The 545318-nt window shown below is 36.1% G+C and overlaps 60 protein-coding genes, 2 long non-coding RNA genes and 1 other non-coding gene across 81 annotated transcripts; 32 read left to right on the top strand and 31 right to left on the bottom strand.

Annotated features, from left to right (window-relative positions):
* Nucleotides 1–10775: 10775 nt before the first annotated feature.
* LOC110789576 (uncharacterized) lies at nucleotides 10776–15377 on the bottom strand. The gene is made up of 3 exons (XM_021997153.2): nucleotides 14857–15377; nucleotides 11276–12998; nucleotides 10776–11039 (listed from the first exon to the last, which is right to left on the bottom strand). The coding sequence occupies exons 2-3, from the start codon at nucleotides 12477–12479 to the stop codon at nucleotides 11005–11007; spliced, it is 1239 nt and encodes a 412-aa protein (XP_021852845.1). The 5' UTR covers nucleotides 12480–12998; nucleotides 14857–15377; the 3' UTR covers nucleotides 10776–11004.
* Nucleotides 15378–18862: 3485 nt separating this feature from the next.
* On the top strand, nucleotides 18863–28816 carry LOC110786316 (membrane magnesium transporter). The gene is made up of 4 exons (XM_021990887.1): nucleotides 18863–19050; nucleotides 19133–19185; nucleotides 19300–19400; nucleotides 28419–28816. Exons 1-4 carry the CDS (start codon nucleotides 18978–18980, stop codon nucleotides 28510–28512), a joined length of 321 nt encoding a protein of 106 aa, XP_021846579.1. The 5' UTR covers nucleotides 18863–18977; the 3' UTR covers nucleotides 28513–28816.
* A 170-nt stretch (nucleotides 28817–28986) lies between these two features.
* LOC110786153 (transcription initiation factor TFIID subunit 8-like) lies at nucleotides 28987–30475 on the bottom strand. The gene has a single exon (XM_021990716.2). It carries the CDS (start codon nucleotides 30348–30350, stop codon nucleotides 29205–29207), a length of 1146 nt encoding a protein of 381 aa, XP_021846408.1. The 5' UTR covers nucleotides 30351–30475; the 3' UTR covers nucleotides 28987–29204.
* Nucleotides 30476–49438: 18963 nt separating this feature from the next.
* LOC110782235 (protein MEI2-like 7) lies at nucleotides 49439–51199 on the bottom strand. Its single transcript, XM_056837936.1, has 4 exons — nucleotides 50487–51199; nucleotides 50247–50363; nucleotides 50010–50157; nucleotides 49439–49936 (listed from the first exon to the last, which is right to left on the bottom strand). The coding sequence occupies exons 1-4, from the start codon at nucleotides 51113–51115 to the stop codon at nucleotides 49763–49765; spliced, it is 1068 nt and encodes a 355-aa protein (XP_056693914.1). The 5' UTR covers nucleotides 51116–51199; the 3' UTR covers nucleotides 49439–49762.
* On the top strand, nucleotides 51057–54259 carry LOC110786240 (protein MEI2-like 6). The gene is made up of 4 exons (XM_021990804.2): nucleotides 51057–53006; nucleotides 53196–53288; nucleotides 53376–53511; nucleotides 53627–54259. Exons 1-4 carry the CDS (start codon nucleotides 52387–52389, stop codon nucleotides 53825–53827), a joined length of 1050 nt encoding a protein of 349 aa, XP_021846496.2. The 5' UTR covers nucleotides 51057–52386; the 3' UTR covers nucleotides 53828–54259.
* An 11509-nt stretch (nucleotides 54260–65768) lies between these two features.
* Nucleotides 65769–67071, bottom strand: LOC110786402 (30S ribosomal protein S13, chloroplastic-like). The gene is made up of 3 exons (XM_021990991.2): nucleotides 66838–67071; nucleotides 66512–66739; nucleotides 65769–66144 (listed from the first exon to the last, which is right to left on the bottom strand). The coding sequence occupies exons 1-3, from the start codon at nucleotides 66949–66951 to the stop codon at nucleotides 65968–65970; spliced, it is 519 nt and encodes a 172-aa protein (XP_021846683.2). The 5' UTR covers nucleotides 66952–67071; the 3' UTR covers nucleotides 65769–65967.
* Nucleotides 67072–67614: 543 nt separating this feature from the next.
* Nucleotides 67615–78326, bottom strand: LOC110797926 (uncharacterized). The gene is made up of 8 exons (XM_022005975.2): nucleotides 78205–78326; nucleotides 77973–78099; nucleotides 77792–77848; nucleotides 77599–77691; nucleotides 69691–69769; nucleotides 69471–69595; nucleotides 68316–68465; nucleotides 67615–68126 (listed from the first exon to the last, which is right to left on the bottom strand). The coding sequence occupies exons 2-8, from the start codon at nucleotides 78096–78098 to the stop codon at nucleotides 67890–67892; spliced, it is 867 nt and encodes a 288-aa protein (XP_021861667.1). The 5' UTR covers nucleotide 78099; nucleotides 78205–78326; the 3' UTR covers nucleotides 67615–67889.
* A 7405-nt stretch (nucleotides 78327–85731) lies between these two features.
* On the bottom strand, nucleotides 85732–91603 carry LOC110786500 (nitrate reductase [NADH]-like). Its single transcript, NM_001426364.1, has 4 exons — nucleotides 90376–91603; nucleotides 90056–90196; nucleotides 88839–89071; nucleotides 85732–87464 (listed from the first exon to the last, which is right to left on the bottom strand). Exons 1-4 carry the CDS (start codon nucleotides 91442–91444, stop codon nucleotides 86133–86135), a joined length of 2775 nt encoding a protein of 924 aa, NP_001413293.1. The 5' UTR covers nucleotides 91445–91603; the 3' UTR covers nucleotides 85732–86132.
* Nucleotides 91604–104118: 12515 nt separating this feature from the next.
* On the top strand, nucleotides 104119–105925 carry LOC110774642 (uncharacterized). The gene is made up of 3 exons (XM_021981984.2): nucleotides 104119–104565; nucleotides 105147–105326; nucleotides 105446–105925. Exons 1-3 carry the CDS (start codon nucleotides 104305–104307, stop codon nucleotides 105560–105562), a joined length of 558 nt encoding a protein of 185 aa, XP_021837676.2. The 5' UTR covers nucleotides 104119–104304; the 3' UTR covers nucleotides 105563–105925.
* A 183-nt stretch (nucleotides 105926–106108) lies between these two features.
* Nucleotides 106109–112990, bottom strand: LOC110786587 (uncharacterized). Of its 2 annotated transcripts, none has more exons than XM_021991233.2 (2): nucleotides 112779–112990; nucleotides 106109–107451 (listed from the first exon to the last, which is right to left on the bottom strand). In XM_021991233.2, exon 2 carries the CDS (start codon nucleotides 107420–107422, stop codon nucleotides 106499–106501), a length of 924 nt encoding a protein of 307 aa, XP_021846925.2. In that variant the 5' UTR covers nucleotides 107423–107451; nucleotides 112779–112990; the 3' UTR covers nucleotides 106109–106498. The 2 variants fall into 2 exon arrangements, with proteins under 2 accessions (XP_021846925.2, XP_021846856.2); XM_021991164.2 differs by having other exon boundaries at nucleotides 106109–107430; nucleotides 112779–112986.
* Nucleotides 112991–115473: 2483 nt separating this feature from the next.
* Nucleotides 115474–124928, bottom strand: LOC110786729 (mitogen-activated protein kinase kinase kinase 1). Its single transcript, XM_021991331.2, has 9 exons — nucleotides 123260–124928; nucleotides 122625–122709; nucleotides 122369–122431; nucleotides 122026–122183; nucleotides 120736–120808; nucleotides 120548–120607; nucleotides 118864–118968; nucleotides 116845–117088; nucleotides 115474–115941 (listed from the first exon to the last, which is right to left on the bottom strand). Exons 1-8 carry the CDS (start codon nucleotides 124219–124221, stop codon nucleotides 116876–116878), a joined length of 1719 nt encoding a protein of 572 aa, XP_021847023.1. The 5' UTR covers nucleotides 124222–124928; the 3' UTR covers nucleotides 115474–115941; nucleotides 116845–116875.
* Nucleotides 124929–129321: 4393 nt separating this feature from the next.
* On the top strand, nucleotides 129322–134631 carry LOC110786810 (uncharacterized). The gene is made up of 5 exons (XM_021991422.2): nucleotides 129322–130510; nucleotides 130611–131392; nucleotides 131484–131573; nucleotides 132857–133615; nucleotides 134114–134631. Exons 1-5 carry the CDS (start codon nucleotides 130420–130422, stop codon nucleotides 134252–134254), a joined length of 1863 nt encoding a protein of 620 aa, XP_021847114.1. The 5' UTR covers nucleotides 129322–130419; the 3' UTR covers nucleotides 134255–134631.
* A 1084-nt stretch (nucleotides 134632–135715) lies between these two features.
* Nucleotides 135716–137371, bottom strand: LOC110782335 (glucan endo-1,3-beta-glucosidase-like). The gene is made up of 2 exons (XM_056836324.1): nucleotides 136951–137371; nucleotides 135716–136305 (listed from the first exon to the last, which is right to left on the bottom strand). The coding sequence occupies exons 1-2, from the start codon at nucleotides 137114–137116 to the stop codon at nucleotides 135716–135718; spliced, it is 756 nt and encodes a 251-aa protein (XP_056692302.1). The 5' UTR covers nucleotides 137117–137371.
* Nucleotides 137372–138768: 1397 nt separating this feature from the next.
* Nucleotides 138769–141020, top strand: LOC110782425 (glucan endo-1,3-beta-glucosidase-like). Its single transcript, XM_056836323.1, has 4 exons — nucleotides 138769–138862; nucleotides 139588–140085; nucleotides 140314–140368; nucleotides 140525–141020. The coding sequence occupies exons 1-4, from the start codon at nucleotides 138769–138771 to the stop codon at nucleotides 141018–141020; spliced, it is 1143 nt and encodes a 380-aa protein (XP_056692301.1).
* A 449-nt stretch (nucleotides 141021–141469) lies between these two features.
* Nucleotides 141470–146503, bottom strand: LOC110786907 (uncharacterized). Its single transcript, XM_021991519.2, has 4 exons — nucleotides 146266–146503; nucleotides 146084–146171; nucleotides 145137–145289; nucleotides 141470–141789 (listed from the first exon to the last, which is right to left on the bottom strand). The coding sequence occupies exons 1-4, from the start codon at nucleotides 146396–146398 to the stop codon at nucleotides 141756–141758; spliced, it is 408 nt and encodes a 135-aa protein (XP_021847211.1). The 5' UTR covers nucleotides 146399–146503; the 3' UTR covers nucleotides 141470–141755.
* A 1411-nt stretch (nucleotides 146504–147914) lies between these two features.
* LOC110786980 (uncharacterized) lies at nucleotides 147915–158705 on the bottom strand. Its single transcript, XM_021991591.2, has 19 exons — nucleotides 157016–158705; nucleotides 155035–155120; nucleotides 154492–154905; nucleotides 154339–154422; nucleotides 153859–154239; nucleotides 153300–153360; nucleotides 152930–153074; nucleotides 152677–152777; nucleotides 152377–152607; nucleotides 151973–152220; nucleotides 151635–151865; nucleotides 151325–151546; nucleotides 151183–151236; nucleotides 150943–151008; nucleotides 150705–150848; nucleotides 150564–150617; nucleotides 149708–149767; nucleotides 148923–149321; nucleotides 147915–148525 (listed from the first exon to the last, which is right to left on the bottom strand). Exons 1-19 carry the CDS (start codon nucleotides 158361–158363, stop codon nucleotides 148364–148366), a joined length of 4491 nt encoding a protein of 1496 aa, XP_021847283.1. The 5' UTR covers nucleotides 158364–158705; the 3' UTR covers nucleotides 147915–148363.
* A 3286-nt stretch (nucleotides 158706–161991) lies between these two features.
* Nucleotides 161992–169751, top strand: LOC110787055 (histone acetyltransferase of the MYST family 1). The gene is made up of 9 exons (XM_021991655.2): nucleotides 161992–162362; nucleotides 164900–164988; nucleotides 165338–165397; nucleotides 166209–166418; nucleotides 167551–167619; nucleotides 167819–167980; nucleotides 168413–168506; nucleotides 168688–168830; nucleotides 169355–169751. Exons 1-9 carry the CDS (start codon nucleotides 162050–162052, stop codon nucleotides 169556–169558), a joined length of 1344 nt encoding a protein of 447 aa, XP_021847347.1. The 5' UTR covers nucleotides 161992–162049; the 3' UTR covers nucleotides 169559–169751.
* A 589-nt stretch (nucleotides 169752–170340) lies between these two features.
* LOC110781889 (uncharacterized) lies at nucleotides 170341–171628 on the bottom strand. The gene has a single exon (XM_021986298.2). The coding sequence runs from the start codon at nucleotides 171324–171326 to the stop codon at nucleotides 170514–170516; it is 813 nt and encodes a 270-aa protein (XP_021841990.1). The 5' UTR covers nucleotides 171327–171628; the 3' UTR covers nucleotides 170341–170513.
* Nucleotides 171629–176843: 5215 nt separating this feature from the next.
* LOC110787135 (vacuolar protein sorting-associated protein 9A) lies at nucleotides 176844–182808 on the bottom strand. Of its 2 annotated transcripts, XM_021991730.2 has the most exons (6): nucleotides 182580–182808; nucleotides 181148–181295; nucleotides 180882–181052; nucleotides 179943–180122; nucleotides 178092–178982; nucleotides 176844–177433 (listed from the first exon to the last, which is right to left on the bottom strand). In XM_021991730.2, the coding sequence occupies exons 1-5, from the start codon at nucleotides 182687–182689 to the stop codon at nucleotides 178125–178127; spliced, it is 1467 nt and encodes a 488-aa protein (XP_021847422.2). In that variant the 5' UTR covers nucleotides 182690–182808; the 3' UTR covers nucleotides 176844–177433; nucleotides 178092–178124. The 2 variants fall into 2 exon arrangements, with proteins under 2 accessions (XP_021847422.2, XP_056693913.1); XM_056837935.1 differs by lacking the exon at nucleotides 176844–177433 and having other exon boundaries at nucleotides 177837–178982.
* Nucleotides 182809–184036: 1228 nt separating this feature from the next.
* LOC110782515 (F-box/kelch-repeat protein At3g23880-like) lies at nucleotides 184037–186350 on the bottom strand. The gene has a single exon (XM_021986710.2). The coding sequence runs from the start codon at nucleotides 186143–186145 to the stop codon at nucleotides 184982–184984; it is 1164 nt and encodes a 387-aa protein (XP_021842402.2). The 5' UTR covers nucleotides 186146–186350; the 3' UTR covers nucleotides 184037–184981.
* A 751-nt stretch (nucleotides 186351–187101) lies between these two features.
* LOC110787220 (beta-1,3-galactosyltransferase 7) lies at nucleotides 187102–192270 on the bottom strand. 2 transcript variants are annotated; one of them, XM_021991833.2, is made up of 11 exons: nucleotides 191789–192270; nucleotides 191535–191631; nucleotides 191335–191393; nucleotides 191008–191228; nucleotides 190871–190934; nucleotides 189631–189703; nucleotides 189422–189542; nucleotides 189210–189297; nucleotides 188970–189095; nucleotides 188551–188660; nucleotides 187102–187708 (listed from the first exon to the last, which is right to left on the bottom strand). In XM_021991833.2, the coding sequence occupies exons 1-11, from the start codon at nucleotides 191881–191883 to the stop codon at nucleotides 187560–187562; spliced, it is 1203 nt and encodes a 400-aa protein (XP_021847525.1). In that variant the 5' UTR covers nucleotides 191884–192270; the 3' UTR covers nucleotides 187102–187559. The 2 variants fall into 2 exon arrangements, with proteins under 2 accessions (XP_021847525.1, XP_021847598.1); XM_021991906.2 differs by having other exon boundaries at nucleotides 191008–191219; nucleotides 191789–192268.
* A 4673-nt stretch (nucleotides 192271–196943) lies between these two features.
* Nucleotides 196944–198808, bottom strand: LOC110782771 (scopoletin glucosyltransferase-like). Its single transcript, XM_021987359.2, has one exon. It carries the CDS (start codon nucleotides 198644–198646, stop codon nucleotides 197096–197098), a length of 1551 nt encoding a protein of 516 aa, XP_021843051.2. The 5' UTR covers nucleotides 198647–198808; the 3' UTR covers nucleotides 196944–197095.
* Nucleotides 198809–203096: 4288 nt separating this feature from the next.
* On the top strand, nucleotides 203097–207928 carry LOC110787348 (auxin response factor 17). Its single transcript, XM_021991987.2, has 3 exons — nucleotides 203097–204309; nucleotides 205941–206693; nucleotides 207594–207928. Exons 1-2 carry the CDS (start codon nucleotides 203233–203235, stop codon nucleotides 206643–206645), a joined length of 1782 nt encoding a protein of 593 aa, XP_021847679.2. The 5' UTR covers nucleotides 203097–203232; the 3' UTR covers nucleotides 206646–206693; nucleotides 207594–207928.
* Nucleotides 207929–209221: 1293 nt separating this feature from the next.
* On the top strand, nucleotides 209222–213831 carry LOC110787431 (uncharacterized). Its single transcript, XM_021992088.2, has 3 exons — nucleotides 209222–209661; nucleotides 210319–210828; nucleotides 213387–213831. Exons 1-3 carry the CDS (start codon nucleotides 209416–209418, stop codon nucleotides 213600–213602), a joined length of 972 nt encoding a protein of 323 aa, XP_021847780.2. The 5' UTR covers nucleotides 209222–209415; the 3' UTR covers nucleotides 213603–213831.
* A 4051-nt stretch (nucleotides 213832–217882) lies between these two features.
* On the top strand, nucleotides 217883–223478 carry LOC110787524 (uncharacterized). Its single transcript, XR_008928560.1, has 3 exons — nucleotides 217883–218206; nucleotides 222405–222485; nucleotides 222936–223478. It is a non-coding gene; the product is annotated as an uncharacterized lncRNA (long non-coding RNA).
* A 1212-nt stretch (nucleotides 223479–224690) lies between these two features.
* On the bottom strand, nucleotides 224691–226865 carry LOC110787576 (uncharacterized). Its single transcript, XM_021992232.2, has 2 exons — nucleotides 226086–226865; nucleotides 224691–225982 (listed from the first exon to the last, which is right to left on the bottom strand). Exons 1-2 carry the CDS (start codon nucleotides 226434–226436, stop codon nucleotides 225368–225370), a joined length of 966 nt encoding a protein of 321 aa, XP_021847924.1. The 5' UTR covers nucleotides 226437–226865; the 3' UTR covers nucleotides 224691–225367.
* A 17455-nt stretch (nucleotides 226866–244320) lies between these two features.
* TRNAR-UCU (transfer RNA arginine (anticodon UCU)) lies at nucleotides 244321–244393 on the bottom strand. The gene has a single exon. It is a non-coding gene; the product is annotated as a tRNA-Arg (tRNA).
* A 626-nt stretch (nucleotides 244394–245019) lies between these two features.
* Nucleotides 245020–248827, bottom strand: LOC110783651 (RHOMBOID-like protein 8). Its single transcript, XM_021988322.2, has 6 exons — nucleotides 248274–248827; nucleotides 247118–247281; nucleotides 246521–246684; nucleotides 246154–246416; nucleotides 245936–246062; nucleotides 245020–245400 (listed from the first exon to the last, which is right to left on the bottom strand). The coding sequence occupies exons 1-6, from the start codon at nucleotides 248558–248560 to the stop codon at nucleotides 245278–245280; spliced, it is 1128 nt and encodes a 375-aa protein (XP_021844014.1). The 5' UTR covers nucleotides 248561–248827; the 3' UTR covers nucleotides 245020–245277.
* Nucleotides 248828–250973: 2146 nt separating this feature from the next.
* LOC110787666 (uncharacterized) lies at nucleotides 250974–256713 on the top strand. Of its 5 annotated transcripts, none has more exons than XR_008928557.1 (6): nucleotides 250974–251100; nucleotides 251872–253040; nucleotides 253131–253189; nucleotides 253784–254942; nucleotides 255217–255338; nucleotides 256116–256713. XR_008928557.1 is itself a non-coding variant. In XM_056837934.1 (4 exons), the coding sequence occupies exons 2-4, from the start codon at nucleotides 252972–252974 to the stop codon at nucleotides 254601–254603; spliced, it is 948 nt and encodes a 315-aa protein (XP_056693912.1). In that variant the 5' UTR covers nucleotides 250974–251100; nucleotides 251872–252971; the 3' UTR covers nucleotides 254604–256713. The 5 variants fall into 5 exon arrangements, 1 of the variants encoding a protein (XP_056693912.1); XR_008928559.1 differs by having other exon boundaries at nucleotides 251071–251192; XR_008928556.1 differs by having other exon boundaries at nucleotides 253784–255338.
* Nucleotides 256714–262070: 5357 nt separating this feature from the next.
* On the top strand, nucleotides 262071–274572 carry LOC110787850 (putative 1-phosphatidylinositol-3-phosphate 5-kinase FAB1D). The gene is made up of 13 exons (XM_021992518.2): nucleotides 262071–262328; nucleotides 263057–263315; nucleotides 263398–263434; nucleotides 263591–264169; nucleotides 264549–264702; nucleotides 264794–265141; nucleotides 266953–267828; nucleotides 268182–268507; nucleotides 268975–269101; nucleotides 269230–269385; nucleotides 269834–271486; nucleotides 271576–271842; nucleotides 273815–274572. Exons 2-13 carry the CDS (start codon nucleotides 263096–263098, stop codon nucleotides 274166–274168), a joined length of 5097 nt encoding a protein of 1698 aa, XP_021848210.2. The 5' UTR covers nucleotides 262071–262328; nucleotides 263057–263095; the 3' UTR covers nucleotides 274169–274572.
* Nucleotides 274573–274839: 267 nt separating this feature from the next.
* LOC110782609 (probable LRR receptor-like serine/threonine-protein kinase At3g47570) lies at nucleotides 274840–280031 on the bottom strand. 2 transcript variants are annotated; one of them, XM_056837932.1, is made up of 4 exons: nucleotides 279937–280031; nucleotides 275978–278599; nucleotides 275423–275803; nucleotides 274840–275270 (listed from the first exon to the last, which is right to left on the bottom strand). In XM_056837932.1, the coding sequence occupies exons 2-4, from the start codon at nucleotides 278523–278525 to the stop codon at nucleotides 275257–275259; spliced, it is 2943 nt and encodes a 980-aa protein (XP_056693910.1). In that variant the 5' UTR covers nucleotides 278526–278599; nucleotides 279937–280031; the 3' UTR covers nucleotides 274840–275256. The 2 variants fall into 2 exon arrangements, with proteins under 2 accessions (XP_056693910.1, XP_056693909.1); XM_056837931.1 differs by lacking the exon at nucleotides 279937–280031 and having other exon boundaries at nucleotides 275978–279729.
* Nucleotides 280032–280036: 5 nt separating this feature from the next.
* On the bottom strand, nucleotides 280037–289159 carry LOC110787945 (probable arabinosyltransferase ARAD1). 2 transcript variants are annotated; one of them, XR_008928555.1, is made up of 5 exons: nucleotides 288413–289159; nucleotides 283622–283875; nucleotides 281534–282092; nucleotides 280613–280723; nucleotides 280037–280421 (listed from the first exon to the last, which is right to left on the bottom strand). XR_008928555.1 is itself a non-coding variant. In XM_056837933.1 (4 exons), the coding sequence occupies exons 1-3, from the start codon at nucleotides 289050–289052 to the stop codon at nucleotides 281541–281543; spliced, it is 1446 nt and encodes a 481-aa protein (XP_056693911.1). In that variant the 5' UTR covers nucleotides 289053–289156; the 3' UTR covers nucleotides 280037–280421; nucleotides 281534–281540. The 2 variants fall into 2 exon arrangements, 1 of the variants encoding a protein (XP_056693911.1); XM_056837933.1 differs by lacking the exon at nucleotides 280613–280723 and having other exon boundaries at nucleotides 288413–289156.
* Nucleotides 280145–281169, top strand: LOC110782682 (protein DMP7-like). Its single transcript, XM_021986931.2, has one exon. The coding sequence runs from the start codon at nucleotides 280145–280147 to the stop codon at nucleotides 280757–280759; it is 615 nt and encodes a 204-aa protein (XP_021842623.1). The 3' UTR covers nucleotides 280760–281169.
* Nucleotides 289160–289885: 726 nt separating the features above from the next.
* Nucleotides 289886–293306, bottom strand: LOC110788060 (uncharacterized). Its single transcript, XM_021992733.2, has 2 exons — nucleotides 293150–293306; nucleotides 289886–290385 (listed from the first exon to the last, which is right to left on the bottom strand). The coding sequence occupies exon 2, from the start codon at nucleotides 290353–290355 to the stop codon at nucleotides 290053–290055; it is 303 nt and encodes a 100-aa protein (XP_021848425.1). The 5' UTR covers nucleotides 290356–290385; nucleotides 293150–293306; the 3' UTR covers nucleotides 289886–290052.
* A 1842-nt stretch (nucleotides 293307–295148) lies between these two features.
* Nucleotides 295149–304025, top strand: LOC110784512 (uncharacterized). Its single transcript, XM_056836322.1, has 9 exons — nucleotides 295149–295580; nucleotides 296822–297052; nucleotides 297646–297886; nucleotides 298515–298741; nucleotides 298799–298925; nucleotides 300573–301030; nucleotides 302196–302426; nucleotides 302981–303230; nucleotides 303715–304025. Exons 1-9 carry the CDS (start codon nucleotides 295191–295193, stop codon nucleotides 303936–303938), a joined length of 2379 nt encoding a protein of 792 aa, XP_056692300.1. The 5' UTR covers nucleotides 295149–295190; the 3' UTR covers nucleotides 303939–304025.
* A 1389-nt stretch (nucleotides 304026–305414) lies between these two features.
* LOC110788155 (G-type lectin S-receptor-like serine/threonine-protein kinase At1g34300) lies at nucleotides 305415–308582 on the top strand. Its single transcript, XM_021992821.2, has one exon. It carries the CDS (start codon nucleotides 305626–305628, stop codon nucleotides 308137–308139), a length of 2514 nt encoding a protein of 837 aa, XP_021848513.2. The 5' UTR covers nucleotides 305415–305625; the 3' UTR covers nucleotides 308140–308582.
* A 2599-nt stretch (nucleotides 308583–311181) lies between these two features.
* LOC110788243 (protein DETOXIFICATION 54) lies at nucleotides 311182–316757 on the top strand. Its single transcript, XM_021992915.2, has 3 exons — nucleotides 311182–311406; nucleotides 311903–312805; nucleotides 315729–316757. Exons 1-3 carry the CDS (start codon nucleotides 311353–311355, stop codon nucleotides 316308–316310), a joined length of 1539 nt encoding a protein of 512 aa, XP_021848607.1. The 5' UTR covers nucleotides 311182–311352; the 3' UTR covers nucleotides 316311–316757.
* A 4618-nt stretch (nucleotides 316758–321375) lies between these two features.
* On the bottom strand, nucleotides 321376–323473 carry LOC110788334 (60S ribosomal protein L8-1). The gene is made up of 2 exons (XM_021992992.2): nucleotides 322952–323473; nucleotides 321376–321886 (listed from the first exon to the last, which is right to left on the bottom strand). Exons 1-2 carry the CDS (start codon nucleotides 323389–323391, stop codon nucleotides 321544–321546), a joined length of 783 nt encoding a protein of 260 aa, XP_021848684.1. The 5' UTR covers nucleotides 323392–323473; the 3' UTR covers nucleotides 321376–321543.
* A 7096-nt stretch (nucleotides 323474–330569) lies between these two features.
* Nucleotides 330570–333108, bottom strand: LOC110788417 (protein WHAT'S THIS FACTOR 9, mitochondrial). The gene has a single exon (XM_021993090.2). It carries the CDS (start codon nucleotides 332992–332994, stop codon nucleotides 330931–330933), a length of 2064 nt encoding a protein of 687 aa, XP_021848782.2. The 5' UTR covers nucleotides 332995–333108; the 3' UTR covers nucleotides 330570–330930.
* Nucleotides 333109–333967: 859 nt separating this feature from the next.
* On the top strand, nucleotides 333968–340213 carry LOC110788500 (protein-tyrosine-phosphatase PTP1). Its single transcript, XM_021993165.2, has 9 exons — nucleotides 333968–334373; nucleotides 335587–335683; nucleotides 335841–335923; nucleotides 336263–336400; nucleotides 337026–337160; nucleotides 338460–338608; nucleotides 338698–338839; nucleotides 339655–339740; nucleotides 339848–340213. Exons 1-8 carry the CDS (start codon nucleotides 334185–334187, stop codon nucleotides 339736–339738), a joined length of 1017 nt encoding a protein of 338 aa, XP_021848857.1. The 5' UTR covers nucleotides 333968–334184; the 3' UTR covers nucleotides 339739–339740; nucleotides 339848–340213.
* A 143-nt stretch (nucleotides 340214–340356) lies between these two features.
* LOC110788580 (protein-tyrosine-phosphatase PTP1) lies at nucleotides 340357–343500 on the top strand. The gene is made up of 9 exons (XM_021993227.2): nucleotides 340357–340563; nucleotides 340676–340872; nucleotides 341203–341308; nucleotides 341427–341485; nucleotides 341603–341737; nucleotides 341888–342022; nucleotides 342478–342626; nucleotides 342729–342870; nucleotides 343136–343500. Exons 2-9 carry the CDS (start codon nucleotides 340723–340725, stop codon nucleotides 343208–343210), a joined length of 951 nt encoding a protein of 316 aa, XP_021848919.1. The 5' UTR covers nucleotides 340357–340563; nucleotides 340676–340722; the 3' UTR covers nucleotides 343211–343500.
* A 3220-nt stretch (nucleotides 343501–346720) lies between these two features.
* Nucleotides 346721–357788, top strand: LOC110788656 (protein PSK SIMULATOR 1). 2 transcript variants are annotated; one of them, XM_021993390.2, is made up of 14 exons: nucleotides 346721–347146; nucleotides 347393–347934; nucleotides 350257–350582; nucleotides 350675–350767; nucleotides 350854–350941; nucleotides 351658–351751; nucleotides 352266–352363; nucleotides 352945–353014; nucleotides 354974–355077; nucleotides 355394–355510; nucleotides 355880–355956; nucleotides 356395–356439; nucleotides 356534–356844; nucleotides 357112–357788. In XM_021993390.2, exons 2-14 carry the CDS (start codon nucleotides 347593–347595, stop codon nucleotides 357324–357326), a joined length of 1980 nt encoding a protein of 659 aa, XP_021849082.1. In that variant the 5' UTR covers nucleotides 346721–347146; nucleotides 347393–347592; the 3' UTR covers nucleotides 357327–357788. The 2 variants fall into 2 exon arrangements, with proteins under 2 accessions (XP_021849082.1, XP_021849020.1); XM_021993328.2 differs by having other exon boundaries at nucleotides 346731–347146; nucleotides 350254–350582.
* Nucleotides 357789–383057: 25269 nt separating this feature from the next.
* Nucleotides 383058–385118, bottom strand: LOC110785349 (uncharacterized). The gene is made up of 3 exons (XR_008928554.1): nucleotides 384772–385118; nucleotides 383808–383910; nucleotides 383058–383103 (listed from the first exon to the last, which is right to left on the bottom strand). It is a non-coding gene; the product is annotated as an uncharacterized lncRNA (long non-coding RNA).
* Nucleotides 385119–392676: 7558 nt separating this feature from the next.
* Nucleotides 392677–397616, top strand: LOC110788812 (sucrose transport protein-like). Its single transcript, NM_001426399.1, has 3 exons — nucleotides 392677–394044; nucleotides 396065–396172; nucleotides 397122–397616. The coding sequence occupies exons 1-3, from the start codon at nucleotides 392746–392748 to the stop codon at nucleotides 397290–397292; spliced, it is 1578 nt and encodes a 525-aa protein (NP_001413328.1). The 5' UTR covers nucleotides 392677–392745; the 3' UTR covers nucleotides 397293–397616.
* Nucleotides 397617–404060: 6444 nt separating this feature from the next.
* Nucleotides 404061–406642, top strand: LOC110782861 (sucrose transport protein SUC2). The gene is made up of 6 exons (XM_021987141.2): nucleotides 404061–404779; nucleotides 404873–405325; nucleotides 405458–405763; nucleotides 405865–405928; nucleotides 406035–406078; nucleotides 406251–406642. The coding sequence occupies exons 1-6, from the start codon at nucleotides 404330–404332 to the stop codon at nucleotides 406392–406394; spliced, it is 1461 nt and encodes a 486-aa protein (XP_021842833.1). The 5' UTR covers nucleotides 404061–404329; the 3' UTR covers nucleotides 406395–406642.
* Nucleotides 406643–407183: 541 nt separating this feature from the next.
* LOC110788905 (uncharacterized) lies at nucleotides 407184–416832 on the top strand. Of its 2 annotated transcripts, XM_021993569.2 has the most exons (14): nucleotides 407185–407654; nucleotides 407734–407823; nucleotides 408658–408719; nucleotides 409485–409585; nucleotides 410729–410818; nucleotides 411347–411469; nucleotides 412240–412317; nucleotides 412773–412858; nucleotides 413006–413054; nucleotides 413915–413971; nucleotides 414050–414180; nucleotides 414266–414349; nucleotides 415524–415593; nucleotides 416214–416832. In XM_021993569.2, exons 1-14 carry the CDS (start codon nucleotides 407311–407313, stop codon nucleotides 416652–416654), a joined length of 1806 nt encoding a protein of 601 aa, XP_021849261.1. In that variant the 5' UTR covers nucleotides 407185–407310; the 3' UTR covers nucleotides 416655–416832. The 2 variants fall into 2 exon arrangements, with proteins under 2 accessions (XP_021849323.1, XP_021849261.1); XM_021993631.2 differs by lacking the exon at nucleotides 410729–410818 and having other exon boundaries at nucleotides 407184–407654.
* Nucleotides 416833–416972: 140 nt separating this feature from the next.
* On the top strand, nucleotides 416973–423313 carry LOC110789126 (GRAS family protein RAM1). Of its 2 annotated transcripts, XM_021993857.2 has the most exons (3): nucleotides 416973–421281; nucleotides 421390–421773; nucleotides 422400–423313. In XM_021993857.2, exons 1-3 carry the CDS (start codon nucleotides 421080–421082, stop codon nucleotides 423167–423169), a joined length of 1356 nt encoding a protein of 451 aa, XP_021849549.1. In that variant the 5' UTR covers nucleotides 416973–421079; the 3' UTR covers nucleotides 423170–423313. The 2 variants fall into 2 exon arrangements, with proteins under 2 accessions (XP_021849549.1, XP_021849489.1); XM_021993797.2 differs by having other exon boundaries at nucleotides 416973–421773.
* A 945-nt stretch (nucleotides 423314–424258) lies between these two features.
* LOC110789275 (uncharacterized) lies at nucleotides 424259–428197 on the top strand. Its single transcript, XM_021993954.2, has 4 exons — nucleotides 424259–424570; nucleotides 426485–426590; nucleotides 427131–427279; nucleotides 427708–428197. Exons 1-4 carry the CDS (start codon nucleotides 424430–424432, stop codon nucleotides 427798–427800), a joined length of 489 nt encoding a protein of 162 aa, XP_021849646.1. The 5' UTR covers nucleotides 424259–424429; the 3' UTR covers nucleotides 427801–428197.
* A 305-nt stretch (nucleotides 428198–428502) lies between these two features.
* Nucleotides 428503–434099, top strand: LOC110789045 (FHA domain-containing protein PS1). Its single transcript, XM_021993718.2, has 7 exons — nucleotides 428503–428944; nucleotides 429327–429535; nucleotides 430141–430950; nucleotides 431160–432167; nucleotides 432256–432403; nucleotides 432757–433118; nucleotides 433684–434099. The coding sequence occupies exons 1-7, from the start codon at nucleotides 428659–428661 to the stop codon at nucleotides 433936–433938; spliced, it is 3078 nt and encodes a 1025-aa protein (XP_021849410.1). The 5' UTR covers nucleotides 428503–428658; the 3' UTR covers nucleotides 433939–434099.
* A 565-nt stretch (nucleotides 434100–434664) lies between these two features.
* Nucleotides 434665–438614, bottom strand: LOC110789358 (protein SENSITIVE TO PROTON RHIZOTOXICITY 1). The gene is made up of 2 exons (XM_021994103.2): nucleotides 438237–438614; nucleotides 434665–436386 (listed from the first exon to the last, which is right to left on the bottom strand). The coding sequence occupies exon 2, from the start codon at nucleotides 436341–436343 to the stop codon at nucleotides 434817–434819; it is 1527 nt and encodes a 508-aa protein (XP_021849795.1). The 5' UTR covers nucleotides 436344–436386; nucleotides 438237–438614; the 3' UTR covers nucleotides 434665–434816.
* A 2503-nt stretch (nucleotides 438615–441117) lies between these two features.
* LOC110789498 (uncharacterized) lies at nucleotides 441118–446690 on the bottom strand. The gene is made up of 7 exons (XM_021994203.2): nucleotides 446319–446690; nucleotides 445033–445203; nucleotides 444019–444253; nucleotides 442891–443113; nucleotides 442377–442561; nucleotides 442170–442255; nucleotides 441118–441734 (listed from the first exon to the last, which is right to left on the bottom strand). Exons 1-5 carry the CDS (start codon nucleotides 446634–446636, stop codon nucleotides 442459–442461), a joined length of 1050 nt encoding a protein of 349 aa, XP_021849895.1. The 5' UTR covers nucleotides 446637–446690; the 3' UTR covers nucleotides 441118–441734; nucleotides 442170–442255; nucleotides 442377–442458.
* Nucleotides 446691–447812: 1122 nt separating this feature from the next.
* On the top strand, nucleotides 447813–451791 carry LOC110789656 (dihydrolipoyllysine-residue acetyltransferase component 5 of pyruvate dehydrogenase complex, chloroplastic). The gene is made up of 5 exons (XM_021994385.2): nucleotides 447813–448859; nucleotides 449505–449696; nucleotides 449831–449918; nucleotides 451050–451120; nucleotides 451221–451791. The coding sequence occupies exons 1-5, from the start codon at nucleotides 447999–448001 to the stop codon at nucleotides 451407–451409; spliced, it is 1401 nt and encodes a 466-aa protein (XP_021850077.1). The 5' UTR covers nucleotides 447813–447998; the 3' UTR covers nucleotides 451410–451791.
* Nucleotides 451792–451801: 10 nt separating this feature from the next.
* LOC110789577 (LRR receptor-like serine/threonine-protein kinase GSO1) lies at nucleotides 451802–456478 on the bottom strand. The gene is made up of 2 exons (XM_021994302.2): nucleotides 453418–456478; nucleotides 451802–452830 (listed from the first exon to the last, which is right to left on the bottom strand). The coding sequence occupies exons 1-2, from the start codon at nucleotides 455993–455995 to the stop codon at nucleotides 452523–452525; spliced, it is 2886 nt and encodes a 961-aa protein (XP_021849994.1). The 5' UTR covers nucleotides 455996–456478; the 3' UTR covers nucleotides 451802–452522.
* Nucleotides 456479–457637: 1159 nt separating this feature from the next.
* Nucleotides 457638–462936, bottom strand: LOC110789741 (receptor-like protein EIX2). 5 transcript variants are annotated; one of them, XR_008928552.1, is made up of 3 exons: nucleotides 462446–462936; nucleotides 458617–460587; nucleotides 457638–458332 (listed from the first exon to the last, which is right to left on the bottom strand). XR_008928552.1 is itself a non-coding variant. In XM_056837929.1 (3 exons), exons 1-3 carry the CDS (start codon nucleotides 462586–462588, stop codon nucleotides 458127–458129), a joined length of 534 nt encoding a protein of 177 aa, XP_056693907.1. In that variant the 5' UTR covers nucleotides 462589–462936; the 3' UTR covers nucleotides 457638–458126. The 5 variants fall into 5 exon arrangements, 2 of the variants coding, with proteins under 2 accessions (XP_056693907.1, XP_021850163.2); XR_008928553.1 differs by having other exon boundaries at nucleotides 458617–460570; XM_056837929.1 differs by having other exon boundaries at nucleotides 458617–458801.
* A 4906-nt stretch (nucleotides 462937–467842) lies between these two features.
* LOC110789878 (probable magnesium transporter NIPA4) lies at nucleotides 467843–476355 on the top strand. Its single transcript, XM_021994619.2, has 9 exons — nucleotides 467843–468457; nucleotides 470870–470926; nucleotides 471765–471855; nucleotides 471959–472119; nucleotides 472280–472407; nucleotides 472501–472638; nucleotides 474329–474421; nucleotides 475280–475385; nucleotides 475779–476355. The coding sequence occupies exons 1-9, from the start codon at nucleotides 468298–468300 to the stop codon at nucleotides 475880–475882; spliced, it is 1038 nt and encodes a 345-aa protein (XP_021850311.1). The 5' UTR covers nucleotides 467843–468297; the 3' UTR covers nucleotides 475883–476355.
* A 1185-nt stretch (nucleotides 476356–477540) lies between these two features.
* On the top strand, nucleotides 477541–478654 carry LOC110785912 (uncharacterized). The gene has a single exon (XM_021990715.2). It carries the CDS (start codon nucleotides 477972–477974, stop codon nucleotides 478491–478493), a length of 522 nt encoding a protein of 173 aa, XP_021846407.1. The 5' UTR covers nucleotides 477541–477971; the 3' UTR covers nucleotides 478494–478654.
* A 2005-nt stretch (nucleotides 478655–480659) lies between these two features.
* Nucleotides 480660–486581, top strand: LOC110789957 (histidinol-phosphate aminotransferase, chloroplastic). 2 transcript variants are annotated; one of them, XM_021994714.2, is made up of 10 exons: nucleotides 480660–480817; nucleotides 480961–481192; nucleotides 482452–482535; nucleotides 482661–482815; nucleotides 482948–483045; nucleotides 483573–483681; nucleotides 484531–484688; nucleotides 485202–485344; nucleotides 485437–485577; nucleotides 486274–486581. In XM_021994714.2, the coding sequence occupies exons 2-10, from the start codon at nucleotides 480971–480973 to the stop codon at nucleotides 486403–486405; spliced, it is 1242 nt and encodes a 413-aa protein (XP_021850406.1). In that variant the 5' UTR covers nucleotides 480660–480817; nucleotides 480961–480970; the 3' UTR covers nucleotides 486406–486581. The 2 variants fall into 2 exon arrangements, with proteins under 2 accessions (XP_021850406.1, XP_021850467.1); XM_021994775.2 differs by having other exon boundaries at nucleotides 480669–480817; nucleotides 481024–481192.
* Nucleotides 486582–489597: 3016 nt separating this feature from the next.
* On the bottom strand, nucleotides 489598–499054 carry LOC110790089 (uncharacterized). Its single transcript, XM_021994874.2, has 7 exons — nucleotides 498389–499054; nucleotides 496233–496979; nucleotides 495586–495941; nucleotides 495200–495411; nucleotides 491189–491445; nucleotides 490479–490657; nucleotides 489598–490210 (listed from the first exon to the last, which is right to left on the bottom strand). The coding sequence occupies exons 1-7, from the start codon at nucleotides 498699–498701 to the stop codon at nucleotides 490127–490129; spliced, it is 2148 nt and encodes a 715-aa protein (XP_021850566.1). The 5' UTR covers nucleotides 498702–499054; the 3' UTR covers nucleotides 489598–490126.
* An 8513-nt stretch (nucleotides 499055–507567) lies between these two features.
* LOC110790167 (uncharacterized) lies at nucleotides 507568–510300 on the top strand. Of its 2 annotated transcripts, none has more exons than XM_021995042.2 (3): nucleotides 507568–507723; nucleotides 508901–508971; nucleotides 509670–510300. In XM_021995042.2, exons 2-3 carry the CDS (start codon nucleotides 508903–508905, stop codon nucleotides 510228–510230), a joined length of 630 nt encoding a protein of 209 aa, XP_021850734.1. In that variant the 5' UTR covers nucleotides 507568–507723; nucleotides 508901–508902; the 3' UTR covers nucleotides 510231–510300. The 2 variants fall into 2 exon arrangements, with proteins under 2 accessions (XP_021850734.1, XP_021850666.1); XM_021994974.2 differs by having other exon boundaries at nucleotides 507569–507723; nucleotides 508896–508971.
* A 950-nt stretch (nucleotides 510301–511250) lies between these two features.
* LOC110782944 (cypmaclein-like) lies at nucleotides 511251–513688 on the top strand. The gene is made up of 3 exons (XM_021987261.2): nucleotides 511251–511451; nucleotides 512351–512429; nucleotides 513181–513688. Exons 1-3 carry the CDS (start codon nucleotides 511383–511385, stop codon nucleotides 513360–513362), a joined length of 330 nt encoding a protein of 109 aa, XP_021842953.2. The 5' UTR covers nucleotides 511251–511382; the 3' UTR covers nucleotides 513363–513688.
* A 123-nt stretch (nucleotides 513689–513811) lies between these two features.
* On the bottom strand, nucleotides 513812–516042 carry LOC110790390 (gibberellin-regulated protein 3-like). The gene is made up of 4 exons (XM_021995193.2): nucleotides 515899–516042; nucleotides 515711–515764; nucleotides 515550–515598; nucleotides 513812–514440 (listed from the first exon to the last, which is right to left on the bottom strand). The coding sequence occupies exons 1-4, from the start codon at nucleotides 515941–515943 to the stop codon at nucleotides 514259–514261; spliced, it is 330 nt and encodes a 109-aa protein (XP_021850885.1). The 5' UTR covers nucleotides 515944–516042; the 3' UTR covers nucleotides 513812–514258.
* A 2570-nt stretch (nucleotides 516043–518612) lies between these two features.
* LOC110790306 (uncharacterized) lies at nucleotides 518613–528185 on the top strand. The gene is made up of 11 exons (XM_021995114.2): nucleotides 518613–519158; nucleotides 519782–520092; nucleotides 520276–520353; nucleotides 520508–520613; nucleotides 520861–520949; nucleotides 522900–523011; nucleotides 524761–524814; nucleotides 524901–524949; nucleotides 525386–525486; nucleotides 526814–526929; nucleotides 527425–528185. The coding sequence occupies exons 1-11, from the start codon at nucleotides 518721–518723 to the stop codon at nucleotides 527777–527779; spliced, it is 1809 nt and encodes a 602-aa protein (XP_021850806.1). The 5' UTR covers nucleotides 518613–518720; the 3' UTR covers nucleotides 527780–528185.
* A 2013-nt stretch (nucleotides 528186–530198) lies between these two features.
* On the top strand, nucleotides 530199–541368 carry LOC110790472 (uncharacterized). The gene is made up of 10 exons (XM_021995296.2): nucleotides 530199–530385; nucleotides 530666–530851; nucleotides 531445–531682; nucleotides 536299–536443; nucleotides 537098–537186; nucleotides 537856–537967; nucleotides 538653–538706; nucleotides 538801–538849; nucleotides 539307–539407; nucleotides 540950–541368. Exons 4-10 carry the CDS (start codon nucleotides 536315–536317, stop codon nucleotides 541076–541078), a joined length of 663 nt encoding a protein of 220 aa, XP_021850988.1. The 5' UTR covers nucleotides 530199–530385; nucleotides 530666–530851; nucleotides 531445–531682; nucleotides 536299–536314; the 3' UTR covers nucleotides 541079–541368.
* The last annotated feature ends 3950 nt before the right edge of the window (nucleotides 541369–545318 follow it).

Genomic DNA, 545318 nt, shown 5'->3' with positions numbered 1-545318 from the left:
CTTCCTTTTTGGACCACTTCATTCTCTTTTTCTTTTTCTTTTTCGGATGTCTTGGGGTTTCTTTAAAATATGGATACCCCTTAAAATCTTTGTAAAATTCTACTCATATCATAAGTTGCTCGTAACTAACGCAAGTCGATAGAGTTAATAGAAAACTCACCTTATGTCAATCTGGATGGTCATATAGTTGAGGTTCATCAGCTTCAAAATACTTGAAAATGAGTCAAACGTAGACCTGCATAGTTGAACTGACTTACTTGTGATGTGCTACTTGTATAAAGTATTACATTAATACATTATGAATGATATAATGTCCATTACACATGCTAATAATATCCTATTAGTTGAGTTTCCTTTGTATTAGGGTTGGGATTTGGTTCATGCCACAATTACTCTATTGTCTTATTATTCGCTTTTAAATCATTATCCGAAGGATAAATTAGGTTCTTTGCATGGTTGAATAAAACAGTATCTCCCTTTTCTTTTTTTATGTTTTTTTTTCTTTTAGCTCCTATTCAAAGCCCTAAATTCCAAAAAAATGGTTGGGTGGTCAACTTGTCATTTAGTTTTGTTAAATTTAGTTGTTTTAAAAAACTTTTGCCGTCGGTGATGAGCCGGAATAAGGTTAAGCCAAATTGGCCAATGCCATGATCTTCCTCTCATTTACGGAGAAGTGAACTCCATATTAGAGTTACTTCCTCTTATCGATTGACATGTGGACATGTGGTATAACATCTCCTATTTTCTAATCATAGCAATTAAAATTACAGTTTTACCTATGAAGACTGATTTTTGTCAATTAAAAATGATTTTAAATTTTAAATAATCATCTAATGTGAGTTATATATGTTCAAGAGCGTAATGGGGAAGATTCGAGAGTGATTTAAAAACATTTTGATATTCTTAATTTAATACTCCTATTATAATACATTAATCCTAATGAATTAACATCGTTTAAAAATGAACAACATTATGACCCTTTCTCCAATCAAAAATCATGACAATGATACCAATATCGAGGAGTTATAGGAGTTAGATTAATATGAACTGTACAATATGAATTGTACAACAGATAAAAGTAAGGCTTAAAATATGGATACACATAACTGATAAAATCTTCATTCTTCAAATGGATGGGATTGACTTGCATATAATAATATCATAATAACATCCAAAGTACTCATGGAGTCATGGGAATTGTCACCGCTGAGTTCTCTATCTCAAAAGCATCGAAAGCTAGCTAGGTCTTACTATAACTAAATTACAAGGAAAATACAATTTAATATTTTTAGTTAAAAAACCAAGATTCAACGATAATGGAGGAAAGATTCAGATTAATTAATTAATGTATCTACTTATATTACATTAGTTTAGTGGTTAAAATTGAGGATACTTGTACAGACAGATTCGAATCAGTGCTCTTCATGTTCGTAACTTGTATTGCCAGTTGTCATTATGGCTCAAGATAACTCTCTATTTTCTTATGGAGTATTTTTTTTCCTTTTAGAAAAGATTTTCTTTTTCCACGCTCTCTAATCTCTATCTAGCTGGACAAAGTGTACACACTACACAGGGGTCAGGGGTGTAAATGAGCTGAGACTATCAATAAATTACTCAGCTCCAGCTCGGTTAAATTAAATGAACATGAATGGATAAAGGTAGTACTCGGCTCAGCTCGTTTGCAACCCTAAATATACATCAGTGCATAACGGAGTATATGGTGAGATTTCTTATGGAGAATGATTCACTAGCTCTTAAAATAAAAAAAAACATTGGCTTAGTAAGTAAAGTGATGAGCTACATAATCACCCGCCTCCCTCCTAACTTGCTCTAACTAGCAAGTATGCAACGTATTAAAAAGTGGAATTTGTCTTGGTTTATTGAGACAGAGTCGCCGTCGGTGGCAGACTTTAACATTAACTCGACTTTATACTTACGTCAAAACATATAAGGATGATGATCAGTACTCGATCTGTATTTCATTTAATTACCATCAGTAAGTTTGAATTGACATCAATTCAATTCAAATGAAATTTAAATTGAATGAACATACCTTTGATTTCATTCTGAATTCTCAATATATCTTTTGGATTTTGTTAATATTTTGTCCTTAGATCCTCCTCTTTATTGCATTTCTGATTCGTTATGATTATTTTCGTTGATGTTTTTACAGCTTTTTTTTACTATTTATTTATTTATTTAATGGAAGGCCTAATATTGCCAACTACTCTGTCCTAGATCTTTTTCTTTCAGAGATAGATACCACCATTTCTTGCATCAGATCAAACATACCATTACCACTATTTCTATGCTACCTATCATACCAATTCATATTGTACCATTATGGCTTATTTAATCTATAATTGTGAGTTGTGACTATTTGTGTGTTCATTTATTGGTTCGGACCGGTAAAATTAAATTGACTGGCTAGTTGTCGAGTTAAGAAGAACTGTCTTATTGAAACATACTCTGTGTCTCTGTTACATACTAACTCGCCAACGTTAACGGACTTAATTTGGTAAGGGGGAATGAGAGAATTTAAATGCATTTCAAAATTTGAACTATACAATTATGGTTTATTATAGACAGTTACAGCTTGGACTCATCTAACATGAATAGAGTTTGCCAAATTTTGATTGATTTCTTAAAGATGGGTTATAAAGGAAAGGGAAAGAAGGGAAGACAAAAAGAAAGAAACAACAAGGAGATGGGGAATGTATTCCATTGTGATGATAAATTTGATTTGTTTTGTCATATTGCTTGTGTTTTTTATTTTATTTTTGCAATGAATGAAATGACATTGTGCTAAATTATCAAATACAAATTGACAACTCCCTATCATACTCCTAATCATTAACTAAGTTATTCTACTTCTTTTCTGTTCCATCTACAATAATTTTTTCATACCAAATACGGAGTAAGCAGTAAATACAAACAAGTAAATACGGAGTATAAGTTTATTCAAGACCTGTTCAACTATAGTCTGGTCGGTCCAAAAAATTACGGGTTTGAGCAGCCTAAAATACGCATTTTTAGACTAAAGTACGAGACCAGCCAAAAGCCCATTTTGGCAAGAAAAGCCCGCTCCAAATTTACGGGTTTGGACTTGTTTTTGTGTTAGAGCCCAACCTAGTCGGATTTTTTATCACCTCTAAACTACTTTATCCAAACTTTTTTGTTATCCTTTTTTTTTATTATTAACTCACATTGTAGGTCTTTTGACTCTCATCGTTCAATCTTTTTATCAAATTCTTTCTATTATTTGTTTGTATCCTTTTAATTTCACTTTAACTTGGCAAATCTACACCATTGTTTCCATGACTCAATTCCGTAACGATCTTGTTATGGAATATAGATAGTGTTTACGTGAAAACTAACACAACAACTGCATGGCTTAATTAGGTTGTTTAGGAGTTTGAGGTGACAAAAAAGAATTGTGTAACGAACCGATAACTACATCATTAGGTTTACAATACGTTAACCTGTCGCAACCTAACCAAACATAATTAATGAGTAATGACCTTTCTTCATGGCCTAATTGTACACCCCGTCATGTGTCATGTCGATTGACTTGATTCCTTGCCTTGCTATAGTTCTTCTTCCAAACATTATTTTGTTGTTAGTTGAGAGTTACGTTAATTTTAGACACAGACGTACATCAACTTATTGTCAACCAAAATACACAAACTCTAACACTACTTATTTATAACAATGACCTAGGGAAACACGATCCGACAAGGCACGGTACTATACAACTCATCACGATAAAATACGTTTAATAGAGTGAAATTAAACTTAGATATACACAAAACACAACTTGGGTTGTCTGCCTGTCTGGATCGTCTTTATAAAATTATCAACACGACACGAAACTAGTGGACCGGGCCTGGCATACGGGCTCAATACGACCCACAATTATCTACAGAGTATACTTTAGATTTTTTTAATAGGTAAGAAGAATGGACCCTACTGAATCAGCACCTAGCACAGGTAAATCAGTCCAACTATGCAGGTCTTCGCTTGAGCCACTTTCAAGCATTTTTGCAGCTAATGGGGCTCGACCCTATGATCTTCAAGTCACAAGGTGAATTCCCCACCAAATCCATCAATTTATGTGCATCAGAGTATATTTTAGATACTCTAAACTCTAAATGACTAATACTTCGTACTTATTTATATATGAAGATCACCAATCATACAGTAGATACACCATATGCTGTAGCTAAATTTGACATGTGACCACTTACTTTAACCAATAAGGTTCCAGTTCCACCAATGCAATAGTAAAATTAGTTATCATTTCATTTTAATTAAGTGAATACTTAACTGATTAGACAGTAACCCCGCCAAATTTGACAATCAACTTATACTATACTACTGTTTAAATTTTAAATTGATGTAGAATTTTTGCAACTTCTCTAGAACTCCTTTCCACGTTTACACGTTTGAAGATACGTCATTAATTGTCATTTGTAAGTCAACATAATTAATCATTTACACAGTTATAAAGTGATTAATTATACGGATTTTTCATGAAATACCCCCGAATTATGGCGTAATTCACCAAATGCCTCTCGACTTTCAGAAATTCACCAAATGCCCCTCACAAATGACTTAATACCCAAAATACCCTTACTAATGATGCGCCGTTAGTCCTCTGTTAGCCTAATTTTTAAATTCACCAAATACCCCTATTGTATTACTTATTTCATATAATACCCCTATTCTGAAACTTAATTCACCAAATACACATAACTTAAAATTACCCATTTTGATGCTCAGCGGCTAGTTTTATGTTTGAAAATTAGCCGTTGCTTATTGTTTGCTTATAAAAACCCCTTTTCTGACTATTTATTGTAGTTTTTCTATTGTTTTGTTAATTTCATATCATTTTTGTCATGAGTTTTCTTTCAAAATCATCATCCACACCCATGAATCCACATATGTAAGAGTCCCAAACAATTTCTAATATTATGGGAGGAAATTTCCATCCGAGGCTCCGATACAACACTCAGTAAGTTTCAATTATATAAGTTCAGGCCTCATCCAGTAAAGACAATGCACTTTAGCTGAGCAAAAGGCCAAAAAACCCCATTTTCAAAGGGATCTTATGTAAGTGAAGCTGAAGTAATTCAATCTAAAGCTAACACCTTAATTTTCTTATTGTCCGAATGGTAAAGAAACTAAGAAATCAAGTTCAATAACACATACATTTTTATCACAACCTCGATTTCAACTTGGATTCATGATGTGAAAATCTTGAGTTTGGAGACAAATCTTTGTGCCAAAATTCATGTTTTTTCACTGGTTCATGAGCTTTGGAACATACCTTAGTTTCATTTTTTTTCTTGTTCCCTCAAATCCAAAAATAGACATTTGTCCATAAATCTGACCATGTCAATAGGACCTAGCTCAAAAGAAAAGTGGGAAAACCTTTATGCCTCGACTGTAAGGTTGAGAGAAAGTTAGGAGATTGAAGAAAGATGTTTAGAGGCAGTAGAGACAGGAGACAAAAGGGAGTTAACGTTAAATATGTGGCATGGAAGCAATAGAAGCCAAGGTAGCTGGAACATATGCGTTAGAATAAAATTAATAAGAGCTTTATTTTTAATCTGTTTGCATATGTTAAAGATATTTCCCATATTGAAAAAGGAATACCTTCCGATTGCGTGGTAAATATAATTAATTGGTCACATAAAGAATAAGGTACAAAAGAAGTAGCTATTTTCTTGAAGAGTTGCGACGTTTTGAGGTGTTTTTAGGAGTGTTTTCTGTTTTAGTGTTGTACCGGAGCTTCAGATTGAGTGTTGTATCAGATATTCGGATGTCAAAGTTTCTCCCATGATAACAAAATTTATTTGGGACTCTTACATATGTGGACTCATTGGGTGTGGATGATGATTTTGAAAGAAAACTCATGACAAAAATGATATGAAATTAACAAAATAATAGGAAAACTACAATAAACAGTCAGAAAAAGAGTATTTATAAGCAAACAATAAGCAACGGCTAATTTTCAAACACAAAAACTAGCCGTTGAGCATCAAAATGAGTAATTTTAAGTTATTGGTATTTGGTGAATTAAGTTTCTGAATAAGGGTATTTGGTGAAATAAGTATTAAAATAGGGGTATTTGGTGAATTTGAAAATTAGGTTAACGGAGGACTAACGGCGCATCATTAGTAAGGGTATTTTGGGTATTAAGTCATTTGTGAGGGGCATTTGGTGAATTACTGAAAGTCGAGGGGCATTTGGTGAATTACGCCATAATTCGGGGGTATTTCATGAAAAATCCGTTAATTATATGAGATCGAGCTTATTATAATATATGTTATTTATCTTTTTCGTTTTTACTTTAATTTGGTAGTCCGTATATCTTATTTGAGTGTTCTTCACCAGTGCCCACTACAGTTTGTCCATTTCTCTTATGCTCCACCACCCCGAATTAAGGAATAAGTTTCCTACCAGTAAATTTTTTTATTAGGTAATTTTCTCGAACCTCCTTAAAAATATACTACGTACATATGTATAAATAAATTAATTGATGGGTCATTTTATTGGTGTGTAATTAGTATTATTGATTTTCACTCATTTATAATATGCATGTACGTGTATATAATGGTAACGTTTTTACTAACGCAGTTGTATTTTTAACATATACTCCGGCGAAAAACTCAATAGAATTATCATACGACTCATACAGTACGTACTATTCAACAAATCTTATATAGAGATTAGAGTGTCCCACAACCAAAAGATATTATATTAATATGATATACATATAGTGCCAAAGCTTTAAATTATTTTTGTTTTGGGTGAGATTTTATTGGATCAAACTTATGGAAATACAATTAGCTCACCTATATGTAACTATTCAAGTCCAATGAGCTTATCAGGCGAGGGCGGTTTTGGCGGTTTGGCTTCATCAGCAGTTGTTGCGTCTTCATCAAACCAACTGTCCTTTTCCATTTTCCATTTTCCATTTCCCATTGAATTGGCCTATAATTGCCGTCATCTTTAGTATTCCATATGGGTTGAGACTTGAGATGAGATGAATCTGTCTCCACACAACACACAAAAGGAGAGCTTATCATGCAACAAATTTCATGTAGTATTTTTTCAACACTTTTTATTAGGTCGGTCCAAATCCTTTAATTGGACTTTAAAGCCTATAATGACTTATATTACACAAATTTCTTAATATAGCCCTTTTAGGTAAACTTTTTCTATAATCAATCATGATTTACGTGGGAGAATTTAAGAGATAAAACGTACTCGATCATATTATAGTCTTGTGTTCATCAAGATATTAGTTAGTGATCCAAATTCGTATCGAATTGAGTTAATTTGTTAATGATGGTGATATATATAATATATGGTATCGTACTATATAAGTCAAGGGACCACGTACGTAGAAATATTAATATTTTGTAATCGTTTCTCTTGAATAATTTGTTAGGATAAAGTGTGAACCATTTCCAACATTAGGATTCAATTCTTTACAAGCTAAGGAGACAATACCTTTTTGTTCTCCTACATATTATAATTACGTACCTATTTCAATTCTGGTATTCTTGCTATTAATAACATAACATTACGCTTCTTTAACTGCATGTATGCCCATCCTAATTATAGTGTCTTATAAAGTTTCTAAAGGAAGGGGGGTTTGGTATGTACTATGTAGGTGATCATGATTCATGATATACTATACATGTCCTTGCATGTGTAGTTTTGAGAAATTAACAAAGACAAATTATCTTTAAGTTACTACTACGTAGTACGTACTACGTATTTCTTTAGTGGTCGGGTTCACTTCCTGAATTAGTTTATCTTTGTCATATTCCGTTGGTACTGTATTACACATTTGTTCAAGACGTACACGTTTTCAGTCACATACTAAAATCAACTTATTAGAATGTTTGCCCTGCCTTCTCATTCCATAATATCAGTATATATACAAGATATTCTAGGGTTTGGTATTCTAGGGCTGAATGCCTTAAATACAAAATAATACAACAAAATAAATAATTAACATATTTATATAACATCTATCACACCCCCGCAGTCGAAGCGGTAGGTTTACGAACGGTGAGACTGTCCCGAAAATCATCAAAAAGTACGCGCGGAAGACCTTTAGTGAAAATATCGGCAATCTGATAACGGGATGAGACATGTAGAACACGAACCTCACCACGTCTAACCTTTTCACGAACAAAGTGAATATCCATTTCAATATGCTTGGTACGTTGATGTTGTACCGGATTTCCAGATAAATAGATGGCACTCACATTGTCGCAATAAACTATTGTTGCTTTTCGGATTGGGCATTTTAGTTCGAGCAACAAGTTACGAACCCAACAAGATTCGGAAACAACGTTAGCCACACCTCTGTACTCAGCTTCGGCACTAGACTTTGACAGAGTGGGTTGTCGTTTGGAGGACCAAGAGATCAAGTTGTCCCCAAGAAAAACACAATAACCCGAGGTGGAGCGTCTAGTATCCGGGCATCCACCCCAGTCGGCATCTGTATATGATATGAGTGACTGTAAAGATGATTTGTAAAGATGAGTGCCATAGTCAATCGTACCTTTGACGTACCGAAGGATGCGTTTCAATGCTTCCATGTGTTCGACCCTTGGGTCGTGCATAAACAAGCAAACCTGTTGAACTGCATAAGAGATATCCGGTCGGGTGAAAGTTAAGTATTGCAATGCGCCAGCAAGACGGCGATACTTTGTTGGGTCATCATATGACACACCCGAATTTGCACTGAGCTTGCCCTTTGTGTCAACAGGAGTGGGACAAGGCTTACATTGTGACATACCTGCTCGATCAAGAATGTCCTCGGCATATGTACTCTGAGACATGAAGAGACTATTTTTGTCCCGGGTGACGGCAATCCCCAAGAAGTAGCTTAACGGGCCCAGATCTTTCATTGCAAATTCCGTTGCTAACTTGGACATAATAGTGAGTCTGAGAGTATCTGAAGAGGCAGTCAAAATAATGTCGTCCACATATAATAATATGTAAGCAATGTCAGTGCCACAACAATAAGTGAACAAAGAATTATCAGAGATACTGTGAGAGAAACCAATTGTAGCCACATAATCTGCAAAACGCTGATACCATGCCCGTGGAGCCTGTTTCAGGCCATAAAGAGATTTGCGAAGCAAGCAAACATGATCAGGGCGAGTTGGATCGCGGAAACCCAGAGGCTGATGCATATACACAGTTTCATTCAAATTTCCATGTAAGAAAGCATTCTTGACATCCAACTGATGAATTGGCCAAGATTTAGACAATGCAATAGTGAGAACCACCCGAATAGTCGTTGGTTTAACAACCGGACTGAAAGTTTCATCACAATCTACACCTTCTTGCTGAGACCTGCCATCACCTACAAGACGGGCTTTATGCCTCTCAAAAGAACCATCAGATTTCTTTTTATGCCGAAAAATCCACAAAGATCTAATGATATTAGCATTTGATGGACGTGGAACCAAATCCCAAGTCCTACTTTCAATTAGAGCATTAAATTCATCCTGCATTGCATGTTTCCAATTATGGTCATTTAGAGCATTAATCGGATTACGGGGAATGGGAGATATGGATGTTGTGGAGGCACTTAGAGCATGGTCTTTGTACTTCAAATTTGGTTTGAAGATGCCTCGTTGACTACGAGTAGTCATGCGAGAGGCTGATGAGGGAGCAGGCGTAGGTGGGCTAGGTGAGTGCGGCCCAGTACGCTGGTGAGGAGGACGATAACGCCCTGGGCTCACGATCAGCGTTGGGCTGGAATTAGAGTGGGCCGCAGAGGAGGAGTTTTGGAAAGGCAGCTGGACAGGAGATTGAGCCTCTGGAAAGGTAGGAGATGAGGGTGGATTTTGGTGTTGGGCCACAGAGGGAGGAGGCCCATTAGTTCGAATAGGTTGCACAAGTGGATCAGACCCATGAGGAGGGGCGGACTGGGCCTGTTGGTGCAACTGGTGTATTCGAAATGGTGAAATTTCATCACCAAGGAAATCATACGAGGGAGGAGTAGAGGATGATAAATTTTTGAAGGGAAAACTTGACTCATCAAACCACACATGCCGGGCAATAATTATTTTACGGCTCGACATATCGTAGCATTTGTAGCCTCGATGATTAGGTGGATAGCCTAAGAAGACACATGGTGTGGACCGAGATTGGAGTTTATGAATTTGGGAAGACGGGAATAGGGGGAAGCATAAGCATCCGAATACTCGGAGATGAGTGTAAGAGGGAGTCTTCTGATACAGAATGTGAGTTGGTGTTTGATAGGCTAGAAGTTTAGACGGCAGAATGTTTAATAAGTAGATGGCCGTGGACAAAGCATGAGGCCAAAAAGATGGTGGGATCGAACCATGAGCAAGTAAAGTACGAACAATATTATTAATGGATTTTATCTTCCGTTCTGCCTTCCCGTTTTGCGGGGATGTATGAGGACAAGAAAAACGGAAGGTCATGCCATTTTGCTCACAAAATCTATGAAAAAGACCATTATCAAACTCACGACCATTATCACATTGAAAGGCTTTTATTTCTTTTTCAAATTGTGTGCGAATAAACGCGCGAAATGACAAAAAAATGCTAAAGACTTGAGACTTATTTTTGATGGGAAAAGTCCACAGGAAATTAGTGTAGTTGTCAAGAAAGAACACGTAATAACGATGGCCAGAAGAGCTAGGAACAGGTGACGTCCATAGATCACTATGAATAAGATCAAAAGGCATTGTAGTAGTCGAAATAGAATCATGAAAAGGCGTTTTAATTAATTTTCCCAATGGGCAAGAATGACAAATAGTTTTCCCAGCCTTATTACATTCAATCAGATTACTACTACGTAAAGAATTAAAAATAACATCTCCCGGGTGTCCGAGGCGGGAGTGCCAAACACTAGGAGAAAGAACAGCAAAAGCAGATGGTGTTGTGGAGGAAATGGCTTGAGAATTTGTGGTGAAAGGATAGAGATCGCCCGAACTCTCACATCTCATTAGGTTGGTCCCCGTCCGCAAATCCTTCACAGAAAACCCATGTGGATCAAATTCAACAGAAACCATATTATCAGAAGTAAATTTACGAACAGAAATAAGGTTTTTGATGAGTTTGGGAGCATGAAGTACATTTTTCAAGTTTAAATGGGGATTATTAGGGCGGAGATTTTTGTGACCATAACCATGAATTGGAATCAAATTGCCATTACCAACAACAATGCCATTATTTTTGCTCAATTGAAAATAAGACGAGAGAGTACCTTGGGAAGAGGTCATATGAGACGTAGCTCCTGTATCCATGTACCAATTTTCGTCTGGTGGTTGCATGGAGAGAGTATGCATAGCTTGGTCTACGTCAGTGGGAATATACCCCCCTGCATGGGGTGATGGCTGTGTAGCAGTGTAGTACATTTGCGGAGGGCGAGCACCCAAAATTCCTGCTTGTTGGGCTTGCTGATTACTCACTGCTGTTGGCTGCCATCCATTAGTGGGATATGGGCATGGAGGGGTGGCCCAAGGTTGCATGCCCCAATGAGCCCAAGGAGGGAAAAACCATGACTGAGGAGCCGGTTGAGGTTGAAGTGACCGTGCCTGCTGCTGCTGATTATTATGGTTACGGTTGCCCCCGCCGGTAGCTCCTCCACGGTGGTTGCGGTTTCCACCACCGCCGCGACCACGGTTGTGGTTTTTCTTGCCTTTGTGGTGAGAATTACCACGATTGTGATTGGTGTGATCAGAAGAAGTGGGCTGCCCATTAAGAGAAGAAGAGTTAGTAGAAGGGTGATGAGAGAAAAGGGCAGTGTTCGAACCTGCGTCATTGGCAAATTCATCGCCATTGTTGTCTTCCTCAAGGTCGAGCAAGGAACGGACTTTCTCAAAGGAGGGCAGCGGGTCCTTTTGTTGGACAGTAGTGCGAAAATGTTTGTACTCGTCGGAGAGTCCACGGAGGAGACGCAACACCAGACGTTCATCAGAGACCTTTTGGCCTACGTTTGCAAGACTATCAGCAAGGACCTTGAGACGGGTACAATACGCCTTCACATTGGGGAAATCCACCAGTTTGGTGGTTGTGAATTTCGCGTCAAGAGCAAGGGCTCTCGCAGACCGATTACCTTGGAACAAATTGACGAGTCTGGACCAAGCAATGGCTGCGGTGTCGTCTTGATCGATGATGGTGTTGAGGAGATCATTGGATATCGTGCCATATATCCATTGCCGAACGATGTCATCAAGTCTCGCCCATAAGGCTTTGGCAGCAGCTTCTTCGGTGGCGGAGAGGGTAGTAGTCTCTGGGACATCTTTTGGTGGGATAATGTGGTCGATAACAAGGTTTGCTCGACAGTGTAATTTGAAGAGGGTGGCCCAGTTGTTGTACTGGCTACCATCATAGTCGAGAATGACAGGTATACATGTCTTGATGTTGGTGACTGTGGTTGCAGGGTGCAACTTGGTAATGTCAGCCATGGGAGTTGAGGAGGAAGAAGAAGGAGAGAGGAAGAAGAAGGTGGGCGGCTGCTAGGGTTGGAAGGTGACCTAGACTGCTGATACCATATTAGAATGTTTGCCCTGCCTTCTCATTCCATAATATCAGTATATATACAAGATATTCTAGGGTTTGGTATTCTAGGACTGAATGCCTTAAATACAAAATAATACAACAAAATAAATAATTAACATATTTATATAACATCTATCATATTAGAATGTTTGCCCTGCCTTCTCATTCCATAATATCAGTATATATACAAGATATTCTAGGGTTTGGTATTCTAGGGCTGAATGCCTTAAATACAAAATAATACAACAAAATAAATAATTAACATATTTATATAACATCTATCACAACTAGATCGGGTGTGGACTGCAAGTGATCAATTAACGATCAACTCGATATGGTTATATATTCAATTCTGATTTTGAGGTTCGTTTATGAATTTGTGGGGGCCGGTGCTCAGTAATTTCTTCTACGTACCATTTAGTTACCTTCAACAAAGGGAAACAAGTTTATAGTGTATGTATTCAATTCATTAATTACCACCACGTACAATAGTACTACTACTATAAATGTTGTGATGTAGGTTGAGTCAGGGGAGTATATATATGTACGTACTGTGAAGGTTGTATACATAAATACTCCCTCATTCCCTTAATATTCGCACCGTTTTGACTGTTCACATTTGCCAATGCACAACTTTGACCACCAATATCTTTAATTACATATTATAAAAACTTATAAAAATCTTAATATTTTGAAAATATATATTAAGATGAACCCAACAATATATTATATACGTAGTACTAACATTTGTTTTCATATATTAGAAATAAAATAAGGTCAAAGTGAATTATATGAATAGTGCAAAAAGTCAAATCGTTGCAAGTATTAAGGGACAGAGGAGTACATAGTAATATCACGAGAGAAAAGAATCCACGTTACCACGTACATGTACAGTTATACAATTATAGTGTTATACCAAAAAAAAACAAGATACAGTCCATTAAGTTAAAATCCAAGAGAACAAAATTGATAGGGGCCAAATTTAATACATATAATTGTGATAAATACTCCGAATAAATATGGGTGGGCTTATTTTGTCTGGATCCTGCCTACAGTAAAGCGTGCCTATTGTTCCATTTAACCCTACACAAGGTTCCTCTTGTGGGGAGCATTTTTATTCCCACTCGATCGATCAACTATTATTATCTATTACTAATTCCTTCTTTTATACTTCTATATATATACGTCTATTATACTTCTGATTAATTAGGTCTTTTCTACATACTTATGTTTTAGTACTCCTTAATCATTATACTATATACTTCCACCGAGTATAATTTATGTAAAAGACCGTCTGACACCCACTTAACAAACTATTAATTAACTATGGCATGGCAGTCTGATAAGAGATGAGTTGTTATATATTATTATATATTTATATGCATATATGTGTGGCATGCTACTGAACGTACGTATATATGCAAAAGCTACGGATAACTTAAAAGACTTGGAGTAGAAGACAAAAGTAATTTGATATAAGGAGAATAAGTTTAAAGGAGACTTTAGAATTGGATCTACCAAAATGTATAATTAATAAAATGAAGAAGAACATATAGGGCATCAGATAGTCTGTGCTCAATCATATTGTCTAGAGATAATGATAATTAGAAAAGGAGTTAAGATACCATAATACCAATCAACCATCAACCATCAACCATCCACCTTGATTATCATTACGGATTATAAATTATACTACCCATACGTGTGGGTGTGCTTCTTCAACATATATAAGCTTCTTCTATAACCAATTATTTCATTATTCTCTCTTACAACTTACAACCCAATATTTATTGTCCAGCTCAGGCCAGCCACACTACAAATCATGTTCTCATACTATTCGTTTTCAATTCCATCTTAATTATACTAGTACTAAACTATTTTATACTTTTATATATTATCAATCATCATATATGTATATACATTTATACACGTCAAAAGAACACCCCTAAATTATTTTATTCACAATTATTTTCTACCTTGTTATATGACGCATTGACACCCCTGATAAATTTTATTCTCTCTATTATTTTGATATTTTCACTTTGAAAATCAATATAATTAGATTTACGTATTTGACATTATTATAAATATATATTGTTGTTGATTGTAGGAAATTATATAAATGGAAGATAATTTGGTTAGTAAAAATTAAAAATGGCAGACAAAGAGACAAGTACAAAGTATATTTTTTAGGGAAAATGAAATAAAGTAGGTTATATTTGAAATAATTAGTGGGAGATAAAGAAATGAAGCGTTTCTTCCCTTATGAAGATGATACGATACCTTTTTGTTAGGTGGACAAACAATCCTAATGCTTGTCGATCCTGATATTTTTATTTGTGGAGTGGAATAGCTTTGAAAATCCAGGCCCCAGCAGATTATTCATTATTAATCCAGATCCAGGCCCAATAGTGTGTAATTCAATAAAGAAATGCGGGCCATACGATAGACCCATTTGGGCCCAACTTCTCCAGCTGTCAAAATTGATGCATCGACAGAACTAAACATGAAGATCAAGGGCTCAAGGCATGCATGCCCATAGAACATGAAATGCAATGACTTGGCTATTCAAACGTAGATTTCATGGCATTCTTGAGGTCTAATTTGATAGATCGTGGATGTGCCACGACGATGTTTAAGTCGTTCGTGGTGTCGCTAACAAAAAAAACGGAGTTTGAGTTATTAACCGAGTTTTTATGTTCATATGGGAGACGACATTGGGGGACCTTTGAATGCTTAACTTATTTGATTGATAAGTTAACATAATCCTGCATATTTTGAGATGCATTATGATTTGATTACGACGTTTGCATCTCACATTTCTTGGAATGGTTATTTTGTATCAACTCTAGTATTCGATATTTGGATTTGGAATATAATCAAAACTTATAGTACTCAACAAAATTCTTGATTGTTAAGTAATTGAATTATAACCTAAGAAAAGAAATATTCCAAGATAGACAAAATTCTTATTCTACATAAACATCACTTGGCAAATTTCCAACCAGTTTTTGTATGACACTAGCTTTTTCACATATATATTTTGCGGCCCCAAAGGCCCAAATGAAAAGGATTTGACCTCAAGAAACGAAAAAAGGTCCTACTTTTGCCAACCACTCTTTACTTATTCCTAATTTCGCCTTTATAAAGACTATGCTCTATATAATTTGGGCTAGAGCATCAACTTGACACTGCAAGCCCAAATAAGCATTTACTTTGTAGTCTACCTTGCATATAGTCCAGGTTTTGCATGTGCATAAATTAGACCATGGACATGTCCACGAATGTGTTACGTGTATGATGCTCAATACGTAGTGTGACATTATGTATAGTATGTACCCCAAAACACATGTGCATGTATAAAAGAACATGACATTGTGTAATAAATGATGTCATGAACATATTTTACGGAGTATTTAACAAATGTCATAACGTCCGTTCCCTTACATAGTTATATATATGACTTGTGTTCTTTTGGTGCAGGGTAAGAATCATGCATATGTGTCCGTAGTCAAGTCCATGGACTACCATATCTTTCTTACAAGTAGGAGATTAAGATGTAAGACAAGGGGCTTGAAGCTGTGCTCATCAATGTTGAATAGAACCAATGGGCCTATCATCTAAATCTCAAACTCAAATCCAACTAAACACGCTGGGCTTGATCTTGGGCTGCTTGAGTACACATGAATTTTATTTGACCAAGAGGCTAAGAGTGAGCAAAAGGCCCAAAGACTCGATAATTAACCAACAATTAAAGGCCCATTCGGTATCGTTATTTGTTTTCACCTTAATAAAACTAAAATCAAAATATGAAAACCATAAAAAATAGTTTCATGTGTTTGTTGTCAGTTTTCAAAACCAACTTAATTGCTATAGGTATGTCTATTTTTAGTTTATGATTCAATCTAAATCATTCAACTTTCAAAATAAAAAAAAAAAAAACCAAAAATGAAAATTGACCATGATACATAACAGGCTACGTTTAATAGAATTAATTCAGTGCATGCATGTAGTTGTTAGAGCAGGGTGTAAAACTTTAACAGAGAGAATAAGAAAGAGAGAGAGATATTTATTATTACCCCTCTTTCCTCAAATGAAGCATCACAGTATATAAACAATTGTTTCTAAAGTAGGATGATAAATAGATTTTATTTACATTAAAAGAGTGTAATTAGTTTGTTGTAACAAACTTTGACTTTCCCATCAACTGAGATATTCCTTCACAGGGAGATAGTGATACTAGAATAAGCAAGTCATAATGACAAGTAAAACTTAATGGGCGGTGTAATTTGCACCTCTTATGGTTGCACTTGCACTTACAGTAGCTTTCACTAATGTACTAATGTTAATGCTCCTTGGAATCCAATGCAACTAATTAACCATTTTTAACCTCTAAATTTACATCACACCATTCACATCACAACACCTGTCCATCACCATCTTCGTGCTTTTTTGTTTCCACTTTTACTTAATAGTTGACTCCCCACCTAAACATTTACTTCAATTCGTACTATATTAGACTATTACCACCAAAAAATTCCGTATAATGTGAAAGCTTCCTCAACATATTAAAGAGATCATCCTCAATGTACACTCTAGTCTCTAGATTAATCTAGAGTGTCAAGTTTATTCTTGTACGAAGGGAGTATCATAATTCATAAATAATCTGCGTTAATTCTTGGAAATATAATTTATGACTGGTTGCTTTATGTGTAGAACTATATATAGCTAGAACATGCAAATGGTGATCCTTGCTCTTAGACAAATTAAAAGAGGTATTACCGTAAATAATCCTTAAACAACTAATTTCGTAATTAACCTTTCACATGCATTCATCTGCGCGCCCTTTTCTTTAAGAACAATACCCGTGTTGGAGTATCTGAAAATTCACGTACGTGTTGAATCTCCTTTGTTTTGGCTCAATTGCTTGATTATATTGTGTCGCATTTTAATTCAACTAATACAAATGGAGGCATGGAGCTAGCAATATATGGATACGGGTATGGTATACATGCATGCACGCATTAAAGAGGAAGAAGAATGTACCTGTATATATGGTGCTGACTGCATGCGCTTTGACTTGAGACAATAATATATACTATGTATGCATATAACAATGAGATCGATTATTATGTGTATAATCAAAGTTCTTCAAAGAGAAATTTATAGAGCTAATTTGACACACTGGCTTCCTCCTCCAAGTATTAGCTTAATTATGCATGAATGGGATTAGTGGAGGTAGACAGAATGCCAAAAATAGCTCTACAAAATAGCCTATGAGAAACCATGACTACTTAGCTTGGAGATGAGAGAGAAAGTGTAAGTTGAAATGGTAGCATTGCAACAGGAATTGGTAGGCGTGCATGGACTTTGTATATATAGTGGCTTATTACTCTCTTGCATTGTTGAGATAGATGATTCCTTTTGACTTTGGCTTGCAAAAGTGTGTTAATAAATCACAAAGAGGTGCACTTTCTGTTTCCCACTCTTTGTCCCTTCTTTGAGTCTTTACATTCCCACGTTTTTAACTTTTAAAGGTGGACTATAGGAAATTAAATAGGAGTTGTGTAAAAGAAAAATCACCAATTGTTGGCCTAGTTTTCAATGTTAAAGTAAGTATTATCGTGTGTACAAAAGATATAGAGGAAGTTGTGTACGTATTTGTGTTGATGCTGCCAGCCTGCCAATACGACTTCGTAAAAAAATAATAGAGTGTTTATTAAGTGAAGTGGAGGTAGAAGGCCAATGTTTAAATTAAAATGGCAATAATAATAATACCAATCAAATCATTAACCTAGTTAGTAGCAATAATTACTGAAAAATTAACATCAATGATTTTAACTATGGAGTATGCTTTAGATATCTCAACTTTTTTTTTGACGGGTTAGATATGTCAACTTGATTAACTTAGGGTGTGTCAAAACTTTTAGTAGTATCACCACAATACAATCATCGCCCGAATTAATCTGCTCAACCTGTTTATATACCCACGTGAAGATGGGAAGTGGTGAGTGGAGAAAGAAGTAAGGAAGTCGGTTTTGGTGGCTATATTAACTAGTTGAGGATTAATTATGTACGAAGAACGTTTTGAAGTGATACCTTATTAGTTTGTATCTGCCGTTACTCACCTTTTCATTATTTGTTTTTGTTAATAATAATAAATATTTTTTTTTTCTTTTTGGTGTTACCATCTAGTTCACCCTTAAAGCTAAACTGAATTCGGGAATAATAAATAATGATTTTATTAATATACTCGGAATTTGTACACAAATAAAAGTCCATAATAGACTCGGCAAGTGAAACAAGAACCCAAGTCAGCGATAAAACGTCGGAGAGTGAAAAATCAGAAGTCTCTCCCTCCATCAATCAAACGCCCTCGAAGTTGATAATCAGGAAGGTTGAAGATGGGTTTAGGTTTAACAGTGGGTTTGCTCGGAGTTCTCATTCTCTCTCATGCCGCCTACTCTACTATTCAATGTAATTATACTCTTAATCCTTCTTCAATTGTTTTGTTTTTCGGCTGCTAAATTAACAACGATTTTAATTCAATTAATGGCAGACAGAGGATTGTTGAAGATCACGGAGGAAGAGTTTTCAGGCCCTCCTATCAATGTCAGTCTTTTTATGGATTGATTTTTGGATTTTGATTTGATTTTTAAATTCTAGATGTGTTTTTTGTGGTTTGCCAATTGATCTGGAGTTGAAAATTGGGGTTTGATGATGCAGGTAGTACTTGAATTGATTCTAGGGTTTCTGTTGTGTATGTACGCTGGCCTTACTGTTCCTGGGAATTTCCACTCCATTCATCCATCTTCTGAGGAAAACAGGTCCACCTCTCTCTCTGTCGCTCTTCTTGGTCATTGTTTCGAGTATAAGATCTTGTCGCCTTCAGTCAGTGTTTCGATCCATGTGTTTACCTTTTACAATTTGATTTGTTGCGTTTCTAATGTTAAGATTGTGATTAGATATTGTGAGATTACACCAATTGTGGAACAAAATTGTTCCTTTTTTGTTGCTGCTGCTGTTGTTTTAGGTGGATTGTATCACTTCTAGCGTTGCTTGTCTAATTTGAAAAAAATTGGGGGATTAGACTATACTCTTCATGTGCTATTAGGAATTTAGGATTGGATAGTTGCAAAAGTTTGCTCTTTGTTTCCTTTGTCTAGGCTTTATGATAGCTGGAGTCGGGTAATATAAATATTGATTAATCTTCCAGCTGATCAAGCATTCAAGCTGTTCCTAATTTTTTTTCTGGAAGGTGCTAGTGTTACATGGTGTGTCTTTGCCCTTACACTTCAGAACGAATTTAATTTCTGCAGGCGTTGAGCCGTGGACAATCAGGAAAAGAATTTTTTCGTTATTACTGAATACTCCATAGTAAATAGCTAACCTTAAGACTAAGTTTTATATGGGAAGTTCTAGGGGGGAGGAATTGCTTGTAGTTCTTTTTTCTAATGTTTCACCGGCCTTTTAAAAGCCTGCATTACCTCATCTAAACGCGTGATTAGCTTGTTACATAAGACTTTGCATGTCGTACTGGGTTCCCTCTTTACATGGACTTGTTGATATCCGAACGCATTCAATGGTTTTTGGAGTGAAGGATTGCACAAGCCTTTGATTTCTAGTGGATAAGTTGAGTAAAGATTGATGACCAGAAATTGAGCTTGATTAGCTTTCTATGCATTATATAGCTATTGTTACTATCTGAAAGAAACAACTGATTTTGGGGACGGAGCATGAAATATTTTCTACAGTTTTTTGGATGACTAAATAAAAAAATTATTCTTCCCACTTGGAATGGATAAGATATTGATTTAGGGTTGATAAGAAATGACGTGCCGCGTCTCTTTCTCGTAATCAATTTATATATCTATGTTCTACTTCAAGCATAACTTGTCCTTCTCCGAAAGCCTCACGCCAAATTTTCTACTAATTTTCCTTGTTTGATTCTTGATTATCAGCAAGAGTAACAGCTGAATATACAACATTAAGTGTGATTTCTTCTAATTTGACTTGCAAAAATAGACAAGTTAGACTTAAGATGTATCCTTCTAAGAGTAGCATAAATATACCAGGAGCTAAAGAACAAAGCAGTATGCAAGACTAGTCAAATAAGCACTATCTGTTGAACTCCTTCACCGGGAGCACTTAATTATCTAATATTCTAGAATCCTAGTGTTCATCCCAATGCTCCCCAATTATTCCATAACAATCTTGTGACTTTAGTTCAGTGCCGTGGGAACTCATTTCACATAATACTCTAGATTTCATAAGTTTGTGTAGTTTTTAGACTATCAAATGCCTGAACACAACTTCGGTACATCTCAATAATGGTCCTAATTCCTGGAAGCATACTTTGGAGCGATGGTTGCCTGATGCACTCCCCCGAACTCACCCCATATTACTATTTGTCTTCTTGTCGAACACTCTCTAGATTTCCCGTTCTATTCCCGAGAGTTACTCCAACTGGGGTAGAAAGAAACTTTTAGAAATGTATTCTTGCTGATAACTCCTAGAAAGGACTTGCCTACGATTTGGAGTTTGGATAAAAGCAATTCATCCAATTTTCTCCAAGTGCAAAATTTAGATCATCAATATTTCTTAATTGGTTTTCTTCCTTGTAATTTCTATGTCCAATTTGCTCCTCGAAATTCCATCATGCTTTATGAACTTACTGGCATAACATATTGTTCCCCAATCCATCAATTTTTCCTTGTTGCTTCACTTCGATTGAGTATGTCTCATGTATAATCTGTGGTATAAGCGTTGATGGTTGCTTGTTGCCTGCAACCTGTTAAAACATCTTTGAAAATCTATTCCCACAAATATTTCATGGACTACGGGATACAAACACCCCCAACCCAAGGATAGATAAAGAAGGAAAGGCTTCTTTTACTTCTACCCTATTTCTTGTATGGTTGATATTCTCGGCCTTTATCCTTTTGTTAAGTCCTTTTTATCATTTTCTTTCGTAACAGTTTCAAATTAAGCTATTTATCAGAAAAACAATTTCAATTCAAGGAGTGGTCATGTATCAAGCTGATCAAGCTGGTTTAATAATTAATGTGGTGGCCGATGGATGTCTATTCTTAACTTTTGATTATATACCAGTTTTGGCCTCATCATAAAATCTCTGATTTGTTGCCTCTACATCTACTATTTTTAAAATGGCCACTCCTTTGCTAAAATTCATCCTCATATCTTCTCCTTGCAATCTTTCTAGCAAACTGCTAAGACCAGGGAGACTTAGCTAGATCAGGCAGAGTAACAAGCAAATTAGGCAACCAGGGGTTAATTAATTGTATATAGCAAGTACACATCAAACTCACTATTACAATTCCTCACTATTCGAGAGGTAAGGACCCTCCATAAACCAAAGCACACTCTTCTTAATTTTCTGGATGCCTTTACAGAGAGAGAGAGAGATTCACTATACTCACTAACCTCTCTCTATAACCACCTTCTAACAAATGCCTGAATAATCTGTGGGAAGGAATCTTTCTTTGGATTACTCACGTGCTGCCATGTGGGACCTCATCATTGCTAACCTTTTTACTCTTGACCTTGGGCCTTCTAGAATAAGTGTGTATGATGGGAGGAGCGTGTGCAGACTTAGAAATACCCCCAGCCCAATTAAGCACCTTGTCCTCAAGGTGAAAATGATCATGGAAAAATTGAACATCCTCCCAAGTTGCTTCTTCAGTAGACATGTCGTGCCATTGCACCAAAACTTCAGCAAGGGTAGAGGGAGCAGTAGCGTTTAGGCGTATTCCCATGATGCTGGCAGGAGTGGGAGAGAGTACCAGGTCAACGGTCAATTGTGGGGGTAAAATAGGCGATACAAGAGCTTGACCGACTGCTTTCTTCAACTGGCACACGTGAAAAACAAGGTGTTTTCTCTGAGGGGGAAGGGCTAGTTGACAAGCCACCTTACCAATTCGTTTCAAGACTAAAAAAGGTCCACAAAAGCGAGGAGCCAACTTCTCATTCATTCTCCTAGCTAAGTGAATGTTGTTTGTAAGGCTGTAATTTGAGGTACACCAAATCCTCAACTTCAAATTGCACCATCCTTCTGTGTGTGTTGATCTTCCTGAACTTTTATACTATTTTGTGCTTTCATTAAGTGGAATTTGAGCTCATCCAATATAGAATCTTCGAGCAGTAGTTGCTCCTCCAAGGAATGAACTACAGTACTGCCCCTCGCATACCTATACAAGGGGGGAGGGGGTCTGCCATACACAACCTCAAACGGGGTGAAGTTAGTGGAAGAGTGTGTGGAAGTGTTATACCAATATTCCGCCCAAGGTAGTCAAGAGGCCCAAGTACTAGGCTTGCCTTGAATGAAACACCTCGGATATGCCTCTAATGATTTGTTTACCACTTCAGTCTGGCCGTCGGATTGAGGATGATAGGTTATGCTTCGGTGCAGCAAGGTCCCCTGAAGTTTAAACAACTCCTTCCTAAACAAGCTCATGAACACCTTTTCATGATCCGAGACAATGGTGGCTGGGAAACCATGATGCAGCTGTGAAGGGGTGTCTAAGGCCAATGAAATGACCATATTTAGATAACCTATCTACCACCACGTGTATAGAGTTCCAACCACCAGATTTTGGAAGGCCCTCCACAAAATCCATAGAAACATCCTCCCATATTAGGTTAGGGATAAAGGTTGTAACAAACCGGCTGAGGAGAGGGAGAAGGTTTTATGTTGTTGACATACCTGACATCCTTGAAAACCACTAAGATCCTTTGGTAGGTTTTAAATATCCATGAGTGCCCCCAATGGGAGAAGTATGGTATTCTTGGATGAGTAAAGAAGTGTGCCCCCCAATGAGAGAAGTATGGTATTCTTGGATGAGTAAAGAAGTGAGGGTTGGTTTCCTGGAGTATACCAGAGGCCCCTTATACTTGAGAACTCCATGCTCCACTGTGTGCCCGTGGATGGGGGGTGGTTGGCCGTTGTTCACTGTAGCCGTCATCTTTTGTATGTCTAGGTCATTTATGATGTCGTCTAACATCTCTCTCTGACCAGTTAGGAAAGTGTGAAGACATTAACGTGTTGCATTCCTGGATGACTCTTTCAGCTACTTTGTTGCAAGCCTTAGTTTGTATTTTATTTCAAATCGTACCCAAACAGTTTTCCCACCCATTTCTGATTCTTAGGACCAACCTATCGCTGGCTAAGCAAGTGTTTGAATCTTTGTTGATCCGAGTGTATGATGAAATGCCTTCCAAGCAGGTAGTGTCTCCATTTTTACACATAAAGAACCACAACCATAAGTTCTTTTCATATATTGATTTAACTTTAGCCCGCACACCTAAAGTCTTGCTGAAATACGCAATTGGATGTCCCTGTTGTAACATCACAACCCCTAATTCAAAACCCGAGGCATTAACCTCTATCACAAACGAGAGGGAAAAATTAGGCATGGCAAGCATTGGTGCTGTAGTGAGTGCCTTCTTGAGACAACAGATGGCGGCAGTGGCTTGCTCAGTCCAATTGAAGGAGTCTTTCTCGAGCTGCTGTGTGAGGGGAAAAGCAATGGAAGCATAGCCTTGAACAAACCGTCTATAATACCCTGTAAGTCCCAAAAGTTCCCTTAGCTCCCTCAAATTTATGGGAAGAGGCCACTCTTTCCCACTCTGACATAGCAGAGACTTTAAAGTGGTCCATCGCCACCCCTTTTTCTGAAATTACGTGACCCAAATACGCCACTTCATTCTTGTCAAATTCGCACTTCTTTTTATTAGCATATAATTGGTTGGCAGCCAACCCCCAAACACAGTCTGAAGGTGGTGCTCCTCATGTTGTGCCATGCTCCTACTATAAACCAAGATATCTCAAAAAAAACTAACATGAACTTGCCTAAGTAAGGCTTAAAAACCCCGTTCATGAGTGCTTGAAATGTAGCGGGGGCATTTGTGAGCCCAAAGGGCATCACTAAAAACTTGTAGTGACCGTCATGGGTTCGTAAAGAAGATTTATGGACATCCACTTTCCTCATTCGAATCTGCTGATACCCAGATTTCAGGTCAAGTTTATAGAAGAAAGTAGACCCATGTAATTCATCCTACAATTCATCAGTCACTGGTAGGGTATTTGTCCGGAATTGTGACATTGTTTAAAGGCCTATAATGGACACAAAACCTCCATGAACCATCTTTCTTTTTGACCAATAAAACGGGGCTTGAAAGCGCACTATGAGAAGTCTAATTATGCCCGCATTTAACATATCGTGAACGAGTGATTCAATTTCATCTTTTTGGGATTTGGGGTACCTAGAAGGATTAAGGATGAACACTTACGGAGTCTACTCCATGTTTCAAGTTTATGGCATGTTCATGGCCCCTACAGGGAGGGAGACCATGTCGTAAGTGAAACACATGTTTATAAGAATTCAAAATTGGTTGTAAGCATGATGGAATATCCACCGAACCACACTGGTCTTCTACCATTCCTCCCATGTGGTTGCACTCCACTATAAATCCTCCACCATTCTTCTTCAACGTGCGGATTAGGCTTTTTAAAGACACCTCAACCCTACTCAATGAAGGATCTCCGGTAAGCGTGATGGTCTCCTCACCCGCCTTATACTGGGTTGTTTGAATTTTCCAATTTGTGATCATTGTGCCCAACTTTTCGAGCCACTGAATTCCCAGAATCAAATCGAGTTGCCAAGAGGCAAGGGTAGATAGAGGTACAACTAAGCACTCTCCTTCACCTTGCACTTATTGCCCAAACACTTCAAAAGTCTTGGTGACCGGAATACCTAGACGCTCGACTGTAGCGATGGATAAGAAGTTATGAGTAACCCTTGGGTCCATCATAACCACTATTGCTTCTCCATAGATGGTACCTCCCAACTTTGAGAGTTTTCGGGTTTGAAAAACTCATCACTGAATTCAAAGAAATTTATGGGTTGAAGGGGGTATCAGGTGCAATTGGGTGCAATTGGTTTTCTAGATTTTCTAGCTGCCCTATTTGAGCAAAATCGTCTAAAGTACCAAATTCCACCTCATCATCATCATCATCATCATCATGGCTCAAAAGGACACTCAACCCTTCATTTTACACCTATGGCCCACTGACCACTTGTCATCACACCTAAACCATAATCCCCTCCCTCTTTTGTGTTGGAGTTTTTTTCACTAAGTCTTATGACTTTACCAAAAGGTTTGGCTATGGGAAGTCCGATTTGTGTTGGGCTGGATTGGGATGATACAGAGGGTGAGGAAAAAACGGAATAGGTTGACTGATTGTATTTTTGTGTATGGGTGCGGTTTGTGGTGTTGTAGGTAGGGTTAGGGTAGGTTGAGGGTCCATAGGTAAAAACACTCCTTGATTCCCATCTCTTACTGGCTTTTTTACTCAACTTTTCTTCAATTTGGACCGCCAATACCATGGCATCGTCCAATGATCTCGGTCCAATAACCCGCATTTCATTTTTTATCTCATCCTTCAACTTACTCGTAAATTGGGCCTGTGCTATGCTTTCAGGAATGTCATCTAGTGGAGTCATCAACTTAATAAACCGACTCTTATACTCTTTTACACTTCTGTCCCGGTGGTTGTTCATGCACTGTCGGAGCAACATAGCTTTCATCTCCGACCATCGAAGGATGGGTCGACGACGATTTTGCCATTGGAACCATAGTAGTGCCTCTCTATCCAAGGAAACAACTGTCGCCTCCATTTGCTCCTCCGCGATGAGTCTTGTAGAAACAGAAATATCGCTCCGCTCTCAAAATCCAGCCGTCCTGATTCGTACCTGAAAAATGAGCAAGTCAAGTTTTTTAGCCTTCCAACTTCATCCGCCCTGAAAACCGCCTTTGTACACTTCATCATCCCTGTCTCCATAACCACCATCATTGCCCCCATACTCCTCGTAATTCCGATATCCCCTCCTCCTTTCTTCCACATTGAACTCCCGTTCTCTGTTTCTCCACCTAGCAAAACCCCTTCTCCGGGAATCACGATCTGGGGGGTTTCGTCTCGGATTTTCTCTCGCATCCACCTTCTCGGAGAGCTTCGCCATCCCCTCACCGATTTTATAGTGGTTTTCTCCAAACTTTCAGCAATCTGGGTGGCCAGGGTTTGTTGCATAACCCCCACCGCCTGTTAGCCAGTTTGAGCTACCTCTGCAGTTAGAGTGGCTGGCAGATCCTCCAAACCCTGCTCTAAGTGTTCGATCGTTGTGTGTGTGAGGCTCCTACCATTGTCGCTTACTCCAGAATACCACCGCTGTGATACCAATTTTCTAAGACCAGGGAGACTTAACTAGATCAAGCAGCGTAACAAGCAAGGAAAATTAGGCAACCAGGGGCTAATTAATTGTATATAGCAAGTACACATCAAACTCACTATTACAATCCCTCACTATTCGAGAGGTAAGGACCCTCCATAAACCAAAGCACACTCTTCTTAATTTTAACTAATAACAAGGATCAGAGAAGTTGATGCTGGCGATATACTAAAAAAAGAGCCTAGATGACAAGAAATTTGCCCAGATCTGTGGTACAACTTGATAAACCTTAAATCATTTTACGACTTGAAGGCAGCCATAAGCTACTATAATTTGTAGGATTATCCCTGGATCCTTTTATCTTCAGTGGCATGTGGTCTGTCCTGCTATCTAGTTCTTCAGGATTCTTTTGTCTGCCATTATTTAGGGTTGGAACAGCATGAGTCATCAGTTCTGACTTCTATCTGAAGCTCTAGTGGTGGTGTGGTGTTCTTACTCTAGGAGTTTCTACACGTGTTTGGTTTGTCCGAAAACCATCCATTTTTTAGCATCAACTGTTAATAATTTGTGGATAGACCAACATTACTTTTGTTACTATTCAATCTAGGGAGCTGCAAACCAAAGACTTAATAGATGTAAAGGTTTATAGATTTATAGTTGCAGTGGGTAAAGGGTGTTTTGGAGGATGGGAAGGAAAAAGATTGACATCGCACACGCAAGGGTTTTCTTTCCACCCCGAATTTCACAATAGCATGAATTCATAATGTATGCTATAGGAACATAATAAATTAATAGCACAGTATAGGCAGGAAATTTAAGCTGGTGCAACTTTTCCATTCCAAATAATTTTGCTGTCTGAGTGATTAGTGATGAGAGTATCAACTATCAACTATCAAGGCATTACTGGTATGTTGCAGCGTATGCTAGATGGGTGGGAACAATCACCTCAACATACTTCTGTGCCATTATTCTTGAGATAGTCATTGATGAATATGCTAGGCTAGAGTTCCAAAACAGTTTGCAGAATTCTTTGGTGAAAGTATAGTAAAATCATCCGGTGATCGCTTGTGCAGAATTCTTTAAGTTTTATGAATTTCACAGCTTTTGCAAATCCAATTCACTTGACCATGAAAAACTTTATTCTACGCACAAAAGAAAGAGGTTTCCTGCTCATCAAACTGTAGGGATTATTCTTGCGTGGTCCACAATTAATATTATTGTGGACCCAAAGCAAGCAGTAATACTCTACCACCTTTTTACATATAAAGTGACCTTTATTGTTCACATAGTAACCATAATAAATTAAACACCGATTTTCTTAGATATAGTAACCATTTTTTGAATCAAAGTAGCCTTATGTTTTTAAAAGAGAATTGTGACTTAAAATCACATTATTCAAGCAGAACATGTACTAACAACACCAAACTGTAGAACAGATCTCCCCCTCTCCCTTCAGTTGTCATTGTGCCAGATGTGGTTGGCCATCAATCCCCAGTAGCACCTGGTTTTTCTGATGCATTTGGCGTTTAACTGTTATAGGATAAGACTGGCAGGCTTTTATACTTTTGCTGATATTGTGAAATTTGATAATGATTGCAGGATAGTTTCTTTACCCGAGAACTTGGACTTCATGATCTTCAATCACCGAGGCAGAGTGGCTCTTTCAGATTCTGATATGAAGCTTAAATTGTGAGGTTGTCACTTGAAGGAACCTTAGTTCTCCCTTCGACAAGAGTTGGGACAATTTACAGATTTTCCAAGTTGGCATCTTGTTTTTACTCTCATTTTTTCTCCTGGCATAGTTTAAGACGCTGTCTGTTGCATTTGTCACTGAATATCGTCTGGCTTCAGTACTAGAACACATACTACTACTGCTGTAAAATGTAGCTGCAACCTGCAGAATAGATTCTAACTACAGCGGAGAAGCATATTCTATATATACATTCTTACAGATCTTCATTGTGACAATCTTATTATGAGATTTGGTTATTCTATTAGTTCATTCTACCAGAATTGAGATTATTTTGCAGTAATTAAGTAGTTCTCTTACAGGTCTTCTTTTCCTGAAGTACGCGTACTACTTCACCAGATGTTTAGAAAATCTTAACAAGTTTGCTTGAATGGTAGATATCATAACAAACAGATTTTTCATCAGCACTTAATCAAATTACACTCAATTAATTTGTATTTTTGGATATTTAAAGTTACAGGATGAGAGAAGACTCAATTGTCAAAGAATTTTAGTATTACAAGTGTCCCAAAATTGGCAAGGGAGTAAGAAAAAAAACTTCTACAGCCTACAAAGCCAGAAACATGTTTAATGGCTTAAAAGTGACCTAATCAAATTTCCTATACCTACAAAGAATTGAATTATAGGAAAGCAATTTACATCTGAGAAACTTCTTGTGGATTATCCATACATGACTGTCTAAGAATAAGTTCAGCTCTCCTCTTCTTGTCATCTTTATCATCATCCCTTCCCATCAAAGTTCCCCTCTTTTCATTAACCTTGTTCCTAAGATTTACATCCAAATCTTCAACCAACATCTTCTTACCAGCCTTTAACTTGAAATGTATAACTGGCTTTCTTTTAACCGGAACGGGGACAGGAACCGGAACAACCCTCCTATCTATATCCATTGCATCCGAATCCGATGCCGAAGCCCCATCAGGATTATTACCCTTCAAGGCATCAATGGCTGGAGCAAAGGTCTCCTTCACCAACACTTGCTTTCTCTCTCGAACACCATTTTCATAGGCATTTTTCTTCCTTGGTGGGGGTGGCAATGGCGGGGCAACGAACGGGTTATCCTCCATTGTTGAGCCCAAGTTTGAGCCCGAGGGCCCGGCTAAACCATTAGAAAGCAAGCGTTGCTGCAAATTCAACAAAGATCGTTCCGCCTTTCTTCTCTGTCTAGCTTGCTCCCCTTTACTAATCCGAAGATCCATTTTCCGGTGACTCCACATAGGCGATTTAATATAAGTGTGAGGGTCTGGAAACGCCGGCAACCAATCAGGTACATGCTTACTTCCCGGAGTTTCACCCATTTGCAAGAAACTCGGAGTTTGCAAATTTCTTGAAGACTTAATCACTGGAATAGGAAAGCGCGGAATCGGGTGTGCGAATGGGATTTCAATATCCTCAACTGTCCGAACAAAATCAGACATCTGCTTAACAATTTTATTATCAGAAGAACTGGAAAATTCGCAGGCCGAAATCGAACCAAAATCTTGCAAACCCTTGAGTATGTCGAAAAGGTTAGACTCTGATCTACCAGCTAAATTAGCATAAGAAGTAGCTGATTTTCCTAAGTCGCAGATAAATCGAACCGCAATATCTGATAATGCTGCTAAAGAAGATTGCTTGACAGCTTCAAAACCAACACCCTCACAAATCTGGGAAACTGCCATCTTCGAAACAGCTCGACCATAATCGTCAGGTTCAGCTCTTGTAATTGCACTTCTTTCTGTCGGTCTACTGCTTTCATCTTCTTCTCCAATCTCTTTCTTAATTTCATTGCTCATATTCATTCAAAACCCTAATTAATCGCTCTCGATTTTATGAACAACCCAATTTTTTTTGGTTCCTTTTTTCTTTTTCTTTTTTTTTTCGCAAAGAAGGATGAAGGTTCGATTCAAGGGTTTGGACTCATTATATAAACTCTCCTCTCCAGGAGGGGTTGGCTGTGTTATTATACCCAATCTCAGGGGTGTAAATGTCTTTTCAATGAATAAAAATAAAAGAACACGAACTTTTATGTAGGTCCCAGACGCGAGAACTAATAAGTTATTGCCGCGTCGGAATGCTTCTGCGTATTTCCGCCCAAATAAATAATGAATTACAATCGCCTCCTCGTCCAACGACTGCGATACGGCGGCGAAATCTTCACAGCTTTATTCAGAGGTACTGCATGTAAATGGCGACGGCGAGGATTTTGGAGGCTGCAGCAAGACGGAACATATGGAAGGTTAATTTGGTAAGTATTTTGCGCTGATGAATTAGGTTTAATCAGATTTTATTAGAAACTATACCAAATTACTGAAATTGTTTGGCGTATGATTCCAATTCCTAACCCAGTTAGTATTGATTACTCCAAAATAAAGTCATGTCTAGTAATTCTTATGTTTCATTTTCAATTATTGAAAGCATATTAGCAAAGTCGTGCAAGGGCTGATTGGAATCAATTGTACCTTCTTCGCCAATCATTTACAATAAATTCGATGCCAGTTAACAAAGAATACAATTAGACTATTGCTTTTGGATAAATTAGAACTTCATTTATTGTTGTATAACAAGGTAGTTTACCACATAAAGCCCTAGATATGAGCAAGATTTAGTGTAACAAGGTAGTTTGCGGAGGCTCTATTTGTTGTTGAATCATTGTTGATTGCTCATTAGTATCGTTTTTGGACTTTGATATGATAAGGAAATCCAATTTCGGTAAGAGAAAGATACTTTAGTTACGAATTTTGAAATATCAGACTGCGTATTATACTAGGTGATCACAAATTCACAACTCCTCTTGCTGCTTGGTGGTGTTATGATGATAAGTCTATGTAAGAACTTGACGGAGGAGAAAGGTCTAGGTTAGTGACTATGCTTAGGTTCAATGTTCCAGCTTTATGTTAGGTTTCGTATCCTTGTCAACAAAATTTTATATTTAAGGATGATTGTTTATGCAGGAGCTTTTCATTGATTGTTCTGATAATTTACAAGATGTATTTTTCTGTTATTGTCATTCAGTTTGTTTTGATATTTGAGTATGGATGTGTGCTTTGTGGTAGCGTATGAACTTCATGGTAGCATTGGACTACGGGCCAGTGGCCACAGTAGTTCCTGATTAGGCTCCAGATCATGCTGTCTTTATCATAGAGAAATTCCTAGGGCTTGTAAGTTTCCTGGTTCTTTTCAATCCAAATCCTGAGCTTAGTGAGCTGTATTCTTTTATAGTTGTAATTCCACAACTTCAAAGCTGCTGATGTTCTCCTTGGCTAGAGTTTCTAATTTATGAATTTAACTAATAACCAAATGCTAAGTGCACGCCGCTGACAAGGGGGAAAATTATTTTGCTACAAACAAAAAACTTTAAAGGAATTGGTATTATCTGTTTACAATTGTAAATCTATGTGAGAACTTGTGACTGAGGAAAAAGGTCTTGGTTAGTGGCTATGCTTTGCTTCAATTTTGTGGGTTTATGTTGGGTTTATTATCTTTGTCAATAGAATTTTCTTTTAAGCTTGATTACTTGTATAGTTGTATGTTGAAGAGTTTTCGTTGATCATGAAATCGATTATTCTGATAATTTACTTGATTCTTTTTGTTGGTATTGCCTTTCTGTTCATTTTGACTTTTGAGTTCAGTTTGTGTACTTTGTGGCAGTACACGAACTTCATAGCAGTCCTGGTCGTAGACCATACAGTCTTTTCTATCTAGGCTCCAAAAATATATGGTCTTTATCTAGAGAAATCCCTTAGGCTTATGAGTTTTTGGATCAGGTTCTTCTCAATCTGAACACTGAGCTTAGTGATATACACATGCTTTTAAAGTTGTTGTAACTCAACAGATTTAGAATCGCTGATGTTGTAGCGTGCAAGGAATTGGCTAATCCCTTGTAACTGACTGAACAGAATAAGTAGAGGAATGATGGAACGATTGTATTGATAATTGAGTTCTACAAAACAGAGAAAACCAGAGACTTTCGAGAGGTCTTAACTCTCCCACTTAACCAAATACTCTCAAGATAATTCTCATGTTCCCTCCCTTCCCCTATTTAATTACAAACTTCTAGCAAGAGACAAAAGTAATTCAAGAAAAGTAACTAGACAAAAGGGCAGCTTCAATAGGACAAAACGTTTAATGAACATCAGGCTGCATCCACTATTGGAAGTGGCTTCTCTTCACTTTGCAACGTTTGGTGCTTTTTCCCTCTCTGCTTTCTTATTGGCCCTTATCTGTGACTTCCCTTTGTTTCTCCTCACATACGTCTGTAGTGGCAGTGGGTTAGTTGGAGGCAACCCAATACTCCCCCCCCCCCCCCAAAAACTCACCTTGTCCTCAGGTGGAATTCAGGAAAGCGTAGCTCGATCATCCCTGCATCTTCCCATGTAGCTTCGAAATCCGACAATCCCTTCCACTTCAACAAAACTTCCCGCAGTTCCTCCCCATTCTTACGAACTCAACGCATGTCCTTAAGCTCCCGTGGCTCTGCCACCATCTCCAAATCCGGGTTGAGTTGCGCGGGAATGTTCAGTGGCATGATGTTAGTGCCCATGGCTTGCTTTAGAGGCGAAACATGGAACACTGGGTGAAGTTTACAATCTGGTGGTGGTAGCTGCAATTTGTACGCCACTTTGCCCATCCTTTGGAGAATCTGAAACGACCCATAGGACCTCGCTGCTAGCTTTTTTAAAGACCTCTTAGCCAAGGACCTTTGGCGGAAAAGGTTGCAACTTTAAATACACCATCTCACCTTGCTGAAATTCTACATCCCTATTATTGTGATCCTCTATTTCTCTCATCTGTTATTGGGATTTGAACAAGTTGAGATGAATTTGATCCAAAATCAAATCGTGCTCCTGTAGGCTCTCCTCCAAACTGCCCACACCCGTTTCTCCTTGATTGAATTTGATCACAGGTGGCGTGTCCTGCGTAGACAAGTTTAAAAGGGGTGACCTTTATCAAGCAATGGGGGGTTGTATTATAAGAAAATTCGGCCCATGGTAGCCATTTAGCCCATGAGCGTGGTTGTTCAGAAGCACACCACCTTAGGTAAGACTCGAGCCGTTTGTTTACCACCTCCGCCTGCCCGTCGAACTGATACGCAATGCTCCTCTTGAAGGACGTCCCTTGTAGGCGAAATAATTCTTTCCAAAAAATGCTCAAAAAGATTATGTCACAGTCAGACACAATAGAAGAGGAGAAACCAAGGAGGGAGACAATTTCTCAGATAAAAACATCAACCACCACTGCCGTGAATGGGTGGCGCAATCCAATGAAGTGGGCATACTTAGAAAGTCGATCAACCACAACCAAGATTGAATACGGATCGGAATTGGGAGTGGTTGTATAAGGCCAACAGAACGTTGATGCGATGCTTTGTTCCTCTGAAAAATCTCACAGTGTTTCACATACTCAGCCACTAACTTGCGCATATCGGGCCAGAACCACTCTTGGGCCATACGAATATAGGTCTTAACGTCCCCTCCATGCTCACCTATGGCGGAATCATGGTACTCGCGTAACAGGATTGGGATGGTTGTTGACTTACTTGGAATTACATAGCGACCTTTATACAACACCCTTCCATCAACAATTTTGAAACCTTCCTTCACTTCTCCAGACAACAGCTTCTTTTTTAACCCCTGGACGTGTGAGTCTTCCATTACCTACTTCTCCAATTCTTCCCAACTCACTCCCCTTGAAGTCATCAGCGCCCCCAACTCCACCTCGCCATACCCTATCCTTGACAAGGCATCGGCTATCCGGTTAGAGGTTCCGGGTTTATATTGTACTTCAAAATCAAATCCCATGATATTACTTACCCCATTTGGTAGTCAGAACCAATTTCAGCTTGTTGTGTAATGAAGCGCATGCTTTGTTGATCCGTCCTCACCACAAAGTGGCGCCCTAACAAATGGTACTTCCACCTCAAAATTGAAAGACAAACAACCATTGACTCCTTTTCATACACCAACTTTAACTGATCTCGTGGCCCCAATATCCAACTATAGGAGGCTATCGGCCTTCCTTCCTGCATTAGAACCACACCAAGACCAAACCTGGAAGCATCAGTCTCAACCACGAAAAACTTCTAGAAGTTGGGCATCTCTAAAACAGGCAGCAGTCATCGCCTATTTCAGTTTCTCAAAGGCTTCGGTCGCCCTCACTGTCCATCCAAACGAGTCCTTCAATTGCTTTGTTAAGGGTTGAGCTATTTGAGCATAACGGTAAACAAACTTGCGGTGATACCCTGTAGAGGCCCAAAAACCCTCTCAACTCCTTAAGGTTCTTTGGAACGACCCAGTCCAACATAGCATGGACTTTCTCCATGTCTACTGCCATGCCTTTCCCTGACACTACGTGGCCCAAGTAGGCCACTCTCCCCTTCCCAAAATCACATTTCTTCATGTTGGCATAAAGTTCCTTCTCTCAGTTTACTCAACACCAAGAATGATCCTCGTTGTTGCTGTAAACCAAGATATCATCAAAGAAAACTAATACAAATTTGCGAAGGAAATGCTGAAATACCTCATTCATTAACACTTGAAAAGTAGTCGGGCGTTGGTTAATCCGAATGGCATCATTAGGAACTCATAATGACCTTCGTGTGTGCGGAAGGCCGTCATGGGAATGTCATTTGTCTTCACCCGTATTTGATGGTAACCCGACTTTAAATCGAGTTCTGAAAACACAATCGCTCCACGGAGCTCATCCAATAATTCATCAATTATAGGGATTGGATATTTGTCGGGAATGGTCTTTGGATGAGGACCCGTTAGTCTACACAAAACGGCCACGAGCCATCTTTCTTCTTGACAAGGAGTACGGGGCTAGAAAAAGGGCTTGTGGGTGGCCGAATAATCCCGGCCGCGGGCATTTCCTTGATCAACCTCTCTATCTCGTCCTTCTGATATTGCGGATATCGATAGGGTCGAACCCCCACCGGATTGCTATCTTCCCGTAGAACAATGGCATGCTTTTTTTTTCAAGGGAGGTAGCCCAGGCGGCATATTAAACACACTACCATATTCTGCAATTAGCCCTTTTAAAGGCTCTGATACTTGGGCTTCCTCACACTCCGCTTTTTGTTCGGCCTTCATCTTATTCAACTCCAATATGAATTCCCCCTTTTTCCTTCCTGATAGTTCAAAGCATCGCCTTGAGCGAAATTCGGGTCCGAGCCAAGGCCAGGTCGCCTCTCAAGGTGACGGTGTGACCTTTGGATTGATATTTCATAATCTGCAGCTTCTAATTTGTGCTAACTATGCCCAATTTCTCCAGCCACTCTATCCCCATAATTACACCCGAATTACCCAGGATCAGAGGAAGATAATTTTCGACCACCACTACCCCGTCATTCAACACGTTTTACACACTCCTGTACCACGCACTGACTCTCTGTTCCCGAGCGACACCCCGAAGCCTCCCGATTTTGTCACGGCAGCGACAACTCTTCCACGGTGGTTAACGATATAAAATTGTGGGTGGCTCCCGGATCCACCATCACCACCACCTCTCTCCCATCAATTACTCCTAACAATTTCATATACTTGGGGTTTGAAAGACCCACGACTGAATTGAGAGTCACCTCCGCCATCAGCTCCTCGGTAAAATCAACCTCCTCCATTCCTCTCAATCCGCCTTCCCACTTGCCGCCCTCCTCTTCATCGATCAGAATAACACTAAGCTCCTTCCGCCGGCAAACATGTCGTCGCTCTTAAAGCACAACCCCTTTGCTTTCTTTTCTTGGAGCTCTATCTCCGTCAACCTTAAAAAAACGCCGTTTGGCCTCGCAAAAGAGGATGATCGGTTAAAATTCACCATCTGGGTTTGAGATGAGTTACCTGATGGGATTGTCCCAATTTTGGAGTGGGCTTGGGTGTTGCTTGGGTTAGCTACCAACATTTGACCCACACCTATTTTCTGTGGATTTGGGTCCTGGTTGGAACCCCAAGCATAGGATCCGGTTGAAGTGGATCCGCGTTCGAAGCTGTGGAATGGGCCGGTTCGACCCTGACCCGCTGCCATCATTCCTCCCTTACCCGTCCCATGGACCTGGTTTATTTCCTCCACCCTTGCCACGACATCCATTGTTTGTTCCAACGTTAAGGGGTTATGAAGCCTAACCTCTGCTTTCACCTCCTCCTTCAAACCATTTATGAACTGCCGCATTAGCTAGCTGTTGGGATCAGTTAACGGAGCCTCCATCTCGTCGATACTCCAAGACCGTGATGGTCTAAATGGTGGCGAGTCATTACTCATAGAGGGACCCAATGTTCAATGGTCGAAATTGGTGAAGTACTCTTGCTCTCAGGTCTAGCCACGAACCCACCGAATTTCTTCCATCTCCCGTTGGAACCATTTCATCGCATCTCCTTCCATAGCAACCACCACCGTATCCACCTTCTCCTCTTCATTTAGACGGCAAACCGTGAAATGCTTTTCACTCCGGAGAATCCACCCGTCGGGGTCGTCTCCCTCGAACAGGGGCATTTTCATTTTTCACTACCTCCAATTCCTACCTTTCCCTCTTTCAAATACTCCAGAAGTGTCTTCCTCCTGAGTCTTTCCCTTTGATGAGATCTCGTCCTCTCCTTCCAAGTCCACCCTTTCTGGATGTGCCTTTGGTGGGGTTTTCTTCATTCCAGCCACCAATTCTTTTATCTCTTTCTTTTCTCTTGGTCTTGCTTCATAATCGCTAACAGTGTGCCTTGTTCCTCCCGGAAACGATCGATTCGCCCCTCCAGCCTCGCGGTGGCTGACTCCACAGTTTCTTTTCCGGGCTTCTTCGCTCTTAGCCATAAACTTCTCTGCCAAGGATTTCTGGAAGGTCTCCATGCCCTCCGCTAGCACTTGTTAGATTGCTCCTTCTAGACCGTTCATTCGAGTTTCCAGCCCGGTCAGGCGCTGTCCAACTTCTGAGAATCCTGTATTCAAAGCATCCAACCTCTGTGTATGAGAGGATACCATGGTGATTCGTTTGGTCTTGCCTGGGTCGTATATGCTCCGATACCACTTGCAAGGAATTGGCTAATCCCTTGTAACTGACTGAACAGAATAGTAGAGGAATGATGGAACGATTGTATTGATAATTGAGTTCTACAAAACAGAGAAAACCAGAGACTTTCGAGAGGTCTTAACTCTCCCACTTAACCAAATACTCTCAAGATAATTCTCATGTTCCCTCCCTTCCCCTATTTAATTACAAACTTCTAGCAAGAGACAAAAGTAATTCAAGAAAAGTAACTAGACAAAAGGGCAGCTTCAATAGGACAAAAACGTTTAATGAACATCAGGCTGCATCCACTATTGGAAGTGGCTTCTCTTCACTTTGCAACGTTTGGTGCTTCTGCCCTCTCTGCTTTCTTATTGGCCCTTATCTGTGACTTCCCTTTGTTTCTCCTCACATACGTCTGTAGTGGCAGTGGGTTAGTAAGAGGCATTGCATAGAGTTATGTGTTTTTTTAACTGGAGTTTATAGTTTATGAATATTACTTTTATTTGTATCACCTTGTGGCTACCTGGATATTTTAGCTAATCCTAACCTTCTTCAAGAATCATTGAGAACTCTAAAATGTAACTCACCCTCAAATACCCCTTAAGGACTCTAGAAACTCTCAAAGGGGATATCAATTAACTGATATTCAAATTCTCATTTGAATGTAGGAACAGACAGAAAACAAGCTAAAACACTCAATTAAACCTAAGCCATATGGATACTAGACATATTCCATGATGTATTCAAGTACAAGGACGAGACCAGACCTCTCCAATTCTGAATTGGATGTCCAGTTTGTGCATTTAGGTTGTGACATGTTTCTTTTATTTTCAATGAATGTCCAATATTTCTCCCACTTTCCAAAATAACTTCTGAAAATAATAATAATTAAAAAAAACCTCTGGCAGCTATAAATAGACATCACCACAAGACACTTACTTTCATTTGGCAATGACCATGGTTCCACAATGACGATATACGAAAATACGAAATGTATCACCGGATTAAACAGGGGAGTTGGGTTTTTTTTTGTTATTTTAGAAATGGTACTAAATTGGGATTTTGGGTTATCTTCTACAATTTTTCTCCCTTCTCACCATTACTGCACAAGTTGAAGCTTTATTGGATTTCTCTCACAGAATCTTGTGAGCAGATTCTCATTGTTCAAGTTAAACTTTTTTGGACTCGTCTAATAATTTGCAGGATTCTTTTCTAAACGTCCTTTCAGTTTCGTAGGGATACTGGAGAGGATCTAAGTTCCACTAGGACAGCCTCTTAGTCAACTCCTCTGAAATAAGGTCATGATTAGAAATTGTTATCTTTCATTTTCAATTGTTGAAATCACATTTTGCACCAGCCCTCTTCTCCAATCATTCCCAATAAATTTGATGCTGGGAAAAAAGGTGGTTAACAAAGATTAAAATTAGACAATTGGTTTTGGCTAAATTAGTAATATTAAAACCTTGCTTGTGAAATGCCAAGTCACCTCATCAGATTAAGCTGTCACGTTATGAAGATAGTTGTGTCTTTACTCTTATTTTCAATATTGTGGCTTCATGTTGGGTTAAGTATCCTTGTCAACAGAATCTGCTTTTTAAGCTTTGATTATTTGTGTGTGGAGTAGTTCCATTGATTATTCAGTTAAGTTACAAGATTTTCTTTGTTGCTATTGCCTTTCAGTTTGTTTTATCTTTTGGGTTTAGTTTATGTGTTTTAGTATATGAACTTCGTAGCATTACTGGTTACAGACCTTACAGTAGCTTCTGATTAGGCTCCAAAAACATGTGGTGATAGAGAAATGCCTTAGTCTTCTAAGTTTTCGGACCTGGTTCTTCTCAACCCAAACTCTGAGCTTATTGAACTATATGCTTTTAGAGTTGTAAACTTGTTATTCCATAACTTTAGAGCTGCTGATGCTGCTATACACGCTTTTTCACAGGAATTTATAACTATTTGCATCACCTTGTGGCTAACTGGTTACTTTAGCTAATCCCCTAATCCTAACCTTATTCAAGAACCATTTAAAACTCTAAAATGTAATTCGCCCTCAAATACACCTTAACCAGAGCATACAATGAACTAATATTCAAATACTCATTTGAAAAAGAAAAAAAAAAACAGACAGAAAACAAGCTAAATCGCTTTTAAAATGTAAGCCATATGGACCTGAAACATGTTCCTTGGTGATTCAACCACAAGGACGAAACCAGATGTCTCCAGTTCCGAACTGGATTGTCAAGTTGGTGCGTTAAAATAAAATAAATAAAACCTCTGGCAGCTATCAATAGAACCACCATCAGATTCCACTAGGACAACCTCTTGGTCTAAGATATGAAACCAAAACTGTTTGAGCAAATTTACGACCTTCTGCCTGCTGCATTGGTATTACAGAGCTAGTACGGAAGAGCTTAGGCTCCCTCTTCCAATTGGATTCCTAATATACTTGAACGTGTCCCCTTGATTAGCCTAGATTTAGTATCCTCATAAACCAGTAGATGACATAACTGATGTTGCTTTATCAATTTTCTTTCCTGGTACGCCTTCTTGTTGCTTTGGAGCCTAGATTTATCAATGTCCATTTCCGATGGAGCCAAAGATTCATTTGTTCCTTTGGCTGTGGGATGAAATGGACTATACCAAAATGGCTCTTAATACCTCTTTGCTTCCTTTCCATGAAGTAGAAGATGGTTGTCCCGTTGTTGTCCCGTTATCGCGTTTGGGTCAATTGGAAACAACCTCTCTGCAATTGCAGGGGTAAGGTTGCGTACGTCCGACCCCCCCTTACCCCGCTTCTTGCGGGAGCCTCTTTGAGGCAATGGGGTAATGATAATGATAATGATGAATGATGTACGCCTTCTTGTTGCTGTGATTTATCTTTTATTTAAGGAGCATAAATGTTATCAATTTTTTCCTCCATGTACCTCCTTGTAATCACATTTTAACAATGTCCAAGTGGTTATTTGACTGAATATGGGAAGTAAATTATGTTATAGGAAGATGTTTTTCTTTTCCCTTGTTGTTTCATTTTATGGGAAATGCAAAATGTAATTTTCCATTAATTTCTGGCCTCTATGGGGACTACAATGTGCAGATCATTAACTTTAGTGGCTAATGGTTCCTCACCAAGGGGAGATACAAGTCTGAGGATTGCAGATCATCCGGTGATTTTGGTCTTCCATGCTCAACACACACATTAACTTTTCCCTCTGGCCTCTGGGTTGCATCAATTGGATCGAATGCTTTTGGAAGGGAAAGAGACTTGGAATGGAAGTGGGTAAATGTTCTTAAATCCCCAATTCTTCTGTTTGGGAGCGTTTTCTGAGTTATTTGGAATGAACGAAATCCTCATGAATCGTGCAGAAAGGGACCACTGAGACAGCATGTTCTATGCAGCAAAGCAGTACAAAATGTTAAGTGGCTTCAGGAAGCAATACCCAACGTTTGAACTTTTACTGGAGACATCTCACAGGGCTTACCATAAATTAAGAAGATGCTTCCTGAGTCTTCAACTTTTATAATAGGATGGACCTCCAATTGTGTTACCAAGAACTTCAGTTATTCAGGTACTTGATAGACACGCCGGGGCTGGATTAAGTTTACTTGGAAACATGAGGCAACTAAGAATAAGGGGGAGGCCAACACCCCTACAATTTCCTCTACTCATTAGATAGCTATGGCATTCCATTACTTATGTTACGGCATTGGACACCACCCCCTATTAAGGAAGCTACAAAATAGTAACACACGTAATTTGACAGCTGACTAAGTGACATCGAAGATTAAGATGCACTTCAAGATCCTACCATGTAGACTGGAAGGATTACGGCCTGGATTTATAAGCTTTCACCTACTGGTCACTGCCTAACTACTTCAGAGATTGTGAATCATCCAATGCTTTTGGAAGGGGAGACTTGGAATTGCAGTTGGTAAATTTGCTGAAATTCCTGATTCTTTATGTTCTATAGGAGCATTATCTTGGTTATTTGGAGTGGAAGGAACATAATCCTCATGGATCGTGCAAAAGGGGCACTATCAGCATTAAGTTTGTTCTATGCAACGAGGCAGGGGATCAAAATGTTAAGGGTGTTCAGATTAGCTTCCTGAGTCTTCAGATTTTATAGTAGGAGGGACCTCCAATTGGTGTACCAGAACCGTTGTATTGCGGGTATTTGACTTCCACTCCAAGGCACACCGTCAAGGATCGATGGGAGGATGGCGCATTCAGAGAGAAGATTATCTCAACTGACCACCGCACAAGCAGAATGATGAGGTGATTTTGCCTTCCACTTGTTATAATAACAGTCATTGCAACTTTAATTGCTTTAATGCTTTCTATCTGTTACGAACTTGCCCTGCTTGTTAATCTAGGGTATCATACTACTTTGTGTTAAACTTGCCTGCCTATTTACCAATTTTCTTCGAATGGAATAGATCATTTAGTATGCAGTTTAGTACATTTTCCCTAGTTTTCTGCTATACATACTCTGTATTTGTTGTGAAGTAGGAAGTTTTATGATTCTCGGTCATGAGTTCATGACCACTGGCGCCCCCGGTGAGGCTTCCGTAACATACTATCTGGAATGCTTCTTCTAGATTAAGGCCTAGAGTAGTGGCTAAATGTGGCTGTGCTTTTGAGTTGGATATCCTAAGCTCAAGCCCGCTTTATTTTGGGCCAAATACAGTTGCCTTTTCTGGCTGGGTCCAGTTTTGAACCAGAATTCCGTTTTGGACTACCCTAAACCTAAAAGAGTTTCAAGAATTCAGGCTTTGCCCAAATCCCTGTATTTTCAGGCCCAGCTACTCCGATGATGGCTGTGGGGTGGGATGGGTTGGGCTGGACTTCTGAACAAGCCCATTCTGTAACGGGTCGGCATAATTCTTAAACAGGACCCACTGGCCGCCGGGTTGGGTCGTCATGTTAAGCCTACTTTTACTAAAATTAGCGTTCTTTGTCGTGTCTTGCCGTGCTATTTCCAAAAAATGCGGCCCACGTCTTCATGACAGTCTATTCTTCTTTTGTGCCCGTGTCGAACATCGGGCCGGGCAGCCCATAACCATCTTTTCTAAGATCTGACTATCTTTCAACTTTACTGTACCATAGTGTTCTAGTAGCTTTTTTGAATACATTGGTGAAATGATTTGCATCCAGATTGACAAGTGACTGAGTAAATATTTTCTGGGATAGGAATTAGGAAGTCAGTCTTCTCTTAGATTACTGGCTTACTGCAGTATCATTAAGATTTTGGTTTGATTTGTTTCTTTAATTACAAAATTTCAGACCATAAGTATATAACTTTGACCACTGGAAAACTCAAATGAATGTAACTAAGGTTACGTGCACAATGTAAGAATGGAGTGTTTGTACTGTAATTAATAGTGTAAACAGTAGTCTAAAATAAACATAGGAAAATGACTATTCTTGTGCTTCTAGTACAGTACTACAGTACTCCATATGGAGAAATACAGAAGAAAAAAGCAAAGTGAAAGTTGATGATTAAAAAGGTAAGTCTAATGAAATAGAGTGACCCTAAAAAGTAAAAAAAGCTCATCAAACAAAGAGTGTCAGTCAGAGTCACTGTCAATTACCATGTATAGTTGCCCTACTACTCCCTAGCTTACAAATAGTTACCGTTCTTTCTCTGATTCTCTCTCCTCTCGTCAGCAAGAAGAGACAGCTTAAAGACAGTTATACTTCCTTAGAAGTCATACTCAAAACTCTGAAATTCGGCCCACTTAAGAGAAACTGGCTACCTGCTACTAGTAGCTTCCAACTTTACCCAAAACTGCATGGCTATCTTTCCTATACCACCTTATGCTTACCTTATTGGATAGACACTTTTTTCTTTTTTCTTTTTTTTTGTTTTCTTACTCGAAAGGGACCCACCTGAGAAGGAGTTAAAGGGAAATCTCTCAAATGAGTACCCTGAGATTTGATTTAGACCACGGGGATTTGAGGTGGGAAATGATACCACTACTCTACCATCTCAATCTCTTGTCCATCCTTTTTAGTACCGTAGCCTCCTTATTTCAAAAAATGTAGTAGTCTCCTTATTTAATTTTTTGGTGGAGTATTTTTCTTGTAACTGGGAAAATAATTTTGGCGCACAAAAATTGATTTTGGCATATTCATACGAAAGAGATTTTAGTAGTAAGATAAAGCTAGTATTGTCTCCGTACATCGAGACAGTAACCGGGTGGGTTTGAATTCCTTCCTTCAAGCTTTTGGAGAGGTAGAAGTCACTTTTACTCCTGGGAAGCAAGTCAACTACCGGAAGCTTCTCTTAAGCGACTTCGTTCTGAACCCTCCACTGCAACCTCGACCATTACCCTAGCATAATCAAGTATAATATACGGAGTAATGAGTGTAATCAAAATAATCGTGTAACAACTTCTGTAAGTACCAAACAATGTCTTAGCCTAGTGGAAAAAATTTTACCTTGTTCAATCCTGACTAGGACCACTTTAAGGGAGTTCTCCTTACGATTTTGGATTTCCCCATTCTTAAAGTGTTTAGCATGTTAATTCGGACAGGTTAACTCATACGACAAATGCAGCCCAATATGGCACTTTATCTTACCAAAATAGAAGTCTATAAGTGTGACTGTATAATGAGGCACTTTATCTTACCAAAATAGAAGTCTATAAGTGTGACTGTATAATGAGGCACTTTATCTTACCAAAATAGAAGTCTATAAGTGTGACTGTATAATGAACGATTGAACATGTAAAAGTTGCTTAAAGTTCTTCCATTTCCCCCTAAAAAAAATGTTTTCCCATCTTTAACTCTTTGAGGTAATGCCTAGAGTGGGGTTGTATTAGTGAGATGCAATCAATAGGGTTGGAATCCATACCAGAAAGGTGAGTGAGCTTCGGATAAAAGTGCCTTGGGTCCCTCTTTGTTCGATGAATGCGATCCCAAATTCCCAACACCCAAATCAAGGCATCATGTGATAACTATTTCGTTGAAAATTGGATAAAAACATCATTAATTGCTTTGTTTTATCTCTGATTTATTACTCTCTCTCTACTTATTTAGAGGATACAGTTGCTTTTTCCGGTTGTATTTATTTAAGAGATATACTTGTCATTTTTATTAATTTATCAACTCCACCATCTAATTAAATAACTTACCTAAAATATCATATGTCCCACCACCTTATTAAACAAATAATTTCAGAACTGCACCTCACCCCCCCACCCCCCTAAAATGACATGATTTCCACTTGTTTTACCTATTAAAATATCTACCCTACCCCACTTATTTTATTACTTTATTTCATTTAATTTTTTTTCTTCATTTCCGTGTCCAACTAAGTGTATCCCTTAAATAAATACGGAGGGAGTACTCCGCTCACCTATTTGCTGAGCATTCTTCAAACAATGAAATAATAGTCCCCCCCTAGTACTATCAATTTTTTTGGGAGGAAAACAGTAATACTCCATACCTCGTAATAGTAGCATTAATATACGAAGTATTAAGGAGAAAAGAGCTTACAAATAAACCAAAAGCACTTGCCGAAACATTGGGCAAAATGCATCATCTTGTGTCATTGTTGTTTAGAGATCACACTACACGAGGGCAACTACTTTATCCAAAACTAATCATGACGCCTTGGAAAATGGTGTTTCAATTACATACTACGTATTCTACAATATTGTCTTTTGCTCGGTACTTCTATAATGGATTTATTTTTTAATAGATGTATGAATGTATCACTTTGAATCACACGATTGCCAATCCGGATTACTCCGTATTAACTTTCAATATTTTTAATTTAATATTGATAAATTTATTAAAAAATACTCCCTTTGAAGCTAAATATTTTTCCCATTTAGAATTTCGACATTATTTAAAATGGAAAAGAATCTTATGAATTACGTTCAATATATAAGAAAAAACATAGTCATGTGGGATCTTATTTGATTCGTCTCAATAAGTACTTAAACAATATGAAAATTTTATAATTTATAGTAACACGTAACTAGATATATTAATGATGTAAAATATGCATTGGCATGCGTGCCAAAAAAAAAGGGAAAAACATTTAGGAATAGATGGAGTACCTGTACTTTGTATACAGTATATTGTTTGAAAATGTAAATTAGATCAAGCCAACATTTAAAAATGATACTTATTGCCTTATTGGTAAGTAAACATAGCCAAAGTTAACACTCAATATATAAATAGTGAGTTGAAATCACACATTTGTAGAAAAAATATGAAAAAAATCCAACTAGAAGGGTTTGCACTAATTTAGACCCCTTAAAATACTCTCTTTATCCCTATTTATTTACCATGTATTCTATTTTAGTCTATTTCATAAAGATCATCTAAATCATTTTATAATACGGTAACATGTTCCTATTGTTTACCCCACTTATATAAACTCATAGTCATAATTATAGAAACAAGTGTATCCTCTTTGGTACAACATGTTGGCCAAAGTCTTTATAAAAATTTAAAAACCCATTTGTCCTGTAGGCCAAACCTCACAAATAAAGTATAGAAAAGCTTGCATGTTTTTATATTAAAAAAATATGAAGCAGTATTAAAAAAAGAAAAACTTGGGCCTTGGTGATTGGTGATTGGTGATTGGTTAATCCCCACAACGAAGATGCGCCGTCTAGTGAAAGAAGATTGTTTGTCGTCTTTGGGAAGGCAATGCATTAAATGCAAATGTACTCCTTTTTCTAAATTTGAACTCCCTATTTCGTGAACGTACTACTCCTAGTACTGTATTTCTCTTTCTCTTTCTCTTTTCTTCTAGGACTAGCCAACTACTCCAAAATCATACCTCCATCACCATGCCTTCTATAGTTCTATTCTGTATTCAAATTACGTAAAACTCATGCTTATTTTCACGCTTTATTTTTACATAACCTTGATTTTATTTTCATTTTTGTGACTTGATTTATTCAAATCATTAACTTGGGATAAGAGTCATATAACCAGGTGTCTAGGTTTTTGAATCAGACCCTACATTTTTTTAATTTATTTTTTAAAAAATAATCATACCCAAAATCAACCCAGTAAAAATACTACTCCGTAAATTTACCGAGTACCCCATATATAATACATGGTGCAACACTACTTTTTGAACACCTTTCTTGCATGGTGTCTAGGTTTTAACTTTTTGAATTTTCTTGCCCAACTCCCTAGCACAAAGGCAAAATTCAACACCTTTCTTGCCCAACTCCCACTTTGTACTTCGTATTGACTCTCAATACTAAAATTTCGTATATATCGTCCAAATAAATTACATATTGTCTTAAATACTTCGTCCATTTCAGAATATTTTTATTAATTACTGACGGATATATTACCAATTTATTAATCTGACAGTAACTATGTCTCTTGTTATTGTTTTTGTTTGAGTGAGACATTCCACGCTTTTCACATTCTCACCCACTATTTTAAAACCGCTCACTCCATACTTGGTATTAGAGCATCTATAATTTGAAGTTATTGTCAAATTAGTTTGTCGTGCTACAAGAAATTTTAAGATACTTCCCTTTATAGCTACAGTATGTCCCTAATACTTAGCTACTACCCTGCTACTCTGTAGCTTACTATTTAAATGTATGTCACTTGTCAGTCAACTTTTTTCAATTAAATGTAATACTTATAATTTGTATATTTTTTTGCTCTCTTTGCCAATATTTTGTCAATATAATGTTCCATTTCAAAAACAATGAACAAGCTATAATTTGAAATTTCTAAAAGTTACAATAAAATCCTTAATTACAAATTTACAATAACCAATGAAGATGTTCTTGAGTTCTTTTGTTATTTATGTACACATTTTACCCCGTTTCTGCCTACAATCACCTCCTTTTATAAGAAGAGATTTAGTTATTTACATCTCATTTTGCTTCGTTCACATTTTATGCCAGCCTGACACGTGGGCATACATGGCTCCACCCTAGTAGGACACACGTCATTGCTTTGAGACTTGTAATTAGGGGGGAAATTGAAGAGCCCTAGGCCCCTAGCTCCCGCAATGAGTGAGAATTGAACCATTAGAGCATAAGGGTGACTTTTAAGGGGCTCTTAAGAAAAGAGGAAAATAAGAGCTAGATCTTAGGTGAGAAATAAGAGATTAGAGTTTGTTAAGATAATATTTTGAAATAAGAGATGGTGTCACATCATTTTTTTTCATGAAAATAAAATAAAAAATAAGGTAAGAAAGATTAAGAGGTAATGTCGAGAGTTACTGAGTAGCTCTTTCTATAATTTTTAAAAGAGACTCTTATTTTGAGTTTGTGCTTAGGTGGCATAGGAGAGAGGTTAAGAGCCACCTAAAATCTAAATATGGGTCTCCGCTTATTGTTACTCTTAAGCCCTTAAGGTACTACTCCGTAAGTCCGTATTCATTATATGCCAATATTGCATATGATAATCTACCATTAAGTGTAATAAAAATAGATTTGGTAAAAACATTCTCACATAAGAGTATACAGAGTAGTTGTTATTCATCCAACTCCCGAACATCAATATTTTTTTATTTTTTTTTTAAGGAAAAGAACTAGGTAGTGCCTACTTAAAAAACACTAACCTAAACGGCAAATACATGATGTAGTCCCAAAAACCAATTATGGATTAAAACAAATTAAAGACGAAAAATCTTGTGGAGTAGTCCATAGTTTATACTTGGTATTTTGAGTTACAATGGAAATAAATAAATGATGTGGTCCATTTTTCAATCAAACAAAAATTGATGGACTAATGATAAACTAGAAATGTAAAATGTAAAATGTGCAGATCGAGTTCCTTAAAATGGGGGTTTGCATAAATAAGGAAATAAGACACACTTAGCTTGTTCGTGCAGCTTTCACCATGCCCATGGCTGCACTTTGCACAGTCCCACTCTTTTGGTAATATTATTTGGTTTTTTGTCCTATTTTCTGCCTTGTATCTGAGCATGTTAGTACCATTTTACCTACCAATCTCATTATCCAAAATTAACACTTGTATAGCAAAGTCAATCTCTTGTACTCTCTAAATTTAATTCAACTCCACTCCTACTATTGTCAATTCTAATTTTGTACACACCATGTTGTTGTACACTGTTTCCAAATCTTCCACTACGGAGTACGGAGTACTATTTTTAGGTACCCCTTTTTTATTTGATGGCTACATCTAGTTTTCACTATTTTTCAACTTCCTCTTCTTCTACTCTTGTGGAAACATGTTCATTTTACATAATTCTAAATCCTTTAATTTTGTGGAAAGATGTTCGGATTTGCCGAGTACATAACCCTAACAGGTTAACACTAGTCTTTGGATCATCTCTAAACTCTACTCATTATCAAATACTTTCTATATACTTATTTACACGATACAATTGGATTTTGAACGTTATTCACACAATCTCATTAATTTTTCTTTTGTAATTCATACTTAAGAAGAAGAAGAAAAAGAAACAGTCGTCTCAATAAATATTTTTTAATGTCAACTTTTTATAATTTTTTCTTATTCATAATTGAATATATTTATATTTAAAGTCATGTATTGGCAAACATATCTTAATAAATGTGTTATTTAAAAGAAAGTAAGAAATGTAAGGAGTAACAAAATCAAACTTGATATGCTATGCCTATGGCCTATTTGACATCACTTAACAACACCCTCCACAAAATACTACGGAGTAGTCAGTATGCTATCACTTTGTAGTTTGTATATCAACAAAGTTGATCACACATTCACACCCAAAACATGTTCATATTGTGCATAGACTAGAGTATAGACATTATAGACCACCTAAAACATACAAAATGAGAAACCAAATGGTCTAACAATCAGTAGATGGGTCGTTGCCACTTAAAAACACAGTAATTAGAAGACTCTTAGCTAGCTAGATGAAATATATGTCAAACTGAAACTTAAAAAAGAGCTTCAAATGTGAAACAACAACAACTATCAATTAATCATCATACAACCAACTATTAATACATTACATTACAGCCATACAGTAGTCACTAGTCAGTAGATAGGGAGTACTCTACATAGCAAATGATTTTTGCACTCTCAGAATTCAAATCCTGGAGTGTTAAAATCACTTCCAATTTCTAAACTCTCCCCCTACCCAGAAAATCATGCCTTCAAACAAGGCAAACAGTAACCCTAAACCTAGCTACAAGCCTACAACATAACACCCTTAATTACACTAACACTACTCCTAACACTACAACACCACCACCACCACCACCACCCATACTTTAAACTCATACAACTGATTTCTTTGCTTTGAGGAGCTGCACCACGCGCCTCCCGAGCGTGGTCAGCCTCGTCACCCGCGCGTTGAAACCATCCCTGGGAGGAGAGATCCCCACCGGAAGATACTCGTCTGATTCGCACACAAACAGTGATCTCTCACAGTGCTTCTTCAGCTCCCTTCCCTTTTTTTTAAAAAAATATCATCAATATATGGCGTCATTTATTAAGTTGCATTTACATATTTTAAAAAATTACCTGAAACTTAGCTTGGTCGATTTGGCAGATTTTAGTTGAGTTGTATGAGCAGCTCCCCCAATTGCTACCACTCCAGCAATTATACAGCCTCGATGCTCCTTCCCAGTTCGTAAAATTTACGAACGCGTAACCCAGATTTCCTTTCATCCTGTTTTTCATTCAACAACATTCCAAATTAAAATAATGCTAATTTAATCATAATTTAATCAGAATGAGTACAATCATGTATATACTTACTTGAAATCAATGGGGAGGTAAAGGAAATCAAAAGCGGAGATGGCGTCGGAATCACTCCGACGCTTCTCGTTTTCCTCCCGGCAATGGGCATCCAGTAATTCTAACAGCTCCCTCCGACTGCGTTTTCCCCCCAAATCCCAACAAATTATTATTTAATTTGTTTTTTATAAAATATTAAAAAATTCAGTTAAAAATTTAAAAATAGAAAGTTAACAGACATGCAAAAGAGAAAAGATATACCTGAGGCGAACAGGAATGTTCCGGATCATAAGCGACGTGCAATCGCCAAAGGGGTAAGTAGATAGTGGGACAGGGCCAGGAGCCGGGCCCATTTGGGCCTCAAACACAGTGGCATGATCTTGAACACGATCAGGAAGAGGTCTTCCCTCATCGGGAATCTCAGATTTCTTCACCCATAAGAAATTCTGAGATCGGAAACCACGACCAGGGACTCGACCCGAATTGTTCTTCGGGGCGGATTTTGAGTACATGGGTTTTCGGGGATGGGTTGTAGAGGAGGGTTGGTGTAGCTCAAATGGGGAAGTGGGGGAAGTTGGGGAGGTAATCAAGCCGAGTCCATCATCGGCAAGTGGTAACCTCAGATCTGATTGTGGAGAAGGTGGGACTACTTGGAAAGGAGGAAGAAAGTGGTGGTGGTGAAAGAAATATATCATCGCCGGTGGTGGTGGTGATGGTGATGGTGGTGGTGGCGGTGGTTGGAAGAAAAAAAGGGTATCCGGTATTGATAGTACCGGCGGTGCAACGGGAAGGTGACAAACGAGCTGTGTGTTGTGAACATAAGGAGATGTTGGGAGGGTGAATGAGAGAGGTTTGAACTCGGGAGCTTGAGGGTTGAGGTGAGACGCCATTTTTTCCGGTGGAAAAGTGGAGGAGCTAAAAAGTTGACGGTGAGTGAAGAGTGAGTGAAGTAGAGAGAAGTGAAGAGTGAAGAGTGAAGAAAGAGTGAAGAAAGAGTGAAGAGTGAAGAGTGAAGAGTGATGGTAAAAGGAGGTGAAGTGACTAGGTATATATAGAAAGTACTAGCTTGTCTATCCTTTTGCAGTTTTCACTTTCACTCCGTCATTCTCATTCTTCTTTTGGAACGTTTATTTACTGTACAACATATTTTATGAATTATAGTACAAATCAATCAATTTTATTAATTTGCACTTAAGGGTTTAATTACATTAAACTTAATGATAACGTTTGTAATGAACTAATGATACTACTCCAACACTTTTAATTAGGTTGGATTAGTATTAATTTTTGTACTTTGTATTCTCGTAACTCATAAGCATTGTTACGTCCTCGTGTGCTGGGCCCCTCGTGTCAAAACCAAAAAATTTTACCGTCTTTATGTGAGAGATCCATACTGACTGTTCTACCGTTGCAAGGGATGAGGTCCCCTCCTTCTAGCGCCAATTGTTCCGGGTGTGGAATGAGAATAGCTGACTGTGGGATACTTGATTCCTGTTGAGAGTGCCGGTTGATATCTGCACAACAGAATGGATTAACTAGCCTCGGGGGTGGTTCGAGGATTCCCCTTCCGATGCTTAAGTAAGATTACTGAGGGATTAAGAAGTGATTAAGAGATAATCAGAGAGTAAGAAAGAAGTGTGTTTAAGTGTTTGTGTACCTCATAGCAATAAATGAGGTGCTCCTTATATAGACCAATCCAAAGGTACGATCAGGTGGGTCCCTTGTGGTTAGATAGCGACCTGTTGATAGTGATCATTGGTTGGTTGTCTTCATGATAACGCCGGTAGGGGTATTGCAAATATTGACGATAGGTGATGTTTACCTAAGATGACCAGATTACCTGCAGGTTAAGTTTACCTACGGAGAGTTCTGCCGATACCAAGTGGTACCGGTAGGACATCCCGTACACTACCTGAAAATTTATTGTATTTGGAAGAACACAAAATCCATTTGACAAGGACACTAGCCCAAATTCCACTTAAAGTTAAAAAATACTCGTACTAGTACAAACAAACAAAGGAAGCAAAAATAGAAAACCCTATCTCTCATTCACTTTTGCCCTTAGTCGGTCATTCTCTCTCATCACCGTCACTTTCCTTCCTTCATCGTCCCTCCCAAAAAAACAAACCCCCACCATTTTCTCTCTCCTTAAGTAGCAACAATGGTGGATTTACAACCCATTTTATTACCCAATAACAACAACATCAGCAGCAACACTTCTAATCAATCCAACTCTTCTTCATCTTCCCCGACTTCAATTATTCCTTCTTATTTACCCAGTTTCGTACCTCATCTTCAACTCCCTCAACTTCCATCTCCATCCCTGTTCCCCCTTTTTAATTTCCAGGAACCCATGGCTTTTTTTCCGGCCTACCCCACTCCTTACTTCTACTATTATTATTACTTCAACCCTACTCCGATAACTATTTCTGTCCAGCCTCCGCCTCCACCACCATCTCACGGTGGTTTCCAACTTGTCCCCGCTGTTGAACCCACAATCGAAATCGCCGAAAGTCACGGCGTTCGTATTCAAACACCATCTGCATTCCGAGGGAAGCCGAATAGGTGGACCGGGTATAAAAGACGGGCCAGGAAAGAATGGAAACCCAAGCAGCAACAAAATTCGGGTCATGCAAGTGGGTCCCACAATTCTCCTCCTCCTCCTCCTCCTCCATCACCTCGCCGTCTTCGTCTTCCACGGCCATCCTCTGCTGGACACTTGGCTATGGTTGTTGCTAACTGTACTACTGTCATGGTTAAGAACATTCCTAACTCCATCAGGTCTTTTCACATTCCTCCCTTTTTGTCCCTTTCTTCAGTAATAACAATAACAATAAATTCAAAATAAATGCGTTTGTGTGAATGTGTGCATGTAAAATGGTAAATTCATGAATTTAATTCTGGGTTTCTTTTTTTTGGATGCTTTTGTGGGATTTAATGATTTGTGTTTTGGGTTAAATAATCTAACAGTAGAAGTGCATTGATTAATGAGCTGGATAGCCATTGCCGGATGCAGAATCACAAAGCAGCCTATGATTTTCTCTACCTCCCCTTCGATTTTGGGTAAGTTTTTTTAATTTTTTAATGTAATCACTTGGTTAATTTTTATACCCTAATAATTAAATTCCTCTCGATTACCATAATAAACAGATATAAGCTGAATCTGGGGTATGCTTTTGTTAATTTCACTTCTGTGGAAGGAGCCTCAACTTTGGCCATTGCCTGGAATGGCAAAGGCTGGCATAAGTCTCCTAAAATTTGCGAAATAACTCCTGCCAAATTGCAGGTAACAAAACTACCCTTTCATGTTCAATATTTAGTTAGTCTTTTGATGATCTGGGTTGGTTTAATTTAATTTTAATGGATGGAACTAGTTAATTAATTGTTTAATTAATTAATAGGGGTTTGAAATGTGTAAGAGACATTTTGAGGTTTCTGAATTCCAATGCTACACGGCGGACTTTCTGCCGGTGGAATTCTCGCCGCCCCGAGACGGCTTTAATGGTAGTGCTTGCGAAATGACCACAATCGGTAGATACCGCGATGCAAATGCCAAGATTTGGAGGTTAAAAACTGTCATTCCACCACGGATAAGTCACTGATCTTCCCTTTAAATCATGACTAATTCTGTTTACTGTGTTGTTGTTGTGTCAAAAATTGTCAAGTGTTGTTGTAGTAGTAGTAGTAGTAGCACTATTCCCATCTTAGTTTGTTGTGAGTTTACATGAATAAGAGGGTGTCCTGTGTTTTCATTATCTCCCTGTGGTTGAGAGAATCAGCTGGCCTTGGGTGAAACGGAAACACGGGTTTAAGCATAAGTTAGCCATAATTTCTGATTTACCTTATGTAGTTACCATTAGGATATATAGATAGATAAAACGATGTACAAATAATAGGCACAAGTAATTAACTTGTGCTTATGTTGTGTACTAATATGTACCACTTATATCATTATATGTAATGTAATGTGTACTAGTTACCCATGCTAGATCTTTTAACTGATTTTAAAGCTTACATAGATAATTACAACTATATATTCCGTATTATGCTCTTCGATCTTATTGTGGATCATTAGTAGTTGCTTGTTTTGTTTTGGAGTAGTTTTGTATAGTTGTATGTAAGATATGTACTAGTAACCTATGCTAGATCTTTTAATGAATTTAAAGCTTACATAGTTAATTAAAACTACTCCGTATTGAATTTTGCTGATTGCTGAATATGTTGTAAATATTGGATGAAGGACTTTACATCTTTATACGTTCTATGCGAGTCTATGGTTATCACTTAAGTGACGATAATGATAGTATTAGTGTGTGTACTAGCTAGTACTTGCTGGTGGATTATGTACTGTGTATTATCTTTTTTCCGTCCCATAAAGAAGTTAACATCTCCACTTTGTATGGAGTTTAATTTGAGTAATGTGTGTATACAAGTAGAGTAGTAGTGGTTCTTTTACGAAAAAAATGGAAAGACGTCACAAGAGTAATATTTTTAGGACGCACATTTCACCAAGGTGTATGATTAGAGTAGATTGGGATGAATTCAGGGAAGGAAAAGGGTTAAATATTTGTGCTTATTTGTAAGGTTTCGATTGTTGTTTCCTGATGGAAAAATGGTGTTGGAAAATTGCTAATTAGCTGTGCCTTTGAAGATTTTTTATGGTTAGAAGATGCAACTTAGCCAAAACATACATGTGGTTTTAGAAAAGCAAATTTATGAATGAATCTTTTGTTGGTCATTGGTGTTTTTACTTAAATGACATATTAGGGTTTTCTGTTGCAAGTTACTATCAATTTGTCTTATATCATCATATGTTGGTGTGTTCCAAGTTTTCAACAGTGTCTTGGATTTCATGTGTTTCTTTCCCTAGAGATTGTTATCCACAGTTAAGTGTATATATAGCTGTACAACAAAGTGTTCATGCTTTCCCCTTAATAGCTATTCATAAAAACATAAAGGATTGATTTGTAAGTTTTTTAGAGCAACTAAGCCCAAATAATAAATTGCAAATTGTGGGAAACAATAAATTGCAAGTTGATGTATAACCTTGTATCAATATATGTCAAAAGTTGCATAGAATGCTTACCTTGTTTCACTTGGGTATAGAAACTTGTCCTCCCTCCGTCCCGGAATACTTGACATGTTTTCCTTATCGGGCCGTCCCTTAATACTTGACTTGTTTCTAAAAATGGAAATATTCTAACAATATTATATTATTTCTCACTCCACCCCTATTAACCCACCTACCCCCTACTCCATACAAAAAATAATTAAAAATTCAACCCCTACTCTCCCCCAACCCCACCCCTTCACACATTTCCCATTAACTACATTAAAATAATACCCCACTATCAACTACTACCTATTAAATTAAATAAGTCAATTCAAGTCCCTTAAACTCTGTGCCGGTCAAACTGGGTCGAGTATTTCGGGACGGAGGGAGTACATAAATTCTTTGTTCGTTCAAATTTTGTGGAGGGTACAACACTTTCGATGTCTTTACCTAATGACGACTAACTTAAGTCCACTTTCTTTTATACTTCGTATTACACTAATCATGTGTTTATGTTCATGGAATATCAAAATAGGAGCACTAATTTGTTCTCTAATACCCTTCTAATCCTCTATGGCTCTATTAGATATTTAGATGCTTCAATTATGTTTTGACTGGTTCTTTTTTTGGTGCAAAAGAGGGAGATCAACTCCAAAAATACAAAATAAGAAATACTTAAGCTGTAAACATAAAACAACATAATAAAGGGAAATAAGAGACTAAACTCTCCTTCAATTATGTTTTTACTTTGGATTTAGTTAGAAGCAAATGTAGTACTCCACTTGACAAAGTATTTAAGCAATTGATGCATAAGAAAGAAAGCCCCAGGTTTTTATTTTCTTAAAGTGATGAAATATTTGTCAATCCCAATGTTTTATGTTAAAAAATATTGGGCTCTTTAGTTTATTCTTTTAGGGGTTCTATTTTGATATTTGTCTATTTTCACGATTACTCCGTACTGGCGTAAGTTATCCATTGTTTGTCGTATGCTAATCTATGTTTTTTTTGGAATAACAGTGGATCTCTTTCTTGAACTACAATTTTCTGTGCATGAATTAAAATGGCCAGTTTTAACCATTTGTATAAAGAGCAACTAAACTAATTACGGAGTACTTGTAAAGGAAAAGAGAAAGGCTGTTTGTTGAAACCAAAAAGGTATTTACCAAACTTCATTATATTATCACATGAAACATTCCCAAACTTTTAGGGAATTTTCGAGACGGGTTCTGGAACGTCCAAATTTGGCCAAGAACAGTTATTATAACCTTCGATTTTTGAAAATTTGGACGTTTTGAGTGGTTCGAACCAACTCTTGGCTTCCTAAATGGCACTCTAGCCGACGTTTTAAAAAAAATTGTGTGTTGCCGAATCAAAGGCCATTCCGGGGCCTTAAGAGACCAATAAGTTGGTTTCTTTTTTTACCAAACCTTGATATATGAGTATATTACACATTTTCCAAAATATGAGGAGATTCTGAGATCGGGTCTCATGTATTCGTCGCCATGCCAATGTATTTTTGTTGGTTCTTGAAACGTCGGGAGGCATAATTTAGCGCTTGCGTATCCAAATGGCATGATTCTTTTTTTGAAACCCCTTATTTTTAAGAGTATTAAATAGCCATGATGGTCGATTGGTTTGTCGATTCAAGGATATTCAGTTTAGCCAATAAAAACTTTGAACGACCAATTGACCATAACTTGCTCTTCGGTGATGTGAATGTTTTTTTCTTCAAATTGTGTATTTTTTTGGAGAACTAAGCATCGCAAACTCTCGAAGCAACTTTGAGAAAGGCATCTAGTACGCTCAAAATACTGTTTTTAGTTACTGACAAGCCAAATTTGCTTTCTTGGGGCGAGATGGTTTATATAAGCACTTGTGAGTTTGACTCATGTTTGGGTAAGTAAGGGCCTTGCAATGAAGGCGAGTGGAGGCCTCAAATGAGGTGATGCTTCGATTGGATGAGCAACAAGGTGTCTCGCTTTGACGGGCGAGAGAATGCGTCATAATGAAGGGCAAGGTGACCATCATACACATCGCCCAAAATTTTACTAGCTTCCGAGACCGGGTCGCCAAATCTTCGAATTCAGTCAAAATGGTGTATTATCTTTCAATTTTGGACATTATTGGCGATGGAAATTGTAAATCGGTCCCTAATATTTTTAATGTTATTAAATTTACTTAGACACAGAAATCGTGAATCCTTTTCTAATTTAACGACGGAGATAAAAAGCTGCCTTAATTAGAGACGGATTTTAAAGTCGGTCCTCTATACGGTAATGTAATCTGTCTCTAAATTAGAAATGGAACCAAAATGTAGAAATTTAATTTAGCATTAGAAATATAACTGATCCTTAAATTAAAGACCGAATAAAATTGGTCCCTATTAAGACTATTGCTGATGTGTAGGCGACGGAATAAATCAGTCACTCCTTTCCTTATTATGGAAATGTGTAAGCCCCGGAAATCCACAGCCGCTAAACCTGTACCTACATATTTTTAAAAAAGTTAGCGACGGAAATACGTCGGTCGCTTAATCTGGGTAATTTTTGAATTTCTTAGCGACCGCAAGCATCAGTCGCTAAATCTGGCAATTTTTGTATCTTTTAGCGACGGAATTTCTTCGGTCGCTAATAAGGTGCAAAACTATAATTAACTTAGCGACCGACATCTTCAGTCGCTAAATCTGGGTAGTTTCACTATTTTGTGAATTTCTTAGCGACGATAAGAAATTTTGAAACAGTCGCTAAATCTTTGCAACTTTTGAAAATTCTTAGCGACGGAAGTACATCAATCGCTAAATCTGTGCATTATCTTTAATTATCATAGCGACAGATATTAGGAGTCGCTAAGTGTGTGTTAGATAGCAATTAAATCGGTCTTTTATCTTACATATTATTGAAACAAGCAGAGACGGAATTAATCGGTCACCAACTCTATGCATATCTATGCAATGTGTTTGCGACTACGAAAATTAATCCGTAATCCGTCTGTTGTTTATCCAAAAAACTCTTATTTTTATCTTTTTGAAAACAGAATAGAAAGAAAGTTAATCCTGATTACGGATTAGTTATCACAATAATTAATGCCGACTATTGATTAGTTTTCACGATTAACTATACCCATTGTAGCCAGACCCAAACCAAATCTTATCTAAATGACAATCAGTCATACTCAAAGCAGCAAATATAAGACGTAATTCACCTACGAAAATCCTCGTGTATTGAGCAACTCAATGTTCCAAAATACCAATGGTGTCTTGGCCCGAAGGTTAACCCATAGGGCTCGTGTATTTTGTATTTCCCTTTGCTGCTTATTCACACCAAAGTAAATGTTCTCCCAAGAGTAGTAATGCAGAAATTCAAGACACTGGCTTTAAGCTTGCTACTTGCTAGATGCAAGTCAAAGGTGACAAGTCACCCGCAATTTGGATTATACACAAAATTTGCCGCATACCGCGTTCTACTTATCGTCGAATGGCCTCCGAAGTCCAACGTATAGACAACATTGTTGGATTCCTATCAATAATATGCTATAGACTAAAATGAAATAAGAATACCAGCTCTTCTCGCAGACAACCTTACCATTTTAAGTTTTGAAGCCGGTCTTCAGAGGAATTCTACATTGTGTACACTGGTAAATAACCAAATTCATTTAAAGAAAGCTTCTCTGGAATCGTATACATTTTCCTTCTGAGGCTGGTATTACACGGCTGACAGTTTATTTTGCCTGCCTGCAAGTTGTAAGTAGCCGCGGAGAGAGCTTATAACGGTGATAACTAGTACAACTACGAAGTATAACAGTTTGGATAAGAACTTTTACAGCATAAAACATCCATAGTAGTTGATAACAAAGTACGAAAAAAATCAAATCTGGACAGCTCATATTCATATTCAAACCACTTTATCATATTCAGGATAGCTCCAGTTAATCAACAGCATAAAGATGGCAATGGCATTGCACATCCTTTCCAATATATTTCTTACCAGTCTCCGCTCTGAAGTCTGAACAAAATACCCTCGATGTTGCACTCTTACATATTGAAAAAGAAAGGAAGTACTAGGAAGACTCGAGTCCGAGAGAGAGTTAGGAAAGAGAAATCTATGAGCTTGAATAATGCACTTATCTAACCCTAACTTACTGGCATGTAGATTCTTCAAAGGTACTCCATAATAAATACAAACGTGACTTTATATCAGGTGGGAAGCTAGAAGTGTAGTCAAAAGTGCAACAGAAGGGAATACAAAGATACACAATAAATATAGAAGAATTTCTTTCAAAGAGAATAATCAATCTTCATTTCAGAAGAGACCTATTTGGTAGCAGATTAATTTCGCCATCAAATACATGGAACACAAATATGATTTGGGACAAATTTGATGGACCAGCGGCAGAGGAAGGTTACTTATATCACCAGTGAGGATACACAGCAGCTTATAATTAGGTTATTGGCTCTTGCAAGCAGGAAAGACATTGCAATTAGCAGGAATATGGTTTCGGAAGACTGGAAACCTCCAAAATAGAGCTATGCCTACAAAGGAGACTCTTCCGGAAAAAAATATAGATGTCATGGAAGGAGGATATGTGATTTGAGCCGAGACCAAGAATCTTTCTAACACTTGTTTAGAGATAACCAGATGATAAAAAAAAAACTGGAAAGTGAGACGGTTAGGCACGGGAGCAATTAATACTGGTTATATCGAAATTGGAACATGGATCTGTGTTTTGCTAAGCTACTTGTTTAAGAAAGATAAACGGCATGGGGAGGGTTGTGGAGTTTACAGCAACCCTTTGGGCTTGTGGCTTCACAGAAATGAAATTATCTAAAGAAACCAAGTTCAATTCATCATGGGTCTTGACTGTAATCCAAGAAAGAACAAACACTGGATTGAATCAAATAAGCTACTATTTAGCAGGCAAAGGAAATTGTTGCATGTCATGCAACTAGCACAACCATGACAGAGGTGTATTAGACTATAGAAATCCATCCTAAGCAATATCTATTATTGTTGATGGTTCTTGGAAAAAGGAAGGCAAGGAAGAAAAGAATGCAGAGCAGCAGTAGGTAGTCTACTTGAATAGAGAGATGATCAAGTGATGGGAGGAGGATCTTTGCAAAAACGTCATTAAGAAACAGAACGCTGTGCAATTATGAAAGGATTGAACTTCAACGCTGACCTGCAATGCACCAGAGGGACACTCCTGCTATCCGAGTGTACACAAGAAGGGGGAAGAAACAGCCAGCACTGCAGGACAAGGTGGGAGCAGACACATCAGCTACCAGGTCAGAAGGAAGGCACCATCCCACTTAGTGGAGGCACTTTCTGTCCTAGTACTTTTGGTTTAACGAGTTTTGACTTATTTAGCATGTTAGCAATTAAATAGAAGAGGAAGAAAATCAGTAGGCATGTTGGTTGTATTGGGCTAGGTTGGAGAGTTAGAGAGTTCTCTCGAATGTTCTCAGGCTTTATCTTGTAATTTGCAAGCTTTAAGCTTTATCTATCAATATAGCAGTCTTCCATTATCCTAAATTGAGTGCGTAGACTGAGTTCATTACAAACTTGGCATCCGGCCTCTAACACCCAACGTTTGGACGGAGCTGAGCAGGCTATTGGAGAACTAAGGGATCGTCTCGGTTCCTTAGAAGGTCGGCTAGATGATTTCGCAGAGACCATTGGGCGCATAGTAGCTGAAGCAGTAGCTCAAAAGATGGGTGGGCTGAAGCACACCATCCAAGAGCAAACATGGCACATAGCAGAGATCAAGAAGCAACAACAATAATTCCAAGATGAAATGAGAAAGTGGATGGAAGGGAGGACACCACCAGGGGGTGAGGATGAAGGCACGACGAAATCGGAGGTCAGGGAGAACGACGGGTTTGAAGGTGGTCGGAAGTGGAAATGTTGGAAGTTGGAGATAACGTACTTTGATGGAAGCGACCCAATTGGGTGGATTTTAAGGAGTGAGAAGTAAGGTAGAACTAAGGTTGCCCAACCCATATGACTTAGATCAAGCCATGGATGTGGCAACCGGAATTGAGCAGCGGGTTTGGGCGAACGGACCCAAGAAGAGAGGGCCACCTTTAAGTCAAATTGAAACGGATCTTTTTCTATCTATAATAGCAGGTTGGGTTCACAACGGTAGAACTTGTCTATTGGAAGTCACACCACCTAACCTCGAAATTCCAAGGAGGAACGAGTGCGATCCCCTCCATCGACTATAGTCGACCGGCAACAAAATCTTTCCACGGTACGGGTGAGGTGAAACACTCACGGAGAGGGAGTTGGCGGAAAAGAAGGCGAAAGGCCATTGTTTTAGGTGTGATGAAAAATGGAGAATCGGGCACATGTGCAAGAGGAAAGAGTTGAGCGTGATTCCGGTAGATGAAGACGAGTGGGCAACAGATGAATTGGCGTCACCGTCGTTGGAGGAGAGCCCCACCCATCTCTTTAAACAAGGTGGTTGGGCTTACTGACCCGAAGACGATGAAGTTACGAGGGTTAATCCCGAAGACGATGAAGTTACGACCAGGAAGTCGTGGTGATGATTGACCCTGGGGCAACCCATTCATCTCTGTGGCCGAGGTGGAGGGACCTTAATCCGGTGGTTTTGGTGTCTCTTGGCAACGGTGACTCCGTACACGGAACAGGAATATGCCAAGGGGTAGAGTTGGGGCTGAAGGAGGAGTGGTGATACGGGAGGTTTTCATACCGTTGCATTTGGGCCACTCCGCCTTGATCCTAGGGGTACAAAGGCTCGAGAAGTTGGGAGTTGTGAACACTAGTGGGTATCAGGTGGAGGGAGAAACCGTGACTTTGAGAGGTGACCCTTCTTTAGATCGTTCAAAAGTATCACTACGATCAATGATGGGAACACTCATGATTCATGAAAGAAGGATAGGGGTGCTAGTGGAGTTGAACCGGTTGGAGAAGGAGAGTGGTAATCGACACAAAAGCACCAAGAGCCGCCTTTTTTCTTCACAAGAAGTATTGGGCTAGAGAATGGTATAGTTGAGGGTTTGATGATACCGACAGCTAACATCTCCTTAATTAAGCGTTCGATTTAATCCTTTTTGAGATTGTGGGTAACTATACGGTTTGACCCCAACAAGGTTGTTTCCCTCTCTCAAAATGATCCAGTGTTCATGGCTACGTGGTGGTGGCAGCCCCTCCGCCATCTCGAACACCCCACGAAATTCTGAGCGAAGTTCTTGTAAAATTAGTGGCACTTCAACTTGCAAGTCTCCACAATTCTCTTTATTCAGCCGGTTCAACTTCACTAGCACCCTTACCCCCTCCTTCATGAATCATAAGTGTTCGCATCATTAATTAGAGTGATATTTTTTATCAAGGGAAGCTACCAAAGCTTCTTGGGATTGACGGGTTACTACAGAAAGTTCATCGTCCGTTATGCACAACTCCCTCAACCCCTAACCGAGTAGCTCAAGAAAGATGCATTTGGGGGGTCCACCAAGGATACCAAGGCTTTTGAGGCCCTTAAAAAAGCAATGTGTGTTGCGCCTGTGCTCGCAATGCCTAATTTCAAGAAAGATTTTGTGGTAGAGACCGACGCCTCGGGTTATGGCCTAGGGGTCGTGTTGATGCAAGAGGGAACCCCATTAGGGTTCTTTAGCTATCTGTGGGACTAAGGGCTCAGACCAAATCGGTCTAAGAGAAGGAACTTATGGTTGTTTGTTTGTCCATATTGAAGTGGAAGCATTATCTTTAGGGGCTACGTATTATAGTGCGTAGTGATCAGCAAAGTTTGAAGTTTATCACACAACAGAGAGAAATAGGTGCCGATTATCAAAAATAGGTGAGCAACTTGATGGGATTCGATTTCGAAATTCAGTACAAGTCGGGCTCCTCCAACCGGGTGGCCGATGCGCTGTCGCGCAAAACAGAAGGTGAGATTGCTTTGGGCGCACTTGAGTCAACTAAAGGGGTGGATTGGAGAGCCTTAGAGAAAGAGGAAAAGCAAGATGTAACACACTCCAAGGAGTGATACAGGGGAAGGGAGAGTGGTTTTGAGATGGTTGATGAGATTCTCGTTTACAAACAAAGGTATGTGATTCCGAAAACATCAACTTTCATTCCGGAGTTGTTGGTACCATGATTTGGCAATTGGAGGGCACGCGGGGAGGTCAAGACGTATTTGAGGATAGCACAAGAATGGTGTTGATCGGCATGAGGAGGGACGTGACTAATTATGTGAGGAAGTGTGAAGTTCAACAAAACAAGTTGTCCCAGTTGGGATCAACTGGGTTACTCCAACTACTGCTTGTACCTTCACTAATATGGGATGAAGTGTCCATGGCCTTCATAGGACTTCCATTAAGGGAGTTGACACCATATTAGTGGTGGTCGACCGCTTGTCAAAATAAGGCAATTTCATTGGCCTCCGCGACAGTAATTGTAGTTGAAGTGTTTGTCAAGGAAGTAGTCAGATTATATGGGTTCCCATCCTCCATACTATATGACCATGATCGAATTTTCTTGAGTATATTTTGGAGGGAGCTTTTCCGAGTGCAAGGCACGACTCTCAAGCGAAGCACGACCTATCATCAAACAAACGGCAACATAAGTACTGAACAAGAAACTTAAGACATACTTATGTTGCTTTGCTTCCGGACAGCCTAAAGCTTGGGCTAAATGGCTTCCATGGGCCGAATTTTCTTACCATACCACCCCCCACAACTCAACTAAAGTGTCCTCATTCAAGGTGGTGTATGGAAGGAAACCCCTTAAACTCATGAAGATAAGTCTGCAGCACAAAGCCGTGGGTAGTTTGGAGGAGATGTTGCAGGACCAAAATTTTATGTTGGATGAGCTTAATTTGAATTTTATCAAAGCCCAGCAAGGATGAAGGAGAGTATGCAGACCGCAAAAGAAGAGAGGATGAGTTCGAAGTGGGGGACATGGTTTACTTAGAAACTGCAACCATAACGAAAAAAAAGTCCTTAGCCAAGAGGCCCTTCGAGAAGCTTGCTGCAAGGTTCTATGGTCCCTTCCCAATTACTCGATCTACGGGCAAAGGGGCCTACAAACGCCTACTACCTGATACATGTAAGTTGCACCTCGTGTTTCACATATCCTAACTCAAGCGAAACGCACACAGTGACTCCAAATATTCTGGAGCAACTCAGCTCGGATTTAGAGCTACTCACAGTTCCCGGGGAAATGCTGGAAATTTGAAGAGGGAATGATAGAGGAACATAATTACTATTGACGTGGAAAGGGGGGCTCACATTTGAAGCCACTTGGGAGGAGGCATCCATGACCACACAGCGGTTCACGGATTTCCACCTTGAGGACAAAGTGCATATTTTTTTTTTGGGGGGGGGGGGGGAGGGGGACTATTGCAATGAACCATACGGACCCTCTCGCAATCCGAGTGTACACAAGAAGGGGAAGAAACAACAAGCGCTACAGGTCTAAGGTGGGGGGGGGGGGGGGGGGAACATTGCAAGGAACCATAGGAACCCTCCCGCAATCCGAGTGTACACAAGAAGGGGAAGAAACAGCTAGCGCTGCAGGTGAAGGTGAAGGTGGGAGCAGACACATCAGTTACCAGGTCAAAAGGAAAGCACCACCCCACTTAGTGGAGGCACCCCAGTTGCAGTTTATGTCATAGTACTTTTGGTTTAATGAGTTTTGTCTTATTCTAACATGTTAGCAATTAAATAGGAGAGTAAGAAAATCAGTAGGCATGTTGGTTGTATTGGGGTAAGTTGGAGAGTTAGAGAACCTCTCGAATGTTCTCGGGCATTATCTTCTAACTTGCAAGCTTTAAGCTTTATCTATCAATATAACAACCTTCCATTATCTTAAATTGAGTGAGTAGACTGAGTTTATTACATGACCATAATAAGGGAGGAAATAATAAGAGATTGTATGAACATATAGTTAAAGGTAAGTACAAATGTAGATAAAACCATGCTTTCAGTAATTAAAAGGTATCAAGAAATTAGCCTCATGTCTTAAGGTAAGTAGACATATAGTTAAAGGTAAGTACAAATGTAGTTAAAAGGACCCATAATCTTGCTAATAGAGCTAGAAAAGGGTGTTAAGACCTTAAATTCTCCTTTGTTGTTGTGTCCGAAAAAATAACTTATATCTTATAACCCCTTGAAACAGTAGAAAAAAGACCAAAGGCTAAGCTAAATTCAGATAACAGAAGGGTGACGAGAAAAAACCTTAAATAAATGCACTTATCTCGCTTTAGGAGGGTAGCATCTTTATCCATTCATCTCGCTTTGGTGGAACTTTCACAAACTACAACTAAAATTGCTAAAAGATGTGCTCCCTCCATCCGGAATCAGTTATCACCCTTTTCCCAACCCCTCATTCGCCAAAAAAAAATGATATCTTTATAATAAGGTTCAAAGGAACTTTTTAACCAGCTTCCCAGCATTACTCCATGATGAAGTAAAAATTAAACGACAACATAGGAAATGCATATCATACGGAATTGTTAACTTGACTCGATTAATATAGAATGAATATCAAACAGATGCATATCGATGCAGAAGCATGAGAAACAAGTAGATTTACTTTGAACCCATAACAACAGGAGATGTCAATATTACAAAATTACAAGCAATGCATTCCGGAATAAACTACAATCAGAGAAGCTGAATACCCAAATTGCACCGAATTACAGGAGGAGAAAAAGAGGCAAACCAGTTTTCAACTATTTAGGACCAGGGGGCTTCTTCTTGCCAGCAATTTGAACTCTTTTACCCCTCTTCAATGTCCTGCAGTTGTTTTTGGTTCTTTGTCCACGGCAAGGTAAACCCTGAATGTGTCTAACCCCTCTGTAGCATTGTATCTCCTTCAATCGCCTAATTGCTATAGCGTTGAATCGCCTCTGTGTATAAAATCCCAAACTCCAATCAAGAACCATATATTACTCAAATTTATCCAATAACACTGAATCCTTAAACACCACAAGTAGGATTATTCTGGTCAAATTATCCACTCTCTTGGACATTCAGATGAAATTATATATTGAATACTAATTTTCAATTAATGTCTAACCATGTATAATTATCAAACTATCCCTGATTTAGGATGATTAAATCCACAATTCTATCTACATCTATCATCTCCCATAGAGTTCCAATTGCAAGAATTATGACATCCAACAACAACAATTAAGTTGAAACAAAACCACCAGCCCAAATTCCCAAATTCAAATTTCAGCAACACAAAAAATGGGTAAAAAAGGAAAATACCAGGTCACCCTCAATCATGTACTTGGTGACTTCATCTCTGACTTGGAGAAGTTCATCTTCAGATAATTCCTTAGTGAGTTTGTTTTCCAAAGTCAAATCACAGAGAATTTGACGAGCCCTAGAACGCCCAATTCCATGGATGTACTGAAGAGAGTATTCCACCCTCTTGTTGTTCGGGATTTCAACATTACCCACTCGCACACATTTTATGCTTAGCCCACCGCCATTCTACGCAATTCATTCAATTCATCAGTTAGTTCCGCATTTCAATTCAACCAAAAAGAAGAAGAACAATTAGCCAAACAAACAAACAAAAAGTAGCTAACCTTAGGGTTTACGGGGCGGAATGCTAGAGAAGAGGAGGAGAGAGAAACAGAAAGCTTTGTGTTGCATATCAGCGACACTGATGGTGCCACTGGCGTCGCTAGAGTGTGCGCCATTTTCGAAGGAGAGAGAAAGCGCGCGAGTAAGCGAGAGGAAGAAGATGAAGCTCAAAAATGGGTTATCTTCCCGACTTCCTTATCTGTTTGTGACCCTTTAGGAGAGAGAAAGTGTTGGAATGTGTTTTGTTGGTAAAAATAGATATGAAGCCTCGCCCAAGATTTTTTGGACACTTTGGGCCTTTCTCCCTACCATAAACAAATTGGCCCAACTCATTAGATTTTGCTTCGACACTTTGGGCCTTTCTCCCTACCATAAACAAATTGGCCCAACTCATTAGATTTTGCTTCGACACTTTTGGCCTTTCTCCCTATCATAACAAATTGGCCCAACTCTTTAGATTTTACGTACTTTCTTCATTCTCATTCTCTATTAGTTGCAATGTTTCTATTTTAAAACGCTTATTTTGGCAACTCTTTAAAACGCTTATTTTAAAACTTCTTCCGTTCTACATTTACCTACACAATACACAGTACATTAACACCTTTTAACTAATCTAATGTGATGTTAACACAACAAAATGGATGAAACAAGCAAACTTATTCAAATTTGATTACCTTGAAATCGTGGTTGTTGCAAAAATTGTACTCTGTACGGGCCATATGGCACAAGAAAATGCAACCTGCATACCTTACTTGAAACTACTTATATGAACCCAGGAATAAGGTACATAATAGATGCTTCAAACTAATATACTCCGTAAAAAATATGATTTCACTACATCATACTCCATATCAAGTCTATTGACATAGCCAAAACAAGCACACAGTTGTATGATACTGGGATAAAATGTTAGCTATTAATAATATTCACTATATTTTCCTCAACAATTACAGACATTCTACCTGTATGATAACCTATAATATCATTCATTACCTATAAACCGCATTACTACCTACGACTAAACTCACTAAATCTGCAAAAACATTGGTGTTCATCATTCTTCCTCACGAGCTTCTGCAGCAGCTATCTCGGAGTCTAATACATTTATAAAATTCTCGCTCACATTTTTTGCTACTGAGATCATATCAAGGACTATGCTTGGATCTACACCTGCACCCCCACGCTTAGTAAGACCACATATAAGACCCTTCCTGTTAATAGAGATAGACATTGCTGAACTCATTTGAGATTCCTCCTCTTCTGTTGCATCAACTATATAGTGTTTCCCTACCTGTGTAATGCAAAGACTTGTCACAAAACGAACACCATACTCGACCCCATTTCAAAGCAAAGACCAGTTTTTTTGTGACTTGTGCATACAGTATACCAGCTAGAATGGTTAACAAGCCAAAAACATAAAACAAGTCAAATAAAACCATCTATGCTTTATGCAAGAAAGTCTAGAAGAAAGGGGTGAAACCTTGGTTAATGTAACTATGACGGGGACAGCAGAAGTGTCAAACTGTAGAAATTCTTCGTCACTAACATCAACTTCAGGTTGATCACCAGAAGATGTCGCATCAGCAGCAATGACATTCACTTTAGGAAGCCCAGTATTACTTAATGCAGCCTGTAGAGGGACAGTGTAATCAACAAACATGATCTCTATACCATCAAGTAAAAAATGTAGTAGCACTAGAAATCTAGAATGTCAGCACTAAGGCAATGTTTGCCAAGCTTCGGATAAATGACATATGTTTTGTTTCCTACATTGTTGTTCACCGTTCGAAAACGACTGAATTGGATCTGCTGTTATTTAGGATAGAGATATCATTCTGCCATGGGGGAGAAGTGAGAGAATGGTCTCGAGGAAATATAAAGTTTGGAACAAAGGAACGCGGTGTTTTTAGAAAAGCAGCCATTTTTCTTTTTGCCAGGGGTTGAATTGTCCAAATAGAAGTTTCATTTAATGTGGTGAATAGCTCCCAGAGAAACTCTTTTTAGGAACATGGTGCTTTCTACATCTGGTCTTCTCCCCCCTACATAAATAGTTTTGGGCTTCTATAAAGCTAGTTTCTACTTCTCACAAATCCTTGCTTGGCCAGTTGGCCTAGTTTCTATTTCTAACCCCGAGAAGTTGTTCTATAAGCTTGGCCACATAACGCCTATTGTCCACGAAAATTGTAAGAAAATGGGAAAAACTTCCCCTTTCCCGTATTCAACATGATTTTCAGTATCCAAACCCCACATCCTCTGTCTATAGAAGTTAATATGCAAAGCTTGCGAGAAATAGAGGTGTAGGAAATATAGCTTCATTAATAAGGTCGGTCTGAGCTAAGTAACTCATCATATCAGTTTATCCAATTAAACACACTTGAAAGCTGTAGAGCACTAAAGAAAGGGGATGCAGGACAGAAGTAGAGTAAATTCTATTCATCGTGATGGAGGAAAAGATACACTTTCTCGACTCTCTTAATGAGCAGATTCACTAAAACAAGCTCTTCAAGTTTTGACTAACACGGATTCAAATGGCGTTGCCGCATAAGGTAATATGATATCAGGCCAACCTAGTTTCATGTACGGATTAGGGGGAAAAAAAATTGGCAGTCTGCACATAAAAAGAATAAAGTAATACCTTGATTGCAGCACCTAAGGCATCCAGCATATTCCCATCTGAGCTAACCACAAGGCCATCAAGATAAAGATCCCAACAAACCTTCCCTTCCACGATAGATAGGGATGAAAGATCAATTCCAGCTCCTGAAACAAAATATATAACACGTGACCCACAATTCTTCGAGCTAGATAAAACACGTGCATACCAAGTTTGTATTTCTTCTAAGAAGATTCCCTACCTGCTCCACTCTTACCGCCCAAGAGGCAGCGCTGAAGATCAGCAGCAAGTTCTGTGGATAATGCTTCACCCCCTTTGCCCTGTGACACAAGACATTTTAAGTAACCATTTGACGCGTCCACTATTACTGGTCAACAACAATAAACAACCACATGCACTCACTGTTCCTACTATACAGAGTAACAAAATCATCAAATGATGAAGTTTAACCATAGAACCAGATTGAAAGTCAAGCAAGGCAGCACAAAAACAGATTATATTTATGTCCACAGCTACTGAAATTTTAAATCACGAAAGTTACTTGTATAGGAATCTTTCATTCTTACTCTACTTTGTTGACCCCCAAAAAAATCGAACTACGAATGACGCCGACCAACAGAAAAACAAGTGATTGAAATACAGCAACACCTTTAAGCAACGGCTTTCAATGATCTAAACATAATCAGAGGAGATTGCATGAAAGACTAATTCCCAATGCAACAGATCATTTAGAATTCAAGAATAAATAATCGATCCTTGCAGAAATAACAGTCTGTCCAACTCCCTTCCGGCCTTCCCTAACAATGACCTTTTGGGAATCCAAAAGTCTTCTCTCTCTAAAAGTTGAGAATCTCCCTCTAGACTATTCTAGAGATTTCTCGAATTTAAATTAGTAACAAACACCAACTAAACCAAAACACCAATGCTTTCTTATTGCTTCATAGATTCCGACATGGCAAGTACATGTCACTCTAGAATGGGACTTCAGAAGTTCAGATCTATGAACGAGCTGGAGGCATTAGTCCTCGCAACGAAAAGTATGTTGGTTCAGTCTAAGGTTGTTTAAAAGATGCTATAAATCTCTCTGAAAATCAGAATCAAGAATGGGTAAATCTTTAATGGATATCAAACGATAAAATTCAAGTTCAAAGAGTGGAAAACTCAAACAAATAATTCTATTTCTTCTCCAAGAATAGGGATGATACTGATAATATAGTCTCGCTGGGAACTGCGTGCTACAAAGGAGCTTTAATTATCTTCGAACCATGGTTTCCAGGTGCTACAGTCAATAAAAATTAAGTTCTCTGAAGCGACTATGTGGGTCCAAGTGGAAGGACTTCCAGTAGCAGCTAACAAGCCCCATGTTGCTTGGAGGGCGTTAGAGCGGATTGGGGAAGCCCACAAGTTTGATGAACATCTTCACAAGATGTACCAAGAGAATCTATGCGTGCAAGATGAAAGTACCGATAGATAAAGTTTTGGTTCCTGGGTTTTAGTGTTTTACTATGAGAGTACTGAAGGAAATAATGCCCTTGGTCCAAGTATGCATTCTATGTTAAGTCTAATAAATGCGGTTCAGTATTAATTAACAAGTTAATAATTCAGTGAGATCAAGTGAGCTGAATGCCTAGCTAGAGGCCGCTTCAGTTCAAGTGGAATTAATGATATTAATCCACAGCTTACTCTTGACTGAACCCGTAGGGTCACACAAATAGTACGTAAACGGATCAAGTATTTAATGGCATTAAATACTCCATCTATGAATATTCGGAACCGACGGATCTTGGTTTCAGTGGGAGCTAAGATCGTCACAGGCAAGAAATGAATACTCCGGAAACGATGATATTGCCGGAAACGGAAATATGGATCGTATCGGAAATATGAATATTATCCAAGTCGTAGATGTTGCCGGAAACGGAAACATGGTACGTATCGGAAAATATTATTGGAAATGGAAATATTACCAGAATCGGAAATATTACCGGAAACGGAAATATTGTCAGAATCGGAAATATTACCGGAATCGGAAAATAATTCCGGAAACGGAAATATTAAATATTTGTTCGAAACGGAAATTAATTCCGGAATCGGAAATGTTAAATATTGTTCGTATCGGAAATAGATTCCGGAAATGGAAATTTAATCGGAAGCGTATCGTACGAATTAGCATCGGACGAGGCTTGCCGGACGAAGGCCCAGCACGAAGCCGGGGCCATCGCCCAGCAAGCATGCGCGCCACAAGCCCAGCCAAGGCAGCGGCCAGGCCTACCGCAAGGCAGGCCCAGCGCGCGCCAAGGGCCACGGCTGCGTGGGCCGTGCTGCGCGGGCTGCTGCTCGCACGCGCATGGGCAGCCCTTGTGGCTGCCGTGTGTGTGTGAGTTTGTGCTCATGCATGATTCCTGAATCTGCAAGAGTCAGTGTATGATTAAGTTTCTATTCCTAATTGGATAAATTAATTAAATAGAATTCATGTAGAATTCTAATTCCAATTAATTCGCATCCTACTAGGATTACGATTCCTTTTCCATAACTCTATAAATAAAGGCCTAGGGGTCATAATTTATACAGAAGTTTCAAAGTATTCAAAAGTGAGTTTTTGAGAGAAAATCAAACACACATCTTGCTCAAAAGTGCCGAAATTTTCTAGTACCTTAAGGGCGATTCTAGTTGGTCAATCTTAAGGCGGATCCGGACGTGCTGTGGACTATCTACGGAGGGACGACACTTGGAGTCCTAAAAGACTTGTTCTTGTTCGGTTCGGGCGCAGCTAGGGAGGGCACGCAACAAAGAGTATGCATCTAAATTATGCTATATGATTATGTGTAAATAATATGTTGTCCTGGGTTAATGGTTGTTTCCGCATGATTTATGTAATGTCATATGTATCATAACCTAACAAGTACACCTAATCTGTCTGAATGGGTATTCATCAGATCTGAATGGGGTCTTCACTTTCTGTGCAATTGTGGGAAAATAGGTCACACAAAGGAGCATGCAGGATCTCAGAAGAGGTGGCTGGTAGAGAAATTGATTACAGGCTTCAAGGAATGTGTGCTATGGAAGATAATTTCATGATTCAGAACTACTAGAGTGAATCTCCTAGTTTACCTGGTAACACCATCAGTAGATTGGATTAAACCTCTGTTCTCAAACAGGTTAATTGGATTAAAGAGGTTAGGAAGATGCAGAACTACTAGAGTGAATCTCCTAGTTTACCTGATAACGCCATGAGTAGAAGGAGATAGTGATTCAGACCCGCCTTCAGATGATCGGGAACGGGAAGAGGGGGAGACGAAAGAAGATGGCAAAAACCCAGACCAGAAAGGGAAAAAATGAAGACAGGAATATGACGAGTCATCAGAATCTTCCAATTCGTTGGGGAAAAACAGTGAACCGGCAAGAAGGTGCCGATCAGAAAAAGAAGGGGGTTAGCAGAGCTCACTGTCGAGGTTAAAGGCGTGTGTTTCAAAAGCAAGTGGAAGATGGAAAGTACAGTAGGGAGCGTTGGAGTTTTTAATGAATTGAACTCAAAAAGTGAAGTCTAAACTCTCCAAACTGTCAGAGAATTTAGAGAAGCGCCGTTCTCCAGATAGTCCTGCTTCTCAAAGGAGTATGTACTCTGTCAAAAGGTCAGATATACACTCACAGTTATCTCGAATTTTAGTACTTTTATTTCATTGTCAAAGGAGACTTCGGGTTTTTCTGAAATGAACCATATTCCACCCCTCCTCCCCTCCCCCCAAAAAAAAAAAAATTCTAGCTGATCATACATTTATTCCCTAAAGACAGATACTTTCATCCTTTGCCAAAATCACAACACCCCAACCACTTTATTTAATTCAATATCCAATTCACTCCCCTTTTATAACCCTAGCAGGTCCCCCATATTACCAAATTTGTATCCCTCCCAGTAAACAACACAAATCCTTTGCCCAAAATAGTTTGTAAAATCCCAAAATGTCAAAGCAAGTGCACCCCAATGTGGGAAAAACTTTTGAAAGCCCTTCCCAAGAGTCAGATGATACCCTACCCAACTCACCATAAGGAAAATGATTGAATTCAGTTTCTCGTGATATCCTCAATGATCCTTTTAGGCACAACAGAGAATTACTAGTCCACTGGACTAAGATTGTGGATATTCTGTTTGGTACCATCCCGATCTCGCTTTCGATGTTGTCCAACTCTTCTGAATCACAAGCTGACCTAAAAGCCCAATCTCAACAACTAGAAACCAACTCAGGTGGGCCTCCATCTTTTCTCCATAATATAAGCCCTAATTTTGAAAATTCATCCATTCCTGTCCTTGAAACTTCGATCCTATTCCCCGAGTGCTACCATGTTTCCTCCCTCCTCCTCCATACTCGTTGGATTCCTACACTCAATTCTCCTACACTTTTTGTTCTCTCCCAATAGAAGAGCTAGAGAGAGAGAAAGAGAAAGAAGAGCTCGTAGGGGGCTGGAGGGATGAATCAAAAAGGGAGATGTGGAAGGCAACGAGATTTCTAGCCACAAATCTGAAAACAACAGAGGGTATTGTTGAAGATGAGACAAACCGAGTCCTGCACCTGGAAGAGAAATCTAGTGGGGATTCTGGAGATAGGAAAGGTACATTGGATTTTCGGTTGAAGGGAAAAAAAATATCAGAAGAAGCATAAGGGGAAAGAGAAGAGGAAGTTCGGCTTAATGATGATGATCTCTGGGATAAGTTGTAGCAGATTCAAATGACAAGGGGGAAACTTCATCCTCCTGTGAAAAGAAAGGCGCGGCTCGCCAAAAGCAGCCTCCTTCAAATTAATGAGTGCAATATGTTGGAATTGCAGAGGGGCAAGCAATACGGAGTCCCCAAATTTCCCTTATGTTTGTAATATTGCGGCTATCTTTAATGTTCCTTTCAGAAACGAAGTGTAATGTAGATATGTTAAAGCCTTATTTTGCTATACTAGGCTTCCCGGATTGTAGTGGGTGGGATGATGATGCTAACAACGCTGGTGGCCTTTTCCTTTGATGGTCACCGAAGGTAGATGTAGTAGTAGTTTTTGTTTCACATAACGTTATTCTCTGCAAAATTAATCAAGTGGACCTTTCATATTATTGTGGATTTCGTCTATGGCTCCCCCATACGTAGTGGCTAGAAACATGGTATGGTAGACCATCCAGAATATGATAGAGAAGATTCAGAAGGGAGTTCGGATAATAGAGGATATAAATCAAATTGATAGCAAGGATCAAAAGTTAGGGGGCCAAAATTCCATCGAAGGGGCTGGCGTGCTGCTGATTTTATGAGTTGGAAAATCCATACCAACAATCTAATATCCCGTTTCATGGCATAAACTTCACATGGACAAACAATAGAGAAGGGGGGGGGGGGGGGTGAGATTTATGAGAGACTAGACATAGAACTTGCAACAGATTCGTGGAGGATGAAATTCCCAGATGCCTCGTTATGGAACCTTCCTATAATATTGTCGGATTACAGTGCTATAGTCCTTGAACTCCAAAAACACAAACAGAAGTCAATCGGGGAAGTTAACAACCAGGAGTGGGATTTACTGATCGAAGGATAAAAATTGTTCAAGGTACAAGAGGAGACTTTCAAGGTATTGTGCGGAAAAATGACACATTGGTATTTGGACTATAAGAGAAACGGCGACATAGTTTGGAACAACTTTGAAGATGAATGTGGTTTGAAACAAGCTAACCTACAGCAAAATGTTTCCTCTACGGAGGAAATGCAAAGCAGGAAAGCTACAATGGAGATGATCACTAATCAATTGTGCTGTTGGAGAGATCAAATTCAAAATGAGATACTTACGGTGATAAGTCGTCCTCCTTCTACAAAAGTGTGAAATCAAGAGCAGTCAGGAATGAAATCAGAACTATCATAAACTATTAAACTACTCCAACGAGTGGGTGACAGAGCCGAGCACATAAAAGGTGATTTTTTTTGGTTTCCTTAACAATCTTTTTGCAGGTACAAAGAATGATGATCCGATTGATTATTTTGGATGGCTTGAATATATCTCTCCAATCACGGAGGACCGCCGTAATAATCTGTTGCAACCTTGCACAAATGAGGAGATTAAAAGGACCGCTTTTAGTAGCAAGCCATTAAAATCTCCAGGTCCTGATGGTTTTCTTTCTATTCTCAATCTCAATGGGACAAGGTGGGAGAAGAAGTTTGTCAAGTGGTTCATTCTTTCTTTTCTTGTGGACATTTGTTAAAGGAAATAAACCAAATGTTGATCACTCTCATTCCGAAAGAAGCACTGCATGTCTCTAAGAATCGTCACATTAGCTTGTGCAACTCAATCTACAAAATTATTTCCAAATGCAGTGGGAAGATTGAAGCGGAATATGCCCGATAAAGTTGGGGAAATGCAAAATGTTTTTGTTATAATTATTTTGTGGCGCATGAAGTTACTAACAAGGTGAAGAAGAAACGAAAGGGGGAAAGATTTGAAGGGATGCTCAAGATTGACTTAAGTAAGGCATAAGATAGAGTTAGTTGGGATTTCCTCTCAGACATATTACGCAAGCTACAATTTCCGGAAGTGTAGGTGCAATGGCTCGTGGAATGTGTGTCCAAGGTTTCTTACTCGACACTCGTCTATGGAAAGCCTTCTAAAGCTTTCAAACCCAAAGCAAGATTGCATCAAGGCGACCTTTATCACCGTATCTCTTTATTCTTTGTACGGAAGTATTGTCAAAGAAAAACATAAAGCTTCAGACTAGAGGAAAAGTGAAAGGAATTAGCTCAGAACTCCATCAGATAAACCATTTGTTTTTGCCGATGACACTATTTTTTGCTTCAATGCAAATCCCTCTTCATCTAAGGAGGTTAGAAAAAGTACATATGCGTTTTGCAATATCTCAGAAAAGATGATAAATTTTTTTGAAACTTTTATAATGTTTAGTACGAATACTCCAAGGAGGTTAAGATCTATTATGAGGAAGCCGCTTAGGGTAAAGGATTAGCAGCTGATAGGTAGGTCTTTATCTATGATGCCCTATGGAAGAAGATGGAAGATCCTCGTCAAAATGGAATTTCATAATAGAACAAATGATGGGAAAAAAATTCACCTCTTGCAAGTATGATGACACCTCCCAACCACGGAAGTCAATACTGATAAATAGCATTCTCATGGCCATGGCTTCTCATGTATTAGCAATCTACCTATCCCCAAAAAAGATTTTTAAGAAAGCCTTCGATCTTGTGGTCTAATTCAATAGACAAGCGTTGGAGGAAGAAAGAAGTCATATGGAAACACCACTTTGATGGGGAATGGGTATTAGGAACCTTGCAGCTCTGAATAAGGCTTTATACCAACCCGACTCTTCTTGCTAGCAAAATCCTCATGGCAAAGTACAAAGTGATCTTATTCATTGGGAGCCATCGGCGTCAAAGCTTCAGAAAACCTCTTGGCCGCGGAGCTTGCACAAGAGTATGGCGGCGTTAAAAGGAAGAAAAGGGAAAGTAGTGGGGAATGATAAGTTGATAACTCTAATGATATTGAAAAGGACTGGGAAGCGGCAATAGCTTGGGTCGAGGAGGGTCAAGAGAATGGCTCGAGTAAAGGTGCAACACGTATCTTACAAATTCGGCTTCTCTGGCAGAATATAAGGCTATTCTTCAAGGTCTGCTGGTTGTGTCGAGCAAAGTATCAAATATCATCATTAAATCAGATTGTGAAGTGGGCTATTCAAGCCATTAAAGACCCAAACCTAGCAGATGTGGATCTAAGGAAACTAGCTAAGGAAATTAGAGCTACATGTAGCAATAGAGACTATTGTGTATGTTTGAAAGCAAGCAGAACAGTAGTCCATAAAGCTCCTAGATTAGCTTATATGGCAAGAAAAGCATTACTATGATTGTACTTGTAAAAAAATGGAAAAAAAAACTCCCTAACAATCAAGTGTTCAACATGATTTTGCTAGTACTCATGTAAACCTCATTCACTCTCTATCGATCAATACAATGAAGGTTAACAAATCATAAATTCATAACAAACCATTGCTAGTACATGAAACTATGAAATTGAGTTATTTCCCTCGAACATCTCAAAGCTCTACACATAACCCTTTATGTCCCGACGAAATGCGCGAATAGACAACCACTCAAAAGACAGAAGACTAGAAAGAGAAAAAACACCTGAAAGATAGGTGCAGCTGTAGCACTGCAATCAATATGTATTGAAACCTTTCCTTTACCAGGTTGAGCCGAATTCGGCCTCCCTAGTTCGGCCTGCGCAATTAATCACACACTCATTACAATCAAAACTACATATAACAACATCAATTCGTTATGAAAGAGGGTGTCCATTCAATATTAGAATTAGAAATACCTTCACACTAGCAATGACATCCGTTCCCCCAATTCGCACTCTTGCTGAACCATTTGCCTATCATTAATCAAATTAATCATCTCAATTTCCCAGTTTGAAGAATCACACATTGAACAGATTGTTTAACTAAACTGGAGGGCCTAAATTCATTAATAAAATTGAAAGGGTATGGAAGTAAGACCTGTGGAATGACCCCAGTATCAATATGAATTGGTCGATAAGATAAGCGTTTTCGACCATCACAACGAAGATCTTGAGCAATACCACCTCGAATAAAGTTCGTTTCTCCAACTGATAATCCCACCATGCTGCGACAAAGTTCAAATTTAATTACAATGACCTAGTATTACGATACTGTAATCACGAATGAACTTTATTACAGTAGCGATTAAGGAGAGAGAAAGGAACCTAACCTGAGTGACTGTACTTCAATGGCGGCCGCGAAGAAAATCCGGTAGTGGTAAAGCTCAAACAATTTGAGTTTGTTAGAGAAGAAATCAGTTGAATTGCAGGGAACCCGGGGGGGGGGGGGGGGGGGGGGGGGATGTGTTCTAAAAGAGTGAATACGAATTAGGGGTGGTTTTAGGGTTTTTTCTCCTAATTACATTTTTATTGAATTGTATTGTTGTTTTAAGTTTTGTTGGGGCTTACCCCTCTTTGCTCTTTGCGCCAAAAAATAAATAAAATTTGAATTGATATTTTTAAGTGAGTACTCTATCTAATAACGGGATCGAAGATCGAAATCGAACCACCCTAATCGTATTCACAATCACATCTGTCATCAAGTGCCGCTTCATGGCCCCGACTACCGAGGCCTCCGACACAAGTTGAGACTCCAAAAATGTGAGTTGTTGGTGTTTGGGTGTGATCGTTGTTCTAGTCGAACTACTAACATCAAACTCAAAACAAAGCTAAGGGCCTCTTGTGATATTATATGCTAATCAATTCTTTTATTCACATCGATTTTTGGATATAAACTATAGAGTATTTCTTAAGTAACGAAATTGTATTTAAATTTCTCCAATTGCTAGCATACCGAGTTAGTAATTTATTAATATGGGTTGTTATCCTTATTTATTGGTTTAATGTGGTCAAGTGGGTGGGTAAGTTGTAATTGTATTTCATGTCCAAATATTATCATCACACAAATACACAATCATACTCTTCGGCCAGCTAATGGGCCCATAGATGAAGGATGGGCGCAAATGTACTTAGTTGGCGATCCAATAAATCAATACTATAAAGTCCAAATAGCCTAAATTGGCCAGTCCATTGGCTGAAACTGCTTTGTTTGGATCATTTCGTTTACTTCTGTAAAGTCCATAATCTGGTGTTGCAGGCTTGTAGCTTTACATCACAACTTGGAAATTCAATTTGGGGTAAAGCTCATCTTTTCTACCTGGAAAATTACTCCATATTCCATTTATTCCTACACACTCATTTCAGTTTTTTCGGAAAATTAAATTTTACTAAATTTAGGAAGGAGTAATTTTTTTTTACGGAGTAATAGTTCATAATTTGACATGCTATTTACTATGGAGTACGTAAGACATGAATTGTACGACTAGAAAAAATCTTCATGCTCAAAGAAAGGATCACGGTCACCAATGATACCACCAAGCGGACTAAAACTCCATTATAAAAGGTATGAATGGATCACGGTCACTTGGTTTGGTCTGATTTATATAGTTTCTGGTCTGGCCTGATAAGCAATAAGGATAAACTATAAAGTGAAGAGAACAAAGCCTAAAACTCAATTTAAAAGGTATAAATTAAGGAGTAGAGATTTAGAGAATATATAAAGCACATTTTTCCTAATCACTTTCTCTATAAATGCATTCCATCATTCAGTTTTACATATATTCCGTACTTTTTTACTGTATTTGTTTTAAATTTTCCTTTTGGCTCTAAGGCGTGACCCCAAGTTAATTAGTGTGTCCTTCAGAAATCAGAAATGACAAGTTGAGAACTAGTTCGTACAAAGTTACAAAGCAAAATGTCATTGTCAAGAATTTGAAGGTTGGCTCTTCCTATATTGCAAAATCTGTTTGAACGTAAGTTTCAAAATTATTACGTCGACTTTATCGATGATATATGTATCGATCTTTTCACATATATTAATATTGTGAGTGTGTTCAATTCATTATCTCATCTGTGTTGTCAGACTGCCAAAGTCCTTGGATCTCCATACTTATAGACTTATAGTGCATGTTACATGTTAGCTAGCTATAGTAGAATAGTTTTGATCTTTCCTTGGCCCCTTGAGATCTCAAAGTCTATATCATCTTAAATCTACGTTACAATGGATATGATTGTAAATATACATGATATGATGATTTTCTTTTGCAATCGACTTACACGTGGCAAGCATTTATCAGCTTATTCTCCATGTCAAAGTAATACTTAGTAATCGTACGTTTTTGCAAAGAGATGTACGGAGTATCAAATAAATGATAAAACTACGATGCATGTGCATGCATTTCGTATATAATGTAGCCAAACACACTAGCTAGTAGATCGATGGGCAGATGTTAACCACGATAACAATTAAAATATGTCGCTCTCCCTAACTAGAACCTCGGTCGATCATTCGATAGAGAACTAAACACAATCCGTACATTGACAAAAAATGCCATGCTTATGCATGGTACTTAAAGGTGCATATTGGTACATACTACCTCCGTTTCTGAAAGTTGTTTACGTTTTGGGAAATGTGTCCAAATTATGAAAACTTTGACCGTAAATTCTCATTATTGTATACATCAGAATGTTAGTTAGATCGGTCTCGGTACAAATTATGAAAACTTTGACCGTAAATTCTTATTATTGTATACATCGGAACATTAGTTAGATCGGTCTCGGTATGCCTTTTCAGAATATCAACTTTTTATAATTTTTTCATATACGAAATTGGATATATTAGTAACAAATATTGCATTGGAGTCCGTACAAATAGTAAATGTAAAGAACTTTATGAAACAGATGTAGTAACTAATGAACCTAATAGTGGATCTAGATCAAGTGGTGAATTGAAGCATATCTGCGCGCACATTGCAGTTAAACAAAGAAAATGCAACATTTAAAGATACACTCAGGTGCAGTATACCTTTCCCTCAAAAAAATAGAAAAAGGTACAGTATACTCCACTTTGTAGTCTCTCACATTTTCTCCTCACATGATCAACATAAAAGTACATTTGAGTACACGATCGGTACACCTAAAAAATTGACCGTTGGCAATAGCATATGTGCATGTGCATGGGGAGCGGGTAAATGTAATTCAATCACTATAAATGAGTAGTGATCGAACTTATAATTGGAGTGACCATTCGGAGCTACTAAGGTCGAATAAATAAACAAGGCAGTGTGTGACTGTTGTGTGTATTATAGTACGTACAGTGTCATAATAATTTAAATAACCCTTTCATGACACCCAAAGGGGGAGGATGTGAGGCCATACCCGAATAATATTAATAAACTACTACAAACCAAAATAGGTTATTAGCCCAATTGTGATGTTTAGGGTCAAGCCATCCCCAGTCTAGCTTTGAATTTGATCGATCTATATACTTGAGGATATAATCATATAATGTGGGCCTATTATTTAACCCAACTTCATCAAAATAACAACAAACATACTGTAATTATTCACTATCACTTGATCCAACCACAATACACTATCCAACTATCCCAACCTTACCATAACTTACTGAAAATCGTGTGTTCAGCGGTAGCCTTTAAGTTATGGGGTAGCATTTTAACATGTTTAAAATGATACTTCTAAAAGCAATAAGTTTTTGGCAAGATAACGGGCGGTTTATGTAGCGGTTAGCGATAGAGATAAGTAGATAACGGTTGAGTAGTGGTTGATAATTAAAACCACAGTAAAGGTTTAAAAAATATACTTGTATACTTCGTTTTTTATTGTATTTTACAATCTCAGCCGCTACCGAACACTCATACTACCTATCAGTCTATCACTTTGACAGCTAACCGTTACCCGCTACTAGTTCACCGTTGCCTGCTACTGTGATAGCTACTCGCTACTCTAACAGTTATAATTCACTACTCTAACCGTTATTCACTATTCTAATAGCTACTCGCCATACTCAACCGCTAAAAACCCTACCTAAGTTTGACTACCTTTAAGACTTTATTTTTTTGACGGGGACTACCTTTAAGACTTGAGTGTATCCGGATACAAGATAGATAAAACACATGTAAGTGCTCCCACCGGCCTACTAGCCTTCCCATTATCCACCTGCCTTCGTTTGTAATGCAAATGCTCACCACAACACAAACACACTAGATGTTACTTTGGAGAATGCCAAATTCTTATTAATGCAAATCGAGTACAAACATATCCACATTAAATGTGATTAATGACTAAGGTTGATAATGATATGCCTTTATTAACAATAGCATATATTATTCACATTTCATGCTTATTATTTGGCTCGCGTTAATTATGGGTCGGACATCAATTTTGTGTTGCCCCCGACTTCTTGAGTTGTTGGTTAGCTTAAGTCTTGAGATATTTGTACATATATTTTGTGGTGTAATTCCATACAACAATTTTGGCCCTTTTTCAATTTATTTCCACTTATTTCGTATAAAATTAAATTCAAATAAAATAAGTTTAGGAAAAATAAGAATATTCTCAATGCAATCTATAAGTAAAATAAGTTTAGAAGAGGAAAAATTAAGTGAAAATCAGCTGAATATAACGCAAAAGTAACTCTACTCGCTTGGTGCAACAATTACTCTATAGACTTTAGAAATTCTTTAATACTACTAATACTTGTTACTTTCAATCCCAAATTAAACACCTGCCACCTGGCATGCATTAAGTAGTTAAACATCTTTTTGAGGGACATTAAGTTAAACACCTTGTATTATAAATTCTTTAAGTGCTATGACTTTATTAAAGTTGACCAAAACAACAATAGATGTTTATTAGTTCAAGTGGCTTAAAATGATTAGAAGCTAATGGAGACGCGCGATTAACACTTGTGTAGCCTAATTAAGCACCAACAAAGTAGTAATCTACATAAATAATTAGATAATTCATACTCATTGAGTTAATTATGTGATTGAAAATATAGGTTACAATTATTATAATAGAGAAATGTGAATGGGATCGAGTCTGATACATTTATAAAAATTAAAATTTTTTGACAATAAGGAGAGTAATTCATTTATATTATAAGTTGTTATTTTCTCTCATATATATTTCTCCAAAATAGAACAACACTTAATTAGTGGATACAAATGAGTTTCAACACGGCATGCAACATGCAGGTCAACCCTTCCTCTCCTTTCCGTGTACTTTTATCAAAAAAAATTGATAAATTAAACTATTAACGAAATATCTAATCCAATTACAAATATCTACCGGTTGCACCTAAGAATTTATAAAATACCACTCGTAAGAATTCGTAAAAGAAAATAAAAATTGTTGATTTGATATGAGTATTAAAGCAACACCAATGATAAAAATTTGAACAAGTGGGGATTACATTAGACAAGCACTAGGTAAGTAGGTAGGTAGATCTTTAAGAGGGTGACAAATTCTTAGTTTTAAACACACATTTGCCAAATGACTCCTTCCAATTTGCTCCCAAGTCTCTGGAGTTTAACACCAAGTATTCGAATGTGATGTTGCCGTTTAATTTAATATCTTATTATACGTATAAGTATATACTATACTATGAGCGATCTAGCATCATCAAGAATATAAAAATAAACATTAACAATTAGGTTAAAGTTTTTATGCGAATAGTAAATGTAAATAACTTATGGAACAGGTTAATCAATTGCATGTCTTTTAATTTTATTCTCAACGAAACATTAAGCCAATTACAATTCTACACCCTTTTTCAATATGTATATCGCTCATATACCAAGCTAGAGGCTTGACCTCATAACCTCAAGGCTATTCATGGAATTAAACCGGCGAACCGCTAGGGGCTCTTTGAAGATGGAGATTTCTCTTATAATGTCCCTTAGTTCAATATGTCTGACCTGAAAATTTCGCTGAAAATACATGTGCGAGATACGAATTAGTAAGTTATCTGATCTTACCTCTAAAAAAAAAAAGATTTATGTCACTTATATGTAAATATTTAGTTTATTCTAATTATTTGCATTCATCTTTAACTCCTACACCTCTAGTAAGATCTATAGGCATTGTATTTTATTTTATTTTTAAAATTGGCAAGATATTAGAAAGAACAAAAGAGAAGTTGAATACGCATAACTATCAATGAATTTATGACATTAGGTAAACGACAAAACAATGGCGTCACCCCATAGCAATTTGGGTTATAGTTTAGGAGTACAAGGATAAGGTGAAGATCTTTCATTGCTCCTTATGAAGACGACATTTCTCAATGATATGAACTGACTAAATAACGTTGAAAAGTGCATAATAATATTAAATATAAAACATATTTTTATTTTTGCTTATAAATATATTTAAATATAGTTAATTAAGCATGAAATGGATTGGTTTCGGGCCATGACAAAGGAAGAGGGCCCACGGAGAGTGAAGACTATAACAGAGGGGCTAAGCTGGCTTGTTGGGCTTCTTGGCTTCTTGCCCCTTCCGTTCACCAAACATTAAAATATGTGTAACAACTTCACAAATTACCAAAAAAAAAAACCTAAAACTTGGCTAACTAGTAACTAGTGCACTAGTAGTAGTAGTGTAGTACGGAGTACGTATCGATTGCATAAAATACGGGTATAGAGTATAATATGGATAATCTTACACAATTTATAGAGAAAATTCTCAATAATTATTTGTGTTTACATCTAAGAATTAATAATATTTTTGTGTGCACTTTCATAGGCAGAGAGGTTATCGATTGTGCCTCACAATCTTTCAAACAAAACATCAACTTTTTTATTATTGTGAACCCTCACTATTCCTTATAAACCATTTTCATGAGAAAACAAGGAACAATAGTTGTAGAAAATAATCAATAACAATTCCTAATTACATTAATTGTCATTTGTCTACTTCACGTACAAAATACAAATTTTATTACATATTGAAGTACAAAATTGAAATGCATAAATTTTGGAAAAGACATGCAAAATAATTATACATGAATAATACGGAGTATTTGCAAGATTGTTCAAAAATTGAGGTCAATAGTGACTTAAGAATGAAGAATACTTCGACTGTAATTAAGCACGAAATTATGTTATTCACGCTACACTGTTCAACTGAGGTCATTTGTGACTTATAAATCTCTATCACATACCAATCACTAGATTTTTAGCAAGAGAGATACAAGTAAACTCCCAAAGTACACAAGTGTAACAAGTAAGCATACGACTATTGTATATATGATCGACTACTTTAAATTTACTGTTTAATCTAAATCATAAGACTTTCAAAAGTATAAAACCAAAAATTTAGTACTTACAGTAATACAGAACATACCTTTAATTAATGATTTTGATTAAATTTATTTGTTGACGTATCAACTCAATTGCACCAATACCTATCTTCCTTCCATCATGCTAGTTGTACGGTATGAACTTCCGTATAACAATTACTTATAAACCAAGTTATGAGTATGACTTTATTTTTGTGTGGTGATGGTGTATATTTTATGGAGTATCAACTCTTAATTCCTTGATTATGTTGGTGATGTCATTTTGTTTGTCTTTTCTTGCAAAATCTTTAATTGAATTGATCAATTCTATAAACAAAATGAATGTCACACATTCAAATGAGAGAAATGATAACCAACTAACACGAAATGACCAATAAGATCTTGATCTTGTTCTAGTGGTTAACGTTAAAGATCAGTATGCTTAGATCACGTTTGAAACCAGCCACCAGACCAAAGATGTTTTTACTATCACCAGACCAAATAAGCAATGTACAACTTTTTATGTAAAAGAAAAGAATGAATATTCAAGAACCATTATTTATACAATAATAATATGGTAAATGGAGACTACCAAATAGTAATCTCCCTCTTACAATACATAAACCTTAGCTACTTGAATTTCTTCCTTCTACATACTTCTTCCTCCATCAACCAATTTTCATAAGGACAACAAAAAGCTTATCAACAAACAATCTAGTGGAGCACTTATATTCACATAATTTCACCGGGTAAAGAAAGAAGAAAAAGCTCCACAAATTACATTACATACATAGAATACATATAGTAGTGTTCATATACTCCATTTTACCCAACTTCTACTATACATTCGAAAGCACAACGCATGTGTTACACACGTCGATATTGCAATGTGCACGTAACACAAATATCTTCAGGGGTAGTGTAGTAAATTCACTTCCCAACGTAACAGTACTTTCAAAAAATCAACAACTGTTCCTTAATATCAAAACCCATCTTATCCAAGTTAGGTTGAACCGCAAATTGAATCATAGGAGGAGGACCGCACGTGAGTGCCAACACATCATCCCCAACCGCCGGCACGTGATCTCTAAGTATCTTCTCAGATATAAACCCGGTATCATATTTCCACCCTTCCTCCGCCTTTTCAACAACGTACCATACTTTAACCCGATCTCTAAACTCATCAGCCCATTTATCAAGCTCTTCTCTAAGCAAGATATCCTCCTCCGTCCGATTTGCATACACAACATGCATCTCAGTCTTATCCTCAGGATCTTTCAGTATTGCCTGCATCACCTGATAAATCGGGGTAATCCCGGTCCCACCTGATATCATAGCAAGCTTTTTAGCAAACTTGGGCTTTCCATGGACTGTGAAATTCCCCTTTCCTAAATACTCAATATGGCCCAATGGGCCTTTCACGTCAACAATCGAGCCCAAAGAAAGTGAGTCTAGATGTTGTGACATCACCCCACCGTTAGGGAACCTAGGGTGAACATCCTTGAAGTAAACCTTAACCACAAGATCAAAGTACCCAACCACATCAATGGTACTTGATGGAGTATAAGCTCTCATACAAAGCTTATCATCAACATTAGCACAAAGGAAGATGTGTTTTCCTACAGGTAAACCCAACACCTGGTCTTCAGAGGGTAACCCGAATCGGAACCTTCTTACGTCATGGGAAAGTGAAACTTTCTCAATAAGTTTGCATGGGATCTTAACCCGTGGGTTTAAAGCAACATTACGTAATGGAACCGCTTCTGTAATTGGGGCTAACCCGGCTAACCCGGAGTAAACCGACCCGCCATGGACTGAGTTACCGGGCGAGGACGAGTCAGAGGTGTAGCCCGTTGAGATCAACTCACCTATCCTGAAATCTTCTAGAAGCCTCTTGGCCTTGTCTGAGTGAATTGCATCGAACTCTTCGGTGCAGTCGGTTCCTGCATTGATGAGGATACTGTCTGACCCACCCGGGTGATCCTTTAGGAACCGGGTCGCGTTGTAGACATTTCCATGGACTACAATCCAAGCTGAGTCAGCAGTGTTGTGTTTCTTCACCTCTGACATTGAGTACATCTTTGAGGTGGTGTTCATGAATGGGGTGGATGCTGTCCTCTTCAATGTTGGGCCAGAATCGGAGATCTCGAGGTGGCGTTCACGGGCCATCCACCCGCCCGACTTGTTACCGGGTTGGGTCGGGTGTTCGAACACGATACCGATCTCTCCCTTGTGAGGCTTGCACACGTTGGTCTTAACACGAAACCAGCAGTTGTTCATCATACCCTGCATTCACGTACCAAATTACACAATTAAACTTCATTTCCAAAAATACATACTAATAATATATTAAAAATCGTTTTTAAGAATGTATACGTGCTACGTAAACCTCTCTTTATTACGCTACTTCACCACTAATAAGAATGTAGCAAAGATCGATCACCGAACCACATGAACTATTTTAAATAACTTCATTACTTTGGTCAGTTGGTGTATCAATAAGGGCTGACTATTAAATGTCAGACAGTCTGATAAGAGACTAGCTAGTTGTAACACTGTATGAACTATGAAGGTCATCCAAAGATATTAACAACTCCAGCCAATTTGTTATTACGTAGTACGGTAGTAACGTAACTTCATGTGATCCCATTAAAGTTAAAATTGGTGCATAATTTATTCCAAGGTTAGAGGGAAGGGGTCAAAGATGCGATCTTTTTATAAATCAAGTGACATGCCAGTCAAGATTCTACAGCTATTAACACACAAATACTAAACTAAACGACAAATTAGACATTAAAATTGTAATTAGCTTATGATTAATACTCCGTAATGGCGTAATCACTTTCAAGCTAATTGAATTCAAGCTCTCCAACTAAATTAAAGAATAATAATAACCCTAGGCCACTTGCAATTGAAAAGGATGGACTAGAAATAAAAGTTATAAAGAAAAAGAAAGATTCATCCCTCTTTAATTAGCTAATTAATTAACTAATTAATTTAATTAATTAAGAATCAAAAGGGTGGGTGGCACACTGGTTTATTAAGCTAATTCCAAAAGTGTCATTAAAGGCGGCTAAAAGTGTCATAATTTCCACCACTCCCGGAAGTGCTAAGAGATCGGGATTAAGTGCGAGACCAATATAATATGATACACCAACTGACCAAAGTAATGAAGTTATTTAATTAGTCTAATTTTAAACAAGTGTTTTTGTGGTGGACTTGAAATTACAAGTAGTAGCATATTCTATTATTATATTCCTGGAGTACATATTTATCAGGTAGTGTTGCAAGTAGTGAAGCAGAAAGGTCAGAGTTGGGGCAAGGAATCAAGATACAAGTATTTGCTACGCAACAGAAAAACTGTAGGACCAATTACACAACCCAACAAATCAAGTTTTCACCCATAGGAATTAGGAAAGGCCAATGGACCTACTTTTGATTTGACTTTCACAAGCACAAAGGTCCCTCTATTTTTTTAAAGGACTACTTTGCATAAACTAAGGCCAACTATTACCAACAAATTATTGCCATTCCATGTGAAAATATAAACCATGATACTCGTGTTATCAGACTGATTGTATTATTCTGTTCAATAATCAGGTCTACTCGTAATTGAAAAAAAAGGTAAAAGTTGATGTGTAGTAATAACAGAGTATTTACCATGACATTCCAAATGAGCTTTTCAGGTTGGGTGTTGAGGCTTTCATCCCAAGCACGGACCCCAATCTCTTTGGCTCCGAGTAAGTCTAGTACTTCGACCTCTAAAGACCAGAAACACCAACACCAGAATTTACCATATTTGCTTCCCCTCTCTTGGTGGTCCAATTCACATATGTCCCATGTGTCTCCACCATCCATTGTCACTTCCACTCGGGTCACTTTTCTTCCTCCCCCTGTTGTAAATTTTATATTAACGGTAAATTAAAGACATTTCAAAAACTAATACCACCAGATAAGTTCAGATATATTCAGACAGATAAGTTCAGAAAAACATAAGTGAAAATCAGGTGAATAGAACACGTCTTAAGACAACGAAAGATATATGGCCCTTTGTTAGGACCAAATTGCAACCTTTAGTTTTACTATTCCAACCCCTAACAGGAATTAGCAACTAGTGGAGCTTGGAGCAATTGGTGGAAATCATGAGCCCTTAATTCAAAATCTAGACTTTAAATATTAAAAAAATTGTACTTTGTAAATGGAAAAACTAATAAAGAAAACAACAACTATAATTAGTCTATTACTATTACTCAATCAAGAATATCAACTAGGAGTATTTTATTACGGAGTAGAATACCATATTACCATACTATGTTATACGGAATACCAAGTATAACTATCGTATGAAGGAGTGACGTTATCATAATAATCATGTACTCCGTACGTTTTCATAATTAAATTTTCCTCCAAGGTCGTGGCAATTGACTTTTTGAATGAAAAACTTTAGAGATTCCCCCTCGGCTTGTTCTAATAACGTGTCTTTATTCCTTAACCTCAAGCTTAATCTTTTATAAGAATTAAAAGTACTACGTATGTAATATCAACCATCGATAGATTTACAGTTTTAATTGGTTGACACTCTTTTAGTATGTAATATCAACCATCGATAGATTCACAGTTTTAATTGGTCGACACTTTTTTAGTTAAATATTTCTGAAAGTTTATAAAGTTTAACCACAAAAGTTAAATGTAAACGGCCATTATGAACGATCTAGCTTGCTTACGTATGTTATATCTTACGCTTTTTCTAAAACACAAACAACAACCAATAAGTCTGGTTAAAATTTGATCGTCGATAAGTCTTTGGTTCGAATTTCTCGTTACAAAACTGGAAAAAAATTATAGAAAAAAATATTAAAAAAAAAAAAAAAACATACCAGAATAAGCGTAACCCCTCATTGTGTAAGGACGTTGGGTAGTCCAGGCGTTGATAGGCAAGATTTCTTCGTGGCACGGCGATGTTATCACCGAGTTAACGTTCAGCTCATTTATGATGTACTCTTGTTTGTACCACCAAGCTGCCATTTTCATTTATTTGCATAACTCCAAGTTAATAAAAACATTCGTAACACCATACATCATACCTTTGTAACACACCATTATTTTAACAATATTCAGATAAACCTTATCGTGAAAACGTTACAAATAAGAACAGATGAAATGCATGCATATTTAAAAACAAAAAAAAAATGTATACCTTCAGAATTGGCAAGTTCAGCATCAACATGAGAGGGAAGGACCCTATTATCCTTGTAATGGTAATAATTATCAGACTCTGTTGTAGTCACAATAATCCTCTTCAACCACTTAACCATCCGCCCACCAATAAACCCGGGTATGATCATCCGAACCGGATACCCATGATCCGGGCTCAACTTCTCCCCATTTTGCATGTACGCTAGAATAATGTCACGGGCCGGATCCATTGCAAACTCCCTTTTAACACTTGTACCATATTTCGACCCGCCACCTCCTGGTAAATCCTCAGCCCCCTCAAAACAAACGTTGAGAGCCCCTTTTAACGAACTCATGACCCCACACCGCTTAAGCACGTCGCGAAGTGGAACACCGCGCCACACGGAAGTTGACACGGCGGCGGAACCCCAGTTAAACCCTATCGATTGTTTCGTCATATTCTGTTCCTTCCTCCGGTTACCGGCGCAGACAAGCGTCACCGGAAACTCACGGCTTTGGAAGTCATTGACCAATTGGTCCATAGTGAACCGGATTGGTCTTTTGACTAACCCGGTCACCTCAACGGTCCAATCCTCCCACTTAGCGTTGGGGACTGGACCGTGGTTCCGAACGTAATGAAGCGGAACCGGGGTGAGAAACCCGTGGTGCATCAATCGGGTCAATGGAGGCTCCGAATTGAACGGGTGCTTCCCTGTGAGACGGATCATTGAAGGATTCCTCTCAATCCATTGATCAGCCGTTCCTTCATCACGGCTATCGACGGAAGACGGCTCCAATTCGCTGTTACCTTTTTTGATCATCTCATTCCAGACATTCATCTCATTTTCGTCATCATCTTCTTCACTATCGCTATCATAGCGATTATTATTATTATTGCTACCATTATTACTATTATTATCTACGAGCTTGATTTTTTCACCGGGTTTAACAACGCCATTTGAAGAAGGCGGGTTACTAAAAGTATAACCGTTCCGAACCGGAGAGTCGGAACGGTGGTGGTTGCTAAATGGGGTACGAACGACACCGCTCATCGGCGCCGGATGATATTGACGATCGACTGACGCCGCCATAGCTCAAATCGATCAAATGTAGGGTTTTTTGAAATGTAATTAAAAAGAAAAAAAGAAAAAGGAAAGAAGAACTACGGTTCTTCCTCAATATTTTTCCAGAGGTGTTATGGTTTTTGAAGGATCCTATGTTTTGGTTTTGGGTTCAATGGAAAATTAAAGAGTGGAATGGAGATGCTATGTATATATAGATGGTAAAAAGGGGCCCATAATAATATTAATATTTAAAATAAGGAGCACACACTTCAAATATTAAATTGGTGAGGCCACTAAATTACAAAATATATTTGAACCTATGGCCTTGATGCAACTAAATGACTAATACTCTTTTTTTATGGTTTCAAATCTACTAGAGAAGATATATCAATACTCCACCTTTCAATCGGGTCATCTTACTCATATTCGGATAATTTTAGTATTAGTGTACCACAATGTTTAGCCTAATTTGGTGAATGACTTGTTTAAATTGGGTTTGGGATTAATTGTGTCTCTTTAGACATTACCGAATATTTAGTAAATTAACTATCAGATTACATGTCACGTCACTCACCTTTTACCTATCAGACATTTTATTGAGCATGGGTTGACAGTTAATCAAATATCGTATATTCATATGGCTTGTGTGATAGGATTATTGGAGACTACGGACTATATGAGAACTTTCAATTTCTCTCATTTCTCAAGTCAAGTCAATATTCTTGGGCACCATGTAAATATGCATACATTGGTAATTTTAAAGTGACTCATATTTTTCCGTTATAAGCCTTATACCATTGCTGGAGCTGGATCCGTGCCAACGGGTCCCTTGTTAATTAGTTATAAACATGTGTGCCTATGTAAGGGTCGACATGTCGTCCTCGTGTCGAACTCATACTAATTTTATAAAATGATGTCTATGAACAACTCATGAGCCATATGCGTGCCTCTTGTATCACGCCGGGTTACAACAGGCTCAATCAGCTCGCGTGTTATTCCAGCCCATGTACAGGTATAACAATTACACTATGCTCCCTCTTATTCATTTGAGTTGTTCTCTCGATTTTTATCTTGAATACCTTCATTTGAGTCTCTCTATATTTCACTTTATTTCTTGTATAAAAAGAATTAAAGAAATTATTATGCCTCATTTTTTTTCTTTTTTTTTTTATCCCACCACATGTTTCCATTGAATCTATTTCATTTTGGTTGCAAAAGAACATGGTTCAACTTCAACAATATGATTGACTTTTCTCAAATAAAGAAAGTTAGTCGTGGTTTGTAAATGAAGCAAAGTTTTAATTTGCATGGGGGGCAACTTCACTCGTGCTTCCATAACACGTACAAAACCAGATGCACCATGTCATGATATACGTACTATATATTATTGAATTAATTAAGGTCCAAAAAAGAAGATGAGTAGGAAAAACACACAAAACAAAAGCAACAAGAGAAAATAAAAAAAGTGAAACTTTTTTGACCCCATATAATTATTTGGTTGCTCAGATACAAACTATCCCTCGATATACCTCTCCCAGTTGTTATCTACACCCCTTGGATTTGGATTTACTCCCCTCTTAACGTGGAAACAAACCCAAAACTTTTGCACTAAAGTAAAACTATTTGGTGAAACTTGTTCCTTTAATTTGGGCGCCCCTAGCTTGTCTCGGTTAACCATTATAAGCAGCTGCAGATCTTGAATAATTTTACGGGAAGGTGCATTAAAATAATTAAATAATAGAATATGATTTTTTTTCAAATTTTAGGAGGGCCGAAACTAAGGTTGTTATTTCAGAAAAAATAAGTACAGATAAGTATAATTAATTAAATTTAGATAGGTACAGTTAAGTTCAGATAAGAATAGTTAAGTTAAGATAAATTCATATAATATAAGTTCAGGAAAAAAAATCATACATTTTAATACAAAAATAAGTTTTTTACATAATTATAAGTTCAAACAAAATAAGTCAAACATAGCTGAGCCGAAAAATACGCTACGTAATTTTCCGGTCGAGAGGACCGTGCCCACCTAGGCCATATAGAAGATAAGCCACTGATTACAAGTATTATTCTCAATCAACGAGGTTTAAACCTAATGGTTAAAGGTTAAAACTATGAGCATGTACGTATATATGATACAGAGTATGTCACAAATTCAAATCCCTCATTTATAGTAACTTATACGCACACTCGTTTAATTATACTTTCTCTGTTTTTTTTTTTTTTTAATATATTGACCTTTTTGCACAATTTTTTTTTGAACTTTGACCTTGTGTTGTGGAGAATGTATGCATTTTCTTTTTCTTCTTTTAGCTATAATGGTAGAAGGAAAATAGAGTTGATATGGTAAAGAAATTCCAAGTGGATTAATGGGTTATCCACATCAATTAATATCAGAAAAGTTATTTAAGTTTTAAATAGATCCAGTAAACGAAAATTTTGCTAGCACGACGCACGTTCATCAAATAGTATGCATGTCAAAGTTCAAACAACTCCAACGTAATTTCTTCATAATTAATTTTTCTTGAGGAAAACTTGATACATTTCGTAAAATTTTCAAAACAATGTACATTGTATTCTTCTTTTTTCTGCTTGCTTTGGTGAAGTGAGAAACTAAATTTTGTTTTATTTCTTAGTCAAACAATAATAAATGTTATAACGTAGTTTTAAATATAAAGATGTGTGTTTTATTCATTTGATTTCTAATTATTTTTCTAATCGAACTAAACGAACTAAATTTAGAAAATTATAAGTGGAAATAACAAATAAGGTGAACGGAATAAGGTTTTTAGTCACCTCAAAGTATGTTTACAAAATTTGGTTTGTGTATCTCCTTTTAACTTTATACGAAGTTTTATATGAAGTGCGATAATACGAGTACGTAATTCTGACAATTTTGAATTTATACGATAATATAAGCTAGGTTTTTAAACCAATTTATTGGTCATTACCTAAAATTTATTTGTGTTAGTCCATTTAGAGGACATACTTATTTCCATTACATAGCGTGATAAACATTTCCTATATATAGTCGACCTAAAGGCTAAAAACAATTGATAGTGACTTACTAAATAAATTCTACATTATGGTGGACTCCGTATATGTTACCGAAGCATATCTTTGTACGAGTAGTATATTCCACCAAAAGATAATACATACGTAGTAGTATTACAACATCATTTGTAACAATCAAATTAATCTATCCATACACCAAGATATTTGTAAGATCAAGATATTTGTAAGCTAGAATTCCTATTGATTTCAACAAAATTGAAAAATAAAAAGGGAATTTTCACATTTTATGTTTATTTGATTTCTACGTTGGGACCCATGCGTTTAAATTTTAAAATCGTCCACACTGTACTTTGTACTTGTAAAATATAATCAACATTATCCAAGCTTATTATTAATTTAGCGTTAATTTTTATTTTATTTTATTTTGTATACAAACCAATGTTTTTTATTACATTATAATCAACCTCATCTTTGTTGTTAACATATATAACACTAATGCAGTAAAATCTTGATTTATAAAAAAAAAGCAGTGGAACTTGTTAACATTGAGGTAGACGGCAGAAATACAATTAATTAACTTTAACGTTTATAAAAAGTAAGTGTGTAATATTTAAAACGCTTGGATACAACACATAAATCAATAAAACACAGAGATATAGTGAATAAAAACTCAAATAAAAATCAAGAAATAAAGGGAAAAAGTCAATCTCCAAAATAATAAATAAAAAGAAGAGATGGGAATATTAGTTAGCTAAGATTCAGAATCAGAATCAATGGGCCAAAACTCAAAAGTGGTAATTAGAAATACAATTAAATTATAGTTATTTAAAGTAATTAAGAATGGTGAATGTAAAAACAAAAATAATAGCCACATAACACAACACTATTTGAGAAACGAAGAGGGTCATATTGTGTGAAGTGGCGCATGGGAAGTTCAATGGCCAACTGGAAAATATATATACGTGGGGCTTATTTACAGCTGCCTCGTTTTTATTTTCTTGGTTTAGACTTCATCATTTTACACCACTCACACACGCATCCATCTTATTCTTCTGCATTATTCGTATACGAACTACTTAAAACGGATAACAACTTGACAAGTAAATAGTAATACAACTAATATAAAGTAAATAGTAATACAACTAATATATACTGTTGTAATTTTTAGATTGGTAAACACACATCTATTTTATTATTCTGCATTATAAATATACGAACTACTTGAAACATATGACAACTAATTGACAAGTACTACTAGTAAATAGTAACATAGTTAATATACTTGTAATTTTTAGATTGATAAACACGCATCTATTTTGTTATTCTGCATTATTCATATACGAACTACTTGAAAACGGATGACAACTTGACAGGTAGTAAATAGTAACATAGTTAATATACTTGTAATTTTTAGATTGGTAAACACGCATTCATTTTGTTATTCTGCATTTATTAATGTGTGAACTACTTGAAACGGATGACAACTTGACATGTAGTAAATAGTAACATAGTTAATATACTTGTAATTTTTAGATTGGTAAACAAGCATCCATTTTGTTATTCTGCATTATTCATATACGAACTACTTGAAACGGATGACAACTTGACAAGTAAATAGTAATACAACTAATATACACTGTTGTAATTTTTAGATTGGTAAACACACATCCATTTTACTCTTCTGCATTATTTATATACGAACTACTTAGAAAGGATGACAACTTGACAAGTAATAGTAACACAGTTAATTAACACCGTTATAATTTTTAGATTGGTACCCCAAAAAAAAAGAAAAAATGGAAATGTTGGCGTCTATCACCTCACTAAGCTTAATGTATTTCAGTGCTAAACAATTAGGAGAATCGTTGCTCTATAAAGATCTTTGTTACTTAAGTCAATCATTAAGCTTAGATGGAGTAGAGACTACATAAATAGTATTAAACTTTTGGATATATTGAGCCATTTATGATCATCTCTATGTTTAAATTTGTGACCATCCAATTTTTTGTTTTTCTACAAGCACCTCATTCCATAATCTTGTTATGCTAGAGGAATCAACCATCAAGCTCAAATAAGAGTAGACACAAATATCAAGTACGTAATAAATCTATATATGTTTGTTTAATAAGGACACATTACTTATTATTTTCATTAATTAGGATAATGCAGATAATCATCAAATAGGATATGATTATGATTTTTAAAGTTTGTTTTGATGTGAATTCTCTAATGGAGCAATACAAATTAAATTAAAAACAGCAAAGGGAATTCAAACTTTGTGACCTATCATGCACATATTATTAATTTTACCCATTAGGTTATGACATCATTAGTGGGATTTACTAGATATAAGTAGCACATTCCTAACACTTTCTTTCTTAATTCATCTTTATATCTCCATTTAGGCTATGTTCTCTTCCTCTTAATCTTACTATTTATTACGTACTTGTTCTTCTTAATATCAGACCAGAAAAGGAAAAAGACATTCATAGAAAATATTCAGATTATATTTGATTAGAACATAAACTAGAAAAATCAAATCAGACCTGCCGAAGAAAACATAACCTTAAGCCCTTAATATTATAAGCACATAGTAATGATAGATAATAAAGACAAATAGTATAAAAATTACCAAAATTAAAAAGTAAAAGTAGAATGATTTAGGATCATGGAAACAATTTTCTCGAAATTATGAATGTTAATAGTGGATTAATAGAGAAATCAACAATTTTTTTTAAAAAAAAAAGATGACTCCGAAGCAACACCAAAGGCCAAGTGACTCCTTTTGTGAAGGACTTCCCGCCTCGCCTCTTCCTTAAGGCCGTCCCCAGTTGTTGCCTCAATTTCTTATTTTTGTTTTATTTTTATTTTTCATTTTTAATTTTTATTTTTAATTTTAATTTATATGAAAAATTCATCCCTCCTTATTTTCCCATTTTTGTTTTTTTCGTGAGTTTATTTTTTGTCAAACTGCAATTGAATAACATCCATAGACTTGGGGAGGAGGGGACGCCTTTTTCGTGTCACTTTCTTCCCATCATATGGTTCTTGGTTGTGGATTATTTTAAATCACTCCTACAAATATTCTTCTATTTTTTTTTTCAATTTATAGGTTATTAGTCTTTTTCAAGAAAAAAGATCCCCTTAGTTTGCTTAAAGTATCGAAAAAAATTCCAAGAGTGAAAAACATTTCAAAAAAGAAAAAAATATCTACGTGATGTTTTTGAACACATACATGCATCTCAGTGGAATTTTCGATTAACAAAGATATAATTAAAACAATTACTCTCTCCATTCGAGATTAATAAACACGATGAATATGTGATTTTTAAATACAAATTATTATATTATACATAATTTTATTTAGTTCCTCCTTACACAATTTATATGTTTGTTTAGGTTAAAAAAAAGGAGCAATTCAACTTATCAAATCCCACCAAGTATAAAGCAAAATATCATGTTTCCGTCGATCTTATTTTATACTCTTACCTTTTGGCCTATTCACATGCAATTCCATAGAGTATGTTTATTATTAGTCGTATTTGATTAACTACAAGTGTAGGGAATCAATTTGTCTACCTTAATTTAATTAATCACCTAAAAAAGTACAAAAAATCCTCTAATTAAGCTTGGGTAGAAGCCAATTATCCGATCCATAACCATCTTAATTGTGTATATTAATTACTCGACGAGGTTTACTTTATTTCCACTTGTATTATAAAAAAAAGTTACCAAATTAAATATAATTTATATAATTAAAACAAGTTCTAATATTGTACTCCGTAGGTTTTAACAAATTCAGATAATGGAAATCAAATGAATAAAATGCACAATAATACAGATTAATAAGAAAGTTAACTCTTTATTATTATTATAAGTGGGTCCAACCTTTAACCTAATAACTTTGGAGGAAGGGGACTATCCCCATTGGCCATTAAACAATTATATCCAATCCTAATAATAAACAAAAAGGCACAACTTTTCCAAAGAAATAGGACACTTTAATTTCATAGGAAAGAAGAAGAAGAAGCAAATAAAACGATGGTTCCTTGGCTTTCTTTGTACATGCAAATATGCAATGTGGTGGTGGTGTTACACCCTAAAGTTCAAAGTTTACAAGATCGAAAATGAGACTACAAAACCAAATTGGCTTTCAAAGATTCGAATGGCTCTCAACTCTCAACCCATTATATTCCCACCAATCCCCTTTTTGGTTATCTAGAGTACAATCTTGTGATAAAAGTATATAGAGTACATTGGCAAGAAAAGTCTGAATCATACTCCTTGCATTTTTTAATGTTTGTCCTATTTGAAATCTGTAAGGATTCTAATAATGAAAGTGGAATGTGTTGATTTGTTGATAAATATATATTTCAAAACATATTCATATAGGATCTTATATTATTCATCTTGATGCATGATCAGCTTTTTATAATATTCTATCATACATATTAAAATATATTTACGCTTAAATGTTGCATTGAAAACTGTGCAAAAGGTGAAATAAGATAAACATTTAGAGGGAGTACTTAAAAAAAAATCACAAGTGGAAAAGCAAAGCACCAATCATATTCAATTTTCAAGTGTTTGTTGTATTTGTAGGGTAGCATATGCGCTCTAGCTCTAGCTCTAGCTTGCTAGCTACTAAAATGGAGCATTGTTATCTATCCATACAAAATTCAGGAAATTTCTTTTTCTCTAAGAAATTGTAGGAAATTTCGGCTGCCACCAAACTACTATTTGTGTTATACATAGGTGTTGTGTAATTTCTCTATTTTAAGTTTAATTTAATTTTTTTTTTTTCTTGCCATGGTTGGTTAGGTCTTAGGTGTGCCAAATTAATTAGGACCTCAAATGAAATAAGGAAATGGACAAAGATTATACTTGGAGAGGATGAAATGGAAATCTTTTCATATTTGATCCAAATTCTAAATTAAATCAATAGCTCCTTTGTATGTCATTATCATGCCAGGATGGCAATTATCATCTACCCCGCCAATTAAATCAAAATTCTTATTCTCTAAAGTTTCACGATTAGAAGTTCAAAATAAAGTTTACAACTTAGGATGTCTAGTATACACTCGGGTGTACCCTCTATGCATTGGAGTTGATGCTCTTATGTAGACCAACAACCACACAATAATTTAAATACCTTGATTTATAGGGGCAAATTAAGTAAATTATTATAAACATATCTTAATCAAAGTAAAGGATAATAGTATCTTTGAAAAATATTTGGCATATCATGCAACATGTTTTTGCGGTATTATAGTGAGATTTGTGACTAAAGCCACCCTATAGGCATGCACTAGTTGGCTAGTTGCTGAAATTAGTCTAGTGATGGGATACCTTTGTCACCAAAGAAGGGAGATGAAAAATCCCCTAACCTTCATTTAATTGGATCATTGGATGATAATAGTGGCCCATATATATTGTCATTTCGTTTCCAACTTTTGTGATTGGGCATGTCGGATCATGGGCAGAATTAGGGGGTGGCTGGCGTTTTTTGATTGGCCCCCGTTATAAATTTATTTTGGTTCTGCCACTGTGTGCAATCTATACTAATATATTAAAAGGCGTTGAGAAAAATGTCTATGTGGCACGTAGTACTTTTCCTTTTGCGCCACATCATCCACTCACCAAATGATATGTCAAATCATGGACAACCAAAAATCTATACGTACAATGAGGTTCGAACTCCAGACCTCAAGTGTGGAGGATAACTCTCATTACCATCTTAACTAACAACCATTTGTGGTTTATCTCTTCACATTAATTTATAAATGAATGTTAACATGAAGTTTACAACAACTAAACTTTTATGTGACTTTTTATTTTCTATTGACTATTTTGGAAAAAAATAATAATTAAAGAATTAGGACAACCATGAATAAACATGATGTCATAAGTCTCATAAGCATCAACTACATAAATTCCTTGCATGAATGCATAAGTCTAATTTGGTGTTTGTAAATTTTGAATCACTTATTTCCTGAAAACAAATTATACAAATTGTAAGATGATTCAATTGAAAAATTATTTCTCGTGATAAATGACTTAGTGTGTTTATGTAGTTGACGAACTTGATGAATGATTTCACTTCATGCTATACATGTATCTTATCAAATATTTTGCTCAAGAAAAATATAAAATTTTAACTATTCAATGTAGCAATCGGGGCATCGCCCGAGCCACACACTAGTAATGATTTAAAAGGCGTTGATTTTTTACCAACTCTTCAGAAATAGACATGTCATACGATCCAATTGTACGCGTTTGTGTTATATTTCAAAACTCTTATTTTCGTCATGAAATCTAAATCCTTATCACATTATTTAAAGAATGCTTGTATCAAGTTATGTGATGGAGTGTAAGTTTGTTATTAGCTTGAAAATCATGGAAACCATTGATTCTAGATTCCTATTTTTACTATTTTCAAAAACATTAAAAGAATATTCTTAAATTATTCTAGAAATGAAAGGCAAAGATGAATACTATAATGAGAGATTCTGGTTGAAAGCAACTAGTAAAATGTATGAAAATGGAAAGAAAAGCAGTCAAAAAAAAAAATATGAACCTTTTTCAAAGATTCCCATTTAATTATGGACATTTAGAAATTTTAGCACAAATGAAAAGGCAAATGTTCCATGTTCACTTAATTTGGACTATTATTAGTGGAATATATTGGAGCACTAGGATTCCTAGTATGTTCTTCCCTATATTTTGATTTGATTTGCTTGAAATCCTGTCCACTCAAGAACACAAAGCCAATGATAGTAAACAAATTACCCAATTGAATTTACGGAAATTTCATGAAATGCCCTCGAGTTTTGTCATAATTCACCAAACGCCCATCAAGTTTCAATAATTCATAAAATACCCCTCACAATCCGTACAAATACCCAACATACCCTTACTAATAACGGGCCGTTAGTCCGCCGTTAGCCAAGTTTCCAATTCACCCAAATTCCCCTATTCTAAAACTTATTTCACCAAATGCCCCAAATTTAAATATAGCTATTCTGATGTTCCGGCGGCTAGTTTTTGTGTTTGAAAAGTGGTTCTTGGTCATGGTTGGCTATAAAAACCCCTTTGCTGAATGGTTCTTGTATTTTAGATGTTATTTTACTTTACTTTGCTAATTTCATAAGATTTGTGTCATGAGTTTTCTTTCAAAATCATCTTCCACACCCAATGAGTCCACATATATTAGGGTACCTAACAAATTTTGTTATTGTGGTAGGAATGGAGGTTGAAGTGGTGTTTCACAAGCTCTTCTAGATAGCTGCTAATGCTTTTTGGGGTAGTTTTTTGCACATCTGTTTTGATCTTGCACATATTCATTGAGTACAAAATAACATTAAATGTAGTTGGTGCAAAGATGTTTTGTAAGTGAAGCTAAAAACAGAAATGCTTCCCAGTTTGGTATTTTGTGCAGATTATGCAACATCAATTATTTATGAAATGTGAATTTGTTTCTCATTACTTGTGTTTACTTCATGATTACAAACAGTAAAATTACAAACATCAATATCCCCATTTGTATTACAACTTTGACTACTTTTTGTTGTTGTTTTAGCTTCTTCTTCATTTGCTTCAATTCTTCTTGCATCTTACTGTTTCGCCTGTTTTCAATACTTTCTCCTTCGTCTAAGCTTCCCCCGCATTGTCCTTCGTGTTGTTGCCCCTTGTTTTTTTGCTCAACTACTCCCTTTCACCATCTCAGATTGTTTCAAGTATCACACTTGTAGTACAACCTTTGTGGATTGAGTGTTGTATCAGAGCTTCGAATGACAAATTTCCTAGCACAATAACAAAATTTGGTAGGTACTCTAATATATGTTGACTCATTGGGTGTAGATGATGATTTTGAAAGAAAACTCATGACAAAATTTTTATGAAATTAGCAAAGCAAATCAAAATAACATCTAACTTACAAGAACCATTCAGCAAAGGGTCTTTTATAGTCAACCGTGACCAACAGCTACCTTTCAAACACAAAAACTAGTCGCTGAAACATCAAAATAGCTATAGTTAAGTTTGGGGCATTTGGTGAAATAAGTTTCACAATAGGGGCATTTGGTGAAATAAGTTTCAGAATAGGGGCATTTGGGTGAATTGAAAACTTGGCTAACGGCAGACTAACGGTCCGTTATTAGTAAGGGTATGTTGGGTATTTGTACGAATTGTGAGGGGTATTTTATGAATTATTGAAACTTGATGGGCGATTGGTGAATTATGGAAAAACTCGAGGGCATTTCATGAAATATCCGTTGAATTTATAAATTCAAGATAAGTATTAGGGTTTGGATACAAATCATCAAATCAAACTTACATAATTGAGCTCAAACTTGTGGACTTGTGGTCCTAAATCTTTAAGATTGTTAATTCATTTTTACATCCAATTGTTATGAAAATTATTATAATTTCGACAATAACCCACTGCATGCCATACGACTGCTAACAAATCGACCCACTGTATATAAATGTTAGTTTATTAACAGAAATATTATTCTATATATGGACGGTTTACACTAATATGTGTAGAGTGTTATTTTGGCCTTTTCTTTGTTTTCCGAATCGCTGTTTGAGATAAAATAGCAATGCAAATTGCTAAACCAATTAAGACTTTGTTAGGTTCATAAAGGTTGGTACTTTTTAAAGACAAAAAGTCTAAAGAGAAGATTTGGTAAAAAATCTTCTTCTTTGAATGTTTGATATTACAGGCCCAGCATAATTTTGTTGTTGTAAGAAAGGCCGAAATGTCTATTTATGAGTTTGGGCTTTGCATATGAATTGGGCTTTCAGTTGGCATCAAAAAAAATAAAATTCAATCCTCTTGCAAAAAAGGCTTAATTTCACACAATTTTACAATAATCCTCTTTCTATAGCTGGACTAAGACCATTTTTAACCCGACTTATTTCAGACAAAACAAATTAACATGTTCATATGAATTCAGTTAAAATAAATTCAGACAAAATAAATTCGTTTCAACATTTTCACTCACGATTTATTTATAATTATTTTTTTATCTACTCCCTCCGTCTCTTTTTGTTCTTTACGTTTGCTAGTTTGCACGCGTTTTAACAACTAATTAATGTACATTGAAATTCCTCTATTTTTTTTATCTAAACAAGAAAAATTACGTTTATTTATAATGTTTTCACTTTTATCAAAAATCTGACATAGGAAAAATGGAAAATATTTAATGCCCCAATGGAAAAGTATGAGAGATTAAATACCACAATGAATTTAATTGGTTAAATAATTGTTGGACACAAATTTTGATAGAATATTAAAGCATTTATGTGATAATATAAAAGGAAATGTAAAGAACATTTTGAGATAACCAAAAAGGAAAACGTAAAGAACAAAAAGAGACGGAGGGAGTAGATAAGTGCATACATATTACATAGTATTATATAAATTCATACAAAAATGAGTCAGAATATAACATAGCCTTGCTCAATTTTGTTATTCCATATTCATATTTACTTCATGGTTAGTACTTAGTAGGAATTTCTTAATCTATTGTAAGTTTTGACACATTCCTTCATGTTAGTCATTAAGGTGGCACCTTGATGATGATGACCATTGACCAACTTACTAAAACTTAAAGATAAAGGGAAAAGAACTTCCTAAGTGGAGTAGTTGTCTCAATATTTTTTTCTTTTTTTTTCTTTTTATGGGTTCCAAATTAAATCTTCTTCTTAATTCTGATATCATGCTTAAATGGTAATATGAGATTTATTGTCAACTCTGGAAGATCCTATTTTTAGGTCATTATTAAAACTAAAAAAAAAAACTTTGTTATTTCATTTTTAGTGTTCATCAACAAATCAATATTAAGAGAAAAAACAGCCAGAAAAAAATGGGAAGAAAACTAGAAAACCAACAAAACTGGAGTGTTAATGGTGTTATAGTTACTGTGTATGAGGAATTATCTTCTACATCTGCCCCACGCTATCGGAAGATCAGAACCACAAACTCTAATCCGATCACAAGATCATGTGGCTATGATCGCAGGGCTGAGCTTCTCGCCTACGCTCATCACCTCCGGAATGTGGGTCCCACTCCCCAACAGGTTCATCAAGTTCATAGCCCCACACCAATTCTCCCCAATAAGCCCAAGGTAATCTCAATTCACAAACATTTCAAAGTGATCCATGTATTAAATAATCTTCCTCTGTTCCTATTTAAGTGTAACGCATGAGAAAGCACGAAATTCAAGAAATATTAAGATTATATGATATTGTACACTTATATGATATGATATTTTGGTGTTTAACAATTAGTTGTTGGCTAATGGTTGGTACTTGTTACACTTGTCTTGTTTGATCAGCAGTTTGTGTTGGCTTTTTTATTCACACATTTCATATTGATCAATGCATATATAATACTCCCTCCGTTCTTATTTGAGTGCAACACTTGAGAAAACACAGAATTTAAGAGACATCGTAGTTATATGATACATATACTCATGTGGTATGAATCATAATGTACTATTTTATATTGTTTCGTAAAAATCATAAGCGCACTATAAAAGAATGGGATTCAAACGTATAATATATTGTGTACAAGCGGGTATACAGTCTTTACCACTTGATCAAGAACTCATTGGTATCATGATGTATTAGTTGATCCTCTTAATACTATAGTTGATTAGTTGATTGTAATAATGTTTTAATATTTTTTTATTATTATTTTATGTAGAAAAGAAGAAGATTGTTTGCACGACTAAAAACACTCAAATTCTCCTTTAGGAGGTTGTTTGGTGGACATAAAAACAAGACATGGAAATACGAAAACGTCGAATCAAGTGAACGCGAAAGCAAATACCGATCATGCCCTTCCCCACGCCGGGGAAGGGGCAAGTGTAGTAAAATCTCTAAGGTCGGACTATATTATTCAAGTATTATTTCTTTACGGGTAGCATTAATAATGACTTATGGTATTATTTGGTGTTGATGAATTCTTATTATTGTGCAATCTCTCGATTTTGTTTCCTGCAGAAGTTGAACCGTGCGTTGAAGCAGTTTTCCTGTGGTTGCAAGTGTAGCAAAGACTTCAATAAAAATGATGAGCAATTTCAAGATTTACACAATACTACAGGAGTAAAACTGAGTTAGTAATCAATGAGATCTTGCTTAAATCTGAGAGTTTGTATACGATAAGTATCAAGTTCAAATCCCCACCCCATTTGTAATTTATATTGCCAAACTAGCCATTCACTGAATATAGAACACACTTTGATGTTTGAAAAAACGGTATCTAAAAGGGTGCCCTCAGACGGGTTCACATGGGGTTGTACATATTATGAACTCACTGAACCACAAGCACCATCCTGGACTAATAGGGGTGGCAATTCAAGTCAATGAGTCCGGTTCGGGTTTGGTTTCAGGACAATTTCAGGTTAGAGTAAAAAAGTATCAGAAATATTGTAAAACTTAATATTACTACAAAATATGACAAATGGTCAAGTCAGGTCAATTTCAGGTCATTCGGCTTCGATTCAGGTCGGATTCAAAATTCTCTCAATAACTTCTGGTCGGGTATGAATCGGGTCAGATAAAACAACAACAAAAATGCACAAGCCCATGTTAGAATCTTATTAAGAACAGGGTTCCAAACTTCCACATTATGAACCTGCAAAGACTTCAACTACCAACAACAGATGAAAGAGAAACGATCAGGAGTAATTATCCTTGATTGGTGTTAAAAAGAGAATCAAATGTACCTGAACGATTCATCCTACAGGTCAATATTGACTATGCACAAACAAGCATTTAAATGAGTGAAGTACTTTTTGGTCTATCCCTACAAGGCCAAATCACATGAGAGAAATTTATAAACCTGTAAATCTAAAAATCACAATTATGTCCAAATTAACCACCTTAAATTAAACAAAGAAAATATTTCATCACTTCTACTTGCATTTGCATTGCATTGCATTGGTAGATATGGCCCCCAAACAATTGTAGAAGTTGAACCAAGGATTAAAACCACTTCGAGCGGGGTTTTTAAGGGAGGAGCCATAAGAGTTGCAGCTTTATAATGTACAAAGATCAATCCCGCCTCCTCCTCCGACGCGACCTTCCCAAAAACAACATTCGTCTATGATGACGGCCTAGCGGGATCGCTGAATGCCGGCTTATTCCGACAACATCATCATCATCATCCTCGTCGTCGTCGTCGTCATATGAATCATAATTTCTCCGTAACTGGAATCCGCCGCTCCTGATACCATTTGCCCCAAAAGACTCAAGTTCATCGCCCAACAAGTCGTCCATATCCATGTCATAATCTCTACTAATGAAGGGGTTAAAGTTTGGATCAATAACATAATCCCCCAAAACAATCGTACCTGGTGAAAACGTGCTCATGACATCACTTATTTCTCTCTCCCTCTCTAAACTTTTCCATTTCGCTTCAAGGGACGGGTCCACTTCCCTGGGTCGGGCCCACGGGTGCTCATTCTTGACATGCTTCTTCAGCTGTTTGTAGTTACCAACAAAAGTGCAGTTCTCCTGCATGCATGTTCGTTTCTTCTTGTTAAGATATTTCCGAGCTGGTTCAACTAGGGTCCACCCCTTCACCTGCCCACGGCAGAGTGGACACAGAAGCTCAGATGCTTCCATCTTTTCCTCGGGCCATTCAGGGTTGAGGCCCGGAGTGGTAGAGCCCGGGGTTCCTTTTTTGTATGCATTCTTATATTGGTCAAGGCAATTAGAAAAGCGGTAACCAGTGGCACACATGTAGGGGCGGCAGCCTTTGTTGTAAGAGGAACAAAGCAGAAGAACAGCATTGTGAGGGGACTCCATGCAAACCGAGCAATTGGCATCTTCCCAATCTTTCTTCTCTGACAACTTAGAAGACTTGTTGTTTATGTCTTTGAAAATCTTGTGCGAGCATGAAGGAATCTGATATCGTTCTGTTTTGCCATTACGGCTTCTGTACTTGAGACGCCTTACCCTGCTAACTTTCGCCATAAATAAACCTGAAATCGTAAGGAAGAATTCTACATAAAGAATGAACAAAAGCAATGTCATCGGGTCATCTTTTCTAAATTACGACAGTGCTAATCAATGTCTAAAAGAGCAATATCTAAATTCACTCTTGAAATAATACATCTTGAAATCCAGAAGGCATGGAGTAAAGGACCTTAATTATAAATAAATAAAAAATCATAAATTAGAGAAAGAGAAGTTTGGTGATATAACAAAAAGATGTTGGATGCAACAATTAGCATATCTAGTTCTAATCCTGATAAAGAAAACTAAGTTCCCTGATATATAGACTCAGTAGTACCCCTTGATCTCACGTTTCCAACCTCTGGAACAAATTATCAAATCCAATATCCTCATAGCACCAAACATAGTTCCACTCAAATTCATTTCAAAATCAAGATGAATCAGTACTTACTTTAACTACTACCTTCACAACAACTCCGCTGAAATTCAAAAGCTAAATTGAATTAATACTTGCTTTAGAAACTAGCAGATCATACATAATTTTTTTAATGAAGAGACAACATTAACAAGTCCAACAAAATGGCAATGCGATGACCACGATCATATTCATTTTTTAAACGTTGCCAGCAAAGAGAAGCCATAAAAAATAACAGTAGAAATTTTGGGGAGATATTGAAAAAAGGCGTAAGAAGGCAGATGTTAGAACAGGAGGGAATAAAATAAGAGAACCAACATTATAGTGAAGTACAGTGTTACCGTAGACTTGACAACCATTTTAACCAAAAATAAGCTACAAAAGCCAAAAGTACCTGGCCTCTATCTGATAATTCATCCAAAACCTACACACATATTGACAAAATTGACTGAAAAGGGGTAAAGCAATGAGAAAAATTATCTCTCTTGAAATGGCAAAAAATGTATACTATTATTATTATCTCCAAGACACAACCTAAGCAAGACAAATTGTATCTCATGAAAGAGCTCAACAACATGTATTTCCTACAGCATCCTCCACTCCTAGACAACATAACCATGAAAAACCAAGGTAGAGAGAGCCATGGGTTAACATACTCTATTAGAGGTTGTTCCTTATGAGCCAGTAAGGCAGCAAGATACACTGCCACCAATTGAGGAAATCAAAGTAAAAGGCCTACCAAATTGCCTTCTAAAGGCTATTATTGCAAATCTGCTATGAAATAGCATAGATAACACACCAATGACACCAAAATAGTAATATTATGGACATAAAAGAGAGATTAAAGGATGCTTAGTGAAGAACAAGCAAGGATATAACCGACTTAATGGTAATCAAGGTGACTAATCACCAATTACAGCCTCGCCATCTTTAGAAAGGAATGACACTCTTTCATTTAAACTAACGGACTACTTTTCCACAATATTCAACATCCTCCTCCATCTCTCTAGTATGCTATATATATATAGAGCTTTTCCCATTAACAACTAGCTAACTAATTATGCAAGCTACTAATAACTGAATCATAATGCAACTCCCTAAAACACCCCTTTCGATATTGTCAGTTCATTGCAAAATCTGCATCTCTCTTTACAAACTTCATGTTCATCACAAGGCCCACATGGCCACATATCACATCCTGGATAACTCAATCTCTTGGACCTTGGTAAATTGTTAAACAATCAGATCAAATTTGACGTCCATGTATCAATTCCCTCTAAAATCAAGAAAAAAAACTGGCAAACATCATCCTCAGTAACTGATCACTTCTTGACAAACATATTGAGATTTGATCTTCATCATAGCATTAGTAGCAACAAGAGTGAAAACATATAAACCATACAACCCCATCCTCTCAAAATCATGTTTTCATATATTCAACTTCTCCTTGATGTCCATGTATCAATTCCCACTAAAATCCTTGATTGCCAGATCAAATTTGATGTCCATGTATCAATTCCCTCTAAAATCAAGAAAAAAAACTGGCAAACATCATCCTCAGTAACTGCTCACTTCTTGACAAATATATTGAGATTTGATCTTCATCACAACATTAGTAGCAACAAGAGTGAAAACATATACACCATACAACCCCATCCTCTCAAAATCATTTTTTCATAAATTCAACTTCTCCTTGGCACTGACGTTGAACTCATAGAGCTAATACCATCAATATATAATATGTACCGGTACATATAAGTGTATAAACCTCTTATCAGATAATCAAACATACAATCCTGACTGTACGATTATACTCGCCTCACTCAACATATGTTAGACATCAAGACTAAACCTAGAGTCCAGATACCTCACCACATTAAGTCGGGGCTTCTAAAATACTCAGCTGAGCTCCTCCATTAGAAAATAAACTGCTTTGAAGTTGATATATCACAAATACAATATTAGTGGTTCATAATATGCCGTCTTTCACCTGAAACAGCCCTAATTCACTACTTTCTATTTCCCATATTATTTAAGCAAAATTGAAATAAAAAGGGTTTCATCTATAGGCATAGGAATACAAAACAACTATTTCAACATATGAATAAAAAGATACATAGATATACCATTACTGACCATTGAAAGCAAGAATATTAGTACCAATGAGAGGCTTTATTTCTGATTCACCGGGACAGTAAGTTCAAATCCCCTGTCATCTAACTTAATAAAGTTCATTTAACCCATGAAGGTCTAATTCCCTTCCTGAATATCATTAGCCTATCTTTGTGAATACTTCATTACTACAAGTACCAAGTAATAGGGACAAGAACTTCAAAAGAGTAAAAACCTACAAAGTCTGCAATTGCAATACCACCTCCGAAACAATTCTAGTGCCTCTCATCTATCTAGCAGGATTTCCAGCTGTGTGAACCAGAATCAGGAAATGTGGGGGGGGACAATTTTTCATTCAGTAAATAAATATGGAGCCGTGAAGCCTAGAGCTATCAATCAACATTTTACGAAGAAACGTAGTATTGTTTTATAAACAATACATAAAAAAGGAGGAATCAGAAGTTAATTTTGTTTAGTTAAAGATTCTTTAGAGAAAAGCGATCATTTTGTGACTCTCAGATCTTAAAGGGGTGGGAACTTGCTTCTCTTTCAAAGACAAAGTTTCTACTTGAGTTTCCTCAGGTTTCACTTAGGGGTAATGTGACCTTCACGTGAGTTTTTGTGCTACATAAGCTTTACAAGAGGAAGCAAGACTAGAACCTACTGTCTTTCACAATAAACATTTCACCTGCAATTTCCTGGGTTTCTGACATACCAAGTTTTGAAGGAAAAAAGATGTGACATTTAAAAAGGTCTCTGTGCTACATAACTTTACATGAGAAGGCAAGTAAACTATTTAAAACTTAAGAGGATGAAATATATATATACACACACTACTAAAACATATCAATTAATCATTCTGTAAGCTTATGACAGCATGGCCAAATTTGAAGAAACATATTTTCCACTTCATTGCTTAGGTTCTAGATTATTAGCCTCGCAAACAACCTTCTTAACTAACACTAAATAACCCCCAAGTGAGTTTTAGAAAAGGCCCAAGGGAAATACTAATCTGCTCATGACCTCAGGATATAGGTTGATTCTCTATCAAACAAAAGTGTTATTATTCCTCCAGACTTTATTCAGGTTTACTTCTGCTCAACTTCCGTCAAACCTCTTTCAATCCACATAAGTGAATCAATCTCCCAAAAATCAGAGCCAACATCATTCAATTACTCTACATCAAAGATATATACAAGGTCCTAACTCAAACTAAAATTACTGAGAAATAATAATGAAAAACTTGGTTATATAATATCTTCAAGGAGGGGAAAAGAACTGACAAACTCCCACAAGCGCAAATGGACATCAAGGGCCATGGGTTAGGCAAGGTATGACTTCATTCCAAGTTCCTGTAACTCATATATTATCATAGGGACAAAAGTGCTTCAAATTTTAATAGCAGAACCAACATCCCCTTTTACCACAAGCGCAAATGGACATCAAAGGCCATGGGATAAAAGATAGGCAAGGTATGACTTATTCCAGGTTCTTGTAACTCCTATATTATCACAGGGACACATGTGCTTCAAATTTTCATAGCAGAACCAACATCCCCTTTTACCAAAAACTAATTAGCAAGATAGGATTCCATCCATGAAGGACTACTATTATTTCAAACAAGAAAGTATAGACAAGTGATGCATTCTAGTTTTGAACAATGAAAATATCCAATACGTTGGAAATGCCAAAATAATAAGACTTGCTTGAAGACAAATTGAAGAAACATAAACACATTCTGGAGGACAGATATCTAGATCTGAGGTAATAGCATGAATCTATTAACTCTTTTGACAGCAAATGCCTCATAAATACAGATCATGCATAAAAAAAGTCGAGAAGAAGTCAGATTTGTTATGATATGCTATTTTCCACCATTGCTTCTTCAATGTTACACCTTATCCAAAATTAATATTCCATAAATTATATGGCCACTTGCTCTAAAATAGGTTTCCTAAACCAGGGAACCACCTAGTCACCCCAGCATTGTTGCTTAAAATGTAGGAAGGTAAAAAATACACTAAGAAAATAGATTTATGGTCAAAATATAGGGACAACATCATCAGGAATTTAAAGTCTAAAAAATGTAGTAGATCAAGTCATCAACTTAAACAGAAAACTCTAAAAATATATCAAGTCATTAGCATGAATGCGCTCCATGAAAATGAACAAATGTAGGGAAGCAATGTGCTAACCGCAAGTCAAAGAAGGGAGTGTTTTCTGCATGAAAAGTTCAACATAACTGTAGCTAACCAAATATTATCTGCAATCTACTCAGCGAAAAGGCAATCAAGCAATTGAATTGAAGATAACTGCACACAACCAGCTATATTTCCACATAGTGCAAGGCAGCTTCGTAACTCCTCTAAGTAATTCAGTCAACCAAACTTTCAATTAATCCAATTCAGATTCAAAAGAGATAAAAATCTCAGGCATTTCTCGCCATTCACTGAAACAAACCTAAACAAGCAATCAAAGCTCAAATTTGACAGATTTTGCGATTTTGACCCATTCCTTTCTCAAGTTACTTCAATTACACCATAAAAAAAAATTACGCTACACTTAAATTCACATCAACAATCCAAGCGAAAGGAGTTACTCCTTTGGAAAGTGACAAAAACTTTATCCACACTAAAATCCTCTAAAAAAAATCAAACTTTAACCGCAACATGAGCGACAACATAAATTGATTCCATTCCACTGCTCACATCACGATTTCAAAATGGAAATAACCGCAAAAAAGAGATCACGAATCAATAAAAACAAATAAAAAAACCCTAAATCGCAGGAAATCAAGATACGAAAATGAAACCCTAGAAATCGAGAAGTGAAAGAAAAACAAGGTACCTGGTTGTTGTTGTTGTCTGAGGACTTGAGGAGAGAGAAAGAGGAGAGGGAAGGAAATGTAGAGAGAGAAAGGGATTATGGTGAGGAAGAAGAAGGAGATTAATAAATAATGATATAATAAAATAAAAATGAAGATTGAGGAGAGGAGGGAGGGAAGAGCGAACTCCGATCTTCGCTCACGTTCCAGAAAAAGGTGAGCACGCCACTTTGCGTAAGCCTATAAACGGTTTATTATGCTATTTATTGTAATTAAAAATTTACAATAAATCTATTTTCCAATAAAAAATACAACCAATCTTAAATGAAATGGTGGTAGTGGATACTTAATAATTGAGGAAAATATATTTTATATTGATTCTAATAACTTGACAAATAATTTTATTATTATGTTATTATTAATATATAAGTACAAATTTACAATAAATCTATTTTTCCAATAAAAATATAACCCCCTTCTAAATGAAAAAAATGGAGGGTAGTGGATCCTTAGTAATTGTGGAAAATATATTTTAAATGGATTCTATTTTTTTTTTTGGTGTTAGCACTCGGTTCACCTTTAGATTTGGATTCGGGGCGAGTTCTGGGTGGATAGGCCCTCTCAATTGTTGTTGCGGCTCGAACACGGGTCCTCCCTACCAAGTCCAGCCCCAGTCACCACTGAAACAACAGAAAATTGGTTAAAATGGATTCTAATATGACTTCATATTTAAATGATTTGACAAATAATTTTTGGATGGAATGAGTGTAACGTGAGCTCTTATGTTTGGTTCCACTTATTATTTCGCCTGAACTTGTCTTATCTTGATTGACCAGAAATACACAAGGTTATGTTTGGTTTCACTTATTTTATCAAAAAATGATTTTATTAATTATTTGAAAAACTTACATACGTAATACCGTAGTGTTTTATTTGTACATATATAAATGTATTTTTGTCAGAATTACGTAAAAGTAAGTTGAGGCAAATCAAACACGGTCTAGTTATTAGAAAATTTGGTGGTGTACTAAACGTTATTCATAATATAAGTAGATTATACGTTTAATATAAGGAATGCTACTAATTTTAAATAAAAAAATCACCTCAAAAAAAAATAGAAAAAAAGAAAAGATGCTAAAGCCAAAGGAGAAGGATGCCTGTGAAACTTTAACCAAGGCACCTCATCATGTGACATTTTTACGCCATCTGCCAAGAGTGAAGAGAGAGAAGAATGAATGGAATAAAGAGAGAGAAAGCAACCCACGACTCCCCACAAACCACCATAAAATGTGAAATGACAAACAAGGACACTGGAATATACCCTTTAACATTACATTATTCCTAGTTTCCTACAACTATCCAAACATAACTTAGATCTATTATGCATCCAGGTGCACCGCTTACGTTTTATCTCCGAGTATATATGAGAGGTTTTACTACTGTAATGCGTTATGCGTAACTTTGATCAGGATGATTAGCGACAGATTAGGTGATGCCACTAGTAGTTAAAAGTAAGAGTATGTGTATGAACTTAAATATGGTTGTGGGTCGGGCCGACTCGACACGAAAAGTATGACCCGCCACGAGCACAAAGTCGTTGGCCTTATTTTTTTTAGGAAAAAGCACCATAATACATGGCACGACTCAACCCAACACGACAAAGCACGATTAATTTAGTAAAATTAGGCACGACGACCGAACCCGGCCTGATACGACGGCCCGTAGATTGGACTCGAACAGTGTTTTGAAATTTTCAGCCCAACCCAACACAGTGCATTATGGGTTTGGCGTGGACCGGGCTTGTTCGGGCCCACGGTCCGCTGACTCAACCTGAAGCCTGACCCACATCTATCTTTATGTATGATAAGTCTCAAGCTCTGATCGCTCCGCCTCATTTATAATTTTCATCCCGCCCCGACACAATGCATAGTGGGTTTGACGTGGACCGGGCCTTATCATGCCCACGGTCCACAAGCTCAAACCGACCCGATCCACATCCATATTTATGTATGATAGGTCTCCGGCTCTGATCGTTCCGCCCTCGTTTGTAATTTATATTGCCATTGTGATTCATTTTTATACCCAACTATTAGTCAATCCAGAAATAACAGTTCGAGTCGTGACTACTTGTCCAACTGCGGATCTTAAAAGTAATATGAAGTATGAAATAAATAAAATACTTTGTGTATTATTCACGAGTAAAAGAGCTGTCCAATTAAAACAAGTAAAGGCTGAAGTTGCCAACCTGCCAATAAGAATTTTGCTTAATGCAAAGACCAGAAGTAATGAGTAGTAATTGGTCTACAATGCTGATTAAAAATTCTTTGTACAAGATAAGTATCTAAATAAGACCTGTCCAGAATATTAAAAGTCATCCATTGATCCATTAAAGTCATCTATTTAAACTAAAAACCCAAAAAAAAAAAACAAAAAAAAAAAAAAAGCAATTGTAAATTCATCATACACCTACAGTAACGGATCCAGAAATTCGAGATAGCAAAGTCACTATTTAAAAATTGATTAAACTTTAACAAAAAAAATATCTACTTTTAGAAAAAATTAACGAAAATATAACTTGACCATAAAAAATTGTTCCAAGTGGGGTAAAGGACCCCACTAAAGCACCCGTGGCTCCGCCACTGTATACACCTGTGTTATACAAGACTCGCGGAGAAAATGAATATGGGCAGGAGAAGTGAGAGGGAAGGAACACAAACATACAATCATCAAAGGATAGATCTGAATAATGAATGAGTACAAACAATTCTGACAAAAAACAATATTACACCTATGTACAAAAGCCTAAGCCATCTTCCTACATACTGTAATAAACTAATCATTCATAAATCAAGATTCCATCATCATCATATGCTAACTAACTAATTTCAGATCACAAATACAAACATAGCCCAAAACCTAGACTATTATATATAATACAGATTGTCCTCTGCAATTTTAGTGTCCCTGATTTAGGGGAGTTGGAATCACGCGAGGGAGGAATCAAAGCACGCTGGCATCCAGGACCGATTAATAATTCATCCGGAGGATGATGCATATAGAGATCCCTCTGACTTTTTTGCTTTTTTATTCTCAATGGATAATCTTGCATAGGAATCAAATATGTCATTTAAATTAATTATTTGATGCACTGTGATGAACAAGTTGTAGATCCAGAAGAACATATATCTGAAATGAAAGAGGAAACACCAAAACATTCATTAACCAAAGGCACATCCTCAAAAGAGATAAAATGAGTGATCGGGCTCTTGAATAAGATAAAATCGATACACTGGTTGATACATGTTAGTTTGAACTTGGTTGATACATTGCTAGTTCAAATCATGTTATCGAAGTGACTATTATTTCTAGATGGAGGGGGTTAAAAAATACTCCTGCTGTGAACTATTGTTTAGGAGAAGTGAGTAAGGCTCTGTTTGGTTTGGTGTAAAACATTTTCAATGAAATACATAATTCCAAAGTAGTTTTCCTTTGTTTGGTTCCTTGTAAGAAAAGTAATAGAAAAGTGAAATGAGAGAAGGATGAGAAAAGGATGAGAGAAGATTGATGGGAAGGAGGAAGGAGGTAAGGAAGAAAATCGGAAAACTGGTTTCCTTTCCTTTCAAATGGAAAAGGTTTTTTCCACCTTTGAGGGAGTTATGGAGAATTGTTTTCCGTCCCTCGCCAAAACAAACAACGTAAAATGACTTAAAAGGGAGAAATCGTTTTACACAAACCAAACAGGGCCTAAGTGTAAAACAAAGGTGGATAGAGGTAGTAAAATGGTGATTGGGTGGGTGTGAGAATTTTTTTTTAAAAAAAAGTGGATAAAGTAGAAGAGAGATAGTGGAAAGGCATAAGACGGCAAAATGCAGTCGCCAAAAAAAGAATAAAGTATAAGTGGGTAGAACAAAAATAAACATCTCAAAAGGGAAAGTAGACATAGTAAATATAACTGCCAAAATGATGGTGTTTGCACAAAGAAGAGTTGGCTATTTTTTGAGCTAATTCTTCTTCTTATTTAATACCTTAACGGGTGGTAGCAGGCGATTCATGATTTCTAGAATAAAAGAAAACAAAAGATGCGCTCACCTCGACAAAATACTCAGAAGTGATAAGAGACTCAAATTGATGTCCCACGCATCATAGGTGACTCCGATCCTAATGAAGTAGAAAGTTGTCTCCGTAAAAATGGATGTTCCAAGAGCTCAGCCGCTGTAGGGCGATCATTTGGATTCACGCGTAAACATTGTTGTATGAAATCATGAGCATCTTTGGACAAAGTATCAGGAATCGGAGGTGGCGCACCTATCCCGATCCTAAAAATTGCTTGCTGCTGCAATTGCCAATGAATAAAGATGTTAGTCCAAAAGAAGAGCACAAAGCAAAACAGTAGTATTGTGACACAAATTGACATCTTGAGTTCTTGACCAGAGTGAGAATATCAGTAAAATGTAACACAAAGAACCAGCAATAACAATGAAAGAAAGCCAATAACAGCCATCAAACATATGAAGAGTATGTTTCTTTCAACTTTAATTTGCTGAGCTTTAATTACTTCCGAGGACATTTCTTTTAGATAAACTTATATCTATATAAAAACTGATTTTATTTTGTTTTCTGAATATTTTACAATGACGTTGATAAATTTGTGTTTTCTGCCCCCTCACTTTTGCTTGAGCTTAATTTTGTTGATTGAACTTTTGCTGAAATTTAACTGGAAGAAAGAACAGAAGACAACTATATGATTAAACTTGTCATGATGGTCCTAACCTTGACCAGTAGGCTTCTTAGTACATCACTATACCGCAGTCTGTTAAAGCAGACTAGAAATAATTATTTTCTATGACGTCGGTTTCCTACTTCAATATCCCTCTTGTGAGAGCCATATCAGATGAGTTTGAAATGGTTGGACAAAAAGGGAGCAGCGTGCTCTGAAGAACAACCGATGGGCGTATCATCTCACTCCTATAGTTTGAAATTTTATACTAAGCATGTAAGCATGGTGTGTGTAAGTACAAGGGATGCAGAAAAGTTTACATATTCCTATCGCTTCAAAAATAAATATCATCATTCAATTCTAAAATTATAAAATACATAATGATGCTATGAGAACAACTTGTTCCCCGTTGCCCAATTCTAAATCAAGCAGGTCACAACAACACTAAACTGAACATATAGGTCAAACAGGAGGACAAAACCTGACATAGCAGAAGAGGTAAATATGAAGAAAAAGAATTAAGGAGGACACATAATATACTTTCTTACTACTTCGTATTCAACAGCTAACTTAACACAAAATGTACAAAAAAAAATGTTAACTGAGCATACATGTCAACAAATGCAGCAACTGGTCAGACCCAAAGACGTAAATGTGAACTATAGAATTGAAACTCTTCGAGCATACATTCCTTCATCTAGTTCCAGACGAACAACTTTTCGACTATCTAAGGCCCTGTTCTGTTCACCTTATTTCCACTTAGTTCAGGAAAAATAAGTTCAGATGAGTTCAGTTAAGTTCAGATAAGATAAGTTCGGGAAAAATAAGGGTTTACCAAGTACAATTTATAACTAAAATAAGTTTTGATAAGTTCTGATAAGATAAGTTCAGGAAAAATAAGTGAAACTCAGGTAAATAGAACGCAGCCTAAGTCTACCATACCCCCCCCCCCCCCTCCTTCCGGGGTGAATAGGTAACTTGGGGATTACTTCACTTCTGGTTGATTTACAGTAAACTTCATTGTGTTTTGTTTATCTACACTCTAACAGATTTACAAGGAACATATAAATCATCCATAACGATATATTACTATTTTCTAAGACACTTCATCCCAATTTCTAACCACAGTGCCTGCAGTTAGCTGGACACTCTAAACATTGCTTAACAAAATTCAAAGTACGACCCTTAGTTCCACATCCATACTCAATCCTCACCTCCCAGACCAAGTTACTTACCTTAAATTTCATCAAAATTGAAGACATGTAAGATCTGCAAATGCCTAAACGCTAGGTTTAAGCTCACACTAGTACACTACAACACATCAATACTAAAATGACACAAATGACAAGGTAAAATTACGAAATAAAAAGTAATAGGATTATATCACATACAAATTCTAAAGGAAAATAGGGAACATGGCGTGTTAGCATCTCCAAGACGGTGCATCCAAGGCTCCAGATATCTGCTGGTAGCCCATAACCTTTATTTTTAAGGACCTGGAAATTCACACATAAAAGAAATCTTTTAGGAATCAGGTAATCTACACAGAGCTACAAAATGAGCTCGTGCCTAATAAGGAGCTTACGAGAAAATATACATAAATACATCAACCAGAGATCAATGTTGCTGTATGGGAGAGAGCTTCTCAAGTTCTCAGCAAGTCAACAAGTACGAGGAATTAACCATAGATCAACCCTTGGACAGTTGGACTTACAGCATACAAGGATATGCAAGGTAAGTACTTTGAATGGTTTGTTCGTGTCAAAAGATGGCCGAAACCATGACGCAAGAAACCCATTAAGGATACACACATCAAACCCCCGCTAGAGAATCAAATCATAAGCAATTGCCAGGGATTTAAGATTACCAAAATGATGCCAGCCCTGATTTTAAGTGATTAAGTGAACCAGCAAACAGCAGCAAGCATTTGACCATGCAAAGCCTCGTCATCATCCTCTAATTCCTCAACTAGTAAGATAGGGCTTTCTTACAACTTGCGCTTAGGAAGTTCCTAAAGCTAAGTAACACATACTGACATGAAGCACTAACTTATTCCCACGGGACAACGTAGATAAAAATTACAGCAAAAAAAAAAACATCACTCTATTGGTTCTACATAACGTACAATGGGGTGGGTTGTGAGGAAGAATTTGCACACAGCTTTTGCCCATTGTCACATGGATTAAGAAATATATTGTACTCTAATTACTCTTAGTAGTAAGGCACCCTTCTCTGTCTTGAGTTTTGAGATATTTTCCGTAATAAAAGAGCCACGGCTAAACAAAAACACCTACTTAAGTAATTTAACAGAAGCCAAGAAACTACTAGAAGGTCCTGAACTCCTAATATCTTTTTTCTATACATCTTATCCTTACTGAAGGTAAAGAAGGTAGGCTGGTAAATACAGATTCCAATATTCCATCAAGAAAATCCACGAACCTAGCAAGATTCCACAACATTGAACCAAATATACGATCTTAATCAGGAATATAGAACATGTGTGTAAAAAAAGAGACAGCTCTAGATCCTAGCTGACAAGCAAAGTGCGACGAAAGTTAGCACCAAATTTCCAAACAAAAAGATGGTCAATCCTGTGCTGTCAGTACTGGAAGAACAGCGTAGGGAAAAGAATATCTGAAAGGGTACTGAAAGGTGTAAAGAAGAGGTTGGCAGCAACTTGGGCTCAACAGATGAGAATATGAGATGATCAATAAGAAACAAATAACACTTTAAGCATATGCAGATACTCGTTCAAATGACCTACTCTGGCAATGGTACATGTAACTATGTAAGTATGTAATCCATCTATCAATTGCCTGGCAAATGAGAGGTATGTAGGCAAGTGCCCAATAAAAATGGAAAGACACAAAATCTGCAACTCTATAAGAACATTAAACAGTTGATAAACAGTTAAAGAACCTAAGTTTTCAGATTATAATGTAAATCTCAAAGGAAATTTTTCATCATATGACAACAGCATTGGCAGAAGGATCATCAGTTCCATCTTCCATCATATGAGTGAACCATCAAATTCGGATGTGAAATTTCAAATTAGTAAAATGATGAAAGGCTAACCTCAGGTGCCATCCAGAACGCGGTCCCTTTACAAGACTTCAAGTCATTCAATCTGGTTGCCTGGAAAGCAGTGTAGCATCAAGGAAACAAATAAGATATATTACTCAAAAATTATGTCAGAGAAAGAACAGAAAGTTGCAGAATGCATGCTGGATTTTTAATAAAATGGAAATCAAGGAGCAGCAGACCTTCGCCAATCCAAAATCTGCCAATTTTACTGTTCCATTTGAAGCCACCAATATGTTGGCACATTTGATATCCCTAGGGTTGCAAAAGAAGATAAAAGAAAAAAAACGCAGCTTAGTTTTCTCGGAAACATTATAATCATTGCATGTCAAATGGTAATATTACTGGATAGGCATATAGATATAAGAAGTTAACTACAGAACATCATCCAAACTGACACATTGTTTGAGTCTACAATTTCAACCTGTGAAGAGTTTGGGCAACACATGAACTAATTTATTTATTTATTTTGACATAGGACATGAACAGGTTTTGGAGTTTGGAAAGGCAAGAAATCAAGAAGGGGAAACGTGTTGCTCAGAGAACGCATATTTGAAGGACAAGTAATCTCGGAGTGAATTTTGTGAGGATTGCATGCTGCAAGTTGGTACACAAAGAGAAAAAGTGAATGAAATCAGCAATGATAAGAGTTAAAGACAAAAAGTCCCTTAAATGTTTCTCTAAGCTCAACGTTTTTTGGAGCTCCAAGACTAATCATAATTTAGCTGGAAAATGAGAGGATACTACAGCCATATGATAGAGATGGAGCTCAGAGATCAAAAACCAGGGTCCAGATGCTTCTTTTGGAGCAAAATATCTTGCTTTGAAGTAGATATACTACCTCTTTCTAAGGGCTCTCAAGTTGTGTGGGATAATGGCTACAAAAAGTGGCACACAAAGCGGAGTTAATTTGTGGTGATGGTGTTGCCTATGAACCTAGGATGGGACCACAATACAATACAAAAAAAACATACAGCTGCAGCAGAGCAGGACTTTGCACTTTTGCAGGCACAAACAATGGGCCAAGCTTTGTGTGCAATAGACTGGATGATGAACTTCGCTTCTAGCCTATCTTATGGTCTTCATATTGTAGACAACTAACAACCCATAAACATACCCAAAAGTTCAAAGAGTTCATACCCGTGCTACACGTGGACCAAGTAGAGCAACTATATTTGTGTGTGTTTCAAAGTAGCAGAGAAATAGGAGATAGGTAGAACATAAAACAAAAACACAAATATAATAGCAGATCTTAAGTTTGCTAAGATGCATTCAATTGAAGAAAGCTATGCACTTTTGGAGCAAGATATCAGACAGTGAACCACAAAATAAAATAACTGAAGAGACGAGTTCACATGCATATGAAATTAGAAACAAAGCATAACTGCAAACAAAGGGAGGAAATCATGAGCAGAAGCCCAAAGAAAAACTGTGATTATCAAACAAACTACACAAGCAGTTCCCCAGCATACCTGTGCACCACATTTTTTTCATGAAGATATTTCAAACCCAGTAGAATCTGTCTTGTGTAAGCAGATACATGAGAATTACGAAGGCTGTAATTTTGATACAGTTTAGCAAGGGAACCCTGAGTAACGAGCTCTAAGAAGATATAAAGTTTTGAATCAGTCTGCAATGAACATCGAAGAGCATCAGGAAAAAATACATTTCATCTCAATTTTTCGAGTCTATTAAAACACTTCAGTTGCAATTGCCGTCTTAATGTATAATGAAATCCATACATTGTTAACACTTTATCCTAAGACGAAAATGTTCAAAAGAAAAGAAAAAACAGCTGAGAGAATGATATGATACCGTTTGAGTGCCAAGATATCGAACTATATTCTCATGTTTAAACTGACTAAGCAGCTCGATTTCCTGAAAATGAAAATGCAAAGCAAAATAAATAAACAAAAGAAGAAAAACAAAAGATTGACACATTGGAAGAAAAAGATTTTACCAAGCCAATAGATAATAGAAAACAGCTTTCATAGACAGTAGTTGATAAACCTATACCCTTCACATGAATCTATACAACCTAACAAAAAAGATAAACTTGGGGCCTATTTACCTGCTCAAGTTGGTAGATACTCTGCCTTCCTTGACTCCCTTGCTCGAGCAATGAAACTTCTTTCACGGCAAAAAAGTCTCCGTCGCTGAAAACAGATTGATAATTAGTGAGAAAATTTCCAAATAAACCTATAAGTAGTAACCAAAATAGGAGTGAGGAAAGAATATTCTATCAAATTCAGATTCATATACACTTGAAATATGAAGGACATTGTGAAATGGAACAATGGGGAATGAGGATTTCGGCAATATGAACTATATCAAAAAAAAAAATTATTTCTGTTGTCCTTAGCAACAGCTAACTGGAACATTAGCCTTAGAAGGGTTCAGCTCAAGAAACAGCATTTGGGGTTCATGCTGCATAATGACCAAAACAGCACCCTTTATTAACTTACTGCCTGAATCATATAGCCATGAAGCATGGTCCTTATACCTCCTACAGACCTCCTATATCTATATGTGTCCTCTCAGAAGTCCCTTAACTTCCAAGAGACAACCTCTCCACCCGTCCCCAGCCGACAACCCACCCACCCACAAACACCACAAAATAAGTAGTGAGCCCAATGTACAAAACTATTCCACACAAAGAGTTGAACATAACTTTAAATGAAGAATATATCAAACAGCAGAACATACCAAGAAATTCCTTCATATACAGTTCCAAATGAACCCTTCCCTAATTGAACACCCTTATCCCATTGGGTTATGTTGACTGCGCAAACTCCATTTGGTGAAATAATTGATACAGGTTCCGTGGTTGAACTAGATGAGTCATCATCATTTGTAGTAGTGAAAGAACAAGATCCTGAGAGCATAACAGTTTCTCCGATCCTTACCCCGTGACTTCCCTCTCTGCTAATATCTTCTTCATCGTCAGAAGATTGAGGCTGGCCAATATATGGAAATTCAGAGGGATCGTTACCATCAGGTGCAAACCCTTTTAACAAATCCCAGGTAGAACAACCATTATCAAGAACAGGAAGGGACATTGCTGGCGGGGGTGTTAGCAATGGGGGGCGGTCACCTTTGATTCCTCCACCTCCACCTCCACCTCCGCAAACAGGTCTCACAGCAGTATCAAGCAAAGGCGGGCGTACAGCAGTCTTAAACTCATAGCCACCACGATCAGTCAGAGTATTTTCATTCTTCTGAACATTGTTTCCATATCTAAGTGGCGCACGATCAACATACTTGTGAACCTCCTGTTGTTTTATTGGTACTTGAGGATCAACACCATCAAGTTGCCCCTTTTTAGGCCTTGGAGTAACATCAGAGGATGATCTATTCTTCATAGCCTGGTAAGCTGCCAAAGGAATCTGAAAATCTTCAGGTCCAGAAAGCCCTAAGCTCTGACAAATCAAATCTATTTCACCGGCATTCCCTTCAACCCGAAGGCTAGTCCTTTCCACACCAGCTCCCAAGTCAAGAGACCGTGTCCGTGGCGCTGAAGAACCACTCGTGGATGGAGACGTGGCGGAAGGGGTGTAATCAAAGTTCTTGGCAGCATTTCTTCGAACAAGCTTTGGTTTGGGAGATGAAACTTGGTCCATTTTTTTGTTCAGCTTCTTACTAGAAAAAAAACTAGGCAAGTGATGCATTGAAATAGAGCAACATTTACCAAAATTCACCGCCTAATTGAATAAGATTCCCGGCACCCCCAAATAAAACCCTAAAATTATTCAGAAACCCTAGATCAAATGCTTAATTGCTCATTTTTCACCCTCCCTTCCGCCTCTTTCCTTCATTTCAACATTCATTTGTTCAATCATCCAAATACTACAACAACAAATCGAAAACGAGTTCTTCCCTAAATACACAACTCCCGAGGAGTCAACAAACTTCGAAATCAACAAATCTTATGAACGAATTTTCAGCAACAGCAATACCTTCAGCAATCTACTTCGACAACAAAAAAAGAGCAGAATCAATGATAATCCAACACAACTTACACCTTAATCGGAAGATATTACCACTCTTCTCAGCTTGAACAGCTGCAAAATCACTTCGATTTGAAGAAATACTCCGTAGAATCGAGCTGATTCTAGAGATTTCCAGTGATAATTGGCGGCTAAGATGAGCCTCCGTACACAGAGAGGAGAGAGAAAATGGAAGTGACGCCGCCGCCGTCGAGTCAGAGAAGAGAGAGAAAGGTGACCGGAAAAGGATGGGGAAAGTTGGAGAAGGTGGAGGAGTTGAAGAGAGAGAAAACGCGGCGATGACGACTGTGAAGAATGGAGATTTTTTATTGGTTGGCTGAAGGCAAAAAAAACATAAAAAAGAGACGGATTGTGATTGGCGGCGTTGGAAATTTGCTCTGTTTGCTAGACTGTGACGGTCAACGTTTAATTTCTTTTTTTTCTTAATAAATCCTTAATTTAAGGAGTGAGTATTTCATTTTTAATCCCACAAAATGGTTTTAGATTTTATGAAAATCTATGGTACTCGTTGTGGCCACAAGCCTACACTTTAGGGTACTCATTAGGAATTCACAAATTCTTATTTAGGAGTGGTGTATAAGATATTGTATCTTTGAGTAAAATTTAACTCAAACTACATAAAAGTTATATACACTATAGTTTAGTGATTAATTTGTTTTTAATGAAAAATATTCCTTCGTAAATCACTAAGTATAAAATTAGGTTTTTCTAAACTTATCTGAACTTATTTTATCCAAAATAAGTGAAAATAAGTCGAACATAACAGAACTTTAATCATTTAACTCTTTAAAATGTTTATCTATCAACTTTTTTTTGATAATACGTAGTATAAAAGTTAATCAAACATATTAAAAGTTACCAAAAAAAACTGGGTAAAAGTAATCTTGGTACACCTTCTGCGTGCTAGACCTTCTGTTAATGATTAGTGATGCTTTAGTTTTGTTATATTCCCATGGTCTGGTCCATTTTTTCAGTTTTTGGTTTACTTTGGACTGATTCTTCTTGATCTGGTCTTATTCTTTCTGGTCTGTCTGAATTTTTCTTGTACTGCCTGTTATGTTCTAAACTTTTATGTGAGTCTTTTTTTGGCTTTTATGTTGGTTTGGTTTAATTTTTCCTAGTTTAATCTGAATTTTTCTTATCTGGCCTAATTTAAAAAGGTGAAATTAATAAACAATAAGAATTAGATTAAGGTGAGTAGAACAAAGTTTTTGTTCTATTCACCTAGTTTGATGTAATTTATTTAGTTTTTTGTCTTGGTATGATTTGAATATTTTATGTTGATGTTTTATACTATTTTTTGGTCAAGTCTAATATGATTTTAAGAAAAATAAAGTGAAGAGAACATGGTTAAGTTCGAGTTTCCAACTTAATAAAAAAAAAAAACTCATGCTTGAATCTTACACTATGGAATATGGAATATAGCGCCATACTTCAAGTTCATGAAATTTTGTTGAATATTATCTCCGTATTTTAGTAAGAGCCACATGTTGACTGATACCCGTATTAGGGGAAAAAAGTTGAATCTAATGAAATAACAAAGCAAGTGGGTGAGGGAGAAATAAACAAATAAAAAAAGATGATGGTAAAATTATTTAATCAAGGTAGAGAAGGGGGTTTATTATAGTGGTGACCCCTATAGGAAATTAGATATATTAAATAATTAGAAGATGTGGTAGAAAAGTTACTAAAAATAGAAATGTGATTTCTAATAAAATACGGTCGAAAATGCTAAGTATAACAACTAAAAAATACGAAGGGAGTATATGGATAGCATGATTAATGAATACTTGTATAGTTGCATAGCTTTATGTGTTTAGTTTTGAACCTTGTAGCCGATTGGTTATCATGTGGATCTTTGGTTTGTCGAACTTAAAAACTTTGATGATTAAAGCATGTTCGATATTAGTTTTATTTTGAGTTTTTTTTAACAAAACTAATAAAAAAACTAGAAACATTTGTTCTAGTTCCAAACCCCAAGAAGAAAAGTTGTAGGATCGGATAACTTATGTCTTTTCTTCTCCAAAAAATAAACTCTCAAACAAGTATCCTTGCCGAGTTACCGATCACCGTTGTTGCATTGTCCCATCTCCTTTCATGCACCTTTATTCAACCTTTTCACCCCTCACATACTTAATTTTTTACACCCATCTTCCAATTACCTCCCATATTATTTTTCGTAGCTTTTTCCTTTGTTTTTTTCTTCAAAATTAGGCATGAGTATTATCGAATTAGAGCAAGAAATAATGTGAGCATGGTGATTTGTAGAAGCATGTCGGTGCGACCAAGACCCAAGATGTCGGCAATGATGCTAGAGATGTAAACAAAAGTCGATGCTACGACCTGTTTCAATGTGAAGTTTCAAAATATCAATTTTTATTTTATTTTATTTTTAGAAGTGTACTTAAAGCTAAAGTGAAACATTAACAATTTTCTGAAATTGAGAGAATATACCTTCAAAAAAAAAATAAAAAAAATTGAGAGAATATGGAGAGAGTACAACATTATATTATTTACATAACCACTACAACCTACCTGTAACATAGCCTCATGTTGGCAGCAAAACATGTATGAACTCTAAAATATACTCCATACATAAACAAGACAACTCACAACGGAAGAAAAGTGTTTATCAACTATCGTCACAAGAAGAGTGAACATCCTCTAACTAGGCAAGCGAGTCTTTTAAAAAATGCAACGTTGAAAAAAAGAGATAACTCGCTCTCAAGAACCACAACCATTGAAAACAAAACTATAAAGTGAAACCCCTACATCGATGCACGCTGCATAGTAGAGGGCCCATTAACCGATCTGGTAATAAAAACTATCAACTCGCGACTATTTGGTAAAGAAAATATTGGTGACCATAATTTGGTAATTTAAATAGTAATTAACGACAATTGGCCCACAAAATTGATCATTGGCCCCGTCACATGTACTGCACTTGATCCATTTTTCAATTTTGCTGTTTTTTTTCCTCTTTATTTTATTCATTGTATTTATCATCCTTATTTCTCGCGTTTTTCATTCATCTCCCTTGATTGCACCTTTCAACATACCCGTTACCATGGAAGCCCTACATAGTACACACAATACAAAAAAAAAAAAAAAAATCAATAAATAATTGAACTGAAGTAAAAGAACACAAAAAGGAGAAAAATGATGTAGAAGATCGAAGAAGAAAGTGAAAAGGAAGGCGATTTGTTGGTAGAAGTAGTGAGTAATTCTCTATGTAAGGAAGACTCTTTTCCAAAGGCAACTACTCCCTCCAAACCTAAATGTTATTCCCGTTTGTCATTTTACGCGGTTATTAAGGAAAAAGAAACATTATATGATTAACTATTATTATTGAAGTTTTATGGGGAATTGTTGCTTTTTTATTCCATTTTCACAAGAAAACAAAATAGTTGAACCAATAGAATTTAAGGAATAAAAATGTCAACTCATTAATCCATCCCAACTTAAATCAACCAATGAGACTACAAGGTTTTTTATTGATAAACCAATCGAATTACAAAGTTAAAATTACAAGGAAGAGATTAAAAAGGAAATAAAAGAAATGGGAAGATTATTTTGGGACACTAAAAAAGGAAACGAGAATAACATTTAGATTCGGAGGGAGTACATAATTTCTTCCTTTTCGATCTTGTGTCAATATTTTTTATTCTATAACATGGTTGGTAGATTAAGGTTTGTGATTAAAATAAAGTCAAATTATAAAACTATTAAACAATTAGGGTCAATAAAAACTAGCAAATGGTTAAATTAGTCAAAATTTATTTATTTAATTTATTAACTTCTTTTGTCGTATCAGGTCGAGTCGTGCCTTGTCGTGTTTTTTCCAAAAAAACACGGCCCACAACTTCGTGCTCGTGCGGAGCCATGTTGTTTTCGTTTTCGTGCCTGACCGTACTTTGTTTGTGCTAGGTCGGGTCGGACCTCTGGCCAGCCCGACCCACAACCATCTTTAGTTGAAATAGCTATTAATTGCTTTAACTAGGAAGGGAATTAAAACTATTAACAAAAACTGAAATTAAGAAAATAAAGAGAAAACACGAGATTCACTACTCTGTGGTATATGTGAGAGTAAAGATGGTTGAGTGCCGAGTCGGGCCGTACTCCAGCAGAGGGCCCGACACACGCCAAACAGGCTTGTTCTAGGCCGTGCTGTACCCGATCGAAAATAACATGACCCAAAATTTTCAAAAATGGGGTGCAGCCGTGCAGGCCGACCTAGGTCCACATCATCTGTGTCGTGTCGGCCATCGTACCTCATCCTAATTACTAAATTTAACGTGCTTGCTGTGCCGAGTCAGGTCGTGCCGTGCCTGGCCCAGCCCCGACCCACGGCTTCGTGCCCATGCTTTTCTTTTGGTGTGCCCATGTGACTTTTTTCATGCCGTGCGGGGTTGGGCCTCGACCCGACCTGACCCAACCCAAAATCATCTTTACGAAAAAAGTTAAACATTATCCGATTAAAATTATTGTCAAATTATCAATAATTGCTATTTAAATCACCAAATCATAATCAACAACATTTTCATAACCAAATTATCGCGAATTGATAGTCCGTATTTACCCATATGGTTAATTTTCCCCAAGTGGATTGTGATTTGTGAAGAGACCTTGTGGTAAGCAAACTCCCTACGGAAGAATTCTATCGTACAACAAAACCCAAAACAAATAGAACGCCCTAACCAAATATTGAAATTAAAAAAAAAAGGAAAAAGAAAAAGTACAAAGTCCTATAACCTTCACAAATTTCCGTCCTCGGCAAAGAAGGTGGTTCTTCATACGCTTTGTATCCGTTTTTCCTCACAACTGCAAATTTCTCTTTCTCTCTCCTTTTTCCCCCAAATCCCTTTTCCAACAAACCCTAATTTCATCGCCTTCCAATTTCTCCATACTTCTGGGTTTTCTCCGTTGAACTTCCTTTTCACTTTTACTTTCGCATTGAGAGAGATACAAATTCATCAAACTCCCCCTAACGCCCTTTAATTTTGCTCTGGACTTTTCCCGTTCGATTTTTCTGCTGCAAATTCGGGCGTTGTTAAGGTTTGGGATTTCGAGATAGTTTTCTCTTCTCATGTGTGTTTTTTTTTTCCGGGTAATTTTTTGATTAAATTGGTTAGGGTTTCTATATTCGTATGCGTTATTGTTGATTTCTACGGGTTTTTTAATTATTGGGGGCACTGCTGAAATTCTATAATCTGGTTAGCTGCGGTTTGAGGGTTTTTAAGTGCATTCTTTTGTGATAGATTGTAATTTGTTTGTTGGGGAAAGTGATGAGGGTCTCATAAGTGTGTTTTTTTTGTTCTGCAAATCCATCTTTTTCTAGCTCAAAGATGGAGGAGTAGAATTGCGTATTGCACCAATTCTCTATTGCACTCTTGGTTCTCTTTTGGTGAATGGCATTTTTGTTTGCGCCTCCATTGATACTCTTGGTGTGGTTTGGTACTTGTATTCGTCTTTGGTTCCTTCATTAAACCATAGAATCGCCACAATAGTTTCAGAAACCTTAGTTTTAGCTGTACAGCACGGTAGCAATTCAAATTGATTTTTGATTTAGCTTTGAGAGAGGTTGCTGTGGACAACAAATTGACATCGCTTTCGAGTATTTGGGGATTGTGATAGAAGAGTTGTGTGGAGAAACAGAACCAAGTTTTTGTTGGAGCTATTGACTGTAAGAATAGTTTCCACTATAGCACAACAAGGTTGAAGATTGAGTAGGATATTGGTTAGAGATTAAAGTTTGATGGTGCCAGCTTCATAGGCTAGTGATTAGAAAAGGAGATTGAAGAAGTGGGAAGTTCATCAGTGATTTCGTTGGTACGTAAATTAACATGTTCAGCTTCCGTCATGGAGAGAAGTGAACCCAGTTTAGTTCCTGAATGGTTGAGAAGCACTGGAGGTGGAAGTTTGAGCCACCATGTTTCATCTTCAAAAACAGGTATTTGTTAGGAAGTCTGTTTTAGATAATCCTTTTTGTTTTTACCTAAACTTGCATGTTAATAACTGATATTCCTTTGGTATGTCATGTTTTCTGCTAGATGGTCCATTGTTAGCACTTCCTAAAAGAAACAGGAATTTGAATAGCAGCAATTACATTGATGCATCTAACTCCTCTATTCTAGAACGGAGCTCTTCAACTAATTCTCGAAGAAGTTCAATCAGCAATGGCTCCTGTAAGTATGATAAGAACCCCTACTCGCGTTCCTACAACAATTCTGCTAGAAACCAACGTGTTAAAGATAGAGAAAAATTAGACAATCCCGACACTTGGGATTCTGAATATTCTGAACCCTTGAGAAGCATTATTGGGGGAAGGCTTGAGAAAGATACTCTTAGACGTTCTCAGTCCATGATCTCGAGAAGGCCGGATGAGTTCATGCAGCGTAGATCCATCACGGATTTGAGAAATAGGAGCAATAACATCAATGGCATTGGGAATGGATCTATATCTGTTGGTAGTGCTTCAGCAGGCACCCAGAAGGTGTCATTTGAAAAAGATTTTCCATTGCTTGGATCTGATGAGAGGCCTTCTACACCTGATATAGCCAGAGTACCATCGCCTGGGCTGAGTAGAGGTGTTCAGGGCTTGTGTATTGGTACTTCATCATTGATTGGGTGTGAAGGTTGGACATCAGCTTTAGCTGAGGTGCCTGTAGTCACCAGCAATAACATTGGATCCTCCCCTAGCTTGCAGCCAGCTCCTTGTGCTGTTGGTGGTTCACCTTCTGCTTCAATCCCAATTGAGGCAGGTACCCCTAATGGTCTCAATATGGCTGAAGCATTGGTGCAGGGTCCCGTGCGACCTCAAACTGTACCACAGGTATCAATTTTGTTCACTTTTTGGTGGTACTGCTGTTCATTTGTCATGATAACCTTCTGCTGAATAACACTACTGTTGATCTTTTGTGCAGCAAAATGTCTCGACACTAAGGTTTGAGGAACTACCTTCAGTTGGATCAAAGAAGCTAATACCTATGACCTCCTCAATGCCAAAAAGCTCGGTTAGAACTTCTCTCTAATTCTGTCCTATTTTTATTTTTTTTCCAGATGTTTTGTTTTAAGGGTCTGTTTGGCATACAGAAAATTTATCTGTTTCTAAAGTAGTTTGCTGTTAGCTTTTGTCTAATAATTAATTAATTAGTTGTTGAGGTAGCTAACAAAAAAAGTGATGGGTAGGGGCAATAAGCTACCACACATAGAAGGGTGTAAAATTGGTATAGGGTATTGTATGGTGAATCTGAAAGAATTGACCTCCAAACACTAGAGGTTCGTTTCATTAGCTTTTCATACATTGCAAAGTTTATTTGAAACACTAGCCACTACATGAAATCATGAATCATACTCGAATCACTTGTCCATTAAAGACATCGAGTTGGACTGGATTCATACAATACATGTATGTGGGAGGATTTAGGTTTTCTATAGTTCACTGAACGTAGGATACCTGATCATAATTCGTAAAGAAGTGTGGTATTTAGTATTTACTGCATCATTTAGTTTCCTTTCTTTCTTTACCACTACGTTTCTGTTGTAGTAATTGGAAGTCCTATTATCTATTGCCATTGAAATGTACTCTGTGAATAAAAGTATAAGACACAGGTGCACTTGGTCCTACCGTCCTATTTCATTGCATCTAGTCTGTTGATATTGGAGGAAATAGTGACAGTCTCTACTGTCAGGGTTTCATGTTTAGATTTTAGTTTGGATGATCATACTTACAGTAGAAGACATCTATTTATGTGGTCAATTGATGTGGAAAATTAAGTATTAATATTACTTGCCCTACAGTCTGGGATGGACGTTGTCTGAGTATTCCTTCTTCCCATGTTGCTTGATGCATTTTAGCCCTTACTTGTCCCCCCAACCCCCACCCCACCCTGTCTATATGAAAGCTATGGTTGTAGATTCCTCATAGGTCTTCCTAGATCCATTGTTCTTATCAGGCCAAAAGATACTCTCTGTATCGCCCAGATTTAACACAGTTGAGTTAGTTCTTGTGGGCTATCTGTCAATATTGGATTTGGTGGAGCTGATCTTAATCAAAAAATTTATAACAACTCTTTAAGATCACCCTAGCAGTAATATTTGTAGGCTATGTAGGCGATTTTGAGATCACAGGTGAAAAGGGTCTGTTAGGAAATAATTTATTCAGTTATACATCTTAACTGGATTCTTTATCTAAATATATGGATAATCCTACAATATGTTTGATGCTTTACCCCACCCTAGGCAGAAAGGCTTGGTTGAGGAAAATGATATAAATTGACATGCACTTTTCCTCCAGGTACTTAACCCATCTGATAAGTTGAAACCTAAGACAGCTGCGAGACCCAATGATGGTGTGGCTGGTCCTAAGAATGGGCTGCAGCAAATGCCGTCTTTGCAACTTGGGAGTCAAGTTGTTCGTGGTGGGAGTGGCCGAGCCGATGGTCTAAATTCATCTTCTTCAAAGCTTCTGTTGCTTAAACCCGGACGAGAAAAAGTTGTTTCTCCTGCTTTGAAGGATGTTCCTGCTCAAACAATCAAAGCTACAGCAAATGCCGTTGTAAATGGTCCATCCACCGGTTCTTCTTCAGTTGCATCTCTTCCTTTTAAGAATAATCCAAATCACCTCAGGCATTCTAATAATAATGAGCGCAAGACATCTGCTGCTTATAATTTGAATGGTGTACAAATGGTGGATAAGAGGTTATCCCATGCCCAGCTTCAGAGCCGGGCTGCTTTCTTTAACCTGGTGAGGAAGAAATCTATGGGTGGTGTATCTGCTGCTGCGGATTCTGGCGCAGTTGTCTCATCTGTTGTGCAGAATTCAGGTGAAGAGAAGGAAATGACCTCTGGTCCAGCGAGTCCCACTGAAAATGGCAGTGAGGTGAATTGTAACGGTGGTATTAGCTTTTCAGACCAAAGAGAGAGTGACATAAGTCAGGATGAGCTCATCCATTCGGAGGAAGAGTTGGATTTTTTACGTACTCTTGGTTGGGAGGCTGGCTGTGGAGAGGATGAAGGCCTTACAGATGAAGAGATAAATGCTTTTGTTCAGAAGGTAATATACTAATATATTTCTGCCTTTTACTAATGTTGCTCCTTTAATATTTACATATTAGCTTTACCGGATGAACTTCTTGTTCCGTTTAAATTGTCTGTCTACTTGTATGTCAACTGGTGGTGTTCTTAGGCTCCGTTTGGTTAGGTGTAAAATGTTTTTAGTGCAAATTGATTTTCCATGGAAAACATTTTCCAAGGGAAAACACAACTCCAAACTCGTTTTCCTTTGTTTGGTTCCTTAAAAGAAAATGGGCGAAGATGGTGAAGATTGAGGGTAGAAGGGAGAGGGTGGTAAGGTGGAAAAGTGGTTTCCCTCTTTTTCAAATGGAAAAGGTTTTTCCATCTTTGAGGGAGAATCATTTTCCACGAAAATGTTTTACACCCGACCAAATGGAACCCTAGTAATTTTTTTTTTAAGTTTGTATGTAGATATAGTTTTTTTTTTAAATTGAAATTCAAACAAGTTTTTGAATGGCTTAATGTGTTTTTGTGACAGTATATGAAATGGAGACCAGATTCAAAGCTGCTTCAAGGGTTACAGTCAAAGATAATGGCTGAATCAAATCCTCCACCTTCTTCTTCGCGTTCTTCTACTGATGCTTCCTCTGATCTGGGAACAGCAGATTCTTCACGGTGAAGATTCAATTTTTGATTACTATACTTGCTTCAGGAAATAGTGAAAGGTAGATTTTTTTTTGCTTTGCTTTCGTTTTTGAATGGGAAAGCTGATCAAGTGAGAGATGAATATGATATGATAGAAAAGTGGTGGGTGTGTACTGAAATGAGCGAATTTGGGTTTTGCCATTCAATAATTTTCTGGCGCCTCATTCTCTGCCAATCTGGAGTTGCTATCTTTTCTTGGCCATGATGACGGAGGGTGGATGATAATAGGATTTTTATTTTGTTTTGTGACAGGAGTTCTTAGAAAAAATGTTGGGAAAGTGAAGAAAAGCTTATTATGGTTTTTGATCAGTTTATGACAAAAATTACAATACTAAGAGCTTTTGGTTTTAATATTCTCTGTACATGCTCACATTCCCATTCTTAGGATCTTATTCTCTTTTCAGTTGCAATGATCTAATTGCTTGCACGTCAAAGTTGAGATTATGTTTTTTACTTATGCTTGCACCATCATAAGTTCGTAATGCAGGAAAATATTACAGGAAAAATGCTTCAGAAAATCGGAATTTGATTTTAGCATGCTTCACCTGTGTTTCACGAGTTTGAATCTTCTGTTCCACATCCATAATTCATGTATCACTTGTGTGCTACTTTTTTCTACTGTTTGATATTAATGTAATTTTAGATTTGAAAAAGGGGTACACAAGTGGTGCATGTATTACGGGACAGAAGATTCAAACTCGTGTTTCATCCAGTCTTCCTACAATCTTATTGGAAATCGTCTTTTGCTTAAAGTTTTCGCACTTGTGGAGGGACCGAGGGAGTATTCGTTTAACCCGTATGAGGCTATCAGCTGCACCTGATTCTTTGATACAGGTTATATTGTCCGAGTAATTAGGTGGTGGCGACACCATACTCGAACTATTCTAGAATCCCTAGATGGCCAGGACAACCTAGTTTCTCCAGAACATGAAAGCATCTTGAAATCATTACCATCATACGGTTTTGTTTGACAGTTAGAGGAACATTAGTGGAGTTTGAGCTTAAGACTTCCATACCACCTTTTCATTCATTTTTAATTCCTCAGATTCTAACCTTCACTTATCCATTTTTTTCAATAATTGATAAAGAATTTGCTGCTTAATCATCTGAAATAGAGTCTTGATATTATTCCAAGACTTGTGCTCAGACTTTTGTCGTACTCATCCACTTAAATGAATGAGATGTCTTATTTTAATAACCAATGACACATTTTCTCAGTGTTTTGTTCTAACTAGCGTTAATCTTGCTATTTTCTCATTGTACATGAATCTTCATTGTCATAAAAACACAATAGCTGTTCATCCCAATTGACATGAAAACAACTCCAAAAGACTGTTTCTTTGACAGGAAATGTAAACTCCTAACTAAAATCAAGGAATCAAGAAACATTATTGAGCTTTTACAAGAAGACAATGATAATGATACCAGTAATTAACTAAAACACTAATTGATAAACAGGATCCAAGTTTGGGTAATAAAATCCCCAATTTCTTTCACCCCCTGCAGTTTCCTTATTCTCACTACTAAACATAGAAAATATAAAGATATCCAACATTGTAGTTGGCTTTCTTGGTGTCCCACCTTTCTTCATCTTATCAACCAATTTCTGGTTATAAATATGTGCATTTTGTTTATTTGTATAAGGTACATTCCCATCAATAGGCCACCCAGTTTCAGACACAACCAGTGTTACACCATCCCCTCCAATCTTCTCCATGGCGGCATAAAATCCGTCCACCATCGCCTCAAACAGGCTATAATACTTGTTGTTCCCGTCAATAACGGGTCGAGTCGCGTTGAAAAGAACATAGTCTAATGGTACGTCGTAAGGTTTTGAAGCAAAGGCGAAGTATGGGTACACGTTGATGAACAACGGGTTGTTTGTTGCTGATAGCCATGTAACGATCCCCTGCAGTGATGCAGTGGCTTCAGGGGTGAAGCTCGCGGCAGAAGGGAGTGATCGGGGGGAAAATACTCCTAAGGCGTAGTCATTTATCGCAGTTGAGATTTTGACGGTGGTTATTCCTGCAAATAAAAAAATTTAATTAATTTAAGTTCATATAAATAATCGTCCAAACTCCAAACCCACCTGACACAAATATAAGCTCCTAAAATTCGTATGAACTAGACCTAATCAAATTGTGGGCAGATCTGGGTTCGGGCTGGCCACGACTTAAACATTGTGCCCACTATTTCGGGCCGGGCCAAACTTTGGGCCCGAAATTTCTGTCAAAATCCGCTAATTCAGGCAACAAATAAGGGGCTTTCGGGCCACTTTTATAACAACAAATGTCATTTGTGTTGTTCAAAACCCACCCAAATATTAAAAAAATGGGTCGGGTCGGGCCTGAAAACCCGGGCCTAAAAATCTGCCCAAAACTCGTTGTTTCCCCGGGCCGGGCTCATGATGATCAGATCTAGTCTAAAACCACCAAACCCAACGAAGTCACACTAAGCCTCAAACCCTATCGTAACTCACCAAACACATGGATCGACTCGACCCGCACAATCCACCACGACCCACGACCCATCATTTACTGTTCCATTTTTCCCGACACGAGTCGATCTACCCTAGATTAACCGAGGCGGGTTGTGTGCCAATTATCCCCGACCCACGACCCACCTAACCCATCCATGACTCACCCAACCCGCCAAGTTGACCATCTTTACCTGCAGAGTTAAGACCACTCAATATATTGTTCATGGCTTGAGCCACGAGGTTAGCAGTAGGTCCTGGTACCATCTCGTTGCCTACAACGATCCAACCGATGTTCACCTCTTTGATGTAAGGGACGACGTTGGTGTTAACCCATTGCGCGGCCGTGTTTACGTTCATAGCAACGTTGGCTACGTCTTCGTTTTTCACTGCTAGGGAAACTTTAATGGTTGAGCCTCTTAGTGCATTGAGTATGCCTTGATGTGGCTCAGATAGTCTCAATTGAAGGATGTTTTCTTTCTTGTAGAGGGCTATTACATCAGCTGGTGCTGGTACATTGTCTAATTTGAGCCCAACGTTGGCCCCAATAAGTGCACCTATATTACAAAAGCAATAATGTAAACGAGATTTGATTGTAACAACACATATTTACATGGACAAGTTAAATACCAAACAATATACAAAAGCAATCACAAGATACATGTACAAAGGGGAGTGATTTTGACACACCCAGCACGGGAAACTGTGCTCTACTCACATAGAGGTGTGTCAAAATCAATAAACAGGCGTACCAAAATCAGTTTTCATATACAAATTAGAGTTTATACTTATGGCACAAATATTTTGGGATACAGAAGTTGCAATAATGTAAACGAAATTTGATTGCTAACTTCGAGTTCAACGTTGGCTCTAACGAGAGCACCTATTTAAATGGACAAGTTACCTACCAAACAATATTATACATAAGAAATCACAAGATACATGTACAATGCGAAGTGGTTTTGACACATCAACTGTACGAGTACAGGAAACTGTGCTCTACTCACATATAGGTGTGCCAAAATCAATTTTCATGTAAAAATTAGAGTTTATTCTTCTGACTCGAGTGTTTAAGAATACAGAAGTTGTAATGATGTAAATGAGATTTGATTGCACATCTTATTACTTACTTGTCAATTGCAGCTGAAGATTGATGATCATTATAAGTGGCACCATCATAAAAAGGATCCAATTCTTGAAAAACCACTCCATTTCACTTTAATTTAGTTTAAAAGGTGATTATTTTATTGTGAAAAATAGTTGCACCAAACCGTTTATATAATTGTGAAAAATACACAATTATACACGTCATTAACACTTGGATTTGGATTTGATATTGTTGAATGTTGATAAATCATCAGTATCTCCTTGGATGATTTTGTTCCAAACTTCTGATTTATTTCCTATATACATGGAAAGAAAGTGATAAAAGCTGCAAATTGCGACAATAATAATTGTGTTTTCATATGCATATCAGTACAAAAGAAGATTTTTTAACATAAATATAATATTAAAATGTTAAAAAATGGCAGGAAATCATAATATTATCCTAATTTGCAATACTTCAATTTTTCTTTTATGAAAAATATGCATTCATCCTACAAATTTTGTATTTCATTTTAATCCAACATGTGAATCCTTAGTCTAATTATTTTGATTTGATATGAAGATTATAAACTCTCACCATAAACATGAATTTACCATTATTGATATGAAATTGATTAATGATTATTAATAATTTATTCTTTTTTTTATTTATAATTTTTTTTCCCTAAGAAGGTATTCGAGACTCATTAACTACGTGACATGTTGCACCATTTCCATATTTGTGTAAGGAAATAAATATCATAATTTTGGAAAAATATCACTGTTGATTCGAAGAGTAAATTATGATTCGTAACAAATGTAACAAACTCTATCTATTTCCACTTCTATGTATTTATTTATATATACACCCATAGAGTCATAGTAACAATACCAAATCACACAAATCCACTCCTTAGGCGATCGAAATGGGACTCTTCTTAAAGAATTTGATACATTGTGTTACAAATAATGTGGTATTATTTGTATTAGTGATCATCAATTTGCAGTCACACTTCACAAGTAAGTCTCTCAATCTATACATTTAACGATATATATAATCGGGCTCATGCATGGTATAACTGGTTGCTATTTTTGTGATCATCTACTCATTTAGAAGGCAAATGATTAAAAAAAAAAAAAAGATCTTTACAAGGTACAACTGGTTATATAATAAAGATTGCCACCATAGATCCTGAATCAAATTTTACTGTATGTTTTGCCATTACTAACGTATATGTTCACGTGAATTTCCTTTTTCTAGGAAATTATTGACCCCTTTTTAACATACTTTTAGTTGTAGAATGAATTTGGCCACCTTCATTTAGACAAGATCATCTTGAAGCCGACCCAAATATAGCGGGGTTGGTCAGATTTTTAGGCCCCGTTATTCGGCCCGACTAGACTCGATTTTAAAATTTTATGAGTGGGTTTTAGATAACTCAAAGATGGAATTTTAGTTATAAAATTGGTTATGTCCGAAAATGTTGTATAATCCCGCTATTTTTGGTCCAAAATAGCGGGTAGTGGACATGAAAATTCAGTCTGAAGTTTGCCCAGGCCCACATAATTTCTTGACATGACCCGGCCAGAACCAGGCCCGAATATAGACCGCCTTTTGATCAGTCCTACCTTCATCTAAAGTTATGAGCTTACGTAACTAATACGTAATACTCCATACATTTTTTTTTTAAGGCGAAAAGAACAAAGTCGTATAATTAACTTGTCCATTTCATGTACATAAACAGGTGCAGCAATAGGAGTCAACTATGGACGGCTAGGAGACAATCTCCCATCACCAATCGACGTAATAAACCTCTATAAAAGAGAAAACATCCCACTTTTAAGACTATTCGACCCGAACCCGGATATCCTCAACGCCTTAAGAGGGTCAGGAATCAAAGTGTCCCTAGGAATAAACAATGCAAATGTAACCAACATTGCCATGAATCTCAACACAGCTATAGAATGGGTCAACACAAACGTAGTCCCTTATTCGAAAGACGTGAATTTCGGGTGGATCACGGTAGGAAACGAGATGGTACCATCAGTTCCCGGGGCTCCGCTTATCACTCAAGCTATGAGCAACATACAAGCCGCCCTTAACGGGGCGGGTTTATCCGGTGTTGTGAATGTGTCGACGGTTGTTAGTACTAATGTGTTGGGAGTTTCTTACCCACCGTCTGCTTCGGATTTTAGCGACGAAGCTAGGGAAGTTATGAAGGGGATCGTTACATGGCTCGAAGGTACGTACTGTAAACACAAAGTTAAAGTCTCAAAATATGTGAACAAAATAATTTTATTGATTTATGAAGTTTTCTGGTACAAACTTCTAATATTTTGATCCGCTGAATTCGAGCTCCACAATCGTCTGAGCTTGTTTAATCGAACGTCTTGAGTGAGGGCCAGTCGGGCTTGATATATTTCAAGGACGTTGCATGGAGGTTTTCAGTATATTTGTGTACTACGTTCAGTATGTGTGGCAGATGAGCAGGAGAAGATTCTTTATATCATTCTCCCGGGTTTAGGGTTTTCCTACATTTACACGAGCCTTACAACTTAACCCACTTAAATAACCTAAATTCATTAAATAAACGACATTTGATTAAAATGAGCCTAAAACCCACATTTAAACGATTTATTTTTCATTTTAATGAATAGAAGTCAACCTTTTAACTTTTTCAGGACACAAAACAACGACGTAACATTTATCATATTTTTAATGCCTACAGGTACGAAGAGCCCTCTTATGATCAATGTATACCCTTACATTGCTTTCGCATCAAACATTGGACAAATACCATTAGATTATGCTCTATTTGCTGCACAAAATCCTGTAATTGATGGACAATACGTTTACCATAGCTTGTTCGAAGCTATGGTTGATTCTTTTTATGCTGCAGTGGAGAAAAATGGTGCACAAAACGTGCCGATTGTGGTGGCGGAAACAGGGTGGCCGACTGCCGGAAATGAACCTTATACTAGTGTTGGAAATGCACAAGCTTATAATCAAAGGCTTATAAATAAGATGAAGCAGAGTGGAACGCCGCGGCGGCCGGGAATTTTGTTGGAATGCTTGATTTTTGCTATGTTTAATGAAGATCAGAAACCAGTTGGGGTTGAACAGAATTGGGGGATTCATTATCCAAACATGAACCCTGTTTATCCATTGGTATTTTGAGTAAAAACTTAGATGATAGGTTTACTTGTTGTGGAAGTTTATGTAAGTTGGAAAAAATCACAAAACAAATGTTCATAAGGTTTAATATGGTTCCAATGATCCTTAATAGATCAATTGTAGCACTTAGTTTTTTCCCCTTTCTTATGTATGTTTACCTTTACCTTTGTTTCAAAATATCTTTACAATTACTATTTGTACAAGTATTAAGACAAAAGGAAAGAGTGTGTAGAAAAATGGATAAATGATAAATATAATAAAATATGGATAAAATAAGAGAAATTTACAAAAAGCGTGTGGGTATAACAAAAAAATGAATGAAGTATAAGAAATGTTGCAGTAACAAAGGTAAAATAGTAAATTTTCATGTCAAACAATAGTATGAAATACAATGCAAAGAACATTATGAAACAGACTACAATGGAAAATGTAAAAATCATTTTGAAACGGAGTTAGTATAAGCGGATATGTTTGATAATGCTTTAAGTGACAAGATTATGTAGAATAAAAGTTTAAGATTATATGTAGTATTCCCAAGCCTAGAAATGCTCAACAATTATACCAAACACCACCTCACAGCATAAGAACCAAGAGATTCCAGAAATTGAAGTTAGGCTCGTCTTAGTTGCTCATAGCCAGTTGCATATTACAAACATTTACACAAAGATGAACTACTATTTTACTGCACATTCGAGTTAAAATAAGTACAAGTCTCAAACACCTTCAATATGTAGCCAGCTACTCGGAATGTGAAGTCCAATAGATCAACCCACTATCAAACCAAAACAAAAAAAATGTATCAAATTGTGAGCAAACAAAAGACTTGATAGGTTGTACATACCCAGTAACCCAGTAACCCAGTAATTGACTGCAGATATCTAAGTGCAAAACAAACCCTTGGCAGAGCAAGCATGATAAAAGTAAACAAAGTATATCGACTGTTGATTCGCCAAAGTTGTATTTCAACCACACAATCAAAGGTTTAAAGATCAGAAGTCTCAGGAGAGTCATAGACTCAGGACAAAGGAAACGTGAACGTTAACAGAGCGGCAATGCATGCAGTTACTAGAGCAAGCAGGCAGAAGCCAGAATACACAAGCACGCATCATAGACTAAAGTAAAAAGGACCTACAAGGGAAATCATACAGAGGAGTATGAAGTATAATGGATGGGATCTTATTTGTGTTCTTAAATATTTATTACTTGAAAATACCTTATAAGCGTAGAGGCTTTCCACATGGCACAAAGTATCCAATTTCTCATAGTTCATTCACAAAACGTGTATTTCGCCTAATTGTAGACAATAAAGCCAACTCGTTTCATTGTTAACCAAAATAATTCAATTTGTACAGTGAAAAGAAATATGGCAAGAATGTTATTTTCCTCCAAACTCCAAAGAGAGATTTCTTGACCTAAAACAAAAAAATGAAAAAGAAAAAACTTTCGTAGTTTCAAATTACTCTCTGGTTTGAGAGAATGGAAGCAATGTCCCATGGGGAAAGGCTAAGCATGGAGTACTCTGAGGCACAAAAAGTTTCCTGTGTCGAGGTGTGAGTCATGAGGCAAAGGCACGCACAAGGGAAATATTTTCGCAAAAGGCTTTATATATTTTGACTTCTTTTTCATCACCAAAAATACCCTCCTTTCATGTTAGTCTTTATAGAAGAGTGATTTTATTTAGAAGGTTGAACGAAAAGCCAAAAACAATAAAAGTGGGAAGAAACAAACAATCTCGCATTGAGAGGGCTCAATGTTGTTGGTAGAATCATCAATCTCGCATCATTAATCTATTGGTTGTTGCTATGAATTAACATAGCTTGAGCATCATTAATGTCAGAAAATTGGATGAAGATGATGATTTGATTAAGATGGAAGTTACAGCAAATGTGAATGACAATTCCACTTTTGAGAGGTGGATTCTCTCCCAATTTAGCTTACTAAGCTAACCCGAAATACTCTAATCAAACATGCCTTTCCCTAACTCTAATATGCTCTGTATATAACACTCCTTTCCCTAGCTAGCTCCCTAAGTTATTCCCCAAGCTACCCATAACTAACTTAAGATACTACCTAAAGTGCCCCTCTCCATAATTTTGATTCGTAGCAACTGTTAGATCTAAGGATGCTTTCTTACAAACTTCATTTAGACCTAACAGTGGTCCTAAAACATTTTATGAAAACAATGGTCATTATCAACCACTTAAGCAGCCATGGGTCATCATTAACCACTTAAGCAACCAATGGTCATTATTAACCACTTAAGAAACCATGGCACAAGAGAGTTTGCCACAAATTTCGATGGAAGATTCTGTGCCCGAAAAAGGTCTACATATATGACTTATAATTTGGTGAAAAGTGATCAGTAATGGGCTACGTTCATCTACGGAGGACCTGCCTATTGATGGACAAAAGATTCTATTAACCTTTACTAGTGCCTCGAGATAGATCTACAAAAGTTATATCCTTCAAAATGGAAATTTCTTAGGAATTATTGAGTTCAGCATCTCCTATTACAGTCTAACTTACCAATTTGAAACAAGCTCCATTCTAGGATGTTGACATCTGGCATGATTGGTCAAATACTTATAGATAGAAGACTTTCCTATTATCCATTAGAAAAAGATTAAGAAAATGTTCCTATTTATATCTAGGGCCATTGTTAGAGGATATCACCTTTAGAATGATTCTAGCAAGTCACTTGAGATTTTCTGCCGTCATTAGGAGATTATATTATGACTAGTGTCTAGGGATCTTCATAAAATATATAATTCCCTCCAAGTCACACTGAGGTTTTCTCTAACTCTAAAAGTGTCTCATGCACATCAATTTGTAACGAGTCTGTCAGGGGCAAGGTTCACTAAGAGTTAACATCTGAAGCTTCTTCGCTGTCAACGCGACTTCTATCCAATTTTTATTGGGAATCATCATGGTCTTCTAACAGGAGTTATTAGGTGGGTCTTAAAACCACTACTAGATCATGTCCACTATCATCACATCAGCAACTCGAGATTGCCCTTCAATCCCTCCACCCCCCCCCCCTCCAAAGAAAAAGAAAAATACCCTCCCATGGTTAAATAGAATTCCACTAGTTCATGGCATATGATTTTAGTCATGGCTTATGAATTTTACCCAATGCAATCAATTTTGTAGGCATTAATTTGCTATGAGTATGCTTTAGATTACCCAAAGTAAAGATCACATGAGAGGGTTTATACCCTTAAAGGGGCCTTCACACGAGTCGTATGACTCACATAACAACACAATGTTGCTAAGAAGTTAGGAAGCATTCATGCAACTTTAACTGAGATCTTCAACGGGTGTTTATAAGGGGTTCTTGGTCATGAGTAACATTTGAGAAGAGAAATGAATCTTGGTTCTTATGCTACTATCAAATGCTATGCACCAAGTTACGGGTACTAGATTCAGGTAAAACCAAGAGTCAGCCATGGGAAAATAAACAAACTTAGACACACAAAAAACAAAACAAAAAAACAAGAACAAAAAGAAGTGAAGTTAAAAGGTCTGTAAGACTGAAAGTGCATGTGCATCCATATAAGGATCACCCAAACTTGATGATTCTTTGAACTTAGAAACACAAGAGCATATTCGTAAGTGAAGTTCAAACTTAAAGGCCCCTTTCCCAACACACACACTCAAAATTAAAAATAGAAGTGAAGTTAAAAGGTCAAGGATCATCCAAACTTGATGGATCTTTTATATAATTTTAAACTAACTGAAAGTTAACTTCCAAAAAATCAAAACTTTCCAATTTTACTATTTTCCCTTGTTGTAGATGACAAGGCACCTCATTCTTAACTAAACTTGAAGCACTCAGACACTCAGCTCTTATCTTGTTAACATAGTGGGCTAGAATGTGTTTAATGACCATTTCCTCCATACCAGTTATCCAAGTTCTATAACCACATAATGAGTCTAAAACAAAGAAAGCAATCCCAAGTTTCAAATTATGCATTTTCTTTGGGAGGAAGGGTATAAAACAGTGCGAGGAAGATGTATACTTCAAAAAATGCCAAAATGGAGCATCAAAATGTGTCAAATGCATACAAATAAAATTGACAGAAAAGAAAGTAAATTGAATGTCAGAAAAACAATACCAACCTAATCAGCACAAATACACACTGCAAGACACCCGCAACCCCAGTCCATGTTGATGGTCCAGAAGGCAACATGGCATCTTGTATAAGCAGCCCAACTGATGCCGCAAGTGACACAAAAGATACGACATAAGCAAGGAAAAGCCAGAGCTTCAATCTGCGATATCGTTTAGAAGAACATATAAGCATATTAAAATAGTTATAGGCTAGCAGTAGCAGCTGAGTTGATATCCAAAATTTCACATGCAAGCAGCAATACACATTCCAATAGTTCTACCACATTCTGTCTAGCTAATAGCTACCAGTCTATAAGATAAGCAAGCATTTCCACCCCATCAATTCATTTCTCTTCAATTCCATACTTCCATCCCATGTCAATTAATTATAAAAGATTACTCATAGAAGTAATTATCCTAGTTCGCTGCAAGCTACGTTTCAGTATCTATAAACATAACTCTACCATCATCGACGATACCCATCCAACAATCTTTTCTACAGGAGACCTAAACCAACCCACAACTCCATAAAACAAAGTACTCATTTGCCAACAAAGTAAAATTAATCAAATTTCCCTACTGTGACCACAATCCACGAGGGACGTATCTGTGATCAGAGAATTTCGAAAATGATGATAAGATAAAGAAGAGTGAAACAAAAAAGTATCTGTTTTTCAAGCAGAACCAATATGTAGATAAGATCATATGATTACAATAAAACACTCTAATATATGCAGATAAGATCATACGATTACAATAAACCACTCTAATATATGATCAGATGATGAGAATAACATCAAAGCCAAAATCTCTGATCATCATCATCAAATCAAACACTTCAGCATAAAAAAATTATGGCATTGAGCAATCAAATTAGACACAACACTAAAAACACTACGAATTGCAATAGAAAATCAAAAAGTCAGAAGTTTGATTCAAAGAAAAGGAAAAATACCTCCACTCCCCATCATCGTAAGGGGAGTAATCGATGTCTTCTTTCCTCACACAATTGAACATCAAAGCCGCCAAAGATGCAAATATTCCTAATCAAAAACATTACCAAAGCAGAAACCCTAAAATCAGTGAGTTTTGGGGGGAGAAAGATTGAGGAGAGAGAAAAGAAAGAGAGAGAGATACCAGGGAGATAGTGGACGAAAGAGACGACGATGGAGCTGCAAACCACGGCGTCAACCCAAAACCACCAGCCCGCCCCGAATACGGCGCCGGCGATACCCGGCCCGAATATTGCAAGTAGCTCCGGTATATCCATTCTTTTGTTTGGTTTTACGTGTAGTGGAAGCTGGGAAATGGGAATGATTGATGGGTTTTTCTTCTACTTGTTGTCAACAGGCTTATTAAGATTTAAGAATAAGGTGTTGTTGAGAACTTTTACTTCAGTGTCATTTTGTGACCCCTAAACGGCTAAACGCAACGTGAGTCGGTAAAGAGTAAGATTGTGATGCTTATAAGGGGAAAAAATATAAGACATGCATGGAATTCAAAAGATATTTGTTGCGACTTATCACCTTCAAGATCAAGTGGTCGGGCGAAGGAGTTATACGGAGACGGTTTCGCCTTTTAAAAATAGTGTTGGCCTTCGATTTATATTAGTTTTCTATACCAAGTTATATATTTTTAGTAAACCTTTTTTTGTAAATGGTTATTTTATATTAATCGGACTAATTGGAATTTCTTGTTTCTTGTTCAACGAATATTAATAATGTGGTAACAGAGAACTATCACATAGTCGTTTACAAAAATTTGAATTGTTTTTCTCAAGAAAGGGATCCCTTATTCTTGTCACACCTAACTATAATTCGTATTCTCACGTGTGTTGTAAACTTGTAATTACATAATTATGTTATTTCCTCTGATTATATTGGTCATGTTTACTTTATTTGTTGGATTCATAGGAATCCCAATAACGTTCAATCCCCCTCTTGAGTTACTCCTTGAATGTTCAAAGATACAAATGAAGTTTTTTTCTCAAACCATAATCATCCCCATATATAGAGAAGCAAATCGAGCAATCAGTGAAATAACACTAATTCGTTTTCGACAAGCAAATGAAGAAATCAATCAACAAAAGTTATAAGTTTTAGACATCCTTCCATCAACCCCACCATTACCATTACCATTACCATTACCATTACCAAAAACAAACAACCCCTCCCCAAACACACACACACACAGTCACACACACAGTCACACACATCTAACATTAGCCTCAACCAAGTACTAATTTGTGCCAAGGTATTTGTGATACAAGTGCTGAAGCGCACTGCGCACAACGGTTAATAATTATACTGGTTGTCCACAGAAGCTGTAACGATTTTCTACACACGAGGTTTCAAAATAATCCTTCAGTTTCGCCTTCTTTCTATAGCAAACAACAAACAGAGCCCAAAATAGCAGCTACTTTACAATGATATCAACATACAAGAGCCAACCACATCTTCCATAGAAAACTGCATCAAAACCACATTACCAAACTTACCAAAAAAAAAAGTACATAAAGCAACTGTGCATTTTCTCAGGTTTCCATGTCTCTGTCAACCAGCATTTCAAAGGGTCATCAAATTGATACACAAAACAATGAACAACAAAGAAAAATTACAAATAATGTAATGCCAATATGATGGAACTTACCTTGCCGAATCATATCAAAACGAAGGCTCCAAAAAGATATACAAACCAATAACTGATACACGCGGATAAATAAATGGTACAACAGAAAGGTGAAGAGGAATAAGGAATACATGAAAAAATCACATCTCTATCAACAATGGTCAGAAAAATAATTTAATTTTTGTATTGATCTGATATCCGAGCCATTTCTTCGGAAGGCACTATACTACTATAAGGATATATACACTAACTTTACAAAACATTAGCAGCAAGTGAATTCCTTCTAGCTTGCATGCTTACAGTTACAAGGGCAAGTGCAAATGAAGCATCTTGCCATCAGCAAAGAGAAAGGGAGTAAAATTGAAGCACAAATCAAAGATCAAACCCTTACCCACCACTGTACAATTGCTCTGAGAACGAAGAATATACAACAAATGATGCCAAAATTTAGAGAACTCTCTTATCATGAGGTGAAGCCCAAACCTCCATTAAAGGCATCAATTCAATTCAATGCTCAAGCTTGGAACAATTGCAACCACGTGAGCATCGAACAATATGAAGCATATGAAGCACAAGCCATGGAGCAAATAATACCTCATTATCAGCCCTACTCATCTACTTCTTCTCTTTCAACAGAATTATTCCTGACCGGCTTCCCATTCGAAAGGTAATCAATAGGAACATAGATATATCCCTTTGGTAACCGCCGATTTTTCAGAGATGCTTGGTCAGATGTCATTACCAGCTCTTTCTCAAATGTTTCAAGGTGCTGCACAGACAATAAATAAATAAATAAATAAATCCCAAGAGAATTTACCACGAAGGAAAAGTACTCGAAAAAAGAACCTTCTAGTCTCTCAGTAACAATAATAAAATCCAAAGAAATATCTAAAAAGAAGCAAAAGATTCTGGATTTTGAGAAAGATTATACTGAAGATTAATATAATAGCTTTAATATAGATATAGATGTAGAGAAAGAGAACTCTTTCAGAATATTCCCAGAAAGAAAATAAAGGCATTAATTAATTTATGTGGGTCTTGATTGGTTGTAAGCCTGCTCACAGGACTCGATCTAAATAGGGTTTTTTCATGTAAAACAATCTAAAGTCGTTTATTCAGAGTATGGAAGTTAAAAAAAACTAAAAAGTTAAACAGTGATAAAATACCTTTCTGGAGTTTAGTGTATTCTCCATGTTGTTTGAATAATTACGACTTGTCAAGGCTGCTCTAACAGGAATTTGCTTACCAGCAAATGACACCCTGTCCGTAGGCTTTGGTGTAGAAAGATTATGTGATGTTGAACTATCTTCAGTCTTTTGATCGTTATCTATAGACCGCAGAACCCTGATACACCGCTTTGCTGACACTGCACTGTCAACAGTGATGTCATCAGATCTTTGCATTGCATCGCTGCATGACCTAGAACCATCCACATGCCCCATAAGGGAGGTAGTAGCTGAATCGGAACTTTCAAGTGATGAGAAGGGACGGCGTACAAGCATCGAGACAACCAAAGAGTCACGTTTTGAAGCAAAAACGTCATGGTTACAAAGAACCATCTCTCGCTGCAAACAACACACAACTGGTGAGAAACAACAGTAAAATAAAGTGATCTGCCTTAACAAACAAAAGCAAACAAAAAGAAACAGTTGACATCTCCAAGACCTCACACATGATTAACAAGACTCACATGCAATTAGTACCAAAGACTGCAGAGGTCAAAACCAAATTACTTGAATGAAATGACTGACTTTAAACAAAAAAAGCACCAGTAGTATCCAATGAGAATTCATTTGCATTCAAGAACCAAACCATAGAACCACAATCCATACATTAACTAGTACTGTTAACTAAAGTGATCTCAAACACACAAACAACAAAGGGATACAACGAAGACCAACATAAAGATCCTGCATAAAAAGTAAGGAGCATGCCAAGCATCTTCAGTTACCTTCAACTTTTCCCGTTTGACAATCCTCTCACAAAGGAGACGTAACTTTTCCAGCTCAACCTAACCAAAACACACATTGCAGCTTCAGTTAGGCGTTAGAAAAAGAACTAGATTAACATGTATTCACACTCCAACAATCACGGAAAGTATAAAACCTGCATACAAATGAAAAAAATCCAGAGAAAAGCAAAACTAGCAGACAAACAATCAACAGTTATTTTTCAATCCCCAAGATAAAGGAATCCACTACCAACAATTCCACCAGATATTCAATGGAGAAAATTAACATACATCTAACAGTGTGAAGGAGAAGTTATCATGTGCACATAATGGAAGCAATCTTACTGTATACAACATCTTCAAAAGTGTAAAGCATGCACAGAAAATTTATTACCTACCAGCCTTGAGGTGAAAGGGTTAATGAATTCCTTGCAAGTTGTCTTAGTAAAGTAGTAAGTGCAGAAAACATATGGACAGCACATACAGGTCAAATAACAATTTAAACCAACTTTATCCACAGCTAGTAACTTGAATCTATGAACTCCGCATAGAAACTCAAATGTGCAAGAAGATTGAGACTAAATCATTGACATATAATAACAAGCGATTCTGACAACTAACATAAGTGGCAATGTGCAATGAAAGATCTAAAAGATAAGGGAACAAAAACCCAACAAAACCTAACAAGTCCAACAGATATTGTAAATAACACGTTTACCAAAAAGCTAAACAGCTAAAATGAATAGGCTTCCAGCAATAAATCAGAGGAAAGCATGACATAATATTAAAAGTAGCAAGAGTAGCAAAAAAATAAAACTCATGCAATAATCAAATGCAACTGATATCTCCCACTAACCCGATGTTGTTTAACGATTTTCAGGTCTTCAACACCATGCTTCAGAGTGTCAGCCTTAATACAAAATAAAGAGAGATTAGTAACTGCAACGATAAAGAGCTGAAATAAAGAAGTCTTGAGAACAGCAAGCTAGACTGTTACTTTTGTTCTTTGCTCCAAGCTGTGCTTACTGCAATAAGCTTTATGCTGCATCTTGCCTCCACCCATGTATTTGGTGTACATATAGTAGTCAGCAAATCTAGCACATGACGGATGGAATGTGGACTGACAATTGCCAAAATTGCACTACATGTAGCAAGTTATGGAAAAAGAGTTAGCTCTAAACAGCCCCCCCAAAGGTAAAAGCACAAAAATTTGCTACTTAAAACTGGGTATTCACCTTTATGCAGACGCCAAATCTCTTATGACATACAGAACACACATCATTCCCCTTCAGCACAGTTTCCTAACATCACAAAGAATTGCAAAATTCAAAATTATACACTTTTGAAAAGGTGATGTAGAAGAAAAAATAAATAGTATTCCCTTTTGTATAGAAGGAAAATTACAGCAGGAGATGCCAATTGGAAAACAAAAAACAGCAGAGGTACAGTGGAACTGAATACAAATAGTCACGTACCATTCCTACAACAGGAGACACTTGACCTCTTTTGAAGGTTGAATCAAACACCCACTACATAGAAAAATAGCAATAGAAAAAATAAATCAAGGCCTTGATAAAAAGAAACTAACAAATGACAACACATATTCTGATATTTCACCTCAGCACAGAATGCATGGACCCATTGATCATTGCTTGATTTTCTAAACGCGCCATGTGAAACCCCACATAATCCACATTCTTCAATAGAATTAGGCTTCTCCCAAGAATTAACTACAGTAGCTCTAGAAACCTTGGACGAAGATAATTCTTCACATAACTCGCAGTACCAGCGACCTGTAGATTCCTTGACACTGCGATAACAATTTAAATGAACTGCAACCTGATAGCACAAAAAATGAAAACAAGATGTCACAACTGAAATGGAAAGAAGTCCTTGGAGAGAATAAACAGTTCAAAATTGGGCATACCTTACAGCTAGAACAGACTAATATAGGATTCAGTAAACTCTCAGAACGTCTACATATGTCGCATGATTTGGGATGTTCTTTAGGTGTCCCAGAAGAAAGCTGGAACCTATCAGAGTATCCGTCTGATATAGCCTTGGGAACATCCAAACTAGGGTTGGAAACCTTTGCACGTGGAACTGATAACGATGACAGGCTTCCACGAACCCTGCCAATTTCCACCTTCAACTGATTCTAAAGAGCAAAAGACAAGACATCAGTAATTACACAATGGAATGGGAATAGTGCAAAACAGTTATTACACAACAGCCAAAAAAACTGAATAGCTCATAAATTATAACCTCTTGCTGTGAAGATTCGTCGACAGCATCTTTCCTCAAAGAAGAAACTCTAGATGAAGCAGCGGCAGCAGCAGTAGCAGCAGCTAGTACAGCTTGGGCTTCTTTGTGCCTTCTCTCTTTCCTACCCTGCTTCCTCGCTTCTTTAAGCTCATATATGTATTGGTTAACATGGACAGAATCCCATCTACGCTTCCGTACTGAATCCATTTCATTTGGCAATTTTTCGACAATCTTGCAAACTAGCTGATCTGCACCAAAAGATGACCAAATTAAATGACCCAGCAAATAGGGGGGGGGGCGCAAATGCTGAAAGATAGAGACTCAAAAAACACACTTTAATACTGAAACTGTAAGACGGTGATCAAATAACCCTAGAAATTAGAAAGAAAGCTAAAGAAACTGACCACTGTGATTCTTTAGAGCAACAGCATTGTGTGACAATTGCTGCTGAAAAAAGATAATCTCTCTTTGCACATCATTCTCCGGAGAGAAGTCAGAAACAACCACCTCATCAGCCTTACGCAAGTCCTCTAACTTCATTCCTTCACCTCCATCGACCTCGTCAATACAAGCTGGAAATTTCTTTTTTACACTTAAGGTCTGCTCCATAGCCAAGGGCTCCCGGTCTATACAACCTACATATATAAATAAAGTTACATTTATCCTCGATTCAGAAATTGAACTACCATTAAAATAAACCCTACCATTAAAATCAGGGGTTCTCCGGCTAAGCAAACTTTGCTCTTCATCCAATTTCTTCTGGTTGTAAGGTTGCACAGAAGAATTAATTCCAGGTTCGATATTTCTGCATTGTAGAATGAGATTCGCTAAAATAATATACCAAATCAAGAGCGGGGAAATGCTAAGATTATGCAAGCACCAATACTCCAGTGAAGTGAACTTATAGAGACAACACAACATGCATATGAAAGCTAATAGTCCAAAAAGGTGGCCCACCCATCACAATCACCAACTCTGTAAGCAGAAGAACAGGAAGGAGTCTCCTGGTCCAAATCCAACAATGAACTCTTTCCGGAAGAAGTACCCTCTTCTGCTCCATTACGTTCAGCATCAAATAGGCTATTTGGTTTCAACAGAGTACCTAACCAATATATGTGATCAGTCGGAATAGAACTAACATGCCAAAAAAATGAAGGAAAAAAACTCCGAAAACTCAGGAAGGAAGATACTTAAAGCAAAATTAAAGAACATAAACTAACTAGGTTACCAGAAAGCAATTACATAGTAGTCTGTTCAACAATGTTCACTTAATACATAAAATCAAAGAATCCAAAACTAAAAATTACATGTATAAGAAACAACATACTATCAGATGTAGGTGAAGGTTCTGCCGTGGGATGCCCGAAACCATTAGTCTCAACCATTATCTGAAATAAGATGAAATAGCCAATTCAGCAAAAAATGCTAACAAAGTGCAAAATGAAAAGAAGTCAACCATGATCAACTGATATAGATTTTGGCACAATAGGAATAAGGTTTACTATCTGGTTCACCAATGCTTAGAACATACACTAGATGACTCTTACAATAGAAATGATTCATATCAAAAAGGAATGATCCAGTGCAAGTAAAGGGCGTTTTTACCCAAATCTAATACATAAAAATTGCTACAGTTCTGGAAGACCATAAACTAAGTGGCGTAATTCCTTCGGCATATAGAAGAAGAAAGATCTATGCATCGCGTCATCAACCGTAGAGCTGCAAATAAATTTGGGCGTACTCAAAGCAGACCATAAAACAAAAAGGGGGAAGCTAACACAACCACAGCATAGCATCATTAACCATAAACAAACCACAACCATATTTATAATACGATCAAAATGCCCAACTGTGTTTGTCAACAAAAAAAACTACAAGACGGTCACCTCTTCCATGCCATCTAAATTTGAATCTTTATTCAAATTATCGTGTTCAGCAATCGTATCTTCAGGATCTGTTCCCTCCTTAGTTATTAAACCATTACCAAGACTTTTATCAATGCACAAGGATACAGCATTGTCCTCCTTCAGAATTCTGATGTTTCCAACTGTCCTCCTCCTAGGAGGAACTGACTTGACAGGAACATCTGAAATATCCAAGTCTCTCACAGCAACAGCATCAGTATTATCATCAGTTTTTAACTCGGCTTTCGATGGCACCAAGCAGCTAAGTTTAGCCCTCCAATCCTTTTCGGCAGTATCCAGATAAGATCGACCTTTAAGCCATTTTAATAGCTTGCAATACAAATCAGGGCTCAAGTGATTGTCCTGTAGCAGCAGTTTCACACATAATGGGCATGTCAAGCTAATTTCAAAGTCCATCTGATGCATACAAAAAATGTCAAAAAAAAATAAACCAAATATTACAGCGAGTCTTGATGCCAATGAAGCCTCTTGAATGCCGATTTCAGCAGCAATTTGTTTCAAACTCACTTTTCCACGATGTATTAGCTGAAATAAACAAATTCTGTTAGATAAAATCCACCAACATGCTAAGAAAATGAAACTAATAACAAGCACCTTCTTCAGAACCAGGCCAAGATCAAGAACGCGAGATGTTTTGACATCGTCACCTGTGCCACCTAAGCCTATATCACTTAACTGAGTTGACACATCTTCGTACTCCTCAACACCTGATCCTGATTTAAGCTTTGTGTTGGAATCTGCATCTTTAATCCCCGTATCCTGGCGCTCCCTTACTCCCAAATCATTTGACTTAGCATCTGATATTCTCATCTGAAAGGTAACTTTATCTCCATTTTTACAGCCTATTTTCAGCTTCTTTATTTTGTTCCCCGGCAATAGAGCCGATTCGATTGAGGAACCAAGCGAATCACTGCCAACTGTATGATTCTGTTCATGACTCTCTAAAGCAACACTGTCATCAAGATCTAAATTCCCAGAATGTTTAGCACAAAAGGCCCGCAGTTCAATCTGTGCATGAAAACCAAAACAAAGCAATTTCAGCCAACATCAGATATGCTGACAGTGTCGCTAAAGCATAAGAAAATACTATTTAAACACCATGTATAGAGTTCCAAATTCAACTACATAATTGCTTACATCATCGCAACCAAACCTTCCCCAAATCTCAAGTTTATTTTTTGCCTCCCTTGCACAAAGAGGATGGAATGAAGTTCTGCAAGATCCTGAAAAAAAGTCACACCTTCGAAATGTAAATATAGAATTCAACAAACAACATCTTGACATGATATGTCTAAATACCGTAATACTGCAGATTAGATTGCCAGTCAGACAAAATACACAAACAGAGCTGCACATCTACAGTGTGAAGAGCAACTAACATAGCACTGGGCATCTAATAAGCCTGGGTAAACTCAAAACAGAACCTGCCATCAACAATCATTTAATTGAAAGAATTACCAACCTAGAAATGTTCATGCACTTGAACATACTTTGACAGGAGAAAGGTTTTAATTATTTGACAACATTGGTACAGAAATAATTGTATTTAACCATCCTTCACTAGATTTGTATTAGATAAAAGGCAGAACCCATCCGTCACAAAAGCCTCAACAAAAAAGCTCTTACTGGAGAAAAATGTATGCATAGATATTAAATACTGAAGGGAATGAGTAATATATACTAGACCTTCCTCTCTACTACCTTTCCTCAATCACTAGCATGATTTTTCAGTATGAAAGGGTAAGGCTACCCTTCCCTCTAAACAGAGCCAAGGATAGTCAGCAAACTCTTATATATTTTTATCAAACATTTATTTGATCAAAAACATGCACAAACTAATTAAAGTAGGTCAAACAAACTTCCCAAAAAAAGTAGGTCAAACAAACTAAAAAACTATAAACAACCAGGAAAGAAAATCCAAAGAAAGGTGAAGGTACGATAAATGCAAAACAACCAAAGAGGAAAAATCAAACAAGAGATCACCTCAAAACTACTCCTGATATTTGTTACCCATCAAAAGGCTCGCCAAATAATTACATTTTATAGTACATATGAGCAATCGAAATAAAATAGTAATACATTAATCCAACAACATGAAGCCCCGAGTAAAGGTGCTGAAAAAGCTGAAGTCCGGGAATCGACCTCTCATAACAAGGAGACACCTAATACATAAGCAGAGATGTTCAACTAGCCTTTGAAGATAACTCTTCATCTTTGTGCATTTTTTGGCAACCATTTACTTTATATCACCTCCCATCCTACTCCAAACCCATAAAACTCATCCAGAAAAGAAACATGATATGTTATTCAGTATAGAATGCATTTGAAAATGCCGATGCACATAATCAAATGGGCATGACAAGGTTTTAGAGGTTAGGTTGATTTTGCGTATCGAACTTAGAAGATCAACAAAGGCTTACCTATAAATTAATTTTTAATCCAAATACAACTAAATCAATTGAATCCAAATTTAACATTGATAACACTCAAATCTAATCGCCTTGGCAAGTGGAAATAAATTGCAACCCATTTTTTAAAAGATGACTATTCTTCTTTCTTCTGTTCCTGTTTACACTATTAATTGTTGTAACCTAGACCACTGTGCTGGAAATAGATTTAAAGCACCTTAATGAGTATATGATTCATAGTTGTTCATTGAAAAGACAACCTCTATTCAGCCAGTATCAGCACAATTGAAATAGGTGCTAGTTTGGTTCTGTGCAAGAAACGTTCCCAGGAAGAAAACATTAATACAAACTATGTTCTTGAGAATCGAGTCATGATTTCCGCCATCTTGTGAACAAAATAGATACGATACACTGTACATACACGGAAAGAAAAAAAAAAAGAGGGGGACACATGGATAAGAAAGTTATCTGCCTACAAGTCTCAATTTGATGTCATTTTACTTGAAAAGGTAGTAAAGCATAATACAAGCTGACATCAATCCAAATAGAATAATTATCAATTGAATGAGATGAAGTTTGCATCATTTTGACTTAGCCAGAAAACTGATAACAAATCTGCACTGACAATAATTACATACACCACTCAACAAAAGCTTCATTATAGTGAAACAACAGCAGAGAATCACAACTATGCAAGCTACTAAACATACCATCACTGCATCGGACACAAGAACCGAGCTTCATTTTGCATAAATTACAAACTAACTTTCCCCGAACATCCTTCATTCCACGACATAGCACTGGCTCCATCAGTCTGGTATCGTCTATGTAAGCTTCAGGCATCCACATACTACAAAACAGGTGACTAAACTCAACCGACCCGCCATCACCACTCCTTGCATTCTGAAAGGGTTTCAAAGCCCCTCCACTTTTCGGACAAAGAACACACGGTATATCATTTCCTGATGAAGGTCCAGCTCTAGCATTAACCTTGTGCTTACACCAGGAACACAACCAGGAGCCATCTACCTCTCCTTGCACACCATAACATTTCTGATGAACTGCAACATTACACATATTGCAAACAACTAACTGGTTCAATAGATCCCCTGTTTCTCCCATACTACAAACATGGCATAAGCTGGAACTCCCTTCACAAGGTTGAGCAACCATAAGTCTTTCCAACCCTGCGGAAACACCCAAAAGCTTCCTTTTCTTTGTAGGACGTGTTGTCGTCAACAAAACCCTGTTCCTAGAACCTAAAACCCATTCCATACTGCTACACGACTGTAAAGAATACTCAGGGAAAGGACCCTTCTTCTCTACACTTAAACTATCCCTACTTCCATTCTCTACTTTCACATCATGAAGCTTATCAAACTCCTCTTTATCTTGCAAAGCTCCAGTATCCAACAATGGAACATTGGCATCCAGAACCTCATCTTGCTCCTCGTCCTTAACTGCAGCAGCTGTAGCAGCATTTGCGTGTCTATTTTCAATCTTACTGACATTATCATTATCACTACTAGTCCTAACACCATTTCCTAAAACTGGAACTTTTAAGGATGAATTACTAGTACTACTATTCAATATCGAGTTGAACGAAGGAGAGTATCGATACAACCTCTCAATATCTGGCAATGTGAGCTCCCTGAAGTAATCCTCTAACCCAGTCCATAGACGAGAGCTCTTACTCTTCTCTGTTGAGCCTTTTCGAGACGACTTGGTTTCAGAATGTGGCCGTTTATGCTTCTTCTTACTATCAGATTGCTTCGACAACAACCCTGCCAGCCCACTGGGAAGTGTGGCAACTGTTTTTGCCAATACTTCATCTGAATCAAACGGTGAACGCTCTGACAAAACCTTGAATGCCTGCGAATACAAGTCCACACCCGAATTAACTTTTTCCAAATTTTCCGGCGAGGACACCGGCGCCGGAGAACTCGCCGGCGGCGAACTTCTAGTCACCGGACACGCCTTCTCCTCCGTTCCACAGCCCCCTTCGGCTCCCCTACCCATCATCTTCTTCAGTCCCTGACATCGGCTATTATCGGTCATCAAATTCCACCACCCCTCGGAAATCCCATTTACAAACCCTAACCCTAATTTTTCCACCACCTTCAAGAAAAATCAAATATCCCTTCCACAAACAAAACCAGAAAAGGGAGAAAAAGATAAGAACGGAGAAGAGAAAGCGCAGAGATATTACGCGCAGAGGAAGACGAAAGGAGAGGATAAGTTTATCGATTTAGGGTTAGGGTTTCGATTAATTTTTTTTTATTATCGTGTTTCTTCAAAGTTCGATTTTCGCAGTTTAGAGAGAGAAAGTTTGTTTAGAGAGAGAAAGTTTGAGGAGAGAGAAAGAACGGGTCGTGTTTTTTGCGGGGGGCGGGTAATTTCTCTCAGAGACGTTTTCTTTAATTTTGATTTTTTTTTGCTTTTTTTTAATTGGGATTTGCTATTATACGGCGGGTCTCATTTTAGAGATGCTTATTCGTATACGTGTCGTGTTGTTATTGGACAAGACGTCGTCATCTAGTAAGAGCATCAAACAGCTGGCTCTTTTTTTCTGTGCATAGTAGGTTTTTTTTAGTAACTAACTGACCAAGTGACTGTTCTAATGGCGCTAAAATAAGAAATTAATTCCACAATCGTGCACTCCTTTTTCTTTTCTTTTTTTACCTTTTTATTTATTGTGGCAAATAAAATAAAAAATGAAATGAGAGGGAAACTTCGAATCTTTCTTTATAGATTTCGAGGTAAATCTTGTTCTCTTCACCTGATCTGGTCTAACTTTTCTAGTTTTTATGATCTGATATACTGGTTTGTATGTGATTTTTGGTGTTTTTTTGCTTTTTCTGCTCTTGTCTAATTTTTCTGATTTGATCGAATAAGTCATAAGAATAAGGTGAAGATAACAAATTAAGGCGTACTCCCTTCGTCCCTAACAGATTACGTCAATGTTTCTTTATTGAAATTTGGATATGCTCAAAAACAAGTGGGTAGATAGATTTGTCTTTTAGTTAAATTAAATAATAATGTGTAAGAAAAGACATGTGGAGATCACAACCCAACTAAGGTGCGAGACAAACAAATAGAGTATATGGAATAATCTTTTAGAGACGAAATGAATATTAAACAGTTGAATGGTTAGATATCGATGTAAGAATACTGCTTAAATATGAGACCCACTGTATATATATTAGCGTTTAGAGGTACCGGTTATCGTTTGATCACTTTATAGTAAAGTTCCAGACAACATATGTCACTTTTAGTTGTATTTTATAATTACTACCGTTACTTTTTTACCCAACACGTGCATTCATACTATCAACATCTACTGTGACATTTAATTGTTACTCGCTACTAGTTTACTGCTACTCGTTGCTCAATCGCTAAAAACTACCAGGTACTACTAGATTTGATGAACATAGCCTATATTAAAAGGTTGTAGTTTGTACTCGTAGAAAAAGAGCCCCATGAATCTACTTACATGTGACTCACATTGACTAGGCGTATTAGTTTGGAATAATATAATCTCAAATAGAGATCAAATGAATAAAACTGCGTTCTTAACCTACAAGGACAAGTCAAGCAAGTAGATTTGTCTTGCCTTTTCTCGAAACTTATTCCTGCCAACCATGGTCGTTGATGCCTAAGGTGTACTGGTTGTAAGTTGTAACAAATGTGTTGAAGTCCAATAAAAAAACATTTATAAGCTCAAGTATCCGTTATTAATTGATTTTACATTATATATAACGTGGTTATAGTTAGACTTGTAACTGGTTCGGCAATAAATTTTATATACAGGATATGTGCAGTTATATTTGTTAACAATCGTGTAAAAAAGTAATTTTTATTGAGAGCTGAGACTTGTGTAAAAAAGTAATTCTACCCCCATTATTGGAGAAAAAAAATTGAGATTTTATATTTTAAGATACCCATTAAATAACGATGGAAGTAGAATTGAATTAGATGTACAATGTGTTAACGTGTTACTAATTGTTATCACAACCATATAGTCACATCTAACCATATTGTGCCAATTGAGTAATTTTGTTTTTTTGAAGGGAAATGTAAGCTACTCCCTCCGTTTCATTTTGTTTGTAACGTATTCCTTTTAGGGTGATTCAGATTGTTTGTTACGTAGGAGAATCTTTCTCTTTAGAGCATCTTCAATGGTAAACTAATTTGACAATTAGCTTGTTATGCCACATAAGATTTAAAGCTATTTCATTGTCTGGCTAATTTGTGCTCCAATGGATAGCAACTAGTTTGTTATTTAAATTGGTCCCATTTGGCCCACTTGTCAATTAATTAATTGGCAACATTTGGGAGCTAGTTGGCAAACAAATTAGCTTGTTTAAGTTAATTTGCTTGACCAAGCTAATTTATTATATTCACTCCAATGGTCTAGCTATTAGCTTGAAACTTTTATAAATTTCAAGCTAGTCCCTAGCTACAACCATTGGAGATGCTCTTATAGACTTATTATACTATCATTTTTTGTGCCAACTTTTAATTTTAATTGGTCCAATTTGTTCAACTCATTAAATTTCTTTACAATTTCCCAAGTATGTTAAGTTATTCAATCTTTGTGCTTTTCCATAATTGGTTTATTTTGATAAATAAAACAATATTATTAGTTGTTGTGATGATTAGTGGATTGAGGTTTAGGTTTATTTTTTTAATAAAAAAAAGAATCTTTATTATACGTTAATAAACGTGTAAAAGTCCAAACGTAACAAATAAAAAGAAACGGAGGGAGTAGTATATTACTTCAAAGACAGAATGTCCATCGTTACATACGGGTCGATATCCCGGGGACAATGATTTTCCCATATTTGTTCGACACCAAAAGGAACTAGCTTAGCAAGGTGATGAGCTACAAAGTTGCCTTCCCTTTTCACATTAGACCAATTGAGTATTGGCATAATTGTTAATGCACCTTATATTTTACGCAGGTCATCGACTCAAGATACCCATACTACGGATTAATGGACTACGCAAAAATGTTTTGGTGGAGTTTTCTTCCAATATTACCGACTTGCAATCAAATCGGTCCACCATTTGACAACTAAACATTATGCATAGTCCTTACTCCTTAGTAATTACGGAGTACTCCACATCAGTTACTATCAAGTACGGAGTACTAATTTTAAAATATACAACCAAACTACATACAGAGTACATAGTATTTATAAATGTAATTAATGAATGATTATGTTAAAAATTTTCACAATTTATCATTCTCAACGGTCATAAATCATGCTTGTTCAATTACAATACAATCCCTAATAATTGGAATGAAGTTCTCTGTAAAACAGTAGAGCAGTCCGCTAAAATTCTACATTTACCTTACTGGTGCTTCATTTTGTTATTATTCTACATTTAGTCTCTTCAACTTTGACTCAACCTATTATCGATTTACCACAATAAGAGTATTTAGTCTTTAATTTGTTGTTGTTCTTAATGATATATAATTTCTTTATTTCGTTATTTTATTAAGCTTTGAAATTGATATATACGGAGTAGCTCCTTGGTTAGTCTTTATATTATCAAACTACGATTAACATTAGCGGTACATCCGTACATGTAATGCACTCATAATTCGTGGCTCATCCGTACCAAAAAAAAAAAAACAAAAACAAAATACACAGCGGGATGTAACAATTTTAATCAAAGTGGAACTTTGTAGACCGATAAACTGTTTCCTCGAGAGTTAACTGAAAGGGGAAAAGAAAATGGGATCCTTAGATCCACCCTCAAATGCTCATGGCGGCAAAACCCTAATTCACGATGACGTCGAAGATAATAGGCAAATCACCGGAGATGTTCGATCAGAGCTTTCTCCGGCGTCCAATGGCGACGTCGGAAGTCCGCTGGAGAACGGAGGTTTGAAGAGGAGGAAGGTGGGAGTGCTCCCTTTAGAGGTGGGCACTCGCGTCATGTGCCGTTGGCGGGACTCGAAATACCATCCAGTTAAGGTCATTGAGCGTCGGAAAGTTTTTAGCGGTGGACCTAATGACTACGAGTACTATGTTCATTACACCGAATGTATGATTTCCATCTCTATCTCTCTCTTTGGCAATGGAATTTCTATTTAGGGGAGTCAATTTACTGATTGAGGTTGAGGTTAGGGTTTTGTGCTAGTTGAGTGTCTTTCGCGTGCCTAATTTTTATGATAATGGAGAATTGTGTGATTTTGTGCTGGTTTTTGTAGTTATTTGAGTAATTTGGGGTTAATTTTTGCTCGGATTATCCAACTTTGTTTTCTTGATGTATAGCATGAATATATAGAAATTGTTATATTATTGTTTGTGAATTTGGTCCAGGGAAGCTAGTGTTTGTTATTTTAATAGAATAATATTGAGTTTCAGTATAAATAGTGCTGAATTGCACATATTGTCAGCTGATTATAGGTTAACTTAGATGGAAGTGTTTGATGTTTGATGCTAGGATTATCAGAGCTACGGTCTTCTTGAGATATGTTCAGCTTTGTTTGCTTGATGTATAGCATGATTATATAGAAATTGTTTTATTATTGTTTGTGAATTTGGTCTAGGAAGAAGCTAGTGTTTGTTATTTTAATAGAATAATATTGAGTTTCAGTATATATAGCGCTGAATTGCACATATTGTTAGCTGATTATAGGTTAAATTAGATGGAAGTGTTTGATGTTTGTTAACTATTCGAGAATGGACCTTTAACTCAAAATGTTTATGGAGGAAATTAATGTTAGACCGAGGAAGGCTGTATGTTGTGATGCCCTGAAGGGCAGATTGAGATTGGAACTTTTTGAACATTTATTTGATCTATATGGTACACCTAGGATGTTTTTTTGGAAGGTCTTGACTGATGTGATTTCCTTATCTTCACGGGATTAGTATATTTGGAGCCTTAATGCCAATAGCTCATGCATAAGCACATACTTGTATTAAGTTAATGTGAGTTAATTTCTACTGCTAGTTCTGGCATTATTCTGAATGTTATCAACTACCAATTAAGATAATACTGTCATGCGTTTATGAGTGCTCTTAGCACCTGGAAAAACCAGGTGCACAAGATGACTAGCAGCCAATAATCGCATACCCCTTCCATCCGGATTAGTAGTTGTCTCATTGCTCCTACTCTTCGTTTATCAGGACAAAAGACATTATATAACAATCCACCACTCACCTTTTAGTAGGTACAAAATCGAGTCATAAACCATAATTCTATACTAAAGAAGGTGACAACTCTTTCAGGACATTCCAAAATGATATATATGCCTAAATTTTCCAAAGGGTTGAAAAGCTTCCATGGTTATGTGCCTGGAATCCTGGATATTAATACTGCTAAGGATCTTTTCAGTCTGTTCAGGGGAAATGGAAAGGAACTAAGAAAGTGTAAAGAGGGTAAAGGAATCAAGAATTGGAGTTCAATCATTTTTGTTTAATAGTAGTAAGGAATAAATTCTCATTCCCATTCATGTTTTGTTACTCAAAGTAATACTGAAAGTAAAAGAAAATGAGCTACTCTCTTTTTACTGCTTTCCTTACTACTACTCACATATCCCTTCTATGGGTCCTCACCCATCCTCCTCTGTCACCTCCACCCACCCTCAATCCCAATTGTCACTGTTATCCTGCTCCATCGCCAACATATAGAAGAATGTCACTTGAAGTTCATTGGTGTCCCTTTGGAGGTCGAGTTTGACCATCGAGGCTTCGGATTGGAGCCTCATTTGTGGTATTCAAACACTTGAAGTTCGAGATTTTGAAGCCAGTGGGATGGATTTCTTTCTCCTCCCTTCTCCAGGCTAGTAGGCAAGTTTTCTGCCAGATCTACTGTCTCCTTCCCCTTTATATCTTTCAATCTCGCACTCCTGTGTTTACTGTGTGTTTGCTGTTTTGGGTTAGAGAGTGGAGGGTCGTCATAGTAGTTTTTCCATGGAGGAGGCGGTTTTAGGCGTGAGAGTCAAGGTTGTGGTGGTTTTTGGTGTGAGAGAGGTCAAGGTTGATGAATGGGATGGGTATGGTTACATTAGGTTGGAGGGGGCTGAGTGTGAACTATGGCGGTAGCTTCTGATTGTGCAGTGGCTTTTGGATGGAGAGAAATAGGGCTTGTGGTGTTGAAATTGATTGGAGGTTGTGTTAGTGTTGTGAGTACTGAGCAGGGGAGGGACGGGGGCGATGCTGCTGCTTAGATTGGGGTGGGATGTTAAGGATCCGAAGAAGGGAATTGTAATCTGACTAATCTCAAGGAGAGGGGGGTGGGTTTGGTGTGAAGAAGAGGAATTATGGGTAAATCCATAAATCTTCCAAAGAGAAATGGGTAAGTGCTTAAAAAGGAGAACCAAACGCTCACATAGTCAAAGAGAGAAAGAAGAGTTCTGATTTTCTTTCTCTTTCCCGTCACCTTCAAACGAAGGAATCTCCAAGTTAGACCCTTTTGTGTGTGTGTGTGGTAGGGGATGGGTGGATATTCTTGAAAAATCATATGTATAATGTGCTTGAATCTGACTGCTTTCAGTGATAATTTCATCACAAATGTCACACTGGATACATTTAATGAAGGTCGCTAATAAAATGGGTTCTTGCTATTCTTATCAGTCAATAGGAGGCTTGATGAGTGGGTTAAGCTTGATCAGCTTGATCTTGATTCGGTGGAGGCTGTTGTTGATGAAAAAGTAGAGGATAAGGTATGTGTTGATGCGTTCATCGGACTTCCTTGGTAATAGAATGATGAGTTTTTTTTCTTTTCTAAAAGTGCTTTTGTCAAATAGTAATTCTTTCTATATAGAAAGAATGCATGCAAGAATGCAACTGTTTACATTTTGAAAAGTTCCTTATTGTGTTTCACAAGAAGTTTTTCCTTTTGCGTTCCCCTTCCTTTCCTCCTCTTTCTCCACCCTGCCCGTTTTACCCTTTTCCTTGTTCTTTTTTTTTTCTCTCGTAGGTTCTTTATCACATTCAATATCTGTTTTTGGGTGAGATTCAATCCCCAAATTGTTCAGTGTTGACAGGGTGTTCTGACAATATCTTTTTCAGGTTACAAGCTTAAAAATGACTCGACATCAGAAACGTAAGATTGATGAGATTCATGTGGAGGTATGTTGTTACTTTATTCTTGATGATATGCTTTATTATGTTGGGTAGTTTACATTTTGCGTTGTGATGAAGTAGTCGAATTTAGTATGTGTATGAGCATGACTGAAGCACCACCCTTTTTTTTTATGATAAGTGCAATGACTTGGCAGATACTGCTTGCTTTGAGGTGCTAACTTCCTACTCCTAGAAAATATGATATCTTACCTTTATATGAGGAAAGGTGACACAGAGGGGTTAGTCATTAGTGAACATGGCTTGCGTATATTTCCTTATTACGGTTCTGACACACTGTGGAACAGATAGATCTATTAAATTACTGTTGCTTTGGGTCAGAAAAGCATATCTTAAATAAAGGATTTATGCCAGGTTCATGAGAATTGTGATATTGTGAGGTAAAGCAGATAAATGCGTTATGCACTCTTTAACCTCAAACTTTGACGTGCGAGCATCCCCATCAAGTTGGGTTCAAATGCAGACCCCTCCCCCCTCCCTATATAATTTCCTGGCCTTTTGAAGTTCTGTCAGTTTGTATTGGGATATTTCTCTCTATTTTGGGTCTTTCAATTACATGTCAATACTGTCCTTTACCAGACCATGAAGGTGTGTACATAATACAAGGCAGATAGTGGGAATTGTTTTGAGGAATTCTACCAGCTCTGTGTATTAGAAAATATTTCGGTATTTGCTCTTGGTTAGTGGTATTTAGTTTAAATAGTCTGCGGTAATTAGCATACTCTTCTCCTTTGATTCGAATGTCAATTCTCGTGTATGGCTTTAATTGTTTCCCTCCCTCCCTATATTTAATGTGTAGGGTCATGAGGAGCTGGATGCGGCAAGTTTACGTGAGCACGAGGAATTTACTAAAGTAAAAAATATAGCAACCATTGAGCTTGGTAGATATGAGATTGAGACATGGTACTTCTCTCCGTTTCCACCGGAGTACAATGACTGTGTGAAGCTGTACTTTTGCGAATTTTGCCTCAATTTCATGAAGCATAAAGAACAACTACAGAGGCATATGGTGAGGGTTTTTACCATTTACCTTATGTTTTCATACTCCTAGAAAAAAAAATTGCAAGCTTGGAATTGATTTATTTCTTTGTTATTGGATCATTAGAAGTTTGTATATGGTGTCTGACATGTATATGTTCTCTTTCCTCGTTAATTTAGGAGGATATCTAAGGGGCTAAATAATATAGGTTTCTTGTCTTTTGTCGCTTTGAAGAATAGTTTGTGTGTGTCGGTTTGGTTTGGTGACTGTTGCAGTGTTGCTTATTTCGTTTGCTCTTCCCTGTTTGTTCCCACGCGCCAAAGAAAACCTTTCTAGATTACTGGCATATAGTATATTTTTTGTGTTAAAGTATGGCGACGCTTAGGAGAATATATAGTTATTATGGGTTGGTATATAGCTTCGAGCTCGTGGGGCATTTCATGCTTTAACAGTTTAACTTCTGATGGCTTTTGATATGTACTGTCTGTAGTTATTTGCTGTACTATTTTAATTACCTTCATGACCCATAAAACCTACGTTTGCGAGCTACTTGCAAATTGCAATAATAGGCTTTTGAGGATTCCTACTAGTTCCAACAGTAAAAATAATAATTTATATTCTTGAGATAGGGTTGTATCTGGACATCATCAATCATGTTTTCATACATGCTATGTATTGATTTATTTCACACTGGGCTTAATTTTTGCACCTATTTGGCTGTTCAAGTGTGCATTCTTTTCTTTCTCATCATAATACAAGGCTGCACCTCCATGGCTGTGCCAATTGAGTTTGTATTTATTCATCTTTAGTCATGTACTCGAGTCTTCGTTGTGTTGAGAGACCATGGTCTCTATGGTAGAATGTGTTTGATGACTGGGACTGGTCACTCATTACTCATTAGTTTCGATATTCAGGATCAGCTTGCTTCTGCATCGTTTTTTTTGTGTCACGTGTTTGTTCAAAATTATTTTGAGCTATGGACTTATCAGTACTTAAGGTGCTGTTGTCTTATGTGAGATGCATTGTGTGACAGTAAGTCAGTAATCTTCGACTTGAAGTTTCCTCTATATACTAATCTCCAGTGTTTCTTGATCTGGCCTTCTTTTTCTGGCAATATCCAACTTGCGCTGTAAGTGTTGCATGAATTTTGTTTTGGGTGCAGAAAAAATGTGATCTTAAGCATCCCCCTGGCGATGAGATTTACCGGAGTGGAACGTTGTCAATGTTTGAGGTCTCTCTCTCTTTCTCTCCCTCTCTCTCCCGCACTCTCACCCTCCCCCTTTTTTGCATTCCTTCTCTTGGGTTAGGGAGAGTAGAAGTGCAAGAGATTAAGAACTTTGGTTAGATGGGATGTTACTATGTTAGTATGTTTATTTCTTCCAACACAACCTGTATTCTAATCTACATTCCATTTTTGATGCTTTATACAGATTGATGGCAAGAAAAACAAGGTTTATGGGCAGAATCTGTGTTATTTAGCAAAATTATTTCTTGACCACAAGACTCTTTATTATGACGTTGACCTTTTTCTATTCTATGTTCTCTGTGAATGTGATGATCGAGGGTGTCACATGGTCGGGTATTTTTCCAAGGTAATGCCTTGTTTTTGCATTTATAACTGTTGACAAGCTACTTCTTTTTAGACCTCCTAGTTTCTTTGGAAGTTAATTATTATGTCCCTTCACTGGTTAGGTTACAAAACTTTTCAACTATAAATTGTCATACCCCCAGTTCTATATATTGCTTCATTTTAGTGGACTACGAGATGTGATTCGGGGAAGATTGTATCATAAGTTGCATTTATTTGTTGAACCTTCTTTCTGTATGCCTTATAAGATATGTCTAAATGATGTACAAGAGGTCTTTAAAGACTGTAATACTGTATGCTTGTATCTGATGTGCATTTAGCTGCCAAACACTTCCTTGGTTTCCTCAGGAGTTATCTTTCAATTCAGTCATTTATGATTGTGGCTTGGGTTTGATCAATTTTTTTTTGTTCTTGACCTTGCTCGTTCACTATGCAGGAAAAACACTCAGAGGAATCCTATAACTTGGCCTGTATTCTTACTCTTCCTCCATATCAGAGAAAAGGCTATGGCAAATTCCTTATTGCATTTTGTAAGCATCTTCTTATAAATTTCTCCAGTAATTTTTGTTTGTTCTTACCCGTACTTCTAAAGGATATAATGAAGGTCGGGATGTTACTAATCTACACATCAGGGAATCTATACTTTGACATTTTGCTATACGTAGTAGCCATTGTTCTCTTTATTGCTAACATCATTTATGGATGCAACAGCTTATGAACTTTCTAAGAAGGAAGGTAAAGTTGGCACACCCGAAAGGCCACTCTCAGATCTGGGGCTGTTGAGCTATAGGGGTTACTGGACACGTGTTCTTCTGGATATCTTGAAGAAGCATAAGGGAAACATATCTATCAAGGTGTGCATTACTTGTTGCTTTGTAGAATTAGAACTTTTTACCAATTCATTTGTTGTGCACTTGAAACTTCTCAGGACCCTGTATCCATGTTTAGGTTATTGGCTAAAGCTTTTGCACTAAGGCTCCGTTTGGATTGGCGTAAAACGTTTTCAGTGAAAAATGATTTTCCACGGAAGATATTTTTCAAGGAAAAACACAATTACAAAGTAGTTTTCCATTGTTTGGTTCCTTACAAGAAAATTAATAGAAAAGGGAAAATGGGAGAAGATGTGAGATGATGGGAAAAAGGAAGAGGGGAGAGGGAGAGTAAAGGAAGAAAAGTGGTTCTCCTTCCTTTCAAATGGAAAATGTTTTTCCACCTTTGAGGGAGTTACAGAAAATTGTTTTCTATCCCTTGTCAAACCAAACAACGTAAAATGTTTTACATCAATTGTTTTCCATGAAAACGTTTTACACCAAACCAAATAGACCCTTATTGTTTTCCTCTTCCGTTCTTTTGAATATCCGGTTTCTTGTTTTCGCAGGAGCTCAGTGATATGACAGCCATAAAAGCGGAGGACATTTTATCTACTCTCCAAAGTCTGGAACTGATCCAGTATCGCAAAGGGCAACACGTCATATGTGCAGATCCAAAGGTTTTGGACCGTCATCTAAAAGCTGCCGGGCGTGGTGGTTTGGATGTGGATGTTTCCAAACTGATCTGGACCCCTTATAAGGAGCAAGGCTAATGAATGGTGATGGTTTCTCTTTATTGCCCCCCACATTAGCTGATGTAAATTTCACTCCAAGTTAAGGTTAGCCAAGTAGGAACTCAGAGAGCTTGCTGCATTACTTACCCATGTAAAATATTCCAAAAATGTATGTAAAACTGTATTTTCTGGTAATAATCCATCTGTTGCAATGATTTCAGAGTCGATACAATTTGTTTCTCTGTAGTATTGATGTTTATTTATTTATTTATTTGTTCCGTTTAGATTAGATAATCACATAATTAAGCTGTTTTAAATCAGAACAGTCATTACCTCCTCTGATTATGATTCCACAATCCGGCATTCGTTTATGGTGAGAAATTTCACTTAGGGCCTGTTTAGCAATTGCTGTTTTACTTAGCTTGTTGACTGACCGTTTGTGTTGGCTTTTTATGTTGGTTGTTTGACGGTGTACTTTCTTAAAATGTGGTTGGTAAAGTTGTTTGTTGGCTACTAGCTGTTTCATACAAAATGTAATTAGTTAATTGAAAAGCCAATGTCAAAAAGCCACTCTTACTAGCTTTTGGGTTTTGGCTGAAAAGCCGGCCTTTTGGCCAAAGGAGAAGCACTTACTAAACATAATGTCAAAAAGCTACTCTTACTAGCTTTTAGTTTGACGGAAAAGCCGATTTTTTAACCAAGGAAAAAAACTTACTAAACATGTATATTGATTATTGACTGTTTGACTAGGAAAAACTAGATCCAACAAAAAGACAATTATCAAACATGCCCATAATGGTTCAAATTAATGGGAAGTCAACTGAATATGAACTAGATTTTCGAAAGTTTTATTGATGCATAAACCGTAAAACATTCATATAACCGAGCTCTATAAGATCAAATTCTATTCAAACTAAAATAATCAAAGGGTAAAAGAAACAACTACTCCTTAATCCATTTCATTTACAACAATTTTATCTTCTTCTCATGAGAGTCATACAGTAGTTGGTTGAACTAAAACAGCAGAACTCTGTTGCCCAATTTGAAGCTGTAAACCCTTCAATGGAGCTCCAGATCTTCTCTTCCATAAACTCACATTATTATTCTCCTGTTGCTGAAGCTGCTTCACCACCGGCAATGGCGGATCCAACTCTATCAAATTTACCAAACTACCCTTTTCATTTTCATTAGCACAATTCTCAGCAATCTTGGATCTTGATATAATCATACCATGATGATCATCTCTTTTATTATGAACCCTTGTTCCTCTACTCCTAATACTACAAATATTACTATTATTAGACTTACTATTATTAGTACTATTATTTCTTCCTGCACTGATCATCTTCCCTTTGTGGGTCCCACTCCTGGAAACCGAAGCGGCGGCGATGGCGGTGGTGGTTGGACTGCCGGTGAGGCTTTTAGCAGAGAAGAATCTCTTAAGCTTATGATACTTAACAATACTACTATTGCTGCTATATTTGCTGTCACTTTTAACAGTGTTGATATAATTAGTACAAGTAGGTGGAGTACTCCTACATGGAAATCCAACCACCTTGTTGTTCCTCTTGACTTGGCCCATGCACCCGACCCGGGGAGACATCGGGTCCTCAGAGGCGGTGGTGGTGGAGGAGGAGGAGGAGGAGGAAGAGGTGGAGGAGTTACGGCGGTGTGAAAGCTTAATAATCACTTGTTTGGTTGATGATGAACATAACATTGGTAAGAATTTTGCCCTTTGTTGTTGTTGGTGTTGGTGTTGTTGTTCATCTTCTTGTTGAAGATGTTGGTGGGTGTATTTGTTTCTCATTATGCTTTCTTGAACAAAAGTTTTTAGTTTGTTGATGGGAGAAAAAAGAAAGTGGTTTATGTATGAAAAAAAAAAGGATGAAAATTAGAACAAACTTATCTGATTGTGATAAACGCTGAATATATTGATGAGGATTTTGTCAAATATTGTGTCTCTCTATGAATAGAGGAGAGAGAAAAAGATGATAGATTTAATGTCAAAAATGTTGGTTGTGGGAAGGAGGTAGGAGGTGATTTGGTGAATAGGGCAAAAGGGTGTAAAGTGTAGTGTGTTAGATGTGAAACACTGAATTGGGGGAAGACAACAAACAAGGTTATGTATTTAATAATGGAAATAGTCAATCTCACTAATCTTATATAACGGTCACTGTTATATTGCAATTAATTGGGATGACCGCGTTTTTTATTTTTTCAAATCTCAATCACCTTAAAATTAGGAGTTTTAATCTAACATTTTGAGTTACAAAATTATTTGGAGTCATTAAAAGTTACCTCAAATAAAATTATGATAGTAGTTGATATAGTCGTCAACTCGTCAAGAATAAATCTTATATACTTCGTAAGAGTTATGAACTTATGATACAATAATAAATAAATCCGTGGGTTTTAGGGATAAATTTATTCAAAGAAGAAACATCGTTGAATGATTGATAAAATATGTACTTCGGATTAAACATAAAATCATCGTTAAAGAAATAACCTAAATTTATTAATTTCGTTTACCTAGGATAGATCTTACGGCCTTTCGAAAAGTGTTGTCTTTTGTCAGTGTCATGTTCCTGTAACGCAGAAACAAATAATATAACAAGGGATGGTATTCCTCATATGAGAGTTACGTTATGACCTTATGTTCATGGGTGATGGGTTCGATTACTACTAACTGCAATTCTTCAGAGCCTGATCCGTGTAGCCGAGCTGGTTAATTTTGAAATGTCCCGATTCAGTAGAGTCGTTCTTCTAAATCTCAGTGAATAACACTTATGATCGATCTTAGATCGAATCCCTCTATCCCATTTATCCTTTGTTAAATCTCATCTTCTCATGTAAAATGGAAAGCTTAATTAATCACTAATGGGTGAAATCTTAAAGGGACCACCATGTTGGAGACTGTATTAACAGCAAATAGTGGCATCTCCCTAAAAATTCTTTTCTGGAGAATAACATAAATAAACATGAACCAACAAAAATTAAATACTGTCATTAATGGCTTGAATTTAATACTGAAAGACCCAGAAACAGGAAAGGTAAAATTTGTTTTTACTGATCTCTGGAAAAAGTGTCATTTTTTTTTTTAAAACTTTTGAGTGAGTACTTGGTACTGTTTTTTTTGTTGCAGGATCGTACGCATGGCCTACAACATGATGCCATCGTAAATGATTTAATATACAGTGCAAAATTATAAATATTTCAAAGTTTTTGGGAATTTGTAATTAGAAATACTCCATATAGCGTAAAGTTTTGTGCGTTTGATTTTATGGGTCATGCGTCATAAATTCATCATGTAAGTAAGACCATTTAACTAAACACTAACCTTCGATCATTTTAATCTCTTCTTGAAAAATTTATAATTGGAGCTAGTTTTAGATGACTTTTGGTTTTGATTTGGGGTCTTGAGAAAGGATGACAATTGGAATCAACGGGTCAGGTTCCAGGTTTGGTTTTGGATCAATTTCGAGTTGTGAATATCAGAAATAATGTAAAACTGCGTATTACTCTATACAACAAAATATGATAATTAGGTCAAATCGGGACAATTCAGATCATTCAGATTCGTATTTTTCTTAGTAACTTCAAGTCGGATTTGAGTCGGGTTATCGGGCCAGGGATTGCCAGCGCTAGTCTATAGTACCATAAATCCTAAAGAAATTTCATTTTAAAGCCAATAAGAATTGTGCGTCCTACTTCGTACTATATCTTAGTCGTGTAAGCCTTGGCATTTCTCCCTTAACACCAATTCTTAAATGGACTTGGTCCACACTAAATTTATTGTGGACCATGCCTTAAAATAAAGTTAACAACTTGTTCCTAATTTATTTTGGCATTTTATTAGGATTTCTATGAAAAAAATATCACATTAGTGTCGTTGATACATGTTGTGCTTGAATAATATGATTTTAAGTCACAATTCACTTTTATAAACATAAGGTTACTATGCTTCAAAAAATGGTTATTATGTCTAAGAATTTTGGTGTTTAATTTATTGTAGTTACTATATGAACAATAAAGATCACTATGAGTGTAAAAAAGAGACTAGGAAAAATTATTGATTTTGGGTCCACACTAATATTATTGTGGACCAGGTCCACGCAAGAATGATCTCATCTTAATTGATAGGGTGTCTTAATCATATTTATATTTATAATTATAAAAAAGATCATAAATTAGGTAAATGAGATGCTATACCTGCCCTCTTAAACTTTTAGTTAGTAATTAGTCTACGGCCACAATATTTGCCTCGATTGTTGACTCTATGGAGCGATATACACGTTTTGAAATTTCTTGTTTTAATTGAAAATGATAGTAGTGATGCTAATGTTTATGGGTACGTAAAAATAGGGATTTATGCCTTTGAATTATTCATCATTGTAACCAAATTTCGACCAAGTAAGTCCGTTTTATTGACTTGGTACAAATGTAAAATGATCAATCAGTATTATCTATTGTAAACAAATTTAAGTCTATCTTAAGACGTTATGTACTTTGTCGTATGTCTTTGTCTTTCTTTTGGTGTAGACTCTGTAGATAGAGCCATACTGATAATGACGTAGACGAGATTTGATCACAGATCTTATATACAAGACTATACATGTCTCAAAATTTCAACCAACTAAACTAGTTAACATCTATTGATAGTAGGTCTAGGCCGTACGTCCATCATGTTGGAGATAAGAGTTGAATGACTTTGCTATAATTAGGAAGATAAGAGTGTAGGTCCAATACTCCAAACCCTTATGTGAACAATTAACTTGTTAGAGAAGCATGGGTAATGATATAATTAATGGAAGGCAACATTATTTACACCATCATCCCTAAGTATGTGGGAAAAATTGGATAAAGAAGACCAAATGATTGTAAAACAAGATGATGCAATTAATTAAGAACGGAGGAAGTAATAGTTATATATATCCTTAATTAACTTTATTAATATTACACCGTACAGATGCATATATTAGGACTTACGAGTAATGATATAATACAATATATTACATACTACGTATATAATTAATGTATAGTGTGACGTAAAATAGTCTCCTTAATTATACATCTTGTACATATGACCGACCTCTCCATTCTACATATTAGTACATAGTATAAGACATATTTAAGACTATATATATAGTATTTATATATGTTTAAGTAATATTTCAGTGACTACGTACGAGTTTCATGTTGATAGATGATTAAATGTAATAAAGTAAACGTGTTTTCAACAAAAAAAATGAACTTAAAGAGCAAATATATGAATTAAGAATGTGAGATTTAATTATAGTGGTAATTAAGATTTTGAGTGGGTTGCCAAATGAATTGGGTAAGAGGAGAGTTGGTGGAAGGGTGAAGGAACATAGCACATGCAAAAGTACGCATTTGTATCAAATTTATTAAAAAAAGTTACTTAAAAATGTAAACATTTTTCCCGACCTTGATGCATGTCACCACATGGCTCACTCTCTTCATTTTTATTTTTAAATGTTTAACCAACAATTACTACAAATTCTTTCACTTTTATGCATCTCCTTCAATTTTATGCTCATTCATATTTATTGGTTTCAAGAATCTAGATCTACGTTCGATCCTATAACATATAACGTGAACTCTGGTGCATCTAATATTTTTCAACTTAATTACCATACATAATACTCTGAATATAATAATTCGAGTTTAATGACGACTAGCTTTAATATATAATAGCCAAACATAGAGATGGCCAACGTAGCAGGTTGGGTGGCTCGTGGGCCGGGGATAATTGACACACGATCCACCTTAGTTAAACTAGGGTGGGTCGAGTAGTGGGTTGTGTCGGAAAAAATGGACACAATACATGGTGGGTCGTGGGTTACGTGGGTCGGGTGGGTCTGATGGATTACGATAGATGTGATTCCAGTGGGCCAGGTAGGTTTGGTGGGTTAACATGAGTTTTAGCGATAAAAAGTTATAAAATTTGTATGAACTTAAATTAATTAATTTTGATGTTATTCACTTAATCACTTACACATCAAAAAAACATAGGATTGGATTGGGTTGTGTCATGGGTCATAAGTGTGTCCAACCCATGTGATCCACTACGGACTGTGTCAGGGTGGGTTAGGTCAAACCCGACCCACTGACCATCTCAAGCCGTACATAAGGTTAATTCATAGATCCACCATTGATAATTCTAGTCTTACATGCATTACTAGATTTGCAACCTCTTTAGCTAGACAATATCAAAAGAAAATTGGTATATCTTGTATTATTGTTGTTGTTTGGAAGGAATATACTTCGTATTAGTTAGAGATGATTATACTAACACACTTTGATTCCACCTGAGAATAAAACACAAGCAATACTAGTGTAGTGTTAATATCTTTTAATTTTATACCCTAACAACCTAACACAAATGCTATGTTGTCGCTCTCTTTTATCACCCTATATATGGGCTAGCTATGGCTAAAGGCTTCCCCTACTAATTTAGGTTAGCTTTTTTTAATCTCTAAATGCACAACATCATAACCTACATTTTAGTATGTAAGTAACACATATTTGTAGGTTACTCCGTACATAGTAGAGATAATCACACAATTATAGATCATATAAGGAACCATATGGGTGCAAATGACCATAACAGACCAAGGACAATACATATTATAAATTGAGGGGAATTTGAACTAATTAATGACATATTATACACAGATCTTCAGTCTCAACCATTAATCTAGCTCTTGAACTAAACAAGTAAACAACCTTTAATGAGTAACATTTTTAGTTGGCTTTTCATTTCACATTACATTATGTTATAAGAACATCGACTATGCTTTTTATGTACACAAATTCTTGTTTACAAGGGTTGTACAATAAATATTGTACACCAGAGTAAAAGTTAACTCAAAATGTTTAAAAGTTAAGCTTATATATGTAAAAGTTATCCATTTTTCAGTGATAATTTTTTTCATTTTAATAAAACTTATTTCTTCAAAATCATTAATAATGTATAAAATTAATCATTTAACTATTTAAAATGTTTATCTATCAACGTTTTTTTTACTAATATAAAAGTTAATCAAAACTACGTTAAAGTTACAAAAAAATGGGTAAAAGTTATTTTGGTGTACAATAAATTTATTGTGCACCTAGTGCGCACAAGACCTTTTGTTTTATGTATAGTTCTAATAAAAATAAAGGATTACATTTAATCTTTTATTTTCGCTTAAGATTTTGATATTCCCGTGAAATATTTACTTTATTGAATATGACAGATTGACAATACAATATACTCGTACATTTATAACGAAACTAAAAGAAAAAGTGGCAAATAATAGAGTTAAGAAAGAAATAATACAATAAAGAATCATGGAAATCAGACAAATGAATGAAGACAGAAGTTTATAAACAAAACATGTAACAAGACGATGAACGAAACCTCGTGTAGGTTGAATATGGACAGCTTATACAATCGAGCATGACTTGTGTTTCTTTAGCTTTTTCCCCTTACATTATTATTTGTTATCTTTAATGTTTGTGAACTGAATTCAACTAAAATGAATTCAGATTTCAGAATCTAAATTATTGAATTCTTTCAAAATTATTCAAATCGAAAATTGTATTTTAAATAAAAAGAAGTAAAAAGAAAGAACGAAAAAGTAGGGAAGAAAAGAAAGTGTATGGCTTTCTTGTACCCATGTTGCCTTGTAATGTTTATTGGTACTCTGTTGTAGCAACTCCCATGAGCTTTGATTATGTATATTCTTGGTATTGGAGCAGTTGCCTTTGTAAACGTGCTGATAAAGATGGTTGTAGGTCGGACAGGCCTCAGCATGAAAAAAGTTTGGCCCAACACGAGCACCAAGTCGTGGGTTGGGCTTGGGTCGTAGTTTTTTGGAAAAGCATGACAAGGCACGACACGACTCGGCCCTACATGATGACAAAGCACACTAAATTTAGTAAAATTAGGCTTGGGAACGACGGACCGTAGCTTGGGCCCGAGCCTTGTTTTGAACTTTTTGACCCGGCCCAGCCCGACACGATGCATTTGTAAACCGAATTTAATTAAAATAAAGATGGTTGTGGGCCGGGACGGACTCGGCATAAAAAATCCCCCGCCCGGGCCTAATTTGAACTTTCCAACCCGACCCAACCGACACAGATAGTTTTGGTGTGGGCCTGAACTGTGGCTCACGCCGAAGCCCAACCCGGCCCATGGCCATCTTTAACGGTGTCGGTGAACGCAAATTTGACCCCATAACCAGGTGAAGATAGTTAAGTTACATGAATCAAGCTGCTACTAATACCAAGGATAAGAGGAATCATGCTAGACTTACTGTCAAACCAGTTCTCGAACAAATTAAGTCATTCATGTTGTCTGGTATTCACCCAGAAATTCTGAGTTCTGACTTAACCTTGGTTTTAACTGAATTTCATAGTAACTTGTATAACAGCTCACACCTTAAAAGAAAATTAAGGAAGAGTTTAAGGAGAACTTATAGAACGACTGAGCAATTGAACTATAATGTATACAACTCAATCGTGCCAAGAAACTTCAGTAGAAGAAGATATAGTGTAAAGTGTTTACCTGACACTAATTCACAAGTATATCAAAGAATCATCATTGTACATCATCCTGTGATTCTTTAGTTGTTGTTGCAACAATATCTACCTGATTGCCTTCAGAATCATCTTCTTTAAGTGAAACCAAAACTTCATCACTTTCTTTTTCCGGTGACTTGGATTCAGAAATTCCCGTGTCAGTTTTTGAGCTATCCTGTTTTCTACACAGTTGTTCATCAGTTTCTGTTTCTGTTTCTCTCTTAGGTTCAGATCCTTCCGTAGTTTTTTCAACCAGGCTCTGATCTTGAACTTGTGAAACTGAAGAAGTTGAAAGTGACGGTGTAACACCCAATCCTTTAGCAAGGCAAACATACTTGAATACAAGCTGTTTATAGTTATTCAGTAAGTCTCCAACATCACGCAACGTCAGATCCCCAACACTAGCAAATACGTAAGGAAACTCCTGAAAAACATTGTTTATACTACGATCCTCTTTCAAAATCGTAGTTGCACCTTTCTCCTCCAAATCTGAAATTGACATGTTTTTTGTCATTGGGTTGGGTTCGGGTTGGGTTGGGTTGGGTGGGTTGGGTTGTTTGGTGGAGTCATTTTCATTAGAAGGCAAAGTTTGCTGAAACTCTTCCATGGGGGGTTTTGAACTTGAAGTGTTGTTGTCAACAGCATTTGGTGTAGTCTGAAAATCAGTTGTCAGACCTGATAGAAGTGCTTGAGCGGACTCCATGTTCCTTTCAAATTCATTTTCATCCATTGAAATGGATTGCGCATCAATGTTTGAGATGAAGGATACAGCTGAAAGAATGTTTGTGAAGTAGTAGGCTGTTTCTGACACCAATCGAGACTCACGTCTATAACGCTGTATGTATTGCAGATTTAAATGCAGTTGAGGAGGGTTTGCCTACAATGTTGCCACATAAATATTTGTGTTAGTTTGCATAGGAATGGAAAAAGGTATAACAGTATACTATCTTACGGAATACATGTTATCTTCAAGCACAGAGAAATAGGTTACTCATCACAAACACAGAAATGAAGGGTGTTGAGAGTTTGCTTTCCCATTGTTACACAAAATCAACATATGGAAGCTGCAAGCTAGGGATGAACAGGCCTAAATACAGAATTAACCCCTTAATCTAAAGTATTCATATTTGTCTAATTTAAGCATGATTCATAATCATACATCCAGTATTATCCATTCGCGGACAACCAAACATAGACTTAATGTGCAAATTCTGATCAATACTACTCCCTCTGTCTCCATTTGTACCTTAAAGATTGCCTCAATATCCTAAGTATGTATGGAATGACCTTTGTACCTTAAAGATTGCCTTGATTTCCTAATTACGTATGGAAAGGCCGAATGGGGCAATCTTTAGAGTATGGAATGGCCAAAAGGGACGATCTTTAACTCTTTAAAGGTAAGAAATGGCCGAATGGGAGGATGTTTAAGGTAAGGAATGGCCAGATGGGATGATCTTTAAGGTATGGAATGGCCGAATGGGATAATGACGGCGAGATGGACTGACGTTGGTTTTTAACTATGTTAAAGTTCCCAAGGCATGATTTGATGGTGTTGTCTACCATCCAATCATGCCTTGGGAACTATAGAATAGTTATACAAAAAAACGTTTTTTCTAACCAAAATCGTTAGGTGGTGTTGATTTCTAATTTTTTTTGTTTTTTAAGGTGTTTAAATATAATAAAAAATAAGTAAGGTGTTAAATTACAAAAGTTGGGTTTTTTAAGGTGTTAAATGACAAAAATCCTAAAAATGAAGAGACAGACAATGCAAAAATGACACCAGCACAGGGAGGGATAAGAAGAAATTGCATGCAATTTTGTAGGCAGTAGGACTGACCTTTATAGTGACATAAATAAGAACCGGAAGAAATTCGTCAGCTCCTGGAGTATTCTCGTTTGCAGTGACAGCAGCATTGTGTAACAAATTTGTTATGACTTTGCAACAATTTAGAATACATGCAAGCTTTTCCCTAGGTGCCTTGTACATATTAATCTTTTGCAGCTCTTTTTGCGCAAGCTGCCAACATTAAGACATCGTACAAAGATATATAAATACTCAATGTGTCTCAGAATGATTGCGACATTCAATTAGATATAAATTTAAAGTAATTATGTTCTACAATATTTCAGGTATGTACACGTTCATATTAATTATTCTATTTAGCAACTTCACTTCAAGTAACTCCAATAATTTCCTGTTCAAACTTGCAATTATATGCATTTCATTAAGAAACTGGTGCAGAGACTAAAAATCACAGGGCACAACAGAAAAGTAAAGTGACAGTCATTTGGAAGAATAAATTACAAGGTGTTTTTGAATGAAATAACTGAAACCTGGAATATATTTACGAAAGTACTTGTTATATTGAAATTGAGGTAATAGAATTGGTACTCCACACTTAACTAATCACGAGACCGAAAAATAGAATAAACTTTTCTTGACTACGCAAGAAGCAAACTCACCAAACTTCAAATTCAAGAGTTGAACACTTGAACTAGAACTGGGAGACCAAACAGTGAGAATGTTATCCCAGGTTGAATAAATAAACTACAGAGAGTGCAATTTGAAGTGATTGCTTCTTTTCAAATGATCTGCAGTTAGCTTTAAAAGGTGCCGCCAAGAAAATTTTAAGTGACATGTTTAATTCACTTCAAGTTAATGTACACTACCTATTTGTCAAAAAGAAAAAAATATGTCATAGCCGTTTCCAAAGATGTTGTCAAAGCTGTTATAGATATGAAGATTATCACATAATAACCATCTTGAAATACTAACCAGCCATGATGACTCGTTTTGAAAGGTTGGCATGATATCCAGATTTTCCGGGCGGATGAATTGCTGAACTAAAGCAATCTTTTCAGAAAGCTGCTCATCAGTCTTTACATCATCAGGAAATGAAGCGAAAACACGAGTAAATAATTTTGTCATGACATACTTCTCCAGTCCCTGCAAGTGAAATTTGGTCAAGTTAGATAAATAATGTACGCATCATTGAATCAAGATAACATTTCACTTACAGAAATGATATTTTTTTAACTCACTTCACCAGCACTTTCAAGCTCCTCTTCTGAACAACCGGTCCAAAGTGGATGAGCCCTGAATGCAACTTCCATATTTGCAAAGAATTTCTGAACTGCGGCACTATCCTTTTCTGGATCAGGAGGATTGTTCGAGAAGGAGACAATGAAACTGCCATAAGTAGAAAATACCAATTTAAGCTTAATACACTAGTAGATGACTAGTTACTAATAAGGAAACCACTAAATAATGCAAACTCAACGAACAATTTGCTATCAGCATGACAGAACGTGTGGAAGAACATCATATTACTTAGAAATGATGGTGAAATAATGTGCTAGTAGTTAGAACATAAAAGGCTTCAAATGGGGAAAGATCCATAAATCTACCTATCCAGAAATCATAATCTTGTGAACTTTTGTGAAAATTACTCTTTGTGTGTAGATCACTTAGAAATGACGGTGAAATATTGTGCTAGTAGACAGAACATAAAAGGGCTTAAAATGGGGAAAAGATCCATAAATCCACTTCTCGAAACTCATAACCTTTCCAGAAATCATAATCTTGTTGTATTTTGTAAATGTTACTCCTTTTTTGTGATATCACTGACATTAACTTCATTAAGTTTTCCAGGCACAAAATTATCCCCCAAAATACAAAAGACCAACAAGTTCAATAAATTATAAAGCTCACTCATCCTTAATTGTGTGAAAAGGCCTTCTAAGTAGTTGAATCAAAAGCGCATAACCCCAAAGGCTGAAAACATATGATCTCACAAGTCACAAGTTCAATAAAATTATAAAACTCATTCATCCTTAATTATCTGAAAAGGCCTTATAAGCAGATAAATCGAAAGCGTGTAACCTGAAAGGCTTAAAACATATGATCTCACATTTCACAAGTCACAAGTTCATAACCCCTGTAGATTCAATGACAGGTAGAAGCAACAATTGCAATACTAAGTATACACTATCACATCCTCTAACAAGATCTAGTTACCTAGATATCTTATCATATTTCACATAAATATCAACATTGGACAAACTCTTTGTTGCACATTGAACAAATTAGTGGTAAAGTTTGCATATTTATTGAAATTTTCAATTCATCAAATTAATTGACAATTTGACAGTCCATGGGATCCTAATTCCTAAAGTTCACTCATCAATTGATTTCTTACAAGACTAATCCTCCAAATTCACACAAATCACAATATCAATATTTTCAGAGAAATTCTAAAATGAAAACATTAAAGGGGTTTGCAAATGCAGAAAGGGTAACACATTTCATAATATCAAACAGCTGATATGCAACAAATTAGTTTCAATTCTAGGGATTTGAAACAAATTGAAGAAAACCTCAAGAACTTGCAATTGCCCAAGTTTAACATCAAAATTACCAGAATTTGAGGAAATGGGAATCACAGAACAGAAAATTAAGAACAAAAAATCAGACCTTTTAATGGCTTTGACAAATTCAGCGGCGGAAGGTTGACGCATCCGGTCGAGGAAGTCGTGCCAAGTGTGTTGCACCGTCGATGAGCTGAACATCTCACTGTTCTCCATTGAAGTTCAACCCCTCTTTTCAGAGAGAGAAAGAGAGAAACAATGGTGATTCTGGTTCGGGGTTTTGGAATCAAAATTAATTTTGCAAAACAAATACTTCAATTGTTTTGTTTATTTTAATTTGAAGGGAAAATAAATTTGGTTTATTTATTCAATGTTTAATCATAAAATAAAGAGAAAATAATTGTCATTTTACATAATGTATTAAACAGCTAAGAGCAACCTTAATGGTGAGCTACAAGATGTTGGGGCTACGTTTGCCACATTAAATTTCTAACTATAATTGATTAAAAACTACAAATTATCACATTGGTGGGCTACAATACTTTGTAGCTCCCTATAATATTTAATTTAAATAATTTATTTATTTGAGTTATATTTTTTTTGAACTACGTACCCAAAATAACTACAAGATTTTAACAGCTGCGTATGAGCTAGCTGCTCACATGCTCATTTTTTTTTTTGAACAGGTCCATTTTGCAACCATTGGAGTTGCTCTAATAGGTAAGTCACCAAACACTTTTACATAAGCCGCTAGTCAAATCAGCTAATACAAACAGCTAGTCAAACCAGCAAACAACTCATAACCAAACAGGGCCATGAAACCGCTAATGTCGATTGCGGTTTACTTTGTTAAACCGCTAACGTAGATACCCTCCGTATTTAAGAGATACACTTGCCTTTTTCGGCCATATTTATTTAAGAGATACACTTGCCATTTTTAGTAATTTATCAACCACACCCTCTAATTAAATAATCTGTTTAATATATCTTAGGTCCCACCACCCTATTAAACAAATAGTTTTATAACTACACCTTACCACCCACCCCCTAAAAGAATATGGTCCCCCACTTGTTTTACCTATTAAAATATCTACCCAACCCACTTATTCTTTTTCTTAATACTCGTGTCTGACCAAGTGTATCTCCTAAATAAATACGGAGTGATTTACTTTTCTTTTAATTAAAAAAACTTATAAAAATGATAAACATCCTGCATCGTGCTTCCCACTTCCAAGCACGGAGTATCTCAGAAATCACGACAACATTAAGCATAAAACCGTTGCCGGTGTTAGAGATTCTATACTTAAAACCGCTAACAACATTAAGCATGAGAATTCAAGGGCATTACTAATCCTGACTGCTCTTCATTAGTGAAACAAAAATTAATAAAGATAAAAACAGTTTCGTACACAATTCTACATAAAATTGCTTGAGGAGTATTAAGGAGACCTTGATGTTAGACATAAAACAAATTAAATTTCATCTTCTATAAAATTTATTCAACTTAACAAATTAATTTTTTTTTTTTTTTTTTTTTTTTACAAATGGGGAGAGGGGAAAAAGTGAATCGAACCTGTGATCTATTGTACAGAAACTTTTAGTCTTGGCCACTACTAGGCCAATAGTACATCATCAGTGATAAATACATTTCCTTAGTGGAATTTCAAGGGCAGACTATGCTTTAGATGTCAACAATAACATCAATCCCAAAAGCAAAAGGTAAAACAAAACATAATACCCTCTTAATTATAATCCTGTTGTTACAATAATGCCTAGCTCGATCGATCTTAGGCATTCGATCTATGGCGAGCCGTCCTTGGTGTGAAAACGAAAAGGCTATTTTGTGCATCATTCATTCATGTCCATGTTGATTGCTGAATGGTAAAAAACATACTCTGATGACAGAACCGTTTGATCGAGGTGCTACACAAACATGTCTGCATTAGTGCAATCCTGCAAAATGGCTTCAATTCTACACGGAAATGCCCAAGAGTACTCAAACTTAATCAGAATATAATACCGACTACTCACTCACTACTCACTACTCACTACTCACTACTCACTAGTCACTAGTATATAGAATAAGATCCTTTCAACCATGTCAGTAGTCGAACCACAAGTGCATTACCTTTCTGCTGATATTTACAATTCATTCAACACATCAAGAACAGTAACAACAGACAAACAACCAGTAGATTCTGGATGCGTTTCATAAAAGCTTGCCACATATCAATTCAAAACGGAGTGACTAGTTACACGATTTCCAGATTGACACAACAAAGACCAACCGTGTGTGCCCACTAAGTCAATAAACGAGAAACAAATCTGTATGTTGCTGAAATTAATATCCACTACACAACACAATTAGCAACTAGAAAATTAAAGATACTACACTTTCATTCGCCTGATTTGTGTTGTTCATATCATCAATGTTCTCTTAGACATGTTCCCTTAGACATGTAATGTTCCAACATCTTCTAGAATGGACTAAACAAAGCAGCAACTTAATTATATCCAAGCATGCCAATATAGTTGCACAGTTTTAAAGGGCGATATGGGTGAGATGAGACTCTCAACATGCCATTTTACTGGATACAAAAAACCATCAAAATCAATACCTTGGGCATGTTCAACATCTTCTAAACTCGGATCAACCAACTTGAGTTGCTGCCTATGTTGAACCAAACACTTACCAGTTGGGGAGAAAGCAAGAATGTAGGTATCGGGAATGTAGGTATCGGTATGCCCAACTGTGTAAGACATTGACAACAATTTCTCCCAAGTATTGACATTACAATCATCCTGTTGCTTCATAACCCAAACATCATACGAATTATCATCCCCACGCCGGAAATGTAATGATAAACACCCTTTAATCACAAAACAATTAAAATCAAGATACGAACTAGAAGATGAAACCGTCACATGGATTGGGATTTCTCTCAACTGTTCGTAAACTAAATCAAAACAAACAATACGTTTCTCGAAAGGACCTCCTGATTTGTAGACAGCCCAGTACAGAGAATTACCAGCAAAATATCCATTCAAAATGCCCCCAGCGGTAAAGAAACCATCATCTTCTGGAAAATCAATCTGCTTCCACTTCCCTATTTGCAACGAGAATACCCAAATCTGGGTACTCGATTCATCACCACCGTATGAAAAAAAAGCAGCAACTATCTTATAATCGTCGAGGGCGATTGTGTAACCAAAACCACATTTACACAACCTTTCTCGAGAAGGAGGCCTAATTCTACGATGTTTATGGGTTGCAGGGTTCCACACAGTGAAATATTCAATACAATATGCATCATCATCAAAAAACAAACATACCAACCCATTACAACAACCTACAAGATTCGCTTTTCCCATGGTGTTTGTAAATTGTGTATCCAATTGAACTAACTCTTTCAGATTACCGTTGTGTTCATCATACGATAACAAGTATAATTCACCGTCTCTTCCAGAACAAAACGTACTAATCATAAAATTAGGAGATGATGATGAAAATTGAAGTTGAGATTTAGCGAATTCAATTGTTGAAATCAAATTATACCAAGTCTTGCAAACAGATTTGAATCCAATTAGGGACTTTACCGGAAATCTGGGTAGAATATGCTCGAAGATCAAATCGTCTGGAATGATTAGGGATTGAGTAGGTTGATTCTTCATTTTCAAATTCGGCTTCAAATATTGAATTTCGCCCAAATTTGGTTCAGCTTGGGGATTCAAACTCTTGCTGTCGATAATCGAAATTTTGTTTTGTTTAGGGTTTGAGGATTATTCTAAGCATAATCCAAACGGTTTGCTGCCTCCTTTAAAAATACTAGTCTTATAGGCGAAGAAACCAATATTCCAAAAGTTCACTTCAAAGAAAATCAGACATTCTCTCTATATTAAAAAAAAATCTAAATAGTAAAACAATTTAATAATTCATGTCATTACACATCTATCTATATATCTATATATCTATATGCATGTGATGCGTGTTTGCATAGTAAAAAAACTTAAAATTATTTTGTTACAACTAACATATCCCATCAAAAATCAAAATCTCAGTATCACTTTCTTATTTTGCTCGCAATGTACTTGTTTAACCACATGCACTCCTCCGCCCGATCGATCGATGCGTAACAAATAACCAACAGTATAAGTATGTCCGGGATTAAAATTTCAAAGTTGGTGGAGGTAGCACCCATGAAAAAAGCTTTGTTTTCGAAGCATGAGAATATTTTCTCCATGACCCTATTGTGTCCATTATGCTGCATGAATGTTAAAAAATATATTCAGATGTAAAAACAACATAAGCTAATTAATTCAAAAGTTTATGCAGCCAGAGTATCAGAAGTTTATGCAGCCAGATGTAAAAGATGTTTTTTTTTTTTTGAGGGAGATCGAAACCTCGGTAGCTCAGCAACCTAAAAGATGATTTTAATATTTAAAGAATAAAGTAAGGAGAGAGAAAGTATTAAAGAAATGAGAAAAGATGAGGGGTATGGAAAAGGGGAATCTTTGGTAATTTTAGTAAATAAGAAAATATATAAGGGTGTTTTGGGAAAAAAATGTATCCAAAAATAGAGTAACCAACAAAAATGAACGCCTAAAAAAGAAACATAACCAACAAAATAGAACGGAGGGAGTATCACTTCGAGGAAAAACTATTACATGTCAGTGTTTACGTGTTGTACAGATTCGTGCACATTCTATCAAACCATTAGATTAGAAACTTTCATCATCAATAAATTCAATTACAACACAGGATAAACCTTACAAGATCAACAAAAGACATGTATTTTTGCCAATATGGGGCAAACTTTGAAAGATAACACCTTCCCAAAAAATTGAGCAATTCCTAAAGCACGCCCCCCGCCTATACACATACATCAAAATTGTATCACTTCGCGGAAAAACTATTACATGTCAGTGTTTACGTGTTGTACAGATTCGTGCACATTCTACACCCAAGATAAGCAAACTCACTTTCAATGGTGTGTAGAGTCTTCCTGCAATCTGTAATCTTGAACCAAACTCACTTTCAATGGTGGTTTTGGTCATTGCTTGAACTTAAGCAGAAGTTAGTCTTTTATCACAATGATACACCCCAAACTCCATCATCGCCTTCACCACATTTTTCATGAACAAATTTCATCTTCTCTACAGATTGGCAAATTCCACTGCAACTCCAATCAAATGATGCTACACAGACATTTCCTGCTTGTGCTTTCCATTCACAGTCTGCAAAAACAGAAACAATGGGAGAATATGAGCAGACTAGCTTTTTTTAAGGACAATTGCTGGCATTTGGGTGCCTTGATTTGGGACTTCAGAGATATACTGCGTGCAAACCTGAAAAGGCGGGTCGTGCCAGGTTCAGGGCGGTGGAAGGCCTTAAAATCTGCCCATTATGTCGGGCCGGGCCGATTTTGTGTGCCCAAAACCCGCTATTTTGGGTAACTAAAAGTGTGGTTTTACGTTGGCCAAAACCCACCAAATTTTTTAAAAACTCGAACCGGGACGGGCTAGGCCCGGAAACCAGGCCTAAATATTCTGTCTAAACCCCGCTAAACTTCGGAGCGGGGCGGGGCGGGCTCATATTGATCAGCTCTAACTCCGTGTTTTAGATAGAAACTCGTTGTCATCAAATCATTAGACTCAAATTTTTACTTGATTGGAATATTACTGCAAAGAGGTCATTTGAAGCATTCATATTGCCCAAAGGTCTGATACTTAGTGCATGTTTGGTATGAATTTAGGAAAGGAAATGGATTCGAAATATTTTATGAATGAGAAACGGTAATGTTAAGTGTTACCATTATTTGTTGTTTGGTATACTCAAGGAAAGCAATCTCTTGTATCAAATTAGAGATTGAGGAGGGCAACACTTTGTTACCACAATGTTAGGAATGGTAACAAATTGGTGGTAATGGTTACCCTTCGGAAATGGAAGGTGTTATTCATCTGATTCCACTTCCAACACTTGAAAAATGCTATACCAAACATGGTCTTAAAGTTATAATTGCATTCCAAACACATTGCTATACAGCCTATGAGGCAACACAAATTGATAAAAGAAATACCTGGAGGAGTTCCACAGCACATACTGCGTTCATCAATATGTTCCACATCAAGACCAATAAACCATGAACCAAGGGATACATCTTCATTTGCAAATTTGTGCAGTATAGGCCTGCAATTGCATCATAGAACATACAAATACCATTTAATGACGATTATGCAGCAAAGCGTCACTCGGGAAATGACAAGGCTTGCATCTAAAATGTGTCAAATGATGTCATAAGTAAACCCTAGAATGTTAAACAATATTGTAGTTGTAATGTCAAATTTCACTGATGCACGAGAGATTCGAGTTTGGAAATACTAAACAAATATTTTGGGTAAGGTGTGAATATAATTAACCTAGATGAGATGAAGCATAAAGAGGTTGAAAATGCATTAAATAACAGCAGATATCAGGATGAAAAAAAATGAATCTCACTGATTTATAGAAATATATGTTGCCAAATCTTTGGAGATGGCATAGATCTGCCCCGTTGCATGGCGGAAGTACTTGTTTCCATCTTCCCCAAACTTCCAGAATTCTGGTTCATGGTACTTAACATTCCTATGAAACAAAAGAAATGCATAAGAGGGACATTGAAAATTATCTCAATACCGAGAAACAAAAAATAACAACAAATGGATGACTTATATATAAAAAGAGGTCCTGGAAGCTTACTTATCAGCCAGAACGGGTCCAGATTTCATACATCCGATATACACTCTTGGTTTTGATCGATAATGAGCAAGAGTTGACGCAAAAACACCTGCAATTAAAAACAGATAATGAATAAAAATCATCAGAAATAATTAGATAATGGATACCGTGGTGGTGAGGGCAACATATGATAGATAATTAGATACAGAAATTACATAATTTTAAAAACATACCTAAATTTAAATGTACATCGTCATCCACCTTGACATAAAAATCAGCATCCCATTTTGCAACAGCTGTGGAAAAGTATATCTTGGTTTTTGCAGACAGTTCATGATATCCTTCAATATGCTCCTGAAAATGTTTTGGGACAAGATTTTCACAATGACCGAAAAAGTTAACCTGTACATAGATATACTGAATTTGGGGATTGTATTATTACCAGCCTGAGAAAGTCATGATGCTGAGCTTCCTCCGAATCAATTGCTCGATCTAATATGCTGTTTGATGTAGCACTATTTCAAGAATGCAAATTTCAGTCAGCGCACATTTCACAAAAAAGTGATTTTCACATTTATGACAAACTACCTTCCAATAGTTCCAACAGTCAAATGGAAAAAAATATGCACGGTTAGAACATAAATGAGTATGACCACCATAATTTCCTTTTCAGTCTCTCCACAAGCATTAAGAACTCTACTTGAAGTTTAAAGGATATGAAGTTGAACAAATCTCATACCAATCACACCAATGCTTTGATATAAAAACCCTTGCTAGACATTATAAGTCTAAGACCATGTTTGGTAAAACTTTATTTATACTTATTTGTTCAGACAAAATAAGTATTTTTTCCAGACAAAATAAGTCTGTTTCAGAAAGAAAAAAAAGTATATTTCAGACAAACTAAGTTTGTTTCAGAAAAATAAGTGTTTTACGGACAAAATAAGTTGAGCCAACCACAGCTTAAAGGAAGTGGACTCTTTGAAGGTACAGATCCAAGCTAAGAAAATGTGTAAGGTAGAGCACATCTGACCACCACCCCCCCTCCCCTTCAACCCACCCTAAACGATCAAGATCATAACTAGAGGCACTGGGTAATGTCAATGTATGTTATATTATTGATCAATAACTAATTAGGGTAGCTGGTATTTTAGTTATAAGGAATTCAGTAGAGTGTCATATTCATGAACTATCTTAGGGAAAAGCTCAGAGTCCCTGATCTTCAATGATCAATAAGCTCAAAGGACAATTTAAAAGTTTCAACCAATGGCCAGTATAAAGAGTTGGTCCAGGCAGGCAATCAGTCATACACCCCATTCCAAAAGGATATCCCACCCTGGTCATAAGGAAGTCCGGTAGCCCAGTTTACATGCATAATACCATTAATCTGTATACTTTGTTAATGTGTATACAGGTGGATATCCATTTTACTTGGGAGACTGTGTTCAATGTAGACAAACTGCACACAAGATGAACCCCTACATGTATGATTGATCACACCTACATAATCTCCCTTCCAATCTTCAAATGCAGAAACAACACTATAATCGAACAATGGTATCCTAATTTTCAACAACAATGCTATAAATGTGACTTCCCAGTAAACATTGACCATTATCCTTTTACATCGATTGAATTGAGTACGATATGAAGGAATAGGCATGAAGCAACAATCAACAAACCTGTGACCAATCGTAAATCGTATAACAATTCCCTTCTCTTTTTCCAACTTTTTCAATTTTTCTCCTGAAAAAACAACAACCTAGATGAGTACATTACATGCAGTTAAGTTCAATGCAAATATAGCATAGTATTATACCTTGAGGCATCCAACTCTCCCTCACCGAATCACGCCGTCTCCTACTACTAAAAGCAGTGTTGATTCCAATCACCACAAAAACCTTTTTCTTTGGTTTTCCATTTTGTTTAATAACAGTCCCTACAGACTCTCTAGGGTGAACCAGCTCCTTGTTGGAGCCCCTTGAAGCAGCCAATTCCATTTGAAGCATTGAAATCGATTTGTCTAATGACCTAAGCATTCTCCCAATTGGTAATACAATCACAAAACTTGTTAAAATCCATTCAAAACTAACCAATATTAGCTTAATCTAATGACCATTTAATAGTAATTAATAGTAATACTCACTTGATTGATTCATGGGTTTTTGATACTTCTTCCATTACATCTGTATCATCTTTGGATTTCTGCATCAAATTACAAACTCTCAACAAACTGACAAATTATGTTTTCCCCAGATTTCCAATTCCAAAGTTGAATTTTTGTTTATTTTTTCAAAAAATTAAAAAATAAGTGGGAATGAAATCTGAACAAAATTCAATACTTGCCTTTTTCGTCCCACAATCCTCACAAATCACTTTGAGCTCTTCATTCTGCTGATGACTTGCAATCAGCTTATTATCAGATTCTGGCGGTTCCCACAACCTTCAATTTCAAAACAAAAATGGAAACTATTTGAATCAAATTCACATCTTAATCAGCTAAACACAAACTCCAATTTTGCAAAAGCTAATAACTTCTACAAGATCAAATCACAAAAACAGCAAACACCCAGAAAAGAAAAACAGCAAGGAAATCAAACCTGTTAGTGAAGAGCATGCCAATGAAGAAGAAAGAGATGCAAAAGATTGGAATCCATTTCGTGGAGATTTTACCACTGCTTCGAGTTTTCATCATTTGTGAATGTTAATCAAAGATTAACAAAACCCAAAACAGTTCCAATTACTTAAAAATGGGTGCAAATGAGCTTAATTAATACTGTAATTAGTAGAAGAAAAAAACTGAAAAATGGGGGGTTTTTTGTGCAAGAAAAGTAGGCGTTGAAGTTGACAAAAGTCTTCAATGGAGTTTGATTTGGACTTTGGAGAATGGAATAAATTTGCAAAGGAATTTCAGGGTAGATGTGGGTTTTAGCCGCCGATCAAATTAGTCAGAAATTTCAATTCAATTGGTCAATTATTTCTAACAAAGATGACTTTGTGTTCTTAAAAGTCTCATTTCACATTCAATCTGTCTCTCTCTAATCATGGATTTGGACCAAAATATGATCACTTGTTCTTTCTAGGTTTAGGGCCTCTCTTTGTTTAGTCTTTGGGCCTTTAATATGATAACTATGTGATTGTCATGTCTTTGTCAAATACAAGTAGTTGGTAACTTGGTATTGTTTTCGCAATGTGTACTTTGTAAGTTCGTAAGTATGATAAGGAGACATGTCCTGATCAACTATAGCACGGCATGCTGGCCCTACCCGATCCGAAAAGGCACGGATTTGGGTAGCCTAAAATATGCATATTTAGGCCAAAACACGAGCCCGACCCGAAATATCATGTTTTGGCCAACAAAGGCCGTACCAAATTTATGGATTTGGGTATGATTTTTTGTTTTAAAGCCCGGCCCGAATTTTGATCATCTCTATGCATGGGTTAACTCGACCCACCTTGACAAGTTGAAATTCTTGGGGAGGAAGGTAAGAAGTAGACACACGAGGCATGACCTTACCCCAATTGTGAGGGAGTGAGATAATCGTATAAACCTTTATCGCTGAATTAAATATTACCGCAAGTGAGAAATATAATAGCGTTACAACTTACAAGCTGATAAGTTGCGAGTAATTTGTTTTATTATAAGATTTATAGTGAAATTTAGTTCAAATATGCTAAAATGACATGATTATTTCAATTCTATTCTCGTTATATAGAAACAAATTAAGGAAAAAAAATTGATAGCGTTTACAACTTATAAGTTGATAAGTTACTAATGATTGATTTTATATACTTCCTATGAATCATAGTGAATGTATTTTTAATTGTTGAATCAACTTAGTGTTGCGATTAAAGCGAAAATTAGAACAAACTTATCTGATTCGATGAACTGAACGAAGAACAATTGTTGCGTCGTGGACACCCACTGTCCTAAAAGACGATTCCGCGCTACCTCCCGGTGCAGTAGAACAGAATGCGGTCGCCCTCCAGGATTAGCGCAACTCCGACGTTGTGTGCACTCACAAAGCCGGATGGAGTCAGAACGTATGCCCAAAACCGAGAGCAATTTTGTGTGAGAGTAAGAATGTGTTTTCGTATTTTGTGTGTGTGATTTTCTGTGTGAAGGGAACTGAAACTCTGATTTAAATAATTAGAAGGAAAGCATTGCAACAGACAAAAACGGCTGAGGGAATGAATGTTGCAACAGCCAAAAACGGTCAGAGACATTGAATGTAGTAACGGACGTAATTAATGGTAATTAATCCAACGGTTACGTAATCAATACAGATTCCCGTAACAATGACTTAAGCAAAACGGTCCAGTTACCAAAAAGAATAGGGTTGACCCACAAAACCCACCCCACGCCCGCGAACCGCATTCCCAAGTACCAAGTACCAAGTACCAAGTACCAAGTACCAAGTACCAAGTACCAAGTACCAAGGCCCAAGGCCCAAGGCCCAAGGCCCAAGGCCCAAGGCCCACGGCCCACGGCCCACGGCCCGCGGCCCGCGCCCGGCCCGGCGCGCGCGCGCGTGTGTGTGATGTGTCCACCCATACCATTCTCAAAGGAAATACTGTTTCAAAAAACTCGGCATCTCTTGCCTCAATGATGTTACCACCTGCATAAGAATTGTTAGCACCTTTAACAAGAAAACGATATGCAGCACTTTGGTAAGCATAACCAATAAAAATACAATCAACCGTTTTAGGACCAATCTTGTCCCTTTTGAAGCTGGGTATAGCCACCTTTGCTAGACACCCCCACACTTTCAAATAACTTAGGTTAGGTGCACGACCCTTCCATATTTCGTATGGAGTCTTGTCTAGCTTCTTGTGAGGTACCCTGTTTAAAACATGACAAGCAGATAATATAGCTTCCCCCCACATGTTATCAGAAAACCCAGAACTAATAAGCATAGAATTCATCATGTTCTTCAATGTTCTGTTCTTCCTTTCAGCAATCCCGTTCTGCTCGGGTGTGTAGGGAGCCGTTGTCTCATGAATGATCCCATTCTGCTCACAAAATGCCTTAAGAGTGTTAGGGTCATATTCACCACCCCTATCACTCCTAAGTCTCTTGATCTTCCTATCAAGTTGGTTCTCCACTTCGGCCTTGTATTTGAGGAACATTTCCTCAGCCTCATCTTTTGACATGAGAAGATAAACCATGGTGAATCTTGAGCAGTCATCAATAAAAGTAATATAATACCTTTTACCACCCCTGCTCTCATAATTTTTAAAATCCCCCAAGTCACTATGAACAAGCTCTAGTACTTTAGTTTGTCTATCTATTGATTTAAATGGCTTCTTTGCAAACTTGGCCTCAACACATACTTCACATTTTGCAAAATCAGTTTTAGAAAAACTGGGAATCAAGTTAAGTTGTTTAAGCCTTTTAATTGAAGCAATGTTAAGATGACCCAACCTTGCATGCCATAAATCAATAGACTCAGCAATATAAACAGAAGAAGTACTAGCATTCTTATTCATAATTTCAAGTTTGACATCAAGAGTAAATAAACCCCCATTACAGAAACCCTTTCCCACAAACTCCCCATTATGAGTAATAACAAGCCTATCAGAATCAAATGAAAGCTTCAATCCAGCCTTCATTAGCAAGCTACCAGAAATCAGGTTCCTACGCATTTCTGGAACATGCAACACATTGGTAAGAGTAATAAGTTTTCCAGAGGTAAGAGTGAGAACGATCTTCCCTTTGCCTTGAACAGTTGCAAAAGCTGAATTACCCATGAAGACATTTTCACCATCAGTTTTTTCGTAGGTAGTGAACATGTCTTTGTTGGTGCAGATATGTCTCGTTGCTCCAGTATCAACGATCCATTCAGCAACATTACCTGTCAAGTTAGCTTCTGAAACAACATCAACAAAATGGTTAGGATTAGAAACTTCATTAGCTTCAGCAAGGTTGGCTTGGTTCTGATCCGACTTCTTCTTGGATCTGCAATCTACAGACTTGTGACCAGTTTTCCCACATTCAAAACACTTGCCCTTGAACTTATACTTCATTGGTTTCCCTTGAGGCTTGAAAGGACTTCCCTTTCCCTTAAACTTTTCAGAATATGCATGAGGCTTAGGTTCTACAAGGTTAGCCTTAGCAGACCCGGAAAACACAGATTGACCCTTATCCTTAATACGATTTTCCTCCTCAATTTTCAGGTGACCTACAAGCTCCTCTAAGGTAAGGTCCTTTTTCTTATGCATTAACTGATTACGAAAATCTTTCCAAGAGGGTGGGAGTTTCTCAATTAAAACTATAGCAAGGGTAATCTCACAAATACTCAAACCCTCGGCAGCCATAGCAATGCAAATATTTTCATAAGCATGAATCTGATCAATAATTGGTTTATCATCTTGGACTTGAAAAGCTAACCACTTACTGACACAATAACGCTTAGTACCAGCATCATCAGTTCCATATTTCTTTTCTAATGCATCCCAAATATCCCTAGCATGATTAAACCCCATATAGATATCAAGCAAAGTATTCGACATATGATGCAGCAACATGCCCTTACATGTCCTATCATCTTTAGCAAATTTCAACTCAAAAGCATGCAATTCAGTTTCATCATCAGGTTCGACAACGTCATCAAGCACATAAGCAATCTCAATTTGTTCTAAATAGAATCGCATCCTAACAGCCCAACGTTTATAATTCTTGCCATCAAGAGGTTCTAACTTAGACATATCAGGAATCATGAATTTGGAAGTCAAAGCCATAATAATCGTCTTTTAGATTGTTGCGATTAAAGCGAAAATTAGAACAAACTTATCTGATTCGATGAACTGAACGAAGAACAATTGTTGCGTCGTGGACACCCACTGTCCTAAAAGACGATTCCGCGCTACCTCCCGGTGCAGTAGAACAGAATGCGGTCGCCCTCCAGGATTAGCGCAACTCCGACGTTGTGTGCACTCACAAAGCCGGATGGAGTCAGAACGTATGCCCAAAACCGAGAGCAATTTTGTGTGAGAGTAAGAATGTGTTTTCGTATTTTGTGTGTATAATTAGAAGGAAAGCATTGCAACAGACAAAAACGGCTGAGGGAATGAATGTTGCAACAGCCAAAAACGGTCAGAGACATTGAATGTCCGCGAACCGCATTCCCAATTCCCAATTCCCAAGTCCCAAGTCCCAAGTCCCAAGTCCCAAGTCCCAAGGCCCAAGGCCCAAGGCCCAAGGCCCACGGCCCACGCCCGGCCCGGCGCGCGCGCGCGTGTGTGTGATGTGTCCACCCATACCATTCTCACACTTTCTTAAACAAGAGTTACACTCATTCCCCAATTAATAAACAAGAGGAATATGAAGAGTTTTTCCAATGTGGGACTTTTGAATTTTCACTCACCCTTTTTTTCCTTTGTGTTTCCCAATGAGAATTTCCAACACTTAGGTCTCTGTAAGTTTGTAGTATGATAAGGAGAAGTGTCACAATGGATCGAGACTATACATGGGTTAATTCGACCCTCCTTAACAAGCTAAGATCCTTAAAGAGGAAGACAATAAATATTCTCACGATCTCATCCCAACCATGAGAAAGTGGGATAATCGTACAAAGCCTTTACCAGTGAATCAAATACTACCTCAAAGAAAAATGGTGGCACGTGTTACAACATACACAAGTTGATAAGTCACGATCGAGTAATTGATTTTATCACAAGAAGCATGATGATTTCTTTTCTTTTTTATTTGACGGGGAATAACAATATAACTAATAATCAGGTATACGGCGGCCATCTAAGATAAAATCGACATGTAAAAACCATAGATTTACATAAAGACATAATTGTTATAATAAAAACAATTACCACTTTGCATCCTAAAAAGTATGTAGGGTGTTTTCTAGCTAGTTCTTGAATCAACTAAACTGGTATCTATAAATTAAACTCTATTCTTTTAACATTATTTTATCATATTTGTGCATGTTAATTGCCTTTAGTAGGTCATTAAAATCATTATATGACGACCCCCCTTGTTCAACAGCTTTTTTAGCTAACCCACTAAACTTCTTAACCTTCCTCCTAAGTTCTTCCCCCTCTTCTCCTCCTCCCATAACCCTTTTAATGGCTTCCATTATCTTCCTCTTCTCCACCACCTCCGTCTCGTCAACCGCCCACGTTTTCCACACCATGTTCCCAACCTCAACTCCAATCTTAATTACTTGTGTCACAAGTTTCTCATTGTAGAATTGATCAGCAAATAACGGCCAAGTAATCAATGGTACCCCTGCACACACCCCTTCTAGCACCGAGTTCCACCCACAATGCGTCAAAAATCCTCCTATGGCTCTGTGCTCGAGGATTAACAGTTGTGGGGCCCACCCTTTGATCACGAGCCCTCGTTCATCATTATTATTTCCTTCAAACCAATCTGGCAACCAATATTCTTCTTCTTGTTCTTCCTCGTCATCACTTTCTTGATCATTATTATTATTATTATTATTATTATTATTATTATTATTATGAGATTTCATAACTTTACCTAACACCCAGATAAAATAACACCCAGAATCCATAAAAGCACTAGCCATTTCACTAAGTTGAGCCTTAGTAAAACGACTTAAGCTCCCAAAACAGATGTAAAGGACCGAATTGGCCGTCTTCGAATCGAGCCAATGTAAGCATTTGTCTAGATCAAAGATCGAACTCTTGTCCCCTCGTTCGAGTTTATCTTCCAAAGTATGTCTATTTAACATAAATAACGGTCCAATACCCCATGACTTAATTCCTACCCCATTTCTAAAATAATCTACATAATTAGACTCTAACCCGTAAAAACTATTCATGATTACTCCAAAACTGCCCCTCTCTGCTTTCTTTAGCCTCTCGAACAACTCGTTAAAGTTCGTTTTCGTCTTTCCATGGTCTTGAAGTTGTGACCGTGTCAATATAACCTCGTCGGGTAAATTCGGAACCGTGAACGGGTCGTCGACCCGATCGGGTCGAACCCGATACCGTTCGAGGTTGTAACTAACACAGTTATTAAAAAAACTACTTCCACTAAACGCCAGCCTCGGGATCCCGAGGCTGGCGGCGACTTCGACGGTCCAAGGGTAAAGGTAGTCAGACACGATGCAGTCTGGTCTGGTGTCAAACAGTATTGTCTCTAACTTCGGTTGCAACATGTCGATTGCTCGAATGAGCTTGAACGTCGTCTCGCGTGTCGACACTGACACGAGGTTTTCACAACCTTCGGGGAGGCCTACTTCCTTCAATGGGAGGGAAATTGTAAGGAATGTGATTTTCCGGCTACCGGAGTTGTCGGTGTCTCTAGTGGTGGTGGTTGCAAAACGCGAGGCGTTTGTCGGGGTGGTTATGATGGTGGCTTTGGTGTTGCCTAGGGTGGCAAACGCCCTAGCTATGTCCATCATTGGCATCATATGGCCTGGTGCCATGTAGGGTAGGAACACTATGTGGAGTTGTTGTTCTTGTATAGACATTATGATGTCTTAATATAATTTGAGAGGAATAAAAGTAGAAAATAAATTAAATGTGGGCAATTAAATAAAGGGGTTAATTTAAAAAAACTATATATAAATTTGTTACATAATTGACTTGAAAGTTTGAGGAATTGAATAATTGTTGCCATGGTAATAGGTGTTGTTAGTTTTATAGTTAATTTAAATATACTTTTGTAAGGTTCAATTTTCTTTTGACATTTTCCTAACAAGGAGGTATAGCCGTATAGATTTTTTTGGAGAGATTAGTGGCATGACAAGTATATGTGGTATATGTTTTTCCAATAATTTATGCTTGTGGAGATGAAACTGTTACCCACCTTTTAAGGTGGTAAGTGGGATGATTTTTGTAGGAAAATTAGTAGTCAAAATTTTATTGCATATTTCTCTCAAAAAAAAAATAAAAAATTATTGCATATCAAAATTGATGTCCGCAAGGAAATTCATAAATGTGAATTAATAGCCGGACTATTTTTTAAAATAAATAATTTATGCTAATTAAGTGATGATTTTATAATAACATCAAAATATAGGCGCGCAATTCAATTTGTCCCTTAATTAATTCAATATTCGCGCTCCCCTATAAAAAATACTCCCAAAATTAAATTAGTCAGAAAATAGGTGCGCAATTCAATTTGTCCCGTAATTAATTAATGCGATATGCACACTTTTCCCTCCAAAAAAATCAAGAAAAATGGACATGCAATTCAAAGTATAAATACTTGATAGTTAGATTATTCCCTTTATCGAAACGAAGTAATACTATGTCAACAAAAAAAAAAAAAAAAGAAACGAAGTAATATACCTTAATAAATACAAAGTATATTTAAGACTTTCATGGCTAATTATTTCAAAGGATGCATGGACAACATTAACGATTGATGAGCACTCGCGTGTATCCAAGAATAACCAACACTTTAAGATTGCGTACTCCAAATTATTTCTTTTCAAGAACCCCTTGCGGAAGAAAATCTACAGAGAACTGTCGGAGAACTACGACCCACGATCCATGTTAGATACACTTTACGTAATCTTTTTTTCTTCATATCTTATCATTCATGAACAATTAAACTCCCAAATTAGATCATGCATCTGAGTGTACAACCCACACGCAATTTCAAATAATGAACTTGCTGGTAATTTCAAATAACGAACCCACGCAAAATTTCAACAACCCCCGTTCAATTTAAAAATTAAATGTAATTGGTCAAAATAAAAGCAAGTAAGACCTCTTTAAAAGTAAAGAAAGTGGAAACTAGTTTGTACCTTTACATCATAATATTATAGCTTCTTTAAATAATTGTTGCAGTAGATCGATGACAATATAAATGTTACTGTTGCTACATTTAAGTGACATTTTTGAAAAATGTTGTCTAGCTTTTTATGCAATATTTTGATATATGTTGTCTTTTCAAGCAACAATTTTTAATAATGTTGTTTTTTCGGGCAACAATGTTGAACAATGTTGTATTATAGGCAAATAAAAAAACTTGTACTCCGTAGTCTTAAACAAAATAAAGGTGACAATTTAAGTGATTGTTGTCTTAAATACTCCGTAATTCATAGCAACACTTTTTTAACCGTTGCTTTGGAATTTAGTATAAATTATATTAGTTAAAGGTACCATATTAAAATTATGTTGGTTCAATGGTGATTGAGGCTGAACTTGGTAGGGAAAACCCTTGTTCGATTCCCCGCAACAACAATTGGGAGAGGACTGGAACCTATATATCAAACCAGAACTCGCCCCGAATCCGAATTAGCCCTAAACGTGAACCGGTTCTAACACCATAAAAAAAAATATTAAAATTGTTGTCGTATAATATACTCCATAAAGGGTAACAATTATAATAACGTTGCAATTTTTTGTGTTGTATATTCTCATTATTTCATGTACATATACTTCGAAATACATGTTACTTTACGAATAAAATTTTCCCGAGTTTATATTGAGCATTAGGTGTATTGAGACATAGTTAACTCGTCTTTCGTGTGACACATTGATTTTTTTTTATCGATCCAATAAGTTTATTAACGAAATTACATTGAGGCATTATTGCAACCTCAATTTATGGTACACGATTAATATATTTGTTGCATATTTAACTTGGAAACTTTGAATAAATTTTTTCCCTGAAAATAGGTGCTAGTTGTTAGTTTAAATATACTTTGTAATGTTCAATTTTGTTTTGACATTTTCTAACAATGTGGAGATGTTTTAATTTGTTGGAGAGATTAGTGTGGCCTAACAAGTAAATGTGAACATGTTTTTCCGACCATTCATGCTTATGAAGATGAAATTGCTACCCACCTTTTATTAGGAAAATCAATAGTCAAATTTTATTGCATTTCAAAATTTATGTCCACCAGGAAATTTTAAAAATGACTCAATAACTATAAAAAAAATGTATGCCAATTAATTGATGATTTGTAATAAAATAGAAAAAATAGGCGCGTAATTCAATTTGTCTCTTAATTAATGCAACATTCGCGTTTTCCCCTAAAAAATTTAATTAGAAATAGGCATGCAATTTAATTTGTCCGTTAACTAATGCAATGTTCGCGCTTTCTCCTCAAAAAAAGAATAAAAAAAACAGGCGCGCAATTCAAAGTATATTTGATGGTTAGACTAGTTCCTTTATCGAAACAAAGTAATATACGGTAACAAATACAAAGTATATTTAACACTTTTATGGCTTATTTCAAAGGATGCATAGTCAACATTACGATTGATGATCACGCGCATGTATCCATGGGTAACCGACACTTTAAGATAACATACTGTAAAAAGTGCTTACTCATGGTCAATCGTGTAAATTATTTCTTTTCGAGAACCCTTTATGGAAGAAAATCTATAGAGAACTGTTGGAGAATTACGACCCAAGATCCATGTTAGATACATTTTACGTAAAAGCCATATTTTCATATCTTCTCAGTCCGGAACCATTAAACTCCCTAGTTAAGATCATGCATCTGAGTGTACAATCGGCGCGCAATTTCAAATAACAAACCCGTGCGCAATTTAAATAATGAACCAACGCGCAATTTTCACAACCCGCGTGCAATTTCAAATTAAAAAAAATACTCGTACATTGTTACAATAAGAGAAGTATCTCGTACATTAATTTCGTTATGATTCCAAAAAAATAAATTCTTCTACGCCTGTGTTCATTTCATTACAAGTTGTATACTTAGAAAAACATGTTATTTTGAGTACAAATTAATCCTGGGTTCATATTGAACATTAGGTGCATTGAGATATAGTTAATTAATTCGTTATTCGTGTGACACATTAAACCTGTTTTTAATATTATTTTCGATCCAATATGTTCATTAACAAACTTACATTGACACATTATTACAACCTCAATTGATGGTGCAAGATTATTAATAGGCAAATTTGTCAAAAACTACCTTATAAAATATGATTTTTGCGAAAAACTACCTTATAAAAAAAATGTTGTAATAAACTACCTTATAAAAAATTTATGTTGTAAGATACTACCTTTTCCCGAATTATGAACGTTTGATCGAAATTTCGGGATTGACTTTACCATATATATGTCACGTGCCATTTAATTACGTCTTTCCCGTTAGATGTCGCGTAATATGCACCTAGTAAAGTCAACGTCGTAATTTTAAATTAATGCTCATAATATGGCCAAAGGTAGTATCTTACAACATAAAAATTTTATAAGGTAGTTTATTACAACATTTTTTTTATAAGGTAGTTTTTCGCAAAAATCATATTTTATAAGGTAGTTTTTGACAAATTTGCCTTATTAATATCCTTCTTGGACCATCAACAATAATCCCAATTTTTATCAATTCCCCTATAAAAAAAAACAAATAAATCCTTATAGTTATCGATATGTTTTTTTTTCTTTTGTTGAAACTTAGTTATCTATGTGTCCATAATTTTACATATGCACTAAATATATTTAAGCTATATTAATAACCGTATCAAAACATGTAATCACATATAAAATTTGTACACTTATCATTTTAGTGTCTATGTTCTTCCTATCTTTTCACAAAAACGAAGAATCCTAACAACCAGAAATAATTATGTTCTTATCTTTTTTAATTTTTTAATTTTTTATTACTCCAAAACAATATTTTAATTTCCCAACAACAATGTAATTATCCAGAATCCCTAACAATTCTAACCAGTAAACCACAATCCCGATTACCAAGGCCATAATCGTCATTTCAATAACTGTCGTGCAGAAACCAAAACCACTGTCTTAAAACCAACAACACAGAAAGTGTTTTACACGCTCTAATCATTAGCTCATCCTTCCTTAAAGTAAAAAACACGCGCTGAAAGGAGCGTGGTTAAGTAGATGTTTTAATCACTGTAGTTAACCTGACAGGGGTAGATTAGTCATTACGACCTTGTTATAGTTCCTCAAATTTGCAGGATTTTCTCCGAATAGTCCTAACAGACAGACCGAGTGTGAGAGTGAAAAACCCAAACAATATCTCCTTTGTTGTTGAATTTCTGAAACAAAAACCCTAGAAAATTCAATTTTTGCAGAGCTTTCTCTCTCATCAGAGCTTCATCAATGGAGTCGGATGGTCAAAGACGATGCCACTATCAGCCGCAGCAGCAGCAGCAGCAGCTGCAGCCGAAGGAAGTGGACCCGGGGATGTGGCTATGTTGTGCTGGAAGCTTGATTCAAACATCAAATGTCAATTCAAGGGTTTACTACTTCCCTCAAGGACACATAGAGCAAGCTTCAGGCCCAGTTTCTCTCAGTGAAAGGGTAACTTCTCAACCTTTTGTGCATAGTCGTGTTCTCGAAGTTTTGTTCCTTGCTGATCCCATCACCGATGAAGTATTCGTGAATTATCGTCTTCAACCTTTGAATCCAACTGGAATTACTTACGAAGGTCCTGCAACCGCTGACGGTGGTGGTGGCGGTGGCGGTGGCGTTAACGGGTTTGTTTCGTTCGGGAAGGTTTTGACACCTTCAGATGCGAACAATGGTGGAGGATTCTCTGTGCCGCGGTTTTGTGCTGATTCGATTTTCCCACCGTTGGATTTCGCCGCCGATCCACCGGTGCAGAACATCAGAATCGTTGATGTTCAAGGAATAGTGTGGATATTCAGGCATATTTACCGTGGGACCCCTAGAAGACACTTGTTGACTACTGGTTGGAGCAAGTTTGTTAATGGTAAGAAGCTAATTGCAGGGGATACTGTTGTTTTTATCAGGAAAAAGCTAACTGGGGAGTTGTTTGTTGGGATTCGAAGGGCTTATAAGACGCCGCCTGTTTTAACCGGCGCCTATGCAGCTCTGGCGGCCAGGCCTAAACCATCGCCGCCTGTAGGGGGTTTTTCGAGGACTAAGAAGGGGAGGGTGCCACCAGAGGCGGTGGTTGAGGCGACGGAGAGAGCATTGAAAGGGTTGCCGTTCGAAGTGGTGTATTATCCGAGGCCTGGGATGTTTGAATGCGTGGTGGCTGCTGGGAAGGCGGAGGCGGCTTGTAGTAAGCATTGGGCGCCTGATGTGCGGGTCAAATTGGCCCAAGAAACTGAAGACGGGTCAAGGATGACGTGGTATAATGGGAAGGTTGCTTCCTTGGTCGTTGGTCCTGATCCTGGATCTTGGCGTGGTTCTTGTTGGCGGATGCTTGAGGTATTGCCATTGCATACCCATGTTTTTATTTTAGAATTTTATTGGTTAACATTGTATATAATTGATTGTAGTAATGGAAATTGGAGTTCTGTGAAACGTTTGTGCTCATTGTGATTGGAATGTCATAGAGTGTTTGAAGGATTAAATCTGGATGTTTCAAGGAACTTTTGTCCTTTTTAGGAGAGTGTCTGTGTTGCATGGTAATCAAGTGTCGATCTAGTGGTCTTGCAGAAGTGACATTTTTGTGGGTATGAACTGAAGATCAGTCATGAGGTGGTTAGAATGTTAGATTTTCATGTGTAGTAAGAAAGTTGATTTTCTCGAGCTTTGTAGATGGTTGAACATGGGAATTTGCCGAGATTTAGTCCCATAATTCCATTGTTAATGAAATTTGGTATGTTTGGTGTTAATTCACTGGTGCTTAGGGGTAGTATTGAATAGTTCTGGAGGTAATGAACAGTGTCTGTTTTGTTGATTGAAAAATTATGTTTGTTTCTTTGAAAATGGGAAGAGAGGAGATCTGGGGGTTTGGAATTTTGGATATATGATGTAGAACAATTATTGTAAATGTATTTCTGGCCTTCCCTGGCTGATTTATTTGTGAATGGAGCTAGAAATTGTTGGTTTTGATTTATTTCATTGTGGAATGATGGCTGGATTTGCATGTTTTATTGAAAATGTTGGTTTGCTTGCTGCTTTTGGTAGACATTGTATGCTCTGTAAATTGTTAACTTCAATGATTTTGTGGGTTAAATCTCCTATCAATCTGATTTTATATTCTCATCCCCGAGTGGTTGTTCAGCTGAAGAATTGAAGAAATCAGTCTTGGTTTGAGGATAAAAAACCTAAGAAAGTTAGGGGAGTTAGACTGCTTATTTTCAGGTCTAAAGGGGCATGGACTTTGGATATGAGGTACTCAAGGAGTGGCCCGTCTTTCTGATTCCTCAATGCATAGGTGTTAACAATGTTAGAATGACCGTAGCGAGCTTCCGTTGCCCTGTAATTTATTTTTGAAACCTTTTTCCAGTGTTTATTTAGTTAGATAGTGGAAAGTGGTAATTTCTCCTGCGACATGTGGACCGGACCCTGATCAGTGATAGGGACAGTTGCACTAGGATGATTGGTGCTGTGTCTTTAGAAATCCAATTTTCCTTGTGGTATTATAACTATGGCTTACTGTTGCAGGGAATTTCTGTTGAAATGGATCTAATTTATTCGCATGTCCTATGTTAAGCTTTTAATCTCATTGCATCAAAGATATATCTTGTTTGGTTTACTGTCATTTGAGCCAGAAGACACATACGTCGGAATTTTATCTTGTGGTCATGCTTACGTGATGCCTGTGACTTTGTTGTAGGTCTGCTTCATAGTTTATTTTCTTTCGAACACATACTTATATGAACTGCTGTGATGCTTTTATAGTACTTGTTAAAAGGCGTCTGTTTCAAGTGCAACGAGCTTATACAAATGTTCCTGTTTCTGCTTAGGGGTAACTCCTTGCATGCTTTGCCAACATGCTTGATTTTATAGTCTGTATGTCTCTGTCCATGTTGCTCTTGAACATGCAAAGAAATTCATTTGTAATGCATAAAAACTATAAATATTGTGTTACATCTCAATATATTTTCCAGGTTACTTGGGATGAGCCTGAACTTTTGAAAAACATGAAGACGGTTAGTCCGTGGCAAGTTGAGTATGTTGCAGATGCACCTATTCATGGTGTATTTCCCCTCACCAAAAGGTTTAAGGGTGCGCAGGAAGGTGTTCGACTTACTGACGGGGAGGGAGAAATCTCCTTTTCTTCAATTGCATTCAGTTCAATGATGGACAAATATACCCCATCATCCTATATAAATTACAACAATATTCCTGCGGGCATGCAGGGAGCCAGGCAAATTCCTTTTCCTCTTCCATCTAGTTCACCTATTATCATCAATGATGGCAGCTCTCGTCAGAGGTGCCCTGATGATAATGTGGACATTTCACAAAAGGTGGTGGAAGCTCAAGCGTCCACTGACCCGAATGTTGCTAGTTCGTATGAGACATCTTCACCCGAGAGCTCAAGCAGTGTGCAGTTACCCAGTAAAGGGTTCACTTCATTTCAGCTGTTCGGAAAGGTTATTCAGACGGAGCTGCCTCTTCTGGAAGCGCCTCATATCGAACTGCCTCATATCGAACTGCCTCATATGGGGCCGCCTTTCGTAAATAGAGATGACATAAGCTGTACAGAATGTGATGACTATACAACTGAAGGCGCTAGGAATACTGTGGATAATTCCTTGTCAGAGACTACTCAGTCTCAGAAATTACCTATGAGGAAAAATTATGCTTTGTGATGGTGATTTGCAATGTGAGGAGACTGGGAGGGTTGTACAGCAGTACAGGTATGCTTTGCGTACTTGTGATGATAAGTTTTTCTCCATGAATTATTTGTGATGATAAATTTTGTGCATGAATTATTTGATATGCTTACTGCATTTTAATTGCTTTTTCCAAAAAAATAACTGCAGTTGCTTTTGTATGTGTGGATTTTTATTGCTTCTGTTAGGGCCCTTTTAATTGGAATTGGGCTTTTCATGTTATACTAACCCTGTGTCCCTGTGAGATGATCTAATTGGGAATGGAAAAACCAAGCCAGGTAATTTTTATTTATGATTCTTGGATAAAATTATGCTATTCTCTGATGTTTGTTGCATCCATATTATTGGATAAAAAACACATTCACACTGTCCATTTATACTGTCATGTAATTCGTAAGAGATATAATTAGAGGTTGAATGTTGATCTTTGACAGGCCCAACCTTTTTTGGTTGATGGACTCACAAGTCATAAGTTTATTGTGTGCGGAAAATAGCCTGCACTATATATTTTGCTTATAATAGACCAAATCAGGCCCAACCATATTGTTTATTGCGCATAGTAATCTTGGATGCATTGTTTTCTTTTCTCTTTTTTTCTTTCAGGTGAAATACAGTATATGAATTGAGATGTTATCACAAATTCTATTCTTATTTACAAGGGCTGTACAATAAATATTGTACACCAGAGTAAAAGTAAATTTCAAATGCTTAAAAGTTAAGCTTATATAGGTAAAAGTTATCTAAGAGTTGTAAATTTACACTCTTGTGAATTGGTCAATGCCTTTTGCATATGTTTATCTGATTCACCATGTCACATTCCATGTTTGATTGTAGTCAAGTTTTTCTCATTCTGCAAACAAAGTGCAAACAGTTTTAACCATAGAACACTCTGCAGGAAGAAAGTGACAATTTCTTTTTGCTCAGTTTCAGGTACGTGGGATTGGTGTACGCAGGCATGCACCAGATAGTTCGTATGTAGTTCAGTTCCGGACCTAAGTTACTAGCTAGTAGCTTGTTTGTTGATGGGTAGTTTGTTTTTCCCTTCGGATGGTTTGTTTTGGAGGAGTTGTAAATTCTGAACTCAGAAGTTTGGATAATTTGCGTGTGATGGTGTGTGTGTGTTTAGATTTTGGACATGAATGTGGATTTATCCCAAATTAGAATGGGAAATAAACCATAAAACTTTTTTCCCAAAAAAAATAGGGTGTTGAGAATTTGATCCTTTTCAGTAAGGCATTCTTGATCAAATATTTTCATTGCGTTTGCGTGTGTGCATCTCCCTTTGTTAGGGTGCATTCTATTACCTGATTTTCACTTATTTTTTTCTGAACTTATCTCATTTGAACTTATTAAAACTTATCAAAACTTATTTTAGTTATAAATATACTTGGTTAACCTTTATTTTTTCTGAACTTATTTTATTTGAACTTAAATGAACTTATCTGCAATTATTTTTCCTGAAATAAGTGGAAATAAGGTGAATAGAACAGAGCCTTAATGATTTTTTTTCATTGTTTTGCGTGTGTGCATCTCCCTTTGTTAATGGTTGATGTCTTAGGTGTCCAATTGATAGTAAGTTAATTTGAAAATTACAAGAGTTGTTAACGTTAAGAATGGTAATGATAGAATGGTAAATAAACCAGGTAAATTTCATTGTTAAAACTCTGTTTATGTTTAAATTCTATGGGCGATTTCATAAATTGGAAAAAAACTTTTAAGTTGGTCCATTGTAATTTGAATCACTCAATCATAACTAATTTCAGTCTAGCCTTATTTTTTTTGATGGATCATTTGAGTCTAGCCTAATTACATTTAAGCTTGATATTAACCCAATCTATTGCACAAATTTGGCGAACTATCACTATGACTATTTTCTTTTCACATAGATCAATTTTATTTTATAAAGGTAAATAAAATAAGCATAGGAGATCCTCCGCACAAGGGGAACGTCTAAGGAATCGTTTTGTACAATAGAAGACAAATCTTGAATATTAGATTAATATAATACTATTATACACCGAGTGTCCTACACTAGCAATCCAATCAGCGGCCTTGTTAGCTTATCGGTAGACATACTTGAAATCTCGGTGGTATAAGACTGAAACAGAATCTTAATAACATTGATGATGCGATGAAGTTTTTAAGGGATGGACTAGACTCTTTTAACAGAATTGATGACCAGTAGGTTATCCCCTCTAATGTAAAGGTGTTTTATATTTAGCTTCATAGCTTCTTGAATACCTTCGGTCTAAGCCGATTAACAGAGTAATATTATTTGGTAATGACTACAATTAACTCTACCTAAACTTAAAAGATAAACTATACGAGTTTGTGATCACAAATATAGGATCTAAACTATGCCTTATGTGGCTCTTATAATTTTTTTGACTCAACGTCTCGACATATTCCAAACATGACTTGAATATACATGTGAGATGGATCAAAATAGGCTTAAAATACCATTTAATACACGATACACCCGAATATACCTAATAATTTTCAGGACCTAAAATGGTACAAGTACAAGTAAAACCATTTGTGTCATTGGGTTGGATGATTTGGATTTTAGATCCATTCCTCCCACTCTCCCATAATACTCCCAAACGCAATTCCATACAAGAACATCCTTCTAGAACTCTCTTTGCCTTCTAATTCTCCCCCTCTCCACCTGCAGTTTCAATTTCAGTTTCAAATACCCAAATCAATCTTCATTTTCTCAATTTCAATCAAAAAAATTAGATAAAAAATGGCTATTTCTCTCTCAAACACAAGCACTTCATTTTTGTGCGCCCCATTTTCAGTTTCAGGTGTCAAACGACCTTCAAAATCCCACAAACCCCTAACCTTACCTGTTCAATCTTCTCCCAGAAATAAGAATCTAAATCTCGCAACAAATTCTCTCTCATCTTCTCTTCTTCTCCAAAACCGCCATTGTTATGATGATTTCAGGTGCTGTTTCTCCTTTCAGGAAGAACAAGACTCTACTACCACTGTAAGCTTCTTTGTTTTTCTCTTTTAATCTGTTTTTCCTTCTGGGTTTTTGTTTAATTTGTTCATAAAGTTGCAAACCTTGCTGGGTTTGAGTTAGATTTACTTAATTTTTGACATTTCTGTGAATTTTGATTGAACATGTAATGTCACTCACTCCTGCTGATGCATTATGCTAAATAATTGTTGATTTTGAATACAACATACAGTTTGGGATTAATGGAACAATTGGCATTTGATTTTGAATACAACATACAGTTTGGGAGTAATGGAACAATTAGCATTTAGAATCTACTGGAAATTTGATACTGAGGGGCAAATTATTTGGATGTATTTCATTGGTAATTAGTATTCATTTCTTATGATTTGAATTCTTTTGGGTTTTTTTTTTCAGTTTGTTCATAAAGTGAGCAAAATTTGCTGGGTTTGAGTTAAATTTGCTTAATTCCTGACATTTTTTGTGAATTTTGATTGAACTTGTAGTGCCACTCACTGCTGTTGATGTGTCTATTCTAAATTTCTCTGTAACAATGTTTGATTTTGAATATAACATACAATTATTATTTGAATTTAGAATCTACTCGAAATTTGAAGTCTCCAAATCTATTGGTAATTGGTATTCATTTCTTATGATTTGAATTCTTTTTACTGGTGATTTTAGATGGATGAGGAAATGCTAGAGGAGGAAGTCGGGGAAACAGAAGAAGAGACAAGTACCAAGAATATGTGGGAAAGTGTGGAAACTCTCACTAAATATTATAAGGAGGCTGTTTTAGCTGGGGATTATCAGACCATTACGGAAATAGAGACCGCCTTTTACCGACTAGAAACAGAAAAGAACGAGTTGGTTGAGAAATTATCAACTTTGACAGAAGAGATAACTTCTGGAAAGGATAGATTTATCCGCCTGCAAGCTGACTTTGATAACTTTAGAAGGAGATCAGATAAAGAGAGACTATCAGTTCGAAGCGATGCACAGGGAGAAGTAATTGAGAGTCTTCTTCCAATGGTGGACAATTTTGAGAGGGCGAAGCAACAGTTAAAACCAGAAACGGATAAGGAAAAACAAATTGATACAAGTTATCAGGGCATATACAAGCAGTTTGTAGAGATCATGAGGAGTTTGCGCGTAGCTGTTGTAGCTACCGTAGGGAAGCCTTTTGATCCATCGGTAAGTCTTATATCTTGACTGATCATTATTCGTTAGTCACCAACTTTATTATTTTACTATGCCTTTGTTCTGATTTATGGTGATGTGCTCTTGGTGATGTGCTCTTGGTGATGTGCTCTTGATCAATTTTATAGCATTTGATTTATGTTATCTAAACCTGCAAATTCTTTAAGATAATTGTGGCTGCATAGAACTCCTTTTAAGTCATATGTATGGTGATGTGCTCTTGATGACTTTATAGCATTTGATTTATATTCTCTAAACCTGCAAATTCATTAGGATAATTGTGACTGCATAGAACTCCTTTTAAGTCATACGTAGTGTTTGCTGAAATTGTTGGATTTAAGTATTTAACCACCAATATATCTTATCACTATTTGAAGCCGTATTCTTGTTAGAAGCTTATCACCCTAAAGCATGCTTAAGATTGGCCGTGATTGTGAAATTGGCAAGTTTAGTTTTGCACTTTCGCATACTGTTGCATCTTTGTGATCAATATCGGAACTTCTGTTACTTTATCTTCTTTTTCTTTTGCATTTTGTGCTTTGGGTTTTTATCAAGAGATCTTCATAGAGCTATTCAGCACAAGAGTACTAGTGCCAATCGATTCCAGCATGTGTTTCCTTCCACCCTATGCTTACTGCTTATTTCCCACGTGTTACTTTAAGCGGTTTCATAAAGTGAGTAAACTAATTGATTAATTGAAACTTAGGAAACTAATTGATCGTGGCCTGCATAGTAGTCCACTAATAACCCACTAACTCAACTAAACAATTAAACCGACTTCCTAGTTCCTAATAACTTGCCACTAACTAATTTACTTGACAAGTAACATGTGTCCCTAAACTTTAGGAACACTTTGGAGGACCAGTTCCAACAATGGTTGAGGTAGCTAGTGCCCCTTGTATGGAGCTGTAGAGTGAGAATCATCTTGCCCGCTCATGTAGTGTAATACGTGTCCAGATGGCAGCTTAGTTACGATTCATATCATGGCCGTTGAGGCAGAAACATGGACTGTGTTGAAACTAGATCCTCCATGCAGGGCAAAGCAATTCCTTTATTGATGATTTACTTTTACAAGAATTCCAGTTATAAATAAAAGGCTACCCAAATGGTCATTTCTCATTGGCTGTTGGGTCCATTTGTTCCTTTATAGTTTATCCTCGGGGGCACACGGAGATTTCAACCATAGTAACCACATCCACGGTATCACTTGTCAGAAGATTCTCTGGTTTTGGGGACTATAACAGTATGGTTTGGCGGAAGGGATATTTGATACCACTGGAGTAATGTATTAAGGGATAATAAAAGTCAAACTAAAAAAATATAAGGTAATGGGATGAAATTGTGGGAAAGAGAATAAGTTAGTGTTGGTAAGAAGAAAAGAAAAGGAAAGGGGAAAAGTGACCATTCTTATGGGGGTAATAGTTGCCCACCATCCAAGTAGGGTGATTATTACTCTCATTTGTGGGGTAATAGCTTCCCCCTTCCTCCCTTCTCCTCAAAACACCACCACTTCTCATCATAATACCACCACACAACCCTCCTACAACCACCTCAATTCACCTTTATTTTTTTTCATTAAGGTGGTTTGACTTTTATTACCCTTTTAATCCATTATACCCAATCCATTACCCCCTTAATCCATTACACCCAATCCAAGCATGCCTCTTAAGTAGAAACTCAGGACAATACATGCCTTTGGAAGTTGACCAACTAACATAGGCCAGTATCAAGGGTTAAAAAGTTTTGGGTAGGTATAAAAAACTTACAGATTCGCTGAAGTTTAATATTTTGCCGGTGCCTTGATCTGCAATGATCTAAACTCAACCGCTTTCTTTGGGTAGGATTTAAAATTTTCTGGTGCATTGGATAGAATAATCACATCCAGTTGGTGTTCTGTTGAAAAAACAAGGCATGATTTTGTAATTTCTTTTGCGTTAGATAGGTTGAGACTTTGATTTCCACTACCGCTGAGTAAATGATTGTTTAGCTACATGGATATTAGCAATGTTACCTAATTCCCTAATCGCCCCACGAAACCGAGAACCAAAAAAGCGAACTACAACTTGAAACTAGTATATTTTTGGTTTTATTTAGCAAATTAGATAGCGAATTGAGAAACCCGTACCCAATCTCATACTAGCGAATCAGGTAACAATGAATATTGGCAGTAATTCTATGGAAGTTTGTATTTCATTTTTGTGTCGTGGCTCTGATATTAGTGATATCCAATATTAGTGTTTGATTGGAGCAACTTGAAATACAGGGGTACAACGTAGAAAAATCCAAAACTTAAAGAGTTGCTGAAGTTAACATTTTGCCGGTGCCTTGATCCGCAGTGATCTAAACTCACTGTTTTCTTTGGATAGGAATTTAAAATTTCCTGATTTTGTAGTTAAGACTCTGATTTCCACGACTGCTTGGTAAATTAATCGCTTACTTACATGGATATTACTATATTAGCAGTAATTCTATGGAAGTTTGTATTTTATTTAGTGATACCCATTATTAGTGTTTGATTGGAGCAACCTTGAACTTTTATTTTCTTGATGTAGCTGCACGAGGCCATTGCTAGAGAGGAGTCTGAAGAGTTCAAAGAAGGAATTGTAACTCAAGAATTCAGACGTGGGTTTCTTCTTGGTGATCGACTTCTGAGACCAGCAATGGTGAAAGTTTCTTCAGGTCCTGGTAAGAAGAAGAAAGATGATGCAGCGGCTACTCAGATATCACCAGAGCAACCGGCTGCAGCTGCTGCTGTGGATGGACATTGATGCACAATGCTGCATTTTTGTTGAATGTGAAAAACTTTTGCTTCTTTTAGGTACCATCTCTTAATATTTATAAAACCCTAATGATTTATTGGTCGATATTGTACATTAGGCTTTCTTGGCATCCATCCTTACTAGACCTGTCAAACGGGTCGGTCGGGTCGGGTTGTAAAAATTATTTTCGGGGTTCGAATTAATCCAGGTCGGTCACTTTTGGATTTGGGTTTACAAATGCTTTTAAGACCCAGAACTTTCGGGTTCGGGTCGACTAACAGGTTTAGAGATTTTAAAACGCGTATTATATCTTCCTGGTGCATTGGATAGAATAATCACATTCAGTTGATGCAGCTACGTACTTTTGCTTCTTTTAGATACCATCTCAGTAATTTTTATAAAACCCTAATGATTTGTTGGTCGATATTGTAATTTTTACATCACCTGTTTTAGGATTCTTAGCATCCATCCTCACAAAAGAGTTGACATCATTATTAATGGTAGGTCTTGAATCATTAATTTCCCTTTCTTTGGTTTTTTCTTTGATTCTTCTCGTTAGAGGACTCGTGATTATGTATCCATGATAAAAGAAATTAGAGATAATTACATTACTAAAAGCTTGATTTTAAAGTTCAACTCTAACAGTGAGATACCAGACATGAGCTGATGAAAAAACAGATACAACACAACTATATTGTCTATATATACTTAAAGTAACACATACTCAACATGATTTCTATAAGTATAGTCATATTTTATTTCATAATTCAATATAAATCATACTCCGTATTACTTATAAAATAAAAAAACCAAAAACTGAAAACTGACAGTGATACCAAACGAATCCTAAACTACTCAGTTCTTGGCCAAACTAGCACTTTGACGGCGAGGAATGAATTCCTTTCTTGAAAACCAGACATATTTACCACGAAATTTGATCTCACCGGTTGAGGATTCTTTAAACCGGAACAATTTTGCACATAACTCCTTTTCTTGTTGCATAACATTTTCTTTACTATTACCAGACAAACGAACAGAAGCCATAAACAACTCCAATTCTTTTCCATTATTCAAAATATACTTCATTACCTCAACATCATCATCACTAAGGTATTTCATCTCTACCCTTTTCAACCGATTCAAACAAGGAGTAGTTTACTCGATTTCATGATATGATGCTTTCAATTCAATGTTCTAGTGTACGTAGGTTTTGCATGGTATTAGAAGAGTGTCGGAATAATAATGCTTACAAGAAGAATATGCGCTAAACATTAAGACTTGGGTATTAATTAGGATTAGAATTCTTGTCTAATTCGAATTCCTAATTTCGTAACACTTTCCTCAAGTTGGAGCATGGTGTGGATCACGAATGACCTACTTGGATAACAGATGACGCTTCCCTAGAGCCTTAGTGAAAATGTCGGCCAGTTGAGATGTCGTTGCGACGTAAGATGGTGCAATAATCCCTTCTGTGACGGCATCACGAACAAAGTGACAATCAATCTCAATGTGCTCAGTGCGTTTATGAAAGATTGGATTCTTTGCAATGTGTAAGGCAGACTGACTATCACAGAAAAGTGGAATAGCCTTTAGGATGATGAACGTCGAGACTTAAGAGTAGACTCTTCAACCATTTTAGTTTGCATGTAAGGGTTGCCATATTGCCATAGAACGATATTCAGCTTCTGCTGATGAATGAGAGACCGTATGTCGTTGCTTCTTTGTTTACCATGAAATGAGAGATTGGCCCAGAAAGATAAGCCAGCATAATCAAACTCAATTGTTAGACTAGACAAATTATCAAATATTGGAAGAACATCCTGCATTTCTACTACTGCCTCACAATTAGTGACATTCAGGCGAAGAGAGCTGAGAACATAGTCTTCTATAGAGTATAGAAGACATTTAATGTATATGCAATAATTAGTGACTAAAGTAAACAGATTAACCGGAAGATTGTGCTCAAATTTGGCGATCTTAGGCACAATAGTGGGGTTGAAAACTCAAACAAGGCATTTTTCCAACTAATAAAACCACAAAAAAACACGTGTTTCTAAATATGAAATAGTATTATTTTACATTGCTTTCATAAGTATAATTTATCATTCTCCATTCATTCACGTCCTCTATAAATTCAAACATATTTTAATGCATATCACAAACTAGTAAATTCTTCCTAGAGAAAATGAACTCTCTACTTTTCTCCATAATTTTAGTTGTTGCAATTCAATTTTGCCCTATCAGTATCACCCATGCATCACCATCCCTTCCTTCCCCTCCTCCTCCTAATCCCCCTCCTGATTTTGCACGTACTATTGCTCTTGCAATGGCCCAAGGGCCTTTGCAAGGTTGTTTCTTGTTTGAAGACTCCAACAAACACGGAGTTCACTCTTCATGGCATATGGCCCTAGTATGCCACTGGAAAGCCAATGGTAAACTATCCCCCAAAACCAGCGGTGTATCCAATATTTTTTTATTAGGTGGGCCGAAAGCTAGCCATTTAACTAATTTTCCTAAAAAAATTAGCGGGTTATGTTTAAATAAAATGGGTCAATTTACGTTACTTAATCCTTTAAAGTTTAAACATTTGTTTAAATTAAAAAATTAATATATGATGATTTATTCAACCTAGCTAAAATGAGAAAGATAACATGAGAGTTCAAACAATCACCAATTTTAGAGGTACATTGTTACATACATCCATCAATGTAACTATACAATATATATGTTTAATATTTTATAATATATGTACTCCGTATCATATTTGTGTAATATATGTGCAATATGTGTATATATAATATATAATATTATAGTATATAATTTTTTGAGCTACTGTATACTCCCTCCGTCCCGGAATACTTGACCTGTTTTCCTTATCGGGCCGTCCCTTAATACTTGACCTGTTTCTAAAAATGGAAATATTCTAACAATATTATATTATTTCTCTCTCCACCCCTATTAACCCACCTACCCCCTACTCCATACAAAAAATAATTAAAAATTCAACCCCTACTCTCCCCTAACCCCACCTCTTAACCCACCTCCCACTAACTACATTAAAATAATACCCCACTATCAACTACTACCTATTAAATTAAATAAGTCAATTCAAGTTCCTTAAACTCTGTGCCGGTGAAACCGGGTCGAGTATTCCGGGACGAAGGGAGTAGTTTTTATGTATAAGGTTTTCTGAATGATGGGGTGGACCTTTGCCCACCTAGGCCCACCCCTAGATCTGCCCCTGCCAAAAACCACCATCACAAGCCTATGATGGAACATTGTTACAGGTTAAATTTTGCACTCTTACCTGCCTAGTATAATTTTCAATATTGCTTGTCAATTACAATTATCAGTTTTGCTTGTCAATTACAAATTTTTTGATTTTAAAATCCACACTATGCAACCTTTGTTGAAGGACTTGGACCAAGTCTGGCGAAGCTATAAGTACCCAACCAATGATACCTTTTGGAAGCACGAATGGACCAAACATGACATTTGTTCTCGTCAGAGTCTTGTTGACTTCTTCCGCATCAGCATTATGCTTGCAAAAACATACCGTAAGAATCTAATGACACAGTTTATAAGTAGAGGTTTAAATTCTGTGAAATAATATCAACCCTAGTCAATTTTGTGATTAACATTCAAAAACATTATGCATTAATAATAATCTTTTGCTTACGTGTGTATTTTCCTTCTCCCACCATCACATATAGCATTCAACAGTACTTGACAGCTTTAACCAAGGTACGCAACAATGTCTATGATCTGCAGTGTTTAAACAGTTACTTCATGGAGGTACGTTTCTGCGTAGACTGGAATCTGCAAGGCCTTATTTCATGCTCTATATCAAGTCCTTTGCTTGGCTGCTGAGATATGACCAACCGAGCACTTTTTTATACCTAGTGTACCATCCTATTCTCTATGTTGTTAGTGGTTTGTGTAGAAAAGGCGGCGTGGTATGATGGAAGAAGCTTGTAATGTTTTTACAACGGCAAAAAATAAGTGAGATGAAGAACTGTGGTATGATGCCAACAATTATGCTGTAAGACGATAAGAGTATTTTCATCGTTGATTCAAACGCAATAGGCAAATAATTATCCTTGATTTAACCTACATTAATTTATTTATTTTTGCGAAAAAAGACCTTAAAGTAAAAAAAAATATACGAGGACAACATTTTTTGTTTTTATCAAATTAAAAAATCAAAATTCTCTTAAGAACATTGTATTGTATTGACGGATTTACCCTTATACAATCCAATTACAATTTAGCCCTCCCTCCCTCCCTCTCCTTCTTTCTTTCTCTCTTTCTCCAGGCTCCAGCCTTCATCCCCATTCCTCTTTGATTTTCTTTTGAATTGCTAGAAATGAGGAAGACTGGAAGACGATAGGCTTTCAATCCAAGATCGAGTTTGCTTCGGTTTCTTCCTCCTTTTTTGCAATTCAAAAAAAATGCCATTGTTGAATTTGTTTAAAGCTACGAGAGTGGATTTTTGAAATTAGGGTTGTACATTTGTAGAAAAAAGAGAGGACGGGATATGGCGGGGTGGGATAGGGCTTCAGTCATATTCGGAATCATGTTTGTTTCGTCGTCTTCGACACCTTCGAATCAAGGTTAGAACAAATCAAGTTTTTACTTTTATAATTTTGATTGATTTTCTGTTTAATTAAATTATAGACCAATGCTGAAACCAATTGTTGCAATGTTAAAGTATTATTGTGAATTATGGGTTACGAATTGAAAAAATTTATTTTAGGCACGGAATTGTTAGTTAGCAGTTGAATGGATTATGCTTATCCTTAGCTATTGCGGTGAAAATTAATATAAGAAGCATCTGCAACACTAAATTGTTGACCAATTGTTGCAATGTTCAAGGATTTATTGTGAATTATGGGTTACCAATTGAAAAAATTGATTTTTGGCATGGAATTGTTATTTAACAGTTGAATGATTATGCTTATCCTTCGCTATTGCGGTGAAAATTAATATAAGAAGCATCTGCAACATTAAATTGTTGACCATTATGCTTTGGTTTGAAGTATGACATAGCCTTTTACTTCTCTGGAGCTCTGTTATCTTAAGCTCTGATTTCCCTGTATGCAGTAAATGGATTTTTTCTGTCTGTATGCTTTAAGTTAGTGTGATTGGTATCTTTTGGCTGTATTACCTAATAAACTTGTCACAATAAATATCTAAACTCTTTATGTGTTAATGCCTTAGCGCACTCCTTTATTGATTTGATATATGCGGGGTTTTAAGCAATTGTGGAATGAGGATGACATTTGAGGTGTCAATTTCAGCATTAGACTTCCAAGCAGAGATATTGAGGTGCATACAAGTAGCATTAGAATTCGCGAATGATCATGTTTTTACTTTGGAGCATCCATTCTTTTTTTTTTTATAACAATATTTTTTTGTTTAGAACTAGGAGAGAGGAACACATCAAGAGGAGAAGGTGTGACTCCTGAAGGGAGAAACTCAAATAAATGTTTACACATTAACCCAATTCCTTTGTGTCTCATCATCTGATAAAGGCTAAATTTCTCATATTGACCCTATCAAAGTACTCTTATACAGTTATACATAAGCCATCACAATACAAAGCAACTACGTTAAAGACACACCCATTATGTTACAGCCAAATGGTCCACACGATAGTCATCATGGCATTTCACCACAAAATCTTCTTCTATTTCGCCCTTCTGTACCCCACCAAACGGATGTGCTACATATATCCCTTGTATGAGAAGGACATAGCAAAGCCTCTCTATGCACCCCAAATAGGAACACAGGTGAGCAAGATTGCAAAGAAAACAAATGTTCCGTGGACTAGAGAGTTATATACAACATGGAGTAAAATCATAAGTTGATGTCTTCTACCTGAGCTTTGTTCTCCAATCATTTTAGGGGAAAGGTTTGCTGCTTTCTGAATTTTTCTGGTTATCTAGTTTGTCCTTTGTTTTCTCGTACTGTCGATTCACAAGAGTTTCACTTTACCCTAGCACAATCCCCTTTTTTTCTTTCAAGCTATACAATTTTCATAGGAATTTGGCCAGAATATTTAGTGCCTACATACCTTTTTCTAATTCATTTCCCAGAAAAAACTGATATTTTCGCCTTATTGGTATTTAGCTCTTTGGTGTACTTCTCCCCTACTCTGTTTTGTTAGAGAAGCACTGACTTACTTTTAGAGGGACTGTTTTGGGTTGACCAGAGAACGAGGGATCAATATTATGAGGGGCTTTAGAATTCTGGATGTTTGTGAGAACTTTATACTGGTTAGAACTTAGAAGGCGTGAGGCATTGGCATGCTATATTACTCAGACTCGGGTACTGGTGGAAGTGTCCGACACGGCTAAATTGTGGAAATTTTCCTTGATTTTAAACCAAAATAAAGTGTTGGAGTGTCCTTACCCATGTCAGAGTGTCGAGGATCCGATACGGGTACTTGAGGTAAACAAAGAGTCCGAGTAACATAGTTGGCATGATAATTGTGTTGAATTTTCATGAATATGGAAATGTTGGTGTTTATGATAGCTGAGAGCTGCAATTATGCATTCATGTTCATATTACCAGGAAATGTATTACATCAGGAACCCGGACTAGATATGAAGCGTGGGCCAAAAGATTAATATTGCATTTACAGCTCCAACGTGCAAGCGTTGTCCCTCCAGTTTTCACAGTTTTCTTTTTAAGGTTCGGAATTACGTAGAATCGAAGAACAACCAGCCTTTATTTAGTAGTATAAGAGCTCCTCTTCGCAGTCTAAACCCTCGCATGGTAAATATACAGAAGAATAATTGACTTTGGTTTGAATTGATTCTGTAGATTCTTTAATTTTCTAATACTCTTCGTCACTCTCTGATCATGTATTCATGTGTTTAAGAACTTGAATATTTTTAGCATCTTCTCCTGCCAAAACTGTTTGCTTCAATCTCTCAATATAATTGAAAATCTGTGATGAAGAAGATAGCTCCTACATTTTTACCCACTATTTTGGGTACAATACAAACCTTAGTTTTTGTTAAGTCTTCTCTTTCATAAATGTCCAACCATTGCTTGCTTTTGATTTATCTGTTTCAACATTTTATTCAGCTATTTATCTCCTCTTTGGTGTTGACAACAATCATTTTATTTTTTGAAATCCTTTAAGTAAAAGTATAGAATGGTAATGTGTAACTGAAACATGTATAAGAGTTATGCTTTGAATTAAACTAGTAATTTCAAGATCACTTGGAGATTCATATGTACAGACAACTATCTAATTTTTAGAAAAGCTTCCTTAATTTTTGTCATACAAGAAAAGATTGACCATTCAGAATTATGTTTAGATCATAATATTACTCCGTTTACATGTTCATTGGCTCAAAGTTTCCTCTTTCTCATTTCCTGCCTCAAAGATAAGCTCTTCTTTTTTCCTCTATCTAATTACTCATAATAAAATGATTGCAGTTATTTTATATGCAGATCGAGCTGCTTCTTGTTCCAATTTTTCGAAATCTTTGATCCGTCTTTGTGTTTCTAATTGCTCTATGTTATATGCTTCTTGTGCATTTTGTGTTAGTGAGAGACATGCCCCTCCTATGTGCTTCACATGCTCTTCCCTTCCTGTGTGCTTATAAGTTTATAAGACATGGCTTGACTAGAATTTGTGATTTATTTATTTATGTATTCACAATCTATGCAATACTACAAAAACATTCCAGAATTGGGTATGAAAAGAGATGGAACATAATTATAGGGAAGTGCATGAGCCATTAGCTCATGGAGAAATGATAGTGTCAGTTCTGGCAAGAGGCTTCCTTTGGGGTTCTGAATAAGTCAGCGGTATTACAATGGTTTTTCAGTTTATTGTGTTTATGGAGTACAAGAGTAGTTTGAGTACAAGAGTAGTTTATTGTTTGGAAACAACCTCTCTGCAATTGCAGGGGTAAGGTTGCATACACCCGACCCCCTCTTACCCCGCTTCTTGCGGGAGCCTCTTTGAGGCAATGGGGTAATGATAATGACAAGAGTAGTTTGAGGACTTAACGAGTTTATTTCTAGATCAGAGAATGTTAATTTGAGAAATCACAAGTTAGTATTTATTGTGACCTGTATTCATATAGAACTTAGTTAACTCGATTTCATGATATGATGCTTTCAATTCAATGTTCTGTGATGATGTTTGTTAAGAAGAGCTTAGTTTACTGCTTATTATTGTGGGTTCACACAAAGCTTTTCTTTGGAGAACCCCCAAAGTCTAGGGAACTTTTTAGATAGGGGCTTAGCTGAGTTGATGGAATTCGTTAGTTTGGGGATTAAATGTAGCTGGATTGATGGAAATTTTGAAATTGAAGTTTTTCTCTTAGGGGAACCCATACATGTTTTTCTCTGTGTTTTGTAGCTGGAATTTGTTGAACGGAAGTTTAACCGTAGAATTGGAGTTTCTTTGTGGGCAATTAGTGGATTGACGGGGATGGTTTTTGGCATAGGTGCTGGTTGGAGCTGTTGGAGGTGGTCTTCCTTTTAGGTTTAGTCTTATGTTTTATTGTTCCACAATTGTTTATTTTGGGCAGTGATGCAATGGGAGTTTTTTTCCTTTTTCTAACTAGGGTTTTGAATTGGATTGTGAATTAAGGACAAAGTGGCTGCGCATTCCTAAACCTAGTTCCATTTTCTTTTTGTAATTGCTTGCAAGAATCATATGATCAGTTATGATTGAATTCCATGTACTTCTATTGGCAGCTGCACTGATTTTTGTTACACATTGGCCATTTTTGTTACACATTGGCCATTTTGTACTTCTATGTGCTGTTTTTGTTTTTTCAGTTAGGAAAAAAGTTTATTGATAGGAAAGAAGCTCAAGAAGCTCTTGTAGAGTTGTAGATGAGAAGAAAACAACCTCTTGAGGTGAGCACAGCATACTGCATCTTTTTCTTTGCTTCTTTCCTTTTTACTTGATCTATAATGTTTCCCCCTTTTTTGTGTGTTTGAGTTTTAATCTTGGTTCAAGTTCATAGTATCCTTGTTTGGGTTCTTTGATGTTCAGTTATCCATTATCTATTTGTTGTTCTATTGGTACATGGAAGTGCAAAAGTGACATCTGAAATCCTGATATTGCGAAAGGATTAGGATAACAGATTGCATGTACACAATTACTTGTAAATGCAATCAATTAGCCTAATGCCCTATCCCTTATCCTATTTCATCATGTTACAAAAATACAAGAACTTTGGTTAAATATTAAGTTTTCTACTCTATGCTAATTCTTTCCTTTACGTGCTCATCCTTCTCCCACTCAGGCATATAGTATACAACAGTATATGGAATTATGGATGTGATAGCCACTCTTTTCGACAGGGACAGTATTCTATCAAGTACAATGCTTGAAGGCCTCCACCACCAAGTATCTAGTGGAGCCGTGGAGGTTCGCCTATGTACGGACCAGAAGTTGCAGAACGTTATTTATCTGCCATGTATGTTTATCTTCTCTGTATATGTATTTGCCCGCAACCGAGTCTGGTTATTGCTATGTTACTCAGACTCGGGTACCCATGTCGGACACGGGTACGTTTCCAAGTGTCCGACTCGGCTATTTTGTGAAAAAAAAAATCACAGACTTGGTCCAAAATGAAGTGTCTGGTGTCCATACCCATGTCCGAATGTCGAGAATCCGACACGGGTACTTGAGGTAAAGTGAAGAGTCCAAGTAACATGGCTCTTCTATATCCTATTTAGAATCATATCATCCTATGTTGTGATTTTGAAATGTAATACAGTACATGATTTACTTGTTCATGCAATGTGCTAGCCTACACAAATTAGGATTGAAATTGCACAATTGTTTGTACCCCATGAAAACTCCCATAATAAAATTCAAGAACTTATCTTTCCCTTAATAAATTATGATCAAGTTGTTTGCTGCTTAATATATGACTGTCTTTGGAACTAATTTGCAATGTTGACACTTGACAGCCTATATTTAACTTGGAAATTTATCTTTTGACATAGAAAAAAGACAAAAGAAGGGGGAAAAGTGGGATTAAAGCATTTTTCATCATTTTTTTTAATAAAATGTTTTGGTCCTACTGTGTTTTTTTCAGATCTTTTTCTATGCTATTGGAAAAACTTTCTAATAAGTGATATTGGTCTATAATGTTTTGTTATTTAATCTGATGATATGATTAAAATATATTAAAATTTGGGAGTTGGAAACCCCATGAAGGAGGCAAAGCATGAAAAATGGGCATGGGACAAAAAGCATGACATCCGGTTGGGTTGGGTTTTGGGAGGGTGCCCCTTAATTTTAAGGACTACTCCATAATTTTGCCTCCCACAAATTTCCCCCCAGAAAAGGGCAACATTCTGGGTGTGACTATCAGAAAAACCCAGATAATAAAAACACTCTTCTTTCTTTCTTTCTTTCTTTCTTAATAGAGTTTTTTTTTTTTTTTTTTTGGAGAGAGAAAGAAGGCAGGCAGCAGGCGCAGATGAGACAATGTCAGATTGAGAAGTCAGACACAGTCATAGGAGAGAGAAAGTGAGTGTCATTATCACTTCCATTGCTTTCAAGTGTAAAGAACAAAACAGAATCGAATCAGATAGTAAAAAAAAAAAAAAAAGAGGAAGAAAATGAAGAAAAAACAGTAAAAAAACAGGAATCTTTTTTATTTTTTTTAACTGTTCAGAAACCACTCCATTCCATGATTGTTTCTCAACCGAAATGATTAGTCATTTACTACCACAACTAGACCGCACTCCATTCAGTTCCCTTGGGAAGGAACAGTAGTGTAAGGCAATCTCTGAATCACCCCAAAAATATTAATGTAGGTTAAATCTTAGTACTACTGAAAAAGAAAGCAGAACCCCAAAAATATGCTTGTATAAATTTTTAAAAAAGGTAAAATAAATTGTGAAAAAGTTGGTATTTTGACTTTGATATAGTAGTAGTAGAAAATTACAAGAACCTTCCATCCCTTTCTTTTTTAAGTAAATGAAGTGAATACCACTTACCATATCTGTGTGCCCATGTTATTTCATTCTTACTTTAAATTATTATAAATCAAAAAGATTGGATTTTTTTTTTTTGAAGAACTGTGAAAGTCTTGATCTTTATAGATTACATTGAAACTCCTCTACATTGAAAATGATTGATTACAGCAGTATGGAATCATATACTAGTAGATGAAAAGTAAAACAAACAAAAAAAACTGGAGAAATTACTACTAATTCTACTACATTTCTAGCTAATAATATTCCCATCTAATAAAAATAAGAAAATTAAAAAGGAAAAATTAAAAAGTCCCTTTATCTAAGGGCTTTCTGGGAAAAAACACACCCTCCTTGATTCATCTGTGTTGTTGTTGTTGTTAATGGGATTTGGGCAAAAAAGAAGTGCACAAAGGGAACCAAGAAGAGCAAAATGTGGGGAAAAAAGGCCTTACCCAACAACAACAACCACAACCACAACCACAACCACCTTCTTTTTTATGGTTGATCATCTAATTAACTTCCTTTTTTCTTTTTCTTTTTTTTTTTTTTTTTTTTTTTGTTTTTGTTTATGTTCCTGTGTGTCATCCTCTTCAATCTTCTGTTTTGTGTTGCTTTCTTTTTCTCTGTGTCAATTCCATACCCGTATCCGACACTCGTACCACGAGTTTGAGTAGTAATACCCGAGTCAGAGTAACATAGATTCCGTCCATGATCCATCCATCCATCCATCCATCCAACTCATTCACTCACTCTTTCACACACACTTAGTGTTTGGAGGAATAATATTATTAAATAAAAATTTACCTGTGACTGTGGCTGCAAAAGTCCAAAAGTTTCTTCCTCCCTTCAACAATTTCATCAAAGAAATCATCAAGTTGTGTGATAATATTATCAGCACCAGATCTAAAAACCCCAAAACAACCCTTCAAATTCTCAACTCTGTCCCTAATCCCAACCTCAGATTCCCACTCCAATCTCTCACCACCTTTCCTCTCCAACTCAGCCCTAAGCTCTTCCATGGCCGCCTTCGATCTTCGAAACTCGTACAACAAAACACCAGGTCTCCCTCCATTGATCTGATTGATCTGTGCAGCCATCCTTTGCTGTAACCTTGCTGTTGATACCATAAATGCTGATCCAAATATCACACACCCTTCATATCCTCCTCTCAGAAAGTTGGATTCTGGCCAACAGTACACTAATCCACATACAAGGATCATTAGCAGTAAAGAACTCACATTCCTCATAGCATATAGAACACCTCTGAAACCGTTGAAACCGTTCAATTTCGATTCGATTGATACTTTTTCGTCGAATCGAAGGGATAATGCTTGGATTCTTGTCTCCACTAATGCTCTGTTTTCCTCTTCCATTCCTATTGCTTCCCTTCTACACCCTGATAGTCCCCGAATCACCTGTTTTTTTTTTAATCCAAAAAACAAAGTTATTATTAAATAATTATTGATCAAAAAACAAAAATCAAAGGAAAAGTGATTAAGAAATTGATAGAAATGAAACCTGTCGAGAAAGCTGAGGAGTGATATGGCGATGGGAGTCGAGAGACGAAGCGATGTTGAGGCCAGAAGAGTAGTAATTCTCCATGGTAGAAATTCCAGATTTAAGGATATGACAAGCTTCCCAAAGTTTAGAGCTTTCATCCATGTATTCATCAAGCCATTTGTCTCCAACAGGGAGTTGGAGTTTTTGGACAAGAAGTGTTAATTGGGAATGAAATGATCGAAGGAGAGAAAGAGTTCTTTGTAGAAATTGGATTGACATGAAATTGTTTGAAAGGAATACTCTTTCTAGATCATCTATTCCTCTTGTTAAGAAGCTGTAAAACCCATTAACAGAGGAACTTGGATCCATTATTTACTCAACAAAAAAAAACAGAGGAAAATTCTTTAAAAAAAGAAAAACAGAGGAAAGATTTTGAAGTTTAGGGTGGAGGAGTGAATGAAGGAGAGGAAGGAAAAAGGGGTGTAAAGAAGGGGGTATTTAAATTGTGGAAAAAAAGATTAAATTTTTATTTTTATGGGGGAAAAAAATTAAATTGGAATTAAAAGAAGGGAATTGAATTGATGATGAAGGGGAATATCTTAGAAGCAAGCTCAGGTTTCAAAGGTTGAAAAGGATTGTTGGGAGCAATGATGGTTGTTTCCTTTAGAGGGGAAAGGATGATTGGTAATCTGCCATTTCCCATTCTTAAATGGGCAGAAAGGAATTTAAAGTAGCCAAAATTTTATCAAATTTTTTTTAAAAAAAATAAAGAAAAATGAAAATGAAAAATTCAAATAAAGGGGGAGGCAGAGATGATGAATGAGAGAGTGAGAGAGAGTGGACAAACTCTTTTTTAAGCATACAATGCAATTTTCATGAGCTTCCTTCCAATTTGTTACTTTTATGGAAGTGTCCATTTCATTCTACATTTTAAAAAAAATATATAAATAGTACTTCTATTAAAATTTTCAAATATTATAAAACAATACAATTTTCTTAAGTTTTTTTTTTAATGAGGTGGCCAGGTGAGGGGTGGTGGGCTATTGTTTTTTTATGAATACAAGATTGGAGTCATTGGTTAGTAGAAGGTTTGACTGAATATTGACTCATAATTTTAATTTTGAATTTTTTTAATATTTAATTTGGATGTATTAGTTCTAAATTGGTTCTATTCTAGTAAATCCTCTCATTATGGAATTTGGATATGGAGGATATTTGGTGTTCTTTGAATAGAGTGCTGAATTTGGCTCTTTTTCAATTCCCCCTTCCTCGAGCAACTGAGTTTGTTCCCAAATTGCAATTCCATTTCTATTGAAATCTGGAATTTTTTGGTTCATCCTAAGTCCTAGATTACTGCCCTATTTTTATCTCTGCTTTTGTTTTTGTTTTTTTGATGACAAATGGAATGATGGGGTTCTTTGAATTTGTCTTCTACACTCCATTCTAGTACTATGTAATTATCACTATTAACTCTTTTTAGGCCCCTTCTTCCAAACTTCTAGCTCCCTTGTTATTTGGTGCATTGCTCCCTTCCCTTTGCTTGTTTTGGTAAGGGGCAAACCTACTTGTTTCTCTCTTCGTTGTTCCGGGTCGGGGCAAACCTACTTGTTTCTCTCTTCCTTGTTCCGGATCGAGGTCATTCTTAGTAGATTATGTTCATACATACTTCTGGTTTTCATTTATCTGATTTCATCCCGAAAGTATATGATATATTTCTATAACAAAAGATTTTATAGGTTTTTGTTTATTTTATTTCGATCATCCCGAAAGTATATGATATCTTTCTATAACAGAAGATTGTATAGGTTTTCATTTATCTGATTTCATCCCGAAAGTATATGATATCTTTCTATAATAGAAGATTTATAGGTTTTCATCCCGAAAGTATATGATATCTTTCTATAATAGAAGATTTTCTGAATGAACATGTTTCTATAATAAAATATTGACTTTTTAGGGCTATAATTTGACTGATTTTGTCAATTCTTTTTATATTGGACCTTTCGTATTATACACATGTCAAATAGATTAACTTTTTAGACAAATAAAAGACATCCGACAAGATTTCATCATGTGTCACTAAATGTTATGGATCTTGTCTATTTATCATAAGCGTATATGATATCTTTCTACTCCAGAAGATTTTCAAAATCACTCATATTATGAATCAAACATTAACTTACGTGATAATTTGACTGATTCAGTCGATTCTATTCATATCGGACCTGTGAAAAAGAGCCAAACGTTTAGACATAATAAGATAAACTAGTAGGGCTTCAATTAGACTGATATACAATTCAAATATGGTCAAGAAATGATGATTTGATTTGTTAATGTATAGAGATGGAATTGTGACAAAGTAAAAGCAACAATTACAAACACTTCCTATAGATGATTAACACCTTATACTTTCTTTTGCACCCAACAAGTATTATTATAGTTTTAAAAAATAATTAATTAATTAATTAAATTTCAAAAGATATCTTTTTCTCTAAGTTTTGAGGGCTTAGGGAAGGTAGCAGGTGGGGGACCAGGAAATCTTTAATTTATGGATTATGTTTTTTTATTTTTATTTTAATTAATTTATGATATAAAATTATAAATATGTGTTGGGGTTGTATAGTAGAGTGCTCGTGGGTTTTTGGAGAATACGACGGAAGGGGAGTATGTTGGTCTTTTGAGATCTCTTTGGAAAGTGAAGAGAGGCTTGGAGTTTGGAAGCGCCATTTTTAAGATGGATTTTATTTTATTTTTTTAATTTTATTTATTAATTAATTAATTAAATTTATTTTAAGGGGCATTGAAATAATCTTAGGGGCGCTCCCCCTAATGCTAATGCTAATGCTAATGCTTTGTTTAAGAGTTTGATGCTTAAACTTGTCCACCCTTAATTATGTTTCACCCCCTCTTTTTTGGCCTCATTGTAGCTAGACACAAAGCACAATATTGCAAATCACCTTATTTTTTGGACCAAATAGGAGTAACTAGATAGCTAGGTTATTGATTGACTTATGACTTATGACTTATGACTTATGACTTATGGAGTACTATTACGAGAAAGTCTTGAGCAATAACATAGTTGGTTTATTTATGACGCTAACATGTTTTATGAGTACAAAGTTATTAGGTTATTGGCATACATTGCTATGTTATTGGTACAACCAATTTTACAATATAACTGTAGTTTATTTATGACACTAACATGCTTTATTGGTTCAAAGTTATTAGGTTATTGACATACATTGATATGTTATTGGTACAACCAATTATACAATATAACTATACCCTTTCTTTCTTTCTTTCTTTTCTCGCCCCCGACATTAAATTTCCTGCTCCACCACTGCACATATAAGCACATTTCTTAGAGGTGTTTGTTAAATTAGCACTTTTGTAAACATAGTATCACTTTTTACTACTTGTATTTAGACTAGACTCTTAAGCTATTCAAAGATGCTAGTGTTTTGATTTTATAGAGTAGCAAACTAGAGCCTATATACCCTAGCTAAAAATGATATTCACCAAAAACACTCTCATTATCGAGCTAAATTTAGCCTAATGGAAAGGATGATGCCTTCTAACCTAAACGCTGGTCACTTGGACCGTTGGACGTTCAATCCCCACTAGACCACTTTGGGGTATGGAATAATTTGGACCCCCTTACACTCCCCCTCACCCACCCTCTCCCAAAGGGTCTAGCCGAGGTGGGTTCCGGTCCGGTTGGTCAATTTATCTTACCAAACATTGACATATCTAACCAAAGTGTCTAGTCAAGGTGAGTTTCGGTCCGGTAGGTCACTGTTAGACCTGTCAAAAATCGACCCGACCCGAAAACCGACCCGAACCCGACCCGAAAATACTGGGTCCTGAACAAGATTTTGCGACCCGTAACCCGATTTTATCCGAACCCGAGCAACCCGAAAAGTAATGGGTCAAAATCCGACCGAACCCGTTTTGGACCCGACCGATTGAAAATCGTTGTATTTATAGTAAAAAATGCGATTATGAGAAAATTTAAGCATAATAAACACGCTGTTTTTTACTATTATTGTGTGTAATATGATTTTAATTTGAATTATACGCCATTTTACGGTTGAATTTGACTAAATATAAACTTATGTAGGAAAATTTGTTAATTTGTGCCCATATTTTGTATATTTATCACCCAAATTAATGAAAATATAATGCGCGTTTTAAAATCTCTCAACCCGTTGGGTCGACCCGAACCCGAAAGTTCTGGGTCTTGAACAAGCATTTGTAAACCCGAACCCGAAAGTGACCGACCCGATCTAACCCGAACCCGAAAATAATTTTTTACAACCCGACCCGACCGACCCGTTTGACAGGTCTAGTCACGGTCGTTAGTATATTAATTATGATTAATTATAAACTTTTTCTTCGTAGTTTTCTACTTTTGCATCTAGGGTATCGATTCCTATAATATAGATCCATGCATAGCTTGTATTTTAGTTTATACAATTCAAAAGAGAAAGAGAAAACCAAAATAATATGATCAGAAGGGAATATATCAGGTTTTCTAAATGGTCATAATTTGATTCTACTTCATACTCTAATAATTGCAGAAATGAATATACTTTCCATATATCTTATCTTCATTAGATTTTTGTCCACTATGCAATGTTTTTATTCACCAATTTTTTTCCTTAAATTAACAGAGTAATTTAATCACCACATACCCATAATCCTTTTGATTCCTTTGTATTTAAATAAATATATAAATAATAGGTAGTGATCTTCATTATGCACTTCACATAGAATCTCAACTAAACTATCTATCCACTTCCATTTTTATTGCTTCAAATCATTGTGCCTCTTCTCATTAATATTTTGGAATCGAATCTTATTTACATCACCGCCTTTTATAACTGTTTACACGACCACTGCACTATACGCAATTGTTGTGGCTAGGATGTCCTCATAACTCTGTGTGTACGTATACCAACGTTACAAAACAAGAAAACATAATTAAAAACGTCGACACCGATTAAAAACTGGAATACATTAGGAGGTCATTCTCTCGAGGGGAACACCTAATATGCCACTATGAAGACTTGAAAGGAAATGTGGGCTATTACAAATACTTAAAACTTGGAATAAAGTGAGTATTTACTAATTATTGGCCAAACAAAACCAAGATTGGTAGAACATGAAGAAAGATAAAGTGGGGGAATTAAGGTTACATATGGTAAAGATAGAGAAAACAAACCATCCAAAATGTGCAAATCTTGACAGCAGAGAATCAAATTTCTTGAATGAAAACTTGTAGTGTTTTAACTTTTAAGCCCAAAGAAGAATGTATAGCTGTATAATGGAGAATTGGTTGTTCAATGTTGGCTCTGTTTAGTTCGATTTACACAAATTTGTGGTAATTTCAGAATTCTGGTAATTTCATGTTGCATGTTATATTAAGGCTATCTTAATCGGACTCTTCATTTTACTTCAAGTACTCGTGTTGATTTCTTGACTCTCAGACATGTGTATAGACTAAAGATGAATGTGGGTACGGTCCGAGGGACGAACCGGTATGGGAACGAAGTCGTAAGTCGTGGGTCCGACTGCATTGTTTTGAAAAAAGCACGACAATGCACAACACGGCCATACCCGACTTGACAAAGCACGCTAAATTTAGTAGAATTAGGCTTAGACACGAGGACATGTGTTCATGGGCCCCTTTTTTGAAATTTCAGTTCAGCACAACCCGACCCGATACAAGCGGTCTTGGCGTGTGTCGAACCTGTTCAAGCTCATGGTCAGTGAGCTCGACCTGAAGCCCCATCCCGACCCGAACCACAACCATCTTTACTCTTTAGTATAGACTCTCCCACACTTCATTGTGAGCTAAATTCATGGGAAATTTTCAAATTTTAGTTGAGTTGGACCCTTAGTACCCGAGTTCAAGTACGTAGTATTAAAGGAACTTTATTTATTTATTTTTTGGTTTTGCTTTGAATTCTAGCTACTCTATCTTCCATCTTAAAAGCCATCTCTCTCTCAAAATTAAGTTTATCCGTTGAATTGCATACAGCTGGTAATGGTATTGGCTGAATTATCAAACTTTAATTTATGTCATGTTCTTTAGTTTTTGGTGAAGTAAATTAAATGGAATGATATGTATACTTGCTTGGTGAACATCTTTCACGCGTAACCCTAAGCTCCAAATTTGTCTGCACTGATAAATAATTGGTGGCAAACAACATAGGATTCAGAAATTATACACATACTCTATTTAAAAATTAACTAAAATAAAGTATTTTTAAATAAAAAAAATAATTAAAATTTAACTGAAATTAAGCAAATTTATTGCCAAGTGAGGTTATGTGACCCCGCTTACAATACATTGCATCCGCTGGTGGTGAGTGGTGAAAGAGTATCAAGATCAAATTTTAGATATACTCGTATTTCATTTTATATAAAGAACTTTTTCGGATTTTTTATTTTATTTATACGAGGTATTGTAGGATGAAAGAGGCAATCCGTAAATTATAAAAGGATTATGTTTGATGAAATTAATAAAAGATGTGACATAAATTTTAGAAGAAAAAAAAGGGAGGATGGGACAGCATTATATTGGGGATGGGATTGAGAATAGTGAAGGTGTGGAATTAGTGAATGGTATCGACATTAATTAAACAATGGTCCCCAAATTCCATCGTGGTGTTGGGTGATTTAACCTATCCTCAATTTTAATGGACCCTCAATTTCCAAAATCAATTGGTTGTAATTGCCTAGTTTCCAATTAATTGAGCCTTTCTTTCTTAAGATTTGAGCCCTTTATGTGAGTTTCAATTCATGTTTAAACCAACATTACTTGATGTTTTACCAGTAATTCTTCATCATTTAACAAGACATGTAAGTATTCGATTGTAAAAAAACACATAAATAGCGGGGATTCAGATTTAGATGAGGAAATAATTGTCTCATACGTAAAATTGTGACCTTATTCTGGTTAAAGTGTGACTCGTTTTCTTCGTTGTGGTGTTCAAACACTCAGCACAATATCTAGTTATCAACCTTTATTATAATTCCCACTTTAACTAATAATAACGATGCATGATTTTGTTATGAATTTTTATCTCTGTCATTATTCATGTACAATATTATGTTGGGTAATACTACGTATATACCAGTGTTGATACTTGTCCTTAACCATATCGGGAAACATAATATGTTTAACAAAATCTTTAATTCATAAACTCTACATTGTCAATACTCTTATTATTTTATACCAGTGTTTTGTCCTAGTCGTTAAAATTGGAGGCATGTATAGGTAGGTTACAAGTTCATTCACACACTTATTATGAAGTACTTGTACATAGAATGAGATGATCTTGCCAAAAAAAAAAAAGTCCAAATCACTAAAATGATATGTTGATAGGATCATTAAATGGCTATCTTTGATTTATTGACAAGATTCTCACAACTCACAAAGCCAGAAGAGAAGTACTCTTGACTGTGTAAGAAGACATTGAATGCCTATCTTTCATTATGAGCTGAAATGATACTGTAAAAACAGATTTTTCTGGCATCAAATTTGTAGTCTTAAATTTGCATCATTTAGCCGCCATGTCAGATTTCCTAAGGATTCTCCCTCTTCAACATAGCTCATCAAATGTAGCCATCTAGTTCTCCCCCTAGTTTCTACTGCATTATAATTACTCGGACGATCAGTGGCGGAGCCAAGATTTTAAAGTTGCGGTGTCGTCAATTTATAAAACTATCGTGTAAAACGAAAGAACTGGCAAGAACAACAAGTTTCTACAGTTTTTGTTGTTATTGCGGTGTCAGTTGGCCACTCATGATCCAATGTGGCTTTGCCATAGTGTATGTCATGTGTATACTTTTGTTGTTTGTTTGTTTTTTCATACATATTGGAAGTCGATGATACTTGTGGTGCATGGTTAGTTACAAAATGTGAAATTGTGTGTTTTGTTAGTTCTAAAAATAAACTGGATGTTTTTTTAATAGAAACTCACTTGATATTTTTATAACGGTTTTTTCATGAAATGCCCCTGAGGTTTGCAATAATGTACCAAATACCCCTGCGCGTTTCAAAATTCATAGAATACCCCTATTTAAACTTAAAGTGCACCAAATACCCTTGGATTTAACGGCCGTTAGTACTCCGTTAGCGTTAATTTACGTTTATGCCCTTATTCACCCAATATTCTACATTTCAACTTTAAAAAAAAAAATCTAATTACTTCTCTCTCCTTTCATCTCCTCTGTTGTTTTTTACCCTTCTTAAATACTCGCCCCTCTTCTTCTTCTTCATCGTTTCTCTTCTCTCGCCACCGTCTTCTCATTCCTCCGCTGCTACCGCGCTTAGTCCTCTCCTCTCAATGAATTTCTCCGATAAAATGGATTCGCCGGACGTCATCTCCTCTCGCCGCCAACCTTCAACCTTCGTCGGCGAAAATGGTGGATTCGCCAAACTTTCCACCACCTGCACCACCAAATTACCGGAAGAAGCAACTTGTATTTCTGGGTAATTTGAGGTGAATTAATGCCTAAATTAATCCTAATTAACACCTAATGAACCTTAATTAACTCTAAATCCCTTCTCTCCCCTCACCGTCCTCTCTCCTCTCAATCTCACATCTCTTTTTCCTAAATGGTGAACCAACCACAATTTTTCCTTCTTCAAACCATCTTCATCAAACATCAATTGCTAACTCAAATCCCCAAATAATCGAAGCCAAATTTTCGAGTGAATTGAAATCGTGAATTGAAGTTTGATGAAGAAGGGGAGGTTTAATACGATGATGAATGGTGATGATGATACTGCGGCGGCGGTACTGAGTAATAAATTGAAGATGAAATTGAAGATGCCGATGCTGAAGCCAGCAGGACATGAATTCATATTTCTGTTGAAATTGAAGATGCTGAATTCAGACTTCATGTTGCCCCTATTTTCTGGGCTGATTTTTTTGCGAATTTGGGGGTTGGATTCGAAGGACGGAGAACAAAAATAGATAGAGTAGAGAGCATATAGGGTAGCGCAGCAATTAAGAGAGAATACAGAACTAGATTTTCGTTTTTTTTTTTTGTGTGTGTGCAGATTTTCGTTCTCGAATTCGTTCTTCAGCATTTATGTTCTTCTTTTTGGTTCGAGGGAGCATATGAAATTAGAGGAGATTTTGGAGCAACATTTGTTTTTGTATTTTCGTTGGTTTTCCTATTTTAGATTTTGGAGCTGAGTTCTTCGTGAGCATAGAATAGCAGTGGCAGCAACAAGGGGCGAAAAACAGCAGAATTTAGGTATATTAGAGAGAGATTATAGACACTAGAATTCGAATTTGTAGTTTAGATTTTCGATTTTAGGAATTAAACTCTCAAAATTAATATTCTCTTCTTCAATATTATGGGTTTTGTTCTTCAATTTTCAGATGTATTGTTCTTCAATTTTGGGCTTTAAATTCAATTATTAATGGTATAAGTTGTTTGGGCATTTGGTGCAAAAAACTTTATAAATAGGTGTATACTATGCAAAAAGTTTATAAATAGGTGTATTTGGTGAATTATAAACATGACTTAACGGAGGTCTAACGGAAAGTCAAAATAGGGGTATTTGGTGAACAGGTTTGAAAAAATAGGGGTATTCTATGAATTTTGAAACGCGCAGGGGCATTTGGTGCATTATTGCAAACCTCAGGGGCATTTCATGAAAAAACCGTTTTTATAAAGTAGTTTCATACACAAACCTTTCTCTTATTTATTTTTTGTCGTATACGTATAAATTGTATTTCCCCTTACACCTCATAAAATCTGAAAATAAAAAGAAATTGATGCGTATCCGTTTAGTGATGAGGTTCAACTTGGTACTTTATCCAAAAATGTGTATAAAAGCAAGAATAAAACAGATCTTCTTTGTTCACATGAAAAGAACAAAGAGAAACAGGGGAAGTTTGAGAAAGTGTCATGCCCCACTTGAATACTTGATGGAGAAAGAAAGTGATGTGAACCTATACAATTTACGGAAACTGGTTTTGACACACTCGTTGTAATTGAGAGCACGATTTTTTTATTGTCTTTTATACATAGAGCTATAAAATCATAGAGTTGTACCAAAAACAGTTTTCCAATTTATCTTATTCAATTTTTTAGGCTAAAAGATGAAAGTCCATGCTCCTTAATTAACCATCTAATTATAGTAATCTTCCATCTCTATCATCATAAAAGCATAGACAAAATCTTCAAGGAAGTCAAAATCCTTTGAAAAAAAAGTACCAAGTAGATGTATCTTTTTGTGGGATACACTTATAATTTGCATAGGAGGTTCGATTCACTTACAACTTTATAGGTTCAAGTGAAACATCTCACACTGTCATATGTGGTTAATGTACTAATTGGAGTTGCGTGAGTGGTAACAGGACTAAGGTCTCGGGTTCGAGCCTTGATATAGAAAAAATCTTAGTTGGGAGGGATGTTGCCTATCGCGGTACCATTGCAAACTCTCGCGGGAGATAACTCCACACACTGGCTCGCCGCTGAGAATTACTTGTAGTAGACAAAAAAAATGTGGTTAATGTGGGTATAAGTGGGTTTCAACTACATATGTTAAGACTTAAGAGTAATCATTATCGTTACCCGGTGCCATTAAAAACACTCCCACAACAAACAGAGTAAGGGGGATCGGAAGTACGTAACCTAACCTACAAAGGTTGTTTCCAATGGAAGAAGAAAATAATGAGATAGTAAAATGTAGCAACACAATTATGATAAGAATAATAAAAGGGAAGAAGAGAGTTTACTATTATGTCAAAACTAATGATCGATGGGTTGTAACAAAAGGCTAGACAAGACATCAATATATCTAATTGATTTCATATGCGAAGTATGCAAGTTTAATGGGGCATTGTATTTGCAGTAACATCATCTACTCATGTAATTTTGAAATTCACTATTTGGAATTTAATTATTATTATCTTTGACATTATTATTTTTTACTGTTATAAAAGTTTTAGGATATATTCATTATATATTGTTTGAAAAATCAAAATTCGAGTTTCTAAGACTTTTAATCCCTGTGTATATATAATTAAATCACTGTTAATTATTTAAATTAATTAGTTTTTGCACGCCTTTATTTTATTGTGAGAAAACCATGGGCCTCACAATAGAAGGCATGGGATTTAGCACCTTCAGATTGTAGAACACTAATTAATTAAAGTAATAAAGTTGAAATTAAAGGAACAAGTAACTTGACAAAAATATCCTTACTACTATTAGACTGTGTAATCAAGAAAAGAAATGTGATAAAAGAGATGGCATATTGACATTACTCACATTAGGGATGTTAGTGGGGCAGGTTAAGTGGGAGATTCGTCCGTATCCGCTTCAACTAGACGGGGATGGATAAAGGTTTGGTGGTATGGAGAAGGGAAGGGGACATAAAACCATACATGCCATGGGTGATAGGACGAGTATGAGTTTTTAGGTAAAGAATTAAAAACGATTTAAACGTTGACCAACACATGTATTTATTATGCATTTCAACATTACACAAGTACACACAAATTGTAAAGACTGCATACGTCACTGTTCCATACGTACTAACTAATGTTAAAAATTAATCAGGCCTCTCCATTACGTTGCGGAGTTGTTCTCCATTATTCTAAATAGCATGATATGTCTAACTCTAAAGACGGTATATATGAAGAATTAAAAGCGATTAAAACGCCGACCATCACATGCATGTATTTGTCATGCATTTCAACATTACACAAGTACACGCAAACTGTAAAGACTGCATACGTCACTGACTCACTGTTATGTACTAACTAATGCTAAAAATCAATCGGGCCTCTCCTACGTGGTGGAGTTGTTCTCCATTACCCTAAATAACATGATATGTCTACCTCTAAAGACTGTATATAAATAATGAAAACCGATTAAAACACTGACCGACACGTAAATTGTGATACATTTTAATATTACACGTAAACTCTAAAGACTGCATACGTCACCATTCCGTACTAACTAATGTTAGAAATCAATCGGGCCTCTCAATAACATTGTGGAGTTGTGGTGAGTAGGGTAGTTAAACCCAAAGGCATGCAATTAGAGGGGCATAGGCCTAAAGCCCTTTAAACTTGACCAATTATTGGGTACCCTTTTCGCCCCACAACTTTCTTTTCTTTATTTTCCTTTTTTCAAATTAATAATTGGCGGCTGTAGCTACTAAGCCTTTTCCACCAAACAACAACAATATATAATTATAATTATAATAAACTAAAGTTGCATTTAATTTTATAATGTCGAGTTAGTTAATTCTCATTAGATTTCGACTTTATGCTGGTTTTTGTGTTACTATGGAGTACGGATTATCGTTTTACTTGCGTTTCCCTTCAACTTTGTGTTGTGCACCATGATGAATACTCATTGATACATAATGAATATGGAGAAAAAATTTAATGTATGCGTATAAATGAAATATTTTACTATATGTTCTTTTATTTGAACTATTATTTATAAACAAGGAAAAATTGACATGGATAATTCCAAATTTCACTCATTTTCTATAAATAATCTCAACTTTGGATTATTTTAGAATAATCCAAACTTTTTGGGTTACTTCTCAAAATAATCCGAAGTCTTCTTTTTCTTGTCATTACTAAAAAAAAATTGGTCTATTGTACATATGCAATTGATAGTTTGGATTATTTTAAAAATATATACCCGAAAGTTGAGATTATTCCAAAATAATTCAAATTTGGAATTATTTTGAGAAGATGAGTGAAAGTGGGGATTATTTATATCAATTTTTCTTATAAAAAATTATATTCTTTGAATTTGAACTATGTTTTCCATATAAATAATATGTTCTTTGAATTTGAACTATACTACGGAGAAACAAAGTGGTCTGCATTCACAAATGCCCCCAACCCTCCCTAAGACTCTATTCCCTTTATCGTATTCTTATTGCTTATTATATCAGATTAGAAAACCAAACTAAAAAAAGCAAAAAACACTCTTATAATACATTCAAATCAGACTAAACCAGCAAAAACCAGATCATAAATAAAAAACGGATCAGACCAAGTTAAAAGAACAAAACCTTAAATAGTTAGGGTCTAGGACTGGATGATTAAGAATAAAAGAAAACAGAAAGGGTTTGTGGTTAAAAAAAGGAGCAGAAAAAAAAGTAGAGTTGCCGTTAAAAAGAAACTCAAAGAAGCAACAAGTCAGTAGAGTGGCCTGAACTCTGGAGACTAGTCTAGATCTACTAACTAGGACCTATATTCAATCATGATTCATCATCGTTCTTAAGAAAATTATACTGAACTAAAGGGCAACCCTAGTCTATAGTTGTATGATGAAGTAGATAGTAGACCTGATCAAAAGGCGGCCTGGACCGAAGCGAAAAATCATCCCGCATGTCGGGCCGTTTTTTGGTGTCCAAACCCGCTATTTCGGGTCTAAATAGTGATAGATAGTGATCAATACATACATACGTTGTAATTTTAACATCTATCTTGTTTTCGAATACATCTTGAGAGGGTTAAGTGTAAGACGTGAACTCATTATCTCTTCTCAAAATAATAAGAAAAGACCATTGGGAAGACTAGGACGAGAGTTAGGTGTACCAAATGTTATACTCGGTTGTATGTACTTCAACAATTCTCTAATAGTTACAATGTTGGCCGGTATAGGCAGTTATGTATAAAGATTAAGAAAAGGGGAAAATAATGAGTTTTGGACCTTTTAGTTCTCAGTTGGACAGTAGATTAAGCGATACGGATTAGTAAAGGAGAAATAAAGGCAAAATTATAAGTTAAATAGTGAAAAGTCTCTAAAAACGTTACCATTAAAAGAAAGTCGTTTTAGGGAAGTGTTACAACTATTAATAAACAAAATATTTGAATTTCTAAATTAAACATATTTTATTAAAAGCAAACAAGATGAAAGGTGTTCTTACTTATAAGTGGGTTTATACCAATGATGTCTTGGCCTAGTGGTTAAGACTGAGGGCCTGTGTACAATAGGTCTCAGGTTCGAATCCCCCGCCCCCATTTGTAATTTATATTGCCCTTGTGGCTCATTCGCACCAAAAAAAACTTATAAGTGGGTTTATTTTAGGTTTTTTTCTATAGGTCACAAAATCTGATTATTTCGTTTTGAACCAGAAATTTGATAATGATGATGAGAGTGAGGAAGTCAGGAGTTATTTCGTTTTCACTTTTTTGGTTCAACTTACTTAGCCTAAATTAAAAGCCCACTTTCTTTTGAATAAAGGATTCTCTTCCACTAGAGCCTAGACTTGCCTTTTAGCCCCCTTATTTTTCCCTAAAAGGAGGGAATACTATTTAAAAAAACAAATTTGATTAATCTTCCCAACTTTGCTCAATAATATTAGGAATATTACTCTAGGCTTTTGATGTGGCAATCCTCTCTAATCTTAATTTTTTGTGGTGATGAATTTTTTCTATTATTTAATCATAATAATTTTTGGATTTAGTAAGATTTTTAATTGGATAAAGATGATTCTTTCATGATTAGGAGCATTTCATTTAATTAATCCTATTAATTTCACAAATGATATCCATGTCAATATGTCATACATATAAGGGATGATTGCTTCCCGAATTCTAGGTATGACCGTATGAGACATGAGTTTAGAATGATCCAAATCCATAGCATACGTTTGAATCATAATTAAGAACCTTAACTCAAATCCTCAATTCCCCAAAGGTATAAGATTTAAAAACAGAGTGCGAGTTTTACTGATACCATCGTGGTACCTTTCCTGATTCCTAAATTCCCAATCCCAAACCACGTTGCGAACCACCTAGTATCAAATCAAAGGAAAAAGAAACTCGTTCCTAGACTGAACCAATCACATACGGAATAATATTCAAAATCAGGTTTTAAACACATACCACCTTGATACTATTCCTGATTCCTTACTTTGCGAACCAACCGTCCCCTAATCTATGTGGATTCAAGGATGTGTTCGGCTACTAGTGGTAGATGTTAGGTTGTGTGGTTAAACAATAACAATAAATGGTTCCTTTTTATATAACTAAAAAAGAGAATAAATGGACATTTAATGATAACAGAAAATGGGCTGGAAATGGACCAAAAATGCCTGTAAAAAAATGAGGAGCCGCCTACAAAACAGTGGTCTACAACTCCATTTTAATCAACCAAAAGTGGGTTAATGGCAGTTGGCAGTAGAGCTGTCAAAAACTGACCCGACCCGAAAACCCGACCTGAACTGACCGAACCCGTAACCGACCATGACCCGAAATTACGGTAAAACAGGTAACCCGAAACCCGGCCTGTACCCGACCCGAAAAAACCGATAACCGATTTTAACCCGATGTTGTAACACCCGAACCCGAACCCGACACCCGACCCGAAAATGACCGATAACCGAACTGACCCGACCGAACAATGACCCGAACCCGATTTGATACCCGACCCGATGTCAACCCGAAACCGATTGTAACTCGATGAAACCTGCTATTGACCCGACCTGTGAGAACCCGCTACTCGATTTACCCGAGTTATCAATGACATGACCAAATATTAACTTCATTGATATATCTATTTTAAATATTTATTGCTAAATATTGAAAAATTTAACTCTAAAATAAGTTAAACAAAATTTTTTAGAATATAAATCCTTAAAATGTATAGGTTAATTATCAGACCCGAGTTTGACCCGTCCCTGAGAGTGACCCAATCTGAATTCTATTTGATCTGATTATTATCCGATCCAAACTAAGACCCGAACCCGAAAATAACTATGTTGCAAACCGACTTAAACCCGACTCGATAAGACCCGAACCCGAAATTATCTGCTACAAACCGACTTAAACCCGACCCGATAAGACCCGAACCCGAAATCAAACCTGACCGAAATGTGACCCGACTCGAACCCGACCTGAACCCGGGATAGGAAAAAACCCGATATGACCCGACCTGAAATCGACCCGACCAAACCCATACTCAACCCGAATGAAATATTGACCCGACACGACCCGACCTGATCATGACCCGAAACCCGAGATGACCCGACCCAAACCCGACCCAATGACCTGTTTTGACAGCTCTAGTTGGCAGCAGTACTGCTATTACAATATATGCAACAAGTACCAATATTTAAGAACCCCAAATCCTGATTAATTAATTATTCAAGTGTTGCAGAATTATCCAACATTCTTTCTACTTCATAAATTCAGCATTTAATGACTTTCTATAAAGTACCAAGTATAAAGTTTGTATTCCTTCGGCCTCCGTTTCTAAATAATTGTCGCGTTAGTATTCATTAGAGAGGTGATCACAATTCGGGTCATATCAGACTTTAACAAAAAAAACTCATACCGAAACTCATAAATTTGGTGCAGACTTTTCAAGTTGGGCTCACGCTTTGGTCTACAAATGAGGAGACTGTCTAAACCTGCCCTTTTCGGCCTGGCAATGCTATAATTGATCAGGTCTAAGGTTTATACATTAACCTAGTTAAAGGAAAATTAGTTGTTTTATAACTAAAATTATTAATTTAAGGCATTGATTTAAATGCATCTTAGTTATTGAAATTCTTTTGGAAATAATGTTTCTCGCAAATTTTTGGCTATACCCGGGTACAGCCAAAGCTGGCTGTACCCCCATCCAAAACGATGTTGTTTTGTCTTGTTTAAAATGAACATTAATATACTGGTACAAAAATGAACATTTACTGTTTCGGAAATGAACATTTATTTATTTATTTGGAATGAACATTTACTATTTTGGAAATGAACATTTATTTATTTATTTGGAAATAAACTACAAAAATGAACATTTACTATTTCGGAAATGAACATTTATTTATTTATTTGAAATGAACATTTACTATTTTGGAAATGAACATTTAATTATTTATTTGGGAATAAACAATAGAGGCGCTTGTAAAAACATAAAAGACCAATGAAGTGAACAATTTCATTATGAACATTAACCATATATTTATTGTTAACAAACAAATAAACAAGAAAGAACAAATAATTCAAAAAAAAAGAACAAACAATATAAAAAAGAACATAAAATTCCAGAAAAAAGAACAACCAATACAACAATTATGAACAATTTTATGATGAATTTTAAAGCCAACATGAAAGAACAAACAATACAACAAGAAAGAACAAATACTGGTACAAAAATGAACATTTACTATTTCGGAAATGAACATTTATTTATTTATTTGGAATGAACATTTACTATTTTGGAAATGAAAAATTATTTATTTATATGGAAATAAACTACAAAAATGAACATTTACTATTTCGGAAATGAACATATATTTATTTATTTGGAATGAATATTTACTATTTTGGAAATGAACATTTATTTATTTATTTGGAAATAAACAATATAGGCGCTTGTAAAAACATAAAAGACCAATGAAGTGAACAATTTCATTATGAACATTAACCGTATATTTATTGTGAACAAACAAATAAACAAGAAAGAAAAAATAATTCAACAAAAAAGAACAAACAATATAAAAAAAAACATAAAATTCCAGAAAAAAGAACAAACAATACAACAATTATGAACAATTTTATGATGAATTTTAAAACCAACATGAAAGAACAAACAATACAACAATAAGTTTGATGAATGAATTTAAAAAACAACAAGAAAGAACAAATAGTACAACAAAAAAGAACAAACAATACAAAAAGAAAGAATAAAAGATTAATGAAGAGTTTAATTATGAACATTAACCATATGATTATTATAAGCAAACAAATAAACAAGAAAGAACAAACAATATAAAAAAGAACATAAAAATCCAGAAGAAAGAACAAAAAATACAACAATTATGAAAATTTTATGATGAATTTAAAAAACAACATGAAAGAACAAACAGTACAACAAGAACAAACAGTACAACAAGAAAGAACAAACAGTACAATAAGAATGAACAAACAGTACAATAAAAAAGAACAAACAGTCGACAAGAATGAACAAACAATATGAGCGCGTTGTTTTTGGGGGTACAGCCAGAGCTGGCTGGACCCGGGTACAGCCAGAGCTGGCTGGACCCGGGTACAGCAGTTATCAATTGAATGTTTCTCCTCTTCTCTTGAAAGTGCTCTAATGTCCATCTATTATGCACATATGTTATGTTTGGGCCTGAGTGATGCATGCAAAAATGTTATGCTTGGGCCTTGGATAGTGTTTTTGTGTGTTATGAATAGCCCAAATAGGATAAACAAAAAACCAAAGAAAAAACAAAATTTATCACGCTCGGTGGGACTCGAACCCACAATCCTTTGATTAGAAGTCAAATGCCTTATCCATTAGGCCACGAGCGCTTGTTGTTGTAAAGATTCTCTGATTAATAATATAATAGCCTCTTTGGAAATAAGCTAAGTATCAATGAATAAGGAATTTAGTTTTAGTTTCATAGCCATACGTCCCTAATTAAACTTATCCTATATTAAAAAAAGTTTAGCTACGAGTATTGGGTATTAGAGGCGAGTTAAAATCTCGGATAATAAACAAGGAATCGGTCACAACCGTTGTAGATCAAATTTTGTAGAATCATAACCGGTTGTGAGCTCGTTTACCTGATAATAACTTTCTTTTTATAAAGATTATGATGCGTTTACGTAGTTAATGAGTCCCCAAATTAACTTTCTTTCTATATAGATTTGTTGAGGAAGTTCCTTCCCAACCTAGATATAAATCGTTGTAAGAATTCTAGTTTGCACCCTCTTGAGGAGGTTCTCCAAGTGTCTTTTCTTTTCTTCTTAAATTACCTTTAAAAAGAATAAAATTCATGGTTTTATATGGAGTACTAATTTTCTAAAACTTCTTATTACAGTAGGATTCAGAAACAATCCTAAATTGTAACCTATTGCCAGTAAGATTATTATAGCATTACCAGTAAGATTAGACTATAAGAACAAAATGAAATTGCAATTTGAAATTGAGACAGTGTACAAGAAAACACCTATTCATTTCCTCAAAAATTCGACTCTATTACTCGAGAATCGAGTATCGAACTGTTGCTGCTTCTGTGCAAAATTGAATTGATCTATAGGATATGGACATACTGACATTACATGTAGTTATGCATTCTAACTTCTAACAAAAAAACTATAATTTCCCTATCATCAGTTTATCACACTTGATATACAACCAAAACTGCAGAATACATTGGTTCTGGAACGAGCGATTCCCTTCAATGATATCCTTAAGAGCAAATCATACTGCACAATTCCTTCAATCTTGTAGCTGATATGTCAGTGAAAGGCAAGATCTTGAAGTTGTCACTTCGCAAGCACCTTAATGCTGTCTGCCCCTTGATTTCCGTGGTCTGAAATTTCAGATCATATCATAGAACAGCATTAGCATTAGTTTCAATCAAGTTTTGGGCAATTTCTATCTAATCCTCTAACTAATAAGTAATTATATTGTACATTTTTGTGTGTCAGCTAGGGTTTAGGGTTTAGGGTTTTTAAAACTAGAGGTGATCAAAATTCGGGCGGGTCGGACTTTATCACACAAAACATCCCCAAACCCATAAATTTGGTGCAGGCTTTTCGGGTTGAAACATGTTTTTTCGGGTCAGGCTCGGGTTTTGGTCTAAAAATTGCATATGTGAGGCTGCCCCTTGATTTCAGTGGTTCGAATTTTGGATCATATCATGAAACAGCATTAGCAGTGAGAAGAAACCCAGTTGTGTAAAAACCATCTATGGAGGACAAGGAAGAAATGAAGTAGCATAGTTTCAATTAAGTTATGCATTTATGCGCGTCACCTAGTGCTTTAAACAAGAATATTAGTATACCAACTTTTTTACAAAGTACCCTACATTTAGCTTCATTCTGTTAAATGAGTATACTATTTACCTTACAAGCTGGATTCTTCATATCGCAAATCCACTTTTTTGAAGGAACACAATCAATATAGTGGCACCAACTGCAGTACTTGTTGACATCTATGCTGCTTAGGGCTGCTACAACGAGGCCAGCTACCCTGCATTAGGAATCAGAACCTCATATTAGATCAAAAGATTTACGTGTTTGATTTGTTTACACCAAGTTACCAATCAGAAAAAAGATCTCACATGACGATAAACAAGAAAAGACAGACAGTCCTTAACACGGGTCTATCCAACTTATCCTTCAATGCCACGGACTTCTTCACACCGTAATCAAATAAGCCTTTGTGTAAAGCTGGCTTCCTAAGTTGTGGAGAGAAAAACAGGATATATCCAAGAAGGATTCCAGTACTAAATCCTGCAATATTTGAGAAGTTATCGACGAAAGGTAGCATTCCAAGAGCGAAATTGATGGAAAAGACCAGGATCAGCGCGAACACAGCCAAAAACTGCACACAAAATGCAGGCATTAAAAAAGTTTAGTACAGAACAGAAACAAAGAATCAAGCAGAAGAAGAAGAATAATGTGTGTAGGGTGAAGAAGAAGAAGAACCTTATCAGCATATGATTTCCAGTCTCGAATAAGCCCTGATACTGAAGCACCAATCAAACCAAAGAGAGCAGCAGAGGAGGAAACCTCAGGGATGTTTCGGACAAAGAGTGTGGCCATCAAACTACCAGCTAAGGCCGACAAAATGTAGATGATTCCAGTCCTCACTGCAGATAAGAAAGAAAGAAAGAACATGAACTGATTTCTAGGATACTTAGGGGTAAAAAAGGCTGTGGGGCTGTGGGCTAGGATGGCCCGAGACCTGCCCCGGCACGAAAATGCACGCCCGAGCACGAAGTCGTGGGCTGGGCCTGGGCTGCATTTTTTTTGGAAAAGGCACAACAAGATACGACATGGCTAGACCCGGCATGAAAAAGGCAAGCTATGTTTAGTAAAATTAGGCTTAGACACGACGGGTCATGGACCTGGGCCGGGCTTGGGCCATGTTTTGAAATTTTCTGCCCGGCTCAGCCCTGTGTGGAGTGGACTTGACATGGGCTCAGCCTGAAGACCGGCCCGGCCCGGCCCACAGCCATATTTATGGGGGGGGGGGGGGGGGGGGGGGGGGAGGACTACGAAATAGGAAGAAAGAAATTTTACATGGTCCATATTTCTGCTCCAGATTAATCCCTATGAAGATAGAACTGGAGAGGCTGACAACAAGGTGAAATACACCAGCATGTAGCAAAGGGGAGGTAAAGAGGCGCCACACTCCATGAATGTTATCCAGATATGTTCTTCGGAGTGCTCCCATGCGATCCAACCTGTAGCCAATCGTTTACAACACAACAGTGTAAGCTTATACTGTATTTTATACATTGCTAGTTTGCTACACCACACTTTATATTGCTCAAATGAAGTCAATATTTAAGGCTCAGTTTACTAGATTGATGGCCATTGTAATTGATTAATCACTTGAATTACAAACCCAAATTCAAAGTTAAACCCTCACATGATATGATGATAAAACAAGCTATACATAATACATGTAAGCAGAAATATCATTGACATAATAAGCATTATAGCACCATCAATAACAAGTTGGTGGTAAGCTTATACTGTATTTTATACATTGCTAGTTTGCTACACCACACTTCATATTGCTCAAATGAAGTCAATATTTAAGGCTCGTTTACTAGATTGATGGCCATTGCAATTGATAAATCACTTGAATTCCAAACCCAATTCAAAGTTAAACCATCACATGATATGATGATAATCCAAGCTATACATTTAAGCAAAAATCTCATTGACATAATAGGCATTACAGCCTTCTAAATTTCAGTCGCACATTGAAGAACAACAAGCTTCATTGATTATTTCAGTCACACATCGAAGAACAACAAGAATTACCACATCCAATGAGCTTCAATTGCAGTGCGGCGATATAGCCTTCTAAATTTAAATTTGACACATCAAATGGAATGTGTAACCAGGTTTCTAGTTCAGTGACAAATTGGTAGATTGGGACAATTTTTTGCATATTATCATTTCTGTAATTCATCTACTTCAGCCAACAAATTCACCAACATTCTACTAAAATGAGAACCAACCAAAAAAATACATTCTCTAAAATTAGCAACTTAGCACATCTTTGTATGAATTACTGAACAGAAAACAAACACATTCAAGAAACTTAACAGGAAAAAAGCAGATAAACCCAGAATCACAGGTTCATAGAAACCATAATAATTCAAGAAATCGCAAAAAGAATCCTAAAAAATCAGAAAAATTGAGAGAGAGGAAAGAGACTAACGCAGAAGAGGAAGGACCAAGAAGAGGGTTCTCAGAGAGAGGTTGAAAGAACATCAAAGTGCAATCTCCATGCGACTTACTCCAGCAATTATTGACAATCATAGTGCAGAAAAACGCAACAAGATGAACAAACACGAAGAGTGAGATCACCCAGGTAGTCTCCTTGTTCTTCGACATTGACCCAAAGAATGGAATCCTCTGTTTTTCCCCTGCTGGTTCCTCAACGACGCCATTTTTGTCGAAATCCTTAATATCAATCTGGGCTTCCTGCATTGTCCAGAAATCCATTGATTTTCCTTTGTGGGTATTGGAGTTTGAACTTGTAATTAGGGTTTTTGGTTGATGATTTCACTTGATTATAGGGTTTTGGTTGAGAATCTGTGATGAAATTAGTTGTGGGTTTAGTCGATTACAGAGTGGCTTGTTGGTGGGGGGGTTTTGTTTCAGGGTTTGTTAGGATTTCAGAGCATGAAATTTGAGAACAAATTTGCAGATTATACTGGGAGTGATGATTGTTTGTGAGTGTTAACTGCTAAGCATCAATATTTAGGAGTCAGCAAGAACTCAATAGAAATGCCAGACTGGAAATAGGCCCTGGTGTCGGGTTTGGGCCGGGTCTCAATCTAAGAAGTAATCCGTTGTATCGGGTCGGGTTAAAATTTGGCTCGATTCTGTATCCATAACCGTTATTTCGGTTCGGGACAATTTTATAACTAAAAATGCAGTTTTAAGTTGCCCAAACCCGCCAACAAAATTTAAACATCGGGTCGGGCCGGCCAGATTCGGAACACAAATGTCTAAACATTATGCACAAAATTCGTAAGGATACCGAGCCGGGTTCAAGTTGATCGGACCTTCTAACCACGCAGTATGGCTCATGTCATGAGTTTTCATGGGGTACATGGGAAGTATTCATAACACTAACGTGTCTATGTCCAAAAAAAGAAAAAAAAATCCAAGATTAAAGGCCAAATTTAGAGATTTCGGGACCCGCACTTGGGAAACTATCAGAATTTGGAAAATTTAGAGATTTCGGGACCCGCACTTGGAAACTATCAGAATTTGGGAAATATATCTGGTTGTCATATAATGCAGGGTGGAAGTGTGGAGAGAAAGTAAAAATCGCGGTCTGTTATGTTTTTACAAAAATCCAATGAAATGGTACATGTTTTAATCGAAATGGTACATATTTTTATCGAAATGGTACTTTATTTTTAATGAAATGGTACATGTTTTTATCGAAATGACACTCTGTTTAACGAAATGGTACTCTTTCTTTAATGAATGGTACTCTTTTTAAAAGAAATGGTGCATATTTGGCGCTGTGATGTGTTTGCTCACACATTACAGCATGCCGCCTCTCCAACCTCGAAGTGTGGAACCTTAAAAACCCACTACTCCTTAGTTGGTGAAGGAAATGTAACTTTTTGCATTTAGATTTGTGACGTGTTCTGCGGTTGGCGTTTGAGGTAAAGAGTAGCATTTTGAGTTATTCAAGACGCTACTTGTAAAATTTGTAAGTGCTTGTCAAGTTAATGATTTAGATAGCGGTTAGCGGTACAAGTAGCGGTTGAGTAGCTTTTATCAAACACTAAAAGTAGTAGCGTTTAAACTTTAAAGGTAGCGAGTAGCGTTTGATAAATGTATACTAAAGTTTTAACAATATTGAATGAAGTTAATTGCTTGATCACTGCATTAGGTAAAAACCTGCTTATGTACAAGAGATATTAGCTATAATTACGTGACTTATTTCCTACAATTCTAATGTAATTGTAGCTCTAATGGATAAACCGTGCGTATCAATTATAATTCTAACGTAATCAATCAATAACTATATACTAAAAGACACACCAATAATGACACATATCATCTCCTGGTTATGCCTTGCAATTTTTTTTATTTGTTTTCAACTCTTTTTTTGTGCAATATTCTACCCACTATAAAATTATTTTCCAATTTGAATACAGTTTAATTTCCTTTAATTAAATTAAAATATTCTTGCAAATATTTTGTAGTTCTATAATTATTAGTTCAGTAGCAATTAAAAGTCAAGTTGGTATCAATTACGAAAGTCATATTTAGGCTCTGTTCTTTTTAGCTTAACTGCAGTTTCATAACTTATTTTACAGTTCAGTTCAACTCAGCTCTAAACAACGGGGACTTATCTTTGATTAAAAAAAAGAAAGAAAAGGAAAGTTATACTTTTTGGCATTGAGGTATTAGACTTAATAATCTAGTTTCCTAATGGTAGTTGCATTAGTATTAGGGTAGTAGGGTTGATCTTGTTGTACTATAAATAATCATCATCAATAATAAATACTTCGTATAAGGGTTAAATGATTAATTTTATACATTATTAGTAATTTTGAAGAAATAAGTTTTATTAAAATGACAAAATTTATCATTAAAAAATGGATAACTTTTAAACTTTTAAACATTTTGATTTACTTTTATACTACCTCCGTTTCAGAAAGTTCTTTACGCTTTGGAAAATGTGTCTAAAGTATAAAAACTTTGACCGTAAATTCTACCAATTATATACATCAAAACGTTACATGTAAGATCTTGTTAGATTGGTTTCGGGATATATTTTCAGAATATTAAATTTTTATAATTTTTTCACATACGAAATTGAATATATTTGTAGTTAAATATTGCATTGGAGTTCGTACAAATAGTAACTGTAAAGATCTTTTTGAAACGGAGTTAGTATAACATTTATTGTACAATCCTTGTAAATAAGAATCTGTGTTAGTATTAGGGTAGCAAGGTTGATCTTCTTTAATTGACAGTGAGGTGAAGCTTCCCCTTCCATCACCGCAAAACGAGTAAGTGTAATTGTTTCTTTCTCATTGTAATTTTGGATGTTGAACTCGCATATATCAATCGTGATATCTTTCAATTGCGATTTTTTCAATGAGTAAGTATAATTGTTTCTTTTCATTGTAATTCTGGATGTTGAACTCATGTATATATCAATCGTGATGTCTTTCAATTGCGATTTTTTTTCAATTTAGGGCTTTTCAATTTAGGGCTGCGTAAAAATTGATTAGGGTTAGATGATCTCTCTTTTTTTGAAGATGAAAAAACGAAATTGAGAGTTTGTACCTTGTATTTTAGCTGTGGACTTGTGTCTTCTACCTTCTAATAGTTGAAAGTTGATATCTTTATGACTGATTTAAGGATTGTACATATAATTTATTAGGTGTGGATGATCAAAAAATATCAGGGCTTTACCTTGAAAGCAAAATTTGGAGTTGATGCTTGTGTTTTAGCTGTGTGTTTTAGCACCCTGTTTTTAAATGAACATGTAGTTCAAATACAAACAACATATTGTTCATACCCAAAAAACATATAGTAAATGAATATATAGTTCAAATATTTCACTTATACATGTACATTGAAATCATTATTCATGTTATAGATGTTCAATGAATGTTCATCAATGTGCACAATGAGCACTGCATACCCGGGTGTATAATCAAAATTGTGTAGTTGCTATGTTCTTGCGTTTTAGTGTTTAGTTTCGTCTATTTAGAACAATCTTAAATTTTGTGTTTTTAGCTTCACCGTGTGAATGTTTGGTTCATGAATGGCAGGCTGAAGTCGAAAAATACCGGTTGGGGGAAATATACGACGCAAAGGATAAAAGACATTGTTGAAAGGAATGAGCAAGATCCTAATGCTTGTTCCTTTAGTCGCAACCTCGATGTGGCTCGAAGGGCAGCATCTTTCCATTACCCTGCGAAATGTCATGTTAGAGCTACACCAATATTCGAGTTATCGTCCATTACGGTGAGAAAGGATTTATTTAAGAAGCTTGAGGATGAAAATGAGAGTGCATGGATTGAAGTTTATGGTCACATTAAAATTGTGGATGAGGAAAATAATGAACATTTGTTGTTTGACTGTCCTCTTGACAATCCAGAATCTGTCTATTTATCTGACAATGATTCCGTACTTCTTCAAGAATGCTTTTTTGACTACCCATATTGGTCTTATTCTATGCATAAATTCTCTTTGGTTATGCATTTAAAAGATAGGCGTGGAGATGTTGTAATTGCAGATGATGTGAAAGAATTCGATTTGAACTTTATGGATGTTTATGATGTAAATGAAGGTGGTTGGAAGATTAAAACCTCTTTGGGTGGTGGAGGTGGACATGTCTATGTGCAATACAGAATTTTCCCATATGCTGTTTATGCTTTTGTAGATGTTAAATTGTGGAGAATCGTGAAACTCGTATTAGACAAGAAATGGAAAAGCATGAAGCCTCTCGGAAAGGTGAAATGTGTCAGGCTACTGTGACTGGTAAAATTTCTACTACATGTAAGGCGAGGAATAAGAAACGTATTTCACGAGTGATATTTGATGAAACTTGTTACGATCCTGCAAATTTGAGTCCTACTGGTATGCGATGGATCTCTTGGTTGGCCGTTCCAGCTTATTCTCGGAGCCTTAAAATTGAAGTAGACCTTGAGGTAGATGGTGAAAAAATTGGGAGTGGTCAAGTTTTGGATTTTGAGGTCAAAGACATGTCCTATAAGGGAATTGTAAAGGAAATTTTTGGACAGGATTGGTGTATCCTAGTGAGTGTGTACTGGACGCATGCACATTCTTTCCTTGACAAAGAATGTCATGATCAGTTTGCCCGTAAACATGCATCTGTGGAAGTCTGGAAGAGAGTGAAGGTGATTTAATGTTTTCAAACATCTCAACTAGGGAATTACGCATATGTGGTCGTAAGCGTCCAGATAGGATGGCGGAGGTTGGTGCATTTGTTTTTTTTTCACATTACCAGTTACTGTAGTAGTGTAGTCTCTCTTCTCATTTTTTTCATTGGTTTTTTTTTTGATAGGACTTTCCTGATATATATGACCCTAGCTCAGTGCACCCTCTAGATGTGAACATTGAGAGGTAAGTGCTTCTTACACCGATTCATTTGCCTTGTAAACATGATTTCTTGAATTACAATGTTTTATTCTATGAAATGAATTAATTGATAGTCCTATTTCCTTATTTGAACACAAAAAAATTTCCATGTTACACTCATTTGGGACCACAAAACAAAAAGAAAATGTACTTTATTCCTTTTAACATGTACATTATTCTTTTTTACATGTACTATATTCTACTTTTTCATCATCAATGTACATTTCAACTTCACACACACTTAATTCCACTTTTCTTAAAATCCGTGTTTTTAGTCAAACAAGACTATAATTTAGGGACGGATGGAGTATATGCGTTGTTCTGTATGCTTTCTTGATGATCTCTTTCATATACATGCAACCAAGCTAAATCCGGTTGGTTTGCAATCATTTATCCTTTGAACTCTATGTCTCATCCATAAACTAAGGACAATAGTCACAATACCCATTGTAACACGTTGTGATACAAAAAATATCAATTTAGTGTAACACGTTGTACTGTATGCTTTCTTAATTTACGAACTATAGATAAATGTTGGAGACACAAAGTGATTGTGGAACTAACTCTTAGATTTTCTAGGATTGTACGTGATCCTAAACCAATGCTCTCTCCAGACTTCCGACGTCTCGTGGAGATATTTTCGATTTCTGTTCCTCTGCCTCGGGACCAATGTTGGAAACTGTATGGACTAGTTCACTGTTACGATTTATTTCATTCATATGATTTATTTTCATGTAAGGAGGAAGAAAAGGAGAAGTACACTGAGTTGAGTTACTCTAGAAACACGTTACTCCTACAAGAGCCTTGCAGTTCCTACATAGGTGGACAATTTGGTGTAAGTATCATCTTGAAAAATGATCAAGGCTCTGAAATCAGCAAAGGTTGGATTGATTGGAATGACTATCAAGCTAGTATTTGGTACAACAGGCGTGTATGTTCAATCATTCCTGGAAAAATAGGATTTGCAGCAGTTCATTATACAATATTTTCTGATGCAGTTCAAGCTGGAGTCAAGGTAGTTTTGAAATCAAATGATGGTGTTTCTCGCACGATTCGTGGGAAGATCTTTGCTAGGTACAGTGGTTACACATACCAAGCATATTATGAGAAGAAATATTATAAAAGTAAGTTGTATGAAGATTGTGTGGAGGTAAGAGATGGCGAGAGATTACCGTTGCTAAAACCGGTTGTTTCAGTGCCGAAGGATGGTTCACTAGTTCTGGAAATATACATTCAAGTTGGTAAGATTGGTAAGAATCTGAAAGGTGGTGAATATCTCAAGGGTGAAATTACATTTAAGGCTTTTGAAAGTGATTATTTCAATCCTGTTATCCAATCTAGCCAACAAGTCATTCATGGAGCTGACTTTAGTTTATCTGTGTTTGTTTTATGGGGTTGATAAGTTACTCCCTTTTTGCATCATTGTCATTGTTTACATTTTTGTTTGTTCATAATGACTTGATCTTTCCCCCCTTATTTAACACTTATAGAAGCAAGAGTGTATTGATGGTTTTACCCTCATTTGCCTTTTTTTTCTTTTGCATTTTTTTCCTATCAATAGTAAAATACTACGTATCTTCTTTGCCTTTCTTGCTTTGTTCTTTTGGTTTTGGTTTTATTTTTGCTTTTGTTGCTAAGCTTTCCTCCCTCTTCTCCTACAACCAAGATGTTTTCTCTCTCCACCTACACTATTGCGTTCTCTCCTCTGCCAGGGCTTCCTTGCAGCGAGAATGGTGAGGTATGTGAAATCTTATCATCTCCATCAGTCGTTTTATGTCAATTTCTCTTAGTTTCATCATTGTTTTCTTCAGTTTAGGTTTAAGGATCGGATTTAGGATTTATGCAGAGTTTTTTATTTATTTTAATTTGTTGGAAATTTGGATGTGAATAGGTTGCCTTGTGCATGGACATCTTTTGATCTTTGCTTCCATACTTGCATGTTACTATTAGGAATCCCCAGTATAATTTAAAGGGTACATTGTATGGTTGTTTCACGACTGCTAATGGTGCAGGGGAAGTTCTTTTGGACCAAAACTTTGTCAATGACATGAGTTCATCATCTCCTTTATATATTGGCATGAAAGCTAAGAAACTCCTAGAACGTAGTGTCTGGAATGACACATCATTTCTCAGTGTAAGTTTCTGTGATCTGCATGGTATCATCTACTGCTGTTTACTTACTATCATGATGTGACACGGATGTCAGTGGGGTGGGTTTCATTGGAGACCCACCCCACATCCGCCCAAGTAGGCGGGGATGGGGGGAGGTTTGGCCGGTAATGGCCTGATGGGTATAAAAATTGTACCCGCTATGGGTGAGGGGTGCGGCTGTGGATTTTGTGTTGGACCCGCTCCGCTCCATCCCCTCCCGTCCCACTTCATTCCGTCAAGCTGACCCAACTACGGAGTACCATTTAGTACATGAATTTAAAATTTTAAGAAAAATCTTAAGTTGAACAACTTTTTTCTGTTTAGATGTGTTTGTATGTGTTAAACTTGAAGCTTTTCTTTTGTTTGGGTGTTTTTGTATGTACAGTTGATTTCTTATCCTTTGGTAATAAATCTCATGTTTAATTGCCAAAAAAGGTCTGTTTATTGATATTTAGGGATTATAACTTAATTTTATTGAGCATTAATTTTTTCAAGACTAAGAGAAGGACCTAATAGTTGTGCACCCTTTGGTTTCTGATCATTCATTCTTCTTCCTTTCGTGGCAGAGTATCGGAAGTCATGCATTATACTTTACTGATAAATAAAACTGTATTTCACTGACTATAACTGGTTTTTGCTGATTCTCTAGTGATTTTTTCCACGTATCCAGTTACTGAATTTTACTTTAAAAACTCTGTTCACTGATATTTAGGGATTATAACTTAATGGTGTGTACCCTTTATTCTTCCTTTCGTGGCAGAGTATCGAAGTCGTGGATTATTCTTTTACTGGTAGGGGTTGATAGGAAAAGCGGGGAGCTAGTATGCGGGATTATAAATTATCTAACAGAGTACACTGTACACCTGTGCCAAACAATTAGAGACATGGGTGAAGTCATCCCTTGTTCCCAAGAATGTTTCACCAACCATTATCTCACCAGAAGAGTATAAGAAGAGGTTCAGGAAGTTCATGTCTACAGTCTACTCACTTCCTGGCTTTCGCAGTTGACTAGTGTTCTCACAGATCTTCAATGCAAAATTTGTGGCGTCGGAAAAGCCCGTAAACTTGTGGTAAATGGTGTTCAAACCCATGATTAGCACTCATTTGCAGTAATGTTTTTCTTTTTTGCAGTAATAAAACTGATAACTGTGCAGAGATTGTTACTGCTGCTGCACATAACAAGTTAACAACTGGTTATGTTGCGATCATTTTTAGCAGATAAATGTGTATACACACACACACTTTTTTTGTTGTTAATGCTGGAGATGAAAAACTTCTATACACACTGTTAGTTTTGTTGTTTCTGTAAAGAATTGAATCTTGAACAACATTGTTGATTGATAGCCAAATTTTGAGGAGATTGCTGCTGTCTTGATTATGCTTATTTTGTTCACAAATAAGCAGGCCTGAATTCGTTCTTTACTATTTTTTTCTTTTTTTTGCTTTACAGTATTTTACTATAATAAAACTGATACTGTGCACAGATTGTTACTGCTGCTGCACTTAACGACCGGTTATGTTGCGATTGTTTAGGAGGTAACTGTGTATACACACACTTTTTTTGGTTAATGGTGAAGATGAAAAACTTTTATACACACTGTTGGTGTTTTTTTTTTTGTTTCTGTAAAGAACTGAATGTTGAACAACATTGTTGATTGATAGCCAAATTTTGAGGAGATTGATGCTGTCTTGATTGTGCTCATTTTGTTCACAAATAAGCCAGTTTTACCAGTTTGAGTACATCATATATAGAAGTCCAGTTTAACCAGTTTGATCTGCAAGTCCAGTTTTTATTGCTTCAGTATGAGGTAGGCAAACTGGAAGAAAGGTGCAAATTGCTTCAGTTTGAGTGAGGCAAGCATAATTTGTATGCATGGATTTTTATCGTCAAAGGACCAAGTCAACCAAAAGATCAACCTGATGGTTAAAGCCCCTAGTTGTATACTCTATCACGCCTCCTCACATGAAAACCCTTACAATAAACAAAATCGGCCAAAGTGAGTTTTGTACAAAAAAATCCGACTAGAATGATATTTCAGAGCTATAACAGATAGTTTTAACCACCCAATAATCTTTAGGGGTCTTATGGGGTCTTGGTGAAGCATTCGGCCTTTAACCTCTCTGGGCCCCATAATTCAAAACTGAAGGTTATAAGTTATAACACACCAAATTGTGCCAAAATGAGTTTTGTACAAGAAACGGTTGAAATGAACCAAAATATGGTTTATGCACCCGGGTGCACAGTGCTCATTGTTCACCATGTTTTTAAATGAACATATAGTTCAAATACAAAGAACATATTGTTCATATCCAAAGAACATATAGCCAATGAACATAGTTCACATCTATAGAACATATAGCTTAATATTTCACTAGTACATGTACATTGAAATTATTCACAATGTTCTTTAGATTTTCAATAAATGTTCAACAGGGTGCACAATGAGCACTGTGCACCCGAATGTATAATCCAAATTGCGAAATGAACTTTAGAGTGTAATACAAAGTGAATCAAGGTAAATTTCATAGAAGAAGTGAAATATATAGTAGATTGGAGAGGATTATTCTTTTTTTTTTTAGAGATATTACTGGACTTCTAGTGACTAGTACATGTATCGATCGAGTTTTAAACTTGTATCTAGTTAATAGGGTATCGAGTTTTTTTAACTCGCATCTAAAATTATTACGAACACAATTGTTATCTCAAAGATATCTCAATAGTTAAATTCCAATTACAATTTTAATACATTCATCGACATGAGTTTAGAATCATACATCCAGTCATTTTTGAGCCTACTTCCCCATTTCAATTTAGAGTGTCTCCTTATCATGACACATAATTTTAGATTGAACTTTAAAATACAGTATCGATTATTGTTATATTGAAAAAGTAAATAGATTGAAAGATAGTGAATTATTTCTTTTTGATTATTATATCTTGGAAAGTGATTCTTCAAGGATTAAGTATTAGACTACACTATATTTAATTATGTTATTGATTTGGGTGATGTTTGGATGGGGTGTTCGATCTTCTTACATAATTTTAAGTAAGCATTTGAGGAAACAAAAATCGTGGCAACTTAAAATTGTTGATCAATGAAATGACATGAAAGAAAACCATATCCATGAAATAGTTTGTCCGTAACATAATCATAAATGATTTAAAGATCAACGATTGTGATTCTCCACTTACAAACGTACACGTTGGATATTTTGAATTAATCATGTTAATCCTATTTTAATTGAGATTTTTAAATTATGTTGAATTGCTGATCTATGTATACCAAATCATCTTTACTATTCTATCAAAAAAAAATCATCTTTACTATATATTGAAAGGAGTCTATAACCAATTGAGGTTGACATGAGTCGTTAAGGCCTCTTGCTCCTTAACCAAGGTCTCGGGTTCGAGCCTTGGGAATGGAAAAAATCTCAACTGGGAGGGATGCTGCCCATGGAGATACCCATGCAAACTCCCGCGGGAGATTAGTCCACTCGCCGAAGGCGGTGGGAACTCCTCGTAGTAGAACAAAAAAAAAAAAGGAGTCTATAAGAAAGTATACATGACACGTTGCGCTCTGCTTATACACTCTAAGTAATCTTTTTATACATAAAAAATGTCAAACATGGTTTGCATAAGGTTTGAATCCTTGACCTTGATTTTAAACAATAAAGTTTTTACCACTAAGTTATTCACATATTTCATGTTATCATTGCCAAACAAAAGTATATAAATAAATGTGAATGTTATTAATGTAGTAATCCGGGGCATCGCCCGGTCCCAAAAGCTACCTTGTTTCTCAAATACTGCTCCATTTGTTACTGATATACTTGTCGAATGCACAACTTTGATCGCTAATCCAACAATGTTATAAAAATTTGATATAATAAAAATATATAAAAATTTGATATAATAAAAATATATAGTGTTACTAATCCAACAATATAACGGTCTCATAAAAGACTAGTAGACTACTATGATTAGAATACAGAATACTAAATTATCAAAATTAATGTTCTATCAATAATATTAGTGCCGACTATTCTATTTTTGGATGCATTTCTAAGCCAATTGCATTCTCAGTTAATTCACAAGTATAATTATACCCACATTTAAGTATAACTAACTGTCTTAACTCCATTTATTAGTTGTATCAAGGTCGGCTTGCACCATCTAGATGTGTTACTTTTCTTTTTTCCTAAAATTGGAAATGTTAAATCTTATTTTGAAAAGGATGGATGCCTCATATTTAATATGAGAAAGATAAGTATTTGCCAGAAAAGAAAAAAAAAAATACTCCCTCCGTCCCTTAATACTCGACCTGTTTTGACCAAACACGCTTGTCATTGCACAACTTTGACCACCAATTTCTACTACATATTATAAAAACTTATAAAAATATGAATATTTTGAAAAACTATATTAAGATGAAGCCAACAATATATTATATATTAACATTTGTTTTTAATAGTAGAAATAAAATTGGGTCAAAGTAAATTATGTGAATAGTGCAAAAAATTATACCGGATCGAGTATTAAGGGACATAGGGAGTATCGATCTTATGACGTGTTATATCAATTGTTCACCAAATTTCATTTAAATGCTTCATATTCAATTGGAAATGTCAAAACTTATTATGAAAAGGGTGGATGCCTCATATTTGATAGGAGAAAGATAAAACTTAATTAGGAGAAAAACAAATATGTCAATCTTATAATATATTCTATATATATATTAACTATTCACCTGATTTTCATTTAGATAGACTTATCTTAATTACACATTTACAAGTCAAAAAGTCAAAAAAATGAAAATAGTGGCGAGAAGCTTCCTTGTAGAAATACAAGCAAACGCCAATTGGTACAACAAAGTCAACCAACAATTGTATATTTGTACAATTGTACATAACTACATATCAACAACATTTTTGTTTTGTTGAATACGTGTATTACTTATTAAACTTTTATTATTTGTGTACAAGTTATATTTATTGGTATTTCTTCTAATTTTTAAAATTTTGTTCTTTCTTCTAGGATCTTAATTTCAATTTTGCACAAATTTAAAGAGAAATTGTCTTCTACAATCAAGTTCATTATAAACATCGCAATTCACATGTCCACAACATGTATAGATGTACACTAAGTCACCATCTCATATGAGATTATGAGACCGAAATTAAAAAAAATCATTAATGATATTAATTAATACTCACTCCTTTAAAACAACCGGCGTAAAATGGCTAAATGCGTAAAAAAAATCAATATATGTTTAACAGTTTAGCATAGTGAATATCGCCTTGATTTTTTTTTTTTTTAAAAACATCTAAACATAAGTTTTTGGTATATGTAGAGAAACTTGAAAGACATGTGGTTAATCCTAAATCTTAAATGAAAACTCAAAACCTTACCAAGTACAATTGTTCCTTGTTACCAATACATGATTTTAGTCAAAATATGATTCATATACCCGGGTGCACAATGATCACTGTGCACCCTGTTTTTTAATGAACATATAGTTCAAATACAAAGAACATATTGTTCATACACAAAGAACATATAGTTTAAATCCATAGAACATGTAGTTTAAACATATTACTAGTACATGTACATTGAAATCATTCTCCATGTTCATTAGATTTTCAATGAATGTTCAACAGGGTGCATAATGAGCACTATGCACCTGGGTGTATAATCCAAATTGCGGATTTTAGTGATAAAAATAACCATCCACCTTCGATGCATGCAGCACACGAAAATCACAAGATGCGGCCGTTTATTTTGGTACTAAGTGCATGTCCATGCACTTGATTTTTCAATTATTTAAAACTATTAGTTTTTTTTTTTGACAATCAATTTATTAGAACATAAATAAACTTGGGTATTCTTTATGTTTTTCAAATTTATCAGGTGCAGATGCGCTCTATGGTGTTACGTTGGCGATAAGGTCGGGCTATAATAAGGAGTGGTTTGAGTGTCGCGTTTGCGAGTAGCTCGTGCTATTGAGCAGAAGCGTGATGGTGCAACAACTATTTTCCCGTTTATATGAAGACGTTGCAAGAATATGTGATTTGATTTATTTATTTATGTGTATTCAAGTCAAAAGAGCGAGCAACAAAACGCGCGACTCATATTGTTGCAAGATATGATGTCGATGTTGGTCGAAACTTGAATGTTTGGATTGCTTTCCCCAAAATATAACACAAATATAACACTCTTGCGAAACTTATTTAAGTTAATAAATTTGGTGCCCGTTCCTCCCTCATAAAAAAAACTTCTATTATCCTCGAAAGTACAAACTTTTATATAAGACGGTCTTACACCAAAGACCAACTTGATGTCGTATAAGTTAAGTAATGAAACCAATTAGTTAAGCACGAGAATCAATTAGTTAAGTAATGTAACTAGTTAGTTAAGCACTAGAATTAATTAGTTAAGCAATGAAATCAATTACTTAAGAAATCAAAGTGTTCTTTTCGGTAAGACGATTTTACACAAAAGTTTCCGCCTCGAAATGTCGTATGTATTAAGTACGACGTAGTAACAATAATAATAAATAAATAATGATAATAGTAATAATAATAATATTTATTATTATTTAATAAAAATAATAAAAAATAATACTTAATTTTTATTAATCCTGAAAAAGAAAAAGCGGTGGAATTTATATTGTGAGTTTATTTGGGAGACATGAGTTTTGGTGACGAGGGAGAGTGTCAGGCCCCACTTACATTGACGCTTTCTTCTTCTTCTTCTTCTTCTTCATTCTTTCATTCTCCACTTTCCCTTCAACATTTCTCGCACACTTTCTCTCTCCTCTTTACTTTGCATTTCTTCACGGGATTTTCCCTTCCTAATTCTCAGCTTAAATTCTGGGGCACATACAGAATTTATTGGGGTTGAACTCTAGTTGACTGATTCACGACTTCAAATTTTCACTGCTCTACTTCGCATCTCTTTTGTTACCTTTTTCAGGTGACTTGCTTTAATTATTCCCATAAAATTCTTGTTCCTTGATTTTTTTATAGTATCAGTTTCCATTGATTTCTGTAGATTTCAGTATATTTGTCTTTTGTTTTTGCTTCCAGTTTACTTTGCGTGTTTCTATTAATGGCGTGTAATTAAATCCCCCCGACCTGAATAGCTGGTGATCAACTTTTTTTCCTTCAATGTTTGAAGTGGAAATTGTCATTTCTTAGAATTTTATTGAACGGGTTTATGGATTTTAGTTGGGATTTTCCCGGTGTTTTGTGTTTTGATCTAGGTTTTTAAGTAGTTTGTGGAATTGTGGGTGATTTCTAGAGTTTGACTCTTCAATTCAATCTTGATATTGTAGTAGATTTTATCTAATTTGAATTTTGGGTATAAATTGACTGATTCCTTTATTATGGGTATATTTTGATCAATTCTGGGTATATTTTGACCGATTACTTGAATGTTTGGGAGTTGGTTATATTTTGTGGAATTGTTGGTGTATTTGATTTTGTGGGCAGGCATTTTTGATCTAGAATGAATCTTCTGAGTTAAGATTGTATTTTTCTGTAAAGTTGACTTTCAATTTCTCATTAATCGGGGAAATCACATCATCTGAGAGAATTCATGACTTTTTATTCTTGATTCTGGCTTTGATGAAGTATGGAAGGGGAATAGAATAAAGAACCCTTGAACATTGAAGTTTTACTGAATGTCTTGTGCTCATCCAGTTTGGCAGCAGACGAGTTTCTCGAGATTGAATGTTGTAGATGTGTCGGTTTTGTTCTGAGTCACATGATCAAATGGAACCGAACGATAATCAGGAACAGTTGGGGCTTTCCGGGGAAGACCATGTAACTTCCTCTACATCACATGCTATGAATCCCGAACAAGGAAGTTTACCGAAAGATCCTTCAAGTACTCTTGAATCACCCTTACCCGGTCCAACTAAATCACTGACGAGCTGTGAAAGTTTTGCTTCAATTAGCAGTAAGATTCTGTCCTTGATTCATATGAAATGATCAGTTTGGTATGATTTTGTATGATTTCATGTCTGCTTTCTGTGTTTCAGGTGAGTATTCCGTGGATAACAACCCATTTGATGATGGGTATGTCTGTATTTCCTGGACTATGAATGTAATTATGATAATTATTGCATTGTGTGTTCTAGATTAGGGTTGAATATGATAACTCTAGATAGGCTTTTCACTTCCTAAGTGCCTGTATGCGAGATTCATGACTTGTCTCTTATTTTATGTTGCTAGGCATAGTAGAGAGGATGGCAGTGGGTCGGAGATTGTTCAAGAGGATCCCAGATTCAGGTTGTATAATGTAAAGGAAAATCATAAGCCAGGGCAAGATGTAGTTATGCTTGAAAAACTTGTCGTGGACAGTCATGTTGAAAATAATGATGATAGTACAAACAGTGATGAGTCTTCTGATGAAGTAGATGAACTATCTCCTACCTTTTACGAACGAAAAGAGATTTGGGATCCTCCAGAAGCTGAGGATAAAAACGATGATATCGCGAATAGCGTGGGTGATGACGTGGAAGAGTATGCTAATCCCAATAGCTCGGAGTTTGGAAATCCAAGATTGAAGGAGATTGAGTTGGCAAGGGAAAAAGTAAAGAATGAGAAGTTCAAAGACTTGGTAAGCCAGCTACTTAGAAAACTTGGTGTAGAAATCTGTGATGAAAAGGAAGAAAACTGGGTGGATATTGTTACAGATTTGGCGTGGCAAGCTGCTACATTTGTGGAGCCTGGTGTCACTGAGGGTAAAGCAATGGATCCATTTGGATATGTGAAGATTAAATGCGTTGCTGCTGGATCTCGCAGAGAAAGGTTTTTGGTTAATCTTTTAGCTTTCTATGTACTTTTTGCATTCTGTTAATTGATAATTTTATGATTTCAGGGGTTCTAATATTATTTCCAAAAAGTTTGTAAAGAAATTTTTGGTAAATTACATTACATGGTCTTATTATTTTCAATTTCTTACCCACATTGTTACCTAAGGTGGGAGAGTTTTCTTTAATGTGAAATATGTCTCTAAATGACGACAAGTTGAGTTTGCAACATATTTCGTATTTCATAATTTACTTAAAATTAATGAACCCATAAAGTATTCTAAGGTGATAGTTGGATACCGTATATTGTAGGACTAGCTTATTTGAAGATGTCTGCTTCTGCTTATTTAAAATTAATATGTACAAATGTTTTGCAGTCGACTAATTGAAGGCTTGGTCTTTAAGAAGCATGCTGCTCACAAAAACATGATTACCAAGTACACAAATCCTAGATTGTTACTTATACAAGGAATGCTGGGTCCGTCATCTGTTTCATCAGGGCTTGCGTCATTTAGTTCATTGATTTCTGAGGTAAATTCTAGGTTGTTTGAGAATTTAATATCTTCCCAGTCATTTTCATTTTGCTATTGTGCTTGTTCTGACAAGTCCCTTCAATTAACAGGATAAAGTCAACTGCGATGAACTGATAAAGAATTTGAAAGCATGTCAACCAAATGTTATTTTGGTTGAAAAATCTGCTTCTCGTGCTGTCATGGAACAGATCGTTCAAGTGGGACTGGCAGCCACCCTGGTCCTGGATATGAAGCTTAATCGCCTGGAAAGGATTGCTCGTTGCATTAATTCACCCATCTTGTCCTCTGACGTCACATTTAACCAGGAGCTAAAACATTGTACTGAGCTTTATTTTGAGAAGTTCGTAGAGGAGCATACTATTGTTGGTGAAGGTGGAAAAAAACCATCTAAGACTTTGATGTTTGTGGTGGGAAGTCCGACACGACTTGGTTGTACAGTAAGTCCGATTTTGCTATGCTACTCTTGTATAATTGTATTGTGGAAGTCTTCTAGATTTCTAGTATGTTACAATTTCCTGAGAAAAGCTAAACTAGTCCTGGTGGGCCGTGGTGGCTGTTGTACAATCCTTTGCAATGCTTATTCAAATTATTAAAACAGGGGAATGAGTGGATCCTCTATTGTCTTAGTTCTAGCCCTCTGTTCCTGGGTTTATCAGGGAGCTATGTCTTTTATATTACATCATGCATTAAGAAGCTTAAAACAGGTGTACTGGGTGTATAGTCTTCTAGTCCATATGATCATGTAGGTGCTACTGGAAATCATTTTGGAATCTTTTGCTTGTTTTTTTGGGTTTATAGACTATCAACTTATGGAATATGTTTTTATGTGTAGGCTTTTCTTTTCGTTTTTGCTTCATTACCCCGAATGATTAATCTATTACAGTTCTTAACAAGGGAAAGTTCTAGATGTGCCCCTAGGTGCAGGGGCACATGGTAAATTGACATGTAACAACAGCCCAATTACTTCCTGTCGTTGGAGGGGTCTAGGTGCGAGTCATATGCATCACTCTACTTTGAGGGGGATGATGAAAAAAGAAAGACCCTCAAAGAATGGGGGATGATGTAAAAAGAAATGATTAAAAAGTAAACATAATTGTTAACAAAGTTTGAGATACGAAGTACAAGTTAAACTGTTAACAGCATTGAAAATAATACGACAGAAATTGTGTATAATTGAAGTATATTAACATTTAGCACTTAGTATGTATAATCTACTATAATTAAAAGACACTCACAATCAGTTTGGTAGATGGTAATACATGGTGATATTGATAGTGGATTTATGGTTTAATTTTGTAGGAGAAGTCAAACGTCAATGTGCATGGTATTTCTTATATAGTTTATTCTTCATAATTTCCATTACCACCGAATACCACCTGTAGAGGTGGTATAGACACTTAAGAAGAAAACACCTGACCAGGATAGAGTTCCCTTACCATGGACATTGGCATGTGACTGCATTTACACAATTTCATATTAATTCATTCCTATTACTCCTACCGACCTGGCCGCCTGGGTATACATCTAATGAGAGAAAACCGCCAAAAGTACATGCAGTGAAAACCTTGACTGAGTATGATGTTCTCATGTACGACAGTATGAAAACCTTCTATTGGGTTCCGCAGCATGGGTACATGTCAAGCCCATGTAGGTGGTGTGAGCTTTTGTGTAGTAAATCTTTGCTCAATCACCTTCTTCCTGTTTGTTTATTCTACACCTTTTCATTTCAATGCCATGATATGATATTTCTAAATCTTATAGCTTTCTGGAATCCCCTGTCCTACGCAGACGATCATTTAGGCCTTGCATAATGTGTATCATCATCAATTGAGGTTGCCCCCACCTATTTTTAGTAGCTCGTCAGTTTTTTTTTTGTTAATAATGTTGCAAGTGCAACAAACATCCTCATCCGGAAGTTTCATGCAGAAGATGCCAAAGAAATAAGGAAGTGCTATGCAGTCTGTTTGTGGGTTGTGCTCTAATGTAAAATCTGGTGCATTATTTTCATTTTCTTGTAGAGAAATTTATATGACACTATTGGTTTCATGATGTAAATTAAGGATTTAATTTAAGGAGCCTAATGACATGATATCTGAACTGTTGAAGAGATTATCTGCCGTTCTGTAGTAGGCGTCTAGCTTTCCTTACTTGCTCTGGTGCCCTCGGGCCCTTTTCCATTAGGATTATTATCAAGTAAAGTAAGGGTTGATTTACTCTTGATCTATAACTTGAACCTCTAATGGCACAGATTCTGCTGAAGGGTTCTCATGCTGAAGAATTGAAGAAAGTGAAGTGTGTTGTACAATGTGCTGTTGTAATGGCTTATCATTTCCTCCTGGAAACTTCCTTTCTTTTGGATCAGAATTCTATGTTCTCCACTATTGCCTCTGGAAAAGCTGCTGACAACTCCCCAGCTTATGAGGGCGATTCTTCAGCAGATGGAGTACAGATCTCAAGCGGGGATGACTGGGAGTCTTCTTATGTGCAAAAACCCACTGCCGAAGATGTACTGGTTTCTAATGAGCTTCAAGAGGAAGAGTCATGTCATGTTAAGGAGTTTACTGCCGAAGATGCTGAGATAACTTCTCTCAATGGATTTCATGACAAAGTTCCCCACAATATGCAGTTGGAAGCTGATGGTTCATATACTCTTTCTGTTGCATCAAGATCATTCTCTCATGCGATGGAGAAAGTTTCAACCCTTTCCCCAGCTACCTATGAACACATGTCTACGTTCACTGACTTAATTGGGAGGGAACCTGAAGCTCAGACTGCAGTCTCGATTCCTGTTTCATCTACTGAAGAGCCTTCTGAGCGTTGTGACATAGAGACAAAGAACGAAGGCAAAGAAGACAAGTCTCTGGATAATGATTCAGAGCAAAAGGACAACTCCTCTGTAGCTGATGGGGAAGCAAAAGGACCAACAGATGATGGTGCAGAGAGCATCAGTGCAAAGGATGAAATCAATAGTGTATTGGATTCTGAGAGCATATTGGTTTTGAAGACTAGCCGAAATGCTTTAAAAGGGACTATATGCGAGCAAAGCCATTTTTCTCATATCAAATTCTACAGAAATTTTGATGCTCCTCTTGGGAAGTTCTTGCGTGATAATCTTTTCAACCAGGTTAATTCCAATCAGCTGGACTGTTTCTCATATGAAATTCCTTTATTTTTTGAAGCTGTTGTTTCTCATATTTAAGGGGTTGGTTGTGAAATATATATATATATATATATATATATATATATATATATATATATATATATATATATATATATATATATATATATATATATATATATATATATATATATATATATATATATATATATATATATATATATATATATTGGCAAATAGTTGGTTGTGAAATGTTTTAATTTGTGATTATAGAACTTTTATCAAAAACTGTGGTTTAATTAATTTGTGCTAAGTCTTTAAAGGTGAGCCTTATTGGATCTTTTGGATGTGATGTGCAGGCTTTTAAATGTGAGGCATGCACTCAACGTCCTGAAGCTCATATCTACTATTATGCTCATCACAGCAAGCAGCTTACTATACGAGTCAAACAACTTGGTGATAAGCATTTGCCTAGAAAAACTGAAGAGAAACTATGGATGTGGAGTCGTTGTAGTAAATGTGAGCCTGATGAGGAGAAGGCAACGAAAAGAGTATTAATATCAGACGCTGCACGTTGCTTATCATTTGGCAAGTTTTTGGAGCTTAGCTTTTCAAGTCATTCTTCATTTAACAGGCTTGCTAGCTGTGGACATTGCTTTCAGAAGGACTTCCTCTACTTTTTTGGGTATTAAATCTGGCCTATAAACATTATCTTTATTTACTTATTTTCCCTCTCATACACTTTCCGTTAGTTTTGTGGCATTAAGCCATTAAGTCCTAAAAAAGGACACTTTTAAGTATAACCTTTTGAGCTAAAATTATTTCGACTCTGAACTCTTGGAACACCTTTTTCTAATGGTGGAAGTATACTAATTTATTTCTTAAAACTTATTTTCGCTTCTGTCCACTTTTGGTTAGTTCAGTGGTAGCATTAAGTAAGGAAGGATTCTCTTTAGTGAGTGTATAAACTAATTAATGTATATTTACAACTCTGAACTCTTAGAAAACCTCTTTTTAATGGGGTAAACACACTTTATCTGGCTTGATACAAAATTCTAAAAGACCGACCAAATAGATCTTTGTTCCTTTTTGTCTGTAAAAGCAATAATTTACTATTCCTTCTGTCCTTCTCATATATTACATGATTTGCAGACTGGGTTCCATGGTTGCTATGTTTCAGTACTCCCGTGTTGCAATATATTCCGTTTCTGTGCCAGCCCAGAAGATGAAATTCAATAGTTCAATTGACAGGGACTGGCTCCGCCCTGAAATTAGCAAGGTTCGTCCTCTCTTTTTCAACACTTTTTAGTTGTGAAAATAGATTGATTTATTATTCTTTAGAATGGAAGAAAGGTGCAAATTGCTTCAGTATGAGTGAATATTTTTTCTTTCCTCTATTCCTTGCAGGTCTACACTACAGGATTATTACTTTTTAAAGAACTTGAGAATCACTTGAACAACTTAGAATCTCGCTTTTCTGGCTGGAACCTGGTTCTAAATGGATATTCAAAAGGGTTTGCTGACATTGTAGACATATTAAAGTTGGAAAGATCTGAATTTGAAGTAAGTTTCTCTTTTCCATGCATGCGACCTTTCATGTATCCTGTTCTGTGCTCAGGCTGCTCAATGCTCTAGTGGTAAATTTATGGATGTTAGGGTTCTTCCTCTTTAATTTTTTCATCTTCTTACTTCTAAGAACTAATCTCATTTAGGGTTAGCGCTGATCATTATTTTTAACTCTTTCTCTATCTCGCTGCTATTTGCCTTCGTTCTTATATTGTTTAAGATGCTAGGAAGTCGGAAATTGAACATTGGAATATTGGATAGGCTTGTCGATGCTGTGAATGGATATATGCTTTTAAACTCTTGAAATAGTACACCAAGTATGGCTGTATCCCATTATTTTGTGACCTTTGGAATGTTTGGCTCACAATATTATGAGTTGCAATTACAATGCATCCTAAACTAAGTTCATTACTTTGTTGCTTTGCTGTGGTATTGTAAAAAACAGGAGAACTTTAAGGATACCAATGAAGATACACATGACTCTGTCTACAAACTTGTGAGCTTGAACCGGCTACGTTGGGAAATTCTGTTAGAAGCATGTGTTTGGGATCGGCGGTTGCAGTCTTTACTTTCTTCTTCCCAGTCTATTGTGACTGACATAAATGAAGTGGCGCAAAGGAAAACGGGTTTGAAGGAGGATGGCAGTCCTCGAGAAGTAGCTGAAGAGTCTAAGACAGCTGCTGAAACTGTGAAAATGGTATTAGAAGAGCACAGATCTGGAAGTGAGTGTGAAGCCACACGAAAGCTTGATGATCAAGCAATGCAAGGGGAAGTGGAAGTGGATTCAGAAAAAGAGCATAATGATGGGACAGTTGAAGCTACTACTAAAGTGGTGGAGAGACAAACGGAGTTAAACAATGGGTGTGCTTCAGAAGTTGGAGTGCAAAGAGCTGAAAATAGTCACCTCGATGTAAAGATTGAGGGTATAGAATATATTTCACATGGTGATGACAAGACTTCTGATAACTGTAATGATGTAGAGGTCGAAATTGAGATGGTTGCAGAAGCAGAAAATATGTCAGTTAAGGAGCCTTCAAGTGAAGGAGGACTTGTAGAGCAAAACTTGAAAACCTTTCCCATTGTCTCATGTATTTCATTATCTCAAGAGTCAAACGGAAGCACAAATCTTCCTTCTGATCTTCATCCTAATGATGGGAGTACTCAACAGGACACTGTTTCTCCGCCTGACCATTTTTCGGAAGATAGAAGCATATTTATTGAATCAGAAAAGGAAAATAGTAGTCTCTCTGATGATACAGAGGCGTCTGAAACCCTAAATTCTCCTCTTCTGAAATTAGACTCCCCGTGGTGGAATCCATTTGGACAAACTCGAGTGGAGTGCATGGAGGATCTTCTAGAAGGTCGCCCGTCTAGATTTGGTCACTTACCCAAATTTGAACTGCTTCACTCTCCTGACTTCTTGCCAACAGTATCACAAGTGATAATTGAAGAGGGTTCAAGGATTCACATGCCTCTCAGAGATGGTGACCTAATTAATATTGTGTCTGATTTTGATGGTGAAATCTCAAGCTGTGTTGCTTGTGCGTTGGCTGCCATTGAGGTTTCAGCCCCTCCGGCATCAAATAGTGATGAAAGTGCTTCCCTTAAACGTGCTATATCAGAGCCTTGGCCTTTGAGCAGTTTTCATGATCCAGACTTAATTCATTCTTCACCAAGCATGACTTTTACGGAATCTCATCTTTCCAGCCTTGATGGCTTGAATCGCTTTGACTCTCTGGTTTCTTATAGGCGAGTGTACAATGAAGTTACTCTAGGCATTGATAAATATCCTATGAAGGGAAAATATTCAGTAATTATCATACATCCCAATGAATTCCGCAGTCTTCGAGACAGATGCTGTCCATCGGAAAGTGATTACATTGCATCCCTTAGTCGCTGTAAGATCTGGGATGCCAAAGGTGGGAAGAGCAAGTCTATTTTTGCCAAAACACTTGATGACAGGCTTATTGTGAAGGAAATTAAAAAGACTGAATTTGATTCTTTCATGAAGTTTGCCTCTGCCTATTTCCAGCACATGAAGGAATCTGTTTACTCTGGGAATCAAACTTGCCTTGCAAAAATTCTGGGAATCTATCAGGTTTTCCACAAACACATTTCTACATTATTTCATCCTTGCTTTCAAATTTGATTCTGGACATCATTTGATCTTTGCTTCCGTATTTGCAGGTTACTATTAGAAATCCCAAGAGCGGGAAAGAGACAAAACATGATCTCATGGTTCAGGAGAACCTTTCTTTTGGCAGGAATATGATTCGCCAGTATGATTTAAAGGGTGCATTGCATGCTCGTTTCACCGCAACTGCTGATGGTGCAGGGGAAGTTCTTTTGGACCAAAACTTTGTCAACGACATGAATTCATCTCCTTTATATGTTGGTCAGAAAGCTAAGAGACTCCTACAACGAGCTGTCTGGAATGACACAACATTTCTCAATGTAAGTTACTGTGATGTTTACTTATAATCATGATGTGACACCCTCCAATCCCCACCCCAAGTCCCCAACCTCCTATATCAGTAAAAAGCAAAGAAGAAATCTAAAGGATATGTGATTGAATGAATCAAAAACTACAATTTTCTTCTCATGACATCTTATTTCTATATCTTTCGTCTTTTACATTAGTTGATTGACTAATTATGAGGGGCGTTTGGTTCAAACGGGGTAAAGGAATGAACCCATAAAAGGGATTGGGAGGGAATAGAAAGGAAAACCCTTTGACATAAGATGTTGTTTGGTGGGTTTTTGTCACTCAAATTCTTTTCCTTCTCTCTTTTTGTTTTGACAGACTTTTCCTTCTCTCACTAGTGCCTCCACCATATTCTTCCCCTCTCATGGTGTCATCTCCTCCACCCCCTCCACACTGTCGTCTTGTCGTCGCCGTTACCCCGAATTCTTCCTCCAAGCTGTGATTGATGGGTTTTTGGGGGGGCGGGCGGTGGCCGTCGGGGTTGGGTACTGGGGTTGTTGTTTCATTGGTGATGCTTCTGTTTTGCGAATGGGGTTGCCGGTGGTGGGGTTTCAGGTGGGAGGGGGGGAGGGGGGCGAGGTTTCTTTTGTGGGGATGGGTTTCGGAGAGGTGGGGTAGGGGTTTCGTGAGAGGGTGGTGTTACTGGTAGTTGCAGAGGGGACTTGCTGGTGGTGGTAGGGCGGTAAGGTGGTGCTTGTGAGGGTGGTGGTAGGGCGGCAAGGTGGTGGTGGGAGGATGTTCTGATGATGGCAGCGTCGTGGTCGGGTGGTTTTGGTTGGTCACTGTTGTTGTTGGTTGTGTAGAAAGGGAATGCAACTACCATAGGGGGTGTGGGAAATCAGTTTAGAGGAGTTTGTGGGTAAGAAAGGGGTAAAGGGAATGATTAAAATGACATTACAAACAACAACAAATGGAATCAACCCTTCTTTTTCCCTTTCCTGAATATCCCATACCAAACATCCCCTGAATTTACAAGGATGAAAGAGACAGAAGTATTTTCATATATAATTACTAAGACGCTGCTCTCCTTACCTGAATTTTTACTGAATTGAAATGATGAATCTGATTTCTGCTAAATAAAACTGCATTTCACTGACTAGAACTGATTTTTGCTGATTCTCTAGTGTTTTTTTTCCTTCTCATATCCAGTTACTGAGTTCTCACCAATAATAGCTGATTCACACTGATATTTAGGGAATATAAACTATTTAAAATTATTGAGTATTTAATTTTTTCAAGATGAAGAGAAGGACCTAATGGTGTTGTACCCTTTAGTTTTTGAATGAATCAAATACTACATTTTTTTTCTTGTGACATCTTATTTCTCTATCTTTCGTCTTTGACATTAGTTGATTGACTAATTATGTGAATTTTTACTGAATTGAAATGGTGAATCTGATTTCTGCTAAATAAAACTGTATTTCACTGACTAGAACTGATTTTTGCTGATTCTCTAGTGTTTTTTTTTTCTCATATCCAGTTACCGAGTTTTCACCAATAATAGCTGATTGACACTGATATTTAGGGAATATAACTGTTTAATATTATTGAGTATTAATTTTTTCAAGCATAAGTGAAGGACCTAATGGTGTGTACCCTTTGGTTTCTGATCATTCCTTTCTTCCTTTCACTGACTACAACTGATTTTGCTGTTTTTACCGAGTTTTCACCAATAATAGCTGATTGACACTGATATTTAGGGAATATATAACTATTCAAAATTATTGAGTATTAATTTTTTCAAGACTACCCCTCAAAAAAAAAGATTTTTTTTTTCAAGACTAAGTGAAGGACCTAATGGTGTGCACCCTTTGGTTTCTGATCATTCCTTTCTTCCTTTCACTGACTACAACTGATTTTTTGCTGATTTTTACCGAGTTTTCACCAATAATAGCTGATTGACCTTTTGTTTCTGATAATTCTTTCTTCCTTTCATGGCAGAATATCGAAGTCATGGATTATTCTTTACTGGTAGGGGTTGATAGGAAAAGTCGGGAGCTGGTATGCGGGATTATAGATTATCTAAGACAGTACACCTGGGATAAACAACTTGAGACCTGGGTAAAATCATCCCTTGTTCCCAAAAATGTTTTACCAACTATTATCTCACCACATGAGTATAAGAAGAGGTTCAGAAAGTTCATGGATACTCATTTCCTGACAGTTCCAGATCACTGGTGTTCTCACAGATCTTCCAACCCTTGCAAACTTTGTGGTGTCAAAGTTCATGATTCTTCTGTTATAAAGTCAGAAAAACCCGAGGAGGAACTAAATGGTGTTCAAACCCATGATTAGTTCAACGTTCTCTTACTCATTCGCGGCTATATTTTTCTCTTTTTTGCTTCATTGCCTTCTGTTACAGTAAAAAAAAAAAATTGATACTGTACATAGATTGTTACTGCTGCTGCTGCACATAACAACTGGTTATATTGCGATTATTTAGCAGATAACTGGGTATATACATCGTATTAGGTTAGGCCTCCCCTGTGTGCAGGTTGAGCTATATACACAAAAAAGAATTTGTAAATTCTGTAGTAAACTGCATTAGTGATGATGACAAAGCATATATTTGGAGCTTTGATAATGCTGAAGGTGAAAACTTATTATACACTGTTACTTTTTTGTTTCTGTAACAATTGAATGTTGAACATTGATTTCCCGATGACCAATTTTTGAGAAGATTGTTCCTGTCTTGATTATACTTTATTTTGTTCACAAATAAGCAGGTTTACATAAGCAACTTTCTAATGATCTGAAAGTAAAGCGAGTTCTAGGTTTTCAGACGCGTGTTTATAAATTTTCTCCATTCTACAAAACAGTCTTTGCCTAAGACAAAGATTAAATATGAACATCAATTTCTTCACAGAAAAGTTAATTAGGCAGTAATGCAGTATGTGACAAAAAAGATTCTTACCTGTTGAGCAAACAATGAAAAGGTATAGTTTGTTTATGAAACAAAATGACAATTCTTCCTCTATCTGGATTCACCAGAAATCAAACATTCTTTAAGATTAAGCCTTTAAATGGACAACTACCATTTCCTCTGCTATACATGAAAACAACTACCATTTTCTCCCACCCAAAAAAATGGATGAATCAATCAACGCGGCTATTGTTCTCAAACACCTAATACAGCTACGGATTTAGAAAATGTTTACTGTAACACATCTAAGTAATTAAGAAACTATATTCTGAAATAGATAGTTGCTCTGATGTTCTGATCCTGAGTCCGTACTGCTCTAACCGCTATTTAGAAGAAGAACCAAAAAGTGAAAAAAATATCAAGTATATAACTGAAGCATATGAGCTAATCTTATTCTTCAGGCCGGCCACCATAGCACAAGCCTGCTCATGGAAGATGACTGAAATTGGTTAAACATTGATCACCATCGTGTTCCTGCACCCAGAAGAAGTAAATAGAATAAATAACATAACAACCGAAGCCTTAATCCCCAAAAGAAGAAAATAGAATAATCGAAAATTACAAAACTTGCAGAATAAAATCATTCCAGTCATTTCTGGGGGGAAAAGAAGTAGTTGAAACATTACCTGCTTGAATTCTCCTCCTTTGTTGTAAACGAGTTCCGAGGAGCTTGTTTCTGATTGATGATAGTTTTGCAGCAACATCATTCATTTCCAACCTTTCTCTTGGGAACTCAGTTGAGCAGGAGAGTGCTACTCCTAGTATAGAAGTCAGTGCCTCCGACATTAAGATACTATCCGTCTCCTCACTGTCTATGTCTTCAAGAAGTACAGGATCTAGAATCTCCATTACATTTTCAGGCAGAGCTTCTTTGACGAAGCCATGTAAGCTTAGCCCTCCCTTGAACATGTCATTAGTAGGCCTCTTTCCTGTAATCATTTCCAGTAATAGGATCCCAAAACTGTACACATCGCCGTTGGTAGACACCTCATTCCCCATACCATACTCTGCATGTAATTCCTCTTGTGTTAAAAATTATTGTGAAATTAACATGGAATTTAGGCCTTGTTCTTTTTGGCTTAACTACAATTTCAGGAATTAACTGACAGTTCAGTTCAGCTCTAAAGAACAGGGCCTTATACAGTATAGTTTTGGAGATAGATATGAAAACATTGGTTTACCTGGAGGAGCATAACCGATTGTACCTCTCACTCCAACAGAGCTTAACTGGTTGGAATTGGATTCGTCACTGATGTCTTTCAATAGGAACTTGGCTAGGCCAAAGTCACCCACATGTGCGACCATTTCATCATCAAGAAGAATATTGCTCGGCTTGAGGTCACAATGAACTACGGAACCACCACAATGGTAGTGCAGATAATCCAACGCAAATGCAACATCAACTGCTATATCAATTCTTTTGCGAAGATTTAAGTGCCTTGACATATTATTTTCTTCCTCCACTCCGATGATTGAATATACAGGATGCAGCCAATCATCCAAACTCCCATTCACCATGTACTCATAAACTAAAGCCTTGAAATCTCTGCCTTGAAAATCCACACTTGAGCAAACTGTTACAACTTTCAGAAGATTTCGGTGTCGGATGCTACGGAGGACTCCACATTCAGCCAAAAAACTCTTTGTAGCACCATGATTTTGAAGATTAAACACCTTGATGGCGACAGTAGATTCATCCTCATCAAGTATCCCCTTGTACACAACACCAAATGTACCACTGCCAATCAAACATTCACAGGAAAACCCATTCGTGGCTTTAAGAAGTGTTTGGTAAGATAGATTTGGAAAATTTTCTGAATCATCTGAAGCTGTGGGTTTCTTAGTCCTCTTTCTGTGTCTGAGAGTATATAATAACACAAGAACAACCAGTAGCACTATAACTCCAAAACACCCAGAAAGAATTGCAGCTGCTAATTTTTTCTTCCTGTTCTCTGATTTTCTCTTCTGTGAGTTGCTGCTTAAACTGCATCGCGGCAACTTTAGTTCAGGTATTCCTCCGCAAAGCCTAGTGTTACCACTGATGTGAACAACGCTTGCATTACTAAAGACTCCATCATCAGGTACTTGACCTTCAAGGTTATTGTTGGATAATTCTAGGACTTGTAACTGTAGACTAGACAGAAATTTTGGTATTTTCCCAGATAAGTTATTGTCTGACAAATCTAACTGAAGGAGACCCTTTAGTGTCTGCAATGTATCAGGAACGGTGCCATGGAATTTGTTTGCTGACATGAGTACATACTCTAACGACACACAACTACCAAGAGAGCTAGGTATCTGACCTGATAACATGTTTTGAGAAAGAAAAAGGGCGCCAAGATTAGTCAGTCTCCCAACTTCTTCAGGAATAGACCCAGTTAGGTGGTTTGTGGATAAATCGAGTGCGATAGACAAGACAGGTAGATTAAAAAGTTGTGGGGGTATGCTCTTGCTAAGACTGTTGTTGGAAAGATCTAGTTCATTTAACGATATACAATTTCCAAGTGATGAGGGTATTTGACCTACTAATCTATTGTTTGAAAGCGATAAAATAGACATTTTAGTTAAGTTTCCAATTGAGGTTGGAATGACCCCGGAAATTTGGTTTCTACCTAGAAATAACTGCTGAAGGTTTTGGAGCTTCCCTATGCCTTGAGGAATGACTCCAGAAAGTGCATTGCTACCAGCATCAAGGAGTTGCAATGTTGCTACATTTTCAATGCAACCTGGAATTTCTCCAGCTATGTTGTTATGGTATAGTCTCAAAATTATGAGAGAAGAAAAGTTGCAGATAGTTTTAGGGAAGACTCCTTTGAAGTTATTTTCACCTATCCCAAGGTGATACAAATTGGTGGCGTTAGTCAAGGATAAAACGAAGTTCAAATCCCCAACTTGGCCATATCCAAGGGAGTTTTGGTCAAGGACAAGGAAAGTAAGCCTTGTTAACTTGTGCAAAGAAGGAACTTGTCCTTGAAGATGGTTATAACTCAACTCAAGAACTTGTAGGTTTGAAGAATTAGATATTGAAGCTGGAATATGTCCAGTGAACCTATTCTCACCTATAGAGAACCACTGAAGTTGTGGAAGTGTGTTGCCTAAATCTGAAGGGAGGTTTCCTTCCAAATCATTCACTCCTAAATCTAGTTTTGTTAGTAAAGAGAGGTTAAAGATTGAGGGTGGGACTACTCCAGATAACTTATTGCCAGATAAATACAATATGGTAATATTACTCAGTTTCCCCAAACTATCAGGAATGCTTCCTACCAATCTGTTTTCTTTCAAGGAGAGTGAATACAAAGATGATAAGTTCCCAATAGATGAAGGAATAATACCGGTCAAGTTGTTCGATCCTATATCAAGAAATTGCAAATGTGTCATGGAACCAAGCATGGGTGGAATTTCTCCCACCAGCATGTTATTATAAAGATATATACTTGTAAGGCTATAACAACTTGATATATTTGACGGAATTTGCCCTATAATGGAATTATTATCCAGCGATAGAGTTTGTAACCTGTGCAAACGATTGATTTCAAGAGGAATTGTGCCACCAAAACTGTTATTGTCAAGGTATAACTCCATGAGGAAGCTCAAGTTACCAAGATGAGGAGAAATGATACCTGTCAGTTTTGAGGAATCCAGGTCAAGTCTCGTCACTCTCTGGTGCCTGCGGCCACAAGTAACACCGTACCACTCGCAAAAGTGGAGGGTGTCATTCCATGAACTCATAACACCTAAAGGGTCGAGTGTTATTTTGGATTTGATTTCAAGCAAGGCTAATCTGTCTGTTTCATTGTTACCAGCTACTGAGAAGGGGAGGCAGCACAACAGGAAAATAGCACAGAGGATGCAGTAAAGAAAGGAGGGTAAGTTTAGCTTTTTTGAGAAAGAAGACATAGCTTAATTAGCTTATACTTAATTAGTTATGAGAGAATTGATAATACGAATTATATGTTTTTGCAACCATATATATATTGCAGAAACAATAGAATTAGTCAGGAGTAGAACGTAAGCAAAGAAATGAAAATTATCCTGAGCCTCAAATTATTTTGAGTTAAAGAAGACTTGGGAAAATAACAAGTAAAGAAAAATATGCGTGATTGAAAATTCTTGGAAATTATCTTTTTGCATATTTGAAATTTCTAAGTCATAAGTCTAGTGTCTTGTCTTGCTAGTTGCTACAAACAGACAACACTCACTAGTTTGAATACCAATATTTTCCAAGGAACCTTCTCATTATGCTCAATACTCAATCTTGATCATTACCTCTTAAACCACACTGAGTTGATTACTGAACATTGCTAGATTACTGACATGGGTACCATACTGTGATACAGGTAGATAAAATGAATTCATTGCAAAAAAAATTCAGGATACAGATTCTGTTTCAGGAGTCTTGAGAAATCTAACTGTGCTTGATTTCATCTTAAATGATTGATTTCATAGTATAATTTCCATAATCAACCATTGTGTCAACCAGTTTAGCACACAAAACTCAATAATAAGCTTCTAACTTAAAGTAACTGAATACATAAGGCCAAAGCTGATTATTCCTTTCTTCCTTTCACTGACCAGAACTGATTTTGGCTAAGAGAAGGACCTTTGGTTTTTCTGATCTCTCTTTCTTCCTTTCTTTCATGGCAGAATATCAAAGTCATGGATTATTCTTTACTGGTAGGGGTTGACAGGAAAAGTCGGGAGCTGGTATGCGGGATTTGCTCAATGTTCTTTTACTCATTCGTGCTATATTTTACATCATTACATCGCCAATTCAATTAATTGGCGATTTTACCTTATTACATCACCAATTCAATTAACCATTTCCCTTACAATATCACCAATTGCATTAGCGATTTTGCGCTGAACCGGGGAATAAATAATTTTTTTTTCCACCAATGTTACGTGGACGGTAGAGTGAGAATTTATTGAAAGAGAGGCGTATTTTGAGAATTTTGATATGCCAGGAATCGCTCCATTTTAAGTTAACCTTTACTCTAGTGTTATTTATTATACACCACTTGTAAATAAGATTTTGTGTTAAACATATGCAGTCTTTTCTAAAATATGAACATGAATATGAATTTCTTCACAGCAAAGTTAATTAGGGAGTAATGCAGTATGTGACCAAAAAGATTCTTACCTGTTGAGCAAACAATGGAAAGGTATAATTTGTTTCTGAAACCAAATCACAGTTCTTCCTGTATCTTTTTTTGAGGGAAACAGTTCTTCCTGTATCTGGATTCAGCAGAAAGCAAACATTCTTCTTTAAGATTAAGCCTTTAAAAATGGACAACTTATGCCTATGCAATTACATGTAAACAAAACTACCATTTCCTCCCCCCAAAAAAATGGATGAATCAATCAACACAGCTCTACTTGCAGCTGATGAATCTGATGATGGCATTGATGAACGACATTGCATGTATATTCTCAACGCCATTCTTAGCGGTACCGCCAGACTCAACGTTCTTCTACCTAGTTTTACCATTTTAGCCTTCACCATCTTTGCACCCCTCCTCACAAATGATGGCAACTGCAGTAATTTAGACAGATGGTTAATGGGCAGTTTCTGGGCACTTTGTTCAGTTTCCTGCATCTTCTTCTCCATAACTGATAGCTTCAGATCTGCAAATGGGAGATTACATTATGGGTTAGCAACCATTAATGGAATATGGACCTTCAATGGAGGGAGAAAGAAACCCCTAATTCCATCAGATTATAAGCTGAGATTGTCAGATTTCTTCCACACTTTGCTGTCAATGATTGCATTTCTGACTTTTGCTGCATTACATAATGATGTTCAGCAATGTTATTACCCTGCAATTCCAAGAAAAGTGACTAATACTGTTCCATTGGTGGTTGGATTTGTAGTAAGTGTTTTGTTTGTTGTGTTTCCTACTCGAAGAAGGGGTATTGGCCACCCTTTCCTGTTACAGAAAGATCCCTTGTATTCACGACCTTGACACGATTGAAAGAAAATACAGTAGCAAACGAAAGGAGTATCCTATATAGGGGTGAGCAGAAATACTGCGTACCCGGACCCGGAACCGCAAAGGACCCACGAGTTCGAACCTGAAGCCAGTACCGGTGGTACGGGTTCCGTATTTTAGGAACCAGTCATAACCGGTTCTTGTTCCGGATCTAGCTTTTTTAAGACCCGGTACCCGGTAAATACCCATTGGTACCGGTTCCGGAACCGGGTACCCGTTACCAAACGGACACAAATAGTTCACATAATTATGGAATTGTGTGTAATTTATTATTGGATTAATTTGGTGCCTGTGATCGACTTTGTGAGCTATATTGTCGTAAATAGGCAACTTATAAATTGCCAAGCTGATAGTTTATTAGAAAAAAGCAGAAGTACACATTAAGTTTTCAATTAAAGCGTGCATGAAAAAAGTGCAACTAAAGTGTGCACGGAAAAAGTGAAGGCTAATTGGGTACCCGGTCCCGAAACTGGTTCCCACCAGGTTCTGGTACTGGTTCCAAAAGTTTCGGACTCGGTTTGACCGGTTCCAGGACTAGTTCAAGAAATCTAGACCCGGTTCTGGTCGGTTACGTTACCGGTTCTTTAGTTTTTGACCGGGTACCCGGTCACGCTCTCCCCTAATATTCAGATATCTGGGAGAAATTTCTTTTATTCCTCATCACATTTTACAGTCAAAACAAAGAAACTTTTTTTGTATGTATGAAGAATGTTGAATAATAAACAAAAACCAAACAGAAAAGCTTACATAAACATCAGGTACAATGGCAGCGAAGCGGAATCGATACACCATTTGGTTTCCTTCTATCTCGAACAATAGCTTCCTTAACCATTGGCAGCTTTTGGTAAACTTTTTTCCAGATTTGATTCACTGCACCATCTGGTGGGACCGGACCAATACCGCCAGGATAGCCATTATCATACACGAACATAGGCTGAACTCGAGCTATGTTTCTACGAAGTTTCTCTTTCTGCTTCTTAGAAATGCTTTGAAGATGAGATACCATCCATTTTGGTTGCAGTGCATCATTTACTGACACAAAAACTGAGAACTCTGAATAGTCAATTAACCCTTCAAATGGTAATTCAATGGTGTCACTGACTATGACAGGAATACATAGACTTTGAATGGCATCAAAAAGGCGGCATGATGTTGGTGTATCTCCAGCAGGATGTAAGCAGAACTCAGAGGTTCTCATGCCTTTAATTGATTGCTCTTTACCAGTGGCGTTCGGGAAACCTTCCTCCATGACCACCCGTGGTTCATTTACAAGCAAGTCCCATAATTTCTCTCGAACTACACCTCCCTGCAAACAAGAGTTTGCTTTAGGTCAGAGAATTTCTCTGATGGTTTTAGGCTACATTTGGTAGGGTGGCAGATATTACCGGAAAAGTATATATTAATAACATGGCATGTTCGTAAATAAATCGGTAGGAAAACTAAAACAAAGGTGGAAATAAAAAATAAAGGGAAAAAGTGAATTAAATTAATAAAATATGAGGTTAACAGAATATAACTTGAAGTACACCTCCCTGCATACAAGAGTTTGCTTCAGGTCAGAGAATGTCTCTTATGGTTTTAGGCTCCGTTTGGTACGCTGGCAGATATTTCCTCATCTTTTTTCATTTAATAGTAAAATTAACAAGACAGTAGTTTCAAATTCTTCTAAATGGGGGAAAGCATTTCTATTTTACGAGAAGGGTGTTGATTTCTGCTCCTCTCGATCAGAACTCAATCCAAAAAGGATTGTCCTTAATCTTATAAAAGAAGACGGATACCTATTTCTCTCGCTGTTGGGTTGAACAAGGGAAAGGGAATGAAAACAACAAAGGGAAAGAAGGAGAAAGGAAAGCGAAAGTCTTTGATTTTACATGTTTGTTTTAGAAATATCAAAAAAATCAACCACCACTGTCATTCTTCCCACAATCTACAACAACCAAATAGTGAACGTCCACCACCACCTTAAGCTGCCTCCCTTCCCATGGCCGACACCTCCCTTCTCCGTCGCCTCAAGGCAAACATTTCTCTCTCTCCTCTCCAATTTTATCTTCTCTCTTAGATCTGGACATCTGGTTGTTTTTGGGAGGGGTGGCCGCCTGGCCGGGTGGGTGGTACGTATTTTGGGGGTGGGTGAAATTGGCGGTAGGCTTAATTTTTGGGTGGTTGTGGTTGATTTGAGGTGGTTTAGGAAGGTTGTGATGGCTGCATTTGGCTTTCGGGTGGTGGGTCTGGGTTTTCCGGTGGTTGGGCTTTTATTTTTGGGTGGTTAGGTTGATTTTTCAGGTGGTATTCAAGTGGTGGGGGTGGTTTTATGGGTGGTGGGGTTGGTTTTTTGGGTTGTTGGGGTGGGGTTTTGTGGTGGTTTGATTTTGTAATGGGTGGTGATAGGGCGGGCATAGCGGCGCCGGTGAAGATGGTGATGGTGGGGCGATCTGATGAGGGCAGCGCTAGCTGCTGGCCGGACAGTGCTGGTGGAGCAGTGATGGGCAAGCGGTGTATCCCATGGGGGGAAAGGGAATGGAAATACCATGGGGGGTGCGGGGAATCAAAGCAGAGGACTTTGGGGGTAAGGAGAGAGTAAAAGGAATGATTAAAATGACATAACAAACAACAACAAAGGGAACTTGCACTGTTCATTCTCTTTCCCTTTCCTCAATACCCTGTACCAAACGCCCCCTCAATAATTTATAAAGAAATTTTCGGTTTAATGAAAGCATTTAAAATATTTTCCAACCAACACACAGAGCCTGATACTTTAACATGAAGAACACAATAATACACAGGATTTGCAGCTAAAAATGAATGAATAAATAATAGTGGGAATAGAATACTCACCCCGTGCCTATGTTTAGCTCCTTTAAAGTAAAGAAGGATATCCCGTGGCTGGTCTTCTGATAAGCGCAATACAGGGAGCAGATGTGTGTATGGAACAATCACATCCTTCAGCAAAGAAACTTGCGTATGTTGAATCCTCTCCGATGAATTGCCGTGGGATGATTTTGTGTCAAGTCTAGACCACCCACCAAAGTCTACAACAAGGAGTATGGCTGGGGAAATCTCGTCTTTGACATGCCACATCGCAACAGGGTCTGCCAAATAATGCCTCAAGATTTAAAACAACCTGAGAATCCAGAGACTAAACCATAAGCTTCTAATGCACACAACACCATTTTTATGTTATGGTTTCTATGTAGTTGTTTACTACCTCCGTTTCACAATACACGCAACATTTTTTTTTTTCACGTATTCCAACACGTTTCTTTTGACATTAATATCTCTAATTATGTACAACTAAAAATTATAAAAAGTAGATATTTGGAATCCTCGCATTGATACGAATTTAACAAGATTTCAATTGACTGTTGTTTCTTACATAATGGTGAAAGAAAGATTGTCAAAGTTGGTTGATAAATAGTGCCCAAATGAGAAACGATGCAAGTATTTACTTATTTTTGGAAGGAGGTGCAATTATTGTGAAACAGAGGTAGTATTTAATAGTGGTATCTGATTTAAAGTCTCATAAACACCTAAGCCTATTATGAAGTATTAATCAGAGACATCAAATGTAAGAGTTTTTTCAGCATTTAACTATTTTGACATAAACCAGGATGTTAAGCAACTGTACATAGCCTCATCTGACATTTCAATAAAATATTAAACGGTCTCGTCGATTTTTCTAACTTTTAAAAGGTCAAATGCAACAAGCCCACCGGCCACTCACAGCCCAACAGAAGCTGGTAATGCAGGAGCTGGACCTAACGGTCACACTGGACCATGTGGCATCCTCACACACATCAGGCGCAAGAAGACAAATTAGTGCAGACTATCTTTTTGAGGATTTGTGTATAAAAGGGAGGGAATATTGGGAATAGGGCATGTTATGTGTATTTCTGATGATATTATAATTTATAACACTTCCGAATTAGAACATAAGGAGCATTTGAGTGTGGTTTTGAGCATATTGGCTGAGCTTGCTCTATGTTAACCATAAGAAGTGTAAACTAGGGAAGAGGGAAGTGTCATATTTGGGGCACGTCATCTCCAACAAGGGTGTAGCAATGGATATGGACAAGGTACGAGCGATCATGGAGTGGGAAACACCAAAAAACTTGCGTGAACTCCGTGAATTTTGGGGGCTCACTGGGTACTATCGTAAGTTTGTGGCGGGTATGCTCAAATCGCACAACTGTTATCCTCACAGCTTAAAAAAGACAATTTTGGATGACCGGAGAAAGCAAGTGAAGCTTTTAATTCATTAAAGTGAACCATGGCAGCAGCAGCGGTGTTGGTGATGTCGGACTTCAGCAAAACCTCATTCTTGAGACGGATACGGGTGCGGTGCGGTGCTAATGCAAGAAGGGCGACCCGTGGCTCATTATAGCAGGTGTATGAGAAGGAACTTATGGCAGTTTGTTTAGCGGTGCTCGAATGGAAGCACTACTTGTTGGGGAGGCATTTCATAATCCGGACAGACCAACGGAGTCTTAAATACCTCACACAGCAGAGGGAGATTGCATCAGATTACCAGAAGTGGGTAGGTAAGTTGATGGGATATGACTTCGAGGTCCCATACAAACCGGGAACATCTAACCGGGTTGCAGATGCATTGTCCCGAAAGTCGTGTGGAGAGGTGAAGTTGGGAGTAATGATCAGTTCAAAAACGGTGGACCGGGACGAGGTGAACAAGGAAAAAGAGGCTGATGGTGTGTTAGAAAAAATAGGGGAGAGCTGCAAGTAGGAAATGGCACCACGACATTTGAGATGGAAGAACGCAGATTAACATACAAAGGGGAGGCTGGTCATGCCTAAGGGGTCCATATTAACTCCAGTGAGTATCAAGACTCGCCTATGGGAGGTCATGAGGGAGAAGCTAAAACTTATATCCTTATGGCAAGAGAGTGGTATTGGCACGGGATGAGAAGGGTCGTGGCAACATATGTTAAGAGATGCGAGGTATGTCAACAGTATAAAAAGCTCGTAACAAACTCCGGCCGGGCTACTTCAACCTCTTCCTACTATCGCGAGGATATGGGAGGATATTTCAATGGACTTCATTAAGGGATTACCCTTGTCTAAGGGGGTTAATTCAGTGTTGGTCATGGTGGACCGACTCTCTAAGTACGCCCATTTCCTAGGCCTTAAGCACCCTTCAATGCAATGAAGGTGGCCGAGGTATTTGTGAATGAGATCGTTCTATTACATTGTTTTCCCGCCACAATTGTGTCCGGCAGCCCGGAAGGGATCATATTTTCATGAGCTCGTATTGGAAGGAGCTATTTCGTTTACAGAGGAACGACCTAAAGAAGAGCATAGCCTACTACCCTCAAACGGATGGCCAAAGTGAAGTGGTCAATAAGTGCTTAGAAACTTACTTGCAGTGTTTTATAGGGAGTCAACCAAATACTTGGGCTAGATGGCTATCATGGGCTGAATTTTTGTACAACACTTCCAACATACGTCCACCAAAATATCATCATTTAAAGTGGTATAAGGGAGGGATCCTCCACACTTGCTCAAGGTTAGGAAGTAGCTTGGAAGAAATGTTACAAGAAAGGGAACTGGTATTAGTCAAATTAGTCGAATTACAGATGAACATGATTAAGGCCCAACAAAGGATGAAGATGAATGCAGACCGCAAAACAAGGGAGGAGTCGTTCGAAGTAGAGGACTTTGTGTATCTCAAGTTACAACCATATCGACTTTCTCATAGGCCCTTTGAGAAACTTTCAACTCCTTTTTATGGGTGGGGAGTGTGGCTTGCAAACTGCGATTGCAGGAGACTTGCAAAATTCACCCCGTATTTCATGTGTCCCAACTTAAGAGAGCAGTTGGAGAGGCTATCATTGTATCTACTATACCTAAGCAAATCACACCAAAGCTAGAGTTGGTGGCGGAGCCTGAGGAAGTGCGTAGCAAAGTAGTGCAAGAAGTGTTGATCAAGTGGAAACACTTACCACCATTTGAGGCTACTTGGGAGAAAGCTAAGGTAATACAAGAAGATTTCCCGGCTTCCACCTTGAGGACAAGGTGGTGCTTCAGGGGGAGGGTGATGCAAGAAGCCCACCAGCCACTTACAGCCCAACAGTAGCTGGTAATGCAAAACTGGACCTAACGGTCACACTGGACCATGTGGCATCCTCACACGCAGAAGGCGCAAGAAGACAAATTAGTCCTTTTGGGGATTTGTGTATAAAAGGGAGGGGAATATTGGGAATAGGGCATGTTATGTGTATTGTGCAGTCATTGCATTTGGGAGAGAAAGTGAGCTCTCGAATTCTCACTAAGCTATCTAGCCAAACTATTATTCATTAAACAAGAATCCTAGTCTTTCCTAAAGAGTGAGCTCCATTTTTACCCTACTATTCTTTGTGTGCTTGTGTGTTGCTGTGGTAGTACGGAAGTTGGAAGTGTTCCATCAAATTACCTCTTCTACAATGATAATTGTGTAATGTCCAATCAGGTTGTAGAATGAACTTACAAGTTTATTATCCACTCCCTCCGTCCCTTTGGCCCCTTAATAGTTGCGTAATATCCAAACAGATTAACACTTGAAGGAATTTGATAACCAAAGCAAAGGTCAAGGGTTGAACAAGGTGAGATACTACCCCTTCTTATCCTAGGTGCCACTACCAAAACCTTGCTGGCCCTTGACCCTATTCTCCAAGTTCTTCCCTAAGAAAACATCAGCAAGTACCTCAAAGGCTTGTGTGAACATAGATTACTCTAAACTTGATATTAGATGATACCAAAAAGATAATTACTTCATGTAAGATGTAACCATGAAAAAGTTCGAGAAAAGTTAACGGAATAACCTCACATTGTCACTAGACAGAAGTAGTTCATCTTGGCACCTACATGACAGTGTGACACATAGTTTCCTGAGGTCTGAAATTGACTATTCGCCTATTAGGACCATATTAAATATAAACCCATGGTAAAAATGTTGGCTCACACCCGCATTTTTCAATTGGCTTAACAGATTGTTTAGTTCTAAATTCCTATTACATACGAAGTATAACCCCAAAGGACCAAGACGAAAAACACGCAGTGACAATTACAATGCATCATAGCCTCTACTCTTCATTTTACCTCAAATACCCGTGTTGGATCCTCGACACTCGGACATGGGTTTGGTCACTTGGACACTTCATATTGGACCAAAATCGTGCAACTTTTTCACAAAATAGCCGTGTCGGACACTTGGACACGTACCCGTGTCCGATATGGGTATCCGAATCCGTGTAACATACATCATGGCGGCCAATATGAAATTCATAGCTAATAACACAGCCTCTAACAGCTAGATCTATTGTGACCACTTCAATCATAAATGGTGACAAATGTTAAGTTAGACTTCACAGAATATGGATTTGTTGGAGTAGTCTAGTTCTTAAATAGGACAATTAAATCTATACCAACAACTAGATTTGAAGCATGCATCTCTGGCAATGAGTTACTATCATAACAAAGGTTCTCATTACTAAACTAGCTGAGAAATTAAAAACACGTTCTTAGACACATCAATTAATCAAATTAGTGAATCACATGAGTCAAAAATCAAGAAATTGATGTAACTTCTAGTCTTAATACAGTATATTCAACATACAGAATGAAAGCGAAATGTACCTGTTAGAACAAAAACATGATCACGCCCACCAGATTTTTTCCAAGCATCAGAACTTTTGACAAGATTCAAAACCTCCCTCTGCCTCTTATAATCTTCATTCCCAGTTTTCTTCTTGAAAACACTTCTATCCAAACTCAGCTGCATTTCAGCACTCAAAGTTGCGAAAAACGGCACAAAAATCACATCCGCTTCTTCTGAATCAAGAACCCTAATTGCAAAGGACCCACTTCGCAATTTCTGAGGAGTCATAAGATCACCCAACATCCAATACTCAGCATTATACTGTTTTATCAATGGGTTTTCTGGGTAAGGTGGGTATTTGAGGTTTCCTGGAATCCGATTTGATCCGGGTTCGTGATCCGGGTCATTGGGGATCCGAGAATCTGGGGGTAAAGACCAGTATTTCTCCAGAAGTCCGTAATTGAGGGATCTGGGTAGGTCGAAAATGTATACTTTGAGGGAATTTATGGGATTTTGGAGGGTGATTTGAGAAATTGAAGTGGGGTTGCCGGTGATGAAGGTGGGTCTGCTGAAGAAGATGAAAGAGAGGGTGCAGAGGAGAGAGAAAGTGAGGAAAATAGAAGGAATTGAACATGGGAGAGATGAAGATAGTGATGATGAAGTGTTCTTCATCGCCATTTTTGCGCACCAGAGGTTGCTTCTGTCTGCTACAGAGTGGATCTTTGCTGTGCGACAGAGTGAGTGATGATGAGTGAAGAACAACAAAATTTATGGGAATGACCCTCGTTCCTCTCTTTTTTTCCTCAAAAAAACAAAAAAAAAAATGTGTAAATGAAAATGTACAATGATTACAAATTTACAATCTCCAAATATGTAACATTGGTTAATTAGATCATTAGATATAAGGTTGATCACTCGATCTAAAATATTGTAGGGTTAAAGTTGAGTATATTTGACCCTCTAAAGCCCGTATAAGTCGAGGATACAAATGCAAAAATATATTTCGTATTGATGTAATAGCATTATTGTGTTGAGTATGTCAACGAGCTTAGCTAAAGTATTGAGGGGTTGGTACGAGTCCAAACAAATTCGATCTTATTGTATGACAAAACCACATATTGTAATATTCAAGGCCCAGAAAAGAAGATGGGGTGAATCCAGAATTGCCGCTCTTATTCCGCAGCCTTTTAGCACATAGCAATGACCTGAGATCAAATCACATCTTGCAAATTATATACATAAAGCTGATACAATTGCATAAGTTTGTTCATTTTCAAAACTTAGCACGTCGTTAGCATTTTTTTTTTTTGGTGCAAATGAGCCATAAGGGCAATGAAAATTATTGTCATTAGCATTTTGTTTGCACATTAGTGCAATAATTAGCAAAAGAGGAAGCCATTAAGTCTCGGTGATTGCAATTTTTCTTTAAAGAAAACTTCACATTGATTGATATTACTTCATATGCACAAGATTTCATGTATGAAAATGGTCACAATGACACAATTCACACATCCTCAAAAGAAAAAAAGATAAACATTGCTCTAACTTGGAAAAATAATGTTGACATTACCAATAGAAGAAAGAAAGAAGGGTGGAAGACCAAGGTTTCTAACTATATCTAAACATTACCAAGAGAAGCAGTCTATTTATTCTCTAGGTTCATATTATATCAACTAAACTACTGTTCTAGCTCAATAACCTCGAAGTTCCAGTCTCTGACTTGATCCCTTCTAACAGCACGGCTTCTAACTAATCGTGGTGGACCTGAAATATCAACACGGCTTGATAAATCCGGCTGTGGGGTCACTTTTGATGACGAGGCGACTGAGTTCCGCCTAGGTGGAGGGAATGAGAGGGTCCCACTCAAGCAGTTAACCATCGCCGAACATCTCCCGTCGTTGTCTGAACTAGACACGGAGTAGCTTCTGAATGAATGTGACGGGCTTTCTACTCCGTGACACACAAGACAGGCGAGACTCATATTCAGTCTCTGCCTAAAACTGTATTTAGCCTGGAAAGAAAGAACAATATATATGTAAATGTCAGAATAAATCTGGGAATTCAAACCTATCTCACATCTTCATGTTCAGAAAAGTACAAGTAACGTTTACTCTTTTTAGAATTTTAGAGATCAAAATGTTGATATATTTCCATCTTGCTCATAAATCATAATCATATATGTAAGAATAAACATCTTGTAGCTAGGTTGCTAATGTACCAGCACAAACTAAATCTGAGAATTCAAACTATCTCACATCTTCATGTGACAGAAAATAACAAGTAATATTTACTATTTTCAGGGGGTACAATGATGCAAATGTTGATATATTTCCATCTTGTTCATAAGTCAAAACAAAAAAAACCATGCAGAAAGATAGATGGTCACAAGCAAGAGCAATATTAGGTCAGAATAAACATCTCTAGGTTGCTAATGTACCAGCACAAACTAAATCTGGGAATTCAAAACTATCTCACATCTTCATGTGACAGAAAATAACAAGTAATTTTTACTACTTTTAGAGGTACAAGGATGCAGATGTTGATATATTTCCATCTTGCTCATTAGTCATAATAATCATAGGTCAATACCAAAACAAAAAAAACCCATGCAAAAAGATAAGATGGTCATAAGCAAGAGCATTATGAGGTCATGAATGATTAGCAGCAAACTAATATGAGCTGTGATAAACAAATATCATAACTGGAAACCAAAACAAATGATTCTATTTCTAAATCAGGACTGTAGAAAGAAATCTTCAATCTTCACAGCTGGTAAGGATAAAAATAAAATAAAAACTCTTTGACAGGGAAAGCAATATATGAATAGCTGAGTTTTCTGACCCATTAGCACACGGTTTCAAAGGCAGTTGAGGTTGTTAAGTTGGTTAACATCTTTATTCACTAGGGGTTTGACCTGGTTTCATTTCCTAGTTCCTCATATACCCTCTTTGACAGATAGGAGAAACTATGTAAGTATGTATGATCCACACCGTTACTTGTATATAAATTGAAAATCAATATATTGCAAAGAGAAAGGAGCAATTGTCTAGGATCATACAATAATTTCCCGGATAGGCATCGTTGTAAGTTTACCAATGGAAAAAAAAAAATGAAAAGTACACAGCTCCAATAGTTGCAGGAAGACTACAGCCACCTTTTAACCCAACAAAAGTCAATTAAGAGTCTTCTATTCCTCAACCATTTATTCTGAAATATTGCAGTCCCTACAAAAACCCATTTTTGGAAATAAGCTCCCAATTGCACTCTTTCTTACTCTGAATCTATCCATACTACAAGATGGAAATAAATGGATTTTGTATCAGATTGATTGACTGTTTCTCAACTAAAATGCTATTAGTGTCATCAATGTCAGAATAGCCACAGTAAATTACATACACACAAACCCCAAAACTTTACACCCGCAACCTATGTAAGTATGTATGATCTAGCACCATTACTCCCGTCCCTTACAATCAATCTACCCCTTGTATATAAATCAAAAATCATTCTATTGCAAAGAGAAAGGAGCGATTGTCAAGGATCATGCAATAATTTCTTGGATAGGCATCGTTGTAAGTCTACTAAGAGCATCAATTGTAATGGGCTCTTAAAAGAGAGAGAAATTTTAAGAGTTACCTCTTAATAAAAAAGAGCTAACTCTTAGCTACCTCTTATTTAGAGGTTGATTAAGACATCCTCTAAATAAGAGGTAACTCTTAGAAATAAGAGTGGGGTGAGGTGGATGATTGTGGAAATATTATATTTTTTTTGACATTTTTGTTAAAAAATAATAAAAATAAATGCATGTAAAGGGTGTTTAAGAGGGAGTAACTCTTATTAACTAAGAGATTGTTATTTCTTGGATTTTTTGATAGGTAACTCTTATTAGGAGGGTGATGAGGTGGATGAAGAGAGAGATTAAGAGTGGGTAAATAAGAGTGACCCTTATAATTGATGCTCTAACGGAAAAGAAAGACATTGAAAAGTACAGAGCTCCAATAGTTGCAGGAAAGAACACAGCCACCGTTTGACCCAACAAAAGTCAATAACAGTCTTCTCTTCCTCAACCATTTTAAACTGAAATAATGCAGTCCCTACAAAAACCCATTTTTGGAAACAAGCTCCCAATTGCACTATTTCTTACTCTGAATCTATCCATACTACAAGATGGAAATAAATGAATTTTGTATCAGATTGATTGATTGATTGACTGGTTCTCAACTAAAATGCTATTAGTGTCATCAATGTCAGAATATCCACAGTAAATTACATACCAAAAACCCCAAAAGTTTACACTCGTGGATTTCATTCCCACAAACCCTAATACTCTGTAATCAATTAATTGTTCAAAAATTAGGGAAATTTATATGCAGCATCAATTGAAACGATTCAAGGATGAAGATCAGTATAATCACAGCAATTCGCTATTAAAACCCTAAAAAAAACCCAAATAGAAGATACAAACTAGAGGGCAATTCAAAAAGTGCGAAAAATCAGTAAAACCCAGCAATAATAATATCACATTGAAACGAAATCATTCAAAAAAAAGAAGGGAAAAAGAATAATCAGATCTGGAATGTTGTAATCAATGCTTGAGTAACTCAATCAAACCACAATCATCATGAAAAGTAATAATCATAATTAAGGGAAATGAAAACATTGCATTGATTATATACTAGTTAATTAACTACTACTACGAAGAAAGTAGTAATTGAAGAAGATAATGAAGAAGAAAGATTCAAAAATAAAAATTGAGATCGGAGAAAGTGACGAACCTTTTAGGGGAGTATCTCAGTTTCTCTCTCCTGGGCTGTAAAATGAATGATGATTGATTGTGCAACTGCACTGAATTACACCCAGAATCTTCAAGCCGTAGATTTAGGATTCTTTGTATTGTATTGTTGCTATTTTTGTCTAACTTTTTATTTTTAGTAATCATATGTTAATTGTTACACTATTATGGTACAAAAGGTCTTGCGCGCACAAGGTGTACAATAAATTTATTGTACACCAAGATAACTTTAACCCTTTTTTTTATAACTTTAACCTAATTTCGATTAACTTTTATATTAGTAAAAAAAATTGATAGATAAATATTTTAAAAGGTTAAATGATTAATTTTATACATAATTGAAGAAATAAGTTTTACTAAAATGAAAAAATTTATTACTTAAAAATAGATAACTTTTACACATATAAGCTTAACTTTTAAGCATTTTGAGTTAACTTTTACTTCGGTGTATAATATTTATTGTACACCCATTGTAAATAAGAATTTGTGATTATGGTATGGATTCATTAATTAATAAGGTGGTACCATAACACTAGTATTAATCATGCTTAAATTTAGGATTATGCATTTGAATTTGAAACGGTTATACGGATCTTATACTAGGTCTTGCCTCTTCACGTGATTTGGCCTGATTTTTCTAGTTTCTGGTCTGGTCTAGTTTGATTTGGTCTGGCGTGGTCTGGTCTTAATGTTTTGTGTAAATGTTTTTTTTTTTTCTGGTCTGATTTTTCTAGTTTGATCTAATAAGTAATAAGAATAAGGTGAAGTTAACAAACCATACTTAAACTTAGGAGTATGCATTTGAATTTGAAACTGTCATACAGATCTTATAACATTATATGTGTGTTTGAATTTGTAACTATGGATATACGGCTAGTGTATTAAAAATAATACGGGGTAGTCTTTAACGCCATTTCTTACTCTGTAATAGAGTTGATTGTCATGCTCTTTTTACCTTTAAAAAGCTCTATAACTAAAATAAATTTTAATAGGTTTTAATAAGTTCAGGTAAAAAGAAATAAGTGAAAAACTGGTGAATATAACATACACTTAATCGCTTATACTCAAACAATAACTTACTTTTATCGTTTTCCTGAATTTTACTAATTAAAATCGATAATATTTAAAATAGTAAAGAACATAATCACATGCAAGCAGTTATGCCATAAATACTTAAAACATACTTAAATTAAATAAGTCAATGGAATGATCAAATAATTCAATAGAAGTAATATAGATGGACAAGATATATGATATTATGGGATCAATTTTTTTCTTTCTCAAATATAATTTTATATAAGCAAGAAAACCAACTACAAGTCTACAAATCTTCCAAAATCTAAGAAAACGATTATTCACCGAATTCTGATAAGTGATGGCTTGCCAAGTTGCCAATTAATTTATGATTATTTTAAGGGTTATTTCAGGTCTTGGGAGTCTTTTTTTTTAATATAACTGTTACACATATGGATTTATAAGCATGTAACATTCTAGGAAAAATATCTAAGGGATTTTGAGAATTTATATTGGTTTTTTTTATTGGTTGAGAAGCATGTGTACGTTATAACACTTGTGATATTTACAACAGTCGTAATGACGTGTATATTTTACGGTTGTAATAATACTAGTCTAGCAAGACATAACAATATTACGAAGTACGTACTAAGTAATGTTACTAATTAGGTCAAAATTCTACTCCATACTAATTCAGTAACATCATAAATATCAATATATTATCTTTTTAATACAATTTTCAAGCACTACTTGACGTTTACAACGATAGTACGTAATGACGTGCATATCTTACGGTTATTATAATACTAGTGGTATACCAATTAAGTCAAAGTTCTATTTATCAATAATATTTTTTAAAACTCAATTTTCAAGCATTAAATTGTTAAAAAAGAATTGGATCATTAATTTGTCCACTTTCCAAGATGTTTAGTCCATTTCTCCTATATATATATATAACCCCCTTTCATTTCAAGATATACCAACCCTCCAAAAAACAAAAACAAAACTACATGGCTATAGATTTATGCAATAGCTTTCGTATCCTCACCCTTTGTTTCTTAGCATTGGGTTGGTTATGCAATGCAAAAAACCCCGTAAACGGCGGCGGCGGGTTTAAGGGGATGTTCATATTTGGTAGCTCAATTGTTGACAATGGAAACAATAATAACATTGTTGCTACATTAGCCAAGGCCAATTATTTACCATATGGTATGGATTTTGGTACAACAACGGGCAGGTTTTCAAATGGGAAGAACTTTGCTGATTTTATCGGTGATTATCTTAAACTTCCTTTAATCCCCGCCTTCGCCGATCCTCAAACCAAAGGGGATGCAATCCTTCATGGTGTCAACTTTGGTTCTGGTGGTTCTGGCATCCTTGATGAAACTGGCCTCGTTGTGGTAAACTTACTCATCTTATTAAATGAAGTACTAGCTATTATTCTATTACTTCGTATGTAAAAAAACAGTGGTGAATCCAAAAAGTATAAGTAGTGAGGTCACTACTTGAAAATTAATGAAAAATTAACTGAAATTAAGTATTTTGAAAAAAAAATAATGAAAACTTAACTAAAATTAGATAATTTTTTGGGTAAGTGGGTTCACGTGATCCTACTTAACTCCCTCCCTACGCCGCTGTCGCAAAAAGTAGACATATACATAGTCATATATCATGTGTGGTATACTGATATATGCATCTTATATGCAAACCTTATAAGATCAAAGCTATTATATTAGGTAACGTTAAATGAAAAAATTAAAACACAAAAGTTGCGTACTTGCATAACAATCAAAACATGTCACATGTTACATGAAGTTTACACACGAGATTTACTTACAATTTTACATACATCATGTTTCGTAGTGTAATTATGCTATAAATAAATTTACATGCAAGTTGCAACATATCCACCAAACCTTCTTACACAAAATTAATAAACTTAGGAAAAGTCTAATAGATATACGATACTTTAGTATACATAAAGACCAAAACACCCTTCATTAAATGTGCCTACATGCACTCTTGTACCTCGCTGTCCATGCCCTTATTTGGCCTATCATATGTACAACACTAGTAAGTAGTAACACTCAATCTTTTAATAGGGAAAGTTGGTCTTAGTGACACCTATTATGGTTCGGGTGCAGAAAGTTATAATATTCGGCGGGTACATTTGCACTGCACAATTTATATAGTTAATGTGTAATGTGTGACATAAACTACATGTTATATGCAAGGTATAACACAACAAACTTAACCATTTATGCCGCTTATTGCATCTAATAATATAGTATATGCCACGCCTTACACCACCACAAAGTATAGTGCGTGTTATGTTGAATGTATCTGCTAAAATCCGTGTTGTTCTCTGCATCCAAGCCATACCTGGTGTAATTGAGACCAATTTTACTAAAACCAAGTCGCATTTGGTGTAATTGATTGAGACCAATTTTACTGCATCCAAACCATACTTGATGTAATTGAAGCCAATTTCACCTAACTACTACGTACAATCGTACATACACTGGCTAGCAACACTGTTAGGGTTGACTCGAGAAGGGTTTTGTCCGATATGACCCAAAATTTAAACCCAAGAACACAAAAACTAATTTTCCTTTTTTTTTTGTGTTATGAAATAATATAGGGGAAAGTGATCTGTTTAAATGATCAAATTGGAAACTTTGAAGGGGTGACCTTACCAGAATTAGAAAGTCAACTGAGATGTCAAAGAACAGAGATACTCCCTGATTATTTGTTTCTAGTTGCTGCTGGAAATAATGACTACCTTTTAAATTACTTTTTACTTGGACAAATGATTCAATCTCCCCAATCCTTTGCTGCAAAACTCATGTCTACTTACTCTGCTCAACTCCAGGTAACTTTATATACTTCCTTGTTTCACAAATATCGCATAATTTTGACTTTTACACTATTTATATTGTGTATTTGAACATCTTTTGTAATATGTTCGTAAGAAAAATATGTAATCATGTAAGATCTTTTAGATTCGTATTGCTATATACTTTTAAATATCAATTTTTTTTATAATTTTTACTTATGCATAATTCAAGAGATTAAGAGTCAAAATTGTGTGTTGTGAAGCGTAAAGTCAACATGGTGCAATATCTAAGGAACGGAGGAAGAATTATTATACTTTTTCCTTCTCTTTTAGTTGCACGTTATGACTTTCACGCTTGTCAATCCGCATCGTTGTCATTAATATATACGGAGTATCTCTAATTGCGTATAAGTACAAAATCATAAAAAGTTGATATTGTGAAAATATATATCTTTCACGAATCTAACAAGATTTTACATGACTATACAGCTATACTTTAGTTTATGTACAAATCAAGAAAGCTGGTCAAAACATAATATGAATAGTGTAAAAGTTAAAACGTTGCAACTATGTGTGTGTTACATTATTGACTTGACTATTAATTATTTGTCTGTAACTTGTTTGTATAGAGATTATACAACTTGGGAGCAAGGAATTTTCTGCTGATATCAGTGTATCCCCTAGGATGCAGCCCAGCAATCAGCAAAGGCAAAGGGTGTTTACAAGATCGAAATGCCATTATTACCATATTTTATGATCAATTGATATCTATGGTTAATCAAATCAAACCCCTAATGCCTGGTTCTGAAATTATTGTTCTTAATTCTGCTAAAATCATCATGGATATTGTAAACAACCCAAATTCAGCAGGTAATTGACTTAGTACAATCTTTATCTTAATTAAACTAGTCTAGTTAATTTTAGCTTAACTTAGGCTTCGTTCCACTTATTTTGTTTTAACTTATATTATATGAACTTAACTGAACTTAAGATTCTGTAATATTCAAGTTATTTCCATTATGTTTGAGTAAAATATAAGTCCGGATAAGTTCAGCTAAAGGTGTTATTCACTTAATTTTTCTGTAATTCTCTTATCTGAACTTATTAACACTTATTTTAGTTATAAATTGTACTTGGTTAACCCTTATTTTTCCTACACTTATCTTAACTTAACTAACCTAAACCTATTTTTCCTGAAATAAGTGGAAATAAGATGAACATTATAGAGCCTAAGTTCAGATAAGATAAGTTCGAAAAAAATAAGAGTTATGTAAATACTATGGAGTAAATAAGTTCAGATAAGTCCAGTTAAGATAAGTTCATGAAAAATAAGTGAAAATCAGGTGAATAGAACTCACCCTTATTTTATCTGAAAAAACTTATTCATCTGCAATATACTACGTACTTATTTATGTGTGAAAATGCATGAAAAAACTTACATTTTTTTTAATTATAAGTAGAGCAGAACAAAGTCTTAATGTACTACTACTTTGTGTAGGTTTCACCAATGTGAGTGACCCTTGTTGTGAAGTTTCAACAAATGGGTTGTCATGTAAAGAAAATGGCAACGTTTGTGACAACAGAGATAACTATGTCTATTTCGATGGCCAACATAACACAGAAGCTCTAAGTGCAGCCATGGCAACAAAGGCTTATAGTTCTTGTGACCAGTCCGAAGTGTTTCCTGATAATCTTCATGAACTTGCCCGTGCTCATCATATTAGGGTACAGACTTGAGAAAAGACTGTCACAACTTTTTGTGTACTTTTCCTTCACAAATAGTATTATAATATGAAATTTACGCTATGTACTACATCGAAAATGGAAAATGAGACTATAGTACTACAATATGGTCATTTTCACAAAGGTCTCTTTGGTTTCTTTGTTGAAGATCCTCCAACCCACACGTGTATAACTTGAAGTGTTGAATAGGGTTGGAGACACAACATATGTCACAAATGCACAATGAATGTCGACCTAATCCTACAAGTTGAGATCACTAATTGTTAGGAATGGACTCAACTGCCAATTTCGAGCTAAAACCTTGTTCTTCTGAACTTTATTTGATTGATTGAAATGAATTGTACTGAATGAACACTATAAGAAATTGTTCCATTAACGACGGGAAATCATGTCGCTAAAGACCAATAATCATTTATTAATGACGGGATTTTCTGTCGCGAATCCGTCATAAAAAGGGCCGTCGTTAATGGAAAATTCCGTCGTTAACCCATCGTAAAAGACATTTGCGACGGTTGTTCCCGTCTTTGTTGGTTGTTAGCCCCGTCGCGAAAGGCTTTTGCGACGATATTTTTGATCCGTCGTAATTAGGTTGTCATTAAAGATACAAATTCTTGTAGTGGAAGATGAACTGAACTGAATTGAATTAAACGTAAATAAAATAAAGTCCAAAAGAACAGGTTCTAGGTCAATAAATCATCTAATAATTTTTCCTTAATCTCCTTCCTTGGTAATGTATCAATAAATAATGGGGATGCCATCTCTAATATACTTCGTATATTTAGTTTTAGCCTATCTAATTTATAAGTTCTGAATCCGCCGCTGCATATAGGCGTCTATCGATCAACATGATGACTATTTAGTTCGATTATTATATTTTTTTAAAACTTCCCCTTCAAATTACTTTTTTTTCCTTAAAAGAAATTTAGTCGGTTAAAAGCTCAATTCATATACTCATGAAGTCATGATATACATACGCCAAAAAAACATGTAGTATGAACTTATGAATTGCAGATTATATTGGTAGTTAAAAGGAGAAAATGTTCCATAATTTGAGGAATACCAAAACAAAAATGCAACCCCAAGTATTATCTCATGCATGCCTCATTTCATGCTTAGAGTGCCACCAACTAATCCATCCTTTTGCCACAAGCACAACTTATCTTATAGTCTTCAATTCCCAACTAATAAATACCAATTGGTCGGTCGAATTCGATAAGTTTCAGATCATCTGTATATACGAGTCTGTTAAAAACTTAATTTATTTTTAAAAAAAATCAACTCATATAAACCACACTATTCGATTTCAGTTCATTTCAGGTCAGGTCATGTTAGGTAGGACCGGGTCAATTGATTTCAGGCCACAATCTAGTTATTTCGGGTTAGGATAGGTCACATTTTCCGATTTGGGTGCAATCAAGTTTTGCTAGGTCTATATAGAATATAATGTACATAAGACAAATGCAATTAGCTCATCATCTTACTAGACACACTAGCTCATCATAATACATGACTTGATCCGATAACCCGACTCGAAATGACCTGAAATTATTGAGGAAAACCCGAATCTGACCTGAATCGAACTTGAACGACCTATATTCAACCCGCTTTGACACATTTGTCATATTTCGTAGTAATATCAAATTTACAAAACTTCTGATATTTTTAGGCACAATCAGAATTCGGCCTGAATATGAACCTGACCCAACCCATTAACCCGAATTTCCACCCATTAATATTATCGGTGTCAATCAACTTTTGCCGGGTCTATATATAACGTACATAAAACCCAACTACCTCATCATCTTATAACTAGTCACACCAAAATTTAATCTAGCACAAAGAAAATCATCAATCATCATGAACAACAACAACTCCAATTTAGCAAGCTTAGTACTATTTTTAATCTTCCCTTTTCTTCTCTTAACTTGTTTACCCCTATGCAATAGCGTTTGTAACAAAACAAACTCAAAAACAGCTGATATTCAAGGGATGTTTGTGTTTGGAAGCTCAATTATGGATAATGGTAATAACAACTTCCTTAATACCGCAATTAAGGCTAATTACTTGCCTTATGGTATTGATTTACCCTTTGGTAAAAATGGATCAAGGTTCACCAATGGTAAAAATTTCGCGGATCGTGTTGGTGATCTTGTTAAGCTTCCTCTTCTACCTGCATTTTCGGATCCTCGAACTAGGGGAGTTGCTAGTTTTCATGGAGTTAATCATGCTTCAGCCGGTTCGGGCATACTCGATGTTACCGGCTCAAATATGGTATTTCCTCCGTCCCTTTTTATTCTTTATGCCTTTTTAATCATCGAAAATGATAAAGGTCGCAACATGCGACCTTTAAGCCGTGTCACAATGATGACATGACATGCTTATGTGTCATGATTTAATTTGGAAACTAAAATATTTAACTTATATAACCTATTATACATGTTTAAAAAAAGGTACGAAAATCTTAATATTTTAATTTGTTTCCTTCTTTATATCGACTACCTTTTTTATATATTTTCATAGTAAAAATTATGCATTGATAGTAAAAATATCTGATAACGCATAGCTTACGTGCCGCCTACATGTACCAATTAAACTCCGACACGTATGATTACGACAACTAAATATTGTCGCAACTTGCGACCTTTATCATCACCATTTAATCATTACTTTTGAAATATATCTCAATATTCCAATTTAATCCCTAGTATCCCCCCCCCCCCCCCCAAAAAAAAAAACTCACACTCTTATACATTTCAATTTTTTTGTTTTTTTTATAATAAGGAATAAAATCAGTTTTACTTTATCCAAAAAGAGTATATGTCTGATTTTAGATGAAAGTGAAAATCTTATTAATGATTAATATATGCATCGCTTAAATAAAATTTAAAAAATCGTTTACTCTCATTTAGTCGTTATGATAGCAAACGTAAATATTAAAAGAGAACAGGGGGAGTATTATTGTTTTCGCAAATTCCTATTAAAAGGGGTTGTACAATAAATATTGTAAATCAGAGTAAAGTTTAACTCCAAAAATTAGAAGTTATCCCATTGTAAATTAAAAGTTATCTATTTTTCAGTGATACATTTTTTCATTGTAATACAAATTATTCCTTCTAAATAACTAATAACGTACAATGGTAACCATAACCTTCTAAAATGTTTATCCATCAATTTTTTTTTTTTTATAATATAAAAGTTATCAAAACATATTAAAAGTCACAAAAATCTGGGTAAAATTACCCCCAATATACAATAAGTTTATTGTACACAGTATACATACAAGCCCTTTTAAATTAATTTTCTATCCATATTATATGATATATATAATCGATGTTAAATTGTTATGCATGGATCTGGCCTAATAGGGTCGTTCTTCTTACCTGCCTTACCAAAAATGTAATTCTGTGCACTTTTTTGAATGACCGGAAATCAACAGGGAGTGACTAGTCTAAATCAACAGATTCAGAACTTTGTGGACGTTACATTCCCCAATTTACAAGCACAACGACCGGAATGTTCAAACATAGACTTGCTTCACAATCACTTATTTCTCTTTTCAATTGGATCAAATGATTTTTCGACAAATTTCTTTCAAGGAGGCAGCAGAAATGTTAGTCTTGAATTCTTTACCGCAAATTTGACATCTTCTCTGGCTAGCCAACTTACGGTAAGTGCTAACCAGTAACCATATTAACCATAAATTAAATCATCATAAATTTATAGGTATGATCTTTGATTATTTGATCGTTAATATCTCTCATGCATGCAGGCGATAATTTTGCTAACCAGTAACCATATTAACCATAAATCATCATATATTCATAGGAACGAACTTTGACCGTTAGTGTTTCTAATGCATACAGACGGTAAGTACTAACTAGTAACCATATTAACCATAAATCATCATAGCTTCATAGGTACTAAATTTGATGGTTTATATATTAATGCAAGTAGACAACGATAAGTGCTAACCAGTAACCATAAATCGTCATAGATTCATGGTACGAACTTTAACCGTTAATATCTCTCATGCATGCAGGCAGTATGTGCTAACTAGTAACCATATTAACCATAAATCATCATAGATTCATACTCCGTAGTTACAAACTTTGACCTTTAATTCTCTCATGCAAGCAGACGCTAAGTAGTAACCATAAATCATCATTGATTCATAGGTACGAATGTACGAACTTTGACCATTAGTATCTTTCCTACATGCAGCGATTGTACAACTTAGGAGCAAGAAAGTTTGCCTTTCTCAACATAGGACCATTAGGGTGCACTCCTATGGCAAGGGCATCCATGCCAAACAAGGAATGCAATGAGGCTTTGAATTATGCAGCATTTCTTTTCAATACCCAATTGGTTCAAATGCTCGATGTTATTAGGGCCCAAATGCCAGGTTTCCAATCTGTGGTTGTCAATTTTTTCCAAATTGCCCTTGAATTTATACGCAACCCTTCCTTTGGAGGTAACACATTCTCTATTTTTGTAGCTCACTTGATAAGTTAATAAAAGCTCGGGTTATTAAGTTCAAATAAGTTAGGCTATGTTCTGTTTATCTTATTTTCACTTATTTTAGAAAAAACAAGTTCAGTTAAATTCATATAAGATAGTTCAGGAAAAACAAGGTTTACTCAAGTACATTTTATAACCAAAATAAGATAATATAATTTCCAGAAAGAATAAGTGAAAATCAAGTGAATAAAACTCTCCCTTAGTTTAACTTTAGCAAAATAAATTTTTTCAGATAATAATTAAACACAAAAATAAGTAATTTTCGGCAAAAATAATTTCAGAGCTTACAAGAAATCAAATAAGACTTATTCGATAATACTTTTACTTATAAATATGGTCAAAATTTAGTCAACCTCGAAAAACACATATAAGATTACCTTATTCCAGGTGAAGTGAACAAAGCGTTAATTTCTCGTACTTTTGAATGTTCTATGCAGGTTTTAGTGATGTGAAAAATTCATGTTGTGAAGTTTCAGTCAAAAATGGTGGGGGTTTATGCAAAAGAGATGGTAATGTGTGTAATAATCGAAGCAAGTATGTATACTTTGATGGTTTGCACCCAACTGAGGCACTTTATGGAATTGTAGCAACTCGAGCTTATTCCTCAAACACAACTACTGAAGTTTATCCCTTCAATATTCAAACTTTAGCCCAACTTTAATTAAGCTTGATTTTAATTATGTGTTGTAAAATTAATTATAACAATTATATAGTTGGGAAATTAAATAAACATGGTTTTTATAAAAAGAGTTTTAAAATTAAATCTTCTCATGTTTTATTTTTGCATACACTAAATTGGGGATGTTACTCCATAGAAGGTAACATCTCAAAACATGGTGTTAGTTTTATCAATCGTGTTTTTTCTCATTTGATAAGTTTTGACTATTTGTACTCCGTGGTAGAAAAACTAATAAAATGAGCAAAAATGCGTCGTTGGGTGTCAAGATCGAGATATATTTTATAATATGTTAATATTAATATTTTGTGAGTATTATTTAATTATTAAGTAAGTGTCAGATGATCTGATAGAACACTAGTTAATAGAACCAACTATTTTATTCTAAACTTTATCTAAAATATTCTCCTTAATTAATGATAGAAAAAGCTATCAGAAAGAGTGATCAAAATTGAATATCCATATATAGATGACGGTTTAAATTAGTTGCATATCAGCTCCACTGGCAATATGTTTTAAAAAATACGGAGTATACGTACAACAACGGTATGGCCGTATGAAAGCGGAGTAGTTAACTGTGAGACCACATGACACATCACCTTCTTCATGCCTAAAAAGCATACTATTGAGTATAGTGTGACACTTAAATAATATCTAAACGATTACTCGGATATCATTAATTTTAATCTATTATATCGGACGATCTCACAAGAAACTAAATAATGTTAAAAATTAATTAATTAATTAAGATAAATGGATCCCCTAGTCTTGAAAAGTCAACCTAAGTTTCCCCACAACTTTTGAAAAGTCAAAAAACAGCTTCACCTCACCCTCACTCTCACTTCCAGTTCCACCACCTTCACCCAACTCTGTCTTCCAACATCCCAAATATCATGCTGTTTTTGTCAACAAAATACACAGAAAACCTCAAAACAAACAAAACCTTTTTCCTTTCACACGGCTATTTCCCTTTCCCTTTCCCTTTCTCTTTCCCTTTATAACTCAATTCTAATTCATGTTCACGTAAAACTTCTGATCGATTCTCGTCTACGTCATTTCCTCTTCGAAACTCTCTATTTTGAGGTTATTATTATGCTTCACTCCATATTACTTTTCCTATTTGAAAAAAACACGGTATTAAGAAAAGGAAAATGTTATATTGACCCTGTGAAGCAATGATTCGATTCAGAATAATGATTAGATCATACAAAATCTCGCTTAAAGATCGTAGAAAAAGCAAATGAAGCACGACCTGCACGATTAATCAATATTACCATGAACCAATAATATAAAGATTATAAAAATCATAAAATACAATTAACTTTAAAATAAAACATTTATATTTTCTCAACTTTGACCGAACTTATAAACGAATCATTACGGCGTATATTAATTGTTCTCCACTTGATAGTTTGAAGTGGATGTACAAGTTGTACAACAATATTGTGTTACGTCCACCCATAAATCCATGATATTTTATGGGTAGTTATTGACCCCCCTTTACCATCACCATAGTCTTCTCTTCTCCTCCTTCATGACTTCATCTTGTTTACTGGGTCAAATTAATCACAATGCTTAAACTCTCAATTCAATTCCTACAAAATCCAACAAAGATTCCCTTCTTAATTCACCAAAATCCAACCCAAATCTCAAATTAATTAATTAAAAAAAAATGAAACAATTTCAGATTTGCAGCAAACCAACATTCATCTTCTTCTTCTTCTTCTTCATCACGCTTTCAGCTGGTGCAGATATCCCACTGGGGTCCACACTCTCTGCTTCAAACCCAACTCAAACATGGTCATCCCCAAATAACTCCTTCTCTCTCCACTTTCTCTCTCTTAACTCTTCCTCATTTTCACTCTCCATCACCTACGACTCTCTTCCAATTTGGTCCATCTCCGCCGTAGCTGACGCCGCCGCAACCTTCTCATTCTTAGCTGATGGAAACCTCCGACTTCTCTCCGGCGCCGGGAACACTCTCTGGCAGTCCAACACTTCGAATTCCGGCGTTTCCCATGCTACACTCGACGATTCCGGTAATTTCTGTCTCAAAAATCGGTCTAATTTTGTTGTTTGGTCCACTTTTGATCACCCCACTGATACGATTGTCCCATCTCAAAATTTCACTGTTGGGATGGTTTTATCATCTGGGTTGTACTCATTTTCTTTAAACAGAACTGGGAATTTGACATTACAGTGGAATAAAGATATTGTTTACTTGAGCTTAGGGTTGAATGCTACTGTTAGTACTAATTTGAGTAACCCTAGATTAGGGCTTCAATCAATTGGGATTTTATCACTCTATGATGATAACTTATCTGGTTCTGTGATTATGGCTTATGGGAGTGATTATGCTGAATCTGGGAATATTTTAAGGTTTCTGAAATTAGATAGTGATGGTAATTTGAGGATTTACAGTTCTAGTAAAGGAAGTGGGACTTCCATTGTAAGATGGACTGCTGTAAATGATCAATGTCAAGTATTTGGGTACTGTGGTCATATGGGTATCTGTAGTTACAATGATACTAGCCCGGTTTGCGGGTGCCCATCTGAAAATTTCGACCCGGTTGACCCGAATGACAGTAGTAAAGGGTGTAAGTTAAAGAGGGAGATTAGGGATTGTCCTGGTAGTGTAGCAATGTTGCAGATGGATCATACTAAGTTCTTAACTTACCCACCTGAAAATCTGAATGATGTTTACTTTGTGGGTATTTCAGCTTGTAGAGGAAACTGTCTTTCTGGTGGTTCTTGTGTAGGTTCAACTATTTTAGCCGATGGGTCGGGTCAGTGTTATATTAAGACATCGAGTTTCGTTTCTGGGTATCAATCTGCTGCACTTCCTAGCACTTCCTATGTTAAGGTCTGTTCCCCGGTTGAACCAAACCCACCTCCTTCCTCCGAGGAAGGAGGTGGAGGAGGGAAAGGGAAGCTGAGAGGTTGGGTGGTTGCCGTGGTGGTTTTAACCACCCTTGTGGTGTTGATTTTCTTGGAGGGCACCCTATGGTGGTGGTGTTGTAGAAAGAGTCCTAAATTTGGAGGACTTTCAGCACAGTATGCCCTTCTTGAGTATGCATCAGGTGCACCTGTACAGTTTTCATATAGAGACCTTCAACAAGCTACCCTAAACTTCAAGGAGAAGCTTGGTGCAGGTGGGTTCGGGGTAGTTTACAAAGGTGTTCTTGCAAATAAAACGATTGTTGCAGTGAAACAACTCGAGGGTATTGAACAAGGTGAGAAACAGTTTAGAATGGAGGTTGCTACCATTAGTAGCACCCATCATTTGAATTTGGTAAGATTAATCGGGTTTTGTTCTGAGGGAAAACACAGGCTTTTAGTTTACGAGTTCATGAAAAACGGGTCCCTAGATAGTTTCCTGTTTTTTGCAACAGAGAATGATAAAAATGGAAGAGTTTTGAGTTGGGAGAATAGGTTCAGTATAGCTTTAGGTACTGCAAGAGGGATCACTTACCTTCACGAGGAATGCCGGGATTGTATCGTACACTGTGATATAAAACCCGAAAACATTCTCTTAGATGATAACTACTCTGCAAAAGTGTCGGATTTTGGGCTTGCGAAGCTGGTAAACCCGAGAGACCATAGACGGACCTTAACCAGTGTGAGAGGTACAAGGGGTTACTTAGCACCCGAATGGCTTGCTAATCTTCCAATAACATCGAAATCTGATGTTTATAGTTTCGGTATGGTGTTGTTAGAGATAATTAGTGGGAGAAGAAACTTTGAAGTATCAGATCAAACAGATAGGAAGAAGTTTTCTAATTGGGCTTATGAGGAATTTGATAAGGGGATTGTGAAAACTATACTGGATAGAAAGATTGCTGATTCTGATGTGAATATGGATCAAGTTACACGAGCAGTTAAAGTTAGTTTTTGGTGTATACAAGAACAACCGTCTCAAAGGCCGATGATGGGGAGAGTTGTGCAGATGCTTGAAGGGATAATGGAGATTGAAAAGCCACCACCACCGAAGGCGGTTCACGAGGGTTCAATTAGTGGGACTAGCTTGAATATGAGTAGTAGTATTAGTGCTCTTTCTACATTTGCAACTTCGGCTCATGGTGGTCCGTCATCATCATCGTCGTTCCAAACTCCGGTAGCTCAATCTTCTATGAGTGTTGAGAGGGCTAGTTCGTCTCTTATTCATAGAGAGACGACATCCTCGTAATTAGACCTGTCAAAAATCGACCCGACACGAAAACCGACCCGACCCGACCCGAAAACCGAACTGAAAATATGGGTCTTGAACAAGATTTTGTGACCTGTAACCCGATTTTGTCTGAGCCCGAACAACCCGAAAAGTAATGGGTCAAAACCCGAGTTCATCTCTTATTCATAGAGAGACATCATCCTCATAGTAGACTGTGAGTGTTTTTGTAACCTTATTAGTAGTTAAAATCTTGTTTAGTTAAAGGTATTCTTGTATGGGGGATTGTAATCATGTTTATGTATGACTTAATTGTTTGATTCAATTGTTGTAAATCCTTTGCTATATCAAATTATCAATGCTAATGTATTATGCCAACTTCTTGTTCTTATCCTGTACTGAAGAATTGGTCAGAGATTCAGAGCCTCATATCTCAGATGTTTATGGATGGTTTTCAGTGTGAATGTATTGTATAAGTGTATAACTAATCATGTTTATGAGTGGAATTGTATGTGTATGAATTTGACTTTGGTGCATCCACGAGGACCATAACTCCATCCGGTAGGTACGATGCCCGATGCTCAACCCGGCTGGCACAAAAAAACCGCCCCTGCACGGGCACAGAGTCATGGGCCCTGGGCGGGGCCTCAGCTACATTTTTTTGAAAGCACAAGGCATGGATCAGGACATGGGCCTGACCTCTATTTTAGAAATTTTCAGTCTGGCCCGTTAAAATGGGCTTAATATTGGTCGGGCATGCTCAGGTCATATCTTGTGGGCTGACCACCTGAACCCCATTTTAGAATTTTTCAGCCTGGCCCGTTAAACGGAATTTTTTCAGCCCGACCCGTTTATATGGTCGGGCCTGTTCAGGCCATGTCTTGTGGGTTCGTCCCGAAATTCAGCCCGACCCACATCCATTCTTTAAACGGAGGGAGTAAATCCGAGTATAAAAATAACCATAGCATATCATTCTCTTTACTTAGGCATCGATTCTAAATCCTTAACATCTCGACAAAGAGGATAAAGTTATGTGCCTAGAATTAGCTATATGTTACGCTTTATTTATGCAATTAAGGCTAAGTAAACTAGCAAAAAGAGCACTTTGTCTTTGACTCTTGGTTAAGATGCCATTTTCAGTTAATTATAAATTAAGTGTGCATATTATACCTAACCTCACCAATTAGTGGATATAATAACATTACTTCTTTGTTCCTCCGTTTCTTTATGTTCTTCCTATTTAGACTATGCACATTCGCAACATTTTTAATCAGTTATGTCTTTGATTTCGTATTAGTAAAAACAATAAAACTTCGATATCATTTAGTGAGATGAATCAAATAGGATCTCACATAAGACATAATTAATTATGTTTTTTTCTTATATATTTGATACCACGTATAAATTCGTATATTCCCTCAAATTCTAAACAGTTGTAAAATTCTAACATGAATAACATTAAGAAACGGAGGGAGTTACTTCTTTAATTTTAGGCTTTTAGCATGTCGATTGGACCATCATGAAAGCAATCCATTGTCAATTAATAATTATTTACAATTAATTAAAGTTTCTTAAATTTCTGAATCTAGCTTCATTTCTAGCCTTTTGCCAAAAAAAGCTTCTGTCTTTTCTATTTTTTATAATTAAGATATGGCAATTAATTAGTGTATGTTGTATTTAAATTGTTGTGTTTGGTTAGAAATAAGATTAGGATATGTTGATACCTACTTAAGCCTCATTAGTCATTATCGATATGACATATCTTAAGTATGGTTGTTTTTCTATCCTGAAAGAAGTTCAAATATCCCTTAAAAAAATATATTTAAATATAAGATTGAAGTGAGATCAATTTTTTTTAATGCTTCAAACTTTGTAGGCTAATACACTTCATTTATCTAAATTCATTTAAGTTAAAATAAGGCGACCGAGTACATCAAGTGTTTAAATGAGATAAAATTTAGTGCATGTGATAGGACTAGTGTACAACAAATAAAGATCTTGGCATAGTAGCAAAAATAAAGATTATATAGTTGTATAAAAACTCCGTACAATACATATTCGATTCCCTTTTGAGGACTAAGACAATGGTGTAACACTAAAAAGGAATGAAATAGAAAAAAAAAAAGGCAACAGATTAGGAAACAAATCAAGAAAAATAAGAAAGAGTTCTAAAATCTTACTATTACTTAAGTATATAAAAACTTAACCATCAATAGAGTTTATGGCTTCATAATATTGTAACCTCAAAATTTAATAGTACTCCGTACAAGTTATCATTAGAGATGTGTTTAAGTGCAATATTTTAAAAGAAAACCATTCATTTAGACCCTGTTCTTATAGACTTATAAGTTATTTTCAATTACATAATTCTAACTCAAGTCCACTAAATTCAATTTGGATTGGCTCGAGGCACATCACAACCCAATACAAAAAAATCCATCAGGATATGGGCATGGAAAAAAAAGACACAATCCGACCCCACTATAAAACACGTTAAATTAATTGCAATTAAGCTTTAGGCATACAAGCACAACACGATATGACACAACCAATGATGTCTTGGCCTAGTGGTTAAGACTGAGGGCCTGTGTACAATAGGTCTCAGGTTCGAATCCCCCGCCCCCATTTGTAATTTATATTGCCCTTGTGGCTCATTCGCACCAAAAAAAAAAAAAAAAAACAACACGATATGACACAAAACTAATAGATTTGGCGTGGGTCAGACCTATTCATGCTCAAAACACACGGTGTCGATTCAAAGCACAACCCGACATGACCCAAAACTATTTTTACATATCCAATTATCCATATCCAGAACCCACTCTCCTTAATCACAAAACTGGATCATCATATTGATTACTCAGTTTTTCTTCTGCAAATCTGCAGTCTTCTGTCTTCTCTTCTGTAAACGCCACCAGTCTTCCCCTAAGCTGTCACAGTCGCCGCCATTTACAATCTTTTATTTTTTTTCTTGCAAAAGTAAAAAAAAAAAAAAAAAAAAAAGTCCACTCAGTTTCCTGCAATAAATTGACCCCTTTATGTCAGCAGCTATATAAACTTGTTGCCTTAATAACTTCACTATTTTAGCTCACTTTCCTTCTTCCCTCCATTTTCCAACCCTTCATTTTCTCTCTCCTCTTTCACCTCCCTAATCAAAATCAAAAGTAATATAAAAAAAAAAAAATCAAAACTTGCTCAACTTTAGGTTTCATTTCATCCTAAAAATCTTTAAAAATGTCAGAAAAAGACCCAGATTTCTCCTCCCACAAGCACCCTTCTTCTTTCCAGGTACAAATTCACTCAATTTCCTCATGTTTTTTCATTAAAGACTCAACCTTTATGTATTAAGCAGTACACACTTTTCTAGGGTGTCCCTGTTTTTTTTCACATTCATTGAATTTTTTACAATTTCCTCATGTTTTTTCATTAAAGACTCAATCTTTAGTTATTACTGAGTACTCCCTCCATCCCCATTTGTTGTTCTTACATACTTTTCTAGTTTTCTAGGGTAACCCCTGTTTTTTTTCCCACATTTTCATTGATTTTTTAACAATAAGTTCCTATGTTTTTTCATTAAAGACTCAACCTTTATGTATAAAAGAGAACTTTACATAGTTTTCTAGGGTATTCCCTGTTTTTTTTCCACATTTTCATTGATTTTTTTAACAATTATTTCCTCATGTTTTTTCATTAAAGACTCAATCTTTAGTTATTCATACTTTTCTAGGGTATCCCCTGTTTTTTTTCATTCTTCCAATTAATTTTTTCAATTTTATTTACACAGGTTATAGAAGAATTGAAGGAATTATGGGGGATGGCATTCCCAATAACAGCAATGAACTGCTTAGTATACATAAGAGCAGTAGTTTCAGTCCTCTTCTTAGGAAGATTAGGAAGTTTAGAGCTTGCAGGTGGGGCCCTCTCAATAGGGTTCACCAACATAACAGGGTACTCTGTTTTAGTGGGTTTAGCATCCGGGCTTGAGCCCGTTTGTTCACAAGCCTACGGGTCACAAAACTGGGACCTACTCTCACTCTCTCTCCACCGTATGATCTTCATCCTCTTCCTTGCAATCATACCCATCAGTTTCCTCTGGATCAATCTTGGGCCCATCATGATCTTTTTAGGCCAAGATCAAGAAGTTACAGCAATGGCTGCCATGTACTGTATCTTCTCCCTCCCTGATTTGTTAACCAACACTTTCTTACAACCTTTGAGGGTTTATCTAAGGTCACAGCAGGTGACAAAACCCATGATGTGGTGCACTCTATTGGCTGTGATCTTCCACGTGCCATTGAACTATTGGTTGGTGATGGTTTTGGGGTGGGGGGTAAAAGGGGTGGCTGTTTCTTCTGTGGTGACAAACTTGAACATGGCTGTTATGTTGGGGGGTTATGTCTGTTTTAAGGAGAAAAAACAGAATCAGAATCAGATGATGAAGATGATGAAATGGTGGAATTGGGGTTTGAAAGGTGTTGGGGTTGAAGGGTTGAAGCCATTGTTGAGATTGGCAATACCAAGTTGTCTTGGGATTTGTTTAGAATGGTGGTGGTATGAAATTGTGACAATACTTTCAGGGTATTTGCCTAATCCTAAAGTTGCTGTTGCTGCTACTGGGATTATGATTCAGACTACAAGTCTTATGTATACGGTTCCTATGGCCTTGGCTGGTTGTGTTTCTGCTAGGGTATGTCCCTTTTTTCTTTTAACTACATATTGCTTTTTATGAGTTTATGTGTGTTGTTCTATATTAATTGGACTCGGATATCCATATTGGACAGGGGTACGTATCCAAGTGTCTAATACGGGTATTTTGTGAAAAAAATTTGCATGATTTTGGTCTAAAATCAAGTGTCATACCCATGTCCGAGTGTGGTATTTTAGGTAAAATGAAGAGTCGAGGTAACAAAGGTGTTGTTTTGAATTGTGGATTGAGTACGTAGCGTCATATCTCGTTGTCATTTTGTGTAATTGCCCTAACTTGATGGGGGGTGTGGAAAGTTGTCAAGTGAAAGGAGGGGGTGATTTGCATGTAAACATTTTCACTAGTATCGGTAAGGATTCGTATATTTGGACCTCACTAGACCTACCTCGGATTAGCCGTGGTTTGCTTTCGTGTCAAGGGTGAATTATAATATTAATTTTAACGCAATCGGACGAAAGAATCATGTTGGTATAATTCTTTGAATATGTAAGATTGTTGGTATAGGAAATTAAAAAAAGAAATGCATTGTATGGATTATACAAAATAGAAGGGTTCAATGAATTATTGTCATTTTGGCCTTATTTCTTTATCAATTTGATACTATATGTTGGCCAATGATTCTTTTGTTTAATAATATGGTGTAAAATATTAATATTTTATACGAATGCTTCGTATTAGAGTATGAATTATGCTCGAAAATCTCTTGATTAATTGAGTTTGGATGAATTGTATGGAGACTTGATCATGTTTCTTGTTGAGTGAATGTTGGTTATTGTTGAAAACCAACAATAACAAACACTAAAAGTTTTGAAGAATTAGTTCAAATCTGTTTAATTAACTAAGATACGGGCGATAATCGCAAATTAAGAAAGAATTAGCACAGTTGAGTGTAATTCACTTTGAGTTTGGGACCATTAATTAGGGGAAAGAATAATTGGTGCATAGGATTAGTTTAGTGTTGTATGCATGCTACTGTGCAAACTTTAGGGAACAGTTAACCGCATAGTATGGTATTATATATCAATTGAATTGTTTTTTTGCCTTGTCATGCTTTTTGTTTGTTGTGCTTATTGTTTAGTGTTATAGGAGTACAAATAAGTACTACTAGCTTATAGGAAAATGATCAAAACCCAACAAGTTATGGGGTTATGGGTATGGACCTATCTCTAGATTGATGGATATCAATCTCAAGAATGTTGTTCACTTGGAAGAATAACAGATTTACGTTACGGATCCTCTGTCTCACTCTGTATCCCGTCTTTCAATCTCAATGTTTTGTTTTGGAGGTGATCAAAATTCGGGACGGGTCGGACTTTATCACAAAAAATTATATCCAAACCCATCAATTTGATGAGGGTCGAAACGGGCCTTTTGGGCCGTGTTCGTCTAAAAATGCATATTTTAGGCTACCTAAACCCATACTTTTGGGGTCGGGTCCGGTCGGCCAGCGGACCGGGCTACAGTTGATCAGGTCTATAATTTGTTTATGTTTCCCGTCAACTTAAATATCCTAGATTGTTCACTTTAAAGTTTAAAGCAACAGGAGGAAGTCTTGGACACATGTGGCTTGTAATTTGTACCCGCTAATTTGATATTGGTACTAACACTAGTATGGTATTGGTATACTAATACATTGCTAAGAAGTACCAATACAAATTATTTGTGTTATTGGTATTGACATATGCTGTGTTGGTACTAAAAATAATTATATTTGAGTCACTTGTGTCCATATGGACACAAGCCACTTGAGGTTTAGCAATCCTCAAAGTAACAGTATGGCAAAAATGATGATTATATATCAATATATGGGTCCTAAGATGAATGAAACTTAGCTTTCAATACACTAAAAAGATCTTGATTATGATTGAAAGTTAGTACAATGGAGAAGAAAAGATATGTAGTACACATATTACTTCTATCTAGATTTAGTTGTAACTTCTAACATTACTCGTTTATATTGCATTATCAATGTGATGATTAATATCAAAAAGTTCCTTGTCTTATATCAACTATTACTTGATTCCATCACTAGTAAATATTTGCATAGGTCAGCCATGAAACATGGTGGGAGAAATCAAGTGAGAAGAAATCTCAAGGAAAATACTTTAGTAGTAGTAGTAGTCCCCCATCCACTACTATTGATGCGGTGACCAAACATCACAACCAACTAAAAAACTAAACAAAGTGGTCTAATACTATACCATTTCTCATGTCACCAACATATTTATGTAAGGACACTTGTAACTTTAGTTAGTAGTAGTTTATAAAGGACCAATTGCAATTTATATAGGCTTGACGTAATGCTATTCTATTAACTATTGTTGTTTAGAAGATCGTATCTTCTTAAAAGTGTTCTAATAGAGATTATCCATATCTATATCCATATCCATGCTTGGTAGTTTTCCATGGGTGGATTTACTACAACGAGTTTTTTTTTTTTACTGTTATAGTAACACTACATGACAATCTTAATCTCTCGTGTGTTCCCGGATGTGATATTTGTTTAAAAGTGATCTAATAGGAGATTATCTATATCTATATCCATATCCATATTCATGCTCGGTAATTTTCAAGGGGTGGATTTACTAGCGTTACATATCCGAGTTTTTTTTACTGTTATAGCAACACTACACGACAATCTTAACCTCTCGTATGTTCGCATGTAATGTTTGTTTTAAAGTGTTCTAATAGGAGATCATCCATATCCATGCTCGGTTATTTTCGAGGGGTGGATTTGCTACTTTGTTAGCGTTACATGTCCGAGGTTTTTTTTTTGTTTTTTTTACTGTTATAGTAACACTACATGACAATCTTAACCTCTCGTATGTTCCCGATATAATATTTGTAATTCCTTTGTTTGTATCTTTTTGTTTTTTGTAAAAGATGTAAGTACCAATGAGTGCAGGTTGGGAATGAGCTAGGAGCAGGAAGACCATACAAAGCAAGGCTAGCAGCAATGGTAGCATTAGGGTGTGCCTTTCTAATTGGTATCATGAATGTTATATGGACAGTAATTTTCAGAGAAAGTTGGGGTAAACTCTTCACACCTGACAACAGTGTTACATTCCTGGTTGCTTCAGTCATGCCCATAATGGGACTATGTGAGCTAGGAAACTGTCCACAAACTACAGGCTGTGGCATCCTACGTGGCACGGCCCGGCCCGCTGTGGGGGCCCGAATCAACCTAGGCTCTTTCTACTTTGTGGGGACCCCTGTTGCTGTCGGGTTGGCTTTCGGGCTTAAAGTTGGGTTCAGCGGGCTTTGGTATGGGCTTTTGGCCGCGCAGGCGGCGTGTGCAGTGTGGGTTCTGCATGCTGTGTTGGGATCAACTGATTGGGAAGGTGAGGCTTTGAAGGCTATGAAATGCTGTGAAGGAGCTGAGATGAGCAAATCTTGTAATAATAATCATAATAATAGTGAGAAAACAGGGTTTTTGGATTGTCAGAAATTAGAGGGTAATAATAACAAAATCAACAATAATTTGTGATTTTGAATGTCAAGAAAATAGAAATAAAAATCAAGGAAGGTGGATAAGATGGATTTTGTGGGGGAAGAAATGATTGAATCCAACATGTTGGTTGTTTGTAAGAGGAGATCTGATGATATTGTAATTTGTAGGGTTAATCTCTAATTTTGATGTGGCCCAATCCACAGAAGAGTCTCTTTGAAGCTATCTGTGGTAGAGAATCTGATGATATTGTAACCTGTCGGGCCGGACCCGAAAAATTTGCCCAAACACGTAAATTTTTGGGTCGGGCCTCTAATCATCTCGCGTTATCTTATCCTAACGCGAAGTCTTAATCTGTTAAGATGTTGTCTACATTTATCGCTAAACTTTGTAATATTTCGATGTCTCTTATTCTAATAACAATGTGATCATACTCTAATTTTGAGGTTTAGAGAAGTAAATATTTTCTTTGCGTTTACCTTTTTACCAACGTGTCGTGTTTTGTCATGCTGGTATAATCTTCACCAGTGAAGGATTCATAGTTCGAGTAACTTTCTGCATCGAACCAAAACGACAATCGTTAGTAAGATGAACCAAGAAGAAAGCAGATAATTAGAGTGACACATTATTTTCAGATTGTGACATCTCAAAAAAGAAATATAGTACAAGTAGTAATATAATGAGAGTGCTTTTCAATGTTGCTTTTCACCAGCAACTAATTATGAGTATCATTGTACAAAAGCAATGGGATTCAATAATCAGTCTGATTATCCAACTAATGATTTGCGGCTAAAAAATGAAAAGTGGGAAGTGCGCATATCTTTGATGCTAAACCCTGAAATATGCTGGTAACATAGTACAGGACCACAGGGGGTCATCTGTGTTGGCATTCCTTTAGGATTTGGGTGCTTATTTCATTCTTCGTATTAGATTAGAATATTAAAATCAGATTAGATCGACCAGACAAGAAAAAGCAAAAAGTCAACCAGACTAGTCCAGATCAGACCATACCAGAAAGGCAAAAACTAGAAAAATCAGACCAGACCAGGTGAAGAAAACAAGGCCTGATTCTTAACTATGTTGAAGATCTAGTTGATCGGAAGTCAAGAATGTGGTCCGGAGGACAAACAGAAGTTACCCCTGGATCCAAGGGCATGCCTAGATATCGGGTTTCAGAACGGAGCTGGCTAGGTAGTTTTAGATAGGGTGGTCAAGCTTAGGTACGTGTATACCTTATTGTTTGAGATGGAAGAACAAACTAACTAGTAGTTACACTATCAATCTGGCAAACTAATCGCGTTTAAAAGCAAAAAAACAGTTGTTTGTTTCATACAGAATATGATGGGGGAGAATAGATGGCATCTAATCTAAATATCCTGTGGATAATCCTTCACTAATCGTTTTCAAACAGGAAAAACAAAGTTTATTTTGCTTATTTTTTTTCTGCACTAATTGTACATCAATTGTCACTTAGGCTTTGTTCTATTCACCTTATTCTTATTGCTTATTAGATCAGACCAGAAAAAGCAGACAACATAACGAATCAGAAAAAGCAAAATACACTCGCAAGACAACATTCAAACCATACCAGAATAGAATAAAAACTAGAAAAATGAAACCACAACAGGTAAAGAGAACAGAACCTTAAGTCAGTAAGAAATTGCATCATCATGCAAAATGTACAGAAACATGCTTTTTTTATCATATCAAATTTATGCGCCAAATCTCAAGTGTCCTGCTCAATACTTAGAAATCTCAAGTGCATTCTCCACCGTCCAAAATCTTGCAGAAAGAAATAAGCTGTACTAGTTTACTTTCACCTTTTGGCAATCTTATTATTGACTGATCTTAGCAAGATAATCAGAATATTTAGCCTAAAAGTTCCAACATAACACAAAAGCTCACAAAATATGGCAAGAAACAAGAAGAACTTTATGTTGTACCAATGATCCTACAGTTTTGTGGGTCTATGGTGAAAAGAACAATTCAAGGCTTTCCCAACTTTATTTTCTTCAGGATTCTGAAAAAAAAAAAAAAAAGAAGGGTAACAATTGTAACAACCATGTTAGAAACTACAGTTGAACTAAGATGTGCCTTTAAGGAGCGGGAGAGTCATCCTTGTTTCGGGATTTTTCATCCTTCGATAAATTTGCCCTCACGTGAATTTTTCATCCCGAGGCCCAATCCGACCCTGAACGAAAAAAGCACGGCCCGGCATGAGCATGAAGTCGTGGGCCGGGGCATATTTATTTTGGAAAAAGCACAACAAGGCACACTAAACTTTACATTTGGCTTAGGGCGGACGGCCCGGCCCGGCCCGATCGCCCGTGAACATGTGCTCTATTTCAAAAAATTTGGCCCAATCTGGGCTGATGCAGAGTGGGCTTGGTGTGGACCAGGCTTGTTCTGGCCCATGAACTGTGGGCCCGGCCCAGACAGGCCCACAATCATCTTTACCCTCACGGTATTATATGGCCCTACTATAGTGATATGGTACTCGCTCCTTTCATTTCACTGTCTCTACACTTCGACTTGTGTACGGACAATTGACACTTGACAGTTATTATGGACCAGAAGCATTTGAATTTTCATCAAAATAGCGTCCTAGACTCCTAATACCATAGTTATAGAGATATCACAAGGACTACGAAGATCATGTCAACGCGCATGTCATTCATCTTTTTATAAGGGGAAACCGGAGAGGGTCGATATCAGTTTTATCAGGAAATTGATTGCTTGGACACAGTTGATCCGTCATCCGTACATGTCAATCGTTATCCACCAACAGTTTTACATTTACATATATATTACTTCACAGAACATATTGGTGCTATGAACATCATATTTCCAGTTAAAATAAGCTAAACAAAGCAATAATATACAACTACAAGAAATCTTTTTTTTAAAAAGACAAAAAGGTGGAAGAATTAGTACCTGATGAAATATAACAAATCTCCAATTTGTACGGAAGACCTAGATTTTCTGAAGGGACCACTGTTTTCTGAAGGCAAAGCCATCATCTGCATATAATGTTAGTGAAAGTCACAGTCATATTCAGCCTAAAATGCATAATGATTCTTCAACCACAAACAGTGGCAGCCAACACAAAGGCACAAAGCTAAAGATCTGTCACACTTCTTCCTGATTAATCAAATCAGGATTTTCCCACCACAATAACAGTGTTTATTAGAGCAACAGAGATTTCATTTCTGAAAAAAATATTAGATTGTAGCAAATTTTCCGTTGTGACCTACCGTGTTTTCCCAATCCAATGACATTATGAATATAAACATGATTGGGATAGACAACAATATATAAGTGCACATTCTCGAACTATCTATTTCGGTATTACCTTTCGCTAACTGCATGTCTGCATCACTTAATCTCTACCTTATCAAACTGTTTTATCTTTCACTTTATTGTAACTAGAGTCCGAAGCTACAGAGCATTCGCAACTAGGAACTAGAACGGCATATTAAAGATGGCTGTGGGCCGGCCCGGCCGACCCAACCCGGCACAAGCACGGAAAAAACACAGCCCGGCACGAGCACAAAGTCGTCGGGCGGGGCGGGCCTGAGCTTTAACTTTTTTTGGAAAAAGCACGGCATGACTCGGCCAGGCCAGACAAAGAGGCCATGTGTCTGATCTGGGCCCTATTTTGAAATATTCAGTCTGTCCCGATGCAGAGTGGGCTTTGTGTAGCCGGGCTGTTCAGGCCCATGACCCATGGGCTCAGCCTGAATCCCGGCCCGACCCACACCCATCTTTACTAGAGCCGAGGCTTGAACAAGTAATCATTTTACTTTACACACACAGAGATTAGATCAAAACAACACTGTCAAACCACATAAACCAAAAGCTACTTCAAATAACTCATGATGCCTAGTTATTTTCTTGTAAATTACAAATTAGAAGTCAATCTGCACCAGCAAGAGTTCTGCTCCATTCGTTCTACCCAATCTATACGAAGTACTACAAAGGATAGCATCTTAGGGTTGTCACATCCAAATTTTAGTTTCATGTGGCTAGAAATTGGTGAACAAGTCATTCATATAATAAGCTCATTACAGGAAAGATAAAACAATATCATCATCGTCATCTTTGGGGTGGGGTGAAGGAGGAGATAAACAGAACATACCAGTGAAAACACTACAGAAGGTGAGAAGGCCTTCAAACTTGATCAGCTTTGGTACACTGCTAACGATAACAAGAGCCATTTTGAAGAACTTTTACTTCTACTGATGCAACCATGTCTGAGTTTTTTCACAAAGAAATTGCTCCTTGGTTGCGTTCAAACTTGTATCTCTCCCATATTTGGATGTTCATTGCAAGTTTTGTAACAGCAATTCCCGTTAACTAAGCTGTGCTTTCTAGCAGCAGATCTCCTTTCACTGTATGATCTAGAAGGTTCAACTTACAACACTCCCAGGACTGCTAGATGTTTAAACAAAGCAGCTAAAGATAACACATAAAACCTCCAACAGATAAAAATCTGAATTAATTCACAGCACAAGATAACACATAAAACCTCCACAGATAAAAATCTGAATTAAATCACAGCACAAGATAACACATAAAACCTCCAACAGATAAAAATCTGAATTAATTCACAGCACAAGACATTGGACCTTATAAAAGCTTCTATTACAAGATGCCCAAAATAATTTCAGAAGATCAGTTTGTTAGAAAAGTTTTCCAATAATGCTAGCATATCAGACATTGATCCGAACAATCAGTAATATAGATCAGTAAAAGAAATGAAACAGGCTTCAACTTTGAAAGGACAAACAAGAGCATGAACATTTGTCACTAGTCACTAATAAGTACTCTGTAATAAATTAGAGAATGGCTTCTAGAATCTGAATAGTCGATGGAAGATTGTCACACCTCAAATGGTGAGCTGAAGAAGCAGATATTCAGAACAAACCAGCAACAAACATTGAAACACAAACCTGTCAAAAATTTGACTAATCCTCGGATAATAACAGCAAACTATTACAGCACAACTTGAACTCTGTTAGATGGACTGGCTGCGGTTCCTCACAATTTGATAATGAATTTAGGTTGCCAATAATAATAATTTTGTCTAAGAGAATTTGGCAAGTACAATAATCACATAACATAACATAAAATTTATCCAAGTTACTACCATAACATAAACGATTCCTAAAATTGCAAACAAAACTCAGTATATTCTTGTCTTCAAAATAAGTACTCTCAACTTCTTCAAATAACAAAATTAAAAACAACATCAAAAATGAAGATAAATAACTTAAGCCTTGTCACTCTTTGAAACATTAGCGGCAGCTTGTCCACGAAGACGACCAGTTCTCCTGGCGGCAATAAGACCAACCTTCTGCCCTGGTGGTGCGTCTCTGCGAACGGTACTGGCGTGACCAATATGTTGGTGGTTACCTCCTCCGTGGGGATGCTCGACGGGATTCATAGCAACACCACGAACCTTAGGCCAGCAGTTTCTCTTCACTCTGTACTTGTGGTACGCGTTTCCTGCCTTGAGCATTGGCTTCTCAGTACGTCCTCCACCGGCAACTTGACCGATCATAGCACGGCAACCACTTGGGACAATCTTCTTGGAACCGGATGGGAGCTTGATCCTACAACAAACACATAACAATTCGTTACATGGGGTTCTTGTTATCACATACTCCAAAGATTTAACAATCTAATACTCAAATTAGCAGAAAGAATGCATAGATGCAACCATCACAACAGAAACTGCATCAACATTGTCTCATGGTTCAAAATTAGTCTAATTAGACACATAAATGAGAAGGGGAATCAAATTACTTAACTAAACAATATTACCAAGAACAAAATAACCTCATATTTCAAGCTCATTAAAAAGAACCTAATACCCAAATTAGCAGAAAGAATGCAACCATCACACTAGAAACTACATCAACATCATTCTGACAAACATAATATCAAGGACTGACAACATTTCATTACATCAACCTAAAACCCTAAAATCTTCAAGGTACACATAATCCACATAAACAACAATGTCATCAAATAACATGACCATATAAGTCGCCAAATAGCCAAAGTACAGAAAACCGTAGATAACATTGACTAATTTCTAAGTAATTCAACCCACAAGCAAAAATCCATTCATAAACAGGGAATCGATTCAACACATTTGATAACTACAAGTACCTAAACCATTTTGACACACAAAACCAAGCAAGAACATCATTCATCATCTTATTACAAGCACCATCATGAACAAAGCCCCATCAGAATGTCAATATCCGAATTCAATTTCCATAAACACAAATCTACGAACTCAAAAAACACTAATCATACAACACTTAATTCTAAGTACTCATCCCTATTCACACATGTTCATCTATCTCATCAAAAGCATCACCAAAACCCTAGCGTACAAAGTCAATATCAATTCCAATTAAAATAAATCTAAATCTACAATCTTCAAAAGTACCAATTATACGCCATAAGATCTAATTTTTACCTCAGTTCACAAATCCAAAACAAATTACCATGTCTCATACTATACAAACCAACCAAATTTTAAACACTGGTATAAAAACAGATTAACAAGCATAAAAAATTCAAAACAAAGTAATTTCTCAATCACACATGTAAAAACCCTAGAAAAGAAATAAAAACAAGACGGAAAAAAAAAAGTGAAGATATACCTAGAGGTATCGTTATCAGGGTTGTGAGAGATAACAATGGCGTAATCCCCAGAAGCACGAGCAAGAACACCACGATCACCAACATGATGTTCAACATTACAAACAACAGCTCCTTCAGGAATAGATCTCAAGGGAAGAACATTTCCTACCATAAGATTAGCCTTCTTCCCACAATAGATGAACTGACCAGTGTACATACCCTCAGCAGCAACGAACAACTCCTTCTGGTGCTTGTACCTGAATGGGTGTCGGAAAGTGACGCGAGCAAGGGGAGCACCGCGACCTGGGTCGTGGATGACCTCGGTGATGACTCCTTTGAGGTAACCGTTACGCTCGCCGAAGTCGAGGGTTCTGAACTTAGCGGCTCCTTTGCGGTGGTGGACGTGGGCCTTGAAGACGGACCCTGCTCCCTTACGTTGAGCTCGGATAACTCTTCCCATGGCGGCGGTGAGGGAGGAGAGAGAAAGTGGAGGGTGGAAATGAAATGGGGGACGATGAAGTTAGGGTTTTATGTGGAGTGTGATGGGTTAGGGTTTGACGTACCTTATATGTTAGTTTTGGGCTTAGTTTTGGGCTTAGTTAACTAAGCTTTGCTTTCTTTATTCTTAGCCTCAAAGTTTATATGTCGGACATAAAAAAGGTAATTCCTCTGTCCCTTAATACTCGACCTGTTTTGACCGGATACGCTTGTTAATGTACAATTTTGACCACCAATTTCTTTAATTACATGTTATAAAAACTTATAAAAATATAAATATTTTGAAAATATATATTAAGATGAAGCCAACAATATATCACATACTAACATTTGTTTTCATATACTAGAAATAAAATAAGGTAAGTCAAACTGGGTCGAGTATTAAGGGACGGAGGGAGTATTATTTTTAGGAGCAGAAATCAACCCCCTTTTTTTTATAGAACTTCAAGGCTAGATTTGCAAAAAGACGTTTACGAGCCTCATGAATCATGATGCTTCAGTGTTGCCAACTCCTTCGAGTCCATGCCTGATGATTTAGATAACCTTGCACAGACCAATTGGTAAAAATAATTAGTCCTACGTACTATATTATATTATAATAAGCCGAGCAACATCGGAAAACTACTAGTAGTATGAGGTGGGCTACATCGCTGGTTACCAGCGATGACGTTTGTCCATATCCAGCCAAAAAAAATAAAAAATAAAAAGTACTAAATTAAAAGAAATCATCTTCAACCTCCATCATCTTCAATCTCTTCCCCTCTGCATTTTCTTTCTCCATCAGAGCAACTCCAATGGTTGGAAAATAGACCTGCTCACGAAAAAAAAGAATATATGAGCAGGTATCTCACCATTGTTGCAATAATGACATCAGCAGCTACGAAAACATTGTAGCTATTTTGGGCGGGTAGCTCACAAAATAAAAGGGGAAAAAATATGAATTAAATATTATAGGGAGCTACAAGGGATTGTAGCCCACCAATGTGAAAGTTTGTAGCTTAAAATAATTGTAGCTAGAAATATAATGTGGCAAAGTTAGCTACATCACCTTGTAGCCCACCATTGGAGTTGCTCTCATCTTCCACTCTCTCCATTTTTCTCTATACCACTAATTTCATCATTTTCTAGTTTAACCCATTTGACTAAATCACATGCTTCTTGATTTCTTTGCATCATTTGAGCTTTTAATTTTGTGGATGAGGTAATAATTCTTGTACAATTGTGAATTTCAACAAATTCATTATGATTTAACATCACTTTTGTACATTCGTGCTTTTTTAACTCGATCTATTATCTCGATTTATTATGATTTTCATAATGGTTAGATCTTGAATTGGAATGATCGTATATATGGCTACAATATGTCATTTGGATATACTGTCATTGATTATTTGATTACTGTCATTGTTGTATTAAATTTAGTCATTAATTATTTGGTTATTGTCATTGTTGTATTTAGTTTGACATATTTAGTCATTGATTATCTGGTTATTATTGATTTGTATTCGTTTTCTAGATGTATTCTAGAATAATTATGTTTTCTAGTATGAATATTGTCATTGTTTTTATAAATATTGTCAATGTTTTTAGAAATACTGTCATTAAGATAGGAGAAAGCATTCATTGACTTGTCAACAGAAATACGTGAAATGACCAAAATACCCCGGGTATGGACAAATACACCCGCTGGTGACCAGCGATGTAGCCTGCCTCCTAGTAGTATTGACCTCCAACAGATGAAAATATAATTAATTCACAGCAAAAGAGATTGGACCTTATTAAAGCTTCTATTACAAAATGCCCAAAATCACAACATACCAATGGTGAGCTGAAGAAACAGATACTCATAACATACTAGCAACATACAAATTTGACTAATCCTCGGATAATAACAGCAAACTAATACAGCACAACTTCAACTCTGTTAGATGGACTGACTGCAATTAGTCAACATTTCATAATGAATTTAGAAGAGTTTTCCAATAATGGTATTGGTAGCACATCAGACATTGGTCCAAACAGTCAATAATACATCAGTAAAAGAAAAGAAACATGATGAATTCTGAATAGATGCATACTAAGTTACGAACAAACCTCCCATTAAATTTGTTGGAATTGGCTCTATATCAGTGGAAATCTCATTACCTTTTTCCCTAAAGTGTCGTGTTCTGTCATGCTGGTATAATCTTCACAAAACGAAACTTCATAGTTCGAGTAACTTTCTGCATCGAACCAAAACGACTATCGTTAGTAAGTATGAGTATCATTGTACAAAAGCAATGGGATTCAACAATCAGTCTGATTATCTTTGATGCTAAACCCTGAAATATGCTGGTAAACATAGTACAGGACCACGGGGGGGGGGGGGGGGGGGGGGGTCATTTGTATTGGCATTCCTTTAGGATTTGGGTGCTTATTTCATATTAGATCAAACTAGAAAAATCAGATCAGACCAGACTAGAAAAAGCAAAAAGCACTCCCGGAGCATTCATACCATGTTAAACTATACCAGAAACTAGAAAAATCAGATCAAATCAGGTGAAAAGAACAAGGCCGGATTATAAACTATGTTAAAGATCTAGTTGATCGGAAGTCAAGAATATGATCCGGAGGATAAACTGAAGATACACCACGACCCAAGGGCATGCCTAGATACCGGGTTTCAGAACGGGCCTGGCTAGGTACTTTTAGACAGGGTGGGTCAATCTTAGGTCCGCGTATAACTTATAAAAATTGTTGAGATCGGAAAACAAACTAACCATTAGTTACACTATCAATCCGGCCAACTAATCGCGTTTAAAAGCAAAAGGCAGTTGTTTGTTTCATACAGAATATGATGGGGGAGAGAAGATGGCATCTAATCCAAATATTCTGTGGATAATCCTTCACTAATCGTTTTTGAACAGGAAAAACAACCAGTAACTTGTCACAAAGCTTATTTTTATCTGCACCAATTGTAAATCAATAGTCACTAAGGGTTTGTGCTTTTCACCTTATTCTTATTGCTTATTAGATCAGACCAGAAAAATCAGATTAGTCAGACCAGACTAGACCAGAAAAGACAAAAGCAAAAAAGGCTCACAGAAAACATTCAGACCACATCAGAAATTAAAAAAATCACACCAAACCAGGTAAAGAGAACGAAGCCTAAGATATTGCATCATCGTGCAAAATGTACAGAAACATTCTTTATCATATCAAATTTATGCGCCAAATCTCAAGTGTCCTGCTCAATACTTAGAAATCTCAAGATATGCATTCTCCACCGTTGAAAATTTTGCAGAAAGAAATAAACTGTACTAGTTTACTTTCGCCTTTTGACAATCTTATTATTGACTGATCTTAGCAAGATAATCAGAATATTTAGCCTAAAAGTTCCAACATAACACAAATAGCTCACAAAATATGGCAAGAAACAACAAAAACTTTATTTTGTACCAATGATCCTACAGTTTTGTGGGTCTATGGTGAAAAGAACAATTCAAGGCTTTTCAAACTTTATTTTCTTCAGGAATCTGTAAAATAAAGGAAGGGAGGAGGGTAACAATTGTAACAACGATGTTAGAAATTACAGTTGAACTAAGATTTGCCTTCAAAGGAGCCGAAGAGTCATCCTTGATTCGGGATTTTTCACCCTTCGATAAATTTACACCCTCATGTAAAATTTTCATCCCGAGGCCCAATCCGAACCTGCAAGAAAAAAGCACGGCCCGGCACGAGCACAAAGTCGTGGGCTGGGACTGGGCCACATTTTTTTGGAAAAAACACGACAAGGCACGGCACGACTTGTTCCACCGCGACAAAGCACGCTAAATTGTGAACACGGCCCTATTTCGAATTTTTTAGCCCGGGCCAGCACGATGCAGAATGGGCTTGCCGTGGGTCGGGCCCGTTTTGGCCCACAACCATCTTTACCCTCACGGTCTTACATGGCCCTACTATAGTGATTTGTTACTAGCTCTTTTCATTTCATTGTCTCTACACTTCGACTTGTGTACGGACAGTTATTTTAGACCAGAAGCATTGGAATTTTCATTAAAATAGAGTCCTATACTCCTAATGACATGGTTATAGAGATGTCACAACTTCACAAGGACTACGAAGATCATGTCAAGGCGCATGTCATTCATCTTTGATAAGGGGAAGCTGGAGAGGGTCGATATCAGTTTATCAGGAAATTGATTGCTGGACACAGTTGATCCGTACATGTCAGTCGTTATCCACCAACAGTTTTACAATTACATGTATATTTCACAGAAATATTGGTGCTATGAATATCATATTTCCAGTTAAAATAATCTAAACAAAGCAATAATTTACAACTACAAGATTATCTATCTTTTAAAAAACAACAAAAGGCGGAAGAATTAGTACCTGATGAAATATAACAAATCTCCAATTTGTACGGAAGACCTAGATTTTCTGAAGGGACCACTGTTTTCTGAAGGCAAAGCCATCATCTGCATATAATGTTAGTGAAAGTCACAGTCATCAGCCAAAAATGCTTAATGATTCAACCACAACAGTGGCAGCCAACACAAAGGCACAAAGCTAAAGATCTGTCACACTTCTTCCTGATTAATCAAATCAGGATTTTCCCACCACAATAACACAGTGTTTATTGGAGCAACAGAGATTTCATTTCTGAAAAAAAAACCTTATATTATAGCAATTTTTCCGCTGTAACCTACCGTGTTTTCCCAATCCAAATGACACTATGAATATAAACATGATTGGGATAGACAACAATATATAAGTGCACATCGTCGAACTATCTATTTCAGTATTACCTTTCGCTAACTGCATGTCTGCATCATTTAATCTCTACCTTATCAAACTGTTTTATCTTTCACTTTGTTGTAACTAGAGTCCGAAGCTACAGAGCATTCGTAACTAGGAACTAGAACATTAAAGATGGCTGTGGGCCGGGCATCCCGGCACGAAAAAACACAGCCCGGAACGAGCACAAAGTTGTGGGCCGGTCCTGAGCTCTATTTTTTGGAAAAAGCACGACAAATCATGCTAAATTTAGTGCCCAATGCATAGTGGGCTTTGTGTGGGCCGAGCCCATTCAGGCTCTTGACCCAAAGCCCGATATGGCCCAGCCCACAGCCATCTTTACTAGAACCGAGGCTTGAACAAGTAATCATTTTACTTTACACACACAGAGATTAGATCAAAACAACACTGTCAAACCACATAAACCAAAAGCTACTTCAAATAACTCATGAAGCCTAGGTATTTTCTTGTAAATTACAAATTAGAAGTCAATCTGCACCAGCAAGAGTTCTGCTCCATTCGTTCTACCCAATCTATACGAAGTACTACAAAGGATAGCATCTTAGGGTTGTCACATCCAAAATTTAGTTTCATGTGGCTAGAAATTGGTGAACAAGTCATGCATATAAGCTCATTACAGGAAAGATGAAACAATATCATCATCATCATCGTTGGGGTGGGGTGAAGGAGATAAGCAGCACATACCAGTGAAAGCACTACGGAAGGCCTACAAAGTTGATCAGCTTCGGTACAGAACCATAGGACTAACTAGAAACAGAACGCTGCATTAAAGATAACAACGGCCATTAACCTTGTCTGAGTTATTTCAAAAGAAGTCACTCATTGGTTGCATCCAAACTTATATTTCTCCCACATTTGGACGTTTACTGCAAGTTTTGTAACAGCCAGTCCCGTTAACTAAGCTGTGCTTTCTAGCAGCAGATCTCCTTTCACTGTATGATCTAGAAGGTTACAACTTACAACACTAACACGATAATAAGACAATATCACAGGACAAAGAGACATAACCTATCAATTTCCATTTTCTTTTGGAGAGGAAGGGCTGCTAAATGTTTAATCAAAGAAGCTACAGGTAACACATATAAACCTCCAACAGATGAAAATTTAAATTAATTCACAGTAAAAGAGATTGGACCTTATCAAAGCTACTATTACAAGATGCGCAAAATCATTTCCAGAGATCAGTTTGTTAAGGCGATTTCATGATTTTCATCCATATGAATATATGATACAGTAATCAGTACTCTGTAATAAATTAGAGAAATGGCTTCTAGAATCTGAATAGCCGATGGAATGTTGTCACATACCAATGGTGGGCTGAAGTAACAGATATTCAGAACATACTAGCAACAAAAGGTTTAAACAGAAACCTGTCACAAATTTGACTAATCCTCGGATAATAACAGCAAACTATAACAGCACAACTTGAATTCTGTTAGATGGAGTGGCTGCAATTCGTCACAATTTGATAATGAATTTAGGTTCTCCAATATCTTTCTCAAGCTGAACAATAATAATAATTTTGCTTACAATAATCACACAACGATCACCACAACCAGAAGAGTTTTCTTATAATGCTAGCACATCAGACATTGATCCAAACAGTCAATAATAGATCAGTAAAAGAAAGGAAACAGGCTTCAACTTTGAAAGGACAAACAAGAGCATGAACATTTGTCCCACACATCTAATGAATAAACACCCAAATGATCGAGTATGTAAACCCCAACATGTCTTAGTCTCACTAAACATGATTAATTCTGAATAGATGCATACGAACAAACCTCCCAATAAACTTGTTGGTATCAGTGGAATCTGATTATCCATGCATAAGAGCTTAGCGTGGAACTAAAAGTCCATTGCAGATAGCAAAGGATCAATGTAACTAACCTTGAATGCCTGCACCCGTAAAAAAAATTGGAACCACCATTAACAGGAATGGAACTTTGGAAATTCATGCAGAGTTTATTCCAAGTAACCATGAGAATAATATGTGTCAGTGACAGCAAAGTACCCCCCAGTAATCATGAGAGTAATTCGTGTCTTCTAGAGCACTCAATGGTTTGACAACTTCATCACTCTAAAGCAAGAGCAATCAACCATCTTTTCACTCTAATAGCAATCTGTTCTTGTGTAATGTAATTTCTTGCTTACTCCATGAATGTGGAAAAAGTGAATGATAACATATATCAACAATAAGATGATATATCATAGACCAACTATGTTTTTGGTCCAATTAAACTGAATATCATTCCACTAATGATTCAGCATTTTCAGGAACACAACATAAGTTAAAGAAAGTACTTCATAAGGAACAAGGCTGTTTATACTATACTACGATGATGATTATGCATCCAGAACTTTATAACGCTAACACTGCGATGTGCGTGGAAGAAGAAATTTGAGCCGAAGCACAAAAGTTTATTAAACGAAATGAAAATAAAGGAAAAATGATATAGAACAACCAAGTCACAAATTGGCAGGTGGATTACAAAAAAAGTACCATTATTCAAGCCTTCCACATTGGACATTGAACCATTTACAAAGGTATGCGTGATTCAGTGACAAAAACTCTGCCCTCTTGAATCAGTCTTGATGATCTTGGTATTGGATCTACTTTCTCTCAGCTTCAAGCCTTCAAATGCATTCTTTCTACTTGACTAACCAGTATGACATCTTTTGCAGGTTCTCGTGGGTAATTTTAGGCCAATCTTTCACGCGAAGCATTTCTCCCAGTATTCCTTCTTCCCTCATTTACCTTACCAGATCCTCTTCTTCCATTACCGCGCCCACCCCTTGAGCTCTCAACCCGCTCCTCATTATAACCTCTACCACTTCCATTCCTTGAAGAATTACTAGAAAACCCTCCCCTACCCTCATTTACCATACCAGATCCTCTTCTTCCATTACTGTGCCCACCCCTTGGACTATCAAATCTCTTTTCACCACTTTCATTTCTCAGAGGCCTTCCCCTGCCCTCGTTTATCTTACCAGATCCTCTTCTTTCATAACTGTGCCCACCCCTTGAGCGCTCAACTCGCTCTGCATCACCATCACCACCACCACCACCACCACTTTCATTCCGCGAAGCATTTCTAATAGGCCTCCCCCTACCCTCTTCGGGCCTCCCCCTGCCCTCATTTACCCTACTAGATCCTCTTCTTCCTCCATTGTTGTGCCCACCCCTTGATCCACCAACTCGATTATTTTCATTAGCATCACCACTTTCATCCCACGAAACATTTCTCCAACGCCTCCCCCTATCCTCTCCTTGTTTTCCCTTGCTTTCATTTACCTTACTTGATCCTCTTCTTTCATTATAGTTCCCATCCCTTGAGCTCTCAAATTTCTCCTCGTCGTCGTCATCACCATCACTAACCTCCTGCAAAGAATTTCTCCTCGACCTTTCCCTACGCTTGTTAACCTTATCAGATCCTCTTTTTTCATATTTGGACCCACCCCTTGTGCTTTCAACTTTCTCATCTTCATCTTCATCCTCTTCATCATCACTGCTTTCTTCCACATCAGGATCAGAACATTGCATTTCCTCATCCCCATTGTGTTCCTCCTTCTCTGTCACTCCTTCCTCCACTTCTTGTTGGTTGGTGTTACTAGAACTTTTCACACCTTTTGACTTCTTCACTTCCTTCACCACCTTGTGCATAAGATGAATATAGTTGTTTCTCATATCTAACAGTGGACTATTGTCAATCAACAAACCTCTTTTAAACCCGTCCCTTAATACCACAGTATGAGTCCCGATTTTACTTGAACGGTAGAATATGCCTGGATGATGAGCCAACGCCCGCTTAAGCCTCGGCTTAATACCTAAAAATTCTCCAAGACAAAGCATGTTATCTCTCTCCGTCTTCTTGGTAACAAGAATATGGAGAAATTCATGCAAAACCGCAACCACCCATTTATCAGACATATCAGTATTAGGTTGAAGATGAGATGCATTCTCATAAGGTGAAACATAAGGCAATTTTTGCCACTCATCCAACCACCTCTTTAGACTCTTATCAAGCTCAAACCCATTTGAAAACTGCAAAGGGAATTCAATTGGCATCCCCTTTTTAAACTTAGAATCCTTCTTCTTTGCCATCTTTTCGATAACAGAAACCGCCAATTCATCATTCCAACACACCAATTCCAGCAAACCCTCAACCCGACCACTATTCGGGCGGGTCTGATTAACCATTTTCACTTTAAAATAATCAGGGAAATCAGGAACTAATGTATCAACATAATTATCAGGAAGACCTAAATCCCATTTAAACATATCAATCAATTTCAAAGGAATTTCATTAACTCTACACAACATCAATAGCTTCAATAACCTATCAGCAGCATCTTTCCTAAATGTATCACTATCATAAATCAACTGTTCTTCAGCATCAACATTAAGACTTTCTGGGGTTAATCTAACATGTGGGTGGACACCAATATTAGCAGGAAAATACTCTTCGAAAAAATTAGGGTACTTACGAATAAAATCAATTGTACGACATGGGAATCTGAGCTTCTGTGTGTGGTCAACAATGGAGGAAAGAGGAAGAGATTTAGAAGGCTCTGATTTGAGCAGGTTCTTCAGGTTTACAACATATTTTAGGTCTTTCTCTCTCTCAACAACGTGGTCTAACCCACGATCTGCGACGAATTTGATTTCAATGTTCTCAATGAAGGTTCTGATGAACTGTAAATTGCTGGGATTTGGGTGGTGAGAAACAAAGAGAAAGCGCTGAACTTTGGATTTAATCAGCATTTTTGGTGGTTGGGAGTTGCAGAGTTTGTGAATTTTGGTGAAGAAGAAGGGTTTAAGGAGGGTTTTTGCTGGCTTGGCTGCTGGAGTTTCAGGGTTTGGGGCTGTTTTCGTCAAAAACGCTTTCTTATTTTGGTCAGTATAATCGAAAATCTTTACTGTACAACCGGTTGTTTAAAAAAAAACAAAAACATAGCGGTAAAGTTGTTTTTGACCTTCTTCTGATTTTGTTCAGAAGCTTCGTATTACGCCCCAATGTATTTTGAAAATTGAAATTAATTTAGGTTAGATCGTTTGATGAAGTAACTTGTTATGTTTGAATCTCTTACGGGTCAACTGGGGTAAATTAATGGGCTAGACATTTTGGGAGTGGGATCAAGAGTAAGGATTCACTATCAGGAAGTACATATTTTGTTTGAACCTCTTTCGGATCGACCGACTCATATTGGTGGACTGGACACTTGGCATAGTGGAAAGGAGAGCACATCAGCACTTTCAACTTAAAATCGAAGGCTCGGTCCTCAATTAAGGGGAGTGAAACCTTCAATTTTGTCAAGCATAATACAAAATACGTAAGTTTGATGTACTTGACCTTGTCACAGGTCACAACCTAGTATCGCCTTTGGGGGAAGAGCGTAAAGATTTTACACACAAAAATTAGTTAAATTTGTTTCATTCGTTCTTTATTTAATTATTTTAATTTCACGTTCTCGCGTGCATATTTTTTTAAACATAGAGTTTTATATATAAAAAAAATGGTAGAGAGAGGCTCAAGTGATAAATGATGAAACGAGATTCAATCTCATGTCTAGACTATCACCAAAAAAAGTTTAACCACCTACTAAAGTTTAACCCACGTTTTTCATATTTCTTTCGTGTCATGTTATCGTGTCGTGTCAGCTTTTAACAACTTCGACTTTAACCATTTGTCATTAAAAAAGCCCAAAAAGCCCAAAAAGCTCACACCAAGCATCCCACACCAAACATCCCACAACACCCATACAAAAGGCCATAACACCCATCCACCAAGAAAAAAGGAAAAGTAAGAATCAAATCCAGCCAACAAAATCTCCCCAAAATCACAAAGAACAACAACACAAAGTCTGAAACTTTCAACAAAATTTCTCTGCATTTCTCTCTCCTAAAAAACGGGGAACTACTTATCATCCCGGATTTGCATCCGGAAACCCAAAATGGCTGCTTCTTCTCCTAAACCCACTTCACTTCCACTGTTTTCTTCTTCTTCCCTCGATTTCCCTGAACATTCCCCTCAATTTTCTCTCTCTTCTGACCAATTTCAGAACTGTTCTCGTGCTCTTCGTTCACTCAAGCAGAAATTAGAGAACACCCACCTCATTCTAAGCGAGTTCGATTCTCTTGAGGTAATTAATTGTTCTTTTTCTTTAGTGGGTACTGATTTTTATGCTCTTATTTTGTTTTATTTGTTAATTTAATTTTCATGGGATATATGCCAAGAATTATTGATTGTAGTCGAATGTGGGATCTTTTTTGGATTAATTTTGCACAAAATTGTATTCTTTTTGGATATAGTTCAGGAGAAAAGGGGCTAATTACTTATTGATATCAAATAGGTTTTCTTTATTCTAGAAAGTTGATTTTGATGCTTAAAACTTGGATATAGTTTGTTAATGATCGGTAAAAAGTACCTTATTAGAAGAAGGTGCACCTAATTTGTCCAAAAGTACCCATGTTTGTGGGGTATCATGCTGAATTATACAGTAATTTTGCGTTTTTTCTCACAAGTTGCAACCTTTTTCAAATCAAAGGTTCCTAATTCTTGAAGGTTGATTTGTAATTAGATACAAAATTGATGATTTATCACCATTGAATGTGTGTCGATTCGGGAGTAGACTAAGTTCTTTACTACTTTCCAGACAACGTGTTCTATGTGTTAATCAGACTGATAAACCCAGCTGTCTCTTGGCCCTGTGAAGGCTGGATTCTTTAGGTATAAGCTCCTTGATCTTTAGATTCTTTAGCTAAAATTCATGTTGTTGGATGCCAACTAGTTTAATTGGCCAAAAATTTTGAGACAAAGTTGTAAGGAGTATTTTTCCATTCGATAATGACCCTTGATTGTGACATTGACTAGCAATTGCTCCGAGTTACGGAGTTAGTGACAAAAGTCAAGTGGTATTATAAATGAATGGGAAAGAAATCTCAGATTCCAAAAATGAAAGAGGAACAACAACAATCACTGCTGCTCCACCCCAATCCCAACAATGGCGATTTTCACATTGACAGAGGAATCGCAGGAGAAATATGGGAGGAACTTAAGAAAATTCATGTTGTTGGAATTCGAAATTAGAAAATATGACTGTTAATTTTAGTGGTGTTGTTAGAATGTTCAATGTTTCGTTTCTATTTTGTTGTCCGTTGTTACTCTTGTGAGGATGTCTTATCATCTAGTTGTATTTTACTGTTTTTTTCTGTTTTTTAAATCTCTATTTCCTGGAAATTAAATCTTGCATATTATCTTATACAGTTATACTACTATGTTGTTTGTCTGCTGTTTTTTGTTCCTCAAAATTTGTTCCGACTCTAAGATCTTAAGCTAGCTTTTCTCATGTGCAGGACAAAAGAATAAGATCATCTGACATGACAAGACTCTGCAGGGTGGCTCTTGACCCTGTAAATTTGAGCAAAAATCGTTATACTGATGTCATACCATGTAAAATCTAAATTCTATTCAAGTCAGTTTATTCTTTGAAGGTGTCTAATTTTGTCTTTGAAGGTGTCTAATTTTGTCACTGACTTTTTTTAACAGTTTTACTTTGTCGTAAATGAAGAATATGATCAAATGTCTTGTTTTTTTTCCTTGTCTTCAGTTGACAGCACCAGGGTTGTTTTGACCTCATGTAAGGACTATAGACCGTCAGCCAGGGGTTACGTTAATGCAAGCTTTATAAAAGTTAGTGTGTGCTCTCCACATGAACTATTTAAACCTGGGGTTGTCGCTATAAATTTGTTTTATCATGTTTGACTTTTTTGAATCTCTGAAAACACCCTTTTACCACTTATATTTAATATAATAGAAAAATTACGTAAGTAGTATAGTTTGAATTTTATTTCTGGAGCAAATTCAATCTTGTTTTGCATGCTTAGGTCCATTTTACATTAGACTTTTAATAATCAAAATTGATAAACTTTAGCTTTTGATTTTTCATTTAGGACATTCATTTCCGTACGGATGGAGTGTCATGTTAGTTTTTATTCTCTATTTGACATCTGAATTTTATCTCAAATGTAGACTCCTGCAGAAGGTGCTGCTCAGTTTATAGCCACACAAGGTCCATTGCCACATACATATGAAGATTTCTGGGAAATGGTATTGCAGAACCGCTGCCCTGCAATTGTGATGCTAACACGATTGGTTGACAATTACAAGGTACTTCATCGTATATGATACACAAGTTACAATTGCATTCAAACTGGTGGTTTGTGTGAAAATGAAAATACTGTTGAGGTTGCAATACTTGCATCTTCAATCTCCATCTCCATAGAATTGTCTAGATACTGATATTTAATAACCAAAGGAAGAGAGAACTCAACTAAAGAGATAGTTTTGATGTCGAGTCAGTCACGAAGTTGATATTATGCTTCCGTAGAGGATGTATGAAGGCCACTTATGTTAACAATTTTAAAGTGCTGGCAAGTCTAAGCAATTAAATCCGAGTTTAGATAACTATTTATTAAGCCATATGGATTAAAGATTTTTATGGATAAGAGAGGGAGCACAGCTCTAGAACATCACCAAGAGAGATAATATCAAGACATACAATAAATGTTGAGGAAATAAAAAGTGAATCATGAGGAGATTTTATGCATGTGTGGGGAAAGAGAAAAATCAAAATGTTTTAATTTTAAGTTGTATATTTTTCGCACGTATATCTGTTTATTAATAAAAGCAGTGTGTTTACGACTATTATGAGTATGTTTGGCACTTTACGCCGTAATAAATCTTTGATATAATCTGTATCTCCATTTTTTTGGGAAATGGAATTCACATGCAGACGGTGAAGTGTGGTGATTATTTTCAAGCAGAGGATGGACCTCGGGAATTTGGCGACATTTCTATCGTCACAAAATTGATAAAGACAACCGGGAGCTCTTTGGTTTTGCGCCATTTGGAAGTGACTAAGGCAGAGGTAGGTCATTTTATGTGTAAAATTAGAGTTTATTGTTGAAGTACCGTCTTGACAAATGAACAAGGAAAACTTGAGCAATGGTAATGAATAATCATTAAGGTTACAGTCTTCAAAGTGTATCGGTGTTTGTTTAATTTGCTGTTTTTCGATGAGGAGAGAAATCCAGTTGAATTTTAAAAGATGATCCAGCAAATCATTCTTTCAGATTAAATTCAAAAAGCTTCGTGATACAATTAATAAAAGGTAAAAGCACAATAAAACCTTAGCTCTAGCCCCCGCCTAACCCCAAACTCAGTTCAAAGTGAACTTTATGAAGAGTCCACAAATGTGAAGCAGATGACTTAGCTACAAAAAAAGAAAAAGAATCTCCAATTTCACAAGAAAGGCAAAAGCAAAACCCTAAAACCAAGACCTTATTAAAACTAATCTAAATTAAAAAATAAAAAAGAAAATAAGTGAAGGTAATCTACAAGTCTTCATGGATTACTAGCCATGTTGTAGGTAATACTACCTTCTTGTTTGCAATACTTTTGGAGATCTTTGTTTCATATTCCTGGTGGAAGTATGGAGGAGCAGTACCGAAATACGTCATATACAAGACCAAAAAATGCTGAATACTCTGGAATTATGAATGGTGGCAGTAGCTGACTAGCTTCTAGAGTGGAACAATTGTTCTATATGGCAACTGTGTCTAATTTGGGTAGAGGTCCAAGCATCTTAATATTGATAGCTGGGTTTGCTAGTTATTCCTAATAACTGAATCTTTGTGAGGCTAATAAATGATCCAGTTACATTATTGAGTACTGCGTCTTAAAGATCTTGGTAGATAAACCTTGCTTTGCATTCTTTGATTTAAAGCATTAGATAATACTGTCTGTAAACGACTGCTCGGCTCTGTTACCCGAACTCTTCATTTTACCTCAAATACCCGTATCGGATCCTAGACACTCGAATATGGGTATGGACACTTGGACACTTCATTTTGGACCAAAATCATACAATCTTTTTCACAAAATAGCCGAGTCGTACACTTTGACACATACTCTTGTCTGTTACGGGTATCCGAGTCCGGGTAACATAGCTGCTCGGACTTCAAAAGCATTGAGGGGTTTGAAACTCGGAATTTATTGAAATAGCAGCCAATTGATGTATACTGTACAGTCATGGTCCGAGATATGTTTACTTGATTGTTACACGGTTGGCTGAATGCTTTTTTATATGAGCTTGTTCTTTATTACTTGACGTACGTGATGAAATGGTGACTTACTGTTGTGCTCATGTGTGCCATTGTTATTGTAGTCGGAAGAGCCACCACTGTCTGTTTTGCATATTCAGTATCCTGAATGGCCAGATCATGGTGTTCCCAAGGACTCATTAGCTGTTCGAGAGATTTTTAATAGAACGTATCATCTGCCACCTGGCGTAGGTCCGATAGTGGTGCACTGCAGGTACACTTCATGATCACGTCTTAGTTTCTGCTCAGTAAGTTAATCATCGTTGACCATTGACCCTCACACATCCTATCTCTTTCCCTCAGTGCTGGAATTGGCCGTACAGGGACATACTGTGCCATCCATGACACAATCCAAAGAATTGTTGCAGGAGATATGTCTGCCTTAGATTTGGCCAATACTGTTGAGGTTTTTAGATCTCAGCGAGTCGGAATGGTTCAAACACTGGTACTATCTCTCTCTCTCTCTATATATATATATTTCTTCCGTTTCTTTTTATTTGCAGCACTTTGTTTTTCACGTTTGTCAATGTATAAATTGAACAATTAATATCTTTAATTACCGATGAGTAATAATTATAAAAAAAATTGATTTTCGCAAAATATACAACAGGACGAATCTAACAAGATCCCAAATGAATATGTTTTTCCTAAAGTATAGATCATCAAAACTAAACAAAGTAGAGTATGTGAATAGTGCAAAAAACAAAGTGTTGCGATTATTTTGAAACGGAGGAAGTATGTGGTAATTACTAATTAGCTAGTTCTGGAGGACCAGCCCCCGCGAGGCTGGTGGAAATCCAGCCCAAAGGGTAACCCGAATCCAAGACAAAAATAGGAAATTAGATGTTAAGCTCAATGAGAAGCTACTAATACCACATTACCACCCAATCTTGAAGTTGGAGGAAATGAGATCCAACCCCAACCTCAAAGGTGATACCTCCCAACCTTGATGTTGGAGGAAATGTGAATGTGTTTATCAGTTTATGTAATTGTTTCACCGAACTTTATGTTTATGTAATTGTTTCACCGAACTTCCACATAATTTTCTGCCACTAACTTTTTGTGATTGTTGAACAATCCCCACTGACTTATGATTTCTGTGCAAGTATCCTTATTCCTCTAGAAGAAAGAAACTGATTTTACTGAAAAATGATAACTCTGCGTCTCTGCCTTTGTTCTGATGCTGGAATTTTAGTTGATAGTTCGGATGTACAAACTTTGGAACTTAAAATATGTTAACGTATGTTTGTATTTATCTAGGACCAATACTATTTCTGCTACAAAGTGGTGGTTGATGAATTGGAGGAGCTCGTATCAGGGTACAACCCCGAGAACACTGCTTAATGGTATATCCAGTTCTCATAAGTTCGAAAGTGTTATACTCCTAAAAAGTTTGCATCATAGACCAAATATTTCTACTTCGCTCAGAAAAATATCATTGCAAACTCTGCAGGACTTATCCTTGTTCTGCAGCGAAACTGGTGCAGGCATAGATGAGAAACAGTGACTTATCAAGGTAATCAATCATCCCAACATGGATAGAGGAAGAATGATGAATGCTTGCTGTACAACATACTGCTGAATTTAGCGTGGAGTCTCTGCTCTTTTTTTTGTTGCACCAACCTCGGAAAATTGGATTCTTCTGTACATTTTACTACTAGGAAATTCATGTTCTTGTACTAGTATTAGTGCTATTTGGAATGACATTTTTAAAGTTTAGCTTTATTATTATTGTTGCTGCTGGTGCTTCTCATGTTGACAATGCTTGTTTTTTTGGGCTGTTGAAGTAAATATTTAATTTGTTGTCGAACTTTAACAACGAAGACTCTATAGATGCAGACGGAATTTTTTATTTTATTTGCAGAAATAAATATGAAAAAGATCGGCTTTTTACGCGTACATGATGGAGTTGATGATCATACACACAAGAGGTTATTGCTTTGTAGGTCTTTGTATATAATTGTTGTAGTTTATGTTATTATTATTAGTAGTAGTAGTAGTAGTTGTGATAAAGTCATCATAACAACGAAAGGGCGGCTTTAGTTGTTGATTATTTATGGATGATGCTGAGATTAGAAGGTAGAGGCTTACATTTAGTATTACATGTTGGCGGCTTGGCGCTTGTAGTGCACGTGTCAACTTGCAGAGGGAGAGGGAAAGAACAAAAAGGTGAATACTCACATGGCCAAAAATCATAGTACTTCAATAATTATAATGTAGAAAATTTAGCAGACTAATAATCTTCCTTAATCTTCCTGTCTATAAATATGTCTGAATTCAGACAGTAGAGTTACAGATCGAGTTTAAGAGACTGAAAAAGCAGAAGAAATGGCTTCCGAATGCTTCGATTTCCTGCAACACCCGCCTCAGTTTTCACTCTCCTCTGAGCAGATACAATACTGTAATGATGCCCTTGAAAATCTCAAGAAAAAATGGGAGCACCCTGATGTCATGGAACTCGAGTTCAAGCATCTTGAGGTATTATTATGATCCACTTCTTCCTTTGCACTGTTCTAAATAATGGTTTTTGCCTGAATGTTTCAATTCATTTTATCAGAAGTTGTAAGTTTTGCATTAATATGTAATCTACTCAGTAGTAAAATGAAACTGGCAAAACATGTTCTTGCTCAGGTTATCATTGTCAGCCTAAGCACCATCATAGTAAGCTTAATTTAATCTTTCTTAGTTAGAGTGGTCTTCACCCTTTCTTGCAGATTATGTTGTACAGTATTCATCTGTAGTTTGCTGGTAATCAAAATAATTTCGTTGTGACGTGGTTCCTGTTAAGCTAGCTCTTCTCTGATGCAGGCACGATCAATGAAGGAATCTGATGTGGAAGAACGCAAGGAAGAGCTCTGTAAAGTGGCTATTTCTGTCAATCATGAGAAAAATCGATACATAAATGTCTTACCATGTAAATCCTAATCCATTTAGCTAATTTCTTTATCTTTACCAGCATCAGGGTAATGTTGATATGATCCGTTGTGTAATACCTAGTTGTGTCGATTAGCTTATTTCCATCATTTTTGCAGTTGACAGCAACAGAGTTGTCCTAACAGCCGGGGATTACATCAATGCAAGTTTTGTAAAAGTAAGTGCACACTCGACATTTAACTTTGTCAACCAAGGCATATTCAGTACAATCTTGTTTATTTACTTCACTATAATTTTTGTGTCTCGTGATAACTATGTTCTATGTCAAATTTAGTCACCTGCAGAACTTGCTCCTCAGTTCATAGCCACCCAAGGTCCATCACCAGACACATTTGAAGATTTCTGGGAAATGGTGTTGCAGTACCGCTGTACTGTTATTGTAATGCTTACACGGTTGGTTGAAAATGAGGTAAAATTGAGCATTTCCACCTTACAATGTTAAATGTTTTGCCAATTTGGCTTTCAACTCTTGAAATTTCTTCACAACTCTTTAAGTTTGATGAACAGAATATTTGTACTAATACTTCTATAATTGCAATTTTTGTTTTCTGAAAAGCAGAAATTGAAGTGTGGTGACTATTTTCAAGCAGAGAATGGACCTAGTGAACTTGGCAACATTTCTATCGTCACAAAATGTATTAAAACAACTTCGAGCTCTTTAGTTATTCGCCATTTGGAAGTGACCAAGGCAGAGGTAAGGTCATTTTACACTCTAGTATCCCTATCCTAACATTAAACAAAAGTATTCTTTCGACAAATGAGATTTGATAAACGGGAGGAAGAAAAGAGAATAAAATGCAAGGCTATGTTTTGTTCACCTTATTTCCACTTATATTCAGTTAAGTTTAGGTAAGTAAGTTCAGATAAGATAAGTTCATGAAAATAAGGGTTGACCAAGTACAATTTATAACTAAAATAAGTTTTGATAAGTACAGATAAGATAAGTTCAGAAAAAATAAGTGAAAATCAGGTGAACAAAACACACCCTTAGTCTTCGTGAACTAGGAGGGAAACATAGTGATTTTTGGAGGGAAAACCTAATTTAGTGGCTTTGTTAGTTTGTTATTAAGATGAGTTTCTTCTTCTTCTACTAGCATTTGATGTTCTTGATGAGACGGTGCCTTACTTTTCTCTTCATAATTGTTGCAGTCGAACGAGCCACCACTTTCGGTTATGCATATTCAGTATTTAGAGTGGCCAGATCACGGTACACCTACGCACTCATTACCTGTTCGAGAGATTTTTAGAAGAACTTTTCATCTGCCTCCCAATGTACGCCCAATATTGGTGCACTGCAGGTAAATAATTCTTCATGCTAAGGTCCTGTTTGGCTGCTTATGTGTAATTTGATCAAACATCAACTTCTCAGACATGATCCTATTTTCTTTCTTTTTCCTCAGTGCTGGAATTGGCCGTACTGGAACATACTGCACCATTCATGCTACGATCCAAAGAATTCTCGCAGGAGATGAGTTTGCCTTAAATTTGGATGCGACTGTTGAGGCCTTCCGATCTCAGCGAGCTGGAATGGTTCAATCACTGGTACTTTCTCTACGCGATTGTTGAAAACTCTTATGTAATAACTAAAGATGGTTGTGGGTCGGGTCGGAACGGGATTCGGATTGAGGCCTGAACGGGCCCGGCCCACGCCAAACCCACTCCACGTTGTGCCGGGCCCACGACCATCTTTACGTAATACCGTAGGGCCTCTGGAGAAAAGAAGAAAATAAACTGATTCTCCTATAACAATCTTAATAATCTCTTCTTTCATCCTAATAAATGTTGGAATTCTGATGAAATAATGTAGGAACAATACAAGTTTTGCTACAAGGCCGTGATTGAAGAATTGGAGGAACTCGTATCAGGAAGAAACAATTCTTAAGAAAGTCATTTCTTTCTGTTTTCAGCTCAGAATTTCTGCAGAATTCATCACTGCACTGTCATTTGAGCCTCGATCTGCATCTGTTTCGGTTTATTTCTTCTGGTTGTAACAGATTTAAGAGTTTGAATGCTGGTTTCTGCTGCAAAATACAAAATGGGAAATCATAATCTTGTACAAGTTGTACGTCTTATTTGTATTGTGCTTACTATAAAGGAGCATGGTTCTGCTTAAAACTGTTGTTAAAGCGAATCTTAATTATGATATCAACACGGTTAATTACGTTTTTCTTACATAGGCCGTGTTCACGTTAACTTGTAAAAATAAGATAGTTTATGATCCCGCGTGATACATCTCAACTATAAGTTCGACTATTCAAGATTTCAAGTAATCCTAAGATTGTTGTAAAAGCAAAGATTAGGGATCGTTCAGTATCATTTTTTGTTTTCAATTTTATGTTTTTCTACAAAACTAAAAACCAATATACGAAAATCACAAAGAGTAGATTTCATGTTTTTGTTGTCAGTTTTTCAAAGTCAACAAGATCATGAGATCTATAGTGCACAGTGTTAAGGATAGTATATCAAGGATAGTCATACTTAGAATATATCAATTGATTGATATAATCAATCAGAATAACTTAATTTAGTATAAGATTTTATTCTAATGTATTTAATTACTACCATATGTAGTTAGTTGTAATCTGCTTATTTATGTTTATTATTGACTTTGTAATATTGAGAGGGTAGTATAAATACTCTTTCATAAACATCAATACAATTAAACTTTCTTATAACTCTATCACACAGGTCCACATTTACACAATGTTAATAACATTTTCCTTACACACGTCGTATTATCATTAACTTTTAAAAGTCAAATAGTTCTTATCCCGCGTGATGCATCTCAACTATAATTATGGTAATCCTAAAATTAAGGTAAAAACAAGTCTTAATTATGATATCAACACGGTTGGTTAATTACATTTTTTCTGACATAATCCCATAAAAGGAGTCTATATTTGGACTAATATACTTACCCTACTTGCTGATTGGGCCAAGGATATAGATTTTTCCCAAAGTTAAACACTAGGTGCCAATTTGGTCATACTTGACTTGGTCAGTTGGTCTTGTTTCAAACTAAATTTCATGAATATGACTTAGAGAGTCACATCATTATCATATTATATAATTTTTATTTTAGAAAATTATGAAAGCTGAAAATTAGGGAACGTTCACATGCAACTTTATCTAACCAATTAATATACGACATGTTTTCATTGAGCGTGATAATTTATTAATCATTAATATTTTGTAGGGAAAATACAGGTATTGATGTAAATGTCAAACAACTACTGAATAATTTTGATAGTATTTCTTCTCGCCGCATTTATAGGGAAGTTAATCGCACAGCAGATTATGTCGCCGCCTTAGATCATCGCATACAAACCCACCAAGAAATTGATCCATATATAGATAGTAAATTCTCTTAGTTTATATCTTTAGATAAGTTAGGGTACATTATTGAGAGAAAACTATCATAGCTTTTATTGTATATTTCTTTCAAAAAAAAGAATAAAATATTAATTTTATTTTACTTTTAGTGACTTTTTTTTTTTTGACAAGGAGCCTTATATTTAGTTCGTCAAAGTTGTATGACAAACATTCCAGATCGATCATTGAACACTAATTGTACGTAGACTATGTAGTTTTGGACAATTGCTCTTTGAATGTTGTTTGGAATTGTTTGTTGGAGGAATATTACTCAACGTACTAGCAAGTGGATCGTATAAGCCATCATAAACTTCACGTACTACATCAAGTATACTAGTTACTCTATCTGTTCTCTTCATCTGGTCGGATCTGATTTTTCTAGTTTCTGATCTGCTCGGCTCTGAATGTTTATTGTGAGTGTTTTTTTTGCTTTTCCTGGTATTGTCTGGTCTAATTTTTATGTCTAATAAAGTAATAAGCAATAAGAATAAGATGAATAGAACATAGCTTAAGGTGAGTTACTAGTTTATTTAGTAAAGTGCACGATGAATCGATTGTAATACTTCGTACGTACTACATTTGATTGAGCCATTGGGCAGTCGATACGTAAATTCAACGATTGTGTTTTGCCTTGAATAAAGGTGTCGGAGATCAGTTAGTTGTTATCCAAATTTGTGTAAATGTTTTTATAATAATAATAATAATAATAACAATAATAATAATAATAATAATAATAATAATAATAATATGGTGTTGTACTTACGTGAATATGTATGACCATTCAACAATTTGACCATTGATATTCCATCCTTAAGAAATTGCTTAATACATTGATTGATATTCTAGGATTTGAATATGAGTTTTGCGTTAAGCAGAATTACATGCTTAATTGCATTGCTTGTCCATGGGGTTTGACTTTACACTAACGTGGAAAGTTGACTTCAATCTTATTGATTAAAAGTCTTCATAAAAATATCCAAAATTTAAGTCACACTAGCTAGGTGATCAAAATCCCCATTATTTAACAATAACATGATAGAATGGCATTCCTTTACCAAGAACAAAAAATATATATAACGGAATGGCAGATATATGTTTACAAGATAGTAGAGTTATATTCATATGAAATACTTCATGAAAAAAGCTAAATGTAACGTTGGAGGAGGTTAAATCTACGTTAAATGCAAGCTCATTTTAATTATATAATAAATAAATAAATGATAAGGCATGTACGTAAAACTAAATTGCTACTATTAGTCTAGTCAAAAAATACTTTTAATTGACAAAACTGAAAAGAAAACTTAATAAAATCACATTCACTTCACATTACTTAATGTTGACTATTGCATCCCATATATGACGAAGTTAAAAATAATAGGCAAGAAAATGACGTTACCCTTAGATTAGGGTAAATATTTCGAGCCTTCCGTTCAAGATGGACCCATATGCAAAAGTATATCTCCATAATCGCACAAACAAAATGTATCCATATGCAAATTATCTCCGTTATTTCACAACACATTGTACTATACATCGAAAAGCTCATAGTATCGTATTTCCAGTACAACACGAAAAGTTTAGTTTGCGTGCGTCTTTTAAGAGCACGGTTCTTCGTGTTCTCTAAGTCCAAGGTAGCACTAATTCAAGTGTTGTGCATTACAAAGTCTACACTATTATAAACTACAATGATTCAAGCCTCAATGTGTATGATAGATTACAATTTCGAATCTGCTTCCAGCATTTGCGATTGCTTTCGTGGTCGAACCGAACTGAACTGAACTGAACTAAATTTGAACTGAACTGAACTGGACTGAACTGAACTTGAATTGAATGGAACTGAAATTAAGTCCAACAGAACAGGACCTAAATCCGCCTTTTATTTTTGCATTTTATATTGTCGTCGTGGTTTATTTGCACCGAAATACAATTGATGTGAAATGGTCAAATGAGGGTGAAAAAAGTCTCAAAAGCTTAACCATAGTTAAACAAAAAAGTGATGAAAATACAGTGGAATTGGTGAAAATTTTGGGTTTGGTGTTTGACTCCCCTCACCCCCACCCTCCTCTCACTCTCACTTTCTCTCTCCTCCCTTTGCTTTTGGTCTGCGCCTCCTTGCAGACCGTGTGACCTGGGCTTGGGGGCCGCGTTTAATCTTCATTTTCATTGTCCTAATTTTCCAATCAACAAAGTTTTCTTCTTTTTGTTTTCCCCTACTGTTTGGCTATACTACTCTTCATTATCATCAATTTAATCATCATAAGTATAATTATAATCATCATTATCATTCACTCTACCCATCAATTTCTTCGCCGTTTCCTTTACTCACTCTTTTTGTTTTCTCTCTCTCTTTCTGGGGAAATTACAGTTGGGAATAACAATAATCAGAACTAAAATTAAAGAATTTCTTGGTGTTCTAATTCAGATCCACCACTCTATGCTCTTCTGGGTATGTTTCCTTGTCCCTTTTCTCTTTTGTTTTTACTTTGTGTTGAATGTTAAGTTTAGTTGGAAGTTTGTTTCTTTTTCTGCTTGCTGAAATGGGGTTTAAAGGTTTGTAATTTTTCTGAACTATATTCTGCTTAATTATTTTACTTGCTATGCTTTGTGTTGTTGATTTTCTTCTATTTTGGGGTTTTGATTATGAAAAATGGTGTCTTGATAAATGGGTATTGTTTGTTTTTTTGATTTGCAGCTTTGAAGAACTGGGTTTTTTCTAGGTGAACCAGTAAGAAGAGTATTGTGCTAGATCAGTGTTGTGGGTGCAACTTTCTGCTGGTGAAATTGGTGTTTTAGTGTTTATTCTGGTAAAATTTAGGGTAAGGTTTTATGCAGAGGAATGTATAGACTTTAGAGAGTGAAGTTTAGTTTCTATTTTTGTATGTGAATATAAAAATGGGTGGGATATGCTCGAGAAGGGCTACTGTTGATAATGTCCCAAGTAGTAGTTATTCACAAAATGGTGGTAGTAATTATGGTGCTGGGATTATATTGGACTCTCATGCATTGCCTGATAAAGAAAATAGTGGTTCAATTCTTCCCAGTGGTGGGGAAAATGTCGATAAGGCGGTACCGGAATCCTTTTCGTTTCCCGAGCTGGATGCTAATACTAATGGGATCAATGAGGCTTCAAATGGGACATATACGGATGCGAATGATGACGGGATTCCACGGTATTCTAGGGCTTTATCACATAAATCTAGGTCAACAAAGTCCAAGCAGGTTGCCGTTGCAAAGGTGAATTTCTATCATGTGTTACATAGCATTGCTTAAAGTTCTATGTTTCAGCTTAATATATGGTGTATATCATTATTCATCCATCAGGTGTCTTGCTAAACAAAAGACTATATCATTATTCATCCATCACTCATTTTGATTTTAAATCATTAAATTACTTTGCTCGCTGCAAAGTGAATGGTTGTAATGTCCTAAGAAAAGAATCAAGTCTAAGCTTTGCAGCTTGTTATTAGCTTATTAATGTTAATGTTGAGTGCAGCGGTACTGGCGTACTGCACCCAGTAGAATGGTAAATTGTTGGCGAGTTTTAGAATGGCCTTTCATTAGCCTTTTGAAATAGACATGCCGTATTTCTGTTGAATCACCTGGAATGCTTCAAATCATGGAAATTGTACCTTATCCTGTGCTTCATCTGATGATTTGAACTTTTTAATTGAGTTGTTCATTAGCTTTACCTTGTATTATACTGTACTTAAATTGGGAATTTGAATGATATTGTAAGCTATTGGTAGCCTACCGTGGGAGTGGAGGTAAGACATGAATGCAAAGAGCCATTATTGATGAAGCCTACTAATGTCATCTATGTGGCAGTTGACCTTTACGTAAGATCATGAGGTGGTCATATTCATGATGCTGTTAGCTTACTTATCTACTGAGTAAGATAATTTCAGTTTTTATTATTAGATAGTTGAAATACTAAGATTTTGCTGACCTTATAGACTTGAGCAATTTCTATGAGGGTTCTACTGTATCTCAAGGGGTATAGTGGCAGCCCTATAGACTTAAGGCAATTTCTGCACGATATAGTCTAGGAAAAGACCTTGAGTTTCTCATCACTTTCATGCTCACAGCATGTTGATAACTAGCAGTTAGCAAAACTATAGTATCTGGCTATCTGCAGGGAGCTATATCGTATAAGCATTTTCTATGTTATTATATTATTTTTCAATGATTTAAATCTGTTTCCTTCTCATTATTTTACTATGTAATACTTTGATCTGGTATGCTTTGATCCGGTATGCGTCTCCTTATATTACCACACAATCAGCTTGTGTATTGCTGCTTGTTACCACTTTTACATTTTTACACTTGACCATTAACCCTTTTCCAATTAAAAAGCCTTGGACAGTTGAATTTCCAAACCTAAAATGTGTCAGACAAACTTTTTGCTCGTTGTGATGATGTCAATGATACGTCTCTCGCAGTGATGATGAATGTTAGAGATTGGTTAATTGTGTATTTAACCCTCTTTTGTATAGCAACAAAGTAATCTGTCTCGTTCTTTTCACTTGGCTAATATCTGCCTATATATATGGTTTTATTTAACATATCAGAACTTATCTGTAGTTGTAAGATGAACATGGTTGCTTTTGTGATCCATCGACACTTAGCTGACTTGCTTGAACCTTTATCAAGTTTTGACCCTTATCTGAACTAACTTTTTTAATGGTGGATCGAACAAGGCCTTAGTCCAACAAAGTTAGGGCAGCAAGCCTGTGATCTTTTCATTCAAAACCCCTACTTATCTGAATTGAACCAATTAGACCTGAAAGGAACTTATTATCTGGAACTTGTATGAATTTGTTTTCAAGTTAAACTTGGAGTTCTTATCTGAAATTTTTAGCCTTTATATGAATGTAACATACCTTTAATGTATCCTTTCAAAGTCAGAAAAACATATTGTAAATACACCTGCTGAAGACTGCATTCATAGTACTCCAAGGTATGAGATTTCCGCATATGTTACATAAATTGAGTGGCATTACAAATATTTAGTGTGTTTCCTTGAGATATCCTGGAATGAAAGAGGAAATCTAATACTTTGTTGAAAATGTTAAAGGGAATATGACTACATTCAAGGGGAAACAAAATCTGGCTATATTCCTATTCATGGGTTGATAAATATTTTCCTTCTCATCTGTCTACAAAACTACAGAATTCTATGAATAGACATCAAAACATTAGTGAGGTTTTCTACATATTTTATGAGATGGAGTGTGTAACAGTTTGTTTACCTTATATACGTCATAATACCCTTTAGGAACTATGGCATCAACTAAGGAACAAGCTCACGTTGAAGCAAAAGATTCTTCTTTAGTGCTTAGTACCTTCGCTTATAGCCTCCATATTTGACATGTGAATCATATGCAAATTCTTAAGTGACAATGTATGCTATAAAATTAAGCTTCTCATTTCTTATCTTTGCATCAATTATATATGGCTGGATCATTTGGTCCAGATTTCTTTTGAGGGTAATCAATAGTTAACCTCTAAAAAATTTAGTAATAACAAAAAAAAAAATCTATCTTTGGTGAGCAGCAGGTGTCTGAGATGAGCACCCTTTTAGGTAAAGCTGGCTCTGCTGGGTTTGGGAAAGCAGTAGAAGTTTTAGACACACTTGGTAGTAGCATGACAAGCTTGCACCTCAGTGGTGGTTTTGTCTCAAGTGTGACAACCAAAGGGAATAAGATATCCATATTGTCATTTGAGGTCGCCAACACAATTGTGAAGGGTGCAAACCTTATGCAATCACTTTCCAAGGAAAGCATCAAACATCTTAAGGAGGTTGTGCTTCGATCAGAAGGCGTGCAAAGCTTGGTATCCAAAGATATCGATGAACTCCAAAGGATTGCTGCAGCTGACAAGAGGTTGTTATTGGAAGAACACTTTGTAAACCAGCTCATTGTCTATGATTTTGCTCAAATAATAATTATAATTGTATCCTGATGAACTTTACCAGGGAAGAATTAAAAGTATTTGCCGGGGAGGTCATTCGCTTCGGAAATCGCTGTAAAGACCCTCAATATCACAATTTGGATCGTTATTTTGAGAAGTAATGCTAGTTATGATTTTTTGTATTTGAAATCTCTGTAGTTATCTGACATGCAAGATAATTGTGTACCTTTATGTTCATCTCAGATTGGCTTCTGAACTTACTCCCCAAAAGCTGAAAGAAGAAGCTGAGACAATAATGCAAAATCTGATGACATTGGTTCAGAACACTGCCGTGAGTTTTCTTCAATTATTGATCCGATTGCTTCATTTTCGTTATGGTATTGGCCATTGGTTCTGTTATTGTTGTGCTAGCCTATTGTTCGCAATGTATCCTTTTTTCTATCTTAGTAAGTTGTTTCACTTTACACCATCGCAAATTCTTCTAATTTCTACCTTGGATTAGGAGAACTAAACTTGGTTAAGCTTAAAACCTAGTTGAAACTTGAAAGTTGAGCGATTTTCAGTATTAGTGTTAAAAAGCCTGTATCTTTTCACTTAGGGGTCACAACTTGAAAGGGGGAAAAGGAGTTTTGTTGCTGGTTGGGATGTGGGACATGTTTATCTACTTTGTGGATGTTTACATCTCTCTTTGTCACGTGTTGATCTTCTATTCCACGCTGTTGCTATTATTTCCTGTTGATTCTGACATAAGTAGATATTTTCATCACAAAGTGTCTTCTTTATTAAATCATATTCTCTTATTAGTTCCCATTCAATACCCTATGATGGTTTGCAGGTGAATAATATGGAAGTCATGAAATATTAGCTTCAATTGCAGTTAAAATCATAATTGAGTACATACTGATGTTTATAATATTATGTTCTCCTTATGTGAGACGTTTGTCTGAAGTTGCTTACTTAGTTGCGAAGTAGGTTATTATCTTATACACCATAAAAGAAAAACACTTAAGCTGTACTTTTAAGATCAATTTTTTTTACTTCATGCAGGAGTTGTATCATGAGTCACATGCTTTGGATAGATTTGAACAAGATTATCGGCGGAAGCTACAAGAGGAAGATAACCCGAGCACAGCTCAAAGAGGTATTAGCCGTTAATTTGTATGGTATCATGTAATTACCCTTGCCTCGGTTGTGGCTGTTTGTGCACTTTTAGTATGTGTTATTCCTGGTATGTGCTTGATCTCGAATTGTGTGCAAATACAGTGCAACGCGGTTCTCCTAGCAAAATGTAGAGGCAATTGCGCAAGGTGGTGATATTGGATTGGTACGAAGAAATGTTTTAGGACATTTCAGAATCATGAAATTTGCTCTTTTTCAATAGCTCCTGATTGTTTCTATGATCAATCTGCCTCCCATGCTCAGAGAGAGAGAGAGAGAGAGAGAGAGAGAGAGAATAGTCTATGGTATTTTCACCGCTATGTGATTTGCTTTACTTTTTTCAAGATGTTGCCTTTTTCCCCCTGTTATCACTTTTATTCTGGATATATGTGGTTCATGTAATCAGTATGTATTTTATTATTAATTTGCTTATCTACTGTATATGTTGATGTCCATGAAACTCTATCGTGGTGGTGTTGATTTTGTGTGTCTTGCAGGAGATAGCTTAGCAATTCTCAGGGCGGAGTTGAAGAGCCAAAGAAAGCACGTCAGAAGTTTGAAAAAGAAATCACTTTGGTCTAGGATTCTGGAAGATGTAAGCAGTTGCACTTTGTTATTTATACAGCTCAATGTTTTCCAGGTGCATGTCTCCTGGGGTTTGTTGCTTTCAACTTTCAAGTGTGTCACCTCGGACATTGGAGCCAGTTTATTAAAGATATATATATATATATATATATATATATATATATATATATATATATATATATAGAGAGAGAGAGAGAGAGAGAGAGAGAGAGAGAGAGAGAGAGAGAGAGAGAGAATAGTCTATGGTATTTTCACCGCTATGTGATTTGCTTTACTTTTTTCAAGATTTTCACCGCTATGATATGAAGATATGTACGTTCGTGTTATTTGCAGCTACCTTTTTTCTTTTCTTTTTTTACTGATGCTGTTTTTCCTACCTCTCTTGTGACCATTGGGGGGTTTAATTCAGGTGCACGTAGTATATGTTTTCTTTCCCCTTTCTCTGTTGCTACTTTTGCTTTCGATTTGTATTGAAAAGCGCCCTATCTCTCACCTTCCCTTGACCCTTTTTCCTCAAAAAAGGATAAATATAAAAAATGATATGTGCGCTGCTCGCTCCTGTCTAATTGTGTAATGTCTTGTTTTGTGTAGGTGATGGAGAAACTTGTGGACATAGTTCACTTTTTACATTTAGAAATTCACGAGGCATTTGGAGATGCTGGTATGTATGGGTAATTTAGCAATTAAAGATTATTCTGATTTATGTTTACATCCCTGTCATGACACTTAATATAAACAAGTGGGTCACTAAAGATGGCTGTGTGCTGGCCCGGACCGATGCCCGGTCCGACCCGATCCGATGCCCGGTCCGACCCGATCCGATGCCCGATCCGACCCGATACCCGATCCGGCAAGAAAATCTCGCCCCGTCACGGGCACGAAAAAGCACGACCTGGCACAAGCACAAGCACGGAGTCGCTAGGCCGCATTTTTTATGGAAAAAGCACGACAAGACACGCTAAATTTAGTAAAATTAGGCTTAGGCATGACGGCCTGTGGACCTGGGCCCTGTTTTGAAATTTTCAGCCCGACCAGGCATGATGTAGACCATTCTGGCACACTGCCCGTGGCCCAGTCCGGCCCACAACCATCTTTAGTGTGGGTGGATTAGGAACAGATCCTCGTTCTGGCCTTTTCCCAATCCCGACTTGGGCATCCAAAGTCCAAACTATATACTTGGTCTTCCTAGGTCAGTTACTTTCATGCCTTGCTCCTATCAATCTATCATTAAACTTCTGAACCTAGGATTTTACAAGAAGGGGAAAACAATGAAAGAAATTAAAGCTAGAAAGTGAGTTGAGGAAAAAAGAAATAAGGAGTATTTAGGTTGAACAACGTAAAGCATGGTACAGAATGTCCTTGAAGAGAGTTTGCAGCATGTGTATTGTGTGCCCAAGGGCAGATACAGTCTTTTGTGATCGATGGAAAGCAAAATGAACAATTAAGGAGAATTATGATATTTTTGTGTGTGTTTGACTGGGATCAAATAAACTACAACGAACTAAGTGCAATGAACTAGTTCATTGTAGTTAAAACATATACTCATTCTTAGCTACAATGAACTAGTCACAATGAATTAAAAGACAATCATAATTAGTTAGGCCCATCCTGAATTTGTGACTATGCTTTTTTAAAAATATTTTCCTTCTTTACTTGTCACTTTGTTCTTATTATGAATGTATACAACAAAAACAAAACTGTACCGTGTAATTATCTTGTGACGAGGTTGCCTTTCTAGTACATCTTTTACTTTATAATTTTCCATATATTTGAAAAGGTAAACAATTTTTGTAAGATTTTGATTTTAGAACGACAATTACTTCAAATCTTCAGTACAGAAACTACACTGCTGATGTCAGTAGCCCTAGGTTCACCTGGGATTATCTGTCATTCGTAAGTAATTACTACTCCCTAGAATATTAAAAACCTTTTTTCACTCGATAATTTATCTCATTTTACATATCACTATTTTTTGTTCGTTTAGACTACCAAAATATTATTAATCATCAGTTTTAAACACCAATGCTATAATTACCCCCCCCCCCCCCCCCCCCCCCCCCCCCCCCCCCCCCCTAAATCTTGTGCAAAACCTTAAACAACAAATATAAGGTAATGGATGGAGTAATATGGGTGACCAGGTTGTCTAAAATAACTTTTCATTAAGTTTGATTCAGTATTACTTTCGATTAGTCTAGGATCTGTCTTAAGCAGTGTCACTTTTTGGGATTTTTGCTCTTCCCTATATTACTCAGACTCTTTGTTTTATCTCAAGTACCCGTGTCGGATCCTCGACACTCGGACATGGGTCTATGGACACTCCGACACTTCATTTTATTCTAAAAACAAGGAATTTTTCCACAAGCCGTGTCGGTGTCAGTCGGACACTTGGACACGTACCCGTGTCCTATGCTAGTACCCGAGTCTGAGTAACATAGGATCTTCCCCTCTCCAATTCCGGGTTTCACATTGTTACTCCAGCAATTTTGCTAGATCCACTTAATCTAAATGGAAATTTCTTACAAGGCTGGCTTTTTCTACAGATTCATTTGTATTTGTCAAAAAATTACATGGTTTTATTAGTAATAATGCTGAGATAGTGAGCTTCAATGTGATCTTGCAGATGGAGATAGGCCAATAAGGACATCTTCAAACAATCATCAAAAGTTGGGGTCAGCTGGCCTCGCCTTGCATTATGCAAATATTATTACTCAAATAGATACTCTTGTGAGTTCCCCAACCACCCTTCACCCCCCTCCCCTTTTTTTTTTCTTTTCTTTCCTTTTTTTTGGGCTCTCTCAAGTATAGTTTTGATAATTGGTCCGTCATAAATGTATGAGCGTTAGTCATTTGCCCATAGAAGTGGAATACAATCAGTTTGCTGAGATTTCTTCTTCTTTTTTCTTTTCTTTTTTTTTTTTTTTTTTTGAGGGAAAGATTTCTTCTTTTTTCATGATTGAATATTGATGCTATTGATGAATAATCTTACATTTTTTTTAAATATAGATCATTTAATAGTTTCTAACATTATCTTCATAACCAGTTCTCTCGCTCAAACTCTGTACCACCAAACACAAGGGATGCTTTATACCAGGGATTGCCGCCTAACATCAAATCTGCTTTAAGATCGAAATTGCAGTCATTTCAGCTTAAGGAAGAGGTACTGCATGATTTGATTATAAAACATTTTTTGTGTGGTGGAAAAGCTTTCAATGAAGAGAAATTTACTGTAGTGAAGAGCTTAATATGTCTGTAAAAAAGATTTTGCATTTTTGCGTACTAGAAACAATCACTTTACTGGTCACAAATTCAAGATTAAATTTCTGGTAGGTTTTATAGCTGAGTTGTGCAGATTACTCCTGTTTGATTCTTCTTTCTTCGCTTTTGAGAACATAATTTGCTGTGATAATCAGAAATTATTAATTAATAGGCCAGCCGTATGAACTAGGATATGTGCAGATGAAAAAATTGTTCTAATTAGTTTTACTTTATTTTGTAATGTATATGATTATGTTATTATTTCTGGCAGCTTACTGTCCAACAAATAAAAGCCGAAATGGAAAAGACGCTGCATTGGCTTTTTCCTATTGCTACAAACACGACAAAGTAAGTCCTTAATGTGATTTGCGCGCCCCCTTTCTCTAAGCATGTAATGGTTTAAGGGTAGTACAAGAAGTTTTGATTTTTATAAGCAACATGCATCTGAACTGGTTAATTATTTTATCATGATAAATATTTATAAATTGATTTCAAAACACAAAAGTATCTAATACGGAGTTACTGTAAAAGATTAATAGCTAGTTATTATTTCTTAAAAAAAGATATACAGGTAGGAAAACGTACGACTATCACTATAACTTCTAATAATTTTGAATATAACTTGTAAATTTTGATGGTTTGCATAAACTCCTGAAATAGAAGGATTAAGGGCAGAAGTCCTCAGATTGAAGAGCATAATTCTCTAGGAATTGATCCCTTTTTTATTATTGCACAAAATATTGAATTCAGCTTATAACTTTTTCTTTTTGCAACGTGAATCTTTAGAGCGCATCACGGATTTGGTTGGGTTGGTGAATGGGCAAATACCGGGTAAGTCAAATACTCAATTCCTTTTTTTGTTGCTCGTTTCTTAGATTATCTCAAAAAAAAAAAAAATGTAGTCTAAACTCTAAAGTTTTCTCAGTTCGGAGGTCAATCGAAAACCAGCAGGTCAAAATGACTTGCTAAGAATCGAGACACTCTACCACGCGGACAAGGAGAAAACCGAGGCTTACATTCTTGACCTAGTGGTGTGGCTTCACCATCTCATCAGCATATCTAGGGCTTCTTCTTCAAATTGTGGGACCCGATCTCCTATCAAATCCCCGATGCGGTCCCCGAACCAAACGATCCTGCAGTTGTCCCCACACAAGACGACTACCTGCCCGTCTCCTACACTCTCCATTGAAGACCAACAAATGCTTTGTGATGTGGCTAAGAGGAAACTCACTCCAGGTATTGTTAGAAATTATTTTTAATAGGAAGATTAATGTTAATTTTATCCTTAATTAACCGTGCTCGTGCTAAGTGCTAAGTGCTAGTCTTGATTAATACTTCGTAATATATAGTCATATTATCAACCCAATACTAGCATACCAAGCCCAATGGCCCACTTGGCCCAATAACTTAATCCCATATCATTTTCAATATATTTAAAGATATTCAACAAAACATATTTCTTCCAAACTCCCACATATATGTAATGAAAACTATATCCAACAGGTATTAGTAAGAGTCAGGAGTTTGACACGGCTAGAAGTCGGTTAAGTAAGCATCAACGGTTGAGCAAGAGCAACAGCCATTCCCCCACGAGAGAAACGAAGAGAGAGATTTACTCCACGAGACGACCGTCTTCCGTCCCGGTTATCGATTTTGATATTGACCGAATCAAAGCATTGGATGTCATTGACCGGGTGGATACCCTAAGGAGTTTGTAAGTACTAGAGGTGGCAATTCTGGTCTATGGGTCAGGTTCGGGTTTGGTTTCGGGTCGATTTCGGGTTGTGTCAAAAAAATATCAGAAATATTGTAAAACTTAATATTATGGGTCAAATCGGGTCGATTTCAGGTCATTCGGGTTTCTCTCAGTAACTTAAGGGTCGGGTTATCGGGTCGGGTTAGGGATTGCCACTTGCCAGTCCTATTTGTAACTATGCCCTATATCTTGTGATTTGTGAAGATGGCTAGACTTCTCTGGGGAAGATGGCACTGAGTGATTATGTCCTAATCAATTGTGTAATTGAAAAATCAGACCAGATTAGGCGAGAAAGAAGGGAGGATTCAGATTGTTGCAGAGAGGTTGAGGTAGCATGTTTTTGGTCAGGTTCAAGTTGATGTACAGAATACTTTGATCACACTCTGAATAATCGAAAAATAATACAGTTAATATTGGTTCTTTATATTCCTCCTGTTTGATCTGCATCTTTTCTGAAGAACAGATTTATTCCCAGATTATTTGACAGCATCACATTCCAATACAAGTTTCAGATACAAATCCTGTTACGATAAGGAATGTTACGTTATGCATTTCAATAACGTAACTTACCTTATCGTAACAAAGGGTCGGGTGCTTGGCTTATTCTACATACGGTCTAACCTCTCGTGATTAAGATACACCGTAAAATTCATAACGTCTCGTAATTAAGATACACTGTAAAGCTCATCGCGAAGTTTACTCTTTCTTGACTTCTCTTCATCACTCTTATGTGAGTGAAGATATGTTTAAAATTCTGACCATAAATTTCTTTCAAGGAAATGTGACCTTGTTTATCAAGCATTGCAAAATTAGGGGTGCAAATTAAAAAACTACTCGAGTTCGGCTGAAGCTCGTTCATGTTCGTTGATTTAATAAATTAGTTGAGCTTGGATAGTTTTTGAAGCACACTTAATAAATGAGCTTAAACATGAATCAATTTGTGCTCTCGTTTATTTACGTTCATGAACAAGCTTGTGTATTTATTTTAATTATTAAATTTGGCATACATAATTGTTTTATTATAGATAGCGTAAGACTCGTTTATAAAAACCTGGTTTGAGAAAAAAAAAAAAAAAAAAAAAAACTCGTTTATAAACTCGACTCAATTAATAAACGAGACGTTCACAAACCATTCACGGATGCATAATTTCTTAAACGAACCGAGCTTGAACATATTTTTGAGCTCGTCTAAATTAAATGAAAATGAACATAAACAGTGTAGTATTCTGCTCGGCTCGTTTGAACCCATAGGTATATGTTACCATCGAGGGAGATACGTGTTCCCTTTTGAGACATTCCTATTGAAACGTACTCTTCACAAAGACTTCAGAAAGATAGTGAATATATGGTATGCAAACTTAAAGAAGGACACAATAGTTACCTTCCTTTGGATGTTTGTCCATGGAAATACTACTATATGTTCAAACAAATGCTAAATACTCAGAAATTGATTGATGGCAAACATAAGCATGTTCCTGTGTATTGCTAATGCTAATACTAATGGTAATTAGAGTCATTTTTAAATTACAAGTGGTTTTCATGAATTCACCCATCAATTACATAAACACCACACCACCGATTTGGTGGGCCCAGTTTCTAGAATGAATGAATTTTGGCCAATGTTAGTGTTAATCTGTCCCCAGCCATCAAACTACCAACTACCAAAACTGGATGTGCAGTTTTCAGGTTATATACTTCTTCCGTTTCGAAAATACCGCACTATTTTTTTTTTGCACTATTCATATTACGGTTTTAGTCATTTTTTGTGATTTGTATGTAAAGAAATTTTAGTCATGTGGGGTTATATTAGATTTGTATCGATATATATTTTTTAAATATTAATTTTTTATAATTCTTACTTGCACATAATTTGAAATATTAAGAGTCAAAGTAAATGACTAAAAATCAAACATGGTGCAATGTTTCTGGGACGGAGGAAGTAATATACTTTTTCCATTTCTTTTCGTGTGGCGCCATTTGTCGCTTCGATCCTTCACCAAAAGATTGCCTATATACTAAAAAAAATAATCAACGTTACACATTTAGAAAACTGATTTTGGCACATCTTTATGTGAGTAGAGCATAAAAAACTGTGCTTTTACAGTACGTGTGCCAATATAATTTCTCATACATTTGGTCCATCAATTTTATTTTTCGCAATTCTTGTCGTTCTCAATACCACTCATCCCAACTCTTAACAAAAATACGTTTTGACATGAGACAAACAATAAGGAACGACCAGGCAAAGAAAATATTATAAACAATAACCACTAATTAATAATGTCATAATCTAGTAATTAAGATTGATAATATATGTACGATAAGTTTCAAGATCGAATTTACAACGAAAAAATTAGATGGTGACTAGTAAAGTTGGTAAGAAATTAAAAAAATTCTTTGAATGGGCCCTTAATAACGGAAAATCTGGGCTTTTTGTATTTACGTTTTCTATCCGGGTAAGAGGAAGTGGACGGTGGGATTTTGTGGGTCTAAAAATGAGGATTTATATTTATCTGATTAGAAATACTAACTACCCACCTTAACCTACCTTTGCAGAATATATTAATACCAGAACTTTTTTGTGTTCAAAGTGTATTTTCCAGGGTTGTTAATATTTGTAACATCTGTTACCAAATACTAGTAGTACTCTTTCGAGTATGAAAAAGTAGAGGATGTAATATTTCATCCGTCTTTTAATACTCGTAACGTTTGAACTTTTGCCACTATTTATATAATCTACTTTGACTATTCATAGTGTTTTTTATATTCCCTCCGTCCCGGAATACTTGACCTGTTTTCCTTATCGGGCCGTCCCTTAATACTTGACCTGTTTCTAAAAATGGAAATATTATCACAATATTATATTATTTCTCACTCCACCCCTATTAACCCACCTACCCCCTACTCCATACAAAAAATAATTAAAAATTCAACCCCTACTTTCCCCCAACCCCACCCCTTCACACATTTCCCATTAACTACATTAAAATAATACCCCACTATCAACTACTACCTATTAAATTAAATAAGTCAATTCAAGTCCCTTAAACTCTGTGCCGGTCAAACTGGGTCGAGTATTCCGGGACGGAGGGAGTATAAGATAAACATAGTATGTGGGATCTTGTTAGATTCGTCTCAATGTGTATTTTCAAAATATCAACTTTTTATAATTTTTGCATAAAGAGAATTTAAGATATAAATGATCAAAGTTGTGCATTGGCATGCGTGAAACTAACAAACGTTGCGAGTATTAAAAGACGGAGGAAGTACAATTAATTATAAAATACGTAGTCCGTATTTTAAATTTAACATGTACTCTCTCCATCCTTTAATACTCACACCGTTTTGACTGAAACGCTTGTCAATGCACAACTTTGACCACAAATATCTTTAGCTACATATTATAAAAACTTATAAAAATATTAATAATTTGAAAATATATATTAATATGACGCCCACAACATATTATATACTAACATTTGTTTTCATATACCAAAAAAAAAATAGGGTCAAAGTAAATTATGTGAATAGTGCAAAAAGTCAAAACGGTGCGAGTATTAAGGAACAGAAGGAGTACACAACATGCGCAAATTGCATAGCTATTGCACAAATTTCGCTTCTGTATAGGCCATATGGTCGAGTTTATTATTAAGTTGTGTACGTAGTTGGTTTAAGGTGATGTTTTGGTTGACATGAAATACCATAAAAAATATTCACGTCCTAGGAAATATTTATATATGGAAAACATTCTTCCTAAAAAGTTCTACTTCTCATAATCAACCAAACGAGCCCTTGAGACACGGTTGAAGAAAAGGATGGCGGTTCCTTATGCAAATTGTTAAGTGTTTCCTTACTTTAAAGAGAGAACAGTAATGAGTGTTATCAACTCCCTAATGTAATGAAAATCTCAAGTATTATTCTTTGCACTTAACTGTACATAATTAATTAGAGGTCGGCCGAGTTTGCTAGTCCCTTTTTTTTGAAGATTAAAATGTGTTGATTATTGAACACAAACCTGTCTTTTTTCGTGTTCGGGTTTGCTCTCTTATTGTATATTAGATCGGATCAGAAAAATTAGATCAGATCAGTCAGACCAGATCTAAAAAAGGTAAAACTACTTATAGAAAATATTCAGACTATACTAAATCAGACTAGATAAGACAAAAAACTAAAAGAATCTCAAACCAAGTCAAGTGAAGAGAACAAGGACTTAGAGTACCCACAACTAGACCTGGTTATTGGATAGGGTAGTCCAATAGATATAGGGTTAGGGTCAAGTTAATAGGGATTTTATTGGCAGGGCTCTTATTAGACATGGTCATTATAGGGTCAAACTTATACCGCAATAATTTTGAAAACTAAAATAGTAATAATACAAAAAATTATGTGCATGTATAGCTTCGTATTCGCTTGTCCTTTCACACGGTTCTTTTGTATTTCATTTTCCATTGCTCGTTTATTGACCCTCCCACTAACGACCCGCTATTGACCCGCGACCCTCTTTTGCCCCGCCCATTATGACCGGCTAAAATGACCCTTTCATTACTAAATCCGATTTTGACTGACCCTGACCCTGACCCTGACCCGACCCGCCCGATAACCAGGTGTACCCAAACAAAAGAAGCATGATCCAAAATGTAGCTTTAGCCAGCTGACCGTAGTTGAGGATGATGTTCCATGAACTTTAGGACACGTACCTATATAATAATCATCAAGGCTAAGCTACTCCTTTTATGTGTGTACAAACTACAAAGGGCTTTCGAGCACTCAAGCAACCTCTAAGGGTCGGTTGATCACCCAGGGGCCAGGGCCCACCTTGCCCAAATATAGTGTAACGGTCCTAAGTGCTAACCCCCTCAAGAAGCCTCGAGGTACGTGGGCTTTGGTATGATAATTAATCCGAAATATAAATTTAAAAGCTTTGTTCTCTTCACCCAGCGTGATCTATTTTTTCTAGTTTATGTTCTGGTTTAATCTGGTATGGTCCTGTCTTATTGATTTTTGTGAGTGGCATTTTGCTTTTACGGGTATGGTGTGGTTTGGATTTTTATGGTTGGGTCTAGTCTGATCTGGTCTGATTTTAAGAAAAATAAGTTATAACCAATAAGTGTAAGATGAAGATCTCAAACCTAGATGGTATCGTCTACTATGAAGAGTTCACACCGTCTTCGACGAGTAAACTTATCTCCTGCAGGAATTTGAATTGGTACTTCGATGGACAGCATCTCTCCCGAATGAGGGTTTTTTCCATACCAAACGCTTGAACCATTTACGCCTACCCCAATTGGTTTCTAAAAATTCTATCAAACATGGGTTTACTCGACTCATGATGGAGTTTATACAACTTAATTATATTTAGGGGATGACCTTCCACCGGGACCATTCGATAAGTTTTTAAAATTATTAATTATACGGAGTACAAACTAAAATGTATATGTATGTATAATGTCGCTGATATATTGATTAAATGCGCGCATTTATAATTTATACTACGTACTCATTAATATGTTACGTAGTAAAAAATTTAAACCTTGACCACTCGTAATTTTTTGACCAAGATCTGCCACTGTTACTTATATTGTATTACATGGTTCATGAGTTATAAGAATATGTTTAATTCATCAATGAACGATTAATTATGAAGTGGAATTGTGGATAACGTTATAATCATCATATATATCAAACTTTTTTGCTGTAAGTTTACTCGCAAGTCGGCAAATTCCAAATAGTATGTACGTGTTATTTGTTGTTTATAATGTGAAAATATTTAAGACTTGTTGTCTAAGATTTTGTTAAGTCATAATCTAGTCGATAATTATGAATCCAGAGTCAGACTTACGTGGACTCCTATTACTCTTCTTAATTACAGATTGAATTTATTGACTTCAACTTCGTATGATGTATCTTTGTTCTACCCTACCAAATTTCTCACAGTGCAACAACATACTTATTTATTTATTTATTTATTTATTTATTTATTTATTTATTATTAATCTAGTAAGAATAATTCTTGCAAGATCACTACGTAATAGTGTAATACTAGGAGTATAGTAACTAATGAATATATAATGCTTACATCATGCACCATGGAGCATTAAGAATGATGATCTCATGTACACTGCAAAAAGTGCACGCGGTGAAGCATGCATGCATGGTTGTTAAAACCGCGATTCTAAAAATACGCGACATATTCAAATGTACAATTTTACTTTTTTTAGAAACTTACGATTTTAAAATACACGACTGATTCAAATATAATTTCACTTCTTAGAAACTTACAATTCTAAAATATGAGACAAATAGATTTAAATCTACGATTTTACGATCTTAATTACAATGCAATGATCTAGCTAATACAATAACGAAACTTGATACGCCATGAAAAAACTTTCCTTCTGGAAAAAATTTGAAGTATATAGTAAGAAGGTTATATAGTATATGTGAGTGTATATTGCTTTAGTTTAAACAATTTAATCTTAAGTTGTTTTCTATTGAAAATTGGGTAAACCTTTTACAAATTTTATCAAATTATTGAATCTCACTTCCGCAAATTCGTAAAATCTTACGATATTACGATCCATTCTGACAGGTCCTCTGATTTACAGTACGTAGAATCGTGGTTTTGATAACCTCACATGCAGGTGCATAAGATAGTGTGTGGACGTGTGGTGGATACAGGCCTCCAGAATGGAATACATAGATGATTCAATAATAATTTAGGTTGTGACCACTGACCACTGCTAGGCTCGGCCTTGAGACTTGGGGTCTTAGGGAATGCAATGCGCTTGCGTGGGTGGGTTGTGTGGGCTTACATTATTCTATGCCTCGTAACTGTTCATAAACATTCATCTTCTCTCCAAAATTAACTATCATTTAATTTTTGGACGATATTTTATTCTTGATGTCGTGTTAATCCTGATTTTTTCATGGCGCGACAATTATTTTATTTCACAACCGGGCTACGCGCCTCAGAAATAGAATATATAGACCATGCAATAATAATTTTAGGTTGTGACCACATGTAGTTTGTATGGATGTAGTTACGTTAAAGGAAATGTTGATTGGGGTTCGTTGTACCTCTTTTTAATAGCATACCTCATGTATATGTCCGAATGTCCTTGACTTAATTATTTATACATACAATTCGAATTAGTTGTGCTTTCTCTTTCTTGTCAAGTTGATAATTAAGCACTAAGCTAGCTAGTGTCCATGTCTCATAAATCATAATATGCAATTCATCATATTGGAATTGGAGATATTAAAGTTAAAACTATAAATCCATAGCCATATATTTATATTTATAAAAAAATCAACAAAATAATTATTGAACAAGTAAAATAATTAATCATAGTAGCATACAAATAATCTGATAAATGGACATAATCTTCACTAAAATGATGAAACCCTAATTAACTAAAAAGTGGTGTCAAATGTCATGCATGTGTAAAAATGATTGCATCGAGAGAATGTTGGAAAAGTTTAAGAATAAATGGACAACACTAAAATAGCCACTTAATTTTGTACATGAACATTTTTATGTGTTTTGCCATCTTTTGCGCTTTAGTTACTTGGTTTGGTATACACGTTTCAAAATCTTGATTGTAATGGTTATGTCATTTGTTAGTAACTTAAAAGGCTCAGACTCAACTTGTATTCGACAACATGAATGTTATTAGAAATTAGTTTGAAACCGTAAAAACCAACTAGTTGATCACTTAAAGGCTCTAAATGACCTTGATTCGACAAAATTGTTTTTTTTTTTTAAATAACTAAATTATCATTTAAGAGCGGAAGTTGATGGTTTTAACTACCCAAGATGCCTTCAGGGGTCGCGTCCATTTGACACAATTTATAACATGTTAACCTACAATCGTACATGCTTAAGGGCTCGTTCGGTATCACTGTGAGTTTCTAGTTTTGGGTTTTTTAGTTTTGAAAGTCGTATGATTTAGGTCGAATCATGAACTAAAAATTAGTCATACTTAAATTATATTAATTTTGAAAACTGACAACAAAAAACTGGAAACTACTTTACGTGGTTTTCATATTTTGATTTTTAGTTTTGTAAAAAATAAAAAACTGAAAACAAAAAACGATATCGAACGAGGTTTAAAAACTTGTTTTTGTCTCCCTTTCTTTAAAAAAAATTAATAAAATTCGAAAAAAATGGCTCCCTTTCTTTAAAAAATATTAATAAAATTCGAAAAAAATGGTAGTTAAAGAATTTGGAGTGTTTGAGTCAATGGGGAAAGTGGCTATAAACCCATCACCTCAAAGATCCTGTTTGAAATATGAAGCAAGTGGTGCAATATTGACTAGACAAAGCAAAAAAAGACAAGTGAGTGAGAGAGTGAGTGTTGTTAGGAAAGAAAGAATGTGATGCTAACATCATGGTGTTATACCCAAAAGGACCCTTATTATTGTTTCCCCATTATATGGGACCTCCTAATGGGCCTTATTCCAACTCCTCCTTGAGTCATACTCTTAATAGATGCCATAAAATAATGTATCCATGGAGTAGTTTTTTATTTCATTGAAAAACAAATACCTCTTTTATTGTAAAAAAAAACAATTTTATTTGATTAATTCTATATTTAAAGTAGTATATTTAAAGTGGGAAAAGGGGTCTTTTGGTTTGGGTCAATGGGTGATATTAAGGCTATGGATGATCCGATTTTGTTTTGGGCTTGATTCATGTTTGAATTACTATTAAGGATAGCCCTATAACACTACATGCACCGTAATTAACAAAGCTTTATTCATAAGTAAGTTCATACTTCATATAAGTAGTTGATTGTGTACTTTTGGTGCACAATGGTTGTCATGCATATTGTTCATAATCAAACTGCATTTTTTTTTTTTACTTAGGTGAGAAAATAATACTTTACTGAACCAACACTTATTACATTATAGTCAGTTTAGGTACGAATGTTTTTGCTTGAGCCACTCCAAACATTTGACAGCTGATGGGGATCGCAAGTCACAAGATGAGTTTCCCACCAACTGCACCAACGTATGTTGGTTTATAATCCAATTGCATCGTAATCATATAACTACGAGAACCAGCTTAATGTATACGTATATGCGTATACGTACGGTATATCCCAGAGGCGGAGATAGGGGGGCAGCAGTCCCCCAGCATTTTTAAAAAACGCTAATATAGAGTAATAAATACTAAAATATATCGCTAAATGCTACTTGCCTTATTTGTTATTTCTAGTTTAGTAACTTATTTATACTCCTTGAACTAGGATTCGAATTCTGATACCATACCCTTTTTTTTAGTTCTTTTTAGTTTTATTTTTTTCCCTCGCCCCCCTTAGTTCCATTTTTTTTCTCACCTCCCCAACGTTAAATTCCTGACACCGCCACTGATATACCCCATATATATATGTCTTCGATAGTAAGGTAAGAATTGGTGTGTAGGGGTTTCTTTAGGAAAAGGTGGTGTTTTGGTGAATGTAACACTTGAATGGCTTGGAATAACACAAGCTAATTAGAGGTCCCCCATATAAGAGAATTGAGAAGTAGTTAGAAGAAAATAACATAAGAATGAAAGTTGAAAATGGAAGCATCCATCAACATGATTGTCCATAACCCCACCACCACTTGCTAACTCCATGCCAAAAGCCCACACCATTGTCATGGCCGGATCTTTTCCCACTCCACACCCTAATTCCACCAGAAAATGACGTCTGTCGTCTCACCATAATCTCTCAAAAAATAACATCTTATAATCAGTGGCGGATCTTGAACAGTTTTTTGAGGAGGTCCGGTATAAGAATTAAGCAATATAATATGGAATTTATACAATATTATTCAAATTTAAAGGGGGAGAAACTACAAATAAACTACGGAATTTTTCGCCATAGACTGGGCCATAACTAAGACGACAACTTTTGTGTAAGATCGTCTTACTGAAAAAACCACTTTGATTGTTTAACTAATTGGTTCTATTGTTTAACTAATTGGTTTCATCGCTTAACTAATTGGTTCCGTTGCTTAACTTTTAAGGCACCAGGGTGGTCTTTTGTGTAAGACCGCCTTATATAAAAGTTTGTATAACTAAGAACCAGCGCGGCTTACAACAGAGGAAAGAAAGATATATTAAGAACGTAAACAAAGAACACGCACAGACTTAATGTGGTTCACTAACGCTTAACTAATTGGTTCCGTTGCTTAACTTTTATGGCACCAGGGTGGTCTTCTGTGTAAGACCGCCTTATATAAAAGTTTGTATAACTAAGAACCAGCGCTGCTTACAACAGAGGAAAGAAAGATATATTAAGAACGTAAACAAAGAACACGCACAGACTTAATGTGGTTCACTAACGCTTAACTAATTGGTTCCGTTGCTTAACTTTTATGGCACCAGGGTGGTCTTTTGTGTAAGACCGCCTTATATAAAAGTTTGTATAACTAAGAACCAGCGCTGCTTACAACAGAGGAAAGAAAGATATATTAAGAACGTAAACAAAGAACACGCACAGACTTAATGTGGTTCACTAACAATGTGTTATTTGTGGCCACATGCAGGAAGAGAAGACTTTAGGTATGTTATGACCCAAAGAGTTATATAATGCTATTTATACAAATGTGGAAAATATCTAGAAAATAGGCTCATACAGGTAACACTAGCACAAAATAACCGATATTGTATCCCCGTGTTAGGTTGTTCAGGAGGGGACTAATCGCTTCAAGGCATATTCTAACAGAACAAAAAAACTCTTCGTGTACGAAATAACTTATATACTTCATGTAGTACTATCTAAACAGATATGAAAAGCCTGAAAATAGGCCTAAACAGAAAACCATAGCGAAACCCAAGACTGTGTTAACTTGTTCAAAGGAGACTTAACGGATTCAAGTAAGCATATTCTAACGTAGAGCTAGTGTGTGAACATGTTCCCTTATACAAGTAGCTTAGTCATTAAACGTTTCAATTTGTAACGTCTTTTTATCCTTACCTTATTCCAAGTTTAATTCCATGAGCATGCCATACCAAGTAAACTAGGTCAACTGTAGATAGTCAGCTAATGGTAGCGTGAAAAGATTGACGTCACAAAAATGTATCAACTTTTACTTCCAAGTCTCTTAGCTAAAATTGACCACTAAACATAGATAGTGAAAGAGAACTTGCTTTAAGTTGAACCAAGGGAAAGCCAATTTTGATATAAGTTGGACTTTATTGATCATAGAAAAAACAATAAAGTTGTAAAATTTAATTTGGTAGCTCCTAGAAATATAGGTGTTTTTTTGGCGCGTTATTAAGGACAAATTAACCGTGTAAATATGATTATCGATATATCATCTCTGATAATTTTAACCAATTAAGTTAATTGGCATTAATTAACTGATCAATCCGCAATCTATATTTCCACTAAAACCTAGAACTCTAGAAGGCTGCTACTTTCACAAAGATGCAATATATTCTACAACTTGCTCTAAAAGTAAAATTAAGCTAATTAATTAACTTTTCATAACATTATGGGGAAAAAAGTATATAAGTTTAATTATTTCATCAATGATTATAAGTGGAATTAGCTTGTGGTTTTCCATTCTTGTAGTATAGTGGCTTCCCGGCGGCCAATTGTGTGTAATTGTCATTTATGGATGTTAATTTTACAAACTTAGTTAAAAAAGAAGTTCATAGAATTATACTAGTATCCTGAATTTGATACGAGTACTTGCTTTTGAATGCATTTGGCATTACTTTGAATGATAATTAATCTCTTAAGTATATATATTTATGTGTTAAAATAATTTAATGGTTGACTAAGATGGTAATACAACAACTTACATGTTAGAGGTCTCATTTTAGTGAGTAGAGGATTTCACGTGGCACGTATACATTATTATGAATGTTTTTTAAATATATTAGTATAGATTGAATACATCATACAGATTGAATAAATCATATTAATTATGTGTTTTTTTTACGCGATAATACAAATTTAAGGTTGATTAGAATTGAAAGCCTCGAACATTTTTTTGTGAATACTTGAGCCTCAAGCCTAAAAAATACATGGTCAAAATTTTATATTATTGCTTGATTTTTTTTTTTTTTTTTTTTTTTTGTGTGGTTGGGGGACCTATAATTCAATTAGGTTAGACCACTCTTCTTGTGACTCTTGCCTAAATCAATGAGCCCTAGCATAGATATTCCTCGAAAGGCATGCCCTCTAAATTAATTGCCACAATACATTTCTAGTAGTCATTAAATTCATTTTCCTTACAAATCTATAATGATCTTGACACAATATCCTCCGTCTAAAATATATAATTATGATAATTGTTTTATTGATAATATATAGTGGAACTTGAACGATTAATGTGACAAGTAAATTCTAGCAAAGGAATAATCAAATACATTATTGTATTGTTTTTTAATTGCTTTAACTTTTTGTTGTTGTTGATTTCAATAAATTTATACTTTATGTGTGCAATGAGTTTCTTTCGTGTCGTAGCGTGTATTCATCTTTCTTTGGTAGTGTTAGTCGATGGGAAGTTTCGTTGTATTTCATGACAGAGGTCGTCTAATTTCTGTGATGGATTAAAAAAAAGTACAAACTATTGTCAATATGATTTTTGCTTACCTAGCTTGGTACATTTATCAATACATAATTCTTTCTAAAAATAGATAAAAGTAGAGTTGTAAACAAACTTAAACTCCACTTAATTTTTCTTTTCTTGTGCCTTTTGTCTTCATCTATAGATGCAAGGAAGTGATCAAAGGAATAGTTATAATGCCATCTATTTACTTTGAATATTATATTGTTGAGAATATAATTTATGTGATTGAAAATAATTTGACAATGATATGATATATCTTTTTAACGAGGGAATTTATGATCATCATATCGTTCTATATGCTATACTTGTGTAGCTCTTTCATCTATTCAAAGAATATCTAAATTGTATGAGAATAGAATGAATTTTATATACAACATATTTTCAATTGGAGCCTTTGAATTAGATACCAATTTCAAATAATTAAAGTCACTTTAATACTATATAGATAATTAGATAGATATATACATTCTTTTATATTCAATTAAAATTTTGGCATATTATAAAGTCATATGAATATTTTGTGCACTAGAGGAAGCTTAGCTATGTTGTACAGTGTATACTATGATTAATGAATGATTCAACAAAAATTCCACACCCAATATAGATATTTTCATGGGGTACGTACGTATTGATTAACGTAATTTATCTATCAGAAATAATGGTTCATGTAGTCCGTCTGCGTTTTCTTTATTTTTTTATTTGAAAAAATGGTGTATTGATTAACTAATAATCAAAAGAATTAAACCCGATCACTTTAAAATTTATATTAAGAGAATAAAATAAAAAAAATATGTATGTTGTAAATTTCTGCTTTAACTTGTTCATGGAATATTGATATGATTAACATAGTTTATCTATTCAAAAGAATGATTTCATGTAGTCCGTCTGGATTTTCTTTCCATGAAAGCAATTCTGAGCTTAAAAGATTGAAGTCAACTTACTCTTATACACTACAAGAAATTGTACCATGCATTAACCCGTCGTTATTAGGTTGTCGTTAAAGATACAAATTCTTGTAGTGATATATCTATAAGCTATATAGATTGATCAACCTTCAATAATTGAATTTAAACAAACGATTGCATATCATATAATTGTGGCGGAATATATTCATAAAATAGTGGCTGTTTTATTTTCTCCTTTTAAAAGTAGATGCTTATTATTTCAATTTGGTATTTATATATTGACTAACACATAAATATTCCTAGGATTATAATTAAACATTTATCTGTAAATATCTACTTACTTGAACATGATTTGTTGTTCTATAGGATCGTACATACTATACCTTTGTATTCTTGAATTCTAACGAAACATTTATGTGTAAATATCTACTTAATTAAACAACTATTCACCTTTCATACCCTAAAAAGGAACTTTGATGACATTTGTCAAATAGGTTTGAGACGTACGCGCCCATCAACAAGGAGGAGAGTTAACCACGCCCTCTGAGCATAAGAGGAGGTTCCACCGCAAAACCAATTGATAATAAGAGCAGTACCATTTTTCACCTACTATTATTAATTGATTAGTTAAACGTAACTTCGCAAATAATCGAGGGGGGAATTAGTGCACATAATATATTTAGGTCACAAAATCTAATAGCAAATGATTTTTTATTGTTTTGGGGGAAAGTAATAAAAATATGACGAATCACTTTGAGCGCAAGAAGTTCCATCGCAAAACCAATTATAATGAATCGAAGTACCATTGTATTTATCAACGAAAATGATAAAGGTCGCAACATGCGACCTTTAAGCCGTGTCACAATGATGACATGGCATGCTTATGTGTCATGATTTAAATTGGAAACTAAAATATTTAACTTATATAACATATTATACATATTTCAAACAAAGGTAGGAAAATCCTAATATTCCAATTTTTTTTCTTCTTTAGATCGAATACCTTAATTACATATTTTCATAGTAAAAATATTGCATTGATAGTAAAAATATTCTGATGACGCATATCTACGTGGCGCTTATATGTACCAATTAAATTCCGACACGTAAGATTGCGACAACTAAATATTGTCACAACTTACGACCTTTATCATCATCCATTTATCAATTAGTAAAACGTCATTTCGCAAACAATCGATGGTGAAAGTGCATAATAGAATATTTATATATATTTAGGTCACAAAATTTGATAGCAGATAATGAATCACTTTAAGCCTAAGAAATTTCATCGCAAAACCAATTGCAAATTTGCAATAAAATATCGTTGATTTTTATGAATTAGTTAAACGTCATTTCACAAACAATCGAGGGTGAAAGTGCAGAATATATTTAATTAGGTCACTACTACCATGGGATGGTGAATCTAATTTTAAGAAGAATATTTGATGTCAATATTATTTCGACCCACGTATATATAAGTAATGTCAAGTGGACAACATGATCGAGAACATCAATATGAAGAAAAGAATAACGCACTTTTATCACTTTTTACCATCTATTCATATGTTGATCGATCGAGAATATATCATCGATTTACCAACATGAGAACGACGTCATGGTATTAGGAAACATGCACCCTAAAATTATTTAACTTCTTTTCACTTATTTAACACGAGAATGACAAAAGAGTGATATTCACTTTCTTTTTTTGAACTTATCTGAACTTATTAGAATATATTTTAATTATAAAGAAAATTTTAATCAGCTAATCCTTATTTTTCCTGAAATTATATTATCAGAACTTATTTTTCCTAAAATACGTGAAAATAAGTTGAACAGCTAGAACAACGTTGTAGTACCACACAATATAGGTATCCCTAGTACTACACAATATTTCAAATTGACAATAAAAAAAAAAATGATGTTAGCTAGCATCATCACATAGCAATTATACATTTATACGTTGTACTAGCTAGTATGATGTTCCAACAATTTCAATTTATCATATGTTTGTGTGCCCTTAATTAAGAATCCATTTGTCAAGTTGATTTATATGTTTGTGTGCCCTTAATTAGTTTCTGCCACACGTATAAATAAGAGGGTCGGGTGGCCTTTGAAATTTAAATATATATACTACGTCATTAATTACATGTAGCGGCGGAGCCACGTAGGTACAAGGGTGTCGGCCGATCGATCATCTAGTTTTTTATTTTATTTTTAAAAGACGTCTATACCTTGTATTTATTAGAAAAAAGCAAATTAATATAGATTAATTATAATTACTATTTTATTAACATGTCGATATTCAGTGGCGGTTCTTAGTTATAGACTTATAAGGGATAAATCAGTATTGTGTTTTTAGTTACGTATCGACACCCCTAAAATTTGAATATAATTGTTTCAATTTCATACTATATTGCTAACTTTTTTATCGGCCCCCTCTCGTACGACTGATCAAGATCTGCCACTTTCAACATCACAACTCAAAAATCCTGACACCACCACTGATATTTACGTACACCATGTTACTTAATTAGTATACATATTATTGGGGGTAACGTAGTCGTCTTTTATACTCCATTATTATGTTTTCAGTACACATTGCATGCATTAATGGAAATGGGTCTCCAGTCTCCTCCATGTTTTTATTTGTAATTACTAATTAATTACTCCATAGTAGTCACGTACAAAATGGTACGACGTCTACCTACAATGCTAAACTTGGCTGCTGCCAAATAATACTCGCACGCATAATTGCTCGTGTATGTTCCCACTCCACACTACATATATTTTATTATGTTCTGTCCTGATGGGAAGTGACACGTGTCACAAGTCACAAAAACGTACTTCATTGTAATTTGTAACACTTATATGTGAGGCCTATGACTATGAGTGATGACACACACGCTCAAACATATATACATATACACCCAAATGTATTTTGCATAGTAATAACACTCAATAATTTAAAATAAGTGGAAATAAGGTGAACAGAATAGGGCCTAATTCGATACTAATTAGCTTAATTGATGGATCGGTTTGGTAAGGATCCTTATATTCATAGCCAATTTATCCCTTATATTTACTACTCAAATATAGGGGATAGATTGGCTACAATATTGTATATGGGTGTCTTCGTATTTACTAGAAAGTTAGCAAGGCAGCAGATTGGATAACGAATGTAGGTCATTTAGTTTTTTTTTTTTTTTTGACAAATTAAGGTCACTTAGTTTCTAGTAGTATGTATAATGATCCTTGTAATAACCCAAAATTATCCTCATTTATACAAAACAACTCCAACGGGAGAGTTTCCTAAATTAATTTTTTTACCTTATTAAAAAAAGATTTTTTTTTTTGGCGATGTCGTATTATCATCCCCATCCAATACACTACAAGAATTTGTATCTTTAACGACAACCTAATTACGACGGGTTAAAAATCCCGTCGCAAAAGGCTTTTGCGACGGGGCTAACAACCAAACAATGACGGGAATAACCGTCGCAAATGTCTTTTACGACGGGTTTACGACAAATTTACGACGGGATTTCTGTTAACGACGGCCCTCTTTTATGATGGGTTCGCGACAGGAAATTCCGTCGTTAATCAACGATTATTGGCCTTTCGCGACGGGATTTCCCGTCGTTAATAGTACCATTTCTTGTAGTGATACACTATAGTTATCAAGGAATATAACAACGAGGTGCTCGTGGACAATAATTGGTCTGAAACTATGAATTTAATATATACACACACACAAAATTTATAAAAAAATAACAATTTATGTGTGTACGAGTATTATAATTTCGTTAATACTTGCGTTAAATTAAGTACAAAACGTATTAATATAATCGAGTTGATAGTTATTCTCTACGGTGCAAAATGATCTAGGGTTACGTCTTATGTTAATTTAAAATGGTATTATCTTATTGGGTGATGATAAAGGTCGTAAGTTGCGACAACATTTAGTTGTCGCAATCTTAAGTGTCGGAATTTAATTGGTACACATAGACGCTACGTAGAGTATGCGTCATCAGATTATTTTTACTATCAATACAATATTTTTACTATGAAAATATGTAAAAAAGGTATTCGAGATAAAAAAAAAAGGAAACAAATTAGAATATTAAGATTTCCCTACTTTTTTTTGAAACATGTATAATAGGTTAAAAAAGTAAAATATTTTAGTTTCCAATTTAAATCATGACACATAAGCATGCCATGTCATAATTGTGACACGGCTGAAAGGTCGCATGTTGCGACCTTTATCATTTTCGTATCTTATTACCATCTAAGTTATACATTATCGGCGTACAATACACTACATTTATCAATGAGTGCAAGCATAATATTCTATATTTACATAACGAGTGTCTCGTGAACAATAATTGATATGATCATTATCATATTTAATATATATGTACACACATGCATATATAAAATATCTAACAAGTGTTTCGTGAACAATAATTGATATGAAAATATGAATTTAATTTAAAGGTTCACACATATATAAAAAAAAAAAAATCACATTATTTTCAAGTGTACGTACGAGTATAATAATTGCATAAATACTCGAATTGTCGTAAAGTACAAAACGTGATAATATTATATAAATCGAATTCATAGTAATTCTGAGTTCTACGTACGGTGCAAAATGATCTGAGTGTTACGTTCATTCAAAAATGTTGCAAGTAATATAGAGTAATATCTTTGTAATTAAACTAATTGTGGGTGTTGACTTGTATTGAGAATTTTAGTATGAAGGTGACAAAAATCATATAAAGTACTAATAACGAGTGTCTCATGAACAATAATTGATATGAAAATATGAATTTAATATATATGTACACACATATGACATATGTATAAAAAATATCACATTATTTTAAGTGTACGTACGAGTATAATAATTACATAAATACTCAAATTATCGTAAAGTACAAAACGTGATAATATTATATAATCGAATTCATAGTTATTCTCGAGTTCTACGGTGTAAATTTATCGAGGGTTACGTTCATTAAAAACTAATGCAAGTAACATCTCTAATATCTTTGTAATTAAACTAGTTGTGTGTTGACTTGTATTGAGAATTTTAGTATGAAGGTGACAAAAACCATATAAATTACCTAATATCGAGTGTCTCGTGAACAATAATTGATATAAAAATATGAATTTAATATATATGTACACACATATGACATATGTATAAAAAATCACATTATTTTAAATGTACGTACGAGTATAATAATTGCATAAATACTCAAATTATCGTAAAGTACAAAACGTAATAATATTATATAATCGAATTCATAGTTATTCTCGAATTCTACGGTGCAAATTGATCGAGGGTTACATTCATTAAAAAATGATGCAAGTAATATCTCTAGTATCTTTGTAATTAAACTAGTTGTGGGTGTTGACTTGTATTGAGAATTTTAGTATGAAGGTGACAAAAAACCATAACTACGCATTTGGAGCTTTTTGAATTCAGGCTTTCAATTGGCTGGAAAACTGCTGGAACTGTTTTGTTTTCTTATTCTTTCATAAATAAAAAACAAATAAATATATCTTAAAAATATCATAATTTGTTATCTCTATAATTATGAGTTTTGTGCACCTACCTAGCTACCATTAATGGACTCCCTAGCATCCAAGGTCTATGAGTACGGGTTGCACACATATAATTGATCCATTGCCCATGCTACATATAAAAAAATAATAAAAAAATATCTATATACAAACGAGCGAGTATATCCTGAATAGATAGTCACGTATGTCAGTGGCGGTTTTTCTTTATGGTCTGGGTAGGGGCAACCCACTCAGACGAAAAAATTCCGTATTATATTTATAGTTCTGACCCCCTCCCCCAATCCCCCATAAAAGTTGAATATAATTGTATAAATTTATATTGCTTTAATCTTCCATTGGCCTCCTCGTAAAAATGTTTAAGATCTGTCACTGACATGCGACACCTATTTTTATATAATTATAGGCTATGATCAATTAAAATTTCCAATGTGTCACCCGAGCCAACACAATTGGTAAGTAGCTAGTACAATATATAAGTGGAATAAATACTACGTAGTATGCAATACCAATTAAGACTCCATTCTATTCACCTTATTTTCACTTATTTTAAAAAAGATAAGTTCATACATAATTATATATAATTGTGCGGTGCCTAATTATCCTGTAATAGAAAAGATAAGTTCAAACATAATTATATAATTGCGCGGTGCCTAATTATCCTGTAATGTAATGTAAGTAGGTTTTAAGATAATTGTTAATTTGTAGATAATTGCCGAAATAAAATTATGTGAAATTGTGGACTACAAACTCATGGTACGATAAGGATAAATGATATACACAATTACACACTAGTCATGTGAAAACGTACTTTCAACAAATTGATGATTGCAAACATAGACTAATATAAGTCTACAAGTCAACAACATGCTCGATATAGCTTCTTGTTACTTGAATAGTTGCATACTTGCATGCATTGTATCAATAATTCATAGCCCGCCTTATAAGACTAATAAAATTTCCCAAAACATACAAATTCACAACTTACACTATACTCATTCTAGCTTGATAGGAACTTATGCTACTATATATTCCTACTACTAGCCCGACCATCACGTAAAGATGGATGTGGGCCGTGTTTTTTACCGATCTCATGTGCCATAGGCCTGAATAGGCAGATAGATGCGGGTCGTGCTTCGTATCGACCTCGCATGCGGCGTGCTATGGGTCTGGCACACGCTAAGTCCACTTGTTTTATGTCGGGCCAGAAATTTTAAAAAGAAGCCCACGTGTCGGGTTGTGTTGGGTCTTCGTGTCTAGACCAGAAAAGGTAAAAAAGTACTCAAAAAAGACATTCATATCAGATCATATCAGACTAGACTAGACCAGACCAAAAACTATGAAAATCAAACCACATTCAACTAAATCGAAAACTAAAAAAATCAGATCATACCAAGTGAAAAGCCAAAGATTCATTTATTCTTTTGGTTGTGGGATGTAATGGACTAAATCAAAGTGACTCTTAAAATTTATTCGCTTCCTTTTCATGAAGTAGAAGATGGTGTTCCCGTGGTCGTCCCGTTATCTCTTTTGGGTCAATTGGTAACAACCTCTCTGCAATTGTAGGGGTAAGGTTCCGTACGTCCGACCCCCCTTACCCCGCTTCTTGCGGGAGCCTCTTTGAGACAATGGGGTAATGATAATGATAATGACCAAGTGAAAATAACAAAGCCTAAGCTTAATTTACTCGGTTTAACGTGTTTTGTCTTGTCGGTCGTGTCTCGTCTTGCGGTGCTTTTTCAAAAAAAAAATGTGGCCTAAGCTTAGCCCACGGCCCACGACTTTGTGCCCTTGTCAGACCGTGTTTTTTCGTGCCTGCGGTGTTGTGTATTCCTTCCCAACTAGGGTATGTCGTGTCTCGTCCCGGCCCAGCCCGGCCCAATACATATCATTAAAACATCACGGGACCCTAGGCCCCTAGCTACCATTGACTCCCGCGCGCGTAGAAGTTGGAAAATTATAAAAAGATGAATTTTTTTTGTGTGATGGTGGAATATCTGAATTAAATTTTCCATTTGATTATTTTTTGTTGGTGATGAAGATGGATCAACATTTTGTCTTCTAAGTAGGAAAATTCAGGGTCTAGTGTCGTAAACTCCAAGTCAGTTGTCCTGTTTTTGAACACTTGATGAACAACTAATTAACGCAGTCAATAAGTTGTTTGTTGTTTGGGGTCAAGTCGATCAGTCAATGTTTCAAATGTTGTTACGTTGTTCTTAATTAATTGCAAGTCTTAAACAAAATATATAATTTGTGAAAATGATATATGCTCAAGACTTATTTCCTTTAGCGTGATGACTTATGAGGTCATGCTCATCTCATTATTATTTAATCAAAATGTTAATTCACTACAAGAAATTGTACTATTAACGACGGAAAATCCCGTCGCGAAAAGCCAATAATCGTTGATTAACGACGGGATTTCCTGTCGCGAACCCGTCATAAAAGGGGGCCGTCGTTAATAGAAATCCCGTCGTAAATCCATCGTAAACCCGTCGTAAAAGACATTTGCGACGGTTATTCCCATCATTGTTTGGTTGTTAGCCCCGTCGCAAAAGGCTTTTGCGACGGGATTTTTGACCCGTCGTAATTAGGTTGTTGTTAAAGATACAAATTCTTGTAGTGATTAAACTCCATTTTTGAAATTAAAATTGATATAATGGCTTTTAGGTTTTGTTATGCTCGCCTTATTTTTATATTCAAGTACAAATTGTAACTAAAATAAGTTTTAATAATTCTAATAAGTCCATACGGAGTACTGCGTATAAGATAAGTTAAGAAAAATTAAGTAAAAACATGTGAATTTAACGCACTTTTAAGCTATTTATATATAGAGTATTTTCGTTATGTTAGCTCGATATATCCTTCCTGTCTCTTACATTTTTTTTGGATAATGTTAGACTGAATATGGAGTATATCATAAAGACCCTAAACCTATGAACATTTATCAGATAATTAATCGATCTTATGGAGCATCAAAGGGACTGAACAACGGTACATTAAGTAATTAAAATGAATATAAAACAAATTAACAATTTTTAAGGCTCCGTTCTATCGTTTTTTGTTTCAGTTTCTTTTTTAAAAAACTAAAAATTAAATTGTGAAAACTACAAAAGGCAATCTCATTTTTTTGTTGCCCGTTTAACATAATTACTACATTTATGACTATTTTTTAGTTTACGATTCAATCTAAATCACATTTACCGACTGGGCCCTTACGTTTGTGCATTTATAGTAAAAATATCAGCTAGGATTGTGCCAACCTAGGCACATATGACATAACTACATGCTTAAGCATGTTTGTCAAATGGACAATTTAGTAACAATTCAATCAAATCCAAGCGTGATATAGTGCATGCCATACCAAATTGAAATGCATGCTAGGTGTGGCCGGTTCAACCTAGCTATTGTCGATTTGAAGATATTATTTGGCATATATAGCCCACAAAATAAAACATAGTCCTATTTATCGATCTATCCACAAATATAGTCTACCATAATGTTATTTGTAATCCACATGATTTTGAATATTTATTTTTTAGATTTGTGATTTTATGTACAACTTGAGATAAATAATCGTACATGTTAATATGGTACAACTTGATAAATAGTAGGTTGGATACTCTATGATAGAAAACCCTATCCTTTGATACAATGATACATACCAATATACCATGCATGTGTACCTTTAGGGGGGGTGTTGTTGTGTAGAAATAAGGAATGGGTAATAGATTTTTATTCTCGTTTGCAACAAATTCCTACGATTGTTATGAGATTAAAATCCTCATTCCCATCCCCAATTTGCACTAAACTACGCCCCCAAAAGGGGTATGGTACAGTGGCGGAGAAAGGTGGTGTCACTGGTGGGCCACCGACAGTCCAATTTTATAAAAAAAACGTTTATATCTTATATTTCTTATAAAAAATAAAGTAAAGGATTAAATATTGTTTTACTAACATGTAACACACCCATTCAAAAATACCGACACTCCGGTACCCCGATTCAAAAATCTACTGGCTTCGCCACACCCACTGGTAATCTGGTATAGTATTTTGGGATATATGGGAATTGAGAGGTGCACAAAATGACTAAATTGACATTAAAGAAAAAGGAGGAGGAGAATTGTTAATTAGCAAGCATAACTTTGCATGTAAGTATTCTCTACATATTCCCATCAAATATCAAATTTAACAAGGTATTAATCATATTTTTAATGAACTTCCAACAATCAATTCTCAATCTTCATCCCATCTTTTAATCTCTAAACTGGAGAATTTCTCATTCTCATATACCAAACGACTCCTTGTGTTATTACAATAAAAGCCTACAAGGTTGTAGTATGGAAATTGGATAAAAGATACTCCCTCCGTCCCGGAATACTCGACCCGGTTTGACCGGCACAGAGTTTAAGGGACTTGAATTGACTTATTTAATTTAATAGGTAGTAGTTGATAGTGGGGTATTATTTTAATATAGTTAGTGGGAAATGTGTAAAGGGGTGGGGTTGGGGGAGAGTAGGGGTTGAATTTTTAATTATTTTTTGTATGGAGTAGGAAGTAGGTGGGTTAATAGGGATGGAGTGAGAAATAATATAATATTGTTAGAATATTTCCATCGGATATTTCATGAAATGCCCTCGAGTTTTTCCATAATTCACCAAACGCCCATCAAGTTTCAATAATTCATAAAATACCCCTCACAAATGACTTAATACCCCAAATACCCCTCGATGACGTCATCCACCCTTACTCAACCCAATTAACATCTAATTACCCACATAATCCCTAATTAATCCCCCTAATCAGCCACCCATTAATCCACCTAATTAACCCATTCTTTAACCCACCCATTTATTTTCCTTTTCTTTCTCCCCTTCCTTCTTCCATTAACACACCAGCCCTGCAGCCACCACCCTCACCGTCAGCGAACCACCATTAACTATCCTGTCGCTGTCGTCACTCTGGACGATGAATGATTCGCCGTCTTCCTCCTCTTCCGTCTTTCTCTCTCCTTTGTCTCTCCTTTGTGGCTGCTTTGGACGATGAACAATGTTGATTTTGGATGTTCACCCACCACATGATAACAAAAATACATAAGCCATTTTTTCCCCAAAATTTTCGGTAGCGATTATCACGAATTTGATGAGATGGGTATGATTGATTTGGGGTTCTGCCAAAAACCCAGTTAGCAAAAATCCCTCCAGACTGTTACTAGAAATTGGGAGATTTTGATAATTAATTAATTATTTATAAGAGGGAATGGATGAAGATGGGGAGAAGGAGGTGAAGGGCAATAATGGGGAAAGATAGAGTTTTAGCCATGGAAGATATCATAAAATCCCATCAAAAGGCATTTGGGTTGATGCGCACTAATTTATTTTGCCCAGATCTGTCATTTTCTAGCAAAGTCTAAAGAACTAATATGTGTCAATCTAGATGAAGAAGATGATGGGTTTAATTATCTCGATCTTTGGTATAGGGAAAAGAAGACATTTGGGTTGTAGGAAATAAAATGGGATTTCTCAATTGAGAATGAAAATCATCAAATTTGCATCTTAATCTGATTGTTTGTTGGGAAAAGAGAGAAAATCTTTGTTGTTGTTTGATGGGTATGAAGATGGTGATTGAAGTCATGTGAAGTTATGGACGTGGAAGCAGGTGTCTTCTATGGCAGGAAGAAGGAAGGGGGAGATAGGAAAGAAAACAGTAAGGAAAACAGGGTTAATTAGGTTTGTTTGTAAGAACAAGTTATGTGAAGTTGTTGTATTTGCTTGTCGCTGATGTTGTTATTGTTGCTTGGCGGCGAGATGCGGCAGCAGACAGGGGTGGAAGAGGGGGTCCTGGTGTGGTCGGATTGTTTTTTTGGTGCTCGGTTTATTTTTTTGGGTAAGCATAGAGGAGTGATAAATCTAGAGTTTAGCTTTAATGGCGGTGGAGGTTGCTAGTGTTTGAACACTAGTGGAAAAAATACCTGTTGAGGGGGGCATTTTGGGCTTATTGAGGCGAACATGGCCCGCTTCGACAGACGTGGCTTCAACAGCACACTTAGCTGTTGAGGCGGGCTTTGTTCGCCTCAACAGGTCATCTGTTGTGGGGGGCTTTCAAAAGCCCGCCTCAACAGCCCAAAACAAAAGGGAAAAATATGGACCTATTGTGGGGGGCATTACCAAAAGCCCGCCTCAACAGACACCTCTGTTGAGGCTCACTTCTTAAATGCCCCCCACAACAGACCTGTATTTTTTTCATATGTTGTTGAGGCGTACATTAAAAGCCCCCTTCAACAACATTAATTTTTTTTTCCAAATTCTTTTAAAATATAAAATAGGTGGCAATAACCAAATCTATATATATATACACCATTGAGTTTTGAAACCTGTACACCAATCAACACCAGAATAGCAAAGGTATGAATCTGCTTATTTTTTATTAATAAAATCATTAAATTATCTTCATTTATATTAACCCAATAGAGAAAAGCGTATAGTACGTACGTTTATAATTTTCAAACACCTAGCTAGCTAGTCTAACAAATTAAAACTAATATTAACAAATAAAGACAAAAGGCTAGAGAGCTAGTCTAACAAATTTCTCTAATCCGGCCACTTAGCTCCCTTTAGATAATGCATTACAAACCTTAATTAAGGTCGTGCTGACTTTCTTCCAATCGACTCCCTGCAAGATGTAAGGAAAATATATATGAGTACCAAAAATTTACACTCACGATATTATCTTTATATTCCACTGTTTCACAAGCATAAAAAGATATAGTTGCAGACTAGAGCATTATTATCTTTATCAACCATAGTTATTTATTGATTTTAATTTGGTTGCAATTAATTTTAGGAATGATTTGAGTCATGGACTTGGCCTGTAATATTACTTTTAAAGCCCCATAATTTTCCAGTTATTGCTGGCTGAAGCATTATTAATTTGCAATACTGTATCTTAGGAGGTTGGATTTTTTCTTAAATTGATGTGAAAAAGATGGAGATATAACTAGCTATTACGAGTACACCAATATGTAAAAAAAGAATGTCAAGGTCTACTAACTACTTAGAATTTGCAAACATCACTCATTGGAGGATCACCTCGTAACCTCAAAGTCAAATTCCCTCAGTGGCTAACCATCGGGATGTGGATCCCTTAACACCCCCCCCCCTTTCCAAGTGTCTGGCCAGCAAAAGCTGGACTAAGAAACCTTACCCATTAAAAAAATTAATAAATCTTCGGTATCTTCTTAGTTATTCTTTACGTGATATAACAGGGGAAACAAAGAAGTTAAAACCCACATGTGAAAAGACAATACTTCAGTGTTGTTATATCTAAACAAAACTGAGTGCAATGATATCTTAATAGAACTGAGTATAGTAACTGACCAGTGTTTCCAAAGATGAAGATCTGTAATAAACTGCTACACCAGCACGTTTTGTAGTTCGTGTTTTAGATGAAGCAATGTTCTTTCCCCACCTTAGAATATCCCTATGAATTCCAAATAGTCAAATGCAATATTAGTGTTACTGATTTTCAATTTTCCAGCATATCTTTCCAACTTAAGTTGTTCTCTTTTGATTCGGAATTTGTTAATTTGTTTTATGCCTTTGTATCTTGGAATCTACTTTTTAAAAAATTATTGCCTATTCTGATCCCTGAACATCCTACTGTGAAAGTTGTAAGCAATTACCCGAGCATATCTAAATTACAAAGAAGTTCCAACCTCCAACATGGTAGTGTCTTTAATTACCACTGTTGAACCAGATGTCTTCCCTAACTTGTCATGGTGTTCTACAGTAACTTTTCTCAAAGAGTAAGGCATGATGTTCTGCAAGAGTAAGGCATGGTGTTCTACAATAACTTTTCTCAAAGAGTAAGGCATACTTTGTGCAATTTCCGTCTTCTATTTACAATTACTTAGACGTGGCAAGGGCATATGCTTATTCTGATGACATTATCAGTCTTCCAACATTTATTATTGATTATTGCATAGTGCGTTTAAATAAACTTGGATCCTGACTCAAACCGTCCTATAGTTAGTTGGGCAGCATAAACATTTTCTACACCTGTATTTTTCCTATATGAGCAGGTTTTATTTTTCCTATATGAGCATGTTGTATGTTTCCTATATGAGCAGGTTGTATTTTTCCTATATTAGTTAATCAGTAACGTAGTCAGAATGTGAGATCAGTAGCAACTAGCAAGACTAGCAGATTAGTATTCACAGCAGCATATCAGTAGATCAGTAGATTATTATTTGTAGCAGAATATCAGTAGATCAGTATGCACAAAAAGAAATAAATTAGCAAAAGATCAGTAGAACAATATTCAGAGCAACAAAGAACTTACAGATTTGCTGCTTGAACCACTTCAGTAATATTCAGAAGCATATATCCCGCTTGAGGTCCTCAGAGGTGTCTAGACAAAGGATACATTTTAGAGGCATAAACTAACTGTTCTTGGGCTTCAAAATAATAACTAAAATGAATAACTTATGCATGACTATAACCAGACTCTTTAGGGATAATCAGTCTGAAAGATGTGTAATTGATAATGCCGGAAGGTTTCAGGACACTTGCCTCCAACTTCTTTTCTCCCTTTAGTAGTGCAAGCTTTCTCTCAAATGAATTTCCATCCATCTGAAAGGGGGAACATATAATGATATAATAGAATTGTCATATGCAATACAAGTAAATGTTAATTTTGTATCTTCAATTCATCTTCGATGACTACAGAAACTGCAGTAAAAAACTAATAGTCTGGCACATTCCGTGTTAGCAAAATACAAAATTTTGTATAAATTGTACTTCAAGTGCACGATCAATGAGATGACAACAAATAGTACACAAGAACCATACAAAGGCATAGAATATTTCCTTACCTGTGATTTTGAAACATCCCAATCAAAAAAGCAAGTAAAGAACTCTGGTTCATGTCTCTCTGTAACCATATACAATGTGGTTTCCAGCGATAGTCCTTGAGCCAAAATGTCTCCCTCCAGGTATTTCTGGATTTTTTAATACAAGACGAAAGTAATATAAGTGAATTATAGGTTAGACTGAAAATAAATAAACTCATGTGAACTCATGTTCCATAAATTGCACATGTGGTCACGAAGAAAATTTGTCTGTTTTCATGAGGAGTGCTTGACCAATAAACCAAGAAAGCCTAATAAGCATGTTTTAAGCACAATCCAAAGGTTGAGGAACTTCTGAAATTTTGATTGTAGTTTAGTAACATTCAAGACTAATCTAGTTAAGAGATACCTTTACTGATGTTAAACGTGTTCAAGTCTATATGCCTCAGCCTCAATCTTAGCCCTACAAAGAGGTTACAGTGATAATAGGTATAGCAGATTGTTGATCGAAACCCAGGTAGTACCTAAACATCAATGCCCACTCCTCTGAACAGTCCGAACGGAAAAGGCCAAAAATTTACATATTGGATCCAGATTCGTACCCTCAAGGTAGATTGCCTTCAATGATCATTTTTTTTTGTCATCCCTATCTCTAAATATGTAACTCCATTTATGTCATAGTTTTGAGTTTTGACAGAGTCTGGAAAGCTGGGAAGCAGGCAATAACCATTATGTGATGCAGTCAGTACCCTAGCCTGATTTGAACTAAGTCTTATGCCAATATCTTAAAGTGAATTAATATTCAAAGAACAAGCAAACTCACATCTGCAAAACGGAAATCCGCAAGAAGTTCGTAGTATATACACATACATGGATTTCCAACTTAGAACTTCTGCAGTTATTGCAAATATATGCTCAAAGATCCATTACATTTTTACTTGTCATTCAGTATTAATAATAACAGTACCCATCAATAGTAATGGGCATATTTGAGCAAGAGACTACTAGCAAGAAATAAGACACAAGAGTAAGGACACAGAATTACCTGTAAACAACCGCCATCAGAGAGCACAAAGCCGACAGTTGAGTACCCGAACTGGCTGTACAACAAGTAACTAAAAATATATCAAGATCAAAATAAGAAATCAACAGTTGAGTACAGAAAGTTTCACAATAAGGCGAACCAAATGTGATAACCTAACAGAATTGCACCTAGTGTAAAAAATCCCAAATTGAACTTATTACTAACAACTGGAAAAAACCACAAATATCAAACCCTAATTAATTTGCAAATTCATCGAATAACTGTAAAATTATCCTAAGTTATGCTCAACTAATTGAAGTGAAACTAGATTTCAAGATAAAAAAACTTATAAACTAACCTCAAAAAAGAAGAGAAACAGATCAGCGAGATAGGGAGGACGCAGTCGGGGGCGTGTATCATAAAAGACGCGAAGAAGGTGGTGGTGGTAGTGGTGGCGCTAGTGAGAACCGGGAAGTGGCCGGGAATTCAAGAATCTCCACCACCCACGCAGTACGTTAGGTTTTTTTTTGAGAGATGGAATAGCGCACAGCAGGGATGACAAAAGGATGAAGCGTTTACCTTCTTTATTTTTTAATTTAAAATTTAATTTCTTTTTCCGAGCACCGGTTGAGGCGAACAACAGAAGGCCCGCCCTTTCAAGTACTCATATGTAGAGGGGGGCAATAAAAAGCCCGCCTCAACAGATGTTGTTGAAGCGAACACAGTAAAAGCCCGCCCCAATCTTTCAGCAAATTGTTTGACTCGCGTTGACTAGATGGTTGTTGAAGCGTACTTTTAAATGCCCGCCCCAATAGGGGTGCTGCAACAGGGGTTTTTTCCACTAGTGGAAGGACAATGTTCATGGAGGAAATGCCAGGGAAGAATGAAGATGGAGAGGGGAAAGAGAAAAAAAGTAAAAAATAAAAAGTGGGTTAACGTTAAAGGGTGGGTTTAAATTTTAAAAGATGGGTTTGGATTAATTAGATGTTAATTGGGTTGATTAAGGGTGGATGACGTCATCGAGGGGTATTTGAGGTATTAAGTCATTTGTGAGGGGTATTTTATGAATTATTGAAACTTGATGGGCGTTTGGTGAATTATGGCAAAACTCAGGGGCATTTCATGAAATTTCCGTATTTCCATTTTTAGAAACAGGTCAAGTATTAAGGGAAGGCCCGATAAGGAAAACAGGTCAAGTATTCCGGGACGGAGGGAGTAGGATGGAAAAACACAAAAACCAAGAAAAGAATGAGAGAAGGATTGAGATTATGGGAAACCAATAGGGTATAAGACATTTGCCAAAAACGTCCAAACACGATCTACCTCCATGCATGCAAATCTGCAGTAAAAAACGTACTCTTGTACGAGCAACACAATCTGCAACCCAAGCCATTAATAATTTAATTAATTAATTTAATTCATGAATTCCAGATCGATTTAAATACAACAAATAGTCAGAATTTAAGTTTGCTGTTTTTTGGGGAATTGCTCATGGAATTTGATGTTCTGGATGGATAAGGTCAAATGCATTGCCAATTTGTCATGTTTTTTAAAAAAAATTATGAAAAATCATTTATTTTTTCTTGGTTTTCTAAATATTGCATCATTTTGATATTTACACTATTTACATTATATTTTTGGGTATTTTTGAGAATCCTACGTTAAAAAATTGTAGTCACGTGAGATTTTGTTATATTAAACTACAAGAAATTGTATCATTAACGACAGGAAATCCCGTCGCTAAAGGCCAGTAATCGTTTATCAACGATGAGAATTTCTGTCGCGGACCCGTCATAAAAGGGGGTCGTCGTTAATGGAAAATTCCGTCGTTGTCGTAAAAGACATTTGTGACGTTGTTCCCGTCTTCGTTTGGTTGTTATCCCTGTCACAAAAGGTTTTTGCGACGGAATTTTTGACCCGTCGTTATTAGGTTGTCGTTAAAGATACAAATTGTTGTAGTGTTATTATCGATATATATATTTTCTAAATATCAATGTTTTTATAATTTTTACTTAAAATTCGAGCTATTATGAGTCAGTCATTTGTTGCAGAACATAAAGTCAACTATATGCTGCAATATTAAAGAAATTGATGAAGTATATATAGTTCTCAATTGAATTAATGATCATCGACACTCATTAGTGTCCAAGTCTCATGATCGACCTTTGTCGTTGAATTGTTTCTTTGATTCTTCGATTCAAACTTCAATCAAAACAAATCTTATATAAACGTACACACAAGTACATCATTCTGATTTCTGATTCGTAATTCAGTCTTCAAGTGCTTGACCTAGCTTTGTCAATTATTTGTCATTCAATATATATACATCATTATTAATTAAAAAACACGTTAAATGTTATCAGAAATTGGGTAAAAGTTAACCAGATACGGAGTATACAATAAATTCATTGTACGCCAAATACAAGCAATGCGTTCTTATTAATTTACGGTTTACTATAGATAATCGACACTGGTGACTTATAAGACTTACCAAAATTCTACACAAATTAACGAACTCATTATTGCTTGTAATAGTGTGCCTTTCTGAAAATGTATTATAATTCGACTTTACCTGCCATATTAAGCTGACTGGCGTAATATAGTCATTAGATCGACTGAGCCTTAATACACTTGAGTGTCATTTACTCATTTCTAAGTAACTTATTATTATTTGAGGGTCGGAGTGACTTAACTTCCTTTACTATATTCGGGCAACTTTCTTTACTATTGAGGGATGACTTGTTATATCATTGAGAATAGACGTGTTACTCGTCTCATACAAAAATCAATTAACCTAGTTAAACCACTAGCCAAAGAACCACATAGATACATTGATCGAGCTATCAAAAAAAAATGTTAGTTACTATTTTTAGAATTACTCTTACGAGATATTTATTACTCCATTAATTAATTCCACCCAAGCAAATTTATAAGTTTCCTCTTTTGCATGTGCTCCATGTGATTTGGCTGTCTCATTTCTTTCTATTTTTGTCCATTTCAGCCTTAACATAAGAAATTTTAGCCCTTAATTAATTAATAATGGTGACATCACTTAAAATTTTGATTATTCTATTATTAGTATTATATAATTATAATTAATAGGTCTATAAAAACAAAAATTAACCTTAACAAAAAAGAAAAGTGATTCCTAATAATACAACACTATAAACCTTTTCTGACATAACGTCATTTCAGAATTTATGCGACCAAATTATTGAATAATAATAATAATTGTAATTATAATAAAAATAAATAATAATAATGTATATCAACTAGCACAAAATATCCAATTCTAACAAGAGTGACTAAAAGAATTAGAATCAATTCTCTTGCTGTCTTTTCCTTTTTCTTTAATTTATTCCTTTTAATTTGATGAATATAATTCAGAAATTCTGGTCTGTATTTCACGATAATTGAGTCTTTATACTCTTAATTTTAGTACAATTTGCATAGTTTTTGAGTCAATGAATGACATAATATACCAAAAAAAAAGCCCCACACACGTAGTAGTAATTTATTTATGTGTGAAGTTTAATCAAAATCAATTTTAGACGAATCCAACGTACTTCTTATGAGAAAATCATTATTATGTCATAACACCGAGTTGATTACTATTATTCCCTTAAGAATTACCCCGTAAATCATAACACCGAGTTGATTTTTTTTAGAAGAAAATCATTCAACGTTCAGATAGCCTCGATGCGATCTAGTAACTCAATCCTCACTATATTCTTACAAGAGTACGTAACAACCAGACGCACATCTTTTATATGGTATGGGTGAGACCGCCCCCTCAACCGAAAAATTACGCAGTGAATTTTTAGCTTTGACTCCCCTCTAAAATTTAAGTGTAACTCGAAAACTTGTTCAAGATCCGCTACCAGTGGCGGTGCTAGTAAGGGTTCACTGGGTTCAACTGAACCCTTACTAGCTAAAATAAATCTTGCAGGTTCTTTAAGCAAACGGTCAAGTAATTTTTAACTCTGTAAATGACACAAAGAAAAGTGGCGCTGCAGTGGTTTTGGCGTTACTAACCTAACCAGACGTCAGGGGATCGATTCCCTTCCTTTCCCTTTTTTTCGGCTTCTCCTCTATTTTTTTTTTTTTGGTTTTCTAAAACAGTAAACCCACTTCTCTAACAGGCAGAGCAAAACCCTAAATCCACAACTCCTAAATAAACTCTACCCATAATTTCCTTGCTTTGTAATTATTTTTTTCAAATTTATTTACTTGAAAATTTGAAATATTTAATCAAAATTGTTTGAACAACAGATGAATTTGTGAATAAAATGTTCAATGTTAATTACTCTCCTAGGTAACTTGGATTTGGTTTAGAGTATGATTTATCGCTTTACAATTTAGGAAGTTAGGGTTTGAACTTTAAATATTTTGTTATAATTGCTAAATTGAAATCTATGTGAAGAACAAGTTGCGGAACAAGATGGGTGATCAACTCTTGAATGATAGTTTAGTAACATTTATCAACAAAGATTTTTTTTAAATTAGTTTAGGATGATGTAATAGATCGCTTTCAAAATATGAAAACTCTTCGAGTTCAATTGTAATTTTTTTAATGTTATTGTGATAGAACATGTGCCCCACGAATTATTAGTTGTAATTTGGATTTTGAATTATATGCGTCCGAGGATTCCGAACCCTTAAGGAGAAAATCCTGGCACCGCCACTGTCCGCTACTGTACCAATCAATACGTAATATGCTATGTACAAGTATTATTACTAAGGTACCAAATCATAAGCAAAAGTAATTAACAAGCATAGATTATAAAAACGTTTAATTACTTTTGATAAAAGGTTAAGAGGTCCAAATCCAATAATCTTTAGAGTGAATAGAATTAATGCTTACAAGTTACTGCAAGTACTAAAAAGCCCTTGTCTGACTCAGATCCAGCATTGCATGTCACAAACTCACAAGTTACATATGAACAGGATCCATTTAATTGCCTCAATTTCAAAAAAGGTTGTAATAGTAATTAATTAATTAATTAATTAAAGGTAAAAAAACAAATCTAAGAAATTAATTAAATTGGATTATCTAAAAGAATTATCCACTTAATCGGTTGACTAATAGCATCATCCAAAATCTAATTTTTATCAACAATAATACAAAAACAGAATATCAAAAAGTTGCTCACTTTTTTTTCACTATTGCATGATTCCAATTTTACATACTTCATTTTAATGGAATAAGAACCACCCTTCTTTTTCCTTATAATTAGCAATTAATCGTATAGAAAATTATAGGATAAGATTTTATGGGTATTTTTTTGAAATAAAAATAAATAAAAATAAAACTTAGTGATATTACGTGGTCCTTTTGGGGATCCAATTCTCTAGAAGGACTATCCATGTCACTTAATTGCAGCATCTTAATTTGTAATAATACATACTCTTTTTTTTTTTTTAAAAAAAACAAAAATTTACGCGCATACGTCATCTATAATGATTTACTTCATGTTATCGATCTGCAAAATTAAATATAAAATGTAGAATAATATATTATGTGAGTAATAAAAGAAGCGGCGTTATATTTATTCTGTCGCTTTGTATAGTTATTGATTAAACGCATAATACTACGGAGTGGTAATTGAAATTAACGATACCGGATTAATCTTAATATACTAGTTGAAATGCTAAGAACATGTCCTTTACATCAGCTAATGCCATCTTTGTGTTTGATTTGTTAAAGATAGAGATTGTAGCATAACATTATAAAGTTACCTCTTTTCTCTTCCTATTTTTAACATATTCAAGAAATATAATTATACCTTTATCCAAACATACAGTAAATATAGTGATGAAGCCCCCTTTTTCTTTTCAATCTCCCTCGATAAAACACAAATAATCCACAAGTAATTTGTATTATTAGATAAGACGGTAATTAATTAATAATGAATTTGAAAAATTACATGCGTTCTCACTAGACGCTCGGATCGAAGCCCAATATCTATATATCGATATAATTATCCACTTTGAATTAGTAAATTTTTGGTAAGTTTGGTGAGAGTTTCTTTCCTTTTTCTTCTCCAATACTAATTACCAAAATATTATTTTGATGATGCTCTTTAATTAATTAATTAATTATTGTAATGTAGTGACACACAAAATTCAACCCATAATTATTTCCAATTTTTTTTAATTACTTATTAAAATAAAAGAACCAAAATTAACGTGTTACAACACGTGTCAAAGATCGATTAAAATAATTTTTACAACAAGTGTAAACTCTTTCCTATTCCTAATTAAAAACGGATAAGCCTAGAGACCCGCCTAGTGACCCCATCTTCCCTTTTTCTCTCCTATATATTTTCAGCTTCACCAAACACTTCCCTCCTCAAATCTTAAACACACCCACAAAAACACACACCCAAAAAAAAAACACTACGACTATTTCAAAAAAAACATTGTTACTAGAAATCTTATTATGGCAGGAAGAAATATAAAAAATGGTGAAAATAACAAGATTGCGGGTTCTTCTCTTCACTTAGAGAAGAACCCAACAACTCCCCCCGAGGCCGAGGCTACCTTAAAGAAGCTCGGCCTCGTGGCTTCAGTAGCGGCCGGGGTTCAGTTCGGGTGGGCTTTACAGCTCTCCCTACTGACCCCGTACGTCCAACTACTGGGCATTCCCCACACTTGGGCCGCCTACATCTGGTTGTGCGGCCCAATCTCGGGGATGATTGTCCAGCCATTGGTCGGGTACTATAGTGACCGGTGCACCTCCCGCTTCGGCCGACGTCGCCCCTTCATTGCAGCAGGGGCGGCTCTAGTGGCCGTAGCGGTGGGGCTAATCGGATTCGCCGCCGATATCGGCGCAGCGTCGGGTGATCCAACGGGAAACGTGGCAAAACCCCGGGCCATCGCGGTGTTTGTGGTCGGGTTTTGGATCCTCGACGTGGCTAACAACACCCTGCAAGGCCCATGCAGGGCGTTGTTAGCAGACATGGCCGCCGGGTCGCAAACCAAAACCCGGTACGCTAACGCCTTCTTCTCCTTCTTCATGGCGTTAGGAAACATCGGAGGGTACGCCGCCGGTTCATACAGCCGCCTCTACACGGTGTTCCCCTTTACCAAAACCGCCGCCTGCGACGTCTACTGCGCCAATCTAAAATCCTGCTTCTTCATCTCCATCACACTCCTAATCGTCCTCACAATCCTAGCACTTTCCGTCGTAAAAGAGCGTCAAATCACAATCGACGAAATCCAAGAAGAAGAAGACTTAAAAAACAGAAACAATAGCAGCGGTTGTGCAAGACTACCGTTCTTCGGACAATTAATAGGCGCTCTCAAAGATCTACCAAAACCAATGCTAATCCTATTACTAGTAACAGCCCTAAATTGGATCGCATGGTTTCCATTCTTGTTGTTCGATACTGATTGGATGGGTAAAGAAGTGTACGGTGGTACAGTCGGAGAAGGTAAATTGTACGACCAAGGAGTTCATGCCGGTGCCTTAGGTCTGATGATTAACTCCGTTGTCTTAGGTGTTATGTCGTTGAGTATTGAAGGTTTGGCTCGTATGGTAGGCGGTGCTAAAAGGTTATGGGGAATTGTCAATATTATTCTTGCTGTTTGTTTAGCTATGACGGTGTTAGTTACTAAGTCCGCCGAACACTTCCGTGATAGCCACCATATTATGGGCTCCGCCGTCCCTCCGCCGCCGCCTGCTGGTGTTAAGGGTGGCGCTTTGGCTATCTTTGCCGTTCTTGGTATCCCTCTTGCGGTAAGTTATTTTTCTAATCTTTATTTCCTTAATTTAATTTAATTTAATATTTACACGTGAATGAGTCGTAGTGTGAACCTGAGTCATATAGTACACAGTGATTATTATTTGATTTGTTTCCTAATTTAACAATTTCTTTCTTATTTTCTAGAGTTGTTTCCTATTTCAACTTGGTTGCGGTTTTAAGTGTTTATGGTCATAACAAAAAAAAAAAGAGAATATTAATTCGGAACCTGAGTCATATCATACACAGTCCATTAGTCTTAACCACAATAATTATTATTTGATTTTTTTCCTAATTTGATAATTATTTTCTTATTTTCTAGAGTTGTTTCTATTTCAACTTGGCTGTGATTTTAGGTGTTTTATGGTCATATAAAAATAAATAAGAGAATATTAATTAGGTGAGTGATTATAGTTTGACCAACTTGGATTAGTTTCCAAGTCTAAATCACGAGCCTTAATTCTGCTCCTAAAGAATGTTTTTTGTTTTTGTTTTACAATTATATTAATAATAAGAAACGGTAACCACGCAAATTAAGGTTTGTTTTAACAATTATCACTATGTATTAGACATATATTTTTTTTACCAATGATGGCTTGGTCTAGAAGTTAAAATTAAAGGTCTATATACGATAAATAATGGATTTAAATCCTGTAATAAGACTTCCCTTTTATTATTTGAATTTGGAACTTTCCGAAAATCACTAAAATGGCAATTGTATAATTTTAATTTATGAACTTTTATGAATCCTTGGAAAAGTGAGTGAAAATAATGTGAAACATGGTTTGGTGAGAATCTGATTGGCTTTCCATGTTAAGTTGTTAACAAAAAGCTACACCGTCCACGCTCAAGTAGTAAGGGCAATATGGCCCATTCATTTTGGATTCAAGTGTTTTTTTTTTTGTAATATATTTATACATATTAAGAAATAAAATAATAATAATATATTTATACATATTAATATATTTATACATATTAATATATTATCAAAAAAAAAATATTATAAATATTAATAAATTGTACCGAAAAATATAGAGTATATACTCAAAAAGAAAATACAGACGGACTACCTGATATCAACTTTTCAGACGAATATAAAAACCCCAACCCAAATAGCCCTCTCATTTTGGATTTAAGTGTTAAAATGAAGCCAACTTGTAAAAATTTGAAAAGTCTAAATTGCAACACTTTTGAAAAAACCCAAATTATTTAGTCTTGACTGCTTTAGCTTCTAGCCTCTAGTCCAACTTTAACTATTTAGCTGTTTTGGCCGTTTTCTTTGCATCATGCCAAAAACAGTTTTTTAAGTGTTGTCTTATACTTTCATGCCAATTTAAAATGAATCTGAATCTTAAAAAATACACTTAGGACATAATTAGGAGGTAGTATTAGCTTAGATTGGCTGTCCTCGACATTAATTCCAAATTATGCAAGATAATATATTAAACAATCAAGTTCTACGTTCATAGAAACGACTACTGTCAAGAATATCGATGTCTGTGTTATTTAAGTTAAAAAGAATATACCGATATTCCAAATCGTGTGTATTTATGTTCTAAAGTATGTGGATATTTTTTTGTGGTTATATATTTAGTGATGAATTTAATTTGTGGAATTTGATTTGTTAAATGTGAAAAGAAGAAAAAAAGGTTGACAACTTGAGAAGATTAGTCAAGTGATGAATTTAAATATGGATTGTTCTACTTGTTTTCTTGTTATCAAAGACTAATAACTAACAACATTGGTCCAAGAAGTAAGTGTATGAGTCATGGTGTGACAATAATTAATTAAAGGGCAACAAACTTTTTGGTTGAAATGTTTGCTAAACATAATAAATCAAAGAACGAATCTTATCCAAATTAGTATGTCACATATATTCCATGACTTTATGTTAGCTCCTTCTAGTCCAAGCTATCAAGAATATTTTTCAATTGCCAAAAAAGATTAATAATATATGTACAACTATATGTAAAATTTGAAATTTTATTAATTTGTTGTTGTTATATGTATTTTCAGATCACTTTCAGTATTCCTTTCGCCTTGGCGTCAATCTTTTCAGCATCTTCCGGTTCAGGACAAGGTCTTTCTCTAGGAGTTCTCAACCTCGCCATCGTTGTACCCCAGGTAATTAAGAATTAAGACGTAAACGTTTTATCCATTATTAACTTAATGAATTCCGAACGGACCCTACTTATCTTCTCCTACATATTAATATATACAACTATACAAGTAATACAACTAACACCAACTTCCATATCCATAGCATAAAATGATGATATAGACATTTATTAAATTGGTTTCTACATTGTTGGTAAAACGGCAATTTCGGAGTAATTACATAAGATGAGAGAACTTATGCTTCAAGCTATTAAGTAGAAGTAGGGAATAAGCACCGACCATAACAATAAAAAAGCATACAATATATTAGCATGATGGTGCATGCTACATCACCCCCCAAACTTTTTAACAAACAAAGGTCAATTTGAAATCATCAACTTTTTCATGTTTTTTCCCCAAAATGGGCAATAAAAGTCAATAGAAATTACAAATATGAGAAAGGAATTCGAATATGAGATCTATCATATACAATTATATAAGTCATTAATCTCAGTCATTAGGCCAAGACCAAAATAATATTCTGGTGAAATTAACTAAACAAATAATAAAACCAGAGTTGGTCTTAGCTGAGGTGGCAGAGTTACAACAAGTTATTAACTTATTGCAGAGACCAAGATAATAACAATTTGGTTAAACAAAATTGTTAGCCAAGGAAGACTTACACAGGTCCACAGTCTTAACTATTAGATCAAGACCAAGATAATACTCTGGTTAAAACTGACTAAACAAATAAAACCAGAGTCGGTCTTAGTTGAGACAAATTATTGACGCACTGCATTACTGCAAGACAGTATCGCAACAACAACTATGTCATACTTTATTATTTATTATTATAAGTCAGTCTCATATAAGATTTTAACCACTTTTTTTTAATTACGAAGTATTTATTTATTTATAAGTCCGTCTCATACAAGATTTTAACCACGTTTTTTTTTTTTTTTTTTGTGAAAAACAGATGTTTGTGTCGGTAACAAGTGGGCCATGGGATGCAATGTTTGGTGGAGGAAATTTGCCAGCATTCGTGGTGGGAGCTGTAGCAGCAACAGCCAGTGCAGTTCTTTCATTTACATTGTTGCCTTCACCACCCCCTGAAGCTAAAATTGGTGGGTCCATGGGTGGTCATTAAGAAATTTAATACTACTCCGTACAATTTAAACCCAAATTAAAAATGAAAATGAAAATTTTTAACCCATGTTCGTTACGTTGTAATTAGAGAGAAAAATGATATATTGAACGAAGCCGTTAATTTATGCTCCGTTCATCTTGTAATTCTTTTTCTCTCTGCTTTTTTTTTTTTAACGCGACGTGTTTTTGAGATAAGGAAGGGCTAGAAGCTAGATCGAGGATGGGGGAATTGGCAAGAAATTGCTCGGGTATAAATATTTATCCCTCTTTGTAATTTTCAGTAACATTTAATAGCCAGAAATCAAAAAGTCAAGAAAAATCGAAAGGTCTTCAATTTTATTCTCCGTGTAATTGTTTCTTTTAAATATGACACAAATGAGAATGTTCGTTGTACAACCAATATATTGATTTCCCTTACCCTTTTCCGTATAAAAGTTATACTGGCAATATACTGGCAATATATGCATTCAGTTTTTTAGAAAACGAAAAACTTATACAAAACTTATACCAATAATATAATACTTCGTATATCGGTGTAACTTTAATGCGTAAGCTGTATTCAAATGTAACTTAACAAAACTTATACCAATAATTTCAGTTAAACTCAGAGAAGATAAAGAGAAAATGACTTAGCCTTGATTCCTAATAATAACTACAACCCTAACACGACTAAAACTCGTTATCTTACATATATACTAGAAATTCTATATACAATATAATTCTTAATAGTTTCTGTATAAAAGTAATACCAAATGCACAAATGAGAATGTTGACCTTCTTTTCACCTTTCCTTAAAAGGTTTATTTCAGTATATTAATTCTTACCATTAAAAACTTTAATTGATGCGTCACTCGATCAAATAAGGAAGGTAATGAAGATATTGCAGGAACATATATAAATGGAAGGTTCCAGCTACTGTTCACATTGTATTTGCAGATTCAATTTATCTATTCATTACTACTCTTATCCAACCTCCATTAACTATTCAATTTGCAAATTATGGATTAGGTTTTTTTAAAATTTTTATTTTATTTTATGTATCTTTTTACGCAAAGCGAGGTAATGAACCAATTGAGGTTGGCGTGAGTGGTTAAGGTCCGTTTGCTCCTTAACTAAACGGTTCGAGCTTTGGGTATAGAAAAAATCTCAGCTGAGAGTAGATCTGATTATTGGACAGGATAACCCAATGAGTATAGGATTTGGGTCATGTTAATAGGATTTTTATTGGGTAGATCTATATTGGAGTATTGGACAAGATCTTTATTGGACAGGGTCAATACAGGGCCAAACTTGTAACCCATTAATTTTGAAAACTAAAATCGGTATGCTATAAAAAATTATATGGATAGCTTTGTATTCACTTGTATTCGCATACTACTCTTTTTTTTTTTTTTTCATTTTCCTTGTTCGTTTATTGACCCGCCCACTATTGGCCCCATATTGACCCGTGACTCACTTTGACCCGTCTTTTATCGACCGCTAAAATCAACTATTTCGTTACACGACTTGCTTTTGACCTGCACCGACCCATCTAATTATCAGGCCTAGCTGTGAGGTATGCGCCCATCGAGATACTCATACAAACTTCCATAAAAGAATTGTCCATTCACCGAAAACGCGGGAGCTCCTCGTAAACTCATAGTAGAACCAAAAAAACAAAGCGAGCTCCAACTACTTTTCTCCGTTCCTTTTCACATTCTTCAAAAGAGGGTAAAAATGACCGAGAAAGCCCATTATGGTAGCAGGAGTCCAATTTGGTTGGGCCTCACAAACTAAGCCTAGAGCTGTTGCTTTCTTTGTTTTTGGATTTTGGATCCTTGGCTGTTTAAAAACTGACTCGATCCGATCTGACCGACACTCGATAAAGATTAAAGTTACCGGAAAAAAAAAAAAAAAAAAATCTCACATTCCATCCATATGAACATGACAATTTCGTTACAAAACAGTGTCTAATTATATCCAAATCGATTACACCCAACCCGTAACCGAACGATGACCAATTTTGACATCCCTTATTTATTTCCAATAACATGGTCCAGGTAATTTGTTTATTTATTTATTAACTTACACAATTTTGATTTTTACGTGCATGTAACTAGCTTAGTTAGTAAAAATTTTATGGTATTGATAAATCAAGATATGAGATCGAATCTCCTTTAGATCATTTGCCCTTTATAACTCTCTCAAACAAAAAAAAAATTATGAAATATCTAAAAATTGAAGAATAAAACTAGCATAATTCCTCAAGGAGACGTGGTAGTGGCATTAGATAGAAGCAAAATGTATTTTGTAATGTTGTGAGTTGATATGCAAGGTGTAATTGATATACAAGTAGAAGAGATCTATCTATCAATTCACCCATTAACCTTTTATTATTCGATAGGCACAAATAAAGTTGTGTTGTATGTACATGAATGAGTCATTTTAATTTCTTTTTACTGGAGAAAAAATCTAGGCGGACTGCCTAAAACATTCTTTCTGATGAATTATAATGAATGGAAACAATAAAAAAATATAAAATAAAGGAGATTGAAGAGTACGTTGCAACTACTTTCAGACCGATGGTTCTTAGTTATGGCATGGGTGGACCTGGTGTCCCTGGACTAGTTTCGGTCCCCCCTAAAATCTGAATATAATTTTTTATAAATTTTATATTATATTGTTTAATTCTGCTACTAACCCTCCTCGTAAAATTGATCAATATCTGTCACGGAATCTACCCCAACCCCAATTCTTAGAAATCTTGGTGAGTAGATTATATGGGAGAATCCTTGTAAATTGATAGATGTTTGCCAAATTGGTGTTTGCTAAGCTTTTGATATTGGCTATCTATCATAATTAGAACCGTTTATTCCCCCCACCACTTTCACATAATCACATCAACTTTCTAAGATGGATTATTCTTGTAACTCCTAACACAAAAAACAAAAATTTATTCTTATAACAGTCCGACATCCAATTTACTTAGAATTTTCGTTCTTTTTTGGTACAACTAGTGAACTAGAGTTATATGTAATCAAAATTATTATTATTGCTAACAAGAATGTGCAAAAAATAACTCAAAATGAACATAATATATGGATTTACTTGCGGCTCGTGAATTTACTTTTCTTTTCCGAAACCCTCTTTTTTTAGACGATTATGGTCATTAGACACTAAGACGACTATATACCAAAGACTTAGCACCTATGCACGATACGAAACAGATTCAAATTCCACCACTTTTATTTTCAATTTGTGAGTGCCTTGTTGCTCATTACAACCAAAGAAATAAATATAAAGACGGTTATAAGTGAACCTACCTGGCCAAAAAAAATGCATGATTTTAGTTAGTTTCTCAATAATTCGCACTAAAAAGTATTTTATTCAGTTAATTTTTTAATACTTAGTATAATTTCTGAATCTGTCAATGTTTATATTACTGACGTGTGACGTAGTGCAAACGTTTTGTAGGATGCCTATTGCGTTACTTAGGGAATTAGGCTAGAGGACCACGAGAGATGCTACATCCCCATAAATTCGAAATAAAAAAGGCTCTTTAAATAGCTTTGCATATGTTCCAACAAGTATGATATGAAATAGTACAAACTTAGTTGAGTTGATCTAGAAATGATGAGATGATTTTGTCACTTAAGTAGGTCATGTGAATTGAATTGCCCTTATATTTTAGGGTGGTCCTTAAATTAGTGGATAAAAAAATGTAAAATGTGAGTTGGATGTTTCTAGCTAACATGTTCTCTCTATGAATATGAGCATAAAGGGGGAGAATAAATGCCCATTTGCAACATTTTAGTGATTATACAACCAACATGATTAATCTCAAATTATAAAGAAATAATAATGGTGTTGATTTTTGCCTACTATGTTAGGTAAGCTAGTTCTCCTAGAAACTTTGACTTTTGACATTATCGCTGCCATTGATTATTGTATTATCCTTGTTGACTTGATATGATATGACTATTGTATTTTTTTTTTCGGAGTACAGATTAGTGATTAAAATCATTTGCAGTAAGCTAATGTTTTTTTTCCTGTCGATTAGGAGTGTATATATCTTATACTCCTTATAAATTAAATTTTCTTTAATAAAACATATACTACGTATACATTAAATTAATAAATGGTAAGAAGTAGATATCAATAATGTTTTGACCTAATCATTAAAACTGAGGGCTTGTGTACACTATACATAAGCCACGCGTTCGAGTCCTCTGTCCGTTTATAATTTGTGTTGCCCTTATGATTCATTCGCACGAAATAGTAGAATGTTTAAGGCAAATTTGCCAAAAAGAACCTTTTATAACTCAAATTTTGCGAGAAAGGACCTTATATAATTTTTTTGTGAAATCACACCTTAATGTAAAATTTTTTGCGAGAAAGGACCTTAGGGAATTTTCCGGCATTGACTGAGCTTTTCCGGCCATTGACTTGCACGTGAGCAACACGTGTGGCTTAAGTTGGCTAAAGACACTGATTTTCCCGAGTCTTGAATTTCCAAACTTGATTTTGTTTCGATTTTTTTTCCAACTTTAGATTTTAAAGCTTAGAATTTTGGAGGAAAATTGGGTGTGGTTAGCAAAATAAAGCCACACGTGCTTCTCACGTGCAAGTCAATGGCCGGAAACGTTCAGCAAGTGCCGCAAACTTACTTTTGGTTGTGTTTTGCAAAAAAAATTTACATTAAGGTGTGATTTCACAAAATAAAATTATATAAGGTCCTTTCTCGCAAAATTTTTTTACATTAAGGTGTGATTTGACAAAAAAAATTATATAAGGTCCTTCCTCGCAAAATTTAGGTTATAAAATGTCCTTTTTAACAAATTTGCCAATGTTTAAACATGGTTGGTAAGGAGGAAAGAAGGAAAAGCGGTTTCCCTCCCTTTCAAATGGAAAAGAGTTTTCCATCTTTGAGAGAGTAATGGAAAATTGTTTTACATCCCTTACCCAACCAAACAACGTAAAATGATTAAAAAGGGAAAATTCGTTTTCCATGAAAACGTTTTACGCCCTACCAAACGGAGCCTAAATGCAAGAGCATATATTCTTGGCAGTTCTATCAAGACACAAGTACAATACCATAGGAAAATGAGAATAGTCCAATGCATTCTTCTCATTCTTCATGGCAATAGCCAATAGGCAACATCTTGGGCTTTATTTAACACTGATTTCATGGGTTGGTAAGGAGTTTTATTGGGGTAACCCAAATGGGCCTTAGGCCCAAAAGGAAGTGTTTGATAATGGGGTTAGGGCTGGGTCATTGGGCCTCATGTTGACTGGTGCTACTTTAGGCCTTATGTCCTTGACTATTGATCCTCTGTCCAAAGTCCTTGGTGGTGCTAGGAGGCTTTGGGGGTGGTGGAACATTGTCTTAGCCGTGGCGTTAGCGTTGACTATTGTAGTCACGAAGATGGCTCAAAATGCGTGAAAGTCGTCCCCACTAGGAGCCCCACCGCCTCACGGTGTTAAAGCTTTTACTTTGACTTTTTTGGCTGCTATGGGCGTCCCATAAACGGTAAGATAACTTTATAATGTCATTCCTAAAACCTTCTCAATCAAAACAACACTACAAGACTAACTTCGAAATACAATGTGCTTGGTTTTTGTTTTATTTTTGACAAAGATTACCTTCAGCGTCCCATTCGCTCTAGCTTCAATGTTTTCCTCAGATTCCAACGTTGGTCATGGTAATTTTTGTAGCCACATTGTCGTTATCATTGTTTTTTTTTTTATTTTTTATTATGCTTTCTTTACATGATAATACGAAATATGTAGTACGAAGTATATATTTAGGTTGACAAAAAAAAATGTATCTTTTATTTTCAGGGCTTTCACTAGGTGTTATAAACTTGATAATTGTCATACCTTAGGCAAGTTTTATCTATGACTCAACATATTACAATTTATGTACAAATAAAAATGTTTTGATTTCATTATGGACATAATAACAGGCACGAAAATGTACCTACCTAGTTAGTACCTAAAGATATGTTACAACCGTACAAGTGGACCTACTTGATTAGCAAAAATAACTTGTCGTAATTATTAATGGATTATAATTGGTTTTGTTGCATGTATATTCTATGTACTTGCATTAGATCTTTTATTAATTAACTAAGAAGATGAAACCACTTGTCACAAATAGTGGTTTCTTTTTTTTACTTTATCTTATACGAAGTGTGTATATATATATATGTATGTTATTGCCAATTGGAAAAATAAATTGAACCAAATCTTCTGTGTAGGACTCTAAACTCTGTTTTCATAATGTGCAAAAAGGGAAAAAAAAAACAAAAAAAAAACCAACGAGTTTATATTTTGAATGGGTGGTTTATATTTTTGACGTTATATATAAGTTTAAAGTAATGTAATTATGCTCCCCTCAAATAAAATAAAATGTAATTATGCAAAGCTTATTCAGATAATAAATTAGACAATACAGGTATATATTAAAAACGATAGCATATTTTATATCCTATTATGACGGGATGTATTAATAGAATATTATATACGTAGCAACATGTCAAAATAAATTATAGTTTATCCAAATGACGTCAACTAAACCAAAAAAAAGAAACTCCTATAAAAATGGAGGATTTGAAAGGTATATAGTAAAAGTTTCTAAAAGAAGAAGTTGAATATTAGTTTCACTCCCCACTAAAAAAGGAAACTATGTGTATTTAATTAATCCTTATCTATTTTCAGTGGTTTAACAACCGCATTTTTCTCCTCAATCACTCTGGCTTAATTCTTATATATTGTATCACTTTGTTGATTACAATCATAAGTCAAAACTACAACCCCTTTATTTCTCTCTCAATTGTTAGCAAACTTTGAAACATTCTTTTTTTTCCTCTCTTAATTACCCTAATTAAATACATATTTGTAAAAACAAATTAATTCCAACTAATTTAACAAACACTTGTATACATTTGCATCTAGCGGCGAATCTTGAGAGATTTTTCTAAGAGCGAAAGTTTTCAAACACTTTACAATTTTAATATAAGGTTGAACACAAGTAATTGTTGAATCAACTTAGTAAAAATGAGTTCTGATGAACCCAATGTTGATAATGAAAAACAAATGGTAGTTGATAAAACTCCTATATGGAAGATCTTCGCAGTGGCGTCTATTGCGGCAGGGGTGCAATTTGGATGGGCACTTCAACTCTCACTTCTCACCCCATACGTCCAACTTCTTGGTGTTAGTCACGCAATGTCTTCTTTAATATGGCTATGTGGTCCAATTTCTGGTATCGTGGTGCAACCAACAGTTGGATATACGAGTGATCGTTTAAAGTCCAAGTTTGGACGTCGAAAGCCTTTCATTACAGTTGGGACTACCTTGATCTGTTTTGCTGTGTTGTTGATTGGGTTTGCGGCAGATATAGGTCATAGTTTCGGTGACAACCTTGAGAAGAAGGTTAAGCCTAGAGCTGTTGCTCTTTTTGTTATTGGTTTTTGGATCCTTGACATTGCCAATAACATGGTTCAGGTTAGTCATTAAGTTAAGTAGTAATTAATTAATTATAAGATGATTAAAGATCTTGATCCCATCCTAATAAATTAATAATGTGGTACGTTGCAGGATCCTAGTAGAGCATTCTTGGCCGATTTATCAAAACATGATCATAAAAGGATGAGATTGGCAAATGGTTTATTCTCATTTTTCATGGCGGTTGGTAACGTTCTAGGGTACGCAGCAGGATCAGCCCCGGCCTTGTACAAAGTCGTACCATTCACGAAAACAAACGCTTGTGACACATATTGTGCAAACCTGAAAACATGTTTTTTGATCGATATTATCCTTCTTGTTTTTGTCGTCGTAGTTGCTCTTGTTGCTGTGAAAGAGCCTGTAATTGATAAGGTTATTGATGATGGTATCCCATTTTTCACCCAAGTTAAAACCTCCTTTAAGAACCTTGGAAGGCCTATGTGGTGCCTTTTCCTTGTTACTGCCTTCAATTGGATTGCTTGGTTCCCATTCTTGATGTTTAATACTGACTGGGTCGGTCTTGAAATTTACGGTGGTGATCCTAAGGTAAGATTTTTAGACTATTTTTGGGTTGGGTTGGGCCAGTGGTCGACTCATGATGACCACGTCTACTTAAAATCATATCGTATATATCAATTGTAATACGGAATATAACATTATATATGTTGGTACGCGCAGGGAAATGCAGGAGAAAAGAAATTATATGACATGGGAGTAAGAAAAGGAGCATTAGGACTATTGTTGACAGCATTATCACTAGGAATCATGTCTCTAATCATAGATCCATTGTCAAAACTATTAGGGGGTGCTAGGAGAACCTGGGGTCTTGTTAATTTCGTATTGGCTGCTGCTTTGGCATCCACAGTACCATTAACTAAAGCGGCCGAAAAAGTAAGGAGACATTTGCCTCCTCATACTCCTCCTCCTTCTAACATTCAGAACGGAGTTTTAGCCCTCTTCGCCGCCACCGGTATTCCACAAGCAGTAAGTCTACATATATATTCGTTAAATTTAATTAGTTAAGCATTAATTACTCTCTTCACCACAAAATAATAACATTTTTTTCTTTCTTTTTAATGTAACAGGCTACTTATAGTATCCCATTTGCATTGGCATCGATGTACTCATCTGACTCTGGTTCCGGGCATGGTAAATACATTTCCCTTTATCTACCACGTAATCAAAAAAAAAAACCTCAAGTACATCGATCGATCCTTAGGGACTAAACTTCTTTATTTTATCTTTTTTTTTCCAGGCCTTGCACTAGGATTGATGAACTTGGCAATTTGTGTACCACAGGCAAGTCATTTCAAGTTGTTTACAATATACATAAACTTGTATAATATCACTTCCATCAAATTGTTATTTCCGCTGTATACAAGACCTACTAATAAATAATTGGAATTTATAGATCGATCACACCTTATTAACTTATTTTATATCTCTCGTTCTATTTTTTTGCTTCATGCAGATGTTCGTGTCACTAATTAGTGGACCGTTAGATAAAGTATTTGGAGACGGAAACTTACCTGCATTCATACTTGGTGCCATATCAGCGGTGATTAGTGGAGTATTAGCTCTTACAGTCATACCTCCTTCAAGTGCCAATGCTTGATTACAAACATTCATAATTTTTTCGAAATTTTGTTTTTATTTTTATTTTTGTTGGTATTAGTCCATCATTTATTTTTAACCCTTTGAGATAGGGCAAAGTCTTTCACAAGACAATTACACAACCTGTGTATAGTATAGTAAACATACTTACACATGTATTCAATGTATGTCTTGTATTTGCTACCATTTGTGGTCTTAGTGACATTGAAATAAAAGTAAAAATAGAAACGAAAGCTTTTTGAGGTTTCACTCTTTCTCGTTCTTATTTAGTTTAAAATTTCCAACTTCAATTTGAATTATACAGTTTCATACTTTCATCTAAATGTAGGCCCAATTTATATAATTCTCTGCGCCTTCTTCTTCATTCAAGCGTCTTATAATTTCTATATTGCCTATATAAATCACATTAGCATACGTCGATTATATAAATACTTATTCTATATTTTATTTTGACCCTCATACCAATAAAGGCGGAACACACTTATTTAACGAAGTAGATGTTCTCTAGGATAAAACCATGTTATGCATGAACTATTCAAGTTTTAAGCATTTCGAATCAATTAAAACCTCGGAATTGAATAAAATATGTTTTAAGAGTACATTTAAATTAAACTATTTTTCCTGTTGGTACATTTATATATTTCATATAATTTCCATTTTATACTACACACATTACATATTCTACCTTAAAAAATATTTTATGCAAGAATTCAAATTAAAATAGATAAAATAGCGACAAATAACGTAGACGGAATTCCATCAAATATTTATTTTCTCATTTTCTCAACCACCCAACTACCAATAAAAAAAGGCAAATCTACCAAAGCTTCTTTTTGTCTCCATGTGCTTCATTTCCAGTTTCTCCATGGCCATTAATCAGTTAATTACTCACTAAACTACTATTAAACCTGGAATTCATGACCCCAATTCCCGAATTTTTGATCCCAATTTCTAGGGTTGTTGAATATATCATTCAATTTCCCTTATTCATCACAATTATGGACGATTTATCCCCAATTTTGAACCCAGATTCTAACTCTCCATATCAACTGATACTTCGAGCTCTTCTGATGATCCCAATCTCTCACTATTTAATCGGATTTGCGATTTCTGTCGCCGTTTTTTTGTATAATTTTTTGGAATTGCATTTGATCCGTGACATTTTAACTGGATTTCGAGGCCAGCCGATCACCTTAACTTTCAATTCTGAGTCCAAATTCTATGAAGGTGTCGTTTCCAAGTGTCGAGTTTTACATGGAAGGTTGAATTTTTGACGTTTTTGATGTTATAGTTTGATTAATACTTTGGTGGTTTGTGATTCATTTGGTTTGTTTTTGCAGATATTTGGCTACACCTTGGTTAGCTAGTCCTCATCTTCAAACTACTTTTCTGAATTTTTTTGGAAGGGCCCCTGTCTTCAATTATAAAAGGTAAAATCTTATTCCTTTTTGATTTGGATTTTATTTTTAATTTTTAATGTGTGTACTAATTGACTTCTAATTAATGTTAATTGTTAAACATACATTGTTTGAGTTGACTAGTTGAATGATGTTAGGATTATGTTTCTAGAATGACAATTCTTGTTTGAGTTGACTCTTTCAATGATGCTAGGATTATGTTTCTTGAGTGACAAGTACAATTGTGATAACTTAGCTTGGTCCTTAACAATTGATGAGTCTTACATTTAGGTTGTGGATTGTTTGTTTGTGAAATTGGATTGTTTCCTCTTCTTGGTCATTGAGGTGATATGTTTCTTGATTGTATTCGAAAAAAGTACTTTAGAAACAAAAATCGAGCAGTTTAGTATGATCGAGATTCGATAGTGCACAATGTCACAAAATCAAATGCAACAAGTAGCTTAGGAGCTTTTGTGTTCACAAAGATGAATTCAGTCCTAGAATAGATGTAAAACATACTCCATAATAACTTCATGTGAAGTACAGTCCACAATCCACATGTTCTTAGCCTTATCCGACATAGTTTCTTTGTACCCTTCGGACATATTAAAGATGCCAAATGTATGTTATTTCTGTGCTTATAAAACAACTTCACTATAGTTGGATTACTTGACCTTTTTTGGGTGTTTTCTTTCATATGTTTGTTTTTTATTTGTTCAAGTGATCTAGTTCTTTCACTTTTTTCTCATTTCTTATATAACTCATATAAGTATATGCTTTCTCCATAGGGTACATGAGATGTCTGTTTTTTTAATAAGTTTGAGGCTTATGATTGCTAATAATTTTCACTTGTCCTTTTAATGTCAGACAAATATTTCATTTATCTGATGGTGGAACAATTGCACTGGATTGGCTTATGAGTTCTGACGGTAATTGTACTAATTAACAACAGTTGGAATGTTTTTATTCAGAATCTAAGGAATCTAGCCGAGTTCTGTTTGCTTTGTCAATCTGCCACTCTCTTTCTATGTTTATGCTTCTGGAAGTCTGATTTCTCTATATTTTTCCCTTTGGATGTGACATAGTAGCCACTAAATCAAAATGGCTCTTAAAACCTCTTCGCTTCCTTTCCATGAAGTAGAAGATGGTCGTCCCGTGGTCATCCCGTATCGCATTTGGGTCAATTGGAAACAACCTCTCTGCAATTGCAGGGGTAAGGTTGCGTACGTCCGACCCCCCCTTACCCCGCTTCTTGCGGAAGCCTCTTTGAGACAAAGGGGTAATGATAATGATGATGATGTGACATAGTAGTGTCTGACTAAGATGAACTTGTAACTTTTCTATTCTTCTCCTGCTTGCATGGTTGGTCCACATTTGAGTTTTTTGATATGCTCTTTGTTCAACTGTTTGCCTCGTTGATTTCGGAGGGATATATGCTGGTGGTTTTGTGTTTATGAGAAAGTACAAGATATGTATGTGAGAAATGATCTGTTCAAAGACAATGTGAGAAATTTGGGTTCTTTTTCTTAATGCTGAAGTTTGATTCAAATTGTAGTTATTCATGCTTGTGCTTTCAAACTTGAATTAATTCTGCTGATTTTGTCATACATTTTGCTTTTCTTTATGTTTTCTTTGTGTAAGGGATATGTTTTTGGGCTGAGATTATCTTGATTTTGTCTCTGTTTATTCTTCAGTGAAAGGGAGTGCAGTTTATGTCGACAATGTTATTCCAGAAAATGATAGGACCCCTACTATACTTGTGGTCCCAGGTCTGACAAGTGATTCTGATTCACCAGTAAGTTGTACTACTTACATCAATTCAATTCTTAGTTTCTTACTGAAGATGATATTTAATAACATACCTCTTTGGTGGAATATGGATGTTCCACCTCCACTCCTTTGGTTGTCACACTTTAAGACGTAGAGCAAATTCTCATACGAGAAACTGTTATAAACTTATAATTATGTATAACCTTATAGATATCATAGCTTTTATCTACATGAACGCCAATCAGTTGGTAAACACCCTTTTTCTCGGCTGTTAGTATTAGAATAAGAACAATTAATGTGGATCCGGCTGCTACTTTTGAACGGCACTTCGTCTCTCAAGAACTGTCGTTTACGATTAGGCTTTATGAAGCTCAGGATAGGCTGAGATACTACTTATCAATGACGAATATCTCGAAGAGACTTTACCCATTGTTTGATCATAACCGGTTGTTGCTATTTTGTTACTCTTGCATTTGGTGGTTCATCTCATTAGGGCTATGGACTAACAAAATCTCCTTCACCAGACGTACCCCTAGACTCTAAGCACCTCCACAGAACTTTTTGCATGGAGATTTAGGACACTGAGATAGTTAGAGACATTGAAGTAGGTGGATGGGTGTGGAGCCCAACTTTAAAGAAGCAGAGGGATAACTTGTTAAAAGAAGATGATTGTTAAGCGAGACATCCCAATATGGAAAATGTTAACTTTTGAGACAGAGTAGTAAAGTAGCATTCTACTGTCACTTGAAACCTGTTTCTTCTACTGATGTAGATTCTATTCACCTGAATTTCACTTATATTATCTTATCTTATTGACCCTAAACTTTTCTTATCTTATATTATCTTATCTTATTGTCCCTTATCTTATATTATCTCATCTTATTGACCCTAAACTTATCTTATATTATCTTATCTTATTGTCCCTTATCTTATCTTATTGACCCTAAACTTATCTTATATTATCTTATCTTATTGTCCCTTATCTTATCTTATCTTATATTGTCTTATATTATCTTACTTGTTGAACTTATTGGCCCTTATTTTACCCTATCTTATTAGACCTGAAATACTTGAAAATAATGTGAACAAAACAGAGTCGTAGTTATGTGGCAAAGTTTGTGCAGTGAAATAATTGTTGTACATTTGCATCTGTTGATGTGGTCTCCAGTATTTGAAGCATCTCGTGTACAACACTGCAAAATGTGGATGGAATGTTGTTGTTAGCAACCACAGAGGTCTTGGCGGTGTCTCTATCACTGTGAGTATTGAACAGCTAGGATTCGCGATTCATAATCATCTTTTGCTTACAGAGTTACAACTACTTCATTTTCTTTTCATTTTTGCTTTATGCGCACTTTGGCAAAAATATTCAGTTTGTAGGAATTGCTCATGACGTACGGTCTATAAGTCCTTCACTTGTATTCAATGTCTTTGTAGAATGTGGATGTTGATTGAAGTCTTGAGTTGCATGAAGAAACAATAATATAAGACTCGTGCGTTTCAGATTCTTTCTCAATGTGCATGGTTGATGTGAATACAAAATATAATTGATTGGTGTAACGGTTTCACCTCCATAAAATGTCAATGGACAATGGTTTCTTGAGTATCTCTGTTGACTTATCTAGTAAGCTTGTATTGCGGTGGGTGCATGGTCTCTATTCTACTGAAAGTGTCTCACAAATTTCTCATAAATAAACTTTTGTAAAGTAATCTGGCTGTGCTCCCCCCCGCTCTGTTGTTTATGTATATCTTAATCTAAATAAATGCTTATACGGTATTGTTTCAGTCTGACTGCTTCTATAATGCTGGATGGACAGACGATTTACGTGTAGTCATTCATCATCTCCATAGCAAATACCCAAATTCTCCCCTTTTTGTTGTGGGAACAAGCATCGGAGCCAATGTTCTGGTATGGCTGTTTAATACATTTTGCTAATGGATATGATTGTTGTAAGTTTTTTAGTATTCTTGTGAACTCTTTTGCTTACTAGGTTTCTTATCTTCTGATATTTTAAAGAGTAACACATAAGAAACCACCTCAGAAATTTGAAATTTCCTTTTTAAGCACCTCATATTTATTAATAGCTGAGCTCATATTTTTCACTTAGGTAAGCCACCTCGTTATTGTTTTTGGCTAAGAAATTGAGTTGATAAGTATTACATACAACTATACAAATATTAGCCATTCAGCCTTCGTAGGCTTGTACTTATTTTCTGCTTCAGTTACTTCGTCTCTGGAATCTCGCCTGAAGGTCGTTTTTGACGTGTAGAATACTTTGTTTTGGTACATTTTCATTTTCCAAGTATTTTTAAATAGGTCAAACATTTCTATTTCTCATTGAAATATGCAATTATGGTTCATCGTTGTCTTCCTTTCGAATTTTCATGTGGTTGCTTCTGCTTCACTACGTGAACACTTTTGAGTTTTGAGTTCGTCAGTTTCAGAAAAACAATTAAGGTGTTTCAAAAGATATCGTAGTCTTAAAGCGGTTTCTAATTAACTATTTTATTCTAAACCATTTTTGTCCCCCTCAACTCTGAAAATTTTGGGAAGTAAGAAGAAACCTTTCCCGTTGAGGCATTGAGGATTTGTTTTGTCATCATACTTCTCTGTTTATAGTGTATCATCACATCCAACATATTCAATTCTAGTACTAATGAGGTTTGAAATTGGTTCAGGTAAAGTTCCTTGGTGAAGATGGGGAAGACATTCCAATTGCAGGGGCTGTTGCTATTTGCTCTCCTTGGGACCTTTTGGTTAGTTCTTTTTCTTTTATCACACGCATACGAGTTAATATAACAAAATGTCTTATTATTGGTAAAAGAGTAAAACATACTTCGTAATTATTTACTCGATGGGAAATTTACTTATACGATGATAGATGTTAGACTTGCTGATAAGGATGAAGAAGTTGGGAACTGTTTTTGTAAGAAATAGATAGGTTTAGAGCAAGGAGGAGTTCTTGGTTTTCATTTTTGGTAGATGTTCAGGGACTCGGGGAGGGTATCTTCACGCTTTATTAGATATTAGTACCTCCTATAGCCTATAGGTTGGGCAAGCCAGTGTGCCTGTTTCCTACGTGGTTCTTTAATTTCATATCTTGTAAATTCTCTTCTTTTGACTTATCCATTATACTGAATATTTTGTCATGGGGTAGCTTCCCATCCAATATTTACTACTCATTTCTTATCTTTTTTGTGTCCTTGCACAGATTGGAGCCCGGTTCATTGGTCGCAAACTTGTCCAGAAGTTGTATGACAGAGCTCTTACCGTTGGCCTGCAAGGTTATGCACAGTTGTATGTCCTTTCAGCTACTTCAGTATGATCTTGGTACTAAAATATGGTTTACCTTTTGATTTGATGGACAATGTGATGAAACTTTGGTTTGTAATGCAGTGCTAAGAGAATATAGATTTGACTCTATTCTGTCTGCTGCCCTTGCAGACATCAACCCCGCTATTCTCGACTTGCTAACTGGGAAGGAATTATAAAGGTCCGTATTCTCAATGAAACTGATTAAAAATTATCTTTTTTTTTTTTTTGCAAAGCCAGGATTAAACATTAATAAAACCAGAAAGAGTTTACAAGAATAATATTAAAAATGATCTAATGTAGTTTATGTGAACCTAGAGGTGTGCTAGTGGTAAGTACCATATTGTGAATATCACAGCACTTTTACTTTTGCACTAACAATATTCCATGAATCTTTACCACATAGTATCAAGATTTCAGAGTTATGCTCTTTATAATAAAGGTTGAAAACTGATCTTTGATGCTTTCTCCTCATCAAGTCTACCCATGTTTCTTGCTGCTCGCATGTTGCTTATTCTCCTGATTGGATTGCAACATTTTGATTGATTAGTACATTATGCTAAAATGTCATAACTACCAGCAATTTCTCATCTGAGTTCCTATTTTTTCATGGTTTGTCTATGCCTTTATAATTACAACTGGCAGGCGTAAGGATATCTTGACCCCAAAACAGATTTAGACCACTAAATTTCGTGCCTCTTATATAGCAATTTATTCTTCCTCAAAATAAGTTATTGTTATCATTGTATGGTGGTGGTTCTTCTTGTTTCTCTATTTGGTTGTGTTCCCTGGCAATTAGTATTGTCGTTTTTCCTGGATGCAAAAATATAACTGGATTATTTGTTGTCTTAGCAACAGCGGGAGAACTCACATTACATCCTCTACAAAAATATAACTGGATTATTTATTTATTTTATTTATTTATTATGTGGCGATTGATTTACCTTGTGGAACATCATCATTTCATAGGTTTTCCTGATTTTTAATAATAAAGTTTGTCACACTCTTTACTGATGATATTTTTATTTATATGTATGATAGTCCCGTAGCATCCGAGATTTTGATACCCATGCCACCTGCGTTGTGGGAAAGTATGAGGTAGCTGTTTCTTTCTCTTTTACAACACCTTATCCTTTTATCGGACAAGTTACTGAAACTTTCCATACACTTGCGCAGACTGTTGACACATACTACAGGCGGTGTAGCAGTACTAGTTATGTAGATAAAGTAGCTGTTCCACTACTCTGCATTAGTGCCTTGGACGATCCTGTTTGTACCACAGAAGCCATTCCATGGGACGAATGCAGGTCTTTTCGGCTATCATATATTATGCCAATGAACTTGTGGACTCTAGTCGGGTGTACTTACATTTTTATAATATATTTTTTACAGGTTCAATAAGAACATTGTTCTAGCGACCCCACAGCATGGTGGACATCTTGCTTTCTTTGAAGGAATAACAGCATCCAGCCTCTGGTATTCATCTTCTGCTGAATTAGTTTGATACTCCCTCCGTCCCTCAAATATTGCCCCGTATTCCTTTTTTGGACGTTCCTATTTGCTCTGTTACCCGGACTCTTCATTTTACCTCAAATACCCGTGTCGGATCCTCGACACCTGGACATGGATACGAACACTTCAAAACTTCATTTTCGACCAAAATCCTGCAATGTTTTCACAAAATAGTCATGTCGGACACTTGGACACATACCCGTATCTGACATGGGTATCTGAGTCCGGGTAACATAACCTATTTGTTTTCCCCATACCTTATTTAGTAACCTTTTCGCACATGCTCTCTCTCTCTCTCTCTCCTCAAGGGCCCACTTTACCAAACCATGTGCAGATTTTACATCCAAATTTTAATAAAGTGAAGATTGTTCTGTGGGACAGTCCTTTAGTGACGGAGGGAGTACTGTTTAATAATTGTGTATGCTGTTACGGCATCTGAGAATTATCTGATAGCCAAACACCATTAGTGCTGCCCTTTTTTGGGTTATAAGTCCTTGTATTAGAGGCTTAGAGTGTGTATTTACTCCTTTTTTAGGCCTCTGTTACATTAGAGTTGGGTTTAGGACCGGAGGAACATATACATGCAGCTAGTAGTTGTTTTTGTTTATTATGTTTTATACAATTGAAAAAGGCATGGAGTAATATATCTTTGTGTCGCATAAAAGCTGCAGAGGATCGGATAACGGGGCGAAAAGTAAGTAGGTTGAAAGGGTTGGAAAATGTTTCAAGTATATCTAATCAGGGAGGGGTGCCATTCATGAGGAGAAAATTGAGGCAATTGCTTGTAGGCTTAGTGCTTGTTTGGTTCACTTGGGTAGTAACTTCCCATGGGAAGTTTTATTTCATAGGAAGTTAATTCCTTGGTTAACTTCCTAGGAAATAGCTTGATGATGTTTGGTTGAACTTAGGCATTGGTAATTCATGGGAATTGACATGGGAATTACGACTAACAAAGGGCAGGGTAGGTAAGTCACTTCCCTCACAGGAATTTCAACTTTCCAAGGAAGTTCCAATTCCCCCTTACTCTCATTTCATGACAACCAAACAACTTACAATATATGCACTTCCTAGGAATTCATACTAAACCCTTCATTTACTTGTCACCAAACATCCCCTTAATGATCTATTGTGCATGCAGGTGGGTGAGGGCTGTCACTGAATTCCTAGGAGTTTTACACTCGAGCCCGTATATGCATAGACAAAAGAAGGTAAACGCTTTTGTTCTTGGGTTCTTATCTGGTCTCTCATACTCCCTGCGTCCCTAAAAGATTGCCCCATATACCACACGTAGTATATGGATGTCCCTATATGTTTGCCCCATACCTTATTTGGTTTATGGTCCCCACATGTTTCTCCTTACACACAATTATGTAATCTAACTAAAAGACAAATGCACCTACCAATTTACTTTTGACTATACTCCATTCTTAATAAAGTGATCAAAAACACTTGCGGCCCGTTTGGTTGCCGGTAATAAATGGTGGGAATAGAAACAAATCCAAGTGTTATTTGGCAAGAAAATAACATCATGATGTCCATGGTAATGAAATTTTGTCTCAAACTTGATATTTTTCTTCGTAAACTTGCATTCCCACCTAATACCACTCCCCGAATGGTAATGGAAATTTATAAAGAAAAAGAGATAACTTTAAGTGAACTAACATTACCATAGGAATGGATATTGATTTTGCTTACAAATTTACATACAAATTCATTCCCATTGACAACATTTATGGCCGGCTACCAAACGGGCCATTGGGGTAATCTTTTAGGGACGGAGGGAGTACTGTGTAGTCCCGTTTTTGCTGATTATGATGTGTAATTTTAGGTGCAGAAGCCTGGCCTAGTTCTTCCACCAGAACCTTCAATCGATCAGGGTCCATATGTAAATGTATCAGCACAAGGCGGGATGGTTGCTGCTGTGGTCAATGAGCCAACTGGAACTGATGAGTTTGAAGACTCCTCTGAGTTGAACAAACCAACCAGTGAAATGGCCGAAGACCCGGTTCAACAGCCGAGAGAATCAGATGTTCGATCAGATAGTCAAACCAATGTACAGGTGTCCAGCACCTGTGACTCCCCTTGTCATAGCGCAACTTCTCTCTTCAAGCGCCGTTTGGAACAGCTTTCTCGACACTCAAGAAAATCAATATGGTTGCTCGCTTATGTGGCCATTGTTACAAGTTGGCCGTTGTTGGGTTCAGCACTCTCCTTCTTTTTCAAAAGGAAGATCAAGAACATATCGCCTGCCCGCCTACAGAAAAAATAGTGACTTCAGCCCGATTCCTGTACGTGTCTTAGACTCTTATTAGTGGCTTATGTAAACCTTGCATTTTAACATGTTTACATCCATCACATTTATATACATGTATACCTAGTATTTTGCAATAATTCATTATTTCTGAATATTATTCACTGCAATAAATCTATTGGTGCAAAACTGCAAATGATTATTGTGTAGCCTGCAGTTTCTTTTTGCAAGTATTACAGCATGATAGTCTGCATTATGTATCATCCAAATGAACTTAGAATTGGCTGTAGATTTTGTACAGACTCTCTGTTACTCTTTCGCCATGGACATGTCGGCAGAAGTTTAACCTACTATATCTTTTGAGGAACATGAATCACTTTCTGGGATAGATCTAACACATATGTGGCCTTTTAGTGGAAGAGTTGTTTTAAAACTAGATAGGAAACAGTTTTAGGTGTTGACTATAGTTAATAAACCCCAAAAGTGGCATGATTCATGCTTCACTTTGCTCAGATTCGATATCCTTTATTTGGTAAAATAATTCATCTTCTTCGAGTTTTAAATGACTAAAGGTAGTACTCCGCAGAGCGCACCCTTTCTGAGATTACAGACCCGATATAATGACCATGCCCAAATATGGCCGTGGGTCGGGCACGAAAAAACCCGGCCCAACACGAGCACGGAGTCGTGGGCCGGGCCTGGGCCTTATTTTTTTTGGAAAAGCACAACAAGACACGGCACGACCCGACTGGACAAAGCACGCTAAATTCAGTATAATTAGGCTCAGGCACGACGACCTGTGAGCCTGGGTCGGGCCAGCCATTGTTTTGAACTTTTCGACCCGGTCCGATGCAGAGTGAGTTTGGTGTGGGCTGGACCCTTTCATCCCCAAAGCTCATGAGTCGGGCTGAAGCTCAGCCCGAGCCCGACCCGCACATCCATCTTCATGGAGAAAATGGGTGTTTGAAAATAGCAGACGTGGCGAATGCTCATCTATAGATTATGCGAGCAAATTGCGCACGCGAGGAAGATCCAGACATAATCTAAGAAATTCCTGAATATGCCTTGGTATCCTGATACAGACAAATGTTTAGGTAGGAAATTGTGAAGGATTACTGTTATAGATCAAAAGTTTAGGAGAGAAGGACAAAATGATGTCCCAATCATGGAAAAAACACAGTCGTGGAGAAACAGAGATCTCTTTCTCTACCTATTTTTTTTTTCTGATAGGTATACTTTTAGAAAAACAAGACAAGTCCCTTTTCACCAAACGAAAGAATATACCGAACCGCTCTAGAGAAAAGCCACTGAGTATGGCTTTACAGTTACAGGATCAGCTTTTTGGCCTCTGACTCGTTCCGAAGAAGTTGAGGCAGTTGTGATTGGATTTGAGATATGTTATGTTTTTCCATATAAAGATTCCTCCTTTTCTTTGTCACCATTAGTGTTGCATTATTGATATAAACAGCTGGGTTTGGACTTTGGAGTTTAGGATTATACTAAAATGTTTTGAGTCTTTACTCATACATGATTAGTTGATTATACATGTACTTGCAAGATTTAGACTTTCCCGCTTGACCCGCTAAAGTTTACCCCTTTCATTACCCGGCCCGCTTTTGACCCGCACCAACCCTGACCCGACCCGCACAATAACCAGGTCTAGTGTAGACTATGCTTCATACAATCCCTTTCACTTCAAAAGAAAAGAGTAGAAGATGCTTCATAATGTGTTGTATTTACACTGATTTTGAGCTCAATCACATTCGGCTTAAGATCAACTAAAAGTCTTTAGGATTCTGCCATTCTGATGCTCTCTAATTAAAGATACAGGTCTGAAACCAATGACTTGCAGAGTTGTAGTAGTTTGAGCTAACTTTATTGTGCGTAGGATTGTAAGACTATGTTCTTTTCAGTTAAAATAACTCTCCTACATTCAGTAAAAATCTATTTTTATTGCTATGAAATTAACAAACAACAAAAGGTCTGGATGTACAATAAATAACTGCATATAACAAAAAAAGATGAATGGAGAATAAGTAAATATCAGTAAAAAAATATCAATTCATTAAGAATCTTTTTTTAAAATATTGATAAAAGGGAAAAAGAAATCACATGTAATTTCCTGCAAGCTTCCTTACTATTAAGAATTCATTACACTCCATTAAGAATCTAAGGGAGATTTAAATTGGGAAATTTAAAATTAATCATGATTGGGTTTTTGACATGGTCAATTTTAGAATCAAATTATCTTCCTACCTATTTGTTTGACATTTCTTGTTGTGCTGCATGTTGACATTTTAAATGGTTCCCTGATGCCCTTTGAAAGAGTTCCAACCTTCACGTACAGCATACGTGAAGGTATCTTGTGTACTCTTTGAAGGAATACAATCAGTAAGTTCTGTTACTTGACCTGAATATCCCCTTCTGCACTTTGGAAGAGCTATATATTTACCCAATCTTAGTAAAGTGACAGTTATGTGCTTAATCATGTTGGGAATCCATTATAAAGAAAACTATTTAGGCTATTGTTATTCGATAACTTAACGCTGAAATTTCTTCGCCTGATTCCATTGGTTAGCAGAAGTAATACCGTCCCATTAAGATTTCAGACTTCTATTAGTTTGGTCATGATCAATGTATATCATATTACTTAACTAATTATATTACTTAATTAATCAAACTTTTGTTGAAGAATCTGTAAGAATTATCGAATGATTTGTGGATAATTTAAATTACAATCATTATTTAGTATAGATACTCTTCTAACTTATTCTTCATAGAATACTAGTGTTTTTAAGCATTTTCTCTTGCTATTAAGGGGCAAGATAAACAACAAGAATGTCCTCTGATTATGAGACATTGTATCTAATGACCTCCATGTATCTATGCCCCTTTCTGACTGTTTCAAATGAATTAAGACAGTATTTAAACCTTAATGTTTTCTTTGGCCTCTATCCTTATCCTGGTATGTGCATAGCTATATTTCTAACATACTGTACAGTCATCTCTTTTTTGGTTTTGGATCATAACGGACTTAATCACGATAATACACTAAATTATTGGCGATTCTTAATTGCTTATTGTGAATAGAGGATAGGTTAAGAGTCAATTGGACATTTCATCAAGGAGTACTGATATTAATGTTGTTTCTGTTTACTGGTTTTAGGTTCTGGATTCTGCAGTTTTTCTCAGTTAAACATTTGCAAATTTTCGTTACTAAATATTTTTTTAGTACTGTTGAAGCGCATATTTGGCAAGAAATGCATGAAGTTTGGTCATTTTTTGTTCACTTTTTTTAATACGAAGTATATAACTTGTTGGATTCATGTTCCTTAATTCTTTGACTTGTGAAGGCGGTGTGTCATACCCAATCGTAAACATAATATATTACAGAACATCTGATTCTGAATGTTATATTATAAGGTAGACTGTTTTCTGCTGATTGAATTAAACAATTCTTGCTAGAATCTTGTTAAAGAGATTTAATCTCAGTTGATTGATTATCTTTAGCGTCATATCTAGGTGGTGGTTGAGTATTTTTTTATCAGCTTATTTTGGAACGACTTGTGTATTTTTTTGAAGCGAATCTAGGCAATGTTTGTAGACAAATGTTGCAAATCTTAGAGACAGTTAGGTTATATGTTCAACACTTTCCTTGCCGTTTGGCCAAGTGTTGTGCAAAACTATCCGAAAAACCGAAAATCCGAAACCCGGTCGGTAAAAGTGGGTACTCAAACTGATATGATTATCGGTTCGGGTACACCCATTCAAAATTCGGGTATTGGATATGGTTACGGATATCGTTATACAAATAACGGATACTCGATAACGATCTGATAAGCGTTTGTGCTAGCGTTGGTATTTAGTGTTGAACTATATTACAATAATCTAGTTATAAAATCTACTTGTTGCAATTGGATATCATAACGGGTATCCGGTATTCGATCCGAAAGTTTGTTTACCCGAAGTACGGGTATCCAAACTTAACGGTTCAGTTCATGGATATCAATTTTAGCATATTGGTTATCGGTTACCCGTTCCGATAATGCTATTGGTTCGGGTACCCGACCCACGGTCACCCCTAGTTTGTCCTTAGTTAATGACACTTCTTGCTTTTCCAAACCACCAAAGGACTTATATATCAGTAATATCAGACCCTTCATAGTTCATACACTGTACAATGGCCCTTTCAGGTATTGTTTATACAAATTGGAAGGCCTCAACTGTGCAATGACCCTATATTCTAAGACAAGTAACCTAAAACGTAAAACAAAAAGCAGGGTCTCTAATCATTATATAATATAGATTCTCCTTTGTCTTAGTTTCTACTACTCTTTCCATTAATTTCCTTCTCACTCCCTTTAAAACATCTCATTCTTCATTCAACATTTTCTGATCTTTCTTTAATCCTACTTTCTTCAATTCTGTGTCTTTTTTCTAATTATGGAAACTATTGGGATGAATGAAGATGTTTTAAGTCTCAGCTTATCCACTGTTAGTCACTCAACCCATGTTGAGAGGAGAATCAACAATTCCCATCTTCTGATAAATTCAGATGATAACTGGGAATTAAAGATTTTCAGACTGTTTGAAGAAAGACAAAGAATGCTGAACATGAACATGAAGATCGAGCAAAAAAGTTCAGGTCTTCATCTGATTCATTTACTGCTAGTAGCAGCAGCAACATTAATGAAAGAAAACAATCTCAACTCTGCTATTGATGATGTAACAGAGTTGTACCGATTTGTTTCAGTAACAGGCGATTCGGGTCAAAGGGTTGCTGCTTATTTTGCTGATGGACTTTCTGCAAGGCTTTTAACCCAGAAATCTGCATTCTATTATACCCAGAAATCTGCATTTTACTATAACATGGTGATGAATAAGCCTACACCTGCAGAAGAGTTCATGGCTTTTACTCATCTGAACAGAGTTTCTCCTTTTTACCAGTTTGCTCATTTTACTGCAAACCAGGCCATACTCGAAGCGTTCGAGGGGGAGGAAGAGACTAACAACTGGTGTTTACACGTGATTGATTACGACGTCTCGCACGGTTTTCAATGGCCTTCTCTTATGCAGTCACTCTCCGAGATGGCGGCCAATGATGCAAACCACCGGGTAGTGTCGCTTTGTATCACAGGTAGGGGTGAGCAAAAAGTCAGTGTACCCTGAATCGGAACCGGAACCTGTTGCAACAAGTTTCGGTTCCGAGTAACAAATTTGGGAACCTGTTGAAACCAACAGGTTTCGGTTCCGGTTCTCAAATTTTCGGAATGGGTACCCTGTTGGGTACCGTATAGTCCTATACACACTAGTTCTAACATGGAGTAGTGGAGTAACCAAAATAAGGAAACAGACGTATAAAAATGCTTCATATGCCTAAAATATAAAACATTCCAAGCTAATTTTTGAAAAATATAAATATAGAATTACAATTTAAGCTCATACTATAAAACAATCGAAGCCCAAACCATAAAACAATTTTTTTCCCCCAATAAACTAGGAATAATTTACTTAAATTTTTAGAATAACATGTAAGGTACCCTGAATGGGAATCTGTTGTAACAGGTTCCGGTTCTCATTTTCAGGAACCTGTTGTTCTTATTTTCAGGAATTTGTTGCCAACAGGTTCCGGTTCTTATTTTTAGGAATCTGTTGCAACAGGTTCCGGTTCTTTTCCATTTTAAGGAACGTGTTGCAACATGTTCCAGTTTCGATTCCTAAAATTCTAACAATGTACCCTATTGTGCTCACCCCTGATCACAGGCCTCGCTAAAAGCCTCGAAGAGCTGATTGGGACCGAGAACAGACTCGTAAGCTTCTCCAAGATCTTCCACAACATAGCCTTCGAGTTCCACGGGTTGCTGAAAGGATCAAAGCTCAAGAACTTGGAGAGAAGAAACAACAACGAAACACTCGCAGTCAACCTCGTTTTTCACCTCAGCAGTCTGAACAACACCTCAAACATTTCAGAAACCATGACAGTTATACACTCCTTAAACCCTTCAGTAGTAGTGTTAGTAGAACGAGAAGGAAGTCATCATCAAAAAACCAGTAGTAGTAGTTGTCGAATCCTCTCGAATTACGTCGATTCTTTACATTATTACGCTGCAATGTTCGATTCATTAGATGATTGTTTACCATTAGAGAGTGCAGAGAGGTTGAGTATAGAGAAGAATCATCTGGGTAGAGAGATTAAAGATCTGATAATAGCTTGTGATGAAGATGATGATGATGAAGTGAAGTGTTTGAGTAAGTTTGAGGTGATGGAAACTTGGAAAGAAAGGATGATGTGTCATGGGTTTGAGGGGATTGTGTTGAGCTCGAAAGTGACGATTCAGGCGAAATTGTTGATGAAAATGGGGTGCCATTATCATCCTCGTTTTGAAGGAGGTGATGCCGGTGGTGGTAGTGGCGGTGGTGGTGGCGGCGGTGGTGGTGGGTTCAGAGTTTATGAAAGGGATTGTGGGATGGGTATATCTCTTGGTTGGCAAGATAGGTTTCTTATAACAGCTTCTGCATGGCGTTGTATATGATGCATAATATACATTTTGTGTAGGAGTTATGTTATAATTCACTATCCTTGAATTATACAGTTATTGTAAACAATGCCTTCTGATAAAGGTTGGACACAATTTTTCCGATAATATTAAGAGTATTTTAGGGTTCGTTCAGTATCATTATCAGGTTCCAGTTTTTTGGTTTTGAAAGTCATATGACGCATACGTTTTGTGTAGGAATTATGATTAACCATCCTCTTGAATTATTGAAAACAATGCCTTCTGATAAAAGGTTGGACACAATTTTCTGGTAATAATAAGAAAATTTTTAGCTAGAACTTTGTTTTTCTAGTTTATTGGGTTTTCACGTACATGTTACATTCTTTCCATTAAAAATATGATGCACATAATTCGCTATGAAATATGCCGCCTTATTTGCCTCTTACTAGCAATGGGGGAAGGAAATCATCTCAAAAAAACGACATTTCTTTCAGCATCCGCAATTATGTTGTGAATTGGCCAAGTAATTTCTCATTGAAGTTTTGTTTCATGATGGCATAAAGGTTATCCCTCTTCACAGTTAAGTTTTTACCATCAAGAAAACGCCTTCTCGAATTACCAAATCCTATTCAAGATGAATGCCTGAGTTATAGCCAACACTTGCCAATTTAAGTGCATTAAAGTCGGTCACTCATTAGAACTATGAGATCCATCAAAATTGTAATACAAAATCAAATAGATCGAACCTAAATAAAAAGACCATTTTAAAATTAAAAAGCACTAGAGATTCCAATCCTAAAGGTAGGATGAGAGACAGACAGATCTGTCAAAGCAGGTTATCTGTCAGTTACGTGTCGGGTATAATTGATTCGAATATAATCGAATAATGTTTCACGCAAGATCATTATACTCATGTAGATTGTATGTCATAATTATTTTTTCCGTTTCACTTTAATTTTTATCGGAGGTCGGTCGGATCGGGTCAGTTTTTGACAACCCTTGTCCACCCACAACCACCCTACCCAAAAGCTAAAAAAAACAACATTAATTGATTTAAGCCCACCAAAAAAAAAAAAAAAAAAAGCATTGGCCCAAATACAAATTAAACCCAAAAAAACAGAAAAGAATTCAAGCAATATTAGCAATTGAGAATTGGAAAGTTGGGAGAGAGAAGAAGACTGAAGAAAACAAGTTATTTCTCATTTCCATTCTTTTCGATTTTACACTTGAGCTCCTCTGCAACACTTGAAGAATTCTCTGCTAAAACCTCCTCGAAAACTGTGAAAATTTTCAAAAATGGAGGAAGTAAGATCGGCAATGGAGGATCACATGAATCAAATGGCGGATCTTGTTCAAAAGTTGTCCGATGAGCTTCGTTCTGGTTTCGCACCTGCTTACGATAATTTCATGGGTTTCTTCCACGCCATTGATTGGAAGGTCTCCCTCTCTTCTCTATCTCCATCTTTATCTCTCTTCAATTGCGTTGAATTTACTGTAAATTGTTGTATTGCTGATGATGAGTAACTCGATTGATTTTAGGTTCATTTTGTTTATTTGATTTGTTACTTGATTCGGCTTTATATTGGTTAAGTACAACCTAAGATCTGGAATTTACATCTGATTTATTTTTTGGAAATTACAAATTGTTGATACTAATTGCAGCTTGAAATTGGGAGGAGAAATTTGGGTATTATGGTAGTTAATTGATTGTTGTGGGTTGATAAGGAGAAGATGGTAGCTTAGGAGCTGACTATCTAGTGTTTGCAATGTTGCCAATGAGGCAATGGTGTTGTTTATTTTGGCTAATTAGTGCTGCCAATTCCGATCTTTCTCAACATGCTATGTAGTATTAAGCAAGGACTCGAAAACCGCTTTCTTTTTTTGTTGTTTGAAGGTCTCACACTCTCACTAGATGTTTCAGGGGGGTAATTCAACCTAAGATCTGGAATTTACACCGGATTTTTTTTTTCAATTACAAATTATTGATACTAATTGCAGCTCGAAATTGGGAAGAGAAATTTGGGTATTAGGGTAGTTGATTGATTGTTGTGGGTTGATAAGGAGAATAGGGTAGTTCAGAAGCTGTCTATCTAGTGTTGCTACAGTTTCAAATGAAGCAACAGTGTTGGTTATTGTGGCTAATCATTGATTCCAATGTCACAAACCCTTCTCAACACATGCTCTGTAGACATGTATTGAGCTGTCTATCAACTATCAAGTGTTACGGTCATTGTACTACTGATGATTTAGTAGACATGATGGGATAATTCGATTGATTTTAGGTTCATTTTGTTATTGGATTTGTTACTTGATTCACCTTTATTCTGGTCATATACACCCTCAGATCTGGAACTTTTATTATGCTTGTTATCGTATGTCTGGTTCTTTTTCTTCTCAATTACAAATTGTTGGATGATAATGCAACTTGAGATTGGGAGGAGAAAGTTTGAGTTTATGGTAGTAAGGAGTAGGGAGAAGATGGGTTGGAGGAGAGAAAAGGAGAGGTAAGGAGTAGGGAGGGAAATGTGACACAACTTTTCTTACAAAAGGAAAATGTTTTTCACCATTGAAGAGCTATTTTCTACATTCAAATTGTTTTCCGCCCCTTGATAAACCAAACAAGGAAAACAAGAAAATCATTTTTTGGAATTTTCCAAATAGATCCTTACACTTTGTTCGCATAGCACGATAGAAGGGAAAAGAAGAGGAGGGATGGAAGGGGGAAGGTGGAGCTCCATTTTCCCTCCAATTCTCTCCAATTTTGAAGGGATGTTTGTTTATTAAAAAGGAGGGCAAATGAATCTCAATCTCTCCCTTCCCTTCCTTCCCCCTCCTCCCCCCAACCCCTTATCCAAACAAGGGATTTTTTGCTCCCCTTCAATTTGTTCTTGGTAGTTGATAATTTATGGTTGTGTTTACTGCCGATATTTTTGGAAATTGTACTGTGTTAATGCAAATTGAGAAGTAAGAGAGTTGTGTTGCTCAGTTGGCCAACTATGTTTTATCATGTGTAATATGGTCTGCAGAAACCTTATTAGCTTAGGTGTTATTCTCTTCTTTATCTAGCTGCAATCCTTGCATGTTCTACATGGTCTTTCTCATCTTACTTTCTTGTCCATAACTAAAAACACTGCAAAGCTCCTTGTCTGTTACCAAGTTTATGAAACCTAGTGAATTTAATAACTTCTCTGCATTTGCTTGCTTCTTTATTATATGTTTTTAAGGAATCATTCTATTGTCCTCTTACCTCAGTTGTACTAGTGTTTTCCATCTAATGTTTTAGCTTGATTTTTCTCATCTCCTCTTTTCAATTTTTCTTTTTGTTGTTCATGATTTGTATGACATATGCAGGAGCCATGGTTGATGGGCATATTGGGATTCTACGTATTTCTGTTGCTGACAATTATCTTCTCCAGGAAGCATGTCAACTTCCAAATGTGTCTATTTCTTCTTGCTTGTACGTTTCCTGCTCTCTGATTGCAGTAATTTTTTGTTGTCACAATAACAGAAAAAAAATTATCTGTTGTCACAAACAGTAAATTGTTTTACCTGTTTGGAAAAAAAAAAAATCTGTTGTCACAAACAGTAAATTGTTTTACCTGTTTGGAAAAAAAAATATGCATGATTCTTTTCAATTTTAGCTCATGAGCCATTGCACCTGTTTTTCCTTTTTGCTTTTGCTATTGAAGGAGGGGAGAAATGGTAGATTGGGCTGATTAGATGTGGGCAAAGGGGGCTAAAAAGAATTGAAGATGCAATTTTATTTTTATTTTTTTTGTCATCGTTCTAAGACCATTTTTGGATGATATTTGTGTAAAAAGTAGGTTTTTATTGTAAGTGACCACGATGCATTTTCTCCCCTGCTATGATGTCATTGCTTATGTAAATAAAAAACTAGCTTCATATTGGATTTCAGGCAGATTTTGAGATATAAAGTACTACGTACTATAAAGTATTGTATATGTGCTCTGTCTAACGTTAAGGCATTATGCTGCAGTGTCTGGTGTATATCTTGCTGAAAGACTGAACCGGTTTCTTGGTACTCACTGGGAAAGTTTTGCTACTCAGAACTATTTTGACCCACATGGACTTTTCCTCTCTGTAGTATGGTCTGGTCCGCTTCTCGTAATTGCAATGCTAATCTTGGTTAGTATCTATCCTTAATCCTTTGTTTCTAGCTTTTCCTAAAGATGGCCGTGGGCTGGGCAGGGCTTCTGGCCGAGCCCACAGGCCATGGGTCTAAACGGGCCAGGTCGGCCGAAAAGGTTCAAAACAGGGCCCAGGCCCATGTGTTGTCGTGCCGGGCTGGGCCTTCATGCCTAAGCCTAATTTTACTAAATTCAACGTGCTTTGTCGAGTCGTGCTTTTTCCAAAAAAATGCGGCTCAGACCCAGCAGACGGCTCACGACTACGTGCTCATGTTGGGTCGTGTTTTTTTCGTGCCCATGCCGGGCCAGGCTTTTCGTATCGGGTCGGCCCGGCCCACAACCATTTTTATTGCCTTTCCCCCCAGTTTAACGCATGAATCATTGATAACATAAGCTACATTTGCCTTTTCTTCTCCTCAACTACAGATAAACACCCTCTTCTCATTGTGCCATTTGATTGTTCGATGGAAAAGGGCTGAGCTTAGACACCGTGCAAAACTTGAGAAGAAGGAGAATTAAATTTGTTGTTAATTAGCAGAGGTTGGTCTGTCAAAAAAGGCGTAGCATGCTTAGTGCAAGGTGTATGATTTCTGCTGCATGGTCTTCAATGGTTCATCTTGTTCGAGGCTCAGTGTAGGGTGAGTTACTAGCGTTGGACTTGTAAGTCATGGTTTTGCAGCGCATCCAATTTTCGTGGTATAACAACAGAGTTCAACAACATTCTTAGAGTATACTTTTTTGCAATTAGTTTGTACTTTGTAAGCTAAAAAAATGGTTATGAACTTATGATACACTTCTAAGCTTTTTTTTTTCAATTAGTTTTTTTTTTAATCTGTACAACAATTCAGACATTGTTCTTGATTTATTATACTGAATAAGAGTTCCTTCTACTCAAAAAATTGCTAATTATAAATTGCATTCCAGTTTAGTGATCCAAACTTTTACCGTTGATATTCAAGATCCGGAGACCGAATTTCTTATGTTCATGTCGGATTGAACAAATCATTTCAAATTCGTACGAGACTAGTCTAGATCGATTGTAAACTTATTTCTCTACAATTTTTCAATTCTTTTTTTCTATAAAACCAATTTTTAAGTGTATTGGACCGGACCAAAAACCGATTCTCTTTCTTAGTTTCATTCAGTCTTGTTCTGACAAATTTTTCGGTCCGGACCGATTTTAAAATACCTAATAAATGTACCAAGTTATAATTGAGAAAAAGTATCCGTTACAAAACACATTTGACGTCCACCGTTTCACATTTTCAAGATTCAAAAGTTGATTCAAAAAGCTGAAATCCCTCGTCATTTCCTCTTCACATAAAAAAGCTCCAAAAATTATCACTCCTCCATTTCCGTTCATCATCACTTGCAACGATGGAAGCTCACTCAGAGATGCAAATCCCAGTATTCACAGTTTGGAAGAACAACGCAATCCTCAAGAACATCTTCCTAATCAACTCCCCCCCTGTAAATCAAAACGAAACCCAGCAAGAAAATGACGAAATTTGTAAAATCAATCAAGAATTTGAAGAGACATTGGTAGTTGGTCGACACCCAGATTGCGATATTCGAGTTGAACATCCCAGTATTAGCCGTTTTCATCTCCGTATTCACTCCAAACCCTCTTCCAAGCACCTTTCTCTCACTGATTTGTCTTCTGGTAATTCTCTCTCTCTCTTTCGTCGATTCTTCTTCCAATACTTTTTGCATTTCATCTTTGTACTAATTATAGTGATTATTTGATGTTTTTGTTTGAAATTTTGCGGTATGGGCTCTGATTTTTCGACGCCTATTTTGTGGGTTTGTTTTTTCATAGTCTCTAAATTATGAAATCTGGTTGTTATGAGAGCTTAATGAGTGAAAACCATCTTTCTATGCTTTGAAATTTCGTGGGTTTTCCGACTAGGGTTCAAGTTTTGTGGGTATTGATTATTTGTCATTTCTATGCTCATTTCCTTGTGATTTTGAATTTTATGTCAAATTTAGGGTTAAGATTGTTGCGAGTTTCTGATTCTTGATGCAATTTTGGTGTTTTTGTTTAGTACACGGAACATGGATTTCAGGAAGAAGGATAGAACCAAATATAAGAACAAGGATGAATGAGAGTGATAGTTTGAGGATTGGAGGATCAAGTAGGGTTTACAAGTTGCACTGGATTCCAGTGAGCCAAGCTTATGACGTTTCCAACCCTTTTGTTCCTCCCTTGGACTTCGTGGAGCTGCCCGAAGACGAGGATGAAGAGATCATCAAGGTGAGAGGAATTCCATTCCTTATGTTTTCCTGTATATTTCGAAGTTGTTGATTGTTTTGGGGTGGTGATAACTATATGAAAATCAAGTTATGCAATGAGGTTTTTGGTTGGTGAGAGGAATTTCACTCCTTATGTTTTTCTGTATATTTCAAAGTTGTTGATTGTTTTTGGTTGGTGATAACTATATGAAATCAAGATATGCAATGGGGTTTTTGGTTGGTGAGAGGAATTTCACTCATGTTTCTCTGTATATTTCAAAGTCGTTCATTGTTTTTGGTTGGTGATGACTATATGAAATCAAAATATGCAATGAAGTTTGCTAAGATTATTTTCTGTTGAGACATTAATATGAAATCAAGATATGCAATGGGGTTTTTGGTTGGTGAGAGGAATTTCACTCATGTTTCTCTGTATATTTCAAAGTCGTTCATTGTTTTTGGTTGGTGATGATGAAATCAAAATATGCAATGAAGTTTGCTAAGATTATTTTCTGTTGAGACATTGGATATAATATAAATTTATCTGTTTGTTGGACAGCTATGTTCCCTTTCAATAACTCTGCCTTGAGATAGTTCTTGATTTTATTTTGTCAATTGGATTTCTAGGATGAGAGTTCACTAGGACTTGGAAATGAGGAGGTACAAGGAGTTGATTCTGTTTCAAAGGGTTTAGTGTTTGGTGTTCTGTGTGATGATGATAGATTGGTTGTAGAGAAAGTTGCTGAGATAACAGAAGAAAAATGTATGGCAGTGGATAATGAGTGTGTTGAATTGGAAAATGAGGAGGTACAAGTGTTTGGTGTTCTGTGTGATGATGATGATAGATTGGTTGTAGAGAAAGTTGCTGAGAAAACAGAAGAAAAACTTACGTCAGTGGATAATGAGTGTGTTGGACTGGAAAGCCCTGATATGGAAATCTTGAGGCCTCCATTTGTAGATGAAAACTCGCAAGTATCTGCACAGGAATTACTGGATAACGGAAATGTGCAATCTCTGGATTCGGCTTTGGAAGGCTTGATATCTCCATTTCTGGATGAAAAATCTCAAGTATTTGTGCAGGGATTAGTGGATGAAGAAAATGTACAACCTCTGGATTCTGCTTTGGAAGGCTTGGTGTCTCAGTTTCTGGATGAAAACTCGCAAGTATCTGTGCAGGAGTTAGTGGTTAATGAAAATGTGCAACTTCTGGATTCTGCTTTGGAAGGTTTGGTGCCCTTATTTCTGGGTGAGAACTGGGAATGGGTTGGGCAGAAATGGAATTATATGGCATGTCCCACAGAAGAAGAACATCCCGAGCTAGTGAAGAATGAAGATATAGGATCTGTTCCTGTTTTAGAGGCTTTGGAAACCTTGTTTCTGGACGAAAACACTGAACAGCTTGTGCTAGAAGAAGAAGAGGATGAAGATATCATCAAGGTTTGATGAATTATACTCCTTATATTCTTTTATATTTAATGTTGTTGATTGTTGTTTTAGGTGATAGATGACTAGATGCAACATTATTGTTCATCTTTTGAAACTTGGTTAATAATGCAATGTATTTGCCTATTTGTTGGACATTTCTATGTCCTTTTTTTATAAATTTTCCTGGATACAGTTGTTGATTTTGTGTTTGGTTTTTTTAGGATGAGAGTCCTCAAGAACAGGAAAATGAGGAGGTACAAGCAGTTGATTCATTTTCAGAGGGTTTAGAGTTTGGTGCTGCATGTGATGATGATGTATTGGTTAAAGAGCAAGTAGCTCCAAAAACAGAAGAAGTGTGGAATTTCTGGTGTGGATCACCTGTAGCACCACCATCACCTCTTGTCACTAATGGGATTCTTCTTAATACTGCAAAACTTCACCTTGACATAGAAAACCAGTCCGCAGAAAATAAACCTGAACCTAGAATGCTATCTGAAAGGAAATTTCCAGGAAGTGTCAATGTGAACTCATCACTTAAGGAACACAATGGGGGCAAACTATGGAGTTTCTGGTCTGGAAATATGGGGGTTGAATCTTCAGTGTGTTCATCTTTCTCTGATGCAAGCTTCTTATCAGAGTCTGAAAACAAATCATCGAGAAATGGCTTTGAGAGTCCATTTGGGAGTCCTCTGATGGAATCAGATCAGAAGTCTGCAAGTAGCATTTGGTCCAGAAGAGGGAAACTACAAAGTGCTCCCCAAATTTCAACAAACATTTCTGAAAAAAAGAAACTGAGAAGTGATCAGAAGAATGTTAAGCATGAGCCTGTTTCCAGGGCTCTCTTTCATGAAGTGGAAACCCAAGAAGAAGAAGAAGTTTTTACTCCAGACAAAGAGAATTTCACCCCTAATACTCACAAGTCAATGAGAAAGTTGGTTATGTTAAAAGAAGTGAAGAATTCAAGTTCACCCCTTTTAAAGATTATTGGAAGTCCGAAAATCTACTATGAGGACAACATGATGTCTCCTTCATCAGATAAAGAGAATTATTCACCCAGAACTTTTCTGGAGAAGAAAACAGCACGACGTGGTTCTCTGAATCAAGTAAAATCACTTCGGGTGAAAGAGAAAAAAGGTGGAAGGATGCCTTTTCAATCTCTTCTTGCAGATTCACCTAAGAATAGTTCATCTGAAACTTGCTTTCCTGGTGCTGCTAAAATCACAAGCAAGGTTAGCAAATGCTTTTATGTTTCGATTTAGTTTTTATAAAATTTTATATGTAAGCACGCTTTTAATTGTTTAATTCTTGCTATTCTAGACTAATATACCGGAGAAATGCTCTGGTGAGAGAACCCAAAAATGGAGTATGCTAGTGGACACTACTACTCTACTGAACAAAGAATCAAGAAAGGCATTGCAGCTTCTTGAAGGTCTCAAGGGAACCCAACTTATCATCCCCAAAATAGGTAAATGAACTAATGGCCCGTTTGGTAATAAATGGTGGAAATGGGAATAAATCTTAGTGTTATTTTGCAAGAAAAATAACATCATGATGTCCATGAAACTGTCTCAAACTTGTGTTTTTCTTCATAAATTTGCATTCCCACCATGGGTAATGGGAATTTGTAAAGAAAAATAGATAACTTTTAGTGAACTAGCATTACCATGGGAATGTATATTGATTTTCTTTACAAATTTACATATAATTTCATTTCCATTCACACCATTCATTGCCGTAACAGAATCTCACTGCTCTTACCAAATAAAAGTCCCATCAACTTGTAAACCTTCTATATTTAACTACTGCTTATTTTACCAGTGATAAAGGATCTTGCTTGTTTGAAAAGACAAACGAGTTTCTTCAGAAGAAATACAGAGGTATCATCAGCATTAGAATGGATAGAAGATTGCATGGTGAAAACACAGTGGTGGATCCATGTTCAGAATTCCACAGAGGAAGTGCAGTCTGTTGCAGCAACCCCTCCTGCATCACCTTACTCCTCTCAAGTCAGTTGTGGGACAACTGCAGGCTCCTTCCCCTTCTCTGCCCTTGAACTTCTCTCGCCCTCGACAGAAGATCATGTTCTTGACTATGCTCTTAGCTTCAGGAGGAATAAGAATGAGGGACAACTCGTCCTTCTTAGTGATGACATTACCTTGAAGATTAAGGCCATGGCAGAGGTAACTAACTACCAACTTCAATGTTCCTTTAGATTATCGTCTTATTCTTACTATAGTTCTAAAGATGGCTGTGGGACGGGCTGGCCCGAAAAAAGGACGGCCCGGCATGAGTCTGGGCCACATTTTTTTGGAAAAAGCACATCAAAGCACGAATAAATTTAGTAAAATTAGTCTTAGGCATGACAGGCCGGCCCGTGGGCTTGGTCCTAGGCCATGTTTTAAACTTTTCGGTACGACCCGGTCTTGCATGATTATTAAAGATGGTTGTGGGACGGGTCGGGCTTCGCGTTGACCACGCCGAGCCCAGCATCGTGCCGGGCCAAAAAGTTCAAAGCATGGGCCAAGCTTATTTTACTAAATTTAGTGTGCCTTGTTGTGCTTTTTTCCAAAAAAATGTGGAACACGACTTCTTGCTCGTGCCCGGTCGTGCTTTTTTCGTGCCTGTGGGCTTAGCATTTTGAACGAATAGTCCCGTGGACTCGGCCCGAATTCCAGCCCGAAGCCATCTTTAATTCTTAGTTATTGTTTGGTCATCTTGATGCGAGTTTTTTGCATGTTTTTTCAGGGTATAATCTGTGAGACGGCAGAGGATTTCAGGGAAAGTCTGGTGAACCCTTTCTCCGAGAGGTTCCTGTGGACCGACAGCTCCCCGAGAGGTCAAACCTGGTCTTACTCAGACGACTTTGTTCTACGAGAGAAGTTTTATCCTAGCTCGTTGAAGATGATGATGACACCGAAGGCTATGGAGAATGTCAAGGGTCTGAAGCTGATCTTGCTTCATAATTCACAGTATTTTGAACGAATGACTGCAATTTACTAGGATTGATGATTATTATGGCTTTTTGCTGAAACTTCTAGGAAGTTGTAAATGATGATCGATTCGATTCAATTCAAGTTGATGATGATGATCTTTGATGATGATCAATTCACTAGGATGTTTTTGCTGTTCGTTCAATAATAAAATGGTATCAATTCTTTATCCATTATGAGCAAACTATTGTTCTGACTTCTGACTAGTGAATTAGTGATATGAAATACAACAATTAGTACTTCCTGACATACAATGTGCCTTCATTTATACACCTTCATTCTTCAATAAGCTCGTTTATTTGTGAATATGAATAACTCGTTTATATGTTCATGACCAGAAGCTCGTTTTTTTGTGATGATGAATAACTCGTTTATATATGTTCATGACCACAAGCTCGTTTATTTGTGGTTATGAGCAACTCATTTATATGTGTTTATTTTGGAGTTCCTAACCTTTGAACTTCCAACTTCTTTCTGTTCTTAAGCCCAGCTTCATAATTTACAGTTTCTTCAAACAAATAATTGCAATACAGTAAGGGTTTACCTAAATGCACCCTGAAAATTTCTGATTTTAACAAATTTAACTGTTACTAAACTGTAATTTTACAATCACTATATCTGCAACCTTTAAACATCATATGCAATGATGGAAAACTATGCAAGCAAATTAGCTAGCAGAATGAAGCTATCCTTTCAAGAAAAAATTTATGAAAGAATGATGCAGACACATATCATCTGTATAATGTGCAATGATCATATATAAAAGCATTTATTTAAGCTAATCAAATTACAGGAGCTTAATCCAATTATGAAAACAGGTCAGGATTGATAGAAGCTCCACTGCACAAAAACAAAACTTAAAAAAAAAAAAACACTAACCCATTCTTACTAATGCACGTCGTTACTACTGCCACACATCATTCCATCCTTTTCTTCAGAATTCAGGAACGAAAACGAACTTGGTGAGTCGTCAAAGTTGGTTAACGGGAAATCTTGTAGCCCACCAAGGCTATATTCGTAATTTAACAGAGAAAAGAAAGGATCATCGACGTTCACCTTTCCATCCATCATAAGTTGAGCAACATTCTCATTATTAGCACCATTTGAGGAACCAAAGCCAAACCCCATATTTGTCATTTCACAGTTTTCTGAAAGATTTGACTGCACAGATGTTGTTGTTCCTTTATGTTGTTCTTCAGAAGGGATAGCAGGAGTATGACCTTGGAAAAGACCAATATGCCCAAAAAGCTTGTCTTTTCTAGAAAAAGTTGTTCCACAAGAACACAACCATTTATCCCTACCACAATGCTTTTCATGGGTTTTAAGATCAGCAATAACAGAGAATTTCTTTGTATGGCATCTGCTACAAGTGTAACTCTTATCACAGTGAGTTCTCTTATAATGATTCTTCACACATAAAATGGTTTTCAAAGGTTGAAACTTTTTATGTTCCTTATTCCTCTTACAACCAATAGAAGGACATGAATACCTCTTTAAAAGCACCTTCTCTGAGCTTGCTTCCTTGTTGGGTTTCGCTAATGCAGCAGGTGTTTTGTACTCATCACCATGTCCTCTCATATGCATCCTCAAATTAGCATCTCTTTTGAAACCTTTGCCACAAATTGTGCAGAAATGGGTGTGTGGTGCAAGAATTTCTTCTTTTTCTAATTGCAGGATTTCATATGATCCAGGTGGAAGATGTTCTTCTTCTTTACCATCATCTTCATCTTTTAGTTCATGATCTTCTTCCATGTTGTTGTTACTGCTCATTTCTGTTACAGAATTGGTCACTGAATCCATCTGGGTTGACTGCTGTTCTACTGGTTTAACTTCTTCAACAACAGCTTGCTTTACTTGCTGTTGAAGAAACAGCCCAGAAGAAGTAGTAGCAGCTTGCTTTACTTGTTGTTGAAGAAACAAACCAGAAGAAGTAGTTGCAGAAGCAGAGAGGTTGTGTTTCATTGATGGAAGTAGACTACCAGCTGCTGAAATCAACTGAACTATAATTGAAGTCAAATCAGCTGTTATAAGCTGTTGCTGTTGAAGAATAAGTTCATCTTGGTTGCCTTGAACTTGAGCTTTTCTGCCAACAATCATATGAACTAACTCTTGAAGTTGGTGGATTTTCTGTTCCAAAAAAGAGAGATTATTGAGCGTTGCTCTTGGATCGAAATTACTAACATCAGGCATTTGAGTTTGAGTCCCATCTTGTTTAGGAATTTTGGTTGAATTCTGAGAAGGTTGGTTGAATTTGGAGAATGAAGAGTTTATTCTCATGCTGTAATCAAGTATAGACGGATCTTCCCACTTCGACTGTTCACGAGAGGTGAAATTGTTGAAGGGTTGATTGTTCAGGGAAGCATTCTGCTGCACTTCATTCCAAGCTTCTGAATTTGGCATATCTTTAACATTCATCTTCAAAATTTTATCAGGTACAATTTCCAACTGTTTGTTAAACCTAGATTAATCATACAATAGAAACATTAATATCTATTCCAAGTGAAAAAACCAAGAACACATATCCCACACAAATAGCAGCAAATCACACTTCCATTTTACATGACAGACAACATTAACGGCCTCGGAAACATGAATTCATGACAAAGCAATAATTATCCTCATTTTTAACTATTGTTGTTACCCTGACTCTTCATTGTACCTCAAATACCCGCGTCGGATTCTTGGCACTCACACATGGATATGGACACTCGGACACTTCATTTTGGACCAAAATCATGCAATGTTTTCAGAAAATAGCCATGTCCCACACTTAGACACGTACCCGTGTCCCATATGGGTATCCGAGTCCGGGTAACATAGCTTCTAACAACAACATAGTACGTCCAAAGCCTATAAATGCTAAAGTTGATACGTAAACCATTTCAGTAGTTCAACCCTTGAGATAAAATGAAGTGTTAAGATCATGTCAGCAAATAGAGCATGAAAAACTACCAGTCAATGTAACCATGAAAAACAAAAGGAGATTGTAAGCAAATAGACTAGCATTAGTTGCACTACACTTTTCATTCAAAAGATTCAACCTTTTCAGTCAGTTGTTCTTCACTTCTAATTCTTCCAAAACTTATACAGATAAGGAATAGCGGACTTTTCAGACTTTGGATTGAACTGTCAATGACTCAATTTGTCATGAGATATAAGCCACAAATTTTTTCAAGAGATAATTGGTTTTTATGAGTAAGCAAGGTTAATTATCAGCAAAATTCCCCATCCCATAAATTTCTCTGGCTTCACATCTAAGTTCTACCTTATCTCCCAAACAAATCTTAAAGAATCTTCAAAATCTTGAAACTCAAAACAGACCAACATAGAGTTGGCTCAAGTGGTAAGCAGTTTGATGCCGCTTAAGGGAGGTCTCGGGTTCGAGCCTCGCCGTATGCAGAAATTCTTGTTGGGAGACTCACCCACCATAAGCAAGGTGTGCGACCCGGGTCGGATCCGGATGTAGTCGGAGCTAAGCTCCGGTGAACCGGGTGTGCTATGCGTAAAAAAAAAAAAAAACTCAAAACAGTAAAAATCACGATCTACAACGCGTTGCACACTTGCACCTATTTTATAACATCTGCAAAATCAACCTGTTCAAGAACATAAGATTTAGTTGAAATCTCTATCCAATATAGTGGATTATTCTCCTACCCCCTCATTTTTAGGGTTTTCCAAGTGAATCTTTGCATCTTATCTATGCTTTCTTTTGATTATTATCATCGTTCCTAATTAATACTGTCGTTTTCGCAATCAGATCAGGAAAATTTCCCATCAATAAAAACTTTTCAGATTAAAGCACTCAATATGTCAGGAAATCAAAGCAAAGACTCAATTCCTGCAGCAAGAAACAGTGTCATACATGTATAACAACTAACCACTTGAAAAATACTAACATAACAGATACAAAGGAACACAAAAATATGACCTCAAAAACTCCAGAACTAACTTCTATCAAGCATATATATCAAGGTAGGTTCTTCAACATGTACCAATTCAACTCAAAATTAGCAAGAACTAAAGCAACATATACCAAAAATTCATCAAAAAATTCATAAAAAAACATGAAAGATACAATCTTTATCAAATTTAAGGTCACCCCACAATTCAAAACTCACTCATTTTCAAGAATGACAGATCATTAGCACATGAAATGAACACCATCAAGAACTAAAGCAACCCCTTTCACAAAATTCCAGAAATTCAACCTAAAACAAGTACACACCACACAATCTAAAAAGAAAAATAAATTCATTAAAAAAATAACATATTTAATTTCAGAGAGAAAAAAGCTGAAATACAACTCACCAGATTTTAGTGTTGCTCAGAATCCTTCTTGTCAGCTATGACCCCCTAATTTCCATCAAAAAACAAGAGAGAGAAAGTGTTAACCAGATGTTGAACAAGAACAATTTAATAAGCACCAAACAAATAAAAACATAGATAAATAAAATAAAATAAATAATTTTAGAAAGGGATTCAATGTATTAGTAGCAATTTGGCAGCATTTTATGGTAGTCCCCCTCCCAGGCCCCCAGCAACAGTAATTCACTATGTGGGACCAACTATTTGATCATCACCGTTAATTCTCCACTATATTCAGTCCAAGTCTCAATCACCACCGTCGAATGGTGGGTCTCTCTCTCTCTATCATTCTCTATCATCAAAATGATGATTAAATTGATTATAATAGGGTGTTATTAATTTCCCACGCTTTACTTAAAAAGCGCCCAGAATTAAATAAATTCAAAAGGGATTAATTAACTTTAATTTACCCAGATGATTAAAGTTTTGATCTTTGAGATCTGAGTGAGTTCCCCACCTGAAAAAGTTAATTATAAAATTAATGAGAAAGTTGTGATCTTTGGTGGGTTACTAGGAAGCTATGACACCTGCAAGGAAAGTTCAGAGTGGGGGAAATCGATGAGTTTGATGTTAATTGGAAGGAAGCAAAGTCAAAGCTACCAATTTTCTGCATTATTATTTATTAAGCTAATAAGAGGGGCTAATTAATTTAATTAGCAAAAGGTCTTGTCTTTACTCGAGGTACAATAAATTTATGGTATATCGAGTAGTTTTGATCATCTTTTGTTACTTTCTGTGTATTGTTTGAGTTGCATGTTGGCCGACACAAGTATTAAGAAATTTAGTTTAATTTAAATAATGATGTAAGCGGGGTAGTTAACAATAAAGAGATACAAGAAGAGAAAAAACAGGTTGGTGTAAAAATGATCTCAGTAGACTTGTAGGAAAGTATGAAATAATAAACAAATTGGGTAATGAATGCAAAAGTTACCAAAATGGAATTGCAACTCCCAGAAAAATACGATCGAAAATAGTAATTGTAACTTCTCAAAAAACACGGAGTTATAAATTTTAACTTGTTTTGATTAATTTTTATATTATGAAATATTTTTTGATGGATTACTTTTAAACATTTTAAGACAATTTTATACTCCCTCTGTCTCTTTTTGTTTTTTACGTTTTGTATTTTTCACGCATTTTAACGAATAATTAATTTGCATTGTAATCACTCAACTTTTTTATTTAAACGAGACAAATTACGTTTATTTATAATTATTTCACTTTTATCAAAATTTTGATATTGGAAAATCAGAAAAAAATTCAATGTCCAATGAAAAAGTGTGAGAGATTAAATGACTCAATGAATTTGATTGGTTAAAATAATAATTGGACACAAATTTTGATAGAAACTAAGTTATTTATGTGATAATATAAAAGGAAATGTAAAGAATATTTTGAAATACCCAAAAAAGAAAACGTAAAAAACAAAAAGAGACGGAGGGTGTAGTATTTGTTTTACAATACTTATTGCATACCCAAATTAATTAAGAGTTTGTGTTTAAGTAGAACAAATTTTGCTCTTACTTTTGTTTCTTCTTTTCTTAATAGCCTTTTCTCCCATAATTTTGGTGGAGTTTTGTCGTTTACTATTTTCCAACTTGACAATTGACAATAGTCATGAAGATTGAGGACTAGTACGTTCGATTGTCAAGTTTCATTCATTGCAATTCAAAATTAATGATTGCAATTTGGAAATTTTCTTTTCAAATGTAGTTCTTGTTTATTACAATTATTTTCATTTTTTGAACAAATTTAACTGAGATTCAAGTTCAACTTGTAATTAAAATAAATTTCTATAAATTTTAATAGGTTTTGATAAATTTAGTCCACAAAATAAGTGAAAATTAGTCGAACATAACACGTTCTTAAATGTATTCATTTATTGAGAATTTAAGTCATATGTCATTCATAATTAAGGTCAAATTTTAAGAAATACTTCGTACATATCCACTTAGACCGATTGGAAATAATAAAATTCCAATACTTTTAATTAATTAAGTATGATGTTAGCTTTAAGACAAGTCAAATAGGCAAATGAAATGTTTAACTACTTTGGTCATCATTAGATTTCAACTTGAGCTTAATTAGACACTCTATTATGCCTACTAAAATCAAAGAACTTTTGAGTCGAGTAGACTTGTCAAACAAATAGGCTAGGTAAGTTCATGATGATTTCGGGAAAAGGCATAACTACGTAAGGCATGATCAAGTTTGTCTTAAAGTAATTTTCAAGTTGTTGTTTTTTTATATTAAATCCACTTTAAGTAAATTTCAGGTTTCCAATTCCAAATATCTATTGCTCCAATTAAATCGGAGAAAGTCAAACATAAAATTTGATCACAATCTTGTCAGATTTATAGCCAAGCGTAAACCAAGTCCGAATCCTCTACCCCAAATTTCTTGTCCCATCTATTGTCCTAACTCAACAAAAATGGATTATTTTCATTTGTTGTTACAAATTTGGTGACCTGCTGGTTAAGGTAAGAAGAATTCCAATGAACAATACTCCGTACATAATTTCTCACCGAAAGCCAATTTATTCATTGAGATTTATATATATATGTAAAAAATCATTATCAATTTCTCAATAGTTAAATAAACCTCATTTTTTCAAAATAAAATGAAGTAAATCACACAACGTGAATGACATTTGTTAAGGTAGTAGAGAGTCTGCATGAGTCAAACCATGAATAATTTATTTGTGTTTATTGCTATTTGATGAGTAACATTTTGTTAGGACAGTAAACGGGACACGGATTTAGGACAGAGGATCCGAACCAGCATAAACGAGACACGAATTTAGAACAGAGGATCCGGACCGGCATAAACCATGATAACTTCCTTGCCATTTCACAGCACCTTCAACTAGAATTTTGTAGGTCCATGACCCCATCCAATAAAAGATGAAAATGATGAAAATGAATTCTTAACCAACATTTTACAAAATCAATGGACCCAAATATATGACTAGTCCCTCCCAAAAATGACATTTGCAATGACGAAAATCTGATGTCCATGAGACCTGCATGCACAACATCTTATACCACATATTTCTCCACGTCCAAATCATACCAAAAACTTTCCAACTTTGCAACCATACAAAGTACTACAAGATAGACCCGAACGAGCACCGAAAATGCCATCCGGGCCGGGAAAATAAAACAATTACCCCGGCGGCCCGGTCCGGCCCCATTGGGTATTACTCGGTGATAGAGTATAAAACTAATCTTGGGGCTTCGACCATCAGTTTAAGCTTTTGATTGAGTTGGTCCTTCCACACTCGAGCCAGTAACGTAAGCAATACGGATATATGACGTTGAATTCAGGATTAGACCGTCTGATGTTGATGCATGAACTCCCGGGGCTGCTATAGATTTCATGATCTTTGGCTGTAATTTACTCGGTTTAGGCCTTAAAGCACTCCATTGAAAACACGAGCAACTACAACGACAAATAAAAAGCAAAATTAAATGCATGTTGGTGAAGGAAACAATAGGGTTGTTGTGAGCATAGACATTTTCCAAATCTTTAATAGTACTAAGCACGTTGAAAATGGAGCAGAATTCAATATGTTACAACCTGGACACGCAGACAAGTGTTAGGCCCTGTTCTTTTTGGCTTAATTTCAGTTTCAAAGCTTATTTTTCAATTTAGTTCAATTCAGTTCAACTCAAAAGAACATGACCTTAGGCTCGGTATTTGTTTATTTCTTAATCCATATTTCTGGTCTAAAATGAAGAGTCGGTTATCATTTATCCTACCCATGTTAGAATCTCGGGGATCAATAAGGGTAGTTGAGGTGAATGAAGAGTGTAACTAACATAGAGCAACAATTGCAACTACATTGTATTTATTATTAAGAGATTGTGGTCTCACCTCACCGGTCCTTTGCATCTTCTCTCATTCGGATTACCCCAAGCAGGTCTTACAGACAGATGGCAAGCACGGCACATCAAGAAAACCTGTAGGAATCAAATTTTGCAGTCACAGAACATAAGCAAAATACATAATTGGTAAATCCAATCATCACTTCAATTAAAATGAAAAACAAAAAATCCTACTACGACAAGTAATAGAACAAACCTCAAAGTTGGATATATACTTGCATACTCGAGTTTACCAAATTGATCAACAGGATCCTACTACATCTCTGAGAATTGAAGATTTAGCTTCCTTTCAACAAGTTGTGAAGCTTTGCTATGGCAACCGAATCATTTGTTGTGTCTCTTTTCGTTAACCACTCATCTTTAAAATGCACATCAATGTCCCTAGAATAAATCCACACAATGAATCATCAAGATCTAATTTCTACTAAGATCAAAGCATAATATATACTCCTTCTGTCTCTAAAAGATTGCCTCATTGCATTTTATTGGGGTCAAACTTTGAAAATTTTGACCATAAATTCTCATTAGCCTATAAGAAATTCGTTTCAATATATATATATTTGGAATATCAACTTTTTATAGTTTTTTACGCGTGTAGAGTTAGAGATATTTACGTTTTAAGTCGTGTCTTGAAGACCGTGAAAAGTAAAATGGAGCAATCTTTTAGGGGCGGAGGGAGTATAGTATTGTCGAGAGAGTCAATAACTCACCTTCTCAAGGAAAGAACTTGGTAGTTCCTTCTAAGCTCAAAGGTGTATTTGGTAAGGGCTTCTTGGACATATTGTTTTCCTACAGTTCTTAAAGAAGCTGCATTCAATAAATTCTCCAGAGTTCCATGTTTTTTAATGAGTTTAAGAGCAGTTTTCCGACCAAATCCTGAAACCAAATTCTGGATTCCAGGAACACCATCAACTTCATCGCCGATAATGCATCCTACAAAATTGAAACCCCTTCAGATATTTTAATGTAAACATACATAAAAAAAGTACGCAAATCCATGCGTATACTTGTGTTAATCAAATGTAAAGTGAACAAGTTCTGAAACTGTATATAAAAGGAGCAGAAACAGAATCATAAAAAGTTACTTGTGAAGTTGTGATGCCCCTTTTAGGTAATTTAGAACTGATCTCTTTCTGAACTTGTAAATTTTAGATCAGTACTATACAAAAGTTTTAGATAATTCTGCAATATTAAACTTCAGGAAACAAATTGTTCATATTAGCACCATATTCACAGTATTCATTCTTAGAATTTCTATTTACTAACAAAGAAGCAGCACAATTGCACAAGGGCCTTCTACCCCTTCCTCCCAAGCTTCACAACAGCTTTAACAAATGCAAAAGGCACACAAAATAGATAGCAGATTAATTACAGGAAAGTCAAAATTGGTTGATAGATGCTACTGTGAGACCAGTTAAATCTGAAGTTTGTACACGAATCAAAGCTGTGTTGCAGAAAAATCATAAGCTATGCTTTGTAATAAGTTTTTACACCGTTCTGTTGCTTTGTTTCGTGTAATTTGTACTGTTTAACAGCTTGTTGCTGCTGTTTTTTAAAGAATTTGGTGATTATTTGTATTGTGATTAGACTTTCTGGAAGTAACAGATTTGGGCTTCATCCAAGTTAAGAGAATTTGAGGAACCCAATCTACGCGTGGGCAAGGCTCTTCTCCTGTTATTTGAATTTCTTTATTTTTTCCTAATAATAGCTTATATTTCCAACAAAAAAAAACATGCAGGAAAATCACAGATAATGAGTTGCAAAGACATCAAAAATGTCTATGTGAAAAGAGAATAAAAATTGACTACCCACAAAGGGAAGAAGAAAAGAAAACTCACGTAGACTAAGATCGGACTGTGGGTCACAATTATATTGAGCAATATACTGCTTCAATGTATAAAAGGACCATCTTTCGAGATCAGGCACTGGTTGAACAAGTTGCAAATCTTCTGATATCAATTGCTTGAAATCTTTATCAGGTGAAGCAATGACCACCCTCTTTCCGCTATCTAAGACTTGGTTAGCAAGGGTAGCAATAACATCATCTGCTTCCTGACCTTCAAGTTTCAAGACCTGTATGTAGGACATTACTGTTTAATTTTCTTTCTCAACAAGAAGCATACATGATCAGAAACCTAGGTTGAGGATAAGGTGTCCTATCCCTGAACAACTTCATTTAGAAATCCAACAGTCATCTTTCGGTTCTATATTTTCCACCAGGGCTGGCAATTCGGGTCAATGGGTCAGGTACGGGTTTGCTTTAGGGTTGATGTCCGGTTGTGTCAAAAAATATTAGAAATATTGTAAAACTTAATATTACTACAAAATATGATAAGTGGGTCAAATCGGGTCGATTTCAGGTCATTCAGGTTCGATTTATGTCGGGTTCGGGTTTCTCTCATTAACTTCAGGTCAGGTTCGAGTCGGGTCAGGGATTGCCAACCCCAGTTTCCACCTTTGCAGATTTGAAGCCTAATATCACACTAAGACATAAAGTTATAGCTAACTGAACCCAGCAGAGATAGAAACATATGCACACGAATCGAGCTACACCACCATACACAACACACACACACCGCCAAAAGGGGGTTACTGAGACTCTGAGAGGACTCAGAAAGTCAGAGATATAGGAAGACATTGATGTCCTTGAGATTCTTAGGCCAACTCAATGGAATACAAACAGTAAGCAACAAGGGCGTTCATCTTATGAATTTCTTTATAATTGGCATTAGAGAAAATCTTTCAAGTTACAGTTGAGATTAGTGAGTACTAAAAGATTTCAAGCAGAGAACATATAAATTTTTGAGCCAATCAGGGAAACCAAATAAAAGGAGTAACTAGTGTCACCTTACCGGCACGTGACAGTCCTTTAGAAGATCTATAACAGCTTTTTGTGACCTTCCAATCGGAAGATGCCCTAATCCCTTTGATGTATATATACGCCTCAAATATTTGACCCTATGTGCTTTATAAGAAGGTAATATCTGTTTGCGATGTTCATAGCCTCCTTCCCCATCGAATACCTACCAAAGAATGAAAGAATAGATCTTTTCAATGTAAAGAACAATGGCATACGAATATACAACCCTAAAGTACCACAGCAATAAAGATATTGAGACACAAGAAGAAGAAAAAAGTGTACCGAGTTCCAATACAATTCTTTACATTCCTGCGTAACTTGATAACTTTCTTTTCAAATATACACACTCATAAAAGACGACCAATTGACCATATGATCACCACTTCTTAGAGTATTTTCACACAGCAACAATAAACATCAAGGATCCAGGTTTTTAGAACCAAGATTTAAACTTTGTTTTGACATTAATATTTGCATCATTGGATATGCTGTACTGACTCTGCTCACATAACCCAGCCAATGAAGGAGACATGATAAAACACAAAGGCAACGATAAGTTGATAACTACGTTTAAACCACAGTATACATATATTCCTTATTCTATTTCTTACACTTCTATATAAGTGTCAAGTACAATCGTGTAACATCAATAGCAAGCAATACCTTACATGAATCGAGTTCATCCATAAAGACAAACTGAAACAACTAACAAGTAATCACTCCCTTCTTTCTCGGATCGAGGGATGCTTTGATCAATGATCAGTGCAGGTAACAACATATTTCATTATACTTCCGCGACATCAAAATACCATCTCTACCCGAGTAAAGCAACAGTAAATACTTCCCAGAACACTCTAAAGAGGTAATTACTATTAAGATTTACAGGGAGCATTGAACTTGAAGAGCACAATACAAGCATTACTGATGTCTAGTAACCACACCACTTTTCTTGTTTTCGAATTAAATCACCCTTCCTAAATTCTATCTTAGGAAGCAAATTATCTCACAAGTCCACAACTACACTGCAATACTGCATTTCTTTAAGGATGCAAATTATAAATTTTAAAGAACATTAACCCAGTAATCAATCCTCATAGAATTTGCAAATGAAATTTAAAACCAATATCTGAAATTATAAACAATACCCACAATCTCAAACACAACAATGTCATTATAAAATTGAAAATACAAACTTCATAGTGCAAAATAATCATCTCATCTCAAAATCAGTACGAGATAAGAATTAACCTAAGAAATTTAAGAGATAGAGAAAATTACAGCAATGACAGGATGATTGAGGCTGACTTCAGAAAAGAAGAGAGAAATCCAGCGGGCAAAAGAGTGCAAATTGGGAGAACTCCCTTTATAGCAAATAGGGTTTACATCCAAAAAGAACACCCTTTCCTTTGTTTTCAGTTTCCCAGTTGAATTCCCAGGAATTGGAGAAACCTGCTCAACAATTGTTTGAGGGATTGAAGAAAGTGAGGATAAAGCTTTGAGCTTTTTGCATTTTAATGGTGATTTGGTGCTCGATTTGTGATTGTGGGGGAAAGAGAGAGTGGGTGTGTAAAGGATAGCTGCTGTAAAGCTCAGCATTTTCTCACTTGCAAGATAAAATTGTAGATGGTTTTGGTCTGACTTTGGACTAGTGAGTAGTGATGTCAAAAAGGGATATAACTGGCTTTGTTCTAGCCTTCTATGTGAAAATGGTCGTGGCCCGTGTCAGGTCGTGGCCCGTGTCAAACCCGTACGCTTTAGGTCTGAATAGGTCTGGCCTACGCCAAGGTAACTACTTTTTTGTTGTCGTGTCGGAATTTGTTAAAGTGTGACTCAGCACATGGCCCTTGTGTCACGTTGTGTCGTGCTTACATGCCTAAAATTAAGTTCACCCAACTTAATGTGTTTTATCGTGTTAGGTCGTGTCATGTCGTGTTTTTTCTTGTCGTGTTTTTTCCAAAGAAAAATACGGCTCAAGCACAGGACGCAACTCATGACTTCATGCATGTGTTGTATCGTACTTTTTCCATGTCTTGTAATAAGTTCATTTCACCTGTAATATTAATGCAAATCAAGCTACTCAGCGAGTCAACGACATGTTTTATCATTCGAGATTGCCTGGCAATGTTTCTTTAGCAGCAAGGTAAAAAATTTCAACAGCGTCAACACTCAAGTGCATATGACAAAAAGCCTTGGCACTCCGCAAAGTTCTCATAGAACCTAAAAAACTCAACATTGAAGGTGATAATCTTCTGGTCATTAACTCTACTAAATGGATTTTGCGAACTCCTTAGAAGCCACGGAACTTCATTAGCGATATATAATCTTCGATGTACATTCAAGCTTGTAATAGTCCCCTCCCCCCCAGGTTGTACATTACTCAACACGTTTACAGAAAAACAAACAGATCTAGAGTGGCGGATTGAATAGCCAATGTAGGATATTTAATTTCTGATTCGATGTATATTCAAGTTTGTAATAGTCCATCCCCCCTCCTAAGTCACTATCAAACGGATAACCTCTTATTGTACTAAGGAAAAAAGTATCACTAACTTAATCACTATACACTTTACATTAGTTATAAAGTTACACCATTACAAAACACGCTTATCATAATAAAATCATTAAGCTATACTTTGAAGATATACTTATTTACAAGTCCAATCTAAGCACGTATATTTCATTTTTCAATTCATCAATTTTTTTTTAATTTCTTGGTAGCAAATATGCAACAAAAAATAAAAATAAAAATAAAAATAAAAAGAACCGCGCCGAAAAACGGTATGATCAGAGACAGGTGAAAGGTAGTTGTTCCAACTCCTCCGCCTGCTTTCGATGCATTCGAGGCTCCTCTAACTCTTCTTCTTCTTCTTCTTCATCTTCATCACTCCCACATTTTCTCTCTCCTCTTCCACACTCAAACCACACACAGTGACACAGAGACCTCGCAAGTCGCTAACAATGGCGAACCTCCTAAACCTCAAAGCCACCACATTCCTCCCTTCACCACACTCTCTCCGCCTCACTCGCCAACAACCTCCCGCTCACCTCCGATCCACCACCAGAATCCGGGCCAAAATCCGCGAAATCTTCATGCCGGCACTCTCCTCCACCATGACGGAGGGTAAAATCGTCTCCTGGATCAAATCCGAAGGCGAAAAGCTCTCCAAAGGCGACCCCGTCGTCGTCGTTGAATCCGATAAAGCCGACATGGATGTTGAGACCTTCTACGATGGTTACCTCGCCAAAATTATTGTTGATGAAGGTTTCTCCGCTCCTGTAGGGTCCGCCATTGCTCTCCTCGCTGAATCCGAAGCCGAAATCGCTGACGCCATTGCCAAAGCCATGGATTCTAAACCTAAACCTTCCGTTTCTAATTCCGATTCTCCGCCCTCCGCCTCCGTCGGCGCTCCGGTGGAGGAGAAGAAAGAAATTGTTACTCCTCCGGTGGTGAAGGAGGGTGGTTTAAGTGTCTCTACTCATCCGGCGTCTGAGGCGGGGAAGAGAGTGGTGGCGTCGCCGTATGCGAAGAAATTAGGGCAGGAATTTGGGATTGATTTGAGGAGTGTTGTTGGGAGTGGACCTCAAGGGAGGATTGTTGCTAAGGATGTTGAGGCTGCAGCTGCGGCCAAGGTTATGGTGGCTGATGCGGTGGTTTCGAAGGATGTTACGGTGTTGAAGACGGTGGAATTGGGGGAAACGGTGGCGTTTACGACAATGCAGAATGCTGTGAGTAGGAATATGGTGGAGAGTCTTAGTGTCCCTACATTTAGGGTTGGGTACACTATCACTACTGATGCTCTTGATGCTTTGTACAAGAAGGTATTGCTTGGAATTTGATTTTTTTTTAATAAAATTTATTATTTGAATGATTAATGGAATGAATTTTCATGTTATGCTTTGGTTTATTAAATTGATAATTAGTTGATTGATTAGTGAAATGGATTGTTATGGTTTGATGTAATCTAAATGGAGCATTTGTTTATACTTTGTATACTATGATCAGGTTAAAGATGATTAGTTGACTCATTGACTGGTTTATGGGATAAATTTGTTCACTTTATGAGTTATGTAAATCTAAAGACAATAATTTGTTTTTTGTTACCTCTTACATATTCGACAGTTTAGTCTAAAGGTGATAAATTGATTTATTGTTATTGTTTGATGTAATCGAAATGGAATGATTGCTTATACTTTGTATAGTATGATCAGGTCAATGATGATTAGTTGACTGGTTTATTGGGTGAATTTGTTCACTTTATGAGTTTATGTAAATCTAAAGACAACAAAATGATTGTTGAACTTCTTACTTATTTGATGGTTTAATGTAAAGGTAGTTATTGATTGATTGATTGGTGAATAAATGGTTATGTTTATGGTTCGTTTTAGTCTAGAGGTAGTAATTTAAGTGATTAATGGAGTGAAACACTGGACTTATGTTTTTTTTATATTTGAATTGGTGATTAGTTGAAGCCGAAGGGGGTGACAATGACGGCATTGCTAGCAAAGGCAACAGCTTTGGCATTAGTTAATCATCCAGTGGTGAATTCAAGCTGTAGAGATGGAAAAAGTTTTACTTACAATAGTCGTATCAATATTGCGGTCGCTGTGGCGATGGATGGTGGGTTGCTTACCCCAGTGCTCCAAGATGCTGATAAGGTCCGGTTCTTAATGGTTTTATTACTCATTTTTTGGTTGAAGGGGGGGTTATAATTCTTATAAATGGGTAGTTTAATACTGGTGTTTATTGAACATTTTAAGTATCTCATTGTTTTTGGGGATTTTTGTCATAGGTTGATATCTACACACTTTCAAGAAAGTGGAAGGAGTTGGTTGACAAGGCTCGGGCCAAGCAGTTACAACCTCAAGAATACAATTCAGGTACTTGATCCATTGATCGCTTTACTATGTTTTGATTTACACCTAGTCTAGCAGTATTGGGTCTTCCAATAATGCATCTCTTTTTGAACAAAAGAATGACGGACTAGTGTTGACTGTGTATTTTGTGATGAGTTTCCGTTTCTGTAATTCCATGAGAGGGGTAGTGCTTGTCCTAGGAAGGCCTGTAATGAACTCAGCATTATAATTCAATAGAAGGTTGTATGTTTGATTTAATTGGATAAAGCTTAAAGCTTGGACTACACAAGTGAGAAGCTTCGTGATTTAATTGGATAAAGCTTAAAGCTTGAACTACAAAAGAGAGAAGCTTCGAGAGGTTTTATTCTCTCCCAAACACTACTCAATACATTTAAGATAAATGTTAGTTTCATCCCTTCCACCCTTTTAATACAAAACCGTTAACTACAGACAAAAGACATAAGCGTAAAACATACTAGAGACAACAAGGCTTTAATGCTCCTCCTTTGGCTTGTGGTGGCTGCCTCCCTAGACAATGCACAATGCCAACTGTTCTGCTTCTCTAACCACCATGGCTTGTTCGTCTCTTGGCTTGGTTTGTCTATTTCTTGCATAAGTGTCAAAAGAACAAAACGGGCTGCTTTGGTGGGTTAGGTGAGTGCATCACAAGGCCATGGTTCCATGTGGTATGAACTATGAAGTCAAAAGCTGCTGAACCACAGTCGCGCACCTGATAATTTGGATGACATGATTAGGAAATTAGGCAAGAAATTCGGTCTCTAGTCCACAGTTTTGCTTTTTTGGTGCCATGTTGAATATGCTAATATATGGATATTCATAAACTGTTCTCTAAATTTCGGAAGCCCACCCTTTTCACCTTATTATTCCGCATGAATTAATCTGTCTGGTGGAGTTGATGGTCAATAAAGTATTGATGACATTTGATAATCCAGACACTTGGAAGGCATTGTAGTTTATAGCAGATTAGCTGAGAGAAGGCTACGCTCTTTGCTATTTTAGGCCCTTGTGAATTTTGAAACCTTCTGTTTGATCTGCAGTTACCATCTTGCATATCCAAGCATCTGAAAAAACTGTCATTCTTAGGTCCTTGAGATGTTTTCTCATTGTAATTTGTAAAACTGGTGATTTATCCAGGTACTTTCACCTTATCTAACCTTGGAATGTTTGGTGTGGACCGCTTTGATGCTATTCTTCCACCTGGAACTGTAAGTTTCTTTTTCTTTTACTGTGCTTTTTTCCATCCCAAAAATCTTAACATTGGAAACAGAACTGATTGAATTTTAATTTGTGAACTTATTACCCCAGGGAGCAATTATGGCTGTTGGTGCATCCCAACCAAATGTTGTTGCCAGTAAAGATGCTCGGATAGGCATGAAGAACCAGATGCAGGTGAATGTTACCGCTGATCATCGTGTTATATATGGTGCTGATCTTGCTGCTTTCTTGCAAACTCTAGCTCAAATTATTGAGGATCCTAAAGATCTTACACTATAGTTTAACCAACCCCTTTTGAACTTGAGACATAACTGCCTAGTACCGAGATTTTCGTTCCTCAAATGATGCTTCCCAAATTACAACAATTGCTGGTAACCATGTGGAGATTGTAGGATACATGAAAAAAGCTTATTAATGTGGAACACTGCTATATTTTTGTCCCCCAAAGAAGTGCCTGTCTTCTGTTTTTCTCTACTGTTAGTCTCCTAGAAACCCGAGAAGTTTGGATTGTTGTCCATCCATTGTCATTGTCAAAACCTGTTCCATGTATCAATGTCTTTTAGTAGTTCTAAGACTACATGAATATTCAACCGTTTTAGAACTATTGACTGAAAATGTCCAATATAATGCCTACTTCCAATTGAAATTCCCTGTTTGTCAAGTAATGTTACAGACTCATGAAACACCCTGTTCCCCCTTTTTTGCGCTTTATGATTTATGAAATATTTTGTAGTTGATATAGCTTTGTTGAATATGTATCCTATGATTCACAGTTACGATGAAGAGTATTCGGCCAACTATTTATGTTCTCTGTTAAAGAGTACTCCCTCCGTCCCTAAAAGATTGCCCCACATACCATAAATGGATGTTTTTATTTGTTTGCTCCATACCTCATTTGGTATGTGTTCCCCACATGTCTCTCCTCACACACCATTGTTTAATCTAACCAAAAGACAAATCTACCTAACATTTACTTTTGAATACAACCAACTCTTAATAAAGTGCACTAAAGCATATGGGGCAATCTTTTAAGGACAGAGGGGGTACTAGTTGCACTTATTGTAGTGAAACTGACTCGTGTTTTTCAAATTTTGTTTCTAAAGAACACTTTAGAACGAAATTGATGCTATTAGCAATTGTGCAATGGCTGAGTCTAACACTTAGTAGGAAAAAATGACAGAATTGCCGAAATGACAAATATATGAATGCATATTTTACAAAATCATTACCAAGGAAAAATCTGTCTTTTCTCCTTTCTGATTCAAAATCAATATGTATGTAATATAGGAGATTGAGAATGATCTATATTCTATACTGATATACTCAATAGTAAAAAACAGAGTTGAAGCTTCATTGTGGAACAATGACTTTGACTCCTTTTAACCTGTGTGCTCATCTTGCATTCAAAAGCATCCTTAGCACACTCTTCATCTTTGGCCTTGCCTCTGACGAGGCGTTGATGCAAGCCAGAGCAATTTTGAGCACTGCTAGCATCTGAATTCTGACTGACAGTGATGTCCGACTGACTCTGAAATCAAGAATCCGATCCCATTTTTGTGGCTGTGTTGAATTTCTCAACACCCACTTGGCCAGTTCTGTCCCCTCGCTAACTGCCTGCTTTCCTGTTAGCAGTTCGAGAAGAATCACCCCAAAGCTGTATACATTTCCCGCCAGCGTCACCCTCATTGTGTAAGCATATTCTGTTATCCAAGAAAATTACAGCCTGAATTTAAGGAAGGATAAAATTGCTTTTTACCACCTACAAAAATTGAGAAATTGTTTTTTACCACCTAAAAGGTATTAAAACTTGTTTTTTTACCATCTGAAAACGGGAAAATAGATTAAATCGTTATGTAGGGCCCACTAATTCAATTTCCTTGCAATTTTTACACTCCCTCTTCGATTTTCTTTAACTCCTTCACCCTCCTCTCTTTACCGACATTGAATTTTGTAAATTTTGTTGAATTAATGGGAGGAAAAATTATTTGAATTCATTAAAGAGAAGGAAAAAAGGTAAGAGAAGGGAGTTAAATACATGAAACCGTGGAAGAAAGAGAAAATATCATAAATATTACCGTTATTTTGCTCCCCTCATAACGGTTTCATCTACTTTTCCATTTTAAGGTGGTAAAAAACAAGTTTTAATTTTTTTTAGGTAGTAAAATACAAATTTTAGTTTTTTAAGTAGTAAAAAACAGTTTTTCCTTTAAAAAACCGCCCCAAGAAAAACCAACTAGAAACATTTTAGGAAAACAAAAAGCATAAGCAAGTCATTGGTTCTCTGTACCTGGTGGAATATAGCCAACTGAACCTGCCACAGCTGAGAGGCTGCTAGTGCTCTTCGAGGGGTCAATCACCTTACAAAGTTCTATATCACCAATCTGTGGCTCCTTCAATGACTTGAGCAAAACTGTTCTGCTTGAAAGATCGAAGAGCAAAATAGGACCAGTTGAACATCCATGTAAAGAAGCCAACCCTTGAGCCACCCCAACTGCTATACTACACCTACTCACCCAATCTAAAAGAGTCCCTGAACTTCTATGTAGAACATCAAACAGAGTCCCCTTAAATGACATTTCATAGATAAGAAAAGCACTATCTACGGCCAATGTGTAGGCCAAAGGAGTCATTATGTTTGAACTGTTTAACTTCCCTAGAGCCTCTAGTTCCTGCCCAAAGCTTCCGCCGTGGTTGTTGCTGCTTGGTTGGAAAATCCTGTCAGTACAGTTGAGTTTCTTGACAAAGTAGTTTACCCCTGATGGCATGGTTGCTTTGTAGTAGGTTGAGAATTTGGTTTTCAAGACAAGGTTTAATGGGTTTGATACTGCTTCCATGGCTTTGGTGAAATCGATGTTTGATTTATGTGTGCTGTTGGTTGTCAAGATTCGAGTTTCTACAGCTAGAGGGACGGGGAAATCTGGTTCTCTTGATTGGATTTCTATATCATGCACCTTATAAAGAAGCCGCATTGATAGAAAAACAGCAACAAACGCAATCAAACCACCAACGAGAGCAGCACTAACCACCACTACGGTTTTGACAGCAACCGACATTTTCCTGTGACTTGAACTAGGTTGGTTGGTGTTTGGACTGTCTGGTGGTGGATAGGTTAGACCTAAATTTCCATGGGTGTCTACAATGACACTGCGGCCGAATTTCGGAACAACTCCGGAAAAATTGTTGTTATCGAGTAACAACAATGTTAAGCTCGGCATTTCAGTTAGAAATTTCGGAATCTTACCAGAAAATCTGTTGTTGGAAAGATCCAAAATCTCCAGTTGAGGCATCTGATCAAGTGATAATTCAGGTATCCGTCCTTGGAAAAAATTGTTGCTGAGATTCAAAGCATACTGTAAATTCCGGGGCATTGGAGGAATAAACCCACTGAGATGATTCTTCCCTAACTGCAGTGTTATCAAGGAATTCATATTACCAATGTTTATCGGTATTGAACCACTCAAATTGTTCTCCTGTAAATACAGGTATTCGAGATATTTCAATTCTGAAATTTTAGGGTGGATTGAACCACTGAGTTCGTTCCAACTGATATTCAGACTCGTCAGCTTGGTTAAGTTGGCAATGTCATTAGGAATCTTACCAACAATGTTGTTGAATTGAAGACTCAAAACTTGAAGCTGGTTCAGATTACCCAATTCTGCTGGTAATTCCCCAGATAAATTGTTTTCAGCCAAGTTTAACAAGCTCAACTTCTGACATAAACCAAGATTAGCAGGTATGTTTCCACTCAATCTGTTGTTTTCTAGCTCCAAATAAACCAAATTCTGAAGTATACTGAAATTAATAGGAAGAATTGACCCCTTCAGTGAATTACCCCCAAGTCTTAGCCTAACCAAACTTGAAGAAACATTTCCCGGTATTTTCCCAACCAACCTATTGTAAGAGAGATCAACTGTCTGCAAGTTTGGTTGTGACAGTACATCACTTGCTATCGACCCGTTTAAGTTGTTGTAACTCAAATCCAGAATCTTCAGAAACCTTGTTATCCCATATGGTATACTGCCATGGAAATTGTTCCTATTTGCTGCAAATCTCTGTAGTTTTCTGTTGTTGGAAAAAATGTCAGGAACTTCTCCACTTAATCTATTTCCAGACAACACCAACACTTCCAGGTTAGGGAGTTCTTCAATTCTGGATGGGATCACCCCAACAAGCTGATTCAAACTAAGATCAAGAATTGTTAAATTCTTGTAATCAGAAAGTTTTTCTGGTATTTTCCCGTGGAATTGGTTGGCTGATAATTGAAGTTGCTCTAAACCCTTGAATTTCCCAAGGTTGATGGGGATGGACCCAGTGAAGTTGTTTGAGCTAAGATTCAAGCTTTTGAGACTCACTAACTCATTCAATTGTGTCCCGATATTTCCACTGAGCAAATTCTGAGAGAAATCCAGGGTTTCTAAACTGGTAAACCCATTCTCAAAGGAAGGAAGAGGACCAGAAACTCTGTTCCAGCTAAAATTTACTGATTTAAGCGCAGAAATTTCGCTGCAGTTCGTCAGAAACTCACCTGGGATTGAGTTCAGAAGGTTTTTGGAAACATCTAGAACCTCCAAAGAGCTAATTTGGCATAGAATAGGTAAAAAACTGGAATTGGTGAGTTTCAAGCTAGTAAGAGAGAGTTTTGTAACAGAGTTAACAGAGTTAACAGAGTTAGTGACATTGTTGCACGTAACACCCGTCCATGTACACGGGTCTTTGCCAACATCCCATGGCAAAGAGGATGTTTGGCTATGAAGGTGGCTTGAGAGGCTTATCATGGAGGCTTTCTGTGTAGGAGATAGGTGAGAAGACACGGAATTCATGAAAAGAAACACGAAGAAGATGAAGTTTATGGTGTCGATTTTCATGTTTCGAGTTCGGAATTCAGTTAGGTTTGTCCCTTTCGAAGGGATTAACCTGGTTTTCTTTCCTTATCAAAAAAAAAGCTCAGAATTCAGTTAGGGTGGCCCTTTCGAAGGGATTAACCTGGTTTTTCTTTCCTTATCAAAAAAAAATTAAAAAAAAATTCAGAATTTAGTTGGTTTTGAATGAAGAATGAGGAATAGGAGCAAAACAGAGAGAAGGGAGATGAGGGAAAAGAGAAGACAAGAAGAGTTATGGCGTGTTTGGAAGGTTGAGTTGACTTGGAAAGTTTGTGCAAAGACTTGGAGTTTTTTTCCCTCTTTAAAGTTGGGTTGAATGAATGGTGACATGTTTTTGTTTCACTTTACATTTTGTTGGAAACAAACAGAAGATTGAGGGGCCGTACGTGTTGAATATTACAAAGAGATTTATTGGGTTGTGGATGTTGGTATAGTGGCAATAATTTCAAGTCAATAATAAATCGAGGTTTAGCAACTGAAAATGGAGCTAAATCAATGCATCTTCTCTTCATCAACACTTTAGAGTTTAGACTAGCTTTTCCTAAAGCATTTTCCACAATAATTTGATAGTAACATCTTATGTATTTCATATATACTTCGAATAAGAAATAATTAAAGGTGATCAAAATTCGGGGTGGACCGGACTTTAAACACGAAAATACATGTCCAATTCCATAAATATTTGATGCATGCTTTTCGGGCTGAAATGGGTTTTGGGCTTTTCGGACCGGTTTGGGCTTTGGTCTACAAATGCGTATTTGAGGTTACCCAAACTCGTACTTTTTCAGGTCGGGCCAGCTGGCCAAACTAAAGATGATCAGGTCTAGAAATAATCTAATACGGTCATATAGAGTATATAAACACAGGTGAGGAAGGTGAGGGTGAGAGGGAGGTGAGGGTGAGTTTCTTTACAAAGGGTAAAAGTATACTTTCATGCGAGAAACGAGGGCCTTATTAGCTAATTAGGACGTCGAATAAAAAAACCCCTAAATTATACTCCCTCCGTAATTTGGGATAGAGGTAGTACTTCAATTTCATACGAAGAACGAAGTATATCTCTATTCGTATTTTATGAATTTTCTAACTGGTTATTGGAATCTTTACATATTCTGAAAGTGTGAACATAATATACTTCAATTTCTAGTTTTTCTCCTTACTAAACAAAATTTGGGGGATCCTTCCACCAGACAGGGCATGGGGGAGGATAACGTGAGACATAGTTTTTGTTTTTTTTCCCCTTCCATTCATATGTGACGGTTCAGGTTAGTCATTTTGAGACGAAGACTTTGTTGTCGTATTCGTATGTGACATTGACATATTTCGTACTATTGATCAATAGGTTTATGTCGAATGTATTAGTTTTAAGTTAATGAACAAATGAGAACCATGAAAAGAAGAATTCCATGTTTTGAAGGATTCCTGATGGATCCCAGTACACTATACAAAAAACTTATATATGACGGTCTTATGTATACTCTCTAATCAAATAGTCATTATTTTTATTTTTAATGCTGACATCAGCGGTCTTACACGTATGACAGTCTCATAGGAGACCTACTCAATACTCACTATACTAATTTGAAAATAATGCTCTCATTACAGAACAATGATCTTCACATACGTAATAAAAGAACACAAATATTTATCATTTTTAATGTTGACTTCAGCGGTTTTACGCGTATGGCGGTCTCATACACACCTACTCACTGTACTAATTCGAGAATAATGCTCTCATTACATAACAATGATCTTCAACAATGATCTTCACATAAGTAATAAAAGAACACAAAAGATCATACATAGCACAGGCAAAGTTATTCATTCAACAGATGCAAGAAAGATAATTAAGACTACGTTTGCGAATTCCTCTGAAATCTAGCAACATAAATAGCTATACTGACATAGATTCTGTTAAAAGTGGTGTCAACAAAGTTGAAGTAGGCATATCTCCATGAATGTTTCAATGTAAGAGCACCACAAACTCCCCAAAATGCCAGGTAGAATCCAAGCCCTATACTCACATACAACCCTACGTAAATATCGTCTTTTTGGCTTTCATTTTCTTCTTGTTTCGACGAGACATCTCCTTCTTCCACAATACGGCAGCTGATTTCCATTACAGGTCCGCAAAGGTCAAGATTTCCAACAAAAACTTCATGTTTGAATTTCTGCAGCACGGGAGGAATCCGGCCTGACAGATCAGATCAAGAACATAACTGGATTGCCCAAGTTGTGAGGGAATAGCCCCATACAATTTGTTTCTTGATAAATTCAAATATTTGATGACTGAGAAGTCCACAAGAATTTCTGGAGTAAGATTACCTGAAATTGCAAATTTTGAGGGTTAAAGTTTATGTGATAGCAGGAAATAATGGTCTCATCCAAAGGTTGTAAAACTGCACATTATTTGGACATAACTTGGCTCTGTTCTATTCATCTGGCCTTGGTCTGATTTTTCTAGTTTGTGGTGTGGTCTGTTCTGGTTTGACTGTTTTATGTGAGTGTTTTTTGCTTTTTGTGGTCTTGTATCTGATCTAATAAGCAATAAGAATAAGAATAAGGTGAAAAGGACAGAGTCTAAAGAGTTACAAATATAAGAATTTCACCTGAAATTATGTTGTTGGAGAGATCCAAAAACTGTGTTTTTCTGAGCATGGGAGGAACCTCTCCACTGATATGATTGTTCTCTAAGTGGAGTTCAACCAGGGAAATCATGTCAACAATGTTGATGGGTATTGAAACACTCAAGTTGTTCTGCAAATTCAGGTGTTTCAGTTTTGTCAAATATGTTCTGCAAATCCATGTGTTTCAGTTTTGTCAATTATAAGACAACTCCAGTGACTCTAACCTTTTTAATTTTCCAAGATTGATAGGAAGTGATCCAGTAAAGTAATTTGAGGCAAGTTTCAAACTTTTGAGACCTACCAACACATCTAACTGCACTCTAATAGGCTTGGCTCACGAGCTCAGGCTTGGCTCGAGCCTTTATAGGCTTGGCTTGAGCTCCAAGCTCGTCGAGCCTAGGAAATTGAGCTCGAAACATTAAAACCGAGTTCGGTTTGGCTCGATAGGCTGTTTCGTTGTTGATCATCAAATGTTTAATTAAGAAACATGTTTATCAAATTTTCCATGTTTTATACGTTCAAAATATATATCTACTAAAACTTTATTTATGCAAAAATTTATTTTATGAAAAATACATGTATTAAAAAGAACTCGAGCTTGTTCACGAGCTTTTGAGCCGAGCCATAAATAGTTCGGGCTTGGCTCGTTAAGATCTCGAGCCAAACCTGAGCTCGAGTCAAGCCTGCACAAGTCAAGCTTTGTCGGAGCTTTGTCAAGCCGAGCATCGAGTAGATCGCGAGCAGGCTCGGCTTGTCAACACTTGTAGTCACACTATGCTCAAAAGTAGCTAACCAGATGTCACTTGGGTAGGAGACAAATGACTAATTGTCAGATGTTCTTTGACAAGAATTTGTAATTCTCAACGTGTTTTAATTAATTTTCTAGCTGGATATTGGAAATATGGAATCTTTTTAAATATTCTGAAAGGGTGAACATATACTTTAATCTCTAGCTTTTCTCCTACCAAACAAAATTGGGAGGAAGTGGTCAAGTGGGTTTTTTTTCTCCCTCTCCTTTCACCACCAGATAAGACATAGGGGAGGATAAAGTGAGAAATAAAATATTCTTCTATTCATACATAATATTGACAGACTTCAATTATACTGTTGATCAATAAGTTTATGTTCAGTTCAATGTATGAATCACTAAATAGTTTTACAACGCCAAAATTAATGGAACAAATCACAACCATGTAAAGAAGAATCCGTGTTTTGGAGGACTCTTGTTTGGTTGTTCCAGAAACCCAGAATTTTGTGAGTTTAAGTGTATAGCAATATAGAGACACGCGGTAGAAACAGATGGTACACTACATAGGTATTCAACAGGTGCGACAAAGATGAAAGCTGCTGTGAAAGTGCATACTGCATAACTGCATAATTATGTTTGAGAATTCCTCCGAAATCTGGCAACATAAATAGCTATAATCACATATATTCTGTTATAAACAGTGTCAACAAAGTTGAAGAAGGCGTATCTCCAAGAATGTTGGAGTGTGAGAGTGCCACAAACTGCCCAAAATCCAAAGTAGAATCCAAGCCCCAAACTAACGTACAACCCTATATAATAACCGTTGTCTTTGCTTTCATTTTGTGGTTCTCCCCCTTGGGCTCCTTCCAAAATACTGCAGCTGATTGGAAGGGGTTCACCACAAAGGTTAGGATTTCCTTCAAAATCTTCATAATTGAATCTACGCAACACGCGGGGAATTGGGCCGGACAGATTATTGTAGGACACGTCAAAAGTTCTAAGATGATGCCTGGTTTGATCGAGTTGTGAGGGAAGTGATCCAGTGAAGTGATTTGAGGCAAGTTTCAAGCTTTTGAGACCCACCAACCCATCTAACTGCACTCCAATGCTTCCATCCAGTGAATTGTGAGACAAGTCCAGGGACTCTTAACTTGGTAAAACCACCATGGCCAAAAGATGGTAGATTACCTGAAATATAATTGTAACTGAAATCTACAGATTTTAGCCTTGGAAGTTTGCCACAACTTGTGAAAAAATCATCTGGGATTGACTCCAGAAGGTTGCCAGAAACATCAAGAACCTCTAAGGACTCAATTTGACATGCAGTAGACAAGAAACTTGAATTACTGAGATAGAATTGGAGATGGAGTTGGGTAACAGAGTTGGTGACACTACTGCATGTCACTCCTTCCCATGTACATGGATTTGTGCTAGCATTCCACCGGATAGGCCCATAAAAACGATATGATTGGTCGTGGAAGTCCTGGAGGAACTGAGAGATTGATCGTGGTGGATTTCTGTGTTGGAGGTAGCTCAGAAAACACTGATGAACTCGAGAAAATCAACAAGAAGAAAACGAACAAGTTGATGCTCATCATGCCCATTTTCATGTTTGTTTTGACAATGAATATGGAGTTGCATAACACAAGGAGTGACAAATGACAAATGACAAAGGACAAAGGAGTAATTTAGGGAGAGTGAGTGGTAAAACTTGGCATGTTTGAAAGGTCGTTGGATTGACTCGGAAATAATGGCCACTTGGCCAGAAACTTGGAGTTTCCCTTGTTTAACTTGCATCCATTGACTTTGTACATTTTTTTGTTTGTTTGAATATTACCCCCCTCCGTCCCTTTTTGAAATAAAGTTAGACTGACTAACATATAAGATTGATGGGCTACTACACCTATCAGTGTCACCGATTGGTTTTATGATAAAACCTTGTTAGCATGTGGTCAATCTCTTATCTTGTATGGGCTTGTTTATGACCCGGTGAATTTATCCGTTTGTCTCATATTCCACTTTGGGGTGTCCCTTTGAGATTACTCCATACCTTAAATGAAACATTTGTCCTTAAATGAAAAGTCTGTCCACTTGCTCTCTCTCTATATATCTTTCCTCATGGAACCACTTTTTCAAGCCATGGGCACATTTTACCCTCAATTCATAATAAAATGAATTGACTATGAGGCAATAAAAAAGGGACGGATAGAGTATTACAACAATATAATTCAGTCCATGCTTAAGCAAGCGAGTCTAGCTTAGAAAATGTCAATTAGAGCAGAGCATACATATTTTACATGTATTACTTTTTTCGGTTTTTCATGAAATACCCATGAGTATTGAAGAAACTCACCAAATCTCCCTCGGGTTCCAAAATTCACCAATTATCCCTATTTCGATACTTAATACACCAACTGCCCTTAATGACATTCGTCAACCCCTAATCAACCCAATCAACATCTAATGAACCCACTAACCCCCTAATCAGCCCAATTAACATCTAATGAACCCACTAACCCTCTAATTAACCCTTTTTTTTACTTTTTTTTTCCCCTCTCCCCCTCCTTTCTTCCCTTTCCTCAATTCTACTGCCTCAGAGAATTGGAAGATTTACAATTTGACAAGAGGAGAATGTAAGAAACATGTTCTTATAAGTAGTAGATCATCAACAATCAACTAATCAAGCAAACTAATAGCAAGATATGCATCAATACCATGATTCAATTCACAAAATTGAGATAATCAATCAAACTAGTAGAGCAGGATATGCATCAATATCATGTTTCAATTCACAAAATTGAGATAATCAATCAAACAAGTAGCAGGATAATAGGATATGCATCAATATCACGATTCAAGTCATAAAATTGAGATAATCAATCAAATTAGTAACAGGATATGCATCATGGTTGAATTCATAAAATTGAGATAATCAAGCTAACTAACAGCAGGATAAGCATCATGATTAAACAGCACAAAACAAAAGTGAAATTTGAGACATATAGGTGATTCAGAAAATGAGCACAAAACAAAAATTGAAAATTGAGATATAGAGGACCATACATTGCAGAGAAAGCCATCAATGTGTTGCTTCCCCAAATAGGTGGTGCCTTCCGGCCAATTAGGTCATATAATACCCAAAACTCGAAGAGAACGGTGCGGTATTCAGAATCGCCGCCGAGTGTAATAGTAGTAAGAGGAGCCATTGTTACACTCTACATTGTACAGAAGCTAAGCTTGCCCAGTTGGTGTTGAATTAGGGTTCAAGTTGTGGCCAATCGAACCACAAATCCACCACCTGCAATTCTTTCGTATTTGTGTTATTCATCACCAACACTGAGAAGAATTGATCGGGATATTCCATGTCTAAAAAATTGCTTGAGCCGAGTTCTCCAGGAGAGGGATTTCGTCGGAGAAGAGGCCGCCGCAGGAGGAGGAGGTGATCGCCCTAGCGGAGGTGTGGAGGTGGGAAGGAGGTGGCTTCCATGGTGGAAAGAGGGAGGAGTGAAAGAAAATAGTAAAAAATAGGATTAACCGCTCCTTTCTATTCGAGTTATTTTGGATGAACTAACTTTGTTTAAAAATCTTATTTTATCTTAAATAATCTTATTTATAGGTAAAAATTAGTATAGGACCCGTGCGATGCACGATTTATATATTTTAATTTTAAGTGCAAAGTTAAATTAATTTAGAAAAGAAACATAGAAAAATACGTAGATTTTTTTTATTCCTTCTCATGCATCACCTATGATTTCATGTTAGGTATAACAAACAATTATCATCTTATACTATAAGAGATGTAAATTCTCAACCTGAACCGTTGAACCCGTTGGGTTGGTCCGATCGTTTAGAACCTGAACCGCTAATAACTCGCGAGTTGGAACGCAAACCCGACCCGATTATATTCAACCCAAACCGACCGGAAAATATTAACCCGATTAAGATCCTAAACCCGATAATAAACCGTTCCGCAGCAACCCTATCCGTTTGAATCCGAGCCGAATGGATTCAAAATCCGTTAATGACCCAATCTGTTTCAATCCGAACCGTATGAACCCAGGGAAAACCTGTGTACGTACAACCCGAATTGTTTTAATCCGTAACCCACTTAATCCGAACCATTTACAACTTGTATCCCATTTAATTCGAATCGTTTATAACCTATAGCCCGTTTAATCCCGCTACTCCCGCTACTGATCTTAAATTCTTAACACTTCTAAAAGTTAGTTATTGACTTTGCCGTCCCCTAATCAAGGCCTCAATATATTAGAAATTGTGATTTTATAATTTGAAACCAAATTCACATGACCCGAAGCACAACCCTTTACCCCTTTTATCACGCTATTGATTTATCCACATTGTTTGAGCCTAAACACTAAAAAACTGAACCAATATAAACTTGAACATGATGTAACCCAGTATACTTGTCAACCCGACCCATTTATTATAGTCTCATTTGAAAAATATATCGAGCAGAAAAAACATAAGAAACTATAATCAAAGGCAATAATCAATTTAAGTCAAGTTTCCAAATAAAGTTTATTTATGATAGACAATCTACAAAAGTTGGTCTAAATAGAAATCTAACACAATATTAAAAATCAGAAATAATTATTTTTCAAACAATTAGCCATTATTGATCAACTGTTAACATTGTTTCAAAACAATCTCATACTCCATTCAAATACCACTTATTATTATTATGAGTAAGAATTCATAGAATATGTTATTAGTATATTAATTAGGATTCAAAATATAAGAGACTAAGGTTGATGAATCATTAGTGATATTGAAGAATATAATTTTGAATAAAACATAATATATAATACAACTTGGGGGCAGATGTCCAACATCGATACGACTAAGTAATACTTGAACAAATTATTTTCTCTTGTTTGGATGATGAACTATACTGGAATGTTTCTATTTTCATCACTAAATTTTTGAATAGGAATTTTGAATAACACTACGTAGGAGTTAATATTATACATAGGTGTAAAAAACAAAAACAAAAACTATCAATCTTTGCATATGAAACTTATTGCAAGGAGATTAAATACTTAGACGAATGCAATTTTTATCATCGGTCCTTTCTGCCGCCACTTCCTAAATCCTCCACCAACAAAATTCTCATCTAATTAGGGTGGATACAGACAGTTGTTCATTTAACCCGCTCCAATTCACAAATTTACTAATTTTGTAGTAATTTAAAATATTGATATCTATATATTTTAGATAATCATTTTGTCAATATAGGCCAGGTATTACGCATGAGCATTTTAAGACAATTTTAAAAGAAGTCATACCAAAGAAAAAGGGCTATTAAAAATATTTGATATTAATCATATTGATGCAATCATATTTTCTTAATCCCTTTGACTTATTCTCATTGTAATTTTTCATATGAAGAGAAGAGTAATTGTTATACCAATTACTTTTTTTTTTTTTTTTTAAAAATCTTTAAAATTTAAAACATTTTTCTTTAACCTAGTTGTGGTCTTGAGTTCAAATCTTACTCTAAACGTTTTAGGGTCTGTGTAAGATAAAACACAATCTATATACTGTTTAACTATGTACTACATACATTGTGATCTACTTCGTATGTATTGTCTATTAGTTTAATTCTTACTCTTACTATCATACTCATTATTTGTTTTATTGCGGTTCTTTTCTTTTTATATATCCGAGGTTCGAATCTCACTCCTCCTTCTGTAATTATATTTCTCTTGTGACCGATTCTCACCAAAAACAATTATATATTAATCAAGTGATTAAATCAAAGAGTGAAAAATGTAATAGACTACGATTTAATCTATTTTATGGGGTGTAATTGTAACAAAATATCCATACAAAAACATATTTCAATATTAATATACTATCTCCGTTTCAAAATGATTTTTACACTTTTCTTTTTAGTCTGTTTCATAAATGTTTTTTAAATTGTTCTTTGTTCTATTTTATGACATAAAAATCTACTATCTTACCCCTCTTACCCACATTTCTACACATCTACCTTACTTTATCCATATTTTATTATATGCACCCAACTTTTTACACACTTTTCATATTTGTTTTAATATTTATGCAAATAGTAACCCGTAAAGATCATTTTAAACGTAGGTAGTACATCTTAGTACACATTTTGTTCAATTTGTTAATATAGATTAGAGAATATACACGTTTTCCATAATATTGTATGTGGGAAAATATATATGTTTGGATCATGTGAAATATTTTATGTCAAAGATTGTTGCGATTTATTTTTTAAAATTTTATTGCCATTCATATTGATACTCGTTATACAATATGTACTCCCATATTAATAATTCAATTTTCATGCGAGCCTATAAATTTTTTATTTAATTATTTTTCCGATATTTCTAACCTATGCACAAACACAATCACACAACCGCCATCGATCTCCTTTATATACTCCGCATTGATTTTCTCTTTGCTCTCAAATGATGTCAATGTTAAAGAATATCGACAATATCGTATATATGGACTATGGGAGATTGATTCTCCTCCGTTTCAAAATCAATGTCACTTTTTTTTTTAGTCCGTTTCAAAATCATTACTTAATTTCTCTCAATAGTCATGGACTCATGGCGGTTAGCATCTGTCTCAATAAGACAATAAATTGCGATGGTCGCGTATGTCGGGTGTTGATTAGTTGGAGACTAAAGAGTGTAATATCTTGTTGAGTTTGTTGCTCTAGCGCTAGATTGATTTTACCAATGATGGCAGCCATGGAAATAATATCTATTTAAGGATAAATATCCCACATGTATTTTTCTTTGCATTGTTTTCGGTAAGTTCCAAAAATACAATTTTCACACAACTGGTAAAATTTACTTCGTCAAGTCTATGGGGTGTAATTGCTTATTTAGGCATTTCTTTTTTCAATAATGGATCATTCTTATCGTATGCATTTAGGTGTATATAGGTTATTAACTTAGAAAAACCATATTCCATATTAAACATTAATATGAAAATGATTGTTGCTATATGGTAAGCTACACACATTAGTTAATATATACTTCGTATAAATTAGTATAAAGTTAAAGATGAATATGAGTATTGAGTATGACGATATAATTTTATTTTCTTTAATTAAGAGTTTGATATTATTCTATATATATCAGAGAATATTTTTAAAAAATATATTTATTTTAATTAAAAGAGAGGCAAATCAGAGAGCGACATTTGTCAGCTCCACATTGATTTCCTCTCTTTTAGTATAATATATAGATGTTTGAAAAATACTTACTATTTTCAAATTTATGTGGATTTATTTTGTATGAAATAAGTCAAAATAAGTCGAACAAAACATAGCTTAATTAGGGGTTAATGATGGAATTATTGAGTTAACTAAGTTGATTAAGGATGATGATGTTGTTATTAAGGGTGGTAGACGGGTAGGTGTACTACGTATTGAAATAGGGGTATTGGTGAATTTTTAAACTTATAGGGTTACTTGTTGAATTTGTTCAAAACTTACGAACATTTCACGAAATTTTTATCCTATCACTACTACGGCTCAGTTCTATTTAACTTATTTTGTCTGAACATATACTATGTGGACTTATATGAACTTAACTTAACTTATTTTATTTGGAAAAAAAACTTATTTTGTCAAACTTATTTGTGTATAAAAAAATGGTTGAAAATTTTATTTTTTATAAACTTATATTATCTCAATTTTACTAAAGTTATCTGAACTTCTTTTGTCTGAAATAAGTCAACATAACATTACCTACGTGTAAAAGTGTTGAACAAATAATGTCGACTCCATAATAACAAATAAAAACGTTGGTACTTGAGCTCGGAGCACACCCGAACAAACATGTAGCAATATTAGGACACTTCATTATCATTTTTTGTTTTCAATTTCTAATTTTTGTTTTCATTTTTCCTAAGCAATATGATTAGTATGGATATAACTATTTTTATGTCCCTTGTTCCCTCTAAAATTCAATAAAATGAAAATTGACTACATAACGAACATGTGAAATCCATTCCCGGACCCCTCTCGCTTCTTTTTTTGGCTTTCGGTTTCCTGTTTATAGTTATTTATTGACAATTTTCATAATCAAAATGAATTTTTTGTTGAAAAATAATCAATATATCACTAGTATGGATATGGATGTTTTGTTCGACTTATTTTGACTTATTTCAGACAAAATAAGTTCAGATAATATAAGTTCAGCAAAAATAATTTTTTTTTCCAGACATTTTCACACACAAATAAGTTTATTTCATACAAAATAAGTTAAGTTAAATTCAGATAATTTCAGTTAAGTTCAGTAAAAAAAATTATGTTCCGAATCTTTTTTAGTAATTTTTTTGACGGGAGAATTACATAAAACCAAAAAGTAATACCGTTGTAAATGACAGTTATACCGAACGTGCCAAATCCATTTCCAAATCTCTCTTGATTCTCCTTTTGGCTTTTCCCCGATCCTCATTCCTCCCAAATGAAATGAGACTGAAAAAAAATCGAAGAAAGAAAAAAAGTGAGAAAAGCCCTTCAATAACCCTTTGTCTCTCTGTACATCTTTCTCTTTCTTCTCCTTCTGCAATTCTGCAATTCTACAATCAATGTCGGTGCCCTTTCACTTAGATCTCCCCAAAAAGTAAAACCCTATTGTCTTAATTCCCAACTTTCCCAGATCCTACAGTTTTTCCCCTTTTCGATTTCTGCAATTTCAACTGTTTGACATTGTCGTTTCACTTCTGCAACATACAGTACAAATTTGTTGGGGGTTTGAAGAAGATAGCCCACCTTCTGAAAGTGGGGTTTTATATGCTTATTTTTTGGGTTTAAATTATTCATTTCAGTAGTAGCAATCGTAGTTTCTGTGTTCTGGAGAGAGAAAAAGAGTAGGATTGTGGTTTTGTGAAGAATAAGAGCAATGCAAGAGTCAGGGGAAACTTCTGGAACTTACCATGGGATGTCCTCTGACAACATTAAAGGTTTGGTTTTGGCTTTGTCTTCAAGTTTTTTCATTGGGGCAAGCTTCATTGTTAAGAAGAAAGGCTTGAAGAAGGCCGGTGCTAGTGGTGTTAGAGCAGGTATTCATCATAATTTCTGCTTAGTTGGTAATTAATACATCAATTTTTATTGTATACTTTTCTTTAATTTGTAGTTAATGCATTCAATTTGCTCATTTCCCCCCATTTTCTGCAACTGTTTTATTTTGAATTAGGTTTTTTTTTTAATAATATGTGGCATTCTGGGTTTTAATGGATTTTCAGTCTCTTTGCTGTTATGGGATTTAGAAATTTGTCCTATTTTGATGTTGAACTGCTGAGGTTAGGGCCTAGGGTTGAGGTTGTGGATTAGACCTCCCTAAACCTTGCTAAGGTCGAATCGTTGTCGGGTTGTTGTAGTGTTAATGAGCAGTATAATATTGGTAGAATGTCATACTTCAGTTGCCTGTGATTGATGCCATACTATATGTAAAAAAATGCCATATTTAGGTAAAAAAGAGTACACTTATTTCTGAAAACATATCTAGGTTTATAGTTATGTAATTGGTATTATTACTTGTTGGGATTTATCTTAGGTCAAGAGTAAATTAATGCTAGTCAGGAGGACTTTTAAGAGTTATTACAATTTTGAGAGATCTGTCACTCTTTGTGGAGCACAACTTCTGTGAAAATGCCAGATTGGTAACTTCTCTTTGCATTGGAAGTAGACAAGTAGTGGTGCTTAGTTCAACAAGCATATTTGGAACTTCATTTATTAGACCTTGTTTGGTTGGGTATAGGATAGCATAGGAGTTTATTGAATATCGAACGAGTACCTTTTGTCTATCAACCTCCGTGGATTATAAAGTTCTCTATGTGACCTAGTTCCAACAAGGCATGAGAAGTTGTTTATTAGCTAGACTAGAGAACCTAGGTGAATGGAATTTCAGTCGTTCTTTTCACTCTAAAAATATACCATTGCACATAAAAGGGAACACTTTGTTAATTGGTGGGCCTAGTTTGTCATTTTGCAATTACTTTGAAGGAAGTCGATTGTAGCAAATGAAGTAAATCATAGATTTGCATCTTCTATAGGAAGCTGACTTCAACATACCATATAATGGGTGGTAGTATCTCACACAAATTTTCTCAGTGACTTATGTGAAGAGTGTTGCATATGAGATGGCATAGCTTTTTTCCTAGTTTCTTGTCCTTTTTGTGTACCTAATACAAATCTATTACTTTGTAGTTTACATTTTGAAGATGATATCAGTTCTAAAATTACGGAGAACTTAATAGAAGGCCATAGCTGAAATGCTGCTATTTGCTGGTTGTTTAAATTCCTACATATTTTCTTGATGGATTTAAACTTTTACTTCTCAAGACTTGATCCTATTCCTAGCGGATATTTTATATAGATAGTTAGATTTATGTGTACATAAAGGTTTAGGAATGTTAAATCTTTGAAACTGGACACCTATGTGCAAAATAATTATGAATACCACTCAACTGTTGCTTCTAACAAATATGCCACTCAACTGTTGCTTCTAACAAATATGCACACTAGATATGGTAGTAGGAAACTAGGTCCTTGAAACTAGACCTAAGAAATTATGAAATTCCCTAAAGTTCTGGTTAGTTGGTCTTCAGTTCTGCACTCATATCGGAACCTTTTGCCCAACATGGAGCTGGTAAGGTGTCAAAGATTCTCTTGGTGCGCGTGTTGTCTTTTAGGCCTTGGGCTTGTTACCTTGTGTTTGTTTAACGTGCAATTCTCATTCTTATAATATGTGCTACCTTTTTCTTGGAATGTAGAAGTATTACTTCCCATACATGATAAGACATCTGGATACTTTTAATTGAACCTAGAGTGACAGAATTCCTTAAAATAAAATAATCATAGATCCTCTGACCTAAGAATGTATGCCCAATTGAACCCTTTGCCTGAGATAAAAAAGATATCTTACCGCGTTAGAGGAGTGGTTTTTGTATGGCGAGTTCGTAAGAGCGGCAGTGAATGATGTTCTTGGGTTTTCTTTAGGCATTTGACGTGCTACTTAACTGACCATTGTTAGGTGGTTATGAAGTTTGGTACTTGTAATGATTTTATATGTAATTTTTTGAAGAAAATCGCATGTCAATATCCGTGGTAATGCTAGTCCACCTTATTTTCTTCATAAATCTTCATCACCATCCATTACCTCTTTTTAAAAAGTTGGTATTATGTGGTAATGGGAATTTATGCAGAAAAGCACATGTTTAGATGTTGAGTGCAACTAACATGGTAATGAACACGTGTCGTTGCTTGATTAAAGTACAATTTTAATCTGATGATAGACATGGTACCCTTTTTGTGTGTGTTTGTGTGTGTGGTGAGATGCTGCAAAACATGGTTTCTAGTTCTTAACAATTAAAATAACTCGCCCAATGTTGAATCTATATTTCATTTATCTCCATTTACTCAGATACTTGCAATATCTAAAGATGTAACCGTTTCCTATTGTTTTGTTACAGGTAGTGGAGGTTACTCCTATTTATATGAACCACTTTGGTGGACTGGCATGTTAACCAGTAAGTTCATCACCCCTCTGCATCATGTTATTTTTTTGTTTCACTTATATGTAAAGTTGCGAATTTGCAACCCTTTCGTCTTAGTTCTGCCATTCCCACCTTTTTTTCCCTGTGCTCTGCAATACCGAGATTCAGAATCTGAATTTGACAAGATTGTTTATGTAAATATTAGAATGTTAAGAACTTGTTTTGTTCCTTACTGCCTAAACTCATTACTCCTGTAGTCATGTACAACTGCCTTCCGTTTTATCGACTCCATTTGAAAGTGGAATCTTTTTTTTCCCTTCACTTGTAAAGCATTATGAGTATAAGAAGTCTCTTTGTGTTTCAGAACCGTTCGTTCTTGCCCTCTTGGGATTGCATTCCTCTTTTAATATTTCTCTATAGGAACCTTTTGATAATTTACTGAAAGATACTCCTAAGATTTAGTATTCAAGAAAGGTAATATACTAATATCCTTATTTTTCGCGAAGATGAGTTGCTCTTATGTGATGTTTTGCCATTTTTCACATAAATGAGTTGTTGTTATATGCTGCTTATCCATCAGCTGTGTTACCTAATACGCGGTGCACTTTAATACGCTGAATGGGTACGCGAATGCAATTCGCTAACTAATTATGTTATATTAGCCCAAAAGTGTTCCACGGTACAAATACATGTGTCCCCAGTACGCAATTCGCGGGGGAAACTGGTGTATTAGGTAACACTATCCATTAGCCAAGTCCCTTTCTGCATTTTATACATACTCTCTTACATGCTTCTTGTGGTCAGCTCATGCACGATCTTGAATTTTTTCACTTGCTTTTTAATATTTCTGATGTAAATGAATTCACTGCAGTGGTTGTTGGGGAAATTGCAAATTTTGCGGCCTACGCTTTTGCTCCAGCTATTTTGGTGACTCCACTTGGTGCAGTCAGTATCATCATAAGGTGATTAGTTAGACTTCGTTTGTTTTATTCAGGCATTATATTCAGTTATTGTTGTTCTTTTAATTATTACTATTGAAGTGTTTGCTTATGTGATTTTATTTAGTGCTACCCTTGCGCACATTATTTTGAGAGAGAGGCTGCATATGTTCGGGATTCTTGGCTGTATACTATGTGTTGTGGGCTCAATAACAATTGTTTTGCATGCACCTCAAGAGCGCCAAATTGAGTCTGTAGCTGAAGTATGGGATCTAGCCACAGAGCCGGGTATTTCTCTTGTGCCATCTAGAGTAACAATCAATATAACATAAGCCACTGAAAACACATTTGAAAAGCTTACAGAGTTACAGATATAAGTCATGTTCTCATGTGCTGGCTCTAGAGATTGCTGTATACTCAATAGAAACTATCTCATTCCCTTTGGCAGGTTTCCTCGCATATGCAGTTCTGGTGCTAGTAGTAGTTTTTATTCTCATGGTAAACTATGTTCCACAATATGGGCAGACTCACGTAATGGTCTACATTGGAATTTGTTCACTTGTGGGGTCTTTGTCGGTATGTAGGTGGCATTCTTCTATCTTCACTCTATTTATAATGTTTAGATGGTAATATGATTTTTGTTTTAATGGTATATGTTTCTTACAACAGGTAATGGGTGTTAAAGCACTTGGAATCGCTCTGAAGTTGACATTCTCAGGAACAAATCAATTGGCATATCCCCAAACTTGGGTATTTGCTATTTTTGTGGTGTCATGTATTCTAACGCAAATGAATTATTTAAACAAGGTAACTTCCTTATTTTATATTGTGAAGGACTTATAATTGGTACTCCCTCCGTTTCTTTTTGTTTGTTACGTTTGGACTTTTGCATATTTATTAACGTATAATAAAGTTTCTTTTTCTTTTTTATTTTAAATGCTTTAGATTCCATCATTAATCTTGATTTCATTTTTCCAAAATCTGACATTTATTGTCTTTTTGAATATAGTGCAAATCAACTTTCATTTTTTATTACAAAAAATTAAACCCAAGTAAAACCTCAATCCACTAATCATTACAACAACCAATAAAATTGTTTTATTTATCAAAATGAACCAATAATGGAAAAGTACACAAATTTCTAACTTAACATACTTGGGAAATTGTAAAGAAATTTAATGAGTTGAAAATATTGAACCAATTAAAATTAAAAGCTGTCACAAAAAATGACAGTATAATAAGTTTATAAAAGGCATACGTAACAAACAAAAAGAAACGGAGGGAGTAATAAAGATGGGAATAGAATCTAGCTTCTGGTCAGCAAACTGTTTGACCTTAAGATTGAATCTATCTGGTTTTCAATGAAGATTATATTTGGGCCTTGATTGATTGGTATTCCGGCACTTTTTCTGTAGTTTGGAACCTTGAACTGTAGTAAAGGAATGACAGTTGTGGATTGCTATTGCAGGGGACTAGACTTGAGGAAGTCATGGCTTTAATATAAGATGTTTCCAGTTTTGCACGAAAACTTGCACCTGAGCTTACCTTGTGTTTAAAAGAAAACTACCGCATAGCTTATTTAATCAGTTTCTGTTTGGTCACTTGACTCAGCCAAACCAATTTGCTTATACCTGGGAGAATTTTATAATCATAACTGTTAATCCTTCTTTTTCCCCTGGGATTGCTATTTGGTGACGTGAAGTGCGACTTTCACAGTTGATGTGATTCCTTGGTGATAAAAGACTTAAAACCAGTTCTCCTTGAACTAGTACTATGATTTGTCCTTGCAATGAGCCAAGTTGGCTTGTTCTGTATGTTTATTTGAAATGGGTATCACAGCCTTAATGCCTACTTGTCAATTCATGAACTTATGGGAATCTTGGGGAAACTTGTGAACCCTGTTGAAGTTGGGTATGTGATAAGTTATACTGTAACTCTTAATGTCTTATCAGAAAGCGGGTAAGATTTTTCACGTGAATTCCCGAGTCTTAGCGTATTTGAGCTTCTAGGAAAATTTTGTTAGTTCCCTGCAAAATGTAGATATGGATAATTAGTTGATTACTATGGTAGTATGGTCTTATATACAACAAGACAACCACTTATCATTACTTTTGGGGGGAATTTGCTATTACATTCTGCTTCATTTAATATAAACCTGATGTCAGATGTTTTGTACAATGCTTGTACTCAATGATTGTGTTACTATCTCTGTTACAGATTTACGGTCAATCAATCATGTATTCACGTACTGTTGTTTTTAGTTCATGCAGCCAACCCCATCCTTCCGATGTCCTTACATGATATAGAACTGTTGCCCACTGACTAATTATCCATCTAATGCGGTGCTAGGCTATAGTTTGTGTGTTTTTTATTTATTTATTTGTTTTTATTATGTATGGAATATGTCTTTGTTATCGTTTGATATTCTTTTTTCCCTCTTATCTTGAGACTCAACTAGAAGAAGATTATGTTTTATGACTATGTCTTCCTTGTGCAGGCACTTGATACTTTCAACACAGCTTTGGTGTCACCTATATACTATGTGATGTTCACAACCTTTACCATTCTGGCTAGTGTTATTATGTTTAAGGTAACATTCCGTTGATCTGAAGTTATGCTAAGAATCTAGATATGTACTTAAATGCCTAGTACATATTTGAAGCATTCAAAGTCTGAATATTTGCTGATTGCACCTATATGTTGGGAAAATAACCATATTTCTAAATGCAAATGTTAGATACAAGTGTTACATGGCTGTGATCCTGCATGATCTCCTTTTATGGATGTATTTTAAGATAGTACTCCCTCCGTCCCTATTTGATTGCCCCATATTCTTTTTTGGGGTGTCCCTTTGAGATTGCTCCATATCTCAAATGGTAAGTTTTCCCACTTGCCCTCTCTCTATCTCATGTGCCCACTTTATCAACCCATGAGCAAATTTTACACCCAATTTTAATAAAGTAAATTTTAGCTACGGAGCAATAAAAAAAGGATGGAGGGAGTAATTGGCAATTGTAGAATTCAAATAGTAATACAAAGTGCAAAGACAGCACAAGCAACATTTTCATGTCATATTATAACTTAGTCTCCTTGGAAAGCCACACAAAAATGTGCAAGGACTCCTGATCGGGGTTGAACTTAGGCCATTTTCCTTACAGTTTGAACCCTTGAAGTGTTCTAAGTGTCATTTACTTCAAAATCTCGTTGTTTTTCTTGTTATATGGGTAGATCTGGATGTTTTTTATGGTAACTAGCAGTGTACATGTTTTTTAGGGTAGATGTGGGTGTTTTTTGTGGTAAAATTAGCATGACCAGCTGAAAATAGCAGTACAACTCCGAACTTGTGTCAGTGCTAAAAATTTTGTTTTCTTTTGCATTTACAAGAGCTTGAAATTCTGAAGGAGCTTGATAATCCACGAACTTAAACTTGGATTTGGGTGTTATGCAGGATTGGGCTGGACAAAATGGAAGTCAAATTGTCACAGAGATGTGTGGATTTGTAACCATTCTGGCAGGAACTTTTCTTCTACATAAAACAAAGGATATGACAGACAGTAATGCCCTTGTTCTTTACATTTCACTGGATTTTTTATTGGTTTGTTGCACATTTACACCAGACCTGATCAAAAGGTGGGCTGGGCCAGGTTCTGGCCGGGCCACGACCTAAAATCAGCCCGTTGTGTTGGACCAGGCCAAGATTGGGGCCAATTTTGTGTGCCCAATACCGCTGTTTTGGGCCAACAGTAGCGGCTTTTCGGGTCATTTGGGACGGGACAAATATGTAACTACAATTGTGGTTTTATGTTGCCCAAACCGTCAAAAATCGGTCCGGGCCCAAATGGGCTTAAAGATTCTGTTCAAAACCTGCTGCATTTCAGGCCGGGCTCATGTTGATCCGGTCTATAATACATGTACACATCCTCTCATCTGATTTTCTCCCTTTTCAGGCCCTTCATTCTCGTTCTCACGAACCCCTAGGCACTCAAACATGGAAGAATTCGACCTTGAAGGCGCTCCGCTGGTGAACCAAGAACTAGCACATACATCATAGCGAATCATGTTGGCTCGGAAATCTGCAAGTGGGGCCCGTCTTTTATCATTACAGTGTCGGGACTGGCGCATTATTACAGTAATGCCCCTGTTAATGAGCTCCCATTCTTTTGACTTTAAAACAAGCAGAGTACAACCAAGCAGCACACACAGCCTAGGGTTGAAGATGAAGTAAGCTGCTCTTGCCAGAATGCCCTTGTTAATGTGCTTTACTTTCTGAATCAGTATTAAGAATTCTGATTAGGGCTTTGAGTGATTGATGAAATGTTGTTGATGAAGGCTTTGTAGATAATTAAGATTTGATCAATACAACTAATTTAGATTCGAGTTTGTTTCAAAGGGTGTATAAAGATACAAAGTCGATCAATTACTTGTAGTCATTACATTCATTTTTGTTGATGAGTTCCTGTATTTTAACCAGTTTATTACAACAATCTGCAAATTGTCTCGGAATTTCCCCATATTAATCCCCGAGCTCTCTGTACTTTCTCCTTGTAAATTTTCGATATTACCCTTTGATATACGTTTTAAGCACATCACAGTTATAATTGGCGCAAGCGCCAAGCTGAACCCGCCTCTGCTTTAAACGGAGTATTGCAGAAGTTCGACTACTCTTTGTTTTTTTTGGTTTTAGCACCGGTTCACCCATAAGGCTAATCCGGATTCGGAGCGAGTTTTGGGTGGATAGGTTCCAGTCCCCTCCCAATTGTTGGGGGGGATCAAACACGAGTTCTCCCTACCAAGTTCAGCCCCAATCACCACTGAACCAATAGGCAATTGGTAAGTTCGACTACTCTTTGAGTCTACATAGAAAATGAAAAAACGAGAAAAATTACTTGAGAATAATGCTAAACAAACGGGTTTACTAAGGCGTTGATCTCCTCGAACAATTGATCTTTTCAGAACCGAATCTTTATTATTACACGTGTTTTTATAATAATCTTTACCGTTACAATTTGTACAAAGCTAATTCTGTTTCATAATGATCTTTACCGTTATTATGTGCACAAAGCTAATTGTTTGATGAAGGGTAATAGAAAGATCAGATAATGTAATCATTGCTTAATGAAGGGTAATCATGTAATGAAAGACCGTAATCATTACTCAATGAGGGTAATCCTGTAGTACGACTAGTCTACTAGTGTAGAATTATATACTTCAAAGATATAGAACATGTAAAGTCTAATTGACGTTAGGTGTAGTATCATTGACTAGTAGACTTACACCTAATTGCAAGAAATTCCCAACTCCAAGAAACTAGAAAGCATTGACATAAGTTGAACCTAAAAATAAAAATCAATCAATCTACTGGTCCTTATAAACGTTAACGAACGGACCCTACTTCCTCCATTTATTTTAAGTTGACACGTTTTTTAAACGCGTTTACCAATCAATACATGATTTGAAACTTTAATATCTTCTATCGATAAACAAAAATTACATATGATGTTTGAAAAATATATATTGAATCGAATTTAACAAAATCCGCGTGATTATGTTTTTGTCTTAAAGATCTACTTCTTCTTAGTTGTACTTAGTTGGTAAATGTTGCTGTACAAAATTTAGGAAAATCGAACTAGACTAGCCTATACCAGACCACGAGAACAAAGTCTTAGTTATACACTTGTACTTAATTGGTAAATACTGTTGTGCAAAAACTAGAAAAATCAAACCAGACCAAACTATACCAGGCCACGAAAACAAAGCCTTATTAGTTGTACATTTGTACTTACTTAGTTGGTAAATGCTGTTGTACAAAAGGCAAAACATGGACTTTAGAGTTGAGTCCTCTCCTATTTGTCCCTCTTTTGTGGGACCCTACCCTTATATAACATCCACCAAAGTATACAAATGCAAACCATATGAGTTCTTTTTCATAGCAGTTGAACTACTAAACTTACATGCTCCTCCCAAAATAACAGAAACCAAAACCAAAACCAAAACCAAAACCAAACCAAAACCCTCATATCTTTTCTTACAAAGAAGTTGATCATATAACCAAAACTCATCAAAAAACCAAAACCAAAACCAAAACCCATCATATCTTTTCTTACAAAAAAAGTTGATCATATAATCAAAACTCATCAAAAATGGATTTAGATGAGTTCACCTTCCCTGCCACCCATCCAACCACCACTCCGATCGATTCACCACCGCTATGGCGGCTCTCTCCTTCGGCCTCCCCTACACCTTCTTACTTAGAAGCAACAACAGGGATGAAGCTCAACATCAAAACATCCGAAAATGGCAACTTTTACTCTAGGAAAAGTTGTTCATTTTTAGAAGGGAAATGCTTAACAAAGAGGTCAAGATTAAGTGGTAATAATGAAGATGATGATCAAGCTCAAGAAAAGATGGATATGTTATGGGAAGATTTGAATTATGAAGAATTATTCAAAAGTAAGCGCGATTCGAGGTTGTTTGAGTTTCATTCTAAGGGAAGTAATGAGGTTATGGAGTTTGGATGTGTTCCTACACCATTCAAGTTAGTAAGAACTAGTACTATGAAAGGTGGTGGTAGTAAAATTAAGAGACCAAGTATGGTTGTGTTAATTAAGGTTCTTAAAAGACTCTTTGTTCTTCAACAATTCGCAAAGAAGAGGTCCCGCTGAATTCTGTTCTTTTTTAGTTGCAACGTTTTAAATTTTTTAATTAGATTTTTTCTTGTAATTTGATCTCTTATACAAGTAAATATACATAAATATATGATACTTAAAAGTTATAACCATATGCTTGATTGTATAATATATTGTTTGGTGATTGGTTTGATTCATTTTTATTTTTGTTTTTTGTAACTATAAATTTCATTTTCAGTTCGTCCTTTTGAATTTGTTTCATACCGTTTTTTAAGAACGGATAGAATACTCAATTAGTTTTGATGTTCATATTAGTAATTAAGACACAAGAAAAATAAGTTAATTTGTTTGTGAATGGGAAGACTTTAGGGACTTTGCAAAGAATAATTAATTAGTTTCTTTATGATTGTCTCATGACTTCATTATGATTGAGGTCTGACATAGTGACATAATGACACGCATATTGTATGGGATTTACTTTAGATAATTATAAATTATTTCATTAACCCAATTAAGTAGAGCAAGTGGTAAAGTAGTAGTTCTGTTCATCTCTCATTCAATTTATCATTGTCAAACTCATGATTATAAGAGGTGTTATATTGAAACTTTGATGTCATTCAATATTATAAGGGTTCGGTTCAGGTTGGATTCGGGTTTCTCTCAATAACTTTATGTCGGATTCTAGTCAGATTATCGGGTCGAGTCAAGGATTGCCAGTTCTATCCCCAAATCCTCGTTAATTATAATTTATAAACGGGTAAAAACCTAGAAATGAACTCGCTAATCATCAAAGTGCACATAAAACGAGTATAGTCGAGCCTTTATAGGTTTTGCTCTGATGAAACGAATAGTGTTAAAACAACTATCACACCCAATATATGGGAGAGACGCGTAGCAAGTGCCTTTTAATAATACAAAAGGTCAACTCATGATAACGTAACAAAGCATCTCAAAACTAGCTGGTGTCAACACAGTTTTAGAAAGTTTACAGTCAAACAGCCAACAAAAAAAACAATATAAACAACCCGTCATCAAATATGGCAAGTAAAACAGGCAACAAACGATTGCCAAACAAGCCTATTGTCGTGATGATATAGTGATCCCAGGATCACCTGAAACTGGGATGGAAGCTCTAACCAACCGAGCTATCCATCACTCTCTGATGATATACCGTATCAGTATAAGTTTTTTATGTTTAAAAAAATCATTGAATGTGGCCCAACTAATGAGAATTTTGGAAATACATGGAGGTGTATATTCTCAACTCTCAAGGCTCCACCAATACACTATGTTTTGTTCATTTGCGCGTAATGATCGCAAATGATGGAGAGAAACAATCATCAAATTGTCTTCAAACTTCAAAATACTTGATTTTTCTTCTGACTTAATCCGATTATGGAAAAGACTTATGGATTCTACCGACATCATCACCCGGCCCATACGTTATATTGGGCCTTAGGCCTGGGAAGGAAAAGCCCAAAAAAATCGATATAGGCCCAAATATGAAGTACTGAGCTCTGAATATGTGTTGGGCCTCCTTAACAAGCCCATATGATTCCTTTCCTTTCTTTTTTTTGTTCTTTGTGGATGGATTGCTCCTCACTTCCTAGTTTCCTACTTCCCACTTGTTGAGTTGTTGGAATGGCCTTTCCTTTGATCTAAAGGGGTAAATGCTTAGAACTAATCAAATATTCTACAATAATTAGTTGATGATTCTTTTGAAGTTGTACCAAGTATGATATTGAAAATGTTTAGGGTTGTTTCTACCTGGAAAAAAAAGACTATTAAAAATAAACGGTTATGATATATGCAGTCTAAGCCCTGACTTTAAAACATACATTTTCAAGATTGGTGTTAGTATCGTAACACATAACAAAATAGGTTAATTACTGGTGTTTGAAAGGTGATTGAGTAGGTTACTTTGTGTTAACAAAATTTGGTTATTAGGTTACTTTGTGTTATTAAAATTTGGTTATTCTTCATATTTTCAATTTAGCCCTTTAACTTACATTTTTTCACAATAATAACCCTACGCCTAATGATTAAAATAACTGCATAGATATCACTAGGTTATAACGTCGATGATTGAGTAAATGAGTAGTGACAGAGTGACATGAACTAGTAAGAATTTGCATGTTTGCCTTAATATTTTTTTTCTTTTTTGGGGGGAGATAGGTGGCCTTTCAACAACACTTGCAATATCTTGTTAAATTTCTTGTCAAAAACAAAAAAGATTCGCCCTTTTTCTAGTGTTTGTTGTCTGAAACATTTGGCAAAACTCAAACTTTTCCTGGGTTTAGGGTTTCATTTCGTCTACCTACCTTCTCTTCTTCTTTCAGACTTTCATCACTCAATACCAGGTACTCTCGCTTCTCTCTCCAATTCAATCACTCTAGATTAACATAACCCTTATTTATTTTGGGTTTTAATTGCTTTTAACAAATCATTAATCAATCATCATTATTCTGGGAGAAAAAAAAGCTAATTAAGCAATCATATGCAGGTTTAATTTAATGGGTGTGATTAATTTCTGCAATTCTTCTTCTCTTTGCACGATTAAATCCAGAAGAAGTTTCGGATTTGAGGTGAATAATCAGAGAAGGGTAATTTCAATGGCTTCCACGCTGCCTGTTGAACAAGTGAGTGAGGATGGTCAACAGAAGGTTACTGGGGATTCTTTTATCAGACCCCATCTCAGGAAATTGTCTCCTTACCAACCCATTTTACCATTTGAGGTTAATTCTTTCACTTACTATATTGTTTTTGATAATTGCTTGGTTTTGATAATATGTGATGTTCAATTGATTAGTTAGGTGATTATGTAATTTGTTTTGTAATTAGAGCTGATTATGTTTGATTTTGTGGACTTATGTTGAGTTTCATCGAAGAGATTGGTCGATCAGGAGTTATGCTGTCAAGAATTATTAAGGAACTTACCATCAATGTGTAGTTGTTTTTTCATGATTAATATCTAGTACAAAGTTTTTGGCTTTTTTTAATCTTTTGAGATAGGAATGATGCAATTTGTTCTTGACAATGTCCCTCTTTTTCGTGCCTCGTGTTTACTCTTTCTAAAAGAACCTTTTTTTTTGTTCGTTTCTTATTTCACGTTCCACATACTATTCCTTATAACAGTTCATGTTAGCCGACCCCAATCATTTGCAATAAGTCTTGGTTTTTTTTTTAGGTAAGCAAGTTTAGATGTATATTTCAATTCCCAAACAGCTTTTTAATACTCAAAAGGGGAGAGGGCACCATGAACCATCTAGGATGGACCGTGGTACAAAAACCCAAACCCCAGAACCAACAACCTAGGCATACTAGCCTAAAACAGACCTAATTACATCAAAAGAATACATCATTTACAAATGTTATCAAACCAAATTCTATCCTGAGAGCTAATCATAGGATTAACACAATAACACTATAGTATCTATACTTGACATCTCCTTTTAGTTTCTTTATGAAACTGTCTATGCACACTAATTTTTGGTGCCCATATACTTCATTTCTGGCCTGCCACAGTTGGAAATCAGAGCTACAAAACATGTTCTATAATCCCCTTTTCTGAATTTGGAGCAGTTTCCATTTCTTAAGCCTCTGATTGAACCTTTGACACTTCTGAACTTTTGGCTAAAGCCGAGCCAAGCCCTGACAGCATCACAACATCTCTTACTATATACACATTCAATGAAAAGGTGGTGGTGAGTTTCATCTGCCGTCCCACATAACAGACACTGTTTGTCTGCGATTATACCAAAATTCATAAGTCTGTCCTTGGTTTTTAGCCTTTGCTTCATAACTAACCAAGCTATAAACTTGAGTTTAGGAATATCATTCCTTTCCTACACAATGGTGTCCCAACGGCATCTGGTTCCTGGGGGTTTGAGACACTCACACACCTTATTGATGGTTTCTTGGTTGTTGTTGTTGTTGAATGTAGTACAGTCTGGTTAGTTTGATTATTAAAGTGATTTGTTGGCATTGGTGATAGGTTTTATCAACACGGCTTGGTAGGAAACCTGAAGATATCGTTAAATTGGATGCAAATGAGAACCCATATGGTCCACCTCCAGAGGCAAGTTATACAAACATGATTTTTACCTGTAGATTGTCTACTTTTAGTTGATTTGAAGTTTTGTTTCCTTTTCCTGGTTTTAGATGAATATTTATTCCTTAACCACAATTTAGATTGATCTCTAGGTGTCTGAAGCTTTGGGGAACATGAAATTTCCGTACATATATCCTGATCCTGAAAGTCGTAGATTAAGAGCTGCCCTGGCAGAAGACTCAGGCCTTGAGTCTGATTATATTCTTGTGGGATGTGGTGCTGATGAGCTCATTGATCTGATCATGCGGTTAGGGATCATAACTCTGCCATCTGTTTTTGATGCTATAGTTTCAAGCAAATGACATTTCTAAAACTATCAGCATTTTTCTGACAGCTTCAGTCTATCTTACCATTTATTCTAAATGATCTTGTAGCTCAGTTGTGTGCTGGAACCTGGTGACAAAATAGTTGACTGCCCACCAACATTTACAATGTATGAATTTGATGCAAATGTGAATGGAGCCGTTGTCCTTAAGGGTAGGTGAATGATCTTTATGCATGAAATTGTTTTTTAGAGCATGAGCAGTAGTGAGTTTCTAGTGACTCACAACACCCTCTCTCCTCTTTGTGGATAAGTTCACCATTGTAGATAGTGCCCCATAGCATTCCCGTGGTATGAGGTTGTAGTGACTGTTGGATCACTGCCTCGGCCCACGAGCCATCATCCAATGAAATTTTGACTTGTCACCTACTTGCTTGATTTTTCTGCCCAACTCGTCTCATTTCAGCTTATATAATTGATAAATGTAGGAGAGAGAAAGTTGTGAGGATGTTCACCATCGTTAAAAAAATATAGAAGGTTGACTCATAATAGTGACTCAAGATAGTGGAAGGTGATGTGGAGGATGTTGTAGAAGATAGATACTTTTTTTTTTTGTGAGCATCCTCACCATTGTTCATGCTCTTAGGCCATCTTTCCTTTTGTACCGATTTTTTATGGGGGTGTGGGTGCTTTAATGAGAGTACTGTTGTTAAGCTTCTGGATTTTGCTTTTCCTTCTGCAGTTCCAAGACATGCTGATTTTAGCTTGAATGTTGAAGAGATTGTGCGTACTGTTGAACTAGAGAAACCAAAATGCATATTTCTAACTTCCCCAAACAATCCAGATGGAAGGTAAGTGACAATAATAGTTATATTGGGATATAAATTTTAGTTTTCTATGTACATAACTGATTCTCAGTTGAAATTGTGATCAGGTGCCTTAGTAGGACACATTTGTCAAAATAAATACTCTTAAGTAAACCAAGATTAGCACTCAATTTGTATTTCAACAACTGTTAATTTTACAGGAACACACTTTAGGTTGGTGTTGTCAGTTCTGTTTTGAAATAGGCTCATCCAGTTTGTGCATTTGGGTGTAATGATTCGGGTGAGATTTTATGGTGACAGGGCCTATATTTGGTTGGGTGGAAGTGCGTCTTAGAAATTCCAAACTCAAAAAGAATTAGAATTCAGAAAGCAAGAAAAATGTGCTATATTTTTGGAATTTATTTTGTGGTCTAGTTCCCATATAGTATAGTTCTAGAATTGTTGTTTAACACCTGGTCCCCGGTCAGTATTGAATAGATATACTGGACGGGTTAGGTAGCATTTTTAATCATATTGCTAAATTTATATTCTTTCTTCCTCGATTTTTTAATTGGAGCTACTGGAGATGGAAATATTATTTGCTTAACCAGCCATCTGTTAGAGAGAACTTGGAAACTGATATGCTTTGTGATAGTGATTGGAGACTTGAACCAGCCATCTGTTATGTTCATTTAGTTCGTGGCGAGAATTTGATGTGTACTTGAGTTCTAAACCTATGTTGATAAGTGGTCTATCCCTCTTGTCTGTATGCCTTTCTTGTTTTGCAACTCCATAAATGCCTTTTCAGTTTTCACTATGAAATTCTAGCTTTCTGCCTTTAGAACTTCCTGAGTGCAGTTTTTTTGACAATGATGTATTACGCATTTCATACAGTATAATCAGTGAGGAAGATCTGTTGAAGATTCTTAATCTTCCCATACTGGTGATATTGGATGAAGCATATGTTGAATTTACGGGACTGGAATCTCGAATGAAATGGGTGAAGCAATATGAGAATTTGATTGTTCTTCGTACCTTTAGCAAAAGGGCTGGTATGTTGTTACTTTATTGTTTGTTCTTGCAGAAACTTTGAATCCCATTGCATACCTATTTCAGTATTTCCCTTGTAACAATGAAAGGATACTTGTTTCACTCTGAAATCTTGATACTTCCTTCGTTCCTTAAATATTACACCATGGTTGACTTTACGCTTTCCAACACATACCTTGGCTCTTAATATCTCGAATTATGTATAAGTAAAAATTATAAAAAAGTTGATATTTATAAAATATATATCGGTATAGATCTTACAAGATCCCACATGACTATAATTTCTTTTAATTATAAATCACAAAAGATAACCAAAGATCTAGTATGAATAGTGTAAAACACAAGATGGTGCGATATTTATGGAACGGAAGAAGTATTTTTTTTCACTCTGAAGTATTTCGAATATTTGAGGACAAATAGGATGTGGAAGGCAAAATAATGAAGCAGAATTTTATTAATTCCCAACATTATGGTGGAAACTTATAGCGTCTCATAAATTGTTTGTTATATAACAGGTTTAGCGGGCCTTAGGGTGGGTTATGGAGCGTTTCCCGCCAGTATTATCGAGTATCTTTGGAGAGCAAAACAACCATATAATGTATCTGTAGCTGCTGAAATAGCTGCTTGTGCTGCATTGCAGAATCCTACTTATCTAGAAGTAATTTTTTCATGTTGCCCTTTCTATTGGTTTCTGTTCAAAAAAATTATCCCTTTTTGTGTTTCTTTTGCTAATAGTTGACTCTCTTTCAGAATGTCAAAGAGGCTTTGGTACAGGAGCGCGAGAGGCTTTATAAGCTTTTGCAGGAAGTTCCTTTTCTTAAACCCTTTCCAAGCTATTCCAACTTCATTCTTTGTGAAGTTGCCTCTGGAATGGATGCCAAGAAGGTCAAGGTACTTTCTCAATGCCCTTTTTGTCCTTTGAATTTGGATACAAATGAAAAATGTGTGTTTGTAGCCGAGAATAAAGTTATAAACTATTTAACCGTATCTCGTTATATGATACTAACTCCGTTTCAAAATGATCTTTACACTTTCCGTTTTAGTCCGTTTCATAATGTTCTTTACCCTTTGCTTTATTATATTTTTGGACATGAAAATTTACTATCTTACCCCTCTTACCCCCGCAACATTTACAACATTCCACTCACTTTCTGTTACTTTGTTCATTTTTTCTTACACTCACCCACCTTTTTGTACATTTTTCTTACTTTGTCTTAACATTTGTGCAAATAGTAACTGTAAAGATCATTTTGAAACAGAGGTAGTAGTTGTCGCTCCATCCATCACTAAAAAGGATGCCCCATTTATATTTTGATCCGTCCCAAAATAATTGGCCACTTTATATCTTTATAAAGTAACTTTCCTAAAAAAGTGAACTTTTAATTGCCCATATTACCCTTAATTCCTCTAAAGCCTACTTATGGCATTATGGAGATGTAAAAACATACATGGAGAAAGATAGTTATGGTATTTCAACTCAATTCTTCGAAGCTGGCCAAATATTGCCTATTATTTAGAAATGAAGAGAGTTTTAGATTATATATCTAATGGTGTGAAATAAAATGTCTTGTCTAATAACTTAAACAGGAGGACCTTGCTAAGATGGGTGTCATGATCCGTCACTACAATAACAAGGAGATGAGGGGTTATGTTCGTGTATCTGTTGGAAAGCCCGAACACACAGACGCCTTGATGAAGTGTCTTAAACAGTTCTACTGATCTACAAATTACAACCATGTTAGAATTGTCAAATGGGGTATTACATTCTTACCAATCTGATTTTTGTTATTCTTCTGTAACAATTCTGATCCTTGATTCAAGTCAGACACGTTGAGATTATTACGAATGTTTATTCTCGAAAGACATATCTCATATATTTAAAGTGATTTCTTTTATCTTCTGTTGGTGTTTTCGTTCTTTTTTCTGTCATATACAGTCTGTTTAAAAAGGAAAATTACATAAACTTCAGGATGAACCTGGTTCTGGTGCCAGAATTCAGGACTATTTAAATACAGGCATTTTCCTGTAAAGATGATAGATTAATGTTGAGGTTTTGATTGTCACCTTTACTTGATATGGGGTTCTCAGAATTTATGGAAAAAGAGGAAGATATGTAATTTCAAGATATTTTTGCATTATTTGAGGCTAAGTTTTACACTGTTTACATATCTCAAAGAGTAACTAACACTTCCTCCATCATCCTCAACTCCTCAGCCAGTAAGTTACCACCAGCAAACAATCTTTTTCTTAATGCCTAATTAGCAAACAATGACTTTCTTATCTGACTTAATCCTTCTTGACATCTCCTCTAAACAAAGAAAACATCAGATATTTTTAATTTTTTAACTTGCAAGTATATTTGCAGGATTAATGGTAGCTTTTCCACATAAGCTTATAGAATGAACAAGGCTTTGTTCTTTTCACCTTGTCTGGTCTGATTTTTTTTTTGGTCTGGTCTGGTCCGGTCTGATTCTCCTAGGTCGGGTCGGGTCTGGTCTGATCTGATCTGATTTTTCTTATCTGGTCTAATAAACACTAAGAATAAGGTGAATAGAACATAACCTAATATCGCTTTCCTTTGTGGATACTCACTTTTCTGCTCTTTATAGCAAAAGGAGTATTGCGTGACTTAACCTCTTCACCTTTATCCCCACATTCTAAATTTGATTAGCCTTCAAGTTCTTGCTGTTTTCACGTATTCTTTTCCACTTATTACAGAAAAGAGAGTATTTTACACTACTAAGCTACATTTTTACCAGTCTTATTCAGTTTCTGTTAGCTTCTGCACCTTCAAGTCTCTGGGTTTACACCGTAATCCCATATAATCTTCATTCAACATCTGGGAAAAAAAAAATGTAAGTCCAAAATCCTCCATTTTCATCACCGACATTGCAAAGGAAAATCTGCAAACATGTTTTTGACATGTTTTACAACCTTTAAGCAGTCGTTTTCTGATGAACTAGCTATTGGTCTGTTTTCTTCTATGGTTATTGATCTGCAACAACTTCAGAAGTCTTTAGAGGAGAATCCCTTCTCTCTTCGTTGGTGTAGCGAGGCCGTGTCTGTCGTTAAGAAGACTCACTCTCATTTCCTCGATTTCGAGAGCTCGTGGGAAGCCGTACACATGATTGATGAATACATGAGTGCAACTCTGGATCTGTTGGATTTGTGCAACTTGATTAAGTCGGCCATTTCGGGTTTGGATAAATACCGGATGATGATCCATTTCACGGTAACGAGATTGAATGATGTTGCGTTTTCTTCTTCGAGAAGTAAGGTCGAACTTGAGAGGGTTGAAAGAGAGAATTATAACGAGTTTTTTGATGTGAAGAAACTTAGAGAATTGAAGCTTAACAAGGAAGGAGTGATGACTAACACTAACATGCAGGTTATGCAAGGCATTAGGAGCACAATGTATGTCATTTCTTTGTTCATCTTTTGTTCAATTCTTCATCCGATTCAAGTCACGGCCGATGAGGGATTCTATGTTCGGTTTTGCAATTCGGGTTCATCCCCCGATTGTATCCGAAAACTCGTCGCTTGTTTCAACGAGAAGTATCAAAACGCACAACAGTTTAAGAGGCCGGTTTTACACGAGAACGAGATGGTTGAGGATGCGTTTGATGAATTCAAAGGGATAATTGTTTCGACACGGGAGGCGGGTGTCGACGCGGGGAAACTAGCAAAGAGCTTAGAGACATTGAAGGACAAGTCTTTGGTTCTCAAGGAAGGGCTAGACTTGCTTGAGTATGAAGTTGATGAGTTGTTTGAGAATGTTATTGAGGGAAGGAAAAGAGTGATAAACTTGCTTACCATTTACTAAAATAACCCAATATAGAAAATTAGCATTAGATTTGCTAAAAGATGCATAAAGTCCCAAAATACGGATTATATTTTCTATTTTTTCGTCGTGTTTGTGTGTGGATATGATTACCTAAGGAAGAGATGATTTCCACGCATATTAGCAAGGATTTCCATTCTCTTTTATACTTTTTTCGATCTGGCTTATTTTACAGCTTGATTTTATGGTTCATTTAAACATGAACCTTTGTGGTCAATCTCATACTGTATATCTTCAACATTAATTGTGAATAAATTCCTTATTTGTTGCAAGTTCTATCGATCATATCTCTATATTGACAGAAATTGAATTTTTATAATATAATGTCTGCGTCATCTTTACCTGAAAAGCTTTTTTTGGTGTGATCTTTAGTTCTTTATCATGCGGTATATGGAAAATATTCAGACCTCTAACCTTTTCAGCTTCGAAAAGTCAAAAAATGAAGGCCAATACACCTTTTTTTGACCAAATCTGGAGATTTCGGGACCCGGTATCGGGAACTCCTATTCTTTTGAGGAATATGTTCGGTGGTTATATAAGGAAATTTGGAATCATACAAAGCCACTGGTTGGTCACTTAAAGACACAGAATGACCTTTATTCAACAACATGCGTATGTAAGAAAATCAGTTAATGTCATTTAAGAGACGAATGCTTATAAGCACCCAATAATTATTATTATTTTTGGTATACCCACCCGGTTTACCCTTATGGCTAATCAGGATTCGGGGCGAATTCTGAGTGGATAGGTTTCAGTCCCCTCCCAATTGTGTTGTGGGAGATTGAACACGGGTCCCCCCTACCAAATTCAGCCTCAATCACCATTGAACCAACAAGCAATTGCTTTATAAGCACCAAATATGTCACGGTTTAACCATCTATTTTGGCTTTAAAATGCCAGATTAGCCAATTTTCAATTCAGAGCCATTAAATAACCAACTAGTGGGTTTTTAAGGTTCCAAACTCCCTCATATGACCCAACTTGGAATATTACCCTTTCAAGGCCATATACGATATACCATATTTGTCCGAAAGCTGGGATAGACTTAAAAAAAATTCAAATCAAGAAAATTGTTCAAATATTCTTCAATGATATATACCAACCAACATCAGGTAATTAATCTTAAATGTTCTTTAGCTAAAATACACTGTAAAATGACCAATCAAAAAATAATTTCCGGTCCGTATCTTCCCTAAAAATACATATGGCACCAATAGTTTTCTCAAGGTCAATATTAGAGTTACACAAGTATTGAATGATAGGCTCAATCTAGTAAGCTACCAAACATAGAATGAATCGGAATAAAATTAATACAAATGAGGAACTATGAACTGAACGGAACGGAACGAAACGGAACGGTACCTTTTCCATAGCTGTTAACCTGAAGTGTTAAGTTGTCCCCTTTTGCTAACATTGTTGTATAATCCTCATTGAAAAAAATCTAGTATATAGTGTATGGTACCGGCATCCACGACCTAATATGGGAACTCGTGGGGGGACAAATTATATTCTCCAGGAATAAGGGCAAGGCACGGCCAAGCATAACGTAACGAAAGTAAGTGGAAACTCACACTATGTGCAACGTTTGCTTCCGTTTGCTTACTCCGTGGCATCCCGTGAAGTGCCACGCTTTTCCTCGGACCTGTGGTGGAACAACTTTGCAATTTGCCGCCTCTCACAGTCCTGCAAAGCAAATCCCGAGCAAAAAAGCATGTAAGTATGATTATGTACACAATCCATATTCTAGTATATTGTTGCCTTATTTTGCTCGCACAGACTCTATTACCCGGACTCTTCATTTGACCCCAAATACCCGTGTCGGATCCTCGACACTCACACATGTCATTTTGGACCATAATAATGCAATTTTCTCACAAAATACCCGTGTCCGACATGGGTATCCTGGTCCGGGTAGCATAGCGCATAGAGCTTTTATAGAAACAGTACTCACCTTGAACATGTGGAGATAAAATGTTTTGCTAGGATTTTTCTTTTTCAACTTCTGGTATGTAAATGCAAAGCTTAATTGATCTCTTGGGGTAAAACGCTCCACTTCGTTAAACCAGAGACAGGAAAACAAATTTGACATGGGTGTGTGTGCCCTGATTATCAAAGACCCTTCTGGTACATCTGTTGCCAAGAAGAAATAAAAAAATCATTAGGGAGAACAGGAAAATAGACTATACTAGTTAGTACCCGTGCGTGCAATGCACGGTTTCATTAAAAAAATTAAACAATTAGTTTATTCAAATGTTACATTAATATAAGTGGCAACGGGTAATTTCAAAGCGTGTTAATAATTTTGATTTCCATTGCCAACGACTAAAAAAAAGGAGTCGTATTTAGATGCAATAAATTAAAGGGAGTCACCTCGTAATTTACTCTACACTAAATATTTTACAATCATTATTGTTTCCAAGAAACATAAATGAGTGGTTGTACTTAATTTCCATAAGAGCATTAAATTAAAATGTAAAAATAAATAAATAACTTGTAAGGTTTTGGAGGGGGGGAAAAAACTGGCTTTAGTATAATAATAATGTAGAAATAGACTAGATTCCAACCCCAAAGTATTTTGGACCAACCCAGAGAATATCAAAATTTTCATACCAAAGATGAATCTGCAACAAAAGGAAAAACAAAAGATGAATATGAACATACTGCTCGGAAGCATCTTTGCGGGATCAGAGGCATTGAATTTCTTTAGCCCGTCAGCTTGGTAAAACTGGAATTGCTGATCAATCATGGTGTGGTTGAACTTATTAAGCTTCTTGTTTCGCTCCACTTCTTCCCAAACACAATGACGATCATAGTGATTTGATATTGCATATTCATGCCCCTTTCGCCATAAGAAGTGCTCCAATAGCAATAGAGGGTCGCGTTGGAGACGCAATTTGCTATCCAGCCAAATTGAATATCTGGCATGCGAGAATTAGTCAGAAATGGACGATGAAATACACAAAGTACAACAAACTCAGGTCAGCAAAGAGCAGTTTTCTTTTTTTTTCTTTTTATGGAAAAGAGCAGTTTAATTTCATCAACAGCTTCAACATTTCATGTCAGGCAGCTAGTACAACAAACTAAGGTAAGAAAAAACAAAGCCACAAATCTTAAGATTTCTTTTTTATCTGCCAAAGTCCTAATAACATCATTGTTGCTACACAAACCACTAGAACAGATGAAAACTTCAAAAAACAAGCATGACAAGCACACATCAACAGGAAAATTATAGTTAGTTTACTCATTGTTTTGTTTAAATACGCGGTAGATGTCATGGTCTTACCATTTCCAATAATATGTCATGGTCTTTGAAGAAAATTCTGGGTTCTTATGAACTTATTGTTGATGTTGGAGGATGGAATAATGTTATGAAAAACGATGAGTACTCCATACAGATGCTATATAAATCCATGAGAGGCCAACATCAAAGCATTCCTTGGAGGAGAGTTATATGTGGAAATAAAGCTTCCCCTAGAGCTTTATTTGTTACTTGGCTGGCTATTTGGAGAAGGCTTCCCCCACCTTGGATAAACTGCTAGAATGGAAGGAAGTGGATGTTAATGGTTGCCCTTTGTGTGACTTAGCCCCAGAAAGCATTCATCATCTATTTTTTAAATGCCCTTATTCTTCTGAACCTAATGCATGTTGCTGACTTCAGTACTGAGCTGGCTTGGGCTATAAAGAGTGGGCAAAGAACATCAGATAAACACAAGTTGTATTTTGATGTTGTTTGGGGAATGTGTATACCATATATGGTTGCAAAGAAACGCTAAGGTATTTTTAGAGGAAGCTACAAGTCTCCTGCTGGAGTTTTTGGAGAGATTCTGTGTAAGGTTGCTGTAAGGGCATCTGATGCTCAAAGGGAAATGCTTGTAATGCCTTAGCTTTGGTGCTAGACCTGTTAGGTTGTAGTTGTTGGGTATGAGTGGTGCAATGAAGAGAGGTTTTTCCCAGCCCTTCCTAGAAGGTAGGGGTCTAACCAAACTGGTGTATTGCACCACCAGTATGTTTGTACTAGTGTGTATCTTTGACTCGGGGTTGTATTATTCTTAACTTTTCATTTTGGTAATAATGTTTATGTTTACTTGCCAACAAAAAAAATACGTGGTAGATGCCAACCATTTCTTCAAGAAAGAAGGAACATCACTTCAACAGGAATAGAGTGACCAATGGCAGAATAGTAACAAAAGTTCAGAGTTCTGCTGCAGCCCCTCAAGGATAATTTGCAACATCCAAGATCAAGGGGCGACGACAAGGTTTTAGTTCTTGCAGATATTATGTCCGGAAACAAATATCATTTCTGAGTTATTTTCGGCATACTCTGAGGGAGCATGCGTTCTTTTTTATCACTTCTGAAACAGATATGCCAATCATCGGATTCTACTTTCAACTAGTACCTGTAAAGCTATTTATCTAATCAGATTCATTTTATCTTGTTCCCAGCCTAATCTTTGATTAACTCTTAAAGGATAGAACACTTCAGAGTTTCCTAGTAGAAAGCACACTTCTATAGTTTTCAGTTGGATAACTTATGAACCACTGAACCAGAAATTCGGAATTATCTCCAAAAAGACAACAACATCTTGGTCCTAACAGTTTTTAACTTCCTTACCCCAGAAGATCCTATATCATGTTCACCAAGTCACATAACATCTCAAAACGGCAATTTGAATCTCTTGCTTAGACCTAAATATATCTCGTGGGTGGCATATCCATTTCAATCAAATAATGATGCTGGTGACAGTTGGGCAAGCTAAAACCCTCCACTTCAATCAAATGGAACTCAAAACCAGATATTTATAGAGCTAACAACCAGCCCAGAACCAGATGGAACTCACCTAACATGCAGATGCACTCAATCATCGACGTAATCCAAACAAATATATTTCCGTCTTTTCATATTAGGCCTTGTTCTGTTCACCTTATTTCCACTTATTTCAGGAAAAATAAGTTTAGATAAGTTAAGTTAAGTTCAGATAAGTTCAGATAAGATAAGTTCAGGAAAAATAAGGGTTGGCCAAGTACAATTTATAACTAAAATAAGTTTTGATAAGTTCTAATAAGTTCAGATAAGTTCAGTTAAGTTTAGATAAGATAAGTTTAGGAAAAATAAGTGGAAATCAGGTGAATAGAACGCAGCCTTATAGGGGTGCAGCTCAAGTTGAACTAATGGCTTGAACTTGAAATCATCATTAACATCAACCAAACTAGGGCAGGTATCTAATAGAAAATTTTACTAGTGTCAGTCTGTGTCACCCTTGCTGCATCAAACACAACACTATCACCCAGTATAGTTCAATTACCCTCGAGGTCTAAAAGGTCAATAGGCACCCTTAAATAATAAATACTAGCTAGCGAATAGGCTATACCAATCCATATTCAATTATTCATACCTTTTAAAACCATCAAACTTTACTCCTTCCTCAAGCACGAATTGCAAAATCTCAAAGAGGCATAATTCACTATTCTAATCTTATCTTCTACATTAGAAGGTCAACGACTCAACAGTCACCCTATCTCTAAGTAATCAAGACTTGCTAGCTAAGATGCCGTTCCACCCTACATCCACACTCCTAAATGGTAGATGCCAGCCATTTCTTCAAGAAAGAAGGAACATGACTTCAACAGGAACATAGTGACCAATGGCAGAATAGAAACAAAAGTTCAGAGTTCTGCTGCAGCCCCTCAAGGATAATTTGCAACATCTAAGATAAAGGGGCGATGGCAAGGTTTTAGTCCTTGCAGATATTCTGACCGGAAATAAATATCATTTCTGATTCATTTTCTGCATATTCTGAGGGAGCCTGCATTCTTTGTTATCACTTCTGAAAGTACTCCAATCATCGGATTCTATTTTCAGCTAATACTTGTAAAGCTACTTATCTAATCAGATCCATTTTATCTTGTTCTCAGCCTAATCTTTGTTTAACTTTTTAGGGATAGAACCCTTCAAAGTTTCCTAGTAGAAAGCACACTTCTATCTGGTAAGAATTGCAACAGAGTGTGGATATTGCCAAAATCAACAGAGTTCAGTTGGATAACTTAGGGACCGCTGAACCAGAAGTTCGGAATTATCTCCAAAAGATACCAACATCTTGGTCCTAACAGTATTTTAACTTCCTTACCCCAGAAGTTTCTATATCATGTTCACCAAGTCACATAACATCACAAAAAAGGCAATTTGAATCAATTGCTTAGACCTAAATGTATCTCGTGTGTGGCATATCCAAATGCTGGTGACAGTTGGGCAAGCTACAACCCTAGACTTCAATCTCACAATGATGCTTGGGGGAAAATGGATTGAAGGACCAATATATATACTCAGCTTTCAGCCTTTCACCATTATAAAAATCAATAATAAAAATGAGAAATAACCAATTAACAGCAGCTACAAGCTAGGAGCATATATGAACCTTCAAAATTAAACAAGAATGATGCTTCTTAATCACGGTAGTAAGTAGATAAACAAGGATGATGCTTCTTAATCACGACCTTTTAAGAGAGTTCTGAAACTACAGCGATTTCACGTAATATTTTTGTCAGATAAGAGAATGCCAAGACAAAAAGAGTAATTTTGACAAAATACATTGCCACGATTGTTGAATACAAAAAGTCAAATACTAGAGTATGTGAGAAAAAAGAAAGTATAACCGTCACAATACACATTCTTACCTTGCTGAAGGAAAAAGTCGATGAGACAAAAGTTTTGGTATCTTCCCGACTCTCCTCATGTCTGTATAAGGAAGATTTTTCACCACAACGATTTTCCACAAACCAATAAATCCCATTCTGTCGGGTATATGGCCTTCTAGAGAAATGGTTTGCAAAGTCTTTTCATCCATAAACATCACAAAGCAAACATTTTTCCTAGACAAACGACTGATCTGAAAGAAAAGGCAAATAAGTTAAAACTGCACATCAGAATTCGCACACCAAGATAACGGGGAAAATATCAAACAATTGATTTCTTGGAGAAAATAATTCAGGTGGCCAAATGATCAATTTCATAAGACATAATGGCAACCATATGCAAATGGACCCTTTAACAGACGTCTTACCACTTTAACAAAAGGAGATCTCAAGCGATCTGAGTTTCCAAAGATGCAAGAAACAACAGCAATGTGGCATTTACTATTGTATCTGGAATCATCCTCGGCCAAGTCAAATCCTGTACTTGAATACTCTGAAGGACCCTTAACAAAGCCACAATTAATCTTTTGATCACGTGCAAGGAATGAGTCTTCCCTTTCTCTTAAGCTTTGATGCCCAGCAAACCTGGGTTCCCAGTTATCTTCCCCATCAGGCTTCTCTTCTCTTTCTGTATACGACAGTGCAAATCTTGCAAATTTTCTACTTTCAAGCGGCTCTACAAGTTGCGCGGTAGAATTCAGCAATTTCATATCACAACTTGAAGCTACATCAATAAATATTAATGAGTTAAGCACTTTTGCAGTTACATTATTGGACATTTGAACCATATATGTTTTATTGTTCTCCCCACCACCCACCACCCCCACCCCCCACCACAAGTCTGAACCATATGTATGTTTGATAGTTTCAAGTTGATTAAAAGAAACCCTAAAATCAACTTCTTATCCTAACAGGAAATAAAGCACAACTGAAACTTAGGCTAGACCAGTAGGGTATCATATTTCCAAGTACACCTACCTCTCATACAGCCATTTTTAGGGAGCGAGGAACTTACAGGAAAACTTGCGGTGTTTCCTACGTTTCTTTGGCTGCTTTCCAGAGCCGGTATTTGATCGTACATCAGAAGCACTGACTTGTTTAGTCTTTCCAATGATGTTAGAACTCTTCTGTTTAGAAGAACTATCATTTGAGTCATAATCCACAAGTGTATCATGGCCTTTATCATTTCCACCGTGTTCTGAGTGGGATTTAGGCAGTTTGGTGACCACCTGATTCCTATTATCATCATCATAGTCATCTACATGAGCATCATGTGAATCAATGCCATCATCATATTCATCTTCTGCATCAACATCTTCACTCTCCATATCCAAACTGCCCCCCTCTGAAGCATGATTTCCATCCTCAGATTCCACGCTTTCTTGGCCAACATTCTTCAAAGAAGCTTCGTATTTTTGCTCATACATTTTTAATTCCTCACGCCCAGCTTCATTGTATGAACCATGATGATCTGTGCCTTTACTGATATGGTTTTTGGACTCCTTCGTTGGACTCTTCACTCTACTGGATACATTATCCTTCCCTGATTCATCGTCACTATCTGCACTACTTTTATGCATATCCTCATTGTAATCTTCATCCCTTCTCCTATCATCCCCATCCCAATACCTTGAATCACGGGCTTCATGGCCATGACCCTCAGAGCCATGGCCAAAATTGACTAAGGGAGTTGTGAATCTTGTCACATTTGTAAGAAAATCATCCCGGAGAGCATCATCTTGTGTATCTCGTGTATTTATGTCTGTAAAAAATTAACAATGAGTTGTAAAATACTCAAAATACTACTTTGTTCGTATAGTAATAGTCAAGTATACTATTTGAGAAATCCAATTCTACTGTCATCTTACATTTAATGATTGGAATTTTTAAAAGGCACTACTTACAGGGTGACAGAGGGTGTGAGAATAACCCTTCTTACCCATGTATTAAGAAGGTGCTTGTAATAAAACCTTCCTTAACCAATTCAACTAACTATCATACTCTTTGATTCACTATCCTATCAAAAAAACAAAAACACCTGACACCTATAAACGACCAGATATTTATAGAGCTCAAATCCAGACCAGAACCAGATGGAACTCACCTAACATGCAGATGTACTCAATCCTCGACGTAATACAAAAAAATATTGTATTTCTGTCTTTTCATATTACGGGGGTGGAGCTCAAGTTGAACTAATGGCTTGAACTTGAAACCATCATTATACATCAACCAAACTAGGGTAGGTATCTAATAGAAAATTTTACTAGTGTCACCCTGTTGCATCAAACACAACACTATCACCCAGTGTAGTTCAAATGTTCAATTACGCTCGAGTTCTAAAAGGTCAATAGGCACCCTAGCCCTAAATAATAAAGACTAGCTAGCGAATAGGCTATGCCAATCCATATTCATACCTTTTCAAACCATCAAACTTTACTCCTTCCTAAAGCATGAATAGCAAAATCTTTAAGAGGTTGAATTCAATTGTCTAATCTCATCTTCTACATAAGAAGGTCAATGACTCAACGGTCACCCTATCCCTAAGTAATCAAAACTTGCTAGCCAAAAGGCCGTACCACACCACATCCACACGTGACACGCCTAAACGGGCTAAAACTATCGAACTTTTTGCCTTCCTCAAACATCTAGTCTAATAGCGAGATCGAATTAACTAGCTCGAGTTCATATTTCCTAATTCCTCAAAAGCATTCAATTGAAATTAACCGCTTAAACCTCCCTGTCCCTAATTAGTTCACCCTACAACCACGATTTTCAGTAAACATCAACATTTTAATCCTTTTTCAAGCATCTATGAGTAATAATCTTGAGATCAAATTTCACAAGTTTAGAATTATAACCTTTTGCCATCTTCAAGCATCTAATAGCTAAAAACTCGAGATCGAATTAATAGCTCAAGTTCGGATTTCCTAATTCCTCCCAAGCATTCAACTGAAATTAACTGCCCAAACCTTAAAAATTAATTCATCCTACAACCACAACTTCAACATTTTTATCCTTCCTCAAGAATCTAAGAGTAACAATCTTAAGATCAAAGTATTCACAAGTTTAAGTACAATCACAATAATGCAGGATTCGAATCCAAATTCAGAATCTAATTGCATCACATCATACATCATATCAACATCAAAGAGATCAAAAAAGCGCTACCTGAAGAAGAATGATCTCTGGAAAGAAAGACGTAAGCAAAAGCAGAAGCAACAAGGACAAAACAAAGCAGAACAATAACAGTGCCGATCGAGATCCTCCTCTTCGAATGACCTAATCTCCGGTGATGATGCCGCGGCTGCTTATACGACGCCGCACGAACTCCAATACTAACATGCTCAGAACTCCCGGCGGCGGAGGCGGCGCTGCTGCTGCTGCTACTACTAATGCCGTTACTATAATGATGGTTGCTGGTACTAGTGGTGACGTAATCGGGATTGTTATGGAACCCTGACTGCTGTCTATACTGAGCCATTCAAATTAATCGGAGCATTCTTCTTCAGATTTCTACTGCTTCACCATTAACGGATTGAGTCAAATCCTAGGGTTTTTGAGGATTGTAGTTTCAGATCGAGGAGAGAGAAAGGTTGAAGGTTGCAAGGAGACTGTGATTGGATGCAGGTGATTAACTGAAAGTTTAGGAGAGAGATTGAGAGGAGTAAATAAATACTGAATGTGGAAGAAGGAAGAAGATGAAGGTGAGTGTGAAAGAGGGAAGCGATATTTTTTGGAATTGATTTTTTGTTTTTTTTTTTGATCGCCGATCAATTTTTGTCCTCCTCTCCGTCACGGTCTCTCTGCTAGCCTACGACTGTTTTTCTTACTTTTCTTTTTTTGTGTTTCTTAATTATGACCGGCTATATAGAGTAAAGATGGCCGAGTCGGGCTTCGGGCCAAGGCCAAAAGGTTCAAAACAGGGCTCGGGTCCACGTGCTTTTGTGTCGGGCCGGCTCGCCGTGCTTAAGCCTAATTTTACTATATTTAGCTTGCGTTGTCGTATCGTGCTTTTTCCAAAAAAAAATGTGGCACAGGTCGGGCCCACTACTTTGTACTCGTGTCTGACTTTGCTTTTTTGGTGCTCGCGTTGGATCGGGCTCCTTTCGTGTCGGGTTGGCCCGACCCATGACCATCTTTAATATAGAGTATAGTAATAGAACTAGCCACGGGTCGGATGGCCCGGATCCACGTAACAACATTTGGGTTACTGTAGTGTTTTAGGGCCCGTTCGATATCGTTTTATGTTTCTTACAAAACTAAGAATCAAATTATGAAAGCAACAAAAAAAGTAATTTTGATGTTTGGTTGTCAGATTTTAAAATCAACATGAGTATTATATAAAAATGACTATTTTTAACAAGTGTAGACAAGTTTGGTTGAGTTATAAATTTAGTTAAAAAAACATAATGTAATTTTGAGTGAATAAAGTGCATCCCAAAATAACTTCTTCGAGACCTAGCTATCAATCTATCATCATAATCCATTCAAAGTTAAGATTTAATTAGCCTCGTGAAATATTAAGTGTGAGTATCCCATGTTGATAAAAACAAAAAATTTGTGCTCATTTTATAAGGTTATTTTCCTTATGATTATATGGTTTTAATATGGAACCTAATTTGATATTGTGAAAATAGATTATTCTCTCCTTGTTTATGTCCATGTCCATATTAACATACAATGTCAAACAAATTCAGATAAGTCATAGCAACCTTAGGTTTTGTTCTCTTTACCTTATCTTATTACAATGTCAAACAATCAAATCCCGATTAAATTGATCTCAAACTTAAAATAGGCGAACGTATAATTTAACCATTTTAACCTTTTCCTTATTTCCACAACTAATTCAAGACTACGACCGATTAGTCAAACATAAATGGAGATAGGGTTGGGCAAACTTAGGTAAACAAGTTCATGATAGAATATGTCGAATTTGCACTATTATTGTCCATTAGTCACCTCTCCTTACCCAAATGTAACGACATCTTAACCAATTATTTAGAGGAATAATATATACAGTCTTTAGAGTTGTATTATATAATTAAACCTTACATACATTTGATAAATTAGTTAAAATGGGTAGGGGTTTGAAGAAAAAACTGGTCTAGATACAAATGGACCGGACCACAGACAATTAGTTTGGTCTTCGAATCGAGAAATATTTTTTAACGGTCTCGGTCCAGCTCGGCCCAATCAAAACCCTTAAAATCGGTTTTGGGCCGGTGTGAATGTGTGATTTTCCTTGAAAAAAATAAACCATTGTAAAAGTTATTTATTTGGACATATTATTATGCTTTGTATATATTATGAGATGTTTTTATTTTAGCTTTCAAAAAATGTTTTAAATGATTAGTTTTCTAATTTACCATGTTTTGTTAACTTTAAAAAAAAAAAATATGAAATAAGTCTACAATCTGTCTGGTCCAAGTATAACTAGTATGATCTTCAGGTCTTGAATTATCAAAATTTTGGTCCTCGGCCCGATCTGGATTGATGACGTTCAATCTGGCAGCATTTATGAGTAGCTCCCACCGCCCGCTTGGTCGGGCGAATCGAAGTTCCATAGATGTAAGAATATATGTGTGAGAAAATCACACGCCAGTCAATTAACCCATAGGATTTTATAATTACATACGGTCATTACTTTCTTTTAATTTACTCGATCCGACAAGCAATAAGACGGCTCAATTTATTTTCAATAATTAAGAATTAAGAAACTATTTCTAGCTTGATCACGACATTTAAAGAAAATATAGGAAGTCAAGTTTCTATATTTGAATATAATGCATGGTGTAGAAATTAGTTTTGATGTTTTATGATCATTTAAAATGCTTAATTTGGTGAATGGATAGTGATACTTCTACCAAACAGAAGATCAAAACTATGATTATATAGCTGGAGCTCCACATGACCCGGCCCACATGTAGCTTATAAACTAAAACACATTTTTATGTCAGAAATTTAATTATTATTACCATCATGAATTCGTAGTTGTTAACCTAGTAGAAGGTTGGTAAATTGGTTACCAGAAATAGGTGTTTCTCTATTTTTTTTAGTTTTTTATTACTCCGTAGAAAAGAAAATTAGGCGAACTATTTGAATGATTCTTTCGGATGGTGTAAAAAGACGACCACGGGATAGAGAAATAAGAGAAGAGAAAGTATAAAGAAGGTACACCCATTGCCTCAATCTACTTAGTCTCTAGTAGACCTGATCAAACGATTGGTCGGGTCGGGTCGGGTCGGGTTCGAGTCGGCCTATGCATAAAAGTCAACCCGCTATGTTGGGCTGGGCCAAGGTTCAGGTCCAAAATTTGTGCCCAAACTGGTTATTTTCGGGCCTAAACCGGGCTTTTTGGCATTTTCGGGCCTGGTCAAATTTATAACTAAAAAGTGTAGTTTTGTGTTTCCCAAACCCGCCCAAAAAATTTAAATTTTCTGGTCAGGCCGGAAAATTCTACCCAAACCTGTAAAAATTTCAGCCGGGCCGGGCTCGCCTTGAACAGGTTTAGTCTCTGGTTAAATTTAGTGGCATATCTCTATTGTGGCCTGATAGGCCCGACCTCCCCAGACGAAAAACTTTATAGTGTATTTTTTAATTATAACCCCCTAATTTTGAGTTTAATTGTGTAAATCTCATACTATTTTTTTTCTATTTACCTAATTAAATGGTTCAAGGTCCGTCACTTGTTAAATTGTCCAAGATCGATTACCCTTCTTTGATACTACGTATATACTAAGTGAGTACATCAATAAGAAGTTAGAGAACATGTGCAATCATCGCATCAAGTATAAGCTAAACCAATCAAGTGTACTATGAACATGTCATATTGTACCATAATTGTGATTAGTTTAATATAAATCTATAATTATTAATTCCAAACTAACTCTGGTCCTCTGAAGTATTGCTTGTGTATGCTTTGTCAAGTTGTTTAATGGCCCATTATTATAAACATTGTCTTTATTATGACTTGTGCATGTAGAATTCCTGGTGTTATTTAAAGTTTTCTATTGTTAATAGTTTTATGTTTTATGAGTTATAATCATGTAATTTTGAGGGTGAATGGTTATATTTATAGGCTTTTATGGGTTTTGAGTCCTTGATTTAAAATTAAAAGACATGTGTTCTAATTTAAACCTGCGTTTTAAATTTGTTTCTTCTTCAAAAATAGAAATAATTCGCCTAATTTATTTTTAAAAAATATTTTCTTCCCAAAATAAAAACAAGAAATATTTATTAAATAAAATATATTTAAATAAAAATTTAAAATCAACTCTTATTTAAAATTCACTTAAAAATACTTTAAAAATATAATAAATAAATTTTTAATTTAATAAAAATACGCGGTATTACATAAGTAAATGACTAATAAATGTTTGATCATATCTTGTTGTAATTTTTACCAAATTTTCTAAAATTTATATGTTTTGTATGGGTCATCACTTACACTCAGAAAATCATAAAACCAATGTTTATCTAACATGAAAAATATATTGACAAAATTTACTAAAATAGTAATTTAATAATTAGGAATACCACATTTATATTTATAACCAAAACAATAAATTATATATCTGGTGGTAACTTAGATTATATAATCTACCACATATTTTATATGGGTTCTAACCTAGACTCATAAATATATGTTAACTATAACCGTTATGATTAAATTATATGAAATTTAACATACAACACGATCCTAACATAGACTCGAATTATATTTTAGTACAAAGTACTCCGTATGTTCTAAAGCTACATCAACATATGTAACTCGGACTTTAAATTTAAATCCCTTAAAAAAGACTCAAAATTTACAAATAAAATTTGTTTCGATTTCAACACCTAAAATTTTATAGAAAACATGTATTTCTTATTTTTTTAAAATTTAACTTATTTTTTATAACCTAATTCCTCTACAATTTCTCCACAAAAAATTGAAAATAAGTTGAAAATAACAAGTTTAGAATGTATGTTGAGTAAGAAGTATGACACTATGTTTAATTGATTAATTTTAATTAATTATGTTTTACACAAATTACAAATTTTACTACGTCATTATTTTTAATTTGTACCTTATATTTTCTCAAACACAAAACGAATATTGGATATTGGATATCCGAAAATTTTCGGATCAAATACAAATATCAAATTTCACAATTTTCGGATTCGGATATCCGATCCGAAATCCGTGCTCACCCCTACTCCCGGCCTCTGTTAATACTCGCACCGCTTTTTTTTCGGGGCGTCCCTTAATATTTGCACCATTTCCCTTTTCGGAGCGTCCCTTAATATTTGCACGCGCTTCGATAAATGCAAATTTTTACCAATCTATCTATCTATTACTCCCTCCGTATTTATTTAAGAGATACACTTGGTCGGGCACGGGTATTAAGAAAAAGAATTGAATGAAATAAAGAAATAAAACAAGTGGGGTTGGGTAGATATTTTAATAAGTAAAACAAGTGGGGACCATGTCATTTTAGGGGATTGGGGGGTGGGGATGAGGTGTAGATAGATTATTTAATTAGATGGTGGGGTTGATAAGTTATTAAAAATGGCAAGTGTATCTCTTAAATAAATACGGCCGGAAAAGGCAAGTGTATCCCTTAAATAAATACAGAGGGAGTACATAATACTAAAACAGACACCAGGAATGACACATGTCACTTCCTGGTGCAATTTTTCCCGCCAAAATATTTTTTAATTGTTTTACTTTTAAAAAAATTGCATTACTTCCTTTTAGGAAACTAAGATAAAAATGAAATAAAAATATAGTTCAATTACCATAAATGTAACTACATAAATATATTAATGGAGGGAAGGTGAATTAATTTTATTTTTTTTAACAATTTGATTCTATTTATGTATTATTATACAGAGTAAGTTTTTAATTTGATAACAAAGGTAAATAATATCGAAGAATGGACTTCTAATATTAGTCTACTATTAATAATATTACATGGTTAGTACATATGTTAATTAATTGAAATAATAATACATGGTAAATAGACTAACATTAGAAGTGAAGGAAATAGTGCCCTTGGTCCAAGTATGCATATAATATTAAGTCTAATAAATGCGGTTCAGTATTAATTAACAAGTTAATAATTCAGTGAGATCAAGTGAGCTGAATGCCTGACTAGAGGTCGCTTCAGTTCAAGTGGAATTAATTATATTAATCCACAGCTTACTCTTGACTGAACCCGTAGGGTCACACAAATAGTACGTAAACGGATCAAGTATTTAATGGCATTAAATACTCCATCTATGGATATTCGGAATCGACGGATCTTGGTTTCAGTGGGAGCTGAGATCGTCACAGGCAAGAAATGAATACTCCGGAAACGATGATATTGCCGGAAACGGAAATATGGATCGTATCGGAAATATAAATATTATCCAAGTCGTAGATGTTGCCGGAAACGGAAACATGGTACGTATCGGAAAATATTATCGGAAATGGAAATATTGCCGGAATCGGAAATATTGCCGGAAACGGAAATATTGTCAGAATCGGAAATATTATCGGAATCGGAAAATAATTCCGGAAACGGAAATATTAAATATTTGTTCGAAACAGAAATTAATTCCGGAAACGGAAATATTAAATATTGTTCGTATCGGAAATGAATTCCGGAATCGGGAAATTAATCGGAAGCGTATCGTACGAATTAGCATCGGACGAGGTCTGCCAGACGAAGGCCCAGCACGAAGCCGGGCCATCGCCCAGCAAGCCAGCGCGCCACAAACGCACCAGCCAAGGCTGCGCCAGGCCCACCGCAAGGCAGGCCCAGCGCGCGCCAACGCTGCGGCATCGTGTGGGCCTCGTGGCAATGGGCTGCGAGCTCGCAGGCTGCGCGCGCGCGCATGGCGCCCCTCGTGGGCTGCTGTGCGTGCGTGTGTGTGTTTGTGAGCTATACGAATCCTAAAGTTATCAGGTTTCGACATACGTTTAAATTCCTAAACCTAAAAGGATGAATTAATTAAATAAAGAATTATATTAGGATTCTAGTTTAATTAATTCGTATCCTAATAGGATAACGATTCCCTTTCCATACCTCTATAAATAAAGGCCTAGGGTCATTATTTTATATAGAGTATTCAAGTATTCAAAGTGATTTTTGAGAGCAAAAATTCAGTCATACAATTGCCTATACTAGCCGAAAATTCTAAGTACCTTAAGGGCGATCCTAGTTGGTCAAGATTAAGGCGGATCCGGACGTGCTGTGGACTATCTACGGAGGGACGACACTTGGAGTCCTAAAGACTTTTTCTTGTTCGGTTCGGGCGCAGCTAGGGAAGGCACGCAACAAAGTGTATGCATCTAAACTATGCTAAATGATTATGTGTAAATAATATGCTTTCCTGGCTTTATGGTTTTTCCGCATGATTTATGTATTGTCATATGTATCATAACCTAACAAGAAGTCCATTTATCAAAATTGTGTTCGATCTTACATTTTTTTATTACAAAATTAAACTTAGTCTTACTCGTAATCATACCCTAAATTTATATGGTTATACAAGCAATTTGCGGCAAATAACGCAAAAAAAATGAACAAGTACAAAACACAATCTTTTACGTTTATGTTAGTTAATTTGTTATTACAATTTCTAAATAGATTTTATTACATATAAATATGTATATTTTTTTCTTTAGTTTTAAATAAATTTTCTTACATGTTTTAGAAAAGGTACATACTTTTAAGAATGTGTAGCGTGTATATAAGACTATGTTTTAATTAACAAATTAGAGAAGAAAGTCATTGAAGTATTATTTTAGTTCATTAACTTAGCACTTAGGTGTAGACATAAAATATTGATAATACAGTTATAAAAATTGTTAAAAAATTTATAAAACGTTATAACATACTTGCGTATATATCAAATCAGATTTTTGAAATATTTGCACGCATTGCATGCATAGAATACTAGTTAAAATATATTCTATCGTTCGCGTTCGCTAAAAACGCACGCGTATTTATAGTTAAAAAACTTTATTGCCCTTTAAAAGAAATCAACTCCCCTCCCTCTTCACCTCTCCCAAACTTCACCTCTCCGCTCTATATTTTATAACTAGTATGTGCCCGTGCTAATGCACAAGATTTCTACAAAATTAGAAATCTATTAAAAATGGTTGGTAGATGATATAGATAACATTTTTATACGAAGTTAGATAATTAAATTGTTAGTAGATGCTTAAGGCAAAATATCATTTAGATGTAGCTTGGTGTTTTATTTCACTTTTTTTTTTATCATATTTAGCTAGCTTGAAATACACTTAATGGTATTATGTGATTATATTGGTTTTGATTTTTATTTATTTATTAAATTGCCTTTTTTAGTACAACTGATGAGAGTTGAGGGATGAAATTTTGGAGGATTTTCATTTACCTACACTCTGCTTTAACAGTATAGATAGATAGATTAGTAATTAATATATAATTAGGATGTTTATGGTGTTATTAGTTGACTAATTGGTTAGAAAATCGATTAAATGACCAGTAATGCACAAACTAACAAAAGAGCTAAGTAGTAATTGACAAAATTTCCTAGCATTTAACTATATTTTTTATAGGTTAATGATAATTCATGGTAAGAAATTACAATTAGACAATCTTGTCGGGATGATTTGAGTATTTTGTTTTTGGTTCGTTGTAATTTTTTGTTGAATGAACTTTATTGTCAAAAAAATATAAAAATAAAAAGAGCTTAAAAAAAATAGTGCATAAAAACCCATGAGGTGTACAATGTGCTAAGTTTATAAAATAACCTTTAGCAAACCATAAAAGTACAACGAGTACTAACTAGAGTTGTCGTGAGTGGTTAAGGAACTTTTGTTCTTTAATCATGGTCTCGAATTCGAGTATTCGGTATGGGAAGAACCAAAACTGGAAGAGTACTACCCATTGAGGTACCCATGCAAAAAACAATGACTACCAACTGAGGTTGAATGGTTGACGTGAGTGGTTAAGGGTTTTTTTTACTCCTTAACTAAGTTATCGGCCTATCAGGTTCAAGACTTGGGTCTGGAAAAAACCCTCAGCTGAAAGGTATGCTGCCTCAAACTACCCATACGAACATACTAGACCTGATCATCTATAACCCGGCTAGCTGGACCGACCCAGGCTAACCCAAAAATTGCGGGTTTTGACAACATCAAAAACACTTTTTAGACCACAAAACGAACCCGATCCGAAAAAGTTCAAGAAAACCTATTTTAGCCCAAAAAGCCAGCTTCATATTTATAAATTTGGGCATGAATTTTTGTGTTAAAGCTTGATTCGCCCGAATTTTGATCACCTCTCTAGCCCTCTAGCCCCATACAAAACAATGAGTGGACGGCTATTAAACATCACTTAGGGACTATTATGTAAATGTGCCCCCACCCCAATTAGACTTGAACCGTTTTCTCTCTCCTCTTTCGTGGTTGCGAAGGGGAAGAACTGAGTCACCAACGACTACACTGCTGAGTTGAGCTTTCCATCTCTGCATTTTTCCAGGTTTTCGTCATCCAACCCTATTTTCTTTAATTTTTTTGAAGTTCTATAATAATTTTCTACTTTGATTTAATCATGCGCTTAATTTGCGATATTGCTGTAATTTTTGGATTTTTGATTTTTGATTTTTCAATTGCGTATTGTTGATTGTTATTTCTAATTGATTGAACTTTGATTTGAGTTTCCGATTTTGGATTGTTGGAATTTCTTTTTCGAGTACAGTACTGCTAATACGAAGTGTAATTTCTCTAAATTGAATTATTATTACATCAACCAAAATAATGTAATTACAATTGAATTGCCTTCAATTATCGTCGAATACTTAGGTACTTCCTTCGCCCGGATTTAATTTTGTGATTGGTAGTGTAATTTGAGCTTGTAATGTGACAACTAAATAAGAAGTTAATTTTGGGATTGATAGTGTAATTTGAGCTCGTAATGTGACAACTAAATGCGGAACTAATTTTCTGATTGATAGTGTAATTTGATCTCGTAATGTGACAACTAAATACGGACCGATTCGTCATAGTTAATTAGTTTGGAGAATACTGAGGAATTTGAGAGCATCAAAGTCTAATCCTTACTTTGGTTGCCTTTATGTTGGCAAATTCAGTGAAAAGATATTGCAAAGATTAATTTGAATGTTGGATTAGGCATTAGCAATGAATTGATTAAAAATGGACTCAATTTGGGTGCTTTAATGGGATTTCAATGTGATTACTCGATGCTCTGTTACCCGAACTCTTCATTTACCTCAAATACCCGTGTCAGATCCTCGACACTTTGACACTTCATTGTGGACCAAAATCATGCATTATTTTTCACAAAATAGCCACTTCGGGCAGAAGGACATGCATCCGTGTCCGATATGGGTGTCCGAGTACGGGTAACATAGTCTCGATGACATGGAAGGATTATAGACCAAATCAAAGTAGTTTGTACTCCCCTAACAAGGTTGTGGCAATTTATAATTAGTGTTCCTCTTTGAAGATCTCCATGAAGTTGTGAAAACGAAACGGGTGATGCCTTTCTTCTATGATAAGTGTGATTCCGTTGTTCTTCGGTATATATAAAGCTGTTTAGGGACTTTCAAGTCGTGTATTAAGCTAATTGTTATTGTTCTGCGTCTACTGTTCTTCGATTTTAAACGTGCTTTGGTCGGAATTTTCATCCAGTGCAGGGATGCAGGCGAATTCCTTGCCATCACCAGCTGTGGTGTTCTGTCGTGGATCATCCTTACACTTGTCTTTTGTAAGTTCACCTCTAGACCTTGTTTGCCAAAATGTTGTGGTCCATCTGGAATTATGATTGACCATAAGTTGTTTACGGATTCCCATCAATTAGATCTCTCTTTTGGAGAGGGGGAGTAAGCTTAAGCTCAATTGTGCTTGCTTGCCCTAGACTGTTCTGATCATTTAGAGCATGTTTGGTGTAGAGTTTTTAAGCGATGGAAATGGAATCAATTAACTATTTCCATTACCTAATGTTTGGTATGAGAGGAGTGGTAACACAATCCATTTCCTAAGGGTAACCATTACCACCATTTGTTACCTCTACCAACCTTATGGTAATAACGTTGTTACCCTCCCCAATCCCAATTTGTTACAAGTGATTCATTTCCTAAGGTATACCAAACAACTAATATTGGTAATAGCTAACACTACCCTTTCCCCTTCTTTCTTATTTCCTTTCAATTTTCTTTCCTAAGTTTATACCAAACATGCCCTTAGTTTATTCCCTTTGTCCAACTTCTGAATGACTATCTTTCATTAGTGCAACATAGTTAACTCGTGCCAAATGTCATCAAACTAGGACATTCGGAATTTCCAAAATAAGTTGCTTTTGTTGATTTATTGTGTTAATATTTTTCTGATAAGAATTTTCGGAAAGGATTAGCTGTCCCCAAAAGCATGCTTTAGTTTTGTCTAATTCACCCCTTCTTGATCCAGCCTACTCATGTAGCACAAACTCTCTCTACCTCAACGATATATGGAGCTCGATTGAGCATGTTCCCACAAGAACTAACCCGTAACCCTAAGAAATGGGAACGACACTCTTCACCTTTAACAATAGACATAACCTTGAGCAACGAAGACACCGAGAAATGGGCATCTAGCAGAGAAGCACTATCGGTGTTCAACTTCACCGTTGAAGAGCAGGACAAGATGCTCGGGAAAGCATTTGGTCAAATTCATTCGCCCTACTGGGGCGAAGAACGGAAAGTAGAGATACCGAATCACGAAATAGTGAACGAGATACTCGAGTATTTGAGAAGTTTGAGCCTCTCTGATGAAGATCTCACAAAGGTTTTAAAGAAGTTTCCGGAAGTTCTCTGTTGTTGCCTCGAGAACGAGGTGAAGAATAACGTACAGATTCTGGAAAAACAGTGGGGTATAACGGGGAAGCCTTTGAAGAATCTTCTTGTTCGTAACCCTAAAGCTTTGGGGTATAATGTTGATTGTAAAGGAGATTGTATTGCTCAATGTACTCGTTGCTGGGCTAGATTTTAGATGAACTTGTATTTTTTGTGTGTCAATAACTCAAATATTATTCTATCTGAAGTATATACATTTACCTGTATTTTGTAGCAAATTTGTGCTTATACATGTTTATACATAAGTTCATAATAAGGATCCTTGAACTGTAATCAGGAAATTGTACTTTTTACTTATGTGTAAGATTACCAGGGTATGAAACTACGAATGTAGTTGCGGGTAAAGCTAATGGGGTGGGTCTAACCCAACCCAACCTAACACAGTCCGTAGTGTTGGCTACGTGGGTCGGACCCACTTATGACCCATGACACAACCCGTTCAACTCGGATATATTTTTTGATTTGCCGGTCGAGTTTTTCCACCACAGCCAATTTCGACCAACCCCACCACGGCACACCCTACTCACCCCACCGACTCACCATCCTAATTTAAGCTATTTTTAATGTTTAAAATGCTAATAAATTTTAAATCTATTCTTTAGATATACATTAACTACATTCACTTGAGTTCATTTGAATTTTGTAATTTTTTAATAATCGTCCAAGCCCATCAGACCTACATCATCCAAACCCGTCTAAATCCACCATACCTATCCGAGCCGCATCAGGCCCTAAAATCTTACCAAGCCCACCAAACCTAACAGACTCACGTAACCCACTACCCATCACGTATTGTGTCTATTTTTTTCGACACAACCCATGACCCGACCCACCTTGACTTTCAGTATGTTGATCGTGTGTCAACTATCCCCGACCCACGACCCATCAAACTCATCCATGGCCCATCCAAACTGACTCATTGGCCATCTCCAGTGAGTTATGTTATGTTCAGAAGAAATAGTTGTGAAAAGCCAGATGATTATAAGAAGCAATTTACAACCATTTACTTTAAATAGAGAAAAAACTCTGTAATTACTTAATAATCATCCCTTAAAAACAGGACAAAGATAATAATAATAACCTCTATAATTTAAGATTTTACAACCATTGTTTTTATCTTTGGCTAATTTTTACCGCCTTTGCTGGCAAAAAATTACCATTAACTTCCCCTATCCCCTTCTCACAAATTTAGAAGAGCCCTTTTCTGTTTACATAAAGTGATAAACAATCTTGTTCCTTAATTTTTTGGCTCTTCTCTAAGGATTACAACGTACTTCATTTCATAACAATGATGCTCAACTTTAACAGAATCATTTTCTTAGCCATTGCCATCTTTTGCCTTGTTCTCTCACAGGAGGTATGTAACGTTTCTCCACATTATACATGATTATGTACATTACAATATTACATGCACGCTCGAATTAGTTTCTGTTTTTGGTGCGAATGAGTCAAAATGACAATATAAATTATAAATGGGGTGGGGGTGATTTGAATCTGAGACCTATTACATGCTCGGATTAGTTACATTACATGCACACTTGAATTATAATTATTTACTTTGCGGAAGGGGTGGCTCCGCTAGTAGTATCATATCCATCCCATGATATCAGACCTGTCAAAAAACCGACCAGAAAATAGTGGGTCTTGAATAACTTTTTGTGACCTTATTCGAACCAGAACAACCTGAAAAGTAATGGTATAAATCCGACCGAACCCGATTTGTACACGGCTTATTAAAAATCGTTGTATTAGTAGTAATAAATGAGATTATGAGGAACTTTAAACACAATAAACACGTTATTATTATTATTTGGTGTAATATGATTTTGATTTGAACTATACGTCATTTTATGGTTGAATTTGACTAAATTTAAACTTGTGTATGATGATTTATTGACTTGTGCGCATATTTTCTACGAAGTATATTTTATTGAGATAGGGTTATATGTAATTATGTATTACACACATTAATGATAAATATTGAAAAAGGTTGGATTATTGGTGATGTTCTTGAAAAATTATGAGAATAAAATTAAGAAATCACAATATTATATCCCTAAGGTTGTGTAGAATACGTACCCCTGCTGGGTTGCTTATGTCCCTAGGAAAATAATGTTAAGTCAATGTATCGACTTTTTGTTCTTGATATTTAATTAAATTCATAACATTTGTTCACTTCCTTCTTCAATTTCAATTTCAATTTTAATTCAATATCTACGACTAAAATGATTTTCTTTTTCTAATTTGAAACTACAGTGGGAGGTCTGCAACGCAACGAATCGTCATCATCTTTCTATACCACCTGTTCACGGGGTCTTTTTGGGTGCACAAATAGGTAAGAAAATAAGGAAATGAACCACCCTCTATGAGTACGAGGGTGGTTCCTAATTTGAAAAACATTGGTAATATATCAACCATTCAACCCCTCGTATTAGGGGAGTTGAGAATCGAGCTCCTAACCTTGTTATATAATTCTAATATGAGCCCGAATCTAATTAATTTAACACTACTTATTTTATGATGAAAGAATTGAGTGTATGATTAACCCCTCACCCTCAAATCCTCAATGGCTGAGGAAGGGAGTTTAAGTGGGGTCATGTAAAGATGGTTGTGGGTCGGATCAGGCTTTCGTTCGAGCCCACGGGCCTAAACGGGCCCAGCCACACCAAGTCCACTATGCATTGTGTCGGGCCGAAAGTTTAAAACATGGCCCAGGCCCACGAGCAATCGCGTCTAAGCTTAATTTTACTAAATTTAACATGCTTTGTCGTGTCGTGTCTTATTGTGCTTTTTCCAAAAGAATGCGGCCCATGCCCGACCCACGATTTCGTGCTCATGCCGGGCCGTTCTTTTTTCTTGCCCGCACTGAGATTTTTCTTGACGGGTTGGGTCGGGCCTCGGGATGGACCGGCCCACATCCTTTAGGGTTACGGACCCATCTGCCAAAAACAAAAACCTTATCTTACTTGATTTTTCGTTAATTCTTTTTTAAAAATACTTAATTTCAGTTAATTTTTTTTTTTGTATTAATTTTTAAATAGTGACCCCGCTATCTATAATCTGCTCTCCTGAATTATAAATGACAGATTGCAAAAAAAGGTGTCATGAAAGGTGCGGTTTGGCATCAAGATACAGAAGGTGTCTACGGGCATGTAACACTTGCTGCCAGCGTTGCAACTGCGTGCCACCAGGAACTTCCGGCAACGCCGATACCTGTCCTTGCTGGGTTACCATGACCACCAAGAGCGGCCGCAAGAAGTGCCCTTGAAATTAATCTTCTTAATTACCAAGGACGTACGAAATTTAATTGCATCTAATTAAATTTATTCACACAAATTAAAAATTCCAACACTCTAAGAAAAACATTTTACTATTAATTTTCAGCTTCATAGTTCATATTTTAGGGTGGTTTTTGTCACACTAAACTTTCTTTTTAGTGCATGTGTGTTGTAATTAAGTTGCGTACAAAAACCATGGGGGGGAGATAATGAACAGAGAATTAGAGGATGTACTAAAACAATTTCAGTTTATTTCAATTATAAACAAAAACCTTTTTATGTGCAATAATGGAATCCAAATTCTTTTTAACGAAAATGTAACAATCCAACAAGGTAGCAAATTAGCTATGACCCCTAAAGATGGTTGTGGATCAGGTCGGACTTCAGGCCTAGTCCACGGGCCGTGGGTCTAAACGGGTCGGGCCCACACCAAACACACACTGCATCGTGTTGGGTCGGACCGGACCGAACCGAAAAGTTCAAAACATGACCCAAGCCAGCGGACTGTTGTGTCGGGCTTGGTCGGGACGTCGTGCCTTTGCCGTGCCAGGTCGAGTGGAGCCGTACCTTGTCGTGCTTTTTCCAATAACGCCCAGACCTAACCCACGTCCCCCATTTGTAATTCATATTGACTTGATCGAATACAAGACTCAGTAAGCACGAATATAATAACATAATATAGATTAATAGATCCAACACATTATTATTGGCACCCAAAGGATGATATTAAACTAGTACGAGTAGTACAATATTCTACTATCGTTGTTCTTCTTTTACAAATCTAATTGAATTGTAGATGTCGTATGACTTATTAATGATCGATATTATAAAAAAACAAAACTATATCTACTAGTACAATATTATAAATCGATCATAGAGTAATTGATTAAGGGCATTTAGGTCTATTGCCATGGGTCCTGAGGCTTGCATAACAAGGGCATAGATGGTGGTTACCATAAGTACCAGGAGGAACACATTTGCATTGAAAACAACAACTGTTGCATGCCCTATTGCACAAATTCTTCCTTGATGATCTACTGCATCTCATTGCACAAGCATAGTTGCAATCTGCAAATTTTAATTCAATCCAATTAATCATAGTCAATTACTACAAATTATTAATTAGGTATACACGGGTGCACTAAGGTTGCGTTATATTCATCTGATTTCCACTTATTTTTCCTAAACTTATCTTATCTGAACTTATCTGAACTTATTAGAACTTATCAAAACTTATTTTAGTTATAAATTGTACTTGGTCAACCCTTATTTTTCCTGAACTTATCTTATCTAAACTTAACTGGACTTATTTGAACTTATTTTTCCTGAAATAGGGTGAATAGAAAAGTTAGGTGTGCACCAAATTAGGAATGTTTTTATGGAAATTACCAGTTAGCACGGTTTCATTAATTTTGTTTAACATTTAGATACGTTTATTCAAATGCTACATTAAAACGGTTCTTTATTAAAATATATACTACGTAGATAGATAGACGTGAGATGAATATGTGAGAAGGCGCACCTAAAGCTAGATAGACACAAAGCCACAAATGTTTCACTAACATAGGCTAGTCTTATATATATGCACGCGATGCGTGCAGAAATTAATGGAAATGTCGGATTGTGTTATTACATCACCTAGTAAGATTGTTGATGAGATCAATTTTCAACCACTTAGAATTTCTTGATTTTTTTTTACAAATAATAATAATGAAAAACCTCCCATAGAACATGTGCACTAGATTGAATTTCTATTCCATAAGGTAACACATAAGGTCTTAGACTTATGTTGTCTCATGCGAAACACTTATTATACCCTTAAAAGGTGTTAAATATGTTTAAATAAAAAAATAATAATTTATCCTCTATTCCTAAAAAAAATATCATTTGTTAAATACTACCTATACATGTATTATTAAACACTATAAAGAGTTTCCCTAAAAAAAAAACTATTAATAGTTGATATATATTTAACTAGCTTATATATTTAAGTTATACACTGAGACAAACCCAATGATATTTTAACTAATACGGAGTAGTATTTGAGATTATTTATTAGCAGAAAATGATGATTATAAAAAAGATAAGTGAATAGATTTTAATTAAAGTCAAATGCAACTACTTAGAAATGGAGGTAGTATAAGCAGAAAACTTTGAAGCTTAAACCAAAGACTTACTCAAATGTTTGAGACCATATTTCATCTGAAATCCGGCCTTATTTTCTTCCTGCATGTAACAAAAACATTATTCTAAGATCAAAATGAAATTCAATTTGAGAAAATAATATTAAATAAAAGGGGAAAAAACCGAGAACCTAATTAATTGACTAATTAATTACCTTGGTGAGGGAATTTCCTGTAGAGTTAGCTGCTGATAAAGCCTCACTGAAGCCCTGTTACAGTTAATTAATTAGGAGAAAATTGATTAATTAATTAATTAATTAACATATATATATATATATATATATAGTCATGACTTTGAAATTAAATTAGTGACTTTGTAAAGTTATAATCTGTGTATACGTACCTGGAAGAGGATGATGGAGAAGATAAATAGCCCAAGAAGCTTCATTATTTTATTTTTTTATTTTATTTTTATAAAATTAAAGAGGGAATAAAATAAAGATAGCTAAGAACAAGGGTATAAGAACAACAGATACAAGGAGGTACTCCCTAGGATATATATATAGACCTTAACTCTCATAAACGATTTTTTACAAAAACTTATATAAGACGGTATTATATACTCCGTATATAGTACTCTCTCCGTATTTATTTAAGAGATATACTTGGCTGGACACGGGTATTAAGAAAAAAAATTGAATGAAATAAAGTAATAAAACAAGTGGGGTTGAGTAGATATTTTAATAAGAAAAACAAGTGGGGACCATGTCATTTTAGGGAATGAGGGTGGGGTTGGGGTGTAGATATATTATTTAATTAGATAGTGGGGTTGATAAGTTACTAAAAATGGCAAGTGTATCTCTTAAATAAATACGGCCGGAAAAGGCAAGTGTATCCTTTAAATAAATACAGAGGGATAATTGACTAACTTCTTACTAAATAGTTGTACTACTAATTAAATTTCCGTATTATATACTCCCTCCGTCCCATAATATAGTGCCCGTTTGACCAAAATCACGGTTATTAAGGTAAAGGATAACATTGATAATAAAAACAATAATGATTTGTACTTTCAAGATAAAGTACATGTTAGTTGGCAAAAATGGAGAGATAAATTATAGATTAAAGGTGTGTACATAATAAATAGGCCTAAAAATGACAAAAATCAAGCACATGGGTTGAATAAAAGTCAAAAAGTACAATTTTCAAAGTAAAAATTAATGGTTTAAAATAGAAATAGGCACATCATTTAGGGACACCATTTTAGGAAAACAGGCACTATATTATGGGACGGAGGGAGTATGTAGTTACAAATTGTGATCAAATAATTACAATATTACATTTATATAGTCAATTAAATAGTTATATTTTATCATCGTATAATTATATTTTTATTGCTTAATAAATTATCGATTTTATACGTATGACTGTATCATTTTGCAAAGGATTACAAAATAAACCTCATTGGACTTGTCACTCCCCGTGGAACCTTCTGGTGTGTGTTGTAAGGCTTGTCCCATCTCTATAGCCTAGAGTATATCAACCGATGTGTCGAAGTTGTACACTGACAAGCGTAAAAATTAAAATATTGCAATATTTTAAAATAATGGTTATCAATTATGGTGTCCAGCTTATGGTTTGGAATTTATTTAATTTGGAAAGTAGGGGAACATGTACCACCAAGTGTCTATAAAATTATGTCATGCATGTATTCTACTATTCTCTTCAAACAAAATTAAATAGAATACAATAAAGTAAATAAAATAAAGAAAATGGCATTCATTTTGCAAGTAGAAGACAGTTAATTACAAAGCTGGCTAGTCTTTATCCTTGGAGGGAGGATTTAATTTAAGATGCATAAATGCATGCATTTTGGCAGTTTCAGTTCAGCTTGGTTTATTACGTTGGCATTCTCGGTGCAAACACCACGACATTTGTCCTTTTTGTGGTCGCATGCAACCATGGATTATGCATTACAACATTAACTAGCAGGTATCTTATGAGACCGCCATACGCGTAATATCGTTAATATCAATAAAAAAGATCATTATTTAATTTGAAACTATAACTATTTGATTATTGAAAATTATAATTAATAATTATACTCTATAGAATATAACTATTTGATCACAATGTATAACTATTTGATTCAAAAGTTCAACTCTTTGATAAGAAATTAGTATTTTGCGTAAGACTGTCATACTTCGTATATGAGTTTTTGTGTTGTGGGTTATGGTCCTTCATCTTCATTGCAACTCACATATTTTATACTCTTAGGCGAGAAGAACTTCGAGTGAGAAGAACATTAGTTCATTCATTATGTTGCAACTCATCTAAAAAACATTAGTCCATTCAGGTGAGAAAAACTTCGGGTTATACTTTTAGATAAGAAGAACTTCGGGTTATACTTTTAGGTAAGAAGAACTTGAGGTGATAAGAACATTAGTCCATTCATTATATTGCTACTCACCAAATAAAAACATTAGTCCATTCAGGTGAGAAGAACTTCGGGTTATATTTCTAAGTAAGAAAAACTTCGGGTGAGAAGAACATTAGTCCATTTATACGTTGCAACTGACATAAAAAACATTAGTCCATCCAGGCGAGACGAACTTCTGGTCATACACGGTCTTATCCAAGTGAGGAGAATTTCTGACTAGGCTAATTTCAGAACTATTGAAAATTAATTTTTTCTAACCAATCCAATTATACATTACCGTATTGTGAAAATCAAACCGTTTTGATTATCTTTTTTTTGAGCCAGATCAATTCAAGTTAGGTATGTTTTTAGCCATCCAATCCATAGTTCGGTTTGGGTGGGCTGCGTTCTATTCACCTGATTTCCACTTATTTTTCATGAACTTATCTTATCTGAACTTATTTGAATTTAACTGAACTTATCTCAACTTAATTGAACTTATCTGAACTTATTAGAACTTATCAAAACTAATTTTAGTTCTAAATTGTACTTGACTAATCCATATTTTCCCTGAACTTATCTTATCAGAACTTATCTGAATTTAACTGAATTTATGTGAACTTATTTTTCGTGAAATAAGTGAAAATAAGGTGAACAGAACAGGGCCTAAGATCATCCAGTTCCAGATACAGTTAAGATACGGATTAGTGGATTACTCTGGCCTTTGGCCCAAAATTTCCAAAGCTCAAAAATAAGAAAGAGTTCATCTTCGTACCAAATCGAAGTTCCAAAATTCCCAAAAAACAATGGGGAAAACCTCAAAATCAAAGACGAAGAAGAAGAACAAGCAATCAGATGATACTGATACTGAACCTTCATCATCGTCTCCTTCATCTTCAAGCTCCGACGAAGTCGACCGCACTTCAAAACGCCGCCGTCGACGGCACCGGAACCATGGCGGTGGTGAAGACTACGACGAAGAAGACGACGAGAAGCGGAGTTCGAGGAGAGATAAAGACAAACGGAGGCCAAAAAGAAAAAGAGAGCGTCGCGAAAGAGATAGTGTAGAGAGAAAGCATCGCAAAAGCAAACGACGGTCTCGTAGGGATTCGAAGAAGAAGAAGATTTCTGATTCAGATGATGAGAGTGAGTTTGATTCTTCCGGTGATGAGTTTTTGGAAGCTGTGAGTGTTGCTAGGGGCTTGTTGCTGGAGTTTCCTGGTGTTGCTGGAGATCTTAAGCAGGTAATTTTGTTAAATGTGTTTCAATTTGCTTGTAATCTCTTTGTTTAAGCAATATAGTATTCAATTGATCAATTCAATGCAATTTGATCGTTATTAAGCTAATATGCTGTCTAGAATTTAGTTTCATCTTAGGAATGTATGTGAAAAATTGATCGGAAAATAGTATTAGAATTGGATGTAAGCAACGATTGTTTGGTAATTGACAACAAATTAAGGAGCACACACAGTTGTATTTTAAGATGATGAGTGAAGAATTGAAGAATCTTTTTCCTAAAATAGTTTATGTTGGACAGTCTAGGATGCCCTTACTTGAATTGAGTAATGGAGTAAGAGAGTATAGGAATGACCCACCTATTATGGAGAGACTTTTAGAAATTTCTAATAATGTTCTTGAATTTGAAGGGTTAGTATAATCTGAATACTCATTCTAGACAGAGGTGTTTTATTGTGAGCATAATCCCAACGCGGAAGTATAATGAATCATGCACTCTATTGCATAGGAGATATAATCCATGAAAGTATTTAGAACTTTTGGGAGTTTGTTACCTTATTGACACGAATATTATTTTAACTGAACATAGGTTATTAGTTTGTTTTCTAAAAAAAGTTGTTTTTGAACGTAGCTCCTGCAAATGATTGATGATGGACAAGCCGTTGACATCAAAGGAATTTCCGAAAAGCCTCTAATGAAGCATCTCAAAAAGCTGTTTGTTTCCTTAAACCTCAAGGAAAAGGGGGACAGGGTATTCTTGTTACGATCTAGGGCTCGTCCCACTTTGGAGGTTATTGGGCCTGTGTTACAGAGTGAAACGAATGAGCAGAAATCAGGGGATACCCTTCCTTCTCAGCCTGATGGTGATGCTGGCAAAGTTACTGACGATATACCTTCAGCTACCATAGGTCCTAAGTTTGAAGCTTCTGCTCCTCGAAGGAGGTTCGTTGTTCTTGATTCTCTAATTTGATAGTGCTTAGTGCTTAGGCTGAAAAGTCGGTGTGTTTTATTCTGTACAGTAATGTTGTCTGATTGTTGCTTCTAATTATAACTTCCTCCGTTTGATTGCTCTATGTGCATCAAGTTTCTAGCTTTCCCTTATCGACGATTGTTTACTCTTTGCAGGGTCATTGGCCCCGAGATGCCATCTGCTGAGTTGCTTGCTGCAGCCGCCAAATTGACTGAAGCTGAGGCTGAGCTTAGGTAATCGTTTTCTTCTTTGCAATAAATAATCCGTACCATCTGCCTAGACTGAAATTGGGCTAGTTAAGTTGGGTAGATAGTTTTAAGTTGCTGGCTCCACTTATTTAGATTTTAATGAATCTGCACTGCTGAATTAGTTAACAAACTCTTCCAGGGAAGCCGAAACGGTGCAAGATGACAATGGAGAATTTGTTGGTCCACCACCTCCGGCGGTTGTCATTGAGGCTGAATCATCTAATGAGGCTGAGCGTTTTGAAGAGGTTCTGACTTTTGACATTAACTTTGTTTCCTTTCTTCAAGTTCATATTTTTCCTCATCTTATTCTATATGAAATAATGCAAATGGAGATTTCAAAATTATGATTTTGATGCTCTTATTACCATACATTGAATAGCTATTTTATGTAAAATTTAATTTAAGATGTTTGTTCTCTATTCAATATGGAAATATAGTTCAGAGTAGTTTAATTGATCATCAATCTCATCATTGTTCACTTTTTTGCACCAGGTTGCTAGAATTATGGGAGGAGAGTCGGATAGTCCTTATGATATTGTGGGAGTTAACCACAAGATGCCTGCTGAAAATATAAAGAAGAGGTATGTGGCTTATAATTGTTTTTGTTTGTAATTGCTATTAGAATAGTTTACTTGTGAGTATCACTGACCGCCAGGTCCCACTTTTTGTGTACCGTATGTGATCCATAATCTTCATCAAAACCTTTTAAATTCGAGAAAATCTTCCACTTCACAAGCTATTCTTACCTCTAGGATCACAGAGTTTGATGAGAGCAAGGTTTCAATCATTAATCTTTCATAATGTTTGGTTAAACATTGATTAATCACAATGATGCAATTCTTGCAAAGGGGTTAATCACAAAGATTAAGGGTTTTCCATAATTCTCATATATTAAATAAAAAGATGTCTTACTAATTGATTATCTCCCATTTATAGGATGGCAAGTTGGCAACTGCTATTTTAGGTTACCCTAAGGAACTTCTAACAAGGGCCCTTGTATTACAAATGAATAGCTAAGACCTTTTCATTAAAACAAAAGAGATGCAGTATTTTGGGTTCCCCTACCATTTGCGCAATAACTCGGGCAAAATGTTGCACAGACCACAACTACACATACCTTATAGTGACAGTAGGAGGCTTCTTTGCAGTTTATAGTGACATTTCATGCTGAGCCTCTTGTAGACAAATGAGTAATATTTTTGCATTCTTATATACTTCTTAATTCTTATAGATCTGCTGAGACATTTTTGGCTTAGTGTCATCTATTGCATAAATGGATATTTTGCATCTTATAAAGTTCATTGGGTATCCTATGAAGTCTGTTTTTTTGGCTAAAACCTATCGAGTCTTCACGACGGTATTTAGAGTGGGTTCCTGACTTCCTGCAGAGTGTATACACCTTATTGCATTATTAGGGCGACGGGGAGAAGGGGGGCTATAATCGCTATATTCCTCTGGCTGTATATATGGATTTATAACCCATAGGGAAGTAGGTATCCATAAAGAGCTTCCCTCTAATTTATGTTAACACATCTGTCAGGCCTGGGAAAGGTATCTTGAACTTTATATATATTGGGGTTGACCAGCGCCATTATGGACTTTGCGCTGTTTTCTATCGAGGGGTTTAAGAATATTGAGACTACTGTACTCTTCTCTCTAGGACATGACTTGTGGCTTTGCGATTACACTTTTCTTTATGTCCATGTTGAAATATTTATTAGCATTTGTAAGAGTCTTACAAGCGTGAAATATAGTCTTAGCCTTTGAAATAGGTTTATGGCTCCACAATCCACATATTAAAACTCTCCAACAGCAATGGAAATAGGTCCCTTTGGTACGGGGTACTTCTTGTCGCTGTTGTTCTGGAGGAACCTTGGTTTTGTGTATTTCTTGTACTGTTTACGTGTTGACAATTTGGACTGTCAATGCAGAAGATTTGTGTTTGTTGTTTATAACAGCTGGTATCCTGGATTGGTGTGAACACTGTGTGTTTATCCAGTGTCCTTTTATAGTAGAATTCATATGGTCCTTGTGGCTTTAAACCTTAATTTAGTCTTTCCAAAAGTTTTTCGGAGACCTTTGAACTTGACTTGTGAGCTTTAATGTATTCTTGTTGTACGGAAACCTATGAGCTTGTATATCCCCTAATTCCCAGTGTTACCTAATGCTCACGTTCCCCCTGCGAGTTGCTTATTGGAACGGGCATACTGGTACAATTGGAGACTTTCAGGCTAATTTAACATAATTAGCTAAATTAGGGTAGAGATTTATGGCGGTTAGGTAAACACTGCGCTGTTTATGTATTTATGTTGAGTTGTATGGAAGAATTTAACTCTGCTAGCATGCTCAATATATAGGTAGTTGATCAATATCAATACAGTTCATAGATTCTGTTTGCTTCCTTTTTCTCGTGATTCTAATCAGTCTATTGATTGATATTGATTTGCTCATCATGTTTGCGGGTGATTTCAGTTGTTGAGACGTTATTGTTATCTGTATAATAATCATTCCCATTATGTTCATCACTTCAGGTACTGGAAACTGTCACTTATGGTGCATCCAGACAAATGCCCTCATCCACAAGCTCACCAAGCATTCATTAAACTGAACAAGGCTTTTAAGGATCTGCAAGATCCAGATAAGGTGTGTATCTGATTTAGCTTGGGTTGTTTGAATTTTTATGATCCTATCCTCATCTTTCTGTTTGCAAACTTCGTGACAAAATATATATGAGCGAAGCAGCAAAACAGCGCATATTCTCTCACTCTTTTTTCGTTTCATTCACTCATTTTGTGTTAGGTTTACAAGGTGAGAAAAAGCCTTTAAATAGAGCTCACATGCTCTTACAGAATACTGTGAGCTAGCATACAATAATCTTCCTAGGAATAAGACAAAATAACAGCTTGATTGACAGCATATCTTCCTAGGATCATGAGCCTACAAATACTATTGGACTGCACCTATTAGACTGTACTACTAGGCCCATATTACAAAGTTGATACAACCCCTTTCTTTCAACACTCCCCCTCAATCCCCCGAGAGTGGGTTTTAACCCCTAGCTTGGACAGAATGGTCTGATGTTGATGATTAGGTAGAACCTTTGTAAAGATGTCTGCCAGTTGATTCTAAGAAGACACATAGGTAGGACAAATTTCTCCTGCTAGAGCTTTGTCTCCGATGAAATGGCAGTCGATTTCCATATGTTTAGTCTTTTCATGGTGCACAAGTTTTATGAGATCCTGCTGAGGTAGTTAACTTTACAAGACTGTCCATGGGTAGCCGCAAAGGTTTACAACGTTTCATGCTATAGTATTTCAAGAGATCAGTAACATATTTCCGTTGAGACAAAAAATCCCCTTTGAGCTTCTGTCAGCTTCAATCCCTAGAAAAAAAGTATCTCAATTCTCCCATATCTTTCATATGAAATTGAGATGCCAACGTTCTTTTTGCTTCAACAATAGCCCTCAAATTGTTCCCAGTGATGGTAAGGTCTTCAACATACACCAGGATAGCCATAAAATCAGCTTGCTTTACTTTTGTGAATAGAGAGAGAGAGAGTAATCTGTTTGACTGACAGAACTCATTATTAGTGAGAGCAGTGCTTAACTTAGCAAACCACTGTCGTGGGGCTTGTTTAAGACCATTCAAAGCCTTTAACAATCTACATACCAGAGTTGGATTTCTTTTGAGCTTAAAATCTCCCCCTCAAACTTATCTCGAAACCTGAATCCTTTTCCTGTATATCCAGGAGGTAGCTTCATAAAAACAATCTCATCACTCCATGAAGGAAGGCATTCTTTACATACATCTGATTTACATGCCAACCTTCAAGGGCTGCATCTGCTAACAACGACCTCATAGTTGCTAGTTTAGCCACTGGTGCAAAGCTTGCCCCTCGTCAAATTTTAGACATCATCAGAGTCATGCTAGGGTTTAGCAAGAAGCCTTTAAATATTATCTGAAGGTAGGGTATGCATAGCTCGGATATTACACCGTTGTAAGTGATGATAAGTTGAGACTAGTAAGTGGCAATCACAAAAGATTGAGTGGCTGTCTCTCAGCGTGTCATATTGGAAAGCATTTCTGAAAGATTAAGGCAGTTTCCACATTTCAACACAATTATAGTTTTCATTAGTTTCTGGTCTGGCATCTCTGGAAGTCGCCAGGAGCCTCATTGTTTACTACTTTACTATCTGCGTACTCTGGCATCCTTTTTGTAGACAGAGGTTATGTAGCATGCTTGTGTATTTTGTCGTCTTTCAGAGTTTCACATGAATGTGTGTACCTGTAACCCTTATTTTATGAATATATTTAGAGTTTGAATGTACTTACCGTCATGTCAAAAAAAAAAAAAAAACTTAACCGTCTGAATCTTTCTTTTTCATTTTGCAGAGAAAAGCATTAGATGATAAAATTAAGAAAAAAGAAGAGGAAGAAGAAATGAAGGTATTGCTATTTATATCAACTTCTGGTAAACTCTATTGATTATTTTCTTATGACATACATGTTTCTTACACAGTGTTTGTATGCAGGCGGAATTAAGATCAATGCGTGAAGCTGCACAATGGAGGCGGTTACAAGGTGAGGGACAATTGTTAACAAAATTGTATTGGGATATTAAGTTTTTATTTGTCAAAGAAGGGGAAGCAAGAATTTTCAGTCATCACCACATACCCCTTCAGTAGCGATATTAATGTTCATCATCTCTGTGTTGGTTTCCGCTTCCAGAGCAGTATAAAATTTTCCTTTGAACCCAAAGGTTGAAAGTGGAACAACTTATTTTCTCTAAACAGTATTGATTCTAATTAGTGCCTAACAAACAAGAGTTCTTGATAGTCAAGACGAAATGATGGTTTATTGATGCTCCAATCGGACATTAAGCAGAGGACGATTAAACTAGTGCATATTTGCACTTTTTCATTTGAGTAGGATAAGCAGGATGGGGCATAAAAACATGAATAAGCAGTTTTGTGTAGAGAAAAGTTTGATGCAGACGCTTATCTTGCTTTATTCACAGGTTTGGCTATGGAAGGAGATGATATATTGCTTGCAGAGTTAGATGCGAAAGCTCCACCACAACGGGATGAATGGATGACGACCCTACCTCCTGAAAGAAAGGTATAACTAGATAAATTTTGACTTTTTCTTATCATCTTCGAGTTATCTGACTTTAAAGGCCTCTGCTCCTGTAATGGTTTTAAGATATCCAGTTGTTATTAACAACTATGCTATATTGTGTGAAGTTTTTTTCAAAAAAAAAAACATCTGTTTATTGAAACATATAGGAAAGGTTGGTATTGAACTTTCAAGTAGGGTGACTGAGTACATATTTCTAGTAGTGTTCTTAGTCCGTTATGTGTTATTTTTAAGTATTTTGTATGTCATATATATTTCCCGTTGTATACTATGCCAAAATCCTATCAGTCAGTTGGGTTTGTGTGAGGTTGAATCGTACTCAATGTAAAGGCTCTTACGTGGCTTCTTATTATTGGAGTCACTGCCAGGATTTATTGATATTTGATTGGAGAGGCATAAAGTAGTCTACATGAGAAGCAAAAGAGCAAGTCATAGTAGCCCGTATTTTGTAGTGATTTGGCGTTTTGGACAATACTTTAGTATGTTCTGGTTAAAATCAGAAGGCGTATGTACATGGCTATGAGGATTCTGGAGTATTGATCACTATAATACTTTGCAATAGCATGATGATTTTGATTTTGGTTTTGTTTTCACTCCTGACTATCTTCCTGGACTGAAGCCTTTTTTTTGTTTTTTGTTTTTTTTTGTTTCTGTTTCTGCTGAAGATGCATCTTCTTAGGGGTCGGAGCATATGTTGCATTGTTTACAGCTCTTAGATTCTGTAACTGTCTGTAATGGACTAGTCTGGGGGGTAGTTTATGAAATGCATAATTAGTAAGCTTGTCAGTAAGTTAGACAGAGAAATGCGATTTAAAGAAAAGGATTAGGGAGAGAGAACCATGCTTACTATTATTGAGAACTATTGTTAGTTTGTTTCACATTTTGGGAGAGAACAAGCCTCTTGAATTTTTGTTTGTACGGAGTAACTATCATCTGTAATTGCCTTTTTCCAGTTCATAATCAATCAAACTTCATCTTCTTCCCTTAATCCTCTTATTTTATCGCCTAATTCTGTCCAAAGCTATGTTAACTCATAGCACTGTCTTTGGGGAATGTTGGCCTCTGATTACTGCAGTAGTTATAGCCTAGAAGTCACTTTTTCACGGGATTTCTCAGACTACAACGTCTAGGGTTCTAGTTTGTTTTTGCTTCATTGTCCGAATCTCATTACATTCAGTTTTGAGGGGTTTCTGGCGTAAACAACAACTGAGAGATTTCAGATGCTCTAAACTTTTGACTCACATCCTCTGAATTCCTTCATCTTGCTCTATTACTGACTGTCAGTGACGTGCACTTTGTATTTTTGCAGCCTGGTGGTATGCCTACACACACTACAAACTTCAGCAGAACCGCTAAAGAAGGGCGGGGTGATACCAGTGCTTGGACGGACAACCCTTCAGACCGGGCTCAGAGGGCAAAAATGAAGTACTCCCTCTGTCTCATTTTATTCTTTACGTTTGGTTTCATGCACTCGATTTAACGAATAATTAATGTGAATAAAGATTCCTTTTTTTTTTACTTAAATAATGCAAATTTTATTTGATTAATACTAATATTTTCACTTTTAAACAAATTTTTTTGACATTGGGAAAATGAGAAAAAATCAATGTTTCAATAGGAAAAATTTGAGAAATTTAATGGCCTAATGAATTTGATTGGTTTAAATAATTATTTGGCACGATTTTTGACTGAATATTAGGAACTTTTATGTTATAATAGAAAATGAAATATTCCAAGTTTGAAGATTAAAATGGGACACTAGAAACGGAAAGCGTAAACAATAGAAGGGAACAAAGGGCATATACTTCATCTGTTCCTTTTTAAATGACAAAATTGTTTAGGCACGTTTGCCAATGCATGATTTTAATTTTTTTTGCGTTTTAAAGATCTAATCCCTCGTTTTTCTATTAATTTGTGCAGTTATTTGGAAGCCTATAATGAAACAACAGCACTTGCTACTAATGAAGTAGACAAGAAAGCCTCTGACATGGATGCTGTTTTAGTAGACCAATATAACAAAGCCAAAAGATCGAAGACCTTGGTAGAGAAACACCAAGAAGAGTCTCAGAAAAGCCGTTCGAAAAAGAAGTCGAAACAAGGGCAGAACTCGGACGGAGGAGGGGGAGAATGGGTGGGGAATCACCCATGGAAGCCTTGGGACCGAGAAAAAGATCTCTCGGCTGGGCGGCAGGATGTTAAACTTGATGGTGAGAATTTGACTCAAGGTTTGACTTCTAGATTTTCTTCTAGTTCGTTTCAGAGGAGTTTCCTATGAAATCTTAGACCTGATCATCTATAGCCCGGCCTCTGTCCCGGTCCGAAAAAGGTACGGGTTTGGGCACCATGAAATATGCATTTTATACCAAAACCCGAACCTGGCCTGAAAAATCGGAGCCCGGCACGCACCAAATTTATGGGTCTCGACATGATTTTTTGTGTTAAAAGACGGCCCGGCCTGCCCCGAAATTTGATCACCTCTACTATGAATGAGATAAGGAGTTTTGTCTATCTTCAGAACTTTGAGGACTTGGTAAATTTTTTTTGTAACAAGTAACAATCGAACATGTATAAATTATGGTGATTACCTTTGTAATTGATGTTTTTATTTAGATGTAAAATTTTGATTGATTCTGAAAAACAAAGTGAATCAATGAAAATGGTTTTGACCATCATTATTCCCATCTCCTGAGAAAGTTTCTTCATAGGGGTAGTAAAGCTAAGAACTAGCCAAAATCCAGCCACAAAATCAAAAGGATACTAGTCGTCGTTTGGTTGACATAGGAATATCGGATAGATGTTGTCGGATTTCGTTATTGTTAATGTCTCTCCTTATTAAAGAATTCTTAAATTTAAACGTAGAATTGGTCCACATTACTAAAAGTCATCATACAAAGTCGCCTTTTAAAGTCCCCTCAAGTAAGTGGGTAACACGTAAATAGATTTTAGTCGCTTTATTACATACAGAGTAATATGCAACACTTAGGGCGTGTTCGGCGGTAGCGTTTGAGGTAGCAGGTAGCATTTTGACGCATTCAAAATGCTACTTGTAAAAATTTGTAAGTGGTTGATGAGGTAGCGGTTACCGATAGAGGTAGTGATTGGGTAGTTTTTTCCAAACGTTAAAATTACTAACGTTTGATAAATTTATAATAAAGTTTAAAACAATATAGGTAGTTTTTATTGTATTTTAAAAATCCAATCACTACTTTTACCAAACATACATACGGAGTACTAGTTACCCGCTACTTTGACGGCTAATCGTTAACCGCTACTATTAACCGCTACCACTAGTTTTTGCCGAACAGGGCTAAGATAATGAACACCAAAAAATCAAATGGAACTTTTATGGGTAGCATGCACTATAAAAGATGCCCTGAAAAGACAGACACATAAACATCGTAAAGTATACACTTCTCTTTTTTTTTTTTGTTAAGTAATATTTTAGAAGCCATGTACAATATATACATGTAGTTTACAAGTTGGGAAAAATTGACAAAAATAATTCCACCTTTCACTCATCTTCTCAAAATAATCCTGACTTTGAATTATTTTAGAATAATCCAAACTTTAGGGGTTACCTTCTCAAAATAATCCAAATTATCAATTTGCCTATGTACAATAGACCCAAAATGGATTAGTAATGACAAGAAAAAAAGACTTCGGATTATTTTGAGAAGGTAACCCCTAAAGTTTGGATTATTCTAAAATAATCCAAAGTTGGGATTATTTTTAGAAAATGCGTGAAAGTTGGGATTATTTATGTCAATTTTTCCTACAAGTTGTATGTCACAATACAAACGACTTACCATTGCCCGTTTTATTATACATGAGTAGTACAAATGTACAATGTGCCATTGCTCATAGATATAGATTCAATTTGTACAGCTTAAATTATGTACAATATAACACAATGTGTGATTTAGACGCGTAATGGAAAAATAAATACGTGCCATCTAATTAAGGGATTCAAATATATGAACTATCAACGTTCGTACACATACCTTAAGATTAGTATTAATCACTAGTCTAAGACATAATTAGTTGTGACTCATGAGGGGTGTGCAAAAAACGGTCTGGACCGAAAAAATGGACAGGACTGGACCTACCCAAATCGGACCGGACCGGACCGAAGGAAATCGGTTCGGTCTCCGGGTCGAGAAATATTAAATTTCGGTCTTCGGTCTGGCCCGGTCCGGTCCGGTCGAAAACTCGATTTTGGACCAAACCGATAATTCTCTCCTTTACTATGTTGCAAATATTACTATATTGTAATATATTTTGTTTATCTTACAAAAAAGGCCTTAAAAATTAATTTTTTTATATATATTTTCATTTTTACCATAATCTGTAGAGAAAATAAAAAATATATAGAAATAGGTCTACAACCGGTCCAAACTAGCCCGGTCCGGATTTTGGACCGATTTTTTCGGTCCGGTCCGAGTCAGGTCCAAGCATGATCGGTCCGGTTTTCGGATCTTGAATATCAAAATTTCGGTCTTCGATCTGGTCGGGATCGATCCGGGTTTGGACTGATGAACACCCTATGAGTGTCCCCTACTTAAAATAGGCTAGTTTCATTCTTTCCCTAAACCGTCATAATCGTTACATCATTAATCCTAAAAATAATTGGATTAATTATTAATTTTCTGATTATAGTATGTTTTTTACTCCCATTCCTATTTCATTCCAATTTGCGCACATACTACGTAGTACAGTAGTACGTACTCCGCACTAGTTTAGATAGAGAAACTGTCTAAATTGCATGTCATCGCATCACTCGCATCTGCTTCTCCTTCCTCCGCCTCCTCCCTCAATCGCAACCGCCTCTCGACGGCGCCGCCTCTACCAACCACCTCTCCTTCAATGCTGCTTCCATTCTCGGTAATTATCTTTAAGTATTTTGTTTCCATTTTTTCTGTTGATTTTATTGATTCAAAACTATAATTTTCTAAATCGTTAGGTAAATTCTGTTGTCTTTCTTAGGCTTGTTTTCATATGATGCTCATAAGCTTGATTAGGTTTTTTGATTAGTTGATAAGATAGGGTTTCAAATTGTTGTTGTTTTACGTTTAATTTTCACAGTTCTAATATGATTCAATTGGTGTAATCCTTTTTTATAATATGATTCAATTTTTCTGAAAATCGCCGTTCATCGATATAGTGATCGCCGTGGTTTGTGGTTCAATTTCGAAGGAGACGAAAGCAACACAAACAGACGCACCATCATCATCAATTTCAGATTCTCATAGACGGGCCTTGTTCTCATCACTCCATGGGCGAGCGGGCGAAGAAAGTTCTTAGGGATTTGTTGGCAAAGTTTCCCGGTGTTGCCGAGGAACTCAATCAGGTAACTTGATTAGCAATTTATTTTAATCGAGTAGTGCAATTAGGGTTAACAGGAGTGTTGATTTTCACTGAAAGTTTATTATTTGAGGAACTCAATCAGGTAATTTTAATTAGCAATTTATTTAATCGAGTAGTGCAATTAGAGTTTACAGGAGTGTTGATTTTCACTGAAAATTTGTTATTTGAGAAACTCAATCAGGTAACTTTGATTAGCAATTTATTTTAATCGAGTAGTGTAATTAGGGTTAATAGGAGTGTTGGTTTTCACTGAAAATTTGTTACTTTAGGAACTCAATCAGGTAACTTCAATTAGCAATTTATTTAATCGAGTTGCACATTAGGGTTAACAGGAGTGTTGATTTTCACTGAAAATTTGTTATTTGAGGAACTCAATCAGGGAACTTTAATTAGCAATTTATTTAATGGAGTAGTGCAATTAGGGTAAACAGGAGTGTTGATTTTCACTGAAATTTTGTTATTTGAGGAACTCAATCAGGTAACTTTAGTTAGCAATTTATTTAATCGAGTAGTGCAATTAGGGTTAACAGGTGTGTTGATTTTCACTGAAACTTTGTTGTTTGTTTCTGAACATAGCTTCTCCAGATGATTGATGAAGGACGAGCGGTCGACATTACAGAAGTTTCTGAAAAAACCCTTATGAAGCATCTGAAAAAGCTCTTTCGTTCCTTAAACCTCCAGGAAAAAGGGGACGGGGTTTTTATGCTACGATCTAGGGCTCGTCCCACTTTGGAAGTTATTGGGCATATGATACAGAGTGAAATGACTCAGCAGGAAACCAGGATAATATTGAAGCCTCTGCTTCTGGAAAGAGGTGTGTTTTCTTTCTAAGACCTACAACATTAACTCTATGCTTTACATCAAACAGAATTTTCTTTACATTATTATCTATACACCATAATTGTTGATACCAAATATTATTTCTGGCCTTCCATATCTGATATACTGAAAATACATACACTGAAAATGCTCCGTTTGAATCTTGATGTGATTTTTCTGGCGAGCCTTACTGCACCCATATCAATCCATTGAGATATCCTCTCCCACCATTTCCTGCTGTATATACAATCAAAACAAATGTGGGAGTGACTTTCAGTTCCAGTTCCACATAAGAGACAATAACTGTCAGCGTTAATGCCATGCTTTTGCAGCCTATCTCTTGTCTTCAACCTGTTATTCATAGCCAACCATGCAATAAATCTTTGCTTCGGGATATCATTCCTCTCCCATACAACAGTATCCCAATTACACCTTTCGGTTGGAGGCTTTAAACCATTATACACCGTGCTGATCACAAACTTACTCCCCTGCCCTAGTTGAGCAGGCCCATCACACTCTTCAGCTTCTCTTTAACTGCGCAAATCTTCCTCCAATACCAGCTACTGCAACTGTTGGGAGTATAAGACCACCAGTCTTGAGTTTTTATGTATACTGTTGTCACCCATCGAACCCAAATATACTTGGATGCTAAGGAGCACTGAATTAACAAGTTGCAGCCTACCAGCAAATGAAACATTTTTAGAACTCCAAATCTTAACCCTTGCACACATTTTATCAACCAAATTTTCACATTCTGCTGCCGAAATCTTCTTTGAGAAAATAGGCATTCCCAGGTATCTAAAAGGAAAACTTTCTTTTGAGAAGTCTGTCATGCTTAGGATGTTCTGATTTGTGCTCTCATCCATTCCACAACAGTAGACATGAGACTTCCCGGGGCTTGCTTTTAAACCAGTGGTGTTAGAGAAAAGATTAAACCGTTTCTTCAATAATTGTACGGATCTTACTTCCTCTTTGCAACACAAAATTATATTATCCGCAAAGCAAAGGTGTGAGAGCTTTAAGGCCCTAAACCTAGGGTGAAAATTGAAGTCTTTAATTTCTCCCACCACTCCTAGTATCCTAGACAAATACTCAACACACATCACAAAGAGGAGCGGAGAAAGGGGGTCTCCTTGTCTCATCCCTCTTTTAGAGGAAAAGAAACTGTGCATTGAGCCATTTATCATTAAAGAAAAGGCCGGAGAGGTAACACATATCATGATCAGATTTATAAACTTTATAGGGAACTTCAGAGCGAGCATCATTTCTTCAAGAAAATCCCATTTTACAGTGTATTACGCTTTTTTCAGATCAAGCTTAATCACACAACTAGCAGGGGCTTTTTTCCGTCCATAATGCTTAATAATGTCTTGGCAAACCATGATATTGTGAGCAATATATCTGCTGTGAACAAAGGCCCCTTGATTATCGGCAATAATTTCCGGCAGGACAACTTTTAATCTCTCACATGGCATTTTAGAAATGCATTTGTAGATCCCATTACAGCAAGAAGTTGGCCTGTATTCAGTGACACTCTTTGGGCATTTTCCTTTTGGAATCAAGGTTACTGAAGTTGTGTTGATTTTCTTTAGAAGCTTCTGACTTCTAAAGAAATCAGGACAGCAATACAGAAATCATCACCCACAACCTCCCACGTTCCTTAAAGAAGGCACTACCAAACCCATCTGGACCAGGAGATTTATTGCAATCAATAGAGAATAAAGCTTTTTTCACCTCCTGTACTGTATAAGGTTGAACAAGCTGACATGCCATCTCCTCTGTAATCAAAGGTCCTCTCTCTACAATTTCCTTGTTTACCTTTCTTCTATTATCCATCCTTGTCCCAAGCAGTTGATTATAATACCCAAGGAAGGCTTTAGGAACCTCAGTAGGTGAGAGTCCACATATGTTGAGTATTTTATTGCATAAATCTTATTATTGTGTTGTCTCTGCCTCATTGCTCGATGAAACAAGGTTGTGTTCTGATCTCCATCCTTTATCCAAGCAGCCTTTGCCTTTTGCTGTAGGAATACAATATAAGCTTTATGCAGCTGCTCATATTCATTTCCAGCGTCTCGTTCAGCAGTACTTAACAAATCACAGGACGGGTTAGGTGTAGAGCACTTTGGCGTTCATTCAAGTGTGAAAAAGCCTTGTGTTCTTGCACTATAATATCCTGGAACCCCTCCTTATTCAGCTTGATTAATTCTTTCTTTACGGCCTTTAGTTTACAAACCACCTTATACATTTTAACTCCCTGTACTTCAGTATTCCAGGCTTGTCTCACTATGTTCTTGATTGATGATTTGATTCCACATTCTGAAATACCTGAAGGGTTTTTTTCCACCATAATCCCCGGGGTACACTGTAAGAAGCTCAGGAGTCAGGACAATGGTCAAAATCTCCCTCGTTCATGTAGCATACCTCAGCATTGTCATAGGTCTCTAACCACTCCTCGTTAGCTAGCACCCTGTCCAATTTAGAGAACACACTCTTATTTCCTTCATGTTTATTATTCCAGGTAAAGAAATTTCCACTACTTTTAATGTCCTGCATTTTACAATCATTCATACAGTCTTTAAAAGCAGCTATTTCATTAAGCCTCACAGCCGAACTTACCCTCTCATCAGTGTTTAAGACACAATTAAAGTCCCCTAAGAGCATCCATGGACCATTAATTTAGTTATGCAGGTGCCTTAGGTCTCTCCATAAAACTTCTCTTTCTTTCCCAGTATTGAAAGCATAGATGAAAAAGCAATTAAAAGTGTTTTTTCCATTTAAGGTGTTATATGACAATGAATTATTTGACTAGCACAAAAGGTAATATTCACAGTAAAAGAGGTAGGGTTCCAGGCAAGAACTATCCTCCCTCCCGCATGACAAGTATTCTTCGAAGAAAAGCACCATCCATCAAACACATTCAGGTACAAGGCACCAAGATTTTGAGCTTTTACCTTTGTTTCCAGGAGACCAACCATGCCACATTGATAAGCATGAAGAAAACTCTTCACCTTCCGTTGCTTACTAGGCATGTTGACTCCTCTCACATCCCAGACCAAGATTTTATCCATAGTGGCCAGAGGGTACACCCCCCCCCCCCCCTCCAGTATATGCACTTGTTCTTTCATCAGGACCAGTTTTAATTTGGTCTAACTTGTCTCCCAGAGCAAATTCCAGTGCTTGAAATGAGTTAGAGGTCTGTGTAGGTTTAGGAACAGGATGAGGGTGTCTCACAGCTCTCTGCACTACTCCTTGTCCTGTTCACTGCACTATCCTAAACCCATATTGGCCATCTCCCATTTCCTGCATTATAACCTCATTTGATTGAGGCTGCTACACTATAGACTTGTCATTCTACTGTTTCTTTGGAACCCATTTCTTCCTTGGTTGTTGCGTTCTGCAGTTAGCAGAAGAATGCCCAACCCTCTTGCATATGTGACGACTCTCAGGCTTCGAATCATACTTCACAGTCAAGCTAATTCTTACCCCCTTTTCATTCATGAATCGCAGCGTCTCAGGGAACAATTGAGCAATATTAACTTCTATTTGAATCCGGGCAAACTGCAATTTCTCTCTCTTCAGTGTAGCTTGATCAACTTTTATGAACTTACCAATCTGCACAACAATTTTTGGTAGACATTTATTCCCCCAGTATTTGAAATCCAAGCCCCATAATTAGACCCATGTCGGAATTGATCTTACATCTTCTTTACATAATTCCATATCAGGTTCCCATGCTTTAAGAAAGACAGGTTTATTATCAAAGAAAGGCCTAGGCATGGCTATGATTTTATCCCTGTTTTCCATGGTTGTGAAACGAACAATGAATATCCCATGGGAGACAAGAGAGACTTTATCTACCCCCAAATTCTTCAATATTCTCCGAAAATATCCCTGTATGACATTAATTGGGGGATTAGCTCCAAACACATAGCTTCCAGCAATCAATTTCATCCTTTATATCATCAAAATCGATTTGAACACAATCAGATTCTACCCCCGAATTAATACCAGTATCACAGTCATTTTCAATGTGCAAAATAGGAGGAATTGGAGAAGATCCGATACCTAAACTTATGGGTACCAATTTCTTGATTCGGAACCCCCTTTAAGGTTAACATCCAATCTGAGAAATTCTTCTTCACCATTGATCGCTGTTGTAGATTTAATTGAAGGTTCTGGTGATAGAATTTCATCCTCTAGCAACATTTCAAAATCTTGGTCTTCCACCGCCATTGTTGTAGTCCCAGCTTTGTCCTTATTTTGCTTTCCTTTCTTGTTTTTTGATTTATTTATCTGTTGTCCATTTTGCTTATTCTGGCCACCAGGCACACTTTGCGTAGTCAATTTCGCTCTCGTTTCCATAGCCATTGCAGTCGGTGTATGATAAGGTTGAAGTTCCTTATTATGCGCCTAAGGAAAAAAGTAAAAAAAAATCCACTTTCGTACCTAGCCTTTGGTTGTTGTTGTTGCTGCTTATGTTTCTGTAGTTACATTGTGTTCAATAATTCTGAACTGATTTTTGCTTCTTGTTGTGTCTTCTACGTTTTAATTGTTCTATATGCAGCAAAATGATAGTTTTCCCTTATCGTTTACTGAATACTGATGCAGGTTCATTGGGCCCGCGATGCCATCTGCTCAGTTGCTTGCTGCAGCAGCCAAACTGACAGAAGACAGTGGAGAATTCGTTGGGCCACCACCTCCTGCTCTTATCAGGGAGGCTGAATCATCTAGCGAGGCCGAGCGCTTCGAAGAGGTTCTCTTCAACCTTTGTTTCTTTCTTCAAGTTGTTTATGCTATTTGAGATTTCAAAATTATAGTTTTGATGCTTTTATTCCCATACTTTAGCATGTAATTTAATTTAAGATGTTTGTTCTCAATTCTGTTTGCGTTTTGAAGTTAAAATTACGAGTGACTGTAAGCAGACTAAGCACATATAGGCCCTGTTCGGCAAAATTAGCGGTAGTGGGTAGCGGTTAGCGGTTGAGTAGCGGGTAGCGGTTAAAGTAGCGAGTAGCGTTGAATAGTAGCGGGTAACAGTTAGCTGTCAAAGTAGCGGTAACTAATATGAGTGTTCGGTAAAAGTAGCGGTTGATATTATAAAAATAAAAATAAAAGCAAAATAAAAATAAAAGCAAGAATATTATTTAAAACTTTATTATAGATTTGTCAAACGCTACCCGCTACCTTAAACGCTACTAATTTTAACGTTTGACAAAAGCTATCTCAACCACTAACCGCTACCTAAATCGCTACTTTACCAAACATTTACAAATTTTACAAGTAGCGTCTTGACTAGGTCAAAACGCTACCCGCTACCTCAAACGCTACCGCCGAACACGCCCATAAGCTTAGTTCAGAATAGTTTCATTGATCATCAAACTTATCATTGTGCAATTTGTTGTACCAGGTTACTAGAATAATGGCAGGGAAGTCAGATAGTCCTTATGATATTGTGGGAGTTAACTACAAGATGCCTGCTGACAATATAAAGAAGAGGTATGTCGCTTAGAATTTCTCACTTGAAGTAATTGTTAGTAACTGCTGTTAGAATAGTTTAGGTTTGAGTATCACTGTCCAGATATATTAGCTTACTTGTAACTGCTGTTAGAATGGTGTGCACATTGTGTGTTGGTCCAGTGTCCTATAGTCAATTTAACTCTCTTGGGCCTTCTGGCATTTTAACCAATGCTTTAAACCTAAATGTAGTCTTTCCTAAAGTTTCATGGAGTTTTTTTTACCTTGGCTTATGATCTTGTATATTCCGTAATGCCCAGTGTTATCTAATACCCTGGTTCCTCCCGGGAATCGCTTATTGGAGCGCGCATATTGTTGTGGTGGAAACTTTTTTGGGCTAATTTAACATATTTAGATAGCAAATTGCGGCAAATTAGGTAACATGGTTAGTGCCCATTGCGTCTTTTATGTATTTATGTTGAGTTGCACACTTGCACGGTAGAATTTCAACTCTCATAGCGTGGTCAGTTCTATAGGTAATTGATCAATGCAGTTCACAGATTGTGTTTGTTACTTTGCTTCCAATTCTTTTTTTATTTCCTGTGATTCTAATCAGTCTATTGATCAATATTGATATTGAGGATGATTTCAGTGGTTGAGATGCTGTTGCTATCTGTATAATAATCGTTCCTATTATGTTCATCACTTCAGGTATTGGAAACTGTCACTTATGGTGCATCCAGACAAATGCCCTCATCCACAAGCTCACCAAGCATTCATTAAACTGAACAAGGCTTTTAAGGATCTGCAAGATCCAGATAAGGTGTGTATTTGATGTAACTTGGGTTGTTTGATTTTTTTTATGATCCTATCCTCATCTTTCTATTTGCAAGCTTTCCTCTCATCATATTTTAGACATCATCCTAGTCATGCTAGGGTACAACAATAAGCTTTTAAATATTCTCTGAAGGTTGGGTATGCGAAGCTCAGATATACACAACATTGCAATTGCTGTTAAGTTGTGAGACTAGTCCCGAAAGATTGAGTGGCTGTCTCTCAGAGGGTCATATAGCATTTCTAAAACAAGTTATGACAGAATGAAAGGGCTCAAACAATTTAAGCTAGTTTCCACATATCAACACGATTGTAGTTTTTATTAATTTCTTGTTCTGTTATCTCTGGAAGTGGTCAAGAGCCTTATTGTTTACTATCGGTGTACCCTGGACATCCTTTCTGTAGACAGAAGTTATGGAGAATGATTGTGTATTTTGTTTTGTCTTTCACAGTTTCGCGTGAATGTGTATCACTGGTCAATGGGTAAATTGTTCACTTGCAATATGACAGTTTTGTGCTTGAGATTTTTAGAAGCTTCTATTAGCTTGGCAAAGGGACCCCATATTTTATATAAGCTTACTAGCTTAGTGTCGTGGCTTTTATGTTTGAATGTACGAATTATGTTTTTGACTCTTTGGAGTATTTACATTTGAATCTTTGTTTTCATTTCGCAGAAAAAAGCGTTGGATGATAAAATTAAGAAAAAAGAAGAGGACGAAGAAATGAAGGTATTGCTATTTTGGTTAATTCAGAGAAACGTTTATAGATTTATTTTCTTATGAAATAAAAGTTTCTAACGAAGTGTTTGTCTGAATGTTGTAGGCGGAATTGAAGTCAATGCTGGAAGCTGCACAATGGAGGCGGTTACAAGGTGAGGGACAATTGTTGAAATTTTTGAATTAGGATATTATGTTTTTATTTGTCAAAGAAGGGGGAAGAAAAAGGAATATTCACTTGTCAACACATACCCCTTTCAGTAACCATATTATTTATCATGTCTGTGTCGGTTCTCTCTTGCAGAGCAGTATAAAATTTTCCTTTGAATCCAAAGGTTGAAACTTGAAAGTAGAACAACTTCAGTTTTCTGAACCAATATTGATTCTAATTTGTACCAAATTGACAAGAGTTCTTGATACTCAAGGCAAATAATATTTCATTCATGCTCCAATAGGACATTAAGCCATTGACATTAATAGTGCATCTTATGTAGCAAGGGTTTCCATATCTTTTCATTTTATAGAAGAATAAGTGGGTGGGCATGAAAACATGAACAAGTATTTTGGGTGGAGAAAAGTATGATGCAGTCGCTAATCTTGCTTTATTCACAGGTTTGGCTATGGAAGGAGATGATGTGTTGCTAGCAGAGTTAGATGTGAAAGCTCCGCCAAAACGAGATGAATGGATGACAACCTTACCTCCTGAAAGAAAGGTATGACAAGATAACTTTTTTTTTTAATTAAAAAAAAAAAAAAAAACTGTATTCAAACATATAGGAAAGTTGGTATTGGTTTTATGAGCAATTAAGATATCCTTATTATTACGTTTGCCACTTTCTTATTCTGTTCATGATCAATTTGATTTTATGATGTATAATTAGGGTGACTATTACTGATTACACATTGCTAGTAGTAGTGTTCCTTAGTTCATTATGTGTTGTATTTTGTAGGACAAATTTACATATACTTCCCAGTGTACTATGCCAAAATCCTCTCCAGTCAGTTAGGTTTTTGTCAGGTTGAGTCATATTTAATGTAAGGGCTCTAATGCAGCTTCTTACTTTTGGAGTCACTGGCAGAATTTATTGATATTTGATTAGAGAGGCATGAAGTAGTCTACATGAGAAGCAAAGGGCAAGTCAAATTAGTCTAAACGCGTAATTATTTGGATAATATTTTGGTATGTTCTGGCTAAAATCTCAAGGCATATGTACATGGCTATGGGGATTCTAGAGTGATCACTATAATACTCCGTAATAGCATTATGATTATGATTAACTCCTGCCAATATCTTCCAGAACTGAAGCCTATTTGTTTTGTTCTGTCTACCGAAGATGAATCTGCTTAGGGGGTCAGAGTAAAGGTGGCTGTGGGCTGGGCCTGGTCTAGGTCCAATCCGACCCAGCAAGGAAAAGCTCGGCCAACCCGGGCATGAAAAAAGCACGGCCCGGCACGAGCACGAGTCGTGGGTCTCATTGTTTTGGAAAAAGCATGGCATGATTAATTTAGTAAAGTTATGCTTAGGCACAACGGCCCGTGAGCCTGGGCCGCGCCTGACCCTGTTTTGAAATCTCCAGCCCGACCCAGCCTGGCGCGATGTAGAGTGGGCTTGGTGTTGTCCAGGCCCGTTCAGGCCACGACCCATTCGCTCAGCCCCAAAGCCCGACCCTGCCCGACCCACAACCATCTTTAGGTCAGAGCATATGTTAAATTGTTTACAGCTCCTAGGTTCTGTGACTATCTAATGAACTAGCCAAAAGGTGGGGGGGGGAGGTAGCTACTAGCTAGTGTAGGAAATGCATAATAAGAAAGCTTGTAGAAGAAGCCAGTCAGTAAGTTAGACTAAGAAATGCTAAATAAAGAGAATAACAGGGGAAGAGAAACCATGTTCACTATTATTGAGAGTCTCTTGAATGTGTGTTGAGTAACTATCATCTATAATTTCTTTTTCCAGCTTATAATCCATCAAACTTCATCTTCTTCCCTTAATCTTCCTATAATGTTAATTCATAGCACTGTTTTTGGGGATTTTCGGCCTCTGATTACTGCAGTAGTTACAGTCTAGAGTTAACTTTCCACGAATTCACGGGACTTTTCAGACTACAACATCTAGGGTTTTTTTTTGCTTCATGGCTTTGAGGGGCTTCTTGTCTAAATATGAACTGGTTGAATTCAAATGCTCTAAACTTTTGACTTACATTTCCTAAATCCTTGAATCTTGCTTTATGATTGATGTGCACATGGTATTTTTGCAGCCTGGTGGTATGCCTATGCACTCTACAAGTTTCAGTAGAATTGCTAAAGAAGGGCGGGGCGATACTTGGGCTTGGACGGACAACCCATCTGACCGGGCTCAGAAGGCAAAGATGAAGTATTGTTTATAGACCTTTGAATTTCAAGATGTAGCACGCGGTTAAAATGTGTAAATAACTATTATAGTGTAATCATTTAGTTGATAATCGAAAAATTATTACCATAGTCATACACAAGAAATAGTTTCAGAACCAATGAGGAGAGATTCAAAATCCAAAACAGCCAATACAACAATAGCTAATTAGCTAGCCATTACCAATAATCTTCTTTCCTTTGGGTAGTCAACACATTAGTTCAGACGATGACATAATACAATGACTGTATGGTATTTTCACATATATAAATTGATAAGTTTTGACCACTTATGTTTTTTTTTGTTTTTTTTTTAAACATAGGATAAAGATACAAATAAAAGCAAAGAAGCGAAAATTAACCAACAAGCCTAACACCAATTGGTGACACAAATTGCACTCCATAGAAGCTCTCTTCGTCAGATCATGTGCTGATTGTATCTGGTCTCGATGCACTTTGTTGATTATGCAATATTTGAAAACCTTACCTATTTCAAAAATCGCTTCAACTGTCCATGTAAGCTGGATATTTAGCGTGACCAGTCTCTGCAAGTAAGAGACCAAGGTAGCTGAATCAGTATACAAAACTATGTAAATAGTTTTAAGTTTTAATCAATGTTCCCATCTATTAAGTGTAGTGATGTAGACGAGTTTCGACCACGATTCTTGATATCACTCTTTAACAAGGTACTAATATTTTTTTTTTTTGAGGGAACAAGGTACTAATATAGATTCAATGTGAATACATATCAAATTTAGAGATTCTTCAGTGGGTACTGTTAGTAAGCATGTTTTATGTTTAGCCTACTTATATTATGTTCACATTGTGTTTAATTATTGTGTAACTCAAAATAAGTGGCCTATGCTAGAAAGCCCCCGACAAGGGAGCTTAAATAATTATAACACCTATACATATTTTCAAATATTTCATGATCCAAATGTAATTTGATGAACCCTCAAAGTCCAATTTCTATAAAATCAACAATCATCTTCTTACACAAAAAGACCGAAAGTACGGCCCAAAAGAATAAAAATTTATAATTATAAAATCAAAAATTTCTTGAGAACTATAATTGATGTGAAATTCAATTGGGATTGCATGCTTTATGATAACAATATGGCATACTTCTACAATCTATAACTTTATGCTCCTTATTAAAATGGACACTAAAAATGACACATGTTAATTTCTGGTTTAAAAGTTTTCCCCAAAAAATAATTTCTTAAGTAAATATATTGTATATGTATTTTTTTTAAAAAATTTCATAGAACTATTTATGTACGGAAATACTAATTTGCTAAAAATGATTTTAGTAATATTTTAGTTCAATTAGTATATCAATAGTGGAATATATTTGCTTAATATTTTAGTCAAATTATTATATCAGCATATCGAATATGTTGTTTAAATTAGCATAAGTATAATATACGTAGTACATTTAGGACGAAAATTGCATATTAGATGATTAAAGAGTTTGTTCAAGATTTATTAATCATGCATTAGATTTACGAGGAGAAATATTACAATTAATATTTTTTTTGAAAATGGTCAAATTGTAATTTTATAATATCCGTGCATACATGAGATCTAATCAGCAATCTAATTTATAAGGCGTTTTTATAGAAAACTTACTCATTTACTCCATATTAAGGAGTATAAATAAAAAATTCTTGAGAACTAAATTCAATTGGGAGTGCATGCTTTATAATAGCAATGTGGCCCTGCAATTATTTGTCATATATTTTGTGAAATTGATTTCTTTCTTTTTGGGTTTGCACGTGTTTGTACTCAAATTCACCTCTTATGAAAAAGTTTTGAAAAGTAATGAATTACCTTGAGTTTTTCACCAAATTTTTCAATCAAAGTTTTTGTTTTTAATTAATATATATCAAATTATTACTGTAATTATACTGATTTAGTAGGGTAACCTCGATCCATTATGTATATTTCATCTCCAATTATTCGTTCTTGGCTCTAAATTTCATGAATAATGATTTACCCTCAAAAGGTTTTTGGTTGGGAAGATGGCCCTAACACCAATGATATGTGTAAAACAGTAAAACTATAATGGTTATTATGTACTCCCTCCATTCCTTTTTGTTGTATCCGTTTCCATTTTAAGCGTTTCATATTGTTGTATCCATTTAGAATCTATTCTATTTTTGGACATACATTTTATCCTAAAATACCCTTACATTTCTATCTAATTACCAAAATACCTAAAGATTCTACCCATATTCCCACCTAATTTTCCCCACCCATAATATTTAATTCTTTTCCCTTCCCCATATACCCACTCTCTCACCTCCCTTTATCACCCATCATTATCACTCCCCTCTCTTACCGTACTTCTTTATTATTTTTTCACTCCTTTATTTATTATAATCTCTTACACCCAATCATTTTTCTTATACCCAATCATTACACTTATACCCATACAAACCAATATTCCAATTTTCTTAAAAACCACACCAGATTCCAAATGGATACATCAAAAAGAAATGGAGGGAGTACTACGTAAATGCAAGCATCTCGTCATCGTGATTCATGAATTCAAACAATTTATGGTGATTAAATTTTTTTTCACCAGTGTAAAAGTATATTAAAAATCCACATTTTTAACTCATTTGGGTGGTAATTAAGTTACGATCAGGGGTCGTGATCTTAACTAAAGTCACTTTTTAAATGAATCACGCGTAATCTTGTTCCTCTACAATCTACACCATGTTATTTCTATATTTGTACTCCTTAACAATAATTAATAAAAATAAAAGGATATAAACATATAATATGAACAAAATGGCAGAAAGTGTGTAAACTTTCTAATTAATAACCACTAATTAATATAATTAAATTTAAATTCCTATGATAGTGGCCTTTACCTGTAAACTAACCATGGTCGAGCTAGGGATGATAGACTTGGAATCAAAGTAATCAGAGATCAATTTAATAGTTCTTATTTCAGATCATCATGACAACCCAAAAGGGAACATTTAATATTTGAAAAATATAGATAACAAAATAATATTGTTTAATTTCTTGAAATGAACATAGCTATGAACAATCAAACATTGCAACTACCTAGAACTTTTTCCACCAATATATGGTTTCTTTCTCACACTTTCATAGTAGATGGTTAAAGTAAGGGGTTGTGTTTATGACCTGATAGAGATCGAATTTTGTCTATATTATTACGACTACTTATACGTAGTATAAAGACTATTTCCAATAAACTAAGGCTCCCTTTATTTTGAAGGAAATAGGTTTTCAAAAACTAGTTTCAATTCCCCAATTTTTTTTATTTGTTTATTTTCTTTGATATGGAAAAAAAGTCAGGTTAACTCCTTTAAGAGGGCAAACCTAACTTTTTCGGATTATTGGAGAGAGAGAATGATCAAGGGATGAGAACTATACTGAAATAATAGGACAAGAGCTTCCTTTTGCAGCCAAAAAAATTCGCCGCTTGATTTGTCTTCCTCAACAATGAATGACCGATAATTAATCCAAATTTGATTAATCGATATTAGCATCCTCAACGAGCGAGCTCACTAATCTCTCATGGAACTTGCCAAATCCCTGTTCATTGAGTTGTTCTTTATTTGTTTTGTTGAGGGGCGGAAAACATTTTCCTTTGAAAAGAAGAAACTATATACACATACTCCCTCCGTCCCTTAATACTCGCACCGGTTTGATCGGTGCGGAGTTTAAGACATTTGAATTGACTTATTAATTTAATGGGTGTTAGTTGGTAGTGAGTTATTTTTTAATGTAGTTAGTGGGAATGTGTAAGGGGTGGGGAACAGTGGGTGAGGGGTGAGGAGCAGTGAGTGAGGGGTGTGGATTTTTAAATAAATTTTTGTAGGAAGTAGGAGTGTAGGTGGGGTAGTAGGTAAATGTGAGAAATAATATAATATTGATAAAAATTTCTATTTATAGAAGCGGTGCAAGTATTAAGGGACGGTCCAAAAAGGAAAGCGGTGCGAGTATTAAGGGACAGAGGGAGTATATATATTCCCTTGAAGTATTTACGGCGTTTTCTAGATCTTCTTCATCCATCCTCTCCTTTTCACTTTCACTTCTTCTTTCCTAAAACAAATAAAGGAAACCTATTTTATAATTGTGTTTTCCCTTGAAAATTGTATTCCGTCTAATTAACAAACAGAGCATAAATATAATGAATTATTTTGCTAGGGTTTAGGAGTTTTTATGTAAAAGATGATGTCATTGTCACATTTAGTT

The sequence above is a fragment of the Spinacia oleracea genome, chromosome 2 (genome assembly GCF_020520425.1).
Source record: "Spinacia oleracea cultivar Varoflay chromosome 2, BTI_SOV_V1, whole genome shotgun sequence".
Classification (NCBI taxonomy): Eukaryota; Viridiplantae; Streptophyta; class Magnoliopsida; order Caryophyllales; family Amaranthaceae; genus Spinacia; species Spinacia oleracea.
Note: the sequence above shows the minus strand (reverse complement) of the source record. Positions and strands in the feature narration are given on the sequence as shown.

Bases quoted from the DNA above. Each gene is read 5' to 3' on its own strand.
- LOC110789576 (XM_021997153.2), bottom strand. From the start codon at position 12,479: ATGGCTGACATTACCAAGTTGCACCCTGCAACCACAGTCACCAACATC. The intron at 11,040-11,275 runs GTACTCTCTCGT...TTTTCTGTGAAG, and splicing joins TCATATGACCTCTTCCCAAG to GATTTGCGGACGGGGACCAA.
- LOC110786316 (XM_021990887.1), top strand. From the start codon at position 18,978: ATGGGTTTAGGTTTAACAGTGGGTTTGCTCGGAGTTCTCATTCTCTCT. The intron at 19,051-19,132 runs GTAATTATACTC...AATTAATGGCAG, and splicing joins CGCCTACTCTACTATTCAAT to ACAGAGGATTGTTGAAGATC. The intron at 19,401-28,418 runs GTCCACCTCTCT...TAATGATTGCAG, and splicing joins CCATCTTCTGAGGAAAACAG to GATAGTTTCTTTACCCGAGA.
- LOC110786153 (XM_021990716.2), bottom strand. From the start codon at position 30,350: ATGAATATGAGCAATGAAATTAAGAAAGAGATTGGAGAAGAAGATGAA.
- LOC110782235 (XM_056837936.1), bottom strand. From the start codon at position 51,115: ATGGCGTCTCACCTCAACCCTCAAGCTCCCGAGTTCAAACCTCTCTCA. The intron at 50,158-50,246 runs GTAAGTATATAC...AATGAAAAACAG, and splicing joins TACCTCCCCATTGATTTCAA to GATGAAAGGAAATCTGGGTT. The intron at 49,937-50,009 runs GTAATTTTTTAA...TTTAAAAAAAAG, and splicing joins TCGACCAAGCTAAGTTTCAG to GGAAGGGAGCTGAAGAAGCA.
- LOC110786240 (XM_021990804.2), top strand. From the start codon at position 52,387: ATGGTGGATTTACAACCCATTTTATTACCCAATAACAACAACATCAGC. The intron at 53,007-53,195 runs GTCTTTTCACAT...ATAATCTAACAG, and splicing joins AACATTCCTAACTCCATCAG to TAGAAGTGCATTGATTAATG. The intron at 53,289-53,375 runs GTAAGTTTTTTT...CATAATAAACAG, and splicing joins TACCTCCCCTTCGATTTTGG to ATATAAGCTGAATCTGGGGT.
- LOC110786402 (XM_021990991.2), bottom strand. From the start codon at position 66,951: ATGGCGCACACTCTAGCGACGCCAGTGGCACCATCAGTGTCGCTGATA. The intron at 66,740-66,837 runs GTTAGCTACTTT...TGAATTGCGTAG, and splicing joins TCCGCCCCGTAAACCCTAAG to AATGGCGGTGGGCTAAGCAT. The intron at 66,145-66,511 runs GTATTTTCCTTT...TTTTATACACAG, and splicing joins ACATGATTGAGGGTGACCTG to AGGCGATTCAACGCTATAGC.
- LOC110797926 (XM_022005975.2), bottom strand. From the start codon at position 78,098: ATGGTGGGATTATCAGTTGGAGAAACGAACTTTATTCGAGGTGGTATT. The intron at 69,596-69,690 runs GTAGGGAATCTT...ATTTTGTTTCAG, and splicing joins GGGCGGTAAGAGTGGAGCAG to GAGCTGGAATTGATCTTTCA. The intron at 68,466-69,470 runs GTATTACTTTAT...GTCCCTCTACAG, and splicing joins CCTTAGGTGCTGCAATCAAG to GCTGCATTAAGTAATACTGG.
- LOC110786500 (NM_001426364.1), bottom strand. From the start codon at position 91,444: ATGGCGGCGTCAGTCGATCGTCAATATCATCCGGCGCCGATGAGCGGT. The intron at 90,197-90,375 runs GTATACATTTTT...TGAAAATGGCAG, and splicing joins TGAACTTGCCAATTCTGAAG to CTTGGTGGTACAAACAAGAG. The intron at 89,072-90,055 runs GTATGTTTTTTT...AATTTACAACAG, and splicing joins GAGGGGTTACGCTTATTCTG to GGGGAGGAAGAAAAGTGACC.
- LOC110774642 (XM_021981984.2), top strand. From the start codon at position 104,305: ATGGGAAGAAAACTAGAAAACCAACAAAACTGGAGTGTTAATGGTGTT. The intron at 104,566-105,146 runs GTAATCTCAATT...TATTTTATGTAG, and splicing joins TTCTCCCCAATAAGCCCAAG to AAAAGAAGAAGATTGTTTGC. The intron at 105,327-105,445 runs GTCGGACTATAT...TGTTTCCTGCAG, and splicing joins AGTGTAGTAAAATCTCTAAG to AAGTTGAACCGTGCGTTGAA.
- LOC110786587 (XM_021991233.2), bottom strand. From the start codon at position 107,422: ATGGCGAAAGTTAGCAGGGTAAGGCGTCTCAAGTACAGAAGCCGTAAT.
- LOC110786729 (XM_021991331.2), bottom strand. From the start codon at position 124,221: ATGCATCACTTGCCTAGTTTTTTTTCTAGTAAGAAGCTGAACAAAAAA. The intron at 122,432-122,624 runs GTAAATAGGCCC...TTTCATTTTCAG, and splicing joins GTATCTACCAACTTGAGCAG to GAAATCGAGCTGCTTAGTCA. The intron at 117,089-118,863 runs GTATGTGATATA...TGGCAATTGCAG, and splicing joins CCTATTTTCCTTTAGAATTT to CAGCAAGCAATTTTTAGGAT.
- LOC110786810 (XM_021991422.2), top strand. From the start codon at position 130,420: ATGGAGAGAAGTGAACCCAGTTTAGTTCCTGAATGGTTGAGAAGCACT. The intron at 130,511-130,610 runs GTATTTGTTAGG...GTTTTCTGCTAG, and splicing joins TGTTTCATCTTCAAAAACAG to ATGGTCCATTGTTAGCACTT. The intron at 131,574-132,856 runs GTTAGAACTTCT...CTTTTCCTCCAG, and splicing joins CCTCAATGCCAAAAAGCTCG to GTACTTAACCCATCTGATAA.
- LOC110782335 (XM_056836324.1), bottom strand. From the start codon at position 137,116: ATGAACGTAAACACGGCCGCGCAATGGGTTAACACCAACGTCGTCCCT. The intron at 136,306-136,950 runs GTAAAGATGGTC...TTTTATTTGCAG, and splicing joins GAGTGGTCTTAACTCTGCAG to GAATAACCACCGTCAAAATC.
- LOC110782425 (XM_056836323.1), top strand. From the start codon at position 138,769: ATGGGACTCTTCTTAAAGAATTTGATACATTGTGTTACAAATAATGTG. The intron at 138,863-139,587 runs GTAAGTCTCTCA...GTACATAAACAG, and splicing joins TTTGCAGTCACACTTCACAA to GTGCAGCAATAGGAGTCAAC. The intron at 140,369-140,524 runs GTTTTCCTACAT...TAACTTTTTCAG, and splicing joins ATCATTCTCCCGGGTTTAGG to GACACAAAACAACGACGTAA.
- LOC110786907 (XM_021991519.2), bottom strand. From the start codon at position 146,398: ATGGATATACCGGAGCTACTTGCAATATTCGGGCCGGGTATCGCCGGC. The intron at 146,172-146,265 runs GTATCTCTCTCT...GTTTTTGATTAG, and splicing joins TTTCGTCCACTATCTCCCTG to GAATATTTGCATCTTTGGCG. The intron at 141,790-145,136 runs GTTGGTATTGTT...TTGGTTTGATAG, and splicing joins TGTGTATTTGTGCTGATTAG to TGGGTTGATCTATTGGACTT.
- LOC110786980 (XM_021991591.2), bottom strand. From the start codon at position 158,363: ATGACCGATAATAGCCGATGTCAGGGACTGAAGAAGATGATGGGTAGG. The intron at 151,009-151,182 runs GTACGTGACTAT...TTGTGATGTTAG, and splicing joins TGTCTCCTGTTGTAGGAATG to GAAACTGTGCTGAAGGGGAA. The intron at 149,768-150,563 runs GTTAGTGGGAGA...TGTTTTGGTTAG, and splicing joins AAATCGTTAAACAACATCGG to GTTGAGCTGGAAAAGTTACG.
- LOC110787055 (XM_021991655.2), top strand. From the start codon at position 162,050: ATGGGATCCTTAGATCCACCCTCAAATGCTCATGGCGGCAAAACCCTA. The intron at 167,620-167,818 runs GTCTCTCTCTCT...TGCTTTATACAG, and splicing joins GAACGTTGTCAATGTTTGAG to ATTGATGGCAAGAAAAACAA. The intron at 168,507-168,687 runs GTAAGCATCTTC...TGGATGCAACAG, and splicing joins CAAATTCCTTATTGCATTTT to CTTATGAACTTTCTAAGAAG.
- LOC110781889 (XM_021986298.2), bottom strand. From the start codon at position 171,326: ATGAGAAACAAATACACCCACCAACATCTTCAACAAGAAGATGAACAA.
- LOC110787135 (XM_021991730.2), bottom strand. From the start codon at position 182,689: ATGGAGAACAGTGAGATGTTCAGCTCATCGACGGTGCAACACACTTGG. The intron at 180,123-180,881 runs GTTAGTATTTCA...TAATGTTGGCAG, and splicing joins AAAACGAGTCATCATGGCTG to CTTGCGCAAAAAGAGCTGCA. The intron at 178,983-179,942 runs GTCAGTCCTACT...GCAACATTGTAG, and splicing joins TTATTTATGTCACTATAAAG to GCAAACCCTCCTCAACTGCA.
- LOC110782515 (XM_021986710.2), bottom strand. From the start codon at position 186,145: ATGAAGAATCAACCTACTCAATCCCTAATCATTCCAGACGATTTGATC.
- LOC110787220 (XM_021991833.2), bottom strand. From the start codon at position 191,883: ATGATGAAAACTCGAAGCAGTGGTAAAATCTCCACGAAATGGATTCCA. The intron at 191,229-191,334 runs GTGAGTATTACT...ACCAATTGGGAG, and splicing joins AAAACCCATGAATCAATCAA to AATGCTTAGGTCATTAGACA. The intron at 189,543-189,630 runs GTAATAATACAA...AAACATTTTCAG, and splicing joins ATCATGACTTTCTCAGGCTG to GAGCATATTGAAGGATATCA.
- LOC110782771 (XM_021987359.2), bottom strand. From the start codon at position 198,646: ATGTCTATACAAGAACAACAACTCCACATAGTGTTCCTACCCTACATG.
- LOC110787348 (XM_021991987.2), top strand. From the start codon at position 203,233: ATGGAGTCGGATGGTCAAAGACGATGCCACTATCAGCCGCAGCAGCAG. The intron at 204,310-205,940 runs GTATTGCCATTG...TATATTTTCCAG, and splicing joins CTTGTTGGCGGATGCTTGAG to GTTACTTGGGATGAGCCTGA.
- LOC110787431 (XM_021992088.2), top strand. From the start codon at position 209,416: ATGGCTATTTCTCTCTCAAACACAAGCACTTCATTTTTGTGCGCCCCA. The intron at 209,662-210,318 runs GTAAGCTTCTTT...TGGTGATTTTAG, and splicing joins AACAAGACTCTACTACCACT to ATGGATGAGGAAATGCTAGA. The intron at 210,829-213,386 runs GTAAGTCTTATA...TTCTTGATGTAG, and splicing joins GGAAGCCTTTTGATCCATCG to CTGCACGAGGCCATTGCTAG.
- LOC110787576 (XM_021992232.2), bottom strand. From the start codon at position 226,436: ATGGATCCAAGTTCCTCTGTTAATGGGTTTTACAGCTTCTTAACAAGA. The intron at 225,983-226,085 runs GTTTCATTTCTA...AAAAAAAAACAG, and splicing joins CTCCTCAGCTTTCTCGACAG to GTGATTCGGGGACTATCAGG.
- LOC110783651 (XM_021988322.2), bottom strand. From the start codon at position 248,560: ATGGATTTCTGGACAATGCAGGAAGCCCAGATTGATATTAAGGATTTC. The intron at 246,685-247,117 runs GTAAAATTTCTT...TCTTATCTGCAG, and splicing joins GGAGCAGAAATATGGACCAT to TGAGGACTGGAATCATCTAC. The intron at 245,401-245,935 runs GTAAATAGTATA...CTGAAATTTCAG, and splicing joins TGAAGAATCCAGCTTGTAAG to ACCACGGAAATCAAGGGGCA.
- LOC110787666 (XM_056837934.1), top strand. From the start codon at position 252,972: ATGTTTTCAAACATCTCAACTAGGGAATTACGCATATGTGGTCGTAAG. The intron at 253,041-253,130 runs GTTGGTGCATTT...TTTTTTTGATAG, and splicing joins GTCCAGATAGGATGGCGGAG to GACTTTCCTGATATATATGA. The intron at 253,190-253,783 runs GTAAGTGCTTCT...TAGATTTTCTAG, and splicing joins CTAGATGTGAACATTGAGAG to GATTGTACGTGATCCTAAAC.
- LOC110787850 (XM_021992518.2), top strand. From the start codon at position 263,096: ATGTGTCGGTTTTGTTCTGAGTCACATGATCAAATGGAACCGAACGAT. The intron at 263,316-263,397 runs GTAAGATTCTGT...TCTGTGTTTCAG, and splicing joins AAGTTTTGCTTCAATTAGCA to GTGAGTATTCCGTGGATAAC. The intron at 263,435-263,590 runs GTATGTCTGTAT...TTATGTTGCTAG, and splicing joins AACAACCCATTTGATGATGG to GCATAGTAGAGAGGATGGCA.
- LOC110782609 (XM_056837931.1), bottom strand. From the start codon at position 278,693: ATGTCTTCTTTCTCAAAAAAGCTAAACTTACCCTCCTTTCTTTACTGC. The intron at 275,804-275,977 runs GTAAACCAATGT...AATTACATGCAG, and splicing joins AATCGGTTATGCTCCTCCAG to AGTATGGTATGGGGAATGAG.
- LOC110782682 (XM_021986931.2), top strand. From the start codon at position 280,145: ATGGATGAATCAATCAACACAGCTCTACTTGCAGCTGATGAATCTGAT.
- LOC110787945 (XM_056837933.1), bottom strand. From the start codon at position 289,052: ATGGCGATGAAGAACACTTCATCATCACTATCTTCATCTCTCCCATGT. The intron at 283,876-288,412 runs GTACATTTCGCT...ATTATTTGGCAG, and splicing joins TCATGTTTTTGTTCTAACAG to ACCCTGTTGCGATGTGGCAT. The intron at 282,093-283,621 runs GTGAGTATTCTA...TCTTGTTTGCAG, and splicing joins GAGCTAAACATAGGCACGGG to GGAGGTGTAGTTCGAGAGAA.
- LOC110788060 (XM_021992733.2), bottom strand. From the start codon at position 290,355: ATGAGTCTCGCCTGTCTTGTGTGTCACGGAGTAGAAAGCCCGTCACAT.
- LOC110784512 (XM_056836322.1), top strand. From the start codon at position 295,191: ATGGCTATAGATTTATGCAATAGCTTTCGTATCCTCACCCTTTGTTTC. The intron at 295,581-296,821 runs GTAAACTTACTC...GAAATAATATAG, and splicing joins ATGAAACTGGCCTCGTTGTG to GGGAAAGTGATCTGTTTAAA. The intron at 298,742-298,798 runs GTACAGACTTGA...CTTCACAAATAG, and splicing joins CCCGTGCTCATCATATTAGG to TATTATAATATGAAATTTAC.
- LOC110788155 (XM_021992821.2), top strand. From the start codon at position 305,626: ATGAAACAATTTCAGATTTGCAGCAAACCAACATTCATCTTCTTCTTC.
- LOC110788243 (XM_021992915.2), top strand. From the start codon at position 311,353: ATGTCAGAAAAAGACCCAGATTTCTCCTCCCACAAGCACCCTTCTTCT. The intron at 311,407-311,902 runs GTACAAATTCAC...TTATTTACACAG, and splicing joins AGCACCCTTCTTCTTTCCAG to GTTATAGAAGAATTGAAGGA. The intron at 312,806-315,728 runs GTATGTCCCTTT...CAATGAGTGCAG, and splicing joins CTGGTTGTGTTTCTGCTAGG to GTTGGGAATGAGCTAGGAGC.
- LOC110788334 (XM_021992992.2), bottom strand. From the start codon at position 323,391: ATGGGAAGAGTTATCCGAGCTCAACGTAAGGGAGCAGGGTCCGTCTTC. The intron at 321,887-322,951 runs GTATATCTTCAC...TGTTTGTTGTAG, and splicing joins CCTGATAACGATACCTCTAG to GATCAAGCTCCCATCCGGTT.
- LOC110788417 (XM_021993090.2), bottom strand. From the start codon at position 332,994: ATGCTGATTAAATCCAAAGTTCAGCGCTTTCTCTTTGTTTCTCACCAC.
- LOC110788500 (XM_021993165.2), top strand. From the start codon at position 334,185: ATGGCTGCTTCTTCTCCTAAACCCACTTCACTTCCACTGTTTTCTTCT. The intron at 335,924-336,262 runs GTTAGTGTGTGC...TCTCAAATGTAG, and splicing joins TTAATGCAAGCTTTATAAAA to ACTCCTGCAGAAGGTGCTGC. The intron at 336,401-337,025 runs GTACTTCATCGT...ATTCACATGCAG, and splicing joins GATTGGTTGACAATTACAAG to ACGGTGAAGTGTGGTGATTA.
- LOC110788580 (XM_021993227.2), top strand. From the start codon at position 340,723: ATGGCTTCCGAATGCTTCGATTTCCTGCAACACCCGCCTCAGTTTTCA. The intron at 342,627-342,728 runs GTAAATAATTCT...CTTTTTCCTCAG, and splicing joins CCAATATTGGTGCACTGCAG to TGCTGGAATTGGCCGTACTG. The intron at 342,871-343,135 runs GTACTTTCTCTA...GAAATAATGTAG, and splicing joins CTGGAATGGTTCAATCACTG to GAACAATACAAGTTTTGCTA.
- LOC110788656 (XM_021993328.2), top strand. From the start codon at position 347,593: ATGGGTGGGATATGCTCGAGAAGGGCTACTGTTGATAATGTCCCAAGT. The intron at 350,768-350,853 runs GTAATGCTAGTT...TGTTCATCTCAG, and splicing joins TTGGATCGTTATTTTGAGAA to ATTGGCTTCTGAACTTACTC. The intron at 352,364-352,944 runs GTAAGCAGTTGC...TGTTTTGTGTAG, and splicing joins GGTCTAGGATTCTGGAAGAT to GTGATGGAGAAACTTGTGGA.
- LOC110788812 (NM_001426399.1), top strand. From the start codon at position 392,746: ATGGCAGGAAGAAATATAAAAAATGGTGAAAATAACAAGATTGCGGGT. The intron at 394,045-396,064 runs GTAAGTTATTTT...ATGTATTTTCAG, and splicing joins TTCTTGGTATCCCTCTTGCG to ATCACTTTCAGTATTCCTTT. The intron at 396,173-397,121 runs GTAATTAAGAAT...TGTGAAAAACAG, and splicing joins TCGCCATCGTTGTACCCCAG to ATGTTTGTGTCGGTAACAAG.
- LOC110782861 (XM_021987141.2), top strand. From the start codon at position 404,330: ATGAGTTCTGATGAACCCAATGTTGATAATGAAAAACAAATGGTAGTT. The intron at 405,764-405,864 runs GTAAGTCTACAT...TTAATGTAACAG, and splicing joins CCACCGGTATTCCACAAGCA to GCTACTTATAGTATCCCATT. The intron at 406,079-406,250 runs GCAAGTCATTTC...TGCTTCATGCAG, and splicing joins TGGCAATTTGTGTACCACAG to ATGTTCGTGTCACTAATTAG.
- LOC110788905 (XM_021993569.2), top strand. From the start codon at position 407,311: ATGACCCCAATTCCCGAATTTTTGATCCCAATTTCTAGGGTTGTTGAA. The intron at 411,470-412,239 runs GTATGGCTGTTT...AAATTGGTTCAG, and splicing joins GCATCGGAGCCAATGTTCTG to GTAAAGTTCCTTGGTGAAGA. The intron at 415,594-416,213 runs GTAAACGCTTTT...GTGTAATTTTAG, and splicing joins ATATGCATAGACAAAAGAAG to GTGCAGAAGCCTGGCCTAGT.
- LOC110789126 (XM_021993797.2), top strand. From the start codon at position 421,080: ATGGAAACTATTGGGATGAATGAAGATGTTTTAAGTCTCAGCTTATCC. The intron at 421,774-422,399 runs GTAGGGGTGAGC...CCCTGATCACAG, and splicing joins AGTGTCGCTTTGTATCACAG to GCCTCGCTAAAAGCCTCGAA.
- LOC110789275 (XM_021993954.2), top strand. From the start codon at position 424,430: ATGGAGGAAGTAAGATCGGCAATGGAGGATCACATGAATCAAATGGCG. The intron at 424,571-426,484 runs GTCTCCCTCTCT...TGACATATGCAG, and splicing joins TCCACGCCATTGATTGGAAG to GAGCCATGGTTGATGGGCAT. The intron at 427,280-427,707 runs GTTAGTATCTAT...CCTCAACTACAG, and splicing joins TAATTGCAATGCTAATCTTG to ATAAACACCCTCTTCTCATT.
- LOC110789045 (XM_021993718.2), top strand. From the start codon at position 428,659: ATGGAAGCTCACTCAGAGATGCAAATCCCAGTATTCACAGTTTGGAAG. The intron at 430,951-431,159 runs GTTTGATGAATT...TGGTTTTTTTAG, and splicing joins AGGATGAAGATATCATCAAG to GATGAGAGTCCTCAAGAACA. The intron at 432,168-432,255 runs GTTAGCAAATGC...TTGCTATTCTAG, and splicing joins CTGCTAAAATCACAAGCAAG to ACTAATATACCGGAGAAATG.
- LOC110789358 (XM_021994103.2), bottom strand. From the start codon at position 436,343: ATGAATGTTAAAGATATGCCAAATTCAGAAGCTTGGAATGAAGTGCAG.
- LOC110789498 (XM_021994203.2), bottom strand. From the start codon at position 446,636: ATGCTGAGCTTTACAGCAGCTATCCTTTACACACCCACTCTCTCTTTC. The intron at 444,254-445,032 runs GTAAGGTGACAC...TCCTACATACAG, and splicing joins TAAAGGACTGTCACGTGCCG to GTCTTGAAACTTGAAGGTCA. The intron at 443,114-444,018 runs GTGAGTTTTCTT...TCAATTTTGTAG, and splicing joins ACAGTCCGATCTTAGTCTAC to GATGCATTATCGGCGATGAA.
- LOC110789656 (XM_021994385.2), top strand. From the start codon at position 447,999: ATGGCGAACCTCCTAAACCTCAAAGCCACCACATTCCTCCCTTCACCA. The intron at 449,697-449,830 runs GTCCGGTTCTTA...TTTTTGTCATAG, and splicing joins TGCTCCAAGATGCTGATAAG to GTTGATATCTACACACTTTC. The intron at 449,919-451,049 runs GTACTTGATCCA...TGATTTATCCAG, and splicing joins ACCTCAAGAATACAATTCAG to GTACTTTCACCTTATCTAAC.
- LOC110789577 (XM_021994302.2), bottom strand. From the start codon at position 455,995: ATGAAAATCGACACCATAAACTTCATCTTCTTCGTGTTTCTTTTCATG. The intron at 452,831-453,417 runs GTACAGAGAACC...CTTGGATAACAG, and splicing joins AGTTGGCTATATTCCACCAG to AATATGCTTACACAATGAGG.
- LOC110789741 (XM_021994471.2), bottom strand. From the start codon at position 462,588: ATGGCTCCTCTTACTACTATTACACTCGGCGGCGATTCTGAATACCGC. The intron at 458,802-462,445 runs GTATGGTCCTCT...ATGGATTTGCAG, and splicing joins TTGATGGCTTTCTCTGCAAT to AACATATTTGACAAAACTGA. The intron at 458,202-458,616 runs GTGAAATTCTTA...CTGATCTGTCAG, and splicing joins CTCCAACAACATAATTTCAG to GCCGGATTCCTCCCGTGCTG.
- LOC110789878 (XM_021994619.2), top strand. From the start codon at position 468,298: ATGCAAGAGTCAGGGGAAACTTCTGGAACTTACCATGGGATGTCCTCT. The intron at 471,856-471,958 runs GTGATTAGTTAG...GATTTTATTTAG, and splicing joins GCAGTCAGTATCATCATAAG to TGCTACCCTTGCGCACATTA. The intron at 472,120-472,279 runs GTATTTCTCTTG...TCCCTTTGGCAG, and splicing joins GGATCTAGCCACAGAGCCGG to GTTTCCTCGCATATGCAGTT.
- LOC110785912 (XM_021990715.2), top strand. From the start codon at position 477,972: ATGGATTTAGATGAGTTCACCTTCCCTGCCACCCATCCAACCACCACT.
- LOC110789957 (XM_021994714.2), top strand. From the start codon at position 480,971: ATGGGTGTGATTAATTTCTGCAATTCTTCTTCTCTTTGCACGATTAAA. The intron at 482,536-482,660 runs GCAAGTTATACA...ATTGATCTCTAG, and splicing joins CATATGGTCCACCTCCAGAG to GTGTCTGAAGCTTTGGGGAA. The intron at 483,046-483,572 runs GTAGGTGAATGA...TTCCTTCTGCAG, and splicing joins TGGAGCCGTTGTCCTTAAGG to TTCCAAGACATGCTGATTTT.
- LOC110790089 (XM_021994874.2), bottom strand. From the start codon at position 498,701: ATGGCTCAGTATAGACAGCAGTCAGGGTTCCATAACAATCCCGATTAC. The intron at 495,942-496,232 runs GTAAGTTCCTCG...TTATTGATGTAG, and splicing joins GAAACACCGCAAGTTTTCCT to CTTCAAGTTGTGATATGAAA. The intron at 490,658-491,188 runs GTATGTTCATAT...TCTTGGCAACAG, and splicing joins CGCAAAGATGCTTCCGAGCA to ATGTACCAGAAGGGTCTTTG.
- LOC110790167 (XM_021995042.2), top strand. From the start codon at position 508,903: ATGCAGGCGAATTCCTTGCCATCACCAGCTGTGGTGTTCTGTCGTGGA. The intron at 508,972-509,669 runs GTAAGTTCACCT...TTCTTGATCCAG, and splicing joins CATCCTTACACTTGTCTTTT to CCTACTCATGTAGCACAAAC.
- LOC110782944 (XM_021987261.2), top strand. From the start codon at position 511,383: ATGATGCTCAACTTTAACAGAATCATTTTCTTAGCCATTGCCATCTTT. The intron at 511,452-512,350 runs GTATGTAACGTT...TTGAAACTACAG, and splicing joins GCCTTGTTCTCTCACAGGAG to TGGGAGGTCTGCAACGCAAC. The intron at 512,430-513,180 runs GTAAGAAAATAA...TATAAATGACAG, and splicing joins CTTTTTGGGTGCACAAATAG to ATTGCAAAAAAAGGTGTCAT.
- LOC110790390 (XM_021995193.2), bottom strand. From the start codon at position 515,943: ATGAAGCTTCTTGGGCTATTTATCTTCTCCATCATCCTCTTCCAG. The intron at 515,765-515,898 runs GTACGTATACAC...TAACTGTAACAG, and splicing joins TCTCCATCATCCTCTTCCAG to GGCTTCAGTGAGGCTTTATC. The intron at 514,441-515,549 runs GTAAGTCTTTGG...TAAAATTTGCAG, and splicing joins ATATGGTCTCAAACATTTGA to ATTGCAACTATGCTTGTGCA.
- LOC110790306 (XM_021995114.2), top strand. From the start codon at position 518,721: ATGGGGAAAACCTCAAAATCAAAGACGAAGAAGAAGAACAAGCAATCA. The intron at 520,950-522,899 runs GTATGTGGCTTA...TCATCACTTCAG, and splicing joins GCTGAAAATATAAAGAAGAG to GTACTGGAAACTGTCACTTA. The intron at 524,950-525,385 runs GTGAGGGACAAT...CTTTATTCACAG, and splicing joins ACAATGGAGGCGGTTACAAG to GTTTGGCTATGGAAGGAGAT.
- LOC110790472 (XM_021995296.2), top strand. From the start codon at position 536,315: ATGCCATCTGCTCAGTTGCTTGCTGCAGCAGCCAAACTGACAGAAGAC. The intron at 537,968-538,652 runs GTGTGTATTTGA...TTCATTTCGCAG, and splicing joins ATCTGCAAGATCCAGATAAG to AAAAAAGCGTTGGATGATAA. The intron at 539,408-540,949 runs GTATGACAAGAT...GTATTTTTGCAG, and splicing joins CCTTACCTCCTGAAAGAAAG to CCTGGTGGTATGCCTATGCA.